The following is a 518,241-nucleotide window of genomic DNA, read 5'->3' as shown; positions in this document are numbered from 1 at the left end:
CCAGCTCGGAAGAAGTCTGAGAACGGAGACCGGATCAGCCGTTTTCGCGGCCCCGCCTGCCGGGGGCGCCCCTCCCCCCGCGTGCGCTTCCGCTCAGTCCGCGTGCACCCTTCCCAACCCCACCACCCCACCCCACCACCCCCCGCTCTCGCAGCGTGGGCCTGACTCCCGGACCCCGGGGTCGGTTCAGCTGCTGGGATTAGTCGAGCGCAGGGACTAATCCTGGATGAGCCTCCTTGTAAACCCGGATCGACCGCGGGTACGGCGCGGGTTGTGGGGGCTCCTTTATCCATTCCCTTACTCCGGGCTTCGCAGGGCTTGGATCCACCCCACCCGTCCTCGCTAGTGTCGCCCCCCTCGCTACAATCGGAGACAAGTGGTTGGATCTGCTGTGCTGAAGATATGGGGGCGGCAGGGGAAGAGTGGGAGGGGGCAGAGTGAAGATACCACCAAGATCAGATCTGATCAGTTGCGCTCAAGTAAGCCTGGCAGTGGGGTGGGGGGTGGACACCCTGAAAGGAAGGGCAGAGGTCCCTCTGGCAGCCTCTGAATCCACAAAGGGTGAGATCAGCTCCCTGGCTCAGTGCGCAACCCTGTGCTCCTACCTTCCTCCAGTTACAGAATCTCCAGCCCTCCCTCTACCAGTTAGGCCAAGGAGACCTGCGCCTAACCTTGAGGCCTCACTTCCTGATCAGAGGAGGCACTGAGTCAGCAAGAGGGCCCATGTCATCTCCACCTCTGAGTTGGCCAGACAGTAAGGGGTGAGGAGCTCCTTCTGTTGAGGCCAAGCCCTGGAAATGACGTCAGGGTTAAGGGACTTGGGTACTAGAATCCTGTCCCTGGTTGGTTCATTCATGCTACAGACATTTCAAGGTCTCTTTGGGAGAGGCAGACAGGTCAACAATGACCATATCACATGTTCAGCCTTGCCCTGAGCCATAAATTCAGGCTGGAGAGCCAAAGGAGGTGCTTTTTCCAGCACCTTGCAGCAGACTTCCTGGAAGAGGTTGGGTCAGAGCTGAGTTTTGAAGGGCAGAAGGGGAAAAGCCCACTGAGGAAGGGGTCTGCCTCCCAGGCTATGGAGCGGTGTGTGCAAGGGCCTGAAGGTACAGCAGGAGAAGATGAAGTGGTCTAGGAGGGCCAGAGAGATTGGAGGAGACAGGGGCCAGAGCTAGCAGGGCCTGCTGGTCAACCTAAGCAGGGCAAGGGAGTCACGCAGGGATTCTAAGCCTCTAAAAGAAGAGATGAGATTTGTGTTCTTTACAGATTCTAACTGTCTTCCTGCCTTCTCTGCCCAGGTTTCTGGAGATGCCTGGGGTAGAGGTGGAGGCATATACCCACAGATAGTGGGGAAGAGGAACCACAGCACAGTGTATGTTGGGAAATTCAGTCCCCACGTCCTTCCATCATGCCTGGAATCAGAGAGATCTACATTAGAAATCTATCTGTAGGTGGTGAAGTGGTTAAGATCTTGCCTTCCAATATAGGGTGTATGGGTTTGATCCCTGGTCAGGGAGCTAAGACCTCACATGCCATGTAGCTGAAAAACCAAAACCTAAACAGAAGCAACATTGTAACAAATTTAATAAAAACTTTAAAAAAAAGAAATTTATCTGTAGCACTTCCTGTGGTATGAGCTTGGGCACGAGAATGAGCCTTGGCTTCTTCATCTGTAAAATGGAGCTAATAATGCTTACCATCACAAAGGATTATTTGGGGACTTCAATGAAATCATGTGTCCACTCTTTTATTTAACACATATTTAACACCTACTGTGGGGCAGGCTCTGTGCCACCTGCACTAATTTAGACAGTCCTGGTCCCTACTGTCTCTTAGAACTTCCATTCCAGTGGAGAAGACAGACAATAAACAAACAAATGAGATAACTATAGACTGTGTTAAAGTGCTGTGAAGGAAACAAACAGTGGGACATGAAGGAGGATAACTGAAGGTAGGGGAGAGGAGGGGGCTGCCTTACTCAGTGTGGCCCAGGAAGCTTCTCTAAGGGAACCTTAGGTTTCAGAACTCAAAACAGAGTATTCCAGTACAGAAAATTGCAGCTGCCAACACCCCAAGATGGGAGATGATAAGGAAGTTAGCCTGATTCATCTAAGATGCTAAGCTTTCTGTGGGCAGGAACCGAGGTCTCTCACTTCTTAGAACCTTCTGGATAAACGTGGGGTGAAGTAAATGGAAATGGAGGGGACTTTCCAGCTTGCTGGGCCAACCTCCCCACCCCTATCCCCTACAGTGTGTTGGGGTGGGGTGTTTTTGGCCTCTTAGCAGCCTGTCCATCTGTACAGCTTAATCTTCCTTCCAGCTGTTCTATACAAGAAAGGTCTCTGCCTACTCCTGTTCCTTTCCTGGGGTTCCCAATTCTCTCCTTGGACAGGAGGGGCAGCTTGGGGCCCCTCCAGAATCTTTCGTTCAAAGGCCTGGATTGAACATCATTTTGTGTCTGACCTGCAGAGGTTGAAGGTCACTGGGGCCCTCTGGAGTCTCCCCCTCAGCCAGGGTCTCACTTCAGGGAGGCCTTGAGGAAAGCTTCCTCGCACATGGAAATGTATCACACACAGCCACCCGTGCTGCGGAGTGCACACAGCTCCTCTCACCCGCTTACCATCCAGCTGCACATTGTGTCTCCATGGCAACCAGTAGGCCTGGCCCATGGATGTTAGAAATAAGTGCCAGAGGAAGAGGAAAGAGAGAGAGAGAGGAGCAACATTATAAATAAAGAGACTCAGGAAGATAGCCTTCCAAGGAGGCCCCTCTTTCTCCTTGCACCTCCTACCAGGAAGACTTGAATGGACTCTCAGTGCCTGAGAATGGAGGGCCTCAAGGTGGGCACTAGGCAATGGGCTGGCAGCTGTCTGGACACAGGTAAGTGGGGCCCAGTGGCCAGTGAGGGAGGAGCAGGATCAGGAGAACCTGAGCAAGTCAGGAGTTTGGGGCACAGAATACTTGGTCTGAATAAAAGGCAGATGAGGGGGGAGGGACGGGAGACTTGGGGGAGCTTCTTTCCCTTCTTCCCAGCCTAATTGGCTGTTCAGGCTGAAACCACCTCTTAGTCACTTAGGCTAATTAGAATTGTTCGGAAGAAGACAGTGGGGGAGGGGAAGGAGAAGCTGGGGTGTGAAGGGGGAAGGGTGGGAGGAGAGGGAGCCCCGTAGGGGTGGGGAGTGGAGCGGGAGTTCCTTCTATCACCTTCCATCCATTCTGTCACCATCCAGTGGATGGGCTGGGCTGTAACTGTCCAAGCTGTGGGTCACTCTAATCCCCCCACCCAGCTGTCACTCATGTTCCCTCACACACACCTGCTTTCTGCTTAGTGTCTGTCTCTTCCTCTAGTTCTTCCTGCTCCTCTGTCTCCTCACCTTCATTTTCCCCCTTCCTCAGGGTCTCCCAATCTCTGGCCAACAACGTTTGCCATTAGGAGTGCTGACTGGGGCAGATCCAGTTTGGAGTGGAGGAGGGGCAAGGGGATGGGATTATATTGAGAGCAGCCTCATCTTTTGGGAGTAAGAGGGAAGACAGCAGACACTACTCCAGTATGACTCCCCACACACAGACACACATACACACACACACACACACACACACACACACGCAACACTATTCCCACTTCCCACCCCTAACCAAGTCTCATCACCTTTCTGGGGTATGTGGAGCTTGACCTCTGAAGTTGAACTGTCCGAATTGCCTTGGACAACTAATTTAACCTCTCTGAGCATCAGTTTCTCTAGCTGTTGAGATGGGGATGATAGATCCTAACTTTATAGTGTAGATTTAAAAGGATAATGCATGTGAGCTGCTTAGAACAGTAAGTTGTAAGAGCTCAATGAATGCAGTTTTTATCATCATCAGTCCCCAGCTCTTTTCCTTTCCTGGGGCCCTTCAGGAACCATGACATATGCATTTTCCTTTTCTTGTTCTTCTTCCCTCTTATTGTGGCCCCCAAATTACCTCTCAGCTCCTAGACCCAACCCTACTGCCTTGCTCTCAAGGCTTCTATCTGTGGGTGGCTGTCCCTGTTATGGGGTGGGGGGTGGGGATAGGGAATAGAAGGTTAGGCTTGATTCCTGCCCCCGCCCACGGGGCTGGGATGGAAGGTTCAGGACATACCCTCCTCCAGTCTGGAGACTGGTTTTTCCCTCCTCTGCAGGATTCCAAGAAGAGGAAAAGGGACAGCCATAAATGATGTAGGGGAAGTGCACTTGCTGAGGGGGACAAGAAGGGATAAGCTGAGTCCAGAAGCCTAAATATTTCATGGGGCTGCAGCACTGGGAAGGGCAAAGTCCCTGAGCTGTGTTTGTGAACGTGCTCTGGACTCCACGTGGCTTGGAGCCGTTCCACATGCTCAGTGCCCTCCGTACCCCCTGGGAAACTGCCCACAGTGAACCCTTTCCTGGCCAGGAAAGTGTCTTGGTATGTGCATATTTTATTTCTTACAGCTGTGGTAGTTTGTTCAGGCTTGAGGCTGAACAAACTGTTTTGACAAGGTCACGTTTTTCTTACCCATATACTCAGTTTCCCCCTCTAGATGCCCCAGGACTGATGCCCTTGCCATCAGGAGAGCCACTGTTGTCAAAAGGTGGTGGGGCGGGGGCAGGGACAGGGCTAGCAGGGAAGAGGTCTCTCTGATTTCCTTTCTCTGTCCATCATGGTTGACTGAAAAGCAAGGTATCTATGAGAGCAGGTGGGGAGTGGGTGGAAAGCAGCAGGATCTAGTAGCTTCCCTCTCTACTGCTTAAAGAGGAGCTGAGGGACAGCCTCTGCCAAATCTCTGCTCTCCATGATCCTTTTCCTGACTCCATATCTAAGAGGGGGATTAGAAGGTGCCCTTGTGATCTCTGTCACAGGTTCTCCTTTATCCTTTTCCTTGACCTTGCCCAATCTGTCATTATTTCATTTCTATGTTTACTTGTTCAATTTCTCTCTTCTCACTAAAATAAAAGCTTGCTTGCAGGAGGCAAAAATCTTGTTTAACTTATTTGTCAGCCCTCAAAAATGTTTGCTGAAAGAACGAAGGAATGAATGAATGGGAGGAAATCTGCTTGGGGTTTCTGCATCCTGAGCAAGAAAAGGGAGGCAGAGGGAGGATGGTGACAGGTGAACAGGGATATAGGTGAGAGGGTTGTGGTGGAGAGGGGGAAGGAGGTATGGGAGGTAGGTGGGATGGGGATGAGAGGGAGACTGGGGAAGAGGGCTGTGAGGAGGGGGCTAGGGTGGAGGTAGATGGAGCTGGCGCCGTGAGGCTTGGGCTTTGGGCGAAGGGATCCAGGCCTCCAGAGGGGCTAGAGGCAGGTACTTGGGCAGAAAGATATCAAGTCTGGAATAGAAAGCTAAGGACAGGCTCTACCCTCAGCCAGGCTACACTTGGAATTCGGGTTTGGGGTCTGAGTAGGTGGAACACAGAAATCTACCAGGAATAGCTGAGCCATGGGGGTTTCCCAGGGCCTGCTGGTACCATCAGTGTCCCTCAACTCACCCTCATCTGAAATCTGGGCCAGATGCCCAGCCTGAGGGCCCCTCCCTTTGCCCTTCTAAGCCCATAAACAGGAAATGCCCCAGGCTTGGCTGACCAGTGCCACCCTCAGAGAAAGAACCCGGAATCCTCCCAGGGCAGGAGAGAGGGAGGTACACGAAAGAAATCAGTAGGGGGTCCTGACTCTGATTACCCAAGCTTCAGAAGCTTCCATCTGCCCAAATCAAAGGTGACAGCAATATTAACTTTTAGCACTAAGCCCCTAGAGGAACCTGGGCTTGAAGAAGAAATCCTTTCCCAGGGCTCTTCCTTATCCCTGGGCCCCCTCCTGAGCCCTGTGGCTTTCTGAGAAGGCAGGAAAGGGACAGGGGTGGTAGCCTGGGGTGGGGATGGGGAGACTCCCATCAGAGAGATGGTGTCTCCCCCAGCATTGGTCAGAGTGGCTGTGGAGGGGGAAGCAGAAAAGATTGGAGGTGCTGTGCACCTGCAGTGGTTGTCATGGCAACCTGACTTGTATCCCAAGAGGGTGGCCTGGAACACAAGGGTGGGAACACACACACACACACACACACACACACACACACACACACACACACAGAGCTTTGCAGAACTCTATCCCTGAGAGAGCCCTTTCAGCTTTCCCGCTTCTGCTTGCTACTTCCCTGGGTGAGGCTGAGACCAGGGACTGAGCCGGGAGAAAAAGCTGTATGGGGGAGGGGCAGGGACGGGTGTCCACAAGGCGGGGTGTGCTTCCCAAGGGTGTCAGTGTGGGGAGCGTGTGGGGTGTCCCTGAGGTGGTGTCCCTGGTATGTGTAGAGGATGTGTCTACTCAGCTCACCCACTGCCAGTCTTGCAGTCAGACCACACAGGACAGGGATTTGGGAGGGAGATGATTATTAACAAAGACAACAGCAATCACAGTTAACCTTAATTGAGAGCTTATTAAATCCCAGTCCTGTGATTGTGGTGAACATTTTACAGGCCGTCTCATTTGATCCTCACAACAACTGTACAAGGTGGGAATTATTAGCCCCATTTACAGATGTGAAAACTGAGATTCTAAGAGGTGAAGTAACTTGCTATAGGTCTAGGAACTGGAAAGAGACAGGGCAAGACTCTGTAGGAGGGGAGAAGGCAAAGGAAAGGGTGCCAACCTCAAAGGCCACTTGTCCTATCCCCAGGCCCCCATGACACTTCTGCCCGTGCGCCCCCATGCACCTTGGCAGAGCTAGTCTGGTACTGTGCCAACAGACAGGGCCTGAGAACCTCAGATTGCTGGACTGGGGCAGCTGAGGGTACCTGTGAGGGTGCGGGGACACTGAGCAGCGGGCACTGTGATTGGCACGAACCAGGGGAGCGGCTGGCAGCCTTGCTCCTGGTAAACATGAGGAGAGGTTACTTCACAAGGAAACAGTAATTAACTTTAATTAGCACCTTGCATCTCGGAATATTATTAACATCTCAATTTCTCTAATCAAGGCAGCAGGAGAGGGGCGGCATCTGCCTTGCCGACTCCTTCCTGGCCGTGCTCCCTGGCTTGGCGTGGTTTCTGCCCAGCCCCTTCCCCCTGGATGGCACTCAGGAGGCTGCCAAGGGGAGCCAGGGAGTGAGGGGAGCCTAGACTGACAGGGCAGAGACAGCAGGTCCGGGGCACAGACACAGGAGCCAGCAATACGGCAAGAGTACTGGGGCCTGCACCCTTTGTGTGGCCACCTTACGTTTCCAAGTAGACTATGAGCACCAAAGGAGGGCTAGGCTGTGTCCTCCATCAGAGAGCAACACGGTTTCCTCCTTGTCCCGCTCCCTTCCTCGCTCTCTCCTCCCTTCTCCCCTCTCCTTTCTCCACCCTTTCTTCTCCCTCTCAGGTCTTTCCCTTCTTTCCGACTCCCCTTCTCCTCCTCACTCTAATTTTCCATTTCAACACAGATTTATTAAGCATCCTTTACAGGCCAGGGGCTGCCCTCCCCCCTTGGGAATGCAGCAATGGACACCACTGGATAAATCCTGCCCTGGGGAGTTTAGAATCCCACAGAGGAGATAAGGCTTGGGCATAAAGAACTGTAATTGGGCTCCTTCCTGATAGGCATCATAATAGAGGTGTAGATAGAAGGCTGGCATGGGGGCGATTCTAGGAGGGAGGAGGAATGGGAGAGGCAGGGACCCTAATGGCGGGGGACCAAGACAGAGACCATGTTGGAAGCCACCATGAAGGCAGGGGAATCCTGAGGCAGGGAGGGCCCGTGGCGCTGTTCAGCCCTCTTCAGAAGGCCAAAAAGGGAGGGGAGGCCTTGAGGGCGTAGAAGGTGCCTCTCTCTCATCGTTACAGCCACCCTCAATGGCTGTTAACCCTGCCACGTGTCTGATACTCATAACTGACCATCCTCCTTGGTCTAATTACAGTGGCTTGCTGCTTGCACAATTGGTTACTTATTTGGCAGTGTCCTCATAGCTATCTCCTCATTCCACCCAATTTGTATATATTGAGTGCCTACTATGTCTTTTTTTCTAAGGAGACATATTTGTTTTACCTTTTATTTATTTGCCTTTTAGTTGTGGCTGTGGGCTCTTTATTGCATCATGTGGGATCTTTTGTTGTGGCGCAGGGACTCTCTAGCTGTGATGTGCAGGCTCAGTAGTTTCACATACAAGCTTAGTTGCTTGAGGCACATGGGATCTTAGTTCCTTGACCAGGGATCAAACCCGTGGCCCCTGCATTGCAAGGGGGATTCTTAACCACTGGACCACCAGGTAAGTCCCTGAGCACCTTCTAAGTCTTGAGGGCCGGGTGTGCCTGGAGTAGGTTCCAAGGGCCAGGGCTCCTCACAACAGGGTCAGGAGGGGTCATGGTTGGTAGAACTGCCTACAGGTCTGACATCTCAGCAAAAGAAAGGCAGTATGTGCTGGGAGTTCCCTCAGGGAAGAGGCTGGTTCCACACTGGCCTCAGCAGTACTTTGGCCTGCACAGGTACCTTCCCTTCCATCTCTGTTCTAACAGAGGACAGTGCCAGAAGGTTAAGGTTCAACTGCAAATCTTGTCCAACATTAACCCAGAGGTCAGGGTAAATGTTTAGTGGAGAACCTGTGTCACGTTGCCAGGTACAGAATGAGGCCAGTTTTGTCAGACCACCCTACTGTGGGCCACGGAGTGGGGATGGGCATTTGCTATTATTTTGCTCTCACTCTACTTGCCAGTTATGATCATCCTTGGGTGAGGCCTACAGCATCTCATTTAATTCTCACAGGAATGTGAAGAAGCAGGGATTACCATGCCTGTTTAACACCGAGGGAAAAGACTATGAGGTGACTGGCCCCTCGCTGGTCAGAAAGTGAAAGCAGAGCATTGAGCCCCGCTGTGGCTGACTCAGGATCACCTTCTTTATCTCCAGTCTCCCCACCTGACTGTGAGCCTGGCCTCGGCCTGGAGCTGGGACGCTGGGGCAGTGGGAGAGGCCTGAGCAAGGCCCCTGCCCTCAAACAATGCGGGAGCAGCCCCTTGCCTTTTAGCAAACCCTAGCTCTCTCCCCTCCTCCTCCCCTCTCCCCTCCCTGCTCCACTCCGCTCCTCCCCTCCCCTCTCTCCCCTACTCCTCCCCACCCCCGCCCCAGCTCCCCAGGGCCAGGGGGCTGCGCCTCTGTAATTGCAGAGTAGCCTGCACAGGGCGGGGAAGAATCTGACGTTTCCAAAGGCCTTTTTGATGTTGGTGATTATGGCAATGATGAGGCTGTCCATCTCCCACCAAGACTGGGGCCTTTCTTTGTTTCTCTCTCAATTGGGGTCTTTCTGCCTCTCTCTGCCCTGAGGACTGGTGGGGATCAGCACTTGCTCCTCTTTGGGGGAGGAAGGAGAAGGACTGGCCGAAGTGAAACCTGGGGAATCAGCCCACCCTTCACCTTCACTGAGCTCTAGGGTTTTCGGACGTGATCATTAGCATGATATTTGCATAAGGAACAATTGAGGAGATTGGAGTCTTGCCTCAGAGGAAACACCTGCCAGGAACTGTGAATGAAAGCCTTTCCCGCCCCCCACCCTGAGATCCCTCCCACCCCCACCACAGGATGGGGGAAGTGGCAGGAACCTGGCGTGCCTAATGACGGCGATGATGATGACAATGTGGTCACAGATCACAGTTATCATTCCCAGAGTGCCTACTAAGATCCAAGCACTAGAGTGTGTCTTCTGTTTTCTCTTAGTCCTCACAGCCTCTCAAGGTGGCACATTTTATTATTCCATAGTACAGCTGACAGAGGAGGAAACTGAGGCTCAGCTGCCCCGAAGTCATCTAGATGGTGACAGTGGCAGAGCTGAGTTTTTGAATAGGGCGTGTGCCCTCATGCCCTCAACCACTTACAGCGGATTGGGGTGCTCTGAGCTCACTTCAGGCGCCTAAGATCCAGTTTCTGTGGGTCCAGGGAATCCCAGGAGGATTAGAATAAGGGCTCCAAGACAGGCTCCTACACACAGACACACACACACACACGCTCACACACTCATGCACAGCCGCTCTGCCCTGCCCCCACCTGTGCTTCTGGAGGCAGAGGAGCTGGGCTGACTTGGCTCATAACCAGGTTAGCCAAGATCCAATTAGCTAGTTAGCGCAGGCAGAGCTGGGGGCAGGCAGAGCACGCAGGAGGGCCGGGACGGATGGGTCGGGTAATACGCAGAGACAGCCAGAGACAGCGGCTCCGCGCTAACCTGATAAGCAGCTCCCAACATCAATGAGGCCCAGCCTGGCAAGCGGAGGGGGCCCCAATCCTGGGCGGCTGGCGAGTGTGCAGGGACAGCCTCTGACCCTCGTTCCCCGGCCCTGGCCGCCACACAGCCCTACACAGTGCCCTCATCCTCTGGCCTCCCGTCAGCAGCACCCACTCCTGCTCTGCCTCATCTGAGGCTTTTGCAGTAGGCAGCTTCTGTAGGATACATTTTCATCAAATGAGTTTGGGAATGTCTGTGTCAGGCAAGGAAGGTATGGGTGAGACCATCACCTCCTGCAGGTGGGAGGGCAGGGCTGAAGCAGCTGGAGGAATTGTTGGAGACCGGTGCTGAAATAATAACAGCTATTATTTGTGGAATTTGCTATGCACCAGGCACTGGGGAAACCATTTATATGTAGTCTCTCTTTTATGCCTACAACAACCCTTTACTGTAGGTACTGTTAGAATCCCCATTTTGCAGATGAGGAAATGGAAGTGTACAGAGGTTTAGAAACTTGCCCAAAGTCACACAACTATCAAGACTCCTCAGCCTCAAAACCACCATATGTTGTACTACCCCTGAACTGGGTGCAGGATTAACAATGATGTAACTGATGGTCATACTTCTTGATTTTTTTTTTTTTGTATATAATTCTTTTACTTTAGAATTTACAAAGGCTTTTTGGATTTATGCTGACAAGTCCATAAGGTAGATGTTTTATTTCTAATTTGCAGAGAAAAGAAATCAAGGTTTGGAGGGGCAAGGTGACCTGCCTGAAGCTTCATAGTTGGTGAATAACAGTCAGAACTTGAACCCAGGCCAGGTCCTTCTGCTCCTAGTCTAGTGCTCTTGAGGAGACAATGGAAAGAGAAAGAGACATCCCATCCCTAAATCAAGTGTGGCTGGTTCATCTATTTACTCATCGGTCACAAGGCTGTTTGAAAGATTGCGCAAGGCACTGTGCTAGGCATGCTTATTTAGGGGTGGAGAAAGCAAACGTTTTTCCTGTCCCCGTGAAGCAGGTGAAGAAGAAAGCCTTGAAGTTCAGTGTCCAGAAATGTGGAGCTACGTTGGTCAGGCGACACCAGGGAATGAAGGCCCAGAGAAGGGTGGGCCCCTTATGACAGCAGGTCATCTCTGGTCTGATTTCCTCCTTTTGCACAGGCTACAGCTGAAGCCCAGAGAGTTAAATAACTCCCCAAGGTCACATTTGGGCAAGCGAACCAGGACTCCTGACGCTAAGACGAGCTTCCCCTCAGCCCGGGGCCTCCCGATCACCGCAGCATGTGCTCAGTCACTCAGCTGTGTCCAACTCTTTTCAACCCCATGGACTGTAGCCTACCAGGCTCCTCTCTCCATGGGGTTTTTCAGGCAAGAATACTGGAGTTGCCATTTCCTACTCTATAGGATCTTCTTGATCCATGTCTCCTTCACTGGCAGGCAGATTCTTTATTACCGAGCCACCTGGGAAGCCTTTACAGCAGAATGGGGGCTTCTTTACCTTCTGAGCTCGAAGTTCTGTCTGACATCCCCTAACACCCACCAGTGAAGGAAAAGACGCTGTGCCAACCATCCCTAGGGGGATGCGCCCCCATATCCCTCTGTCTGGGCTCTGGGAGAAGACAATTAGCTGAATTCTTGCCACTTCAGGCCATCTGGGGCTTTGAGGTTGGGAGTCCAGAGATGCAGAGATGCATATTAAGCAAGACATCATGAGGAAGGCGGGCACAAAACAGTGTGTGGGCCACATCTGTGTTCCTCTCTGCTTTCCCTGATGCTGGCACCAGAAGGGTTAAGACGTCCCCAGCCCAGGAGACTGAGGAGCTGTCTGTGCAGGAAGCAGCTCTCCCAGTCCCCAAGGCCTCAGGGAGTGGGGAGGGGAGCCGCTGGCTCAGTCTCTTTCCCAGGCTCCTCAGCCTCCCTGGGGATCCAGCTACATGCCAGAGAGGTGACCCTTGACCCTTCCCCCTCCACCCTCCCACCCTCCCCAGCCTAAATGGGTAAAGACTCTGATCCCTGCTCAGGGTGCTGGGAGTGTGGGATCCCCCCCTACTTCCTCACCTCTATTTTCCCACCATCTCACTTATTCCCCTTCAAGCCTCCCTTCACTTTTGTTTCAGAGTCATCATATTCATATTCAGACCCCTGAGTTTCTCCCCTTCACCCCAGTTCTGGGGCCCCAAGCCTCTCCTCCCAGCCCCCTGCATTTGTAATTTTCTAAAAATAAAAGCCTGTGTTTCAAGTAGGCAGCTCCGGAAATATACAATCCAGGCCAGGCATCCGCCGGGTGGGGACAAGGAAGGACCGTGTCCAGAGAAATACCCAGACACAGCAGCCCCCACCATCCCAGGTAAACACAGGAACACAGTGTGTTCCAGATGAGAAGGTAGGAGTAGGGGATGGATGTGGGGGCAGGGGGTTAAGAACACTCCTCTGGGTGGGGCTCTTGAGCTAAGGTCCTCGACAGAAAGGGTCGGGTCTCCCTGTGGCGGCTCCTGTCTGTCTTCACAAGTGATTGCTCCACTCCTACTTCCTCAGCAATTACTTGGTGAGGTGGGGGGCTGCCTTCCCCTATGGAATCATCTGGAGTCAGGATTGTGGGTGGCAGAGAGACTGGGACAAAATCATACCGGACTTGGCTAAGACCCACTCCCTCACTGGCCCTCATGGAACTCCTGGCTGGAATTTGTGTAACTGTCCAATTTGAGGCAGTCACAAGCAGTAAAAATAAACATCTGAGGACATCACAAGCCATAATAATAATTAACTTTAAGAATAATAGCTCACAGCTTTTTTAAGCACTTACTATGTGTCCAACCTGGGCTAAATATTCATGTGTCATGTGTGCATGCTCAGTCGTGTCTGACTGTTTGTGACCCCATGGCCTGTAGCCCACCAGGCTGCTCTGTCTATGGAATTCTCCAGGCAAGAATACTGGAGTGGGTAGCCATTCCCTTCTCCAGGGGATCTTCCCGACCACACAGGGCTCGAACCCACTACTCCTACATTGGCAGGCAGATTCTTACCACTGTGCCACCTGGGAAGCCCTGGGCCAAATAATTAATACTACACATGCTACATTCTTTCTTAATCCTGTCAGGAGTCAATTTTTATCATCCCTAATTTACCGGCAAGGAAACTGAGGCACAGACTGCTCAAGAGCTGACCCAGCCCCAGGTCATGCTAGTAAATGGCATCCTGACAGCCGACTGACCCTTGTTAACCCCAGCCAGTCTGACTCCTGCAGCAGCCTCACAGGCGGGGGCCCCACTGGCCTGACCGCTTCCTCCAGAGGGAGGCTGGGTGGGGCCGCAGCCTCATCAGGGCTCACCCACAGCACAACAGAGAAGGGGACAAAGACTGGAGAAGCTGCCCCTCTCTCTGCTGAGCATCCTGGGGCCCTTTCCTGCCTGGCCGTGGTGCTTTTCTCAGTTTTGCCCCTAAATAGAAGGAGCCCCTCTTCTCAGGCCCAAAGGAGCTGTCCAGCTCTTCTTCTACCACACACAATCGAAACCAGAGAGCAGGCACTTTGAATTGCAGCCTTTATGGGTTTAGACAAAATATAAACGTCACATGGGAATTCGATGGTGTGCTGGTGCCTGGGAGAATCCCACGATTAAAGTCAGTAATACAGGTAAACACTTAGGCCAACACCCAGCATATATATACAGTAAGTGGATTAGTGGGTCCCTCATGGGGCCCCTGAGATGCATCACCCATGGTAATACTATTGCTAGCATTACCAGCTTATCAGCTTATTATCAATAACAAACCTGATACTGTGCTGAGCACTTTACAGACATTTAGTATTTTCCATGACCTATAAGTTAGATGCTACTCATCCTCATCTTACAGATGAGAAAACCGAGGTGAAAGTCTCATAGTACGAATGAGCTGGGATTTGAAGCCAGGCCTATAGATAAGTGGCTTTCTTGTAGTCACGTCTCCTGAATGACTGGCCCTTGTGCCTGTCGCACAAGTACACAGACCCCTCTGGTAAACTTGGCAGTATTTCCTGAAATTCCAAAACTGCTCCAAGCAATTCTGATGGGAGTGTCCTGCAACTTGGGTCAGGCTTTGCTTTAACCCTCCAGTTGGCTGCTGGCCAGCACTCACCTTCCTGTATCAAACTCTTCTGATCAATAACTAGGGGATGCTTTTATGTTCATAAAGCACCCACTAAAATACCATCTCATTATTATAATTCTTGATCGTCCTTCCCACCAAAGAATCCCCTTTCCCTTTTCCTGTTTGTCAGCAGAGCTACTAATTTATGTGTCCCCTTTGTCCTTTACTTTTAGGTTCTACCTGGTCCTCCCTCCTACTTGACCTTGGGGGTCCAGGATAAATTCCATTTAAACTCCGCCCTCCCCACTCCTACCCATATGGCCTTGAGACAGAAATTTAACTCTAGCCCCTCTGTCTGCTCATCCTGTTATCTCTTTCTTAACATTTCTCTGGACGTCACTCCTGCTTCTCCTCTGACTGCCTCCCTCCCCTGAGCCAATGCCACAGAACCGCCCAACATGTGTAAGTGTGACTGCCTGGAAAATGTAACTTTCAAAGAGACTGAAGTTGAGTGACAGTAAACAGAACCTTGGAGACCCAGACATCATCTCGGGTATACATGGACTCAACAGCAGGAACTTAGACATAAGGCAAGATGGGAGAGAGAGAGGGATGGGATGATCAAAAGAATGAGCTGGAGGGAGAAATGGGAAATGGGGGAGATGCCATTGATTCAACCAGGACAAAAGAATCCTTGACTGTCAGTGTTGGAATAGCCCTTAGAGATCAGCCAGTCCAGGAGTGGCAAAGGAGTTTCAAGTTAATGCTAAATGATGAATAGCAGCTGCCTGGAGTGTGTCCTAAGAAGAGAGTGTCATTATTGATTAGCAATGTCTGCCATGGGCACTGGATTAGAAATTGTAGCATGGGTGCCAGAATTTACATCCCTGATCTAGTTTCAATCGCTTCATTCTGGAGCAACCCAAAGGTGAAGAGACCCGTTCAAGGGTTTTACATTGGAGCAGATCTCAGGGCCCTTGTTGTCTCCTAAAATCCAAGTGAAAGTTGTACAATACATCCTAGACAAAGACCAGGGACCCAGGGAAAGTGGATCCTTAGTATGGGATAACCAGGAAAGGATCAGCCAACTTGAAGCTGTGGAGAAGACCATGGAGGCATCCCACACTGGACACTGAATGAGTGCTCAGTTCTCACTGGGTGATCAGTTGACTGGATGTGCCCAGTCCCCGGTTGTATCACCTCTGACCTCTGGCCCCGTCCATCTTAGTCCACCCAGGGAGGACAGAAGGCTCCCTGGAGGAGAGACCCTGGCTCTCTAGACAAAGAGTAGAGAACACAGTCAGAGGGGCAAAGGAGGGGGAAATGGTCTTGGGGCAGGGATGGGCCCCACAGGAGCAAGGCACTGACTGTGCTGTGGAGAGGGCCTTGGAGGAGATGGCAGTTAGGAGACCATCACAGAGGCACCTGTGCAGGTTTGGTGTGTGGGCCAGAGGAGGAGAAAGAACCTCCAGGTGCTGAGAGCTGCAGAATGGGGATAATGATACCCTGACAAAGTAGCGGGGGCTTGGAGCTTAGCCCAGCCAGGGTGCTGGCACCGTTAAGCCATGATGCACCACTTCCAGACTGGGGGGTGTGGGTGGTGGGGGGCAGGGAGGTGGTCCAAGGTGCCCAGCATCAGCAGAGCCTTAGAGATTTGTTATTGAACTTCTGCCTCCCTTCCAGTCTCTGTCTCTGTTGCTTTTCCCTTGTCTTCCTTTCCCAGTGTGTCTCTTCCTTTCTCTTTTTCCCCTCCCTGTTCTGCTCTCCACCATAGTCTCCACCAGGAGCAGAAATGGGGAAGCGAGTGGTGACACCAAAAGATCTGGGAGCTGCTTTCCTGCAGATCACCTGCCCGAGGCTCTGAAAAGAACCCAGGCTGTGGAAATGTCCAGGCGCAGGGGATCCGATGTGGACACCACACCCAGTTAACCACACAAGGAAACTAAGAGAAGACCAGAGGAATGAAGACCCCGCCCAAGTCAGTGTCACACTGATTTGCATACTACTTTCCATCTCCCTTCTGCTGCTGAGCACTCCTAGATTTTTCCTAGGAACCACCACTTCCCTACCTCTGTCCATGAGATCTTAGGGTGGCCTATGACTGGAGCTGGCCCATCTGTGCCATCCATCCCTGGGTCACAAGTCTTGGTAACAGCTGATCCAGTAAGATCAGCACTGGGTCTTTTTGTGGAACCACTGGAAAAGGAGTGCTTTCTTTCCATTGGATTTGTCCATGTTGGTAAGTTTAAGCCTAGAGCTGCTTGAAACGCTTGGGGAGTGACTCTTAAAGAGTAAAGCCAACTCAAAGGAGAGGAGAGCCAAGAGCTGAAGAGAGACAGGTGCCAGATGACATTGTCTAAGTGCCTGGATCCAGCTATACCTGAGGTCTAACTTTAGACTTTTCAGTTATGTGAATAAAACTTAAGCCAGACTGTGTTAGATTTACATCAAAGAGACTAAGGCAGCTTAGAGAAACAGGAAGACAGAATGACCACCAGAGACAGAGACAGTTGTAGGAATGAGGACCAAGTCCGATAGGAGAGCAAAGGAAAGTGAAGCAGTGCGAAGGCTGGTCCATTAGGATCACTGAACTGACGTTCAGCCGTGAAACAGGAATACCAGAGTTTACTGGAAAGAAAGCACAGCTGAGGACGATTCTGCAGGTAGGTTAATCTGAGGTAGCATGAAAGCTTTTTTCCTGTTACATAGGCTGTCTATCTGTGCACTAACAGAAGTCCACCTGAGCCCCCAGCCTGCACAGGGTATGGGTCAACAAGGGTGGGGAGGAAGACAAGGGCAGTTGGCGTTTATTTTGACAGTCAGCAGCCAGTTGCAACGGACATCCTATTAAGAGCTCTTAAGACTTTTAACAAGCTTCATTCCAAGACAGATCTTTAAAGACAAACGAAAACATTCAACCAATCCCTGCTTATCACATGTGTTCAGCATCGGCCCTCCCCGGCCCATTCCTTATCAGACATCCCCAGATTTCATCTGATTTACAGGATACTAAGTGATAAACAAGAGAGACAGAAAGAGGAACTAAGTCACAAGCTTGACTCATCCATGGTCCAGGTTGCCTGGCTCCGACATGTGCCAGATACAGCCTAGGGTGGGTGATCACAGCTTTCCTTGCTGTTACTGCATGATATGCTGAAACCCCATCGATTATAGCCTAATGGGATGACCTCCTGGGGACCACCAACCTTGAGTCTTGTTTGTGCTGCCTGGAGGAGGTGCCAGGTGCAGATGGGCATGGTGGGAGGAAATCATGCCCTGTGCTGATAAGAAACTCCCTTCCCTTGTCCCAGACACACCGATGTCTGCCTCTCAGGGGTGAGAGGGAGGACACGGCCCTTAAGAAAGACAAAGAGGGTGGAGGGTCTGTTGCCTGGTGCCTGGGAGTTACTTCTCTTAACTCTTCTCCATTTCTCCCACTTCCCCTCATTGGGAAATGATTGATGACTTTTTAAAAAATGACCTAAAACTACATTTATGTAGTATAGGTGTACATACAAAATTCAAAATATAAAAATACATACAATATTCAAGCAGTTGTCATTCTCCCTGTTAACTCTGTTTTAGAGAAATTTCCATGCTTTCCAGTTAAGATCTGCTTCATCCTTTCCTACAGCAGCATGGTAATTCTGTTTATTTATCCATTCCCTTACTGATGGACACTGAGGTTGTATCTGACTTTTTTACTGTTGCAAACAAGAACATCTCACATGTTTTGTGCGGTGAACACCTAATACACCTTGTGCACACGTATAAGTGTTTCTTGAGGATTCATTCCTAGGAGAGAGATTGCTGGCTCAAAGTGTAGATGAATTTTTCATTTTGAAAGGTACTGCCAAGTTGAAGTGGAGACCTTTTTCCTGTGAAGGGGCTGAACCAGGAATGAAAGGCACCTGGGGTAGAAAGAGCATGAACTTTTGAGTCAGATGTGTTCAGGTTCAAATCCTGGCTCTCCCATCTTCTTCCTGTGTGACTCTGGATAAGTCACTTAACCTACTTGAGCTTCAGTTTCCATAACTCCAAAGTGGGGACCATTAAGCGCTGCCTTACAGGCTGTTGCGCGGATCAACTGGCTTCCTGTAGGTCAAGCATGAGCCTGGTACATAGTAGGCTCTTGGCTGAGGTAGCACCCTTTCCTTGTCTGGACCCCTTCTGCATTCATTGTGGAAGGACAGCTCTGTGGAGAAGCTGGAGAAGTGACTTATGAAGAGTGTTAGGACAGAGTCAGGACTCCAGTGATTCCTTCTACAGGTCACCCAGGTAATTCTGGGAATTAGGGACCATTTCAAGTAAAGCAAAAGGATCTGCTTTGGAGAACACAGCCTGGGGGCCATCCCCTGGAGGACCATTCGCTAAGTGATCCTTTCACCCCAGTCACTGCCCTCATGTTCTCATGGAAGAAAAAGAGTGGGGTGGATGGATTTTCTTTTAGGGTGTGACTGGATTGCTCTCAGCACAGACACAGAACAGAACAAGAACATGCACAGCAGACAGGACTCCAGTTGGGTGGCAAGGTGAGATCTCTGTCCTGGAGAGCCAACATGTGTGGCTGAGGAAAATGTCAGGGCTGCCTGCTGGAGATCCCGGTTCAGGAGCCAGCCCCTCTGCCTCCATTCAGTGACAGGGTGGCCCTGTGAAGGGGTCTGGAAAGTTGGCAGGCGTGGCCATCCTTTGAGGTAATGGCCAGATTGTGTCCAGAGACCCAGTGGGATCCCTGGCCATGCTCAGAGCCCCTCAGCTTCAGGTCACTGTGCACCCTCCCTCGACCCTCAGGGCTATGGTTTCTTCCTCCTGGAGATGGCATGGGACATGAGAATCCACGACTAGGCTGCCCTTCTGGAAGAGGATGAGGATGTAAGTCCAGAGGCTGCTGTGATGGGGCCCAGGGGGGTGACTGTGCCAAAAGAGGCAAAGCTGGGACTTCCCCAGCAGTCTAGTAGTTGAGAATCTGCCTCACAATGCAGGGGACGTGCGTTCCATCTCTGGTCAGGGGACTAAGATCCCACATGCCATGTTGCCCCCAAAAAAGAGGCTGATCTGAGCAGAATGGTGACAGACATGGTGATGAGGGCCCCACAGGTGCAGTTGGGATGAACGATGACTTGGTCAGGGAGACTGTGGGGGCCTGGTAAGGCCCTACTCAGTAATTGGAGTCTGAACACTTGGTTTTCAGTCTCAGATTCGTCTATTACAAGCTGTGTGGTCGGGGGGAAATAGGTTACCCTTTCTGACCTCAATTTCTTCATCAGTAAAATGGAGACATTAATACCACCAGTCCTATTTCCCTCAATGTCTTGATCAGCAGGTGTCTTTATACCAAAGGGCTGGAGCAAATTCAAGTGGAGCTACTTCGCTAAAAAAACAGCCTGGAAGGGGAGGAGATGACTGAGCAGAACTGGTCACATTATCCTCAGAATGATTTCTTGTGTCCCCTGGAGACTCCTGTTACCGTGACTCTATTTCCTGGTTCCCAATTCCTGGACTCCGGGGTAGCTGAGATCTCTAGCTCTTGCCTCCCTTAGAATGATCTGGCTTCCTGCCCAGGCCCCACTCACTGGTGCTGATGTGCTGGTGCTGACCCTGTAGGCCCCTGGCTCCCTCTGCGCAGCCAGGAGACAGGGCTGCAGCATGCTGGAAGGAACTAACAGGACGCTTGCCTGAGAGCCAAATGCTGTGCATAATAGGCGCTGATTATAGGGGCTGAGGGCTGGGCCCAAGTAGTCTCACTCTAGGGGTTGGGAGAGTTTCGGCTTCAAGCATGATTCTGCGTTGAATGGACTGGGCGGGGTGGGGCTTAGGTAGGGAAATGCATCCTCCAAATGGTCAAATGATCCCTTCGCCCATTGTGGATGTGGGTCCTAGAGCGAGTGGCTTTCCTGTTGTGCCCATGCCCTTATTCATGCTCTACAGAGATGGGCATAGGACCAAGAGTTCACACAGGAAAACCAGCTCTCCTCACTGAGATGGGAGGATGAAGACCACCCAGTCCCCATCACTGCAAAAAGGGTGACAGAGAGGAGTAGGACTGACCAGTGCTTGTCAATAAATGGGAGGGGCCAGAGCCTGGGTGAGGACCCGGGTTGGGGAGGGATGGGAAGGGAACTGTCCTTCCCATAATTTTGTTCATCCTCACAACCCCCTTGAGAGGTAGGTGCTATCTCTGTGGCTCTATTTCACAAAGGAGGAAACTGAGTGTCTGAAGGGTGTTGCAAGGAAGAGGCTGACATGGGATCTAAACCCAGTACTGCCTGTCTGGCTGTTAAATTGGTGCTCTGTGATCCTTGCCTACTGCCCAGGGCCCGAGCCCTCACACCTACGTACCCACCTCTCCCAGGCCTGGCCTCCATGCCCACAACCTCCTCCTAGTGCTGTCTCCTGAGAGCTCCTTGAATCTCTTCACTCACTCCTCACTCTGCTTCCCCTTTGGAAACCAGCCACAGGCTTTTCTCTTTTATCCGAGGGAGAGAAGATGGTCTCATTCCCCACCCCCAGGTCTTTCCATCCTCTCATCCATCCAAACCTTAGCATCTTTCTCTCCTCCCCATCCCCCCTCCCTTCTTTTTTTTTTTTCTTTCTGTTTATCCATCACTAGAATCCACCCCCCCTTCCCTCTTGCCTGTAGGTTCTGTGGCTATAATCAAATCATAACTTTTATTAAATTTAAGATTACTTTTTAATGGAATCAATTTCTTGTGTGGTGCTTCTCTGCCTGCCCGCGGGCTCTGCCGGCTCTGGACTCAGCATCTCCACCCGCACAATTGTCTCTGCCACTGGCATTTCTGGCTAAGCTGCCTGAGAAGGAGGGGCAGGCCTGCCATCTCTAAACACACACACACACACACACACACACGCACGCACACACCAAGACATACCTTCCTGCAAAGCCTCAGATACACAACCCCCAAGCCCCAGGCACCCACGCAGAGTGGAGGGGGTGGGGGAGCCAGATTGAAGTGGCCGGGCAGGAGGAGGGAGCTGCAGAAAGACTGAGGGTGCAAAACAAACACAAGCCCAGCAGACATTTCTCAGCCTGTTAATTTCCTACAGTTCTGTTTTCCAGCCTCAGAAACAAGCTGGTTTCTGCCAGTCCACCCCCTTCCCCTGCCTGCATCATACAGCTGGTGAGCAGGGAGAAGTTGCAGGGAGGAGGGGGTCCAGAGGATCCGGGAGGGGACCGGGTCCTCATTTGATTTATAGAAGGACAGGCAAGATGCAGAGATGTCTCAGAAGCTGTGACTCCCCAAAGAGAAGCCCAACTGGAAGATATGCAGGCTGGACCGGTATAACCAGACAAAGCTGGGTCTACAGGAGGAGGCAAGTGGGGCGGGGGCTGCTGCAGGGAACATTCTGGAGGTAGGAGGAGAAACAACTTAATGGACAGGGGCTGGGGAGAGGTACTGGGGGGAGTTCTCATGGTGAGGGCTTGTAGAGGTGGTTTGCTGATTCAGCAGAAACTTGGCGGCCTCCTGGAGCTATCCAGGCAGCGCTGGGCTCTGCTCCAGCTTTCCTGGGAGGCTCCCTGGACAGTCTCAGGTGGACATGATCATGGGTGGACAGGTGGATCTGAGGCCACAGAGTGGTCACCCTTTGGCTTTTCACACTGTCCTCTCAGTACACCTTGGTTACTCAGGGCCAGGAGGGTTACCTCATGTCCATCCCGGCGGGTGGTGCATAGCTATGTGGGTCAGGGCACACTTTGGCATCAGGAACTCTGTGAATCTAGACTCCGATGCTTTCTGAGTGACTTTGAGCAAGTGACCTAACCTCTCTGAGTTTGTTTTCTCATCTGTAAATGAGGATTCAGGGAGATGACGCATGTGGAACATTTAGCATAAAGCCTAGCACATAGCCAGAGCTCAATAGATGAATTGTTAGTATTTGTATTTTGTCTTCTAACCACCAATCAAATGCAGTCATACCCGTGTCCCAAAGGCCAGTGAGACAAGGGGTAGGCTGGAGGGCACTCCCCACTATGCAGGCCTGGTTCCTTGATACAAATCATGCCAGGACCAGAGTCCATGATGTGAGTGACAGTGCAAGGACTGGAACCCAGGGCATGGCAGGTCTCTTCTCCCTCCTGCAGGAGGATAAGTGGCTGACAGTGGGGAGAGGGAGGGACTGGCAAAGGCTCCTAGACACAGAAGGTCAAGTCCACTCCCCCAGCCCTCACTGTCAGGGACCAATGAGCCCGAAGTGGGGGCTCCCTTTGGGGCAGCAATGAGGGAGAACTTCCTGTGGCTGATTCTCCCCTGCAGTATCTGAGCCACCTGTTGGTTCTGAAGACTTAGAGGGCTCTGACCTTCTGAGAGCAAGCCCAGCAAGAGGAGTCTGTGAAGAATTCTTAGGCACTGTGCATGAGTGACTTTTGTTTTCTATTTCTGTCCTCCAGCTCTAGGGGGAGGAAGAGACTGGTGCAGAATATGAACAAGGGGCAGAACTGGGAAGGGCTGCTTCTGTCCACCACAGGATAACTGAAATCTGCAGCACAGCCCCCTTCAGGGCTGTGCTTTGGGGCTTGGAAGCTGCTTTGGGGCAAGGGGCAGGTTGGAGCCCCCTCCCATAGGCTAGAGCTGACCTCTCACCTTTCCCTTCCCTCTGAAAGGAGTCTGGTCCAACCTGTCCAGCGTCTGCCTCTGTCTGACCTCAGGGACAGGCATGTCTGCTGAGTGTGCACCTGGACCTGCATACCTGTAGGGTCTTGTCTGGGCCTGGATGTTCCCATGAATGGGTCACACATAGAAAGTTTCACTGCTCCAGGGGACTTCTGAGGTCTGACTATTATTCACTCCAATTCCTCTTTCACTTTCAATGCAAGCAAGGCCTAGACAGGGAGAGTCACAGGGAGTAAGTGGTAGAGCCTGACCAAGGTCCCTAGAATATTCCAAGGCTGCCTGCTGTGCTCTGCTTCCCTGACTATGGATATAGCTGTAACCCTTCTCTGCCCTTACACCACACACGCTTACACAGTGTTTACCGTGAGCTGACATTTTACATGCAGTTTCAGCAACCCTCTAAGACAGGCACCATTAATATTACGATCCTCATTTGACAGATGAGGAAGCTGAGACTCAGGGAGGTTGAATAACTAATCTAAGCTATAAGTGTAAGTGATTGTGTTATAAATGTTAGTTGGAATCTAAAACCAGAATGTCTGCTCCTGGGATCTGGCTCCTCACCCCTCCCCTGTGCTGCTATTCCTCACCTGGAGCTTCATAGCGTACCCTCACTTTCCCTTTCTCCTGTTCTCTATGTTCACCATCTCTGGAGCCATTACTGCCAGCTTCCCAATTCTCATTTTCTCATTTCTTATTTCAGCCTAAACCAGATAATCCCCGGAGATACAGGGCCAGCTCCATGTTGTTACTGCACTCCCCCTTCCTGTATCTTCCCTGTCATCTTTGCCAGCATCATCTTCAGCATTATCATATTAGCATCAGCACCACCTTCACCAGGTATAAATCCATAATTGCAAAGGACTGTGTCCCTAGGGACCAATGCAAACCTAACTCCTGCCATGAGATGAGACAGGACGAGAGAAGAGAGCTTACAGTCTCCTCCAGCCATATACACGCCCTCAACTAGAGATACAAAGCCAGAATGCAGAAAGGCAGTTTCCCTCTTAGAGACTTTTCTGGAAATAAAAGGTGGGAGAGAGAAGTTGCAAACAGCCAGAGTGTCTGTTGAGGGAAATTAATCAATGGCTAAGGAGATTGCTTGTCATCTTTCAATATCTATAGAAATAACAAGCCTCCAGGGATGGGGGGTCAGAGCTCCAAGGGAACAGAAGATCAGAAAATATTCTGCTCAACCCATGCCTCTAATGAGCTACAAGGGAAAGATGGAAGCACAGGCAGCTTCCACCCACTTTGGGTGTTGGCCAGTATCCCATCTTCCCAGTCACAGTAGCTCTTACAGTCCCTGGATGCCAGCAGCAAGCAACACTGCCCAGGAGTTTTAAAAAATTGATTATTCCTTTGGGTCCAAATTCCACCTACCTCTCAGCCCAAAGAGTCTGCTGGTTGGCCCTCCCTGGGTGTTGGCTGCCAGGGGTGCCATCGTCCTACCCACGATCAAGGGAAGGGAGGGCACTGACTTCCCGGACCCGAGCCTCCACCCAGAATTCCAGCCAAAGCCCCAGAGCTCCTAGGACCTAGAGGAGATTTTCCCCCTGGTTGTGTTTGGAATTGGCTGGTTTTCTGGGCACCAGGCCCAGCTCAGTTTAATTTTTGTTTATTTTTATGTACAGATTCTCTTCTGTTTGGGGAAGAGCTTTGTGTAAATTATTATTATTTATATGATAAAGAATAAATCACACCAAATAAAAAAACCCACAATCTCTTTTTCTCAATAGAATTACTAAATTAGGGGCTGAAAGGAACAGCCGATATGCTGGGGTTTGGTTTCAGGAAGCCTTTGGACATGGATTCTCACAAAATCTCTTAGTAAATGGGCTCTGTTATCCTGGATTTGATGCTACTCACAGCCAGCAAAGGCATACAGGGCCTCCCAGGAGGACCACAGTGGTTTGAGCCTAAGGGTGCTGGCTTCCTGGTCTTCCACACATCCCATCCCTTGGGAGATGAGTCGGGCATTTTAAAGTGATTTGCTAACTCAGAATGGGAAAAGGGGAAATAGAGGAGTGGGGGATTCTTGCCAGAAACATGATCAAATGCCCTGAATTGAGGTGGGGGTAGGGTACATAGGAGTTACTTGAATAGTGGCATTATTACATCAGGGGAAAATGAGCCTATCATTTCTTTGCCTATTCATTACATTTGCATGCTACAAGTCTATTGGTTGGAACGAAATGAGTCAGGAGACAGGGATGCAGATGGGCAGAGGACCAGCTTGGCCCAGAGAGTGTCCCCAAGTGGCCCCCATCCCTAGCCAGAGTAGGGAGATCAATTCACCAGAAGCACTGTCCCCCAGTCTCTGGGTCCACTCTTGCATAAAATTCTGTTTGGGGACTAGAGAAAAGCACACCTTAGGATAAGAATCCATTTCAGAGCTAGTTTGCTAAAGGCCAGGGAGAGGAAAAAGTCAGAATAGCTATTTTTTCTATCTCCTAGGATCTTAGGCTACCAGAGATTTAAATAAATAGACAAATCTGGCAGCACTGTAGACCAGCTTTTGTTCAAGCTGCATCCTCTTCCTAGAATGGACTTCTATCTGCCCACCCATGTCCTACCTTTGCTTTAGGCATAGCTAAGTCCACCATTATGGCTCAGAGCAGGAGCTGTGGACCCTCTTCCTGAGCTTGAAAATCCACCCAGCCATTAACAGCTGTTCAAAAGGTGGATAACCCTGAGCCTTAGTCTCTCCATCTGCAATCAAAAGTGCAAACACACACACACACACACAGAGGGGCTTACAGTGAAGAATAAGTGGGAAAATCCATGTAAAAAGAGCCTAATATGTAGCAAGTACTTACTCTATGCGGTCATTATTTTAAGTAATACTCCAATAAGCTATTCCAGAACTCCCCAACCAGGAATTAATTGTGCCTGCCCCTCTAACCCCACCCCCAGGCCATGAGTACTCTGGGAGCACAGAACTTCGAATCCTAAGGTTTCCACCTAAGTAGTTTTTCACAATCTGCCCTGAATCAGCTTTATGGATGCATGTGGCAATCCCTAGCCATACTGTGCACTTAGTGGATACTCAGGAAGTCAGTAAATGCTTGCTTAAGAAGTTGTCCAATGAGTCCAATTCCCAAATCATGTAAATCTCACTAAATTCTAAGTCTTCTGTTAGGACCACAAAACACCTGGTTTAGACTCCCCCCCCCCACACCTCACCCCCTCACCCCCTCACCTCCAGCCCTAGCCCCCAGCCAGTAGAACAACACACACGGAACAATGGAGGTGGGCTGGGACCCCAGGAGGAGGTGAGGTGGGGTGGGAAGAGATGGAGCCCGTGAGGAGCTCTACCACTTCCAAGCCACATGGATCAATCTCTTTCCAGGCCCTTCCATAGGGTACTTAAAATTCCACCCTCATCTTTGATTAACTAGCTGATCTGAGACATGTATGCTTGTACACGTTGTCATCCAGTCAGAGGGGTGGGTACTGATCAGCTGAAACAGAACAATGAACTGTTCAGGCCGTGACTCTGGATTGTCTAAGAGGCCCCTTGAGAGGTGGTTCACGCAAGTCCATATGCACTTGCTCATAAATACCTATACATTTACATACATATGTCTCTGTGGATAAACAATGGGCTTCCCCGGTGGCTCAGGGGTAAAGAATCTGCCTGTAATGCAGCAGACACAAGAGACGGGGTGGGGGGTGGGGCGGGCGTGGGGTTTGATCCCTGAGTCAGGAAAATCCCCTGGAGGAGGGCATGGCAATCCACTCTAGTAATTTTGTCTGAGAATCCAATGGACAGAGGAGCCTGGCAGGTTCCAGTCCGTAGGGTCACAAAGAGTCATGACTGAAGCAACTTAGCGTGCACACATGCAGGTAAACACTGGTCCTTTTATCTTGAAATACATTCAGTAATTCATTTATTTGTTCACTGCTTATCTACTGAGGGCTTACTATGTGCTAGCAGGGTCAGAGGCTATAATGCAGCAATGACAAGACAGACAGAATTCCTGCCCATACAGAGTTTACTTTCTAGAGAAAGAAGAGAGCAAGAGGAAACACAGAAGGAGATAATTTAATTTCAGATTGTGAAAGTGCTATAAAAGAATAAGACAAGGGATAGAAAGTGACAGGGCATGTGGTGGGGGCTTCTTTAGGCTGGGTGGGTTGGGCAAGTTCTTAAGCCTCAGAAAAATCTGGGAAAAGAGCATAAGTGCAAAAGCACCGAAGAACTGCTTTGGGAGCAGCCACTCTAAGTATTTATGTCTTTTTGAGGCAAATTTCAATCAGCCCTTATTACATGTGCACATACCTTTCCGATGCTCTCAGAATCAACTTCAACTCCTCAATGAGGCCTGTACCCCCTCCCCGCCACACACACCTCCTATCCTCACCCTCAATAGGTCTCCAATCCCACCAGCTTCTTCAGTTCCTTGAATAAGACAAGCTTCTTGCCACAGGTCCTTTGCACAATCTGTGCCCACCACTTTGAATGCTCTTCCTTACCCTCTTGCTCTACTACTACTGCTAAGTCACTTTCGTGTCCGACTCTGTGCGACCCCATCCCTGGGATCCTCCAGGCAAGAACACTGGAGTAGGTTGCCATTTCCTTCTCCAATGCATAAAAGTGAAAAGTGAAAGTGAAGTCGCCCAGTCGTGTCCTACTCTTAGCGACCCCATGGACTGCAGCCTACCAGGCTCCTCCGTCCATGGGATTTTCCAGGCAAGAGTACTGGAGTGGGGTGCCATTGCCTTCTCCGACCCTCTTTCTCTAGTTAAAGCCTATTTCCTTTGGATGCCAGGAAGCCTATGGTGGTCCACCCTTCCACAATTAATCAGGTTCCTTTTTTAGATGTTTTCACATTATCAAGTTCCTTTAGTCAGATCCCTTATCTTACTTAGTAATTATGCGTTAATTCTTGCGCTTATCTGATGTTAGTATCTGAGTTCCCCACCACTATTACAAACCTCAGGAGAGTTGAGATCTTGTCTGTCTCCCCAGCTGTTAGCACAATGCTTGGTACCTGGCAGGCACTTACTAAATACTTGTTGAATAAATACTTATGGTTTCTGGGGTCAGCTCTGGGCCCCACCAGTATAAGTCCTCAGTGACACGTAGACGAGGGGAAAAGGATGAGCATAGACAAGAGGGGAATCGGATGGGGGAGGGACTAAAAACTATGGGCTAATGGGGCGTGGGGGAAAAGTGCTCAGGAGAAAGAAAACTTTAGGGGGCTGCAATGGCAGCTTTCAAATCCTAGGAGTCCTGTCACACACCAGAGGAAGACCACATTAATATGGGAGCCAGGACATGGAGGACTGGGCTGTTACCAGGAGGTAAGTGAAGCTCCTTCTAAGGAAGGTCTTATAATAATGAGAAATTTCAGGAGTGAAACAGGTGTCTTATACGCTAGTGAGCTCCCTGTCCTTGGAGGTTTGTTGTTGTAAGCAGACAGGAAGAGAGAGGGGGGCCCTAAGTCTCCCCTGAAGACAAAGTACTCTGATTGGGGTCTACCAGGGAACCAGGTCCCTCAACCACACTGCTAATCAGTCCTTTCAGCTGTAAAATGGGGGCCCCAGGCGCTCAGGAATACTGTGGGGGCTGGGTCATTTCCAGCTTCCTTCTCCGTGGCTGTTCTTCCCATCCTCCCCGGCTGGCTCTGAAAGGGCTGGGGAAGGGGGTGGGAATGGGGGAGGCTCTTCCGAACGTCTTTTTTTTTTTTTTCTTCCGAACGTCTTAAGTGGATCCCCAGCTGGAGCAACGGTGCATATTTTAAGTGGAGTTTACAGACAATAGATCTCTCTGGGGCTTGGAGGGGAAGGAAGCTGAAATTCAGGACCATTCTGTGAATTCCCAAGTTCTTTGTATCCATTGTATGGGGAACAATGCTGTTTGTTCAGCACATTCACTCAAGGTGGGAGGTGTGGGGGGATGGTTAAGCCCCAGTGTTTGGAGGTTTTTAGAGGGGCGGGCTGCTCGGGAGTGGGGGACCCTTTCAGGGAACGATGGAAGCTAGAGGAGCTAGGGGTAGGTGGAATGCAGGGAAGCTGCAAATCTGGCTGGGTGTCTTTTGAGTTCCAAGGTAGTACCCCAAGGAGAAAGAATTGCTCACTTCCACTCCTCCTGACCCTTCCCAAGAGACCCTAAGCCTCCGAGGTTACTGACCTTGACCTTAATGTGTTGACCAAAGGTGACAAAGGATTGAGTCGGGGAAGTTTGTTGTTATTTAGCTGCTAAGTCCTGTCTGACTCTTTTGCAACAGCCAGTGGACTGTAGCCCATCAAGCTCCTCTATCCATGGGATTTCCCAGGCAAGAACACTGGAGTAGGTTGCCACTTCCTTCTCTAGTGCATCTTTCCAACCCAGGGATCAAACCCACATCTCCTGCATTGGCAGGCAGATTCTTTACCACTGAGCCAGCAGGGAAGCCCCGAGGAAGGAAGTAGAGCTATCCATTTACCAGGTGATCTTGGACAAGTCACTTCCTCCTTGAGATTTCACATGCTTGCTGTTTTCTCGGTTGAGGGGTTGACCTAGAGATGGTCTCACAGTTCTGCCAGTTCAGACATTCCTTGGACCAGAGATAGTCTCCCTTCCTATACCCATCTCATCCCCAACCTCCCAAGCTTAGGCCCCTCCATGACACCCCCCCACCCCACCCCGCACCCGCCCCGCTCCCGCCTGAGACTCTTCCAGCAGTATGCCATCTTGGTTGCTGGAGAAGGTTGTGCAGCCTCAGAATAATGGAAGCAAGAGGCACAGCCCCATTTTCAGTCACAGACTCTTACAAATAAGACTCTCTCTAAAAAAAAAAAAAAAAAGACTCCCCATTGATTGCATACATTATCTCATGCTGCCTGGATATAAAGCCCTGCTCTCCTGCCAGCTGATTCACCTTAACCTCCCTGAGCCTCAGTTTCTCCTCTATAAAGGACACATAACAATAATGATATCTATATCACTGGGCTTTTATGAGAATTAAATGAGATAATGCACCTAAAGTACGGTGTCTGAAAGGGATGTAGAGTTCATAGATGTTAGCCTTGTACAACCTTCCCTACCATGGGTTTTATATCCATGGATATGGAAAGCTGGCTGTATTCACTGTACCATGCCATTTTATATAAGGGACTTGAGCATCCTCAGATTTTGGTATTTGCAGGGGCTCCTGGAACCAATCTTCCATGGATACCGAGGGATGACTGCGCCTGTATATAATTACTATCTCTTTTTTAGATAAGGAAATCAAGGCTCAGAAAAGGTAAGTATCACACAGTGAATAAATAAGGGCATTATAATTCAAACCCAGGCTGGCTGATTCTGAGGCTGAGTTGCTGACCATGCTCAAGGCCTCCTGCAGGGATGGGACTGATGCCTGCTCTGAGCTGGCCTGGCCTGACTTTCCAGTAGCACCTGCCAACACTCAGAAACCAAAGAGTCACATTGTTTAACCAGGGCTGGGGTCTGAGGCTCCCATCTAGCCCTTCCTCTAATCCCGCTGTAAACTGGAATCCCTCCACCCCTCCACAATCCTGCTAGCAATGTCTTACACAGGAAGAGGCGCCAGGTCAGGAGCAGCCTTGGTGCTCCTGGGCTGAGTTCCAGGGCTGAGCCATTGCATCTGGCCTCTGAGCTACAGTTTGGTTGGTCCTGGAGAGAAAACCTGAGCCTGGAGGCTGAGACCTGGCCCTGTGTTGCTCTGGGGCCATCACACAGCCTGTCTGGGCCCTGGATCCCCTGTATCGTCACAGAGCCAGAATTGAGACAGACATAGGTCCATGAACTGAGACAGAGCTGGGAACAGGAAGAGCCAAGGCCCAAGCCTTGGGGGCCCAAAGGCTGGGGGTGGAGGCTGAGCTATGGCTCCTTCCCATTCCTATCCTACCCTTCCACCCACACTAGTCCAGCCTCGCTCCCACCCCAACTCCCACTCATTCAGTTGTTTCTCTCCCTGGCTCATGGATCTCGGCTGAATGAGAGGAGAGAGAGGAGTGGGGGAGGCAGGGGCGTCCACTCTGCTGATGTTAAGCCATTCTCACTATGTGAATGAAGGTGATGTGGGTTCAGGGTGGAGGGAGGTGGGTGGAGAGAAACACTGGGTAGGGCAGCCTGAGATGGGGTTGCCATGGCAACAGCAGCCTGTCAGAAGCCCTGCCTTCAAAGCTGAGGTGCCAGTGTTGCAGGTTCCTGGGGGAGGAGGATGGCGGATGCATGTCTGGGGTAGGGGAGTAGTTCTGATGTGAGCCCCCTGGGACTCCAGCTCCTGGATTCCAGATCAAAACCCTAACCTGAGAGGGAAGCAGCATCACGCGATGCTTCCTGGCAGACACCTCTCTGCCTCAAACCCTCTCTTGCTGAGTGTAAGGCAGGCACGGGGGTGGAATCTACACTGTGGGAGAGGCTGAGATGGAAGTCCTCTGCCAATACTACCCCCTTTGCTTCAAATGGGGCAGGGGCTCTTTCTCTGTGGGGAATGGGGCTTTGCTTTGTCCTACATGCTGGAGTCAGGGGTCAGGTTCCACAAGCATATGGTCATCCGAGGCCTCTGTCTCACCCCAAGGGTGACCTTGGAGCCTGGGAATGGGGCTCAGAGAGAAGCCTGGACTGTGCATAAGCACTCGGACTGCACACTCACTCCCACCACCTGCCACCATGACCCTCTGGCCACTAGGGGGGGCCATGGTGCAGCATCCCTAGGAATTGCGGGATGGGTCAGTTCTGAGACCTCAGGCAGTCCAGTGAAGCAGAGTGGCTGGGATGTGGCCCCAGAACACTTGCCTTGCTTGGGGTTGACCCAGCGAATTTAGGCCACTGCAAGACCTGAGGGCCTTCAGGAGGCACCCAGCACCCTGCCACAGCCAGTTCCAACAGCCTCCTCAGGCTTGATGCCCAGCTGCCTACTCAGACCTTTCCAGAGACCGCCAACCAATCCAAACAGCTCTCAAGCACCCATCACTCACCAGCCCTGCGCTGGGCATCGCAAGTGAGTCCAAATGTAACAGGGAGATGGACGCTTGCACAGCCTCCAGCGGCAGGTACTGCCAGCCCTGGAGTTGTGAATACCTGGGTTTGAGTCCTCACTGTGCTTCTACTAATTGGGTGACCTTAGGCAAGTTATTTTACTTAAGCCTGTTTCCTCGTCTGTAAAATGGTGATGTTAATAGTAGCCAGCCCGTGGAGCTGTGGGGAGAACATGTGTTTAATCCTTGAGTACAGCGTCTGGCACACAGGAAACCTCCCACAAAGGTAACTGTTGTTATTAGGATGAACCATGTGAGCAGTTATGTGGAGAAAGAAGCAACATGGTAAGGGGTGTCAGAGAAAAGAAAAATTAATCTGCTGAGAGAATCAGGGAGGGCTTCCTGGATGTAGTACCAATTATGAGCCTGAAGGAAGGATAGGATTCCTGGCTTGTGAAGGACAGAGAGGGTGTACTCAGCAGAAGGAACTTCAACAAGGAAAGACATTTAGAGCTCTTACTTTATTTATTTTTTAATCCCTGTAATGTAAATTGGCAGCCTGAGGCGAGGCGGCACTCTCTCCTACATCCCTATTTCCCCAAGGCTCTCCCACCCACCAGGAACCCTGCCCCAGGCTCCTTCCTCCTCTTCCTTTCTCTCATCCCCACTATTTTCCTCTTCCTCCTCCTTCCTGCTTTCCCTCTGGGAAGTAAGCTCAGAGGGAGCAAGTTGCACAAATGATGACTACTATCCTGTGAGGGCTTAAGCCAGTGATTCTTAACCAAGGGGGATTATGTACCCCCCGCTGCCCCCCCGCCCCAACCAAGAGACACTGGGCAGCATCTGGAGGCATTTTCGGTTGTTAGGATTGGATGGTGAGAGGAAGCTACTCACTTCTAGTGGGCAGAAGCCAAGGATGCAGCTAAATATCCTAGAATGCTCAGAACCGCGTCCCCCACAATAAAGATGTACATGGTCCCAAATGTCAGTTCCGCCGAGGCTGAGAAACTGGGCTGAGACCAAGACTGCAGCTGGGGAGAAACTCAGCCTCTGCCCCAGGTCTCTGAGGTTCCTCCTCCAAACCCCTACCCAGGAGGCTCCAATCCCCTCCCCATCTCTCCTCTTCTAATCGGGCCCTCAGCATCCTCTGGCCTCATACTCCCACCACTCCTCAGCCTATGCCTCTTCCCCCAGGGTTGTGCCCCCCTTTTTTCCTTCTCTCCCTCTGCTGGGGCTGCGAGGGCCTGTCAGGCAGGAGTCAGCCTGCAGGCTGCACGAGGCTTCTGAGACCAAGCTGCCTGCTGCACTTGGTGCTGCTGGCCCTCTGATTGGCCGAGGCTGCTGTTTCCATGGTGATCCCCAGCAAAGCCTAAGGCCCCCCTTGCCAGTTCCCTCCCCCCCCCCATAGGCCCTATTCAGTGGCGAGAGCAGCGACAGGCAGGTTAATAAAACAGGAGCCGCGTGAGGAGCCGGGCTGTGGGCCGAGGTCCCAGCATGGTGGCCCGCCCAGAGGAGAGAGGGAAGGGTGGGGGTGGGGAGTGAGGACATGGCTTGCTGCCCAGTCAGTGCCCTTCCCACTCCAGCTGATTGAGGGGACTCGACCCACAGCACGTTCTGGGGCTGTCCTAGCCCTGGGGAAACTGGGGGTTCAGCCCCTGGAGTGCATCTTCCTGCAGTGGCCTTTGGAGGCAGTGTCTCCTCCCCCATCAGGACCACGGACCCTGAACAAGGAGTCCTGGGGCTGGGGCTGGGAAAGGAGAGAGATGGCAGTGAAAGACTAGAATGGGAATCAGGAAGGAGATTGGGGTGAGATGAAGGTGAGATGGGAGGGGAGTTGAGGTTGTGGATGGAGGAAAAGATGAAGAAGAGGATGAGGAAGTAGCTGGGGATGAGGCTAAGGGGAAGAAGGAATGAGCTGAAGGGAGGAAATGGAGGGTGGAGGATGGCAAATATTGGGGACAGAGGTGAGGCCAGGATGAAGATAGAGGGAGAGTTAGAGGGTGCCAGGTAGAAAGGGGATGGGGTTGAAGGTAGCAGGTAGCGATGAAAGATTGGAGTGGTAGCTGGGATTGAGTGAGATGGAAAAGAATGAAGTGCGAGGAGATGGAACAGGCAATGAAGGGTGAGATGGGGAATGTCTGGGTCTAGGCATAGTTTCTGGCTTGTTCACCACTTATCCCTGGCACACAGCCTAGCCAGAGTAGGTGCTAAGTGAGTATATGCTTGTTACATAGTTGGTGCTCAAAACATGTTTGTGGTCTGAATGAATGAAGTGGAAACTGGTGGGCTTTGGATGCTGGGAGCATGCCTGTACTGGAATTAATGACAGTAACACCAATGCTTCTCTTACTACCCATATCAACACTGAGTACTTCTCATTTAGTACTTTCAATAATCCTTTGAGGCAGGTGCTATTACCATTTGACAGAGGTTCAGAGAAGCTGACTAACTTGCCCCAGGTCACACAGCTCTGATCCCAGCCTCAGATGTGGTGGACACAAGGTCAGTTTCTGTGTCTGGACATGGGCACCTCTGACCAGAGGCCCAATCCACACAGATTGGTAGCAGGGAAAGACAGGGAGTCTGTGTCACAGGGGCTCAAGGAGGGAGTCCAGCTGTGATGCTGAGTTGGGCATCAAGCTCCTGGGTTGCCAATCCTGCCTCAGCCACTCACTGGCTCCATGAGTCACTTTTCCTGAGGGCTGTGTTGTTGCTTGGGGCATCACTACAGTCACAACTCTCTCCCTGTGACAGACCCTATAGCAGTTCTTGCAGTGCTGTCCCGAGGTCTCCCATTTTCAAATGAGAGGGGAGCTCAGTACTGACATTCCAGGTCTAGAGTGGAAATGGCTTTGCAATAAAATAGAATATGTGACATGGCCTTGGACAGATGACTTCACTCCCCCAAACCTCAGTTTTCCCATCTATAAAAAGGAGAAATGACACCTCTGAGGAGGATGAGGCAGACACAGAAATGACTGGCATAGAGGGAGTAAATGCGCTTCCCTGCTCCTGGGGCCAGGTTGCCTCTGCAGGTGCCTGTTTCTCCTGGTGATCATGTGATCCCTTCCTCCAGGTTCCAAAGGGGTGAAGGCGGGAAGGGACTTCCTGCATCTCTAGTGTCTGTATCATCACCACTTTCAGAGGACTCCATGTGAGAGGTGGAAATTGAATGTCACAGGCCTAGAAAAAGAGGATGGATGGGGGAAGCCTCACGTGATGAGGACATGTTTTTGTCTCCCCAGAAGAAGTAAGTGGATCTAGGATGAAGACACGAGGGGACTTCCTCCCCATCATGTCTCCCTGACTTTAAAGCCTTGATCCCACCCGTAGCTGAGTCCAGAAGGCCTCAGAGAAGCCTGGGCACAAGAGCACAGAGCCTTGGCGGCCTTGCACTGATGGGCTGTGGCCCCTCCAGCCTGCCCGCAGCCAGCTGGGCTCTGGGGGGCACAGTTGCATGGCCAGGCCAGTGGCTAGGAGCCCGGGCCTGGGAGGGCAGAGGAGGCTGCAGCAACCTGAGCACTCGATAAACCATTAATTCTTAATAAACGACAGGCTGTGCATTATTTAACAATAATGATACTTTCTGTTCCATTATAGATTAAAACACCGGCCTCTTCTTATTAATCCTGCATTTCAAAAGCTTGTAAATCCTGCGCAGCCGGAGGAGATAAAAGCCGGCTCATCCCCGTCCCGGGGCTGACATGCTTGCCCTGACATGGTGGCTCTGTGGCCTGGCCTGTGTGCACACATGCGTGTTCCCCAGGCCCACCCCCAACCCCACTCTGCTTCACGTCATGGACCAGAGATGTGAGCACAGCTTCGGGCATGGGGCTGCTTCCACTCTCGGACTTGCCTCTTGCTCTGAATCTTCTCTCTCTCATTTCTGTTCCTCCCTCTCAGTATTTCTTTTTCTGTATCTGTTCTTTCCTATCGTCTCCCTCTCTTTGTAGATTTCTGTTTTCTCTGCTTCTTCCTCTTCTCCCATCCCTCCTTCTCCCTCTCTCCCTCACACACGCACACACCCCTACATCACCTGCTTCTCCCTCCTTTACCTTCACACCATTCAACCAACAGCCCCACAATATGTACAGACTCTATTCCCATATGGTCTTTGCTTTTCTCAGAGGTTCTCTGCGGGTTGGGGTGGGAAAAGGGAAGAGATCTCCCTAAGAGAAGGAAAAGAAGGAGTACAAAAAACCCCAAGACCCCACAGGTTGGTGGTTTCTGACCTTGAACCTGCTTGAGACGCTCTGAGAGCTACACAGGGACTGTTCAGGGCTGTCCTGGGGGATGCTCACTGCCCCTCTATGCTACCCCCAAGTAGATACAGAAATGACTGGCACAGAGAGAATAAATGCTCTTCCCTGCTCCTGAGGCCAGGTTGCCTCCACAGGTGCCTCTGTTTCCACTCCCTACTCCAGGGACCAGGAAATCACTACCTCAGGAGGAGGCAAACTCTTATTGCTGCAAAACTCCTATTATTCAAGAACGCTTCAGTAAGAGCCTATATTCACTGTCAGACCCCCTCTGGCAAGTGACAGACCTTTGGGAACATGAAGGCTGCCATTCCAGCCCCCTGACACCTCCAGTCTCACAGCCAAACAGTCCTCCAGGCTTCCTGTGTCAGTGGGGTGAGTTCCCTCTTCATCCTGGTTCCCCTGCTCTGTGCCATCAGGGTGGGTCTGAGACTTTCAAGGTGGTCCTAAAGCGGACCCCAGCCCTTCCTATGGAGAGGACAGAACAGGCCAGCGTCTCAGCCCCTCCCATCTGGGGATCAGAAACCATAACTGAAGGCTTGGGAAGAAAATTCACTCTGACCTTGAATGTCTCTCCGAAGGTCACTGTGAAAAATAATATATATTGAACTTTTACTACATGCTAAGCATGCCTTTTATACCCCTTATCTCATTCAATCCTATGAGATCCATTTTAAAATTATTTCCATTTCACAGATAAAAAAAGCCAAATAGAGGGATTAGGTTAACATGGCTATAGTCATGCAGCTAAGCAAGTGGTGAAGTCGGAATCTGAACCTGATACTGTCCAAAGCATTTAAATTCAGCAGGAAACTGCAGCCTTAGAGGGCTAACCTCAGATCTCTCCAGATATTGGAACTAAGTGTCTTCTTGGCCCCTTGGTCCCCCAAAGACAGACAGACTGATGTCCCTGAGGCTAAACTCTCCAGAATTGGACTAACCACGTCTGGTGTGGGCTGTCCATTTGGAGGTGTAGATCAAGTGGGGAGCTCTGCACTTACTGGACATTTTATCAGGTCAAAGAGGAAGAGATAATCCCTTGCACTTACTGACTGCCCCCACAGGCCAGGCTCTACCATCTCCTTTAATCCCCATTGCAACTTTGTGCAGGGGCTATAGGCCCATTTTAAAGAGTGGTAAACTGAGGCTCAGGCAGGTTAAGTTTAAAGGGAACCATGCTTACCCCTTGCTCAGGAGTCTTGGAGTTTAAATGGGATGCTTCTTTAGAGTGTGAGTGTTATGTGAAGGGTAAACAGGAGAGGAACAGGGGGTCAGCTTCAAGAAACACAGAGTTGAAGAGGGGAGGTGAGCAACTTTCTTCTTTTTCTGAAAGGCACGAATGGGAAATTTAACTTGATCCCTTGTGGTTTCTGGGCCAACCCCTGAGTGAAGTCGGCTGGCTTTTGCAAAGGAAAATTTTATCTATTTTCTGGTTTTTATGGGGCTTCCTCAATGAGCAAAACCTCTCCTGTTGGTGCTTAGAGAGGATTTCTCTGCGTGGCCCACAGTGATGCCATGTAATCTCCCAAAAAATATGGCACTAATATTCGCCGGGTTAGGGTTAGTTATTTTTATGTCTTTGTCATTTTGTTTCTCGGCAGCTCTTTCTGCTGCCTGGAAGGGACGTGGCGGACACTTTATTTCCAGAGTCATATTTTTTAATTTGATCAAAGCAAATTTCACTCGTTCTCTGTATAAATTATTTAACTCATTTCTTTTAGGTTAAATGTCTCAATAGGAAGATAGAAAGTCTTCCCATCACATTTTCTTCCAGGATTTTAATCAGTTCCTCTAGATGGTATGAAGTTCTTGCTCAGCCCCCATCCTTCTCTGTCTTTACATCTCCCTCCCTCTCTCCTCTTCTCTCTCCTTATCTGCTCTTCATCCTTGCCAACTCCTCCTGGGTTCCTGTGGCTGGTCCCCGTTTCAGTCCTTGATAATGACTCCAGGTGGAAAAACGGGAGAAGCCTGAACACTCAGGGCCCCGGCTAGCACACACCGAACCCCTTCCTCTGAGCTGATGCAGCCCCACCAGGTCTCCGGCTCAGCCAGCACAGTGGGGACCGAGTGTCAGGCCCCGCTTGCCCGTTCAGCCAGGTTTCTGTGAGCAACCCTGCCTCTTCCTAGATCTGTGCTATCTTCACCTCCATTCTCCCTCTAGGACTGGCCTCTTTCTGAATTTAAACATGAGAGCCAGTCCCCAAATTCCAGCTCTATTTTCATTTAATCTTCATCCTACTCAATCAATTGCCCCTGTCACCTGCAGTCTCCTTGGTGACTTTGTCCACTCTGGTCCAGCTCCCTCAGCCCCAGGGCCCTCGGGGCAGTAGCCACCCCTCCCCCTTGGGCCTGGTGCCTCACTCTGATCAGAGTGTAGGTCTGGGGGGAAGGGGGCGCAGTCGGAGGTTGGAGGCTGAGAGGTGGTGCCGCAGAGGAGGGAAGGCCTTGCCTTGGCCAGGCAGCCCCATCTCTGGCCCCAGGCCCTATCAAGAGGAGCAGAAAGCAGCCGAGCAAGCTCATTACCCCGTGCACATTCTCCCTTCCCTCACATCATAGCGTTTCAGCCAAGAACAAGTCTCCAGTGGGAATTCCCTTTCCTCTTACTTTTAAAATATACAGTAATTAACAAACTAATGCTATTAACTGCGACAACGAGGAAATTACAATAAAATCACTGCAGAGTCCACAAGCCGTGGGCCTGGTGGTGGGTGGGTCTCAGCTCAGGCTGGAAAAAGACATTCCCAGTCTGGGCCCAGGTGTCACCAGCCCGGCCACAGCGGGGGGCCCTGGGGCTGGGAAACTTCTGCAGGGGCTTTCAGTCCTCAGCAGCCGAGTCAGGGCCTGGGCACAGCTGCTACATTTCCTGTGCAGGAAGAGTCAGGATCCCGGCCATTCTTCCAGGCCCGGAGGTTCACTCTTTTATGAAACCCTTAAATAATAGAGCTGTGGCCTGGCGCTGACCTGGGCTGTGTCTGTGAGGACACGGCCCTAGCTCTGGAGAAGGCCCAGCGGCTTCCCTTCAAGGTCATGGGAGGTTCTGACAAGGCCGGCCTCCAGACGATGCAGCTCAAAGAGGCCCGGGGGCAGCCTGCTGGACCACCATGACCTCCTTCTCCGGCTGTGGGGGAGCATCTTCAGGGTTGCCCTGTCCATCCTTCTGCATTCCTTCCAGAAACGCGTTCCTCCCCCTTCTCTCTCGGGGGAAGATTTTGTTCAGGCACAGTCAAAGACCCCAGGAAAGAGTAAGCTTGTTGTTGCCCTATTGTCTGGAAGTCTGTTTGTAATCTGACTTCAGTCTTTCATGCTGTAGCCCCGTGTAATTTCTTCTGGTGAGTTCCCAGCAAGCCTGGCCTTTGAATTCCAGGGGCCCCTTCTACCTACGGCTCCCTACTTGAGGTTCACAATATACCCTAGTGGTCCTCTGCCTCCCCTTCCTCCATCAGGTAGCCATGGTGATTGGGAAAGGCAACCTGTTCTCGTCCTCCCTTCCTAGACTTCGACTCCACTGGCAAACTGACAAGTATCTGCTCAGAACTTTTAGAAAGGCTGTTCAGAAACCCACAGAGAGGTTGTATTGTTGTCCCTATTTTATAGATGAGAAAACCAAGGCTCAGAGAGGTTAAGTGACTTGGTTGAGACTACACAGCCATCAAAATGCAGCATAAGGACTTATGTGTGCCAAAATGGACTATCTTCCTTGTCTCTTCTTGGTTCTGAGAGGAATGAATATTCCAGAAGAGGGGACAGAAACCAACTGTCTTTTCTCTCTATGACCATGCTGGGCTTGGTGACATGAATAAAAAACTAAAAAGGTAGCTCATCTCATTTCCCTTTTCAACAGCACCATGAATTGGTGCTATCAGCATGCAGATTTTTACAGATTTATGGGAAAACTGAGGCTCAGAGCAGTGCAGAGCTCTGCCCAAGGTCACAGGGCTGGTAGTGTCAGAGCCAGAAGTTAAACCCAGTTCCATCTGACTCCAGAGCCCATCCAGCCTCCAGTCACTTGCTTAAAAAGTGAGATAGACTGACTTGAAGTCAGCGACAGTGAGTCCAGCCAGGACGAGTGATGAGTCCGAGAACCTCATTAGGAGTGAAGCTGACACACACGTCAAAAACCCAACCGCCCAGCCAGCCCCACTCTGGCTTCCAGCATGCAGTGTAAACATCCTCACTAATTCACCAAACTCAATCACGTTACTGGGATGGATTTTCCCATCATTACTCCTGAGTGAGTGACAACCTGCTCAGACACTTGTCTTCCCTGCTGTCTTCAGAGAGTTTCAGAAATCAGAATGCTTTGCTCCTTAAGTTGATTTCAACTTGTCCTAAAGTTATTTTAATTGGTGAAGCATCAGAGGCAATTTGGGTAACTTTCTGAGAGCCCCTTCCCATCAGCACTGAGCTATGGGGAGGAGGGGAGGGTCTCCCAGTCCCTGGGTGGCACTTTCCCCTCCTCTGATTGGTCAGGAGACCTCACTCCACGCTTTATTTTCTTGTTTCTTGCTGAGGTTCCTACCGCTGGTTCCTGAGGATAACAAGATTCATTTTCTCAATGGCTCTGACAGATAGGATTGTTATTGTTATTACACTCATATACCACCTTTCCTCCGAGGAGCTTAAGGCGCTTTACAAATTTGAAAATTATCTAATAATCTTCTAGCAACCCTGAGAGAGTGGGGGAGGCTGCAGCTAGAGGCACTGCAGTACAGCCAGAGAACCCCCACATCCCTCACCCCTGAGACCAGGGAAGGTGGGCATGTGGCCACTGCTGGGTTGGGGGCACTTGGAGCCGGGGGTGGGGTGGGGGGGCCTTCGATGGTCCTGCTCCCCCTGCTGAATGAGAAAGAGGAAGATGTCTGGGTGGGAGAAGGAAGAGAAGAAGGAAGAGAGGGAGGGAGACAGACCCAGCTGCAAAGGACAAAATCCAATGGGAGGGAGCTCAGGCAAGGAGAGTTTTTTTTAAAACACAAGAAATGAGAGGAAGCAGGAGGCTCCCAGGGGCTTGCGGATAAGAGAGCTGAAATTCAAAATGGAAATCTAACAAAGCAGCAAGTAGGCCGGTTGCAAAAGACCCAGCTCCGGCATGAGAACATGGGCAAAAATATCAAGAAAAACCGAGTTGCAAATTTAGATGGCTGCTTTCCAATGGCTGTGGGAAGCCTCTGTGGACCTTTTTCTTTATTTTTCACTTGGGACCTGAGAGGTGTGCCATCAGGTCTTTGCCAGACTGACATCTTATGATTCTGTCTTCCTTTAGATTTCTTCTTGCCAAAGGTGGTCCCAGTAACTACAGCACCTTCACTAAGTGGGAAGGGAAATCTACTATCAAAATGACGGGAGGGCTCAGTTGTTCTGCCATTATCTTGAGAAGAAGGCATGCAGACCCCACCTTAGTGGAGGCTGTTCTTTTGGGATTAGGAATTGGTGATAGTTCTAGGCTATAACCAAGCAAAGTATTGTGGTTAAGAGCTGGGTTCTGAGATCAGACAGCACAGTGACCTTGGGCAAATTACGTAACTGCCACACTGAGAGGATGTGTGTAAAGTGCCTGGCACTGTCAGTCATGAAGATGGTGAAGATAAGGAGGAGGCAATGCAGACGCTGGTGACTTGGTGTGATAGTGTGATTTACAATAAGAAATATATATTTGGTCTTTGTCCTGTTTCTGGCAAAGAGCTCATAAAATCCTTGGTGGCAGTCATAAACATATTTTTGTTACGTTGAAGAGGTGGCTTTTGGAAAAGCCCTTGGTCACCTAAAGATGGGGCTGGTTGCCAGGAGACCTAATCATGTGATTAGAAGTTTGGAATTTTTAATACTCCTCTTAATACTCCCCATACCCTGTAACTTCCAGGGAGGAAAGGCTGGAAATTGAGTTCAATCACCAACAACCAATGATTTAATCAATCATGCCTATGTAATGAAGCCTCCACATAAACCCAAAGGAAAGGTTCAGAGAGTTTTCCAGGTTGGGGAACATGGGGAGATTTGGGGAAAGTGGCTTGCTTGCAAAGAGCATTGGAACTACACACTTCCTCCCCATACATTACTCTGTACATCTCTTCACCTGGCTGTTACTGAGCATTTTATTTAAAAAGTGGTGATCTAGGGAGTTCCCTAGTGGTCTAGAGGTGAGGACCCTGAGCTTTCATTGCTGTGGCCTGGGTTCAATCCCTGGTTGGGGAACTGAGATCCCATAAGCCATGCAATGTGGCCAAAAAAAAAAAAGTAATCTAGCAAATAAAATGTTTCTCTGAATTTTGTGAGCTGCTCTAGCAAAGTAATTGAACTGGAGGAGGCGGTCACTGGAACCTTTCATCTGTAGACCAGGTGACAACCTTGACTTTCAATTGGTGGCTGAAGTGGGGGTAGGGATATCAGTCTTGCAGGACTGAGTCCTTGGCCTGTGGAATCTGATGGTATTTCCTGATAGTGTCAGAATTGAATTGAATTACAGGATCTCGAGCTGGTGTTGTAGAATTGCTGTTGGGGTAGGGAAGCCCCCCCCCCCCACTCTTTGAAACTGGGTGCTTAGAACCCTTTATACGGCTACCCTTCCTTCGAGCTTCTTCTAACGGCCCAGCTTCTCTCAAATACCAGGCAATCTGGGCAGGACTCAGGGGCAGTTGGCAAGCTGGAGATTTGGGTGGGAAAGATGAAGCAGGGTCTAAGGACACAGTATGATGGTTTTGCTCTTCTTTCCATCCCCACCTCAGACCCACCAGACTGTGGCTTTCATTCTAATCCCCTTCGCTGCTCTGATCTTCCCTTGCTGCACCTTACCTGATGCTCGAAGTGCTGGCTGGCTGCATCCCCTCCTGCTCCTCTAGCCGGCACCTTGCCCTGAGTCTCCACCAGGGCTCTGACAAGGATACTTAACGCACCCAGTCTTTAAAGAAGTCCTGGGACTCTTCTGCTGTGACTATGGGTAGGTGGGGGGGGGGGGGCAGTCCCCTGCTGAAGAGCCCAAAGGAGGACACTGGAGGTGGAAGTGATGCTGCAGACCAGAGTCTGAAAGGCAGGGACAAGGGATAGTATAAGTAGGACAGTGAGCTGGAGGGGCAGCACAGAAGCTTTGCAGGGTGAAGAGAGAACACAAGATGGGGAGGCCCTGTAGCTTTCCCCACAGTCTTCCTATCCAGTGAGACACAGTAGGCACTCACAGTGCATGCTCAGTCGCTCAGTTGTGTCCGACTCTTTGCGACCCCATGGACAGTAGCCCACCAGGCTCCTCTTGTCAATGGGGTTTTCCAGGCAAGAATACTGGAGTGGATTGCCATTTCCTTCTCCAGGGGATCTTCCTGATCCAGGGATAGAATCTGCACCTCCTGCATCTCCTGCATTGGCAGGTAGATTCTTTATCTTTGAGCCACCTGGGAAGCCCCACAGGTACTCACTAGATGGGAGTTATATATACATAGTTATTAAAAAATTAAGAAATTCCAAAATACCAAGCCCTCCAAGGTGCTATGGAGCTGGTACATCCATCCATCGCGTCTCTCCAATGAATATTTATTAAGCACCAACTCTGTGCCAGACCCTATGTAAGACACTGTGTGTGTGCTTAATTGCTCAGTCATGTCCGACTCTTGGCGACCCCATGGACTGTAGCCTGCCAGGCTCCTCTGTCCATGGGGATTCTCCAGGCAAGAGTACTGGAGTGGGTTGCCATACCGCCTCCAGGGGATCTTCCCAACCCAGGGGTTGAACTCAGGACTCCTGCATTGCAGGCGGATTCTTAACCGTCTGAGCCATCAAGGAAGCCCATGTAAGGCACTAGAGAAAAACAAATAAAAACAGACATGGACCCCGTCCTCACGGAACTTAAAGAGTCTACTGAGGGAGACAGGCTTTAAACACATAAATAAAGAAATGATTTTAAAAGTGACCCGTGCCTTCCATTGAGAGCAAAACTAAGGGGGCCAACTCTAGAAGGATGGCCAGGTGAAACCTCTCTGTGGAACTACCGGGTAATGTAAGACCTAAAGGCAAGTGGGAATGGCCAGGAACAGACTGGGCAGTGAGGGCAGAGGGGACAGTGGGAACCAGGTCTACAAGGTCAGGTCTTGGAAGGTAGGGGGGTTCTTTTTTTCATATTTAAGCGGAGTGGGAAGTCACTGAAGGAGAGCGATCTAATTTAAGTTTTTAATCATCTCTCTGGCAGTAGAGTGACGAGTGGATTAGGGAGGAGGAGGAGAGCAGTAGTAGTAAGAACAGGGAGCAGGCTGTTTCAGGAGCTAATAGGTCAGGGGGCTTCCCACGATGTCCCCCTCTATCCACTTAGGGTCTAGAATACGACTGTTCTCAACGCTGGCTGAGCATTAGAACCACCTTGGGAGTCTTAGGAATCCCAGGCTGCACGCTGGTCTCCAGCTGGGGGGTGATCTCGGAGAAAGATGGGGATCCTCATGGGCTGGACCCACCAGTCAACCAGGGAATCCTGCCTAACTTACACTTACATCAGGGTTTCTGAGGGTAGGACCTAGGACCTGTCATTTTTAAAGCATCTCAGGAGATTCTAAAGTACTCTTCCAATCCAGTCTCCAGCTCCAAGAGGATGGGGAAGGAAATTCATATTTACTGAGAACCTACTGCATGTCTGCAGAGAAGCCAATTTAGTTGGCTCACATTTATTTTCTTAATCTACAACCATGAGAGAGGGATACTACTGTATCCACTTTACAGAAGAGGAAACCATGATTCAGAAAAGCGAAATATTTGGCTTTTCTACTTCCTGACCTTGTGAAAGACCTTTATATTTCTTTGAGCCTCATTTATTGTGTGTGTAGATCAGGATGGTATTTACTTCATAGGATTCTCAGGAGAGTTAAATGAGGCAGATTTGCCCACATTTGGAACATAATAAGAGTCATATATATATATATATATATATATATATATATATATATATATCCCACTCCTGGCCAAGCCATATGACTTGTGGGATCTTAGTTTTCTGACCAAGAATTGAACCCCAGGCCTTAGAGCAGTGAGAATGGAGAGCTCTAATCACTGGAATTCCCAAGAGTTCAATATATTATAACTATTATTAGTAGAACCCAAGGCCCCAGAGTCAATAAGTGGCAGAGGCAGGATTCAAGCCTCTGATCTGTTCAATCTCCTATAGCACAGGGGCCCCCTCTGTGGAAAGGCTGGGTCGTGAGTGAACCCAGTCCAGGCATAGGGATCAGAGCCCAGGCAATAGCACCCACACCCCACATTCCTCCAATCAGAGCTGCATTCACTCCAGGTTTTCAGCAGAGTCTCCCTGCTTCCCTCTGAAAGGAGAGGGGGGAACTATTCTCCCCTTTCAGAGATGGGGAAGGGGCTTGCCCAAAGAAGTAAAGTTAGAGACAGAGCTAAGAACGGACCCAGGGCCCCTATTTCCCTGTTGTAGGCATTTGCCTCTTGTTGGTGCAATGGGCGGGAAGATGAGGATTGACCCAGTGCCTACAGCTAAGGCTGGGATGGCAAGCAGGATGGGTTGTCTGAGGGTGAAGGCTGGGGCCAAGGGCCCAACTCTTTGGATCCAGTGCTGGTGGGTTCCTTGGCTGACTGGCGGGCCGAGCACCATGAGGGTCCCCACTGCCATCCTTCTCTGAGAGTGCCCCTAGCTGGAGACCAGAGATTCTTCTTGGTCTACCCTGGCCATGCTCGGGATGCCATGGGTACTGCTACTGACATAGTAGAACAGAGCAGCTATGAGCACAGGCTCTGAAGTCAGGCAGACTTAAATTTCATTCCCGGTCCTGCTCTTTTGAGCTATAATGCCTTGGACAAGTTTAACTTAACTTAAGCCTCAGTTTCCTCATCTGCGAGATGGAGACAAGTAAACAGTAATGTAGATCAGATCAAGAATCTTGATAAGGAAGGAGTTCCAAGACTATTTGTTGAAAACAAAAATGCAGAACAGAAGAAACCCATGATGCAGAACAGTTTTAATACAATATGCACCAAGCTGAATTTTTAAACAGGGATCTCTCATGCATGTGTGTGTGTGCTTGGATACACAGATACTGTATCAGAAAGCCCACAGAACAGTCCTGTGGGGAATGGGGCTGGGGTGGAAGTAGAAAGAAGAGTTACTTTTCATTGAATATAATTGGTGCTGTTTGAATTGTTTACTTTGTGCAGGTTTTTCCTCTTTTCAGTTAAATTTTTTTAATGGGGTTAATAATACTTATGAAGTTGATTCAAGAATTAAACAAATCAATGTATATAAAGTGCTCAACACAATGCCTAGCACAGAGTTAGTACTCAACTTTATTTGTGAAGCAAGTGGTAGTTTCCATTGGTCCCAGTTTTTCACTCCCTTGACCATATATGCACACCCCCTCCAAGACCTCAGGACCTGCTCTGGCCAAGAGGACGTGGTTAGGCATACTCTCTTGTATTCCTGCCTTTCGCAGAAGATGATGCCTCAAGTGGCAGCTGGTCCAAAATGGATGAGAGACTCGTGGAGCAGACCCGCACCCAATCCATGGTTTGGAACCAAGCTCAACTGGGCCCAGCCCAGATCCACCAAAACCCAGTCAGCCTGCAGGAAAAACTCCTTGTTGTAAACTTTTGGAGTGGTTTGTAACACATAATTATTTTTGGCAGAAGCTAACTATATGGCAGGCCCTGAACTAAGTACAGGGGATACAGGAGTGAGCAAATACAGATACATTTCCTACCCTCCTGGAGCTTGTACTCTAATGACGAAAGGGCTATGAAAGCATTTAATGACAGGAGGCTTGACCCAGGTAGAGGGTCAAAGAAGATTCCTTGAGGAGTGTGGGTTAGTTGCTCAGTCGTGTCCGCCTCTTTGTGATCCCATGAACTGTAGCTTGCTAGACTCCTCTGGAATTCTCCAGGCAAGAATATTGGGGGGGTTGCCATTCCCTTCTCCAGGGATCTTCCAACCCAGGGATTGAACCCAGGGCTCCTGCATTGCAAGCAGATTCTTTATCAACTGAGCCACCAGGGACTCTAGAGACCTGAAGGATGAATAGCTGTTAATTAGGTAAACTCCTCCAGATAAAGGGAGAGAACGCCCTGTGACTAGAAGGAAACACAGCTCCTTCAAGGGGGCTGATAGTGGCTGGAGAAGAGAGACAAGTGTGAGATAGGGAGGTGAGTGGTGCAGATCAGGCAAGGATTTTTCTTTAAAGCAATGGGAAACCATGCAATGGTTTGGGAAAAGATTTGGTGGAAAGGAGAAGAGGTCAAGGTCAAATTTATTTTGAAAGAGGGCATTTGGGCTGAGGTTGTATACATACTGGACACATGTTAGTTGAGGTGGTATTGGAACTATTACAACATCTGCTCCCATCTCTATATCTCAGCCACAATTGTGTCTATATCCCTATCTATGTCCTTGCCTCTGTATTCAGCCTCAGAAGCTCCAAGACCACCAGTTCCTTCCCAGATTACTGGGGTCCTTAAAACTTACGGTCCTTTTATTTACATCATATGGGTATACCCTGTGCATCTCTAAAACTCTTGCCCATCTTCTAGGTATCTTTGGCCTCTCCAATCTGGGCTGGGGTTGCTGGCCCCAGGCTGATGTCTTTGGACCCCCAGAGACTGATGACTGCCCCCAGGGCTCCTGAGTCTGAGTGATGACTCCTCCCACATGGGGTGGAGGGAGGAGCAGGAGGCACAGAGGGCCCTGGCATCTGCAAACCTCCCATCACTGCAAATCAATGCAAGATTAAAATTCATGATGGTTCCGGGGCACAACTGCAAACAATTTGTTCAGTAAACTTTGCTCTAATTGGCATTCGTAGAATTTCCTGTTAATCAGGCCCCTTGGGCTCTGTGGGGCTGGGATGCTCTGTTTCTCCATGACGGGACAGGGAGCAAGTGTGAGAGGGTGGGTGTGAGAGGAAGGGGGAGGGAAGATGGTCAGATGTGGGTATCTGTAGTTATGTGCCTGAGTATGTCTTGCTGTGTGGACTTGAGTACCATGTTGGGGTGTCCACAGATGACTCTGCCCAGGAGAACCTCTGTGCCACTCCAGGAGGGTCTTTGTATTTTGGCGGGTGGGGATCTACCAGAGTCAGTCTATGGGCCAGTCCACTGGGAAGCCCGTGTCTGTCCAGGTGTGTGCCTAGGTGCTGGGGTAATGAACATCTGTTGGGGCATGTCTCCAGTTGGTGAGGGTGTGCATCTGTCCAAGCACTGTTGGGACCTGTATCTAAATGTTCGTTTGGGTTGGTGTCTGCATTCACGGAGCTGTCCAGGCTTGGTCTGGGTTTCAGTGTGGCAGTTCTGGGCCCACAGTCCTCACTCAGCCCTTTTCTTGGCTCTAAGAGATAGTAACTGGTGAGATCAAATTGGGCCCTGACCCCAGAGGGTCTCCTGTCCATGGGTCCCTAGCTTGTCCATGCCTACTGTCACTGAACAGGGGCTAGACCCAGTGGTAATTTGCCCCCTACACCAGGCCCACTATCCCTTCCCAGAGAGCTCTGTTTCCAATCATGCACCAAAGGCCAAGACCCAAAGGCCCAAAGACTTTTGAAGGTTCTGCTGAAAAATGTCAATGACCTCATATATGAACAGAAGAAATCACAAGTAATGAATGCTTAATATAAGTCTCCAAAATGGAACATTACGCCAACTGCAAAGCTGCTCAACTCATATGGTTATACACAAATCATATGTAATATGGGATCTGGCTGGGCTTTATTGTTTGATGTTATGGGAGGTTCAGCCTTTAGGAGTAAGAAGGCTCAAGGAGATGTAGAGGCTGTCCTGGCCAGTCCTTTGAGCTACGACAGAGAGCCCTCACCACGCTGGTCCCTAACTCTCTGCTCATTCTTACAAGAAGCCATTCTCTGACCTTGAAAAGTGATGGAGTCACTTTGGCACGCTGTCAGACCCTGACACACAGACTGGAAAGCCGTGGGGTGTATGTGTCCGTGTATGCATCTGTGTGTGTCACTGGCTTCTGAGGGCCAGGGCAGCCTGCAGCTTGTGTCTCCAAATAGGTTTATACTCAAACACAGAGAGCAAGGGCAGTGCTCATATAATTGTGTGTAAGGGACTGTGTCTGACACCCAGATGGTTAGAATGCTTCTTTCTGTTACGTGTGTGTGTGTGCATGCACACACACAAGTACATGCCCAAACTGATAACTTGCCTGAGCGTGAAGGCGGTTGGGAGTGTGCTGGCTTGGGGGGGTGTGTGGGTGGCCCCTACCCCAGCATCCCTTACAATCATTATCTCAGCAGGAACAGCTCTTGCCCTGGGGCCCGCCCTCACTGTTTCAAGCAGCTGCTGCTTTTCCCCAAATTAACCCCTCTGCTCCAGCTTCTCATTTTCCTGCTAGGGGGCCATGGGCTGGCTGGGGAGGGGTCTCCAGAGGACAGTGTCCCCAGCAGGCAAGCTGATCTTCCACAGACCCCCGCCTCCACCCCTTGTCCACAGTGGCTCCTCTTCTTTTTGAGCCCTGTGCCTGTGACAACAGTGATTGTATGACTGAGTATCAGAGTGCTGGTTGTGTGACACACAAATGGATGTGTTTGTGTGTTTGTATGTGCGTATCAGAGAGAGAGGGACTGGAGCTATGTCTAGAATGTTAGAATGTTAATGGTTCGAGAGCAGATAGGTATCTCAAAAATATACAAAGAGCTCATGCAGCTCTATGTAAAAAAAAAAAAAAAAAAAAACCTCAAAAAATGAACAGAAGATCTAAATAGACATTTATCCAAAGAAGACATACAGATGGCCAAAAAGCACATGAAAAGATGCTTAACTTCACTAGTTATCAGAGAAATGCAAATCTAAGCCACAATAAGGTATCACCTCACACTGGTCAGAAAGATCATCATCAAAAAGTCTACAAGCAATAAATGCTGGAGAGGGTGTGGAGAAAAGGGAACCCTCCTCTTTGTTGGTAGTAATGTCAATTGGTACAGCCACTATGGAGAACAGCATGAAGGTTCCTTAAAAAATTAAAAATAGATCTACCATATGATCCAGCAATCCCACTCCTGAACATATATCCAGAGAAAACGGTAATTTGAAAACATACATGCACCCCAATGTCCACTGAAGCACTATTTACAATAGCAAAGATATGGAAGCAGCCTAAATGTCCATCAGTAGAGGAATGGATAAAGATGTGGTATATATATACAATGGAATATTACTCAGCCATAAAAAGAACAAAATAATATCATTTTTAGCAACATGGATGGACCTAGAGATTATCATACTAACTGAAGTAAATCAGACAAAAATAAATATCATTATGATATCACTTATATGTGGAATCTAATTTTAAAAATGATACGAATAAACTTATTTACAAAACAGAAACAGACTCACAGATTTTAAAAACAAACTTATTGTTACCAAAAGAGAAAGGTAGTAGGAAGGGATAAATTAGGATCTTGGGATTAACATAAACACTTCCCTGGTAGCTCAGTTGGTAAAGAATCTGCCTGCAAAGCAGGAGACCCCGGTTTGATTCCTGGATCAGGAAGATCCCCTGGAGAAGTGAACAGCTACCCACTCAGGTATTTTGACCTAGAGAATTCCATGGACTGTTTACAGTCCATGGAGTTGCAAAGAGTCGGATACAACTGAGTGACTTTAACTCACTTCATTCACTACTATATATAAAGTAGATAACCAGTAAGGACCTACTGTATAGTACAGGTAACTCTACACAGTATTCTGTAATAACCTATATGAGTAAAGAATCTGAAAAAAGAATGAATATATGTATAACTGAATCACTTTGGTGTACACCTAAAACTAACAAAACATTGTAAATCAACTATACTCTAGTAAATTTTTAATTTAAAAAAAAGAGCAGAAAGGGCTCTGGATGCCTGGCAGGAGTGGAGATACTCCCCTGGACCCAACACAGGGGCCCTGAGCGCCTGTGCCACTGGGGAAGGACCAAAAGAACCTGGATTTAAGGTGGCAGGGACATGGCTTTGCCCAGCCGGGGATGTTGAGGGCCTAACCTAGGCTTATGTAGGGACACTCAGGGAGGCTCAGCCTAGGCAGAGGATAGACAGCCTCTTCCATCTGCCCATAGGGCCAGATCCAGGTGAGGGAGATCTGGGATCTCAGCAGAAGTTGCTGCGGAGAGGGGGAAGCAGGGAGACAGAGGAAAGAAGAGAGAAGAGGGGGAGGGAGAGTTAATTCCAGAGGACCTTGGTCTGAGCACCTCCCTGAAGCCAGGGAGGAAGGAATGGGCTCCAGAGAGTGCACATGAGACCTGGGGAAGATGCAGACAAGGATGTCTGCGTGGACAACCATCTCCACGATGGGCATTGAGTTCCTGTGGCTGCGTGGAAGCACCAGTGCCATGGCACAGCTCTGCAGACCACGTGAAGAGGGTATACGGACATCACCCTCCTGTGTGTTGGCTCTGACTCCAAGATGTTCAAGTTCTGCCACGTTCCCCCAGGATGCAGTCATGAGCAGGACCCAGCCAGCCCTCATGGTGTCACAGGCTGCTGTGAGAGGCAGGGGAGGAACCAGCATGGGGATGGGAGAAGCTCAGGGCTACTACCACCCAGAGGAGGCAAATGGTTCAGTCTAGGGATTGGGGAAGATTTTTGGAGGAGGTGACATCTCAGCCTGGGCCTGAATATAATAATAACACAGATTATTATCTGTAATAATAGTGACAAACCATAGCAACCCTGAGCAACCTACCACATGCTAGATATTTTATCTCATTAAAGCTTTATAACTGCCCTGCGAACTAGGCACTAGAATCCCCACTTTACAGATAAGGGAGTTGAGGCTCAGAAAGGTGAAGTACTTTGTCTAAGAACATAATAGCTAATAAACGACAGAACCAAGATTTCATGTCCATCAAAACTTGCGCATTGACCCCAGTGAGACACAGCCTCCTGTGGCCCTGAGTCACCTTTCCTAATTTCAGCAGCAGCCCTGTAGACCTCTGAACACCCGCTCTGACCCTCAGAGGTTAGCCTGGTGGTATGGACCAGGGCCAGGCGGGCAGGATGTAGGAGAAATTGAGGAGGGCAGCTGTAGTCTGCAAGACAGTGTTTGCAGAGACTGACATCTACCTGGCCTTGTTTTCATTTGCTTTTTGGTTGAGAAGGGAAAAGGCCCACGTTTTTATGACACCAGCTTGTGATTCTATTTTCTGTTTAAATTCTGGGTGAGGGAAAAATAAGAGACATCAGAGAAACCTTCAGAATCTCATTTCTAGAGTCTGAGCTGCAGATAAATGAGCCTCCTGCAGAAATGCTACATCAAAGTGAATTTTCTCAGCTGTATTTTCTTTCTTTTAATAGGGCCATTTACTACATTAATATTCCAGGAAGTCATTTTAATTTTGTGTTTATCATCCATTGGGAAAGTTAAACAGGATCAATACATAACCAGTGTCGAATTTGGGGATCTTGGGGAAGAAGAGGGGTGTTTGGAGGTGATGGTGATTTCACAAACGGGAGTCCTTAGGAGGGGGAGGAGGCTGGGGAAGGGAGGAAGGAATGGGGTGGGTGAGGGAAGACTGGGGGAGTTGTCAGGTGGTAATTGTCTGAATCCGCATAGGAGGAACAATTATTGAACAGCTACTAGTGTGAGGCATTGCACACACCTTATGTTTTTCAATTCTCACAACAACTCAGGAAGTAGATACTCATTTTTTAATGTTTTGGGCTGCACTAGTCTTAGTTGCGGCATGTGGGATCTAGTTCCCTGATGAGGGATGGAACCTAGACCCCCTGCATTGGGAGCATGGTGTCTTAACTGCTGGGCCACCAGGGAAGTCTTTAGGAAGTAAGTACTCTTATTCCCATCCTCATATACGATGAAACTGAGGCTCAGAAAATTTGTCACATGTCCAAGGTCTTATAAGAGAACTTTGATTCACAGACTGATTCATTCCTTCAATAAATACGTGTCAAGTACCTGCTATATGCCAGGCATTTACCGAGCAGCTGGAGGCTTTGGGTCAATGAAGGTTAATTTACCAGAAGTCTAAGACTCCATGTCAAACCCACTGAATGTGTCTTTTGGTGAATCGCCTGCCCCTGAGGAAACAAGTGGACCCTTGCCCTTGTGGAGGTTACAGTCAGTTGGGGAGACAGGCTTTCAGAAAACAAACACACAAGTCAAGATGAACTTCCCCCTATGGTAAAGGCTTGGGGCTAGAATGGGGGTTTATTCCAGCTAGACTGGCAGATCAGAGAAGGCTTCCTAGGGGTGGTGATGCTGCAACTGAGATCTCAGGGAAGTGAGGGAGGCAGCCTGGTTGAGGGGGAAAAGCAGGTAGGGCAGGGAGTAGGGTGAGTTCCAGGGAGCAAGAGAAGACAGCAGTTGTGATGGGAGCTCCTGAGCCAGGTAGGGGCTGAAGAACACAGAAGGCCATGAGGTAGATGTATACTCTTGGTCAGGTTGTATGCACTGAGGTCCTCTGGGCTCTGTTATGCAAAGCTGGGGATTGGTGGAAGGAGCCGGGGTGGGAAGCAGTGCTTTGAATAAAGCCCTGTGAGCTCAGGGTGTCTAGAGAAGTGCAGGAGGTCAGGGAGGATGGAACTGGATCTTTAAACGCAGGGGATGGGCCTTCAGGGAACTGACAGATGAAGAAGGCAAACGCGTGGAATCATCCGTGATCCCCTTTCTCTCACACTTCCCACATTTTATCCTTGAGCTCATCCTATTGGCTTTACTGGCACAAAATGCCCAGAACCCAACCTCTTATCACCACCTCCACAGCTCCCTGCACGCAGCCACCATCCACCCGCACTCAGATTATTGCAATAGCCTCCTAACGTTTCTCTCTGCCCCCACCCTTGACCCTAAGAGTCTGTTCTTGGCACCACAGACAGAGTGATACTTTTAAAACATAAATCAGATCATGCCTAAAACCCTCCGGTGGATTCTCATCTCGTTCAGATAAAAGCTGGTCCTTACAAAGATCAACAAGGCCCGCGCAATCTGCACTTCCTCCATTCCTGCCTTTGCTAAGGTAGCTCCTCTGGCCTGTTTGCTATTCCGAGAACACACCAGGTACGGACCCAACCCAGAACCTTTGTACTTTGCAGTTGCTGTTCCCCCTCCCTGAAATGCTGTTCCCCCAGATGCGTGCTTGCTCACTCCCATACTTCCTTTGAATCTTTGCTCCAAGTCACTTTGGCGGTGGCTGAGGCAGTGAGACCTCCTCTGACCCCCCTATTTCAATCACAGTCCCCCCAGCAGGATGCCATCCCTTCCTCTTACTGCTTGGTTTTGTTCTATTATGTTTCTTTTCTTTTTAAAACGCTTATTTTAGAGTCTTAGTTGCTGCACTCTGGATCTTTCGGGGCACAGGCTTCTCTCCAGCTTAGCTACCCTCCTTCCCTGCTACACAGCGGCATGTGGCATCTCAGTTCCCAAATCAGGGATGGAACCTTGTCCTCTGTATTCCAAAGTGGATTTTTAACCAATGGACCACCAGAGAAGTCCCGTATTTCTTGTTTCTAACAAGCATTTTAACTTACTAATTTATCTTTTCTGGGGTCTGCTTTCTCTCACTAAACGCATGCTCCACAAGGGCAGGGACTTTTGTCCCTTTTGTTCTCTGTTACATCCTTGCACCTGGACCAGTGCCTCCATGTCATAGGTGCTCGGCCAGCATGGTAAGAAGGGACACCTCACCACTTAGGGAGGCATAGAGCAAGGCTCCAAAGAGAATGCCGTTTCTGGGCTTAGCCGTTTTTAATTTTTTATCTCATTGACTCCTAACATCAGCCCTTTGTGGTGACAACTATGATTGGCCCATATTACAGAGGGGAAAGCTGAGGCTCAGAGAGGTGGTGAAGTAGGGGTCAAGGTGGGCATCCTTCAGATCTTGAAGAACAGGCATTGGTGCCAGATGGCCTGGGCAGGTGCTAGGTGCCTCCGTGCACCATCTACAGGACCTTGGACCAGCTTTTGTCCTCTCTGTGCCTCAGTGTGCTCATCTGCAAAATGGGGTCAATCATAGTACCCACCTCCAAGGGCTGCTGGGAGGATTCAGGGTAACAATACAGGCACATTACTTAGTGTGGGCCTCATGGAGGGCACTCAGCAATGTTAGCTGTTATTATTCTTGGAACTGTACTCTGCTGCCTGAGTCAGACCTCTGAGCCTCTCCCCACCCAGGGGTCTTCACAGAGCTTCCAAAGGGACCTTGGGTCAGCCCCAGATTCTGCCTCCAAATGGCAGTGGCCAGGCTTGTCCAGTCCCATTTATTTAGGCAGAATTTAATTTCTCCCTACGCTGAGAGTCCTCTGCCCCCTCCTGCCCTCTCTCTTGCTCTCATCAGTGGGAAAATGAGCTCCGGGAGCTTTCCCCTGGTCCAGAAATCCAAGGTGAAGAATTTCATTAACAATCAAGAGGACATAATCAACATTCTAATAATTCCAGATCCGTACTCCCCCTTTTGCAGCCCCCCCAAAATGCCCCCAGCCCCCTCCCCCACTCCACCCCATTCCCAGCTCTCCCAGACACACTCACCTTGACAAAGAAATTTCATTTCCCCTCAAACCAAATTCGCTTTGCTATTAAATTCAGCACCTTACCTTCTGTCCTGAAGATGAGAGGATGTATTCCAGACTTCCTAGACTTCCTAGACTTCTCCTGCTTCTGAAAGAGACATGAATGTGAGGGATGGGATCTGATGGACTTGCTTCTCTTACACTTCCTGGAAGGTTCCAGGGTGAGATGACACACTTTCCCCCTAGGAGTTCAGGTCCTCCGCATCCCACTGCCAGAGAAGCAGAACTTCTGGTGTGGGGAAGCGGGGTGCTCTGGTCATCTCTTCTCTAGGACTGTGGAGGGATTGAGGGCTTTTCAATCTTTTGAAACTTGAAACAGCCTTTTCAAGTTCACTGGCATTTTATACCCAACAAGGGCACTCCCTCAAACCCACCACCTCAGCACCTGGGAAGATCTAGCCTGTACCACCTTCTGGCTGTTTGACCTTGGATGAATTAATCTTTCTCAACTTTAGTTTCATTTCTGTAAATTAGGGCAATAATGCAATAATGCCCCTCCTCACGGTCACTGGGAGAATGAGATACTGCTTAGCACAATGGACTGGGCACCAGCGTAGTCCTGGTCTGTCATACTGTCTTTGGCACTTGATCCCTGCGCCCTGATACCACCTCATCTCTCACCTCACTCCTGCCTTCATCCATGTGGAGTACACATTATTCTTATCGATTCAGTGAAGTGTGGGACATGAGTACATTAACCAGGCATTTTTTAATCCAGAGCTGTGGCAGGTGAAGTTCTGGGGGCCTTGGAACCCAAAACAGGTGTCTATGTGATGGTCAGAGGCTCTGGCGGAAGCTGAGACTGGAGGAATGAGGAGGGATTTGCCTGGAGAGAATGAGTGAGAGGGGCCTCTGAGCATGGAAACTGTCTGTGAAACCTCTGAAGAAGCTGAGGTGAGAACTCCTGAAGGCAGGAGAGGAGAGAACTTTGGGGTGGCGGGCAGGGGGTAGGCAGGAGCCAAGGGCAAAGTGGTAAACCCAGTCTTCGAAGCCACAAAGGAGAGTCTGGTTGTTATCCTCAGGGGTGTGGAACCGGTGTTTAAGGACACCGAGGAGAGTAGTGTGCCGACTGTCCTCTAGAAACATCTGTCTGGCTGCAACGTGGGAGGGAGGTGGGAGAGGAGCAAGGGTGGACATGAGGAGATGGGTGAGGGGAGGGTTGGGGTCTGGACTGCTGAAGGCTGTGGAAATGGAGAAAAGCAGAAATGTGCCTTTCAGAGACCGTGCTGGCCAGGCCTGGTGCTGACAGACAGAGTGGAGGAGATGACAGGCTCCTGGAGTTTGGCTTGAGCGCTCACACCCACAGGGGGCACCCGACAGAGCCATCCGGGCTGAGGGGAGAACGGTCCCCCACATGTCTGGGCCCTAAGGTGGAGGCTTCACGAGGTCCAGGTGCCTATCTGGGAAGATGCCTGAGGGAGCCCTGGGTTGCTAGAGGGACGGCGAGGAGCGGAACCCAGAGTGTGCCCCCACTCTGTGCAGCTGGGGCCCCAGGATTCCCGGCTCCACAGAGCCTATGGCGGGAAGTTTAATTCCCTAATTGCGTGCGTGCCTGCGTGCGTGCCTGCGTGCGCATGTTCAGTCGTTTCCGACTCTTTGTGACCTTGGCGGCTGTAGGCCTCCAGGCGCCTATGGTACTTGGGATTCTCCAGGCAAGAATACCGGAATGGGTTGCCATTTTCTTCTCCAGGGAATCTTCCGGACCCAGGGGTGGAACACGTGTCCCCTGCGTTGGCAGGCAGGTTCTGTACCACTGGTGCCACCTGACCTCTGAATCCTTCTGAAATCCCTTTTGAGCCTTGAGTGACCCTGGAGCGCACTTCCCTGTGGTGACTCCATGGCAGGGCTGACGGCGCTTTCCTTGTGCTTCACACACTCCACAGACACACACACACACACACAGGAGAAAAGGGGAGAAAATATTCCCCTCAGCTCCATTCTCCGTGGCTCAGGCAGAGATCAACCCCTTAGGGCTCAGGGGAGGGACATTGCTGTGCTCTGAGTGACACCGTGCTGTCCCTACTGGAGCTTCAGCTGGGCATCAAATCTGCAGACTCCTTCCCTTCTGGCTTCTTCCTAGGGCACAGAGCTCTGCGTCATCTCCCCATCTGCAACAGGCGTGTGTGTGTGTGTGTGTGTGTGTGTGTGTGTGTGTGTGTGTGTCAGGGAAGAGAGGAGATGGGGAGTGTGTGTGTGTGTGTGTGTGTGTGTGTGTCTCAGGGAAGAGAAGAGATGGGGAGCGTCTAGGAAAAGAGGAGTGGAAGAAGGAAAGTCTTGCCTCCCTTTCCAATGGGGACAGGAGGAGTCTGTTCCCAAGTCGGGAGGGAAGACAGATGGTTAGAAGCCTCCTGGAAGGTTTCCCGCCCTCACCCCTCTGGCCCCCAATCCTTCTTCCATATGGCAGTCACATTACTCTCCTGCCCCACATTTTTCTATAGCTCCTCAGTGCCCTCAGAGCTGTTGCTGACAGGGCCTCCATCCACACTCTAGCCTCTTAAGTTAGCACCCTTCCCCTAAAGCCTCCAGGCCTCTTCCTATTGTTGTTCCCTCTGCTGGTCCAGCCCGCCCCCTCCACCCTACTCTTCTTTTTCATTCTTTAGATATCAGAAACCCTGGAGCATAGTTTCTCAGATCCCACCTCCAAGCTAGAAAAGGTTGCCTCTTTGGGTAGCCCAGGGCACCACTGGCCTCCTCTGTCCCCACCACAGCCTGTGCTTCCCCCATCCTGGTTCTAATCACTCTGGAGGCTGTGAGCTCTGTGAGGCCAGGAACTTGCCTTCTTAGAATCCTCAATGCCTGGCACCATGCCCAGTATTCATTAAATATTAGTGGAAGGAAAACCCCAGGAATTATCAAAATGGTATTATCTTTCTGGCTAGAAGCTAGTTGGAGATCACCAGGACAACCTCATGTTTTCGAGGCCCAAAAAGTGGAATAGACTTGCTGAAGGTCACAAAGAGGGACTGGTTCATCCAGGAAGAGAACTCAGGAGTCCTAAGCCTCGGACTCCTGCCCTCCCACAGTGGGATCCAGGGAGGAAGTGGAGGCAGCCCCGCAGGAAGGGGGGGTGGGGAGACACAGTGGGAAGGGGCTCCATCTGAGGATGGCGCAGCAGCAGCAGCACCAGTGGTGTTTGCACAAATGTGCATGTGCTACACTTGACTGGCTGGGAGCCCCTTCCTGCCACCCCACTGTGAGGGGGCCCAGCTCCCTGGGGGGGAGCCCCCAGGCCTGGGTGCTGGGGGCATTGGGGAGGCTCAGACTGGACTGAGGATTTACGTCATCTCAGACGCCTGTGGAAGCTGAGAGCAGGTACCTAGGGGCCAAGGCAGGCACTGGGGATGCAATCACAGGCTAATAGCCTCCCAACCTGAGATGCAATTAGAGGGGATTCCCTGTGGGCTGGGAGGCAGCAGGGATGGGCAGTTAGTTGTGTTGGCGATGAGGGTGGGGGCCCATCTCTGCAGGTCCTAGCTAAGGGTCATAGAGGCCAGGATGAGGTAAGGAGACCTCCCAATAGAAGGGAGGGTAGGGACATGGGAGCTATTGAGGCAGAGGGGAGCCACAGAGGTGAAGCTCAATCACGAAGATTAATGGGGCAGGATATTATCCAAGGATCCCAGTGTAACAGTGAAAGAGCCAAGCCAACTAACTTAGATCCTCAGCCTTTCTGAGTGGCTGTTTCCTTCCCTATAAGATAGGAATAATAACAACAGAGTCTATCTCAGAGGTGAAAGTACAAAGAAAACAAAACAAAAAACATTGGGAATGTGGCAGCCTAGAATGGGAGGGAGTTTGGGGAAGAATGCATACATGTGTATGTATGGCTGAGTCCCTTCGCAGTTCACCTGAAACTATTGCAATATAGTTAATCAACTATACCCCAACACAAAAAAATTAAAAAAAAAAAACCCCAAAATATGTGGAGTGCATAGCTCAGAACATGGCCTTTATTAAGTGTTTAGTAAACCATCACGATGATGGAGGTTTAGAGGGGTGGTGTCACATACTGGTATACACAAAAAATATGGAATCATACAGACCTGAGTTCAAATCCCAGGTCCTCCATTTAGAAGTTCAATAACTTTAAGACTTATAGACTTGGAGAACAAATATATGGTTGTCATGGGGAGGGACGGGGGGAAGGGATAGTTGAGGAGTTTGGGATGGATGTGTACACACTGCTAGGTTTAAAACGGATAGCCAACAAGGACTTACTGTATAGCACATGGAACTCTGCTCAATGTTGTGTGGCAGCTTGAGTAAAGGGAATTTGGGGGAGAATGGATACATGTGCATGTATGGCTGGGTCTCTTGCTGTTTACCTAAAACTATCACAACACTAACAGCTGATTAACATAATCAGCTATACCCCAATACATAATAGTTTAAAAATATTAAAACAATAAAATTAAAAAAAAGAAGCTCAATGGCTTTAGGCAAAGACCAAGCCCCTGGTCTGCCATCTGTAAACAGAATGGCAGTACTTAACCTCAGCCAGGGCTGAGGGGAAGTTCAGTAAGAAACATCAGCTGCCTTGGAAGTAGGTTCTCCCTAATGGTAGTTCCCAGGATGGAGTTGGGGTCACCCATGGGCCCCAGACCACAGCCCAAATCTCTTGCCCCTAAGACCACAAGGCAGCTCTCTCTGACGCCAGGGACCCCCACCACCCCAGTGTGTCCAAGAAAAAGGTTTTCAGAGCAGGCTTCCTGCCGGAGCCTTAAGAGAGACCAACAGGAAAATGTGTCTGTGGTCTGGAGGGTAAGTTCTGTTTAGAAACTGCCACTATACACCCTGCAGGTGTGAGGAGCTGAGAGCTGGCTGGTAAGTTCAGTCCTACCAGAATTTCAGCCCCCAGGCCCAGCCTCACTTGGGGGCTTGGGAGGAGGAGAACAGGGGGTTGCCAAGCTCATCCTGACTGGTCTTTATTCATCACTTTATCTACATCACCTAGTGTAATCCTCATAATAACCCTACGAAGAGGCATAGGTATCACTCCTATTTTACAAATAGGGAAACTGAGCTCAGAGAGATGGTGTGCCTCACCCCAGACTGCTTAACTAGTAAGTGTCAGTCTCAGGATTATAACTCACTCAGGATTGCTCCAGAGCCCAGGTTTCACAGCCCAGCACTTCTGAGCTTCAGGAGGAAGCTTAGTTAACAGCTGGTGTCACATATCTCCAGCAGGATCCCCGTTCTGGATGTCTGGAGGAGTATGCAGCCTGGCAGTGTTAACAAGCCCCTGGATTCAGAGGTTGGTGGTCTGTGCACACTCAGGGAAGGCCCAGGCTGATGTCAGGCTGGGCTGAGGTACAGACCTGTGTCCAGCCCACCAGGTCATTGACTGGCCTTAAGGTGGGCGTACCCCAGTCACTGTGTTCCAGCCCCATGGTCCCTCCCTACCTGCCTGCCTGGCCAGGGAATGAGTCCACGTGCTCTGAGGTAAAGAGGAATTGTGGTCCCAAGGCAGGAAGAGAAGGAGACGACAGAGGATGAGATAGTTGGATGACATCACTGACTTGATGGACCTGAGTTTGACCAAGCTTTGGAAGTTTTTGATGGACCAGGAAGCCTGGTGTGCGGCAGTCCATGGGGTCGCAAAGAGTCAGACACGACTGAGCGACTGAACTGATAGCTCCAAACCTGCTGAGGTGGCTGCTTTGGGGTAAATATAAACCTGGGTTTCCTAGGCCCTGAATGACTCAGCACAACTGAGCCCAAGTTTCTCCTCTCCTCTGTTGGTGGAGAAGGGAGAAATCAGTGGTACCCAACTCCCTGGAAGTCATTTCAGTGACAAGATCTCCTCCCCCAGTTCCAACGCAGGCTTTGGAAGAGGAAGCCACCCTCTCCCCAGGGCTCATCTGGGGCCAGGGATACAGCCTGGTACTGCAGCAAGAGCATGGGCCAGCGTGGGAATTCACATCCCAGCCCTGCTACTTAGCAGCTGTGAGGTCCAGTTTCCTTGCCTGTAAAACGGGGATAGGCGTATCCACCTCTGCAAAGATTATTAAAGAACATTTGTGAAGAAGGCAAAGGCATTCTGCAAATGTTTGTTTCATCTCCTCTCCAGCCCCCAAGCCTCTCTGGCAACTGAAATTCACCATTAGCAGCAGAGGCATCCCCAGACTCCTCTTTAAAATGCATGGAACTGGGAAGAGAGGGAGGGTCATTAAGTCTACCTGAGAGGAAGCACACGCAGACCGCTGACTTTCACAGCTGTAGGATGGAACTGATGATGGCTCTGTTATTGAGTTACTGACACCTGAGAAAAGCGGGACTGGCAAGGCCTTCGAAATAAGATTCTGGACCCACTCCCTTATTTTAAAAAGGAGAAAGGCAGAGTGGGGAACTGCTGGCCCAAGGTCACCTGGAGAGTAGAGGGGCTGGTAGAGGTAGGCTTGGATCCGCTTTGCCTGAGATTCTGCTTCCTTCATGTCAGGACAGACAGGTCAGGGGACGGAGGCCTGACAGGAAAATCCTGTTAGGTCCTGGCACCTGGAGCAGTCCCTGGCACATAGTGGGCATTCCATAAGTATGTATCGAATGAATGAATGAATGAGTGAATGAGTGAATGAATGAATGGGGTAGCAGGAAGACAAAGCTTTCCTTCCAGGGCAGGAGGTTGTCCCTGTGAGACTCTGGTCACCTTGACAAGGGGCCGTCAGAGCCTCCCCAGGGCTGAGTCCACATGTCCACTTTGCCTCCTCCAGATGGCAACTAGGGGAAGCGGGGAGGGGATTGTTCAGCAAATGGGATCAGAGCCGCAGCCAGAGGGATGGAGGTTAGACAGCAGGAGAGTTATTTGAAGGAGGCAGGGAGGCTGGGGGAACTCTGAGTCACACTCTCTCAGAGCCTGGAACATTTGCAGGCAAAGGGCAGCTCTGCTCCTCAGAGGTAGACCACGCTCACTTCTGGCTGCTCAGGATCCTGTTGCCATGGAGATACCACGGCTTCTCTGAGAGCATTAGAGGTACTGGGCATGTCCTGCCCTCAGCATGGTTTAAAGCCTGCAGTGGGGGTGGGTGTGCATTTGGAGCAGCCAAGAGTTTTGGTAGGAAACAGTTGAGTACGACACCAAAGACCATGTGCAATGTGGCAGCCACTGGCTTTAGAGTACACAGACCTGGACTGGAATCCCAGTTATCAGCTAGTGGCCTTGGACAAGGGACGTCATATCTCTGAGCCTCAGTTCCATCATCTGTTAGATGGGGTTGATAAGCATCTTCCCAGGGTTGTTGTGCTCACTTGAGCCTGCAATGGGGTCCCAGGGCTGGGACTGTGAGACTCGGTAAGTGGTAACTATTAGTTCTGTAATTGGCATTAGGATTGGGGCTCTGCAGGAGTCTGCCCTGAAGGCAGCTGCTCCCTGCCCTCAGCCTGCTCTCTGGGACTCCTGGTTGAGGCTGGAGAGAGGCCTGACTCGTTCTCCACAGGCACAGGCGATCAAGAGTCAGGACTTATGTCATCCTTTGAACATGGGCCTGGAGGCTCTGCCGCAGGCGCATCTGAAAAATAAATAATAACAACTTGAATAATTCACAGAATCTGTGTGAATAATTCACCATGGCCTCCCAAGCACCAGCCGATTAGTCACCGCAGACCCAGGCTCCGGTCCTGTCTGCCTCTGGCTGCTCCACTGTCCCTGGGGAATGCAGCCTGGCCCCAGGGGCAGGAGGTGGAGGACAGGTAGGACTACTTATGGGTGGGGTGTTGGGGGGTGACTCCCAAGGCTGCAAGGGCCTGGGGGGCAGTCGGGGAAGTAGGGTCCATGGTCTTTCTGGGTTCTACAGAGACCTTTGGGCTGGGGCAGCCAAGGGGGACTGTCCTAGGGTCCCTGAGCAAAAGAGATCCTGCAGCTGAGTAAAGGGGGGGGTCCATCCTGTTTCCCCTCTTGGGGCTGCATTTTGGTCTTGGAGCCCTTCTTGGCACATTTTAGGAACTAGTGACTAGCTCACTGTAGCTCTGTCTCCACAGGGACCCCAGGCTGGGAAGTCTCCCAGCCCTGAAATCAATCCTGCAAAGCCCACACAAACCTCTCATGTTTCTCCTGGGAGGTAGGATGAGGTGGGGGTTAAACGCCTTCACTCAAGACTCAGTCAGACTTCTGTTTCATCACCTAGTCGCTGACTGTGTGACTTGACCAAAGGGTACAGATGTTCCAGGTCTCTATTTCCTGGTCTGTAAAATGGGGATTAAAAACACCTGCTTCATAACATTATTACTGGTCTGCGGATGAAATGATGTAATGATCATAAATTGCTTAGCGCAATGCCTGGCACATAGTAAGTGCTAAAAAACAGTAGCTGTGATAGATACTCATTATCGTTCCAAAGATAGCATGTTGGGGACTCAGGGTAGGAAGAGGGCTGCTCAGTTGTTGCAGATGTTCACATAAGACATAATCTGCAGGCCCAGAGACGGGCACAGACTGCCAGCCGACCCAAGGCAGAGGCCTGTCAAAGTGTGAGTGGCCTCCAGGATCCTCCAGGTAGGTCCTCCACTCACAGCACCCAGTATCCTGTTTATTTCCTCCTGAGTTCTTGCCACAATTGATGATCATTTTCTTGCCTATTTCTGATTATGTGCCTGCCTCACTCGACTGTGAGCTCCATGAGGAGAGGGACCTCATCTGTCTTGTTGACCAGTATCTCCCCAGGTCCTAGAATACTGCCTGGCACATAGTAGGTGCTTGGTAAATATTTGTCCATTGACTGAACAGATGCCTCAGTTGGGCAAAGTTTTCAAAGGCATGAGGTCATGAACAGCGCTGGAATAGAGCTTCCACTGTGGGTGGGTCAGGAGAGGGTCTGAGGACAGTAGCGCGTGTGCAGCTCAGAGGGCAAAGGTGGTTTGGGAGCTGGCCCTGCCACACTGACTGCTGGTGATGCTGCAGGGGTGGGGGCAATGCCTGTCTCCCTGCTTCTTACCTCCCAGGTAAGACTTCCCCAGACCAGAAGCACAAGGGAGGCTTAATGGTGGCCCAGGCTCGCTGCACCTTCCCCAGTAATGATTTAATCGCTTGTTTAGAATTTCCTGTGGCATTAATGATTATCCCCCAGAACAGAGGGAATAATTGGCTGTGTTCTTATGGTGAGCGAGCTCCCTGTTAGCAGGGAACTTAGCTGTTCTTCTGTAATCTTCTTCTCTCACCTGCCTGCCACTCACTCGTGGGGTGATGGAGATGGATGAGCTTTTGTGTGCAGAGTTGCTGGGAAGCCACCTGGAGCTGTGGGACCTCCCTGGGGCTAGGAGGCCGCGGGGCGGGTGGAGAGACTGAGAAAGAGATACACAGAAATGCAGAGAGAGATGGAGAAACAGCAAGAGGCAGAGGCGGTGAGAGAGGATGATATTGGAAATCTGTGTTCTTGGGTTGAGTAATCCCCAAACTCAGCTCATCACTCCCAGTTCTCTCCAGCCACCTCACCCGTGCGATCTTACAAAACCGACTTTGCAAAACCCTCCTGTGGATAGGTGGATGTCCTAGGGCAGCAGTTCTCAAAGAGTAGAGCCCGCAGTGTCAGCAGCATCTGGCTTTTGCTTGAATGCACATTCTCAGGCCCCACCTCAGACCTACTGAATCCCAAACCTGGAGGTGGAGTCTAGCACACTGACAAGCTTCTCCAGTGATTTTGGTGCCCCTGAGGATGAGATGCCCTGCTCTAATGTACAGAGTGTGTAGAGATGTGTGAGGCGGATGCGTGTGCTACTGTGTGGGTTTGGCCATGTGGACACACACGCAGGGTACCTATGCGAGCATTCGGACCCCATCACTGGCTAGGAGGCTGCCGCAGCAGAAGCCAAAAGAGACCCAGGCAGAAGTCAGGTCCCGGGCTGCTGCTTGTGGAGAGGAGACTCAGGTCCAGCTATCAACTGCCCCACTATATCCACATGCCCCTAGATGGCCACAGCAACCCCTGCCAAAGGAGTCTGAGAGGTGTAAGAGGGGAACACCACCCCTGGCAGGGCCTCCATAAAGTAGTTGGAGCAGGATCTGCTGAGAGTTGCTGGTTTCAGCTCAGGGCCAGGGACTGGGAATCCTAGGGGCTGTCTCTGCCCCACCCCTCCAGGAGCCATTGTTATTGGGCTTTGAGGAAGTGATATTTCAGGGATTAAGCAATTTAAGGAGTACTATGCAGGGCTGGGGGAGATGAACGACTGGCTCTCAGCCAAGGACCACAGCACCCACCTGCTGGAGCAGCCGGCAACGCAGCATAATTTGGGCTTGTGGGTGATATTTCGAGAAGGGGGAGTGGGAGGAGAGCAACCCTGGGGACTCTGAGGGTGTGAGGGTATTGCAGGGGGAAGGGAGGGTTAAGAAGGCAGGTAGGGGAGCAGGGGGAAGGGGAGGAGCGGGGAAGCTGAGGGAGGCTGGGCAGACTGAGAGAAGTGAGGGAGGAAGGAGAGGGGAGGAGGGGAGAAGAGCAGAGAAGGGAGATACTGTGGGTGGAGGAGAGAAGGAGAGATGTGGAGGCCAAGACAGCAGAATAGTGAGGGTGGTGTTCCCAAAGGGGTTTTCAGGGGGCACTGGTTGGAGGGAAGTCTCTAGGGAGTGGGGAGGCCCAAAGCCCAGGGAGGAGGGAGGCATGGGGGCCTCTCCCACCCTAGGCTAACTGGAAGGAAGGGGTTTGGGCGTGAAGCTCACTAGGAATCTGAAACAAGAAAGTGAGCTGTTTCTTGAGTTTTGAATTTAACAAGACAAATAAATGGAAGGAGTATGAATAATTAGGAAGTAATGAACACCTTGCAAAAATAGCTTTTTCTTAAAAAAAAAGGTAGCAAAGAAAATAGGTACTGAGAAAACCAGAATATATGCAAATTACCCATCCTGGGCAGGTGAACCACTCAGCTAGCCAGGACACCTGGCCCCTAAGAGCTCAGCTGAGTCTGGGGGTAGGGGGTAAGGGGTTGGCCCGGCAGCCAGGTCCTGCAGGAGTGGGCTAGGAAGTCGAGATCATATACCTTCCCAAGGCTTCCCAGTCTGCCACTCTCTGCTGGAGCACCCAGGACCCATTTGGGGGAGACCATGGCAGTCCCCAGCAGTGATGCTGACCTCAAATATCTAAGCCCAAACCCCCAGCAGCTCTCACTTCCTTTAATTACCACTGGGGATCCATCATCCATTAATTTTGTGCAACCCTTTCTGAACTCCTTTCTATTTTTGGCTTGTGCAGACCCCTTGGGGGTAACAAATTTCAGAAGTTGGACAGCAGCTGTGTAAAGCAGGACTTCCCTTTAGAAAGCCTAAATTAAGTAATTCCAGCTTCAGAAGGAACCCCCTTGTTCTGGGCTAATGTTTTCTTATCGGTAGTTTGGTTCAATAATCCTCCCAGCCCCCAATGTTTCCAACCACCCGCTTGCTCCCACGTTCCAAATATTCTGAACTCTGAAGTCAGATTTGGGTCTGCCACCTCCTAGCTGTGTGACCTGTGAGTAAGACATTTATCTTTCTGTCCATAATATTTCCATCTGAAAAATGAGAAATAATTATATTACCTATTTCAAAGATTGGCATATGATGAAATAATATATGTAAATCATGTAAAACAGTTCCTAGCACATAGTAAGTTGTGGTTCTGTGCCAGGGGCTGTTCTAGAAGCCAGTGGGAGAACCATGAGTAAAATAGGGAGACCCCGGCCCTTGGGCAGCTCCCAGCCTAGGAGGATGTGGAAAGATGACCATTAGCCAGGACACACATGAATACAGTGATTACAGGGAGTGATGGAGCTCTGAGGACAATGAAAAGGTGACAGGGGGGGGACAGATGGCTGATCTGGGAAGGTCTCTCTGCTGAAGTGACATTTGAGCTGAGAAGAAGCCAGATAAGTCATGTCAGGGAGGAATTTTTGAAATTAGTCTCAAGGTTTATAGGCAGTTCCGGACCACATTTTCTGTATCCTGAAGGGTTGCAGAGAATTTGACCCCCAACCCTCATCTCACCCTCTTTCCTTCTCGGGTGGGTTTCCCCCTCTCTGGGCTGAGTCCCCCTGTATGCTCATGGGTTCTAGTCCTGAGAAAGTGGTGGAGCTGGCAAGGGGCTAAGAGCTCTGCCTCTGCCTTTCTTTGCTCCCTCACTCCCACGCTGTTCCTCCTCTCGCTGGCTGCCCAGGGTGATGGATGCCTCCCTCCCAGGGCTGAGTCATGTGCTGCCTCTTACAAGCTCTGGGTGATGTCTCTGCTGCCGCCCAGCTCCCTGCCGGCCCCAGTGGGGAGGCAGATTTATAGGGGCTTTCCCCAGGGACACACACGAATTCCAGTTCCCTCTGGCTTCAGGCTGCAGGAGAAGAGGCAGCTGCTCAGAGCCATTGCCTTTAAAGCACGCCAGGAACCTGAGTCAGGGAGGCTTGCTTGTGCCACCACCCAGCAGAGGCTGAGCAGGGGCTTGAGGCCACAACTCCGGACTCTGTGTCCAGTTCTCTCCTCCCGGCACACTTGGCTGCTGGCCTACATTTAGGGCTTGCTTTGTCGGGGTCTCAGGTTCTTGAGTTCCAGAGCTGAGTCTGTGCAGCTTCCTTTGAGTAGCCTACAGCCCAGGGCCCTGTGCAATTAGCCTCAGAGTAGCTCTGGGACCAGTGGCTAGTGACTGCTTAGAGTGAATGTTGAGGAGGTTTTTGATGCTGCGTGGGGCTTAGTATCAAAGAGTGTTCTAGTTCAGTGGTTCTCAAATTTCAGCCTGCATCAGAATCACCTGGAGGGCTTATTAAAACACAGATTGCTGCCTTCCACCCCCCGGAGTCTCTTCTCAGATACTAGCGGTCTGGTGTGAGGTCTGATCATTTGCATTTCTAACTAATTCCCTGGTGACGCTAATGTTGCCTATCTGAGAACCACTTTGAGAACCACTGCTGTAATTGACTAGCACTGTCTGCTTTGGGTATGAGAACAGGGAATTGTGATAAGTATGGCATAAATTTGCCATCCCTCTTCTAGTATGATTTCTAAATCTTTTTGTCATCACTTGCAAATCTTTATTTCATAGGCCGCCAGAGTAATTTTTTCAAAATGCAAATATGATCATGTGATTTAAAGCCCTCTGAGGACCCCAGATAAAGGCAAACAGCCATAATGTGGTCTGCAGCATCCTGCACAGTGGAGCCACTGCCCACTTCTCCTGCCTCGTTTCACATCACATAGCCACCTATGTCTGCCTTCAGTCCCTCCTATTTGCTAGCATCTCTTTGGGCACAGGATATTTGCACATGCTGTTCCCACAGTCTACAGTGCTCCTGGGTGCTTGCTGTGTGCTTAGTCTCTCAGTCATGTCTGACTCTTGGTGACCCCATGGACTGTAGCCCACAAGGCTCCTCTGTCCATGGGATTCTCCAGGCAAGAATACTGGAGTGGGTTGCCATGCCCTCCTCCAGGGAATCTTCCCTAACCCAGGGATTGAACTTAGATCTTGCACACTGCAGGCAAATTCTTTGCTGTCTGATCCACCAGGGAAGCCCAAGAATACTGGAGTGGGTAGCCTACCCCTTCTCCAGGGAACTTCCTGACTCAGGAATCGAACTGGGGTCTCCTGCATTGCAGGTGGATTCCTTACCAGTTGAGCTACCAGGGAAGCCCTACTACCAGTCAAACTCCTTGCCTAATAAACTACAACTTATTCTTCAAATCATCTGGGCCCCCTGAGGTGCAAATGATCTGGAGCAGAAAGAAATCCCAAATGCCTGAAGTGAGGTCAGTGGATTGAGAATGATGAGGGATAAGATTGCAGGATCAGGCCTGTGCACAGACAGATGAAGCCCAAGGCGAGGAGGTGAGCTGGTGACCAAGGTGGTCACTGCTGACTGCACATAGGAGCAGGGGGAGGTGGGCTGCTAGTCTGAGTCAGAGTGGCTGGGCCCTCATCTGGACTAACGCAACCCTCTTAAGGCAGGGCCTGAATGAGGACCGGCCTGCTTCATCCTTGCAGCCAAGATACAGGCCTGGCAGAGCCAGTCTCCTGATGACTCATCGTCCCTTCAGAGGTTTCCTGGACCCCCTACTCAAGAAAACACTGGGCTGTGCCTCTCAGGTACAGTGATGAACAGGTGTTATTTGGCAGGTGTTTCCATGACTGGAGGGTGTTTCTGAGCTGTGGAGGTGCGAGTCCCTCTGTCTTGGCCTCGTTTCTGGGGCTCATGCAGCCCCTCCCTGGGGCAGCCAGACTTGGGGGGGGTGGGGCTTCAGCAAGCGAGATACAGCAAGGAGTTATTTAAAGCTGCCGGCAGCTCGCCCCTTCTGTTCACGGCTCTGCCGGGTGGGAGCTGCCGTCGTCACGCACCCACCGGCGCCACAGGAACACAGCAGCCCAGTCACCCACACAGAGACGTGGGGGAGGGTCTCTCTGCACCCCACAGCCTAGTAGGGGGTCCTGCTGCTCCCAAGACAGGGCCGATAGGCAGCAGTGGACCCTGGATAGCCCCCCACTCCCAGCCGATGCTCCTGTCCATAGCCCAAGCCAGTAGCCTCATTTAGGTCACCCCCACCCCCACTGGCTACAAGTGTAACCAATTAGCGGCTTTCCGGGGGTGTCAGTGGAGGCGGGGGATCTTCAGGCCCACGCAGGACTGGAGGTGTTTCTTGGGCTCTGGAAGGTGGTCCCAGGCCTCCCAGGCCCTGAGGGAGAAGGCATGAGCCCTCCCACAACTGCACCCCCAAAGGAGTGGGTTCCCTGGAATGTTGGTGATCCATGGTCCCCTCCATCACTCACAACTCCCAGGCTCCTGAGGCAGGAAGTCATCTGTGGGGGCTGCTCAGGGTCTCCTGGGGTTCAGAGCATAAGCTGTGGAGGCAAGTGGGCCCTGGTAGGAAAATCCAAGCAGGTAACTTAACCTCTCTGAACCCGTTTCTTTCTCTGGGAAGTGGGGGTAAAAATATGTCCACCCCATAGCTATGAGGATTTTACTTGAATTAAAAATGTACAGAGTTTCCCCACAGACTAGTTCCAAATGAGTGATGGCTTTTGCCAATATTACTATGGTTATCACGATGTATTTTGAAATTGGCCTCCTCTTGCCCAAACTGGAGGCTGTCATGGGCCCCCTCCAGGCCCCTGTGGATACAGACAGGGGCTGGAAGTCCTGGGGGTGGAGGCGGGGAAGCAGTAGGTGAGTTTGGCCTTGACTCGACTCTATGTGCTGTCTGTGGCCTGGACACAAACAGGCCCTGAGCACACATTAGGATTCCAACAGTGCTCGTTAAACTGTGCTGGAGACTCTGTCCCTGCTCGGATCCTCAGCAGCAGCACATCCGGCTCACAGACCCCAGGCCTAGGAGCTACACCACCAGCTCCTTCTCAAGTGAGAACTGCTGGCAACTCCAGACCAGGGCAAGGGGGAACTGGAACTCTTCTTTCTGGACTAGATAGATAGGCAGACAGATAGCTCTCTGCAGGGTCAGCCCTGAAATAGTCTGTCACCTGCGGGACCACACACCAGCCCTTAGAGGTTCGAGGATCTACAGGGAAGATGTCCTAAACAGAAAGGGCTGCAGGGGAGAGGTGAGGGGGAGACCTAGGAGCTGAGAGGTGAGTGCTGGAAGCAGCAAAGTGAGTGAGGGGAGAGAGAGACCGGCCTGAGGTGCCTGTGGGGAGACAGGAGAGGGGCAAGCAGATGGAGGGCCCTAGGGGGCGCCCCATGGCCTTTCACCACATCCATGCCTCTTTTTTAATTTAGTGCTTCCCTCTGAGCCCCCCCCCGCGCCCCGTACCCCCTCCACCCACATTCACCATCTCTTGAACTCTCTCCCATGTTCCATCACTGCCCCCACCCAGGCCCCACTCAGGGGTTCCTTCATCACACCCAGCATCCCCTCCTCCCACCCCAGCCCTGCACTGAACCTTCTTCATTTTTACCCCATCTAGGCCACATCATTGCATCCAATGGGGCTGCAACCTCCACCTAGGCCCTCCATTATTGCACCCAGGGTCTTCTCTAGAAGGTCCCAGGTCCTCTGCAGAAGTCTCAGGGACCCATCTTCAGCCCAGCTCCCTTTTCCGGGTCCCCATCACCCCCTTCCGTCATCATGTTCTGCAGCCAGCCGCCCGGGAGCTGAATCAGAGCCATAGAGCTAACATTTCGCACACACGTCTCTCCAGATGACAGGCAAGATGGGCCTTCTGCCCTCGGCCCACACACACCCATGCTCAGGAAGTACAGAAAGCCAGGGCTGCACCCCACAGAGGGTGGGGGAGGAGGGCTGGGGGCCCATTTCCTTCTGGATAACGGGCCTGGACCCGGCCCCTCAGGGTTTTGCTCAAGACAAGGACTTACTTTTTAAGGAGCAGAAAACATACAATGAGAGAGAGAGAAAGAGATTGCAGACAGAGACTGCAAGAGCGTTCATATCAGAGATGGGACGGGGCAGGAGACAGGGCATGAGGGGCAGGGTTACAGACTGGACAGACTCCGACGTCAGAGATGGGCCAAGGAAAGACAGAAATAGGGCCAGGGACTGAGGGGGGACCACAGAGAAGGGGGAGCAGGATGAGCAAGAGGAAAGTGCTAGTGAGAGCGGGGGAGGGAGAGGAGAGGAGGGAGAGGAAAGGGACCCTGAGAGGGACCTGGAGCTGTCAGCCAGGAGTCAGAGCTCAGCCGGGAAGGAGCTGCTAGGAACCTGAGCTAACCCCGAGGGGAGACCTCACAGGTGCTCAGGGAAAACAGAACCCAGAACTTCCACAGAAGGATCCAGAGCATCACCCCAAAGGGGAAAGGCAGAGGCAGTTCCCAGCCCCCCCCCCCCCGCCCCCTCCGACAAGACCAGAGAGGAGGTGCTGAAAGGTGAGCCTGGGAGACAGTAGGGACCATGCACTCCCACCCTGGAACTGGCCCAGGCCCAGCCAGACTCCTGCTAGGAAGAGTCAAGGCGGAGTCCTGTGACACCAGCCCAGTGCTCTCTTGCTGTCAGCATCACTTCTGCCCAATCGTATTCACAACAGACACCATTTATCTGTGCCCCTACTTTCATCCATTACCTCTCCCCATCCTTTCACACAAAGTGCTTGCAAGGCCTCCCCCTTTCACAGATGAGGAAACTGAGACTCAGAAACACAAAGGGTCTTGTCTATATTTGTCTATTTCCCCCACATTGTCCATGAGCCTCTACTTTTCTAGCGGTACCATGAAGTTCCATCTTTGCTCTAACATTTTATGATTCTGCAGTTTTCCAACACATATACGTGGGTGGACTCCAGGGGAGACACACACACAAATGTGTGTGTCCCCAGGGGAGGCTTGGTACCTGTTCTTCGTCTGCCCCTTGCCTCCCCCACCCCCAGTCCCAGCATCTCATGCTTCCCCTCCACCGTATCTCAGATCACCTCCCTCTAGCTCAGCAGCTAAGCACGAGGATGACGTCATCCTTTTTATTTAAAGAAAAGGGCTGAGCTGGAGCTTAGGATGGCAGTCCACGTGGGAGCAGGAGCCAAATGACTGGCCACCCCAGGTACTAGCCCAGTCTCTTCTGTCCCCCAGCTGTCGTCTGCCAGGCTGCTGCATGTCCCGGATCCCTTCCCCTGAGAGGCCCCCTAGGAGGCCCTGCTCAGTACGGGAGCAGTATGAGACCAATGGGGGAAGGAGAGTGGGTGCCAGAGGTCTGCAAGGCTAGTGTGCTTGTTAAGGGCACCCTGGGCTCCAGGAGGTGGTGCTGTTAAAGCTGTTCTAAAGGGGAAACTGAAGCTTCAGGACACAGAATAAATCACCCAAGGTGATTATCTATGTACGTGTGTGCTAAGTTGCTTCAGTTGTGTCTGACTCTTTGCGACCCTGTGGACTGTAGCCTGCCAGGCTCCTCTGTCCAAGGGATTCTCCAGGCAAGAATACTGGAGTGGGTTGCTATTTCCTTCTCCAGGGGATCTTCCCCACCTAGGGATTGAACCAGTATCTCTTAAGTCTCCTGCAGTGGCAGGCAGGTTCTTTCCCACTAGCGCCACCTGGAAAGACCTATCTATGCACAGCATCCCAATAAGAGGGTAGGGAAGAGGAGGGCTGAATGGGGGACATCCTCCCAGAGTCACCAAGTCAGAGTTCTTCCTCTCGTGGTCAGAGACTATAGTCATCTGTTTCTCTCTGGATTGCCCAAGAGGGGCATCAGTGGTCCTGGAGCAAGATCTGCTAGGCTTGCCCTGGGCTCCCAGTTCCCTTCCATGGCCTGTCCTCCCATCCATGCAAGACCTCCCAGCAGTGTCTCTACCCCTTTCTGTCCTCAGCCTCACTCCCTTCTGGGAAGGCTCTTTTAATGAGAGGCATGGAGCACTTAGGACCTCATATAAATCTAGCAGCATTGCTAAGAGGTTGCTATGACTATGGTCATCCCCATTTTACAACCAAAGCAACTGAGGCTTGGAAAGGAGGAGCAATCTGCCCAAGTTCACACAGCTGGTCAATGACAGACCCAGCATGCAAATCCACGTGGGTCATGTTCCAAAACCACTGTCCTCTGCTTTTCTCTCTTCTGCAGGACTCTCCCTGTCAGCTCACGAGAGACCCGCACAGCTTCCCTGCACTCCCCAACCCTCTGCCAAGGCTGAGAAGTTATTAGGAGTCCATGAGCCTCAGTTCTCTTCAACCATGTCCCAGCAAGAGGCTCCAGATCAGGTGCATGGGACCACAAGCTTCCGCTCCTGCAGTCCATTCCCAGGGTCCCTAACCCAGGCAGTGTTCAGTGAATCCCTGCCAGAAGCAGGCAGAGACGCCTGTTCTATATTTTATTTAGCCACTAATTGCTTGCATTTAAAAGGCATCACAGTGCCACAGTCGTCCTCTGTTTCATGCCCCGATGCGTGTTTCTGCATGAAGGGACACTGGGGCAAGGGAACCAGTAAGCGAGGGGCCACGGTCTCCCCAATGACAGCTCTAAAAGCCTGACCCCAGCACTGAGTGCCAGAGGATGTCAGGTTGTCACCCTGAGAAATGAGAGGGGTGTGCAAGGGCCGGGGCCTCTGCACAAAGAAGGAGAGGGGTCAGGGCCCTGGCAAGGGCCAGGAAGGAGTGTTGCGGGAGCGCTCCATGTCCCCACTCACCCCCAGGATGAGGACCCAGCTGACAGAGCCCTACCCAGAATGATTGGAGGCTTCTGCAATAAACAGCTGCCTGGAAGAGAACACTGAACAGGCCTTGGTCACATCTGCTGTGATCAGGAAGGAGGTGACACGTGAGCCTTGCCTGAGCCAACAACAAGAGATGGGAGTTGAAGGAGATGAGGGCAAGGAGGGGAAGGTGGAGGTAAGTGGATGAGACAGATGGTTGGTGGCAGGTACCTTTTGAGATGGGGCCTCCCTAGTGGCCTAAAAGAATCCGCCTGCAATACAGGAGATGTGGGTTCGATTCCTGGGTTGAGAAGATCCGCTGGAGAAGGAAATGGCAACCCACTCCAATAACCTTGCCTGGGAAGTTCCATGGACAGAGGAGCCTGGGGGGCTACAGTCCATAGGATCACAAAGAGTTGGACACAACTTACCAACTAAACCATCTTTGGAGACAGTCCCAGTGGCCCACTTTGGGTTTTCCATCTTCTCAGAAAGTGCACACCCAGGCAGGTGAAGAGTCAACTCGCTTCCCACTATTTCCCAGTCACTTCCAGGTCTAGTTCCGAGCCAAATGTCCTTTCACTTTGACCCCAGTTCTGACTCACACCAATGTCAAAACTATACTTCAGCCACAACCTCACCTCATCTCTAACCCCAGCTCATCCCAACTATAACTTCACTCCCAATCCCACCCCAATACCAAAATCAAGCCAAAGTCTACCCCCAATTCTTACCTGAATAGCAATAATAATCCTCAACCCATTTCCAACTCCAACCCCAACCTATCTGTCATATCAACCTGCCTTAACTCCATGCCTGCCCCCTAGCCGCATCCTTCCTGAAATACCCATTTCAGATGGGAGTCCACCCCCAGCTTCCTGTCCAGTCTTGTGTCTTACCTGACCTGACCCTTTCTCCAGTTCAAGATGACTTCCTAACTACAGCCGATGCCAGTCCCTCTTGCTGGCATTGTGCCTGGCCCCTGGCCTGATCCCATGGTACGTGGGTGAGGCTGAATGTGGGTTAGAAGGCTGCCGCCTAGAGCTGAGCCCCCCAGCTATGGGAACTTTGGGGCGGTGCCACCCCTCTCAGAAAGCTCGAAGTCCCAGCTCTGAGTGCAAGAGCCTGGGCCCCTCCTGCCGAGTTCCATTCTTGGCAACCGGCAGATGACACCAGGACTTAAGCAGGGATGACAGACCCCCAGCTGAGGATCCATGCTTCTCTGGAGGAATGGTGAGGTTGGCACTCTGCAGAGCAGCTCCACCACTGCCACTCCTCACACCTCACTGGGTAATTTCTACACAGCCGATGACTGAGCCTAATGGGTCGCCTGCTTCCAGCCAGTTGCACAATCAGGGAGGGCAGCCCCCAGGGTCTCCAACAGACCGAGGGGCTCTGCACTCTGCTAAAAGGATGGCATTTCCATTCCACATCTATCATGAGAGAAAGGCACTCTGAAAGCTTGGAATCCTGCAGCCACTGGGAGAGAACGAGCAAGTCAGATGTTCGGCGGAGCCCCAAGAAGCAGGAAAACTTCCTCTCTGGGGATGGGCAGAAGAGACATCCCTCCGGGTGGCTTGAGTGCCAAGGAGCCACGGTCTGAGCTTGGCAAAAGCTGAGTGATTAAGCCTTCAATGTGCAAAGCCTTCCAAACAGCCCCTCTAAGAACAACTCCATGTACCCTGTTCCGGGGCCCACCAGCGTCCACCCTCAAGCCACCCGGTGACAAATGCCAGCCATCACCACCACATGGGCTGGCACCCCCCCAGCCCGCTGTCATCACCCGCCCCTCTTCCTGGGGTCTGTCTGTCTGTCTGCTCAGATGGGGAGCTGGTGGCCGGGCTGGCTGCCAACTTTGCACTTCCTGCGAGGCCGATGTACCGCAGTTGCTCACCAAACATGAACTAAATGTTTGATCTGAACTTTCTCCAGCTTTGTTTCCCAGCAACTTCCACTTCCTGGGAGGTGGGATGATGACTTCCACTCCATCCTGCAGAGAGACAAGATGGCCCAGTGGTTAAGAGCTCCAGCTCTAGGAACAAACAGATGTGCCTGGGCATTGACCACACTTTCAGCTCCACCATTTGCTAGCCGTGTGACCTCGGGTGGGGTGTCTTCACTTCTCTGAACCTCAGTTTTCTGTTTTGTAAAATGCAGGTACTTATGGGACCTGTCTCATAGAGCTGCTTTAAAAATTCATTGAGGCAACAAACAAAAAGTGTGTATGTGTGTGTGTGAAGTGTCAAGAATAGTTGAAACATAGTAGGTCCTCAATAAACACTACCTCTGCTGATGATATGGCTACAGACATTGGTGGCCTAACTTCAGGACCAAGTACCAAGAGAGGAGGATGGCTTGAGTCCTTCTCCTGGGTAGAGAATGTTCAATACTGTTTACAGTCCTGTCTAAAGCACCCACTCTCCTTTCTCTTCGTCTCATCAAACATTCTCCATTCCCCCTCCCCAAGCCTGGACCAGGGAATCAAGTTATTCATTCATTCACTCATTCACACCTTCATCTAACAAATATTTGTAGATTGACTATCCTGGGCAGACCTCGTGCTACGGTTTGGGAGATAAGGAAACATGTTGAGGTCATTAACCTCACAGAGCTTGTAGTTTAGAGGGGCAGGGGCTTGTCAGTACAAACATGGGGGGCACACAGGAGGACCCCGGCCTAAGGGAAGGGAGGCGAGATGGTCTAAATTACGATGGGGAGGACCAGATAGGAGGCAGTCAGGGAAAGGGGAGACAGAGAGTTCCAAGTAGAGGAAACAGCCCCAGCAAAGGCCTGGGCATGAGAGAAAAGGCAGATTTAGGGCTTCAGGAGTGTCCAGGGTGGAAACAGAGCTGTCGGCAATAACAGCTCATCACACAGGCTGGAGTTTGCATTCTGTCTTCAAAGCTTTTCCTCTGGAGACTGGACAAGGCTTAACGCTTTCCCTTCTCTCTGCACATGGCCTTGTTTCCACCAGGAGCTCTTCCTGAGCCCCTGCCAGGTTGGTGGGTGGAGGAGAAGGTCAGGTGGGACCCACGAGAGGCGTCCACACCTGGGAGGACCTGGGATGGACAGAAATCAGGAGGAGGGGCTCATCAATTAGACAGATCTGCAAGAGCCAGCGTGACCAAAACGTTCACCCCATTTTCTTGCTCAATTTTCCTAACATTACAAGATACTCTTGCTAGTTCCATTTTATGAACAAGGAAACTGAGGCACAAAGATTTTCAGTAAAATGAACGTGACCCTGCTATCAGTCCCCAAAGTCTGTTCTGAACCACCAGGCCAGCCTGGAGGGGGGACAGCGCTGGGGAAAGGACCAGGCACAGGAGGACAGGTGAGGGAGCGGAAACTTCTGGACAGCCAGTCCCCTTGGTCTCTCCACTAGCCACTCCCTCAGACACAGCCCCCGGGAGCCAGAGCCGGCCAGTTAACTGAGGGGACAAAGCCCCCCATTCAGGGCTCTGACCGTCTCCCCTCCCAGCTGCTCAGCTCCTTGCAAAGCATTTTCCCTTAATAGCCTTCCATTCAGCAGGACGCCTGCAGCCACATCTGCAGAAACCAGGCCACGGCAGCTCCTCCTACCAGACCAGGAAGGGTGCCCCGGCTGTGGTCACCATGTCCTGAGAGTCTCCTCCTTCAAGTCAGGAACCTTCCAACCCCCTTCCACTCCACCTGCTATTTCTGGGACTCTGCCTGTAGAGGGGGACAAAGCTGAGATCCATCCTCCAGGCCAGCCTGTCCTCAACTTTTCTCTGCAGATTGTATCTGAAGGGTGGAGATGGAGAGCTGAAGGAAGAGAAGATCTCCTAGGTTCTAATCCCTCCTCTGTCTCGAATTTGCTGTGTGACCTTGGGAGAGTTACTTCACCTCTCTGGCCTTCCTGTTTTTCAACTGTGGAATGAGAAGGTATCCCAGGCATGGATTCAGACCACCCAGGACTGAATCCTGGATCCCCCACTAACAAACTCTGCGACCTTGGACAGCCTCTCGGAAACTTAGTGTCCTCATCTGTATGAATGAGATGACCTACCTCAACAGCCGTTGAGAAGATTAAAAGAAATAATCCACGTGAAGTACTCAGCATAGTGCCTGGCTCACAGTAAACAATCAATAAATGTTTGCTGTAATTATTATTATTACCATAATAGATGTTTTTCAAAACAGCTGTAGAATGTTTTCTTTTTGAACACAATTTTTATGCAGAACCCTGATGGTGGTGGGGGAGGGCTTGTCCACACATTCTTCCAGTTCTTACCAGCTCTGACCCACAATGGCCTCTGGTTTTGACCAGTAAGTCTCAGACCTGGCTGATCCTCACACTCTCCTGGGAGAGTTGTAAAACCAGCTTCCCAGGCTCTACCTCTGAGATTCTTAGCCAAGAGTTCTGGGGGGAGCCCAGGCAGATCTTGTAGACACATCCTGGGCAATTCTAATGACCTCTAGGTTCAGGCTGTACTCAGGGCCCTTCTGGCCCGTAGGTAACATCAAGACTTTGAGGACAAGGGCCTCCTTCCCTGTTGCCTACCTGTCGCCTCCTCTGTGGCTGAAAAACATCCCACACAGACCCAGTGGGTTCCAATGGTCCCCTCACCCTTGCTCAGCCCCCAGCCTCTCCCCTACCCTCATCAGGGTCCCTTTCTTGACCAAAAGGGGATGGAAGGGAAGGGCTCCTTCACCTGCTTCCAGGCCCAGCCCTTGGACACAGTGTTCCTGCCCCTCTTCTCCAGGCCTGTCTCTTTTGCTAATAATGTTTAAAAAGCCAGTGAGAGTCTACCATGTGCCAGGCACTGAGTTCCTTCTATTTATCATCTTGTTAAACCCTTGCAAAGCCCTACAAGGTATGAATTGCCTCCCCACCTGACAGATGAGAAAACCAAAGCGTAGAGAGTTTAAGTGATTTGGTCACAGTCACACAGCTGTAAGCAGCCCAGCTGAGACTCTACTCCAGGTCTGCCCGACCCCGTAACTCATGCTCTCAACCACTTTGCTGACATCCTCCCCTCGGTGCCCCCACTCCAAACCTTGCTCTATTAATCTCCACTCCCTGCCTCCCACATTCCCAGGGGCCTGCTGAAGCTTCTCCCAAAAAGGTGGCTCTGGCCACAGCTCCAATGGACAGAAGTGCCACAGCGGGCTTGCTCTAACTAGTGCCTGAGAGCATGCCTAACCTTGGGGTAGAGAGGCCAGACATTCCCTTGGGAGATCACAGATGTACTGCTGAGTCCAGCCACCCAGCCAGTTCCTCCTAAGCAGATCCCCATCGGCCCTTCCATCTGCCATGTGACATCCATCCATCCGGACATCAGGTCAGCCTGCACTTACCCGTCCTTGTCATCTGTCAATCTTCCTTCTGACATCAGAGACCACCAGATGGTCCTTGCATGCTTCTTGGTTCATCAACTGGTCAGTCCCTCTCTTCAGACCAAGGGCCTTGATTTGTGAGTCTCCAGGGTGGAGACCCCTGACTCAGGGTCAGTGGGAACAGACCTAGCCATGTCCCCAGACAGCTTATAATCGGACACCCATGGAGCCAGCATTCACCCAGCAGCCCCCTAGGTCATGATACCAAACAGATCTCCCTTTCTGCCCCCTCAAAACCTCATCTCCCCTGGGCCCAGCTGCCCCCACTGCTGGGGACCTTTCCCTTTGTGACCTGTCTAGGTAATTTGGAAGGTGATTAACAGCAATCACGCTTGAGTTTGACATCCAGGCACGGCCGCTAAATTGAGGCTCACAAAGCCTCCTTGACATCCAATATGTTATATGCTTTTCCCCTTAATTAGGAGCTAAAGTGGATAAATATGAAGTTGCCATGGCAACAGCCTCCCGGGTTGGTGGAGGGATGCAGCTCAGTTTCTGTCGGCTGGCTGGCTGACATGTTGGCTGATGGACCAAGTCGGCTCCTGGGAAGGGGTAGGAGAGGGGCCCCCTTCCACTTTCCTGGGAGCCTATCTCCCAGGCCTGGTTCTGGTTATTCTGTCACTGCTCACCAGACTTCACAGAGCCCTGGAATGCCCCCACCTGGATGATAGACCTCAGCTAGTCTAACCCCTTGTGGAGCAGGTGGGGAAATAGAGGGGGAAGGTCTCTGCTCCAGGAATGAAAGGCAGACAGATGTCCAGGTCTCCTGACTTCTGGACCAGAGTCCATAGTGGTTCCTCACCCACCTGGGGTCCTAGATCTTTTGGAAAATCTGCTGAAGGCTCTGTGTTTTATATTGGAACACACTTTCAGGGGGTTCAGACCCCCGAAGCTTATCTGTATTCCACACCCAGCTGTTCCTCCAAAGTTTTTACCACCTGCAGAAACTCTTACAGAATGTATCTGTGTGGCAAGTGTTCACTGTCATTTCTGCTTTCTCCCCATTGATAGATTTGTCTGAGATGCCCTGCAGCCTTCTCCCCACCACCCCAGCTTTGACAAGGTGCCTAAGCCATTCCTCCGCCCAGATTCTGTGTGTGTAGCCAGAGGGGGCTGGGGGCAAGGGTGGGGTGACGGGACCGGGGAGCCCTTGGGACTGCAGCATGACTGCAGGAAACAGCTTTTCCAGTTCTGCAGCTAAAGGGTGGGCTACACTTCTGCTTTTTGCCTGGGAATGAGAGGCTTAGGGCTGTAAGGGGCAGTGATGGGGTGAGCAAAGTCAGTCTAATCTGAGAGGAAATCTCTGCAAATGTGGGCCTGAGACCAGCCACATAGCGGGGTTCAGGCCCAGAACCGGGCTCTTCTTTTTCAGTTCAGTTCAGTCACTCAGTCATGTCCGACTCTTTGTGACCCCATGGACTGAAGCACGCCAGGCCTCCCTGCCCATCATCAATTCCTGGAGCTTACTCAAACTCATGTCCACCAAGTTGATGATGCCATCCAACCATCTCATCCTCTGTCGTCCCCTTCTCCTCCTGCCTTTAATCCTTCCCAGCATCAGGGTCTCTTCCAGTGGGTCAGTTCTTCACATCAGATGGCCAAAGTATTGGAGCTTCAGCTTCAGTATCAGTCCTTCCAATGAATATTCAGGATTGATTTCCTTTAGGATTGACTGGTTGGATCTCCTTGCAGTTCAAGGGACTCTCAAGAGTCATCGCCAACACCACAGTTCAAAAGCATCCATTCTTCTGTGCTCAGGTTTCTTTATAGTCCAACTCTCACATCCATACATGACCATTGGAAAAACCATAGCTTTGACTAGACGGATCTTTGTTGGTAAAAGTAATGTCTCTGCCCTTTAGTATGCTGTCTAGGTTGGTCATAGCTTTTCTTCCAAGGAGCAAATGTCTTTTAATTTCATGGCTGCAGTCACCATCTGCAGTGATTATGGAGAAGATTTTGAGCTCTTCTTTTACATTTTCATCAATAATATTAATTGTTGAACACTTGCATGTATATTTTCTCATATTACCTCAATATGAGATACTTCTACAGGGAAGGTACTAAGATTATCCCTACTTTACAGAGGGGAAAACAGATTCAGAGAGGTTTAGCCACTTCCTCAATATCACACAGCTAGTATGTGGAGGAGTCAGAACTCAAACCCAGAGTTCCAAACTCAAGCCCAAATGCAGAATCCAAACAACTACATTCTACTGCCACTTGAACTGCCTTTCCCTGGTGCACAAGTAATGACCTTAGCAGCTGTGGGGTTTCATCCAGGGAGTCTTTCTGCTGGGGAGGTGGAGACTGAAAAAGCTCCTCCCTCTCTGCTCTCCCTCTGTGTTCTTAGGTTAGGGGAAATCTATAAACTCACGCCTCATACAAGTTCTGCTCCTGAGGAAGAGCCAGCCCCAACCTGCTTCTGATAGAGTCAAGATGTTTAAACTTTGAGATAGGAAGCAAGGGCTCCATTCGAAGAGCCCACAAAAGGAAGCACCTCAGCGTGACCTAAGTCCTATTTCAGGAGACCAAACTGGGTCTTTCTTCTTTTCCACCTTCTCGCTCTGTACCCAAAATCTAGTGCAGACCACGTGTTCAGCCCTGGAAAGGAGGCACCAACCCCCCTGCCAGCCCCAACACAGAGCGATCTCGTTCCTTGTCTCATCCCTCAGTTCTCAAGCCTGTGCCGCAGGTGGGAGGGAGCACCGTCCTGCCTCCCTGAGGAGCTGGGACTCGGGGCTCCCAGGCGCCCCCGCACCTCGTGCTGTGGGTGCTGCCAGCGGGAGCCGGGGCTGGTGGCTTGGCCCCCGAACTTCCCTTCCTTCCAGTTCTGACTAAAAATAGAGACGGCAAGGACGCAGCTAGTTCTGTCAGACAGTGTTGGGGGGGGACGCCTATGCAGACACAGCTCCCCATTTCTTGGCACGTGAGGCCCAGCCCCCAATTTTCCCCATGAACACCCCCTGCATCCCACAGTCTCCCTCTGCTGCGGCAGCCACAGGCCCAGGATCCAGGGTTTGTTGGGGGGATCTGCTGCTTTCCCCCAAAGTCTCAGTGAACATTCTTATTGGTCTGTGACCCAAGGGAGGAGTCCAGGTCAGGACTGTAGTCTCAGGAGTAGAAGGCCTGACTTCAGGGGTTCCTCCCCCTCTTCCCTCAAGCCATGTAAGGTGTGGGGACTGGGCTGTCAGGACCCAGGCCCTTTCAGTACTGGAGTAACGCCCAGAAACCCAGGCAGCTAGGTCTTGGTGGTAGTGGCGGGGAAGGGGAACAAATGCTCTAAGAATGTCTTACATTGCTCAGGGAGGATGGCTTTCAAGCCTCCAGCCTGGGGTCCCTCCTGCCTCTTGGCCTTCCAGCAGGGCCAACTCCCCCACCTCCACCGCTTCAGGTGACTGACAGAAACCAGGGCCAACTTAGTCTCCTGTTTAGCTGCTCAGTTCCTGTAGGCAGCCTGACCCAGCAGAGAGACCTGGGAGGGGTCTACAGTAGGGGGTGAGGGAGGAGCCTGGCGTTCTCTGCTGTTCCCCTCTGCCACCCTCACCCCACTCCAGTTGCCCAGCCTGGAGCTCTGCTCAGGGAGAAACACGCACATACACACACACATCACCCTGGACATAGCATGAATTTATAAGCTCACACCAAGTCCTGAGGGCATGAAAAGCTAGTGCCTGCTGGGGGCAGGCACAAAGAAGCTACCTCTCCCACCAGTCCTTGTCACCTAAAGAGATGCTGTTCTCTTGGGGACAGAGACTAAGCCTGAGACCTCATCTGATCCCCACTTCCACGACAATCCACCCGAGGCACCCAAAAGGTTCTGGATCCTAGCGGCTTCCATGGCTCATGGGGCGGAGAGCAGCGGAAGAGAGGAAGCAGTTTGCTGCTGTAGCCCCAGTGCCTGGGACAGTGCCTGGCACACAGTAGGTGCTTAGAAATATCTGGAGAGTGAGAGGATGAAAGAATAAACCAACGCACAAGATGCAGTCATGACCCAAGACAGGAAGGGGTTCATTGTTACAGCACTTTTGCACCTGGACTGGACTAGAAAATGAGAAAGCCAAGGTCAGGCTAGTAAATTTGGTGCCTCTTCAAACCCACTCTCTCTCAATATTTGTTCAATATTTTATTTATTTGGAGGAGAAGCTGTGCAAGGACTGGGCAGGAAGCCCCCCTCACGCCCCCTCCTTAGCCTTAGCCTCTCTTCTGTCAATCTGAATTCAGCTTTGGCCCTAACCTCGCCAGTCCCTCCAAGCTGCACAGAAACCCTTTGGTTCTCCAGGACCCCCTTCTACGAAAGGAGTTTAACGAACAATCGTAGCTTGAGCATCCTGTGGGGACCTCACCTCAGTGCCCAACAGCTTGTCAAAGTGTTCCTGCCACCGCCACCCCCACCCCAGGCTTGTTCCTCATAAATACGCTTGGATTCATTGTGTCCAGTGAGGTTTTAGCGCCCCTTAGAGATGGGTGCCCAGGCAGCTGCCAGGCGGGCTACCCTCCACTGGATCTCTTCTCCGGGTAGCTATGGAGGGGAGAGGCATGGGGGAGGTCTACTCAATGTCCTCTTCAGTTCCTTATAATCTCCTACCCCGTACCTAGGAGGGAACGTCAGGATGGGGAGGTTGAGGGTGTGGAGGAGGCAAGCCACCCTTGCTTATAGCTCTCAGCAGGTGAGAGGGGAGTGGCCAGTAGCCAGAAGGGACTCCGGCACCCTTCCCAGGGAGCTCCAGGGCCAGACCTGCTACTCTCTGGCCCTGTTCTGCAGGGCAGTGCCCTGAACCCCTGAGATCCATCGAATGCCAGCGAGCCCAAGATAAATGGTGTTAGAGCTGCTGAACTAATGCTGTCTGACTTCCATTCCCCAGGGATGCCTGTGAAAACCAGATGTCTGGCCAATGAGACCATCACCGGAGCAAAATCTTAAATACACAGTCACTCGCTTCCGTTTCCTGTACTCCACTTGCACTGCCCTCCCCTGCTTTTTGATGCCAACCCCCACTTCCCACCACAGCCTGCCTGCCCCCTGCCCCTACAGCCTCCCTGCAGCTGCCTTCCCAGACCCTATCCCCACAGAGGGCTTCTCCATCCTCTCCGGAGGCCCATGCCGCCAGAGGAGCATGAAATGAAACCTCTGAGCACCTGTGCAGGTGAATAAATACTAACAACAATAACATTTACTATTAATTATTTCTTCAGCACTCACTCTGTGCCAGGCACTGGGCTACAATACTTCTTTATGTGCATCACTTATTCCTCACAGCAGCCCTGAAATGGATACCATACATCATTCAGGGTAAGGCTATGTGGTCAGACAGAGTCCCAGCTTTGTTTCTTACAAGCTATGTGACTTTAGGAAAGTCACTTCGCCTCTCCTAGCCTCTGTTTCCTCTTCTGTAAAATGGGAGAGATTCCCAGTGCCTACCTTACAGGGCTCCGTGAGGGTCTGAAGAACTAAAATGCTTAACACGGTGCCTGGCACATAGGCTGGCTCATGGCACTGTTAACATTATTATCTTCTTTTCAGATGAAGAAACCAGGGAGGTTAAGTCAGGTGCCAAGTCAGGGTTCTCACCAAGACCTCCCAGTCCTGTCTGAGGGGCTGCAGCCTGGGGCCAGGTCAGCTGCTTCCCCATGCCTTGACTCTGCGGGCCCCAGGGTCACAGCCCCTCTCTCTTCCGTAGAAAGGAAGCTGGCACTGAACGGAGCTGGAGCGAGCCTGTGGATCTCGAGTGACAGCCAGCACCACAATGCTCTCCGGAATGTGTGCACACGCCCACCTGCCAGGCCTGGAGGAATCTAGGCTTTAGACTTGAAAGGTAATTCAATCCCCCGTGCTTCCTACCCTCCCCCGCAGCGCTGGGCGTTCACGACAGCAACGCAGACCCAGTTTCAGAGGAACAAGCCCTCAAGTGCAGAGCCCCGTGTGCGCGCGCCTTGCTCACAGGCAGCGCCCCCTGGTGGAGACACCGGCTGCCCTACTGGAGCCACAGCCTGCCCGGGCCCCTCGCACCCGCTCTGGTCTTGACAACTCTCCACCTTTCCTCAGCTCCCCGCATCCAGGCTCCTTGTCCTTGTCCCTCTCCCCACTCTGGGGAAGCTCCATCTCCCTGTCTTTTCTCCTACCTCCAGGCCCCAGACACCTCCAGGTCACTTCTCCTCGCCTGCGGCCCCCCACCCCCACCCCCACGTCTACTTGTTTCTCTCCACCCAGTGGCCCGACTCAGCCCAGGCCCTGAGCCTGGTCCCCAGCCCTTGAGACTAGGGCAGGAAGAAGCCTGGAGCAGCTCAGAGCTCTGTTTAGCTCATAGTGAGTACTAAGCAATAAATAATTAGGGGATGAGGGCATGTGACTGCTCCAAGGGTCCTGCACAGGGGGAGGGGGTTGGAGCCCCTGTACACATGCCCCTACATGCTTCTGGAACCCCACGTCTGGCCAGACTCTTCTCACCCACCTTCCCACTCCACACTGGCTCCCGTGGCCAGCTCTCTGGCCGTGATCCCCATTCGTTCAGCCCCAGGGCCTTCCCCACTCAATCCTGCCCCAGCTTCTTGTCCCAGCCTCACCACTGAGCAGACAGTGCCCATTCCTCATGGTGGTGGGTGTCCCAAATCCTCCTGGCATCACAGATCCCTCAGGGGCCAGGCCAGACCCCCCCTCCCCAGGCAGGCCTTGAGCACCTGGAACAAGAAATCCCCCAGAGGAATCACAGCAGGTCAAACCTCATGCCGCTCCTGCTCCCACGTTTGGCTTCTACACTCTTTCCCCTTCCACTGACATTTTCCCTACTCTCCCCACCCACCCAGCAGGGAGTCAGTGATGCCCCTCCATGGACCTTCTCCATCCCAGCCAGTCCCCTGTCATCTTCCCCTCCAATTCCTATGAGAGCTTCTCGAGTGATGAGAAGGCAGCATCCCTCCCCCTCCCCACCCTCCACACCTCTTTGTCCAGGGATTAGAGTTCTCCTCCAGTGGCTGTGACCAGCAGAGGCCTGGGGAGGAAAGGATGTCCAGGCCCCTCGGACTGTCTCAGGTCCCCTCTGTCTGGGGTGGACCAGGGAGGGGGAGTCCTGCCCACGGGCAGCATCCTTAGAGCTGGCCGCTGCCTAGTATCCTAGTTAGCGCTGATCCCCTTCCTCTGCATTCCCCCACCCCCATCCCATGGGTCTGCTTGATCATGCTCATCCCTGATCCCTTGCCTCCCCACCCCTCGCCAATACTTTCTGGTACTTTTACCAGTTCTTGAGTTCTCAAACATACTCGACCCACACCCTCCCCCCCAGCACCATCCAGCAATGGGCCCAGCACAAGATATCAATTAATCACAAAAATAACAAGCAAGATCAACACTCCTATGGCGTGTCCCCCACTCCTGCGCACGAGGGAAGGACTTTGCAAACACTCAGTGGGCACAGCAGGCCCAACAGGTGAGGGAAGTTGTCAACCCCATCTTACGGGTGAGGAACCAGGATCTCAGAGAATGAGGTAAGATCCTGGCTCACCCAGCTGGGGTGGCTGAGTTAGGAGTCTGACTTGAAAGCCCAGCTCCTCACGAGGAGATATTGGACCCTAACGGCTGCTGATAGAGGGCTGTACTGAGGAGAGAAGAGGGCTAGGGACCGGCCTAGGCTGTGGCTGGTGGAGAGACATGGGAGGTGAGGGAGTGTCTGTCCAGAGCAGGAGGGAGTTCCAGAAGGTGGATAAGGGGATGAGAAGTGGGGGCAAATTGTGTGAACAGTGTAGGGGTGAGCTGGGGAGGGGTGACACGTGAGGAGGGAAACAGGGGAGGGGTGTGTCAGGTGTGTGTGATAGACGGTGTGTGCAGGGAGGGGTGCAGTGCTGAGGTGTGAGGGGGGATGCGGAGGTCTGGGTGAGAGGGCAGCATGAGGATAAAGCAGGAGGTGGAGAGAGTGTCAGGTGTGTGTGGGTGTGTGAGGTGGGGGGCGGAGGCGTGAGGGGCTGGAGGGGTGAAAAGGCAGGGGTGAAAAGGGGAGTGTCAGGTGTGAGGTGGTTGAGGGGGAAAGTGAGAAGGGTATAAAAGGTATGAGGTCCTCCGGAGGACCTGAGCTGGGGAGAGAAGTGGATGTGGGTGGTGAGGGGAGGGGCTTCGAGAGTTTGGCTCTTGTCCCTGTCGGCGTCCCCAGCTGCTGCAGCCCCGACAGACCTGGCCTCGCTGCCAGGCTCATTTCAGGGATGGGTGGAAATTTCCATTTCAGCAAAATCCATTTGTAAAGCCCTGGAGCTTTGAGCCTCGTTCTGCTCTGCCTGCCTGACTCTGGCCTGCCCAGCCAGCCCCGCCCTCTGCCCCAGGCCTCCCTCTGCTCTACCACCCCTGCAGGCAGAGGGGACTCAGGGACTCGCTGCCCACAGACTCCACCCCAGCTCCACCAGTGTAGCCTGCAGAGGAGCCCCCCCTCAGAGCATCTTGGCATATCCTGGGATGACCCAAGGTTCTGGGGGGTGTGGGGGCTGGTCTCTGTCTTGCCCTCAGCTAGAGTACCATCAATACCCAGTCTGTCCTCTTTCCCAATGCTGAGGGTGATATCACAGGATTGCAGAATGGGACAGGCTCTTCAAGATGATTCTATTCAGACCTTTTCAATTTATAAATGAAGACACAGAGGTCTAGCGAGGAAAAGGCACATGCTTGTCCAGGGCTACACAACTAGCTGGAATGCAGAGCCAGCCATTCTTCCTAGAGGAAGAACTGTAGAAACACAGTCATGCAAACGTAGGTTCCAATCCTGGCTCTGTAGGAGAGGTGTGCCTTCAACGGGTGGTTTTACTTCTCTGCGCCTGGATGTGCTCATCTACCAATGGGGCTCGTGACCATTCTCCCAGGCTAGTGTAGGGATAGTGAGAGGATCATAGCCAGATGCAGCAAGGCAGTGGTGAGTAATAAAAGCTGCTGAGCCCTCGAGTCCATGGGGCAGGCAGGAGCAGACCCCAGTTCTAGATTCCGGCCCTTTGCCTTGCTCCACACCTTCCCAAGGACCACAGAAACTGCAGGACCAGCAGATGATGTGGCCAGAGACTGGGGCTCTGGGAGGGAAGATGAGCTGCGGGCTCCTGGGGTAAAAAGTGAGGGGACCACTTAGGCCATCTCACTCAAGCCTTTGGACGAGACTTCCCTCCTCCAGTCCATGAGGAGTGGCCACTCTGGACTCAAGGAGGAGGGATGGGTCCCCTGGGTCCAAGCCAAAGGCATTGGGGGATAGGCTGAGCTCTTCAAGGACAGCTTCAAGGACAGCGGCAAGATCTTTCTTGCTCAATTCCATATCCTGGCACAGCATGTGGCAGACACGGTACATGCCCCAGGCTTTACCACAGCTAGCAGCTGCTTAGGACAGATCTTAGTAGCCAGCACATGGAAAGCACCAAGGGCCACCTGACCTAGCCTACTCTCTGCCTAAGACCCACGTCCTAGGCACAGCCTATGGCACATGCTCCCGCACACATTGGAGCCAGCCTCGGCTCTAGCACGTGCCCCCTCACATCCTCCAGCTGCTGCCCTCCCCCCAACCAGCCCCCACAGGAATCCCAGGGCCCATCTGCTCCACTTCCCTGAATCTCCCCTGAACATCTGGACTGCTCCCAAAATCTGGCTTCTGGCTCCATCCAGAGGGAGCTGCTGAAGGAAAGAGGAGGCTCTTGGGTCCCATTAGTCCTGAGTTGGAGCCAAGGTAAGTCTCTGCCTGATGCCCCCACTCCCACCCTGCAAGCTGTCTGAAAGAATTTGTCCAATAGGACCCTGGCCCCTAGCTCCTACTTCCCCTACCCTTGGGCACCCCCTCCCCTGTAGAGTTGTAACTATCCTCTTCTCTCATGCACACATCACACGCCCGACATAGCCTCCCCAGTACCTGCCCCAGGGTCACTCCATTCTCTTGAAGGAAACACAAACTCTGAATGTATTTAATTTCACCAATTTGGTGTATGTAATTCACCAAACTGTACATTTAAAAATGGTTAAGATGGTAATTTTTGTGTTATGTGTAATTTATCCAGAAAATAACTTAAAACCCCAAACCATAATCTGCTCGTGTGTTTAGTTTTGCACTCTTCACACAAAGGTCCCCAGAGCTTCTGAGCAAGCGCTGTGCTCCGTTCAGAGCTGCACAGCCCAGAGCACAGGCTGCTCCTGCTCCTCCCCATCTTCTTGGTGGGGGAGTGGGGGCTTTTGGTCCAGAGCAGCAACAATTCTAGGTCCCAGGTCGAAGTCACTCAGCATAAGAGGACCAGGCTGGGAATGACTCTCACCCGTGTTCATACCTTTCCCCACCACCTCTTCCTCACCTCCATCTCACCAGTTCTCTTATAGGCAGCCCAAGATCTCGGCTTTAGGCCAGAACCTTTCCGTGGCAGGATGCTCTCCATGGTCCTGAACCACCAGGTCATGGCAGAATTACTTCCCCTTAACCTTGAGGAGTGGGTCACACTGACTCACACATCTCCAAGGCACACTGATGCAGGTAAGGAAGGAGATGATGGTGAAAGAGAGGGCAGTGGAGAGACAACAGAGGCAGAAAGTGGGGAGTAGGGGGGCAAACAAAGGGATCAACGTGGACTGCCAGAAAGAAGAAAATGTGATTTTTGTTGTTCCATCTAAGAAAGGCAATCTTCCATCCAGTTACTTGAATGTGGGCCAAGACCTCCTCTCCCATCCTGTGCAAATGCCAGCTCCCATTCTCCCCTGCAACCACCTTCCAACTGTCCCACCTTCCAGTTCCTTCTCTTACCTCTGTTTCCTGCCCGTCCCTAACTTGGGGTCCCAAGTGTTGGGGGCCATCCTCAGCCCTGGCTCTAAAGGCTCAGCTTCTGCTGCCTCCTCTCTGAAAGCTGAGAGAGGAGACCACTTGCCAGACTTCTCCTCCAAGAGCAGGTTAGGGGTGCAGGAGGTCTGTTCAGCATCCCTAAGAGTGGTATCCTCCATGTCCCCTCTCCTGTGCACTCCTGAGCAGAGGGATGCCTGCAGCCAGTGGGAGGGAGGGAGGGTGAGCACTTATGGAGGGAACAAACCTGGGGAGTCCTCAGGACCGAGCCTGGAAGGAAGGAGCTGGGGAAACAGAAAAGAGTGGAAAGCAGTTTCCCATTCAGTTATGGCTGTTATCATTTATTTATTCATGTATTTTTTATTAAGGAGGAGATGTCGGTCTAATGAGCAGGGAGCCTTGCTGGCTCTAAGAGGTGGACCTGGGGGTAATGGGGCACTTTCCACTCACAAAGGCTCTCTCTCCAGTGGCCAGGGACCACCCTTGGCAACGCTGAGTCCTCAGTAGCATTTCCTCCATGCTGGCTTCCTGTCCCTCCACACTGTGTCCCTCCCCATGCCCCGGGGGGCCCCACCCGCACCCCTGAGTGGACATTTCTCTCCTCCTCCATTCCTACAGGGTTCTATGGACACCAGAGAGGAGCCTCAGAGGATGTCACTCCTCCTTCTCTAAGAGCCCCTTCCCACACCCCGCCTGGTGAGACCACCCCCTCCCAGCCTCCTTCTCTGACTACAGATTCCTTGCTAGGTAGGAAAATAGCCTGGCTCTTGTCCCCAAGGCAGAAGCTACCTAGCCTGCATCAAGGACAGAATTTAGTTTCAGCTTTCAATAAATAGCAAGTTTCAGACCTAGCAAGTACCTCTCAGGTCTTAAAACCCAGTTCCTAAGTGGCAGCTAGTTTCAGACCTAGACTGAATCCAGGCCTAGGACATGGAGACAGCTGCAGCCCACTTCCAGCTCTGAGGCTGTCTCTGGGAAACTAGGCTCGGACCCAGAGCAAGAACCAGCACCTATATTAGGTCTAGCTTCAGTCCCAATCTGTATTTGCAGAACATCCTCAGACCCAACCTCCAGCCCAAAGTCCATCCCCAGGGCTTGGGACAATAAGAAAGGTGGAAGCTTTCAGAGGTGATGTCAGTAATAGACTTGGTTGGTTTGGTGAATGTGACTGGGGGGAAAGGCAGGGACCACTGGCTGTTCCTTTTGGATCAGATCACCGCTTCTTTATTACACTGGCAAAGGGTCCCCTCCTGCTTGTTGTAAGGACCTAGCAAGCCCCAGGAGTTTAGGAGAGAAGGTGGGGGTGGGGAGTGGGCTCCAAAAAACCTCTACCTGTGTGAGCACAAGGCCATAATTCCCATCAAGCTTCCCTCAATGTCCAACAAAATCTGGACCGAAGGAAGTGATTTGTATAGCAAACACTAGCACTGCTCTGCTATGTGCCAGGATCTGGGAACAGGGAGAGCATCCCCAGTAAGTAAGGTCTGCCTAATGGTGGGTAAGAGGGGACCAGCATAAACGTCTTAGCAGCAGCTAACTACTGAGTATGTACTTACCGAGCCCTGTGTTCCACAGCATTATCTCACGGCAGCATTACAGCCGTACAAGGTACACACTGTTATTGTTCCCATTTTATTTATTAAATAACACTTCATTATTACAGAAGCAATACATGTGCATTGTGGAAAATTTAAAAACACAGAAAGCAAAGAAATAAAAATAAAAACATCACATTCCTACCACTATTCACACCTTAATGTTCCTCCTTCAGATCTTTTTCTTACTTATAAGTGTCTTTCTGCCAAAATATGATCATATTATACATACAGACTGCTTCGTATCACCTTTTTTGCAGTCACCAATCTCTAGCTTTCCATTTTAGTGAATAAATTTTCATCTGTTTTAATATCCAGACCATATACAAATCTCCCCAATTGCCCTCCCGCCCAAGAATTCCTTTATGGTTGGCTTATAAGAATCCAATACTGGGCCACATATGGCATCCAATCATTATGTGCATTAAATTGTTTAAGACCGTGCAGTTGCCTGTTTTTTTGGGCCACTGACTCATGAAACAGCCAAGTCAGTTTTCCTACAGAATACCCCTCCCTCCAGATGTCTGTTACTTTCTTGTACTGGTTCCTTTCAGTGTTTCCCCATAAACTGGAAGTTAGATCTGAAGGCTCGAATGATTCAAGTTAAATGTTTCTGGCTAGAACACATGTGAGGTGATGTCATACACTTCACTTCATACCACATCGGAAGACACATAATGTCTCATTCATCCACCATTAGAAATGCTCAGATGAACACCAGCCAATGAAAGTCATGGTTCTCTCTGCACCTTGCTTCAAGAAAATAGTGTCTGTGGGTTACTCTGGAACCAAGCAAATGCCAGCGACCCCATCAACAGTGTCCCCCTGTAGTTTTAAATATCAATCTGCGACCCTTGTCTGATAACTTCCACTTTTAAAGATAAGAAAACTGAGACTGGGATCGGGGAAGACAGTACTCAAGCTCTCACAACTGGTAAATTTTTATCAAGTTTTTGTCCTCTTTCCCACCATACTGAACTGGGTGCCCAGTAGGTACCTGGTGCACATTTAAATGCATGAAAATCTGTGGGAGAGGGGTTTCCCCTCTTTCTAGATGAGGTTGGCCAGAGGTGGAAAAGGCTCTTGGTGAGGCCCAACATTGGTATGAGAGCCGATGCCACTAATGATTGTTCCAGCAAAGCAACTTTGCACCTGTTATGAGGAAGCCCATGCTAAATGCTTTATCAATGTCAATGCCTCTGATCCACTCAAAAACCCGCCAGCTATGCACTATTACTACCCCAAGCCCCATTTTATAGATAAGGAAAATGAGGCTCAAAGAGGTATTCACCCAAGGCCACACAACTTGTAATCAAAAGAGCCATGATTAGTTCTTCTGACTCCAGAATCCAGGCACTTGATCACCACCCTGACCTGGCCTCCCTCCCAGGCCTGAGAGTGAATAGTGAAATAGTGAGAGAGACTTTGGACCTACTCCTTGCGAGGGCGGTACTGAGCACCCCCCTCCCAGCCTTTCATGGCCCTGGGTCAGCACCAACTGGGGCAAAGAAGTTTCCCTCTGCCTCCTCTGCCAGCCTCTTCCCACCAAGTAGCTCTCTCCATATGTGAAATGGCCAGAATCTGACCTGGTTCAGCCAGCCTTTGCACCCAGTTAATCCCTCCTAAGCTCCACTTGCCCTGCCTTCCCCCGAGCCCTCTCTAGGACTTAATGCACCCATCGGAGCCCTTCACGCTTGCATAATAACCTTCGGTTTATGAAACACTTCCCTTTTCTCACATTTAAGTAGTAGAACCCCACAATCATCCTTCAAAGGAAGCAGGAACCATGGGCTCCATTTCACAAATGCAGGCATTGAGGTTTGTTGAGATAAGTTCTGAGCCCAGAGAAGCCTCTCTCCCCCCTGACTCAATGTATTTAGGGTGGGACACAGGCCCCTGAGCCAGCTCAAGACCAACCCAGACAATGGAACTTCACTGCTCTTTGGAATGTGAGGCTCATGCCTGGGAGGGGTTTGTGGCCTGAGCCCCTCTGAGCTGGAGCAGGGGGCTCTGTGGTTAGTAAGCCTCCCATCCTGCAGCCCTGTTAGGGAGAAAGTCTCTGAAATGTCACCAGCGCTGAGGGCACCCTGGAAAATGTCAACAAATGCTGATCTGGGTCCCTTGGCAGAGGGTGGAGCCAGCCTTTCTCTGTAGAGACTCCCTCCACCGGCTCCCTGTTCCCAACAGCAAAAGGAACAGACTGCCAAGGAGCTCTTAGGGTTAGTCCAGCCCAATAGTATAGATGGGGGACTGAGACCCAGGCTCATGGAGCAAGCTGGTGACTTTTTCTTTGAAAACACTGAGGATTAGTGATGAATCTCCTCCCACCTCCCCACTCCCTCTTATCTCCTTTCTTCCTCCAAGCCTGGAAACTTCACCCCATTGAGTCAAGACACCAATTTCCAGCAGCCAAAGGAGCAGAGGAGAGCTGAAGGAGCAGGTTGGGGTCACGGGTCCAGCATCAGGGGCTGCGGTCAGGAGAAGAGCTTATGCCAGCTGCCACGTCGGTCTCTGCCCTCCCACTCCCTCACTGGACTGACACCTAGACCAGGCTCTTCCTGCCACCTCCAGAATAGAGGAAATAAATGGCCTGCTGAATGGTGGGGTGTGGGCGGAGGCAGCGACGCAGTGGCCTCCACATACTCTGGGAAGCCACTGCCTTCCCCAGTTCCTGTGTGACTGGCCCTCCTGCTGTCTCTCACCTTCTCTCTGTGGGAGCCTCTCACTCCATCACCTCGCCCCCCACACCCTAACCAGGGAGGCTGCCTCTTGCCCCAGTCTAGGCAGTCCTACTGAGGCTCCATCAATTTGTTTTTGCCTCTACAAAGGAGCCTACATTGCTGTCTCAAGGGGTCTTCCCTGGGTCCCTGGGGAGTTTGGACCCTCTGTTTTCAGTGTCCTGTCTCTTGGCTCTCTCACAGTGGTACTGGACAGTGAGTGCTGAGTGCTCTCTGGGCTGCGCCTGTCCATCTGCAGTGAGAAAAGGAGCTGATGCAGGGAGGGCCTGTCAGTGTTCGGACTCATCCTCCAGGCCTGGCATGTCCCAGGTAAACAGAAAATAATCATTGAGGAAATAAATAATGAGGTCCTAGATCAGGCCCAGACTGTACCAAATAGTCTGTATTGCTGCCTCGAAGCACCTTGGGGTTGGTGTTCCCCACAGACTGTAAGCTCCCTGAAGGCAGAGACCATGTCTTTCTGATTCATTTGTGCATGCATCCTTAGTGATTAACACAGCACCTGACCCACAGCAGGTACCTAATAAATCTTCGCAGAAGGGAATATGTGAGTGGGTGGATGTATAGATACATATATGGGTGGATAATCTAGGCAGGTGATTTTTATCCTCTTACTCTGATGGGGAACTGAGACTCAGAAAGGATGGAGAGCAGGAGAATGCTTCCCAGATGTTAAGTGGTAGAGTCAGGATTTTAATGCAGGAAAAGCTGGCCCTGGAGGCTTGGAGCTACTGACTTGGGGTCAGTGATAAGGGTGGGGTGGAGTGCGGAGCTGAATGGTGGTGGAGCCTCTGCCCAGGAGGAACGACTTTCCTGGAATTATCCTGCCTCCAGGTGGAGAAGCAGGGAAGCCTAATTGGTTTTTCAGATCCTGGAGCTGGGTCCATAAATCACGGTTCCATTTAGGGCACAGGTGCCTTCTCTCTGGAGACACAGGTATGATTTGATACACATTCCCAGTGACATGGCAAGGCTTGCAGCCTCCACGTACAGCTGTCTGTGCCACCCTTGCCCAGAATAGAAGGTGCTGCTCAATAGGACCTGCCAGTCCTGCTGCAGTGTGTGAGGTGCGCATGGCCCTGGGGAGGTGCGAGGTGGGGGATGGGACTCAGGAAAGGCAGTGAGCCCAGAGTAGAAGGACAGGAGAGTGGTGACAGCCCAAATAGCCTTCCTTGGGTGAATTCAATCCCATTCACTGTTTATCGAGTGCCTACCTTGTGCCAGACACGGTGCTGGGTGCTGGGGCCCTTGGAGGTAGCTCAGATGAGGGAGAGAGAGAGGGAGAGACAGCTACAGAGACAGTCATCACATCATGGGTGATAAGTGCTTGAGAGGGATGTACAAAGTGCTCTGGGAGCTCAGAGCACCAGGCCATTAATTCTTCCCCTGGTGGAGAAGGATTTGGAAGACTTCATCAAGGAGGAGGAGGTTCAGCCGTGTTTGGTCGGCTCAGAGGCTGGGGAGGGAGGGTAGGGCATTGCAGACAGAAGTGAGCATGTGCAAAGGCAGTGGGTAGGAAAGAAGAACAAGAAAACTTCTGCATGGCTGGAGCAGAGGGGATACAGAAGGAGAAACTGGACTGGGAGCCTCAGCCCAGAATTTACAAGGCCATGAATAGTCCTACTAGAGAATCTGGACTTGATCCAGTCGTGGGCAAAGGGGAGCCATTGAGGAATTTTAAGCAGGGGTGTGACAGGACCAGATTTGTGTTTAGAAAGCCTTCTCTGGGAGAGATGCAATGAACCAGGACTGTGGCCAAGGGGCAGAGAGAAAGGAACGAATTCTGGGGACATTTTGGAAGAAAAACGGACAGGACTATTTCCTCCTAACTAATTATTTCGGACCTTCTTGCCTTTCTACCCAGGCTCTGTGCTCCCCTGGGGAGGGAGCTGCTTCCTCCTTTCTCTGCCTGATGCAGGCTTCTGCATTCACAGAGCTGAATTACAAGGTCTGATTGACTGAAGAGAACAGAGCTCCCGGTGGGCGGGGAGTCTTGCTCTGAGGATGTGCTGATGACTTCTCTCCAACTCAGTTCGCAAGCCCCAGAGCAGGGCAAAGCTTAGCCTGGGCCTGCTCCACAGGCCCACCTGGCCCTCCCCACCCTCCCTTTCCTTCTCTCTTTCTTCTCCTCCCTCCTCCTCCTCCCCAGAGCCCAAGCTTTCTTGCTGGGAGGCTCTCAGAGCCAGTAGAGCTGTGGATGAAATGGTTCGGTGGCTCCAGCCCAGCTGAAACCATGGCAACCAGGCTGCCTGCCAGACCCACTGTCAGGAGCAGACCCAGCTTTCCTGCTCTAGAACTACAATTCCCAGAATGCAAAGCACCTTGGGGCTCTGAGAGAAACCCAGCTCCAGATGGATATCCAGCCAGAGCCTTCCAGCTTGGAAGAGGACACATATGGGCACCCCTAAGGGAATATGGTACAGAATGTGGGAATCTAGGGGGCAGAGGGCAGGGGATACTTCTGGGGGGAGGCCTGGGAATTGCTTCTGATGGTGACCCAGTGGACATCCCAGAAGGAGGTCAATGGTTACAAGAAGGTACAGGAGCTCAGGATGGATACTAGTCCTGGTTTTGCCACCCAAGCTGTGGTGTGGCTTGAAACCTTTCAGGAACTGTCCACTATTCTCAGTCTCCACCTGCACCTTCCTGGTTTGAGCCCAGATGGCTGCAACACTTATTGGTCTCTTTGCCTCTGCTTGAGCCCCTCCCTTTCTTCTTCGACTGAAGCCTGATGACCTTTTCAAAATGCAATTCTGATTATATCGCTGCTGCCTAAGCCCACCCCCCTGCTGTTTCAACTCTTCAGTGTTTAAACCCTTTGCTCTTAGGTGAAGAAATAAATTCCCTACCTCACCTGACAAGGCCCTGCATGATCTGCTTCTGTCAGCTTTCCAGCCTCCCCATTCACCCCACACACTTCAGACCTTCTGGATTTTTAGTTTTGTATAGAAGCCATGCTCCTTCCTGCCTCAGGGCCTTTGCACATGCTGTTCTAGCTCTTCACACACTCTTTACTCCACTGTTGCTCTATACAACTTTCTGTATATCAGAGAAGTAGCATCCTCTCAGGAAGCTTTCCTGACCTCCTGAACTTGACTAAATCCCCCTATTATGTACTCTCATTGGCACTATGAGCCTCTAAAACACCTGTCATGGTTGCAGTTTTACAAAAACTTGTATGCTTACTTGACAACTATCCATGTCACCACTGGATTGCAGCTTCTGTGAGAAGGGAGAGTGGCTTTCTGCGTGCCTCTGCATCCTCAGAGTTTAGCATGATGCCTCATGCTCAGGAACAATTCACTGAAATAAATGACCCTGTCTAAGCCATAGGCTTCCTGACTGAGTGCCTGCCACGTGCCAGGCTCCATGGATGGTACCAGAGATACACCAGAGAACAAGACACCAGGTGTGGACCCTCCTGCTGTGGAGCTCACAATCTAATGAGGAAGATAGACACTGAAAATGTAGTGACCAGAGGGCTGAGTGTTGCAAACAGTGAACAGTATATGGCTGTGGTAGCACAGAGCCAGAGGATCTGGAAAGATCCACCAAGGAAGAGAAGTAGGAGTTACCAGTTAAATGGGGTGAAAGAGTATAAAACAGCTTTGTGGGCAGAGGGGAAAGCATGAGTGAGGGTGCTACTGAGGCAGGAGAGAGCAGGCAGTGTTTGAGGCATGAAGGAAGCCGGAGCTGCTGGAGCATAGAGGGGATGGGAGGTGGTGTTGGCTTTGTCTATGTGCTTTGATTTTATTGGGCAGAAGTGGCATCACATGAGCTATCTTTTGAAACCAGCTGGCCCTTGTCTTCCGTCCTCCTCCCCCCATTCCAGGCCCAGATGGAGGTCTGGCATGAACACATCCAGGATATCTCACTTCTCATGCACACTGTCCTTCACCTCTGAGCACCCAGTGCTGTATTTCAGGTGTCTTGTTCAGGCCTTGCCCGTGTCTTCTATGATGGGGCTGTGGCATCTGGGGGATGTGAGGGTGTTTGTGTGTGTGTGGTTGTGTGTGGAGGAGGGTATGTGCTGGGGGAGCAGTCAATCAATCCTGGAGCATACACTGTTGATCAGTCTGGGGTGGGGGTGCCTGAAGAGGTGAAGAGGCTGACCTGGGGCTCAGGGGCGGGCACACAGCTTGCCTGGGAAATGAGGCTTGACTTACCACCGCAGAGACGTCCATGGCTGGGGAGCAGAGGGCCCTAGGCACGGGGCAGGGAGGGCTCTTTCTCCTCTTCACATCTGTTGCTGTCCTCCTCTTCCTTTAGGGCACTGGGTCAGGTGGTGGAACTGTCCCTAGCTGGCTGAGCCTTCCCTTTCCTTCCACTGAATTTGGCTGCTCCTTCCCAAGTAGCTGCCAGTAATGAGGTGCCACGTGGCTGGAAATAATTGGTGTTGGCTTCTTCATTCCACTGTAGGTATTCCAACCACTACTCTTCCAGCACATAGTCAGACAGGCACTGGGAAGCCAAGATCTCTGGTTCTGTTCAGATCTCCCTGGAGCAGAAGCCCTCAGCCCACCCATTCCCCAAAACAGTGTTTTTCGTATTCTGAACTTAAGACACACTGCATCAGAATCATGTGAAAGGCCTGTGAAGATGCAGGTTTCCAGGGAGCTCTGATCAAGTGTTTTATGGACCATATTTTATTTATTTATGATTATTTATTTACTTTTGGTTGCACTGGATCTTTGTTGCTGTGTAGAATTTTCTCTAGTTGTGGCGAACAGGGGCTCCTCTCTAGCTGTGGTGCACAGGTTTCTCATTGTAATGGTTTCTCTTGTGGAGCGTGGGCTATAGGTATGTGGACTTGGTCATTGTGGCACATGGGCTTAGTTGTCCCAGAGCATATGGGATACTCCAGGACCAGGAATTTAACCCTCATCCCTTGCACTGGCAGGTGAATTCTTAACCACTGGACCACCAGGGAAGACCACACTTTTAAAAGCTCTGTCTTGGACGTTACTTAATTCTGTCCACAGAACTGCCAAAGTATTCAGCCAGTGAAGGCATCCTTGGTGATTCAACCCTGGACCCTGGACTCTTCCGTTCACAGCCAGACCTCTGCCAGAAGGGCAAGCCATCCCTGCTCCCTTCAGACCTGCACATCATGTAGTCAATAAACATGCACTGAGGACCTACTGTGTGCTAGGTGCTGGATTCCTGACAAGAACATGGTGGCCATGATCCTGACCCTCAATGGTCTTCTAATTTAGGAGTGAGGACAATTATTATAGAAGTAAATAAATAGACAAGCAAGATAATAGTGGTAAGAGCTATGAAGATAATAAAATAGAGTTATCTTAAATGAAATAAAGTAGAGTTACCTGAAAAAAAATTTCCTAAAGAATCTGCCTAATTTAGGGAAGGTGGCTACCTTGGTGCTTGTGGAGAATAAGGTTCTGGAAATGAAAGAAAAAACCCTTCCTTTCCCTTTGCTCCTGTGTTTGCCCCTCTTCTTTCTTTCTTTTCTTTATCTCAGCCTGGCTCTCTGTTTCTCTGGTTAAACTCCCTCTTTGTCTTGTTTCTTCTCTCCTCCTGTTTCCCTCCCTCCCTCTCCCTTTGCCTCCCTCTGCTTCCCACCCTCCTCCCTCTCTTCTGCTGCCTCCAGAGAAACAGAAGAAACCAGATCCCTCTGCCTTTCAAGCTAGCCAGCAATAATGAGCCATGGGCTTGCTCAGCAGCTGGACCTGAGAGCAAGACTAGAGGAGGAGAGAGAGGAGGTCAGGGGGAGCTGGAGGGATGGAGCGGGGAGGGTCCTTGGGAGGGTGAAGACATGCAGAGGGGCTGGAGGTGGCTACTGAGCCAGGTAATCTAATCAGGGGATGAGTCATAAAGATCACTCACTCCTGTGCACTGGACTGGCCTAGGAAATCACATTGATTTGAAGAGGGTGTAAAATCCACCGAGAATTCCCCCTCTCCACCACACACATGAAGATAAACTGTCTTCAGCTTCCAATATGATCTTACAACAGCTTGTCAGTGACAAAACAGCCTCAAATCCTCCCATTTATCAAACGGCCAATCCTGTTAGCAGCTTAAAAGAGACATAATTACCTGCGGCCTTTTGTGTGATTCTTTATACTAATGCCGATTCCTTCTTCCTGGCAGAGTTCCAGAATGTGAGCTCAGAATTCATTCCTGGTGGCTGGGGAGATCATCAGAGATGTTAAAGTTGGGGACAAGAGGAGATGGTTAAGGTGAGCAGTTCTGCACTGTGGGTGAGTCTTGGGCTGGTACACAAGTCAGCACCATGGACAGGGCTGGGACCGGGAGCCTGGGAGAGGCAACCTGAATGGTGCGGTGAAGAGCCAAGCCCAACTCATATGGACAAAGCAAGGGTGCGCCAGGGGCCTGGCAGGCATCTCAAGGGCTAGGTTCCAGCTGCCTTTATAAAGAACGCAGTGGAGCCTCAGTCCATGGTGCATCACCACTGATAGTAGGGACAGTATGGAACACAGCTTGGCCTGTAGATCAGCAATTCGTGTAGAGTTTTCCACCCCCAGGCGGAGCCAGGAGTCCCTTCTCTTTACTTTAGGATGGCTGGCAAATTTTGAGTTTTCATGACTTCAGAATCTGCCATGCTGCTACTAGGGAGAGTAATAATACTGGTTAATAAAAGCTAACATTTATTGCATGCTTGCTATGGGCAAGGCCCTAAGTTATTTAAAGATATGATCTTAATTAATATAAACTTCATTCAAATCTATTATATGATCCCATTTTATAGATGAAAACAGGGTGAGGCTAAGTGACATGTCCAAGGTCACCCAGAGCAGATTTAGATTTGTGGTTTGTGAGCTGGGCTGTCTCCAAGGCAGCCTCTGGCTGTGATGTGAGATCAGTTCTGCAGCTCTGGTTTGGTCTCTCTCCCTCTCTGCACTTCTTGCTATTCCTCAGGAAGCCCAATCAAGGCTAATCTCTGCTCTCACAGCTTTGGAGAGAAGGATGGGAGAAACGCATGATGTGACCTTTCCCTCCATGAGAAATAAGACACACTGGAAACCAGCCTCTCTCTAGCCAGAGCTGCTCTACAAATGTATTTTCATTCCCCTAGCCCCTCCCTCTCTCTGCTGGCCCCAGGTCCCTCCCCTCCACCCTCTGTACGAGGCCACCTCACCCCTCTTCTACTTCCCACTGCCGAGCTCCTATTGCTACTAGCTCTCCCCCGCTCCTTTCCATTTTCCAGTAGGTCCACAGGAATCCTCTCCTGGGAGGAAACCATCAGAGTCCATTTGGAAGCCAGATAAAGAGGTAGACAGTGAGACAGACAGCAAGAGACAGACGAAAGACAAACTGAAAATGAATTTTGAAGCACAGTTGAGTTAATGATTGTGGTCAAGTCCTGTTGAGAGACAAGGCCAGGATTAGCTATCTGGGACTATCTCACAGCATTTCTAGAACTCAGAGTTAACTCTGCTGGCTCCCTCTGCCCACTAGCCCTCCATCCTCACTACTCTCCTGCCCTGGACTGCCTCCCAAACTAGCATCCTTTCTCCCACCCCACCCAGCCTCAGGGCATTCATCACTTGGGTTAGTGATTTATCAAAGTCTGCGACAGTCGCTGCTTGGCAAAAATCAATCTGTGAAGAATGGGACCAACCCAGGGCCCCCTGTTCTCCTGAGCCCCCACCATCAATCTGCCCCAAAGAAACTCAATGGTTCCAACATCAGCATTGTGTCCCCTGACCTCACCCTCACTCCAGCATCGGGTGGGTCTCTGGATCCCTTCCTCTTTTTAGAGGGAAGGAAGAGAGGGAAGGGTGACAGAGAGAGAAAGAGAGAGAGGTGAATTAGTGCCTTCTCTTAGATGTTTATTTTGTTGTTTTTAAGTGAGAAAGTCCCAGCTCTATTAAATGCAATCAATACTTGGCCCAAGAGAAGCTTCCCTTCTCTGAGACATTTGAAATCTGGTCAAATCATTTTGCCACAATACAAAGTAATTTATCAATTTCAAAACCCTTCTAATCAGTAGAGGCTATGGAGTCCCCATTCCTGCCTGCCATCTTCTGCTGCAGGACACACACACAGACATGCACACACGCGCTCACACACACACACACACACACATGCACACACAGCTGTGCGCAAACTCCTTCACCCTCCCTCCCACTTCCCAAGGACTGCAGAATGTCTTCCTCTGAGCTCAGCCCCCAGGCTGAGTGCCATCCTCACTGCCCCAGCCTAGCCCATGTGCCCCTGGCCCAGAGGCTGTGGAGCCCCTGTAGGCCTGCAACACTCAGCCTTGGGGAAGTGGAGGGGGCGTGGGCCCAGCGACTGTGTGCTGCTGAGTGTACTTTTCACCCATTGAAACAACTGAGCAGGGGCCATTTATGTTCACAGACAGATCCCAGAACTGGAGCCAGGATGCTAGAAGGGGCTCAGAGACACCGAAGTCTTCCCCCAGGCCCTAGTCTCCAAGGGGCGAGCAGGATCAGCTGGCTGGAGAGGGGTTTGCTGGCTGAACCTGGGGATGATGTCACAATTCTCTCCTGCCTCTAAAGCTGCTATTTTTGCCCTCGAGGACAGCCTGTGTCTAAAGGGAGATTACCACAGCAGCGAAATCACCTTGCAACTCACTCGCCTGCCCCCAGGAAGAGTCACTGGAGCCTTTGCCCCTCCATGAGATGGGCTTCTCAGCGAGCCCAGTGCAGTGGCCGATAGACCACTGACATGTGGGGAAGGGCCACTCCTTGGATGGCTGATTCTAATGCTCTCCCTACAATGGACTCTGCATATTTCTCCCTCAGAGTAACGGAGGAAAATGACTTAGTGAACCAGAGGCCATCCCACAAGGGAGTTCAGGAACACAGATGGCACAGGAGCTTTCTGAGACCTCAGCCCTCAGAACAGTCAATCTGGGGGCCTTACCTTGACCTTCAAGGCCCTGCCAGGAGGCCGAACCTCAAACCTCCAACAATCCTATGAAAGCGTGCTTTGTCCTCCGTAAATATGTGTGCAGCCAACGACTGTGTGGTTCTCTCAGTGTGGCTCTGCTCCCTGCTTTGTGCATTCTCCCCTTCAAATCCACGACACTTCCTCTAGGGCTAGGTCCAAGGATTCTGCAAATCTTGGGAGCCCTCATAGTTCTTCCCCCAGGGCTCTGTACAAAGTAATATTAAATGAGAGTTAGCACAGTGCCTTACAGTTTATGAGGTATTTTAATAGTAACTGTCTATTCTGCAATAAGGCTGGAGGGTAGGTACTACCCTATTTTTTACTGAGAGAAACCAAGGTTCAGAGAGGTGAAGTCACGTGTTCCATATCACACAGAAAGTAGGTGCTAAACCAGGGTTGCCAATCCAAGCTCTCTGAATTCAAATCCTAAAATCTTTCCACAGCGTTCACTCATTCATTTATCATATAAATATTGAGTCTTCTTCTTAAGTCAAAAGCTTTCTTCATGGCATTCTTAAATTAGGTGCCTTATCCCATATCTATAGACTGGGAAATAGAGACTCCTTGGTGAAGTGATTTGCCCAGGTAGCTCAGTGTAAGTATGAGATGGAAGTAGATTAAACCCAAGTCTTTGGAGCTCAAATCTGGAGTCTTTCCCATTGCACCATACAAAATTTTCATGGCCATGCACCATATCAAAGAGATATCAGTGTAAAAGGGCCATGCCTCTCCTCCATCCTGTTGACCATCTGAGGGCAGCTGCTCCAGTCCTAGCCCCCAGTCATGACTGCATGTGGAATTATGAACATCATTCCCCTGGGAATTTGAGAAGAACGTAGGAGTAGGGCAGCAAGGGCCATACTAGCTGGAAGTGGCCAGGTAGAGTAGAGAGGCTTGTAGATCCAGGACTGAACCTTGCTGGGAGTCAGGTAGAAAGAGACTCATTGAGGAGGCGACTGGGAAAGCAACTGACTTCTGGGAAGTATATTGCTCATTACAGTCCTGAATTCCTAGAGCCTAGCATGGCCCAAGTCTCTTCCAGGAGGCTGCAGTACCACCCGCTCCTTACTTACCCCCACTGCTTCCCACCTCGATGGATGAAAGCGCCTCTGCAAATCAGAAAAATAATTAATGTGCTACTCCCAGACCCTGCTGCCTACGAGATGTGGGAGCTTTTCAGGGTTAACCCGAGAACTCAGAGGAATCAATCCCCTGAATAACAACCCAAAGCAGCCTGGTGGGGGTGGAATTACATTTCCTACAGGGTATTCTCGATGTCGCCTCTCATCACCATAATATTTACATCAAATGCAAAAGGCCTCCTCGGAATAGAGCCCTGAGGTTGTAAATGCCAAATCCAAGAATGTCAGCAAATGCAAAAGATCAGGTTCTTTGAGCAGCAGTCTCTCCCTCCCTGCCAGGCAGCGCCTGTCACAACCCCCCAGGGGAGATGAATGGGCTCCTGAACAGCTCTGAACCTCACCTGAGATCTGGAATGACTGAGAGCATGAAGGGACCCCAAGGGCACCCATCTCTGGCCCTGGGATGCCAGGCAGCCTTGTCCCTTCCACCTGGCTTTACACAAAGTCTGAGGAAATGTGTCCACATTACTCCCTCTGCAGAGAGGACACCTCATGGGCAGACGGGCGACCTCTCTTCTATGAAGCCCAAAGTCTCAGTGATCAGGCCTCAATATGGTCCACAATCCAGTTCTCTGTCCAGTGTGCCCCTCCTTTCTCTAGCTCCACCCCTGGGGCCTAGGGAAGCTTTTCTGAGAATGGTTGTTCATTGAACATTTATTGAGCACTTACTAAGCACCAGGCCCTGGGAATACAATGGTGAACAGCCTGCACAGTGATGTTCTCGAGTTCAATATTGTTCAATAAATAATTTCAGATGCTATTAAGTACTGTGAAGTAAACAAAATCGGGGTGAAGGGATAGAGAGGAAAGGATAGGGCTCACTGTTGCCTGGGTAGTTGGGGAAGGCCTCTCCAGAGAGGTGGCACTTGACCAAAAGAATGAGAAGGAGGCACTCGTGAAGATCTGGGGGGAAAGTGTTCTAAACAGGAGGAACAGCAGGAGTCTCGAGAAGAGAATGAGCGCCTGTGAGAGAGGAACAGAGATCAGGCCGGCAGCTGGGCAGAGTGAGTTGATGGCGGTAGAGTGCAGGTGAGGGGATGAGGTGAGAAGTGCAGGGTCTGAGCAACCACAGAAAAGAAATGGGTCTCTCTCTCTCTCTCTCTTTTTTTTTTTTCCAGAAAACAAATTTTATGCTGCAGACAATGGGAATCTGTGGGAATGACTTAGGTAGGGGGATGACAGTATCTGATGTACATTTTAAAGTTTTGTTCAGATTATAAAAGTCTCAGTCTAGTTTTGACTTCCCAACTTACTCACTGTGTGATCTTGGGCCCAGTGCCTGAGTTATGAAACCTCAGTTTCCTTAAGAACTTCTTGGGGAGTCAGAAAGACAACATGAGTGAACGTGTTCAGTGAGTCTAGTTCAGGCCCTGGTGTCAGTAGGCACACAATTAATGCCCCACGTTGTGTCTCTCCCACTCTGTATGTCTCCCAAGCTGCAGCCTGGGCCCCATCTCTCCCCAGGTGTCATAGCTAAGTGCACCCAGGGCCTAGCTAAGGGCGCAGAGCAGGGGGCGGGGCCCTGTCCACTGGCATCAGGACTGGCTGAGGTGGGCCTAGTGTTCCTTCACTTGGTGCCCCCGTATTGAGGTCCCCACCCCTTGGGCTACAAGCTATCAGACTGCCTGGGACTCCCCAGGGGCCGCCAGTGGAGTGACCAGGATGCTTGGGCACATTTGCATGCAGACACCCTGCATTTCCATGCATTTCCATGTCATTTGCCGCACCAGTAGGGCAGACACAGCATCCAGGGGAAAGGTTATCACTTCCACCCAAGGTTGTGCTCCTCTACACTCATTTGCATTCCTCCCCAAGTCGTTTGCACCAGAAGTTGCCTGGAGAGGAGTGCGAAAGGGTGGGAACAACTGGAGGGAGCAGGTTATAAAGGAATTTGTCAGGCTGTCTGGAAATTCAACCAGGGCTGAGAGCAGATGGGTGACCCCCACTTCTTCCTGGAGCTGGCCTCACTCTGCAGCCTGGTACCAAGTAGGGAGGAGGAGGCAGTTCTGAGAGAGAATCGCCCCCAGCAGGGTCCACATGTCCGCTTGACTCTCAAGGATAAGCTGCTTATCCTCCCTCCCTCCCTACACTGAGCTCCTCAGAAAGGATATGATGAGGTTAATTAATCACTCCTACAAAGTTGTTTGGAAAGAAGCTACTTGGAAAGAAGGGACAAGAGAGCCATCACATATGGAAGCCAGTGGGTCCTTGACACAGTACTAGCAATGAAATCCTGCCAGACACAACAGGAGAACAGAGTGGGTGTTGTGATGGTGGAGGTAGGCACAGGAAAGGAGTGGTGCAGCAGACGAAAGGGATGTGAGAGGCCTCAGAGAACAGCCTCAGGGAAGCCTCCAACCCTAGAATGTTTGGGGAGCTCATAGCAGGAAGGAAGTTTGGTTGGGCAGGGATGGCAAAGCCCAGCATGGCTCAGCCCAGTGCCTCAGGCAGGCTGGACAAGGAACACAACCCAAGCCAAGACACTTCCTCTCCCTCCTCCCCTCAACTCTAGTTACCCATGAGGGGTGTTCCATCTCCCTCTCCAACTTCTTAGAAACTTCTGTAGCCCCAAGGAGGCCCCCAACTCTATCTTGAACTTTACATGTAGGGCCACTATACTTAGGATCTCCACCTAGGGGTGTTAACACAGGGCAGACAGGAAACAAGCAGAGGAAGTTGGTGTTGCAAGAACCCCGAGGGTACTGACCAAGGTCCTGAACAGCCCCAATTCCTTCTGCAGAACATTCACAGCTCTCCCTAAGCACCCTCTCCCTCCACCCCCACCCACACATCTACTGGGCTGCACTTCTAAGGCTTCGTTCTAAATGTGAACCGTCGAAGGGCTGCTTATTCAGACAGCTGATCTCAGGGAGCTCCTCTATGTTACAAACCTCCTGCCGAAAGCATCCGCCTCCACCCCTCCCTGCTTGTCCTTAACACTGGCTCCGTCTGTTCCGGCAGCCCAGTCAAGGACAGCCCCTTGTGTTCTGACCATGGCAGCAGCTGGCAGGGCCTCAGGCTGCACTTGACATCCTGATCCAACCATATTCTCAGAGAGGAAGCAGGTTGAGAGTTCCGCATGCTTGCACACACCTGCACATACCAGGCACACACTCACAGCCTCAATGTCAGCCTAGACTCAAGAAATGGTTCTTAGATTTCCTGGGTCAGAGATCCTCTGGCTGTGATGAAAGCCACTCTAGATGCCTCTCTCTAGACAAATGCACACATACACCACCTTTTGCATGTACTATCAGGAGGGTCTGGAATAGGGGTAGGCTTTCCCCTGATTCCTGATGTTAGCAGCAATCCTTGTCCAGTGGTTGGGGTTCCCCTGAGAAGATGTTTTCCAGGCAGATGGAGATTTGGCAGAATCACAGGGTGCCCTTTCATAGGTTGGATCTTGTGGAATCTCCAGGAGTAGTGCCAATGGGGCTGGGCAGGAATCCGAACCATCTCCAATGCCACCTCCAGCTCTCAAACTGGAGGACTCAGCAGTTCTGTCCCACACATGCCCTTTGCTAGTCAGTGAAGTCCAGATACCATCCTCCCTCCCTTCGGAGGTTCTTTTAAAACCAGGACAAGTAAGCTCTGAGCTGATGGTGTCATCACACCCTTTGACCAGGGTTTTGCCATCCACAGTGTAGTCAAGAAACCTGGACTCTGCACAGCTTCAGAAATTCCTCTGACCAGGCACAAACTCACTGCCTTGGGTTCAGTGCAAACCTGCAGACAACCCACACACAGGCACTGACACGCAAAGCAAACACACAGACTGTACAAGAGTGTGGGAAAACACACAAACCACAAAAGTTGGAAGAAACATGTAAAACTCCACAAAGCACATATGTGAACACACTAACTATTCCTATACACACAACCACATCCATATGTGTGCAAACCATATGTGCACACATACACGATCTCATGTGTAACCTCCCATTCCCACCTCCCAGGGAACATTTCAGCGTTACTGAACTTTCTATGTCTCCCTGCCATGCTTTTGTGCAGTTTGTTCCTTGAAATGGAATCACTCTTCCCTCCTTTTCCTCACCTGGTAGATTCCTTGTTGGCCTAGTAAACCATCTGATTAACTCTTTCCGAGGGATTCCATAGCAAAGCACCACATACTCGGTGACTCATAAAAACAAAAATTTATTCTCTTATAGTTCTGGAGGTCAGAGGTCTGAAATTAAGGTGTTGGCAGGGGTGGTTCCTTTTTGGGAACTCTGAGAGAGAATCTGTTCACACCTCTCTCCTGGCTTCTGGTGGTTGCAATCCTTGGCATCCTTTGACTTGTAGACACATCACCCCAGTTTCTGCCTCTGTAGTCACACTGTGTTCTTCCCACATCCGTGTCCACATTTCCCTCTTCTGATGAGAACAGCAGTCATGGGTTGAGGGCCTATTCCAATCCAGTCTGACCTCATCTTAGTTTGATGACATCAACAAAGACTCAGTTTCCAAATCAGGTCACATCCACAGGAACTGGGAGTTAGGACTTGAGCATATCTTTTGGGGGATGCAATTCAACCCTCAACAGACTCTAAGTCTTAGCCAATTTTTCCCTTTCTCTGTGAGTCCTTCCCTGACCTGTCTCCCTAAACCTATATCCCTAGACTGGCACCTCTGCCATGTGCTCCCCTATCATGACACTTAGCTCATATTTTGGTATTGCTTCTTTAACGATCTCACTTCCCAGCTCTGACGGCCTGGGGCAGTCTATTTCTGTACTCCCCATTGTAACCCTAGCACCTGGCATAGTGCCCAGCTGTGGCAGGGTCTCAGTAATGCTTGTTGAATGAATTAAACCATGTATACATGTAGTACATATATGAGAAACATATTTATGTGCATGAACACACACACTCTACATATGTACACAAACATGTAAATCAAGCATACACAAAAACACATGAAAACTATACACACACACACACACACAAATCCAGCAGGTTCCAATTAGCCAACCACTAATGGCAGAGTTCCAAAAGAATCTAACCCTTCTCTAGTGCACTGGGAGAGGCAAAAAGGGGTCAACTATGGTCTCCCATCCTCAAGGGACTGACAGGATAATTAGAAAAACAAGACCAATATGTGATGAGAGGTACGATAGAATTTAGTTCTGTTTTGTGAACTAAGAGGACTCAGAGGAAGGAGCTCTTGCTGTGAGCTAGAGGAGTCAAGGGAGGCTCCCTGGGGGAGGTGGAGGCTGAGCAGCCCTCCAGTGTGGACAGGATTTAGACAGAGAAGGGAGACAGGAGAGGAAATGAGAGCACGAGAGGGAACACAGCATGTGTAAAGGCCCAGGGGCCTGTTCAAGGGATCAGTCTGAGGGGAGGAACCCGCCCTGTTGGGTTGGAATATGGAAGGGATACCCAGATGCCAGTGGCCCCATGCCAGGCTGAGACCTCCAGTTTGCATGGCACCAGTCTCTTCCTGCCAGGTGCAGGTTGTGATTTCACTAGAGTCTTGTGACCCAGACCTCAGGGGGCTCAGGGTAGGCAGGGATGTGCTGAGTGCACCCCAAGCCATGGGAACATGGTAGCAGCCCCCGGCAGGGGGCTCCTCTCCTTGCTAAGAAGCTGAGGGTAGCAGCAGCACCTGCTGGAAGGGCAGGGTCAAGCTCAATCACTGGTCCCTCCTCCCACTCCTTCCCTGGGAGAGGTAAGTGGCAAGCTGGCAGAAAGCTTCCATGACACCTTTGTTGGCAAAGCAGCCCCTGTCAGCCACCAGTGACAGGGTAGGGGGGCGGTGGCCAATGGGTAAAACGAAATGGTGTCTCTTGCTCTCAAACCTCCTTCCCAGTCTTTGAGGCCTGGCACCCAAGGTCCCCTGAGGAAATGGCTAGGCAGCAGGGAGGGGAGGCTTAGCTGGGGAGGGGATGGGGGAGCAGTGCCTGCCCTCCCCAGGGTCGGTGGGGAGCCCATCTGGGTCCTGAGAGAAATGATCATTTGTTCTCTCACCCTGCAGAGACTGAAAAGGATTGAGTCTGGAGCTGGAGAAGCAAATATTGCATAAGATGTTACGGAAAAACCCAAAGGGACTCCCTGGCCAACTCAGTACAAGGCCTCTGTCACCCCACAGGCCTCCTCCCTCACCCTCCACCTCCTAGGGATGTGAGGCCAGAAAGTAGCTGTTATCACAAGACTTTGGAGAATCCACTAAGAATAAAGTGGAGACCATCAGGAAGAGGAGAGGGGCTTAGAGCTCAAGGGTGGGAAATGTGGCCCGAGCACCTTCCAGTGGTAGACACCCGTCCCTTCAAGTCCTGCTCAGAAAGGTCCCCCGAGGGAAGGAGGAGACTGTGGGACAAGCTCTGTGTTTGGAAGGTGCAGTGATTTCTTGAACCTCTAGGATAGGGTTCTGGAAAACATTCCCCTGTGGCAGCTGGGTGAGTCACTGGTGAGCAGCTGGGCAGACAGGTGGAGCTGGAGCCAGGAGCAAGGGAGGGGTGAACACTCCTGGGCTCCTGGGTATCATCGGCGGCTGCTTGCTCTGCAGTGACCTGGGACTGACTCCTGCAGGAAGCAGGCGTGTGGTGTGGCTCATCCAGCCCACACAAGGGCTGGAATGAGCATGATCACCCCGATGGATGGATGGCCAGCTGAGCAGGCTCCATGGAGAGAGAAAGGCCAGAGGAAGCCCACGATGGGACAAAAAGGACAGATAAAGGGGATGGCACGGGGGTCCAGAGGACAAGAGAGGGAAGTTTGAAGGGCCAAGCAGTCAGGAGAAAGCTGCGGCAAGCCGACACAGGGCCAGCGCCCCGGCCAGCTCCCTGGCCACAGTTCTCAGGGGTCCCTCAGGTTTGCCCATCTAGGAGCCCAGTGACAGCCTCATAAAGGGGCAACCAGGTCTTCCTTGGAAGCCCCCTGTCCGGTTTTCACCAGGACTCAGTTTGCTAACTTGATTCTCTCGTTTACCCCACCGCTGGCACAGATCACGGCCAACTAGGGATTAAGAGGCCACATTTCTGGCTTGCCTGAAGGTAAAATAGGGTACTCAGAACCCTGGCTCACTGAGCTCCGAGAAGGACTCTCCTCAGAGTCCCTCACAAGCCCAGGGATGTCAGAGCCCACGCGAAGAACAATCTCCAAGTCTCCACCAGGACCGGGGCGGGAGGGGCAAAGGCCGACCCAGATGGCGCCTTCTCTCCTCTGGCTCTTTGTCTGGCCCCCGCCCTGCCGTGGCCGCGGGGCCCCACACGCCTCTGTGAAACCCCATTTCCTCCCCATTTAATGACACAGTCTCTCCCTCAGACTCTGACTTCCGCCCCACATCCTGAACGTTTCTAGGCCAGAACCCCTAGCCGGCGGGAATCACAGATTCCAGCCGGCCTGTAGCGAGCAGGGAGGAACGCTAATTGATATTAACAGAGACCAGGCCAGCAGCTCACAAAAGAGCCTCTCTTCCTGACCAGAGCCATGCCTGGGGCACGGCCAGCTTCTGGTGTCTGCTCACGGGAGGAGGGGGCCCCTTGGGGTGGAGAGGAACAAAGCGGGAGCATGCTGCTGGGACCCTCCTCCTGGAGCTCACGGACACTCAGCGAGGGGCCAGTCCCGCTCACTGACCCTTGATACTCCTGCTTCGGTGGCAGAGCATACCCGGGACCTTGTCTCACCCAAGCCCGCCCTGAGGCTCGTTTAAATGTAATCTCATCTGGCACAAAAAGCTCTGAAGTCAGAATGCGCACACGCATATTCTAGACCACACTCAGCGAGTGTGACCTTGGATCCAAAAAAAAAAGCGGCGCCTCTCTTTTCTCGTCTGTGTAAAGGGAGTAATAGTACCTATCTCACTGGGTTGTCCTGAAGATTAAAGGCTATTCTGAAAAAGCTCCTAGCATTGTCCCTAGCATGTAATGTGCACTCCCTCGATAAATGGAAATTGCAGTTATAGGATATGATTATTATTTCCTAAATTCAGCTCCCTTTATTATAAGAAGTTCCCATTTCAGAATGTCAACACTTAACATAGAGAATGGAATAGAGAGGCATCCCAGAGAAGTTTGTTGAGTAGATGGGAGGAAGGCAAAGAGAGGGAAGGAGAAAGTAAAGTGGATGTGTTTGTCACAGGTTAAATCAGTTTTATGGGTAGACAAGAAAGAACCCTATACAATAATCTACCTAATAGACGGTTGCTCTAAAATTTCGCCAGTATTGATTCATTGCTTTGAGTGAAGCACCTCTGTCTTCCCATTGGTCCCCTTTAAGATGCAGCCAATCACACTTTAGTTTGAATGAGTTGCAAGACTGATTTGAGGAGATGATTGGAGAACATTAGATCCTCAGTGGGAGGAAGGGAATTTTGACATGAAAAGTGCTGAAGGGATTATACAATTGTGCAGGAGGCTGGCTGTAAGAAAATTGAGTGCAGGACACTGCAATTTCCCTTAGTAACAGTTCAGATGTGACTAAACCTTATATTCAAGAGTGTCTTCCTTGTCTTTGTCCCAGATCCTTCATGCTATGGATTATAGAACAAAATGGTCATCTATTTCCCCACATTATGGGCCCAGCACAGAATGTATAACTGTATTTGTTTCTGAAGATTTTCTTTTCCTCATGGTAGGAACTATCCATATGCAATCTCAATCCTAAAGTGATTTTCATTTGCTGGGGAAATTTGAAGACTATCTCTTGCCAGTCTGAGGTTAAACACAGAGGGAAATCTAAACGCAATTTTCCTGTTTGAGAAGCAGTTACAATATTTTTAAGCAATTGAAGCTTCAAAATTTCAAATTCAACATACAGTTAGGCCACCACCACAGAAACTACAGATTTTGCAAGGTTTACAAAACAGTGAAATAGCTCCTTGGCTTTTCCCTGAGTGCTGAGTCTTTGAGTATTTCATAAATGAAGATGTTCTGGAAAACTTGGAGCAGTTTTATTGGTGTTTAGCTTTTGGCTGGGGCCCTTTAAAGTAAATGTTACATGGGGAAAAAGAAAGAGGAAAGATGTTATAACAAGGTGTCAGAGTAATAATACATTTTTAATAGCATTACTTATCAACATTTAGTTAACGAACACCCTGATCCATCCCTACTGGGCGTCTCCAGTAAAGTTAAATAATTGTCTTGCCTTTGGCTCAGTGAAAATGACCCAGCTAGGGTCCTTGTGCCATTTTGCAGAGGTAGGTTGTCAGATGCTGGGCTAGAGAGCATATATACAGAGACCATAGCCAGTCCCTACCTCTTCCCTGGTCCATTTCCCATGCCTGGAGAAACCAGTCTGCTGAGTTCCCCCTAGGATTCCTCATAAACCCTACCGACTACAGAAGTGGATAGAGGGCTTTGAGGACACGTGAATCATGCTGTCTGCTCTGCCCACCAAGGCTACCAAAGGGGCAGCCATAAAGGACCCAGCTCTGTTGCCACAACAGATTTATCATTATCAGCAATCTGGCAGACGATCCACAAGCCAGAAACCCCAGCTGGGGCCTGGTGGGAGGAAAAAGATGAGATGGGTTAAGCAGAGTTTTTCTTCAAGGAGTCTAAATACGTAAACATAAAGACCATGATGGACAGGTGCTGTTTTTGTCTGCCCAGCACTCATTTTACATTTTTCTGATGAAAATATCTCCATGTTAGTTGGGGGGACTTCCCTGGTGGTCCAGTGGTGAAGACTCTGCACTTCCACTGCAGGAGGCACGGGTTTTAAAAGTGAATTTCTACCTCTGATTTTTTTGGTTATGTGAGCCAGTAAAATTTTTTTTTTCTTCTTTTCTCTTTCCTCTTTTTTTTTTTCCCTTTCAATTAAACTAGTTTGATTTGGGTTTCTGGCACCAGAACCTAAAGAGCTCTAGCTAATTTATGTCAAGATTAGAAGGTAAATGGTCATAAGGAAGAAAGGACAAACAGACCATGAAGAAGGACCCAAAGGCGTGAGGAAACAGGACTCTCACAAGATGTAGAAAAGGTGGAGAGTCAGGGATGGTGAGAGGAGAAGAGGTGGACACACGAAGGAAGCTAAATTGCCATTTCTTCCTGTAAATGTCCCTCCTGCCAAGCCACTCGGAGGTTCAAATTACCTTCTAGTTTAGCTACAATGTAGGGAAAGTTGTTTTATTGTTCAAAATATTTGCTCCCCCTCCCTTGGGTGCCCTTTCTGAAGAAGGAATAGTCTTTCCATTGTTGTCAGGTTTGGCCATGAGATTTGCTTTGACCAGTAAAATATGAGGGGAAGTTTTAAGACCCAGTGTGCCCCTCTGTCTGCTTAGGCTCTAGAGTGAAGAAAACATGGAGAAGAGCTGCAGCTGGCCCACACGGACATGTGATATAAAGGAGAAAAAAACATTTGTCATAAGCCTCTGAGATTTGGGGATTGTTTGTCACTGCAGCATAACTTAATGTAAGCTGACTGATGCACATGTCTTTAAGGCCTATATTTCCTGCAGTTCCTACTGATCTTGAAGCTTGACTGTTCATCTTTCCCTGGGTTCCCAAGCACATAATTCCTTATAGCATTCCCTCTCCTCTACTTGTAACCAACAGCGAGTACGCCTTGAAGAATCATCCTGATGTATAGTAATTTTGGAGAGTTTATCCATTAAGCCAGGAAAGATAGGCCTATGTTTCATGAGCAAGTAGTTCTTATAACCAAGTCCCTTTCCAATCCCTTATCCCCAATACTTCCTGTAGCCCCAAGAGAGCGTAGAATAGATCTGATTATTATAAAACTGAGTATCTACATGAATTAAGTAATTTCATATTTGCAAATTTTATAGAATTTCTGTAAGGTAAAATCAGAAATGGATCATTTTACTGATGCTGACTTCTCAAACTTGAGAATGTTTCATTTTAGAGTACGTGTTGCACCAGCAGTGAGAATGATGATGGTGACAGATTCACGCAGTGCCTTATATTTTCAAAGCATGTCACATACTTGCTAGCTTTAAATTCACAATAGCCTGCAAATATCATCCCTATTTTACATACAGGGAGACCAGGAAAGAAAAAGTTGAAGAGACTTTACAAATTTTGGAGCTCTGGCTCTTTGTCTGCTTCTTCTCCCCTTCCTGCTACCTGAGTCATAGCAGGAAGAGAACACCTCCTCCATGACAGGAGCTTGGGAAAGGCAATCAGAGACACCCTGATTTAAAGAAATATGTGAAAGCATGAAAGACTAACTGGATGGATGGGAAGATAGGTGGATGGATGGTTGATGGATAGCTGGATGAGTGAATTAATGGACAGATAAACGGATGGATGAGTGGCGGAAGAGGTTGGATGCATGGATGGATGGATCCCTTTTGTATAGGTAGGGGGCCTTCTGTGGTCTGAGGGAAATGGCTCTTCTTTTCCCCTTGAGGGAAAGGTGCTCTTCTCTCAGAATCTGGAAAATGTGCACAATACCTCTAATACTCTTCCACCTAGAATGCCCTATACTTGGCCAATATTTTAATCCTACCTGCCCAAGTATTTCATTCCCCCTCATTCCTAGGAAAATAGAATGTGGTTTACCCTCAAGGTTGTCTACTGTTCCCCTACAACTTATAAACCGTGTTCACTATACCTCTCCATGTCTCAGTTTCTCCATTTGCGAAATGGAAATAGCACCTCCTTTTCAGGGTTGTTGTGGGAATATATCATATGTATAGATCATTTACTAAAGTGCTGAACATATCATAAGTTCTCCATAAATAACAACTATTAAAATTATTATTCCCTAAAGTTCAGGATGGCTGCCTGTGGAAATCGAGGTAAGTCTCCACTAAACGTACCCAGTTGTGATTACGATCTTTAGCCCTTTTTCATTAGTGGTGGAATCTGTAATAATACAATAACCTTTATTTTATTACACAGCCCTTGGAAATTGAGGGTTTCATCCATGTCAATTAATTCCTTCACAGCCCACGTTGGCAGTGACAGTCAGAATGTCAAAATGTCTCAGAGGATTCCTAAGAAATCTGAGGCGCTTCACAGGGAGCCTGCCCGTGTGAGAGCCCAGCCCGAGTGAATCGCTAATGCACGTCACAGGAAGGGGACTCTTCCGAAATGCTAATACAATCAACCTGAAAGGCAAACTTTCAGCTTCCTGCTCTGTGATCACTGAGGCACTCCTGGAACTGGGCGAAGTCTACTGATGAGGCCAGGGGCCCTGCTTCCTCATGCAGCCTGCCCAGGAGAACCAGCCTGTCCTCAGCACGGTGCAGCTGCCTAGTGAAGGCCAGCAGGCATTTCCTGTCACAGGCAGCCAGTCCAGAGCCACCCAGACCTAGGTCTGCACCAAGGAAAGAAACAGCCCATTTCTGGAGGAGGCTTAGCCAAGAAGCCCCCATAGAGCAAGCAAGATGAATGAGGAACTGCCAAACTCCCAGTGTTTGCTCCTGGGACTCTGTAGCATCCTCTGGAGCCGGACCGCTTCAATTCAAACTCTGGCACCCCCTACTCCCTAGCTATGTGGCCTTTGGTACATTACTTAACCTTTCATGCCTTACTTTTCTCATTGGTAAAGTGCAGATAATAACAGTACCCACCTCCTGGGGTTGTGCGAGGATTTAGTGATTTAATAAATGTAAAGCACTTAGAGCAATGGCGGGTGCCTGGAAAGCACTATATACATGTCCGCTATTGTTATTCATTCTTTCTTAAATTCCTTCATTCATGCATGCATTAATTCTTCACCCAGCCATTTATTCCTGCACTCATGCGTTCATCTATCCAACATGCCTATCTGCACCTCTGATGAGGTCATGTTAAAAATGAGTAAATAATGAGGTTCAGTTTGAGAGACAAAGAGCCACCCTGGGAAGCTGGGGAAGGTATCCTAAACTCTCACCTCCTGCAGCAACATTCCGCACAATCAACTGTGCACCTTTGCTCAGGTGGTTTTCTCTCTCTGGATGCTTTCCTCTTCTTCCTGCAGAAAACTCTTACTCATCCTTCAAGGCCCCATTCAATGCTCTAACTTTTCCAGCTCCCAGGCATAACTATTCTCCATCTCCTCAGCGAATACTTGTTTTAATGTGTGAATGATTAACTGAATCAATAAAGACTCCCAATGCTTTGTTCACATTAGTGTTACAACCAGTATCACCTTGTGTTATTGGTCGGTAGTATTCTTCCTGTGTCTGGAACACTCTTTCCCCTTCTAGTAGGCCATTCCTATTCATCACTCAGGTCTTGGTTCAGAAGTCACTTCTTCCAGGAAGCCTTCTTTGACTTACCACATGGAGTCTTGGGACCTCTGCTGTAAATTCTTGTAGCCCCTGCTCCTCCCCATCACCATATTGGCCACACCATGAGGTCATTCCTAGTTCATCTGACGCCTACAGGACGGCATCTTCTTCGAGATTAGGGACTAGGTTAGGCATTCCCGGCACCCAGGAAGGTGGTCAAGTACCTGTATCCACAGAATGGACAACAACTCAAAGGCTGGCATACTGCCCAACTGTGGCTGGCAGCCCTGCCCTGGCATGGTAAATTCACGGAGCCCAGCACTCCGCTCCCCGAGCTGGTGTCTCCCCTCGGCCCCTCCCGGGTGGGGCAAAACTGTTGCAGACTTCCTCTTTCTCCTCTCTCAGGAGCTTTTCTGTGTTTGGGAAGCTCTCAGTGCACCTGGAAAGAAGGGGATGGTGGAAGGGGATGGGATAGAGAGAGACAGGGTCTCTGAGCCTGAAAGAAAGGAAGTTGCCCCTCTCACCTTGCTAACGGGAACACCGTGTGCTTTCTGGGGGTAATGTGGGCCCTGCCCCCCCACTCCCTCCAGCACTGACAAAGGGTGCCTGGAGCCCCACCTTCTCAAAGCATCCAGGCACGGCAGAGCTGTCCACGGAAGTACAGGACGGGGGAGTGGTTAAGAGCAGACCACATTGCAAATCCTACTGGCTGTGTGGCTTTTGGCAGGTTCCTCAGCCTTTCTGAGCTTTACACTCTTACCTGTTTAAGGAGAAGGGTAAGGATTAAATGAACCAGCACATGTAATATGCCCAGAACTGAGTAAATGCTCCAAGAATGTTTGCCAATATTATTATTGTTGTTGTTAATCATCTTGTCATAGTCAGATGGGAGCTCAGCACAGATGTGTAACGTGGTGTTGATCCATCCCCAACTCCATCCAGCCCCTAATTGAGGCCCGGAGGAAAACAGGGATTTGTCAGAACCACAGTCTGGCAGCAGAGCCAGAAACTCCCCATCAATGTTCTCCCCATCATGTTGTCTGTCAGTGAGATGTCACTTACTTCATTCCTTCCTCGGCATCTGGAGGCTACATGTATAATGAAGGCTGAGACAGGACTCTGGATTGAAATTCTGTGTTTAGCACCTGCCAGCCCTGTGAATGGGGGTGAGTTTCTTAGCCTGTCTGACCTTCAGTTTCCTCATCTATAAGATGGGAATAATCATGATACTTCCTGCCTTAATGCAAAGCATCAGTAGATTGTCAGAAGTTAATCAGGGAATTCAAGGAGACCACTTAGTCCACTGTCTGGTTCAGAGTAATAGAGTAATAACCGTTCATTATTATTATTATCTGATTTTATTAGTAAGTCTTAGGGTAGATGGCTGTTGGGGGAGGAAGGATTTAAATTGTGTCCTTGAAGGAGGCTTTTATTCTTCCTGGAAGTCTAGTCTCTGGTGCTTCTGACATGGGCAGCCCATCCCCATCTCAGGCCTAGGAACCACCTCCCACCCCCCATTGTGTGATTCCTCCCCACTCCCTTCCATACTGTACCCCTAGCTCCACCCAGGCAAGCTGTAACCTGTTTCTCTTTTCCTGGTGACCTCACCAGAGGACGTTCATCTCAGAGGCCTCTTTCTGTGAAATGCACTCTGTATCTGATGACAGAGGGACCCAGGCTCCCCGGGCTGGGCTGGCTGCTGGGGCTGCTGTGTCTCCTGCAGGCAGACAGAAACCTCTACTAACCGTGAAGGATAACAACATGCTGCTGGCTGGCTTCTGTCTGCTCTGCCCCACCTGTCTGCAGTCAGAGCCAGTGGTTGGTCCTCGGGGACGTGCAACTGGCCTGGGGTTTGTTCCTAAGTTGTCATCACTGCCTTCCCTCTGGTGTCACCAAAGAGCTATTTGTCCCCTCCCCGTCCCAGAGCAACCTAGATGTCTGGGGTCCCTCCACATTGTCATACTGGGGCCATGGGATTATAGGGAGGGGAGGACCCTGGCCCCATCCCACCCTCATGTCTTCCACCAGCTTCTTTTCTGGGAGCATATCTGCGCGCGCCACCCCTCCACCCTGATTTCCAGGTGCCCAGAGGCCCGAGGAGTTGTCGAAACCACTGATCTCGATGTGTATAACTGTAGGAGACGCCAGTCGTCTCCTCCAGATGCAGACTAAAAATACAGACGAGCAAGGGCCCTCGGTAATGGAGACTTTAAGAGCCTGTGACATGTGGCGATGGCTGCACGGTCGCTAACGAGCTCTGAGCCGGTCGATGGCTGAGCCCCGAGTGAGCATGTGGGCTGGGAGCAGGGACGGGGGTGTCACTCAGCATTTGTCCATTCTGGCTCAGAAATTTGGAATGCTGGTGTGTGCCAGGTACATGGAGAGCAGCTTGAGCACCCCTTGACTACCAGATGCGGAGACTGAGGCCAAATGACAGGAGGTAGGGGGACATATCTGAGAGACACAGAGACCTCAAGGGCCCCCAGCCGCACACCCCAGAATCCAGCACACAATCTGCACTGGGAGATCCTGACAAATAGGTGACAACTTACCAACTGAGCAAACAATTGAGTGAGGGGACAAATAAGTCTCTTCCTCACTGCAATGTGAGTGAGATCTGCTTCTTCATCTACCCTCTTCCTGAGTACAGAGACAAGGAAGCCTGTGAAAATTGTGCCTGGGGTCTTTTTCCCATGGGTGTGTGTGTTCAGTCGCTCAGGTGTCCCACTCTTTGTGGCCCCTTGGACTGTAGCCTTCCAGGCTCCTCTGTCCATGGAATTCTCCAGGCAAGACTACTAGAGTGGGCTGGCATTTCCTACTCCAGAGGATCTTCCCGACCTAGGGGCCGTCTCTTGAGTCTCCTGAATTGGTAGGTGGATTCTTTACCACTAGCGCTACCTGGGAAGCCTACCTCTCAAAGAGCCAAGGTGTAGTCCCACCTACCAGAGAGAAAAACCATTATAACACAGCAGATGTTTCTTAAACATCCTCCTAAGAACTTGGCACAAATTATCTCATTTAATCTTTTTTTAAAAAACTTCAATACTTTATTTATTTGGTCGTACCAGGTCTTAGTTCGATCTTCACTGCAGCATTCAGGATATTTTTTACTTTCTGCATGCAGGATCTAGTCTCCTGACCAGGGACTGAACCTGAGGCCCCTGCATTGGGAGCATGGATTCTTAGCTACTGCACCACAAAGGAAGTCCCCTCATTTAATCTTCACATCAACCTTATGAGTTAAATTCCATGTTTGCATCCATTTTTATGCAGGAGGAGGCTGAAGGGCTCAGAGAGGCTGTGTAACTTGCCCTGGGTCACGCCTCAGGGAAGAGGTGGGGCCAGCACTCAAACCAGACCAGCCTGCCGCCCTCCCTGCAGAACCCCTGTACTACCCTGCCTCCCCTAAAGTACATCAGGAGAGGAGAGAACTGCGGGCCACAAGAGCCACGCAGAATGGAGGCAAAAAAAAAAAAAAAAATACCTCCAGGGCCCATAAAGTGTTTGATAAATTCCAGGAGAAGAATAGGGAGAAATAATGAGCATTTGTCAGAGCCTTTTATAGCATATAAGACGCTTTCCCCTGCCTTCTCTCATTTGATCTTCACCACAGGCCTGAGAAGAAGGTATTATCATTATCTACATTTCACTGGGGAGGAAAGGAAGGCTCCCACCCCTCCGGCTGGGGCTGGGCAGGCCACATACCTTTGGGGGGTGGGGCGGTGATGGGGACCTTTTCCCATTCCCTGAAGGTTGTCATAACCTCTCCCCAAATGGTCATGGGCTCAAAGGGTAAATCCTGGCTGAGGCCCAGGACATTTCTGAGCTCCCTATCATCACAGGAGAAAGGTCAGAAGAGGGCAGAGCCAGACCAAATGCCACCTCCTCCAAGGAGCCTGCCTGGACCTGCCCAGACCTGAAAGCCCTCAGGAATCTCACTCTTCTCTGTTCATCTGCTCCATTTTTTCTGGCAGCCCCTCCCAAAGCAGGGCCAAACTTGTTATCTCTGCCTCATCACAAAAGGTATTAGCCAATGACTAGTTACTCTCGGGCAGTAGGAAAGTAAACACCTGTGTGAGTTTGCTGGCATGCACTGGTTAGTGATGGTTTCAGGGCTGCAAGTATGTGTAGAATGAAGCGAGAGCCCCTCACTTTCTCTGGGCCCCTCTGGCTCCCCAGCTCCTCTGTCAGCTTCTTTTTTTTTTTCTCTGTCAGCTTCTTGACCATCAGAGCCTGTGGCCAATGTTGGACGCAGAATTGGTATGGCGACACCTTTCCTAAGTCTCCGTAGGAGAAATGAAATTTAGATATAACAGAATGGAGGGGGGGTGTGGAGCTCCTGTCCTACACCCCGTCATTGTGCTCCAAAGTGAATGAGGGTGTCAGGAAGTGACTGTCCTGTGATTATACGGAACTCCCACCACTCAGTGTAGGGTCAGTTGTGTACAGCAGAGGTCTTGCCAGTTCAGATGAGAACCCAGATTATATGTGATTAATTTTTTGAACCCTGGTTAAGGCATATGGTGGAGTTTTACAGTCCTTGTGCTTGAAAGGGGAAGCCAGAGAAGGATGAAGGCACGGTCTGTAAATGTCTGTGGAGCCCCTGCTGTGTGCCAGGCACTGGGCTAGGCTTGTAGGACGCAGCAGTGAAGCAGGCAGACATTCCCGGTTGTCAGGAGTTTCCAGTCGCTGGGGAAGGCAAGCAAACTTCACAGGGCAGTAGATGATTCTAGGGGTGGGGAGGGAGAGGGTGTTTCATGTGCAGAGAACATTAAAGCCCACAGAAAGCTCCTGACCCAATCAGGGAGCGAGAAGGCCTCTGGGAAGAGGTGGCATGTGGGCTGAGTCCTAAAGAATATGTCATAGTAATGAATGCCTGAGCAAGAACCCAGGCTCTGCCACTGCTTGCTGGTGACCTTGAACGAGTCACTTGACCACTCTGTGCCTGTTTTCTCATGTGCAAAATAGGAGTAATAATGGCAATTTACCCCACAGGTCTGTTAAGAATGATGTAAGTTAATACATATAAGGCATTTAGGACAGTGCCTGGCCAACAGTAAGCATCTTTCACATGTCAACTAGGATTATTTTTACCTCGTAGGTTGTTGTGAGGATAAAATAAGATAACACTGAAGCCCTTAGCACAGAGAAGTGCTCAATAAATGTGAGCTGCTATTATTTTTGTTACTAAGGAGGCATTTGCCAGCACTGGCCAGGTGGACGAGAGCGTTGGGGAGAAGAATCAAGGCGGACGTAACAGCATATGCAAAGGCCTGGAGGCCAGAGAAAGCCTGGTGCATTTGGCAAAGTTGAGACATTTAATTAGACTGGCACAGACGTGGCTTCCAGGAGTGATGCAGGATGGGGCTGGAGAGATGAAGGCAGTGGCCGGATCTAGAGGAATGGTTAATACTGAGCCTCCGCCCCTAGTGACAGCTCAGCTGAGTGCCTAGGCCGTTAAAGGCTTGTCTGGGGTGGGGGGTGGGGGCGGGGAGGTGTGAGAGTGGACCGCTTGGCCCCATCCCCACCTTGGCCCCATCCCTCAGGGCCACTCCCCTGTGTGGAGCTGCCGGCTGTCAATTAGGGTGCCTCAGTGCAAGGGGCTCTCTTTCCTCATGCGATACATGTCACATCCGGGAACGATCAAAACAGCTTTGCTTTGGCAAAACGTCTTGTGCTGCGTGTTTGTTCTTTGGTGTCTGAGTGTAACTCCTGTTGTTTCTGAGACACCTGTGATTTGCTGGTCCCTGACAGCCATTACCTGCTCAAAGTCTCTGCCTGCCACACAACCCACCTGGTGGCACCCCCGTTCCTTTCTCTGCCATCACCAGAGCACTAAATGCCTCTCCAGGCCACAGGGGTTGAGGCTGGCATGGAACCAGACACAGTTGGCAAGAATGGCCAATTTTAGTAATCACCTCTGCCATTGAGGATACCTACTGTGTGCCAGGTGTTTGAATGCCTTATTATTCTGCCCAACAACCCACGGTTCAGGCTTATTATCTTTATTTAGCTGAGGCACAGTAATGCTAAGAAACTGGCCCAGGTCCACCTGGTTGATAAGAGTCTGAGGCGGTGTTTGAACCCAGATCTCTCAGCTGCCACAGCCTGCACGCCCACACTGACAGCAGGCTGTCTCTTTCCAGCTCACTGGCTCCACAGCCACTGAACAGAGGCATTTGGGGCTGGCTAGGACTCAACACAGACAGGAGATCAACAGATGTCAGCTCCTCGGGCCCCAGGGCCCCTCAGCCCTGAGGACTGGCCCCCATGGAGGTATCAGGCCCTGACCCACTCCTCCTGCATTCAGTTCCTCCCCTGTCTCTTTCAGCTCCCAGACCCCTTTATGACCTCCACCACCTACCCACCAAATCTCCCCTTGAGTTCATCCATGTCAAGCGTTCAGTTCAAATTAACTGTTGTTAGTATTACAGTGGATGCAATCATAGCCTTAGGTTTGAGGGTCCTTCCTCCCCCCCTCTACCCCCCCCCGACTTTTCCCACTTTCTGTTACTCCATTTTGTGATAAGCTCCCTGAGGGCAGAGCCCTGTCTATCTGATTCATCCTAATTTTCCCAGTGCCTTGAACCACAATTAGGTGCTCAGAAAGTATTTGTTGAATAGTCACCTCCATAGCTGCTATAACTGAGCTGCACTGAGCATTTCATTCACATGACCCCATTTAGTTGTGATAGTAACCACAAAAAGCAGGGATTATTTTTCCCACAGTTGAGGAAACAGAGGCTCTGAAAGATGGAGCGATGTGTCATCAACCACAGTGAGGAGGTGGTGGAGCCAGGATTCAAAGCTCAGGGTTGCCTGGCCCCAGTCCCGTGTTTCTTACCCCCTATCCTCTACTCCCCATTAATGTAATCAATCAATGAATAATCAATCATTGAGTGAATGGAGGAGTCTCACATGCCATCTGCAGTCAGCTGCACCTGGCCGGACCCCTCCCACCATCTCTGAGGACACTGGAGTCCCCTGCCCACCCTGCCCCTTCCCTTGGCCATAGGCTCAGAGCAAAGCCTCTTCCAGCAAGGCTGATTATTTTTGATCTGAAGAGAGCAGCCTTAGTTCAAAGGGATTTCAGTTCCATGGGAGACAAGGAGCACTTTGCCTCTCTGACCCTCTAACACCCCCACCTCCTCCTCCACCTGGCACCAGTAATACAAGATAAATCTTCCCTCAGAAATATAATAGTTGTTCTTCCTCTTCCCGTTGAAGTCTCTGCCAGGTAATTAGCATACGCTGACACCTTGATAGACGAAAAGAAAGGCATGAGATAATTCCCTTTTTCTTTAACCATTATAGTATGAAGCCGCCTTTCAATTTGCCAGTTACCCAATCCAGCATTCCTGAACGCAGCCCACCGTGTGACATGTTATTCTAGCTGATCCTACCATTTCTGGTATTCATCACCAACCCCAGGTCACACTTCATAGAGCAAATTCTCCCTCTTCACATTGACACTTCTCTGGTAGGAGGGGCAGCCGGGGTTCAGACCGTCTGGAAATTTCAGCGATGCCATCACACTTGGTTAGGTGCCCCCAGCTGGCAGCCTGAGGCCTTACAAGGGCCACAGAGCTCCCCGGGGGGCACCTTCAGACTCCTTCCCCTCTTCCTCTTTCCTGGTCCCCAGAGAAGCTGGCCTTTGACTAGGGCTCTGGAATCCAATGCAGCAGGAGCTTCAGCTTGCAACTGGTGGTTTTTCTTTCTCCTCATCAACACACACACACACACACACACACACACACACACACAGAGTCACTCTCTGGGCTCGAGCCTGACATCTTGGGGTTGTGCCCAGCCTGTTTAGGGGGACTGTTCCTCCACAGTCATATATACGTTTACATGGATATGATTTTCTCCTTGTCCATTTTGGGGGTGAGGGACAGGAGAATGTATTCACTTAATTCATTCATTTTACAAATGATTTATCAAGTGTTTACTAATGTGCCAGGCAGACAGGGATGAAAAAGACAATTGAGGGTTCCTGCCTCATGGAGTTTATAATTCAGTCCTAGGAAACATTCAAGGAATTATTAATAAATCAGTAAAAGATATAATTTCAGATGGTGATATGTGCTGTTTAAGGAAACAAAATAAAACAAGTGAGCGTATAGGGAAGGTGTGGGAAGACTATCTTAGACAGGGTGGCCTGAGAGGGCCTGAGATGTGAATTGATAGATGGATGAAGGCGAACAAGCCAGCTCCGTATGAGCTCGGGGGGAACATTCTTGTAAGTGGGAACAAATACTTGAGAACTTGAGAGCTTGAGAACGGGTCAGCCTGCATCTGGGCCCATCACTTTTGAGGAGTCTGTCCCGCCCTGACACCCAGTTTGACATTCCCTAGGATTGCAGAGGGTGGGCCAGGGTGGGACAAGCAGCTCACCCCTCTCTTTGGTGATGGTGAACAAAAACTGCCTAGGTCAACCAGTCACTCAGGCCCTCTGCAAGGCTGGGGACCGGGCGCCCCACACCTAAGCAGAAACCAAAATCCAGATCAACCCTATTATCCTCCCAAAGGCTGCCCAAGAGAATCTAGCCCTGCATGCCTCAACCCCCTTCCGCTCCAGGCAGGAGGCTCCCCTGACTCCACCTTCCCCTCCCGTTTGCCCACTGGCTCCTCCTCTTGGGTGGCACCCAAGACACCCTCACACCAGGCCCAGGGGCTGGGGGGTGGGGACTGAGAGCCTGCCAGCTGCCTCATCTGTGAGGACATTTCCCCCTTGTCAGTCAGCTAAGAGAAAGGGAAAATCTTCTTCAAAGGAAACTCACCTAGCAAACAGAGAGAAAGAAAACAAGAGAAAGAAAGGGTGGGAAAATGAAGAAGCTGGGAAATAGGTGTCTACAGAGCTAGGGTTCTGATTTCAAGGAATTCTAGCCTGCGCCACAGCTCACTTGGCCTCCTGAAGACCTAGCCCCACCTCCATCAAGATGCAGGATGGCCTTGGGACAGCACTCAGGCCACCAGGTGATTGTTCTACACCAGGGGGGTGTAGAACATAGGCCCAGAGCCCAGCCAAGCCACATGGAGCCTCTCCTTCCCCCGTCTCACAGGGGAGCCTGTCAGCACTCCCAGCCACCTCAGCCTCCAAACTCATCTCCCTATCTTGCCCCGTGCCCTTCTCCTATCTGTTCTCCACACATGAAAACCAGCGCTGCCTTTAAAAAAAATTATATATGAATCAGATGACATCATTGATGGATAAAACCCTCTACTGAATAAATACCAGGATGAGTGAAAGAGAAAGGCCTGAATACACTGCATGAACAACATGAACTGCCAGCCAGACCTCCCTTCAGAGATGGGCTGGTTGCTCCAGGTGCTGGGGTGCTGTGGGCAGACAGCTGCCAGCTCTCAGCCCCTCCAGGGACTGCCTCAGCTGCAGAGAACAGGGTTCAAGGTCGTGTCCCTTCCTGGGGTTTCCACATTCAAGAACTGATGTAGGTCATGAAGGACATCTTCGGCCCAACTCTGAAGGGCCATCAGCTGCCGAGCTCACCATCGCACTGGCCACGGCTGTCCTTGGCCCGAATCCCAGGTCCTCCTCTCCCCCTGCCCGAGCCAGCCTCCTTCCACAGGTGCTAATCCCAAGGGAACAGCTTAATAAAATCTTGCACACTAAAGCAAAACCAAAAACAAAAATAGAAAAATTCCACTGACCTCCCCTAATATTTAAATATATATATATATATATATATATATATTATTTTTTTTTTTTTACAAGGGCCTTGCATGCATGCCCTGAACCCAGCCTGCCTTTCTCACGTCACTGAGGTCCTTCCTGGCCACTGTGTCTAAAATTTCAACCTCATATAACCATTCATTTTTTTCTCCTTACCATTTATCACTATCTATCATTCTACATATATATTTAAGCTAATTTATCTAGCTTATTTTCTGTTTCTGCACTAAAATATAAGCCTAGGAGGGTGGGAATTTTTTACTTTTTTGTTCCTGTTGTGCCTTCACAGTTTAGCAAAGAGCATGATGCACAGTAGGTTGTTTAGTGAAATCATCGACAAATCTCCTACCTGCTGCTATCTCACACAGCACCAGGAACATAGTAAGCATGAAATGAATATTGATAGAACAAAGGAATGAAAGAAAGAATAAATAAAGCTGTGTCTGCTGTCTGCAGTGGCATCCCTCCAAAATCCTTTTTTTTTTTTTTTGCTCTAAGGGGCTCCTTCTTTCCTCCCAGTTCCCTAAGTTCTCTCTGGTAACTCCTTAGAAGTCCAAGGTCACAGGGATCTGTGGCAGAATTGTATATGCCTGTCCCCTGCCACCTGCAAACCCCGGTCACAGACATCCTGACCACGGGCAGTGTGGGGAGTGGTTACAAACCAGGGCTCTGGAATCAAATGGCCTGGATTCGAGTTTCGGTTCAACCATGTTTCAGTTCGGTGATCTTAACATCTGAGAGCCTCTCATCTGCAAAATGAGGAAGATGACTGCCTACTTCCCAGGGCTCTGGAAGGTGCCTACTGGACACCGGCCCCCTGCTAGATCCCCAATGCTCAGAAAGCAGGGCCCAAATACACAAGGTCACAACTGGCTCCTCAGCAGCTAATAGGTGTTCAATAAACTGGAGAGTGACACTCCGAGTTGCCCACTGTACACGGCTCCTGAATGTGCATGAGTGAACAAAGTGGTCAGATGACATAGCAGAGACAGACCTCCACTGGCCACACTCAGGGAGTCTCTGCCTGCAGGGTTTGCCTTCTCCTTCCCTGGCCTGAGGGTGGCCACTGTTCCCTCATTTGGAGGTGGAGGTGGAAAGGAGAGAGTCCAGTGGTGGTCATCCTATGCCCAGGGGTCTCTGTGTACCTCAAGATCACCATGCTACCCTGCAGCCTCTCCACTCACTGGCCTCTGGCTGAACCCCAATCTCTGCTCTTGCACCCCTCTCCTCACTCCAGGATCCAGCCTAGTCCTGCCTCCAAACAGCCTCAGATAGCTCAGGCCACAGTGTTCTCTCCTCTTTCTAACCACCCACTGCGTGTATCGACGGAATCATGCTTGCTGGCATTTGCTTCCACCTAGGCTGGCATTTGATTAGGTTCTGCCCCAGGTTCTCCCCCAGGTTCTCATCTCACTTGCCTGTCAGATCTCCAAAATCGACTTTAATAATAATAACGCTGTTGCACATCTGGGACCCTACTGGGCACTAACACAAAAGACTTCTATTGTTTTTATCTCTGTCTCCATAGCCACCCCAGAAAGGAGAAAGTGGGGATGTAGAAACCACCCCACTCTACAAATAAGGCAACCAATGCTCAGATAGGCTCACATCAAAACCCCTCACCCAACCCACTCCCCTCCCACCAGCCCAGTCACTGGAACCACTCTTCACCGAGATGCCCAAGCCAGAAACAGGGGTGACATCACTATGCTGTACCTCATCCTTTCTTTCAGACAGACAGTCCCCAGGCCCTGCCCAGGCCACCTAAGTCTTTGACCATTCCTCAGTTCTGCCGCCTTGGCCCATGGGAGTTGGCTCTCCGCCCCCCACCACCCCACACTCAGAGGATTGCAAAGATCCCCCTCTTTACCTCCACTATTGTCCCACCCCAACCCCCCCATTCTTCTGTGCACTGCATCAGAATGGCCCTTCCTTACTACCCACTCATTTATGAATGTATGTGTTCATTCACGCAATAGTTTCAAGAGCTTACTCTGGCCAGGTCACTGTGCTAGATGCTGGAGGTTCAGCAATGAACTAAACAAAAAGCCCTTGCTCTCACGGAGTTTGTATTCCAATGCAGAGGTAAGAAATAAGCACATAAATACAGAGCATCTAGAGAGTGTTGAACCTTCATAGAAAGAAAAAAGGCAGAGGGAAACAAGGAAGTGCTTGGGCAGTAGAGAGGCTTGGGATTAAACAAGACAGGAAGGGAAGCAGACTTCTGGAAGAAGTGACAGTGACCCTAGTTGACACCCAGGGCTGTTCCAGGCAGTGGAACAACAATTGCAAAATCCTCAGGTAAGATTACACTTGGCAAGTTCATGTTTGAGGAAGTACACAGCCAGCAGCAAGGCTAAAGGAGTAAGAGAAGAGGGAGAGATGTGGCAGCGACCACATCACCTGGGTTTATAGGCAGGGTCTGTAGGCCATCTTAAAGATTTTGGTTTTGAGTAAGATGTGGAGCTATTGGAGGGTTTGAGCAGAGGAGTGACATGATTTGTTGTACGGGATCCCTCTAGCTGTTGGATGGATAATAGACTGCAGGGGGACAAGAATAGAAGCAGGGGGACCCGTTAGGAAGCAACTGCGACCATGTGGAAAGAGCTGATGATGGCTTGGACTGGGGAGGTGGCTGTAGAAGTGGTAAGAAGTAGTCAGATGGTGGACAACTTATGAAGGTAGAGCCAACAATATAATGAGTCAGATGTGGAGAATGAAAGAGAGGAGTCAGGAGTGAAGCCATGGACGACTACAGATTTGATCTTGTCACTGTACTACTTCCCCATGGCTCTTCGGTTTGTCCCAACCCTTTAACACAGATTATAAGGTCCTTCATGATCTGAACACCCACCCCCACCACTTACCTCCCCATGCTAGTAGTCTGATCTTGGGCAAAAGTAAATACTACTGTTTAACAGTTATTGAATATTTACTTCCAACTGTGTGGATCACAATAAACTGTGGAAAATTCTGAAGGAGATGGGAATACCAAACCACCTGACCTGCCTCGTGAGAAACTTGTATGCAGGTCAGGAAGCAACAGTTAGAACTGGACATGGAACAAATGACTGGTTCCAAATAGGAAAAGGAGTACGTCAAGGCTGTATATTGTCACCCTGCTTATTTAACTTATATGTAGAGTACATCATGAGAAATGCTGAGCTGGATGAAGCACAAGCTGGAATCAAGATTGCCGGGAGAAATACCAATAACCTCAGATATGCAGATGACACCACCGTTATGGCAGAAAGTGAAGAAGAACTAAAGAGCCTCTTGATGAAAGTGGAAGAGGAGAGTGAAAAAGTTGGCTTAAAGCTCAACATTCAGAAAACTAAGATCATGGCATCTGGTCCTATCACTTCATGGCAAATAGATGGGGTAACAGTGGAAACAGTGGCAGACTTTATTTTGGGGGGTTCCAAAATCACTGCAGATGATGACTGCAGCCATGAAGTTAAAAGATGCTTGCTCCTTGGAAGGAAAGTTATGACCAGCCTAGACAGCATATTAAAAAGCAGAGACATTACTTTGCCAACAAAGGTCTGTCTAGTCAAGACATTACTTTGCCAACAAAGGTCTGTCTAGTCAAGGCTATGGTTTTTCCAGTAGTCATGTATGGATGTGAGAGTGGGACTATAAAGAGAGCTGAGCGCCAAAGAATTGATGCTTTTGGACTGTGGTGTTGAAGATTCTTGAGAGTCCCTTAGACTGCAAGGAGATCCAACCAGTCCATCCTAAAGGAGATCAGTCCTGAGTGTTCATTGGAAGGACTGATGCTGAAGCTGAAACTCCAATACTTTGGCCACCTGATACAAAGAGCTAACTCACTGGAAAAGACCCTGATGCTGGGAAAGATTGAAGGCAGGAGGAGAAGAGGACGACAGAGGATGAGATGGTTGGATGGCATTACCAACGCAATGGACATGAGTTTGAGTAGTTCCAGGAGTTAGGGATGGACAGGGAAGTCTGGCATGCTGCAGTCCATGGGGTCGCAAAGAGTTGGACACAACTGAGCGACTGAACTGAACTGAAGCCCCTACCTACAGGAGATAATAAGAGCTGACATTACTGAGTGCTTACTGTGCACAAGGCACAATACTAAGCACATTACACGCACTATCTCACTTAATCCTCCCAACACATCTTTGAGATAAACATGTTTATTATCTCCATTTTCCAAGTGAGGTAACTGTGGCTCTCAGAGGTTAAGTAAACTCCCCAGGGTCAAAAGGACTTGGATGCTAAACTAATAGCTGATGGGCTGAACTGATGACACCGGCAGTAACTGGTGCCTGCTTTCTGTGAGCCCACTGCCCTCAGCCCCCAAACTGGAACACCGTGGGCAAGGGGCTCAAGCAGTGAGCAGATCCCAGCTCTTAGGCCAGAGGAGGGCCTCCCTTCACTCCCTCAGAGCTTTCCTCTGCTCATTCATCTTCCCCTTTGCACCCTCAATGAAAGTCCTGAAAGTGAACGATTGAAGGATGTGATTTCCTCTGGAAAGCAGCATCATTTACATGGAAACATTCAAAGAGGAACAGAATTCTTCCAGAAGGGCATGGGCTTTAGAAGACAGCTGTGGATGGAGGGTTGTTGTTAGGAAGGAGGGGGGTGCCCGAGGGATGGGGAACGATCCTTTATTTATTTATTTCCCTCTCAGAGCCTTCACCTTTCATTAAAACAGCCTCCGGATGTAGGTGCAATCAAACATTCATTAGACAAGCAAGGTACATTAAAAAAAAAAACTAGCAACGCCCAAACACCACGCACAGACACACACACACACACACACACACACACACACACACTCACACTCACTCACACTATACAGCAATAATCACTCTGCGAAATGAAACCAGTCCCTTCCTTCAGGCAAGAAAAGCAGGCTGTGCGCCCCCGCACGAAGCTCCAGAGGCAGTGGGTACGCCCCTGGAGACCGTGGCTCCCTCCCTGGCTGTGCACCCGTCCCTGTCCGTTAGCTTTCTGCTCCAAAGCTGTGACCCCAGGATTTGGCACCTGCGTGTGACGGGGACCTGCGGAGCAGTCTGTTCCCCGCCAGCGGGCCTGACCCAAGGGGGTCCTTCCTGGCGCCTTCACTACCCGCCTCGACTAGTTGCCCACCCGGTCTCAGGCGCGCACAGAGCTCTCCCTTGCATCTGTTCGCACATCGTGACCCCAGGCTCAGAGCTTGGCTCTAGGGGTCGTCTGCACAGGGCATCAGCATTTCCCCAAAGCCATTTCTGGGTCGCTGGGGGAGTGGGCAGTAGAAGGCAGTTGTCAGAAGACCTTGGCTCTCGTTTCCTCAACCACGACCGGCTTCCCGGAGGAGGGGACGGCAGCAGAGCGGGGGAACCGGGCTAGGAAGTGAATCGACAGATGGGGAGTAGGAGGCTCTTCCCAGCATATGGAGCCGCGTGGGCGGAAGGAGTCTGGGCCGGGTGTGGGGGAGGGGGCACAGGGCGCCGTAGACGGTCCCGGGAGCCAGGACAGGCGCTGGAGAAGGGGGTGGGCGTGTGAACTGGACGGAAAGGAGAAGAGGTAACTCTCCAAAGACGCGGGCGGGGGTGTGGGGGCGGCCTCGGATGCGCTCACCCCGGAGCCTGCGGAGGGCGCAGCTCGCCCAGCGCCTTGCACAAGGGCTCCCCCTGATGGCGCCTCTCCAGGCAAGGCTTCTATTTTCTTCCCTAATCAGTTCAACAAAATCCTTCAGGAAGAGCTTCCTAGGAGCCCCGTCTCTGGGCTGAGCTCTTTGGAGGATACCACCGTGCCCATTTTTCAGTTAAGGGAATGGAGTCCCAACGAGGTTACACCTCTAAATCTCCGTGGCAAGAAACAGGATTCAAGTCTGTGCATTCATTCATTCCATAACCCCCATTAAGAAGCCCGTACATCCCACTCCAGTATTCTTGCCTGTGAAATCCTGTGGACAGAGGAGCCTGGTGGGCTACAGTCCATGCGGTGGCAGGGTGGGCACAACTTAGCGACTAAACAGCAACAACTGGGGGGATACTTCAGCATAGCAGACCAATAGGTCCCTGGCCTCCTGGGGCTTATGGTCTAGGTGAGGAGATAGACAGTACACAAGTAAACAAATAAATAAGCAAAATAATATGAGTGCTGTGCAGGAAATAAACCAGGGTGTGGAACCAGGCAGCAAGTGCTCTCAGCTTCCCCACGCCTGCCTCCCCCTCACTGCTCCCTGGGGAGTAGAATTTGTCAGCCTTGGCTTCAAGGCAGGCAGCAAAGGAAGGTGGCTCTGGGGGAGAAACAAAGGTGTGGGGGGTGTAGATTCCCAAGACCATTCTTGGGAGCCGCTCCCGTCCCTGGCACCCCCTCCCATGTGCCACCACCAGCACCTGCAGCCCCAGGCTTTCCCACTGTGGCCAACAGGCTGAATTATTTTCTCATCTCAACCCGATGAGTTTTTAATCTGTCTTTATACAGAAGCCTGGCTGCCTGTGTGGGGATTATTACTGAGTTCTCTGCACATCGATCCTGCCTCCCCTGGCTGTTCTGACCAAGTGAGGCTCTGAGACAGAGGTGGGAGGAGCCTCCACTCTGGAAAGATTTAGGGGTGCACCAGTGCTTGCTGTGGGCAGGGGCCTGCAGCATTCAGATGGCAGATGCTCAGGATTTCAGGGGCATTGCCCTGCAAAATGGAGTGCAGTCAGGGTATAAAGGTGTGGGGATGAAGGGGCAAAGTTCACCATTTGAGCTCAGGAGATGGGGCTGTTTCCATAGGGCCAGGTTACTGTTCACTTGATAGCTTTGTAGCTCTTGCATCTTTGGATGCAAGGAGGCAGAAGAGGCTAAGATGGCCCAGGACAGGGTCAGAAGATCAGGAGAACAGGGCTCTGATCCACCTCTGCTATTTCCAAGCCCTGTGCCCTTGGGTAATTATTTTTCTGTAAAATGGAGGTGAGGAGAATATTCTGAGGATATTTAATGAGCAGTGTATGCACATGGTTTTCACACAGTAAACACACAGTCGTGTCAGCTATGGTTATTAATATCATTATATGTAAAATGGAAGTAGGAGTGCTGGCTCTGCTTCACGGACAGATCTCTGGTGAAACACAAATGGACAGAGGCGCCCGGCCCACGTGAGGACTATTGTTGATCCATGGCCAGCTCACCATTGCTAATAAAGGTGTGAGGAGGCGTGAGGCAGACACACATATTTAGTCGCTCCCGCACTGGGTCAGTGACAGACACACACACACACACACACTGACAGCTGTTTCGACAGATACACCTCCCCCACCCCTGCCTTCATTCTCAGCCCGATAGCAGGCATTGTGGAATAGAAGCTCCCACACGTGATTTTGTGTCTGCCCTGGTGCCAGTAGGTGCTTGAGAGTGGCCATCAAGCACACAAATCTGAGTATTTTCATTGTTTTCGTTTCATTCATGGTCCTGGGATAAGTTCCCAATGCCCTGGATGGCCTGGATGCCCTGTGTCTTCTGGTCCCACCTTGCCACTCACCTCTCCTGCCCTCTGCATGCCGAGCTCCCTGGGGCTCCTATGTTATACTTGGTACCTCTTGTCTCTGCCCTCACATGTGCAGTTCCTCCTTCCTGGGACACTTTCCCATTTAGACTCTAACCCCCTGATAATAGGGACTTGGGCTATTGGTTTACCAAGTGGATGATCAGAAACTATTTGTTGAACTGAGTTGAATCCATCCACATCCCAACTGGCTCCTTCTGGCCTCAACTCAAACTTCACTTCTCAAGAAAAGACTTTCTGCTGCAGAGGCTGGATAGAGACTTGTTTCCCCTCCGAAAGCCACCTGTACCTCCCCTGGGAAATGGACCCAGCTCTACAAGGGCAAGGACAGCCTTTTCTGGTTTACTGCTCTGTCTTCATTACTCAGCATGTTGTAGGTGCTCAAGAAATATTTTGAGTGAGTTAATAAATGGAGAGATGGTACCAGGACTCCCTGCCTTCAGTTTTAGTCCCTTTCTATCCTCCCTGTCTTCACCCTGACTCACCCTCTTTCCCTAGCTTCAAAGGAATGACTTCTGGTATATCAGAACCAGGTCTTTGGTCTCCAGCCCCTCTTCCTTCCCTCTCCTTCTTCCGTAACCATTCATTTCCAGGCCACGCCCTGGCTCCTGGGGCCACCCTTCTGTCTGGGCCCTCTCAACTCTGGTTTGCTTTCTCTGAGGAAGAGTAGGATCTGCTCTGAGCTCCTGAGGGTAGGCTTGGCCCTGGGCACCCTGGGCCCTCTTCTCTTCCCCACTCCAAAGACCCCAGCTCTGAGTCTGCAGACAGAGTGAGGCTGAGCGCCTCTCTCCCCTCAGCAGCCAGCCCAGACTAGCAAATGCCGAGTCACTGCCTTGCCAGCTGCTGCCTGTCTCCAGCTCCTCCAGCCTGAGGAGCCGCCAGGAGCAAACCCAGCAGAGCAGCCCCTGGCAGCATCTGAAGCACTTCCCACCTGGAGCCAAAGACTTCCCGTTCCCTTTGTGCAGACTCCGACTTCCAAACAGGGGGATAGAGGCCCAAAGCCAGGTGGGGCCATTGTCCCCTCTCCGTGCCACCTCCCCATCCCACCCTCCACTGCAAGGACCATGGACACACACTGACCACCCAGCCTCAGTTTCTCCAGGGGGCCCTTCCCATGAAGGGGCTACCAAGGGAAACTCTGCAGGGCTGCGCCAAAGCTTCGGTGCCTGGGAATGCTGACTAATAATTAAGCCCCTACAAACTGCCTGTAGATAAGCAGAATCCCTGCATTTATACAGCCCTGCATGCATTTCAAAGCCTTTTCACATATATTATCTCATATGATCTCAAACAATAATCCTATTGGGTAATTACTAGGAAGAAAATGAATGTCCTTATTTTGCAGAGGAGAAAACCAAAACTCAGAGAGGAAAGAGTCTTGTCCAAGGTCACACAGCATGTGGAGGTCAGAGGCTAGAATGCAGAGTCATAATACTTTGTGGCTCTTAATTATCCCTTTGCCCAGGAGCCTGGAATAGCCTCTACAGCACTAACCCTCTCAGCTTTTCTGCCCATGTTACAGGTGAGGAGGCCAAAGCTCAGAGAAGTTAAGTAACAGTCTTGTGTCACACAGGTTCTTCAGGACATAACACTGGTCTCTTTGACCAGTCTGACCTTAATCCCTATCCTTAGGCTCTCCTTGACTTAACCAAGGTTCCTTCTCAGACCCCAAAACTTCAGAACCTTTTCCTTGTAGTCCAGGACAACTAGAGATCTCCTTTTTCAATGGCTCTCTGCATTCCCAACTCATGCATTCACTCACACATTCATTTGATAGACATTCACTGAGGCCCTCCTGTGTGCATGGCATTATGAATTCCACAGTGGACAGAGGGTCAATCTCCTGCTCTGGAGGATCTAGCCCCAGCTGGGGAAACCTTGGAAGGCTTCCTGGAGGAAGGGGCACCCAAGATGAATTTTGAAAGATGAGTTGGAAGCAGGCAGCAGAGAAGGAAGAATGTTGCAAGCAGAAAGAGCCAGAGGTAAGAGAGAGCAGCACCTGTTCAGAGACACTGTTAGTGTGGCAGCTTGACTAGAGGAGAGAAGAGAGTTAAGGCTCATGCAGTGCTGTAGAGGGGCCTGTGGCAGGGTAGTGACCCCGTCAGGTCTGTTAAGTGTGCTATGGGCCGTCCCTGGTGGTCCAGTGGTTAAGACTTCACTTTCCAGTGCAGGAGGTACTGGTTGAATCTCTGGTCAGGGAAGTAAGATCCCACATACCTTGTGTTCAAAAAACCAAAACATAAAACAGAAGCAGTATTGTAACAAATTCAATAAAGGCTTTAAAAATGGTCCACATCAAAAAAGGGGGGAGGGGGGGGGATGCTGTGGAGGCTGTGTGGAGGGTGGGGCTGGCCCTGGGGACATGTGTTCCCAGGTCCCTTCTGATCTAGGACCTTTGGAGTTGGGCTTACAGGCTGTGGGGATGTGGGAGTGTCCTTCCAGCAGACTCTTGGCTGAGCCTTGGGGATACTTCGGAGGCCAGGGGTAGGAGGGATGGGGTGAGATGTGAGAGCCAAAGCTTCCCCCGCAAGTGGTCCCCAGTCAGGTACTCATTTGAGAGCAAGCAGAAGGAAGGACATTCTAGAAAATAGGTACATCATGTGCATAGGCCCAGAGGCAAAAGAGAGCAAAACCAGCAGGGAGCTAGAGACCTTCAATGTGACTAAAGTGTGTGTGCGCGTGTCGGGGAGTAGGGGGTGGGGGGGCGGCGCCCTGGGCTGCGTGGAGTCACTACTGTGCTTTAGTAGGAGTGAACTCAGGCTTTAAAGGGTGAGAGTCCTGGGGCTCTGCAGGCGGTCCTCTGTAGGTTCCTGCTCCCAGCTCCTAGTACCATGTGTCCTGGAGCAAATTACACCATTTCTCTGCTTCTCAGTTTTCTCCTCTATAAAATGGAATTGCTGTGAGGATTATACAAATAATACATGGAACACTCAGCATATAATAAATACTCAATAAACGCAACCTATGTTATTATCACTATCATTAGTATTATCATTATTAGCAGTTTTGCAGTGAGAAATCCAAGGAGGAATACCACTTGGTAAGGGAGGAATCTCATTTTAAAAAGTAAAAACAAGTTGCAAATGTGCTTATCTGTAATCTCCACATTCACAGATATGTGTGAAATTTCATCTGCAACTGTTTTCTCAGGGTGTCATCCCATCCCAAATCAAATGGTGATGTTGGATGTCCTTACAGGAATAGTAAGGGCATCACAGCAACTGGTAACAGGCTTGAGGCTGGGAGTGGGTGCAGGGGAGGGGAGGGGGCCTTTCTTAGTCCCTGGGGGGATGACAAGCTGCATGTTTCTGAGATGGTGGGGGGCACTTCGAGGATTAGGAGTGACTCTACCTGCCCCAGTTAGGATGAGAGTTAGAATCAGCCACGTTTTGGGGCTTCCCTGGTGGCTCAGTGATAAAGAATCTGCCTGTTGATGCAAGAGATAGGGGTTTAATCCCTGATCCAGACTGATCCCACACGCTGTGGAACAACTCAGCTGGTGCACCACAACTATAGAACCTGTGTTCTAGAGTCCAGGAACCGCAACTGCTGAAGTCTGTGAGCCCTAGAGCCGACCTCTGCAACAGGACAAGTCACAGCAATGAGATGCCCACCCACTGCAACTAGAGAGCTGAAACTAGAGAAAACCCCTTGCAGTAACGAAGACCCAGCATAGCCAAAGATAAATAAATAAATAATTAAAAAAAAAAAAAGAATCAGGTGTTTTTTTTTCTGGACTGAATGCTGTAAACAGTCTGGGACCTGGCCCCCTGCCTCCAGAAGTTTATCATCTTCTAGAGTTATAGATTAATTTCATAGAATCTGAATTGTTTCAGCAAAGGGATTAAGATTTTTCAGGTATTAACAGTGAGACCCATAGTTCCTACATGGTCAGACAGGCAATCAAGGACCGATAAACCTGTGCTCCAGAGTCCTGCCTAGTTGGAATCCAGCCTCCATTTCTGCAGCTCTGGGACTTAGACAAGCTACTTCTCTGAATTTTGGTTTCCTTGCTTATATATCTGAACCAATAATCAGACCTATCTCAAGGGCTGTGTTAAGATTCAAAGAAATAACTCCTGTACAGTGCTTGATATGGGCCCTGACACACAATCAGGGCTCAGAAACTGGCCATGGTCATTGCCGATATGATGTGCTTCTCCTTCGGGGAAACTCGATGGCCAGTCTCAGGTAGACTGCCCATGGAGAGGGGCAAGAGGCTGGGGCCCTCTGTCTGGGGATTAACAGGTGTTTCAACCGGACTACTGTCCCCTTAGGCAATGGCAGGTTGCAGGAAGGGTCCATGCTCAGAAAGACAGCTGTGCCTGCAAGGAGATGGGAACCTCTGACTTCAACTGGGGAACAAATCGGGCCTTGGCCTCAGCTTTGAGAACTGGGAAGGAGGACAAATCAGCCACAGGGCTGGCTGGACAAATCAGCACACAAGATATGGAGCCTGGGGCAGGGCGAGGTCTGCATTGGGAGTACTGGTCTACCGCCTTGGTGGAGGCAGGGAGCAAAGCCAATCATTTTCTAGGCCTTCTGAAAATCAGAAACATGAAATTAAAAAAAAAAAAACCAGCACACATGTAAAGAAATGGTTTTTTGCAGCTGTTTTGGCATTTGGGGAGTAATTTACCAACTTGGAGTTCAACTTAATGAAGTTGGGGGTAGGCAGCTTCCATGGGAGTTCTGCTTCCTAGCAGTCTGTGTTTACCCAGCCGGCAAGGAGGGCCGAGTGGGTGGTCGGTGGGGGACATTAACAGTAACAGGTTGTGTATTTGTCATCAGAATGAAGCCCCCGGGCACAGGGGCAGTGCCTATGGCTGCTCAATGATGCATTTGTCATGTGGCCACTGACACAATCAATTGACCCCCTTACACACCGGTGTTTACCAGCCATTGTATAAATATTTCACCCCTCCCCAGCTGACACATAATCTCTTCTTTGCTGCCTCTGACAAATGAACATTTCTCTGTAGACTCTTAAATGAGTATGTGTCACAGCTATGTCACTGATTAATTTTTTTTTACCACCACGAACAACGATGCATAGAAATGTAACTTATATTCATTTCCCGGCTTGAGCCCAGCTGTCTAAAAAATTCCAGCAGCAGCTACGACTGACAGACAGCTATCCCAGTGCTTGGGCGTGCTGACATGTGGTTGTGTGAGTGCCAGCTTGTTAATTACGGGTTTTCTCTTCCGGCCTGGCTGCTGAGTAACCAGCCACAGGGACCTTAATCACTGTTGGGACCAGGAAGGGCCTGCTTCAGAAGGCCCTAGGGGCTGGCTCCCCCACCCAACCTAACCACACACATTTTTTTTCCTCCAAGCACTTTTTCTCTGGGTCTTGGTTTAGGAACACCCCTGATGTTACCTTGGTTATACTCATCACCACCTTGAACTCTTCACCCACTGATCTGTGAGATCATGAGGGTAGGGACTGAGTCTTACTAAGCACGGGTTGGATGTGCCAAAAATATTTGCAGACATTAAATCAACTACGGTGTAATTATTGAACAAAGTACCAGACACTTGACATGTACTCTTCATTTCATCTTTCCAATGAGTATTCTTGGAGCCTAAAGACCTGAGGCCAGAGGAAAAGGTGATCATTAACTTGGGGAAAAAACGGAGTGTGTGGTTAGACTGGGGTGGAAAGCCAGCCCCAGGAGCCCTTGGAAGTTGCCATTCCTGGGCCCAACGGTGATTAAGGTGCTTGTGGATGGCTGCCTGGCAGCTGGGCCAAGATGAAGTTCAGGTTCTAGTGGTAGAGGACTAGAGGTTCCCAGGGTAGGTGCTATTTGTGCCTTGGTTTGCAGCTGAGAAAACCAAAAGACAGTCCTTGCCATTGGACTGGCTAAGAGCCTGTGTTGTGGACCCCAGAGCCTGCACACCTAACCGTTCTCTGTCAATCTCCCCATCCCCACCGTCCTTCCCCAGGGCTGCCTTGCTGTCTCCTGCACTACAGCTCCCCTCCCCTCCTGTCTTTTCCTCTCCTTCACATTTTCCTCTTCCTGGCAGATTCCCGAGTCACCTTGGGCTTCAGAGCAGACTCAGCATCCCTGCCCCCACCCCGACCCTGTCCATCTGCTGCTTCCCCTCCCCACCCACCCACCCGCCGGCACAGGACTGAGGCTTCCGCCGGTGTCTAGGCTGCTCACACCCCTCCGCCTGTCTCCAAGCACCTGTGTCCCATGCACCTGTGTCCCTTCTCTGATATCATGTAACCACTGGCTGGGAGCCAACTGCACGACTCCTGGGGGCACTTCTGATAGATTAACTCACTCACACCAGCTCTGCCATCGCCCACAAGGCTCTCAAGGGACTGACCTGAGGGAATTCTCTGGCAGTCAAGCGGTTAGGACTCTGTTTTCACTGCTGTGGGCCTGGGTTCCATCCTAGTTGGGGGATTAAGATCCCACAAGCCTCGCACTGTAGCAAAAAAAGAGAGAGAGGCTGATCTGAGAAATAGAGACCCCTCCCCTGCCTAATGTCATGTCCCTGGAGTCCACACAAGTCAATCAAAACCAATGATGTACGTAGTAAGGTAGAAAGCCTGGAATGGGGGACAGTGTGAATCCCAGTTTCTCTGTTTACCTACTTGTATCTTTGGGCAAATCACCCATTATCTTCCTGTCTTTGACACGGGGGACCCTGGTATAACACTGGGCTATTATAAAGGTGAAGAGAGCCCCCATGGAGCAGCAACAGGCAGGCGCCTAGCATGCAGTAGGTACACAGTAAATGGCAGACCTTTCAAGGAAAGGACTTTCAAAACTGTCCCATCCTGACCAATCATCTCCCATCAGAGAAGAAAAGTTGGTCAAAGATGTCTCCTGAGTCACATGCAGCTGCTTGTTGATACCCAGTCCTCTAGGAGCTTGTTGATACCCAGTGGAACTAGGAGGCGGCCCTCTGAGACCCTGTGTACCATGTACCACCTTCTCCAATCCTGGACTGAATGGTGTGGGAAGAGAGGCAGCCCCAGGGAATGAGATGAAACTGCTGGGGGTGGAGTTGCTCAGAGGATCTCCTCTCACTTTCAATAAGCATCATCCAGAATGAGGGCTACATATGAACATTCAGTCCAGGCAGCCCTGAATGAAGGACATGTTTATGTGCATTATCCTACTGAAAAGTCCCCCAAACACTCTGAGTTAGGTATAACTGAGCTCATTCTACTGATAAAGAAATTGAGACCCAAGAGGTTCAGGAAACTATGAAAAGTCACACAGAACCAGAACTCACTTGAACTTGGGTCTACTCCCTTCCCAATTAAGGGCTCTTAACTCCCACCATATGCCGCCTTCCCTAGATCTCCTTCCCCACTATACACAGAAGCAAGCTCCAGGGAGTAGGCACCCACTGTTCAATGATGTCACCCAGGCCTGTGTTATGATGTCACGGCCCCAGTGGGCCCGCTCTGCCCCACCTGTGGGGACTTAGTGACTCTGAGAGCGAGGTCGGGGGAGGAAGAGCCCAGATGATGAAGTACTGGGTAGGAACCAGGATGACAGCAGGTCTGGGGAGGGGGCTGATGCAAAAGAGGGGCCCACACAGTGGGTCCTTCAGTTTCAGGGGTGGCTGTGCCTTCCCCCATACGTTTCCTTGTTCGAAATGGAGCATGGAGTCCCGGAAATCAGGACAAAAGCACCACCCACAGCTCTGGTCTCGATGACTCAGACTCCACCTCCCACAGCCTCCTCCTGTGTGTGCTTCTGAATGTGTGTGTACCCGAGCATGTGTCCCGCCAGTGCATGAGGCTGTCAGCTGTGCATGTGTGTGTGTGTGCACATGCACACACAGGGATGAGTCCACTTGTGCACCTGTGTCCATCTGCAGACCTGTTTCCAAGCCTGAGCCTGCAGGAGACAATTGACCAGCAGGGTCCATGATACTCATAATGTTAACAGCAGACGCACTTCATATGTTCAAAGGCACTTTCCTAAGCATTTTATGTTTTGCATCATGTGGAATCCATACAACAGCTTTTTGACGTGAGTACCATCATTATACCCACTCTACTGATGAAACCAAGGCTCAGAAAAGTTACACTTCTTTTCCAAGGTCACACAGCCAGGAAATGATGTAATTTTTAGATGCCAAAGCCTGTGCCCAACAACAGGTGCCTTCCTCCTTGCCCCCTCTAGGGGGTTTGGAGAAAAGACCCCAAAGGGTCCTTTGTATCCAGGGTGTCTGAAGGGACAGGGGCTGGAAGCCATAGTCTTGAAGGAGAAGGGGGCAAATAGCACAGAGATGCCTGAGAAGGAGGAGGCAGGGCAGCTGTCTCTCAGAACAGGTGTCAGAGACGCTGTGACAGCCACTTAGAACCACAGTGGCAAGCCTCCTTTACATGGCTATTTGCATATATTTGCATGTATTTGCATCACCAAATCTGTGGAATCGGCCCTAATGGTCCCTGCCTTGGAAGACTGGCAGAAGCTAAGAGGGTGGGAGTGATGAGTAGGGCCTGGGTAATTTGGGGAAGGGAAAGAGGAAAAAGGCAGTGCTGTGGAAGCAATGGGAGGTGCTGGACACAGCAAAGAGACAGTTTCCAGGGGAAAGCAGGAAGGTTCTCTCCCCTGTGCCCTGAGGGCAGTGCAGAAGGGATGGCGGGTTCAGAAATCGGAGAGAACAGAGGAGGGTGTGGGACCTAAATTAGTGAGTAGCGCTCAAGAGGAAGGCCTAGGCTGAGGCCTGGGTTGGGAACCCGCAGCCCTAGGTCCTGGGAAGACTGGCAGGAGGACAGGGGAGGGCCTAGCCCTGTTGTCTCCCGGCTGGGGCGGCTGCCCACTCAGCTGCTGGAGCTCAGTGGTTCGGTATTGGGGCGCCATCTAGTGGAAATATTTAAGAAGGCGCCCCTTCCATCCTCAGTCAGTTCAGTTCAGTCGCTCCCTAGTGTCCGACTCTTTGAGACCCCCGCACTGCAGCACGCCGGGCTTCCCTGTCCATCACCAACTCCCGCAGCTTGCTTAAACTCTTGTCTATCGAGTCGGTGATGCCATCCAACCATCTCATCCTCTGCCGTCCCCTTCTCCTCCTGCCCTCAATCTTTCCCAGCATCAGGGTCTTTTCAAATGAATCAGGTCTTTGCATCAGGTGGCCAAAGTGTTGGAGTCTCAGCTTCAGCATCAGTCCTTCCAATGAATATTCAGAACTGATTTCCTTTAGGATGGACTGGTTGGATCTCCTTGCAGTTGAAGGACCTCTCAAGAGCCTTCTCCAACACATCACAGTTCAAAAGCATTATTTCTTCAGCGCTTATCTTGCTTTACTGTCCAACGCTCACATCCATACATGACTACTGGAAAAACCATAACTTTGACTAGACGGACATTTCTCGGCAAAGTAATGTCTCTGCTTTTTAATATGCTGTCTAAGTTGGTCGTAGCTTTTCTTCCAAGGAGCAAGTGTCTTTTAATTTCATGGCTGCAGTCACCATCTGCCCGTTCCTCTAACGGCCTGCGGAAAATGGGTATCAATTTTGCCCTTGTGGAAGATGCACAGTGTGAATCATGGTCCTGCAGCCTGCCTGGGAATTACAACTTTCCAGAGGATCGCCTGCAGGGAGCTTCCTCTCGGGCTCAGGTCAGACTAAGATAGACTAATATAGTTTATGAGGAGCTTAAGCTTTAAAATCAGAAGAACATGGCTGTGCCAGTACTAATATTGTGACTTTTGCAAATTAACCTCTGAATCAGTTACCTCATCCATCAAGGGGGGATGATAATCTTTACTTGCAGGACTGATAGGGGTGAATATATGTTAAGAGATTATTAGTAGGATTAGGACTAGGGAAAAGCAAGTGAGGTCCCTGGGACACAAAATTTAAGGACACAAAACTTGAGGACACTGAGATGCCCTCAACATTTGTGTCCCAGGCCCCTCATTCTTTTCCCTCTTGTCCTGGCCTTCCTTGTTAGCACATTGCCTGGCAGTGGGGGAGCTATTGCTGGTGATATTATCATAGCATTACTGCCTAGAGGATGCTGAGACTTGGGGAGACAGCTCTACCTCCAAGGCATAGAAGGCCCCATCTGGCCTGGCCTGTCAAGGGTGTGAAGCAAATATGGAGCCCAGAGAGGTGAGGGGGTACTTCCCAAAGAGTCAGAAATGGAGAGGAAGGCACAGACAGGTAGGATGGAGGGGGATATTAGGTCACAAACCTCTTGTGGCTTCTCAGATTCCCTGTGCCCAACTGATAGACAAGGACAGAACACAGGCCTAATTCACAGAGGATCACTGTGATACGCTGTTGAGAGTTGGAAGTGGACTTTGGCCACTCATGGCCCTCTCAGGTTGACCCCAAAGAGCATCCATGGGGACTTTCCTGGTGGTCCAGTGGTTAGCACTCTGTGCTTCCACTGCAGGGGGCACAGTTTTGATCCCTGGTCAGGGAACTAAGTGCAATGGATGCAGGCAAGAAATTAAGTAAATATATTACATATAATATATACAGGTATATATTATAAATATAGGTAGATAATTTTTTAAAGCCATCAGTGAAGGGAAGTCCCACCCAATGTGCAAACCTTTGAAGGGTACATTTGGTCCAGAAGAAGAGATGGACAGAGGTGTGTATATTCCCTGACTCCTGGGAAATAATGAATGTCTTGGCCACTTGGTCAGGAGCCTGGATTGAACAAGACCAGGATAGGTAGCAAACAGGTTGGGGGAAGAATAGATGGACATACCCTGGGAGGGGGCATCACGTGTGCACACTGCTGGTCTTAGGTAAACAAGCTGCAGGGCATCCTTTGTTGGGAGGCTCTGAACCAGGCAAGTAGACTGGGTCATCAGGTGGGGCCTCTCTTCCTGCCCACCCCAAGTGCCTGCACCGCAGCCCTTGGGCAGAGCATCGGTGGACCAGAGGTGAGCTTGCTGGTGGTGCCAGACAGCACGGGCTCCCCTCACCAAGGCTGAGCTGCTTCTACCATGCTGGGGGCTCGACCTACCTGCTGTAAGACCCACCTACTGCAAGACCCACCCCAAGTGTGTGGCATAGAAGAGCCAGCCAAGCCATGATGGCAGGAGGATTGCCCTGAACCCCTTCCTTCCACCCTGAAGGGGACCGTCATTCATCCTTCCTGGAACCAGCGAGTGCTCAGGATTCAAGCTTATCTTCCTTGTTTACAGAGCCTCCACAAAGAAGATACAATAGTGGGGCCAGCTAAGACTTTTACACTTTCAGCTATTACATTTAGGGCTTTCATCCCTTTTTTTTTTTTTTTAAATATACAGTATGAGGTAATCATGGGATGCTGATCAGCAGATTTATCGCTCTTACACACTTGTATCACAGCACCCACAAGCAGTCGGCCTGGCAGAACATCGGAGCAACCTGTGGAATGCTCAGAAGATGCCAGCAGTGGTACAACACCTGTGGGTTTGGATCTTGACAGGGTACTTGCTTTGAATAGTACTGTGTCCCAAATACTTGGAAATTACAGGTCTCAGAATCCATGCAGAAGTGGACTATCTCACTCTCAGATTTGCACAACTTTTCCTTCTTGTCCCCCAAAATTTAGGCTGTGCCAGTTAGGGGTCCTGGTTCCCAGAGAGGGAGAACTTACACCAGGGGACACAGTAATGTTTCCACTAAACCTAGCCACCTGAAGCTCCTCACACTAGGGGTGTGCGTGCATGCCTAGCCGTTCAGTCGTGTCTAACTCTTTGTGACCCCATGGACCGTAGCCCTCTGTCCATGGGATTTCCCAAGCAAGAATAGTGGACTGAATTGCCATTTCCTCCTCCAGGGGATCTTCCTGACCCAGGGATCGAGCCAGCATCTCCTATGTCTCCTGCATTGCAGGCAGATTCTTACCTGCTGAGCCATCAGGGAAGCCCCGATACCAGGGGCCCAATAGCCAAAAAGGGCATCACTGTACTGTTCAAGGTCATCGATCCTGGTTGCCAGGAGGAAGCATGTCTTTAGATAGAACACACATAGATACAATGAAGGTAGGGCAGGGTACGCCTGGACCCAGTCAGGGGATTCATGGGGCATCTCTGAGACCGTCCCACCAGTGCTAACTGACAATGGACAACCTCAAAAATGACAGTCCCCAAAGGGCAGATAATCAAAGAATCAGACCTTTCTGGGACAAGAGTCTGTATGATATTATCAGGCTAGATCTGCCAGATCTGCCAAGGGCTAGTTGAGGGGAGGGGGAGAGAGATGACATCATCAATTTGGACTCAGGACCAGATATGGCTGTGGCTCCCCGGCTTGCTTCTTAACCCTCTTGCCTGTGTCGTCCTTGAGATCCCGTCTAGCACTATCCTAAAGGGGACTTGTTTACAGTGGACTGTGCCTCCCTTTGAGGAAAAGGAAGGTGATGGCAACTTTGTTCTCATGAAAGAAAACGGAGGCACCGTGTTGCAGTAGGTAAGTCGGGTAAAGCCAGAAGGCTCGAGGGGATCTCAGCAGCTCCAGCAGTGGGCCGCCTGGAGACACAAACCTTTCTTCTCTAATGCCTTGATTACCTCCTTGCTCTCTCTGATGCTGCCCCTCTGCTTTCAGGTTTAGATGAAAGGCCACGCTGTGCAGTTGCTGAGCGCCAACCTGGGGCTGGGACAACAGAACCCAGAAGCTTGGGGTGCACCTTGACACTCGGGGGGGCTAGGTTGTGGGTGGGAACTGTGGGCCACTCCAAAGTGTGAGTCTCCTCACAGCCTAAAGCAGAAGCCCCCCGCATGTTGCGTGTCCACTGTGAAATGCAGCCGGGATCTCAGGGCAGTGCTCCTCCCCGCCTGCACATCTTTTCTGCCCCCTTGTCCCCCTTTGTTTCACTCTTGGCCCCCTGGGTTTCAGCTGAATCCTGGCCACAAACTGCTTCAGAAGACCTAAGACGAGGGGCGTCTGAGAACCGTCTCCCCTCGTGTGTCCCACACCATGGTCACTGCTAGAGCCTGCCTGACCACTCCAGTCCTGCTGCCAAAGCCAAAGAAATGAAGACAGAGGGCGGGGTGGGGGTGGGGAGGGCAGGAACCAATGTCTTTCCAGCTGGGGTTTGTTGGCAAAGAGGGTGGGCACCTGAGAAATGAAGGACGGAGAGCAGAGAGGGTAGAAGCTGAGTCCCCCAGCTTTGTGCAGTGGCAGTATCATAGCCAGTGAGATTTATCCAAGGCTCAATTATTGTTAAATGGGAAAAAAGAAAGCCGAGTCCCAGTGAGAGTTGTCTTCTGTAAACAGGTCTATGCAGGGAGCTTCGGGAAAGGAGTGGCTGGAGCCCTGAGGTGAGAAGGGAGGGCAATATTTGCATCTGGTGGACATGCCCATCCCCGCAGTGCTGCAGGTTAGGTCCTCTGAGTCCCCTTCACATTCTTGGGAGGGGGAGTGTCTGATTCTCGAATGATGTGGACAGTAAAAACCGCAGAAGCGAGTAGATAGCGCTGGGGGCAGGGGAAGGCAGCCTCAAGCAGAGGGTCCAGAGGGAACACTCCCTTTGCTAGTGCGAGGAGAGGGGCTGGATGAGGGCTGAGCGACCTCCCTCCTACCTGAGGTCCCTCCCTCTCCTCTGGCTCCTTCACATCCCCCAGTTTATAAACACTGCAGGCTTCTGGCACGACCCCATCTCTAGAGCGCAGCTTCACACTACAGTGGAGTTATGTGCCCAGGAGGGACTGTCCCAGTGGCAATCTGGTGGTTTTCAGGGAGGCAGGGCAGGAGGAAGTTCAAGCCAAGACTAAGAGACCAAATGTCCCTAATGTCAGCTCTGGCCTCACCCTCCCTTTCTTTAGATGTGTGGGAAGTACTCCAGGCTGCGGCAGAAGTCCAGGCTTAAAGTTGTTCTGCTTGGAGTACTGCCAGTATTTTATAACAACTATAAATGGATTATAACTTTTAAATTTGCAAATCACTATATTGTACACCTATAACTTATATAATATTGTATATCAACTGTAGTTCAATTTTTTTTTTTTTAAAGAAAGACTGTGTTCTGCTAGTTTCTGGGGTCTTCCCAGTCATTCTTCTACCTCCAGGCCAGACCCTATTTTTCTGCACATTAAAGGCAGAAAGAGGGGCAGGTAGATCTGGGACCTGAGCCCCAGGCAGTTGGCCCTGCTCCCCTGGGCCACATAAATGGGACTAGAGGGGGCCATTGATAGAGCACGTGAGGAGAATTCTCATAAAAGTTTTGCCGCTCTGCAAGGCTTTCAGGATCATAGTTCTCTGACCAGGGATTGAACCTGAGCCATGGCAGTAAAAGCCCAGAATCCTAACCCCTAGGCCACCAGAGACTTCCTCAAAAGTTTAAGATATGCCTGTGCTGTCCTGTATGGTAGCCACTAGCTACATGTCACTATTTTAAATTAATTACAATAAAATAAAATCATTCCGACTCACCAGCCATATGTCAGTGTCTCAATGGCCACATGTGGCTAGTGGCCACCATGTTGGACAGCACAGATACAGAACATGCCCATCATTGTAGAAGGTTTTATTGGATAGCACTGCTGCCCATTAACCTTAAAATTTCTTTCCAGCTTTGGGACTTCCCCGGCAGTCCAGTGATTAAGACTCCATGCTTCCACTGCAAGGATGTGTAGGTTGGATCCATGAAAAACTTGTTTTCCAGCTTTATTGACAGAATCATATGAATTTCGAGTATACAGTGCAGTAGTTTGATATATGTTTATATGTATTGTGGAATGATTACCACAATGTTGTTTAGTTAACACATCTACCACTTCACAGTTACCATTTTTTTGTGTGGTGGGAACATTTAAGATCTCCCTTAGCAAATTTCCAGGATTCAGTACAGTATTCTTAACTGTGGTCACTATGCTGAACATGAGATCCCTGCCCACAAAATGTATACTGAAAGCTGTGAAGGGGTGACCTGCCCAAGGTCCCAAGGGGACTCAGCGCTAAGCGCAGGACTAGATGCCCTTCTTCAAATATCTGGCAGTGAAACTGCATTAAAATACCTCCTTGTAGATACAGCTGACATCAACAGCCTAGGGTGGAGAGAACGGGGCTCTAGTTTCAGGGGTGAGGATGGCAGGGAGGGAAGGGAGCTCTTCTGTGTTTATTCCTCCCCTCCCCCATCCCAGGGCTGCCTGGCCCTACAGGATAAAGGAGGCTCAGAGGCCTGGAACTCCCTCCCCTCCCCCACGATGACCTCATCCTCACAAAAATGTGAGGAGGGCACTGGGGAGGGCTGTGTGGAGGGGAGTGTGTGGGTGAGGGAGATGGCACGGTCCTCAGGCCAGAGAAACTGGGGGTGGGGAGGGCTGCGCTGATCCTCACCGGTCTCCGTGCAGCTATCTTCCTAAAAATGCATCACCTGTCTAAACTGTTTTGGGAATGGAGACCAGATCCCAACCAAGAACAAGAGTCTTCTTCACAGCCTGGACCCTGAGGTCCCTTAATCTTGGGTGGCCTCAAACTCCCTGGGTCTTTGCTAAGTCTCTATTCCTCACAGGCTTGCATCCCATTGTGATTCCTCTGCCTGACAGACCCTCCCTCCCACCCCCAATTAACTCCTAGCCTTCTTTCTGATCTCAGTTTAAGCACAGCTTTCTGGACAGGCCTTTGCAGAACCCCAGACTGGGTCAGCTTCCTCTGTTACATGTTGTTATAGTACTCCCTCCAGAAAACCCATTTTTGTTTGTATTAATACATTTATATGGGGTTCTTTGATAAGTGTCTCACTCCCCTAGTAGCAGACCACACTCTCTGCAGTCTGTTTCTGCTCATTGTTATACCTAGTTGGGGAGGGAAGATTTCCCCTTCTACCCATCTTGAATTCTTGTGGCTAGATTAACAATAAAACTGACACAAGAGAGATTAACAGGAGAAAAAAGAAATTTTAATTCATGTACATGGAGGTCTCATAGAAATGGGACCTAAGAAGTAGCCAAATAAGGTAGCTTTTGTACTTTTTAGAGAAAGAAACAATAAATGTATAAGATTGACAGGACAAAGAAACTTGGGTTTGGGGTGCCCAATTAGTGAAGAATTTAAATAGCGCTTGGGCTTGGGGCAGTAAATTAAAGAAGTAGCAAGATTTGTTTATACGGCCTGACCTTCTATCTTTGGTGATAAGGGCGTCCTTCCACCTCCAGATGCAGGGAGGGCACCTTTCACATGAGAGAAGGATTTCCTGCTTCCAGAGAGACATAAAGGAAAGTCAGGGTGTCCCTTTTGCATTGGCTGTTTCTTAGGTAACTTTAATTCAAAAGAATCAATATGCCATCGAGACACAGTTTGGGGTGGCCAACCATAGACCCCAACAATCTCTAAACCCTTGAGCAGTGGTTGGTTCATAAGAGATGCTCAATAAAAACATGACAGGTATCTAAGCATGGGGAGAAATGTGAGAAATGAAGTAATCGAAGGGAAGTGTTTCCTCCTGAGAAAAACATGCCCCTCAGAGCCCACCCCCAGCCCGATTGGCCCAAATGTGGGTGAGGTTGTGCCGTCTACCACACAGAAGGGGAGTGAGATCTGGAGGCCACTGAAGACAATGGAGGTGATCGGGGTGACAGGAAATTGGATGAGGAATAACCAAATTGGTGGAACTGATAAGATGACAACCAGGGACCCTGGGGGATGGCAGAAGTAGGACAAATACAATGTGCCCTAATTTGACAATGGATGCCATGGGATGATTGATTAAAACAAGATCATGGGATGTACCAGGGCGATAGGGTAACAAGCAAGCTGGTTGTATTCTAGAGTCACCGTGGAAGTGACTAGTGAAAATAGTGACAAAGAATGGGAAGTGTTTATGAACACTTAATTGTGTTTCATGCCCTTTGCACATATTATCTATATATTTCCATGGATAAATCTTTATAATAATCCTATGAGGAAGGCACTATTACTACCTCCACTTTGCAGAAAAGGAAGCTGAAGCACTGAGATGTGCGTAACTTGCTCAGGTCCCAGAGCTGGTAGAGGTGTGGTCAGGATTTGACTTTAGAGGCTTTGCTCTTAATTACTACATCATACCATCCCCTTCCAGTGAGCAAAATGGTCTCCTAAGTGATGGGGGTTGTAGCAGTCAGGGTGGGGAAGGGGAGGAGCAAAGAGACATGGGAAGGGCTATTAGACCACCACCCCTGCTTGGTTCTGCCCCTTCCTCTGTTCACTAGTGCCCCTTTATCCCATGTGTTAGGGTTAAGGTTCACTAATGTCATGGTTTGCTCTTACTCCTCTCTCCCTTCAAAATGCCAGAGAGGTTGAATCAAACTGCACAAAAAAGACCATGGGAGAGAGACAGACAGGGCTGGCTATGAGAAGGTCTTTGGGGAGATGGGTTATCAGGAGAGGACCCAGACAACTGAGGTTTGAGAAGAATACAGAAGTGTTGCTGTATGTTATAAGGTCATTTGAGAGATGAAACACTGGAGAATCTGTTCACTCTTTTTGGTGTCTGGACTGTACCTTACCTTATTGATAAAACTGTAGCTCCATGCATACTTTGGGTCACGTGAGCCCTGCAGCTTATGTTTGGATTAGATCAGAGCAGGCAGATCAGACGATGAAGGTTGGTAACACAGAACCTCTCGCCAGGGTGAACTTGTGGGAGTCCGGGGTTAAAGTCTGGAGACAGTTCTTCCCAAGTAGTAGCACAGATGATACCCCAAAAGGCAAAGGCAGCTCAGCCCAGACTGCCAGCCACGGCTGTCCCTGGAGTATAAAGTGAGTTCCCTGGCACTGCCTGGATTTGCCGATCTTGCTATAGGTGGACTCCTTGGGCAGCGAGAATGAAGGAGGTCTGGCTAAGGAGCAGGAATCCAAGACAATCCCCCACCCCCAGGGAGGAACCCCTTCAAGGGACAAGAGCCACCATCCCCGTTTCACTTTCATTCCTAAGAGCTGGCTCATCCTGCACACTACCATTCCCCCTGCTCTCTCCCAGGATGCCTTCAGCTCTTCCAGGACATTCTGTGACCATTCTCTGTCCCTAATTTCTGACCCACAGCCCTCCCTTGGTCCCAATCATCTTGGAGGGTGTGCACTCCAACAAGGGGAGAGCTGACTTGGTGCTCCCCTCATTCTCAAGTATTCAGAGAAAATATCAACCCCAGAAGCCCATGCTCCTCTTCCTTGAGGCCCCCCGATCTCCCTTTGTCCATTCATGATGCCATGTCAGGGCTGACATCAGTTGCAGGCTCACTCCAGAGCCTCGGTGCCCTCACGCCATACCTGGTCAGCTGGTCAGTGCTCTCTTGTGGGGCTGGAGGTGGGTACTCAATTCCTGGACTGCAGCTCCACAGAGGGGAGTTTGGGAAAAGATCCCTTGGACCCAAGTCCAGGATCACAGAGGCGTCAGCCCTTGTCTTCAGGAGCCTGGGATGCCTTCATTTCCTGCTTTCATTCTCACTCATCTCTGTCTTGGCCTATCTCTGCCCCTAAGAAGGCTGAGAGTGGGAAAGGGGGTGGGGAAGGAAATACCCACACTTCCCCCCAGAACTCCGAGGCTCAGGGACATCCCCTCTTCCAGCTCCCAGTGACCCTGGAATTAAAGAGCTCTCCTTGCTCCACTGTGCCCAGGCTACAGGAATCCCCTGAGTCTGTCCTGTCCCCTTAGTGGTAAGACTGTGAGGCCACAGGGAGACACAGACAGAGGCACACAGAGACAGAGACAGAGATTAGAAAAACCGAGAGGAGCCAGGGAGAAAGAGGAAAGAAAGATATCATCCAAGGGCCAGATGGGCCCCTGGCCCCAAAGGGTTGAGTCAGGGAAGGGAAGTGGGGTCTGAGGGAGCTGGGTCTCCTCTGCAGCTCTGCCCCAACCCTCTGACTCAAGTCAGAGGAGTCACTGAACTTGGATGGGAAAAAATTATATTATTTTCACTAATCTCTAGCTAAAATGTAGCACGTTCTTCATTTATAACAGGGATTACAAACCAGTCCTATTAGCCATAACTATGGCTTTGTCACCAGTAGAAATCATATATATTTTTGTATCAGATTGCAGCACTGCAGATATTTTGAAATATCATTTATGCTCATCACTGCTTCAAAATTATGTGAGGCATCAACCTACTGCTAGATCTTATTTAAAGCATTAATACAGAAGCACATATATTACTATATCACTTAAAATAGTTTTATAAGTGTATTGCAATATAATTGGTTTCCTTTGTAATCCTACATATTTCATCTTATGCATTTTTAAAACATTCTTCTGAGGCTGGGTCCATACATTTTGCCAGATCGTCAAAGGGGGGCCTGACATACACAAAAATAGGCTCAGAACTCCTGTATCTGGGTCCTAACCAGGACCTCCGGCACCCATCCCTCAAGCTCCCTGTGCCGTGTACTAATTTACCCAAATCTCTCTTGTTGAGTTACTCTGAATCCTCCAAGAAAAAGCTGCCAAGGCAGGATGAAATGTGCAAGGATTTGATTAAAGCAAATGCCTGTGAAAGAGGAAGGGAGCCAGGAGCTAGCTAGGAGATCTTTGAAAGAGAGAGGGAAGGAAGGAAGGTTGAGAGGAAATATCCTAGAGAGAATTCTCTAGTCAAATGTCCACTGTCAGGAGAGCCACCTATCTCCCAAGACTGGACCTGTCTTAGGATCTCCACTGAGCTGGGTCACTGGCTGGGAGCCTCCCAGGGGGACGCTGGCCTTAGAGTGGAAGCTGATAGATTTCAGAGAGAACCAGCCAAAACCCTTGGTCAATTTTCACTCCTTATAGTTAGAGTTCTATGAAGAGCCTTCTCCTGGCCCCCCAGTTACCCATCCAATACAAAGGCATTCAGAAAACTCTCCTTATTTATAAAATTGAGGTGGTAAAATTCCCTATCTTAAGGGTTGTGGTGAGAACGAATCAAAATTTGCAAAGCAGTGTTCGCACAGGGCCTGGGGCCTAGTCAGTGCTCAATAATTGGTAGCCATTATTATGGCCATTTTAAGTATTATTATCATTCTCCTTCTCAGCTAGAATGGCTCCAGGATGCTGGAAATGGCTGCCCAATTCCAAGCTGGGGCAACTGGGAGAGGAGGGGGCACTTCCCAACATTCCCTTCACCTTCCCTGGGGGGCAGGGGTCTTCCCCTAGCTACTGACAGACAGTTCCTGTGTCTGCTGACTCACAGCCAACTTCCTCTCATACAAACAGGAAAGCAAAGCCGGCCAGCGGGTGTCCCCCCCCACCCCCAACACCACGCACAGCTAAAGGCCAGCCCAGCTCTGAGGGGGAAGTGCCTCAGGCCCTGGGGGACAGGCTCCAAGGTTGGGGCTCCAGGCAAGATCCCGAGAAGGGAGAGGAGCAGGTTATCCTCAGGCCTTCTTCTCACCGCCCCCCTCCAAATTGCAACAGGGAGGTGGGAAGAAGGGGTTTCACCCCAGGATGAAAAGGCTGCTTGCTGGGTAACCGCGCTGACAGGGCACCACGGTTATCTTCACAAAGGGCCGCCGCAGAGCCTGGTCTGGGAGTAAGGACGTTGCCTTGCTGCCCTGCATCCCTGGGAGGAGTCCTACACCGGGCGCTTGGAGAGGGAGAAGCAGCTGAGGGCTCCTCTGCTGGGCCTCGGCCTCTCTCCCCCAAGTCAGATGGCGGGGCTTCTGAAGGTTCGCCAGCTTGGAAGGCTGTGGATATCCGTGTCTTGTGGATGTCAGCTTCTGTTCCCCCGTTAACTGGGTACCAGAGTCCAGCCACCCTGCTGGGCGTGGGAGAGGTGCCTTGAGGACTTAGGGTCCTACGCCTTCCCTCCCCTTTTGACCAGACGGACGGGGAGGGAACGGCGGCGGGGATGCAGAGCTGTCCCTCGCAGCACTCTCCTCTCTCTGGTTCTACCCTTGTCCCCAGTTCCGTCTAGTCTCTGCCTCTTTGTCCCGCTCTTTAAGGCTGACTTGGCCTCCAACCTGTTCCGGTCCCCCCCCCCCCCCCCCCCCCCCTTTCTGGGCCCCTAAAGGGGCTGAGCTGGTTAGGCCGCGAGATAAGCACAGCGGTTGGGTAAGGAGCCCAGACCTTTTGAAGACCGCCGCTTGCACAAGGAGTGGCCGGGGCCCCCGCGGAGGGAACCGACGAGCGGGACGGGGCGGGGCTCCGTCGGGGGAGGGCTGAGGGGAGGCGGGGCCGGAGCGGCGACCCGGAGCCTCGGACGGCGCGGCGGGTGGGTACCGGGGAGCGGACGGCGGCCGCGCAGTGAGGTGAGGACCCCGCGCCCCCCGGCTCCTGCCTCCCAGACTCCTCCCCATCACCTCGAGGGCCTCTGTGGGATCCCTGGCCCCACTCCGCGCCCGCGGCCCTCCCCTCTCCCCCTCCCCGCCGCGATCAGCCCCTCCCTCCGGTTGCCGGCCTCGGCCCCCTCCCTCCTTGCCCCCTCCCTCGTCGCCGCCGGAGCTGCCCTGCGCTGCCCGGCCCGCCCCCCCCCCCCTGCCCCCCACCCGCCGCACTCCTGCCCCGCTCACCTCCTAGTTCAGTCCCGTGCCCTCGAGTCGGGCCTGAGTCACCGGGAAACTGGACTCTGAGTCAGGACGGGTGGTGCAGCACCCGGGCCCTAGCTTGGGGAGGGGGCTCCGTCCGCCGTAGAGAGGCGGAGAGAGGCCAGAACTGATGCTGGGGCGAGAGGCAGTCCTGGTAAGAAGGACCCCACAGGAGAGAAACTGGGAGAGAGAAGTACGGGCAGAGACAGAAACCTAAGAGTCAGAGTTGGCCAGAGAGAGAGAAAACTGAAGATCTAGTTGAAATGGAGACAGAGGCAAGGAGAGGCTTAATGACAGCAAAACAAGGAAGGGGACGGAGATGGATTTAGACGTAGAGATGGAGATGAATGGGGTGGGGACAGGGACAGGGTAGACAGAAAACTCACGGAGACAGGATCCAAAGAGGTCTAGGTACTAACTAGATCAGGGTCCACGTCAGGGTGGTGGAATCGGACAGAACCTCAGAGACCTGAGTCCAAAGGCATGGACAGAGTGAAGGAAGGCTTGGAGAAAGCAGAGGTAGGGGGTTGTCATTTCACAGTGTGAGTTCCTGCAGGGTGGGTGTTCCAGTTTGTGCACACATATGGGAGAAGATGCTGTAGGTGGGTGCTGAGTGGAGACCCTGGTGTATCTCCGGTCCCTCATCTCTCTGGCCCAGTTAGTTCTCTGCCCCATCCTCGCTCCCCAAGTGGCCTCTGCCCAGATATTGGTACTGCCTAGAGCTATCTGGACAGCCTGACCAAGGCAGGCAGGATGTGGGGGCGGCCAGAGCTGGAGGGACAGGAAGGAAGTCTGAGCAGAGACAATAGGTGGAAGGGGAGGAGGAACTGGGAACCACCAGGATTAGGATGGCCGGAGCCTGTACTCAGCTCTGGAAGCAGTGGGAGTGGGAGGTGCATCTCCCCTCGCCTCCTCCCCTCTCCTCTGTCACAGCTCTGTGCCACAGCAGCTTCATCGTGGGCCCCTCCTCCCCACCAGCCCCTGTCATCCCCACCCCTGCAGGGTTCTGGCATCTTGTCCCAGGCTTGCTGACTTGAGTGTATGCAGAGCTTTGACCCAGACACTGTGTGGGTGGGAGCTAAGGGGCCAACATTCTCACCAAGAAGCCAACTTGCCCGGAGCCTGGAGCAAGCCTCCTCCCCTCCTTGGCCTCAGTTTCCTCCTCTGCAAATGAAGGGGTGCTCCTACAATGGGGAGGCCCTTTCCAATGTTTGGGGTTGGCTCTGCCCCCGGATCACAGGCTTCTGGTCGTTTTTCTCTGGAAGAAGACAGGAGTCTGGTGGCCTCTGTCCAAGCCTCAGACGTTGGGACAGGGAGGGGGAGTCTCAGCCTGAGCCCTCCCTTCACCCTACCCCTCCCCCAGCAATGGCCTGAGCCCCCATGGCTGCCCCTCAGGACCTGGACATCGCTGTGTGGCTGGCCTCGGTGCACCTGGAGCAGTATGCAGACGCGTTCCGGCAGCAGGGTCTGGCTACGGCGGGTGCGGCCCGTGGCCTGGGCCACGGGGAGCTGAGGCAGCTGGGCGTCAACGCCACGGGGCACCGGAAGCGCATCCTGCGCCTGCTGCAGGCAGGCACTGCCGAGGGCCCCCCGGATCCCCAGCCCGAAAGTGCCATGGAGCCTTCGCCCAGCCCAGCACCCCCAGCCCAGCCCACCAAGCCTGTGCCTAAGCCCAGGACAGTATTTGGTGGACTTGGTGGCTCTGCCACCACCCAGAGGCCTGGGTTGAGTCCAGCCGTCTGGAGACCAGAGGCATCCAAGAGCCCAGAGCCCAGCCTGAGTCCGAGGTCCCCTACTGTCCCTCCGAGGTCCTCCTCCGAGCAGCCGTCGGCCTCAAATACTGTGGAGATGATGCCCAATGCCATCTACTTTGGCTTGGACTTAAGAGGCGGGGCCCAGACAGCTCAGGACATGTGAGTGGGGTCGGCTCCCTGGGGATCCAACGCTGGGGGCAGGGAGGAGCAGGACGGGAGGACTTGTCCTTCCTTCTCGCTCCCTGAATGACCGCTAGACCTCTCTCCCTAGGGCCCCAGATGGCTCTCAGACAGCTGCCCCCACCCCTGCCCTCAGGCCCACAACGGGCACAGGTAGGTTGGCTATCATGGGTTGGGGGAAAGGTTGCCTTTCAGGACTCTCACCTGACCTCTTCCCTGTCTGCCCCGTTTCTCCACCTGGCAGTGCACATCATGGACCCTGGTTGCCTGTACTATGGTGTCCAGCCTGTGGGGGTCCCAGGGGCCCCTGACAGAAGAGAAGGCAGAGGTGTCTGTCAGGAAAGGGCTGAACACAGGTGAGTGGTCCATAGAGTGATGATGGCAGGAAAAGGAGCAGGTTGAGCTGGTGGCAGCTGTGTTTCCCATTGGTCATCAAATGTGTGTTGAGCATCCACTGTGTGCCAACTGGGTTATTGAGATTCAGAATGAATATGAATATGAATATGAACAGACAGACCCAGTCTCCCATTAGGCAGCCTGTGACTCAGTGGGGACAGATAGGAAATAAAACAGGTAGATAAAGAAATGGATATATGACTTAAAATATGGAGAAGTGCCTTTCATTCTTTCATTTAACAATCTTTTTGAGCACCTATTGAATGTCAGATATTGTTGTAGATACTTGGGATAGATCAGAAATCCCTGCCCTTGTGGGAAATTAGTCAATTAACAATAGATGTAATAAATTAGTTATACCTATGTTGAAAGGTAATAGTGAAAGTGAAAGTGCTAGTTGCTCAGTTGTGTCCGACTCTTTGCGACCCCATGTAGCCCGCCAGGTTCCTTGGTCCATGGAATTCTCCAGGCAAGAATACTGGAGTGGGTTGCCATGCCCTCCTCCAGTAAAAGGTAGTAAGTGCCATGAAAAAAAATTGAACAGCGTAAGATGGCTGGAAGGGGTGAGGGAAGAAAGGACTGCAGTTTTTTCACTAAGAGTTGCCAGAGTGTTAAGAAGATGATATTTGAGCTAAAACTTGAAAGAAGTGAGGGAGTTAGCCCTCTTCTAGGAGAAGAATGCTGCATGTGGGAAGAGTGGCCAGAATAGAGACTTTAAGAAGGCCGTGTAACCAGGGGATCCAGTAGCAATGACAAGGTCAGCAGGGCTGGGACAGAGAGGGCCAGGCTGGGAAGAGTTTGGGCAGACGCCGTCAGAGAGGCAAAAGGAGCCATATTGGGACTTTCGCTTTTACTCTTAAGTGAAATGGGAAGCGAGCTATTGGAAGGGTTTTGACTTACTTTTTTTTTTTTTTGACTTACATTTTAAGAATCCCTATGGTTGCTGTGTTGGCAGTGATCTGTAGGGGCCAAAGCAGAAGCAGAGAGACTAGTTTGGAGGTTCTTACTGTGATCTAGGTGAGAAATCTCAGGCTACTGCTATGAGAGTGGAAAGGGTGAGGAGTGGTTGGTTTGGGTTATATTTTGAAGACAAACTGTCCTAGTAAATTGAAGTGTAACAGAAAAAGAGGAGTCAAGAAAGACTTCAGGGGTTTCCGTCTGAGCCTGCACTGTCCGGTGTGGTAGCCAGTAACCACGTGTGACTGCTGAACGCTTGAAATGTGGCTAGTCTGGTGTGAGCTGTGCTGAAACTATAAAACAACCAAATTTCAAAGACAGTTTGACAGCGCTCTTCTGAGCAACTGAAAGTTCATGGAGTTGCTGTGGTCTGAAATGGGGAAGACTGTGCATAATGCAGGAATAAGGCAGATTCGGAGTTCAGGTTTTGATGTGTTGAACTTGAGGTGTGTAATATATGCCCAAGAAGAAGTGGCAAATAGGCCATTGGATATACAAGTCTGGAGGTTGGGGGAGAGGTCTGAACAGGAGATCTAGGTTTGTGTGTTGTCAGCATTTAGATGGGTGTATGTAGCTGTAAGTGAGTGTAGGTAAAGCAGAGGACCAAGATAAGGTCCTGGCATACTCCAGGATCGAGAGATTGGGGATAAGAGGAAGAATCAGCAAAAAAGGCTGAAAAGAAACACTTAGTGAAGTAGAAGGAAAATCAGGAGAAGCTTATGCTACAGGAGCTAACTGAAGAAAAGATATAAGGAGGAGGAAGAGGTCAGGTCAGATGTATCCAATGCTACTGAGAGGTTGGGTAAGATGAGCACTGAGAATTGACCTCTGGAGTTGGTGACACGGAGGTTACTCGGGACCTTGACAGGTGCTGGGAGTGAAGGCTTGATCTGTATGGGCTCAAGAGAGGGCAAAGGAGAGGAACTGGAAATATGAAGACAACATTTTTGAGGAGTTTTTCTGCAAAGAAGAGCAGAGAGTTTGAGTGGTTATTGATAGTGGAAGCGGAGTCAAGAAAGGGGTTTTAATAGCATGGAATGCTGTGTATATTCGTAGGTGAATAGGGATGATCTGATAGAGAGGGAAAACTAGCGGATACAGGAAAGAGAAAAGGGACAAAGTCCGGAGTTATGTCCTTGTGTAGGTGAGAGGACTGGAACCAAGTGCCCAGAGAACAGATCAGCTTTAGACAGGGGTGTTTATCATAGTACCAGGAGGAAAACGGTATGTATGTGGAATGGGGCAGATGCGGCGCTGGGAGTCTGCAGGGATTATCCTCTGGTTGCTTCAGTTTCTCAGTGAAGTAGGAAACAGGTAGGGTAGAGTGGAGGTTCTTAACCCGAGCTACACTGCAGCCTGGGGAACTTTGAAAATGACAGATGCCTGGGCCTTGTTTCCAATGACTCAAATTTAAGTGTCTGGCATGGGGCTCACACAGGGCTTCCCCGGTAGCTCAGTGGTAAAGAATCCACCTGCCAATGCAGGAGACTCGGGTTCAATCCCTGGGTCAGGAAGATCCCCTGGAGTAGGAAATGACAATCCATGCCAGTATTCTTGCCTGGAAAATCCCATGGACAGAGGAGGCTGGTGGGCTCTAGTCCATGAGGTCACAAGGAGCTAGCTGGACATGACTGAGCAATCATGCATGCACTTGGGGTTCATATGCAGATATGTTTAAGTTTCTCAAGTGATTTGTACAGCTGAGGTAAGGAACCACTGGAAAGTGACAGAATAATAGAGGACTTTCTGGGAAGGAATATCTGAAGGATGGAAAGAAGCAGCCTAGGGAAGTATGTTCCAGGCAGAGGGAACAGTATGGCAAAGACTCTGAACTAGGGAAGAGAATGTGGCTGGACTGTAGTGAGCAAGGGGAAGGCGATGCAGGAGGAGGTCGTAAGAGTTGACCTGGGTCTCTCTGTACACAGTCTTGCATCCACTGATAAGGAATTTCGATTTATCCTAAGTGTTGATGGGAAGTCATTGTAGAGGTTCCTGCAGGTGCGTGAAATGATCTTATTTGCATCCTTAGTGGGAGAATGACTGGTGGAAGGGCGAGAATGGAAGCAAGTGACTGGTTAGATGATTCCCTTCATCTCGGTGAGAGCTATTGGGAACTTGGTCCAGGGAGATAAAAGCAAGAACTTTTTGGAGAAAGAACCAACTAGACTTATTGATGAGATAGGCAGCTATGGCAGAAAGTCATCTGTGTAGTTATTCCTCAACTTTTCCACCAAGTAATACTAATGGCAGATGCAAAGGACTGACATTTTTCAAATGAAAAGTCCGAGTGTGCCCTGGGAAGAAGATCCATGCTTGTATTTTGGGTTCTCAGCCTCTCTGTTCCCCTGTTTAAAAAGCAGATCTGGTACCTGCCGGGCATTCCACTAGGTGCTGTGGGTGGGGCTGTCCAGGGAACTGGCTCTAAAGTGTGTCTCCCTCTGTCTTGGCCCCCACAAGGCTCAGCAGGCCAGATCTGGAGGCACGTGAGGATGCTGGTTATGCCAGCCTTGAGCTGCCCGGGGACTCCACCCTCTCCCTGCCCACCCTGGACACAGAGACCAACGATGACCTCATTTCACCCTATGCCAGCTTCTCCTCCACGGCAGACCGCCCCACGCCCCTGCTCAGTGGCTGGCTAGACAAGCTCTCCCCTCAGGGGTGGGGCTGCTGGGAAGGGGAGCGGGGCACGGGAGGCTGGCTGGTGCTGGAGGTTGGGTCTCAAGTGCTCCCAGATCCTAGGACCCCTGGGGTGCAGCCTCCACCAGTTATTGATCTCAGCCTCTCCCTTCCCCAGAAACTACGTCTTTCAGAGGCGCTTTGTGCAGTTCAACGGGAGGAGTCTGATGTACTTTGGCAGTGATAAGGTAGCTCTGGGAGGTGCTTCATGGGGCCTGGGGAGAGGGAGAGGGAGAGCTGAGAGAGGCTCAGGATTGGAAGGCCGATTCCCCTGTGATGGGGAGGCAGGCACCACGTGACTGATGTCAGGGGTCAAAAGGAGCGCGGTCAGCAGCTGTACCCCACTGCTTGCGGAATGAGTGCTGAATCTCATTAAATGCTGGTGCTGGCCCCGGGGGTCAGCGCACATGGCTGGGTTCCTGTCCCCACGGGCCAATGGGCTGTCTGTCCCTCCAGGACCCCTTCCCCAAGGGCGTGATCCCTCTGACGGCCATCGAGATGACCCGCAGCAGCAAGGATAACAAGTTCCAGGTCATCACCGGCCAGAGGGTGTTCGTGTTCCGCACAGAGAGTGAGGGTGAGGGCCAGGGCCCCCCGGGTTCAGAGCAGGGCTGGGGAGGCCAGGTGAGCTCACAGCCCACTTTACCTGCTTGCCCGTCCCCCACCAGCTCAGCGGGACATGTGGTGCTCCACGCTGCAGTCCTGCTTGAAGGAGCAGCGCCTCCTGGGCCACCCCCGGCCCCCGCAGCCACCTCGACCCCTCCGCACGGGCATGCTGGAGCTGCGTGGGCATAAGGCCAAGGTGTTTGCTGCGTTGAGCCCCGGAGAGCTGGCCCTGTACAAGAGTGAGCAGGTGAGGAGGGCCGGGCCAGGGCCGAGGGGCCTGACCTAGCCCACTCGGACCTCACTGTGCCTGCCCACCACCCCCCGCCCTGACTCTGCCAGGCCTTCTCTCTGGGCATCGGGATCTGCTTCATTGAACTACAAGGCTGCAGTGTGCGGGAGACCAAGAGTCGCAGCTTCGACCTGCTCACACCACATCGCTGCTTCAGGTGGGGCCCAGACTGGCAGGAGGCAAGGCCGGGGGAGAGACATTGAGGGGGGGACACTGGGGTGCAGAGGCCCCAAGGCTTTCTCCTTAGGATGTCAGTGGGTGTGTCCCAACAGGAGTCTAGTGAACAGGGTCAAGGATGTCAGGAGGGGCTAGGCTGGCCCACATATGGCTGTGGTGGCTGCTGCAGGAATGCCCCGGGTGGTGGGGCGGGTAGGAGGGTGGGTGTCCAGGCCCACGGACTGGCTGTCCACCCCTCAGCTTCACAGCCGAGTCTGGGGGGGCTCGGCAGAGCTGGGCGGCCGCTCTGCAGGAAGCAGTAACCGAGACCCTGTCTGACTACGAGGTGGCTGAGAAGATCTGGTCCAATCGGGCAAACCGGCACTGCGCGGACTGTGGCGCCTCCCGCCCAGACTGGGCCGCGGTCAACCTGGGAGTGGTCATCTGCAAGCAGTGCGCAGGTAAGGGCCGGGGCCTTTACCTGAAATGGGGAGGGGCTTGGGGCAGGAGGGCTCAGGGTGCCCATGCCCTTCACACCCTAACAGGTCAGCACCGGGCCCTGGGTTCTGGGATCTCCAAGGTGCAGAGCCTGAAGCTAGACACAAGTGTGTGGAGTAATGAGATAGTGCAGGTGAGAAATTTGCAGAGGGAAAAAGTGTGTCTCGGAGTGTGGGCTGGGGTGGAAGGAGCATGTGTGAAAAGGCCTTGGGTCCAGCTTGGGGACAGGATTGGAATGCCTGGGGATACAAGTTTCTGTCACTTTGCCTCTGCCCTCTGTGACCCTGCAGTTGTTCATTGTCCTGGGAAACGATCGTGCCAACCGCTTCTGGGCAGGGTCACTCCCCCCTGGTGAGGGGCTGCACCCAGATACCCCCCCTGGCCCTCGGGGAGAGTTCATCTCTCGGAAGTACCGGCTCGGTCTCTTCCGGAAGCCCCACCCTCAGTATCCAGATCATAGCCAGCTTCTCCAGGTAGGAGGGAAGGCTGGGGCTAATGGGTCTCTGAGTTGACATGCCTAAGCTTGGAGTGGGGGCTGTTTTGGAGACAGGAGCACTGTCCCCGGGACTCCCAGGTTGTGTCCTGGGGTTGACAGAGGCCTTTTCTCCCTGTAGGCACTGTGCGCAGCTGTGGCAGGACCCAACCTGCTGAAGAACATGACCCAGCTCCTCTGTGTCGAGGCTTTTGAGGGAGAGGAGCCCTGGACCCCCTCAGCCCTCGACGGCAGCTTCCCTAGTCTCCCGCCCCCAGGTGATCCCCACAAGGCTTCCTCTCTCTCCCTGCAAGAATTCTCAGCCCTGACCTGTGCCTTGGTTCTTCTGGTGGGGGCCCCCAATTACCTCTCAGTTAGGCCATCACAATGGCCCAACTTGGGCAGTTTCCCAACTCTCCAAGTCCTCTAGGCCCTATTTCTTGATATTTGAAATGACCACTAATGACCACTGTCTGGAGTGGATCTGGATGCTTGAGGTGTTAGTGCTGGCCTATCCCTGTCGGGGTCAACCCATAGGTCAGGTCTCACCTGCCCAAAGGAAGTCTGATCATAGAAATGGTCATCTTACACAGGCTGGGCTCCAGTAGTCATGCCACAGAGGCCAAGACACTTACAGGAGGGCCCCTGCTCTGAGCCTTCCACCCAGAGCTTACTTGTTATTCGCTGGCTGGTGGGGACAGGCAGTGGGCAAGGGCTGGCTTAGAAGCCTCATCACTGCCTGCCACCTTCTTCTCTGATCTGGATGGTGAGGAGTCCAGCACCACTGGGCTCTACTAGGCCATGCTGCCAATGGAATTGGGTCCCAGTGTCTTCCTCGATTCAAGCACTTCCCCAAGGGGGTCAGGCCGTTCCATTGCGCTGGCCTGACGTGACCACGTCTCCTTTCCCTTGCAGACCCCTCCCCTGGCGTGTACAATGAGGTGGTGGTGCCTGCCACTTATAGCAGCTTCCTGTACTGTGGTCCCATCAGCAACAAAGCTGGACCCCCACCTCCTCGCAGGGGCCGAGATGGTGAGAGGGGAGCCAAGGGACGGGAGGGGATGGGCAGAAGCCAGGACGGTTGGGAGTGTTCCCTAGAGGGACAAGGAGGAGAGGACTGGGATAGGACATGCCCTGAAGTGGACGAGGGTGCTGGGATCACGGGGACCATGGCAGGGGCGGGAAGGGGCAGCATTGGGTGATGGTTGAGAGGCTGTACTTTGAAGTCACACTGCGGGGGTCAAATCTCAGCTCTGCTGCTTTCTCCCCACATGACTTGGGCAAGTACTTCAACTCTGAGCCTCAGTTTCCCCATCTGCAAAACAGGAGTGAATGTAAAACTCCCCTCATAGAGTTGTGATGACTACAGGAGATTGTACATAGGTAGAGGGCTTGGCACAGAATGATATCTGGCAAATGGGAATTCTGACAGTGGGGACAGAGGTCTGCTGCCTGCTGACCACCACTTTCCCTCTTAGCTCCCCCCCGACTATGGTGTGTCCTGGGTGCGGCTCTGGAAATGTTTGTGTCGGAAAGCAGCCCTGAACCCCTCCACCTCATCCAGCCCCAGGATGTTGTATGTTTGGGTGTGAACCCCCCACCCACTGACCCAGGTGACCTCGACAGGTAACACCCACCCTGTTCCCTGAACTTCCCTTTTCCCCTCCTGGTCCTGAGCCTGCCAGCCCCCTCACTCACCCTGTCCCCCCTCCCGGACCTCATCTCTCCAGGTTCCCCTTCTCCTTCGAGCTCATCCTCACCGGGGGGAGAATTCAGCATTTTGGCACAGATGGAGCTGACAGTCTGGAGGCCTGGACCAGTGCCCTGGGCAAGGTGACACAGCTGAGACCCCTCCCCTACAGCTCTCGGGTTCCCTGTACCCACTCTGCCCCCATCCTGTCCCCTCCTATTCCTGCAGCCACTCCCACCCCCGCCACTAACAGCTGAGGTTGACTGAGCGCTTACTCTGTGCCAGGTCCTGTGTTAAACGCTGCCCACTCAATATCTCATTTAGTTTTCACAACAACACTTAGAGGTAAGGATTATCAATATTTCACACCTAAAGAACTCAGAGGTTACGAAGCCACTCAGTCAAGGTCACAGAGCTAGAAGGCAGCAGCGCACACAGGACGGAAGTCAGGCCTCTGTCTGTAAAGCTCACAGGCCAGACTGCACTGTGCTGGGCTCTTCCCACAGAGAGGCTGCCATCTGACTCCCACCCCCTCCCCCAGGCTCAGATCTCCAAGTCCACAGTAAAGCTGCCTTCATCTAACCCAGCTTCTCTATTCCCAGGCAAGCCACTCGCTCTCCATCCTGCACCCCGCCCCTGGCATTAAAGGTTCAGGCCCTGGAGTCAGATATCCTGGGATTTGAGTCCTCCGACTCCCACGTGTGAACTCTTCCATGTGGGTAGAGTAGGTGTCAAAGATCTACCCCCGAGGGTTGAGGATTAAGTGACACGTGAGGCCCACACTGCCTGGCAAGCCGCAAGCCCTCTATCTGTGGGTGTTGAAGTAGTAATGGTGATGACAGTGATAATCGCTCCCATCCTTAAACAGCTTTCCCCCAAGCCCTGCTCCACCTTCAGCTCATCACCCTGGCATGCCACCTCCCTGTCCTGCCACAACTTAGAAAGTTACGAGCTCTGGCAGCCTGCAGCTCCTCCCTGACCCCTTCTGGCTGCCCTCCTCTGCCTTGCTTTTCTGAGCGACTCCCCTACAGGTGGCCAGTGACTTGCTCTGGGTAAGGTTCAAGGGCCTTCCTCTGGCCTCACCAGCTCGCATCTGACACTACTCTGTAGGAAACGCTCCGCTGCTCTGGCTTCTGACCCCACTCAGAACTCCTCACACCAATAACCTGTCTCCATATCCTCTAAGGGCTCTGATATGGTCCTCCAAGTCTCCTCTTATTATCTCTTGTTGTTTATTTGCTAAGTCGTGTTTGACTTTTTTGAGAACCCATGGACTGTAGCCTGCCAGGCTCCTCTGTCCATTTTCCAGGCAAGAATACTGGAGTGAGCTGCCATTTATTCCTCCAGGGGATCTTCCCTACCCAGGGATCAAACTCATGTCTCTTACACTGGCAGGCGGGTTCTTTACCACTGAGCCAGCACTTTTCAAAAATCCTTTAAGGCAGTGCTACCCCAAGTTGGTCTGTTACCTGGTCCTGGCCGAGGAATTCTCTTACGGCCCATGACAGGTTAAGTATAGAGCTTGAGAGTCACTATTTAGAATCTTTCATAGCAATGTGACAGAATAATTTTATGTGTGGAGTCTAATTTTTAAAAATTGGAGGCTTATATTTTATATGTCATTCTTTTTTCATTTCACTTTTCTAGTCATTCATTTTGTTGTTTTTTAATCAAAGTGTTGGTTAGTGACAGATTGGTAAAAAAATTTTAAATTCCCTGTTCCATCAGCACAAGTAGCTTGAGAAGCACTGCTTTGAATTACACCTCGAATAGCCCTTTCTCCGTGAAGCCTCTGCCTGGCCCCCTGGGGGTGGGACTTCCCGGGGCCTCATGACTCTTGCATGCAGCTACCCAGTCTGTCTTTCCCTACATCCCAATTAAGGGTATAACACTGCCTGCCGCACAGGCATCTTCTCTGTGTTGGCTGGAGCAAATCGAATTGAACTGCATTTCTTTCTTGTTTTTCTCCATCCATCTCCTGTCTCCTGTATGTCTTTCCTTTACTCTCTCCCCATCCCTTTCACGCCCCTCTTTCCTTGGCTTTCTCTCCATGTCCTCCTCTGCCTCCCCTTATCCCTCTCACTCTTACTTCTCTCCCCACCCCCTGTCTCTTTCCCTATCCTTCTCTTTCCCATTGTCCTCCCCCTCACAGTGGTTCTCCCCACTGAGCTGTCACCAGCTGTTGGGCCCTGGGCTGCTGCGGCTGGGTCGCCTGTGGCTGCGGTCCCCCTCCCATGCCTCCCTGGCCCCTGGCCTCTGGATGTCTGGGTTCGGACTTCTTCGTGGAGACCATCTCTTCCTGTGCCCAGCGTCAGGCCCTGGCCCCCCAGCCCCTGAGGACATGGTGCATCTGCGCCGGCTACAAGAGATCAGTGAGCAGGGCTGGGGAGAGGGATGAAGGGTGGCTGTGAGGGGTGGGGGTAGTGGACCTTCATGTATCTGGGGTCCCTATGGGAGACAGCAGGAATAGTGGATTCAGACAGAAGCTCTACAGTCAAATTGCCCAGATTTAGACCCCCCCACATCTCCATCACTTGCTGGCTGTGTGACCTTAGACAAGTTACTTAACTTCTCTGTGCTTCAGTTGCCTCATCTTCACAATAGGTACAATAATAGGGTTGTAATGAGTTTCATATAAGGCAATGCATGTAAACACTTATCACAGAACCTGGCAGGAGGCATCTTACAGGTATTCAATAAATGTTATATGTTATATATGTTATTGGTATTATCATTCTTTGGAGTCACTTGCTGGTTGGGGACTGAGAGAACGGGCTAGGAATTCTCATTTCCTCCTAAAAGAGGAACAGTATAGGATAGTGTTTTAAAGATCTGGAGACAAGAAACTTGAGTTCAAGCTCAGCTTTGCCATAACAAGTAATCTGAGCCATGTCACTTAACCTCCCTGAGTTTAGGTGAAACGGGTGTCCCTCATTGCTGGCGGTTCTTTACCGTGTGAACCCAAAATGGGGATAATAGTATGTAACTCATAAGGTTTAAGGCAGTATTGTTTGTAAACCTCCTAGCATGGAACCTACATACCTTAAATACTTAATGAATATTAATTACTATGATGAAGATGACAATGATGATAATGTTCCATGGTTCTCCTCCCAGGTGTGGTCTCAGCAGCTGACACCCCAGACAAGAAAGAGCATTTGGTTTTGGTGGAGACAGGAAGGTAAGTCTTGCCCCTGTCCTTGACTCTGGGCTGCCCTTCCTAGAGCACAGCTCACACCTTCCACCAGGCCTGCTGGACCACTGCCCACTTCCTCAAAGTCACTTCCCTAGTCAGGGGCCCTGTCTGGGTTGGGTGTTGCTGCCCCCTGCTGGTGTCTCTGGGAAGTCTGATCCTTGTGCTCCTGGGCCTCTTAGCCTGAGGACTCCCCTGGAGCTGGCTCTGACTCAGATCTCTCGGGTCTCAGGACACTGTATCTGCAGGCAGAGGGCCGGCTAGACTTCTCAGCATGGAACGCAGCCATTGGGGGGGCAGCCAGCGGGGGAGGCACAGGGCTGCAGGAGCAGCAGATGAGCCGGGGTGACATCCCCATCATCGTGGATGCCTGCATCAGTTTTGTCACTCAGCATGGTGAGTGGGTACTGGCTGACACTGAGCTAGTGAGGGATGGGGAACATGGGCACTGCAGGTCAGATGGGATTGAGGAGGGAGATGTGTGCATGTGACTTGCCTTCAAAAACTTTGCCTCCAGAGACTGCAATCTGACAGTGACAAGCTGCTCTGCCTTTCTGAATCTCAGTTCCCTCATCCTTAAAGTGGGCCAGGACTTCCCTGCTGGTTAAATGGTTAGGAGTCAAGACTCCCAATGCAGGGGGCACAGGTTCAACACCTGGTCAGAAGACAAAGATCCCGCATGCCACTAACATCCCACATGCCACACAGTACAGCTGAAAACTTTAATAATAATAAAATAGACTAAAAAAAATAAAATGGGGCTATTGGACTTCCCTGGCAGTTCCAGTGGTTAAGACTCCACGTTCGCAATGCAAGGGGCACAGGTTCGATCCCTGGTCGAGGAAGATCCCACAGGCCACATGGTGTGGCCAAAAAATAAAAAGAAAAAAAATGGGGGTCCTCATAGTCTCATGTTCCAGGATAGTGGTAATAGTGAGAGAGCACATGTGAAGCATTCAGGACTTATAGGTGGTTAATTGAGAAATAGATTTAAGGGACTAGATCTGATATACAGAGTGCCTGATGAACTATGGATGGAGGTTCATGACATTGTATAGAAGACAGGGATCAAGACCATTCCCAAGAAAAAGAAATGCAAAAAAGCAAAATGACTGTCCTAGGAGGCCTTACAAATAGGTGTGAAAAGAAGAGAAGCGAAAAGCAAAGGAGAAAAGGAAAGATATACCCATTTGAATGCAGAGTTCCAAAGAATAGCAAGCAGAGATAAGAAAGTCTTCCTCAGTGATCAGTGCAAAGAAATAGAGGGAAAAAAATAGAATTTTCATGCAAAGATGGGCTCAATAAAGGACAGAAATGGTATGGACCTAACAGAAGCAGAAGATATTAAGAAGAGGTGGCAAGAATACACAGAAGAACTGTACTAAAAAGATCTTCATGACCCAGATAATCACGATGGTGTGATCACTCACCTAGAGCCAGATATCCTGAAATGTGAAGTCAAGTGGGCCTTAGGAAGCATCACTATGAACAAAGCTAGTGAAGGTGATGGAATTCCAGTTGAGCTATTTCAAATCCTAAAAGATGATGCTGTGAAAGTGCTGCAATCAATATGCCAGCAAATTTGGAAAATTTAGCAGTGGCCACAGGATTGGAAAAGGTCAGTTTTCATTCCAGTCCCAAAAAAAGGCAATGCCAAAGAATGTCCAAACTACCGCACAATTGTACTCATCTCACACACTAGTAAAGTAATGCTCAAAATTCTCCAAGTCAGGCTTCAACAAACGTGAACCGTGAACTTCCAGATGTTCAAGCTGGTTTTAGAAAAGGCAGAGGAACCAGAGATCAAATTGCCAACATCCGCTGGATCATTGAAAAATCAAGAGAGTTCCAGAAAAACATCTATTTCTGCCTTAGTGACTATGCCAAAGCCTTTGACTGTGTGGATCACAATAAACTGTGGAAAATTCTGAAAGAGATGGGAATACCAGACCACCTGACCTGCCTCTTGAGAAATCTGTATTCAGGTCAGGAAGCAACAGTTAGAACTGGACATGGAACAAATGACTAGTTCCAAATAGGAAAAGGAGCACGTCAAGGCTGCATATTGTCACCCTGCTTATTTAACTTATATGCAGAGTACATCATGAGAAACACTGGGCTGTATGAAGCATAAGCTGGAATCAAGATTGCTGGGAGAAATATCACTAACCTCAGATATGCAGGTGACACCACCGCAACAGTTAGAACTGGACATGGAACAAATGACTAGTTCCAAATAGGAAAAGGAGCACGTCAAGGCTGCATATTGTCACCCTGCTTATTTAACTTATATGCAGAGTACATCATGAGAAACACTGGGCTGTATGAAGCATAAGCTGGAATCAAGATTGCTGGGAGAAATATCACTAACCTCAGATATGCAGGTGACACCACCCTTATGGCAGAAAGTGAAGAAGAACTAAAGAGCCTCTTGATGAAAGTGGAAGAGGAGAGTGAAAAAGTTGGCTTAAAGCTCAACATTCAGAAAACTAAGATCATGGCATCTGGTCGCATCACTTCATGGCAAATAATGGGGAAACAGTGGAAACAGTGAGAGACTTTATTCTTTGGGTCTCCAAAATCACTGCAGATGGTGACTGCAGCTATGAAATTAGAAGACGCTTGCTCCTTGGAAGAAAACTTATGCCCTAACCTAGACAGCATGTTAAAAAGCAGACATACTTTGCCAACAAAGGTCCATCTACTCAAAGCTATGGTTTTTCCAGTAGTCATATATGGATGTGAGAGTTGGACTATAAAGAAAGCTGAGTGCCGAAGAATTGACGCTTTTGAATTGTGGTGGTGGAGAAGACTCTTGAGAGTCCCTTGGACTGCAAGGAGATCCAACCAGTCCATCCTAAAGGAAATCAATCCTGAATATTCATTGGAAGGACTGATGCTGAAGCTGAAACTCCAATACTTTGGCCACCTGATGTGAAGAACTGACTCATTGGAAAAGACCCTGATGCTGGGAAAGATTGAAGGTGGGAGGAGAAGGGGATGACAGAGGATGAGATTGTTGGATGGCATTACCGACTCAAGGGACATGAGTTTGAGTAAACTCCGGGAGTTGGTGATGGACAGGGAGGCCTTGCGTGCTGCAGTCCATGGGGTCGCAGAGCCACACACGACTGAGCAACTGAAATGAACTGAACTGAAGTGTTCCATAGCCACTCTTATTGGGGCGTGGGCATGGAAGGTGGGGGGCCCTCAGATGTGACTGGAGATGCAGAGCTATGGAGAACAGAGAGAGCGCAGCTATTAGGCAAGAGCCAAGCTGAGCAGCAAAATCTTTGAGGGTCTGAGTAGAATTATTCTGTGTGGGAGGGTTTTCCAGCCATAAAGGATGAACTATGCAAGGAGTTCCCAGAATTCTTTGTGAGTTTTTGGCCTCTGCTTTTTTCTTTTTACCGAGTAAGGATCGAATTGATTCTTTTCCCCCAGCAAACCCTCTTTAGAAGGCTGGACTCTTGAGAAGAAAATTCTCAGAAAACTAAGGAGGACAGTAAAGGGGGAAAAGGCACATCCATGTGCCTACAAATAGTTGTGCTTACTACACAGACAGTGGGTAGTCAGTGGTTAAAGACATCCTCCACACCTCTGCAGTAGCCTCATGTACTGACTCCCCAAACTTACTAGACCCCTTCCACTTCTCAGCCTCACACGTGTTCCTAGGAGGATTGAAGTCAGAGGCCCAGTGAAAAGCCCTGGAGAAAGTGTGGGTGTTCTTCCCTGCTGCTCCACAGATCTTGCACTGCCACTCTTCATTCAACACATACTTATCGAGCTGCTCCCCTGTGCCAGCCACGGCAGATGGGGCAGTGAATGAGGAAGGTTCCGTGAAGCTCAGAGACTGGTGGGAACGATGGGTAATAATTAAGAACACAAATACACTCAGTTCTCATGATTCATGGCAGTTATAAAGTCACTGAATCACTGGATCAATGAATGCTGAACTGTCGCCCCAGTGGAAATATAGGGTTAAGTTCCTGGGAAATTCTGGTCATATTTTCATCATGTAACTTTGTTTTATGTGTGCTTCTGTTTAAAGACACTTACAATTTTTTTCAGTTTTCATCTTCTTTTCCTCTCTTTTTAAATTGAATTATAATTAATTCACAATGTTGTGTTAGTTTTAGGTGTATGATAAAGTAATTCAGTTATATGTGTGTGTGTGTGTGTGTGTGTGTGTGTGTGTATAAATATATAATACCTATATTCTTTTTCAGATTCTTTTCCATTATAGGTTATTATAAGATACTGAGTGTAGGTCCGAGCTTTCATCTTTAAAATTTTTTTATTTTATTATTTTTTTATTGAAGCATGGTTGATGTTAAAATATTTGATAAATTATAGGGGTACAACATACTGATTCACTATTTTTGAAGATTGTACTCCATTTATAGTTATTCTAAAATATTTGCCATTTTCCCTGTTATACAATATATTCTTACAGTTTATTTTATACCTAATAGTATACTGCTCCTCCCCATTCCCTCTTCATACTGATCACCACTAGTTTGTTTTCTGTATCCATGAGTCTGCTTTAAAGACACTTTATTTACTATACAGCTGATTCATTAACTTTGAACTTGCTGCCAGCAATACTATAACTCATGCCTGAACAAAGCTTATCTGACACACGTGTTTTCTCCACAAGGCCTTCTGGTACTTAGAACACTAGACAGCACTTCAGCCCTACATTGGGGGCCATTTTAAACAGTGAAATTCCCCCCCACAAAAGAAGTACAAGAATGCAAAAATATGTGGCTCTAAATATACCATTAGTATGGCACTTGTTTACCGCTTGAGGCCTTAGCTGGGAAAATGTTCATCAGGCAACTGAAAATTTTCTCCATTTGCGCATGTTCACAGGTGACTGCAGAGTGCCACAGGTAGATTTGGGGGTTCCAAATACATTTTAGCAGGTAGATGAATTCATAAATTCAAAACCTGTGAATAACATGTCCTGAGTGTGATATGATTTCATAGAGTGCTATTTAAAGATCAAAGTGGTGAGGACAGAAGGGAGCTGCAGTGTGATGGCATGGTTAGGGATGGGCCTTCTGAAGGTGAGGGCTGGAGTAGGGACCTGAGAAGCAAGACCAGAGAGGCTGATTTCTGTCTGACCCTCCTACCCCCAATAGCCACTTACAGGAAGGCAGGGGGTGGGTCACAGATAGGGCACTGGGTGAGTGATAGCCGGTCTTGGGCAGTGGTGAGCTGAGATGCTGGCTGTTCACAGGGCTCCGGCTGGAGGGCATATACCGGAAAGGGGGTGCCCGTGCCCGCAGCCTGAAGCTGCTGGCTGAGTTCCGGCGGGATGCCCGGTCTGTGAAGCTCCGACCAGGGGAGCACTTTGTGGAAGATGTCACCGACACACTCAAACGCTTCTTTCGAGAGCTTGATGATCCTGTGACCTCTGCACGGTTGCTGCCTCGCTGGAGGGAGGCTGCTGGTAGGTACTCCTAAGAGCCTCACGGGCAACTGAGACTCTCCCAGAATCACTGAGGCTCCCTTGTGGGATCGGGCAGCTCCCGCCCCAACACTCCTGGCACAGTTGGCCGATCGCCCAGGGACTCAGCCAGGGAAAGGTGGGAAGGGGCAGACACACATCCATCCTGGGTTTGTTTCTCTAAAAATCCCTCTGATCTTCTTTCCCTGACCCTCTCCACCCCTTGCCCATCACATCCCCAGAGCTGCCCCAGAAGAACCAGCGCCTAGAGAAATACAAAGAAGTGATTGGCTGCCTGCCACGGGTCAACCGCCGCACACTGGCCACCCTCATTGGGCATCTCTATCGGTCAGTACAGCCAGACCCCTGCAGGCTCCCCCCCGACCCTTCGTCACCTCTGTCCAGTCCCTCACTTAGATTCACATATCCATCCCATAGACAATTGTTCAGTGAAGGTGTAACAGCATAAAGGTTCACAGGATGGACTTTGGGGTCAGACAGACTTAGGCCTCAATCTGACTCCACTATTCTAGCGCATGACTTTGGATAAATTATCTGTTTTCTTTGAGCCTCAGTTTCCTCATTTGTAACAGGAAGATGGTATAAGGTACAGCATCCACCTCATGGGCTTCCCTGATGGCTCAGTGGTAAAGAATCCTCCTGCCAATGCAGGAGACCAGGGTTCAATCCCTGGTCTGGGAAGATTCCCTGTAGTAGGGCAGGGCAGCACACTCCAGTGTTCTTGCCTGGAAATCCCATGGACAGAGGAGCCTGGTGGACTACAGTCCAGGGGGTCGCAAAGAGTCGGACATGACTCAGCCACTAAATCATCACCACCACCATCCACCTCATAGGTTATATGAGATTTAAATGACATACTCATCATAAACTTCTTACTACAGCACCTGGCATATATGTGGTAAGCATTCAGAAATGGTGAACAATCAACATTATTTTGTTTTATTTAACATTCTATGTCAGCAAAGGATTAGATGTTGGAGACACAAAGAGGAATAAGATGCAGGTCTACCTTTACCAGTCTATTGGGAGAGACAGATTTTTTAAATGATTCTAGGATGAGCCTGTTGTATGGTACTGATTACAGACTGGACAATTATGGCCTCTGGGCCAAATCCAGCTCATTGCTTATTTTTGTAAATAAAGTTTTGTACATAAAATGTAAAGTCATACCCATTCTTCTATATATATCCCATGGTTCCTTTCACATGACCAGAGCAGAGTTGAGGGGTTGTGACTGATGGTACAGCATGAAACCCTAAAATAATTACTATCTATAAACTTACATAAAAAGTTTGCTGACCCCTATATATGTCTGGTTCTCCCCTAGACTGGGAGCTCCTTGAGGGCAGGGTTGTGTCTAACTCACTGCTATAGCCCAAGTGCTTAGCCCAGGCATATAGCAGGCACTCAGTAAGTCTTTGCCGAATGACTGCTGTAACTACCCGTGACGCGCACACCCCTCCACAGGGTGCAGAAGTGTGCTTCTCTGAACCAGATGTGCACGCGAAACCTGGCACTGCTGTTCGCGCCCAGCGTGTTCCAGACAGATGGGCGGGGGGAGCACGAGGTGCGAGTGCTGCAGGAGCTCATTGACGGCTACATCTCTGTCTTCGATGTAAGCTTTCCCGACCCCTGACCCACGGCCCCTCTCCTTGGACGCTGGATCCTGCTCATCCCAACAAACCCCTAACCTCGCCCTCTAAAGGCCCACTGCACCAGGAACTCTGTCCCAGGTCCCTGGGCCCCGTCTCCTGTAACTGCACTCCTAACATCCTTGCCCCTTAGCTCTCAGCTCTTCTGGCCTCTCCCCCTCTCCTCCAGGGGCTCTGGTCTTGCACATATCTCCGGGCTTAACCCTTTCCCCGGCAGCCTCCCGCTAACGCGCACACACACAGACACAGATACACACACATACTGTTTTGGCTCTTCCATAGATCGACCCTGACCAGGTAGCCCAGATTGACTTGGAGGTCAGTCTTATCACCACCTGGAAGGATGTGCAGGTAACTTGTCCTGAGCCTAGACTCCTGAGTGGGCCAGGAGGGGACATCGAGATAGGAAGGTGACCTTCAGCTTCTGGGCCATAGGAAACCCAAGGAGAGGAGCACCTTGGGGAGGGGCCGTTGGTTTAGGATATGTTCCATTTATTCTACCCTGAGGGTTCTTCATTACAAAAGGGTGGCAGGAACACTTCAGTTTCAGGTGTGGAGATCCAAAGAAGGGTTAGCTAAGTTAGACAAAGAGGTGAGAAGAAGAATAAATGCTGTAGCTAACATCTGGGGACAAATTATATTCCAAGCACCTGTAATCTCACTTTAGTGCCACACAACTCTAGGAGGTAGGTGGTCCCATTTTTTCAAAGGAACTGAGGTTTGAAGGGTCACTTATTCAGTTGGAACCCAGACTCCAACCTGTCTTCTCAAGCGCTACTGTACACAGTGCCACCATGCCTGGAGTGTCTTCTCTTTAAAGGGCCTGAGGGACGTTTGGGATGAGGGTTCAGAGGAGGCCTCTTTGGGGGAAGCACTCATGAGACAACCTAAGGGGTCCTCTGACCTTGATTCTTTGTACTGTCTGTGTCCTCCTCATTTCTTTACTCCTCCCCTCAGCTGTCCCAGGCTGGAGACCTCATCATGGAGGTCTTCATAGAGCAGCAGCTCCCAGACAACTGTGTCACCCTGAAGGTGAGTCCTGAGGGGACAGGAGAGGAGATGAGAGGGTGGCGGGGAGCAGGGGCAGTGGCCTGACCCGCATGGGTCCTCTGCTTGTGCCCTGACCCCAGGTGTCCCCAACACTGACTGCTGAGGAGCTGACCAACCAAGTATTGGAGATTCGGGGGACAGCAGCTGGGACGGACTTGTGGGTGACATTTGAGATTCGAGAGCACGGGGAGCTTGGTGCGTATGACAGCGCATGTGCACGTGCGTTTGGGGTGAAAGTCACCAAGACTTCTGGGTTACCAGATGTGCAGCTGTCCTCTCGGTCTTTCTTTTTTTTTTTGCTTTTTGTATTTATTTATTTGTTTGGCTGTGCCATGTCTTAGTTGCATCAAGTGGGATTTTTAGTTGTGGCATGCGGGATCTATTCCCTGACCAGGGATAGAACCCGGACCCCCTGCATCGGAAGTGCGGAGTCTCAGCCACTGGACCACCAGAGAAGTCCCTACTCACCCTTTCTCAATACTCCCTGTTCTCTTGTCTTTCGTGGGCCCCAAAGACCCTTGGTTTTTCACCTCAAAGGTGGCGTCTCTTTCTACTTTGCCCAGGCTTCAAATGCTGGAGGGACTTGGGGCTCAATCCTCGACCCTCTTCCTTTCTCTGTGTGTTTCCTTGGGTGAGCTCATCCATTTCTGCGGCTCTAAATGCCACTAATAAGCTGGCCCCAAATGTGTATGTGTGGTCCAGACCCCTCCTCTGAGCTCCAGACTCACATAGCCAGCTGCCTGCTTGACACCTCCACTTGTACATCTTCTAACATCTCATATTTTAAACACCTAAGACCAGTACTTCCTGGCAGTCCAGTGGATAAGACTCCACACTTCCACTAGAGGGATGGAGGTTTGATCTCTGGTTGGGGAACCAGTGGTCCCACATGCCACATGTACAACCAAAAAAAAGAGTGAATAAAAAATTCTAAGACCGAACTCAATTCCCAACCCCCTCCCCTGACACAAAGCCCAAACCATTTCCTAGTTTTCCTGACTCAGTCATTGAATCAGCATTCACCAGTTATCAAGGCCAGAGACTTGGGAGTCCTCTGGGACTCCTTCTGTTCCTTAATCTTCATACCTACTGGCTAACTAGTCCTCCTGAGTCTAAATGTATCTTTCTAAATATATCACTTCTACATCTCCATTGCTACCACTTTAGTTGAAGTCACCATGATCTTTCTGTAACCCAACACTGACCACGAAAATGTAGAGCTCTATAAAGGGCACAGCTGGCCAGTGTCCCTTCTTGCCTTCCAACAATCCATTTTCTACACAGCAGTCAATGAGCATGTTCAAGCATAAATCACATCATGCCATTCCCGTGGTTAAAACCTTCCAATGGCTTCCCATTTCACTTAAAATAAAATTCAAACCCTTTATTCTAGCCCACAAGACTCTGAATATCTGGCACTCACTTATTTTTCAGATTTCACCTCAAATGACGTGTTTTCCTTGCTTCAGCCACGCTGGCTGTTAAGTTCCTCAAGCACATCTTTCCTAACTCAGGGCCTTTGGTGCTGCATTTAGTCGTCCCTGGAGTCTTCTTCCTCCATCTCCGCATGGCTTGTTCTTCCCAATCCTCCAGGCTCTGTGTCTCATCTTCAAATGCTTCCTCTGAAAGGCTTTGCCTGGTCACCCTATCTCAGTAGCTCCTCTGTTTCTCTCTCTCAGGTTTTTATTGTTTCCTTCAGAATAATGGTTTGTCTTTACCTCGTTTACTTACCTGTTACTCTCTGCTGCCTTGCCAGGCTGTGGGCTTTGTGAAGGCAGGCCGGGTGTTTTAAGCTCCCTACTGTATCCCCAGGGCAGCCCCGTGCCTGGCACAGTCAGTGCTAATTTACTTCTGTGGCTGGCTGGACAAATCAATGAGTGACTGGTGGGCAAGGAGGAGGGGGCGCCAGGCTGTGGATGGATATCTGGTTGACACCTACCCTCACCTTGCCCCCTAGAGCGGCCGCTGCACCCCAAGGAAAGGGTCCTTGAGCAGGCCCTCCAATGGTGCCAGCTCCCAGAGCCCTGCTCAGCCTCCCTGCTCCTGAGAAAAGTTTCTCTGGCCCATGCTGGCTGCCTCTTCACAGGTGAGCCTCCTTCAGCCCAGCACCAGCCCCCCCACCTCCGGCCTCTCCCAGGGACCCTCCACCTAGCCCTGCCCTGCCCCTCTGTGCCCAGGTGTCCGGCGTGAGAGCCCACGAGTGGGGCTGCTGCGGTGTCGGGAGGAGCCACCCCGCTTGCTGGGAAACCGCTTCCAGGAGAGGTTCTTTCTGCTGCGTGGCCGCTGCCTGCTGCTGCTCAAGGAGAAGAAGGTGGGCCCTGGGCGAGTGTGGAGGGAGGCTGGATGGCTATGTGTGAGGAGCCCTGACTGCTCGATCCTGTCACTCCCCAGCCCATTTTTCCATCAGTCTCAGTGCTTGCCTGGCCTTTTGACCTCTGTGACCCTTTGACTTCACACAACTCCAGTGCTTCCATGGTTTCTTGACCTCCTTAACCATGATCCTTCTCTCTCACCTCTCAACCTCACTGCCGGCTTTTATGTTGTCAGAGCTCTAAACCGGAACGAGAGTGGCCTTTGGAAGATGCCAAGGTCTACCTTGGAATCCGCAAAAAGTTCAAGCCTCCCACCCCGTGAGTTTTTTCCCCCAGTCCACCCTTCTACAGCCTTCATGCCACCAACCCTCTGGCCTTTCTGATCACCCATCACTGGTCTCCTTTGCTTCTCAGGTGGGGCTTCACATTGATCCTGGAGAAGATGCACCTGTGAGTACCTCCCAGCTAGGCTCCCTGTCCTCCGGCCTTTCCTATCCTCCACCCCTCTAGTTGTGACCCCTTCCCTCCTGGTGATCCCACTCTGATCACCCCCAGCTACCTGTCCTGCACAGACGAGGACGAGATGTGGGACTGGACCACCAGCATCCTCAAAGCCCAGGTAAGGGGAAGGAGGGAGCTGAGAGCCAGGTCTGTGGACCCAGCCCTACCCTCAGCACCTCCCATGCCCACCGGTGCCTCCCCGCGCCCTCTCTCCAGCACGATGACCAGCAGCCAGTGGTCTTACGACGCCATTCCTCCTCTGACCTCGCCCGTCAGAAGTTTGGCACCATGCCTTTGCTGCCCATCCGTGGGGATGACAGTGGGGCCACTCTCCTGTCTGCCAATCAGACCCTGGTGAGGTTCCCCTAGCCTGCCCAACGCCTCGGGGTCCCTGCCCATGTCCTGGCCACACTGCAGGAGGAAATGGCATGTCTGCCAGCCTGGTGCTCCCTCTGCCTTCTCTGTGCCCCAACTCTCCACCTGCAGTTCCTGCTGCCAGGCCTCACTGTGTCTCTGTGTCTCTCCCTCCTTGCCTCCCCACCCTACCTGTGCCCAGCGGCGACTTCACAACCGGAGGACCCTGTCCATGTTCTTTGTGAGTACTGTGCCTGCTCCAGTTCTGTGCCTGTTAGCCCTGTGCTCTGTGCTGCTGGAGCCCATGTGCTGTCTATTTGTCTGATGCAGGCCATCCGTGAGTGTGTGTGCGGATGGACAGAGTGTTGCGACCTGAAGGAATGAGGAAAACAAGGGATGGTAGGATGCAGTGAAGAAAGGGGGAAGTCGTCACAGGATTTGAGAAGTAGAAGGAAGTGGTTAAGTAAATGCATTTTGGAGTCAGACAGACCTGGGTTCAAGCCTCAGCTCCACCATTTACTTACTGTGTGGTCCTGGGCAACTTACTTAACTCCTCCGTACCTCAGCTCACTCACCTGAAGTGTATCCATCATACAGGGCTGTTTTTGACATCATAAATGCAAAAGTATTTTTGCAGCATCTGGTCAAGAGGAAGAGCTCAATAAATATTAGTGATTAATAATCTGGGAACTCTAACTCTGTGCCTGCCTCTGGTTACCCCATTCTCACCCAGCCAATGAAGTCATCCCAGGGGTCTGTGGAGGAGCAGGAAGATCTGGAGGAGCCTGTGTATGAGGAGCCGGTGTATGAGGAAGTTGGAGCCTTCCCCGAGCTGACTGAGGATATCTCCACCTCCTTCTCTACCCCACGGGAGTGGACAGCCAAGCCGGAGACCCCCCTCCCCAGCCAGAGGTCCTTTGATCAATATCTTCTGTCCAAAGCAGGCCCCCAGGGCTGGGAGGAGAGGCCGCCTGAGCCCCCTCCGGGCCCCCCTTCCAAGAGCAGCCCCCAGACACATGGGTCCCTGGAGGAGCAGCTACTCCAGGAGCTGAGCAGCCTCATCCTGAGGAAGGGAGAGACCAGCGCAGGCCTGGGCAGCCCTTCTCAACCCTCCAGCCCCCAGCCCCCGAGCCCCAATGGCCTTCCGACACAGACACCTGGCTTCCCCACCCAAACTCCCTGCACTTCAAGTCTACCCCCCAGCCAGCCCCTCACATGACTCTGGGACAGCAGTCTGAGGGGTAGGTAATCAAAGACCCAAGCTCTCCCCGTGGCAGACAGTGCTGGGGCATGTCTGCCCTGGCTGGAAAGACTACAGAGTCCAGTCTGGTGCTGTGGAAGGAGCACAGGGCCAAGAGCTCCCGAGACAGCATCCGGCTCAGAAAAGAGGCAGGTCATGGCGCCGCTCTCAGCTTCCGCTGACTCACCTGTACCATGAAGTAACTGAAATAAGCAGAACAATGAATGTCAAACTGTTTCTCAGAACTGTAAGCCTCACATAGTTTCCCTCAAGAAGGGCAATTCCTGCTTTATGTATTTGATATGTAGGGGTTCTGTGAGAGATTTGGGGTTTGAAAAGAATTGTTTTATGCATTAACAGTAAAAAGATTTGGAAGGCAAACTTTTTTTTTTTTTTTGGTCACACAACTCGGTATGCGGGATCTTAGTTCCCCAACCAGGGATCAAACTGGCATCCCCCTGCAGTGGAAGCATGAAGTCTTAACCACTGGACTGCCAGGGAAGTCCCTGGAAGGCACAAATTTGAATGATCTCCAAGTTTATCCTACCCCACCTTCAACATTCAGAAACTACAGTGAAGCCCTAGGGTGGGAGGTTGATTAGGGTTGGGAGCTGGGGCAAAGAGAAGCCCAAAAGGATGGGTCACTGTTAATAAACCTTGAAACAAAAAGGCTGCCATTCATTCATTCAGTTATTCAACATGTATATGCTGAACACCTAATTGGTGCCAAGTATTGGGGATATAGTGTGAACAAAAGAGATGCGGTCCTTGCTTTAATGGAACTTCCACTGTAGAGGGAAAACAGAAAATGCACACACAGAATCAGCGCTGTGAAAGAATAAACCAAAGTGATGTGCTTGAGGAGGTGGCACTGGGCTGGGTGGAAGGGTTTCTGTGAAGAGCGGAAATGTAAGAATAAGAAGCCAGGCATGTGGAATGCTGGGAGAAGGATCACTCCAGAAGGAATAGAAAGGCAGTAGGTATGAAAGCTCTGCAATGGGAAGGGACTTGGCATATTGGGGGAAGAGCAAGGAGACTGGAGTGACAGCACAGTATGGCCTGAAGGGGAAAGATGGGCAGGGACCTGATCATGCACAGTCTTGTAGGCCATGATTTTCTTCTGCAGCAATCAAAGAGTTTTAGGGAAGAGAGGGATGAGATTTTCTTTCCTTTTTTAAAAAAGATTGATCACTCAGGCTGTTTTCTGAACAATGGGTTGTTGGGGGGAAGACTGAAAGCAAAGAGACCAGATCCCAGACCATATGGGAGACTGATAATAGGGGCTTGGACCAGGCTGTTGGTTCTGGAATTTGAGAGAAGTTGATCAGTGAGAGATAGAACATTTAAGACTTGCTGATGGATGGAAATATCAATAACCTCAGATATGCCGATGACACCACCCTTATGGCAGAAAATGAAGAAGATCTAAAGAACTTGTTGAAAGTGAAAGAGGAGAATGAAAAAGTTGGCTTAAACTCAACATTCAGAAAAGAACATGGCATCTGGTCCCATCACTTCATGGCAAATACATGGGGAAACAATGGAAACAGTGAGAGACTTTATTTTGGGGGGCTCCAAAATCACTGCAGATGGTGACTACAGCCATGAAGTTAAAAGACACTTGCTCCTTGGAAGAAAAGCTATAGCCAACCTAGACAGCATATTAAAAAGCAGAGACATTACTTTGCCAGCAAAGGTCCATCTAGTCAAAGCTATGGTTTTTCCAGCAGTCACGTATGGATGTGCGAGTGGGACTATAAAGAAAGCTGAGCGCTGATGAATTGATGCTTTTGAACTGTGGTATTGGAGAAGACTCTTGAGAGTCCCTTGGACTGCAAGGAGATCCAACCAGTCCACCCTAAAGGAAATCGATCCTGAATATTCATTGGAAGGACTGATGTTGAAGGTGAAACTCCAATAGTTTGGCCACCTGATGTGAAGAACTGACTCATTGGAAAAGACCTTGATGCTGGGAAAGATAGAAGGTAGGAAGAGAAGGGGACGACAGAGGATGAGATAGTTGGATGGCATCACAGGCTCAATGGACATGAGTTTGAGTAAACTCCAGGAGTTGGTGATGGACAGGGAAGCCTGGTGTGCTGCAGTCCATGGGGTCTCAAAGAATCAGACACAACTGAGTGAAGAACTAAACTGATGGGTGGAATATGGGGGTAGAAGGGAAGGCACATAGACTCTGGGTTTCTGACTTTCCTCACTGTATGGAGAATGGTTCCATTTAGTATGTTAACTGGGGGAGGTGAATGGGGAAGGATCAGGTGGAAGGAGCTGTTTTAAAAGTTCGAGGTACCTATTTAGATCTCGTGAGGTGATCTTCATGGAGGTGAACTGTTGGAAATATGAACCTGGAGTTTGGGCCACAGATACCTGCTTTTTCCAAGTCAGGGGTGTGGCGAGGAGGTGTGAGCCACGGAAAGGTGAAAAGGATGAGGAAAGGGTGTGCAGATCATCAGAAGGCAGTGCGGGGTTGGGGTGGAGCAGGGTATGTCCTGGGGTGCAGAGCCTTAAGGGTGCAGAACCTAAAAGTGATAGAGGCTTACTAGGCCACAGGTCCCCACGCTCATCTCCCAGCTCACGCACGCTGGTTGTTTCTTCTCCACTGGACCAGGATGTACTTGTCTTTTCCTCTGGTACGGGTTGCTTCCTGGCTCCAGGCGTCTTTCTCATCCTCGCTCACACGCCGGCTTTTCCAGTTCATTGGGAATTGGGAAAAGGCCTAGGACCAGCCCTGTTTCCCTCATCAGACGCATCTTCGATGAGGCATCCAGTGATTCAGTTTTTCTGGTCACAGATTGAGTTCCTCGCCGTCCTTCAAGCCGTCGCGTCAGGATTGGAGATCTGAATATGTAAATGAATGATTAGAAATAATTATGGGCTGAGTCAGCAGCTCCCTACTAGAAATAGAACCCAGGCGTCTTGACACAGAAACCTAAGGTTTCCCCCTACTGTCCGGCGGACTGGGCGTCCACCGGGCGGCGAGGACCCTTTCCGGGCTATTCACAGCAGTAACAGAGGTTTAGTTTCTCTGCGGCCCCCTCGCGCTTTGCCGCGCAGCAAGTAGACTGACCAGGCGTGGGCGGGGCAAGGGCGGAGCTGGACCGGGGCGGGGCTTACATGTGGGCGGGGCTTCCTTGAGTTCCGGAGTCGACTAGCTGCCTGGGCCAGAGCGGAGATGCAGCCGCCGCCCCGAAAAGTGAGCTTGGCCTGGAAATGGGGACTCCCGGCGGGCTGGGGGAGTGATGGGGACCAAGGGGGCACCAGACCCGACCGGGGGGTCGAAGAGTAGGAAGGGGTCAAAGGCCAACCCAGAAGTAACCGAGGAAACAGCCCAGCTCCTCCTTGGCCCCGCCCCCTCACCGCTCCCAGCGCCGAGTGTTTTTCAGGTCCCCGCGCCCGGGGTCTTCATCCTTTTACCCCTACAGGTGAAGCCGGCCCAGGAGGTGAAGCTTCGCTTCCTGGAGCAGCTGAGCATCCTTCAGACCCGGCAGCAGAGAGAGGCAGACCTACTGGAGGATATCAGGTAGCCCCTGACCCCCTCCACATATCCCCCACTTTCTCTGTCACATGCTCCGCCCCTTCTCCAACATACTACAGCTGTCCGGGCGGGCGGGGGTAAAGAGCTCTCCAACCTGCCCATTCAAGTCCTTCACCCTAGGCCTCTCTCATACCGGATAGGAATTATCCTTCCTCCCACTCCAACACATATAAACACACTGGGACCCTCCCTCAAAGCCCTTCACTCCACACCGCCCCGCCACCGCCCCCCCCAATCAAGCTTTGGGCAGAAGCCCACCCCTCCGCTTCCAGACCTGTTGGAAGGCTGGCGGACACTGTACCCAGGCCCCCATGCGTCCTCACCGCCAAGCCCACAGATGGTTCTCCAGGGGTGGGGATGATCCTGCTGGGTCTCTGAGCACTGAGGTGAGGTTGTCCTGTGCTGCGGCTGCCCGAGGTGATCTCAAGGACTCTCTCTTCAGCGTCAGTGTAGTCAACACTCTAGGCCTGACTCCCCACTCCTTCCTGCCCACGCTGAAGACAGGATAGAGGGTGGGAGAAATGGACCAAACAGTAACACCCCCTCCCCCACCCCCAATCTCCACAGATCCTACAGCAAGCAGAGGGCAGCCATTGAACGGGAGTATGGGCAGGTATGGGACTCTCTTCTCTGGACCTTGCCTTTTGTTCTGGCCTACTTTACACCACCAGCAGTGTGGCTCCACACATACTTCTGTGCTGGTCAAGAGCACATGGCTAGAATCAGGCACACGTGTGTCAAGTCTCTGCTGTGCTACTATTTAGTTGTGTGACCTTGGACAAGTTACTTAACCTCTGGGCCTCAATTTCTTTCTCTGTAAAATGGGAATAATAATAATTGTACCTTCACGCAGGGTTCTTGCAAGGATGGAATAAGTTAATGCATGTAAAGCACTTAGCAAAGTGAGGGGTATTATTATATTCTGGTCCTATGTTCTCACACGTGGGGTCTTTGAAAGGGAATCGGGTCTGTGATGTTTTTCCCACCAGGCACTTCAGAAACTGGCTGGGCCATTCTTGAAGAGGGAAGGACACCGGAGTGGGGAGATGGACAGCAGGTGAGTCCCACGGTGGGGTGGGGTGGGGGGAACTGGGGGTCAAGAAAGAATGAAGCATTCAACCCCAGGAACCTGTAGGGAGGGCACGTGAGCTGTAGGTGGAGCTGATGCAGCAGGAGGAGAGCAGCTGACCCAGCAAGGACACTGGATGGTGGGGGAGGGCATGAGGGATCCTTGTGGCTGAGATAATGGGCGGATCGATTGATGGGCTCCCAGACGAGGGGGATGGGAAAGCTGTCTGTCTCCCGTGGTGCTGGAAGGGGGGCGTCTCGTGAAGCTTTGGAGTACTCCCCTCCTTAACACAGTCTTTCTCTGGGGAGAGGCAGGATGGTGTTCGGTGCCTGGCGCTGCCTGCTGGATGCCACCATGGCTGGGGGCCAAGCCCGGCTCCAGGCATCTGACCGATACCGTGACCTGGCTGGGGGCACGGGGCGGAGTGCTAAGGAGCAGGTGCTTCGGAAGGTATGGTTCAGTGGACGGGGTGAAGGAAGAGCTGACTCAGGGATGGAGGTGGTCTGGATCAGGACTTCCTGTGTCCATGCCCCTAGGGAGCAGAGAACCTCCAGAGGGCACAGGCTGAGGTGCTGCAGTCTGTCCGGGAGCTGAGCCGAAGCCGAAAGCTGTATGGGCAGCGGGAACGCGTGTGGGCCTTGGCCCAGGAGAAGGCGGCTGATGTCCAGGCCAGGTGGGCTGATGGGGAGTTGGGAAGCCTGGGGACAGGGTGTAGAGCCAAGTCTCCATGTCTGGGTCTGACCTCCACTCCTTTCCTTTGCCTGCACAGGCTTAACCGAAGTGACCATGGCCTCTTTCACACTCGGACCAGTCTTCAGAAACTCAGCACCAAGGTTCAGAGGATGTGGGCATGAGTGGGGACCGGGAGAGGTGGAGAGATTAGTCTAGTGGTTTAGAACTCAGGGGCATAAGTCAGAGAGACTGGGATGAATCCAGGCTACCCTACTTCCTTGGTGCATGACCTTGGTAAACTTGTTCTCTCCGAGACTCATTTTCTTCATCTATAAAATAGACATAGTACCTTTGTTTTTCGTTCCTTTTTTATGCACTTACTGAGGACCTTTATGTACTAGGCATTGTTCGAAACATGAGGGATACAGTGGGGAACACTACCTGTAGAGTTCTTGCCTTCACAGCCTGGTTAGGGGGGACAGATAGTAAATACACAAAGACTCAGAATAAATGAAAAGGTTCTTTGATAAAGCATAACAGGGGAGTGTAATTTAGAGGGAAAGCCTGAGTGTCAAGAAGGAACCAGCTGTGCAAAGATGTAGAGGAAGAACATTCTAGGGAGAGGCAGTGATAAGTGCAAAGGCTCTGAGGTGACAATAACTTTGTAGGCTCAAGGAACTGAGAGAAGGCCAGTGTGGCTGGAGCACTGTGAGCAGCGGGACGAGCACTGTGGAAAGAGAGGGTGCTGGGGCCAGCTCATGTTGGCCCAGGTAGGCCATGATAAGGAGCAGTTGGGATTTTCTTCTAAATGTATGCAGTTTCCACTAGTGGACTTTGATCAGGAGTTGTGAGTATGTAAAATTTTTAGTATAGTTTGCTAGTTATATCAATAATGTGAGAATTCTTTCTGGATCTGGGTTAGCCTTGGAAGAACACTGAGAGTCTCGAGCTCCCAGCTGACACCTATGTTCCTCTCCTAGCTGTCTGCCCAATCAGCCCAGTACTCCCAGCAGCTGAGAGCAGCCCGAAATGAGTACCTGCTGAACTTGGTGGCCACCAATGCCCACCTTGACCACTACTACCAGGAAGAACTGCCGGCCCTGCTCAAGGCTAGTCTCAGCCTAGATACCCCTGCCTCTCCACAGGGAGAGCCTCTCCCTGCCTCTCATCACCGACAGGCTGAGTAGGGCGGGGGATCTAGCCTGCTTAGAATGGGCAGAAGAGACATTCCTGGCTTCTGCTTCTAGCTGGCTGTGTGACATTGTGCAGAACACTTAACCCTTCTGAACTCCTGTTTCCGCAACAGGAATAACCCCTGGTCAGACTACTTTATAAGACTAATGGGGCTCAAGGGAGAGAATGAATGTGAAAATGCTTTTTAAACTGTTAAGTGCTATGTACACAAGAGGGTCTGTTTTTAGAAGCAATAATAATGTCTTATTCCTTCCCAATTTCCCATACCTCATGCCCATCACCCACCCAAACCTGGACAGAGAGCCTGCTTGGGGGGAGGGTGGTGTCAGCATCTTGGGACTCTCTCCAGGCTCTGGTCAGTGAGCTGTTAGAACACCTGAGGGACCCGCTGACCTCACTGAGCCGCACTGAGCTGGAAGCTGCAGAGATGGCCCTGGAGCATGCTCGCCGCGGGAGGCAAGCAACCTCCCAGGTGAGGGCTGTGCCCTATTGGAGCCCTCCAGAGATCCTCTTTACCCTTCTCTCCCAGTGCAGCCCACCCCACCACATGTCTGCCCATTTCCTTCTCACCTTGTCCTTTCTCTTCCAAGAAGGGCTGGGGACAGGCTTGGAGAGGGAGCCAGTGAGTGGCTGGCTTTGATTTTTTCCAACCCCCAAGGTAAGCTGGGAGCAGGATCTGGAGCTTTTTCTTCAGGAACCTGGAGTGTTTTCCCCCACCCCACCTCAGCAGTTTCAGCCAGCAGGGAATGATCAGGTGAGACCTCTGTGCTAGGTGGATCCAGGCCAGTTGTAAAGGGGACTGTGGTTTAGGCCTCTCCCTGATTATTCACATCCTAGTATTAACTTTGTTGTTCTTTAGTTGCTCAGTCATGTCCGACTCTTTTGTGATCCCATGGTAGCCCAACAGGCTCCTCTGTCCATGGGATTTCCCACGCAAGAATACTGGAGTGGGTTGCCATTTCTTTCTCCAGGGGGTCATCCTAACTCAGGGATCAAACCCACATCTCCTCCTGCATAGATAGGCAGATTCTTTACCACCGAACCCCCAGGGAAGCCCGTGGAATTTACTTCAGTTCAGTTCAGTTCAGTCACTCAGTCATGTCCGACTCTTTGCGACCCCATGAATCTCAGCACGCCAGGCCTCCCTGTCCATCATTAAATCCTGGAGTTTACTCAAACCCATGTCCATTTAGTCGGTGATGCCATCCAGCCATCTCATCCTCTGTCGTCCCCTTCTCCTCCTGCTCCCAATCCCTCCCAGCATCAGAGTCTTCTCCAATGAGTCAACTCTTTGCATGAGGTGGCCAAAGTACTGGAGTTTCAGCTTCAGCATCAGTCCTTCCAGTGAACACCCAGGACTGATCTCCTTTAGGATGGACTGGTTGGATCTCCTTGCAGTCCAAGGGGCTCTCAAGAGTCTTCTCCAACACCATAGTTCAAAAGCAACAATTTTTCAGCACTCAGCTTTCTTCACAGTTCAACTCTTACATCCATACATGACCACTGGAAAAACCATAGCCTTGACCAGATGGACCTTTGTTGGCAAAGTAATGTCTCTGCTTTTTAATATGCTGTCTGGGTTGGTCATAACTTTCCTTCCAAGGAGTAAGCGTCTTTTAATTTCATGGCTGTAGTCACCGTCTGCAGTGATTTTGGAGCCCCCCAAAATAAAGTCTGACACTGTTACCACTGTCTCCCCATCTATTTCCCATGAAGTGGGACTGGATGCCATGATCTTAGTTTTCTGAATGTTAAGCTTTAAGCCAACTTTGTCACTTTCCTCTTTTACTTTCAAGAGGCTTTTTAGTTCATCAGTGGAATTTACTTAGAGACTATTAAACCATGGACAGAGGGTTTCAGAACCCCAGTTCACCTCCCTCCCACCAGGACACAGATTAACACTCTTTATCTCACCCTTCTCTCTTTTCACTTAACTATCTTTTTCATTCTACCTCTTCCCCTCAACCTGGATCCCATTTCCAGGACTGTGTTTGTGTGTCCACAGTCGTAGGTGTGTGCTCCCACCTGTTTGTGGGGAGGCGATAAGGAGGGAACGGTAGGGAGAAGGTGTAAAAGGAGCAGCATCAGGCAGTCCTCACAGTTCCCTATTCATTCAGGTGTGTGTCCTGGAGCTGGAAGGGGGTGCAGGAGGTGTGGCGGGGGAGAGTGGCCTGGAGAAAGAAGTTCAACGCTGGACGAGCCGAGCTGCCCGAGACTATAAGATCCAGCATCATGGGCATCGGGTGAGATGGGGGTGCAGCTGTCGTGGGTGGGCAAGAAATGCTGAGCGATGGGGATCCCTGAGTCACTGAGGGATGTCATGGGGCTGTAGGCAGGAGGGGAGGGAAGAGTAATTCAAGCCAACAGTGTGGCACAGTAATTAAGAGCATGGTCTTGGGAGCAAGACTCACCTGGACTCAAATCCTGCTCTGTTGCTTCCTAGTTATGTAACTCTGAGTAAGAGAGTACTGAGTGACTTCAGCTCTTTGGACCTCAGTTTCCTTGTCATTAAAGTGGGGCTAATAATAGCACCCACATCCCAGGGAAGATTAAATGACATAATGCGTGTGAAGCAACTAGCTAACTACCAGTTTGTTCTAAGTTGTGCCCCATGGTGTCTCCACCCTCCCCTGTCCTCCACCTCCCCAACCAGGTGCTGCAGCGGCTGGAGCAGAGGCGGCAGCAGGCTCCAGAGCGAGAAGCTCCAGGCATAGAACAGCGGCTGCAGGAAGTAAGGGAGAGCATCCGAAGGGCACAGGTGAGGCACCACGCTGGGGGTTTAGGGCCACTGAGATCACACCTCCTCCGGCCTCCTCCACTCCATCTGATGGTGGGGAGACTGTAAGCAGGAGGTAGTAGAGGGTGGACATATCTGGGGAGGCTCCACTCATTTCCCAAAGGCAGACCCAGCCATCGCCTGGGTTGATCCCTCTTCCCCATGTTAGGTGAGCCAGGTGAAGGGGGCTGCCCGACTGGCCCTGCTGCAGGGGGCTGGCCTGGATGTGCAGCACTGGCTGAAGCCAGCCATGACCCAGGCCCAGGATGAGGTGGAGCAGGAGCGACGGCTCAGTGAGGCCCGGCTGTCCCAGAGGGACTTCTCTCCCACGGTGAGCTCCCTCCACTCCCTAGCCTTACACACTTGGGAGGGTAAAGAGCCCTCATGGAAAGCAGACTTTATGAAGCAGGAATCACAATGGTACGTAACTCAACAGGTTGTTGTGAGGCTTGAATGGAATCACTTAGGTGTTTAATTCTTGGCACAGTTTGTAACAGAGTTCTCAGTTAACTTTTACTGTGAGTATAGAATGGTGGTTATGAACTAAGGTCCTGAGAGCAGGCTGTAAGCAGTTTGAGTACCAGACACTGCATTTACTAGCAGTGTGATCTTGGAAAGTAATTTAAGCTTTCTGGGCCTCAATTTCCTCATAAGTAAAATGAGGTTGGTAGTTTCACAAAATAACACAGGGTTATTAAGAAACTTGGCTTCACCAGTGGCGCCAGTGGTAAAGAACCCACCTGCCCATGCAGGAGGTGCAGATGTGGGTTGATCCCTGGGTTGGGAAGATTCCCTGGAGTAGGAAATGGCAACCCACTCCAGTATTCTTGCCTGAGAAAATTCCACGGGCAGAGAAGCCCGGCAGGGGTTGCAAAGAGTTGGACACAACTGAGCATGCGTGCCATTAAGAAGCTTAAACAAGACAACATACATAAGATACATAGCACTGTGCCTGGCACACAGTAAGCACTCACTACTGTAACCCTGTGATTATCATTAGTGTTTTCCTGCTCTCTGATGACTCCCTGTGATCCAGAGTGAATGGTTGGTTGGTACTGCCTTGGAGGAGGATCCACAAGGTTAACAGCAGGATGGAATGGGAGACACAGAGGGTACTTGAGACCGGGCCTCACAGTGATGTCTGTTCTCTGTCCCTACAGGCTGAGGATGCTGAGCTGTCTGACTTTGAGGAATGTGAGGAGACTGGGGAGCTCTTTGAGGAGCCCGCCCCCCCAGCCCTGGCCACCAGGCCCCTCCCCTGCCCTGCCCATGTGGTGTTTGGCTATCAGGTGTGAATGGGGGTAAGGACCTCAGACCATCAGGGCTAGGGGACAGCCAGTCCTGAATTCTTCTTTGTGGGGCCCAGGCAGGACGTGAGGACGAGCTGACCATCACAGAGGGCGAGTGGCTGGAGGTCATAGAGGAGGGAGATGCCGACGAATGGGTCAAGGTGGGTAGGGACCTGGGGCTCAGACCTTGGCAAGGGAGCAGTGGGAGGGACTTCTCTGTGGCCCATAAAGACCCAGCCAGAAAAGCTGGAAGCCTGAGTGGAGGAGGGCCAGGGCCGTGGACAGCTGAGGCAAGCCCACTTTCTGTTCACATTGCTGGGAGAGCAGGCTCGGAACCAGCACGGTGAGGTAGGCTTTGTCCCTGAGCGCTATCTCAACTTCGCGGACCTCTCCTTCCCTGAGAGCAGCCGTGACAGCGACAACCCTTTGGGGGCGGAGCCCACAGGTAAGAAAGGGACAAGAATTGCTGAGCCATTGTGGCCCTGGGGTGTCGTGGTCCAGGGCACGCTGCCTACGTCCTCCCCTCACCATCTCTCCTGGGCTTCTACAGCGTTCCTGGCCCGTGCCCTGTACAGCTACACTGGACAGAGTGCCGAGGAGCTGAGCTTCCCTGAGGGGGCACTCATCCGCCTGCTGCCCCGGGCCCAGGATGGAGTGGATGACGGCTTCTGGAGGGGAGAATTTGGGGGCCATGTTGGGGTCTTCCCCTCCCTGCTGGTGGAGGAGCTACTTGGCCCCCTAGGGCCATCTGAACTCTCAGACCCTGAGCAGGTGAGCCTTCCTTTTCCCTGGGTCGCCAGGCACTTCTGGTTGACCCTCCCATGCACGGAGGTCCCATATTCATCTTAATGCCCCATCTCCTGTATTGTGGCTTGGGTCTCCCCATCTCCTTTGGCACAGAGAAAAAGGAAAGCAAGGCAGTCTTCATAAGAGTTTGGTTGTCCTGTTTTAGAGCTGGCTTTAAGTTCAGATTCCTGTTTGATTACCTTAGGCAATGATTAGGCCTCGCTGAGCTTGTTTCTTCACATGCATGTAGAAGGGGGATAATAATAATCTTTTTCAAGAGACACACTGTCCTGATTTGAGATAATGGAGGTAAAACGCTTAGCACAATGGCCCCTAGGAGGTGCTTTGATATATGGTACCTATTGTTCTAGCAAGATTTTGTCACTAACTAGCTTTGTGATTTGGGATAGATGGTTTAATCTGAGTCTCACCTCTGACATAGTAATCATCAAATACCTCCTTCATGGGTTGGTGGAGAGGAATGAATAAATTTTTAGTGCATGTGAAGTGCCAGCAAAATGCCTGGGACATATAAAATGTCAATACATATGGGCTGTTGAAATGTGTATCACCTACAACCCTACGCATATACAAGCATTTGGCTGCTCTCTGGCTTGGGAAGTGATGGGACAGGAACTGAAGATGGGATGAGAAGAATAGCTGGTGAAATCTTCCCACATGCCAGGAATAAGCCTTTGCCCTCTCATTCCCAGATACTGCCATCCCCTTCCCCTCCCAGCTTTTCCCCTCCTGCACCCACCTCTGCTGTGGATGGATCCCCTGCACCTGTCCTGCCTGGTGGTGAGTAGAAGGAGCTGGGCCCCCGGGAGGGTAAGAGACAGGAAGTCTGGGACTCTTGGGTTACACTTGGCCCCTTTGCTTGCCCTCATGAACCTCCTCCCTTAGGCTTTCTGAGGCTTGATGGTAGAAGAGTTTGGGCTTTGGAGCCAGGCCCACTGTTCAAACTGTGCCCAGACTTCCTAGCGTGCAATTTAACCTGTCTGGGCCTTTACAGAGTGAGGAGGAAGGTTCCTCCCTCATTAAGTTTTGAGAGGTAAAGAGATGTCTGTAGGGTACCCAGCGTTGTGCTGGGCACATAGCAAGCATGCAATTAATAACTGTTTATCATTATTATTATTATTAAAATTAACCAGTTTCTCCCACAGTGTTTTCCCAATACACATCCTTAGTGTTCTTGAATCCTGCAAACATCTGGTTTGCATCATCATTTTCCTCATCCATCTTTTCCAAAACTATCTCTTCTAAAACGTATTTCCACTTTCTTCTCTGCATCTTTCTCCCTGTCCCTGGAGCCCCTGTTAGCATTTTCTGCACCCTACTTCTCCAGCACCCTTAGTTTACTTTGAATCCTTTAGTACTCATTCATTGTGTTTGTTGGTGTTTCATTATTCAGTCGCTGACAGCCATTAGGGGTGGGGGAGCTCTGATCCCACCTCCCCTACTCTGGTACCTTTAGCAGGGCTGAGTATACAACAGGTGCCCAGTAAGTGTTGAGGTTAGATGGACTGATGGATGTTATGACCCAGGTTAGTGACTGTTAAATCAGAAAATATTTACAGAGTGCCATGGACCTAGTAGCTCAGTTGGTAAAGAATCCACCTGCAATGCAGGAACCCTGCTTCAATTCCTGGGTCGGGAAGATCTCCTGGAGAAGGAATAGGCTACCCACTCCAGTATTCTTGGGCTTCCCTGGTGGCTCAACTGGTAAAGGATCCGCCTGCAGTGTGGGAGACCTGGGTTCGATCCCTGGGTTGGGAAGATCCCCTGGAAAAGGGAATGGCACTCCAGTATTCTGGCCTGGAGAATTCCATGGACTGTATAGTCCATGGAGTCGCAAAGAGTTGGACACAACTGAGTGACTTTCATGGTCCTAAGTGCTGGAGATACAGAAGTGAACAAAATAAAGTCAGAAGGCTGACTTGCGGTTCTTATTTCCAGACCAAGACCTGGACTGCCCTGGGTCTCTGGATATGATGGCACCTCGACTCAGGCCGGTAAGGGCCCCTCCCTTGGAGGAGAGTGTTGGAAGAGGGGTCAGTTCAATTTGTCCTGTTTTATCTGCAGAGCAGAGGGAATGGACGGGATATCCCCAAGGGAAGCCTCAGGAGCACTGACTGTGTGTTTCCTACAGATGCGTCCACCGCCTCCCCCGCCGGCTAAAGCCCCAGATCCTGGCCATCCAGATCCCCTCACCTGAAGCCAGGGGGACTGTCCATCCCCTAGTGATGCTGCTGCCCCATCTCCGTGCTGTCAGACTGCCCCTCCCCATGGTGATCCAAAGCGACACAGTCAAATGCTGGAATCTCCCTGATTTCCGTTCTCACCTTCAGGGATAGACACTACTTCACCCATTTCTGGGGCTGGAACCCACTCCTTTTCCCCCATGATCCTTCAGCCATCTCTGGGGCTGAAAGTACCCCCTTTCTCTTCTGCCACCACCCCATCTCTAGGGTGGTGAACTACCCTGAAATCTCTGGGACTGGAATTTGTCCCCCAAAGTCTTGAGTGACTCTGGCTTATTTGTGTCTCCACCCTGATTCTGTGAACCACCCCACTCCAGATGCCAGTGCCACTGGGGCTGGGGCCTGGGATGGGGATAGGCCTGTCAGAAGGAGCTGGAGCCAGTATTCGAAGCAGCTGTAATGGTCTGAGCGGATTTATTGACAGTGAATAAAGGGCACAAAGCCCGAGCCAGGGCCTGGGCCTCTTGTGCCAAGAGGACAGAGGGCCTAAGGTGCTATTGCTTTAAGGGTCCACCAAGGGCAGGGGCCTGCTCCCAGCCACCACGCTGTAGCACATGGAGTGAGGTGATGGGGAAGGTGGGTCAGGCGGCCTGCGGGCAGCAGGGGAAGGGGAAGAGGCTGAGGGCCAGGGATGGGACTTCTCCCCAGGTCCCCCCAGCCTGAGACTGTGCAACTCCAGGTGGAAGTAGAGTGGGCCCCTCAGCTGGGGGGCAGTGCTGTCCAGTGGAGAGGAGGGGCTTCATGCCCACCCACTCCCTGGCCTGCCAGCTGGTAGTCCGTCAGCACAGTGAAGGAGGCGGCTTGGAGGAAAGGAAGGGTGACTGTTGCCTCCTATTCAAGCGGAGCCTCTGCTTTTCCCCAGAGGCTGCGGGACCTTCCCTACTCCCTGGAGCACATGGCAACTCCCCACCACCAAACCAAGGAATATGTACCAAAGGCTGAGCCTGTGGTTGACCCCGGGAATTCAGGGAACCAATGGGCTGAGGTAGTTTCATTTAGGGGTTGGGAGGATGAGATTGACTTGGGGCCCAGGCAGAATCACCTCACATCCCCCCTGCTCCCTGTGGTGGGGACACCTGAGAGAGAGGAGGGGAGGACAATGAGAGAACAGGACGTGGGTCATACCAGTGCCCTTGCAGAGCAGGGACAATAAGAGCTCAGCCCATTGCAGCGCTGGCCATGTCTTCATACCTGGTGATCTGAGGTGTCCTGTTTGCTTGACTGTCCGTTTGCTTCTTTTCTGGCCGGCCCTGGGCTTGGGCCCCTCCCTCCAGCCCCAGGCATCGGCTCTGCAGAGGCTCCAGGGTTCCCCTCAAGTGCACGAGGGACTTGGCTGCTGTCCCTGAGTCCTCCATTCTGCATGGGGGTGCTGGCGAGGGTTGGGGGCTGCGGCCTCTCAGGGGGAAGGCTTTCGATGGCAGGCATCCCTGTCCTGGGCTGCCCTCCCCCAGGCCCCTGGCCACCCCCTGGGTCCTGCCCCCCCCCAGACCCCCAGCTCCTGTCCGTGGGAGAGCCGTCACGATGCTCATGCAGCCCATAGCGCTTCTCAATGTGCGTCACCCGGAACCTGGGAGGGGAGGGGACACGGGCTTAGGGCCACCACTCAGAGACTGCTTGGCCCTTCCTTCTGGTCAGGGACATCCTGGGTTTGATAGCCATGTCCTTCTGGGACATGGGAGACAGCCTCTGTGGGGCATATTGTGCAGCCTGACTCCTGCTGTAGCTCCCAGTCCAGGAAGCAAGAGCCAGGGCCCACCTTTGGAGTCAAATGCCTGAGCACTGGACCCCCACCTCAACCTCCCTGTCACTGGGGTACTCTATACCCACCTGCCCACAGAGAACACGGTGGTCTCCCCAGGCCGGGGGCGACTCTTTCCTTCCTTGGAGCGTCCCTGACGGACAAGTGGGGGTCTCTTGTTGCGGCTGCAGTGGATGCACGGGGCTGAGGAGCCCAGGTGCACTGTGTGATGATGGGAGGGGGCTCCGTCTTGCAGGCTGGAGGTGGCATCCACGCTGGATGGTAGGGAGGAAGGGAGAAGGGGGGAACATTCCCATTTTTCTTCCTGTTTGTTCCCGTTCTTTCAGTGTGCTCCTTAACCCCCCCCCGAGATGTCCCACTTCCCCCAGGCTGCACCATTCTTTTATTGTCTTTATCTAATAAACTGAACATGAAGATATTACTGACCATGTGTTGTTTTCCCTCCCAGGGCTAGAAAGTGTGCAATGTATAACCCAGGGGAGTGGCATAAGTGATGAAGGTTAGGCTTGATGACATCTAAAGAAGAGATGTGGTTTGGAGGATTCAGGATTTCTACCAAACTTTCTTCTTCCTGTCCATTATTCAGCCTTACTCTCCCCTGTCACCCTAATCATGCAAGGAGACTGGGAGAAGAATGTGCTGGAGGAGAGGATACTTTCCAAGGCAAGCTAAGTCATACTGGCCCGTGTTTCCAGCTCACCTGGACAGCTGCACTGTCCCTTCTCCTTCACTGTCCCCCAGCATCTCCTTCAGGGCCTCAGCATTGGCTGAGGGGAGAAGGAAAAGAAGGGGTCAGTGGAGGCAAAGGCCAGGACAAGAGAAAGTCAAGGAGGTGGGGGACAAAGGGACAGCCTACACCCACCTTCATTTTGGATGATGCAGCGAACAATCCTCTCTACTGTGTCCTCATTCATGTCATCATCCTCAGCTGAAGGATGAAAGAAGTTGGTGAGGCAGAGGGAAATGAGTCAACTTTGAGGGTACATTACCTGGTGGCTTCTATGACTTATTGCTCAAGACCTACCTCTTTACCAAACTGCATCATGCTGTACCTTAGCATTTCAAGGGCCAGGGCAGAAAAGAAGGGAAAATTAGCGGGAGTCCAAGACTACCACCAGTGGGCCCTTCCCACCCATGGTGCCTTCTCTAGCCCTACTCAGGGTGGTGGCACCCCACTTACTGACTCAAGAAAGCGTTACTAGGCCTCCTATCTTGGTCAGGATTTAGCTTGGGTATGTTGGCCAGGAAGAGGTGTGGGGAGAAGGGTGAGGGAGAAAGGTGATTGAGTCAGGTTCTAGGCTGTTCACTCACGGGGCTGGAGCTGGGCGTCGTCAGGCTCCGAGCCCCTCGAAGTGCGGCAGCGGTAGCCCTTCTTCTTGAGCACGTGGCAGATCATGAAGCCTACAAGGCCCATAAGGAAGAAGACCAGCACGAGCAGGAAGAGCATGTACAGCCCATGTTGGGGCGGTTCCAGGTCAGGCTGTGGTTCCGACATGAGGCCCTGGCGGGTGAGCACGGGCCAGGGCGGCTCCTGGAGTTAGGGGGCTGCAGCTAAGGATGGGGGGAGGGTTAGGAATGCCGTCCTCAGGATTCGAGAGACAGACAAGCCTTTGAGGTCTGGCCCCACCCCCTACCCAACCAAGGAGCTGTCCGTGCCAGGGGTGCTGGTCCGGGCCAGGGGTGTTAGACGGCGGCTGCTCAAGCCCTCTTCCACGACCCTGGTCCCGCTTCCCCGACGCCCAGAGCTCCCCCTTTCCAGCTTGTCCTGAGCTTTCGTCCCTCCCAAGGACACTGCAGAGCGAGATGGGACGGAATTCTCAGGCGGCCGGCACAAGGATAGTGCCTGAGTCAGCGTCCACATCTCTTCTGAGCGGGCCTGAGTCAGGCCTCCGCAGCCCCTTCCCCTTCCTGTACTGTCTCACGCACACCCCCTCCCGCCTTTCGGGTTCTCCCGACCTGACCACCTGGCCCACCCGGTACCGGTGGTTTGGTTCTGGCTCCGGCTCCGGCTCCGGTTCCAGGGGCGTCCTAGTCCGGCTCAGGGCCCCCGACGCCCTCCCGGCGCTCATCCCTCGCTTCCTTCCCCTCCCCCCTTCGCCGCCTCAAGGGCTCCGGGCTGCGGCTGCAGATACCCGTGCCGCGGCAGGGGTGGGGGGAGGGAAGGATGGAAAGGGATGAGGGCTGGTTGGGACCGGCGACAGGCTCCGGACAACTCCAGCCGTGGAAAGAGAAGGAGAAGGGGGGCGCTGCCGCAGCCGCTCTGGGTCCCCCAAAGCCTTCGACCGCCGGCCGGGAACCAGGGGGCGGAGCCCAGGTGTGCGGGGCGGAGAGAGAGAGCCCTGCGCGCTTCTGAGCGCAAGTGTGGTGCGCGCGTGACTGCGCAGCCCCCCCACTGCCGCCCGGTGACGGTGCGGTGCCGAGTCTGGGTCCGGGTGAGGAGGACGGGCAGTCAGGCGAGAGCGCTCTCCACTGGTCTATTGGGCACGCCTGGCTTGGCTCCAGCCCTCAGATGCCCCGGCTGGATGTGTAGCTGGGAATCTTCCCCAGCGGGCCGGGGGAAGCTGGCTTTCTGCACCTGAGAGGGTCAGCGTGGCCGGTTCTCCGGAGCCTCCTAAAGAGGCGACACGGCCTGCGCCTCGCTTGGGACAGGTAGCTGGACAGGATGGATCGGCTTCCCGAGGATTTGACCCCCGCCGGGAAGGAAATGGCCCTGTCATCCTAGGACCGATGCTACTGTCCTCCGGCCGAGCCCAGACGCTCACGCCCCAGAACCTAGAAGGGCGGAGCAAGCCGAGGGCTGAACTCCGCAGGAGGCGTGACCTGGGCGTGGTCTAGGGGAGTCGGGCTTGGGTTTCCTGGTTCCGCAGAGGCAGGCAGCGTGCTTACGCAGCACGCAAGGCCGGGGGTGGGGCAGGTGGACAGGCTGGCGGCGGAGGCGCGGGGCCTGGTCCCGCCGGCACCATGGCCAAGACTGTGGCCTATTTCTACGACCCCGACGTGGGCAACTTCCACTACGGTGAGGGAGCAACATTGCACGCGAGGGATTTCGGGACGCGGAGGTTTCGAAGCCGGGCCTACAACTCCAGGGATGGGTACTGACGAACTCTCTTCTCCCACCCCCAGGGGCTGGTCACCCTATGAAGCCCCATCGCTTGGCATTGACTCATAGTCTGGTCCTGCACTACGGCCTCTATAAGAAGATGATCGTGAGTCTCACGGCTTCTGCTGGGGATTGAGGGTGGGGACGAGCTGCGGCCTTAGGGATAGGTAGGCTGCACTGAATGCATCGAGAGTGACCCACCCCAGGCAGGGGGGAGGTGGATAGACGGAACCAGGAGCACCCCATATGTAGAATGTTGGTGGGTGCATCCACTGACTTAATAATAGTTAGTTTTTAGGTCGGCCACCTTTTGACCTCAAGTGGACCAACCTTTGGCCTACGGTTAGTGTGGAGTGGAGCTGGTTTGCAGACACAGAGTATTTCCCTCCCTTGCATCTTAGGACAGTTCTGTGGCCTCAGAGAAGGGAAAGCTGCTGGCTCAGTGTATCTGAATATGAGGTTTACCCTCATTCCCACCCCTTCTCCTCTGCCACCTCTCTCCACCGCCAAGCTAGAGTTCTAGGGAGGACTTTGTAGCCCTGTGTGTAAATGTGTTATGTGTGTGGAGGACAGTAGGAGGTGTTCTGGATATTCCCTTTTCAATCTAGAATACCCCCGCCCACACACAGAGTTCCATTTAATTACTACTCATTCCTCCATCTCCCCTTGTATACACATCCTGTCCGTCCCTGGCTTGGAATTTGTAGCAGTGTGATATGTGATCATAACACACGGCCCTTGTGCATTGCAAGGGGAATTAGCCAGCAGCATGAATAACTGTCCACTGCTTGTGCTGAGCCACATACTAGTGAATTGATCATAGAAACGACTGAGGTGATTGATGTTAATGCCTGAATCTCTGGCTCTTGAAATTGTTTGCCTGTGTGTGCCTATGAGCATTTTCTGGGGAGGAAAAATTTTTTGCTCTTGTCCAATTTCTAAAGCGTGTGATCCTCTCAAGAGATAATAAATCTTTGGCTTAGCACCTGGGCATCTTGGGTCTTAATTAGAAGGTTGTTGTGTGTCCCATATTATTTGATTCCAAAATTAAGAAGAACTCAGAAGAGAGAGAGGACAGAGTCAGCACCCAGGGGAGATGAGTATGATGAGAATAAGGAATAGGAGATCCAGGGAACAGGGCAGGTGAAGGGAGTTAAGGTTTGAGAAGGTAGAAAAGGCTGGGCTGGAGGTAGGAAGGAAAAGGCAGGCCCAGTGGTCTTTAGAGGGCTTGATCATAAGAAACTCTCAAGCTAATCAGAGTCTCTCTTCTTCACAGACGTTTGTCTCATAGAATAACAAGGATTGGAGGGGAGGGGGCGAGGGGACTGCTGTGTGTGGTTCTGAACAGTCCCCAGGGCTGGGCTCAGTGTGGTCAGTCTCAGCCGGATGAGTAGGACTGACCCTGCCTGACTTTATCTTGTGTTTCCCTCTCAAGGTCTTCAAGCCATACCAGGCCTCCCAGCATGACATGTGCCGCTTCCACTCTGAGGACTACATCGACTTCCTGCAGAGAGTCAGCCCCACAAATATGCAAGGCTTTACCAAGAGCCTTAATGCCTTCAACGTGGGCGATGACTGGTAAGGGGAGAACTGGGACCTTTGATGCCAGGAACCTTGATGCCAGGCATTTCAGTGAGAATACTCGAATATTAAGTATTAATAAGAATACAATAAGAATACAATTCTTATTAAGTACAATAAGAATACTGTCTTATGGCAGCAATGGAAGATATGTAGGTGGGTGGGGTGGGGAATACTTGTCAATGAATCATCATTTACTCATTTGCTTATTCAACAAATATTGATTGGTTATTGGCTGTGGGCCAGGCCCTAGGCTAAGTGCTAGGGATGCAATGATAAACAATACCAACACAATTTTAATATAGCCCTTGTGCTAAGTCCTTTAGAGGAGAGGTACATGACAGACTGTGAGAGGGTAGACACGGGAGAATTATCTAGCCTGGGCTGGCGCTGGTCAGTGGTGGCTTCCTAGAGGAAGTAATGAAAATTGGGTTGAGTTCTAAAGAAAGTAGGAAGTAATTAGGTGAAAGATAGTTGGGAGGATGGAGGATGAGGGGAGGAATGGGAAGTAGGGACAACATGCCCTAAGGGTCTGCAGCAGGACAGAGTGTGACTTATTTAAGGAACAGAAAAAAGGCCATGCATGATATCTGAAGAGTGATCTGAATTGTGTCTAAAGAGATAGGTAGGGCCTTTAAAAAATAAACAGCCCTATTATGAATTGGGGTTTTTAACTTCTAGGAGAAGTCATTGGAGGGTTTTAAAAAGCAAGAGAGTGTTTAGGTACAACCACATTTATGTTGAGCTTATTTCATATGAGAAGTCAGCTCAGAGTCTTGTGGGGAAAAGGTGGCTAACAAAGATAAGCCATGATCCTTGCTTCCACTCTAGTCTGCATCCACTGAAAGATAGTGACCACAACAGCTGCCAGCTGCTCCATTCATTTTTAGATTTTTTATTTATTAGGGAAAATTTTAAACATTTCTGCAAGTAGAATAGTACAGTGAACCCTCATCTATCCATCACAGAGCTGCAACACTTAGAGCAGATGGCTAATCTTGCTTCATCTCTGTCCCCGCACGTTAGATTATTTTAAAACTAATTTGAGATGTAACTCCCTCTTGTCTATAAATATGTTACCATATATCTCCAAATGATACTCTTTAAAAAAGTGCATAGTATCATCACACCTGAAAAATCAATAGTAATTCATATTATCAAATGTGCAGTCAGTACTTAAGTTTCTCCAGTTGTCTCACATTTTTTCTTTTTTGCAGTTGATTTATTTAAATTAGGATTTAAACAAGGTCCACATATTGTATTTGGTGGCTCCATCTCTTAAGACTTTTAACCCTTAATGTTTCCTTCTTGCCTTTGAATTTATTTATTTTTGCCATGCCTTGGCTTGCAGGATCTTAGTTCCCTGACCAGTGATTGAACCCAGGCCCTCTGCAGTGAAAACATGGAGTCCTAACCACTAGATTGCCAGGGAATTCCTTGAATTTATTTTTTGACGAAATGAGGCTGTTGATCCTATAGTTTCCTATAACAGCTACAGTTTCTTGAGTAATTTATGCTGCTGTGCTGAGGATTACTAGTGTATCCACTTAATTCTTACACCAACCCTGAGATGTAATAGTCCTTTTCATGATGGTAAGCATTAAGTACATACATTGAAATTTGAGGAGATTTTGATAACTTAGCCTGGACAGTGGCAGTGGCAGGATTCAGGTCCAGAGGCTAGGTTTTTAAACACTACACCAATCGGTTTCCCCGAAAGAGCCTACCAATAGAAGCAGACTGGGCTGGAGGATTGAGGCCGACTCCTTAGGCCAGCAATGAGCACCTTGCCAACCTTATCCCCACACCTCTGCTTCACAGGGTGTCTTCTCAGAATACCCTTTGTTCCCCATTCAGCCTCCAGGGCCTTCACAGCCTTCAAGCCACCACAAAGCTTCATGCCATAAAGGCTTTCTTGACCACACCAGCCCCAGAGGTCTGTCCCGCACACACTGCCCTGCTCATTGGGTTGTTCAGGCACGTGCTGTCTTGGGAGCTTTCTTGTTTTTTGTGTTATTGCTCCTGCTGGTTTTGAGTTTACTTTATAGGCCTGGGAATGTAAAGTCCACCCTCACCCACAGCCTGGGGCCCTGTGATTGCTCTTTGTGCAACTAGCAGTACAATCACTGTGCTTCTCTACTTCCCATCCAGTGCCTCGAACAAGTCTCAGTATATGGTTTGGTCCAAAATATTTGTTGAATAAATTTGCAGGTAACTTGGGTATGTAGGAGGGGCAGAAGGGGTTATTGAAGAAAGGAGACTATAGGGCTCTGAGCTGGGGAGAAGGGTGAAGGAAGGAAGTGGACACAGGAAAAAGGGCTCCGACTTGCTCTTCTTCCTGCAGCCCCGTGTTTCCCGGGCTGTTTGAGTTCTGCTCCCGTTACACAGGCGCATCTCTGCAAGGAGCAACCCAGCTGAACAACAAGGTAACTGTACCCCGAGTCCTGTTTCCCCCTTCCTGTGGGTCCCTGAATCCAAGGCCTTAACTGTGATCCTGAGCTCCCAGCTTTGGGGGTGGGCAGGAGAAGGATTATGAGTTGGGCATTTGTCTTTCAGATCTGTGATATTGCCATTAACTGGGCTGGTGGTCTGCACCACGCCAAGAAGTTTGAGGTGAGTGAGGAGGTAATGGGGGAGACAACAGCTCAGCTAGGGTAGGAGGTCAGGATGGCAGTTGGGGGGCAGCTGGGTGGAGGAATCGTTCTTCTTTGTAATAGCACTATACTATCTTACCATAGGCTTCTGGTTTCTGCTATGTCAATGACATTGTGATTGGCATCCTGGAGCTGCTCAAGTAAGTAGCCTGGGAGGAGATGGGGCCACTTATGAGGCTCTTGGCTGAGGTCTGAGACTGCCCTGGCCCTGACCCTGACCTCCAGCCCCACACTAGCTTCTCCCAAGTTCTTGATGCTTTTCTCAGGCTGCCTCTTCCTGTGCTCTGCTGCAGATTCCCCGCTGCCTGCTCACATTTCAGCCTTCTCTGCACATCCCTCTCCTGTCCCTGCCTCCAGGCTGGAGCCCCAGGGTTGCCCTTAGGGAACTGGTGGTATTAGGTTTCAGGTGACTTGGGCCAAAGCAGAATCTTCATAATTTCTGGCCTTGTGTTTGGGAGGAGTGGGATGGGGGCTTTTCCTCCTAGGGTTCACCTCTGCCTCAGACGCTGGCTTTGCCCTCACCCTAGGTACCACCCTCGGGTGCTCTACATTGATATTGACATCCATCATGGCGATGGGGTTCAGGAAGCCTTCTACCTCACTGACCGAGTCATGACAGTATCTTTCCACAAGTACGGAAACTACTTCTTCCCTGGCACAGGTATGGGAATAGGAATGCCTGTCCCCTTCATACTCCTCAGCTCTTACCATGACTGCCTCCTTCGCAGGCTCAGGTCTCAGTTCAGGTGGCCCCTCCTTGGAGAAACCTTTCCTGATCACCCTGTTACTCTGTCACATCACTCTGCTTTTTTCTTTTCAAGCACTGATTGCTGTTTGAATTTATTGTGGGGTTTTGTTTTGTTTACTGTCTCCCACCTAATCATGCCTATCTCCCAAGAATATGAGCTTGGTGGGATTTCATCTATTTCGTTAGTTCTTTTTCCTGTTGTATCCCGATACCTAGTTCACAGCTTGGCTCATAGTAGGCCCTCCAAGAGTATCTGTTGAATGAATGCAAGCTGCAAGAGACGTAGTGGTTTGAGGGAGTGTGTGGCGGACGTACAAAGATGGAGTGAGAGGCCCTCAGAGTACATGGTGGGGTTGAAGCAGCCGGCACCCCCACCCCCCTCTTCCCCACAGGTGACATGTATGAAGTTGGAGCAGAGAGTGGCCGCTACTACTGCCTCAACGTACCCCTGCGGGATGGCATTGATGACCAGAGTACGTACTAAAGTCTTCTCCCTGCTCACTAGACTCCTCTCTCTCCCTCCTTGAGTTAACCTCTTCTGCCTGGTATTATCTACTGTTGGGCCAGGTGTCCTTCAGGATGAATGGCCTTCAGAGGGACCATGAACTCCCCGGAAATTGTATGCAACATATTGTGTGTATGTGCATTTTTCTGGGAAAAAGGTCATTAGCTTCCATCGGTCCCTCCAGAAGTCTCATGAACTTCCCCACCGAGAAGTTCAGAACCAATGGTTGTCCCTTTGGGTTGCCCCTTTCCTGGGCTACACGCTCTCTGAACCCCCTTTTTCCTTTTGTTCCCTGTCTCCCCATCCCCTTGGGGTGCCAGGTGCCCATCTTTGGCCCTCTCCCAGGTTACAAGCACCTTTTCCAGCCAGTTATCAACCAGGTGGTGGACTTCTACCAACCCACGTGCATTGTGCTCCAGGTAACATGGTCAGTGCCTCCTCAGGCACTCAGGCTTGAGGGAAGAGAGCAGGAAAGAGGAGAACCCCTAGGCTGGTGGGGGAAGGGAAGTGAAGGACATTGGTGACATTCTGAGTAGTTCTCTCACTGCAGCCACCTGGGGTTTTGATTTTTGCAGTGTGGAGCTGACTCTCTGGGCTGTGATCGATTGGGCTGCTTCAACCTCAGCATTAGAGGACACGGGTGAGAACTGCTCTCCTTCCACTACTCCCCCAGGTTTTCAAGTGGCCTTGGGCCTCAATACATGGAACAGGGGTAGCCGGGAAACAGGCCTCACCTCCTTTTGGGACTCAAAAATAGCTACATGTTGTACTTTGAACCAGAAGTGTCATCTTGAGCAGGGTTCCGCAGTTGGCAACATTCACATTAGGTTTTTATTAAGCACCCGTTGTGTTCCAGGCATCATACTAGGAGATGGGGAAGCAGTCAGGGAACTCCCATGGAGTTTACCGTTCAGCCTAGGAAACAGGCAAAGCTATAAGTGAGCAAACAAGATAGGTAGATTGTTATAAATTCTATAGAAGAAAAAGATAGAAAGTTAAGATATGGGATAACAGTGGAGAAACTACTTTAGATACTGTGATTTGGAAGCAATTTTCCAAAATTCTGAGCTGAGACCTGGAGCCTAAAGGAGTGAGCCATAAGAAGAACAGAGAGAGGTCCATCCCAAGCAGTGAGAAGAGTGCGTGCAGACACGCCGAGACAGGACAGAGGGTGTCATGGAGGAGATGAAGTAAAACCAGTCAGGTGGAACACAGAGAGCAGGCTGGAGGTGGTTTGAGGTGACGTCTGAGAAGTCGGCAGCATTGGGGTCGTGCAGAGCCTTGAGACCTTGCTAAGGAGTCTGGATTATATTTCAGATGTGTTGGGAAACTGTTGACAGGTTTTAAGCAGGGAAGTGACATGATCCAGCTTGCGTTTTAAAGTGACTGCTCAAGACTTCCCTGGCAGTTCGGTGGTTAGGACTCTGCACTTCCACTGCAGGAGGCATGGGCTTGATCTCTGGTTGGGGAAGTAAGATCTCACATGCCTTGAGGCACGGCCGAAAAAAAAAAGCCACTGCTCTGAGTGCTGAATGGAGAAAGGTTTGGGGTGGGACTGGACACACAGGAGAGGAAGTGGGAAGACCAGTTAGGGAGCTCTTGGTGTTGTCTTAGACAGGGGGCTAAGTTGGAGGAGGTGGCGGGAGAGAGAGGTAGGTGATATGAGTTATATTTTGGTGGCTAAACTGACAGCACTTGCTGGTACATTGGTGAGACTAGTTGATTAACAGGTGGGGTGCCAGGGTGGGTGCTGAGCAGGATAGAGGTGAGAGTGCAGTCTGTTTTAAATTTCACTGAGACACAACGTGCAGACAATAAAGTGCGCATATCTCAGGGATATAACTCAGTGATTTTCACTACCAAGATCAAGATACAGAGCATTCCTAGTTTCCTTGTGCCCCTTTCCAGTTAGTCTCTAGAAGTGTGTTCTCTGGCTTTTGAAAACTTCCTCCACCTATTCCTCTGGTTTCTTTTAACAGAGAATGCGTTGAATACGTCAAGAGCTTCAATATCCCTCTGCTGGTTCTAGGTGGTGGTGGCTACACTGTCCGGAATGTTGCCCGCTGCTGGTGAGCATGTCCCCATGTTTTCTCCTCTCCCTTGTACATTGTGAGCTAGGGGCTCCCTGAGAAATGGCCAGTGGACCTTTCAGCCCACTCGCTCAGCCTGCCCTGCTGGTTTGTTTCAGGACATATGAGACATCACTGCTGGTAGAAGAGGCCATTAGTGAAGAGCTTCCCTATAGCGGTAAGGACCACCCCATGATGCCCCCACAGCAAGAAGGCCATTCTCACAAGACCATAGAATGGCCTGGTTTGAAAGCTGGTGGGAAGTTTGACTTTCTCAGAGCTCTGCAGACTAAACCCCTGGGCCCAGAGCGGGGAAGAGGTTGAGCAGCTGTTACGTAGGTGTTTTGGATGGAAAGGAAAGAGATAGGCAACTCTTGGAACCTGCCTGTGTCTATTTGAGCCATCATGTCTCCTCCTTTTTCCCCAAGAATACTTCGAGTACTTTGCCCCGGACTTCACGCTCCATCCTGATGTCAGCACCCGCATCGAGAATCAGAATTCACGCCAGGTCAGCAGCTTGGAGAAGCTGAGCATAAGGGTGGAGGAGCCAAGGAAAGGTCCAGGATGTGGGAAATCAGAGAAACCAGGGAAGAGAATCTCAGCCCTCACTACCTCTGTTATCAGCTAGTAGGCAGCCCCGGTGAAAGTACAGGCAGTCAGGGTTGGGAGGACGGACAGTTACCAGCTGGGGGATTCAAACTAAGATGCAAAATAGGACTGAAACTAGGACTGCGGGGACAAAAGGCAACTACAAGCATTGACATCCTGGGAGTCACTGGGAGCTGCTCATTGTCTGTTCCTCGTCCCCAACCAGTATCTGGACCAGATCCGCCAGACAATCTTTGAAAACCTGAAGATGCTGAACCATGCACCTAGCGTCCAGATTCATGATGTGCCGGCAGACCTCCTAACCTACGACAGAACTGATGAGGCTGATGCGGAGGAGAGGGGGCCCGAGGAAAACTACAGCAGGTCTGGAGCAGGGACATAAGAGCAGGGAATTCCAGCAAGCTTTGGGGGAAAAAGAGGGGAAAAGTAAGTTAGACAGCATTAGTCTAATTGTCCTCAGTTTACCTTCTTCAGTATGCAACCGTCCCTTGTTTTTTTTCTTGCCCTGATTTAATGATGTAAGTGACATACATTTATTGTAAAACTTTTCAGTTCAGGTCAGTCACTCAGTCATGTCCGACCCTTTGCGACCCCATGGACTGCAGCACGCCAGGCCTACCTGTCCATCACAAACTCCCGGAGTTTACTCAAACTCATGTCCATTGAGTCAGTGATGCCATCCAACCATCTCATCCTCTGTCATCCCCTTCTCCTCCTGCCCTCAATCTTTCCCAGCATCAGGGTCTTTTCCAATGAGTCAGCTCTTCACATCAGGTGGCCAAAGTGTTGGAGTTTCAGCTTCAGCATCAGTCCTTCCAATGAACACCCAGGACTGATCTGCTTTAGGATGGACTGGTTGGATCTCCTTGCAGTCCAAGGGACTCTCAAGAGTCTTCTCCAATACCACAGTTCAAAAGCATCAATTCTTTTGTGCTCAGCTTTCTTTATAGTCCAACTCTCACATCCATACATGACTACTGGAAAAACCATAGCCTTGACGAGATGGACCTTTGTTGGCAAAGTAATGTCTCTGCTTTTTATTTTTATTTTTTTATTTTTTTTGTCTCTGCTTTTTAATATGCTGTCTAGGTTGGTCATAACTTTTCTTCCAAGGAGTAAACATCTTTTAATTTCATGGCTGAAGTGACCATTTGAAGTGATTTTGGAGCCCAAGAAAATAAAGTCTGTCACTATTTCCACTGTTTCCCCATCTATTTGCCATGAAGTGATGGGACCAGATGCCATGATCTTAGTTTTCTAAATGTTGAGTTTTAAGCCAACTTTTTCACGCTCCTCTTTCACTTTCATCAAGAGGCTCTTTAGTTCTTCACTTTCTGCCATCAGGGTGGTGTTATTTGCATATCTGAGGTTATTGATATTTCTCCCGGCAATCTTGATTCCAGTTTGTGCTTCGTCTAGCCCAGTGTTTCTCACGATGTACTCTGCATATAAGTTAAATAAGCAGGGTGACAATATACAGCCTTGATGTACTCCTTTCCTGAGTTGGAACCAGTCTGTTGTTCCATGTCCAGTTCTAAGTCCATGTTACAGTTTGTGTAGATCACAACTGCACTGTTCAACATTTATGTATAAACACAAGGGCACACATACACTCATTTTCAGTGTTGTGCAGTCTTTTTTTTTTTTTTTAAATAAAAGTTGGATCATTCTGTACATGTTCTACAATTTCCAAGTTTTTTTTTTTTTTTACCAGTGTATCTTTCTGTGCCAATATATATATATATATAAATCTGCTTCGTTATTTAATTAGCTGTATAATATTCCATTGTGTGGACATAGCTATAATTTAACCAAGTGCCATTGACAGGCATTTACATTATTTCCTGTTTTTTTCACTGTTACAAAGAGTGTGGCAGTGAATCCCTGTGTATGTATGTCTTTTGAGTGCTTGAATGGGTTAGATTCCTGGACTTGTTGTTGCTAGGTCAAAGGCTGTGTGCAGTAAAGTTTTTTTTTATTTGTTGCCAAACTGCCTTCCAGACAGTCTATAACAGTTTATATTCTTGCCAGCATTTTACTGACTCTTTCCAGATTACAAGCTGGACAGGTCACTGCAGATATACTGCTCTTTTAAGGCCCTTGGATTTCTTTCCTCTGTTAATTTTTTCAGGTGTGATAGTTGTATTGTGTGTATGTGTGTCTTTTTAAATATCTTTACCTTCCTGAGATACATATTAAAATATTTACAGATGCACTAAATTAGGAGAATAAGCAACCAGAATAGACTTAAAAAAACCACAAAAGCTGAAACAAGCTTTTCTGAAAAATGAAGGAAAAAGACAAGAGAACCCAGAAGTGCAGAAACAGATGCATTTAATAGAGAACAGATTTCCTTACGTGACTGGGGATAACCACAGCTGGATGTTTGCAGGACACCTGGTCCTGCTCCCACGCACTGTTAAGAAGTCTGAGCTGACTCTGCTGCAGAGTCTGATGGGCTTCTCAGTCCTTTCCAGAATCTTCTGTCTGTCTTAAGAGTTCATACTTCCAGATCTCTCCGCTGGACCTGGGCTTTACAGCTGAGATTCTTGGGACCACTCCAACCCTTCTCCTCCATGTGTACCCCTTCATTTCCTCCCTTGGTTGAGGATGTATCTAAACATCTGGCCTCAGGGATCCTTTTTGACCCATCATCTCAATCTCAGCTTCTCCAGGTCTCTGAGGCTTGACTTCTGGAAACTGATCTTCTTAAAAATCTGTTTTTCAGTTTCTTCCTTTCAGAAAAGTTTATTTTTTTCATCTGTGATTCCAGGTTGGTATCTGGGCCTTGCCTCTACATTATACAGCCTGTTCTCAACAGCCAGCAGAAGCCTCTGGCCTCTTCCTGTCCTAAGCCCTGTTACTGTTGGACTATCCACTGAGTTCCTTGTCTCTGATGCTTGTAGCATATCAGCCATATAGGATATGATATTTATATTAAATTATACATGGTACAATGCCATCAAGTCATCATTCTCTTGCCATCCGACAACCCTGAGAGGTGCGATTCTTAAATTAACAGAAGAGGAATCTAAGGTTCAGAGAGATTAAGTAGCTTTCCGAAGTTCTCACAGCTAGTTAAATACCAGAGCTGAGATTCAAACCCAAGTCTCCTCACCTTTAACCCTTGCCCACTTAGAGGTAACTGAGACTTTGCTCTCCAGGCAGAGGGAGCCTTTCCTGATTTTGTTCCCCAACTTCTCTTTGATGACTTTCTCCTTTCTTTCTCAGTTAACAGCTGTGGGCAAGATAACTTAGTTATTCATATTCTCCCAGAGAACAGTTTTCCAAAAAGAAATCAGAATTGGGTACATACTGGGTCTTGTATTGCTTTCATATCCCTTCACCCACTACATACAGGTTTATAATATGTCACTTCTTTGCTAGAAATGTTCCTTTCCCTTGCACTTAGAAGAAAGTCCAAATTTCTGATGATGACTTTAAAAGGCCCTGCATGCTGGCCCTTATCCTCGTCCCTGGTCTCATTTCTAATGACTCTCTCTCCTCTAGCTGTCTTGACCTCCTTCTCTCACTTTTCTCATCTGTCTTTCTCATAACCTTATAACTTCTGTACTTGGTTTTCTTACAGCTTGAAGTGGTCTTCCTGAGATGTTTGCCTGTCCAGCTTCTTCTTAGTCTTCAGGTCTTACCTTGTCAGAACATCTGTTCCTAATAATCTTGTCTGAAATTTTACCCTTTTCCTCCTGTAACTCTTAGTCACGTCCTTTTATTTCATTTTATTCATAGTGCTTTCCACCATGTGAAATTACCATATTTTTGTTTTTACTTTGTTAGTTATTGTCAGTCTCATTTATTAGGTAAGTTTTTTAAAGATAGGCAGAAATGTCATCTGGTTTATTCTCTCCTGTCTCGCTAAGGCTTATGACAGTGTCTGGCACAGAGTAGTCTGTCAGTGAATGTTTCTTGACTACATGTGTGGATGAATGAATAGCAATCAGTCTCTACCAACAGAAGGAGAGGAGTGGTTCCCTGACAGTAGGGGCCTGAGAAGTGGCTCCAGACAGGGTGCCTATGTGGGAGAAGACTGAACTTGGAGACTGGGAGCCTGACCTCTCTTTCTCTCTTCCCTTGCTTCGTAGGCCAGAGGCACCCAACGAATTCTATGATGGAGATCATGACAATGATAAGGAAAGCGACGTGGAGATTTAAGAGGAGCTGGGCTTGTTATGTCCCCAGGAATTCCTTTTTACCTCTTGGTTGGGTGGGAGGGAAAAAGTGTGGTTCTCCCACCCCTGGTCAGGTTACTTTCAGAGCTTTTGCCAGTGCTGGGGGAGGGTTTGGAGACCACATCTGGTTCTTGAACCAACCCCTTTCTTCTCTCCCTCAAGGCCTGAGAATGGTACCTATTAAGGATAGAATGGGGACAGGGATAGCCATCTCTAGGAAAGCCTGGGCTTGGGCCCTAGAGGCCAGTCCTAGCCCTTTTGGCTTGCTTATTCCTTCCCTACTTCCTTCCAATCCAGAGACTTCAGGAGTGAAGGGGCAGACAGGAGTAAGGTTGCCTTTGACCTCCTCCTCTCCTAGGTTCTCCTACTACAGGCCTTCCAGTGCAGGTGAAGAGTAAAGGATTTTAGGGGGCTCTGTCTCCTTAACATCCTAGCCCAGATGATGGGAAGTACGGTTTTGAGATGGGGGAGGATGTGAAAACATGTTGTTCTGACTTTTGGTTTTATGTCCATTTTACCACTCTTTTTATCCAATAAACCAAGTTGGTATTTTTTGTACCTTTTGCCTCTGGAGGAATATTCTTACTAGCTGCCTGTGTATGAAGAGAGGAAATGGGATGATGATGTATATAATAAAAGTCATAGTTAACATAGTTAACACTTACCTTACATTAGTACCTGTGCATATGGATTCTACATGGATTATTGTACTCACATATAGGGCATTAATAGAGCATTTTAATTATGAGTTAGACAAACCTGGGCAGATTAGTAGCTTAAGAGAGGGAATAGAGGATGACTTCAGGTTTTTAGTCCTGGGTGTTTGGATTGGTGATGCTAGTTAAGATACACTGAGAAAACATATTAGGTACTTAACACAGTGCCTGCTATAAGCAGTTGCTCATTATCTTCATTGTTTATGTGAAGAATGATGCTGGATACTATAGTAGCCACAAATATGGACTCTTCCCTGGAGTTTACAGTCCAGTAGGAAGGAAGAGAAATGCCTTAGTAGATGTAGACAATGGTATGGGAAAGAAGAGTAATACCTGGATCACTCCTTCCATGCTTTGATCCTGTCTGTTTCTCAACACTCTAGCTTAGAAAGGAAGTAGCTGTTTGGGACTGTTTTGGACAAATTGATTTTGAAATGTGTGCTGGGCAGTCCTATGCAACTCTCCATCAGGCAATTAGAAAGTGAAAGGTAAAAGCTGAAGGTCAGATTTAGGAGCCAGCCATTTTGGCAGACTCCTTGTAACATACCAGACCCTAGATTGAGCGCTGGCGGCTCCCTAGTGAGTCACTGACTGTCCTCCAGGAACATGCAGTTGAAATCTTTTGCTGGTTCTGAGCAAGATAATTAAGTCCAGAGTTTGAAGGCCTACTGGGTGCCACATGCTTTTCACACAAGGGACCAGATGTAGCTGGGAGAATGAAGGAAATTGGTGAGGGAAGAATCAAGCTAGTAGAGCAAAGAAAACACTTTTGAAGAATGCCTGTTCTTTTCACTCAGTTTGGTTTATATCAATTCAGTTGAGTTCAGTCGCTCAGTCGTGTCCAACTCTTTGGGACCCCATGAACTGCAGCATGCCAGTCTTCCCTATTCATCACCAACTCCCAGAGCCTACTCAAACTCACGTTAATCGAGTTGGTAATGCCATCCAACCATCTGTCGTCCCCTTCTCCTTTTGCCTTCAGTTTTTCCCAGCATCAGGGTCTTCCAGTTAGTTCTTCATGTCAGTAGGGAATCCTTTTTAAACACAGGGCTTGGCAATCAGACCAACCTGGTTTTAATTTTTTTTTGTGTCAATTATGTGTCCTTGGGCAAGTCACTTCAGTTGTCATTGTACAAATTTCCTGTCCTTAAAATGGTGAGACTAGTGGAATCTGTCATATGCCATTGTGGAGATTCAGTAAGAAAATACTTGTGTTTTTGCATAGGGTCTGGCATAGAACAAGTGTATGGGTAAATGGTTAACTCTTATTAAGTTTCAGGCACAGCAATGGCAGTAACTAGTTTTTCCAGATTAGGAACATGGAACGTAGTAGACCTGGGATTTAGAACTAGGTAATTGAACTCCAGAGCTAGTAGAGTTTGCTCTAGCACTGGCCCTGAACCAAGCTCTGTTCTTGGCACATAAATGGTAGCTATCACTTTATTTTTTCGTGTGCTCCATGGGTATTGAACACATAAAAACTATTATCCTGGAAAGCCTGGCACTAAATTTTCTGCCAGGATAAGTCTCTCTCATGCGATTTTTTTGGTTCAGGTAATATCTCGGTCTGGGGTGTGAGAGGGTTCAGGCTTCACAGCCACGTGGGCACTGCGTGGGAGCAGGGAGGCCTGCGCCGCTCCAACCGGCAGGCGGCGCTGTCCCAGAGAGTTACACCGCCCACTCACTACCCCCCCACGTGAGTCCAAATGGTTAGGCCCGCCAGGCAGGTAGTGCGCTTCCGCGGCTTTCCTCCACCCTCTCCCTTCCCCCGTTGGTAGGGGCTGCGGGTCCGGGCGGAAGTGGGGCAGGCGGGCGGGAGCGAGGCGTCGTCGTTGTATATTCATGAGGCGCGCGCAGCCCGGCATGCTAATGAGGCGGGGCGCGGCGGCGGACTGAGAAGCTGCTGGGCGGCGGCGGCGGCAGCGGCGGCGGGCTTGGAGCTGCCGGGCGGAGCGGCGTGGGCGCGGGGTCACTAGCAACGCAGACCTGGACATGGAGCCGCCCGGCGGGGGCCTGGGACCCGGCCGCGGGACCCGGGACAAGAAGAAGGGCCGGAACCCGGACGAGCTGCCTTCGGCAGGCGGCGACGGCGGCAAATCCAAGAAATTTGTGAGTGTCCCTCCCACCTGGTTCCCTCAGGCTGGCCCCTTAACCGCCCTCAGGACCCGGAGACCCCCCGCAGCTGGCCCCAGGGGTGCACGCCCGTTTCTAGGGAGCCGCCCCCGCGCCTCCCTTCCTCCTTTTGCTCGGTGCTGGGCTCCGGAGCCCGACCTCCGACCGTTCTGGGACCTCGGGGATCCCCGGAGTCCCACCCGGCTCTTGCCCTGGCAACCTCAGGGCTTTCTTCACCCCCCTTCTCCCCTCCCTCATGTTCTGCCCTTACCCCGCGTAGCCCTGGACAGTCTCAGCCCTATCTCTTCCCTCTCAGCCCCACTTCCTTTCTTCTTCCTCCGTTACCCGAACACGCCTTCTCTATCTCTAGCCTCAGTGCTTTTCTGGGTCCATTTTCTCTTATTACCCTTCCCCCCTTTTTTGGTATCTTCTTATTTGCTTCTTCAAAGGTCACTTCCTTCCCCAAGCTTGATCCCTTTCACCTGCTAACTTTGCTCCCGCCCAGTCCCCTCTCTGGGCCCTCAGCCGGGTGTCACCTGATAATCCTTCCCCTCAGGAATGTTACCTGACTTGGGCGCTACCTTCCCTCTTCCCTTGGACGTTTGTCCTTGTGACTGCAGAAATGGGTTCCTGCCCAGTTCCTATGGTCGTTGGGTATGACGGTAGTTGGCTTTCCAGTATTTCCCCATCCAGAGAACCTGTCTCTTTGCCGTGTTGCTAATCGGTCTCTTGTCAGGGGATTGGAACTTCTCTCAAGAATATGCCCTTCTTGACTTAAGAGTGGTGATCACCCTCCCCCACGGGGAAGAAGTTGGACTGAAATGGTCCAGAAGTTTTTGAGTACCTGATTATATTGTCTTCTATGCACTTTCATGATAACAGTCTCCTCGGCTCTTCCGCTACCTCCTGTGCCCAAGGCTACACTGATAACCTTTTTCCCGACCTGTAGAAGAGTCAGGCTTTCCTCAGGTGCCAGGTACTTCCAGTCTGAAAGAATATTGGTGTTCATGTAACACCGTGGTATCTTATTATCTTTGCCCACACTGAAGCTTGGTTTTTACCCTATCTAGGGAAAGATAGGGGGCGCTGTCCAAGATAGGGCGTCTTGGATCTTAATAACCGTTCCTAACTAGTTTTGTAGTCTTCTCTCCCGGGTAATTCACTCTGCCGCCCCAGTGTCTCTTTCTACTAACCAAATGGTTTCTAACTTTCCCTCTTTCTCTTTTCTCTTATCCCCACCCATTAGCATTCTGACGCAACTCCACAAGTTTGGGAAGAAAACTGAGAAAGTGATGAAAACAGGAAAATAATGATGCTTTGGGACATAGAGGGTTGAGCTGTTGAGAGTACTGAACAGATTTAAAATAGTGACTCATCTCTTCCTACCTATTTCCATCAAGACAGGTGCTTCTGGACTGTCCTTACCAGTGACTATAGGCTGTCAAGTCAGTGCCTGTTTTTATCTGGTGACTATCTTTTTTCCCCCCAGAAATGTGGGTTTAATAGTAGTGACAACCTTCCCTCACTGGTGATCAAAGCAACATTCTCCCAGGTTTCTTTAGGATAAGCATGACACTCTAGTTAGGGAGCTTTCCTGCTAAGTCTTAAGCTTTAGGGCCCGTGTATCTTCTATTTCTGTATCCTTTTGTTTTGCTTTTGTTTCCATGGGTACTGTTTGACCTTACTCACCCGAATTCCAGCTATTTTTGCTGATTTATAGTGACCTTTGTGACTTGTAAATGTTTTTCAAATTCTAAATGAAATTTTATGTGTGCTTTTGTTTTACCTAACATGAGTTTCACTAATTTGTGAATTCTGCCAAGTATTTGGGGCTGAAAGGTGAGATACCTGAGGAAATTGAACTTCTTTTCACCTGTTTTTTGGAATGTCCATGGAGTCTTGTGTATGCTGAGTGGATTTGGCTCAGAGTTGTTGGTATTTGCTTTAGGGAGGGTGGAGCTGAACCAAGTTCTCTTTTTCTTTCGAGGTGTTTTTCTTAACTCTTAATCTGCTGAATTTTTAGGAAATATGTAACACACACAGGTAGTGAGGAGAACTGCATTCCTGTCTGGGGGATTGGTAGGTTTCCAGGAAAGTAGTGCTGTTTAACCCCTTTATTGCCAACTATACCATACCTCAAGGCTTTACCATATTCTTTCTCATAGCTTTTTATGTAAGAACTCTGTGGAAATGAGAGCTGAGGAGGAGCATTGCAATCCACTTCTCTTTGTGTCTGTGTATGAATGTGGGGGTGAGTAGAGTGGGTGAGATTGCTGGTTTGCTTCTGTTACCCATGGCTTAGTTTTCTTGAACTGTAGGCTAAAAGTGAAGTCAAAGGGGTTTCGCCTACTCCACCTTTTCTAGTGTGTGTCCTCGGGAACTCCATTAAAAATACATTTTATAAAACTGCACTCGTTTGGACTGAGTGTGCCTGAAGATTATTTGTTTGCATCTGAGGAGTTACTAATCCCTTTAGCTGCTGTATACCTTTCCAAGCTTATGCGGATTCTAAGTGCAGATCAACTGATGAGAATGCAGAACTCACAAGTTACCAAAGATTTGCTCTTTACTCTTTGAGGTAGCTTGTGTGGAAAGGGCACAAGGAGCCTAAGTTGAAAAAGTGGTGAGGATCATCTTTTTAAAACATGTTCGAGATGCAAACGTGTGTGGCGAAGCCAGGCTATCTGGTGTTCCATTCCTTGGTTCTTCAGTCTGTCTGTGGGTGGGCCATGAGTTTATCCCTCGTCCAGCATTATTTCAGTTCCTTTCGGAAGCCCTTAAGACTAAGAAAGATAAAAATGCTAAATGAACAGAGTGTTTTCTTACTTTTTAGCAGTGATGAGTGTGGGTGTCAGACTGATTTCTGAAATATGTGTAAGGGGAGCAAGTATAAGCAGGATGTTAGGAGGCTGCAGAGCATTTCTGCGTTTTGTAGACTACATGTCTTCCCGTACAATCAAGGATTGATCTGTTTTAAGAAAGACTATTGCATCTTGATTCAGCTAGGAGCCTGACTTTGTAAAACAAGCTTAATGTGGGATTAGAGACAGTACAAGGTATGTACTTTTTAAAATCTTGTTTATTGTTGGACGCCTATGTTAAATTTTTACCATGTTGCAGTTTCTAAAAGCAAGGTGAGAGTGAAAGTACGTTTACTTGTAGATCCCTGTCCATCCAAAATGAGAGCAAGGATGACGGATGCTAGGCAGAATTTTAAACAAATATTAGGAAAGGTGAAGATTATAAAAGAAGTGGAGTTGTTCCTGCTTCTTTCCTCTTAAAGATACTAACTTTGATCCAAAAGGTCACTCAAAACCAAGGAGTATGCAGAGAACTTTATACAAGTCATTTGTGTTTTTTGAAAGTTGATAAACACAGGGATTACATAGTTTGAAAAGAGGGAGGGAAACCTACAGGAATGTCATTGAGAGTTTGAGATGACCACATGATACCTTAAAAATTTGCCCTCTGCTTGCCTAGTCTTTAAAGACAGAGCCCAAGGATCACTGGATAATGTTATTTTCACTTGTTTCTAAGGAAATCCTCTTCATAGGAGGTGAAACTGAGGGAATGCCTCAGCATTTAAATCTCTTGAGAGAGTTGTTAAATGTTGGGATATTTTTATGAAAAGAGTTGAAACTTTTATGACTTGTTGTTTATTTAAAAAGCTCAGAAAATAGTAACAAGTGAGGAATGATTTAACTTTGATGGGCATACAGGTCAGAATAGACTAATTTTATTCCCTCTGTGGTAAAATCACTTTTTGTTACCCCTGGGGTGCTCAGTATATTTTGTAAATCGATTGCCAAGTTATTCTTGGAGAGTGTTATATTTTCAGTGAAATGTAATAGAGGCTTAAAAGATAAGGTGTGAATTAGAAGAACAGGTTAATGTTTATTAACAGGAAATACTCGGTGTTGTAGAGAAAAAGTTTGTACATGCATGTGGTGTTTTCTATCATTTTGTGTCTCAGTTGAAATCATTCATGACTACCAAAAGCATCCCCATATTCAAACAAACCTTGTGTTTTTCTTTATTATGTTGAACCTTCTATTCTTTATCACTTTTATTTGAAAGCAGTAGGGAAAAAATCACCTTTTGCTAACCAGCAGAGCACCATTGATTGGTTGTCCCTGATTAGGGTTAGGTGAGACCAGGTGAGACTGTGCCAGCCCTCTCTCCCTGCCCTGCTGTCTGTCATTCCCTCCCTCTTTGTTTTTTAATATTGCCCAGCTGCTGTAAGAGCTGATTCTAGCCCTTTGGATATCCAGGCCTTTGGGGAATCAGTAGTAGTAAAAGATGTTGATGCTGAAATTTCTTAAAACTTCAAAGATAAAATTGAAAAGTAAAGAATATTTTAATCACTATGAACATATCTTATTATCTACCTGCTTTTTTTTTTTAAACAATTTTTCTTTTTTTTCCAAACAATTTTTCTAATCGAAGAACTCTTTTTTAAGAGAGTAAAGTTACTGAAGGAAAAGGGAAATTGAGACCAGTATTTTAAGGAATTTTACCACTGATTACAGGATAACTCTGAGTTAATCATTGTTCTTTCAACTTTGAGATTCTTACTTCATTCATTATTAACGTTTGCTATGAATGGTAGTCTTAAAATTTTAGAGTTGGAAGGGACTTTAAATGTCATCAAGCCCAAACACCCACTCAGTGCAGCAGCAATCCCTTCTTACAGTTGTAGGTTGAAAATTGAATAAATAACCAGCTGAGGAAAAAAGCATAGATTTTGGATTCTACATTTCCTTTAATAAATTTCAGGATCTTGGAAGAAAGTGATCATGTAAAAGGAAGAGATATGCTAGAAACTCTGAGACAGAAAATATTGAAGAAAGTGACTCTGTTATATAGTTCTGTGACAGTTAGGGAGTATCAATTTGTCCTTTAAATAGTTGCTTAAATTTGCTTCCCTCCAAGAAGGGGGATGAGACGGATAAGGGGACACAAGAAAGAATTGTCGTAATGAACTGAATTAAGAGAAACACATTGCATTCGTGTGTGGAAGCCATGTTATATGGAAGATGGGAAATTTTATCCTTGGCTGTGATTATAAGTGGTCTTTAGGCAGTAGCTGCTTTGGCATTTTGTCAGGGTAGCAGATACAGGTAGAGTTTATGGTGTCCTAGATGATTTTTCCAGGTTTCTGATTGTGACTTATTCCCTGTTTTAGGAATAATACTGTTTGAAAGCAATAGGATTTTCATTTTCTTTTAAGACTTAGCATACTTTAAGGATCCAGCAGAGATTGATTTATAAACTGTCTTTGATCCTAAAGGTTACAGAAAACCAAGGTAGTAGGCTTATATCTCAGATATAGCTGCTTTTTTAAAACTATGTTAGAACTTGAGGATCAAGTAAAAAGATAACCCTCACTTCCCTTCTTGTCCACCCCCACCCCCCCCCCCAGTAGCTCATACTTTATTCAGGGTCTTCACCTTTCTGGCTATTAACCCTAACCATCTTTTTTTATTGGTGTATAATTAACATATAATAAACTGCATATATTTAGTGCACAATTTGTGAAGCCATTACCATCGTCAAGATAATGAATATATCCCACACCCTCAACAGTTCCTTCTGCCTCATTGTAATCTCTCCTCACCCCTCCTTGTGCCCCAGTGCTCAGGTAACTAATCACTGATTTGCTTTCTTTAACTGTAGATTGTTTGTATTTTCTAGAAGCTTATATAAATGGTATTATACACAATATGAATCCTTTCTTTTGGCTTCTTTCAGCATGATGTATTTATGTTAGCTATATTAATAGCTCATTCTTTTTTTTATTGCAGAGTAGTATTACATTGTATGGGTTTACCATAATTTATTTTTTAATAATTTTATTTATTTATTTTGGCTGTGCTGGGTCTTCATTGCTGCCCAGGCTTCTCTTTAGTTGTGGTGCACAGGTTTCTCATTGTGGTGCCTTCCCTTGTTGTAGAGGATGGGATCCAGGGTACTCAGGTTTCCGTAGTTGCGGCATCTGGGCTCAATAGTTGTGGCTGCCAGGCTCCACAGCACAACCTCAATGGTTGTGGTGCACTGGCTTAGTTGCCCCACTGAATGCGAGATCTTCCTGGATCGTATATCGAACCTATGTCTCCTGCATTGGCAGGCAGCTTCTCTACCACTGAGCTACCAGGGAAGCCCCTACCATAATTTATTTACTTACTGTATAGACATTTGAATTGTTTCCAGTTTTGGGGCTTTGTTGTTTGGATTGTTTCTAGTTTTGGTTCTTGATTGTTTTGCTGGGAACTTTCATGTACAAGTTTTTGTCTGGGCATACGCCTTTATTTTTCTTTTGTAAATACCTAGGAGTGGAATGACTAGGCTATATGATACGGCTATGATTAACTTTCCAAGAAATTGCCAAACTGTTTTCCCAAATGGTTGTACCATTTTACAGTTTCACAAGCAGTGTGTGGGTTCTGGTTCTTTGTCAGCTCTTCGTATGATCAGTTTTAAATTTTAGCCATTCTGGTGAGTGTGTGAGGGCTTCCCAGGTGACTCAGTGGTAAAGAATCTGCCTGCCAGTACTGGAGATGTGTGTTCCATCCCTGGGTTGGAAAGATAACCTGAAGGAAGAAATGGCAACTCACTCCAGTATTCTTGCCTGAAGAATTCCATGGACGTAGGAACCTGGCAGGCTGCAGTCCATGGGGTCACAAAGAGCATGCATGCACACGTGCACAGTGGATATATATAGTGTGGACACAGAATTTGTCTGCCATTTCAGTAGTCCTCAGTAAGGCCTTTGAATAAAACATAAATTTCAGCTTTTAGATTGTGTGTTTTTTTGTTTTTTGTTTTTTTTTTCAGTCAACAAATGGTATCTCAGTGTGGCTTTTTTTTTTTTTTTTGGCTGCACCAGGTCTTCATTGCTATGAGCAGGGGCTCCTCTGCTGTGCATGGGCTTCTTGTTGCAGTGGCTTCTCTCGTTGCGGAGCATGAGCTCTGGGCATGTGGGCTCAGTAGCTGCGTCTCAGGGGTTCCAGTAATTTTGGCACATGGGCTTATTAGTTGCTCTGAGACATGTGGAATCTTCCCTGACAAGGGATCGAACACCTCTCACCTGCACTGGCAGGTGGATTCTTTACCACTGGACCCCCAGGGAAGTCCTCAGTGTAGCTTTAATTTGCATTTCTTTAATGATGTTGAGCATCTTTTCATGTGTTTACTTGCTCTCTATATATCTTCCTTGAAGTATCTCTTCAAAAATTTTGTCCACTTAAAACTTTCTATTACAGTCTAAATACAAGTCCTTTGTTGAATATATATTTTACAAACGTTTACTTCCTCCTGTGACTTGTCTTTTCATTTTCTTAACAGTATATTTTGAAGAACAAAAATGTTTAGTTTTGATGAAGACCAATTAATTTTTTCTTTTTAAATTAATTTTTATTGGAGTATAGTTGCTTTATAGTGTTGTTTAGTTTCTGCTATACAATAAATGAATCTGCCATACATATAATATATCTCCTCCTTTTTGGACTGAAGTCCAATTAATTGTTTTTGCTTTTTGTACCATATTTCAAAAATCTTTGCTAAAATCACAGTCACTAAGATATTTTCCCTAAAAGTTTTAAAGATTTAACTCAAATTCTCCTCTTACTACTGTGGAAATGTAAGTTATATTCCACATGTTCTCTTCGGGGTATAAATTTTCACCTGTAGACAAGACAGAATTTCCAGTTCTTTTAGGATTGGGGACCTTTGAGATTCTGTTTATCCTGAAAGCATTTGTATCTCTTATGTGGCATTAGAAACCTTCTGTTTTCCTGTACTCAGTGTGTTACAGGTTGTATAATGCCAATCTTCCTATCTATAAATATTAATGATTGTTCAGCATCTTTATAGATAGGAAGATTACTTCATTGCAGACCGTAAGGACAGGGAGTAATAATAACAGTAAGAGTAACAATAATAACAGCACTTGTCTGTTATACTTACTTAGCCCTAGTGCTGCACTGAAGAGGTCTAGACTCATTGTCTCATTGATCTACATCAATCTTATAAAATAGGTACTGTTATTATTCCCACTTTATAGGTAATTAAACTCAGTGTGATCAAGCAACTTGCTTTAGGTCATAGAACTGGAATTCAAAGCTAGGTCTAGCCGATTAAAAAATAAAACACACACACACAAAACCATGTTTTTATTTACTGCATTGTGTTGACGGTTTATAAGTGTCCAGTTTTTTTCACTTGTATAGTGTCAAAGGAATTACTGTTAGGAATTTCATAGAAAATTTTGATGGTATATCTTTAGAGCCCTTTGACTACTGTGGTTTATTAAAACTGGACTTTCCTTCAGTTCAGTTAGTGGGAAAGAAGTATTGGGTCTAGGTGAACAAAGTGCAGTGGCTAAATACCTAACTGCTTTTTGCATTTAATAATTTAGACTTTAAACCATTGCAGGAATCTTAATTAAATCTTTCTTTTCTTCAGCATGTAAAAGTAGCTGTTATAGTGCATGCAAAACCTATCTTTCTCCTGGTTATTAAAAAGTTGTCTAAATTATTATTTTTAAAATGTAACCATGTCTCTTTTGTAAATAGAACAGCTCTAACAGCATCACCTGTCAGGAATTACTGTCAAGAGCAACCAGCAGTGGTGACGTGCAGGGAGGAGGAAGCTGCTGCTAGACCCGCTCTCTGGTTGTCTTTTCTGTGTGTTAGAACTGGCCCTGAGTGCTCACTTCGGCAGCACATATACTAAAATTGGAACGATACAGAGAAGATTAGCATGGCCCCTGCTCAAGGATGACACACAGATTTGTGAAGTGGTCCATATTTTTTAAGGTCCCTGGACCCCCAGCCCCAGCAGGAGCACTAGAGGAAGAGAGAGTTCCTCAGCTGCTGGGGAGTCCTTGCCCCACCTCCATCCTCCACCACACTGAGAATCTCCCTACCTCCACAGTTTCCATCCCCAAGGCCCTGAGGAAGGGGGAGGGGCTTAGGGAGCCCTGCCTTGTTGTGTAACCATCAATAAAAGTACCTTATGGGGGGGGCGGGGAGCACGGGACGGGACAGGACGGGACTGGCCCTGAAACTCGACCATAAGGATTGCAAATGGTTACCAACTCCAGCGTCTTTCCTGAGTCTGGGAACTGCTGAAATTTATTCTCTAGACCTAGCAGTTGGTTAATAATTAAGACATTGCCACAGAGGTCCAGGTACCTGGAAACTAGGATTTTCTGTATGGTTGGTGGCAAAGAGTAGAGAATACAGTTTCCTTGTTTGTGTGAATCTGCCCTAGATCCAAAAGGCGGAAGATCAAGAAGTCATGTGGTTGACGTAACAGGTTCAGTCCATGCATTTTAAGAGGTTGTAATCTCATCCATGGCTGTAGAAGAATGGACAGGAAAAGCTCAAAGGCCATGAGCATAGGAGTGGGGACCTTTGAGATTCTGTTTATCCTGAAAGCATTTTCACTGCACATGTGGTGGTGGAAACCTTTTGTTTTCCTGTACTCAGTGTGCTGTAGGCTCTAGCTGTTCAAAAGTTGTAGAAATTCAGAGAATTTAAGGAATTAAGTGGAAAGATTACTGAGAGAAGACCTAGGATTCGGAATCTTAGAATGCTGGAGGTGAAAAGGATGGTTAAAAGTTATTTAATTCATATCTCATATAGATAAAGAAATGTGGGCCTAGAGAAATGATCTGTCCAAATTTACAGCTAGGACTAGAACCCCCATCTCTCATTCCCAGTGACATATTCTTTCCATATATTTCTACTTAGTCTGACTCTGCTACTAATTAACCATGTGAACTCTGGGCAAGTGACTACTCTTTTCTTGGTCTTTTCTTATGAAATGAGAGAATTATTAATAGCCTGAATGATTTCAAAGATCTATACTAATGTCCTAAACTCTGCATGAATAATTTAGAATATAGTTGCGGGCAATGCTAGTTAGCTTCATAGAAGATGGGGAACATGATCAGCCCTGGAAATAAATCCAAGGATTGGTAGAGGAGAAGGGGAAGGGGTTTCATGGGCGTGAACACAGGCTCAAGTTTGAATGTGTGGCTGTATTAAAAAGAAATGGCCTGGTTATAGCCATCAAGAGGATAGTGGGAGATGAATCATTTAAAGAAAGCCACTTCATAGAGATTATTTTATCCCTGGGAGGAGCTTTTAGGTTCTTTTTCTGTAGAAACCTATAGAAAGCAGGACTGAAAATTTGCATTTGGTAACATGTCACGATGCATGCTGATGCAGTTTTTGGCCTTGTGAATATGTGACGGTGAAGAACTTGAATACATTAGTCTTAAGGTTCCAGCAAATCACTTCTGCTGCCAAGATGGAGTTTAGATAGTTGTTTGTTTGATTTCCATTCCTTTTCCATTATAATAATCCAGCTTCTCAAACTTCCAGTGATCATTCTAGATTTTAAAAGATGTAACTGTCTTCATCTGGAGTCAAATTGTAGGCTCAGGTGGGAACTGCCATTGAGGGAACAATCTGAGCCTATCTTTGGGTCTTTTCATTTTCTTCTAAACATACTCCAGCACAGTGCAGTGTAGGTTTTGATCACATGCTAATTTGAAATGTTCTTTAGTCTTTTGTGAAGGCACTATATATGGAGAGAAAGAGAATATTGATATTGAGATCTCTTTTGGGAAGAGGGGTCATACCTCCCATCTAGCTTGTAAGGTATCTAAGAGCAGTGATGGAGTTTAGTTCATGTTAACAATATCCTGTTAATGTATTTTAGTTTTACTGTTAGTCTTCTGAATCTTGGGATTACTTTCAAGGTTCTCCATTTCTGTGATCTAATGACAGTTTTGAAAACATTAGTCCTCTCACCAAGGTAACGGTAAGGCAAAAAGAATCACTGATATGACTATACCAGACCAGAAGAGCTCTGTTGAGAAAAGATTTTAATTTTCTCTAGAGATAGTATCTTAAGTTTTTGTCTTGTGTTTAATGAAGGGACATGTCTATAGGATTAAAAATCTCTGCATTATTTCACACAGAACAGGGCTGCCAACTTTTGTCATTATAAATGAGAGCAGTATTTGGCCCAATGGTCTTGGGATTGATAACATACATTTGGGACTTCCCTGGTAGCTCAGATGGTGAAGAATCTGCCTGTGATGCAGGAGACCTGGGTTCGATCCCAGGGTCTTTAACATACAGTTAAAGTGAACAATTGCTAAGTCCCTGTGTTACTGAATCTGTTAGTGCAGTAGTCTTTCATAGCTTTATATAGAATATTAAATTAAAGGTCTACATAGAATAAAGAAGATGAAGATGAGTCTTCAAGTCCCTAAGATATGTCTGGATCTCCATGAAAAATGCAACTGGCAGTAAGATTGCCTTTGTTTTTTCTCCATAGTCACATATTTCTGCCTATAGCAATGGAGTTCCTTCATTTGGCCTTAGAAGCAAAGTTCTTTTGGACTCTTCTAAAATTATTTCATCTTGGTTTCATGGGGCCTAAAGAGATATTTTTAGTTTTGTTAGTTTTTGTGAAAGATGTGTGTCAGGCTCCCCAGGCATAGAGGTTTCTAGTGATTTCTTGATTCTGGTATTTTAAAAAGATGGGAGTTGGCCTTAGTTGGCAGCTCTTTGCATCCGTCAGGGTTTGTTCGTTACTTACTTCTAGGCCCATGGGTGACGTCTGTTTCCTGTGATTGAAACCACAAGAAGTGGTGAGAAGCCACTGTAGGATATGTCCTATTCAGCAAGCAACAGGCATTGGGCTGCCCTCAAAAGAGCAGTAGTAACTAAGCACTGCTTTTAAGGGTCCCTGAAGAGACCCTAGACATAATCTGACCCAGCCTCCTCATCTTAACATGAGAAGGCCACTGAGGCCTAGAGGTATGAAGTTGCCCAAGGTCATGTAATTAGGTGAGTTAGCTTTTAGACTCCACTAACTGTTCATTATTCTTTCTCATATTGCATTTTGTAACTAAAATTTATTAACTGTGCCCTGCCAGAGTGTTTCCTTAAGCAAAGTACTAAGAGTACTTTGGAAAAGAGTAAATGCTCATGGGCATTTTGAATATGAAGATTGGATGATGTTGCTTTGCCTTTAGAGGCTGTGTTATGATTTTTTATACTTTTCTTTTGAAATGACTTTTACATACATTTTCAAAATAGCAAAGTTTAAGAACCCTCAATTTTTAAATTTTTATTTCACTTAGTATTTGAACATTTTAGTCATTATCTTTATGCACAGATATTTTTTACAATATTGCAATTACAGTTCCTACATGTTTTCTTCTTGTAAAACAGTGTCATAAACATTTTTCAGCTTTTTCATCTTTGAAAATTACTACTTTTGTTTGAAGTGGAAATTTGTTTTTCCTAACCACACCACATGGCTTGTGGGATCTTAGTTCCCCCAACCAGGAATCAAACCTGGGCACTCAGCAGTGAAAGCAGAGTCCTAACCACTAGACTGCCAGGAAATTCCTTGGAAATGTATTTTCATTATAAAAGTGATTTTCATTATTCTCATTTTCTAAGAGAATATAGATGTATATAAAAATGAAGTAAAACAATCCCCTCTCTTGTTTTCCAGAAATCATACTTATTTTTCAATAATTAGATCCAAAGAGAAAAATACATGATATTAATATATGGAAGTCTCTTTGGAGTCCGAGTACTTTGGCATGAAATTCTGTAATGTGTTTGCGTTAGAACGCAGTTCCACACAAGTACAGGTGCTGGAAGTGTTAGAAAGTTCTTGTTTTAACTCTCGATTATACCAATATTTCTCATTACAGAGGAGTAATGAGATTTCACCTCATGCTGTCTCCCTACTCCCTTCCCCAAATTTTCTCAAAATCTTAGTTCTAGATTTCTAACAGGCCAGTAAATGTTTGCTGTGGTTTCGTAAGATCAAGTTTGCTTTTTGAGTAGTAGTATAATTTTTGGATCAGTTAAGCTATTGTCAGTAGGCCCTGATGACTTCTATCCTCACATGAAAAGAGGTATAACCATCATTTAGAAATGAAGGGTTTGGAATGGTGTTTAACACAAGGTGGCCTCACACTCAGGGCCTGTGTGTGGCAACAGTGTCAGCTGCAGGAGCTTCCTGTCTGTGGGCCTTTGGGTGTGTCAGTCACAGGCTCACCCATGAGGAAGGGTAGACGTTCTGCTTCTCACATCACAACATGGGAGGAGGAGATCGTTGCTACGGAGATTGGGAAACAGCATTCCTGAGTCATTGACTGTTTCCAAATGAATGAACAACACCCCTTTTTTCCTTAGCTTGTCTAAGCTAAGGCAGTAAAGAGATCTAATAAGAAAGTAAAGAGCAAGTATCAGTATTTGGATCTTGAGAAATATGTCAAAACTTTGGAAGAGTAGATTAACATTATTTATTGCTTTCTATTTATGTATTTGGAAGTTTTATTAGAACCTTCAGATGTTTGAAAGAGAGGAAGCTTTACTTTGTTCTCTCACACAAATGACAGACGGTGTGTGCACCTCCTTCCTGACAGCAAAGGAGATGGGCGTGTCTGCCACACCATGTGACACATTGGTCAGAAACTCAGTTCAGTTCAGTCGCTCAGTCGTGTCCGACTCTTTGCGAGCCCATGGACTGCAGCACACCAGGCCTACCTGTCCATCACCAACTCCCAGAGTTTACTCAAACTCATGTCCATTGAGTCGGTGATGCCATCCAACCATCTCATCCTCTGTCATCCCCTTCTCCTCCCGCCTTCAATCTTTCCTAGCATCAGAGTCTTTCTAAATGAGTCAGTTCTTTGTATCAAGTGGCCAAAGTATAGGAGTTTCCGTTTCGGCATCAGTCCTTCCAATGAATATTCAGGATCGATTTCCTTTAGGATGGACTGGTTGGATCTCCTTGCAGTCCAGGGAACTCTCAAGGGTCTTCTCTAACACCACAGTTCAAAAGCATCAATTCGGGCTTCCCTGGTGGCTCAGAGGTTAAAGTGTCTGCCTGCAATGTGGGAGACCTGGGTTCGATTCCTGGGTTGGGAAGATCCCCTGGAGAAGGAAATGGCAACCCACTCCAGTATTCTTGCCTGGAGAATCCCATGGATGGAGGAGCTTGGTGGGCTACAGTCCACGGGGTCGCAAAGAGTCGGACACGACTGAGCAACTTAACTGACTCCAGTATTCTGGCCTGGAGAATTCCATGGACTATATAGTCTTCAGTTTATGGGGTCACAGAGTCAGACACAACTGAGTGACTTTCACAAAAAAAATAAAAAACAAAAAAAAAAACCAAAAGCATCAATTCTCCGGCAGTCAGCTTTCTGTATAGTCCAACTCTCATATCCATACATGACTACTGGAAAAACCATAGCCTTGACTAAACAGTAGGAAACTAGGGCTTTAGAACCTGAGTACTTGCTTTATTGGCAGCTTGTTTTCACAACCCCTGAGTTCTTTGTAGTGCAAGGGGGTGGCAGTTTGTTTTGGATGGACATAGGGGAAGAATGCAATGTCCCCAGTCTGGTTTCCACCTGTTCTGCTGAGCTGGAATAGTGAAACCTGAGTGGACTGTCCTTCCTGGAGGCTATCAGCTATCTAGGATGCAGGCTCTGCCCGTCCCAGGCTTCAGGATGAGCTAAGCTGGAGGCAAAAGTTTACCTTCTCCTTTTCTTCAAGAGACTTGCCTTGTTGGACAACTAGAGAACTATTAGAATATACTGGACCTGTCAGAGGATTGATTCTAATATTAATATAGTTTTCCCCCTCATTTTAATAATAGTTGGGAAATGTTTATTGGAAAGCAGACTCTCATCAGTTTTAGATGGTTATGAGGGAAATTGAGCTTGTTGCTTTAATTTCTAAGTAAATTGCTTCCAGTTTATAAGTAAATTACTGAAAAAGGGAATGGAATATAGGTACCTAATGTTCTTTATATGGCATTTCTCACTTGTGCTTCACATAGGCTACTGCTTAGAATCTTTCCAGGCTCCCTGGTTTGTATCAGGAAACATACTGATTCTGGAAGGCAGGGGTAGACTGAAAGAAGTCTTTTAATTAGGAATAAAAGATCTTGGACTCTTCTCTACTGTGTTTCCTTTGTTGTCTCTTGCATGAATTCTGACAATACTGAGTTTAACTGTGGGGCTGCCCAGGCAGTGTGGAACTAAGTGGATAAGCTGCTACAGTCTTTCTTACTCCTTTAGCACATTTTCCTTAGCAGTCACGGAGAATGGGAGTGTGCCATCTCATTCCTGGAGTCTGCTGGATAATCTTCAGTTTTCTTTCCCTGAAACACATTTAACTTTATAAAGGTAACTTAGCTTTATAGTTCATGTTTTTCAGTTTCTCGTAATTTTGTGCTTCTCTTATATAGACTTCCTTTCCTCAGATATACCCTTTTCCTTTGATTTTCTTTTTCCAAGTGGGTACTTCAGTTCTGTACAACTCTTGTTGAATCTTTTGGCACCAGATAGTAATGATGTCAGAATCTAGTTTGTTTCTCTGTAAATGGTCAATGAGGTATTGACTCATTCAGTGCCATCTTTGGGCCATGATTTGAAAATGGAAGGGAAGGTTTCCTACATTGGAAGGTATCCATTATTTCCTTCTCTCTAGTTCTAATTGACTTCTTTATAAGGAGTGGGAATTGAAGGGAGTTTCATTAGTTCCATCATCATAAATTATATACCTTTTACAAAGCATTTTGCAAAACAAAGTGCTCTACATGTATTTTATTATTCTTCACAGAAGCCCTGTGAGACAACCTAGTCCTAAAGATAGGAAGACTGAAATTGTGATGGATAAAAAGAAAAGCTTACATTACCTTTCCTGTCCTTTAGTGGAAACGTAGCAAATCTTGTGGCAAAGCTGGAATGGGATTCTTTGGTAACTGAATTCAAGTTTTTGTTATGATCATCCATTGCCTCGCTATCCTAAGAAACAATGTCAGTCCTGTACTAAAATAAAAAAATTGAATCAAAGCCAGACCTTTCTCTCTGTTTGCTTTGATTCTGAGTGACAGATACCTTACCTGTTCCTTCCTGGGTAGGTGTATTAGGACTTGGAAGGAAACTATTGTTGGCTACGGTGAGACTTATTTCCCATTTTACCCATAGGTAGCCTATGTCTTTGTTTCTTTGTTGTTGTTTAGTCACTCCATCCTGTTTGACCCCCTGGACTGTAGTCTACCAGGCTCCTCTGTCCACAGAATTTCCCAAGCAAGAATAGTGGAATGGGTTCCTATTTCCTTCTCCACTCAGGGTCCCCTGGCCTTATTCATAGGGAAAGACATTATTCTAAAAAGTTTGGTCTGAGCTGTCTACAACAATCGTAAGGTACTGTCATAAACCTTGACTTGAAACTTTTCCTTTGTTTGTTCATTTCAATAAAGTAGTGAATAAATTAATATACTGGACTTAGAATGATGCTCCTAAATCTAGAGTGATGATAATTTTTGAAATGTTTATTAACTATTAGACATGTGAAATGGCAAGAATACACAGAAGAACTATACAAAAAAGATCTTCACGACCCAGATAATCATGATGGTGTGATCACTCACCTAGAGCCAGATATCCTGGAATGTGAAGTCAAGTGGGCCTTAGGAAGCATCACTACAAACAAGCTAGTGGAGGTGATGGAATTCCAGTTGAACTATTTCAAATCCTAAAAGATGATGCTATGAAAGTGCTTTACTCAGTATACCAGCAAATCTGGAAAACTCAGCAGTGGCCACAGGACTGGAAAAGGTCAGTTTTCATTCCAATCCTAAAGAAAGGCAATGCCGAAGAATGTTCAAACTACCGCACAATGGCACTCATCTCAAACGCTAGCAAAGTAATGCTCAAAATTCTCCAAGCCAGGCTTCAACAATACATGAACCGTGAACTTCCAGATGTTCAAGCTGGTTTTAGAAAAGGCAGAGGAACCAGAGATCAAATTGCCAACATCCGCTTTACTGACTATGCCAAAGCCTTTGACTGTGTGGATCACAATAACTATGGAAAATTCTGAAAGAGATGGGAATACCAGACCACCTGACCTGCCTCTTGAGAAATCTGTATGCAGGTCAGGAAGCAACAGTTAGAACTGGACATGGAACAACAGACTGGTTCCAAATAGGAAAAGGAGTACGTCAAGGCTGTATATTGTCACCCTGCTTATTTAACTTATATGCAGAGTACATCATGAGAAACACTGGGCTGGATGAAGCACAAGTTGGAATCAAGATTGCTGGGAGAAATATCAATAACCTCAAATATGCAGATGACACCATCCTTATGGCAGAAAGTGAAGAAGAACTAAAGAGCCTCTTGATGAAAGTGGAAGAGGAGAGTGAAAAAGTTGGCTTAAAGCTCAACATTCAGAAAACTAAGATCATGGCATCCAATCCCATCACTTCATGGCAAACAGATGGAGAAACAGTGGAAACAGTGGCAGATTTTATGTTTTTGGGCTCCAAAACCACTTCAGATGGTGACTGCAGCCATGAAATTAAAAGGCGCTTACTCCTTGGAAGGAAAGTTATGACCAACCTGGATAGCATGTTAAAAAGCAGAGACATTACTTTGCCAACGAAGGTCTGTCTAGTCAAGGCTATGGTTTTTCCAGTAGTCATGTATGGATGTGAGAGTTAGACTATAAAGAAAGCTGAGTGCCGAGGAATTGATGGTTTTGAACTGTGGTGTTGGAGAAGACTCTTGAGAGTCCCTTGGACTGCAAGGAGATCCAACCAGTCCATCCTAAAGGAAATCGATCCTGAATATTCATTGGAAGGACTGATGCTGAAGCTGAAACTCCAGTACTTTGGCCACCTGATGCAAAGAACTGACTCATTTGAAAAGACCCTGATGCTGAGAAAGATTGAAGGTGGGAGGAGAAGGGGATGACAGAGGATGAGATGGTTGGATGGCATCACCGACTCAATGGACATGAGTTTGAGTAAACTCCGGGAGTTGGTGATGGACAGGTAGGCCTGGTGTGCTGCAGTCCGTGGAGTCTCAGAGAGTCGGACATGACTGAGCAACTGAACTGAACTGAGACATGTCAAATGAACCAAATGTGGGTTTCTGCCCCCAAGCAACTTACAGTTCGGTCCACAAAAACGGCTACAATAAACGGTCTGAAGAAGGACCTGACATAAAAGTATTAAGAGCCTGGTTTGACTGAGTCCTTTAGATCTTTTTGTGGCATGACTTACTATGGCTAAGTATACAGTTTATAGATGAGGAATAACTGTTTCCTTTTGACATTTTGTAGGAGTGCTGTGTCAACTAGTACAGTCTTCATGTGTATGTTTTTCTAGAAGTTTTTCTGTAGTAATAACAGCACTATTATTTTTATAGAATGTTCTCACTACTACATTTTATGACCTTAATGGTTCCTAAGGAGGCCTGGCATGCTGCAGTTCTTGGGGTTTCGAAGAGTCAGACATGACTGTGCGACTGAACCGAACTGAATTGTTCCTAGAAGTGTGTCTGGTTTTGTTTTGTTTTTAATGAATAGGGGAACTGAAGCATGAAGAATTAATGTGATACACTCAGAATCATACTTGCAGTGTTTTAGGATGCTAGAAGTAAAAATTAGGACTCATGATCTTTTTCCTTTAGCTGAAGCTCTAGATAAATTTTGTCAGTTTGCTCAACGTTTTGGTTGCCTGCTTTAACAGGCAAACTCAATAGCTTAAAATAAAACCCACTTGTTAGCTCACAGTTCTCTTGGTCAGAGTCCATCATGGATCGTGCGGCTGTGGTCTCCGTGTCACAGGACTGAAATCAAGGTGTCAGCCCGGCCAGTCCTCATCTGTAGTTGCTGGAGGAAAGCCTTCCAAGCGCATTCAGGTTGGAAGAATTCAGTCTCTTGCAGTGGTGGGACTGAGGTCCCTGTTTCTTCATTGTCTCTTAGTTCTAGAGGCTGCCTGTAATCCTTGCTGTTTGGCCTCTTTGGCTCAGACCAGAAGTGGCATGTTGAACCTTATATTTCTCACTCCTCACCCTAGATTTAAAGGACTTGTGTAATTGGGTCAGACCCACACAGATAATTTCTCCTTAAAAGTCTGTCCTTGGGGATTCTCCTGGCAAGACTACTGGATTGGGTTGCCATGCCCTCCTCCAGGGGATCTTTCCATCCCAGGGATGGAACCCAGGTGTCCAGCATTGCAGGCGGATTATTTTTACTGACTGACCCACCAGGGAAGCCCTCTTAAAAGTCAGTTGTGGCAAATAATATAACCTAATCACAAGAGTGATAACCTATCATATTTATAGTTTTGATAATTATACAGGTTATGTACCTCAGGCTAGAAATCTTGAGGGAGGTCCTAGAATTCTTCCTACCACACTAAACATTTCCCTCACTCTGAATTAGCCCATGAGCAGGTGTGGATGTCAGAAGAGGGAGAGCTGGGAATTAAATATATTGAGGCAGTGAACTGCATTGTGATTGTGGGTTTTATGAGAAAAACCTGTAGCTGCCAGGAATCCTAAGAATCATCACAGAGTAGGGGCCAAGGGACATTCAGCTATGGTGTTTTCCCTTAGCCAAGAGCTCAGATATAGTTGTTCCGGATAAGGTAGCCTGAACAAAATCTTTAGAAGGTACTAAAGGTCTTGCTCTTGTAGGCTTATATTACCCCTGTGCTAGCCACATGGTTCATGAGGTAATTGTTCGTGATTAACTGTTCTTGCGAAGCACATTGGTAGAAATTAGAAACACTCTTTGTTGTGTAATGTACTCTGTGGTCAGAATAATGTTTAATCATACTCTCTTATTAGATCTCTGCTTACCTCTCTTCTGCTATGGACACTACCTAATTACCTTTTGTTTGGCTACATGAGAGACTATCCTTCATTGAGAATTCCCTTTTTCTGACTGGAGGGAAAAGTTAAAGATTCAGGGAATTGGGTTAGAAGTGAATCAATGCCTTGGATGAATTTTCTTATATCCTTTAATCTATAATAAGTCCAATTCTGTTACTAGGCAAACAGAGGGAACCTCTGTCCAAAAGACTGGCAAATTTAGTCTAATCAACCCACTTTTAAAAAGCTCAAGTATTAATAGATTCGGCTACCACCACAACAAATCCAGTTATAGAAAAGGAGTTTTAGATTTCATTTGCATTTATGATGATACTAATTGATCAGGGTATGTTTCAAACTCATTCAGTCATCAGTTTAATTAGTCTGGCCTCACAGGGCATACTTTGGGATCTTGACTTTAATTTTTGGTTTCTTTGAGAAACCAAACTGTAAAGTGTCTAGGAAGTTTCTTGTTTCCTGTAGATGGTAACAAAAAGATTTATCTTACCACATATTACATTAGGATGTGGTGACTGAGTCAGAGCTTTGAATTACACTCTGAAAGGAGAGTGAGGGGACAGCTTTTCATTTTTATTTTGATTGATGGTCTTAATGCAGAGCAGTGCCCAGCCAAATATGTTTATTTTGATGCTATTACTTTGATGCAGTGCGCCTTTGAGCAATTTGTGTTAATTTAAGTAAGATTTGATAATACTGAGAATCTTCCAGAGAATTTGAATTTTTATTAAATGCAGTTTAAGCTATTTTCCTGTACCAGCTAACGACCTTCAGAAATTTATTTGCTCATTTAATTCCATTGAACAAAAAATTCCTATCGAATAAATTGTTATTCTGCCCCTGTAAAAACATTTTGTGCTTCTATCAATAATTGTTTGCATATAAATGAAAGATTATTATAAAAATTGAGTTACCAGCAAAAATCTAGACTATGTTTAAGTGACAGTATTGCCATTGTGAGATCGAGGCTCCCAGGAGAAAGTAAATAGTACTATCTTGGAGGTACAGTCAGACCTTAGATTCCCCGATTGCTTACAAGGGCTCCTTCTGAGGGTGTCAGTGGCCAAGCCACGGGGTGTGGGGGTCAGCGTACAAACCTGAAGTCTGGAAGTCTGACTCTGGGAGTCTCCTTTACCTCACAGATGGTAGGTCTCCTGTTGCCTGTAGTTCAGGTCTGTCACTTTCTTGGTTTGCTCCCTTATTTTGGTAGAGTGTATCCTACAGTTGCCTCCTAAGGTGCACTTGGATACATTTCCTGAAGACTTTAATGTCTGAAAAATGTCTCTTCTGAACTCACATTTGATTAATAATTTGGGTATAGAATTCTAAGTTAGAAAATTTTTTTTATATTTTAAACTTTTTTTATATTTTAAACTGCCTTTTTTGTTGTTTAGCTTTTTGTATATATTAGTAGTTGAAGAAATTCAAAGCTTCTCTGATTCCTTTGACCAATTTTCCTCCCTTCTTTTTCTCTCACACCTCACCCTGCCCCCCCGACCCCGCCCCACTGTATGGCATTTGGGATCTTAGTTCCCCAACCGGGGATCAAACTTGCACTACTCTGCAGTGAAAGCATGAAGTCTCAACACTGGATAGCAAGGGGAAGTTCCCCTTCTTTCAAGTTGTAAAATTTTGTTTTCCTAGTGTTTTGGAATTTCACCATGATATGCCTTTGTGTGGTGATCTGTCTGTTGTGATGGAGACATCCTTCAGTCCTGGGAAATATGTTTCTACATTAATGTGTAGTTGATTTACAATGTTTTGTAAGTTTCTGCTGCACAGCAAAGTGATTCAGATATACACGTGTGTGCATTCTTTTTTTATATTTTTTTTCAATTATGGTTTGTGCATGTTACTGCAAATAGCATTTCATTCTTTTTTTTATTGCCATGTAATATTCCATTGTATGTATGAACCATATCTTCTTTATTCATCTGATGATGGACTTTTGGGTTGTTGCCTTGTCTTGGCTATTGTGATTAGTGCTGTTTATGAACATAGGGGTGCATGTATCTTTTTAAATTACAGTTTTCTGCATATATGCCCAGGGATGGGATTGCTGGATCATATGGCAACTCTGTTTTTAGTCTTTTGAGGAACCTCCATCCATACTGTTTTCCATAGTGGCTGTACCAGCTTACATTCAGTGCTAGGAAATATTCTTGAATTATTTCCCTGATAGCTTGCTCCTCTGTTTTCTCCTGTTGTTTGGGTATTATACTTGCCAAACTGATCTAATTTTCTTATCTTTACTCTCAGTTTCCCATCTCTGTCTTTTTGCTCTACTTTGGGGAGATTTCTTCAAGTTCTTATCTTTCAGCCTTTCTTGAGTTTTCTGTTAAGTTTCTGTTTTCATGGGTTCAACTTCTAAGGGTTCTTTTTTCTCTGAATATTTCTTTTTAAAATGGCATTATGAGGACTTCCTAGGCTCCAGTAGGCTTCCCTGGTATCTCAGCTGGTAAAGAATCCACCTGCAATGCAGGAGACCTCGGTTCAATTCCTGGGTCTGGAAGATCCACTGGAGAAGGGATAGGCTACCCACTCCAGTGTTCTGGCCTGGAGAATTCCACGGACTGTATATTCCACAGAGGGTCAGACACAAGTGAGTGACTTTCACTTTCACTTAGGCTCCAGTGGTTAAGACTCTCTGCTTCCACAATGGGGCACAGTTCGATCCCTGATCAGGGAACTAAGCTCTTGCATGCTACATTGAGTGACCAAAAAATTTTAAAAAAACAAACAAAAAACAGCATTATGTTCTCTCTTATATATATTAATTTTTTTCTATTCTCTTTTCTTGCATTGTCTCTATATAAGGAATTGCTTTTTCCCTCTCTCACATTTGTATTTTTCCTTATGTGTTTAATAATCCTTGGTTGTCTGTTCATATTTAAAAATGAGTGTCTAAAAAATTCATTGTAAACTGGATCCATGGGTAGAGCTTGTTAGCTGTGCAGTTTATTGTAGGCTTGCCCTGTTCAATATAAATATAATGTGAGTCACATATGTAATTGTAGGTTTTACAGTAGCCACAGAAAAAGGCAAAAAGAAAAAAAGCGAAAAGAATCATGTGAAATTAACTTTAATAATGTTTTTTAACCTTGTATATCTAAAATATTGTTTTAATGTGTAATAGATATATATTGATTGTTAATGATGTTTTTACCTTGTTTTTTATATGAAGTTATTGAACTACAGTTTGTTTTATGTCTTACAACACATCTCAATTTGAATGCTAAATTTTTGTGGATATACTTAGTGTGTATTTAGATTTCATAAAATTTACAAGTGAAAGGTAGATTTCACATACCTAGCATATTCCAAACATACTTAAGTTTAACAATAATATACTAGGTTTTAATTTTAAATTTTTTAAAAATTAAATAAAATTTAAAATTCCTGTTTCAGTTGCACTAGGCACATTAGAAATGCTCAGTGGTGAACAAGATAGAAAACCCGGAGATAAACCTATGCACCTATGGGCACCTTATCTTTAACAAAGGAGGCAAGAATATACAATGGAGAAAAAACAGCCTCTTCAATAAGTGGTGCTGGGAAAACTGGACAACTGTATGTAAATGAGTAACACTAGAATACTTCCTAACGCTATACACAAAAGTAAACTCAAAATGGATTAAAGACTTAAATGAAGGCCAGAAACTATAAAGCTTTTAGAGGAAAACAAAGACAGTACACTCTTTGACATACACCACAGCAAGATCCTCTTTGACCCACCTCCTAGAGTAATGGAAATAAAAATAAACAAGTGGGACTTAATTAAACTTAAAAGATTTTGCACAGCAAAGGAAACAGTAAACAAGATTAAAAGACAACCCTCAGAATGGGAGAAAATAGTTTCGAACGAAACAACTGGCAAAGGATTAATCTCCAGCATATATAAACAGCTCATATAGCTCAACATCAGGAAAACAACCAAATCAAAAAAAAAAATGGGCAGAAGACCTAAACAGACATTTCTCCAAAGAAGACATACAGATGGCTAATAAACACATGAAAAGATGCTCAACATTGCTCATTATTAGAGATAAGCAAATCAAAACTACAATGAGGTATCACTTTACACCAGTCAGAATGTCCATCATCAAAAAATGTACAAGCAATAAGTGCTGGCGAGGGCATGGAGAAAAGGGAGCGCTCTCGCACTGTTGGTGGGAATGTGTGCGTCTGTTGATCTCAGTCGTGCCTTCTCTTTGCAACCCCATGGACTTCTCCAGGGTATTCCCTTCTCCAGGAGATCGTTCCAAACCAGGGATCAAACCCAGGTCTGCCACATTGCAGGGAGATTCTTTACCATCTGAGCCACCAGGAAAGCATGGAAACATACAGCACCATATATAAAATAAATAGCCAGTGGGAGTTTGCTGGATGAAGCAGGGAAGCCAAAGCTAGTGCTCTGTGGGTGCCTAGAGGGGTGGGATGGGGAGGGAGGTGGGAAGAAGGTTCAAGAGGGAGACGACATCTGTATGTCTCTGGCTGATTCATGTTTGTGTGTGATGGAAACCATCACACTATTGTAAAGTAATTATCCTTCAATTAAAAATAAAATAAATGCTTAGTCGTTACTTGTGGCTGGTTGCTACCATATTGGACTACATAGCTCTGCGGTGACCTGCTTGGACTATGTCAGTAGTATAAAGTTGTTTTTCAGTTCCCCAGAGAAGGCTCTTCCAACCTTCTGCCCCAAGGGTAAGGATTTTGGGGTGCTGGAGTCCTGAGAAACTAGAAAGGGGAAGGTGCTGGGTGTCTCAGTATATAGAGTACGCATAGATTAATTTACTTGTCTTTTTGGTATAGGATTTCTGCCCGCAACTGTGCATGGCATCCCCCACGCCAGAGATCTGTGTTTTATCCTCTTCTAAGAATAAATTTACAGATTTATGCTGGAGTAAGGGAGGGTGGTCTCCTGATGGCATGAGGGGAGGGGCTTTGGGGATAACAGGAGGATCTACAGGTCCAACTGCTTCTTTACGTGAAAAGTGAAAGTCGCTCAGTTGTGTCTGACTCTTTGCGATCCCATGGGCTATACAGTCCATGGAATTCTCCAGGCCAGAATACTGGAGTGGGTAGCCTTTCCCTTCTCCAGGAGATCTTCCCAACCCAGGGATTAAACCCAGGTCTCACGCATTTCAGGCGGATTCTTTACCAGTTGAGCCACAAGGGAAGCCCAAGAATGCTGGAATGGGTAGCCTGTCCCTTCTCCAGCGGATCTTCCTGACCCAGGAATCGAACTGGGTTCTCCTGCATTGCAGGCAGATTCTTTACCAACTGAGCTATGTAACTGCTTTTTAAACAGCCTTTAAACCAATCTTATTTTTGGCCTTCCTCTTCTCCAGCTGCTCATTTCTGTAGGTATTCCACCTGGTGCTGCTAATTCCTGAGCCTGTTGAGGATTCTTAAGTACAGTCTAGATAGTTACTAGCTTTTCCTTCGTCAGGTTTAGGGCTCATTTTTCTTAGATCTGTTGAGTCTTAGTCCCAGCTTCAAAAGTTGATTATAATTACGCTTCTCTTGTTTTTCCCAACCTTGTAGGCTCCTTCCTTTTTTTTTTTTCCTAAAAATTCCTTTTCTGTACATGTAGAAATATTTCAAAAAGGGGGGGAATTTAATTCAGTTTACTGTCTTTTACCTGGATGTCCCTATTAATTTGTATTCATGAGCAGATTTTGATATGTTAAAATTTTTTCATTCTGTATTTATGCTTCCTTCAGTATCTGTTTGTAGTTAAAGGTTTTAGTATATATCTTCAGTAGAAGACTCGGTAAGAGGGACAGGAAGATGAAGTATTTAGTGCAGTTAGGGTTCGTAGTTTGATGGCAGAAAATAATTGATAGCAAACAAGGGAAAAGATGAGCATAGAGGCATATAGAAATAGGTGGGACATTAGAGATCATCAAAAAGCTTGAACTTCTGGGGCATAATGCATAAGTACAGGTCCAGTAGCATTTATCTTCTAGGACTCCACTATTTTTAGTCGTTCTTACTTTTCATGAACTAGGAATCTCTTGTTACCTACCTCAGAGAATCCACAAAGCATGTTATGTATCTTGGGAAATTCACAGAACAGTTAATGATACAATTAGGAAAAAAGCCTCACAAAACTTACCATTTGTAAACTGTAAGATCCTTAAGGAAAACACATGTAGCATTAAATAAGTAAATTAATACACCCTCAATATACTGTAGCAGCAGGTTCTATTTCAGTAATAGAGCTTTGGGTGTTCTGTTGGGTTCTGAAGCAGAATTTTGCCTGTACTGTGATTCACTTTGCTGGTAGATGCTGCCCTCTGTTGGGAGTAGTTGAGAAATACATGCATCAGTTTTGCTGTCCTTACTCAAATCGAGCACTAAAACATGGATACTTTTTTTTTAAAGGAATTAATTTGTTTCTAATGATGCACCAAGGAAACCTAAGGAGACTGGTTTTTTCCCTTTTAAGAAAACAGATTTTTTGTGTGTGTGTCTAAAAGCAACAGTGGGCATTAAATGGGAACAAGACAAAAATTTGGGAAATGCAAAGGTTTAGGGCTATCTGGAGACCAGAGTTCCATACCCAGCTTGCCCTTATATGACCTCAGTGATTTACTCCATCTGTGTGGGCTTCAGTTTCTTCACCGATGAAATGAAAATGTGGAACAGATCTCCAGGGATTGGTATTTTAGGAGAGCAGCCCCAAATTATGGTATTTGTTCATAGGCAATACAATGACTGAGTCTTAGGCTCTGCCCTGAAGGAACTTAGTCTGGAAATAGCTAGAGGAGACAGACAATCAAAATACAGTTGTAATCCACTTGTAGTGCTGTGAGGCGGGCAAGTACCTATTTCTGCAGAAACATAAGGAGAGGTACCTTTCCAATTAGAGGAGGTGTCATCCTGTAGGGCCTGTTGGAGTTAGCCTTGAAAGCAGTCTCCACTGAGGGAAGCAGCAGCCTAGGGAAGGTTTTTGGTGGTGAGACAGTGTGATCTGTCTGTGGACTTGCAATGAATTCAGGATGCCCAGAAGATAGGGTTTGAGGTAGAGGGCTTGTTGAGAGATGAGTCAAAACAAAGAAGTCAGAAGTGTCCTATGCAATGCTAAGGAATTCGGATCTTAACCCAAGGGCAGTAGGGAACTATTACAAGGTTTTAAATGAGAAATAACCCAGACAGCTCGACATTTTACAACAATTACTCTTGGATTTAGTATAGAGCATAGATTTTGTGTTGGGCAGATGGGAGTGAAGGAAGGGACATGAGTTAGGAGGCTACTACAGTAAATCAAACGACAGCTCATACCACTAGGATGGAGGGAAGAGAAATGAGTCTGCCGGCAGAAAAAATAGGTTGCTGGTTTCCTGTTCTTTAACTTAACCTGCAGCTACGAAGAGTCCAGCTGGCACTGATTCATTAGACCCAGGTTCTGTTATCTATGTTATATCCATCCCAGAATTGTTTGGGTGGTTGTTTGGTTCTGACGGAACATTTTGAGTTTGGAGGGCAAGGTTCTGGACTGGAAGCACTTGCTCTAGGAGCAAGTAAGTGTAACCTTGGTAGTGGCAACCTGACTATAAACACTCACCCTTTGTGTGGCTTGTTTCACCTCTGTGTCAGGTGACCCAGAGTGATGACAAAAGGAACTGTGAGTCTGCCTGGTGTTTCGGTCTCTGTCTCGTGACCCTTCTGCCGTGGCTGCCCAGTGAGCAGCGCACACACAGGGTAGCTTCGGATTCCATGGACACTGAGCAAAGTTCTTAGGGTTTTGGGTGAGTGATTAGCATTCCATCAGCAGGAGGTTGACCTCCTCTGGACTGTGGAGGGCAAAGTTAAAAATCACAGTTTACATGGGATTTAACAAACTCTTGACATTGGGCACATGAGCATAATGACATAGATTTTTCTTGTCTGTAAAAAGGTTAGTAGAATAATTTTGTGGCAGTGTCAAATAGTTTTTTGTTGAAGAATGTTAGTCAAGAGGCATTTACTGTACTCTTCTAAGAACAACAGCAAAAATAAGATTAAAAAAATGTTTTTGGCAGCACTCAATGGCATGCAGCATCTTAGTCCCCAACCAGGAATTGAACCCATGTCCCCTGCATTGGAACGCAGAGTCTTGACCACTGGACCTCCAGGGAAATCCCTGGTTTAAAACTAAGTATTGGAATGAAGAATTCCTGCTTTCCTGTACCTGCTTGAACCAGACTTTTTCTGGTAAAGTACAGCACACATACAGAAGAGAAGAGAATATAAAACATACAGAAAAGTTATAAATAGAACATCCATGTATCCATCATCTATCTCAAGAAATAGAATTTTATTGTAAGCACCCCTGAAGCCTCCATCCCTTTCTACAATCATTATTCTTCCACCCACCCCAGGTAACCACTGTTTTGCCATTTGTGGTAATCATTCTCTTTATGATTATACATCCTAGATAATGTAATTTAATTTTGCATGTTTTTAATCTCAATGTAAAAGAAATAATACATTCACTTTTATATTTGTGAGTAGCTACATGTTCATTCACTTTCTGCACATAATTATTTTCCACTGTACCATTACACCAGTTTACCCATTCTACTCCAGATGGCTGTTTGGATTGTTCTCTGTTTTAGATATTACAGTGTTACTGTGAACATTCTTGTTATACTCAGCCTGCTATGTAAGTGCAACTTTCTGAAGGAAAGGTAGATTTATAGAACTTGTTGTGTTGAGTTGTAATATATTTGCATATTTTCACTTTACTAGATTCTGTTTTCCATTGTGTTTTCCAAAGTGGCCATAACAATTTACATAACACCAACAGTGTGTGAGAGCGCCTGCTGCTCTGTGACTAGACACATGACAATTTTTTTGCCAGTCTTGAGAGTAAAATGATAATCTTGTTGTGGTTTTGGTCTGCATTTCCTTGTTTATTAATGAAGTTGAACACATTTCATAGGTTTATCGGTCATCTGATTTAGAGTTTTTTAGTTCTCCACCTCTTTTCCCCCAAAGGGTTATTATATGTTAGTGACCTTAAAACTCCTCCTGCCCCTTACTTAAGGGAATGTGCTAAGGAGTATGGCAGAAATCTAGCTTGTAGGAAGGAGCCTAGATCCTTTCAACTTGTTTTCTCCTCTTTTTTTCCCCAATCCATCTGGTATTTAGGAAATTTCCTGGCATTTCACTCATCTCTCTTCCCTCTCTTCTCCTTTCTTTTTCCTGTTCCTAGACTCTGAAGAGACTCATGGCAGATGAGGTAAGGAAATTTTGTTCAGCATGTGCATGGCTCATTTCCTACACTTATGGTATTTGCCAGTTGCAATAACTTTGACTTTCTATAACTTATAACTGTGATATGGGTTCTACTCTAAGGTCCTCCCACAGCTTTTTCTAACTCTTTGCTCTATTTGATTTATTGCATGCATTTCCCTGGCATGTTCACTGACTTCCAAGGTTGAGCATGTTCTTTAAACTCTGAGCTGACTTGCTGTCTGGATGCCATTCATATCATTGGAAGCCCCAGAATGCTTGCAGATGCTAACTCTTATTTTCAAACAGGTAGTGCCGATAAGCTACAGTTTATTGGTAGCTCTTTCTGAATTGAATACCTGTCCTTGTGGTTTGAGGAATGGTTGATGTTGGTTGACAGAGAGATGGTGTATATAGCCCTGAAGCCTGAAGTACAATAGATTATATTCTTTGCAAAGACGATTTTGGAGAATATATTTTGAACTTTTGCTGTTTGCATAACACAAGTGCTATGGAGTGTACAGAAGAAAGAAATAACAATGGTTCCTGGTTTTAAGGCATTTCCTTGTTCCTTGTATATAACTTATATTAAAATCATGATCAGACTAAGCTCTCAAAGGGAGAGGTCCTCTGAGGATCTGGCCACAGTTATTATTGGGTAACTAGAGGGAAACAGGGCATTTTCCTGAGCACTCCGCATGTGAGGTGCTTTCAGTCCTAGGTTGCTCGAAGGCTTAGAAATGGCAGAGGAGCTAAAGAGCAAAGTTCTCTTTTTTAGACAGGTTCCAAATTTTAGTATTTCATTCTCCTTATCTTTGGATGAAGGTGAGAGTACAGAGTCAGTGTAGTAAATTAGATACAGGAAAGACTGGTTTCTCTTTTTCATGTCAGAAGAGCCTTGGAATTGCCCACAAACCAAAGGAACCATGGGCATATAAGAGGCCAGAGGCTATTTGAGGTATGGTTTGTTGTGTAAATAAAAATGGGTCACTGCTAATTCTTTTTTCTCTTTCTCAGCTGGAGAGATTTACCAGCATGAGAAGTAAGAAGGAGAAAGAAAAGCCCAATTCTGCTCATAGAAATTCTTCTGCATTTTATGGGGATGATCCCACAGCACAGTCATTGCAAGATGTTTCAGATGAGCAAGTTCTAGTACTCTTTGAACAGATGCTGGTAAGTTCCCCACCTCAAAACATTGCTTCTTCTTGAAAATGCTTTTATGGGCATGTTTGTTGTTTAGTCACTAAGTCGTGTCCAACTCTTTGAGACTTCCTGAACTGTACCTGCCAGACTTCTCTGTCTATGGGATTTCCCAGGCAAGAATACTGGAGTGGGTTGCCATTTCCTTCTCCGCTTATAGGCATGATGGGTCCTTTTTCATGCACAGCCCTCCTTAACTAGCCCTTAATTACCAAAAAAACGCTCTAGGTTTAATAGAGAACTTAATAGGAGCTCCACTAATGAAGGGACTAAATATACAGGCACCAGTCTGTAGATTGGAATCTGTGAGTTAGGCTTAGAAATATCTGATCACTGACCACCTTGTTAGTCTCTTTTAGCCCAGCAGCACTTAAGCCACAAAGATACAGAATAAGTGGGCCAACTAATGTGGTAGTGTGATGACAGCCAGAGTAGATAAAGATTTAAAACATTCACAACAAAATCTCTACAAAGAAGAAACTTTGGAGAGGTGGAAATTTGGAAAGGTGTCATTTGCCCAAGGTCTTCTGTTTAGTGGTAAATCTGGAAAGAGAATTCTGATGTTATAATCACTAGAAGACCTTTGAAGTTTGGGGCTGAGGTCAGTTCAGTAATAACCTATGCATGGGTGACACTGACTTTGCTGCCCTCAGTGAGGACCGCTGAGTAAGGACACTCAGAATGTCCATCAGTGCTGAGGGTTGCAGAGTTTTGAGTACATGTTTATACGGTTTCATGAGACCTATGGATTAACTTGGATTTACCATCTCAGCTTCAATTAGAGACTAGTGGCGAGTCTTAAGTTAAAAGCATGGGATTAAAACCCTTAATACAGGGCCTGGTACCTGTGGTAGTAAACCCTCAACCAGTACTACTACTATTACTTTTCACTGAAGCTTTCAGTTTGCCTCATAATGATCCAAGTGTGTTAAGAGTCTAAGAGTATCATCTTTCAAGACAATCTCTTAGGTGCTTTGGATTGCAAATTGAGATGTCTTCAGGGCAAGGGGAGGTAGCATTAATAAGTTAAGGGCTACATAAATGATGATAAAAAGAAAAAGAGACTGCAGTAAAATGAAGAACATTTGGCATTTTTGTTAAAAGCCAGCCACAATTCACTTCCAGGTTTCGTAGCATTCTGGTTGGGAATGCTAGCCCAGTAATCCCAGATGTTTCTATTTTTCAAGAAGCCAGAAATCTGTACGTTTTTAAAAAAGCAACAAAAATTGATTTAAAAAAAAAAAAAAAAACAAATAGCCAGCATTCAGATTTCCCTAATAAGGTCATTAAAAAATTTTTTGTTTATTCAAGTCGTGATTCCAGATAGGGTCCATTGTAATATTCTCTGAAGTTTCATTTGAACTATAGATTTTCCTTTCCTTCCTATTGCTATAAAAAGTTTCTTGAAGAAGCTGTTTGACTTTTACAGTTTTCTGTAATCTTAAAATTGCTGATTGTATCCCTTGGTGCTAGAAATTCATATTTTTTTATGAAGTCTCTCAAATTTAAAATGTTGAAATTTTTAGAAGACAAAGCATATTTAGAAATTTTAGAAGACAAAGTATACTTCATCTTTTGTCTGATTCAGCCTCAGGGCCACTATTTTGCAACTTTTCTCTTCAGTTTATCTGTAAAAGGAGGAAGAAAGCACCAGAAATGGAGTCAGAAAAAAGTCAGATTACTATTATGGTTTGGTGGTGGTGATTCCTTTACACATCACACACACACACACACACAGAGAAGAAATTGAATATTTCCACTTTTTCCTCCTATACGTTCCCATCTTAAATAATATTCTGGACTTGTTAGGGTTGAACTTCTGCTCACAGAGATGGGAGGCTCAGGCAGATGGTTTCATATGTAACATGCTCAAGCAGGGCCTTTCTCCTGATAACACACTCCAGATTATGTCTGTTGAGGGAATTTGTCAGTTTCCAGTTTGTTCTTCATGGAGGAGTTTGTCTAGGGACTTAGTTAACCAGGAGTAACGGGTGTTTAGGCCTAGAGTGGCACAGATTTTGCTGGTGTTTGAATGGTGCCAGTGGTTCAGTGCTTCAGCCTGAAGAAATTACTAAAGTCCATCCCAAGTGCAGAAAATATTAATGCTATGTTTGCTTTTCTTTCAATAATACAAAGTAAGTTTTCCCTCTGTATTGAGAGTCCGTTCTTGTTAGGAGTAAATTTAAGTGTATGTATATAAAAATGTCTGTTGGGATTTATGCTAAAATGTTAACCATATTTATTCCTGAGGAATTCCCATCATCTCTAACAGCTTAAGTCTCTAGGGGTCAGGAAAATTTCTTTATTCAGTAAGCATTTAGTGTGTTCGTCTCTTCACTAGCTATACTAAATATTAAATACTCAAACTTGTAAGGAATTCAAAGCAATTTTCCCCCTTTTTTCCTCCTGCTACTAGCTGGATATGAACCTGAATGAGGAGAAACAGCAACCTTTGAGAGAGAAGGACATTATCATCAAGAGAGAGATGGTGTCCCAGTACTTACACACCTCCAAGGCTGTGAGTCCTGGGGCAGGTACCCATGACATGGGAGACTGTGCCCTTATCTTGGCCATGTTTGTTTTGTCACTTTCATAGAACATTTTATGTCCACATCAGTTCTATTTCATTCTTTTATGTAAACTTACTCATTTTTTACCCTCACTTGAGTTACTTTTCTTACATACATTTGCCTAATTCAATCATCATAAAGTATGTATGAGTAATGGGAAGGAAATTCTGAATCTCATCGTTCTGTGGTATGTATGATGGGTGTCTGCCCTCATACTGTTTAAATGGTATTAACTAATACTAGTCCAATTTATGACTGAGTCCAGGGTTTACTGACCTCTATTTGCTTCTTTCCAGGGCATGAGCCAGAAGGAGAGCTCTAGGTCAGCCATGATGTACATTCAGGAGTTGAGGTCAGGCTTGCGGGATATGCCTCTGCTCAGCTGCCTGGAGTCCCTTCGTGTCTCCCTCAACAACAACCCTGTCAGGTGAGGATTCGAAGGTGGAAACAGGAGTAAGAGCCCGCTGTAGAATTCACTGGTGGGGATTAGAGATCAGAGGAGTCAGGGAAGTATGAGAATGTTCTGGATTGGGAGTAAGAAGTTGCCAGGATACATTTTATTTTTGTGGATAAGAGTATATTGATTTGATATTGCATTGTCTTTGTTCCTTACAGTTGGGTCCAAACATTTGGTGCTGAGGGCCTGGCCTCCTTATTGGACATCCTTAAACGACTTCATGATGAGAAGGAGGAGACTGCTGGGTGAGGACTTCCAAGTCTTGTCATCTTCTAGGTGGAGGGTAGTAGAGGACTTGGCTGTTTGCTGTAAAAGAGGAAATGGCATAAATGTAAAGTTAGGACTAGGACATTATATGTTGGCTGAGAATGGGGTTTATCGTGGGGGTGACTGGAGGATGAATAATTATTATAGATACAGGAAAAGGAAGAGGAACTTAAATTTCTCAGTATATACCACATATGATTGTGAGTCTCCCAATACAGGTTCTTATCCCATCTGGAAATGTGGTCTGATTAGTCCAAAGCTCTCCCATGATCTGGTCTGGGTCATATCTCATTTGGAAATAATGTGTGATCAGTTTGAGACTAACTTTATGATAGTCTTCAGGGTTGAAATAATTCTTGCACTGACTTAAGTTAGGCTTTCTTGAAGCCAACCTGACCCAGTATGGTTTCTCTACTTCCTGGGATCTTTCCAAAGCAAAACACAGGTCCTCTACCTCCTGAAAGTACAGACTTGAAACCTTTGGTGTAGATGAGGCAAGCAATAATAGATAGGATGCTATTGTGATAGAATTTAGCCCTTAGGAGCCTACTAGGAGTTAAAGGGGAGATTTTAATATAATACTAAATTCTTGGTTAATGAGAGGATTAGCCAGTGGTTCTTTCCTTCAGCTATCTCTTTTTGCCAGTGTTTCAGGACAAAGTGCTATGTGCTAGAGTTTACTCAGCTACTAGTTGGGAGTGTTCATAAGACCCTTGTTTATAATTGAAAAGTCAGTGGGAAACAGGTGTAGAATAAAGGGACTTCACTAATTATGTCTTATACACACAGAGGCTATGACAGCCGTAACAAGCATGAGATCATTCGCTGCTTGAAAGCTTTTATGAATAACAAGGTAAGATTGTTCCCATTCTCATTCTGACTCCCATCATGATCCCTGTTCTTGCTCTTCTGTTGGCAAACTCAAAAAAGAAGGACCTAGAAATACAAGGTTCAAGGCTTCTAGCTTTCCCTTTTAGTATTGTAACTTTTGATTACCACATACACATACTGTTACATATCTTTTTCCTCAGTTGTAATGTCTATTTCAGAGGAAAGGCTTAATTTTCTTCTTCTGTTTATACTTTTGTTAATTATTGGATTGCCTTTCCTGCAGTTATTAATTTTTGGAAGGTTTACTTTATTCTCTGCTTTATTATTTGTCCCCTGTATGTTCCTACTGTAGAATATTTCCTTTCTCTCTTTTTTTTTTCCTGTTTAGTATTTAAACCTAGGGAGCCTTCAATGATTTGTTCATGAGTGCAAATCTGTCTTTCTGACTGTTTAATTTTATTATAATTATTCTATTGGCTTGTGGGGGCATTGAAAAAGAAACATAAGAGTCAGTTTTTATTCTTGGAAGACAGAATTCTATTGTGTCTGCTCAGTTCAGTTCAGTTTCTCAGTCGTGTCCAACTCTTTGGACTGCAGCACTTCCTTGTCCATCACCAACTCCCAGAGTTTACTCAAACTCATGTCCATTGCATTGGTGATGCCATCCAACCATCTCATCCTCTGTCGTCCCATTCTCCTCCTGCCTTCAGTCTTTGCTAGCATCAGGGTCTTTTCCAATGAGTCAGCTCTTCACATCAGGTGGCCAAAGTGTTGGAGTTTCAGCTTCAGCATCAGTCCTTCCAATGAACACCCAGGACTGATCTCCTTCAGGATGGACTGGTTGGATCTCCTTGCAGTCCAAGGGACTCTCAAGAGTCTTCTCCAACACCACAGTTCAAAACCATCAATTCCTCGGCACTCAGCTTTCTTTATAGTCCCACTCTCACATCCATACATGACTACTGGAAAAACCATAGCCTTGACTAGACAGACCTTTGTTGGCAAAGTAATGTCTCTGCTTTTTAACATGCTGTCTAGGTTGGTCATAAGTTTTCTTCCAAGGAGTAAGCGTCTTTTAATTTCATGGCTGCAGTCACCATCCGCAGTGATTTTTGGAGCCCAAGAAAATAAAGTTTGTCACTGTTTCCACTGTTTCTCCATCTGTTTGCCATGAAGTGATGGGATTGGATGCCATGATCTTAGTTTTCTGAATGTTGAGCTTTAAGCCAACTTTTTCACTCTCCTCTTCCACTTTCATCAAGAGGCTCTTTAGTTCTTCTTCACTTTCTGCCATAAGGATGGTGTCATCTGCATATTTGAGGTTATTGATATTTCTCCCGGCAGTCTTGATTCCAACTTGTGCTTCATCCAGTCCAGCGTTTCTCATGATGTACTCTGCATATAAGTTAAATAAGCAGGGTGACAATATACAGCCTTGACGTACTCCTTTCCCAGTTTGGAACCAGTCTGTTGTTCCATGTCCAGTTCTAACTGTTGCTTCCTGACCTGCATACAGATTTCTCAAGAGGCAGGTCAGGTGATCTGGTATTCCCATCTCTTTCAGAATTTTCCATAGTTATTGTGATCCACACAGCTAAAGGCTTTGGCATAGTCATTAAGGCAGAAATAGATGTTTTTCTGGAACTCTCTTGATTTTTCAGTGATCCAGCGGATGTTGGCAATTTGATCTCTGGTTCCTCTGCCTTTTCTAAAACCATTTTGAACATCTGGTAGTTCACAGTTCACGTATTGTTGAAGCCTGGCTTGGCGAATTTTGAGCATTACTTTTTGTGTCTGCTAGAAAATTATTTTTCCTATGCTCATTTTTGTTTAGCTATTTTGGGAAGCATGTTCTATCCTTTATTAGTTTGCTAGGGTTGCTAGAACACAGTACTACAAACTAGGTGTCTTAACAGAAGTTCATTTACCTCACAGCTCTAAAGGCTGTAAGTCCAAGATCAGGGTGTCAACAGGATTGGTTCCTTCTGAAGGCTGTGAGGGAGGGGGTGTCCCATGCTTCTCTCCTAGCTTCTGGTGTCTTGCTGGCAACCTTTGAGATTCCTTGACTTGTATATGCATCACCCAATCTCTGTCTTTGAGTTCATGTGGTGTTCTCCCTGTTTGCCTACATCTCCTCTTTTTATAAAGACAACAGTTATATTGGGTTAAGGACCCACCCTACTCTAGTCTGACCAAATGGTAATCTAACTGACTACATCTGCCTGTGACCCTGTTTCCAAATGAGGTTACAGTCTCAGGTACTAGGGGTTAGGGCTTCAACATACGGATTTTGGGAGGAATACCATTCAACCCATAACAACTCATAACTTGTCCCTGGTTAGGTGCTCTCATCTTTAAGCCTTCCTTTTCTGTTTTTGTTCTCCTAGTTTGGAATCAAGACCATGTTGGAGACAGAAGAAGGAATTCTGCTGCTGGTCAGAGCCATGGATCCTGCTGTTCCCAACATGATGATTGATGCTGCTAAGCTGCTGTCTGCTCTTTGTATCCTTCCGCAGCCAGAGGACATGTATGTGACTGGAATGATTTTTCTATTTTCTTTTTTATCATCTTCCTTAGTCTTGGGGAATATTGAGTTGCTTGGGTGTCCACTTACTCTTAAATACTAGGTAAGACTATATTTCTTAGGTGAACACTGTGAATCTTAATATTTAAGAATGTTTGTTAAGAGATAGAGGCTGTTCTGCATGTACTGCTGCTTATCAAAGGTACAGTAGAGTGCCTCCTAGATCTCCAGTAATGTCTGTATTGTCTAGGACAAGGGTTTCTTTTTACATATTTTAAAATTCAGAAATAACACAAGGTTATTTTAAAACTCCGAACAAGACAGAAATATATGAAGTACAATTAAACAATGTCATCCCTTTGGCAAACCCTGCTCTACAGAGGTGACCACTGTTAACGGTGTGGTGTAGTCTCATGGATCATTTTCTTTTTTTTTTTTTTCATGGATCATTTTCTAGCGTAGACAGATATACTAAGTTATAACATACCTGCCACTCCAAAAGATGGTATCTTAGAATTAAGGAAAGGTGGCGCTAGTGGTAAAGAATCCACCTGTCAATGAGGAGATGCTAGAGACACTTCCCCCTGGGTTGGGAAAATCCCCTGGAGTAGGAAATGGCAACCTGCTCCAGTATTCTTGCCTGGAAAATTCCATGGATGGAGGAGCCTGGTGGGCTACCGTCCATGGGACTGCAGAGTTGGACATGACTGAGCACACATACATGTATTCTTTGTACAATATATATATATTATTTCATATTTATGTACTTATGTTGGGTAGATTTTCTAGGAGTAGGCCAATGTCATCGGCATTAAAAATTGGTACTGTTAAATGCCTCTCCAAGAGTTGTCCAATTTATACGCCCTAGAACAGGGGTTTTAATTTGGTAAATATGGATAGAAGTCTAGGGCTGTGTTTTTAGGGAGTGCATTTTTCTGAAGAGATGGTCCTTAGTTTTTCCTGGTGATCTGGCCTCTGCTCTATATGATAAGAAGAAGAATATGAGAAATCTAGAATGTTGATATTGTCTGTTTCCTAACTGATCTGTGCCCCTGTGTAATCTACCTGACCAGAGCACCTGACCAATTCTCTCCCTTTCCTCACTCTTGGGCAGGAATGAAAGGGTTTTGGAGGCGATGACAGAAAGAGCTGAAATGGATGAGGTGGAACGTTTTCAGCCACTGCTGGATGGATTAAAAAGTGGGACCTCCATTGCTCTCAAGGCATGTGTACCTGTGAAATGGCCTACAAGTGGAATTCAAGATAGAAAGACTGAAGTTCATTTGACCTTTTTTTTTTACATTTGGCCTTTTAAAAGAACACATAGAGTGGTTACCAACAATGTATTTTATATTTCAGAGTTCTTTCTGAAGGGAAAATGGTTACTCTTCTCTCTAAAAAGCAGAGAAAGAACTGTTTTCCTCATTACGAGGTGGAAAAAAGGCATGGTATTTATTTACAAGCTAGGAAAACCAAGGCCCAGAACAAATTACACTTTCAAATCCCCAGAATTCTTTAGACCTCTGAGCTCTCTGGACCTGTGTTTAAACCAGGTTAATTTGCTGTAACAGAAAATCATTCTTGTCGTTTTTGTACTGCATCTTCTAGGTAATATTTGGGGGCCTCAGAATGCATGTAAAGAGAGTGGGATCTTGATCTCTAGGAGTTAACATTGACACAGCTGCTGAATTTTCTTATCTTAGGTGGGATGCCTACAGCTCATCAATGCTCTCATAACACCAGCTGAAGAACTTGACTTCCGAGTTCACATCCGAAGTGAACTGATGCGCTTGGGGCTGCACCAAGTGTTGCAGGTGAGAGGCAGCTCTTCATTAGAAAGGCTGGGCTGGTTCCTCCTGTTCCTATAGCCCCACCATCCCTGGGATAACTTCCATTTTCAGTTTAAAAACCAGGTTGAGGGAGTTTCCTGGTGGTCTACTGGTTAGGATTCAGCACTTTCACTGTTGTGGCCTGGGTTCAGTTCTCGGTTGGGCAACCATGGCAGGTCATGCAGCGTGGCCAAACAAACCAAAAAAACAGGGTAAAATATTTGGGTTTCTAGCCAGCATCAGGCACTTCTGGGTTCCCTGACTTATTCTTCTGACATTGACAGGACCTTAGAGAGATTGAAAATGATGATATGAGAGTGCAGCTTACTGTATTTGATGAACAAGGAGAAGAAGATTCCTATGACCTGAAGGGACGGCTGGATGACATTCGAATGGAGATGGAATATCCTTTTACTGACTGGGTTGAAGATAGATAAGACATTCGGTTGTTTTCAGTTATAGATCCCTGTATGGAATGGTGTGGAATTGATGATCAGAAGAGGGCATTAGTCTGTCTTCTTAGTAGGTAAGGCAGCTGTCTTTTGATTGCTGTGGATTTATTTACCTCAGCATGGACTAGAGAAGTTGGAAAAGCTCACCTGAGGGTTGCTCAGCATGGAAGCAGCCATCATAGTTAGTATAGATCTCCTAGAACACAATAGCTTAGCTTATTAAGATGTGGAACTGGTTTTTGAAGGACATAGGTAAGTCAGGGAATAGGGCTGTAACTTGTATGTGCCCCTGCGACTGACATGGGGAATAATTTGGTTACCTATCGGTATTTTCCACAAGTGACTTTGAGGCACTTACCTTTTTCTTTTTGTCTATTGCTCGATTTTCAAGCCAAGTACTAGGCATTTTGTCTCTGTGTGTAGTACCACTGACTCACTGGTCCTCTGGCCAAAGGAAGTTTACATAGCTTAAAGTTTAGGCCAGGGTGTACAGAAGGAACAGCTGTTAGAATAGAAGTGGCATCTTGTTCCTTTTCATGAGAGTTGTCAAGCTACCTGTCAGACATATTTTCTAAGTATATGCTTTCCTTAGCCTCTTCTCCTTTTCCACTGACTTCAGTGAAGTCTTCCAGATTCTGTTAAACACAGTGAAGGATTCAAAGGCAGAGCAGCACTTCCTGTCTATCCTGCAGCACTTACTCTTAGTCCGAAATGACTATGAGGCCAGGTGAGATGGTATACCTTTGGGAAGATTAATCTGAACCTAAATGGAGAGAGCAAAATTCAAGTGAACTGCCCTCTTTCATGGTGGGGTGAAGGTGATAGCCAAGGAAGGCAGCAGTATAAAGTTCTTTCATGTTGGAACATGAGATTCAAGCCATAGACTAGAGATTTAGCAATAGTACTGTCTGTCACAGGTAGGGTCTAGCTTGAATTTTAGATGGAAGATGACTTGCACTGGGAGACAGATGGCAAGAAGTTTTGACTCTCTGAAGTAGATGTGCATAGCTGATGCGGAAGAGGGGGATTTCTTAGAATGGCAGCAGTACTCTGTTAATACTATGAAAAAGTCTTTTCCAGGACATTTATCCTCAGGTCCTTCTATTGTCAAAGCAATTTACCTTTCTTGATTCTGAATACCAAAATTATATTTTGGTTTACCATTAATAACCTTGTTTTGTTCTTCTGTAGACCGCAGTACTATAAGTTGATTGAAGAATGTATTTCTCAGATAGTTCTACATAAGAACGGGGCTGATCCTGACTTCAAGTGTCGGCACCTCCAGATTGATATTGAGGGACTGATTGGTAAGTGTATTCATCTATTTGGTTCTGTGAGACATTGCTTCCACCTTTCATTTTCCATTTTTCTTTCAGTGAAGATTTCAGAGAAGGTAGTTTTTTAGCCCATGGGTATTTCCATTTTCACTCTTTCTTAGGTGATATAACAATATCTATGCTAGGAATATACAGGCCTTTAGTTTATTTCCAAAAAATTCTAAAAGTTTATCCCTTCTCATACACCTCCCCACCTTTTGAAGGGACTTCAGGTATTGTCTCTTAACTCCTGCTGGTCCCAGAGATTCATAAGTACTACTTGTAGGCATTTTCTGTGCCATCCAGCATGGTGGCCATACTGTGTAACAGGCACTCAGAAATTATATGTTGAACTTAGCTGAAAGTTCCATTTCTTTGTCCCATACAGAACATTAAGAAGGATAAGAAAAATAACCAAAGGGCAATCTTTGCTCCTTTGTTCATATGTAAGGGCTTAGTGAGAGGGGCAGGGGAGAATTGGGAACTTGACTTCCTGACTCTTTGCCTTCTTTTTAGATCAAATGATTGATAAAACAAAGGTGGAGAAATCAGAAGCCAAAGCTACAGAGCTGGAAAAAAAGGTATGTATGAGAGATCAAAAATAATTGAGCTATATCTTTCTTTCTTTGTTTAAGGGTTTTGATTTTTCTGACATGTGACACAGTTACTCATGATATTTTGAAAGCGTTCAGCACACAATAGCAGTTCCTTGGGGAAACCTTTCTGGTGTAGGTTATTCAGTGGAGAAAGTGTGATCATGGTATAGATGTGATCATGAGGAGCTGGTCCATTGTGAGTTTGCACAGTTCATGGGCCCCCGAGCAGGAGGAAGACAGGTGGAACTCTCATATAACGTTGTCAGCACTTGGGTTTACTTGATGTCTCAGGCCTCTTAGCCATAGAATAATCGGAACTGGAATATGTCTGAATTCTTTTTCTCTTTGATTAAGGACTCCTATTGTTGATAACTTTTTGATCCTTGAGACTGTTGGGACTGTGCACCTTAGCTGTCCTGGTTAAATGTGCTTAAAATCTTGGTGGTGGTGGCTTTTTTAAAAAATCACTCCCAAGTATTGATAGTCTATGGAAATAATCCCTGGCTTCCCCCTCCTTTAAGCTTGATTTTAAGGTCAAAATCATAGTGGCCTGTTTTCCCAGGCATTCCTTGGGTCAGTGAGCTCAACAGATCAAGGATTAACACAAAACAGTAAATTATGGGGAATAATACTGGACTTTTGTTGAGATGGAGAACCTGATTTCTTTCTCTTCTAGCTGGACTCCGAGTTAACAGCTCGACATGAGCTCCAGGTGGAAATGAAAAAGATGGAAAGTGACTTTGAGCAGAAGCTCCAGGATATTCAGGGAGAAAAGGATGCATTGGATTCTGAAAAGCAGAAAATTGCCACGGAGAAACAGGACCTGGAAGCAGAAGTGTCTCAGCTCACAGGAGAGGTAATGTCCAAATAGGGAAGGCAGAGTAACCTGGGACTGCCATCAGCAGCTTCAGGGTGAGCCTGTGTTGGAGCAGGACTCTCTCATCTTACAACTAGGAAGAGTTCAGATACTAATAGGTAATCTAGTTAGGTGGTGCATATTCTTTAAATCATGAACTGTTTTGGGGATAAGTAATACGTAAGAAAGACAATTTGGAGAATACAGAACAACACAAAGAATAAAATGAGTCACCGAACTACCCAGAGATAAAGATAATATTTCTAGTAATTTAGGAATATTCTAGTAAATTTAGGAGTAAATACTAAATAAACTGTTCTATTTACTAATTTTTCTTACGTTAGTCATCTCTGGACAGATCTATGCCTGCATACTCTGCCTGCAGTTATAAATATTTATATGATCTGTTATACTTGATAACTTGATCACTTTATGTGTTTATATTACTACATTTATAGCACATATGTTAATTATATAACTAGAATATTTGGTTTACTTGATCTTTGCAATTTCTAATCAAAGGGAGAGTTTAACATAAACTTTGAAGTTGCCTTCTTAATGCAAAGCATACTGAACTAAGAACATGAAAACCTGAATTCTAGTTTTGTCTCTGTTGCTAAGTAGCTCTGTGACTTTAGGTGGAGCCTGTCAACTAACTGTTTTTATTCCCTTCATGTGTAAAATGAGAAGTTTGGATCAAATAATTTCCTAGGTTCTTTCCAGTGGTCCCTGAAGTGGAGTGAGACATATTCCTCTTGGTGGTGTTTTTGTAGGTCGCCAAGCTGTCCAAGGAACTGGAAGATGCCAAGAAAGAAGTGGCTTCTCTCTCTGCTGCAGTTACTGCTGTAGGCCCTCCTAGCAGTGCTGCTGTTCCCCCTGCTCTTCCTTTACCTGGTGACTCTGGGCCTGTTGCACCCCCTGTGTCAGTGCCCACACCCCCCCTTCCTGAGGCCAGGGCCAGTCCTCCTCCACCACCTCCTGCTCCTCCTCTACCTGAGTGTGCTTTCCTCTCCCCACCTGGGGGTCCTATCATCCCCCCTCCTCCCCCTTTGCCTGGAGGTGTTGGCATCCCCCCCCCTCCTCCTCCCCCTTTGCCTGGAGGTGTTGGCATCCCCCCCCCTCCTCCTCCCCCTTTGCCTGGAGGTGTTGGCATCCCCCCTCCTCCTCCCCCTTTGCCTGGAAGTGTTGGCAGCCCCCCACCCCCTCCTCCCCCTGGGCCTGGAGGTGTTGGCATCCCCCCACCCCCTCCTCCCCCTTTGCCTGGAGGTGTTGGCATCCCCCCACCCCCTCCTCCCCCTTTGCCTGGAGGTGTTGGCATCCCCCCACCCCCTCCTCCCCCTTTGCCTGGAGGTGTTAGCATCCCCCCACCACCTCCTCCCCTGCCTGGGGGCCCTGGCATCCCTCCACCCCCTCCTCCCTTGCCTGGAGGACCAGGAGTGCCGCCTCCCCCTCCCCCTTTTCCTGGTGGAATCCCCCCACCCCCTCCATTTCCTGGAGGCCCTGGGGTTCCTCCACCTCTCCCTTTTGGAGTTCCTGCAGCCCCAGTTCTGCCGTTTGGATTAACCCCAAAGAAACTTTACAAGCCAGAGGTGCAGCTCCGGAGGCCAAACTGGTCCAAGGTGAGAATTTCTGTCCATCTCTTCATTAGTAGGTTAAGAAAAAAACCCTTCAGCTTCCTACTTTGTGTTTTGTGCATGGTTGGACTCCCCTTTCTTATGGTTCACATCTGTATATCTTCAAGTTCCACTCATGCATATGTTTATTCAGCAGATAATAGACATGTCCTGCATGCGAGATATCACTTGGGAGAGTTCTTGGAGCCTGTACTCTGCTAGAAAACCTAAACTTATCCTACAGTTAATGTTTTTTGCCCTTTTCACTGAGAATATGAGTGCAATGATACCGCACAGTTTGATAATAGTCATTTCACTGATCTGCAAGGTACTGATAATTTTACTGATCCAAAAGTCATAGATTTATGGATACAGCCCCCTACCACCTCTGCCCACCAGTAAATGAGTTACACGGGATATGATTGCACAGGTATGGTATGTGTTTGAGACCCTTATGATTCTACATCAGTCCTTTGCTTTTGGAAACCAAGTGAAAATAAAGGAACTTAGGGATTTGTTCATAAAATGAACGAATTTGGTACATTTAGCCACATTGATGGGGCAAGTGTAATGTAAAGCAAGGGAAGATGTAAAATAAAGCCTTATTGCTTCTAAAAGTAGAGCATTTGGGATTAGAAGGAGGATAAGCAGCATATCCGAGTCTAGTTTCTGAATAAATACCAATAAACACACAAGCTGGAATCATCATCTGGTCCACCACAAAGAGCATAGCTATTCTGTGTCTCAGGTTAGTCTTGCTCTAGTAAGATGTTGACAGTGACCAGCCAGCTGCTGCTTTTGCATCTCAATCAGTTTTCTAGGATGGGAAGTACAGAGCTCAGCTTAGTAACTCTTAATACCTACCTGTATCTACAGTTTGTTGCTGAGGACCTTTCCCAAGACTGCTTCTGGACAAAGGTGAAGGAGGACCGATTTGAGAACAGTGAACTTTTCGCCAAACTTACCAGTACCTTTTCTGCCCAGACCAAGAGTGAGTCCTTTCCTCTTTCTGGCAAAGGGTCAGATTTAGGACTGGGGGCCAGACTAGGACTTAGAAGGTTCATTAAGGTGGTCTCCCATTTCTTTCCCTTCCCTGGTTGAGGACTGAAGAGAGCTGGGGGTTCCTATTCAGAAGAAAGTAAGTTTGGTCTTGTGTTCTGGGGATGCTGGAATTGACAAAGAGAACTGTTGCATGTAGGTGTTTTGTCCCCCCAGTTTTTGTGCACGTAGGTATTTTATGTCAGTGGAGCATGTAGGGATGTGAGATTAACATCACAGAGCTCAGGCTGGGCCCATCTTGAAAGGTTTCTGGCACTGCCTTTAAGGCGCCATCCTCAAACCTATATACGTAGTTGATCAGAGTTGGGCAGAGTCCTTAGTATTAGTAGGTCAGGTGGCTGAGCAACTGTCTTTGTACAATAACAGAGAACCATATGTGATCCCCCTTTTTTTTTCCATTTCTTTCCAATATCTGATGCTTTCTCCTTCCTGGCCATTTGCTCCTGCAGCTTCAAAAGGTAAGAGTACCGAAGAGCCATGTAGTTGGGTCTCTTGAATATTAGAGAAAACAGTGAAACAGATGTAAAGGAATTTCTCTTTGAAAACTAAGACTAGAAACTGGGGACTGATTTCTCTTTTGCTAGTTTTTTTTAAGAGTCCAGAGGGACCAGTAACTGATGTTAACTGACAGGGACGAAAATTATTTTAAGTCAAAGCTACCATATACTTGTTCTTTCTTTGGAAGGTGAGGGACAGCTCATAATGCTATTACTTTACATTTGTGTTGTGTTTTACAAATTTGAAAGTTCTTGAACATATTTTACCCTGTTAAGCCTGCAAAGAAACCTTATGAGATAGGCAAGGTGTATGTTATCTCCATTCCATAGTGTTCATAGACTGATTAGTTAAGTAGCTTGCCAAAGTTTGTATGACCAGATCCAGGGATCCTGACTTCTAGTCTGTCTTTTCATATAAATTTTTGCTTTTCATCTTCACTTTTGTATCTTCCCTTTTATTTTAGAAGAGCTGATCTCTTTTGGCCTTTTCTTTCTTCACTTCCTAATTCTTGTGGTTTCACGCTCTTTTGTGATGGGGCATTGTAGTTATTTCCCCAGAGGGATGCAGTATTTGAAAAATATTGTCATTACCTAATGACAGTTAGAACCTAATAATTTTGTATTTCCAACGTCTACCAGCTTTTTTGTTTATTTAGAGGTTTATTTTGATCCTAGGGATAACAACTGAGTGCAGCTGAGAGCATTCCCCTTCATCAGTAAATAAGCATTTTTAAAGACAGTTACTACCTTTTTCCTTAAGTGATCTGATGAGACTAGACTGCACTTTGTTCTAATAAGAAATCTATTGGAGAGAGTACCCTGGTGCCTAGTGATTAGGATTCGGTGCTTTCACTGCAGAGGCCCAGGTTTGGTCCCTGGTTGGGGCATCATCCCACATGCTACATGGCATACCTCTGTTAATTGTTCACTCATGTCCAACTGTTTGCTACCCCATGGATTGTAGCCTCTGTCCATGGGATTCTCCAGGCAAGAATACTAGAGTGGGTAACCGTTCACTTCTCTGGAGGAAATTTCTGACCCAGAGATTGAACCCAGGTCTCCTTCCTTGCAGGCAGATTCTTTACCGTCTGAGCCACCAGGGAAGCATGGCAGGGCCAAAATAAAAACAAAAACCCAAAACAGCCCATGCTGCTGGCAGCCCTTAGGTGTGTGTGTATCTGGGAGTCAGAGATCACAGTGCTGTCCTGCTGCCCTAGCATTCAGGGCAAAGTTGCCTTTTCCTCTAAGAGATTTATCACCTTCTGAACTAAAGTTCAGCCCAGAAAACTACTTCCACCCTCTTAGTTAAAAACGCTGTGATAAGGACCACTTATACTACTCTAGAATATCAGCAACTGGTTAACAATGAAGATCAACATCAAATCTGCTAATTTGTAAGCTCACAGAATCTGTCCCTGTATTGGCTTCTGGTATCACTTTCTTTCTGGTGGCTGCCATGAGTGCCGCTGCAAATGACGGGGTCCCTTTTCCTCCCTGCTCTGTCACCATCCTTCTTTTATTCTGTACATTTGTACTGCTGTTGATTGCAGCAGAGTTTTTTTCAGCTTAGTGGTTTTCCTTGGCATTACATTCCCACTTTGAATTGGTATATAATGTTTTTTAAATACTAAGCAAGACCTTATCTCATTTTTTATTATTTTTCAACAGTGTAACCAAACTTTTCAATGTTCTTTAGTCTCAGTTTCTGCCCTGGAAACTACTTTCTAGTCACTGATGATTCTAACTTCCTGGCAGCTTTGGCTTCCCCACCCCCTTAAATTATTCTTAGAAATAGTTGTATCTTAATCTGAAAAGAGTAAGTGTCAATTAGTCAATTTAGTGTCAGTTTTTATTTTCATGCAGTAATAATCATCATTAATAGTTTCTTGCTACTTTGATGAAGGACAGTTCTAGCTAGCCTTTAAATATCTGTATAGTTAGGACTTTCAGGTGTTAAATTGTCACCCTGTCTTAATTTCCCAGTATTTTTTATTAAGAAGCACTAGAGAGGGTAGTCTTGAAAATTATTAAAAACATGAGCAATTTTCTAAACAGCCTAAATTTTAATCACTTTAAGAAATTCCTGGGGGAGATTTTTTTCCCTGCCAATAAGTACTTATAGTTTACCCAACTCTTAACAGTTATCTGCAACACTCCCATACAATGAAACTTTCCTACTTGTCATCAACCAACACTAGACCTCTATGTTTCCAATTATCTTCCCACCCAAAACAAACACTTCTTCCTTTAAAAATTATTTCTTCTTTTGATTTTCAGTGTTTTACTGACTTTGACTTTTTTTTTTCTTCTATATTTTATTGCTTTCCTTCCCTTTGACTTATTCTGCAAATCTGTGGTGATTTAAGAGTATTTGAATGTCAGGGCTGGTTCTAATGTGTGTTTCTCGGGGACAGGATAGTTGCTTTGACATCCAAGTAGCAGGTGGAGGTGCTGTGTGTGGACCCAGTGCCTCAGCTGCACTGTGATCCAGGGGGCTCACCTGCTCTGCCTTTCCTGAGCAGTTTTGAGCCTCCCCTTCTTGGTGCTCTGGTTGGTAAACTTAATACAAACTCTTCCCAGGTAGCCCCTTTCTTTCAACCTGGCCCCCCAAAAACATTTTAGTAAAAAAGACTAGGATTCTTAGAGTTTAGGTTTTCATCAGGTAAAGAATTTCAAGCTATAGAAACTTCAGAGGTGAGGACTCAGAGGATTGAGTCCTCAGTGTGAAGGCAAGGTTTCTGGTTCTTTGAACATCTCTAGCATGATATTGCAGAATACCTTCATTCTTAATCCTTTTTTCAAGTAGGTAACCAGTTTCAGTAACCAAGTCTCTCATTCACAGTCTTAATATTGATGCTATAATTAAATGATAAGTAAATACTCAGTAGTAGTAGTGTTAGTCACTCAGTTGTGGCTGATTCTTTGTGACCCCATGGACTATAGCCTGCCAGGTTCCTCTCTGTCCAAGGCATTCTCCTGGCAAGAATACTGGAGTGGGTAGCCATTCCCTGCTTCAGGGGATCTTTCTGACTCAAGGATCAAATCCAAGTCTCCTGCATTGCAGGCAGATTCTTTGTCGTTTGAGTCACCATTACCACTCTAACTATTTCATCTTCCAGGTGAAGACGTAGAGATATTGGTTAAATAATTTTTTCAAGGCTCTATGGTAAGTGCCAGAGGCAGGATTCAGACTCCAGACTGTGACTCCAAAGTCCTGCTTTAGCTCTCTCCTTTCCAGATGTGTATGTTCCTGCTCTTAAGAGCTTCTGAAGGCTGAGATCCAGATGAAAGCTTGAAGAGGTGGGGATATGCTGGCTTCTGCTACCACCTCATTCATCATGGCACCAGTATTCTTGAATTGAAAGTGACTCATGAGTACAAAAAAGGAGCAACATTCGATTAGGGAAAGTAAGATATCAGATATTTAGGGTTGAAGAAGAGAAGCCATTTTCTGATTACAGTATATTGAACTCTAGTCAAACTAATCCAGCTGGAGAAGTATAGAATGCGTGTCTAGTACAGTAGACATCTTGCTTAGTTGATTTCATCCCAGCAGTTGCCAGTCTTGATGAGGAAGTCATCAAGGTTTTCATAATATTACATTGTTTCCTCTCTCACTTGCTAAACACAACTCTGCTGTTTGTTAAGTGTGGCAGTATTCCTCTTACATTTTAGTGATACCTGAAACCTCCCATGTAGTGACTGGCTCCTCCAGAAATGACCATTAAAGACAACATCCACCTTATTCTTGACATCTGCCTCTTGTAGTCAGAGGTCTCCAGCCATTGCTTCATTAAGGTTCAGGAAGATGTGTGCTGTTTACTAAGAGAAGAGCTAAGAGAGAGGAAAGTGAAAGTGAAGTCGCTTAGTCGTGCCTGACTCTTTCGGCCAGGCTTCTCCATCCACGGGATTCTCCAGGCAAGAATACTGGAGTGGGTTGCCATTTCCTTCTCCAGGGGATCTTCCCCACCTAGGGATCGTACCCAGGTGTCCCGCATTGCAGGCAGCGCTTTAACCTCTGAGCCACCGGGAAAGCCCCGAAGAGAGAGGAAGTGGTCCCCAAATTGATACTACAGAATCCTTTATGCATTTTTCTCTTTAGGATTATTCTTTTGTTTCTGATCTCCTGACTTTCTGTAAATCAAGGATTTACTTTTTTGATTTATTCCTTGACAGAGAATATTTTGAATTTTGATTTGATAGGCAGTGCTGTAAAACATCTAGTCCTTTTTCACTCTCACTTTCCTTAGGGTGATCAGCAAGGAATCTTTTATCATAGTTTCTGTATTGAATCTGCTTCTTGAATTCCTGAGAACATGTTCAGTAGTTAAATTTTATTCTTGTTCATCTTCTCTTTGGGAGCATTTTCATCACCATGGTAGCCTCAGGTCATTATTTGTTATACAAATAACTAGTTTTAGTTTTTCATTGTGCTTTTTCTTCTAACTCTTACTCTTTCTTGTAGATAATCATGTTTCCATTAAAAAAGTATAGCTTCTTAAAACGTAGGCTGGTAAGTGAAAACTGATGTTCTGAGTACAGTGATGTTTTTCTTTTTAGGTTTATTTCTTCCTTCCAAAAAAACTTCTGGACTTACAAGATCCACAGGCTAATAATCATCCTTAGTAGGTGTGTGGTGGACAGTATGTGGCATCAGCCCTTGCCCTGTTAAAGTGTGAGGTGCATTTCCAGAATAGTGAGCATCAGAGCAGTTCTACAAGTTAGTGGTTAGTGTCAGTAATTTTGAAAAAGCTCTTAATTTTGAAATTAAGATCCTGACAAAAAGCTGAGGATTTCATAAATAACAGTATTCTAATTAGGATTTGACTACGTGAGTCCGGATTCCAAGGTTTGTGCTGTAGTCCAAGTCAGAACTATTGATAACAAGTGGTAGGTTTATCTGTCTCCTGCTGGCCCAGAACCTGCTTGCTTAAGGCTTCAGGCAGCATTAGGTGCCTGTGTTGAAGCAACCCCATCTTTCCCTAAAGGGACCCCAGGGTCTTTTCCTTGTGATCCTCTTCTGTCCACTAGGTGGCACCCACCCATTTGGATCTTTATCAGAAAACATCCTAGTGAATCTTTACAGCCTCTGGAACTTTAACCTCTAGAAATAAGGTTTTCTAAGAGTTCATCACGCTCTACCTTACTCAGTGAGTCTTTCTGCAGAAAGGTGGCTTGTTTCATGAGTTCCGTACCCTCTCAGGAGTATAGGATTAGGACCAGAAGTGCTGTTCAAGTGAACATTTGTCTTTTAATTACTAATTTGTCTTGGATTTTGAGCAGGGTCAGAGTGTTAGCACAGAGCAGTTGGGAAGTTCTGTAATATCAGATAATACTCCCTTGTGATTTAAAAACATAAATCTACCTGTGTCACCTAGTGTTATAAGGGCTCCTGCCTGTGGAATAAGTACCACACCTTCTCTGGGTTGTGATCTTCCATCATCAGTAGTGTAAAAGAACCACAACACATACCCACTGTACTCCAAACCTTGCGGTCACTGTTTGCCTTGAACCCACTGAATCTAATGTTGTGTCATTTATGTTGGTTTATGTCACTCACCACGGGAAGTCCCAGTCTCCCAGGTTGTCCTCATCTCCATACTCAAATCTCTATAAGGTTCTGTGTGTCTCCTATTCTGCCGCCTCCTCCCATCTCATCTGAGCTCTTGAAACGCGTCCACTGTGCCCTCTGGAATTCATGGCCCATTACTAACAGAATCTCCTGTGTCATAACTTTACTCTGTTGCTGTAACAGCAACTTGGCTTTCCCTCAACACTGCTTTCCCTCTTCCCTCTCATGTGTTGTTTCGTTCCTCTCATACTCCTCACCCCAGTGTATAGGGTCCATGTCCCCTTTGTTCTTCATTGCCACTTTCAGATCAGTCCATCTTTTTCTTTCCTAAAAACCCGTAATTTTGAATCTCATTACATGGAATCATAATCAACCAGTTTCTCTCTTTGCTGTCATCTACTAACACCCCAAGTTATTCCTCCTCTGCAGTACTCCAGGACTGCTTCTGTCTTAATTCTTAGCGGTTTCTATACAGAAGGATCATGACCCTGTCAATATTCTGGCCTCACATTTCCTTGCACTCTTCTTTTCCAGTGATCTGTCCTCCACCCCATCTCACACATCTGAATTATCATCATCACCAGAACTGCAGCCCCTCTGCAATCTCAAACTACCCACCTTTTTTTTTTCTTGTGTAAGATACAATTCATGTCCCAAAATATGTATATGTATCCATCACTGTAGTAACAACTAGATAGAAAGCTAAGTGAAGAGAAATTGAACCATAGGAACAGCATAAAATAAAATGCTAAAGTAGTTTGGTTTTAGAGAACCCAAGATATGGTCCCCAAATTAAAAACAGGGTTCTGCGGATTTAAGTTTAGAAACAGAAAAAGGACGAGAGGGTGTTTCCTAATAGCACCACCTTCCATCTTTTTACCTCACTGTCTTTGGTACCCTAACCCCAGCAATCTTCCAACCCCACTAGGAAAGAAACTGAAGTCACTCAGTTGTGTCTGACTCTTTGCAACCCCATGGACTGTAGCCTACCACGCTCCTCCTTCCATGGGCTTTTCCAGGCAAGAGTACTGGAGTGGGCTGCCATTTCCTTTTCCAGAGGATCTTCCCGACCCAGGGATCAAACCCCAGTCTCCCGCATTGTAGGCAGGTGCTTTACCGTCTGAGCCACCAGGGAAGTCCTGAACCTACTAGGAAGCCTCTTCATTAATCCTTTTTTCACCATCCCTCACCTCCTAGAAGATTTCACTCTCCTCAGGTAAAATTATCATCAAAATTATAATAATCCTTCCCTCTTTCTCTCTCATTTCATCATGCTTGGTTGGCAGGATCACAGTCCTGGTTGATTCCGTCTGTCCATCTTGCACCTGTAGCTGTGCAAGCAAACACACTGGAGAAAAGGATACAACCTGCTCTCCTTGATACACTTTACTTGCTTGGCTCTCAGGACAGCACAGTCTCTTTCTCCTGCCTCGCTGGCTGTTCTTTTCCCTGCCTCTCCTCTGCTCAATTTGCATTGTTGCTTGGCCTTGCTAGGTGATCAGATATTAAACATTTCTAGTCCATTCAGTTTCCTACTCTCCTACTTCACTGAAAAAATGGAAACAATCAGAAGAGGAAGTTACACAGACTCCCACCATTCTTTTTACCTACTTTCTGTGTCCTCCTCTGTGACTATGTTCCTGTTCAAAGCCAGTTTCTGGTCTAACATGATATCTTCACTTTAACAAATGTATAGAACACACTGAAAGTATAAATTCTCCTTCTCACCTCTCAGAGTGACCAGGTACCTTTCATATGTATATGTTATTCTAATAAAGGAATAGGCAAAATCCTTTTCTTCTTTAGTTCAGGGAAGAAAATGTGGGGACTTTTCAAATAGAACCTTACTGGAAAATTAAGGGGCAGAGGAATTAAAAGATAACATTATAGAAATGTGAGGGAATATGTTTTTAATGAGATGTGTATGATCCCATTTGGTATATACTACTCTGTATTTTGCATAACATGTTTCAGCATCTCTTGATATCATTAGATACAGGTCTACCTCATTTTTCTTTTTTTAAATTGAAGTAGAAGTTGTTTACAATGCTGTGTTAGTTTCTGGTCTACAGCAAAGTGATTCAGTTATACATATATTTTTTCGTATTCTACCTCATTATTTCTAATGGATGGTTGAATTCTGTCAGATAAAATAGTACAAGATGATCCTTTATTAAGAATTTCAATTACTAATTTTTATATAACAGGCAATGCTGCCAGAAACATTTTCTATTTATCCCTGCATACTTGTATTTCTGCATAGTAAATGATTAAAAATAAAATTTCTGGACCCAAATTACTAGGTGTAGAATTGTACCAGTTTATACTTCCTTCCAAACTGGGTAATTTCTCATTAGGCAAAAGTGTTAACCTTGTTATCTGATCACTCATGAGATTGAACCAAAGGTTATCCTTCCTACCTTGACTCTTTCCTCACCTGTAAAATGAGATAGATAAACCTAAAGATACCTTTCCATTCTAAATTTATGGTTCTTATACTGTATTTTTCTTTTTTTATTGAATAAGCTTTCTTTGGTGCTATTTATCTACATCTCACTCTTGTTTTGACAGCTGAACAGTTTGTGTTGGTTTGCTTGTTTTGTCCTGAGTTTTATGCTGCTTATTCCATACAGTGGGGCCAGGAGTTAGGAGTTGCCCCTTGCTTACAACAGGTATTTGGGGATAGAGAGCTAAACTGATGTAAAACTTTAAAACTTATGCATGAAGGCTGCTGATACAGATTCCACAGAAGACTTACTCGTGTAGATTTGAGGAAGGATGTCATCAGATAAAGCGAATTAACTTTAATTCTTTCTAAACTAGAGGAATTTGATATGTTTTATCTGCAGTGTGCGCTTCTCCTTTTTCGCCACCAGATGGCACATGGAGCTCTTCTATTTTAGCTGTGTCATTGTTACGTCTGGTAGTGATGCAGTCACGTTAGAGAGCGGCAACCTCTGTTGTGTTCAAATACACACTTCGTGGTGTGCTGCCCTCTACCGGTCAGGAAATTCACTTGGAGGACTGTAAGTAAAATGAAGACAGGAAGCTGTAGCTTGCCCTTTAAGAAAAGGATCTTGTCGCGTTGCCGCTTATATTCCTATAGGAGCAATGTTATATGATTGTTCTCTGGGGACCCAGAGGCTGGAGAATGTTTTTGGTTTTGTTTTCGTTTTAGTCTGATAGCTTTATGAAAACAGTCTTCCTTTCAGAGGACTTAAAGAAAGGCTTATATTGATATTTTACCATTTTGGTAGTTCATTATATGTATATATTTGTAATCCCACTATATACACATTCATAATATCATCTTTGTCTCATTTTCTACTGAATAGGCACTTCAGGCACAAGCACAGGCAGTGATAGAACTGCCCCCTGATTATTCACTGATAGTTTCCCAGGTGCTGTGCTGCATTAGTTTCCTCAGGGAACTCCCCTAGCCTGCCTTGGGTAGAATTTGCTGGTGCAGGAAGGTTTTTATAGTCAGCCCTTCTGTCATTTATTAACTTCTGATTATCTTAAAATAATCCCATTTTTAGAGCTTCTCTCTAGCTATTCAGACTTTAGTGTGTGCCTCTGTTACTGTTCTAGACACACAGACTGCAACTGTAGCTTTTAAACTCAGGGTCCCATCTCCCATTACTTACAGATTCCAGATGTGATTTCTGACAAAATGTCCTTTTGTATGGCACTGTCTGAGACTTATGCCATCCTGTATGGGATGAATATTGCTTCAGCTCCTATCATCATAGTGCAGTTAGTCCCTATCTGTAAATATCTATTTCTCCCAGTAATTCCCAAACTTGAGTGCTCATAAGGATTACATGAGGAGGTAAATACCTGGGCTCTATACCTCCAGAGATTCTGAATTACAGGGACTATAGAAGGGTATGTTTTTAACAAGCTCCTTATATAATCCTTTTGTTAGAGATACATTAATATGGCTCAATCCATTTCCTCAGTGTTTATTTCTTTTTCTGTTTTCTGCTCGCTGTCTTCCATTCTCTGCCATAGTCTGAAAGCTGCCTTTTACTTTTTCTGATAGTAACATTTTTGATGTCTCTGTCAGAGTGAATATTGTACAGTTATCCTTGTTTTTATGGAGGCATGCAAATCAGTTAGGAAACAATATGACATTTTCTATTAACTGCTACCACACTTGCTTTTACAAACTTCTTTTCTTGCCATCTTCCCAGCCAGATCTCAGTAGGCATCTTAGAAGGTAAGGTTCTCACGAACTTCTCTGGAGTCACTGAGGTAGCTGGGAAGTACTGAGAAACTGTCTGGCCTGGATAGGGTGGGTGGAGGGGAGCTGGTGAGAGCCCTCTCAGGCCTGTACAACAGAGATGGAGTTGTGAGGGCCTGGAAGGGGTCCAGATCATGATGGAAGGATATTGCATCTGACTGGAAAGAACTCTAACTCACACGTTTGGTTATTCTCTCACCATGGACACCTGGAGTCGGTAGAGATTAGTGATGTGTTTAGTCAGAGGGACGGGGTCTCAGGAAGTGTCAGAGCAGAACTGGGCTTTGGGCGGGTTTTGCAAAAGGGGGATTGGTGCTCTTGGGCTCCTTACTGGAGGCTGGCACTGCTGCCTCAAGGGGAAAGCACTGTTCTGAGGATCCCTTATAGTCCTTGGAAATCATTGGGTCTGAACTTGGTTTTCTGCTGGTAGGAGACAAAGTCCCTCCAAACATAAGGACATACTAGTTTTCAGGGAGTACCAAGGGTGTCTTCACTATAGAATGTTTCTTCTGGGGCTTTTATTTCTGCTTCTGTGTTACCTCATTTTCTATGCAGACAATATAAGTACTTCAGAAGTCAAGATGATATTTTAAAAAGTCTCATTCCCCTCCTAGTATTCATCCATCCCAACCTTCTCTGTCCCTGGCTGAGTTGCACAGCTTGTGGGATCCTAGTTGTCTGAGCAGGGATTGAAACTGGGCCACGGCAGGGAAAGCACTGAGTCCTACCCCCTGGACGCCAGGGGCCTCCCTAGGAGTAGCCGTTTTTATTAGTTTCTTTCAGTGTTTTTGAAAACTGCCTTTGTAGCACATACTAATAAATATTTTTATCTTCCCTCCCTTTACCAGAAGTGCTATCTGTACTCTTCTATACCTTGCTCCTGTATCCTGGAGATTTTTCTTATTAGTACATAAAGATCTTTCTCATTTTAAAAAATTGTAAATTTAAAACTTTCTAGTTGTCACTTTTATAATAAAACACTACAATAAGACCTAAATATGTACAGTAATGAAGTAATCCGTCCGTTTTTGGAAACAGTCCCTGCAGTAACCCGTTTGATCTCACTGCATCTTAGTGTGCACATGTTCTATTTTGTTCTCCCTGCTTTTCTTACATAACTTCATGTAACAACTGAACAGTTAGTTACCCACACCAACTCTGAAGACGCAACAATTCATATTAGAGCCTTACAGCCAATATGGTGTGGGGAAGAGAGACTTGAGAATTTCTGCTAAGGGCCCTCCAGACCTCCAGCTACTTCACTGGAGCAGGAGCAGAGCTTTGTGTCACTACCCCTGAAAGGGCATGGCCTTCCTATGTAGTTTTGTTCTGGAGAAAATTCCTGTAGAACTGAGTATCCTGTGATGGTCCCATTTTATGACTCTGGCCCATCACCTTTGGAGCAACATGGAAGAGTGCTTATGATACAGTGTTATGTGGGAAAAAGCAGGAAACAGTCATATACAACCCTTATTGCAATTGTGTTTTATGGGGGGAAAATGCAGAGTAAAAGTCTGAAAGGAAATATACCAGAATACTGTAATAGATTTTATTAGGGTGTTGGATTTTTTTCCCTTCAACTTTACTGTGGTCATCTTATTTTTATAATAGGAGACGAAAGGGTTAAAAAGGAAATTTGCTAGTGGCCAGGATGTGTGAAAATGAGGTTTCTAGAAGTATTTGGACCTAATAAATGAATCCTTGCAGAGAAATTGGAGTGCTATTATCCAGTTCTGTGGAGCAGGTAACAGCATCTTTTACTTCACTCTCCCTAGTAATCCTAGCCTGCTTCTCTTTGAAAAGTCAGACTATTTAAAAGACTATTTGTTCTTTTGTGTACCCCCCTGGGTAAGGGAACCTCAGAACCCCAGTCATACAACAAAAGGGCATTGGTAGCCCCACATCTGCAAGATGGGATGGTCATTCTTCTCTCCTAATCCCACAATGATTCCAGCTCTGTTCTAAAAATCGTGAGTGTTTTCTCTTGGATCTGTTAGATGAGAAGATTAGACACTCTTCTGTCTGCCTGTCTTTGTGTGTTTAAATTTCTTCTTTGTAAGAACATCTGCTCAAATCCTTCAAATCCCCCTTTTCCTATTCAGCTTTCTTTCCTCCTGCTCTGGTTGCATTTTTCTTTTCAGCCACGGGGTGTGCGCAGTTGAGCCATTTTGGCTCAGGTTCCATATTGTGAGGTCAGAGACCAGGGATTGGAGGAGACTATCAGGTGACTTTCTGTAACTGATGACGGTTCTGGCCTCATCCCCACCCCTTCTCCCCCCTCTTCCCCACCCTATCCTGGCTTCCACCTTAGGAACAAAGAAAGGAAAAAAACAGCAGTGTGACGAAAACTAGCAGCTGCATCTGCAGATTCAGGCTGGGGGCTGGGTGTTCATTCCATCTGTTCTCTTTGTTATGCTTTTACCCCGTTACTTCCCCTCCCAAAACCCAAAATAAAATGGAGGGTATTTCTAGGATCCTTTGTTACAGAGAATGGCTTAGAAGTCTGCACTTTATTCTGTATTTAGGTTGAGGGCAGCGGTAAGAGGGGGTGAGGCTGAGCAAAGACTAAAACTGCTCCCAGCACCTGGAAAAAGATGAAGCTATTTTATCTTCTCATTCCATTTTATCCCAGAATATGTATTTAATGTCAGATACTGTGACAGAGGCTTGTCACCTATTCTTTCTGATTATTGAAACAATGCTGCCAAATAGGTATCTTCATTTTCTAACTGACAGGTATGAATATGTCCTTTGTTTACTGAGAGCGCATAGCAAGTAAATAACAAGCCAGGATTTTACCCCAGGTTTTTTGGGCTCTGAAATTTAGCGTTACTGACAAGAGGGGCACGAAGGCAGGAATGTCAGAAAAAGCTGAGGTACCCACTGCTGGGTACCATCCTGGCCCTGTGCCAGTGCTCTTCACCTTTCATCAGTGACCAGTGTCCTGATTTCTCTAACAAATGACTCTCAAGAGAGAAAAGGAGATGGAAGGGAACATACAGGTTAAAAGAGAATATAAAAACATGTCAACCCCTTGTTCAGATCTGATTCATTTTTTTAAGAAAGGAGAAGTCTTTATTTCTAGTGCCTTAATTTGATGCCTTTTCTCCTGCCCTCTCGCCTTCCTGTTCCCTTGAATAAACCTGTCCTACCCTTTTGCTGACTTGCTTGGAACAGTGCCCGTCCTTCTAGCCCCTACCCACCCACATCTCTGAAGCTGGTCTGGTTATTAACACTCCCTTACTGAGTCACTGTCCTGGGTGTGCTGGGAAAGTATCTGTGAGAAGCTGAATGACTGTATTATTGTCTGAATGAGCAGATTGCTTGTAAAGTGCCCAGATTCTGAACGCTGCTTTTCTGCCACCCTTTCACACTTCTGTGTGCCCCCTTCTTGCTAACTCTCAGCACTGGATTCTTATCAATACGGAATTCTGTCTGGCCTTGTTCTTGACCTTCAGGTTTATTCATTTCTGCGAGTTTGCTCCATTCTTCTTTATGGCTTGCACATCTGTGACTGTCCAGTTCTGTGTGATTTAGGAGATGGGTGTTTGTTTTGGCTAAGAGGTCAGTGATAGAAATCTGGTTACCTTTGGGCAGGGGTAAACAGCTGTTCAACTGGCATGCTGTTTATCCTCTTCCCCACTATCCTCCCCACAGTGGTGTATACCTATGAGTGACTTTGAAGGTGCTCAATTTCCCTCATATCACAGCGAAGGGGAATATAAAGTAGAAATCATGCCCATGGGCAGCTTACATTAGCACATGATAGGCTTCTCATGCTCTGTCCTCTTCCCAGAATCAAAGCGTTCTTGTAGAGCTAAACAGACATAGTTTGTTGTATGCCAGGTAGACTTGGTGATTCCATAGCTGTGTTATTCCATAGCTGTTACCCTCACAGAAAGCCTGTTATTATTTCCTAGAGATCTAACACAGTATTCTAATCTTTCAGATATGCTGAAGAGACCTATGCCTCTTCTATAAAGACCCAGTTATTTTTTAGAGAGAACTGCAGTGGTACCAGAGTCCATTTTTTTTTAAACCTTCCTATTATGAATCTGTGCTCACATGTGTTGTATGTATTGAGGTTATCTCACTTTATGGACATTGAACTCACATGTTTGTGCTGCCTCATTTAAGTAGTGAAAACCATTGGTGCCTTGGATCCATGGATTTTTCAACATACTTCTGCTTTTTCCATCTCTCTCATGTGCTTTTAGTCATAAAGTGTTCAGTTTACTCAAAGGAGCTGTAGCATAAGATTATGGAGGGTGTTTCCTGTAGAATAGGGACAAATGCCTCAGGCTTCATCCTGGGCAGAGCATGTAGTGTGTGGTCCTGAGTCAGTGAATGAGAATTAAAGATAGGTGGAGTTGTATTATACATCAGCCTTAATCTCATCCCTTCAGGTGTAACTGGCTTTAGAGCCAGTCCTGTGTTCTCAGCAGTATTTCCCCCAAATCCTTTGTCCTACCCCACTTAGTCACTCCCACCTGTGACTCTTAGGAACTTAGTTGCCAGGATGTCAGGCAACTCACCACTCCTCCGTTTCCTGTTTGTGGTCTTCATTGGAGAAGCCCACAGCAGGAATTCCTGGGGAAGTGATGTCTATAGTTGGACTCCGGTTGCCATCAGCTCATCCTGAAGTTGGGGAATACTGCGTGGAGACGGACCTCCCTTCCATTCTGAGGGCTGTTGGGAACCATTACTAATCATAACCAAATAACAACTGGGACTTGGGCTGCTGACCTTGTGCCTTGACTCTGCTCTGTCTTTAGAAACTTAGAATTATTTTCCCTTCTTAACCTCAATTTCTACTCTCCAAAATTTAGAATTCAATATAGATGTCAAGATGCATGACAAAATTAACTTGGACTCTGTAGGATTGATTGTTTTGACATATGCAAAAATAGTGATAAAAGAAAAATAGGGTCCCTGTATTGGACAGCAGGGGGTGCCCTTTCCCTTCGCTTTATTGCCTGGCACTCCCTGCTGCATTCAGCCATTTTAGACAGATTGTTTTTGCTCCCAGCTAACTCCATTTTGTGTTTGTGACGCAGAAAAAAAAAGAATTCTGCAAGGGAGGAGCCTGGCTGGGGGAAGGAGGGAGGCAGGCTGAGGCAGGACTTCAGATCTTTGCTCAGCACTTGCTCACCAGGGACCCAGCCTTGCCGCAGGCTGCCTGCACGCTGAGCAATAGATGCTGCAAGTCCCTGCCAGCCGAGCGAAGAGCAGAGTGATGCCTGGCTGTGGACACCAGCTGGCCGTGGCAGGGTGCTGGTTTTGAGATGGCAGGCAGTACGTCCCCTTAGCCTTATCAAGAATCTTAAGCCTGGGTTTCAGTGGTTTTACTGCAAAGATGTTTAGGCTGGGTATCCTCAATTAAAGAATTAGCTAAGAAGAAAAGATACCCTTTTCACTCACTTGTCTGAGGAGAATCAGATTCTCGGTTGACTCTAGAGAAACAGTCTGACTTTAAGAAAAACACATTTATTTTTGAAAATGTAACCCCTCTCCCCACACGTATATAATACATATGTACACATGTGTACACACATACATATATGAGGAGAATAGTATGAATACCTGTCTCCATCACCCAGTTTAAAAACTTAACTCATGGCTCGTCTTGTTTCATGTACCTGCATCAGCCTCCTCCTCACCACTCCAGTTATTCTAAAGCATATTCTCATTAGTCATATCATTTAATATCCTTAGTTGAGAATGTGTATCAAAAAATAAGGACTTTTTAAGAAAGAGAATCATATTTTCACATATGAAAATTTCTTTAATTAATCAACACATATCCACTCAGTGTTCTTAAAGTAGTGTTTTTTTAAGTTTGTTCACCTGAATTAGAGCCAGACAAAATCTACATTGCAATTGATTGATGTCTCTATAGGTTTCCTCTCTAGCTTGCTTTGTCTATTTTCTCATCTTGCAGTGTGTGTATAGACTTAATTTCTTAAGGAGTGAGGGAGGATCTCTCAGATTGGGACTGAGGAGATTCAGAGCCAGACGTGTCGTCTTCACACAGCAGAGCCTCCCATCCTTTGGATTTCCCAAGAGGTGCTGGAGAGGAAGTGAAGGCGCAGTGCTCTGCAGCCTGCAGCGGGAGAGGGGCAGAGGCTTTTACTAGGACAATGGCTTGTGACTCCTGACATGGTAGTCTGTTACCTACCCAGAGTCTTAAGAAACGTTCACAGGTTGCTTTCAACAGAGAACATGGTCGAAGTGGACCATGCTCTTTCTGGGGAATTAAAAGAGAGGTTTTAAGCTTTGGAACACCAAATTTACCTGCTCTATAATAGCTGCATCCCTACGGTAATTCCAGATCACTTTATCTCCCAGACACTTCCTTTTTATTTCATTGCAACCTTTCTCCCTGATTAGATTTAATTAGCTAGGAATGCTGGGAAGGATTGGGGGCAGGAGGAGAAGGGGACGACAGAGGATGAGATGGCTGGATGGCATCACTGACTCGATGGACATGGGTTTGGGTAGACTCCAGGGGTTGGTGATGGACAGGGAGGCCTGGCCTGCTGCGATTCATGGAGCAAAGAGTCGGACACGACTGAGTGACTGAACTGAACTGACTTCATAGACTGCTCTACAGAAAGGAAAAAAATACTGTTGTGTGGGGGATGGGCACATGTGAAAATTCTTCTACAGTTTCAGGATTATAGCATCCCCATGACCTTGTCAGAGATAACCCCAGAGATGGACCTAGATGCAGATGATGAGATGAAAGCTCTTGACTCCTGATGCTCTTTTTCCTCTTTTGGAAATGGGTCAGTGACTCTGACTTTCAGCAGCCACAGCAGGCAGTCTGTTCCCTTGCTTTGGGCAAGAGCACAGGTTACAGAAGGGACGTTTCAGGAGCTGACTTCTTGGCAGGGCTGGCAGGGCACTCATAAAGTCTGGTCCTTGGAGACTAGGTTGGCTGAGTGCCTGGTTTGGAAGCTGTAGTACCCATTAGCAAAAGTGCTAAGAATCTTCTAGAGGTCAAGGTTGCAGCAGCTCAAAACACAGACCCTGGCACTAACACACTTTCTATCGGAGTCTCCTGAGTGATAAAGGGTGTCTCTTCTGCTGTTGTCAGCAGAGAAGCACATCCATTTGCAAATAAGATTCTCCTCCTTTTCTCTCTGCTGAAGTGCTGTCTGTATCCATTTTCGTGCTTGTCCCACATGAATTTTACATAATTCTCTAAATTGAAATTAGCTTTTGATATCATTTTTCATTTGAGACATGAGGACTTTGTTCTGGGTTTCCCATCCTTAATGTGGCAAAAATAGGGGCTGGAATCATTGAGAAGGTTGTATGATACTGTCATACTTGTATCCTGAATTAATGCATCATTCCTATAACAGTGCTGAGAAGTCAACTAATTGGAGTATTCTATGGGTTTTACATTTTGACTGTATCTTTCCTGTTGGTTGTCAGTGGATCTCTACCTCTCCCAGTCCAGTGTCAAAGCCAAACCAGGGCCAGCTATCCAAGGATGTGAAAATGTTTTAGGTGGTGTCCAGACCCATGCTTATCTAGCATTTTTCACAGCTCCTTGGTGGATGACAGTTTTAAAAATTTAGACACTTACATTATCTCAGTACATTAACAAATCAAATCATTTTAATTTGTCTGCAGGCCTCTTTAGTCTTTGCTTATACTGTATATATATGTTTACATTGTTGTTATCAGAAGCGTATGTGTCTATCTTTTTCTCTAGCTTGAAGTGTATAGATCATACATGTATGGGTTAATGAATTTTCACAAAATTAAAAATGAAATTTTAATCTGTGTAATTGACACACGGTCAAGAAACAAAATGTTACTAAGACCTGGGAAGCTCACCTTACCCATTTCCAGCTACAAATGATACCTTACTCCTCCCTCCTTGACTCAGTAACCACCACCCTGACCGCTCACAGCATAGATGCTTTTTTAGCTGGCTCTTGTTAGCCACAACCTATTTAGTAATGTTTTTAGTGTTTGCTCATTCTTACAGTACACATTAAGTGCCTTCAGAATTGCTAAGTCATAACACTTTGAAGCACGTATCTAACCAGAGTTCAGTATTTGGTTACATCAAGCCTATTTGATTCGTTTTATTAGGTAATTCTCAAATTCATCTTATCTCTGTCTCCATCCCTACTATAACCTTGGGTCATACTTTATTTCTTACCTGAATATTAAACCCCTCTTTTTAAAAAAAATTTTATCAGTCTCATTGACAATCTTCTGAATTTTGTATAGTAACTGTGCTTTTGCCTCTGTTGTTCAGTAAATTAAAATTTTTATCTGTTGCCTCCCTATTAGGAAAATGAGAATTTAATAGTTATATTACAACTCTTTCCTCTTCACCAAATTATCATTATCTAATTTTTAGATCTTCTTTTCATATTTTAATTTTTTTATTAAGTATAACAAAAATACAGAAAGCTGCATAAAACAGGTGTGCAACTTAATGAATTATTATAAGGTCAATACCCTTGAAATGCCACATGTCAGGAGATAGGAACTTTCCAGGAAACTCCTAGGAAAATTCATGTACCTCTTCCCTCTAAAAGAAACCATAATCCCAATAAAATGCATGGTCTCCAACTTTTTTTTTTTTTTAAGTTTTATCACCCAAGTTTATATTCTGTAATTTAGTTTTACCCATTTTTAAAAAAATATCTTCATCTCTTAAATCTTAATGGGTTTTCCTCTTTCTCTTCTTCCCCTCTTGAAATACATTCATTGTAAAAAAAATTATATCATTTGTCCTGTGGTGTTTACCATAATAGCAGCTTTGCAATTATATTCCCATAGTATTGTTTCTGTCCCCTGTATTTGCTGTAAATTGGCAATTGGATCTAGAAGCTTAGTCAGAACCAGACTCCATTTGTTTGTCTTTCACCAAAACTTCTTTGTAATAGGTATTAGGTTCCTCTTCAGAAGGCACATAATCTGTGACTCTCCCTTCTGTGATGTTAGTGGCTGCTGATTCTTAGTATATAGATCTGTTTGTTCATTAGGGTTGCAAAATAATGCTGTTCCAAAGCAAAAGAAATTCTTCATATAGCCTGTTGGTCCTTTGTCACAAACATCTTCTCTGACTTTGTGGCTTTTCTCTTCTTTTTTTGAACAGTGTCTTAATGAAAGTTCTTTATATGAAGTGCTTAGATTTACCAGTCTTTTCCTTTATGTGTAATGTGTGCTGTGTCTTGTTTAAGAAATCCTTTAGTCATCAAGATCATTAATCCTGTAGTTTTTCCTTTTACATTAAGGTTTTTAATTGATTTGTGTTTGATTTATTTACATACGGGTACAATTTTTACATGGACCCTTAGTTGCAGTCCCATTAATTGGGATATCTGACATGCTCAGCGTGTTATATATCAAGTGCCCTTTACGCCTAGGTCTGTTTTCTGAACTGTGCTGTCCTTCTGGTTGATCATTTTGTCTATTCCAATGCCAGTACCATACAATCTTGATTATCATGATTCTATAAAATGTATTATTAATCTCCTATCTTTTGCTGCTTTTCCAAGAATGTACAAGCTCTTCTTTCATATAAATTTTAGAATCACCTTGTCAACTTAAAAAAAGAAACCTATTGAGATTTTTATACTACTGACTATATAAATCAATCTAGGAAGAATTGGCATCTTGTTATCAAGTCTTTTAATCTATGAATCTTAAAGTTTACATTCACTTGTCATTTTAAATGGTTTTCAGTAAAGCTGTATTGTTTCTGTATAGAGGTATTATACAACTTTTATTAAATTTATTCCTAAGTACTTCATATTTTTATATGGTATTTAAAATTTCTTTATCTGTAGATTCTTTTGGAGCTTCCTTAGTAGTTCAGGTGGTAAAAGAATCTGCCTGGAATGCAGGAGACCACAGTTTGATCCCTGGGTTGGGAAGATCCCCTGGAGAAGGAAATGGCTACCTGCTCCAGTATTCTTGCCTGGAGAGTTCCATGGACAGAGGAGCTTGGCAGGCTGTTTTATAGTTCATGGGGTCGCATAGAGTCAGATACAACTGAGCGACTCACACGTACACATATTCTTTTAGATTTTTTAAATGTTGATTATCATTATCTTTGGGGCTTCCCTGGTCACTCAGTGGTAAAGAATCCACCTGCCAATGCAGGAGATGCAGATTCAATCCCTGGTTGGGGAGATCCCCTGGAGAAGGAAATGGCAACCCATTCCAGTATTCTTGCCTGGAAAATCCAATGGACAGAGGCTACAGTTCATGGCGGGGGCGGGGGGGGGGGGGGGGGTGTGTCATGAAGAGTCGGACACACAATTTAGCAACTAAATAACAACAAAATCATTATCTTGAGAGTGTTATTTCTTCGTTTCTAATTAAGATTTTTTTGTTGCCTTACTGCACTGATTCAGACCACACACCAGACACCTCAGTGTTTTTGAATGAAATGATAGATAACGTTGAATATTCTTGTCTTACTCCTAATCTCAAAGATGTCAACATTTTACCTTTAAGCATTGTTTTTGCTTTCAACTTTCAGTAAATACTCTGTCAAATTGAGGAAATTATCTGGTATTCCTAGTTTGCTTAGCATATTTATCATGAATGGGTATTGAATTTGATCAGATGCTTTTTTATACTCTTAGGATCATCATGTAGTTTTCTCTTTCAGTGTGTAATTCTGGTGAAGCATAATAATTGGTTTCTGTTAACACTAACCTTGCATTCCTAAAATAAATCCAATTTGGGCATTATTTATTATCCTTTTTATTTTATATTGCTTAGTTCAGTTTGCTGGTATTTTACAGATTTTGTGCCTAGGTTTATGAGTAAAAGTAACCTATGATTTTTTGTTCTTTCACATCTTGCTATTAAAGATTATGCTAACCTCATAGTGTGAGTTGAGGAATACGTCCTTTTTCTAAACTCTGGAAGAACTTTTACATAAGATTAGGGGATTATTTATTCCTTGACTGTTTGAAATAATCAGCTGGCAAAATCATCTAGTCTCCTAGGAAATGTTGACTACCAATTTAATATTGTCACAGTTACAGGGACTAATCAGCTTTTCTCTTGTTGAGTCAGTTTTGGTAACTTATGTTTTTCTAGAAATTTGTCCATTTCGTCTAAATTCTCACGTACATTTTGTATGAAATTATTCATTATAATATGCAAAGCATATTTCATTCAGTTCTCTTTTATTTCTGTTGTTGTTGTTCCTGATGTTGAGTGCCTAATTGCGGTCTCTCATTTTTAAATACTGATCAGTCTCACCAGAGATTTTTAAAGTTTTCTTAAAAAAAGAGCTACTGACGTTGTTAATCTCTGTGATCACTAATTTCTGCTTTTATATTTTCTTTAAAAAATTTTCTTTAGTGTTTATTTTATTGTTCTAATATATTGAAGTGGTTGGTTAAATCATTAGTTTTCAGTCTCTTTTTTTCATATATATTGTTGTTGTTCAGTTGCTAAATAATGTCCATCTCTTTGCAACCCCATGGACTGCAGCATGCCAGGCTTCCCTCTCCTTCACTATCTCCCGAAGCTTGCTCAAACTCATGTCCTTTGAGTCAGTGATGCCATCCAACCATCTCATCCTCTGTCATCCACTTCGCCTCTTGCCCTCAATCTTTCCCAACATCAGGGTCTTTTCCAATTAGTCGGCTCTTCACATCAGGTGGCCAAAGTATTGGAACTTCAGCTGCAGCACTAGTCCTTTCAATGGAATATTCACGTTGATTTCCCTTAGGATTAACTGGTTTGATCTCCTTGGTGTCCAAGGGACCCTCAAGAATCTTTTCATTGCCACAGTTCAAAAGCATCAGTTCTTTGGCGCTCAGCCTTCTTTATGGTCCAGCTCTCACATCCATACATTAGTACTGGAAAAACCATAGCTTTGATTAGGGGGAACAAAAAGAAAAATAATTGCTGAGGTAAGTTCTCACAGCATTACCTGTTGGACTGGCTCATATGCCTTGGTTGTCTGATTGTTACTGTTGCAGTGTCTGAAGGAGAGGAATTGGAGCTTTTCCACATGCAGAGAGCCTTCCTCCCTTCCCAGTACATTTGATAGCTAATGTCCATGGTGGCTAAAGTGCACCACCTCGCTAATATGCGCTGACAGTCAGAACATTAGGGGAGGCCTAATTGGACTTCCCTCATAGCTCAGTTGATAATCCACCTGCAGTTCAGGAGACCCCGGTTTGATTCATGGGTTGGTAAGATCCACTGGAAAAGGGGTAGGCTACCCACTCTAGTATTCTTGGACTTTGTGGCTCAGCTGGTAAAGAATCTGCCTGCAATGCAGGAGACCTGGGTTCAATCCCTGGGTTGGGACGATCCACTGGAGAAGGGAAAGGCTACACACTCCAGTATTCTGGCCTGGAGAGTTCCACGGACTATATAGTCCATGGGATCACAAAGAGTTGGACACAACTGAGCAACTTTCACTTTCTTTCAACTGGTCAGTACTCTTGTGATTTAGTCTTAAAAAATTTGTAAAGTTTTCCTTTATGACTGGGAATACTGTTAAATATTATAAATGTTCTATATTGACTTGAAATTAAGGTATGTATTCTTCAGTTGCATCAAGTGTTCTTTGTATCTCCATTAGGTCCTGGTTGTTAATTGTGTTACTTAAATTTTCTGTAGCTTTACTTTTTGCTTGCTTGTTTTATTAGTTACTTAGAGAAATGGTTAAAACATCCCACTTTGTGAATGTAACATTGTAATTCTGTCGGGTTTTGCTTTATATTTTTCTTTTACTTTATCAACATAATTTCCAACTTTATAGAAAAGTTGCTAGAATAAAACATTACACATTCCTTCTTGCACATTCCTAGTATGTTAACATTTTACCACATTTGCCTTATATATGTGTGTGTGTGTGTGTGTTGTCATTTTTTCCTGAAGCATACAGATTGGTTGCCTCTTTATCCTTCAGTGTGCATTTCCTAATGGTAGATCCATAAACACATATCAAAATTAGGAAATTAACATTAATGTATTAGTGTTTTTAAATCTGACCTTTAGATTTTGCCAATTGTCACATTGATGTCCTTTACAGGAAAAATTACTGGATCATGTGTTGCTTTCAGTTGTCCTTTAGTCTTCTTTAATTGGGAATAATTCTGTTATGGTCATCTGCAAAGGCATATGGACCCCTACTCATAATTTGGTTTGGATGTTAAGAATGATGACACTCCCCAAACATATCAAGAGGGTTTGAAAAGGTTTATTAACAGATAATTGAGGTCTCTGAGAAGAGGAGGATAGTCCTCTCAAGCATGTTTGAAATGGCTTGAAAGACTAGGAGAAGGAGACCGGCCTGAGTTTTTATTCTACTTAGGGTAGGGCCAGGCTGAGAGTTCCTGCACAGGGTCCCTGAATAGTCTGAATCTCCACTGATACCTGGGCACTGAGGCTTCCAGTTCTTGTGCCCAGATGTGGGACGCAAGAGGAAGTGGGAGAGGTAAGGCTTAACAGCTGTTAACAGATAAACCAAAAATGGAGTCAGACACCTTGTTGTAGTTCTCGGCCTTTATCTTTCATAACGTTGCCCAGTTGGTTTGTAAAATGTCTCTCAGTTTGGAGTTGTCTAATGTATCCTCTTGATTAAATTAAGGCTTTCCTTTTTCTGTTGCTTTATATATCTTAATATATAAATATATATTGTTATTAGGTGCTTATAAATTCAAAATTCTTTTATTTTCCTGACAAACTAAACCCTTACTATTATAGTATGTCCTTGTTTATCTTCTTGATGCTTTATGTTGCCTGGAAGACTATATTGTCTAATATTAATGTACCTTCATCATCTATAATATCAGTCTCAAGTGGAGCATAGTCTGTCTACATTTGACATAATTGTTGAAATATTTGGATTTAAATCTGTATGTATGTGTGTGTGTTAGTCGCTCAGTCGTGTCTGACTCTGCAACCCCACGGACTGTAGCCTGCCAGGCTTCTCTGTCCATGGACTTCTCCAGGCAAGAATACTGCAGTGGATTGCCATTCCCTTCTCCAGAGGAACTTTCCAACTCAGGGATCGAACCCTGGTCTCCTGCCTCACAGGCAGATTCTTTACCGTTTGAGCTACAGGGATTTAAATCTACCATCTTATTTTGTGTTTTCTGTTATTCCCATCTGTTCTATGTAATATGTTGATTTCATTCTGTTGAAATATTTTCTAATTTCTTATCGGACTCCAGTTATTTGGATATTTATAGAATAGCCAAACAATTGGGAACTTTGTAGTTATCCTTTTACTGATTTCTAACCTAATACTAGTCTGATCAGAGAACATACTTTGTATGGTTTGAAATTTCTGGGTTTGCCGAGCATGTGGTTGTTGTCATTGTTCAGTCGCTCAGTCATGTCCAGCTCTTTGTGACCCCGTAGACCAGCACACCAGGCTTTCCTGGCCTTCACTATCTCCCAGAGTTTGCTTAAACTCAAATCCATTGAGTCAATGATGTTATCCAACCACCTCACCTCTGTGGCCCCCCTTTTCCTCTTGCCCTCGGTCTCTCCCCAGCATCAGGGTCTTTTCCAATGAGTCAGCTCTTCACATCAGGTAGCCAAAGTATTGGAACTTCAGCTTCAGCATCAATCCTTCCAGTGAATATTCAGGGTTGATTTCTTTTAGGATTGACTGATTTGATGTCCTTGCTGTCCAAGGGACTCTAAAGAGTCTTCTACAGCACCACAGTTCAAAAGCATCAGTTCTTCGGTGCACAGCCTTCTTTATGATCCAACTCTCACATGGGTACATGACTACTGGAAAAGCCATAGCTTTGACTAGGCAGACCTTTGTTGGCAAAATCATGTCTCTGCTTTTTAATATGCTGTCTAGGTTTGTCATAGCTTTTCTTCCATGGAGCAAGCATCTTTTAATTTAATGGCTGCAGTCACTATCTGCAATGATTTTGCAGCTCACAAAAACAAAGTCTGTCATTGTTTCTGTTTTTCCCCCCATCTGTTTGTCATGATCTTAGTTTTTTTAATGTTGAGTTTTAAGCCAGCTTTTTCACTCACCTCTTTCACCTTCATCAAGAAGCTCTTTAGTTCCTCTTTGTTTTCTTCTGTAAGGGTGGTATCATCTGCATATCTGAGGTTATTGATATTTCTCCTAGCACTCTTGATTCCAGCTTGAGCTTCATCCAGCCCAGATGTAGTCTGTGTATAAGGTAAGCGAGAGGTGACAATATACAGCTTTGATGTACTCCTTTCCCAATTTTGAAGCAGTTCATTGTTTCATATCCAGTTCTAAATGTTGCTTCTTGACCTGAATACAGGTTTCTCAGGAGGCAGGTAAGGTGGTCTGGTATTCCCATCTCTTTAAGAATTTTCCACAGTTTGTTGTGATCCATACAGTCAAAGGCTTTAGCATAGTCAATGAAGCAGAAGTACATGTTTTTCTGAAATTCCGTTGCTTTTTTCTGTGATCCCAACAGATGTTGACAGTTTGACCCCTGGTTCCTCTGCCTTTTCTAAACCCAGCTTGTACATCTGGAAGTTCTTAGTTCACATACTGTTAAAGCCTAACTTGAAATATTTTGAGCATTACATTGCTAGCGTGTGAAATGAGCAAGCTTATGTGGTAGTTTGAACATTCTTTGGCATTGCCTTTCTTTGGGATTGGAATGAAAACTGACCTTTTCTAGTCCTATGGCCACTGCTGAGTTTTCCAAATTTGCTGGCATATTGAGTGCAGCACTTTCACAGCATTATCTTTTAGGATTTGAAATAACTCAACTGGAATTCCATCATCTCCACTAGCTTTGTTCATAGTAATGCTTCCTAAGGCCCACTTGATTTCCCATTCCAGGCTCTAGGTGAATGATCACACCCTTGTGGTTATCCAGGTCATTAAGACCTTTTTGGTTCTTTTGTGTACTCTTGCCACCTCTTCTTAACATCTTCTGCTTCTGTTAGGACCCCACCATTTCTGTCCTTTATTGCTCCCATCTTTGCATGAAATGTTCCCTTGGTATTTCTGATTTTCTTGAAGAGATCTCTAGTCTTTCCCATTCTGTTGTTTTCCTCTTTGCACTGTTCACTTAAGGAAGGCTTTCCTATCTCTCCTTGCTGTTCTTTGGAACTCTGCATTCAAATGGGTATATCTTTCCTTTTCTCCTTTGCCTTTCGTTTCTCTTCTTTTCTCAGCTATTTGTAAGGCCTCCTCAGACAGCTATTCTGCCATTTTGCATTTCCTTTTCTTGGGGATGGTCTTCATCACTGCCTCCTGTACAGTGTCAGGAACCTCTGTCCATACTTCTTCAGGCACTCTGTCCAGCAGCTCTAATCGCTTGAATCTATTCGTCACTTCCACTGTGTAGTTGTAGGGGATTTTCTTTAGGTCGTACCCAAATGGTCTAGTGGTTTTCCCTACTTTCTTCAATTTGAGCCTGAATTTCTCAATAAAGATGCATGATCTGAGCCACAGTCAGCTCCCGATCTTGTTTTTGCTGACTGTATAGAGCTTCTCCATCTTTGGCTGCAAAGAATATAATCAGTCTGATTTTGGTATTGACCATCTGGTGATGTCCATGTGTAGAGTTGTCTCTTGTGTTGTTGGAAGAGAGCATTTGCTATGACCAGTGTGTTCTCTTGGCAAAACTCTGTTAGCCTTTGCCCTGCTTCGTTTTGTACTGGAAGACCAAATTTGCCTGTTAATCCATGTATCTCTTGACTTCCTACTTTTGCATTCCAGTCCTCTATGATGAAAAGGACATCTTTTTGGGGTGTTAGTTCTAGAACGTCTTGTAGGTCTTCATAGAACCATTCAGCGTCAACTTCTTCAGCATTACTGGTCGGGGCATAGACTTGGATTACTGTGATATTGAATGGTTTGCCTTGGAAACACAGATCCTTCTGTTGTTTTTGAGATTGAACCCAAGTACTGCATTTCGCACTCTTGTTGACTATGAGGACTACTCCATATCTTCTAATGGATTCTTGCCCACAGTAGTAGATATAATGGTCATCTGAATTAAATTCTCCCATTCCAGTCCATTTTAGTTTGCTGATTCCTAAAATGTCGATGTTCATTCTTGCCGTCTCCTGTTGACCACTTCCAATACCTTGATTCATGGACCTAGCATTCCAGGTTCCTATGCAATACTGTTTTTTATAGCATTGGACTTTACTTCCATCTCCAGTCACATCCACAACTGGGCGTTGTTTTTTCTTTGGCTCCGTCTCTTCATTCTTTCTGGAGTTGTTTCTCCAGTAGCAATTGGGCACCATCTTTCAGTGTCATATTTTCTTGAGCAAGATTAGTTGTTTTGTTGTATAGTCATTAGCTCTGGGCTTAAAGAAAATGACCTCTTATGTGACTAAGATGAAGGAATGTGAAAAAAAAAAAAGTTTGTCCTTTTCTCCTACTTGAGAGTCCCGAACCCCTTTCTCCTCCTCGAGGGCTTCAGACCCCTTTCTCCTTGAGGGCCCTGCACTCCTTATCAAGCTACCTCAGAATTGGCTCTCTCAGTTTCATTAAGTTACACAAAACTGTGATCCATGTGATCAGTTTGGTTAGCTTTCTGTGGTTGTGGTTTTCATTCTGTCTGTCCTCGGATGAAGTTAAGAGCTTTGTGTAAGCTTCCTGATGGAAGGAACTGGCTGTGGGGAAAACTGGTTCTTGCTCTGGTGATCAGGGCCATACTCAGTACACCTTTAATTCAATTTTCTGCTGATGGGTGGGGCTGTGTTCTCTCCTTGTCTGGCCTAAGGCCAAACTGTGGTAGGGGTAATGGCAACCTCTTCCGAAAGGACCTAGGTCTAGGACTGTTGTATTCAGTGCCCCTGACCCCACTGCAGCCCTCTGTTGACCCATGCCTCTGCTGGAGACTCCCAAACACTCACAGGCAAGTCTCTTGTGGAGTCCCTGCTCCTTTCTCGTGGGTCCTGGTGTGCATCAGGTTTTGTTTGTGCCCTCCAAGAGTCTTGTTTCCCCTGTCCTGTGGAAGTTCTGTAATTAAATCCCACTGACCTTCAAAGTCAGATTCCCTGGGATTCTCAGTCCCTTTCCTGGATCCAGGAAGTCCAGAATCCAGGTTGGAACGTCTTTTGTGGGGCCTAGAACTTTTGCAGCAGTGCAAGAACTTCTTTGGTATAATTTTCTCCACACCTGACGATTCTGTAGTGGGGCTAATGGGGACCTCCTCCAAAAGGACTTAGCCCACAGGCAGCGCCTCCCAGGACTGCTGCCAGAGCCCCTGTTCCCACGGCAGGCCACTGCTGACCCATGCCTCCGCAGGAGACTCTTACACACTTAAGGCAGGTCTGGCTCAGTCTCTTGTGGGGATCACTGCTCCTTTCCCTGGGTCCTGGTGCACACACGTTTTTGTTTGTGCCCTCTAAGTGTCTCTGGTGGGTATGAGGCTTGATTTTAAACATGGTTGTGCCCCCTCCCACACTCTTGTTGTGGCTTCTCCTTTGTCCTTGGGTGTGGGGTATCTCTTTTTGGTGGGTTCCAACATTCTCCTGTCGATGGTTGTTCAGCAGCATGTGGTAAGTGTTGGTAATGTTGGTAAATGTTCTATATGCATATGAAAAAAAGGTGTAATTTGTCATTGTTGGGTGCATTATTCTAATATATCAACTAGCTCAAGTTTGTTAGATGTGTTCAGATTTTCTATATCTCTTCCAAGTTTTTGTCTGCTTGTTTCATTACTTACTATACAAAGGGTATTAATTCTTCTGCTGCAGTTATGAATTTACCCTTTCCTTCTTTCAGTTCAATTTTTACTTTATATATTTTGCATCTAAATTATTAGATGTATTTAGATTTAGAACTATTATATTTTCCTTGTGGATTGACCCTTTATCACTATGAAATGTGCAGCATTCAAGGCAGTAGAATTATTAGAGACAAAATTTTCATCAGATACTAGGTACATCAGCTTTCTTTTAATTTTTATATTTTCTTCCACTGTTTTGAAAACAGTGTCTTTATTTAAAGTATGTCCCTTGACAGTACATATTTGGTGTGTATGTTTTGTAAATCCAGTCTGATGATATTAGTCTTTTCATTGCAAAGTATTTAATTCACTTGAATTGATACATACCAAATTGCTATTTGTTTCTGTTTGATTTTTCCAGTTTGCCTCCTTTTTTTCTGTTCTTATAGATTCATTTCAAACTTTACTATTTCACATTTCCCTTATTCTTATTTATACATTTTTTTTTTTACTATCCTTTTAGTGTGTACCTTAGAAATGGCAAATGCGTACTTAACTTACTACAACCTAATATAAATTAGAACTTTTAACGCCTTCCAAGTAATGTTGGAACTTTATAATATTTTAACTTTAAACACACATCTTTTGAATTATGCATGTCTTGCATTTTAATTCTTTTAAAAATATTTTAAACATTATTTTTTAAACCCTACAGACATTTACTATTAAAAATTTTATCGTATCAATATTCACTTAAAAACTCCTTTATATATATGTTTTTCCTTCCTACCTACATTTCTGTTTTTCCTTTTGGGATACTTTTTTTTTTTCTGCTTGAATAAATGCATGCCCCTTTTATTATTTATTTTAGTCTAGTGGTAATGAAGTCTCTGTTTTTGTCTGGATATATCTTTATTTCACTTCTATATTTGAAGGTTATTTTTTGTTTTTCCTTAAAAAAACACACACACACAAAACAACCCTCCTCTGTCAGTGTTTTTTTAATTCATTTGAAGATAACATGTTCTACCTCCTGCTGCTTTGGGAGAATTTTTTTTTTTTTATTCTGGGTTTTAGAAGTTTTACTGTGATGTGCCATCATGTGGTTTTCTTTGTATTTATACTTGGGATTCTCCAAGCTTTTAGTTCTGTGTATTGCAGTCTTTCATCACTTTTAGAAAATTAGCAGCAATTTTCTCTTCAAATATTGCTTCTGTCTACTTGTTCTTGTCTTTTAATTATTGGCATTTTACTTTGCTTTCAGATTTGGTGCCAATAATATCATACTTAACTTTCCATTTTGTGTGTATATGTGTCATGGGGCTTCTTTTGGTTTTGTTACTTTTAATATTTTACTTTCTCTGTGTACCTATCTAAGGCATAAGACTGAAATTGTGGGGCTCTTCCTATGCTCCAAGTCACGTTTCTTCCCTTTCTCTAGCCTTTAGCTTTTTTAAAAAAACTTTTTATTTTATATTGGAGTATAACTGATTAACAATGTTGTTATAGTTTCAGGTAGACAGCAAGGAGACTCAGCCATACATATACATGTATCCATTCTCCCCCAAACTCCCTCTCCAGCCTCCAGCTTTATTTGGGTGTATTTAATATACAAAAAATTGCGCTTAATGTATACATTTTGATGAGTTTGGACATATGCATATACCTGTGATATCATCACTACAATCAAGGTAATAAACATATCCATCATCTCCAAAAGATTTCTATGTCCCTTTATTTTCATTTTCTCCTAAGAACACTTAACAGGAAATCTGTCCTCTTAACAAAATTTTAGATCGAACTCACGTTTCTTACGTCTCCTGCATTGACAGGCGGATTCTTTACCACTAGCACCACATGGGAAGTCCAACTTGTATAACACCGTATTATTAATTGCTCCATCTAGTCCTTTCTTCTCTTCCTGGGCCTCCAGTTACACATACGTTAGACATCTTCACAGGTCCCTTACACTCTTTTTGTTACTTTTCATCTTTTATCTCTTGGCTCTAGTTCCTATATTGATCTGTCTTAAAATTCATCAACTTCTTCTACTGTGTCTCTAGTTAAACCTGTCTAATGGCAACCCACTCCAGTGCTGTTGCCTGGAAAATTCCCTGGACAGAGGAGCCTGGTAAGCTACAGTCCATGGGGTTTCAAAGAGTCAGACACGACTGAGCGACTTCACTTTCTTTTCTTTCTTTCTTTACTGAGCTCCTAATTTTATTTAGTTCTAGAATGTCCATTCATTTATATTTTTAGTAAATTTTAGTTCTCTGACAAACTTCTTCACCTTCATCTATTTTTATTTTTTTCCTCTGTATTCTTGAACATGTTAGCTGTTGTTGTGTCTGACTCTTGGCGACTGCATGGACTATAGCCCGCCAGGCTTCTCTGTCTATGGAATTCTCCAGGCAGGAACAGTGGAGTGGGTAGCCATTCCCTTCGCCAGGGAGTCTTCCTGATCCAGGGGTTGAAACAGGTTTTCCTGCATTGCAGGCAGATTCTTTACTGCCTGAGCCACCAGGGAAGCCCTAAAAGGCTGGCTTGTCTCGTCTCGTTGGCTAGCTCCAATGTCTGGATCATACATAAATCTGTTCCTATTGTGTTTTCTTCTCTAGACAAATAAGTGTGTGGGCAGATCACCTTGAACCAGTCAGGAAGTGAGCTATGCCAAGTCTTGGTTGTGGTTTTGGAAGGGCTTGATCTACCTCTGGTTCACCCTGTTCCTAGAGTGTAGGTTTTCTAGGACTCCCGACTGCAAACCTGATGTGTTCACTTTTATCTCTGAGGATGTAATCTTTTGGGTTCCCAGCAAAAGAGGAGTCTTGTATGAGATTCCCCACATTAGGCAGGAACTGGATTTTTTTTTTTTTTAATTTTTTTTTAATTGAAGGATAATTGCTTTACAGAATTTCATTGTTTTCTGTCAAACCTCAACATGAATCAGCCATAGGTATACATATATCCCCTCCCTTTTGGACCTCCCTCCCATCTTCCTCCCCATCCCACCCCTCTAGGTTGATACAAATAGATAGCCAGCAGGAATTTGCTCTATGGCTCAGGAACTGGATCTTGACCCCTGTGCACCCCCGCTGCGCAGAGCCCTGAGAATAACAAGAACAGTGCTCCACTGTTCTGCTGACTTCTCTGGAGCAGTTCATCACCATCTTCATAGCTCTTCTGTGCTTCAAGGTGATTTTTAAATACCATACCAGCATTTTTAGGTATTTTTCCCATGGAATATTTGACCTCTAATACTGGAAATGGAAATTTTCATTTCTTTTCATATTTTTTCTGATGATTTTTTTACTACATTGAAAAACAAAAATTTTATATACTCAAATCAGTCTGTCTTTTCCTTAATACCATCTTGATTTTGTGTTATTCTTAGGGAAGTTTTCTTTTATTCAGAATTATAATGCATTTCTTTTTTTTAAATGGATTTTATTTATTTATTTTTGGCTGTGCTGGATTTTTGTTGCTGCTTGGGCTTTCTCTGGTTGCAGAGTGGAGGCTACTCTAGTTATGGTGTGAGGACTTCTCATTGTGGTGGCTTCTCTTAAGAGTTGAGGAGCATGGGTTCTAGAACGCGTGGGCTTTAGTAGTTGCAGCACATGGGCCCAACAGCTTCAGTTCCCAGACTCTAGAGCACAGCCTCAATAGTTACGGCACACAGGCTCAGTTGCTCTGAGGCATGTGGGATCTTCCTGAATCAGGGATCGAACCTATGTCTTCTGCGTCGGCAGATAAATTCTTTACCACTGACCCACCAGGGAAGCCCGTGTATTTCTGTTTTTAACATTTAGCTGTTTAGTGTATTTGCAGTTTGTTTTTGTGAATGGTATAAAGTTAAGATCTTAGCTATTTTCCTTTAAAATGGAGAACCAGTTGTTCCAACACTATTGATGAGATCAGTAGTTAGAAAACTATGGCTAACCCATTTTTGTTAAGAAAGTTTTATTGGAACATGGCCATACCCACTTGATTACATATTGTCTCTGACTTCTTTAATATTATACCAGTAGAGCTGAGTAATTGCAACAGAAATTGCAATTAGAACATTGATATTCCTAATGAGTTAATGATGTTGAGCACCTTCTCTGAGCTTACTTACTATCTGTGTATCCTCTCTGGTGATGTGTCCCATAGAGCCATATATTTATTTTCTAGTCGTTTAAGAAAAAGTTTACTCCTGTATTAGACTATACTTTTTTTTTTTAAATCAATGGCATGTGCTCAGCAGCTTGTCCTGAGGGCACTAGATGTACACTCTATCTATCTATATACTGTGTGTGTGTGTATCTGTGTGTGTCTGTGTATGCATGCTAAGTTGCTTTAGCCATGTCTAATTCTTTGCAACCCCGTTGACTGTAGCCTGTCAGGTTCCTCTGTCCATGGGATTCCCCAGGCAAGAATACCAGAGTGGGTTAGTCATGCCCTCCTCCCAGGGATCAAATCCAAGTCTCTTGTGTCTCCTGCATTGGCAGGCAGGTTCTTTACCACTAAAGCCACTTGGGAAGTCCTAGACTATACTTTTTTAATTGATCTCAGTTTTTACTTTGGCATATAATATGTTTCATATCTTTTTCTAGAATCTTATCTTTATTATTATTTCTTATTAAGAACTTCATTTGTTCCTTTTATCACTCCTAGAGTTACTGTAGCTTTACACTACTGCTTTTTATTGGCTTTGAAGATGCAATGTGTTTAATTAGGTTTGTTGAGGTATTTGCATATAATAAGATTTACCCTTTTTATGTGTACAGTTCTGTGAGTTTTGACAAATGTATACAAGCATGTAAAGATAGAGAACAGTTTCATTACTCTTAAAGTTTCTTCCCATTTGTTCATCCCCTTCTCACCACTAAGCCGTGGCAGGGGCTGATGTGTTTTCTTTTCCCTACAGGTTTTTCTTTTTCAGAATGTCATATATATGAAATCATACACTAAGGAGTTTTTGAGGTCTGAATTCTTTCACCTAGCATCATGTATTTGAGATTTGTCCGTGTTGTTTGCATGTGTGATCATTCCTTTTTATTGCTGAGTAGTGTTTCTTTATGTTCATTCACTGGTGATGGACATCTGGGTTGAATCCAGTTTTTGGCAATTATGAATAAAGCCAGTAGAAATATTTACATACAAGATATTGTCTGAATATACATGTTTTTATTTTTTTGGACAAATGCCTAGGAATGGAATTGTTGGGTCATACATTACAATGATAACTGTATAAGAAACTGCGAGGCTGTTTTCAGTTTACCTTCCAAAGTGGTTATACCATTTTTCTCATTTCCACGATCAATTATGAAAGTTGCAGGTGCTTTGTATCCTCGCCAGCACTTAGTATTTATCAGTTTGTTTTGTTTTTCCATTTTAGTGATTCTAGTAGCTTGAGCGTTATAGTTTTAATCCCTAGTTAATTTAATTCTTAGTTCATATTCCTAATGAGTTAATGATGTTGAGCACCTTCTCTGAGCTTACTTAGCAGCATTTCATCTGTGTATCCTCTCTGCTGATATGTCCAATGTCTTTTGCCTATTTTTAAAAATTGGGGTGTTTATTTTTTTATGGTTGACTTATGAGACTTTTCTTTGTATGTTCTGAATGCTTGTCATTTATCAAAAATGTGTTTTGCAGGGACTTCCCTGTCAGTCCAGTGGTTAAGACTCCTTGCTTCCAATGCAAGGGACATAGGTTCAATCCCTAGTCAAGGAGCTAAGTTCCCGCATGCAGTGCAGGCCATTTTCTCTCAGTATGTCACATGTCTTTATTTCTTACCAGTGTCTTTCAAAGAATAAAAGTTTTCAATTTTGATAGTCCATTTTATCCGTTTTTATTTTATGTTTTATATAATTTTCTACTGCTGTGTAACAAGTTACTACAAACTTAATGGTTCTAAGCAACATAGATTTATTATGTCACAGTTTGCATGGGTGTGGAATCCAAGTTAGCTAAATTCTCTGCTCATGGTCACACCAAACTGAAGTCAGTGTTCTGACTGGGCTGATTGTGTTCTTGAGCTCAGTGTCCTCTGCCACACTCACATGATATTTGACTGAATCTGGTTCCTTATAATTGTAGGACACAGGTTCCTCTCCTCTGGCTGGCCATCAGCCATTGACTCTTCTCAGCTCATAGAGGCTGCCCACCATTTCCTGTCATGTGGCCTTCTGCAGAGCATGGCAGTAACTTCTTTAAGGATGACGGAGAGCATCTGCTTCAGTTTCAAATTTCTCTGACTTCTCTGGTCTCTGAGCTCTAAACTTCTGTTTCAGAGGGCTCCCCAGAATAGGTCAAGCCACTCACATTCAAGGGAATTACACAGGGTATATGCATTAGAAGGGAACTCCTACTTTCTTAGAGCTCCAAGAAAATCCCAGGAGGCCACATTAGGTTTTTTTCCTACCATGTGATTTGTTCTTTTCATTTCTGAGAGATCTTTGCCCCTTCCATAGTGGTGAAAACTTTTCCAATTTCTTTTTTTTTTTCCCCTTTTTTGCTATGCCACAAGACTTGCTGGATCTTAGTTCCTCAGCCAGGGATTGAACCCAGGCCATGGCAGTGAAAGCATCGAGTCCTAACCCCTGAGCTTCCAGGAAACTCCCTATGATTTCTTTTAGACTGTTAATAATTCCAGAGTTTCTATCTAGACCTGTGGTTCATTGTATGTATGTATATATTGTATACATACTTTGTTTACAATTCCATGATCTTTTTGTATATCACACAATGGTGCAGCCACTGCATTAATTCTAGAACATTCTCAACACATTAAAAAAGAAACCCTCAATTCATTAGCAGTCAGTCTCCACTTCCTTTTCCCCCAGCTTGGCAACCACTAATCTACTTTCTATCTCAGTTTGCCTATCCTAGATGTTTTGTATCAGTGTAATCACACAATATTTGCACTTTAGTGTTTGCCTTTTTCAGTAACCATTTGCAAGGTTTGCAAGCTTCACCATGTTGCAGCGTGTGTCAGCACTTCATTCCTTTTTATGGCTGAATAATACCCCATTATATGACTATGCCACATTTTGTCTTTCCATTTGTCAGTTGACAGACAAGTTGTTTCTATGTTTTGGCTGTTACAAATAATGCTGCTATGAATATTTTCTTTCTTTTTTAACCCAGCTGTTTCAGAGATAAAGTACCAACATCATGGCCCTTTACCCCTAAATTCTTCAGCATGTTTCTCCCAAATACAAGGGCATTCTTTTCTATAACCACAGTGAAATTATCAGATTTAGGAAATTTATCATTGATATAACACTGTTATCTAATATATAATCCATATTCAAACTTTACTGATTTAATTAGTGATTTTAAACATCTTAAACAGTGTTTAAAAATTACAAATTTTTTTATTAAGGTGAAATTCATTTAACATAAAATTAACCATTTAAAATGGATAGTTTGGTGGCATTGAAATGACATAGGAAGCATTTCCTCTTTTTCTATTTTCTGAAGGAGATTGGCATTAATTTTTCTTTAAATGTTTGGTAAAATTCTCTAGTGAAGGCTTGCGGCCAGGAGATTTTCTGTTCAGGGAACTTTTAAGTCATGAATTCAGTTTTTTAAATGATTTTAGTAGGACTCAAGTTACCTGTTTCATCCTGGTTGACTTTTTGGTAGTTTGTGGGTTTTGAAGAATTGGTCCATTTTTTGGTAGATTGTTCCGTTTATAAGTACTAAGTTATTTATAGTATTCCCTTATTATCCTCTTAATGGCTTCAGGATCTAAAGTCATATTGCTTCATTCCTGATATTGGAGAGAGAGGTCTTCTCTTTACCTTTGTCAGCCTTTCTAGAGGTTTATATTGATTTATTTTTTAAACCAACCTTTTGTGTCATTGACTTTTTTTCTGTTGTTTTTATTGTTATTGACTTCTGTTCTTTTATATTTCCTTCCTTCTGCCTGCTATGGGTTGTTTTGTTTTTGTTTCTTCATCTTCTTTGCTAGTTTCTTTTTTATTTATTTTTTTATTGAAGGATAATTGCTTTACAGAATTTCATTGTTTTCTGTCAAACCTTAACATGAATCAGCCATAGGTATACATATATCCCCTCCCTTTTGAACCCCCCTCCCATCTCCCTCCCCATCTCACCCCTCTAGGTTGATACAGAGCCGGTTTGAGTTTCCTGAGCCATACAGCAAATTCCTGTGGCTATCTATTTTACATACAGTAATGTAAGTTTCCATGTTACTCTTTCCATACATCTCACCCTCTCCTCTCCTATCCCCCTGTCCATAAGTCTGTTCTCTATGTCTGTTTCTCCATTGCTGCCCTGTAAATAAATTCTTCAGAACCATTTTTCTAGATTCTGTATATGTGCATTTTTCTTAAAGTAGGAAATTACTGATTTGAGTTCTTTCTTTTCTTTTTTTTTATTAGTTGGAGGCTAATTACTTTACATCATTACAGTAGTTTTTGTCATACATTGAAATGAATTAGCCATGGATTTACATGTATCCCCCATCCCGGTCCCCCCTCCCACCTCCCTCTCCACCTGATCCCTCTGGGTCTTCCCAGTGCACCAGGCCGGAGCACTTGTCTCATGAACCCAACCTGGGCTGGTGATCTGTTTCACCCTAGATAATATACATGTTTTGATGCTGTTCTCTTGAAACATCCCACCCTCACCTTCTCCCAGAGTCCACAAGTCTGTCCTATACATCTGAGTCTCTTTTTCTGTTTTGCATATAGGGTTATCGTTACCATCTTTCTAAATTCCATATATATGTGTTAGTATACTGTAATGGTCTTTATCTTTCTGGCTTACTAAGCTCTGTATAATGGGCTCCAGTTTCATCCATCTCATTAGAACTGATTCAAATGAATTCTTTTTAATGGCTGAGTAATATTCCATGGTGTATATGTACCACAGCTTCCTCATCCATTCGTCTGCTGATGGGCATCTGGGTTGCTTCCATGTCCTGGCTATTATAAACAGTGCTGCAATGAACATTGGGGTGCACGTGTCTCTTTCAGATCTGGTTTCCTCGGTGTGTATGCCCAGAAGTGGGATTGCTGGGTCATATGGCAGTTCTATTGAGTTCTTTCTTTTCTAATGTAAATATCAGTTCAGTTCAGTGGCTCAGTTGTGTCCAACTCTTTGAGACTCCGTGGACTGCAGCACGCCAGGCTTCCCTGTCCATCACCAACTCCCGGAGCCTATTCAAAACTCATGTTCATTGAGTTGGTGATGCCATCCAGCCATCTCATACTCTATCGTCCCCTTCTCCTCCCAGCATCAGGGTCTTTTCCAGTGAGTTAGTTCTTCGCATCAGGTGGCCAAAGTATTGGAGTTTCAGCTTCAGCATCAGTCTTTCCAGTGAATATTCAGTACTGATTTCCTTTAGGATTGATTAGTTTGATCTCCTTGCAGTCCAAGGGACTCTCAAGAGTCTTCTCCAACACCACAGTTCAAAACCATCAATTCTTTGGCGCTCAACTTTCTTTATAGAAAGCTCTCACATCCATACATGACTACTGGAAAAATCATAGCTTTGACTAGACAGACTTTAGTTGGTAAAGTAATGTCTCTGCTTTTTAATATGCTATCTAGGTTGGGCATAGCTTTTCTTGCAAGGAGAAAGCATCTTTGAATTTCATGGCTGCAGTCATCATCTGCAGTGATTTTGGAGCCCCAAAAAGTAAAAGTCTGTCACTGTTTCCATTGTTTCCCCATCTATTTGCCATGAAGTGATGGGACTGGGTGCCATGATCTTTGTTTTCTGAATGTTGAATTTTAAGCCAACTTTTTCACTCTCCTCTTCCACTTTCATCAAGAGGCTCTTTAGTAGTTCTTCACTTTTCTGTCATAAGGGTATTGTTATCTGCATATCTGAGGTTATTGATATTTTTCCCAGCAATCTTGATTCCAGCTTGTGCTTCATCCAGCCTGGCAATTTGCATGATGTGCTCTGCATATAAGTTAAATAAGCAGGGTGACAATATACAGCCTTGACGTACTCCTTTCCTGAATTGGAACCAGTCTGTTGTTCCATGTCCAGTTCTAACTGTTGCTTCTTGACCTGCATACAGATTACTCAGGAGGCAGGTCAGGTGGTCTGGTATACCCATCTCTTTAAGAATTTTCCAGTTTGTTGTGATCCACACAGTCAAAGGCTTTGGTGTAGTCAATAAAGCAAAAGTAGATGTTTTTCTGAAACTCTCTTGCTTTTTCTATGATCCAGTGTATGTTGGCAATTTGATCTCTGGTTCCTCTTCCTTTTTTAAATCCAGCTTGAACATATGTAAGTTCACAGTTCATGTATTATTGAAGCCTGGCTTGGAGAATTTTGAGTGTTACTTTGCTTGCGTGTGAGACAAGTGCAGTTGTGCAGTAGTTTGAACATTCTTTGGCATTGCTTTTCTTTCGAATTGGAATGAAAACCGACCTTTTCCAATCCTGTGGCCACTGCTGAGTTTTCCAGATTTGCTGGCATATTGAGTGCAGCACTTTCACAGCATCATCTTTTAGGATTTGAAATATCTCAACTGGCATTCCATCACCTCCACTAGCTTTGTTTGTAGTGATGTTTCCTAAGGCCCACTTGACTTCACATTCCAGGATGTCTGGCTCTAGGTAAGTGATCACACCATCATGGTTATCTGGGTCATGAAGATCTTTTTTTGTGTAGTTCTTCTGTGTATTCTTGCCACCTCTTCTTAATATCTTTTGCTTCTGTTAGGTCCATACCATTTCTGTCCTTTATTGTACCCATCTTTGCATGAAATGTTTCCTTGGTATCTCTCATTTTCTTGAAGAGATCTCTAGCTTTCCCATTCTGTTGTTTTCTTCTATTTCTTTCACTGATCACTGAGGAAAGCTTTCTTATCTCTGCTTGCTATTCTTTGGAACTCTGCATTCAATGGGTAAATCTTGCCTTTTCACCTTTGCCTTTCACTTCACTTCTTTTCTCAGCTATTTGTAAGGCCTCCTCAGACAACCATGTAATGTAAACTTAGCACTGTCAATTTCCCTCTCAGCATTGCTTCAGCTACCCCCATACATTTTGATATGTCAGACTTTCATTTTCATTCATTTCTAATGTATTTTTAAATTTTATCTCAAGACTTCTCTTTGGACCCACAAATTATTTAGAAGTGGTTCTTTAGTTTCCAAGTGTCTGGATATTTTCTGTATCTTTCTGTTATTTATATTAACAGTTTGATACCTTTAGGGTCAGAGAACATGATCTATGATTTTGATCCTTTAAATTTGTTGAGGTTTATTTTATGGCCCAAGTAGACATTTTTCTTGGTAGATATTCAGTGAGCATCTTAAAAGAATTTATTCTGCTATTGTTGGGTGAAGTGTTCTATATATGAATATATCAAGTAGACCCTGTTGATTGATTTTACGGTTCACTTCTGTATCTTTGATGATTTTTTGTAGAGAGTTCCAGCCATTACTGAGATAGGATATTAATATCTTGAAGTATTATCATGGCTTGGCTATGCTGGTTTTCTCATTTCATCTCTTAGCAGTCTTTGTTTCTTACATTTAAGGCTCTGTTGTTTGGTACATTACACATTTAAAGTTGTTATGTCTTCCTGGTGGTGGTGGTGATGGTTGTTCTGTTGCCAAGTCATGTCCTGCTCTTTGCCACCCCATAGACTACAGCATGCCAGGCCTCCCTGTCCCTCACCATCTCCTGGAGTTTGCCCACATTCCTGTCCATTGAATCAGTGATGCCATCCAACCATCTCATCTTCTGTCACCCTCTTTTTTTTTGCCTTCCATGTTTCCCAGCATCAGGGTCTTTTCCAGTGAGTTGGCTGTTTGCATTAGGTAGCCAAAGTGTTAGAACTTCAGCTTCAGCATCAGTCCTTCCAATGAGTATTAAGGGTTGATTTCCTTTAGGATTGGCTGGTTTGATCTCCTTGTTATCCAAGGAACTCTCAAGAGTCTTCTCTAGTACCACACTTAGCATCAATGCTTTGGCGCTCTGCCTTCTTTATGGTCTCACTTTCACATCTGTACATGACTGCTGGAAAAACCATAGCCTTGACTATACAGACCTCTGTCAGCAAAGTGATGTCTTTGCTTTTTAAGACACTATCTACGTTTGTCATAGATTTCCTGCCAAAGAGCAATCACCTAATTTCATGGCTGCAGTCACAATCTGCAGTGATTTTAGAGCACAGGAAGAAGAAATATGTCACTGCTTCCACCTTTTCCCCTTCTATTTGCCATGAAGTGATGGGACCAGATGTCATGATCTTAGTTTTTTAATACTGAGTTTTAAGTTGGCTTTTTCAGTCTCTCCATTCACCCTCATCAAAAGGTTCTTTAGTTCCTCTTAGCTTTCTGTCATCAAAATGATATCATCTGCATGTCCAAGATTGTTGGTATTTCTTCCGGAATCTTGATTGCAGCTTGCCACTCATCTAGCCTGGCATGTTGCATGATGTGTTCTGCATATAAATTAAGTAAACAGGGTGACAATGAAGACCCTTAAAAAAATAAATAAATAAACACCCTTGTCATACTCCTTTTTCAATTTTGAACCAGTCAGTTGTTCCATATAAGGTTCTAACTGTTGCTTTTTGGCCCACATACAGGTTTCTCAGGAGACAGGTAAGATGGTCTGGTATTCCCATCTCTTTCAGAGTTGTTCACAGTTTGTTATGATCTACACTGTCAAAGGCTTTAGTCAACAAAACACAGAGGTAGAGTAGATGTTTTTCTAAAATTCCCTTGCTTTCTGTGTGATCCAGCTAATGTTGGCAGTTTGATCTCTGATTCCTCTACCTTTTCTAAACCCAGCTTGAACATCTGGAAGTTCTTGGTTCAGGTACTGTTGAAGCCTAGTGTGGAGAATTTTGAGCGTAACCTTACTAGCATGTGAGATGAGTGCAATTGTCTGGTAGTTTGAACATTGTTTGGTACTGCCCTTCTTGGGAATTGAGATGAAGATTGACCTTTCCCTGTCATGTGACCACTGCTTGCTTTTCCAAATTTGCTGACATATAGAGTGCAGCCCTTTAATAGCATCATCTTTTAGGATTTTAAATTTCAACTTTGCTGGAATTCCATCATCTCCACTAACTTTATTGGTAGCAATGCTTCCTAAGGCCCACTTGACTTCACACTCCAGAATGTCTGGCTCTGGGTGAGTGACCACACACTCATGGTTATCTGGGTCATTAAGATCTTTTTTGTACAGTTCTTCTGTGTACTCCTGCCATCTCTTCTTGATCTAGTCTGCTTCTATTAGGTCTTTATCATTTCTGTCCTTTATTGTGTCAGTCTTGGGATGAAATGTTTCTTTGATATCTCCAGTTTTTTTGAAGAGATCTCCAGTCTTTGCTCTTCTCTTGTTTTCCTCTATTTCTGTGCATTGCTCATTGAAGAAGGCCTTCTTGTCTCTCCTTACTGTTCTCTGGAACTCTGCATGCAGTTGGGTATACCTTTCTATTTTGCCCTTTGCTTTTCACTTCTCTTCTTTTCTTAGCCATTTGTAAAGCTTCCTCAGACAATCACTTTGCCTTCTTGCCTTTTCCCCCCTCTTTGGGATAGTTTTGTTCACTGCCTCCTGTACAATATTATGAACCTCTGTCCGTAGTTCTTCAGGCACTCTGTTTACTAAGTCTAATTCCTTGAATCTATTTGTCACCTCCACTGTGTAACATAGGGAATTTGACTTAGATCATACCTGACTGGCCTGGTGGTTTTCTCCGCTTTCTTTAGTTTAAGCCTGAACTTTGCTATGAGGAGCTCATGATCTGAGCCACAGTCAGCTCCAGGTCTTGTTGCTGCTGACTGTATAGAGCTTTTCCGTCTTCGACTACAAAGAATGTAATCAGTCTCATTTTGGTATTGACTATTTGGTGATGTCCATTTGTAAGTTGTCTCTTGTGTTGTTGAAAAAGGGTGTTTGCTATGACCGGTTCTCTTGGAAAAATTCTGTTAGCCTTTACTCTGCTTCATTTGTATTCCGAGGCCAAACTTGCCTTTTTACTCCAGGTATCTCTTGACTTCCTACTTTTGCATTCCAGTCTCCTATGATGAATAGGACATCTTTTTTTTCGTGTTAGTTCTAGGATGTCTTGCAGATCTTCATAGAACTGATCAGCTTCTTTGGCATCCGTGGTAGCGGCATAGACTTGGATTACTGTGATGTTCAATGATTTGCCTTGGAAATGAACTGAGATCGTTGTGCCATTTTTGAAGTTGCACCCAAGTACTTCATTTCAGGTTCTTTGTTGACTATGAGGGCTACTCCATTTCTTCTATGGGATTTCTGCCCACAATAGTAGATATAACAGTCATCTGAATCAAATTCACCCATTCTCGTCCATTTTAGTTCACTAATTGCTAAGGTGTCCGTGTTTACTCTTGCCATCTCCTGCTTGGCCACATCCAATTTACCTTGATTCATGGGCCTAACATTCCAGGTTCCTGTGTACACTGTTCTTTACTATCATCATTGAATTGATTGGATTTTACTGTCATCACCAGACACATCCATAACTGAGCATTGTTTTCACTTTGGCCCAGGTGCTTTATTCTTTTTGGAGCTATTAGTAGTTATTCTCTGCTCTTCCTCGGTAGCATGTTGGACACCTCCTGACCTGGGGGGTTCATCTTTCAGTGTCGGCAAGAATTCTGGGGTAGTTTGCCATTCGCTCCCCCAGTGGATCACATTTTGTCAGAACCCTCCACTATGACCCGTCTGTCTTGGGTGGCCCTGCATGTCATGATTCATAGCTCATAGCTTCATTGAGTTATGCAAATCCCATTGCCATGACAAGGCTGTGATCCTTTAAGCATCATGTAATGTCTCTCATTGTCTCCAGCTATTTTCTTTGCTCCGAAGTCTACTCACTGGATAGCATATAGCCATTGTACTTTTTTTTGGTTTATGCTTGTATGGTATATCTGTTTTCAGTCTTTTACGTTCAGCCTTTGTATTTGAAGAAAATTTCTTACAGACAACATATTATTGGGTCTTTTGTTAATCTATACTCTGCCAGTGTTTTGTGTAGGTCTCAGCCTCGCGATGCTGTTACTTGGGCATGTCTGGGGCACTCACTTAGGCCAGTTTTGTGGCTGGACCAGCCTTTGTGGTTCTTATTATGATTGCAAGATGCACCTCAGCAGCACGTATCAGAGAACCCCGAAAAACAAGGTTTCATTGCTGGCAGGTCCTGATACAACATGCCTCAGGCCACATGTTAAAGGAGTAAGAAGAGACGTGGGTAGGGGGCCATAGGTCATCCCTGGGCTTCTGCCTTTACTGAGGTGGAGGGTGAGGTGCCTAGGGTTTAGATCATTTATATTAAAGGTAACTACTGATATGTTAGAGCTTAAGTCTGCCACTGTGTTTTCTGTATGTTTCCTCTTTTTCCTTACTTTTCTGTGAGTTTTATAAAAATATTTTTTATTCCATTTTGATATATTTTTAATGCCTGAGTATATAACTTCATACAGTTTGCTTAGGTGTTGCTCTTGGCATTGCATTATATGTACTTTTCCCAGTCTAATGATCTGTGTCTTAATGGTTAAATTTCGTATGCTTGTCTTTTATCTGTCATCTTTACTAAATTGTTCATTCGTAGTTCTTCATTACTTCTGGTACTTGTCTTGAATTCTACATATCGTTGTATTTTATTTTTATCTTATCGTCAAGCAACACAAGTCTATTTTTCTGTTTTTCAACATCAGTGGTGATCTCTGTCTTTTCATTTTACTGTATAAATGAGAGATTTACTTGCACTTTGCCCCTCTGCTTCTAAGTTTTTATGATACAGTCTGGGTGTTTTAAGTCTAAATTTTTATCTGACTACCTCTGATTTTCATTTTTATATGATCTGTCTTTAGATCCTCTCTGACTTCACTCCAGCTCTCCCCCTCATTCCATCTACTCCACCAGTAATGAGCTTTTTGTTTTTCCTTTTTCCATCAGGCCTTTGCATTTGTTGTTCCTGCTGCCTGAATTGCTTTGGTTTCTCACCTTATAAAAGGTTTTTACTGTTATTTGACGTTCTCACTAAAACCTTCCCTGGTCACCCCACTCAAGTTATAATTCATCCCCTCATCGAAACCCCCAATTCTCTTCCCTACTTGGTTTTCTTTCCATAGCACTTATGACCACCTATGTACTGTTTTATCTGTTAGCTGATTTATTGTCTGTTTCTCTTTGTTAGAATATAAGTTCCATGAAGGCAGGAGTTTTTCTGTATTTTGTTTTATTCCTGGTACCCAGAACAGAGCCTGGCACATATGGGTACTCAATAAGTCTTTATTTTAATGACTAATCTTCATCCATTTAGCATTTTTCCTTCTTCAGTTAGAACTATCAGGCCAAAGGATATGTTTTTTATTAATAGTTCTTTGTATCATTTGCCATATAACTTTTTATTTGCTTTCTTTCCTATTTATTTATATCAGATAATACTTTTCAGTGGTTTAAAACTCAAATAGTATAAAAGGGTTTATGTTGAATAGTATTCCTCCCATGTCCATGGACAAGCACCCTACTCTTCTCCTCAAAGCAATTAGCTTTGTCACTTTCTTGATACTCCTTACCAAGATAGTCCCATACAGCTTTCTGGAAAGTTGATAAAGTATTTTGCAAATTGTCTGTCCAGTCCTGTTTTTCCTTCTGTCTGTTGCTCAGTCCTTCTCAGTGGGCAATGTGCATCATTTTTGAGAGAATATTACTAGCGAGCTGTCATGCTAGGTGCTGAGGGAGTGATACAGTGAAGAATTATTTTTCCCATGCTCTTGAAGTTCAGAATCCAACTGGGGTGGGAAGGTGTCCACACTTAAAAAGTAACACAGGATTTTAAAAGATCAAGATGCTACATGTGAAATATCATGAACATTGAATTATTAACTGTTGAATGAAATCTAAGTAACAAATACCAGGAAAATTAGCTCATCAATGCAGAGAGTGACTCCATCTATTAGGGAAGAATAAATTGGCTTTGGATAATCTGAGAAGAGTATAGAAGAAGGAAAGGAATGTATTATACCTTCTGTGTGTTTTCAAACATGATATTGAAGATCTTACTAGCAATATATTTTTATGCTGTATTTTCAAAGAACAAAGTCCTTCTCTTGTGAAGGAGAGACTGTATTTGCTTATGACAAAGTCAGTGAGAGGACTTGCTGTAAAGATGTACCAGATGCAGTAGGGATTCAGGGAGAAATCGTAACCATTTGGGGAAATCAAGAAAATGTTTATAGGGAATTCATGATCAAGACAGATCTTGAAAGAGAAGTAATCATAGCACAAAAGGATAACACTAGTGGAAGACTCTAGTACAGGGATTAGCAAACCATAACTCTTAAGCTGACCACTTGTTTTTGTAAATAAAATTTCACTGGAGACATAGTCATGCCCATTGGTTTATGTATTGTCTGTGATAGCTTTCCTGCTGTAGTGGCAGAGTTGAGCTGTTGAGATAGACCACAATAGTCTGCAAAGCTTAAAATACTTACTATTTAGTCTTCTACAGAATGTTTGCTGTTCCCTACAAGTAGATAGACTCTGGGTGGGAAAGTATTATTGCTAACTATTAAAGAAATGAAAATGGCATATTTATTATGGCTAGAGAGGGAAGTCAGTAATAGAAGATTGGGTGGTTAAAGAGGAGGTTAGCCTTGAGGGAATTTCATAGGAAGACCATTACTGATAGAGAAGTGAAGGGCCTCTCTAGGATGGGACAGTAGTTCCTTTAGGCATAGATGTGGCCTCTCCTTAATCATACTTTCCTAATCTTTCCGTCACTAGCCAAGAAGGATCAGGAAGGTGGAGAAGAAAAGAAATCTCTGCAAAAGAAAAAAGTGAAAGAATTAAAGGTGTTGGATTCCAAGACAGCCCAGAATCTCTGTGAGTAACTCTGCGATCCCGGCAATTTGAAATGTGAAGTTCTTCTTCTGAGAGCCTAATTCTGGTGGATCCAGGGTCTCTTGATGTGAAACTTAATAATTCCTGCTATATACTTGGCATTGCATAGTAAATATCTGATATCTACTCCCTTCAATAGTACCGCCTGGTTGTTAGTATCTAGTTTTATGGCAAGAAAATAAAGGCAATAGAACTTTAAGGAATTTGCCTCATCACATAGAATAAGAGACAGGTCTAAGAGTTAAGCCTCAGGTTTTATTTCAGAGCCCTTACTATTTCCATTGCATCCATAGAAAATCTAAGAAAAATTTTCTACCCATCCTATATTTCCTTCTTTTTCATTTTCTTTTAAGTATTTCCTTTATAGGTGGGTACTGGCCTGACTTCAGTTAAATGTAAAATAACTTTGTGGTTTAGAATAAATAATGTAAATCCTGTGCTTCTCAGAGTAGGATCAGTAGCTTCAAAGAGTTCTGTTCTGAACTTGTTCCTTATATTCATAACTCTGCTTGCTGGCAAATTTCCGATCAGAACTCCTCTGCAGAGTTGTTATAGGTCGTATTTAATGATCAGGATGAATGTTCATTTTTTTTGTTCATTTTAACTGTCGATCTCCTGACTTTATGTTGAGTAATAAAGATTTAAATATTCATTCAACAAATATTTGAGGGTCTGCCAGCTTTCAGGCTCTATTAGGAACATACTAGGCATGTGTTCCAGCAGCAGCAGGCACGTGTTCCAGAGATGAAAGGGTATGTATTCCATAAAACCCACTCATAGTGGGGTGACGTGGCTATTGTCTCCATTTTACCAAGTGAGAAAACTAAAGTTCAGATGTTACGACTTAGCCAGGGTCACACAGTTAACTTCTGGGTATGTGTCCTCGTTAAGTCAGTAATATAATGAAAACAGTAAGCTTTTACATCATTCTTGACTATATAATATTAGATCATTGACAATAAATATCACTAAGTAGTGTCTGTAGATAAGTCTTTTTATGGGAGCTAAAGTGATGTGAGGTATAGTAGTTGCTCTTCTCAAGATTATCTCTAGCAACATAAAAATGAGTAATTTTTATTTTAGAAAATGATAAAAGACTGTGGGTAGTACATTGTTATTTCCAGTTGAATGATATCAATATGGAAAACAAAATTCAGGGAGAGAATTGAGTTTAGGATGGTCTAGGAAGTATTATTTAGTGATTCAGTGATTATTAAATGCCTCTTATATGGCAGGGATGCAAAACTGAATAAGGTCATTCTCGTGAGCCATATGTCTGGTGGAGATGAAAAAATAAATATGGCGATAGCACAGTTTGTTGAGTGCTGTGATGGAGGTGTGCCTGGGTGATTATTAGAGCACTGGGCAAGGCGGTGTCTGAACCAGGTGGGAGGCGCACTGGAGGGCGCTCAGCCTCGAGGTCTTTCTAAATGACTTAAAACTGTTAACAGCAGACGAAAGGAAGGGTGAGGTCTGGCTTGTTTCATTTCAGGCATAGGGATCAACGTTGTGAAGGCACCGAGGCATGAGGTAACATTGTCCCAGTTCAGGAAGCGCAGTAGTTGAGAACAGCTGAGTAAAGGCCGTGTGTGGGGGAGTCGTGGTTGAAATTTTCAAGAGATAGAGGATAGATGATACAGACATCTTGGTAGGCTTAGGCTAAGAGGTATGTATTTTGTCCTGAAAACTGTGGAAGTTATTGGATGGATTTTAATCAAAAAAGTGAGAGATACAGCCCTCTGTAATTTGGGGGAGGACTACTTCAGCAGTGATTTTGCGGCTGGATTGCTAGGGGAGGGGGGGATGTGTTGTGTTATTGCTTCAAACTAGGTGAGAGGTGATCAGGGCTGAAACTGAAGTTGTAAGAATGGATATGAAGGCAGAAGATACTAAGAAGAGAGAATTAATGGAACTTAGTGATTGATAGAAAAGAGAAAGATGTTTTCTTGGGTTAAGATCTCTCTAAAGAGAGTGCTACCCTTTATTGAAGTAGAATCTGCTCCTGCTGGATTTTCCTGTCTTTTGTGGGAGAAGTGGTGGACTTGAATGAGAGGCTTCAGGGTGGTGGGTAGAAATGATTGATTTAATTTTAGGACAGAATTTAAGATTCCTGTGGGACTCCTCCAGCAGTGTATTAGGCATTTGGGTATATCAGGCGGAAGGTCTGACTGGAGATATGAATTTAGGAGGATATCATATGAGTCAGAGTTAAAACCCTTAATTTGCTTTGAAAGTCATTAATATTGAGGTGGCAAGTAACAAAAAGGGGAGTCCTCAAAAAAACTGGCAAGGAGCAGCAAGGAAAATAGTCTGACACAGTCCTAAAAGTGGGAGTAGCAGTCGAGTAAAATCAGGATCTGGCATTAGGAAAGGCAGTGACCTAGGCAGGAATCATTTCAGTATAGCATCAGTGGTACAAACAGAACTCTGGAATCCATTTGTATTTAAATCCTGGCTCTAGTCCTTAGTAGCAGTGTGACCTTGGACAGGTGGGTTAAGTTCTTAAGCGTTAGTTTCCTTTTCTGTCAAATGCGGCTAAAAATAACAAACTTATACATTATTATAAATAGGGTTCAATGAGATCATATGTGTAGATTGTGTTTATGATACTAGGTCTTACATGGAATATGCAGTCAACAAATGATTGTCATTTTTCCACTGACTTTGTGGGGACAGAAGAAGAGTTAATGAGAATGTGGAAGAGAGAATAGACTGGTGGTGTTCGTTCATTTGTTTTAGATAGAAAAGGCTTGATTATGTATACAGTTGTCCCTGACATCTGTGGGGTTCCAGGACCTCCAGCAATACCACAGTCCACAAGTACTCGAGTCCTTTGTATAGAACGGTGTGGAACAGTCTGCCCTCTGTATCCATGGATGCGGAAGACTGTCTGTGTATGCTGAAGGAGGGGTCCTTAGGGCCACCTGTGCTATTGAAACATGAGAAAAGGATGGGCGCATGGATATAGTCCTGCTAAACTGACAGAAGTCTCAGTGCACGTTTTCTTCTAGATGATTCGAAAATGGTCCTTACTTAAGCCTTTTCTAGTCTGGTTCTAGCTGAGAGCCCCAGTGCTCAGTTTGTAAGTAACATAAGAGAAAGCTTAGCAAGTAATTTGACCAGTACCTTCAATTTTTCACATTAAAAATAAGCAAGATCTTTTTAGAACAAATAAGGAAGTGGTGGGACATTTGGGAGAACAGGGCTATTTTTTATGGAGGAGCTGGCAAGAGAGCATGGGCTGGGGACCTGCAGAGGGTTCCTGCCATCATCAATGCCAGTTCATAGAATCTGATCTGCGGTGTCCATCAGCCCAGGTGTAAGGGGAGAAAATGAGATGGCTAGGTTAACCAGGGACTGGAAGGAGAAGGAAACCAGAGAATAAGAATTGTAGTAGTAATAGGGCGGGAGTGAAAGGGTAGACCACAGGGTCTAGGTTAAACAGAGAAAGCCAACTAGAACTGAGACATTCAGAGAAAATAGAATGGTCATCTCTCTCGTGAGAGAGTGCCTGCATGCAAGAGCACACTGATGAGGCTGAAGAGTCAATTTAGGAACTAGTAAGTGAGAGCTGGAAGGACGAGAAGTGTTTGTTAGGGTGTGGGACATGGCAGTTTAAAAATCAGAGCATTTCAAGGCAGTGGCAGCTCTGAGGATAGAGTCAGGGAATGAGGAACTAAAATAGAAGGGGGTGAATGTTTTTGATGTATATAGATAGATCAAAGATTTCCTGTGTGAGCAAAGACAAGGAGTCAGTCACAGTGTTTATAGAATATGGTGCTTGGAATGGTGTGGCTGGTGTGTGAGTGATACAGATGTGGGGATTCGCACAGGGGAAAACTGGGAGGTGGGAACCTGAAACACTGGGCTCAGAAACTTGGATACTACCTAGACAGGCAATGAGGAGCTGGCGGGGGTTTCTGATCGTGGCTTCAAGAGAGCACTCCTAGGAAAGTTGTCCAGCATAGGTTTGTAGGATGGGCTGGAAGGCAGAAGAGACTGAGAAAAACATGTCTTTATATCTCATTTCCTGGCAGCAATCTTTTTGGGTTCCTTCCGCATGCCCTATCACGAGATTAAGAATGTCATCCTGGAGGTGAATGAGGCTGTTCTCACTGAGTCCATGATCCAGGTAAGGAGCAGGCTCATCCTGGCGCTGGCTCTCTGCATTGCTCAACACCAGTCGGTCTCCTCTCTGCTTAGACCATGAGGACTCTCTTAAGTATCATTGACTTAAAGAATGCTAGCTTTGGATGAGCTTCCATCCCTCTGGTGATCAGGTTATTTCTGGTATGTTTTTCAAAAGTCCTGTCGTCTCACTGGCTGCCTCCCAACCACCAGACCCCAGCCCATGTTTCCTTATCGGTCCTCGGGCAGAATGAGGGCCTGACAGGAGGCTCCCGTTGTCGACTCACCCCCCTCTAACTGAGACAATCCCTTCTCTCTTTCAGAACCTCATTAAGCAGATGCCAGAGCCAGAGCAGTTAAAAATGCTTTCTGAACTGAAGGACGAATATGATGATTTGGCTGAGTCAGAGCAGTTTGGTGTGGTGGTGAGTGAGGCCTGTGGCTCAGGCTCTTCTCTGACCCCCTCCTCCGCAAGAGCATTGGGACACTTGCTTACAGCCTCTTGTCCATTTTGAACCCATCTTTCTTTCTCCTCCCTACTCTGGAACTCAGATCCTGCTATAGGAGGCTTAGGCCTGTATCGTTTCCTTCCTCTTCTCTGTCTCTGCTGATTGTAGTGGACTGATCCTCTGCTGTCTGCTGACTGTAGTGAAATGTTTGTCTCTTCTCAGATGGGTGCAGTACCCCGCCTGCGGCCTCGCCTCAATGCCATCCTCTTCAAGCTGCAGTTCGGGGAGCAGGTGGAGAACATCAAGCCCGAGATCGTCTCGGTGACTGCCGCATGTGAGGAGCTGCGAAAGAGCGAGAACTTCTCTAGCCTCCTGGAGATAACCTTGCTTGTCGGAAACTATATGAATGCTGGCTCCAGGAATGCTGGTGCTTTTGGCTTCAGCATCAGCTTCCTTTGTAAGGTGAGTGGGACAATGGAAGGGAGGCCAAGGCCTCCAGGAGCCCAGTATGGCAGACTGCTGTTGGCCTGAGGTGGCCTTGGGTATCAGGACTCACCCTCTTCCCCCTCTCCCCCCCAAGCTTCGAGACACCAAGTCCACAGATCAGAAGATGACGTTGTTGCACTTCTTGGCTGAGTTGTGTGAGAATGACCATCCTGAGGTCCTGAAGTTCCCAGATGAGCTTGCCCACGTGGAGAAAGCCAGCCGAGGTGAGGCAGATTGAGGTGAAGTTAGAAGGGGGTTCCAAGCCCCAGAAATCTCTGCTCAGGGCAGGGAAAGAAGAATCAATCTAGATTTTAGATCATTTTCAGTTTAGACAGTTGTAAGTGGGAATGGGAGGATACCAGTGTGGTGTCTAAGCCACAGGGAAGAATATGGGGCAGAAGAGAAAGTAAGAAAGCTCCATGTGTGAAAGTGGGACGCACTCTTCCCCTTCCTAGGGAAACATCAGAAAACAACTGGAAGAAAGGTAGGTATTTGTAGTTTAAGTCAGCAGTTTTTCTTACTCAGAAAGCATAGACTGGAATAACAAAAACCAGGCCTCACCATTCCGGGACTAGGCAAAGAAAAAGCAGCACTTTGTAGAAATGGGAACAGATTTCTGCCCTCCCCCTGTATTTCTGTGTATGTCTCCTTCCTCTCAAATCCTGTTCTCTAAAATAAATGAGAACAAGATCCTGAGGGATTTCATAGATTCTTGTTAAATTAAATGAAGCCTCTCTTCTCTTCTTAGTATTGTACAGCTTATGAAGGTTGGAGGTTTAATCATCAAGTAATTTTAGTTTCACTGGAAAAACGTGTGAAACAATAGGAGTGTACATCAGAGAACTAAAATAATTAAGTACAGACCATAGCTGTGCCCTGAAGGACAGAGTAGGGTCTTGAGGCTGGAGGTGGTGAGCTCTTGCTGTCTGTTTGTGTGTCTACTTTAGTTTCTGCTGAAAACTTGCAAAAGAACCTAGATCAGATGAAGAAACAGATTTCTGACGTGGAACGTGATATTCAGAATTTCCCAGCTGCCACAGATGAGAAAGACAAGTTTGTTGAAAAAATGACCATATCCTTTCTTGAAAGGAGGGAGTTGCCACCTAGAAAAAGAGCGAGCTTCCCATGGGGGGACAACAGGATAAACTGATGGTATACAATTCTTCCTCTTTAGAAAATGTCTAAGTACAGAGTTCTGAAAGCACTCTCATTGTTGTGGTTTGCATCAAGCCTTGCAGACAAAAGTATAAGTCTCCTTTGAGACCTTTCCCCCTGCCCCATCACACACACAACATATCCCCTCCCCCCTCCTCTTCCCAAAGATAACTACTGCCACTGGACTTCTGATTTGCAACCTGATGAATTTATTTTAATGAAAACTGCATTGTATTGCCTTAGCATTTAATATGTTTTGGCCCCGTTTCCACAGCAGTAGATGGAGAATAGTCTCCTTTCTGAATTGCCAGCCCCTGTTCTGTAGGAATACCATAGTCAGTGGTGTACTCTTTCCCTGTCTGGATGTTTCAGTTGCTTCTGGGTTTTGCTAATATGAACAGTGCTGTGTTACACGTCCACGTGCACAGATACCAGTACGCACGTGTGAGTGTCCCCAGGGCTGGAGAAGCGGGTCTGCTTCCTGGTGTTGGTTCTTGACTTGCTGCCGCACAGCTTTGTGAAGGATGCACAGGAACAATACAACAAGCTGCGGATGATGCACTCTAACATGGAGACGCTCTACAAGGAGCTGGGCGAGTACTTCCTCTTTGACCCCAAGAAGGTGTCTGTGGAAGAATTCTTCATGGATCTGCACAACTTTAAGAATATGTTTGTGGTAAGCAGGGATGGCTTTCCCTGGTGGCTCAGTGGTGAGTTCAGTCCCTGGGTCGGGAAGATCCCCTGCAAAAGGGAATGGCAACCCACTCTAGTATTCTTGTGTGGGAAGTCCCATGGACAGAAGAGCCTGACCAGCCTACAGTCCATGGGTTCAGAAGAGGCAGACACGACTGAGTGACTGAAAAGCGGCAGTAGCCAGCAGGGAGGCCTGCGAAGTGGAGCCTCTGTCCACCTTTCTCACTTGCCACTGGGTTCATGTTGGTTGGTGGTGGGTGTGCACATGTGTGAGTGCATTCGTGTCCATGTGTTCACTCCCCTCTCCCCCCAGCAAGCTGTCAAGGAGAACCAGAAGCGGCGGGAGACAGAGGAGAAGATGCGGCGAGCAAAACTGGCCAAGGAGAAAGCAGAGAAGGAGCGGTTGGAGAAGCAGCAGAAGAGAGAGCAACTCATAGACATGAATGCTGGTGAGAAGCGAAGGGCCGCTGGGCTGAGACAGGATCAGTTGGAAGGCTGCTCTGTCTAGAATCTAGAGGCCAGAGAACAGCTCATGTCTGAGCACAACTCCTTGGCAGATGCTGTTGGCAGCCTTCTACCTCCACGATCCTGATGCTGGACTTTAACCCTGACTCTGAACACCCATGCTCCAGTGCTCCACTCTGTCTTTTCCTCCTTTGCTGTTCTGCACGATGTCTCGTCTCCGCAGTGACTTAGCGTTGCTGTAATATGTATTCTTGCCTTCTGCTTGTCCAAAAAACTCCCTGTCCGGTTTTCATACCCTCTACTACATGTTGTGCTCTTTTCCTCAGATTGTTTTCCTGGCCCTGCGCCTGTCTTTCAATGGTTTGTCTTCCCTTTCTGCTTATTTCACTCTGTTGTGTCCCCAGCACCTTCGCACGGCTGTACCCACCTATCAGACTGTGAATGGACTGGACTCCTAGAAGGGGGCAGGGGAACTGGCCACCCCTTCTTTCTTCAGCGGACTTTGTATTTCGCTCTCAGAAGCATGTCTTTGCTGAAACATATGGCCTCAATTACTGGCCCTCTGTTTCCTGTTTCTGCTTCTTTCCTGCTGCCGACTCCCTGCGCTCTCTGGCTGCTCTCTCTGTGGGCAGCGGAAATCCAGCATCCATTACATGGCCCTGAGCTGATGCCACCCTTCTTGACCCCGCGGGGCTACGAGCCATCTAAGTAAAGAGGTTCTCTGGGCTGCTGGGTCTGGCAAGAGTCAGTGCTGTGCTGAGCACAAGGGATGAGGGGCCCCAGGGACTTGACTTTGGCCACTCCAGTTGTGGTTTGCTTAGGGACCTGAAGCACCCTGCATTTTTGTCTTTTCTTTATATTTTTTTGGGAAGCAGTTCCCCTGCCCTTACTCCAGTTGTATATAAGCCACAAACTGCTCTAATAATTAAACAAGCTCACGTGAGGTATCCTTCACCTTTCCCCCCTTCTCCCCAAGCCTTTAGGGTTTGTGCCTAGTTATTGTTTAGGGTGTAATAGGGAAAGGTGGAGTCCAGCTGATTTGTGGGATGAAGGCTGCACACAGTTGTCAGTCAGCACAGGGGAGCCTGCCCTGGTCCACGTCCCCAGGGCAAATAAACGAGGTTGGAATGTAGGTCAGCTGTACTGGTGGTGTTCAGCCAGCAGGTGGCGGTGGGAGCAGTGAGCCCAGCTTTACCACTGGCAGTCTGCTGGCTCCTGGGGATTTCAGTTTAAGATTTCACCACCCTTAGCTGTTGCCATGGAAACAGAGCCAGCTGGAATCAGGATTCTACATTAACTCTTTGTATTCCAACCAGCAGCTCCTCTTAGATTCTGAGCTGACTTCAGGAAGGTGTAGCCGCTGGGGGCAGTACTTAAGTGAAATGCACTCTTGAGAGGTGGTCTCTCCTCAACCCTGCTCTGAAACTGGAACCAGGCTTTCCATGAGGGGTATATGTAGGATAAAGAGAATGACCTAGTTCCTTATTAACTTCATAATCCCAGTCCCTGTACTCACCCCAGTCTTGGAGTCGGGCAGTTCTCTCTGCTGGTTTTGATGGGGATGGGAAGGGAGGCGGCACTGCAGGAAAATTATCTAGGGTCTGCAGTGGCTGGTAGCCAATGAAACCTGATGTTTTAACCATTTGCAAACAGACACAAGTAAACATGGACTGTGAAACCTGAGATTGAGCCCACTGTGTGCTGAGCCCCCAGAAACTGTGGATGAGGGCAAGCTATACATACAGTGGAAATGCATTTTTGTGTGTGTGGGGCCCAACCCATGGATGCTACTTGGGCTGAAGAGCTTACATCTCCATCTTTGTTCACCACAGAGGGTGATGAGACGGGTGTGATGGACAGTCTTCTGGAAGCCCTGCAGTCAGGCGCAGCATTCCGCCGGAAGAGAGGACCCCGTCAGGGTAAGTCAGCAAATGGAGCCCAGCCTGGGTGCTGAAGGAAGGCGGTGAGGCCTCTCTGCTCCTGCTCATTTTAGGCTAATAAGCAGGCGATGATGTTCTGAGGGTTTAGAAACTTCCCCATGATGTCCCTACATGTAGAGTGGATTATCCAGTCCTCTTCTAATTGTTAGAAAGGACTGACATGGAGAACTAGGACTTGCGGAATTGACAACAGATACTACATTTGGTTATTCTTACATTTCTCTTCATTCTTGAGGCAGAAATGTAGCATAAGCAAAGCATCATGCAAGACACAAATTTGGGTAGGCATCTGGGTACATGAACAAAAAATTGATGTAAATTCCAAACCGTACATTAGATATAGGAATACAAGGAAAATAAGTGTCCTTACTCTCAATTTCACAAACAGAAGAAACAGAGGATAATAGTATAGAATCCTATAGAGAGAAGGCTGGGTGTCATTCTCTCTAGATGTGTTAAATAAGGATGTGGAGGAGCATCTTAACCGAAGCTCATGCTGTGTCTGAGAACCTCCTGTTTTCCCGAGGGGTAGTCAGGCTGCACCACACTCGCCTTCCCTGTTTACCACTCTCCTCGGCTGCCTTTCAGAAGATTTAAGTGGATTACGTTGAGCCAGAGCCTCTAAGAAGAATTATGGCGATAGGACAAATGATCTAGGCATTAGTGTTCTGAAGCATCAACAGATAAATCATCTTTGAGGAAAGTGTATAGTGGGCAGAGACTGTTCCAGAAGAAGCTAGGTCCAGAGCTCCTCCTAAGAACCTGCACTGCACACTCTGGTGAAGGCCCTTTGGGACTGGGAATGCGGGCTTCCTTCCTTGGTTGAAGGGTGGGCATTACAGAAAAGACGGCCTTAAGCTTTGTTCCCTATTCCCTGGCTGGTGCATTCTGTAGGCCTGTGTGATAGGAACTTCACTTTGAGGCTGTTGTACAGGTAAGTTATGTGGTTTGCTGTGGCCACTGCTGAGCTATTAACAGTGGCAGCTGTAGGACCTGTAGCACCTACCTCAGCCTGTAAAGAGGACCTTACGATCCAGGGTATGGAGTGTGCTCGCCCCACACAGTGTGCTGGCCCAAACCTGTGGATCACTATGAGAATGCCTGCCTGTTTCTGCCAATATGCTGAATACCCAGAGGGAAATTCCCTTCTGAGGGCTCTTCTGTATGACTTCAAAACCTTCCCTAAACAGAAGAATGTCTAGTTATAACTCTTACCTGTTTCCTGGCATCCTCTGAGTACAGAGAGGTGAGTATGGTGGGTTTAGATCTTCTGAGATGAATGTTTATTCTCATAGATCTGGATGTGGGTACAGTATGAAGCTAGTAGTATTTTTTGTGTTTAGTCTTGCAACATTGTTTCCTCCCCACCATGTACGGTGATGTGGCCTGACATTAAGCGTTTCTAGATAAACAAAAACACACCACGTCTCCCTGTTTTCCCCCATCCTGTTAGCTAACTGCCAGCCTTCATCAGACTTGAGGTGGGGAATTCCCTTTTCATCTTCTTCCTGTGAAACTAAACCAGAATCCCAGATGCTTCCTGAACACAGGGAACCAGGCATCAGGGGCGTCCCTCTCCTGGGGACGCCCCATCGCCTGCTTCTTCCCAGGCGGGGAACCAGGACTTATAGGCCGGAGCAGCAGGGGTTTTGGTAAAACCTAACCTGTCAGCAGAGGACTTGAATTAGTCGAAGTCCTGTTTCCCAGTGCAAAAAGGAGGAGGAGGAGACTTAGGTGAAAAGGAGAACTACATACTTTTAGAATTGGCTCCATCCTTATCTTTCTGGGCTCTGGGGTCATATACACACTGAACACATCTGGGGGAATCTCTCACGGGAAACATCTCTCGTTACTCTGATAACCCCTGTAGACATTGGAACATTCACTTCTGAGTAAGTGGCTTGGCGCCATGAAACAGAAGGCCAGGCAGCACAATAGAGCACCAAGAGCATAGGTCTAGGTGGGGTCAGAGGACCCAATGTCAGATCTAACTGATGCTGTCTAGATTACTCAAGACAAGTTTCTGGGACTCAGTTGCTTCATGCCTAAGATGAGAGTGGGGTTAAGAAGAGAAAAGAAAGGTTGGCCCCAGAAGGCCATACTGTAAAACTCTAAAGGCTCTGGTGACTGTGGATTTCCCTGGGTGGCTGCGGGATGTAGCTGGTTCACCCTTTGCTTGGCTGTCTCTGACTATTGCTGCCAACTGGCTGCTCTGAGCCAGAAAACCAGAGTGCTATCACACAGGTCTGCCTCACGGCCCTCCTCAATCCCAGAGAGGCATCTGTCCATAGTCAAAGACACTGGCTTCTGCCCTAGGATTTAAAGGAATGTTTAAAAAAAATCTTCTGGTCTCTGGAGACCTGAGGGAGTGACCAGTGTACAAAGACCCATTGAGGAGCTGGAAGAGGAGAGTGACTATTGGGGCTGGTTCATTAAAAGTGACATGTAAACTGCCGTGATCTGCAGGGCGTGGGAGAACAATGCTGTGAGTGTCAGGGGGAAGAATCCATGTGATTGTATTACAGCAGATATTTCAGGCTGTATGAGTCAGCGTGTGGTTTTAATGACTCAACTTTATCTCCATGTCTGAAATGTGGCTTCTTATATACAGGCCATCTGCTCACTGGGATAAAAGTGAAGGAAAGAAAGAAATTCGTCTCCGTCTCCCTTTCCTTCCCCCTGCCACTTCCCAGCTTCCTGCTAAGCTTCCCCTACACGGATAGAACCTTATCCTTGGGACCAGCTCTAAAGACCTCCAGTGTTTAGCAGCTCACCTTCTCTTAGGTAACAGGGCTTGAAACCCAGGTAAGGTCTTGCCAGGATCTGCTGATAGAGCCAGAACCGGACCCTGCTTTTATGAATCCAGGTCCAGGACTCTTTCCACAAGGCCTGTGTGAGGAGCAGGAAATGATGGTGAGCCCTCTGTGTGGGCCAGAGCTACTCTTACAAACACTCTCCTTCTGCCAAGGAGAGCCCTGGACATGGTGAAATCGGTTCAGGAAAGTTTCCAATGTCCACACATCTAGAGAACTTAAAGAGTGTTTCCTCTTACCACCACTTATATCTCCCTGCACTTCTGTGTTAATAAAAATAGGACAGGAATTATAGTTAGGACTCTTTCAGACAGTAATGAGTTCTTCAGGGTGGTAATGATGGCCACATCTGTCCTAGTTTCCTCTTCCCTAAGGAAGCTCGTTAACAAGAGTACTTCCTCCATAGTAGTAGTTCCTAGCCTGTGTTTTATAAATACCTTTTTCCAAATCATTAACCTTTTTCTAATTCATCTATGCCTGATTTTGCTCGTGTTTTTTATCTGGCTCGGCCCTAATGTAGGAATCTGGCCTCAGAGAGCTTTGACCAGTGTCTCAGCATTGGGGCTCCCTGGTCCCACAGAAGCAAAATATGCTTCTGTGGGCTACTTTTAAATAAGTCTCAACAAGTCCCCAGGTTAGGGAAGGGCTCGGAGAAGGCATCTGCTGGAGGCTCAGGCTGCGGCCCTGAAGCCAGGTGGTGGCCAGGATTCCTTGATCCTGTTCCCAGTTCCCACAGGAGTTTTCTGGTTCTTACCTTAGGCCACATCAGGTATCCCTAGTATAACCCACTTTCTAGGCTTAAAAGGGAAAGTTTGGTCTTTGCTGACTTACCCTCTACTCCATTTTTATGAATCTGTAATGCGTCAGCAGCATTTTAAATCTAGAAGAATATAGAGACATGCTTGACTAGGTACAGACTAGTATCTTCTTAGTTCAGAGGAAGAAATTGGGTTTCTTTCTTCCTCCTGCCGTGAGGCAGACCTGTGTGATAGCACTCTGGTTTTCTGGCTCAGAGAAACAGCTGAAGATACTTCCCACTTGAATTCTGACTTTGCCCATGTTGTCCAAGATGAATGCTCCTGTAGCTCCTTTTCCCTGGGTTCAAAGTCAGGAAGTAGTATTTTAACATGTACTTAGCCCTTGAGTCACATACACACAAATATTATATAATTGGAATATTTTCTCAAGTACTGGTGACTGAATTCAAAGGATCAGCCACCACCTTTATGGACATGAGAGGTAGGGTCCTAGAGGAGGGAGTATTTCATAAAAGAGCAAAAACCAAGCAGGTCTGAAGCAGATTTTGCTGGAGACAGGAGACCATCCTAGTCGCACTCCTATGGGACCCTTCCTTCCCTGGTCAGTCCCTGAGGCAGCATCACAAGGGCTGTGAAATCCTGTACTCTCTGCCGCGTGCCTCCCCCTGTGCCTGCCAGCCAGGCTCTTCACTTGGTCTTTCTCCTCTTAGACAATCCCAGTCCCTGGGAGGAGGAGGAGGAGACCTATAAATTGGTAACCCGTGGGCATGCCGTGTGTTCCCTCTTACCTGGGTGTAGGCTCTGGGTCACGCTTCTGCAGAGGCCGACAGTCCTGGGGAAAGCCTGGACCTCCAGACCCTGTTTGGCTTCTGTCCCACCTCAAGCTTTTTGCTGGTCCCAGGAAGGCAGGGTGGACGCTTGCTTCACTGGCTCTTCAGGACCTCTTCCTTGCTGCTCGCACCCGCCGCTGCCCTGTCCTGCACTCAAGTGTGGCCTTCTGTCCTCTGTCTGCTTCTTCAAGGTGTAGGCACTGCTTTCTCCACCCAGCTTTCCTGTGACCCAGAAGCTGGGTTTTTTGTTATTTTAATTGATATATCAGTCACATTCCTAAAATTCACCCTTTTAAAGTATACAGTTGTGGTTTCAGTATACTCACAAGGTTATACAGCCATCACCACTAATTCCAGAACATTTCGTCACCCCTAAAAAAGACCCCATGCCCACTAGCAGTCACACCCCTTTATCTCCTCCCCCAGGCCCTTGCGACCACATATCTAGAGTGTCTGGATTTGCCCGTTCTAGACATTTCATAGAAATGGAATTAAAGCATCTGTGGCCTTTGTCTCTGGCTTCTTTGGTCCCAGGCAGGCTGCTCTTCATGCCCTGCAGTCTCTCTGGGCTGCTCAGAGGCGTGGGAAGCGGCAGACAGCAGGAAACAGGCTTGGTCCCAAGGATCGGCTTTCCGCTTGAGGATACCAGGACCAGGAATGTGGATTCTACAAATTAATGAGAGTCTTGGGAACAACTCCCAGCAGTTAGGACAGGAACTCTTGGAGGGACTAGTTCTTCTCTTCCTATTAGGGTGGCCACTGAAGCTTCACTAGCCCTTAGCCTTTCGGGCTGAGGTCTCTTTGTAGGGTTCTTCCTGGCCTCCCCAACATACCTTTCCTCACCCTTCCCCCTTCACACACCCACACACACTGCATACCTGCCCTTGGCCTTTGGATCACCACTGCTGCCCTTGAAGAGGTGGACAAGAGCTCACTGTGTGGGCATGGCCCGAGGGAGGGAGGGTTGGTGAACACAGGTGTGGTGGCCCCATGTGATGACAGTGAGTGGCTGCTGCTCCTCTTTGCAGAAGCCCCTCTGGCCGCTTGTGGAAGGCCTTCCCTGCACTGGGCTGACTACAGTGATTTTGGCCTAGGAGCTTCCTGAGGACTTCCAAGAAAACAAACTACTACTACTATTTACTAAACTTGAGTCTGTTCACATCCAACAACTCTCCAATGAGAAACAGACTTTTGAGTACTTCTCTACCTGCTGATACTTGAGCCCCACTCTGTCTGCAGAGCTGTGTTTACACTCTTGGCCTGCTTGTCACAAAGGAATGTGAGAGCCAGACTTGGTCTCCCTGCTTGCACCGCGCTCTGCCCCCACTCCTACCCCCCAACAAAGGTATCTCCCATGTGTCCTTGGCTCTCTTCCCCTCCTTTACAAGAAGGGCCTCTGAACTGACCTGGGCCAATGCGTGTGCATGGCTTCTGGCCGAGTATCTGCCATTGAGATGGAGAGGGATTGGAAACCGGCCTTCTGTGGACAAGATGGCTCGTGTCTTCTCTTGCAGGCGTCAGGAAGGCAGCGTGTGCAGCCACATCTCAGCTAGTCTCAGAGCTGACCAAGGAGGATGCCATGACCTGTGTTCCCGCCAAGATGCCTAAGAAGAGCGAGGAAGTCCCCACCATCCTCGAGGAGACCGCAGAGTTGCTCGGCCGTGCAAGCTAAGCCAGGTCCTGGGGCCATGGCAGCTCCTCGGTGGAGCCCCAGACTGTCCCGCCTGCAGCATGTGCCTGAAGGGTTGCGGAGGTGTCCTCTGCGGTGGCCGCTCCCATCACCCTGACCCCATCTTACTCTCCGGCATGCTGCTCTCTGCCCATCGCACACAGCTTCAGCTGCCTGGAGGCCAGAAGGAAAGGGCAGTGTGGGGCCTGAGCCCAACCGGGGCAGTCCTGGCTCTTGTTACCAAAGCAGGCTCTGTGTTTGCTGCCTTAACCGCAAGTGTCTCCACTGTTCTCCGGGGCCTCATCTCAGTCAAGGCCCACCTGCTTTCTCAGCCCCTGCCTCTCCAGTGGGCTTTGCCTAGGTCAATTGTGCTGGGTTTGTGCTTTTCTCTTGTGTTTTCTCTGGTCCTGAGAGCAGGATGGGCTTAGGAACCTCTGGGCTCCATCCCCCCAGCTCTGCTCTGCCTGCCCCGGCTCCTGTTGTCTATTACTGGTGGGGAGGCACCGGGAGGTGCTTCCAAGGAAGTGGGGAGCAGATCCTCCTCCTACCCCACCATTTGAGAAAGACCTCCCCAAACAAGGAGGACCTAGACCACGTTTACCTGTCCTGCTGTGGCCTAGGCCAGGGCCTGGGGGCAGGCGGGCCGGGTGGGGTGGAGCCGCCCCCAGCCTGCTGCCATGCTGTGTGCCCTGGCCTCTCTCAACCCTCCCTCTATACCAGCCCCTGGCGGCTGAGCCATGGGCCCTCCTCACGCCCTCCCCAGAGCTTTGGTCTCATCTGAAAGTGTGGGCTGTACTGTGACCATCCCCACACCTTACCCTCTGTCTCCAAGGAAAGGGGAGGTGGAGCCTCCTGGTTGAGAAATTGTTTTGCAAATGGATCTATTTTTATATGAATTTTTTTTTTTAAGAAAAATAACCCTTTCCCCTCCATAATGTAAGAGGCTTTGATGGCAGGTTCCAGAGTCCCTGGGATTTCTCACCACAAGCCTCAGTTCTGAGCAAGCCCCCTGGACCTCCACTCAGCCCTCAAGCCTCTGGGTCTTCGATGCCACTGCAGACTCTCACCGCCAGCATCTGACTCGGGGGCCAGAGGCGGCTCTTCTCTGGTTGAGCTGGACCAGGCCTAAGAGTAATAGGAGCTCTCAAACGACAAAGAGTTTTTATAAATTTAATATATTTATCAAGCCAAATGTGCAGATGCTAACTGGACGCTCTGGAGAAGTGGGCCCAGGGATGCCCCATGCCTGTTCTCTTCAGCAGTGGGAAGGCCACATGCTTCAGTGGCCACAGCCACAGGAAGCTCAGATTCTCTGGCTAAAGGTAACACTTTGCCCTCCTGCACTCCTCTCAGCTTCCCACCCCCAGGTAGGGGGCGAGAATGGCACTGGCAAGGCCTGGCTCCAAAGTATAGCTCTTAGAGCAAGGGGAGCTTAGGAGACCTCAGGCGCCTCCAAGGAGGCCTTGAGGCTGGGCAGAAGGGTTCTGGTTGCTAGAGCCTGTGTGCAAAGGGGCACCAGCAGCCCCCCTGAGCTAGTGCTGGGAGGACTATGGTGGGGGGGGCCTGCTACTCCCCTCAGTCCCCTCCTCCCTGCTGACATCTGGGGCTTTGACCCTTTCTTTTTTAATCTACTTTTGCTAAGATGCATTTAATAATAATAAAAAAAGGGGGGGGACAAAATGCAAACCTGTTTCCCTCGCCTCTTGGGCTTCTGGGATGTCATCACCTCCAGTTTGTTGGGTTTGTTTCCAACTGTTAATAAAGCATTGAGACAGCCTTCCAGCTTCCTTTGTGAATTTCTGCACTCTTTTCACTGTCATCCAGGCTTCTCCCTGGTTGTCCTGCCTTCCTGTGACTGACTTGACAAATCATCAGAAGGGTGGTGGCACCTTCGTGTGCTGGCTGGGTGCAGGGCTGGTTGCCTCTGTAAGGGAGTGGGGCCCCAGTTCAGCCCCTGCCCGTCTGCATTGCTGCCTGTTAGCTCAGAACCCTTTTCTGGGACCCCACCCCCACCTCCCCATAACCCCAGACTTCACCTGCAGTTTCCTGGCAGTACCTGGGCCTCTCTTGCTAAGGGAAGCCTGTGACTGCATTTCTCCCACGTTCCCCTCCCTCTGGACACACTTGGTGGCCACAGACCACCATCCCGGCTAGGGCTTACCCTGGGGTGGAAACCTGAGCCTGCCCCGCAGAGATCAAAAGACAGACGTCTTGATACTCAAACTTGTTTGAGCATGCTGTGGCCTGCACAAAGAAACCTTACAGACCAGACCCAGGATAGACAAGGAGGGGCTTGGAGAGGACACGAGGCCATTTGGGCAGCTGTGCAACTAAAAGTCTCATTAAGTAGCCCTGGAGCCTGGGCAGCTACCTCTCCAGGATGGCTGGGGATGTGGAGGTGGGTTCTCTGCGTCCTTCCTCCCTACCCCCCGGAGCCGTGCACTTCTGGCTTAGGCTGCACAGGCACACATACCAATCGGGACCAACCACAGCTGCTCACACGCTCTGCTCTGCCAGTCTCCTGCCGTGCCTGGAATAGAACCCAGGCAACCGACACCCCGCCCTCTGCAGCCTGGCCCTCAGAAACAACACCCTGTTCCATCTCAGCGTCGGCGCACACCACCCTTCCTCCCACGCAAGAAGGCCGCCCCCAGCAGCTGATGTGGAAGGCTCGGTTTCCATGACAACGGACTTCAGGCGCTGGCAGACGTTTGACCGGCTCTAGGAGAGTACACAGGATGTGCAGAGACAGCCACCCCCCACCCTGCCGCTGAGCATGCCCTTACCCTCACCGACCCCCCCTCTGATTACCCTAGTGGGTCTTTTCTATCTTTCCGCCCCTTCTGGCCTTTCCTCCCACTCTGTTGCCTGCAGCTTTGGCGGCAGCAACCTCCAATCCCTCCTTCCTTGGAAGCGGCGGGAGGTGGGCTAGACCAGTAGTGAAAGCGCCGAGAGAGGAAGGAGGGAGGCCGGTCTGCGGGTAATCCGATGTCCGGTGTGCCCTCTGTCCCCTGGACGCCCCCCTCCCCCTTTCCTGCACACACGTAAATAAGCGGCGAACCCTGCGTTTCCATGGCTTTGCTACAGAGAGGCAACCTAGAACGTGAATTCCAGATGGGAAAACAGGCGCAAGCTGTAGACTGGGCCTCTGGCATTCCCTCCCTCCCACCCTCGCGGCATTCCCAAGCCCCCTGAGGTGGAGGAAGGGGCGGGGTGGAAGAGGGCGGGCAAAGGAGAGTCCACCCTCCTCCCGCCCGCGAAGCTGGGAGGGCGCTCAGGGTGGTCACTTGAGCAGGGAAGGGGCGGAACTCAGGAAGCGTCCACAGCCCCCCTCCAGCTCTGTGTTCAGCCCGCGCCGCCCCCTCGCACGGGTCTGCTCTTCTGCCTGGAGACAGCGGCAGACAGACGACTGCGCACTGCCACGTCGTGCTCAGAAATCCCTCCTCCACTGCGGACCCGCGAGCCGATTACACACACAGTGTACAGTCCCACAGGCACCATTACGGTCAATCGGACACCGATTATATGTGCACAATCGTGCTGCGCGCATACACAGCCGCATTTAACAATTAAACAGAGATACTCAGGCAGTGACACAAAACCGAGACAACCCAATCATCGCCTCCCGATCCCGCTCTCCCAGCATACTCTGAGCTCATCACTTCATCCATACACGCCAGGAGCCCCCATCTCTTACACAGAAACAGCCAACCTTTCAGAAGAAACCTTTTAATTTTTCAAAGAAAAAAAGCCATATAAATATTAGAGTATAAAACTTGCGTGAGACACAGGAAGGCGGGTGGGGTCGGGAGCTACGTGACTATGCGAAGAGAAGCGCTTAGAGGAGTCAGTACGCGGGAAGGGGGCGCCGCAGCGCGTGGACACAGCACAACACAGCACGGGCCGCCGCGGGCAGGCTCGGAGACAGACGGCTGCGCGGAGCCCGCCGCCCGCTCGCCATCACGGAAAGATACGCCGCACTATACACTATTGATTATTCTACACCAGCCGGAAGAGGGAGGGGGTTTCTATACTAAGTAAAGGCTGGGATGGGGTTCTCGAGAAGCCCCGCTGGGTGAGCGGGACCGGGGGCAGAGGGGTGAGCAGAGGAAGGTCTATGCACAAGGAGGCACTGGGGGACTTTAACCAGGCTCTGGCCACGAGGGGGCGGACTGGGGGCCTGGGCAGTGGCCTTCACAGGGAAGGAATGGCACCTGCAAGGTGAAGGGCTGGGGCCGCTGGGGCAGGGGGGTGCCCTGTGGAGAAGCCCTGATCTCAGGCTGACACTTTCTGTCCACTTGGTCCCTGCTCTAGCTCCCTTCCTTCCCAACCCAGGGACCAAAAATAGCCCAGCGGGCCCCTCCCTCCCTATTGGGGCCACACTGATCCTTCCACCAGCAACACCTCTGGAGTACCCAGCACCCACAGAGGCCCCTCTGACCTCTCCAGGGGACCTGTCCTAATCCTGCTCAGAGCTGCCTTGGACCACAAGGCCAGTTCAAACCCACCGGTGCTGGAAGCTCAGCGCACCGCTGGCTGCCAGGCTGCCCTGTTACATGAAAGATGAGGGTCCAGCCTGGGGCATGGCTTCCAGCTGGAACCTGGGGATCTGGTCGGTACCCTGGGGCATACAGAGCCTCCTGCAAGACCCTGTTAACTGGTGGGATCAAGCTTTGTCCACCCCCCATCCACAACCACACCCTTCTTAGCACCCCACACTGTCTCAGAACATGCAGTGGGGTCTCTTGTTTGGGGAGGGGGAAGTCACAGCATGCAGTGGGAACATCAAATGATGACAAACAGAACAGAACAAAAGACTGGTCCCCAGGGTGTTGGGAAGAGGCATGGTAGCAAAATGCCCTCCCTAAATCCAGCAAGCATCAGTACCATGGGAATGGTGACCATGTCTCCCAAAAACTTGAGCTTGGTCTCAGGTTCTGGAAGGAGATGAAGGGACTTGCACCAAACCATGCTTTTGGGGGAAGTTTGAGAATTGAAGGAGAGGTCAAGAAGTCACGATGCCCTTCCAAATCTTCAGAACTATGAGCCTTTTTAGGTCACCAGGTACCTCAACACCCCAACCACCTTAAGAAAGAGAAGAGTGGGCTGGGGTGGGGAGGGCAGGAGGGAGGTAGGGGATGGGCCTGATTGAATTTGGAAGATGGAGGAGTTCAGCTGTAACTGAAGGGGGTGTGATAAATGGTGTCTACACGAACCCCACTACCCCCATGGGCACAGCAAGTGATTGGATGGGGGTTCCCAGCAGAACTCCCTTTGCATATTCAATCCCTTGGGGGCAGAGAGGGGGGTGTTGACCTGGCACTTGTTTCCATTTCCCAAGGGGAGCATGGCCTGGGCCCCTACCAGTTTCCTGGGAGTGAGCCCTGAAATCCAAGGCTTGGGCACAGGTAGGGAGAGGCTGGACTGGTTGGGGAGGGAGGCTGCCCTGTGGCTCCAGGCCTGGCCTCCACGTTACTTCTTTTCCTTCTTGCCAGACTTCTTCTTGTTGCCATTGCCTCCTGCCGGGGTCTTGCCATCACGCTTGCCAGCTGCATTGGTCAGAGTGGCGTTGCTGCCAGGGATGTAGACATTCTGGCGGTAGTCGGGCACATGCTGCAGGGTGAACTGGGGTCCGTAGCGGGCACTCAAGCCCATGGTGCCGGCACCCCCTCCCAGGGTGGAGCTCCCATCAGCGGCTTCTGCAGAGACAAGGGAAGGTCAGGGGCTAAACCTCAGGGTCGTCAAGTCCCTCTCTTATAGCACCAGCAGGGAGAACACTGGACACGCCATCCTGACCCACAAGGGTAGAGCTGAGAGGCTCCAGAGTGACCACCTAGGTTTGTTTCCTAGTTCTTTTCCTACTAGCCAAGTCTACCTTAACCTCCCTATGTCTCCTTAGATTTCTGAATTGCAAAATGAGGATAATAATGGTACCTACCTCCTCTGGTTTGGTGAAGGCTAACCAGGATTACAAGCACCTTGTAACCAAGATTACATGTATCAAGCACCTAGAATAGTGCCCACTGCCTGGTAAGGGCGTCACACATGCTAGCCGTCATCTCTCTCCAGGCTGAGACTTGGCTCTTGAGACACTGCCCCAGCCTTTCTCCAGGCAGACTCTCTGGTCTCCATGCTAGGCCCCCGTGGCTCCTGCAGGTTCCTAGCCTGTTTCGTCCAGTGCAAAGCACAGAGTGGGCACCGAGTCATTCTGTTTTGAGGGGTCGGGGCTCTTCCAGGGATTCATTTCAGAACAGCAATCAATGCCTACTCTGTGCCAGGGACCTTGCTAGATGCTACATGTGCATGATGGCATCTAACCTGCATGCAACACTCCAGGGAGGTGTGTGCTAGTACCCTGCTATAGAGATGAGAGAAGTCAGGGTCAGAGGAGGTAAAAGACTTGTCCAAGGCCACACCAGCCAGGACAGGGGAGAGCAGGGGTGAGGCCTAAGTACATCCTAAGTGTAGCTGTAGGGTATGGTCACCACCAGCAGAGGCCTGGACATCATCACTACTCTGAGGGTGAAGAAGGGGAGAGGCTGAGAAGATGATGACTGACCGCAGGACCAGCTGTCTTAGGTCCAGTGTGGGCCCAGGCTCACAATGTCAGAGTAGGTGACATCACAGAGCCTGCAGCCCAGCTTCCTGCTCTGCACAAGGAGAAACTGGGGTCCAGAGGACTGCAAATTCCGGCCCTAGCTCAGCATCACCTGGGAGCTTGACAGAATCACAGACTCTCAGAATCTGCATTTGAACACCATACCCAGGTGACATGTGGCTCCAGGTGATGTGTGGCACATTGAAGGGAGAGAAATACAGAAGACCCTACTTCACTGAGGTTTTGTGAGGATTCCAGGAAAAAGTGCTTCACCCAGTGCCTGGGCACTTGGAGAGAGCTCACTAAAAGTTTGCTGTTGCCAAAATCACCCTCACCCTCATCACTGTCACTGTCACCATAACCCTGTGTCACTGCTTCTCCCCTCCATGCCCCCTACCTCCAGGGGGTTAAAAAAAAAAAAGAACATGGGGTTTTGATGACTCTGCTGAGTTCAGAAGGGCTCCTGTGGGAGTCCTCTGGCAGCTAGAGAGTTAAAGCCCCAGAAATGTCCAGCCCAGACCCCGTCCAGCAGAAGGGGTCCCCCAACCTGGCCTCCCTCTACCCCCACCCTAGACCCTGGGAGTGCGCAGAGAGGGTGACTAAAGCCAGAGAGGCTGAGTAATCCTGGGACATCAACCAGGGATTGAGAAATAGAGAGACAGGAAATATTTTCAAAGAAGAGCATCAGAGGGGGAGGGACACAGGGAAAGCAAAGGAGAGAGGAGCCCCAGTGTTTCCGCCTCCTCATTCCAGGCTCAGGTTTCCACAACCTCCATTTCAAGTCCCAAATCCCGGGGCCTTCAGTGGGCGGGGAAGTGGCCTGGGTGGGAGGGAGCAGCGCCCACTTCCTTCTCTCCTTCCCCCAGCCCTTTCATTCCACTGACATTTCTATATTTTCTGTAATTAACTCCAGGAGGGAGCCAGTCCCTGACCGCCCCCACCCCTCCCCCCTGCCTGGGAATATAAGTGCTGGGGGGAGGGGCTCAGATCTGGCTTCAAGAGCCAAGGTTCCTGAGTGATTTAGGGGCAAAGAGGGGAGACGTCAGAGGCGCCAGTGGGGGTGGTGGTGGGAAGAGATGGGCACCAGAAGGGGGAAGGGAAGCAGAAATAGAAAGATAGGAAGGGCGGGATTGGATAACTGGAAGCCAGGCCCACCCACATCCTACAACACACCCAGGATCTCTAAGAAGCACTGGAGCAGACAAAAATGACAAAGCCAGCCCCTGCCACCCCCTCCCTAGAAGCACAGACCTGATGTTGGCCAGCATTACGGGATGCACTGAAGTAGGGCTGGCCAGAAGGGAAGAAGATTGGGAAACCCAGAGTGTAACATAAAAACAGGCCGACCTTGAGTTCTGTCCCGTCAGCTCTGCCACTAAGGAGCCAGCCATGTGACCTTGACCAAGGCCCTGTCTGACCCCAACCTCAGCTGGACTGCAGGCTCTGACCTTCTGCAGAATCAAGTCTCCAAGGGCACCTCCTTCTACCCCTGCAAGACTTAGTCTGGGCGGGATCCCAGTTCCCCTGGGATCTTCCCTGAGCACAAGGAGAAACAGACTCTGAAGAGCAGCAAGGAAGAACCTGGGCGTCCTCTGGCCTAGAGGAGGTTAAGGCACTGCCCGCCTCCCCTCCCCTCCCCTCTCCCTCTCCAGCCTCACCTCAGGGAAACGGCTCCCAGCCCCAGTGTTCCCCCTCTGCCCTGCCGTCCCCACCCAGGGGCTGAAGGCAGAAGCTCCAAGCAGCCCTGGCCGGCTGAGCCACAGACCGCAGCCTCCTAGAGAGCACACCTTCCCCTCAAACGTTTATGTAAAAAGCCTCCCAAGTGTACTTGCTCCCCCCTCTCACTCGCCCTCAGCGGCCCCACAGGCCTGACTGGGCTGGACTCCAGGAACCTCTCTGGCTCCAGGGCCAGGAAACCGGGTGTGAAAGTGAGAGTAGGGCCTGACCCTGACACCTCCACCCCCAGGATCCGTCCCCCAGGGCCAGGGTTTACTCTCAGGTCAGGCCCTGAGTGGGCTGGAGGGGTGGAACCCTGACAGGGGAGGCAGCCTGCGGTGACCCCAGGGACCTCCTGGGAGGGTCTGGGGCTATAAATACTGACTCCATTTCTGTTTTTAAAATCTGGATTTAGGCTAAAAAGGCTGCTTCCTGGCTTTAGGGTTTAAAGCCACAACAGCTAAATATACGTTACTGTCTGTTTACTTCCCTCAAGAGTCCAACTTGGCATCTTCTCAGACCCCACCACCTGCCTCTCTCATACTCAGAGTCTGGCCTCTCGAGAATTACAGTGGCCCCGCCCCCCCAACCCCCAGCCTGGGCCAGCCTGTCTTCCCAGAAGGCTGGTGCCCCTGCTGCTGCTCCCTTCCTCTTCATCAGCTGCCGGCCTGGCCCCCCACGGCCTCACAGACATCCAGGGAAGCCTTGTCAGATTAAACAAATGAAAACAAAGGGTGCCCAGTTAAATGTGAATTTCATGTAAATTTTTTTTTAGTATAGTTAATCCCAGTTCTAACATTTGGGACCTACTTATGCTAAAATACTATTTGTTGTCTATTTGAAGTTAAAATTTAACTGGCCATCCTGTATTTTATCTGGAACCCCAATCTGGGAGAATAATGCAGCATTGAGAGAAACCTGTTCACCTAAACGGGAAACTGAGGCTGGATGGAAAGGCAGATGTGGTCACTGGAGCAGACAGGGCATGAATGTAGGAGCAAGCTGGGTTAGAATCTCCAATCTGCAGCTCAAAACAGGGCCTACGAGCAAGGAACTTCTCAGTCCCCTCATCTGTCAAATGGAAGGACTCAGACCTGCCCTGCAGAGCTGCGAGGAGATCCACCGACACAAGGCCCATCCAGCTTGCCTAGCGTGAGCTGGGGCAGCGTGCAGGCACGAGGGCAGCGATCACTGCTCTCACTTTACCTGATTCTCCACTAGCCAGGCCTCCAGAGCCACTGGGCAGTGGGGCTCTCAGTTCACTGAGTAAGGCCAGTGCCTGAGTCCTCCACCAGCCTCCATGTGAGCCCAGGGTTAGTTGCTCCAGAAGCTAGTGCTTATTAACAGGCATTATTTTAATTCTACCTTCTACCCCACCATGGGTCAAAAGAGACCATCATCTATCAATTTTCACCACTGCGTTTGGTGCCCTTCCTCTCTGCCAATCCTGTCCTGAGGCCTTTATGACACTACAGTGAGAGCTGTTGTTTCTGCACCGATGTTACAGTCAGTGAGACCGCAGCCCAGAGCGGGCGAGTCACTTGCTTGAGGACTTGCAGCTAAGTGGTGGTGCCAGGATTGGAACCCAGGCCGGCCGCCCTCCAATGCCTGTGCCCTTCAGTACTAATGACATTGTTCTCCCTCCATGCTCCGGACTGTTGGTTGTCATCCCCGAAGACTAGCATCACCTGAATCTCTATCATTGAAGGTCTTTGTTAACTTGTGGGAAAACCAAAGCCCTGCTCTGGAAGTGGGGGCAACAAAAACAAAAGAGAAGAGGTCCCACAGGTCCAGAGTGTGTTTCCTACTGGGAGTATCCACACCCACTTACATGGGTTCAGGGCAGTAAGGATAAGGCCCCAGGCCCCAATACTATGTGCTTTACCATATCATTTCACTAAATCCTCACAGTAACCCTTTGAGGTCTCTGTTCCCATTTTCTTGATTGAGGAAACTGAAGTTTAGAGAGATTAAGCAAATTGATCAAGGGCACAAAGATTGTAAGTGGCAGAGATAGGACCCGACCTATAGGTGTCCCTTCTGGGGCAACACTTGCAACCACTGCTCCCTACTTCTCCTGCAAGGATCTTTCTTTATTTATTCCCCTTTGGGCATCCCAGAGCCCCCATCCCTCAGCTACTCCCTAACCTGTCTTTATATCCTGGAATTAAGGGCTGTCTCAGACCAGCTGACGTATAGGTTGGAAGCCAGTCTCGGGGCACGGTGCTGTGGGATGCACCCCAGGACCCCAGGTCTCCTACTCCACACGTGTTGGCACAACTTACCACTGGCAGAGGCCAAGATCATGGCTTGTAGCATCTCTGTGTCGAACTGGTTGTTGGGCCAGGTGCCGGTCTCATCGCCATTTTGGGATCTGCGGAAAGAGTGGGCTGGTGAGCATATGCTCTCCCAAGCCACCCCACCCTGCCCCTCCTGTCCTCGCTCAGGACCCCCAGATCTAGTGTCCAACCCCAGCCCACGCCCAAGACCTGCCCCTTTCAGCAAGGTAGGAGGGAGCTCACACAATCTTTCAGAAGCCAGACCCCCACCTGCCAGTCCCCCAAACCAGCTTTCTATCTATGGTTTCAGACACCATGGCGCTTGGAGGGAGGGGGCAGGACGCACTGCAGCTTGCCTGCCCGCCCCGCTGTGAGGAAGCGGTGGCTCACAGGAAGGGAGAACAGATCCTCTCCAGAGAACAGTGGAGGGTGGGAAACAGGAGAGAACGTGCCAGAGCTAGAGAAAGGCCTGAGAGCCTAGAGGCAGAGGCTGGGAGGCCCACGAGACGCCGAGCCCAGGAGAGAGGCTGCTAAAACTCAACTCTGATATGCTTTGGTGGCTCACTCAGGCATCAGGATAAAATCCACCTGAGAACCAGCCCTTCCTATTCCCCAAGAACCACACTCCCAGCATTCTATCGTGAACCCTTTCTGAGTCCCCTTCCTGACTCCTCACTCTCTTACCAGCTCCTTTTGGTCAGATACTGCTTCCTAGAATGCAAGCTTCCTACCTCTGCCTTGGTAACGTGAAGCGAATAAGTTTGTCAGAGGGGACCCCTGAGCCCACCCAGGCTGGGTTAGGTGCCTCTGCCATGTTCCCACTCCAACTGGCTGCTCTGTGGCAGCTCTAGGCCCAGGGGGACTGCCATTGTCCCACCCCCTACTCCCCCCCTCCAATCTGCTCCACCCACAGACCCAGCTCCTTGAGCTTTGGGAACAGGGCTGTGCCTGTTTCCTACTGAAGCACCTAGTTAACAACTTTAGAAGCTCTAAACATTGAGAAAAACATGAGGTGATCCATTAGTTGTTAAAAACATTAACCTGACCATTACACGCCAGTCAGGATGGCTGCTATCCAAAAGTCTACAAGCAATAAATGCTGGAGAGGGTGTGGAGAAAAGGGAACCCTCTTACACTGTTGGTGGGAATGCAAATAGTACAGCCACTATGGAAAACAGTGTGGAGATTTCTTAAAAAGCTAGAAATAGAACTGCCATATGACCCAGCAATCCCACTTCTGGGCATACACACCGAGGAAACCAGATCTGAAAGAGACACGTGCACCCCAATGTTCATCGCAGCACTGTTTATAATAGCCAGGACATGGAAGCAACCTAGATGCCCATCAGCAGACGAATGGATGAAGAAGCTGTGGTACATATACACCATGGAATATTACTCAGCCATTAAAAAGAATTCATTTGAATCAGTTCTAATGAAATGGATGAAACTGGAGCCCATTATACAGAGCTTAGTAAGCCAGAAAGATAAAGACCATTACAGTATACTAACACATATATATGGAATTTAGAAAGATGGTAACGATAACCCTATATGCAAAACAGAAAAAGAGACTCAGATGTATAGGACAGACTTGTGGACTCTGGGAGAAGGCGAGGGTGGGATGTTTCAAGAGAACAGCATCGAAACATGTATATTATCTAGGGTGAAACAGATCACCAGCCCAGGTTGGGTGCATGAGACAAGTGCTCGGGCCTGGTGCACTGGGAAGACCCAGAGGGATCGGGTGGAGAGGGAGGTGGGAGGGGGGACCAGGATGGGGAATACATGTAAATCCATGGCTAATTCATTTCAATGTATGACAAAAACCACTGCAATGATGTAAAGTAATTAGCCTCCAACTAATAAAAATAAATGGAAAAAAAAAACAAAACATTAACCTGAACTTTAAGGAATGGTACTCCAACCTGGATTTTTTCCCATAGTAATTTTACTCCTATGCTTTAAGAGAATTTCCAAGGCTCAAATGATTTCCATTTTCGAAGGGAAGCGGAAGCAGCCTGACACACAGTCTATTAGTTGACCTCTGCACTCTCTGGAACACTGAAATTCCTCAATGAATGCTTGTTGCCTGAGAGCCCTACAGAGAAAGTTAGGTCACTAAGAGGTAAGAAGCATTTTGCACCAGGGGAGGGGCTGGAGGGCAGGCCCTGAAGGCATGCAAGTTGGGGTGGGGGAGGGACGGAGTGTAAAAGTGTGTATTTTGTCAAGGTGGCTGAGCAGAGTCAAGAACAGCTTTATGCTTTTTCCAAGGTCTGTCCTTGCTTATGGTTTCTCCTGATCTGGAATTCGCAACTCAGGCAGGTGGACGCAGTCTAAGGCCCAGATCAGCTGCTGTGTGGTGGCCTCTTTGCTGTCACAGCAAATGTATAGTTAGGGCTGGAGGAGAAAGCAGGAATGTCATATCTCCCTCTGCAGAGTGAGAAGAGCTAGAACTCTGGGTTCACTTATTCAACCAGTATTTATTGAGCAATTATTGTGTGCCAGACACAGGGCTGGGTGCTGGGTTTGTAGCTGTGAACACGACTGAAATAGCCCGGTGTTCAGTCTCCACTGACAGGCTGATAGTAAATAATTACACTATCACTGAATTGTAATTGTGAAAAGTGCCCCAGAGGCAGAGAGCAGGGGTGTAAGAGCGTCCTGACCTAATCGGGGTTAGGGAGCCAGTCAGTGCAGGCTTCCCCGAAGAGAAGACAGGGAATTTAAATCTGAAGAACCCATCCAGGTGATCTGGAGGAGAATGCCAGTCAAAGAAAAGTCAGAGGATAGAAAATGAACGCTCTGTAACTGCCGACGTAAAGACCGATTCAGGCAAGATCAGCAGTGAATACTCAAATATCACCCCAAGATCACTGACTAGTTACCAGCATTGTGAAAATACCTCTGTAACACAGAGATCTGGGGGTACTGCTTTAACCTGGTGAACAAACTGAGCATCACACTGACAGGAAATGATTCCCAGCACAAAGAGCAGTGTCCCCCACACAGTATTCTTACCAGACTGTGTAACCTGACCTCACTGTGAGAAAATGATCCCCGAACACAGGCTCTGGGACATTTTGAAAGACAAGGGGCCTGGAGTCTTTAAAACATGTCTATGTATGTGTACACACACACACACACACACCCTCCAAGGCAAGGGGCCTGGAGTCTTTAAAACATGTCTATGTATGTGTACGTACACACACACACACACACACACACACACACACACCCTCCAAAAGGCAAGGAGGCTGTTTTAGATTAAAGGAAATGAAAGAGAGATAGCAAGCCAATGCAATTTATGCTGCTTGATTGAATTCTGGCGTTTAAAAAAAAAAAAAAACAGGTTAAAAGGATATTTGGGGAACATTTATGAAAATCTGCTAGTGGACTGTGTATTATTGCATTAATGTTAAAGTCATTAAATGTGAGCATTCTTTTGTGGTTATGTACGAGAATGTTATTGTTGTCAGGAGAGAAATACTGAAGTATTTCAAATGTTTTTAGGTCTGCAACTCAAATGGTTCAGGGGGTGAGTGTGTGCATGTTGCAAGAGAGAAAAGAGAAAATAAATGTGCAAAATTTTAACGACTGATGTATCTAAGTTTAAAAGAGTATCTGGATATTCATCATACTATTCTTTCAACTTTAAGAGGTTTGAACCATTTCAAAGTAAAAAATTGAGCGATACAATAAAGTCAGCTAGGAGAAGGGTAGTGTTGGGAGAGCTTTCCAAGCAAAAGGAGTAAAATGCCCCAGCCTCTGAGGCTGGGCGGAGCTCAGCGAGCTCAGAGCCAGTGTGGCTGCTACGGGACGTGGTGGTGGGGCTACAAAGTGCACACTGGAGATTGTGTTCTTACCCTAAGAGCTCTGGGAAGTCTCTGAGGTGTATAAAAGGGGTTGTCAATTAAGTATTTAAAGATCACTGTTAAGATAGGTAAACTCCTTCAAATTGAATTTTTTATTAAAATATTTTAGTTTCTTTTACTGTTATCTTTCAGGTGTCTAAATCTCCAGTCTGTTGTACTGGTAATTTAGTTCTGTAATAGAATAGTTTGCTGCCAACTCTTTATGTTAAGTAATTTTTAAATATTTGTAATATTGTTGAGTGACTAATAAACTATTAAGTTACTAACATTAAAAAGAAGAAGATCACTGCTGCTCCCAAGAGAAGATCGAGGGATTAGGGGCACCTCTGGGAGGGCAGGAGCCCAGTGACGGAGCCTCAGCCACCTCTGTCTCCATGACAACCCAGGAGTCCTCACATGCAGGCAGACTGAGCTCTCTCTGGGCTCGCCTGGGGGTGCAGGGCTGAGGCAGGAGGGCTCCAGCTGAGACAAAGGGCCTAATGTGGATATAGTGGGGAGAGCAGATAGGGCAAGCAGCAGGGGGCTGTGGAGCAGACAACAGGGTCAGACACCAGGTTAGGAGGATACCCTGTGATGGTGGGTGATGGTGTTGAGGGAATGAAGGTGAGTGGAAAGGTGGGCCTGGAACCATGATGGACTGGGCGGGGCTGAGAGGAGGGTTCTTAGGAAGTGACTGGAGGCTGGAGGCCAAGCACATGGGCAGAGAGAGAGTTCTTGTTGAGCAGTTTATTGACAGCTTCTTATTTCTGGGTACTGGGCTGACTAAACTATATACATGTTGTCTATTTCAGCCCAAGAAACACCCACAGGCACTGGGCTGACTAAACTATATACATGTTGTCTATTTCAGCCCAAGAAACACCCACAGGCAAGTGTTATCATCCTTATTTCCCAGCAGATGAAACCGGGGCTCAGAGAGGTTGAGAGACTTTCCCAAAATCACACAGCTGGCAACAGGCAGCTGTTGTGAAATCACACAAACTGGCCTAATGTGACTCCAAAGCCTATGATCTTATACATAACAACATACTGGGCTTCGTCAGGGATGGGAACTCTTCCAGGATTTGGGGAACAGTGAAAAATAATAGTGAAGGAGACGGACTACATCTAACTGACCATTTTCCAAGTGTCAGTGCCTGTGACAGGCCCTAGGACTTAAGAGACGATATGATCTCGCCCTAAGGAGTTTGTATTCTGGTGTGCTGGGGGGCTGTGTGTGAGGAACAACCCCAGAGGCCAGGCTGTGATTAAAAGCTCCCTGCATCCTGCTCAAAACAAGGAGAAACATGGGGAAGTCACCCCTGACCTTAACCTGGGTTTACCTGTGTTCAATCTAAGTGCATGTGTATCTTTTTAATGTAGTAAAAGCCTGTCTGCACCAGATAAAATTTTTACCCATTAGAGAGGCTATTATGCAATAATTAAATGACTTATGAAGAACTTTTCTTATGACGTGGTACACAGAGAGAAAAAAAAAGGCTACAATACTGATGGACAGTATGACCTCAATTACTAACAAAAACAAACAAAACTAGTGAGAAATATACTACCTGACTGAGATTAAAATTTGCTGACATCCTGTGAACAAGTTTGTGATCAATTCGTCTAGATAATTAGATTTTAAAAAGCAGCAGTGGCAGAAACAAAAGAAGCAAGAGCAGAAAAACCAAGAGCAGCGGCTTGTGCATGCTAAACGCACCAAGAAAAAAGTTTGAAATGCATTTAAAAATATTAAGAGAGCTTAAGACATGAGACTCTCAACCAAATACAAAATGTGGACCTTAATTTGGATAAGCACACAAACAGGTTAACAGAGAGCAATATATAACTGGGGAAACCTGAATACAGACTAAATATTTGATGATATTATTACTATTAAATTATTTTTAGTGTTTATGAGTTTAAAAAAATGAATCATCTGTTAAAGATAGTGAAGACTGATGAAATATGATGGCTGTGATTTGTTTTAAAATAACTCGGTGGGAGGAGGGAGATGCGAGACAAGTCAGGGGGTTAGTTGAAGATGGAGAGTGAGGCCAGAGAGGCTCACTACACCAATGTCTCTCCTCTTGCATAGGTTTGAAATTTTCTGTATTAAAAAAGTTAGTGGTGGTTTCCCTGGGTTGTAAAATTATGAGTGATTTGAAAAACTGTTTTTTCCATTTCTCATGTTTCTATAATCAGCAAGGATTATGAGCAGAAAAAAGTAAGTTGCTATTGGTTTGTTTGTTGAATGGCTGCCCAAATGGAGGGAAAGACAGTGTCCCCCAGGGAAGGCAGGTCGGAAGGGGAAAGGCAGTGTGGTGCCATCAAAGGAGGACAGTGTAGGGACCGGGGGAAGCCACGCGGAGATTCTATTCTGGGCAGAGGCTGGGAACGGCAGCAGGGAGGGGCCTGGGGCATGGCTTGAGAAAGGAGAACTGGCTTGCTGGGCTCAGGCTTGAGACAACAGCTGTTGGGACCAGAAGCCAAGGAGTCAACCTGAGCATAGATGGTGGTGGTGAAGAGGAGCACCTGGAAGGCAAGGACTTCAGAAAACTCCCTTTTGTCCAGGCAACGTGACATAGCACTGGCTTGAACCTGAACCAGGTTTACTGCAGAACTCAACACTAGCCCTGCTCTGAACCTGGTGTGCCAGCAGCCGAGATGGGCCAGAACCAGGGTTCAGCTGAATGAGAGAAACCACCCTTCTTCATCCTCTCACTCCCATCGGCTCATCAGAATGGCAGCAGGGAAAAGCTCCCACCACTCTGTTGATCCTGACAGGGCTCACCACAGGGCCTTTGCAAACGCTCTTTCCTCCACCTGGAATGTTCTTCCCCTTTCTTTCGGCTGGTTGATTCTCAACCTCATTTCTTCCTGATGTCCTCCTGCCCCCTGACTAGGTCACATCCCTACTGTATACTCTCAAGACCTACTGTATACTCTTCATAGCACTTAGGATAGCTGGAATCTCACTTTTTTTTTTTTTTTGAGTAATTATTTGATTAATATTTGTCTCCCTCAACACACTATAAACTCCCTGAGGGCAGAGATTATGTCTATCTTATATCTCCTATACCTAAAAATGTTACTATTTACTGAATGAATGAAAGAGGGAAATCACAGTTGCTGAATCAGGCCCCTAACACTGATTTTGTCTGGGCCCCTGTTGCAGCTCAATCATAAGTGTTGATTCCTTCCCCTTCAAGCTACCCGAGGAAGGGAGAGTTCCTGAGCCTTCTCCTCCATCTCAAGAGCTCCCACGTCTACTCAGGTTACCATGTCTCTCATACAATGAAAAGGGACTTGAGGGTGGGATAGGCATCCAATCCAGAGGGCACATCCTAGTCCACTGCTGAGGTGCGCGAGGCAGCAGTGAGCTCTGCTTCAAGGCCAGTATACGGCCTGGGGTGGTGGAAGGTCAAGTAAACACAAACTGCCCTGTATTTCTCATCATCTCAGCTCAAACGTCACTTCCCTTCTTTATCCCCCTCCCTCATTATACTCACATAACTGTCTCAGAATTTACTGCAATTTGTAACTAGAAATGTTTTTAGTGTAATTTGTTGTCAATTTTCTGTCTTCCCTGCTGGCATGGAAGCCTGTGAGTACAGGGATCGTATCTACTTGTTCACTCTTATGTGCTAGTGTTTAGCACAGGGCCTGGCTCATAGTAGATGCTCAATAAATATTTGTTGAATAAATAAACACATGAATGAATAAATGAATAACCTAATGGATAACCTGCAGGAAGGCTGGCAAGGCCAGCAGGGAGAAAGGAGACAACTGGGGTCAAGAGGGGGGCAAGGGCAGTCCAAATCATCGGGTTTGCTACTTTCTAGGGGCCTCAGCCAGGAAGTGCCTGAGACCATGTTACCAGAGGCAGGATTCACAAGCCCAGGACCTGGAGTCTCCACCTTGCACCAAGGTGTCCTGGGCTCTGGTGGCAGTGAGGACTCAGCATCTGTAGCATCTGGACAGAATGTGGGCAGCAAGCGTCCAGCCAGCAAGGAGCTGCACAAGGCAGCCCAAGCTCTGCCCTCCCTCTGTCTTCTGGGCCTCTTGGACTCCACCAGGCTCCCGACTTCTAACAGGGAGGCCTGGCCCAGAGCCCACCCTGCTCTGCTCAGACCAACTGCAGGTCTTTTGCTGAAGTCCTCCCCCACTCCACCCCTGCCCCAGGGTGTTCCTGTCTTAGCAGGAATTCATACCAGATCGATCTGGGCAGCTGGGGCCGCCTGGATGGGAGGGTGTGCTACGGAGAGCAGGGATCAAAGGCTCTGTGTGTGTGAGGGGCAGCGGAGGGAGAGCGCCTGGGGGTACAGGCGCCTGTGTGTGCTGGCTTGCCCACGAGTTTTAAGAAATGACAGACAGGCAGAGGGACACAGAGTAGAAGTCAGGATAAAAGACCTAGAGATAAAGAAAGAGCAACAGAGAATGAGGCAGAAAGAGACAGAAAAGAGAGAGATACACAGAAACAAAGAAACACAGGCTGAGGACAGAGAGGAAAGCAAAAACAGTGAGAAAGAGACTGGAGACAGAAGACCACTAGGAAGCGATGAGAGGAGGAGAGACAGAAGAGAAGTCAGGGACAGTGAGAGGAAGGCAGAGACAGAGAGAACAGGAAAAGCAGAGACTGAGACTGAGGAGGAGTCACATTTATTCACTGATTCCACATTTATTGAGCACCTAGCCATAGCAGGCGCAGCGAAAGGCACAGGTCAGTGCAGGTGGACGCAAATGGTAGGGACCGAGATACAGCAACACAGACAGAAACTGAGACAGAGACGAGGAGAGAGGGAGAGGCAGACTAAGACAGGCTCTGAACTGAGGACGGTTAAGAGCGTCAGAGACCACAGGTCTGCAAGCAGAGAAGACCTGGGCGACCTGCCCCTCCAAGGCGGCTCTCCCTCCTCAGCCCCACCTCCAGCTGCCTGGCCTCCCTCGCCTCAGCCTCAGCTCCTTCTTGCAGGCTCTGGAGGAGCCTCTGACTACTGACACTTCCTCCTCTCCTCCTCCTGTCCCAGATTCCTCTGCCTGAACCCCAGTCAGGATGGAGGGCAGCCAAATCTGGGGCAGGGGGACAGAGCCAGACAGATAGGTATAAAAAGCCTCCTCTCCACCCAGAGACCAACCTTATGACCATGCTTCGCTCCCACAGAGCGCCGAAGATACAAGAAAAGGTTTGTGTGGTGGGGCTAAGGGAATGGGATGAACGTGTGTTTTCAAAACAGCCACAGTAGGAGCCTCTTCCTTCTGGGGTTTCTGCACCAGCCCCCAATACCCCAAAACCTCCCTGAAATCTGGAACTGAGGGAGGAAGCCATTTGTAGTGAAAGCTGAGCCCTCCCCTTCTCTCCCCCCATCTCCTCCCACGTCATCACTGAGAAAAATGCCGCAGAGAAGAGGGTGGGCTGGAGAGGCAGTCACCTACCCGCTGGTGCCGGGTCTCTGGGCCTGAGAGAATCGCCAATCCGTGTTGGGTGGGGCTTGCTGTGGAGAAAACAGAGGGAAAGAGGCTGAGTACCCAAAAGGGCCAAGATGAGGGTGGGGTGGGCTCGTTTTCAAAGATAAATTATACCCTCAGGTCTCAGAGGTCTGAGATCCCAGAGACAAAGAAGTAAAATGACATTTAGCCCATCACAGTGAACAAATCCAGGTTCCTTTCCTAAGCAAACTGCCCCTTCTTCCCTGCCCCCCAACTCAGAACTCCTGAGCTGAGGTTCAAGGGGAACTGGGGTGTGTGTGTGTGCGCGCGCAGAGAAGGGCCCTCAAAGTGGCAGGGGAGGCTTTTGGATGAGAATTCCACCAGCCCTAGAAAGAATTTCATTCAGCTCCTCAGCTGGGAACAAAGCGCCCTCTGCGGCAAGATGGCTGCTGTTCCTGGTAACCCTTTTCATGCCAGGCTGGGCCTTTACATATTCAGAAGGACACCTCCTTCAGACCCTCTCTCTCAAGGATCCCTTCCCACAGCTAAATACATTATTAACTTAGGAGTCACGCCAGACTGAGCCTTTGCAGGGCATCCAAGCCCCAGGACACCTCTCACCCCCAGAATTCTGTGCCAGACAATAGCTGTGACTAAGGAGGAGAGAACAAGGCTGCTCTGTCTGGGACGGAGAGAACTGCTGGGACGGAGCCCAGCAGAGATCAAGCTCCCACAGCCTCCAAGCAGAGCCAAGTCAATCTCCAGGGCTCCCAAGGCACAGATCTGTAGCCATCCCCCATCTGGATGAAGGTGTGGGACTTGAGCCAGCCACCTCACTTCCACGTTCCTCCCAGCCTTGCCAGAGGGTGTGTTATCCCATCACACACTCTCATGGAGCACTCCTAGAGCTGTTTCCTCGCCATTCTGGAGTGCTCTGGTAGTTAATTCTCACACTCACTCCCAGGAGAGGAGAGGAGAGGTGAGAGCATCTCCAATTACACTGGGGAGAAGGAAGACCCAGGGCTGCCAAATGACTCACTCTAAGTCTCACAGGTGGCAGTGATGTGAGGAAACTAGAAACTTAGCATCCCAAGTACCACAGGAGTCACCAGCACCATTCTGCAGGTGCCATGGGAAGGGCCCAGGGGTGCCCAGTGCTCAGTCACAGTATTCTTCGACACAGTAGAATCTACACTGAGATGCAGGAACCGTGACAGACTGGAGGACAGGATAGAGGAGAACTCACAGCCTACATAAGGACAGCAGGTGCAGGTTTGTTCAGTTAGGGCTGCTCAGGGATAAGGAGCCCCAGTAGGCTTTTCTCCACGAGCAACGCCCTAAAAGGGGAAAGAATGTCCACCTTTGCCTCATCCCAGCAGATGTAAATCGTCCTTCCTCTTCTCCACCTTTAGAAGCACCAAGTGACTGAAAGCACAGATTCTGGAGTTAAACAAATCTAGACTAGATCTTTGTCTATCACTTACCATGTGAACTTGAGCAAGTCACTTGACCTCTGTGAAACTCAGTTATAAGGGAGAGTGAGCAGTGTTAGTACCTACCCAACATAAGTGTGGGGAAGAGCAAAGGAGCTGCTTTGGTTCTTAGAGGAAATCCGTAGTAAGGTTCTCTCAATCAGCTATCAGAATTCCATGGTGGTGTTGCTCCAAAATATAAACGATTCGGTAGGGGCAGGGTGGAGTACAGACATATACATAGGTAGACCGCTGGGCCCACCGTGGGCACGACGGAGCCAAAAGCCTGTGTCCTAGTGGCCAGAACCCAGGTGCTCCAGGTTCCCACTTCCAGCCATAGGACAGGTTGGTGGCACCACAGAGGGCCAAGGCGGCCTGTCCTACAGAGGCCTGTTCCCTTGTCCCAGGCCAGCCCCACCGCCCCTTGAGCCACAGGGCAGTTTGGCCTTCCTGAGCGAGGCTTCTGGGCTGGAGGCCCCCACCAACCTCTGCTCAGGGTCTGGGCCCAGACCGACCCACCAGCCCATGGGTCACAGAGTCCCGCCAGCCCCGCACCTAGAGCGCCCACATGGCTGCAGCACTAGCGACTGGGGTGGCCAAGAGGCCTGCCAGGAGGCCACCGGTCAAGGCCAGGGCAGGGATAACCTGTATCTCCCTCAGGTTAAAACCTCTGAGGCTGGCAGCAAGGTGGAGGGAAGTTGTGAGTTGTGAGTTGCTGGGACAGCCCGCTGCAAGCAGCTGGCAGTTAAGGCGGTGTATGAGGACAAGGATGGCCAGGTGCGAGGGGCATGCGCAGGTGAGGTGTGGCGAGCCCGTGTGCTGTGCGTGGCACATGCGCCAACCACAGACGCATTAGTTTGATGTGGGAATAAAGAGGGTTGTCAATTACAGTGAAGTCACCGGTCAAGAGAGTGGGAAGAAACCTAAGAAAAAACCTCAAGACCAGCAGAGTGTGCCCGCATCAGAGCCTAGGAGGCTGGCTGCAGAAGAGGATCTGTGACTGCCTCTACCTGGACCCAGATCTGGTGGAAAACGCCAGAGTGATCGCCAGACCCCATGCTTTTCTGTCTGCCCTATCCTCTCTCCCCATCACCCACAGTCGCCATCAACTCCCCAGGCACAGCGCCCCATCCCTGCCTCGGCCACACCTCTGCTTCCGCACAATCCATCCAGACAGTCCCGACATTCGAGTCAAGCCCCACCAGAGGGAGCGGATGCCAAGTTCAAAGTCCCTGATGTGGGTGGGCGGTGTCTCCATTTCTGCCCCCAGGGGTAGCTTGGGAGCCCCTCACCTGGCTCCGCTCCCGCAGCGTGTTAGAGCGGGACCGGAAGGCGATGGGCTCCGGCGCTAAAGCTGAGGGCTGCTGAACGCTGAGGGGCCTTAGAAAAGTGAAGTCGCTGCCGTCGGAGGCTGGTGAAAAGCACGTCCTGTAGCAATGGCTGTGCGAGTCTGTGGGCCGCAGCGTCACCTCCATGTACTTGAGTGTGCCGTCTGAGCTCACCTGTAGGTTGGGGCTGGACTGCTTATAGAACTCCCGGGAGGGCGAGTCCTGGCGCCCGCAGCACTGACCCCCACCCCCATCCCCGTCCCCCCGAAGGCACTTAGCTGACAGAAAGGTGAAGGTGACTAAGGATAAGAGGCTGGTGGCCGCAAGAGCCACAATGAGGTAAAGGGTAAGGTCTGAGCGCTCAGGAGGGTGTGTGAGGAAGTCCCTGGATTTGGGCATTTCCTCAGGGTCCTCATCTTCCAGAACCAGCAGCACTGTGGCTGTGGAGGAGAGTGAAGGGTCACCATTGTCCCTCACCAGGACCACCACCTGCTGGGTGTCAGCATCATCCTCCAGTAAGGCCCGGGCTGTTCGCACCTCACCAGTGTGTGCAGACACCAGGAACAGCCCTGGGGCTGTGGAATGTGGCAACAGTGAATAGGAGAGCCAGGCATTGTGGCCTGCATCAGCATCTACGGCTGTCACCTTGGTGACCAAGGAGCCAGGAGGGGCAGAGCGAGGGAGACGCTGGGGGAGTGAGAATTCCCGACCCGGTCTAGGGTGCAGCACAGTTGGGGCATTATCATTCTGGTCCAGGACAAATACGTGGAGAGAGGTGTTGGCGTGCAACGGGGGGGAGCCAGAGTCTCGAACGCCCACCACAATCTGCAGCATCTGCAGCAGTTCGTAGTCGAAAGTACGCTGGGCAAAGATCCGCCCATCCTCGGGGTTGACATACACAAAGGAGGCGGCTGGGGAGCCCTGAATCTGGTTCCCTACAATAGAGTAGGTAAGACGGGCGTTATCCCCAGTGTCTGGATCGGAGGCAGCCACGGTGCAGAGAAGGGAGCCTGGAGGCCGGTTTTCTGGGATGTAAGCCGTGTAGAGCTGCTGGGTGAAGTAGGGTGCGTTGTCATTTACATCTGAAATGTTGAGCCTGATGGTGAGATGTGCATGCAAGGGAGGCGAGCCCTCATCATGGGCCAGCAGCTCAATGATATAGTGGGATGTAGCCTCACGGTCCAAAGGCTGGCTGGTTAGGAGTGAGTAGTGGTTCTCAGAAGGCTTAATCTGAAATGGCAGGTCTGGAGAGAGATCGAGGCTCACTTCACCATTTCTCCCCGAGTCTCGGTCCCGCACATTAAACAATCCCACTACTGTGCCCACTGGTGTGCTTTCCAGGACAGGGTTGACCAAAGAGGCCAGTAGTACCTCTGGGGCATTGTCATTGGCATCCCCCACATCCACTTGAATCACACAGTGGCCTTCCATGGCTGGTTGTCCCTGGTCACGGGCTCTTGCATGAATTTCATAGAAACTTGACTCCTCGAAGTCAATGGGACCCAACACATGGATTGCTCCACTGCTAGGGTCTAGGCCAAAGAGGTTCCGCACTGCCCCAGACGTATGGTCTCCAAAAGAATAGTCTAGTTGGCCATTAGTGCCCTCGTCTGGGTCAGTGGCATTGAGGCGGAGAAGCAATGTACCCACGGGTGCATTCTCCGGGAGTCCCACACGTAGAACTGAGGACTGGAAGGCTGGAGCATTATCGTTGATATCCAGCACAGTGACAGAGATAAGGGTGGTCCCTGAGCGGGCTGGGACGCCCCCATCCACAGCTGTGAGCACCAGCTGATGTCTTGCCTGGGTTTCACGGTCTAGCTGCTGCTCCAGCACCAGTTCTGGGAACAGCTTCCCATCTTTTAGGGTCTTCACATTCAGAGAAAAGTGGCTGCTGGGGCTTAGAGTATAGAAGCTCACAGTATTGGTGCCCACATCGGGATCCTGGGCACTATCCAGTGGGAACCGTGCCCCCAGTGCAGCTGACTCTGAGATGCGTATCTCTCGCTCAGGGGTGGCAAAGCTTGGAGAGTTGTCATTGAGATCCAGGATTTCCACCTCTACACGGATTAGTTCCAGGGGGTGTTCGGTCACCACCTGTACTGGCAGCAGGCAGCTGGTGCTGGCTGCACACAGGCTCTCTCGGTCAATTTTCTGATTCACTGCCAGAGCACCACTCATCAAGCTCAGGGAAAAATATTGCCCATTCTCCTCAGTGCCCAACCGCAGCCGGCGGCTCAACAGATCTGTCACCTTTAAGCCTAGATCCTGAGCAACGTTCCCCACCAGCGTCCCCGGCTCGGACTCCTCCACCACAGAGTAACGAAGCTGCCCAGACACCCAGCCCCAGCAGCACAAGGACAACATGCACAGCACTTGCCATTTCCCAGCGAGCTGTGGGGATGTCTTGGGCCCCATGACCCAGAAGTCCCTTCCTGGACACTGACTCTGAGCTGTCCTGTCGCCAAGGTAGACCCAGGGCTTGGAATGTAGCAGCTGAAATCTCTTATGTCTCCTTCCAGCCTCTTAAAAATTGCTCCGAGGCTTGTCTGCCTGCAGCAGTTCTTCTTAGTCACCAAATGGCGGGGGTGGGTTGAGGGGGAGGGGAATTGAATCTGAGAGGAGCTGGGGAGCTGGGGGAGGAGAGGCGGGCTAGAAGATCAGATCCCCCACCTCGGCTCTAAGTCTGATTGGCCCAAAAGTCTGTCTGCTCTCAACCAATTATAAAGTCTCCTCAGTCCTGGAAACCTTAGGAACCGGCGCTGCAAATCCGTGTCACAGAAGCCTCCTACCTCCCCACTCATTTCGTGCTGCAGGTTGATTCAGTTCCCTTGGCAGCAAAGTTTGACAGCTCAGATGGCACTCAACAGGGAAGACAAAGTGGTACAAAACTTCTCAGGGTTCTGTCCCAACAACTTCCTGTGTAACTTCAGAAACTCCCACTATTTCACTTGAACCATCAAAATTTTGTCCTTCTCCAGGAAGCAGAACCCACATGTTACCCCCTCCCTACCCCATCCTGCCAAACACTGCCAGAGTGAAAGAAAAGATTTGTTAGGACCCTTCAGGGTCTTGCTTGGACTCTCCAGCAGTACTTTGAGGAATCTCAATGTCATCGATGGCTGTTAAGGATTCACTTTTTCTGAAAATCCACATGAGCTATGGAATGGGCATCACAACTTGTGGTGAGGGATGAGAACACTTCTAGGACTGATCCAGGTTACCCAAGGAAGGTGACTAGAATCTAGGCATGGCCTCTAAGCTTTATGGTTTCATCAATTCAGAAGAACTCTACTTAAAGACTCCCAGATTGGCCGTCTCTATGAATTCCTCAGCAGCAAAACAGGTCTTGATACTTAGTGATTTCACTTACTGCCTTCCCCCCCACCAAAGAGGTAATGTTCCTCTGTCCCAGTCGACTACATCTAGCTCTGATCCCAATGGGGACTTGATTGGGAGACCTGAAGACCTGGGACAAAAACACCCCTGCTTCCACCTTGTTGCCTCTCTAATCCCTTGGCTCTTTCCTCTTATGTTTCAAGAGGGACTTCCCTGCTAGCTCAGGGGTAAAGAATCCACCTGCCAATGCAGGAGATGTGGGTTCGATTCCTGGGCTGGAATGATCCCCTGGAGAAGGCAACCCACTCCAGTATTCTTGCCTGGGAAATCCCATGGAGAGAGAAGCCTGGTGGACTACAGTCTGGGTTGCAAAGAGTCATATGGAACTTAGCGACTGAACACCAAACAACAACATTTCAAGCAGAGTCCCTTTCACAGTGGGTGAGGGAGTAGGTGACACTGTGGAGCAAATATATGTTTCCCTCAGTCCACTGGGGAATGGTAACCTAGAGTTAAGGTATTCCAGACCCTGGTCCCTCATTCAGGAAGAGGAGAGAAAGTCACTACCTGGGTTTAGGTGCACCTCATGCACGAGAGCCTTCCATGTGCTCCACATTCCAACAGCATGTTTCCACAACACCCCATCTCTAGATCACTCACTTTCATTTCTTACTCTCAGATAAGGGCATAATCCACCCCAAGTAGTAATCTGTGAAAACTCCCTGGTTAATTCACAAAACGCTTCTAAAGCACATCATCTACCACACAGTTACCACTCTCAGAAGTGGCAACATCACTACAGGCTCTTACAGAGAGACCAATATATTCTCTGGGACATGGCCCAGCCACATGCCTGCATCAGAATAACCCTCAAGCATCGGCTGAGCCTGCAAAGGTCTCACCTCTAGCCCATAGAGAAGATCAGAGGGTGGGCAGCTTGGGCGAACGGGTTCCCCTGCCATAGGTGCACTGGGTGACTTCACCATCATGAAGCTATCACTCCGAGTGGGTGCAGAAGCCAAGGGTGTACAGCCATGAGAGTGGCCGCCCACATCAACAAACTTGATAGGATCATCTGACCCTAGCTGGATTCGGAGGATCCCATTGGAAGGAGGAAGCCCCTCCCTCCTTCGAGACCGGGTGAGACAGGCACAGGTGCCAGCAGGAAAGCAGGTCATTCCACAGGCAGCCCCACGCAGGCACTTTGAGATGAGCGCCACGAATGAGCCAAAGGAAACAAAGCAAATTGCCACTAGAGATACAGCCAAGTAGAGGGTCAAGCGGGATTCTCCTTCCCTTGGAGCCGAGGACTCTCGAAGATCAGGGACAACTGGATGAGTGTCTTCTTCCAAGGACACCAGGAGAGTGACGGAGGTAGAGAGTGGTGGGCTACCACTGTCCTTTACCACAATGACCAGCTTCTGCGGTGGGAGATCAGCTGGGATGGGAACAGCTGTCCGCACCTCCCCGGCATAGCGGGAGACTGCAAACAGGCTAGGATCTGGGGCCTCCAGGAGCTGATACGAAACCCAAGCATTGTAACCTGAATCCAAGTCCACAGCAGTCACCTTTGTGACTAGGTGGCCAGCACCAACTGACGGAGGCAGTGCTTGGGGACATAAGGAACCAGGCCGAGCCCTAGGGCGGAGTACAGCTGGGGCATTGTCATTGAGGTCCAGCACAAACAGACGAACTGTCACAGTGCTACTAAGGGGCGGGTTGCCCCGATCCCGGGCTTGCACCTCAAACTGCAGTGTCTGTGTTTGCTCATAGTCAAAGGATCGAGTAGCATGAACAGCTCCTGTCTGGGGGTTCAGAGAAATGAAGGAGGATGCTGACACATCTCGATTTCTGGGCTCGAGGAGAGAGTAGGAGATAAGTGCATTCAAGCCAGAGTCGGGATCAGAGGCTGCAAGGGAGCAGAGCAGGTCCCCTGGGCGATTGTTCTCTGGAACAAACACCTCATGTGACCTCTGGAAGAAAGAGGGTGGGTTATCATTCACATCCGAAATGTTAAGGAAAATGGTCCTGTGGGTACTCAGAGGAGGGCTCCCGGCGTCAGAAGCAGTGACCATGATATCATAGCTGGATTTGGCCTCTCGGTCCAAGGGCCCAGCAGTCACCAGGGAGAACTGGTTCCTGAAGGCGGACTTGAGGGCGAAGGGCAAATGGTCTGGAATACGGAGGCTCACGTCCCCATTTGAACCTGAGTCAGGGTCCTGCACACTGATGAGTGCCACCACAGTGCCAGGCTCCGCACTCTCAGGGAGAGTCCCCAGCTCTGAGGTCACTGTGATGTGGGGGGCGTTGTCATTCACATCCAGGAGATCCACCCGAAGGCTGCAATGTTGCTCCATGGCTGGAGAGCCCCCATCTCGAGCCCGCACATCAAATTCATAGTAATTCTCGCTCTCAAAGTCTAGGGGTCCTTGAAGGGTAAGCTTTCCATTAGTGGGGTGCAGGCTGAAGAGCGTTCTCACACGATCAGGGGTGTGACCACTGAAAGAAAAGGTGACGTTACCACTGGGACCCAGGTCTGGGTCAGAGGCATTGAGCTGGATGAGCAGCATGCCGGCTGGCGCGCTCTCCAAGACGCTAATCCTATAGCTGGATTGCTGGAAGGCTGGGGCGTTGTCATTCACGTCCAGCACTGACACCCGCAGCTCTGCTGTGCCAGATCTCGGGGGGTTCCCGCCATCCACAGCAGTCAGCACTAGGCGGTAGTCTGACTGCTTTTCCCGATCCAAAGGTTTCTCCAGGAGCAGCTCTGGGACCAGGCTGCCGTCGCTGCGCTTCTTGACATCCAGGGCAAAGTGTTCATTGGAGCTTAGTCTATAGCTGCTGATGGAGTTGCTCCCCACATCTGCATCCTGAGCCTTTTCCAAGGGGAAACGCTGTCCTGGAGGAGCTGCCTCCCCAATTTCCAAGTCCAGCTGCTGCCGAGGGAATCGGGGGGCGTGATCATTCACATCCACAATTTCTACCTCTGCTCGGTACATTTCCAAAGGCCCTTCTGTTACAAACTCCAGGGGCACAATACAGCTGGCACTGAGCCCACACAGCGCCTCTCGATCGATTGGATTCCTGATGAGCAGGGCACCGCTGTCCAAATCCACGCGGAAGTGTCTTTGGTTCACCTCTCCAGCGACCTGCAGCCTGCGAGCTGCCAAGCTCTCGGTATCCAGCAGGAAATCTTGGGCGACATTCCCCACAAAAGTCCCTTCCTGTGACTCCTCTGGGACCGGGTATCGGATCTGCCCACCAACGTAACCCAGGTGGCAAAAAAGGAACAAAAGGGCAGCCCCCCGGCAGATGTCTACCCAGCCTCTCACCTTGCCGAGCATTGCTGCTGCCCGCTAGTTCTCTATCTGGTCCTGAGAAGCCCCAGAAGCTGACCCGCCCCAAACAGCCACAGCAGCTGGAGACACCTATCTCCCTCTCGCCACGCCAGCTTTGGCGCGGCTGGGCTGGCGCCGCAAGGGTTACGCGCCGTTTTTTGCTGGTGGCGGGGTAGATTTGTCTGCCTTCCTCCACACGATTGGCAGACAGCGACTCCTGGGCTCAGCCAATAGGCTAAGCAGAGAACGTCCCGATAGCAGCAGGGTTAATGCGACGCAGTATTGGAAGAAGGAAAAAAAAAAAAAAAAACCAAAAACCCACCTATCTTTTTGCCTTCCTCCCGCTCAACAGCATTTCCCCCCCATGGATTATTACCTCTATAGAGAGGCAGACAACATATATGTTTTTGGGTTTTTTTTTTTCTAATTCACCAATCCCCACCCCACCTCACCCCGCCCCTTTTCGGAGGGGAAAACAGCGACAGCCCGAGAGCCCTAGCAACCTGCCGCCCAGAGAGTGAGTAGCCATTTGAGACTGGTCACTTTGTTCAAGCCAGTGTTGTCATCGACCAATATTCTAAAGGAATAGCTTCTGCCTCATTCTGATTGTATTAGAGCAACAGCTAATTAGAAGCACTGCTTTACACAAAAAACCCTGCCCCTCTGCAGATTATTCAGAAACATATCCATCTCTTTGCAGAAAAGGCTTACACATTAATGCAGCCTATTAAATTTATGCAGTACACATTTCTGTTGTAACAGAAGGCGCAGCAGAAACCAAACCTCTTTTACTCAGATACTCACTGGTGATATACTAAATTGCCATTCATTGATTTCAAGGACAGTATGGAAGGAATGAAGGAGAGGGGGAGAAGCCAGGAGAGGGAGATGTTCCAAATCAGTAAAGAATCAGCTTGTCTGGGAGACGCTAAGAACCAGATCTCATTACCTGGCAGAATGCTACTGTTCACAGATTTAATAGCTTTCTTGAATGATTGAGATCAGCTACCAACAGCACCAGTGCCTACAAATCTCCTTTATTTGACACCATGGTATGCTTGATATGTTGTTAATTACCAACTGTGACTGTTTCAAAAGAGCAAATTTTTCACCGAGCCCTAGGGGGCCTTTTGGCAAGGGAAACTTGATCTCACCCTCCCTGGAGCCTGGCTACCACCTTGCACAAATGCAGAAAGATTGTTCAATTCACACTGTAGTTACCTGCAAACTGTAACTGGAGTCACAAACACACCAGAACACAAAGAGAAAAATCTATCTTGATTTGCATGTGAGATTTTTTTTTTAATTCATCTGAATCCTCACCTAGGCTGCCAATTATTGTTGGTGGTAGTGTTTAGTTGTTAAGTTGTATCTGACTCTTGGCAACCCCATGGCCCGCCAGGCTCCCCTGACCATGGGATTTCCAAAACCAGAGGAGGTTATCCTCCCAGGTGTTTTCCCAAGCCCTTGATCTTCAAGAAGATCCTTTTGATGGTGAGGCCAGCAACCAACATTTTGGTCTCAAAGGGAGGTATCTGCTTTCTGTGTTCTTTCAGCCCCAAACACCTAAAACTTCTCCCATGGGAATGACAGGTGTAAATCAGTCTGGCTTATAAGGTATTTATGCCAGGACTCATTATCTCAGTAGAATGACACCATCTTCCTCCCAAGCTGCCAGTGGGGAGGGATAAGGAGGATCATTCTTGACTCATTCCTCTTCCATCTTCCCTTTATCATGTCAATGAATAAGTGCTGATAATTTCACTACAGTCATATCCTTCAGTCTATATTTGTCACTGTGCTGGTTCTCAATCTTCTCAAATACTATAACAGCCTTCTAAATGTTCTAAATGTAATATAATAGCCCCATGTAATACAAAAACCCCATGTTACATTACGGGGCTTCCCCAGGTGGCTCAGTGGTAAAGAATCTGCCTACAAATGCAGGAGACACGGGTTCAATCCCTGGGCCAGGAATATCCCCTGGAAGAGGAAATGGCAACTCACTCCAGTATTCTTGCTTGGAAAATCCTATGGACAGAGGAGCCTGGTGGGCTACAGTCCATGGGTTGGCAAAGAGTCAGACACGACTGAGTATGCATGCAAATCTTCTTTAGTCTCCAGTCCCAGTATCCCCAATCCATTATGGCAACTCACGTCACCATTCTTGCCTGGATAATTCCATGGACAGAGGAGCCTAGCGGGCTACAGTCCTTGGGGTTGCAAAGAGTCAAACATGACTGAGTGACTAAGCGCACACACACACATTTCATTTATGGCTACCAGAATAATCACTCCAAAACAAACAAAAACTCTGACGACATTATATTTATATCAGTTCAAAATCCTGCAATGGCTATCATGGATATAGAACAAAATAAAAAATCCTTGGCATAGCCTAAAGGTAACTCAAGATTTAACTCCTGCCTACTTGTTTCACTTTATCTCCTGAAAAAGCTGTTTTACAAATATACACTTTAAGGTTCAGCAATAATAAAAAATCTTTATCCCTCTGCATGGAATTTCCTGCAAGGGTCCCTCTCTACTCACCTTTCCCCTTTATTATCTGACAAACTACTACTCAACTTTCATTCTCAGATCAAGCATCATCAACTGTATGAATTCTTCCTGATTTCCCCAGGCTGACTAGGGTGTTTCTTTTCCATTGCTTCGTATTATATAGATCTCCCTTATAATTTTTGTGGGTGTGTGTGCATGTCTGTCTCCTATGGTACTCGTGTGCCATAGGAGCAGGGACTGCGCCTTTTCATCTTTTAAAGTGCCTGGTACACTCACCAATACATGGTGAATTAGTGCTATTATCACTTGTTAGTTCAACAAGTATCTATTGAATGCTTGTACTTTATGAGTATTTTATATTGAGTATACATTTTATATACATTACTTTTCATTCTCACACAATTTTGGAAGAGTTTATATTTGAGAACACAAGCTCAGAAATGTTAGGAGACTTGTGTAAAGTCTATAAAGTGCAGTATTAGGGTCTCCCCACTTTCACCTCTGGTCTGTCTAGAAAGAAATAAAAACCTCTTTCTGTAACATCTTAAATCATTTTCCTAACAGTCTGTCATCCCTGTAGCCATCAACTGACCCTTTTTGCTGGCTTTAATATCCAAGAACTAGACCTCTTCTAGATCTCAATCCCTTTTATTTGCAAGTTGACACCAAAGCAAACATATCTATATTATTAATACTTGAACTGAGGATCCTATATAAAGCCCGAACCCTATATATCCTAGACTTGACCTTTTTAATGCCAAGTATGTGATTCTCCCATCTCTAGATTTTTAAAACAGTTGTATTGAGCTACATAATTTATCCATTAAACCATACAATTCACCCCTTTAAAATGTACAATTCAACAGTTTTTAGTATATTCAGATATACTAAAATGATGCAAACACCACAGTATAATTATAGAAAAATGTTTTCACCCCTAAAAGAAACACCATACCCATTGCCGAGCTCTAAATTTTTAAAGAAATAGTCGCCCAGGTGGTAGTGGTTGAGGAAGATTTTTCTCCTTAGTTGACTGAACTATCTCACATCTTCCCTACAGTGCTTTCCTAGAGCTATTCTACATAATACTTTAAGGTTGAGAAATAACATTATAGAATTTTTTAAAGTTCAGCATGGCAAAACAAGGCTGCCTGCTGGTTCTGTGAACTCCAAAGTAACACTTCGTTTCAAAAACATGCTAATTGATGGACAGGCATGTCTTAGGGCAATGCCTTTCAAATTTGTCTTCACACTGGAATCACTTGAGGACCTTCAAAACATACCAATGCCTGTGTCCCATCCCAAGACACTGCTTTGATCCATCTGGGATGTGGCCTGGGTTTCAGGATTTTTAAAAGGTCCCTAGGTAATTCTGGTGTGCAACCACGTTTGAGAACATCATTCAAAGGAAAATGCCAGTTGTTTTCCAGTCTGACCAGAAAAGCAGCAGCTGCTTCTCTCTGGCTTTCACCCTTCCTTAGCCTTTCCATATATGCCTCTGCTTTGTCATCTTGAACTATCTCCAGGTTAGTAGCTGAAGAATTTTTTGGAACTATGACACAACAAACACTGTGCATATATTGTATCATGCACTCATCTTATAAAACTCTTGCTACTTCTTTTCCACATACTAAAAATGGGTCTAGAAAATAGATTAACTTGGCCATGGACTCATGGATGGTAAGTGGTGGAGCTTCCTATGTCTAACTGCCAGACCCAAAGGGTGACAGCAATAATACACTTATTAGTAACAAAGTTATAGTCGTTCTCCCACAAATGGAAGTGTGTTTAAGTTGCACTCCAAAACAAAGGCCTGGACACTATCCTGAATAAATGACAGCTTTATCTTTTTTCTCAGAGTATGAATTTGCCTATCACACTACATTTATACCAAAAAAAAAATAATCATAATAATGGTGAAAGGATAGGAATTAATACTTAGGGCAAAAAGAACTTCATTTTGTACTTTATATCCTTCTGAATTTATTTTCAAAATAAATATTACTTTTATAATGAATGGTGGTTACCTTTGGATTTGGGAATAAAATTAGTTTTAATTTTTTCTTATATTTTTCCATGTTTTCCAAATTTTCTATAATGCACATGTAAGTAATGTCCACATAATTTCCTGTAGTGTCCTTGAAATAAAATTTAAAGGACTCTAGAATTTTATCTCTTTCATAGAACGCCATCTGAGAATGAGGAAGAGGATCTGTGTAGTCAAAGGAAAATTATCAGCAAACCGTTTTAATGCAGATGTGACAATCATTTGAAAGATGGAAGGATGAGGTAGTTTTTATACTCCTAGCAGCTGCCACTGGCTAGAGGTTTCCATTAACTTGTACTCAATGCAAATGATACCAAGCTAAGCTCTGAGTGCTGAGATGGTGAGTTAAAGCTTAATGGCCCTTTAGCAGGATTGGTTAGTTGCTATGCCAAGTGAATGCTGAGTGTGTGAATTGTGTCCGCAGATGAGTGAATTAACTCCACACTGTGTGGGACCACAAACCACACTCTAGCTGGGCCACCTCCCTCCCCCAAAGGCACAACGTTTGATCTGGGAAAAGCCAAGTAAAAATGTGGATGCATCATTAGGAAAATGTCTTGATCACTGAAAATGAAGATGGCTACGTACGTTCCTAAAAGCGATGCAGGAATCAAAAAAACATTATCATTCCAGAGTGACTTGCTAACCCTTACCTGTCCAGGAGGGGAGCTCTCTGCACCCAACACTTGCCTATAGAACACTGGATCGAGGCTCCGCAGAGTGTTCTGGCGGCTGGCCAGCGGGCTGGCGGCGCCAGGTTTCCTCAACAGTGGGTCACTGCGTCTCGAGTCAGTGGTGAGGTACACCTGATGGTAAAGGTGTGGGGCCATGAGGCCTCCCCGCACGGCGTCCGCGTGCAGAGAGGGCCCCGGTGTTCGGTACAGGGAGCTCACCGGGGCTCGGTACAGGTCCCTGGACTGCTTCCATTTGTAAACTTTGAATATGATCACTCCTAACACTGTGACTGCGAACCCCACGGAGACCAGGATTAGAGAGAGAAGTAGATAAAAGGTGAGATTTTTATTCTGCTCCCTGGGGGCAGAGCCAGCGGGGAACTCAGCCAGGGCTTCAGGAGATTCCTCAGTTACTGACACAGTCAGGGTCGCAGTAGTGGACAGCGATGGCTCCCCATTGTCTCTGATCAATACCGTGAGGGTCTGCCTGGGCGAATCTGTATCCTGGACTGGGCGGGCAGTGGTGATTTGACCCGTGTGAAGTCCCACAGCAAAAAGGCTCTGGTTGGGGGCTCCCAAGAGGCTGTAGGAGAGCCAGGCGTTGTGCCCTGCATCTGGGTCCCAGCCCACCACCCGTGTGACCAGGTAGCCAGCAGCAGTACTTCGAGGCAGCATCTCCACCGAGCTCTGGCCAGGCCGGGGGTATAGGACTTGGGGGGCATTGTCATTGCGATCAGTGACAAATACATTCACACTGATGTTGGTAGCCAGGACAGGAGTGCCCCCATCGCTGATGTGAGCTGTTAACTCGAACTCACGCCGATCCTCATGGTCCAGGGGCACTAAGGATGACACGACGCCACTGTCACGATTTATCGTAAAATAGCGACCCACTAGGCCTATTTCAGCTCCTTGCTCTAAGAGAAAGAAGGAAAGGCGAGCATTCTGCGGGGCGTCGGGGTCCCAGACGCTTAGGTTTAGTATTGGAACACCAGGCAGATTATTTTCCTCAACGTAAACATTGTAGGAAGACTGGGAAGATTGTGGAGGGTTGTCGTTGATGTCGGACACTTGCACCCGCACTGTCGTGAGGGCTGAGAGGGAAGGGGTTCCCGCATCTCGAGCCGTGATGCTGAGGTTGTATTCTGGCACGGTCTCCCGATCCAGGGCTGCGCTGGTTTTCAAAGTGAAGTAATTCTTGAGGGAAGATGTAAGACTGAAAGGGAGACCTGGAGGAATCTCGCACGTCACCAGCCCGTTCTCCCCAGCATCCAGATCGGTCACACTGAGCAAAGCAATGACAGTTCCGAGAGGAGCGTCCTCGGGGACTGGGCTGTACACGGAGGTAACTGTGATCTCCGGGGCGTTGTCATTCACGTCCACAACCTCTACCAAAACTTTACAGTGTGCTCCTTCGGGATTGGCGCCCTTGTCTTTGGCCTGTATATAAATCTCATGGAGCTTGGCGTCTTCGAAGTCCAGTCGACCCTTGACTGTCAGCACCCCGGTAACAAGGTCCAAGGAGAAAAGTTCCCGCACGCCAGCGCGGTTGTGGCTGCCGAAGGAGTAAATGATTTCGCCGTTGGGGCCTTCATCCAGATCCGTTGCACGGACTTGCAACACGAGAGTGCCGGGGGGTGCATCCTCCAGGACACGCGCCCGGTACAAGGACTGGTTGAAGGTGGGCGCATTGTCATTCGCGTCCAGCACAACGATTCGAATAGGAAGGCTGGCGGAGCGAGCCGGAGTTCCTCCGTCCAACGCCGTCAGCAGCAGCTGGAGATCCGGTTCTCGCTCCCGGTCCAGGGCGCGCTCCAGGACCAGCTCCGCGTACTTAGTGCTGTCTTCCCGCGTCTGCACTCGAAGCGCAAAGTACTCGTTTCGGCTCAGCTCGTAGGTTTGTAAAGAGTTGCTTCCCACATCAGGATCATGCGCGCTCTCGAGCGGAAAGCGCGTTCCCGGCGCCACGGCCTCGCTAATCTCCAATTTCATTTCCCGAGTAGGAAAAAAGGGATTGTTGTCGTTGATGTCTTGGATCACCACTTCCGCGCTGAACAGCTCTAGCGGCCTCTCCACGACCAACTCCAGAGTTATGGTACAGGAGGGCAGGGTCCCACACAGCTCCTCTCTGTCCAGGCGGTCGTTCACAAACATCTCTCCGGTCTCCCAGTTCACCTCAAAGAATCTTCGGCTAGCTCCGGACACCACCTGGAGCCTGCGGGCTGACAGGCTGCCGAGATCCAAGTCAAGGTCCCTGACCACGTTGCCCACCACGAAACCTTTCTCTCTTTCCTCCAGGATCTCATAGCGAATGACGGCGGCGGAAGCCTTGTGCAAGGCACCCAGAAGCAGCAAAACTCCCACCACTCTCCCGGTGCTTACCAGTCCGCCCCTCCAGGCCTCTGGGACCATCTCACTCAAAGACAGTTCCTCTTAGCAGGGTCCAGATCGTCCCGGCTTCTTTCCCGAGAAACTTTCAGCGGGTTAGCGCTCGGGCGCTGGGCTCCGAGTCGGACATGGCTTTCTGGATGCCGCTGATTTGCTCGCCGGCTGTTCAGTCTCGGCCTCATCCCGCGGCGCCGAGAGGGGACGGGCCGGGGCCAGATCTCCAGCGTCTCCATTGGCCGACAGCGGCACGCAGAGTCCCAGCCAATAACTGCACGAAAAATGCGCCAGCGCCGGACTCTGAGCGGGACAAGCACTAGCGCCGGGAACTTCTTTCCTTTGGCTTCCTTCCAGAATTTACAGCCAGAGCTCCTTGGCAGAAGCTGCACATCCGAAATCCACCTTAGCTGGAAAGCCAACTACAGGGTGATGAAGCTGGCCTTCCTGCAAGTCTAAAAGCCGAACTAAAGTCTGTTAAACATTTTAACCACTATCTTTAATCCCAAGAAGGGGGTTCAAACCAAACCAAAAAACGACATAACGTTACCTGGTTTACTGGAGGACTAGGTAAAACTCACCTAGCTGGACTTTACTAGTAGAGAGGTGTTTCGCATTTTTTTTTTCTTTGAGGTGTTAATAACAATTTTAGTTTTCTTTCTCAACAAACGCGACTGTAGCATTCTGGTCACTTCCCCAGTAGAGAAAAATCTACAGGAGCTACCACTGTTTGGTTTTACTCTGTTTTGTGAAATTTAAAAATATAATTCAGATATCTTTTTAAATTGAATGTTATTGCTTAGTTCTTATTTCTTAACAATGAGGGAGCAATGTGAAATTTTTCTATCCTATTTGTCCCAACAAGCATAATCTCAATCAGAAAGCATAATTTCTAAAGTTTCCCTTTACTTAATCAATCTGTTTCTCAAGATCATGAGGCATGCCACAAAGAGACGTTGCATTCCTAATAAAGGATAATATCCCCCTACTCACTCCCCCCCCCCCCCGCCCAAAAAAAGAAAAAGAAAAATGATCAGGTTTTATTTACCACCTGGGACATTTATAAAATGATTGGGATATCCAAAATACAAAACCTTTAGCCAGGGAATAAAGAGTCTGAATTTTTTGCATTTAAGATTGTACTCAAACAAAACAGTAATGACTAGGATAATGAATAAGAGAGTCAACTGTAAGTTAGAACCCAGTCATACATCCTTTGAAAACAAACTACCCTCTAAGGGTTCCTGTGTTCCTATCTTATTAAATCAATAAGGCAGATAAAATTCTGGCATCAGAGTAAGTCAGTGATATACATCTCCCATTAAATACTAGACCTAAAGAATCACATACTATTTCTGTACACATTCATTGCATATAGTCCTTTCTGAAATTTAACTGAAATCTGAGGCCAAGCAGCAAAAAGACAGGTTAAATAAGTATATAGGAAGTAAGTATATATAGGATATTTATAGAAGAGATGAAAAGCCATATTTGACCTATGTCAATACTTTAATTCATCTTTTAAAACCTCCAGTTTTTAAATACTCAAAATTGACAATTGTTCAAACAACTAAGAATGCTGATAGGTATTAGACAATTAGAATATAGAATTTAGAACATACATAGTAGCCCAGTCACTTGCTACTGAAAGTGTGAGCCAAAGACCAAGAGCATGGACATCACATGGGAGCTTGTTAGAAATGTTCCCACTCCAGACCTACAGAATCAGAACTGCATTTTAACAAAATGCCAGGGTGATATGAATGTACATTAAAGTTTGAGATCTAGTGGGTTTTTCAGATGTACTGATTTATCAAACATTTTCCCCCATTCACGAATTAACTGACATTCTGGTTTTCAAAAACTAGCTTTTAAAAGCTGAAATAGTTTTCCCTTTAACAATAAACCCCATAGTTTTCCTAAGACCTCTTCATTAGCCAGCAGAACCCTCCTTTTCATACTGTTCATGGGGTTCTCAAGGCAAGAATACTGAAGTGGTTTGCCACTCCCTTCTCCAACCAGTCTATCCTAAAGGAAATCAGTCCCGAATATTCATTGGAAGGACTGATGTTGAAGATGAAACTCCAATACTTTGGCCACCTGATGCGAAGACCTGACTCATTTGAAAAGACCCTGATGCTGGGAAAGACTGAAGGCAGGAGGAGACTCAATGGACATGAGTTTGAGTAAACTCTGGGAGTTGGTGATGGACAGGGAGGCCTGGTGTGCTGCAGTCCATGGGGTCACAAAGAGCCGGACATGACTGAGCAACTGAACTGAACCTTCCTTGGATCCACTGTTCACAGTAGCCAGAGTGATGTCCTTAAAATTTTAATTGGATCAGAAGATTCTCCAGCTCACAGCTCCTCAGGAGCATCTTACTACTCTTGAAATAAAACACCAAATCTTTAGCATAGTATCCAAGTTCTCAAGCTTTCCCCTGCTCTGGATATTCTGTTACACTGCTGTGTGGTCATCAATGAAGCTCTGCAAGCAGGCTGCTCCTCTACCAGGAAAGTTTTTTTTTTTTCCTTTCCTCCCCTTTGCTTATTTCTACTGATCTTTAGGTCTCAGTTTAAATGTAATTTCCTAATAGAGGTCTTCTCTTCGACCCTAGTTAAAATCAGGAAGCTTTGTTATGCTCCCTCAGAGAACCTTTTATTTTCCTTTGTTGAACCTAGCACAATTTAAAATTTTATAATTTTATAGTGCTTAAGCATAATGCCTGCTTCTCCCACTAAGAAGTGACTAAATAAAGCTGCAAGAAGGCAGAGACCATGCCTGTTTTGATTATCACTTGCCTCCTCCGTGACTAGCACAGTAGGCACTTAATGCTTCATTTTTTCCAGCTTTAGGGAAGTATAATTGATAAAATTATATGAATTTAAAAGGGGTACAAGATGATTTAATATACATATTGTGAGATGATCAACACAATATAGTTAACACATCCACCACCTCATCTAGTTACCATTTTTTAATGCGTGTGGTAAGAACACTTAAGATTTACTCTTAACAAATTTCAAGTTACATTACAATATTGTTAACTATAGTTACCATGTTGTACATCAGATTCCACAAATTATTCATTGTATAACTAAAAATTTTACCCTTTGACCAATATCTCCCCATACTTAATGCTAATCAATATAACAATCTTCTAATGCTAATGGTAATCATAAAAAGCAGTAAAGATTATATATATTCATTTGTGTGTATCCATTTTCCCTAGGAGAAAACATTTTTGAAAGATACAGTCTCTGCCTTTTAAGCTACCAGTGACCCTAATTAAACTCTGTAACTTAATGATTTGAAAGAGAGAACACAGTTTGCCAAAGAGCCAAGTAAGGTGTGGTAATATAACTCACACTGGACAAAAAACTTGCTGTCACCTACATCCAGTGAAAATGGAAGTACTAGTGTATAGGATCGATAGAATTTTCCAGTCTCTATCTTTTTTTCCTGTTTTATGATTCCAAGAGAGCCTCTGATCAACAAGATGCAGCAAACAATTTTAAAATAGAAAGTGAATATATTACAGTGGTCAAGAGTATGCCTTAGTGTCAAAAAGACTCAAGTTCCAATACTGCATATTATATTTAGTAGCTCTATAACCATGAAGTCTTTATTTTTGAAATTTTATTTGTGTATTTTTGGCTGTGCTGGGTATTTGTTGCTGCACAGGTTTTTACTCTAGCTGTGGCAAGAGGGGGCTGCTCTCGAGTTGCATGTGAGGCCTTGTCATCGGGGTGGCCTCTCCTGTTGCACAGCACAGGCTTCAGGGCATGCAAGCTTCAGTAGTTGTGGCTCCCCAGCCCTGGAGCACAGGAGCGATAGTTGTGGTGCATGGGCTTAGTTGCTCCGTGGCATGTGGGATCCTCCCAGATCAGGGACCCAACCTCGTGTCTTCTCCACTAGGAGGTAGATTTTTTACCCCTGAGCCACCAGGGAAGTCCTGAAGCTTTTATTTTTAACTTTTATTTATCTATAAAATGGGAATAACAATAGTACTCCCTGACATAATCACAGCTATATCAATCTTTTCTTTTTTAAGAATAAGGATTAAAAATTCTATTCTATTTTATCTTTATTAATATTTATTTTTTGGCCACACAATGCAGCATGTGGGATCTTAGTTCCCTCACCAGGGATGGAACCCACACCCCCTGCATTGGAAGTGCAAAGTCTACCAGGGAAGTCCTCTCAATCGTTTATGTTAATCTTTTAACAACTCTGTACTTATCATAGAGCTCACATGGACGATCAGTGATTTTAGCAATTTTATATAGTTACAAAACCAATTCGACAATCCAGTTTTAGAATACTGCCGTCAACCCCCAAAATCCTTTATGCCTGTCTGCAGCCAATTCTTGTTCCCATCCAAAGCTTCAGATAGCCAATGATCTACTTACTATGTAGTTTTGCTTTCTCTAGAAATTTCACACACAAAAAAGGAATTATAGATGAAATACCAACTCACACACGTCAAAATGACCATCATTAAAAAGTCTATAGGACTTCCCTGGTGGTCCAGTGGTTAAGAATTCCCCTGGCAATGCAGGACACACGGGTTCAACCTCTGGTCAGGGGGATCCCACAAACCAAGGAGCAACTAAGCCCAAGCACTGCAATGACTGAGCCAGTGCTCTGCAACAAGAGAAGCCATCACAACAGGCAGCCCACGCACCAGAAAGACCACCCAGAGAAGCCATAAATAAATTTATTTATTTTTTTAAAGTCTACAAATAACACATGTTGGATTTGGAGAAAAGGAAACCCTCCTACACTGTTGGCAGGAATGTAAGTTGGTGTAGCCACTATGGAAAACAGTAAAGAGTTTTCTCAGAAATTAAAACTGTGACCATTATGACCCAGCAATTCCACTCCTGGGCATATATTCAGACAAAACTAATTCAAAAAGATACAGCAGCACTAATCACAATAGTCAAGACATGGAAACAACCTTCATGTCCATCGACAGAAGAACAGATAAAGATGTGGTGCATATACACAATGGAATATTACTCAGCCATGAAAAAGAACACAATAATGTCATCTGCAGCAACAGGGATGCAACTAGAAATTTTCATAATAATTGAAGTAAGTCAGAGAAAGATAAATACCTTATGATGTCACTTATATGTGGAATCTACAATGCAGCACAAATGGGACTTTCCTGGTGGTCTAGTGGTTAAGACTCTGCACTCCCAATGCAAGGGACATGAGTTCGATCCCTCATGATTGGGGAACTAAGATCTTGCATATCAAATAAAAACAAATAAAAAAGATGACATGAATGAACTTATCTACAAAGCAGAAACAGACTTGCAGATATAGAGAGCAGACTAGTGGTTGCCAAGGGGGAGGGAGGAGGAATAGGGACCATCTGGAGTTTGGGGTTGGTAGATGCAAACTATTACATTTAGAATGGATAAACAATAAGGTCCTATGTGTACAGCACAGGGAACTATACCCAATCTCCTGAGACAAACCATAATAGAAAAGAATACAAAAAAGAATGTATACGTGTATAACTGAGTCATTCTGCTGTACACAGAAATGAACACAACACTTCAAATCAACTATACTGCAATAAAAAACAAATGCATAGCCTTTGTATCTGGCTTCTTTCACTTAGCATAGTGTCAAACCCAACTCTTAACCACAACCTCAAAAAATGTTCTCTCTCCAACTTTCCTCATCTAATAAGGGCCACTTCCAGTCCAGTCAGAAATTCTCAGGTCACCATGGAAGCCCCATCAGCAGTCACGGGATGGACAGTCAGCCAGCTAGCCAGCCATGGCGATCTTTGAGCAGCTGGACTACATCATGAATGAGCCTTCTCCCAAGCTGCCCAAAGGGCATGTTCATAAATGCCTGATGAAGAACCCAACCGAGCTAGCAGACCTGAAGATGCTCATGAACCAACCATGCCTTCATCAAGCTGTCTGAGGTGGAAGATGTGGATTTTGTTGGCCGGCTGCCTGTAGAACACTGTGGTTGAACCAGTCCAGCATGCCCACACAAATGGCCATGTGTTGGTCTTCCTGCTGCTGCTACCACCCCCCACCCAGCGCCCTGGCCCACCTCTCCTGCACATTTTCCTTTGGGACACACATGTGGCCCTTGGATCCAGGGAGGCCGAGGCCACTGTGCTGTCTTCTCAGAACCTACTTCCTTAGGTTTAAAGGGGGGCGGGGCACGGAACAGGGAAAGAAAAAGCAAAACGTGCCCCCCAAAAAATAAATTCTCAGGTCATTCTTAGGACTTCCCTGGTGGTACAATGGTTGAGAAATCCCTGGCCCAGGAACTAAAATCCCACATGCCAACAGGCAACTCACACTGGCCACAACTAGAGAGAACCCTCAGGGCTCAAGGAAAACACATGCAACCAGAGTAAAAAAAAATAAAAAATAAATTCTCAGGTCATTCTTAACATCTTTCTCTATATTCCAACATTTAATTCATTACCAGTTCATGTCAATGCTTACTACCTCCAAACTATACTTTGAATCTATTGATTACTTTCCCCTTTACTGCTACCACCTTAAATACTGTCAACTTCCCCTCTGGTCTTCTTACTTCCTCTTTCACTTTTCACTTCCTCTTTCACGTTTCATTTCCTCTTTCACTTTCCTTTTCACTCTTTCACAAAACTCCATTTTGTATGTGGAAACCTAAAGGATCTTTAAAAAATATCTATTAAATTATATACTCTCCTTACTAAATATATTGCTTGGTACCAGGACTGGCTCTACATAATTTGCAGGACCAGTGCAAAATAAAAACAAGGGAACTCCTTGTTTAAAAATTACTACAGGGGGAAAGTGCAACTGCCTGTTGAACCACCACTGACCGGAGGGTAATAGAACCCACCAAAAAAAGATACCACACGTCCAAAGACAAGGAAGACACTGCAACCAGATGGTAGGAGGGGCACAATCACGATAAAATCAAATCTCATACCCCATCAGTGGGTGACCCACAAAGTGGAGGAAAATAATACCAAAGAAGTTCTCCCACTGTTGCATAGGTTCTAAACCCCATGTCAGGCTTCCCAGCCTGGGGATCCCCAGGGAATCTGGCTTTGAAGGCCAGTGGGATTTGATTATAGGACTTTCACAGGACTGGGAGAAACGCAGACTCCAATCTTGGAGGGCACAAACAAAATCTTGCATGCAACAAGACCCATAGGAGAGGAGCAGTGACTCCACAGGAGACAGAACCAAAACTACCTGCTAGTGTTGGAGGGTCTCCTGTGGAGGCATGAACTGGGAGGGGCTCACCAAGGGGTTGGAGGCACAGGCAGCATCAGGTTGGGAAGGTCTCCCTTGGCATAAACCCTCTTGGAGTTCACCATTAACCCAACCACAGAGCCCACAGACCCCAGGGCTGGGTCGCCTCAGGCCAAACAACTACCAGCAAAGGAGTGCAACCCCATCCGTCAGCAGATAATTGGATTAAAGCTTTACTGAGCAAGGCCCTGTCCACCAGAGCAAGACCACATTTTTCCCATCGCCAATCCCTCCCTTCAGGAAGCTTACACAAGCCTCTTAGCCTCATCCATCAGAGGGCAGACAGAAGAAGCAAGAAGCACAGTCCCACAGCAACTAAAACAAAAGCCATGTTACAGAAAGTTAATCACAACGGAAAAGCACAAAGTTATGTCCCAGATGAAGGGACAAGATAAAACCACAGAAAAACTAAATGAAGTGGAGATATGCAACCTTCCAGAAAAAGAACTCAGAATATTGTTAGTAAAGATGATTCAGGATCTCAGGATAACAATGGATAAGATGTTTACTAAAGACCTACAAGAACTAAAGAACAAATAAACAGAGATGAACAATACACTAGAAGGAATCAATAGCAGAATAACTGAGGCAGATGAATGGATAAATGACCTAGAAAACAGGATGGTGGAAATCACTGCCATAGAACAGAATACAGTAAATAGGATGAAAAGAAATGAAAACAGCCTAAGAGACTGCTGGGACAACATTAAACGCACCAATATTCAATTATAGGAGTCCCAGAAGGAGAAGAAAGGACCTGAGAAAACATTTGAAGAGAATAGCTGAAAACTTCCCTAACATGGGAATTGGGCTTCCCTGATAGATCAGTTGGTAAAGAATCCACCTGCAATGCAGGAGACCCAGGTTCAATTCCTGGGTCTGGAAGATCCTCCATAGAAGGGATAGGCTATCCACTCCAGTATTCTTGGGCTTCCCTTGTGGCTCAACTGATAAAGAATCCACCTGCAATGCATGAGATCTGGGTTCAATCCCTGGGATGGGAAGATCCCCTGGAGAAGAGAAAAGCTACCCACTCCAGTATTCTGGCCTGGAGAATTCCACACACTGTACAGTCCATGGCGTCACAAAGAGTTGGACATGACTGAGCGACTTTCAATTTCCCTAACATGGGAAAGGAAATAGTCAACCCAGTCCAGGAAGCAAAGAGAATCCCAAGCAGTATAAACCCAAGGAGGAACACACCAAGACATATAGTAATCAAACTGACAAAAATTTAAGACAAAGATAAAATATTAAAAGCAACAATAAAAAAATGACAAATAACATACAAGGAAACTTCCATCAGGCTATCAGCTGATTTTTCAAAAGAAACTCTACAAGTCAGAAGGGAATGGCATGATATACTAAAACTAATGAAAGGGAAGAACCTACACCCAAGAACACACTACCCAGCAAGACTCTCATTCACATATGATGGAGAAATAAACTTTCCAAACAAGCAAAAGTCAAGAGAATTCAGCACCACCAAACCAGCTTTTACAATCAATGCTAAAGGAACTTCTCTAGGCAGGAAACACAAATGAAGGAAAAGACCTACAGAAAATAAATCTCAAACAATTAAGAAAACAGTAATAGGATCATACATATGGATAATTACCTTAAATGTAAATAGATTAAATGCACCAACCAGAAGACATAGACTGGCTGGTGGATGAAAACATGTGCATGTATGCACTTCCACTTACCATATCACTCTGCTTGAGCCCCCAAATTCTATGTAATTATTTTATATTGTTAGGTTAATCATGTTCCCATTATGACTTGCAATTGTAATTATCTTTTATTTTTTGTCTGACAATTGTGAAAACTGATAAACATCTTTCACTATTATGATTATGTAACTATTACTCACATAATACCACTGTATCATGATTGGCGAAAAGAAAAATAAAAGAACCCTATATCACCAAAACTACTATTTAATAGCAAAACCTGTAATCACTTTAAAATCCAGATGCATAACAGAATTATCTTGAAATTTTTTGAAAAATACAAATGCCCAGGTATTGCTTTTTCTCTAGAGCACCAGGTATGTTTCTAATGAGCAGCCATGTTTAAAAACTGGACTATATGATGATCTTTTACTTTTATCTAGTTTGTTTCACTTTTTCTATTTCATATTCAGTGCTACCATTTCATTTAGCTTATGTTTTCCAATTTCTCCATATCTTTTTTATGCTCTTTCTCAAGCCTCTATCAAGATGCAGTAGAAAAACTTTTGTATACTTATATATATAATATGTATATGTATTTTAGAAAACTTAATGAATTTTTGCCTAACAAAAATTTATGACATTTTGAGTCTACTTGTTTGACTTAATATGAGTAGAACGCTAGATTTCTAATTTAAAAAGATATATAACAAGCAGCAAAAGCTTACTATATAGCATAGGGAACTATAGTCAATATCTTGTAATAATGGAAAATAATTTCAAAAATAATATATGTGTATATATATAACTGAATCACCCTTCTGTGCACCTGAAACACTATAAGTCAGCTATACTTCACTAAAATACATATATTAAGGAGAAAAATTACTACAGGGCTTCCCTGGTGGTCCAACGGTTGAGAGTCAACCTGCCAATGTAGGTAACATGGATGGGTTCAAGCCCAGGTCCAGGGAGATTCTACACGCAGGGGGTCGACTAAGCCCAGGTACCACAACTACTGAGCCCGTGCTCTGCAACACCAGGAGCTGCTGCAGTGAGAAGCCCAAGCCCCGCAAAGAGTAACCTCGGCTCGCTGCGAATAGAGAAGGCCCATGTACAAAAAGAGCCAGTGCGGTCAGAAAAAATAATAAAAATTTTAAAAATTAAAAAATAAAAATGACTACAGTTTCAAAATGTTGACAGCAGAATATTAAACCAAGTGCAGGGCTCTTCAAAGGATGGAGAGCAGTATAACTGCACAGTTCACATATCCAAGAAAATGGCCTTACCTGGCCCAGAAGAGTACTGCCTAATATTATGTTTTAAAACATCAGGTAACTACCTAATGTTATTTACTCTAAAAGGATCAATATCAGAAAAACTTACTCACGGTACTATTAAATTGATGAATTCAAGGAAAAACATAGGTATTATCCTCTAAAAACCCAAATATCATCTAGTAATCTTTTTTTTTTAAGTATTAACCCTCATAGTCAATAAAAGAGTCTGAAATGCAGCACTTGGGTGCGATCTCAAAAATTACTAAATGGTCTCAGTTTATTTCCAAGGCAAACCATTCAACATTACAGTAATCCAAGTTTATGCCCCAACCACTAATGCCGAAGAAACTGAAGTTGAATGGTTCTAGGAAGACCTACAAGACCTTCTAGAACTAACACCAAAAGATGTCCTTTTCATCACAGGAGACTGGAATGCACAAGTAGGAAGTAAAGAGATACCTGGAATAACAGGCAAGTTTGGCCTTGGAGTACAAAATGAAGCAGGGCAGAGGCTAACAGTTTTGCCAAGAGAACACACTGGTCATAGCAAACACCCTCTTCCAACAACGCAAGAAATGACTTTCCACATGGACATCAGATGGTCATACCGAAATCAGATTGATTATATTCTTTGAAGTCGAAGCTCCACATGATCAACAAAAAAAAAGACCAAGAGCTGATTGTGGTTCAGATCATGAGCTCCTAATTGCAAAATTCAGGCTTAAATTGAAGAAAGTAGGGAAAACCACTAGACCATTCAGGTATGACCTAAATCAAATCCCTTATGATTATACAGTGGAAGTGACAAATAGATTCAAGGGTTTAGATCTGATAGACAGAGTGCCTGAAGAACTATGGACAGAGGTTCATAACGTTGTACAGGAGGTGGTGACCAAAACCATTTCAAAGATAAAGAAATGCAACAAGGCAAAATGGCTGTCTGAGGAGGCCTTACAAAGAGCCAAGAAAAGTGAAGCGAAAGGCAAAGGAGAAAAGGAAAGATATACCCATCTGAATGCAGAGTTCCAGACAATAGTAAGGAGAGATTTAAAAAAAGGCCTTCTTAAGTGAACAATGCAAAGAAACAGAGGAAAACAACAGAATGGGAAAGACTAGAAATGTCTTCAAGAAAATTAGAGATAGCAAGGGGACATTTCATACAAAGATGGGCACAATAAAGGACAGAAATGATATGGATGTAACAGAAGCAAAAGAGATTAAGAAGAGGTGGCAAGACTATACAGAAAACTGTACAAAAAAGGTCTTAATGACCTGGATAACCACGATGGTGTGATCACTCACCTCAAGCCAGACATCCTGCACTGTGAAGTCAAGTGGGCCTTAGGAAGGATTACTATGAACAAAACTAGTGGAGGTGATGGAATACCAGTTGAGCTAGTTCAAATCCTAAAAGATGATGCTGTGAATGTGCTGCCCTCAGTATGCCAGCAAATTTGGAAAACTCAGCAGTGGCCACAGGGCTGGAAAATGTCAGTTTTCGTTCCAATCCCAAAGAAGAGCAATGCCAAAGAATGCTCAAACTACTGCACAATCTTGCTCATTTCACATGTTAGCAAGGTAATGCTCAAAATCCTTCAAGCTAGGCTTCAACTGTATGTTAACTGAGAACTCCATATGTACAAGTGGGATTTAGAAAAGGCAGAGGAACCACAGATCAATTTGCTAACATCCGTTGGATCATAGAAAAAGCAAGAGAAATCCAGAAAAACATCTACTTCCACTTCAATGATTATACTGAAGCCTTTGACCGTGTGGATCACAACAATCTGGAAAATCCTTAGAGATGGGAATAAGAGACCACCTTACCTGCCTCCTGAGAAACCTGTATGCAGGTCAAGAAGCAACAGTTAGAACCAGACATGGAATAACAGACTGGTTCAAAATTGGGAAAGGATTACATCAAGGCTGTATATTGTCACCCTGCTTATTGAATTTATATGCAGAGTACATCATGTGAAATGCCGGGCTGAATAAATCACAATATGAGAGAAAGACTGCCAAGAGAAATATCAATAATCTCAGATATGCAGATGACACCACCCTTATGGCAGAAAGTGAAGAAGAACTAAACAGCCTCTTGATGAAGGTGAAAAGGATGAGTGAAAAACTGGCTTACAGCTCAACATTCAAAAAACTAAGATCATAGCATTCAGTCCCATGACTTGATGGCAAATAGATGGGGAAACATGGAAATCATGACAGACTTTATTTTCTTGGCCTCCAAAATCACTGCAGATGGTGATTACAGCCATGAAATTAAAAGATGTTTGCTCCTTGGAAGAAAAGCCATGACAAACCTAGACAGCATATTAAAAGCAGAGACATCACTTTGCCAACAAAAGTCTGTCTAGTCAAAGTTATAGTTTTTCCAGTAGTCATGTATGGATGTGAAAGCTGGAACCATAAAGAAGGCTGACTGCTGAAGAATTGATGCTTTCAAATTGTGGTGCTAGAGAAGACTCCTGAGAGTCCCCTGGACTGCAAGGAGATCAAACCAGTCCATCCTAAAGAAAATCAACCTGAAGATTCATTGGAAGGACTGTTGCTGAAGCTCCAATACTGTGGCCATCTGATGAAAAGAGCTGACTCATTGGAAAAGACCCTGATGCTGGGAAAAACTGAGGGCAGGGGGAGAAGGGGGTGACAGAGGAGGGGATGGTTGGATGGTATCACCAACTCAATGGACATGAGTCTGAGCAAACTCGGGGAGACAGTGAAGGACAGGGAAGCCTGGCATGCCGCAGTCCATGGGGTTGCAAAGAGCTGGACATGACTTGGCAACTGAACAACAATCTTTTTTTTCTTAGTGAGTGCCACAATCAATTTAATTTTTAAAAAAATTTTTTGGTTATGGACCATTTTTGAAGTCTATTGAATTTGTTTCAATATTGCTTCTTTTTTAGATTTTGTTTTTTTGCCCCTGGGCCTTCCCTGGTGGCTCAGATGGTAAAGAATCTGCATGTAATGTGGGAGACCTGGGTTCCATTCCTGGGTTGGGAAGATTCCCTAGAGAAGGGAATGGCTACCCACTCCAGTATTCTGGCCTGAAAAATTCCATGGACAGAGGAGCCTGGCAGGCTACAATCCATGGGGTGGCAAAGAGTTGGACACAACTGAGCAACTTTCACTTTTTTGCCCCTGAGGCATGTGGGATCTTAACTCTCTGACCAGGGATTGAACCCGCACCCCCTGCTCTGGAAGGCAGTCTTAATCACTGGACCATCTAGTAATCTTTGAATTCAATCTAACTTGCCTATTTGAGGAACATCCTCAAGGTCAAATTAAGGGATAATTTAAGGAGCAATTATGTTAAGAACAAATAATCAATAGATCAACATATATCACAATTCAGACAGGTGAGATATTCAAGGATTTGGAGGAAGCTGAATGGTTTAGCCTTAATATTTCTGTGATGTTCATCTGAAGTTTATGTGAAAAATATTTTGCATATTTGACTTGAAAAGATGATTTATGAACCTTAAGAATAAGAAAATATTTCATTAAAATAGTTTGGAACTATGATCAGTGATTTAGAGGTCAAAGTTTAAGGGAAAACAAAGAGGTCTACCTCTCCTTCAATTTGAATGACCTCTCTTCTAGTCTTGATCACATTAGTACTATTACTGTTTATTATACCACAGAACTTAAATGTGCCAGGAAATTTGTCCACATGAAAATATCCCAAGAAGCCTTAAGACTCTTTAGAGAGATGAAATCTGTTTAATTTTCCCCCAGTATGCTACTATACTGTTACCAAAAATTATGCATTTTTTGAAACAGGTAGTCTTGTATGACTGAGTTATTTTTTCTAAACAAAGTAACTGACTTCAATATATAATGATAACTGATCCTTAAAACTTTCTAGCAATATAGAAGCTTAGTACATGATCAAGATGTAGTCTCAAATCCCTGAGACAAGTGTGAAGTTTTTAATAAAAAGTACTGTGACAACTGCATAGCCACTTGGATGGGGGGGAGATAAAATTAGTTGCATACCTCAGCACGCACAAGAATAAAGTCCATATAGATCAAGGATATAAATGCACAAATAAAACCATACAAGTACTAAAAGAAAACTAATGGATTTTTCTATAACCTGAGTGTGGGACAAGGTTTTCTAACTATTACTGAAAACCTAAATGCATATAGGAAAAGACTGATTCATTTGATTACATAAAAATACAGGGGGGAAATGTTCCTGTACAAAAATACCATAAACAAAATTGAAAGAAAATGACATACTGGGAGAAAATATTTACAACTATTTCTCAGGCAAAGGGCTAATATCTCTAAACGTATAAATAACTTTTTAAAATTTTAGGACAAAACACTCAAAAAATCTAATAGAAAAATGAGATTAAAAAATGAGCAGAAATTTTTTAAAAGAAATAAACTGGCTCGTAAACATATGAAAAGGTATTTAACTTCAACAGTAATGAGACATATTCTAATCAAAGTGATTTTGAGATTTAAAAAAACTGATCATCAGATTAGCAAAAATTAAAAAGGTTAGCAACATACTCTGTAGATGAGGCTATGGAAAAATAAGCTTTCTCATCTATTGGTATGCAAAATGGTACATGTGTATGTAGGGAAATAGTTATATCTAACAGAATCACATGTGTACTTACCCTATGACTTAGCAATCACGGTGTTAGAAATTTACCCTAAATATACACCTCAAAAATTATGAAAATACATATGCACCAGGTTATTCATTACAGTGTTATTTAAAACTGCAAAATGAGTGGAAACTACTTAAATGGAAAACCTTAGTTGGTTGAATAGACTATGATACAAACACATACAATTGAGTTTTGTGAAGCAACAAAAAAAGATCTTTGTAAAATGATATAGAATGACTTCCAGAATATATTGTTAATGCAAAAAGCAAAGTGAAAACCTCTTCTGACAATGTGGAACTAGCTACGTGACTTTAAGAAAATAGAAAAGTTATAAAAATATGCAGAAAAATGTTTTTAGACATTGGCACAAAAGGAGTGCAAGACTGAGAGAAGGGAAGCATTGAGATGAGCCCCAGAATATTTGTTTGTTTGTTTTCCTTAACCTGGAGGCAATTTTCAGAGGGAAAATGACTGAAAAAGATAAACAGCCCTTCAGGATGCTGTGGGAAAATATCAAGTGGTTTAATAAAATCTGACTTCTCTAATTTTGTATGTGTGTGGTGGGGGGGGGGAGGATAAATAGTATTTGAATATAGCCCCAAACTTCCTAAATTCAAAGAAAATTATAGACCCACAGAATCAAAAAGGAGGATTAAACACACCACAAAAAATGCACTATAAAGAAGATACAATAAAGAAAAACACACCAAGGTTCATCATAATCAAATTTCTGAAATCCATTGATAAAGAGAGTAATTTAGAAGCAGCCAGTGGAAATTAAAGAGAACAAACATAAGAAAGATCTCCGACTTTGCATCAAAAATAGTGCAAGGCAGAAGAAAGAGGAACTATATCTTTAAGATACTGAAAGGAAAAAATTTCAAGGCAGAAGAAGGAGGAACTATTATCTTTAAAGTATTGAAAGAAAAAAATTGGCAACCCAGAATTCTATATCCACCAAAAGTATTTTACAAAAATGAAGGTGAAATAAAGATTTTTTTTCAAATAAAAACCTGGAAAATCTGCAACCAGATCTATACTGCAAGAAACATTAAAGGAAGTTCTTTAGTCAAAAGAAAAAGTGACACCAATAGAAACATGGATCTATGTAAGGAATCAATGACAGAAATGATAAAAATGCAAGTTTCACATTAAAGAATTTTCATTTTTAAATTTCTTTAAAAGATAATTGATTATTTAAAGCAAAAATAACAGTGTGGGGCTTAAAATAGTGCAGTAGTAATACATAGGGCAACAATGGCACCAAAAAAAGAAAAGAAGGGAAATGGAAGTATACTGTTACAGTGGCATAACATCACTCAAATTCTATTATATTAACATAAGTTAAAGATGTATAATGTAAATCTTAGAAAAACACTTGAAAATCAAGGAGGATACCAAATAAACTAGTATCTGAGACAAAACAGAATACTACACAATAATATAAAAGAAGACAGGAAACAATCAAAGGAGGAATTAATTAATTGGCCAACAGGCACCAATTACTGCCATCCCACCTGCTATATCAGGAGCATGTACAGGGCTGCCACACCTATACACACATCAAGGGGATAACAGCCAGCACACACAGAAAAGAGGCAGCCGGCATCCAAACTAAAAGCAGCCCCTCAATCCTGAAAACACCTAAATCACAAACAACTACTGAACAACCATCGACAGAAAAGGCTGAATCTACCAAAAAAGAGTTTTTACATCCAAAGACAAAGAAGCCACAACAAAATGTTAAGAGGGGCACTTTCAAGAAATCCTACAGGGAGTTCTCTCGATGGCCTAGAGGTTAGGATTTGGTGCTTTCACTTTTGTGGCCCGAATTCAATCCTTAGTCAAGGAACTGAGATCCCATAAACTGCATGACACTGCCAAAAAAAAAAAAAAAAGAAATCCCATACTGGCCAGGTGGGTGACCCATAAACTAATAAAAACAAAAAAAGACTGTATTGTAGAGGATCACCCAAAGGAGTGAGAGTTCTAAGCTCCACATCAGACTCCCCAGTCTGAGGGTCTGGGATCGGGAGGAGGAGCCTCCAGAGCCTTTGGATTTGAAGGACAGCAGGGCTTGAGTACAGGAGCTCCACAGGACTGAGGGAAACAGATCCCACTCTTGCAGATGCACACAGATATGACATGCACAGGGACCCAGCACACAGCAGTGACTCCACAGAAGACTGGGCTAGACCTACCCACAGACATTGCAAAGTTCTCCTGGGAAGGTGGGGTTGGCTTTGGCTCACTATTGGGGCAAGACCACTGGTGGCAGAGGCCCCAGGAAGTACTGATTGGCATGGACTCCCCCAGAGGTTGCCATTTTGGCACCAAGAGCTGACCAACAGCCTAGAAGCTCCAGTGTTGGGATGCCTTGGGTCAAACAACCAGCTGGGGGAACACAGCCCCATCAGCAGCAGCTCAGGCTCCTGAGCTCATAGCCACTGCTAAACACACCCCCTGGCACAGCCCTTTCCACCAGAGACAAGACCCAACCCCACCCACCCCCACCATGGGGGCAGACACCAGAAGCAAGAGGAACTATCATCCTGCAGCCTATGGAAAGAAGACAACCACAGAAAGTTAGACAAAATGAGATAACAGAGAAGTATGTTCCAGACGAAGGAACGAAATAAAACCCCAGAACTAAGTGAAGTAGAGACAGGCAGTCTACTTGAGAAAGAATTCAGAGCAATGACAGTAAAGATGATCCAAGATCTCAGAAGAATGGACTCACAGACTGAGAAAATAGAAGAAATTTTTAACAAAGAGAAGATCTAAAAAAAAAATGAGATAATACAATAAATGAAATGAAAAAATATACACTAGAAGGAATCAACAGAAGAATAAATGAGGCAGAGGAATGAATAAGTGATCTGAAAAACAGATGGTTAGAAATCACTGCTGTGGAACAGAATAAAGAAAAAACAATGAAAAGAAATGAGGACAGTCTCAGAAACCTCGGAGATAACATTAAACACACCAACATTCACATTATAGGAGTCTCAGAAGGAAAAGAGACAAAGGGTCCAAGAAAATAGTTGAGATTATAAGCTGAAAACTTCTCTAACATGGGAAAGGAGACACTCACTCAAGTCCAGTAAGAACAGAGAGTCCCATACAGCATAAACCCAAGGAGGAACATGCCAAGACACGTATTAATCGAGCTCACAAAAATTAAAGACAAAGGGAAAATATTAAAAGCAACAAGGGGAAAGCAACAAGCAACATACAAGGAAACTCCCATTAGGTTATCCGTTGATTTTTCAGCAGAAACTCTGCAGGCTAGAAGGAAGTGGCATGATATATTTAAAGTGATAAAAGCGAAAAAACTGTAACCCAGAATACTCCACCCAGCAGGACTCTTCTTCAGACCTGACAAGAGCAATCAAAAACTTTACAGACAAACAAAAGCTGACAGAATTTAGCACCAGCAAATAAGCTTTACAACAAATGCTAAAGGAACTTCTCTCGGTGGAAAAGAAAAGGCCACAAATAGAAACAAGAAAATTTAAGAATGGGAAAGCAGCTTACTGATAAAGGCAAGCATACATGAAATGAAGGAAATATCCACACACAAATATCAATATCAAAGCCAGCAATCAGAAACAAAATATATTTGAAGAAATAATGTTGAAGGATGAAAAAAAAAAACAGCAATCATGAGAAAAGGAGAGTATAAATGCAGGATAATAGAAATGCATTTGAAATTAAGAGACCAGCAAATTAAAACAATCTCGTGTGTGTGTGTGTGTGTGTGTGTGTGTGTGTGTATGTGTAAATACACACAGACTGCTGTATCAAAACCTCATGGATACATGTACCCTAATGCTCACTGCAGCACTATTTACAATAACCAGGACATAGAAACAACCTAAAAGTCCACTGATGGAAGAATGGATAAGGAAGATGTGGTATGGAATATCAGTCATAAAAAAATTAAATAATGCCATCTGCAGCAACATGGATGGACTAGAGATTATCATACTAAGTAAGGTAAATCTGAAAAAGATAAATATCATATAATTTATATGTGGAATCTAAAAAAAATGATATAAATGAACTTACATTCAAAACAGAAACAGACTCTGAAAACAAATTTAGGATTACCAAAAGGGAAACGTGGGAGGGACAAATCAGGAGTTGGGATTAACATATACACAGTACTATATATAAAAGAGATAATCAACAAGGTTCTACCATATAGCACAGGAAAATCTACTAAAAATTCTGTAATAACCTACATGGGAAAAGAATCTGAAAAAGAATGGATATATGTATAACTGAATCAGCTGTACTACCTGAAACTAATACAACAGGGTAAATCAACTATAATCCAATATAAAAGTTTTTTAAAGTTTCATTAAAAAAACAATAAATAGAGAAGGAGAAAGTAAAGACCACATGATAGACAAAACCATATCAATATTACATTAAATGGAACTAATTTAAACATACAAACTAAAGATCAGTGATGGATTAAAAAGACTCAACTATTTCCTTCTACAGAAAAAACACTTTATGTAAAAAGAATGGAAAAAGATATACTATGCAATGCTAACTATAAGAAAACTTGAGTGGCCATCAGAAAAAAGTAGACCTTAAAACAGTATGTGTTAGCAGAGATAAACTGGGACATTTCAAGATGACAAAAAGGTCAATGTATCAAGTATCAAGAAAATTTTAAAATCTCACATGTCTATTTACCCAGAGAAAATTAAAAGGAACAAAGATGGACATTACATAATAAGAGGGTCTGTCCACCAGGAAGATACAGCCATCTTAAATGTGTATATACCAAACCAAAGAACTTCAAAACACATGAAGCAGAAACTTATAACTGAAAGGTAAAACAGACAAATTCACCGAAATATATGCAGAGACTTCAACAATTTGACAACTGACAGAACTACTACCAAGAACATATAGGTAAACAACTGATAAAATTCTTTTTCAATAATTGTTAGAATTACTAACTAGGATATTGAAAAAGTGAGTAACACCATCAACTAACAGAGTCTAATCAACACTAACAGAACATTCCACCCCAAAACAAAATATATATTCTATTCAAGTACCCATGGAACATTCTGATCATGTCCAGGACCAGAAAAGAAAGTTCAACAATTTAAAAAAGATTTGAAATCACTCATAGTATATGCTTTGAACATCCTGGAATTAAACTAAAATTCAGTAACAGAAAGTCAACAGGAAAATCAGACATTTGGATGTAAAACACAGTTCTGAATAATCCATGGGTTAAAGAGTAAGTCTCAAAGAAAATTTAAAAATTCACCGACTGAATGAAAATGAAAATACAACATATCAAAATTTATAGGATGCAACTAAAGCATTCCTGGGAGGGAAATATACAGTACTGAACAAAGATAAAAATTCTCATATCAATAACCTATGATCTCACATCAAGAAATGAGAAAAAGAGATAAATAAACACAAAGAAAACAAAGCAAAAAATACTAAATTCAATAGCAAAAATCCATCAAATTGAACTCTGAGGTACATATCCAAGATAAATTAAAACATGGTGCACTGGGAAGACCCAGAGGGATCGGGTGGAGAGGGAGGTGGGAGGGGGGATCGGGATGGGGAATACATGTAAATCCATGGCTGATTCATGTCAATGTATGGTAAAAACCACTACAATATTGTAAAGTAATTAGCCTCCAACTAATAAAAATAAATGGAAAAAAATTTCAACATTCAAAAAAAAAAAAAACCAAAACATGTATTCATACAAAGCTGTGTAGCAAATGTTCACAGCAACATTTTTCACAATAGCCCCAAGCTGGAATCAACTCAAATGTCTATCAATAAATGATAAATGGATGAACAAAATGTGGTATATCCATACAATGAAATACTATTCAACAATAAAAGGAATAAAGTGTTGATCCATACTACAATATGGATGGACCTCAAAAATATTATGCCAAGTGAAAAAAGCCAACACACACAAAAACTACATATTTTGAGACTTCTTTTGTCAGTCCAGCGGTCAAGACTCTGCACTTCTACTGCAGGGAGCACAGGCTCAATCCCTGGTTGAGGAACTAAGATCCCACATGCCACATGGTGCGTGCAGTGTGGGGGTGAGAATTCACTGCCGACAGACACAATGGAAATCTTTGGGTTAAAGGAAATGTTCTTAAACTGGATAGTGCGGATGGTTGTACAGCAGTACAAAGTACTAAAAGCGGTCTAACTTGTTACCCTCAAAATGAGCGAAGTTTATAATATGTAAATTATATCTCAATAGAACTGTTTTAAAAGAAAAACATAAATCAATAGAACTGAAAATAGAAAAATTGAGAAAACTGATGGCACAAAAAGCTGGTTCTTTGAAATTCAATCAAATCAGTAAACAAAACTGACAAATTCATGCAAGATTGACAAACCAGTATCCACAATGAAACAATGGGTGTCACTACAGACCTCACAGACATTAAAAAGAAAATAAGGGAATATTGTGAACAACTGTTTACACATAAACTTGATAATCTGGATGAGATCGACCAATTACTAAAAACTAAAAGATGCCACAAGCTACCCAGTATAATGTGGATTATCTAAATAGTTCTATAGCTAGTAGAGAAACTGAATTCAGAGCTTAAAATTCCCCAAAAGAAATCTCTCGGCCCAGATGGTTGTACTGGAGAAATCTACCAAAATTTTTAAAAAATTTTATCCAGTGTAAGAAAAAATATAAGCTTCATTTTGGTGAGACATTTCAGATTCCCTTGGATCACAGCATACCAATAAGCAAAATGTACACATACTGATTTTGTACTACACGTCAAGTCCCAAATTCTCAACCCTACTAGGAAAGCAAGCTGTAGAATACAATGCTGATAACAACTATAGGTAGTATTTGAAACAAAAATAAATGAGCTTTCAGCACTTAAGTCACACGAGGCTTTAATCAAAAAGAGATAATTCCACAGGGCATCTTTTTTCAACAAAAATTAATTCATTCAAGTCTGATGCAAACTCAACTGACAGTGTTATGTTTGAAGCAATTGAGAAAAGGCAATTAACATGCATGGGAGCACAAGCTGGAATCAAGATTTCGGGAGAAATTATCAATAACCTCAGGTATGCAGATAATACCACCCTTATGGCAGAAAGTGAAGAAGAACTAAAGAGCCTCTTGATGAAAGTGAAAGAGGAGTTTTAAAGCTCAACATTCAGAAAACTAAGATCACAGCATCCAATTCCATCACTTCATGACAAATAGATGGGGAAACAGTGGAAAAAATGGCTGACTTTATTTTTTGGGGCTCCAAAATCACTGCAGATGGTGATTGCAGGCATGAAATTAAAAGACGCTTACTCCTTGGAAGGAAAGTTACGACCAACCCAGACAGCATATTAAAGCAGAGAAGATATTACTTTGCCAACAAAGGTCCATCTAGTCAAGGCTATGGTTTTTCCAATAGTCATGTATGGATGTGAGAGTTGAACTATAAAGAAAGCTGAGTGCCAAAGAATTGATGTTTTTGAACTGTGGTGTTGGAGAAGACTCTTGAGAGTCCCTTGGACTGCAGGGAGATCCAACCAGTCCATCCTAAAGGAGATCAGTCCTGGGTGTTCATTGGAAGGACTGATGCTGAAGCTGAAACTCCAATACTTTGGCCACCTGATGTGAAGAGCTGACTCATTTGAAAAGACCCTGATGCTGGGAAAGACTGAGGGCAGGAGAAGGGGACGATAGAGGATGAGATGGTTGGATGGCATCACAGACTTGATGGACATGGGTTTGGGTAGACCCCGGGAGTTGGTGATGGACAGGGAGGCCCGGCGAGCTGAGGTTCATGGGGTCGCAAAGAGTGGGACGTGACTGAGCAATTGAACTGAACTGAACTATGTGAAAAAATTTAGTCAAAGAAATTATTTTCAACCCTTTAAATATGCACAGCTAAACAGAAAATAAGAGGTTTGTCTGGCATATGTGTAATTGTGTCAAGGAGCTTTACAATCCTCAGCTATTAGAAACTATTTCAGGTTTTATATAATTTCCACAGTCTTAATGCCACTATTTTCATTCAGATAAAAGAAATGACCTTTTGAAGTCACTGACATCAGAAATGACACTTATGGACAAGAATGATAACTTGAAGTTAGGGGAAAAACAGGTCTTAGCAGTTTCTCTCCAAGTATGAGGAAGGTCATATAATCAATATACAGTAGATACAATAGTTTAATGGGCATATTGTCTCACTTTTCTGTTTTACTCTTAGCCATACACACACACAAAAACCAAATCTCTGCTCAAAGCAGTCACACTTGAGCATGCTATGGGGTCTGCATATGATTTTCCCTAATTTCCTCACCACTCAGACCCTGAAATCCAAGTATTTCAATGAAAATTTTTCTCTTATTGGCATGAAGTCTGAGTCACTTTAAATAACCCACACTAAAATTCTACCAAATTTTTAAAGAAGAATGGACATGAATTCTGCACAATCTGAGGAAAAAAACACTCTCCATTTCCTTTTATGAAGTAACTATTACCCTGATATCAAAGGCAAACAAAGAAAGCAAAAAAAGAGCAAACTACAAAACAATACTCCTCATGAACATAGGTATAAAAACTCTTTAAAAATTATTAGCAAATAGAATTCAACAATATGCCAAAAGAACTACACTGAATGACCAAGTGGAGTTTATTCCAGAGATGCAAGGCTGAGTCAATATTTGAAATTTAGTTAATATAATTCACTATATCAATAGGCCAAAGAAGAAAAACCACATGATCATACACATTGACGCAGAAAAAAGCATGTGACAAAATTTAATATCCATTTATGGGAAAAAACACCCTCAGAAAGCAAGGAATAGGGGAGTTCTTCCTAGCATAATAAAGAGCATCCACACAAACCTAAAGCAAATATTATACTTAAAAGACTAAATTCCCCTTGGTAATGTCTACTGTCATTATTTTTCAATATACTAGAAGTTCTAGATAGTGCAGTAGGCTAGAAAAAGAAAGAAAAGACATACAGATTGAAACAAAGAAGTAATATTGTGCTTCTTGCAGATAACATGATTATCTACATAGGAAAATCCCAAGGAATCTACAAGAAAACTCCTAGAACCAGAAAGTGACTTCAGCAAGGCTGTAGGATACAAGATCAACATATAAAAATATATTCTATTTCTATATACTATCATTGAACACACGGAACTGAAATTAAAAACCTGACACCATTAACAATTATTCAAAAAGTAAAATTCTTATGTATAACTAACAGAATATGCACAGAACTTGTAAGCTGAAACTTTTTAAACACTGATGAAAGAAATCAGAGTAAACAAATGGAGAGAGAGAGACACACAATATTTATGGACTGGAAGACTCAGTAAAGATGTCAGTTCCCCTCACTTTAATTTCAAGTTGTGACTCTGATCAAAATACAAGCAAATGTTTTTTGTAATATAGACAAGCATATTCCAAAATTACATGTAAAAGCACAGGCCCTAGGATAGCTAAAACAATCTTGAAAAAGAAGCAGCTGGAGGAATTAATCTAACCCACTTTAAGACTTACAAAATAGTCACAGTAATCAAGACACATACTTCAATGAAGCGAAATAGAGAACTGAGAAACAGACCTACAAAAGTAAGGCCAATTTTTTTTTAAGCCATAAAGATTTATTGGCTCACATAACTCAAGTCCAGGAGTAAGCAGGTGTCATTATTAGTTTGATCCAGCAGCATAAATATGTCACAAAAGACCTGATTTCTTTCCTTCCTCTATTTAACATACAGTGGTATTCTTCATGGTTCCTACCAACTCTTTCATACTTCCATTTCCTGAGAAATAAAAAACATCTTTTTTAAATCCCAGTATACCCCTCCTTTCAATTTTGTTTGGCCAAGTGGTTTGTTTTTGTTTTTGTTTTGGCTCTGAGGCTTGTGAGATCTTAGTTCCTGACCAGGGATTGAACCTGGGCCACAGTGGTGAAAGCACTGGATCGACAGGAAGTCCCAAGGTCAAGTGATTTTTGACAAAAGTGCACGTGATTCAAGGCAGGAAGGTAGTCTTTTCAACAAATGGTACTGAGACCAATGGTCATCCATAGATTAAAAAAAAAATTGACTCTCAGGAATTCCCTGGTGGCCCAGGGGTTTGGATTCCATGCTTCCACTGAAGGGGGTATGGGTTCCATCCCTGTTTGGGGAACTAAGATCCTATAAACCACATAGCTTGACCAAAAAAAAAGAAAAGAATTGATTTTCAATCTAAAAGACAGAATATGTTTTTCATTTCTTGTATAAATACCTAAATACCTATGTTAGAGGAGAACATAGGAGAAAAAAATCTTCAGGACTTAGGGTATGTGAACAGTTCTTAGATATGACACCCAAAAGCATGATCCATAAGATAAATTGCACATCATTGAAATTTCAAACTTTTGCTTTAGGAAGAGCCTAGGAAGAAGATGAAAAAATAAGCTGTAGGCTGAAGACAATATTTCCAAATCATGTATCTGACAAAAGCTCCTTTTTAGAATATATAAATAATTCTCAAAATTCAACAGTAATAAAAATATCCAAATAGAAAATTGGCAAAACAAAAAAACAGGCTTATCCCTAAATTGATGGTAAATAAGCACATGAAAAGAATATTATTAGCCAACATAGAAATTAAAACAAAGAAATATCATGCACTTATTAAAACAGATAAAATAGAACACAGTGACAATATCAAATGCTGGTAAAAAAAAAATATGGGGAAAACTGATCTCTCATAAATTGCTGTTGGGACTCTAATGGTAAAATCCTCTGGAAACTAAACATAGGCTTACCCTCTGATACAGCAATTGCACTTCTGGGCATATATGCTACAGAAATATAACATGTCACAAAAACTTGAACACAATGTTCATAGCAGCTTTATTTGTAATAGCCCCCAATTGGAAACAACCTAGATGTCTTCCAAGAGGCTAAGTTAACTGGTTTATCCCTAATGGGATACTACTCAGTAGTAAAAAGAAATACTGATTTTGATACCTGCAACAACATTGAAGGATCTCAAGAGCATTATGTTGAGTAAAAAAAAAGTTAATCTCAAAATGTTACATGCTACCATTTATACAACATTTTCAGAAAGAAAAAATTATAGGAACGGCAAACTGATTAGTTGTCACTGGAGGTTAGGGCAATATGAAGCAGTTCTTTGCAGTGATGGAACAACTCTGTATTTGACTGTGGTGGTAGTTACATAAATGTATGCAGATGATAAATTTGCATAGAACTATACATATACAAACACAAATGAGTGCATGTAAAAATTGCTTAAATTTGAATAAGGTCTGTAGATTATAGCAATGTTAATTTCCAGGCTTTGATAAACTAAAAAGAAAGATACTATTAGAGGAAGCTGGGTGATGAATACTTGGGACCTGTCTGTACTGTCTGCAACTTCCTGTGAGTCTATAATGATTTTTAAATAAAAGCTTTTAAAACTACATGTACAAAAAAAAAAAAAAAAAACTACATGTACTTGGGACTTCCCTGGTGGTCCAGTTGTTAAGACTCTGAGCTTCCAATGGAGGTGGCATGGGTTCAATCCCTGTTGAGGAACTAAATCCCACATGCTGCATGTCCAATAAATAAATAAAATGTTAAGAGAAGTATATGTACCTAATAATACAGCTTAATATATGAAACAAATGAATCAAAACTGATATACTTGAACGGAGAAATAGAAATCTATATTTTTAGCTAGAGATTTCATCTCTCCTCTGTCAGTGATAGAGAACACAAAAATCAATAAAGATATAGAAGGCCTGAACAATGCAATCAACCAATTTGACCCAGGTAACTAACAGCAGAATACACATTGTTTTTAGGTGTTCAAGGAAGATCAATCAAGATAGAGTAAATTGATGATGAAAAGTTATTTGGGCAATCTTAAAATACTTGGAAATTAAACCACACACTTTTAAATAAATCATGGGTCAAATAAGAAATTGCAGGATGTATTAGAAAATATTATGAATTGAACTGTAATGGAAATGGCAAATCCAAAATCAGTAGGCTGCAGCTAAAGATCAGAGAAAATTTATTTAAATACTTATATTTTTTAAAAAAGAAAAGCCAATGATCCTAGCTACAACCTTAAGCAGTTAAATTAAATAAAAATAGGAAATAATAAATACAAGTAGAAATTAATCAAATGGACATGTAGAGAAAAAAAAAATCAATGAAACCAAAAGTTGTTACCCTAACAAAATCAGACAAAGAAATTATGAGCAAACTACAGATCAATGTATTTCATCAACATTCATGAAAAAAATATATAGTATTACTATATTGAGTCTAGCAATAAAGAAAAGACTAGACTATGATGACCGAGTATAAAAATGCAAATTCAAAATCAATGTGATTAATATATTCATATATTTTATTAATACTAATACAGTTAATTGATATATGATTAAACATTTTAAAACAATATTAAGCATTCAAAATCAATATTAAACAGAGTTAAACAGAAAAGCTATATGATCAGTTCAACAGATGAAAAAATTTGACAAAAATTTAACACTCATCAATGATAAACTCTCAACAAACTAGAAATAGAGGGAACTTCCTCAATCTAAGTTCACAGAATCTTAATGAGGAAAGAGTAAATGCTTTTCCTCAGAAAAGATCAGAAACAAAACAAGGATTTCCACTCCATTTATATTTAATTTTGCCCTAGAAGTATTAATCAATGCAACGGAGCAAGTATAAGTAGACATCCTCACTTTGTCTTTATTTGCAGAAAACATATTTGTATATGCAGAGAAACCTAAAGAATCTACCAAAAAAATTGTAGATCTAATTAGGACACTTACTGAGCACTCAGGACAGAAGGTCAATATACAAAAATTAATTCTAATTCTATATACAGCAATTATCAATTAGAAAATGAAATTTTAAAATGCCATTTAGAATAGCAGAAAACATTAAATGCATCAAATGCTAAGCAATGAATTTATCGAAACATAAGATGATGACTGACATTCAGAAATCAGTTGCATTTCTTTACATTAATGATGAAATACTGGGTAGGAGATGTAAAAAAAAAAAAACTTTTTAGAATCATAAAAATAAAACCTAGGAATAAACGTGACAAGGAGGCAAAAGACTTAAACACTGAGAACTATAAAACATTAATAAAGGAAATTAAAAAGGATTCAAAGAAATGGAAAGATAACCCATTCCCTTAGATTGAAGAATTAATATTGTTAAAATGGCAATACTCCTAAAATCAGTCTACCGATTTAATGTGACCCCTATCAACTAATCCATGACATTTTCCACAGAACTAGATAAAATAATCCCAAACCTAAATGGAACCATAAAAGACCCAGAACTTCCAAAGCAGACCTGAGGAAAAAACAAAGCAGGAGGCATAACTCTCCTCAACTTCAGACAATACTACACAGTTACAGTAATCAAAAGGATGTGGCATTGGTACAAAAACAGACATGTGGAACAGAATAGAGAGACCAGAAATAAACCAACACGTGTACAGTTTTCAACAAAGGAGGGAAGAATATAAAATGGGAAAAAAGACAGTCTCTTTAGAAAGTGGTGCTGGGAAAGTTGGAAAACTGCATGTAAAATCAATGAAGTTAGAACACACCCTCACATCATGCACAAAAATAAACTTAAAATGACAAAGACTTAAACATAAGACATGACACCATAAAACTAGAAAAGAGCATAGGCAAACATTCTCTGACATAAATCATACCAATGTTTTCTTAGGTCTGTCTTCCAAACCAACAATAAACAAATGGGACTTAATCAAACTTACAAGCTTTTGCATAGCAAGGGAAACCATTAAAAAAAAAAAAAAGACAACCTATGCAATGGGAGAAGATACTTGCAAATGATGCAACTGACAATGGGTTAATTGCCAAAATGTACAAACAGCTCATACAACAACAAAAAACAGAAACCCCAATCAAAAAATAGACATTTCTTCAAAGAAGATATACAGATGGTCAGTAGGCACTTGAAAAGATGCTCAATGTGACTAATTACTAGAGAAATGCAAATCAAAACTACAAATAAGGTACCACACATCACACCAGTTGGAATGGACATCATTTAAAAGTCTACAAATAACACATAGTGGAGAGGGTGAGGAGAAAAGGGAACCCTCCCATACAGTTGGTAGGAATATAAGTTGGTGGAATATAAGTTGGTGCAGTCACTATGGAAAACAGTATTGATGTTTCTCAGAGAACTAAAAATAGAATTACCATATGATCCAGCAATCCCACCTATCAGCATATATCCAGACAAAATGAAAGCTGCTCAGTCGTGTTGGACTCTTTGTGACCCCCATGGACTACAGCCCACCAGGCTCCTTTATCCATGGAATTCTCTAGGCAAGAATACTGGAGTGGATTGCCATTTCTTTCTTCAAAGATCTTTCCAACCCAGGGATCAAACCCAGATCTCCCACATTACAGGCAGATTCTTTAGCATCTGAGCCACCAGGGAAATATCACCATTCAAAATGATACATGCATCCTTATATTCATAGCAGCACTATTCACAACAGCCAAAACATGGAAATAACCTAAATATGCATTGATAGATGAATGGATAAAGATGTGGTAAATATATACAATGGAATACTACTCAGCCATAAAAAGAAATACCATTTGCAGCAAAATGAATGCAACTAGAGATTAGCATACTAAGTGAAGTAAGTCAGAAAGATGAATATCATATGATATCACTTCTATGTGGAACCTAAAATATGGCACAAGTGAACCTATCTACAAAACAGAAACAGACTCACAGACATAGAGATCAGACTTGTGGTTGCCAAGGGGGATGGGAGGAGGGAGTGGGATGGATTAGGAGTTTGCGATTGGTAGGCACAAACTATTACATTTAAAATGGATAAACAAGGTCCTACTGTATAGTACAGAAAACTATATCCAATTTCCATTATGGTTTATCCCAAAAGAGTATAAAAAAGAATGCATATGTGTGTATAACACTTTCCTGTACAGCAGAGATTGGCACATTATAAATCACCTATATGTTAAAAAAAAAAAAAAAAAAAACACAGAACATAAGATGATCTGCACACTGAAAAACACAAAATACCACTTAGACAAATGAAAGAATCCTTGAGACATTTCATGTTCATGGATTGAAAAATTTAATAGCTACTTTTTCCCAAATTGAAGCTATAGATTCAATGAAACCCTAATAAAAATCCAGAAGCTTTTTTTTTTAAAGTGACAGGATGATAACAAAATTTATTATATAAAATTAAAATATCTAGAATAGCAAAAACAATTTTGAAAAGGAAAACAAAATTGGTGAATACTACCTGATTTCAAGGCTTTATTACAATGCCACAAATATATATGCATTAGAATAAGAGATTCCAGAAATCTATGGTCAAATGATTTTTAAGGAAGGTGCCAAGATTATTTAATGGGGAACTGATAGTGTTCTCAGCAAAATTTTTCAAAGGGACAACTCACTATCCCTTGGGAAAAATATGAAACTTTACCCTTACTTCACATCATATACAAGCATAAACATGAAATGAATTGTAGACCAAACTATAAATGATAAAACTATAAAATTTCTGGAGGAAAATACAGCAGAAAATAATCAGAACTTTCAACAGCCAAAGACTTCTTAAACGGAACATAAGTAATACAATTATAAAAGAAAGAAATTAATAAACTGGGTTTTATCAAAATTACAACTTTGACTCCTCAAAAGATACTATGAAAATGAAAAGTCAGTCTTTAAGACAAGTCACAATAGCCACAAAACATGTGCTAATAACTCAAGATACAGAATATAGTTTTGAAAACTTTCATAACTCAATTTTAAGAAGACAACTCAGTTAGTGAGGAACAAAAGATCCGAACAGTCTTCAGGAAGAAAACATGCAAATAGCTAATAAAGGGACTTCCCTGGTGGCCCAGTGGGTGGGAGGCCACCTGCTAACGCGGGGACACGGGTTCGATCCCTGTTCTGGGAGGATTCTACACACTGCACAGCAGCCAAGCCCGTGTGCCCCACTACTGAGCCCAAGCTCTAGAGCCCATGTGTCTCAACCACGGAAGCCTACAGGCTCCAGGGCCTGCGAGCCACAACTAATGAGCCCCTGTGCTGCAGCCACTGAAGCCCACTCGACCTAGAGCCAGCAAGCCGCAACTACAGAGCCCACATGCTGCAACTACTGAAGCCTGTGAGCCCTAGAGCCCATGCCCCACACAGAGAAGCCACCACAACAAGACGCCCAGGCACTGCAGCTAGAGAGCAGCTTCCACTCTCTGCAAGGAGAGAAAGCCCGGGCACAGCAACAAAGACCCAGCACAACCAAAAATTAACTGATTTTTTAAAAAAGGAAAAGTAGCTAAGAAACACATGAAAAGATGTTCAATATCTTTATTCAACAGGAAAACAAATTAAAGTCACAATGAGAGAGTACTACATACCCACTAGAGTGGCTAAAATTTATAAGTCTGGCAATAGGAAGCATTGGTGATGATATGAAGCATGTGGAACTCTCTTACACTCCTGATGGGAATGTAAAGTGATATCACTGCTTTGAAAACCAGTTTCAAAACTTCTTCGAAAGCTAAATATAAACCTTCTGTATTATATGACCCAGCGATCATGCTTTTAGTTATTTATCCAAGAAATAAAACACACACACACACACACACACACACACACACATATATATTTTACAAAAAAAGGCCTACAAAAAGAGGTTGCTGTGCTATGCTTAGCCATGTCTGACTCTGCAACCCCATGGACTGTACCTGTCAGGCTCTTCTGTCCATGGAATTTTCCAGGCAAGAACACTGGAGTGGGTTGCCATTTCCTATTCCAGGCGATCTTCCTGATCCAAGGATCAAACCTGTGTTTCTTGTGTCTTCTACATTGGCAGGCAGACTTTTTACCTCTCTGCCACCTGGGAAGACCTCTGTGCCACATACAAAAAGACTTGTACAATAAATATTCGTGTAACCTGAATCCAGAACACCACCAAACTGAGACCAACCCAAATGTCCATCAACAGTAAGCGGATACACAAATTGTGATATTTACATAATACAACATGCACATGTGTGCATGCTCAGTCGTGTCCGACTCTGCGACCTCCTGGATGCTAGCTTATCATGTTCCTCTGTCCATGGAATTTTCCAGGTAAGAATACTGAAGGGGGTAGCCATTCCTTTCTCCAGGTGATCTTTCCCATTCAGGGATCAAACCCACATTTCCTGCATTGGCAGGGAGATTCTTTACCACTGAGCCACCAGGGGAGCCTACATGATACAATACTGCTAGCAATAAAAAGGAACAAGCTTGTCTCGTGCATCCAACCTGGGCTGGTGATCTGTTTCACCCTTGACAGTATACTTGTTTCAATGCTATTCTCTCAGAACATCCCACCCTCGCCAGAGGGATGGGATGGGGAGGGAGGTGGGAGGGGGGTTCAGGATGGGGAACACATGTAAATCCATGGCTGATTCATGTCAATGTATGGCAAAAACCACTACAATACTGTAAAGTAATTAGCCCCCAACTAATAAAAATAAACGGAAAAAAAAGGAACAAGTTACCAGTACATGCAACAATATGAATCAATTCCAAAAATATGTTGAGCAAAAGAAGGCAGATACAAATGAGTACATGTTGCAGGATTCCTTTAGATAAAATTCTGCAGTGACAGGAAGCAGATCAGTATTGGCCTGGAGCCGGGGATGTGAGGATCTGATTCTGAAGGAGCATGAAGGAACTTTCTAATGTTATAGAAATGTTCTATATTTTGATTATAGCAGTGGTCACACAGGTATAACTATCTGTCAAAATCCACCTTGGCTGTGTAATTTTAAAAGGTACATTATATACATATACACACACACACACATATAATATTGCAATGAAATAAGCAAAGTGCAAGAGTACATACAGTCAGCTCTCACTTTGCAAAGTAGTGCAGGACTGTAAAAATGACCATGTAAGCTGAAACTGTGTAGTGACCTTAATAAACTATGTGGGGAGATATGATTATTCCATGACCTTTACAATTTTTAAAATGAAAACATTAAAGAATCCCTTGTAGGGACATTAAACAGCAATATTTAATTACCACATCATAATCTAAAACACTAGAACCACTGAGAATTAAAGGGCTTTATTTCTTAATAAAAATCTTATCAGACTTCCCTGGTGGTCCAGGGGTAAAGAATCTGTCTGCCTACACAGGGGACATGGGTTCTATCCCCGGTCTGGGAAGATTTCACATGCTCTGGGGCAACTAAGCCTATTCGCCACAACTACCAAAGCCCAAGTGCCCTAGAGCCTGTGCTCCACAACAACAGAAGCTACCACAAGAGAAAGTCCATGCACAGCAACGAAAACCCAACACAGCCAAGAAACAAAAACTTATCGAGAGGAGTTTGAAGATGGTTTGGCTTCTTCTCATCCTATAACTTACAGAGCAAGCATCTTTTCCATGCCTTGCCCAACTGTCATACACCTTTTAATGTTTGGATCAACTTTCAATGTTATATGTATCCTTTGAGCTTTCAAAGTCAAAAGTATATCTCTGAGAGTTCCTGTAATGTGAACATTTTACTGGTGTCATATTTTTCCTGGAGCATCTTCATTTTTTCATCACAGCCACTTTCCTCACTTGTGTCATTATGTTCATCTTCACTAACTTCCTTTGGCTACACGTCTCTAGACTCTTAAAGGCAACAGTGTCAACATTTCTGTGGTCACCATTTATTCTGTAATTCTATGTTCAATTCAAATTTTACTGAAAGTCTTAACACTTGTTTCTTGGCTGCACTTTCATTTTTGTTGGTCAATTCCTTCCATACATTTTTGTACAATGTCATGTGGTTTTACCACTGGGAGACAGGAAGCCAACACAACTATATGCTCTGCTGTTTGTGCATGAGCTAAATAACAGCTGCATAATGACCGGTCACTACCTGACTGGAAGAAGCCACGTGACTGGTCACTGATCATGGTGCACATTTATTATTTGCAAAGTAATTTGTGGACGAAAGGGTCAGTGGCAAAATTTGTACTTTATGCAGTTACTAAGTTAATATACTATGGAGACCAAAGTTTGAACTGTTTTTAGGAGAATGGTATTATTTCAACTGTGGTAAGTGAAATGTATGTATAATGTAACTGTAAAAAGCCAGGAATGACTGCATAACCTGTTACTTTTTGTGTAAGAAAGAAATAAGAAAACATAAATATATGTTTGGGTTTTTTTGCAAAAAGACACAGTGACTTACGAATGAGCCAGAAGAGATAGAGGAGTGACAATTTCCTGAGTATAACTTAAAACAAATAGTTTTGACTTTAATTATGTAAAATGCTTTACATATTCAAAAATACAAATCAGCACTCATCAATTTTAGAGTGTGGAAAAACTAAAATTGCATGTAAGAGAAACAAATACACTTAATTTTATTTCAAATGAATAACATAACCATATTACAAGTAACTTTGAGCACAGTACTTAGACTGATATAAGCCAGATACCTGGAGGAGGAAATGGCAACTCAATCCAGTATTCTTACCTGGAAAATTCCATGGAGAGGAAAGCCTGGCAGACTACAGTCCATGGGGTCGCAAAGAGTTGGACACAACTGAGCACATATGCACACAAACACACACAAAAGGTCCACATGACAAGAAACTAAGGCAGGACTCTAGCTAACAGCAAGCAAGAAGCTGAGGCCCTCATTCCAGCAACCGCTGAGGAATTAAACCAAATTCAGATTCCTGGTCACAAAATGTTTAAGATAATAAATGTTTGTTAAGTCTTTAAGTCTTGAGCTAATTTGTTACACAGCAATGGGTAACTAATACACTACCCAAAAAGGCCTACTTTAGATATAATCACAGGAAGCATAAAACAAACCAAAATTAAGGGCATTCTATGAATCCATGGCTTATAATTTTTTTTAAAATATCAGCGCAAGACAAAGCAAGGCTGAAGAAATATTTCAGATTAAAGTAAACTAAACTGCAGCTCTGATCCACTGCAGCCTGCTTTGGGACAGATGGTCAAATCCCATCGTGTCACTGCTGCTTCCCTCTCTGGGGTGGCCGGTTGGCCAAAGCTTCTGTCCACAGCTGGGAAGCCACAGCCTGCAGCACTGTTTCCGCTCTAGGATCTTCTAAGTTACTTTTTTAGGCTGTGGTTTGGTGAAAGGAACCAACACATTAACGATGTTTTCCCCCAGAAGCCACCGAATAATTCTTCCTGGCAGGTTTTTGCCTTCCTGTTAGCTGTCTGGTTTTGAAGCCGATGGGAAGAGGCAAGGGTGCGCCCTGGAGACTGGTAGCTTGTCTTGCTCTGGTCTGTGTCCTGAGCATGTGCTATACTTGTTGGACCAGTCGCACACATTTCCACCCCACCCTGGAGCAGCAGCCTTGGTACGTAGGTGTCCCTCCAGTTTGAGCTGGAGTGTTAGGAGAGCCGTCCCTAGTGACCTGTGAAGGGGGACCCCTCTAACAACCTTGTGTCCCAGCCCCACCCTCTCCACATCCCCCCAAACTGCTAGTCCCTGAAGCCTTTAACCAAACGGGAGTGGGTACAGAAAACCTTCTCCTGGCATCTTAGGGCAGCAGGATAAGGGCTGTCCAGGGTGTCCAGCTCTGCTGCTCTGCTGGCACTGAGAAGGTGGGCCGAGCAGAGTTGATCAGATCCTAACTGCCTAAGGCTAAAGACAGAAAGTGGGGGGCCAGGGGTACGCTGGGATCTGCCGGGGTGGGCGGGGGTTGTTGAAGATCCAGGTGGGGAAGGGCCTCACTGGGGCACCCTGGCTGACCTGGGCGGCCACGGCCTCGTGCTCTCCCTGCCCTGTGCAGTATTTATTGCTAAATTATTGTCCAGGAGGGGCGGCACTGGGCCAGGCCCCGGGTATTTATTGCTGTACATAGTGTATGTTTGTGATATATAAGGTTTTCTTTATTTTGTATATGATCAATAAACACCTTTTAAAGAGACAAAAATAAATAAATAAATAAAGTAAACTAAAGAGACATGACAACTAAATGCAATGTGTGAGCTGAGCCTGGACTTGAAAAAATTACTGTAAAGTATGGGTAAAATCTGAATATACAACGTACAGACAATCATATTGTATCAGTGTTAAATGTTCTGATTTTCATTATTGATATTCAATTATCTAAAGAATGTCCTTGTTAGAAAATACATAATGAAGTGCTCAGAAATGAGACATATCTACAAGTTATTCTCAAATGATTCATAAAAATAGTAACATGTACAGACGTAAATAGGCATACACACGTGTACACACACATATGAATGATAAAGAGAGAAATGATAAAGGAAATGTAGCAAAAGACAAAATATTAATAAGTGGGTAGGGGCTTCCCTAATGGTCCAGGGCTAAGACTCCACACTACCAATGCAGGGAGCCCAGGTTCTATCCCTGGTCAGGGAACTAGATCCTGCATGCCACAGCTAGAGATCCCGCACACCCCAACGAAGATTAAAGCTCCCACATCCTACAACAAAGATCACATCCTACAACAAAGCCAAACAAATAAACATTTAAAACCAGTAAGTAGGTAAATCACATACAATTCTTTGTACAATTCTTGCAACCCTTTGGTAAATTTGAAATTATTTCTAAATAAAAAGTTAACAAAAACTTGTTGTGAAGGTACCTATCAAAATTACAAGCCTATTTTTTTTCCTTTGATGCAGCAATTCCACTTCTGAAAAGTTATCCCACAAGTTTACTGCATACATACAAAATAATGTAGGTACAAGGCTATTCAACTCAGCTGTCTGTAATATTTGAAGACTGGAACAACCCATGTATCAATTTATTAACCAGGAGACTGATTAGCAGCACAATAGAACACTAAGCAGCTGTTTAAAAAAAAACTTTTCTATGTATTAATATGAAAATATTTTTCAAGGATACATTGAAGAGTGAAGAAAGCAAGATATAAACAGTGTACAACATGTTATCTCTTTTGTAAGAAAAGTGGGGAAATAAAAACACGTATCCATAATTCACCCGTATTTGTATACAGAAACGCTGAAAGGATACTTAAGAAACGAATTAAGTTTACCTCTACCGTGTTAGGCTGCAGCCTGCAGGTCTATTAGCTCTGCAGTTGCCCAGCTGCGAAAGTGAAGAAAGTCCAGAGACCGTGACAGAGACATCAATAATTTGTTGGACAGGGAATCTTAGAAGTCAGAAGGTCGTGGAACAACACCCCACTGTGAACAGCACACAGCAGGCAGGACTTAACAACAACTTCGCTGCTGCTGCTAAGTCGCTCAGTCGTGTCCGACTCTTAGCGACCCCATGGACTGCAGCCTACCAGGCTCCTCCGTCCATGGGATTTTCCAGGCAAGAGTACCAGGGTAAGGCGCCACTGCCTTCTCCGAACGACTTCGCTACTCACGGAGAATGGAGGTTACCATTTATAAGGGGGGAAATGACGTCAGGTTGGCTTATCAGTTACCAGGGAAACCAGCTGCTGGGGCCGGGGGCAAGAACTTAGTTACTGATTAAACTCTATGAGTAAGACGAGTGGATACACGTGAGTAGGGGGTAAGCGATGTCGGGACTGGTAAAACAGCAGATGGACTGAGCAAGAAAACAGCCGTTCTGAGTGCCCTGATCATACACTCTGCCCCTACATACTCGGCATGACCCTTACAATCTTGGTCCACCCTCTCTTCCAGGATGTCCCTGGGGTCAGGTATGCAGAGGTGCACTGCAACCACACACCACAAATGCAATACTGCAGATAAGACTATCAAGAGTGAGATTCCGAGTATGCCAAAAATAGTCAATTCACCAGGACAGGGGCAAATTCTAGAGCCAAGTGCTCACCAGGTCGATGGAGAAGGAATCTATGGCAGTGTTGTCCTGGTCTAAAGCTTTCATAGCAGAGGAAATACTGTGGGAGTCACTGGGCATACACACAACACTGAGTTTGAATAAGAGCACAGGTCCCACCTGGTGCTGCTGTTAGCATGTCCAGAGCCATCCTGTTTTGAAGGACCACTTGTCTCACTGGTGTCTCCTCAGACAGGAGAGTTACTGCACGTCTAGTATTATTGAAGGCATGTATGTTTAGCCAGTACTTCTACTTGCTACTGTACATCAATAGAGGCATCTCCCTGCACACCCAGCAATCAGACACATTTCACAGTGAGGCCACCGCTATTGCCCAGCCTGTGAACAGACTCCCTCTGCTCGGCCTAGGTATAAAATGTAAGATGTTTAACAGTCACAGTACAGTCACAGTACAGAAAATATCATGACCTTTGAGCAAAATACAAGCAGTAACAACACTGAGATAATACCAGCCCTGCCTGAGTTTTTGGTCTTGGCCTGTCCTCTCTCAGCATCCTCAGCTGTGCTGAGTACTGAAGAGGAGGAATAACAAGACCACAGGTTAATACAGCAGTGCTTTTCTCCAGGAAGTGTCTCTGATTAATTACCTTGGTAGTCTGAGGTGGGGCCAGATAGAAGACAGATGAAATCTATAAGTTCCTTTCTTATTCTATTCCTCACATACCCCGTGGCATATGCAAACCCAAACCACCGGGGACTTAATTGTCAGTCCCAGGGTCATTAAATGACCCTGTGTGTAAATATGTGTTTAACACATTAAAGGGGAGCATTTAATGTGTTCCCCTTGGAGGGAGATCCTGTGGCAAGTGCAGAAAGCAAGTTATTGTCCTGACCAATGGTTGGCAATGGCCCTTCAGTGGTCAGCAGTTGAAATAAGATGGTTCAGGCAGTAATGTGAGTGGCAGATGAAGCTTTACTTGCTTGTCGGCAGCTCACCTCTTGCTCTGCAATCCAGTTCCTAACAGGCCACAGACCACTACCAGTCCACAGCACAGGGCTTGAGGACCCCTGCTCTAAATAAATATTCCTTATGTGAAATAACAATGATTAAGCATCAAGTTGAGACCAACAGTAATTTTTTGGACTTTGCCGTGAGGCTTGTGGGATCATAATTCCTCAGCCAGGGATCAAATCCTCACCCCTTGAAGTGGAAGCCTGGGGCCCTAACCTCTGCACTGCTAGGGAATTCCCAGAAATCAACATTATTAATGGTCATAGAACTTCTTTTGCCCTTGAGGGTATAGAAATTTCCCATATTTTCATGTGGGTAGATTATATGGGTGTATACATGTGCCAAAACTCGAAAATAAGATCCTTGCATTTCACTGTATATAAATAATACTTTGATTTAAAAGGAGATTTAAGAAAATAAAAACATCAGATTCCCCTCATCACCCTCACCTTACCTCCAGATTCATCCCCAACAGTTTACTACTGTGAATACCTGATTATGTTTACTTTCAAGCATTTTTCTGTTTAAGTGAATGTGTGTGCTGTTTGTTTCCACCACAGGGATCATTTTACAATACATACACTGGTCTGCAACTTGCTTTTCCCAGTTAAAAATATCTCAGGGACATCTTTTCAAGTCCTTGTTAAATCTGCAATCTACCTCAATCTTAGTAATTTTCTTTATTTTATGATAGGAAACACATTTACATGTGTTCAAAAATCAAAATAATAAAACAGGTAGAGCACATGGAACTCCACTCAATGGTATGTGGCAGCCTGGATGGGAAGGGAGTCTGGGGAGAATGGATACATGTATATGTATGGCTGAGTCCCTTTGCTGTCCACCTGAAACTATCACAACATTGTTAATCAGTTATACCCCAGTTCAAAATCAAAAGTTTAATTAGAAAAAATAGCATTGGTTCTCACAAAAAAAGAGTAAGATTTCTGCATAGCAGTTAGTGAAGAGAGGAATAATGGGGAAAAAATGTGTTTCAGGCAAAGAAAAAAAAAATGCATCATTCCTGCACCGTACTGGAAAAAGAACATAGTATAGAGCATGAGGGGAAGAGTGCCTTGAAAAAGTTCAAGAGGTAAGCAGGAGTCAGCTCATGCAATAGCATGCAGTCATACATTGGGTATTATTTCCTACAGCAAGGGGAAACCTTTCATAAAAGATTTTAAGAACACATAATCACTTTGTTATGTTTTTATCATACATATACACAAAAAATAAAGAGAAAGTGTTAGTCGCTCAGTAGTGTCTGACTCTTTGAGACCCAATGGATGTAGCCCGCCAGGTTCCTCTGTCCATGGAATTCTCCAGGCAAGAATACTGGAGTGGGTAGGAAATTTTTGGAGGTGATAGAAATTTGTGGCATTGGTTGTGATGATGGTTTCACTAGAATATACTTATCTCTAAGCTCACCAAGTTGTATATATTAAATAAGTACAACTTTTTATATCTCAATAGTAAAGTCATTTTTAAAATGGTGACCATATGTCCAACCACACTGAATATCTGCACTTGGATGTTTCTCAGATTCTTAAACTTAACATGCTTACAACTCAACTCTCGATTTCTCTGAGCCTTCCACATATGACTAAATGGTACTTTGTGCATCCAGTTCCTTAATTCAGAAACCTGGAAATGACTCTCATGTCCTCCTTTTCATCCTCTGTACTCAGTCAACAGTATTTCATTGAGAATCTATCATGTGCCAGGTGACAAGATTAGTTCAGTTAAGACTGTAACAATAAACAAAACAGTCCCTTGCCCTTCAGGAGTTTACATCTCACCCACTCCATTATTGTCTTGTTGAATATGTTTCCTAAATACATCTCCAATCTACCCAATTTATATCTACAACCTTCTCTTGAATGCAGTCCAGCATCATTTCTTACCAGGAACAGTCTGTCATCTGCTCTCCCTACTTCCATTTATAACCCTCATAAATCAATTCACCATACAGCAATCAGAGTAATCTTTTAAAAACTGAAGTCATAGCTTGTCTCTGCCTTTTATAAAATCTTTCAACAGCTCCTAAGTACAAGGTTACTTTAAAAGTATCTCACTGGGTGAAACAGATCACCAGCCCAGGTTGGATGCATGAGACAAGTGCTCGGGCCTGGTGCACTGGGAAGACCCAGAGGGATAGGGCGGAGAGGGAGGTGGGAGGGGGGACCGGGATGGGAAATACATGTAAATCCATGGCTAATTCATTTCAATGTATGACAAAAACCACTGCAATGTTGTAAAGTAATTAGCCTCCAACTAATAAAAATAAATGGAAAAAAAAAGTACAGAACAAAAAATGTGACTAAACCAAAGTGCTTCTAATAAAATTCAGATCACCTTTTAAAAAATAAATAAATAAATAAAAGTATCTCACTTATTTTCCATTTCTAGACTCCGTAGCCCTTTTTAATTGCTTACCTTTTTTCTTTTTTTAAGTCCTTTACTATTCCCTCTGGCCAACAATTTCTTCTTTAATCTCCTTACTACCTAGCTAATTTATATGCATCCTTCAGACAGCATGCTAAGAATTATTTCCTGATAGAAGATTTACTGACACTACAAACCAGAATAGGCTTCTCTATTACAAGCTCTCTTAGCACCCTGCTTTTCTCCTTGGTGGCATATATCAGACTTGTAAAAGTTTGTATCTTAGAATGGGGGCCCATTAATGCAGAAATCATAATGGCCTTGTTTATTGCTGCATCCTTGACACTTAGGACAGTGCCTTGCATTATAGTAGGTGGTTAATAAACATTTGTTACAGAAATGAATGAATAATCAATCCACTACTAGTCTAAGGGCAGACACTAGTGTTTTCTCTAGTTTGGGGTGGACTCTTCCAACCTGTTCTTGCAGAAAAGGGGAAGGGTGAACTTACATAGAGGTGGTTTAAGCTTATACTATATTCTCTTACATTATATTCTCACACGATAAGAGAATAGAGCACACCTCTTGCTTTTCAGAAGCATGTGCAATATACAAAATCAAGTTTTTCTATAAACGAGCAACAACCAGAAAATGAAACAAGAAATACATTGTACAATAATATCCCAAACCATCGTTACCATCTTTCTAAATTCCATATATATGTGTTAGTATACTGTAATGGTCTCAATGTGTATAAATAAAGATATACAAGACCTAAAACATTGATAGAACTTAAGACCTAAATAAACAGAAATATGAGATATATACTATCCACCTGGATTTCAAGTCTCAACATTGTTAAGATAACCCCTCCACCAGTAGATTTATAGATTCAAGGCAATCAATCCCCTGAAGGCTTTTCCTCTATGGAAAATGACAAGACAATTTTAATTTATGTGGACAGGCAAAGGGCTAAGAATAGTCAAAACGGCACTGAAAAAGGAGAAAAAACCTGGGAGACTTACTTACCTGACGTCAAGACTTATAAAGCTAGAATAATCAAGCCAGAGTGGTACTGGCAAAGGCATAGGCAGATCAATGACATATGATGGAGAAACTAGAAACAGACCCACATATATCGATCAAATGATTTTCAACAGGGGTGCCAAAGCAATTCAATAGGAAAAGGGAAATCTTTTTGACAAATGATGCTGGAAAAACTGGACATCAGTATGGGAAAAAAGAACCTTGACCCCTACCTCACTGAATCACTGCCTCATACCACATATGCAAAAATCGACTTTAAATAAGGTAAATAGAAGAGTTAGTAGGTATCAAATATGTGCCCTCTGTTCACCAGGAATATTCATTGCCTTCTCTAACATACTGCCAGAACAATGTTAAACAAGGTAAATCTAGTATATAAAGTGACACATATTGTTGAAATGTTTGCCTTTTCTTGGTTTTCAAGCTTTAGCAAATTTTTCAGGTAAGCATCAGAATCCAGTTTGAAGATGCCAAATTATCTGATTTGTTGAATTCCTTTTAGAAACCAATAGCTAAGCAGAATTTATAATAAAAGAACATATCTTGGACAACAGAATCCACACCAACAAGGAACTCTACTGTGACTAAAAATCAGACACACTCCAATGCATCTTCCTCCTAATATTCTCTTTCTGCTTACTTACCAGTAATCCTCCTTTCACTTTTTTCAGAGCTTCCATATTATCCATTTTACCTATTTTCACTTTCCAAAGGTAACTATTTTCCTGTGTGTGGTTGTGGTTGTTCTATTTCAGACCACAAGCTTCCAAAAAACTTGCAGTATTAATATAACGGGGAGTTTTACTTGCAAATGTTATTATATAATTCTTGAATTGTTTATAATCTGCAAGTTTGGTAAAATGGTATGCTACCATTATTTGGATCCATTTGTATAATTACCAGGTCACAAGGAACAGTCTTGATTTGGTATTCTGCATTAGCTCAAATTCGCTTGAATTATTTGAATCTGTCACAGTGGAGTAGGAGATATGGCCACTGGGTCCCAGACTGGGGTGTGAGACGCAGACTTGGGCAATGGAGGTGCCAGGAGGGCTGTTTGCATCCACGTGGACCATGTACAAGGCCTGAGGGAAAACTGGCACATTGTTGACACCGCCAGCTGCTGTGCTGCCAGATGCTTCTTCTGGAGGAGAGTGGTGGCTTACTTTGGTCAGGCAGCTGCGATGGTGACATTGTACTCCAGGGTTTGCTCCCACTCTAGGGCCCCATCCATGACAAGCTTATAGCAATTACTGGTGGAAGATTCAATTCTAAAAGTGCATTTTCTTGTACCAGACACGTGACCTCCCTGTTTTCTCCTGAATCTGGATTCTGTGTTTTAAAACAGAGCAATTACTATCTGAGGGGCAGAATCTTCAAGAATTACAAAAATAGCTCTTTCCAGCCAGCGCCGAGCGATGGGCATCTCTCGGGACAACTGGCACAAGCGCCGTAAGACCGGGGGCAAGAGAAAGCCCTACCACAAGAAGCGGAAGTATGAGCTGGGACGCCCCGCTGCCAACACAAAGATTGGCCCCCGCCGCATACACACAGTCCGTGTGCGGGGAGGCAACAAGAAGTACCGGGCCTTGAGGCTGGACGTGGGGAACTTCTCCTGGGGCTCGGAGTGTTGTACACGCAAGACAAGAATAATCGATGTTGTCTATAATGCATCCAACAACGAACTGGTCCGTACCAAGACCCTGGTGAAGAACTGTATTGTGCTCATCGACAGTACACCGTACCGACAGTGGTACGAGTCCCACTATGCACTGCCCCTGGGCCGCAAGAAGGGGGCCAAGCTGACTCCTGAGGAGGAAGAGATTTTAAACAAGAAATGATCCAAGAAAATTCAGAAGAAATACGATGAGAGGAAAAAGAATGCGAAAATCAGCAGTCTTCTAGAGGAGCAGTTTCAGCAGGGCAAGCTTCTTGCATGCATCGCTTCAAGACCAGGCCAGTGTGGCCGAGCAGATGGCTATGTGCTAGAGGGAAAAGAGCTCGAGTTCTATCTGAGGAAGATCAAGGCCCGGAAAGGCAAATAAACCCTCTTCCCTCCTGTCTTAGCTCATCTAATAAAGGCGTATACTGTTCTAAAAAAAAAAAAAAAAAAGAATTATAAAAATAGAAATAAAAACTATCTCTGGGGGAATTCTCTGGTGGTCCAGTGGTTAGGATGCTGAGCTTTCACTGATGAGGTTGAGGGTTCAATGCCTGATTGGAGAACTAAGATCCCACAAGCCACCAGGTATGGCAAAAAAAAAATCTCCAGTACTTTGTGGTCATCATCTAGAATTTTTATTTCAACGATGCTGGGAAATCAATCCACCCTCCCTGCCCTTACACACACACCCTCATTCCTTCCTTTCAGACCATGGAATACTCTTTAATCTCTTCATATTCCAATTTACTTGAAGTTTTCATTTCTCCTCTACTATGATGAAGGCCAAACTGGATATGGGTATCCTGGGCTCCACAAGCATTCCTGATCTCTACTTTGATGCCCTTGTCCAGGTCAGCAGCCCTCAGTCTCAGCACAGAGATGCCCAGGGGCATATCTTCTTAAAGGCTGACTCTGTATACATTCTGGCTGAAATTGGAAGTTGGGAGGTTGTAGTTGGTGTTGACCACCGGTGTTGGGATCTGGGCAGCTCTGCTTCTGGTGCTTCTTGCTATTTAATGCTGTCAAGACTAAGTGATTCAACCTCTGCTTTTCTCAGGCTAGTGACTTCTCTAACAAATTCAGTCTATTTGTTTCCACTGTTGGTCTCTCACTTCGAAGACAAATACACAGTTGCTGCTAGGGTGATAATTTTGCAAGAGAATTGCTTTCAACATTAGGATCTTTTGCAGGAACTATGGCAAATCTTGCTCCAGGCTGAGTCAACTAACATATTTAACTCAACAGCATTCCTGCTGAACTGGGGAGTATTATCATTTATATTTTCAATATATTAATGTGAAAAACATTAAAAGAATTTTCAACTACAGTTTATAATGTATGATACAAAATGTAGTATGTGGGCATATCGGCTCCAGGTCCATCCCCACTTTCTTCACCTCAAGTGAGGTATTCTTTTTCCACATTAACCTGCAACTTCTGAGCCCATTAATTCTGGACAACCAGCCCCAGAGGTTTTGCAAGGTCTGATTAGGAAAGCCACCCAGAGGAAACATAATGGGATCTCCTGTTTATCTGTTTCCACATGGGCTGACAGCAGGATTCTGGGTCTCTGCTCTAGAACTGCAAACTGAAGAAATCAGAGGCAGAGGTTCTGAACAGTTGAGAGCAAACAGAAAAAGCTGTTTCTCACTGGAATCTGCGAGCTGAAAGGCAGTAACACAGTTTTACTTGGGCAATTAAATATTCTTGGAGATTTATATTCTCAATGACTCCAGCATATGCAGTCATAGTGATGACTTCTTTTTATTTCTTCTTGTCATTTAAAAATATTATTAGGTTGAGTCTTTCTTTTTATTTATTTTTAGTGTTTTTCCTCTTTATTTTTTGGTGGGGGAAAAGACTCTACTTTTTTCATATACACAGTCTCAGGATGAACTACTGGCTGGATCTTCAGTTGTAAACATATAGAAAGCTTTTAGGAAGTTTCACAATATAGAAATCTTATGGATTATGTCATCTATTTTGAAAATTTAATTAATCTCCAATTCCTTAGCTTTATATAGATAGATCAGAGAGTTGGCTCTTTTTAGGAGTTTGATGTAGAAGGAAAGCACAAGTAAAATGGGTTTTGCATTATGATTTTCTCCCAGGATACTACTCTCTAGTCACTGAATTCAAGCCTTTTATTATTTAGAAGGTGTACAAACTACTGTGTGATATTTTTCAGAGAACTAAAGATGAAATAAGAAATTACACTTGTTCTCAATGATTATTAAACATCTTTTCATGGCTTCTCTTGGAGAAATTGTGGAAATACTGATTTCTTTTTACATATAGATAAATTATTTTACCTGCCCTATGGTCCATCTGATGGCAATTTCATCACATTTTCCTGAGCCAGAGATCTTCCAATTTGGTATCCAGAAATCTTGTCCTCTCTCAAAGATTTTTTTCAGTTATCTTTGCCATTGGCCATTTTTTCCTATCAGTGCCTTTAAATGTATCCTGAAGACTGTGCTCTATTATTGATAAATTTTCATTAGGTATGGTTTCCTAAAAATGAGCGTAAAAACTCTAAGTGTAATATTAGAGTGTAAAATCTCTTTCCTAAAATATACAGCCATTAGTTTGATCAACATCCTTTCACTATTATGTGACTGCTTAAAATTTTTTAAAAATAGCTTTGTTGGGATATATAATTGATATATGAAGAGTGGCACATATTTAACATAAAGGCATTTACTTTTTTGAACTTGGTATCTTGCATGAGGAAAAAGCAGATTTTTCACCAAAACTAATCAATTTATGATCACAGTTATATTCTGTTAAACGTAACTGAGAAAACTGTATTACAATCCACTCATTTATCATTAGTCTTTTAATGCCATTTAAAATAATCTATGAGATGAGTAGTCTCAGTAAGTTGTACAGACTCAGCAAGGATCCTAGGCCACTGCTGCTTCAAGGAAGATAATATCTCTTATAGAATGGAAGTCAAGGAAGAATGTCTGCTGACAGATTACAGTTCAATTTTAGGTGCTATAAAATAGTGGAACTACAACTTTTAAGTGGTAGTTGAACACTTTGATTAACTTAAAAGATTAAGTGAATGCATATCCACTTTCCATATAACACAGAGGAAGATAAAAGTTCTTTACATAATTTCATTACTGAAACCAGAAGAAATATAAACATCCAAACCTACTGCTCAATTACTCTAAAAAACCAATCAACAAATATCCCAATTATCTATCAATCCTAAATTATCAACAAATAACCTAAAGCTAAGATTGATATTTTGTGCAGCTATTAACTTAAATTCTCAGGTGGCCAAAGCCAAATAACTCCAGCTCTCAGATTTCAGTGATCCATTTTCCACTTAAATCATCCTGGCAATTCTACTGGAGTAAATTGGTCCTTAGATAAGATCCTTGTTTAAGTAAAACCACAGTTCAGACAGAGCAAACTTAACACTCATAAAATTGTCTCATCAAAAACAATCCTCCCTCTATCTTTTACAACTTTAAACAGGGTCTTCTCAATCAAGAATGTGCCTAAGCATTTAAGATTTTTACAGCAGCTTTCATAAACTTCTTAGAAAAGTTTTACTTCCACTCACGGGTCATCCCATTGTATTATCTGGAGATGCACACAAGTTATTACTTTTCCCAACAGAACATTAAGTGTTGTGATAATGAAAGTACATCTTTTTCTATTGACAATGTTTTAAAGAAAGGGGGGCATTTCCTGTTAATTAAGTACATATCATGAACTAGATGGTCTATATTATATGTTATCACTAGTCTTCACCACAGTCTTTCGGATTACATATTACAATTCTTATTTTGCTGAACCTGAAAGCAATTAAACAATGTTAAAGATCACACAGGAGTTACTTCATTAAACAACTGCTGTTTCTCTATCACACTATGTCTTAGAATACCAATATTAGGTAATATTCAGAGCACATAAATTTGTTCATTCATTCACTCAGTAAGTATTTAATGAAGCTGATTTAGCTTATACTGGAACCATAATGGAGATCACTGATACTTGAGATACAGTTTAAGGGTCATCACTAATCATTGCACTAGCTCTTAATGGTTTGTCCCTAAATGAGGTTATGTGAATAGAAATAAACATAATTGGACCATACTAGTTTAGCTTTCCAAATAATTTCTATTGCATGTTACATCTTTCATTGAATCAATGGACACATGAAACTGGCCACCTGATAAACATCTTAATAGCTTTTACAAAACAATAGAAGTTATGCTTCCCTCTGTTTTCCCTGATATTTAGAAAGGTCTATGTACTAAATTCCATTTGGGGGGCTTCCTGGTGGTCCAGTTGCTGGGACTATGTGCACTCAATGCAGGGGGCCCAGGTTCGAATCCTGGTCAGGGAACTAGATCCCACATGAAGCAATTAAGAGTTCCTATGCCACAACACCACCAAAAGATCCTGCATGCTGCAACTAAAGATCCCACATGCTGCAAAGAAAACTGAAGGTTCTGTGTGCCACAAAAAGACCTGGTACAGCCAAATAAATAAGTAAATAAATACTTTTAAAAATTATTTTAAAAAATTCCATCTGGAACTTAATGTCAATACAAACTGCTATTTTCAATAAGCGCAAAAACTTCATTAAAAAAATTTGACAGGTAGACCCATTTTATATTTCCTTTTATTGTCTTGGTTAAGAACCATAAAGTGACATGTAAATTTCAGTAGCAGCAACTGTCTCATTTTAGGGCAGTTTGATTATCTTTCATTCCCCAAATGGTTTTCAATCTCTTTTAAAAGTCTAGGTTTTAATTAACTATTGTATTTTTGAAAAGAGAAAGGCAACAAGTCAGGAGAAAATAATTAGGATGCTATAATTTCCTACTCCTTTATAAGAACTCACCAAAAGAAACCAGGCTTCTCATAGGTTCCAGCAATGCTTTCCCAAGAATAATATATTATAGCATTTGATATCTGTTTGACATTCTACAATAAGCATAAGGATATAAGGAAACAGAATTTGTACATTTTCAAGAAAATTTTCCATGTATCTGAGAATTATGGGAAATTTTACACATGACGAGAGAATTACTATAAATTTATGACGATATCAAAAATGTACTCAAAACACAATTTGTCAACTCTGAATATTTCACAGAAATATCATTAAGATCATCCATGTAGATAAAAAGGGTAAAAGAAATATCTAACCTGGGAACACATACAAACTTGTAGTCCTGAAATTTATAATAGGGATTAAAAAAATAATCTCTTCAGTTTTTCCTCATACAATACTTAACACTGTGTATATTTCAGTGAGAAAGTTTTAAATGCATATAAATAAACTCATGATATTTGGGATTTTGTGAATAATTTGAAACCATAAAATGACTTAGGATACTGAGAAAGTATAATGTATACATCTCTAATGACCAGAAAGAATCACTGCGCTTTAAAAGAAACTAAATGAAATTTATGAAATTGTTAAACAACTTTGTGTGTAGTTAGAAGTCGCTCTGTTTATAAAACTTTACATAAAATATCATTTATAGACTTTTCATTGAATGAGATTTATCCCCTCTAGAAGAATCTGTGTTATTAACAGATAAATTGCCATCGGATGTTCAACATAAAACTGTTGCATGGCCGATGAAAAGTTAAAACAGCAATGAAAACCAGGAAGAGTTGGTAACTCATAAGAATTGGTACAATTGGTAAATTAAATTAGAAAAATTATATAGAGCATTAAAAAGTACTTTATAAATTAGATATAAATTTTAATATATAAATATACAAATATATTTTTAAAATTATAAATAAGGTGTGAGGGAAGGCGTGAGGGAAGGCCTGAAGGCAGACCGCCGGGTTGTCATCGGTGTCCTCAATGTTCATATAAATTTCTTGGGGTCTGTTGAGTAGATTCCGAATAAATATTAATCACCCATAATAAGAGGTTATCTTGCTCAAAGCTAAGAGAATACTTGATATGCACTCACCTGAATTAATGCACGATTATCTTTAGAAAACACGGAATCGCCTGAGAGCAAGAGAGGCTCGCTTTTCCCACAGCTCTCCTGACTGATGAGAGTGTCCGCATAGTTCGGCTGCGGGAAGATCACGTGACTCCCCCGAGAGTCCGCGGTGAGTGAGACCTCGTGCGAATAGGTCTGCAGGAAAGCCCGCACCCCGTCCACGCCCACAAACTGAGACGCCGGCACGCCAGTTAACCCGCTGCCCGAAGCCTGGAGCAGACGCGACGTGTGCCAATGCCGCAGTCTGAGCGCCAGTAGCACAATGACAAAGGCGAGGAAGACGCAAGAGACCGCGGCCACCGCCACCACCAGGTAGAGTGTGAGGCCTGAGTCGTCGGAGCTGGCTGGAGACTCTAGGCTGCCTAGATCAGCCAGGACATCTGGGATACTGTCAGCCACAGCCACCGTGACCGTGACGGTAGCAGAGAGAGGGGGCTGCCCCTGATCCTGGACCGCCACCACCAGGCTCTGCTTGATCGCGTCTCTCTCCAGCAGCGCCCGCGCTGTGCGCACCTCGCCCGTGTGCAGCCCCACCGAGAAGAGTCCTGGCTCGCTGGCCTTGAGCAGGCGGTAGGACAGCCAGGCGTTCTGTCCTGAGTCTCTATCCACTGCCACCACCTTGGTGACCAGGTAGCCGGGCTCTGCGGAGCGGGGTGCTAGCTCCACGCCTGTGGAGCCATCGGTAGGTACGACGGGGAAGAGGATTTCTGGCGAGTTGTCGTTCTGGTCCAGCACGAACAGGCTCAGAGAAACGTTGCTGCTGAGTGGAAGGTCCCCGCTATCACGTGCCATCACTTGTAGCTCTAAGTCTCGGAATTGTTCATAGTCGAAGGAGCGGAGAGCATACAAGACACCAGTGTCTGAGTTTATGGAGACGTAGGAGGACAGGGGAGCTCCCTGGAGGGTGTCCTCCACCAAGGAGTAAGTGACCTGGGCATTCTCTCCATAGTCGGGATCATAGGCGGTCACAGAGATGATGGAAGCTCCTCTGGGGTTGTTTTCTAGGATATATGCCGAGTAGGAGGCTTGAGAGAAGGCAGGCGCATTGTCGTTGATGTCTGCCACGTTCAGGGTGATGTCAGTTTCCGTAGACAGGGGCGGACTTCCTCGGTCAGTGGCCATCACGGTGATGTTGTAGCTAGGAACCAGTTCTCGGTCTAGGAGTGTGTCTGTCATTAAACTATAATAATTTCCATAAGACTTTTCTAATTTAAAGGGCAGATTCCTTTGGACGAAACAGGTTACTCGTCCATTTTCCCCAGAATCTTGATCATTTACATTTAAAAGGGCAATTAACGTCCCTCTGGGAGAGTTTTCCGGAATGGAGCTGGAGAGAGAGGTGACTACTACTTCAGGGGCGTTGTCATTCACGTCCAAAACTGTGATCAGGACTTTGGCTCTTGCAGAATATCCTGCGTTATCCGTTGCTTGCACTTCCATCTCGTAGAATCCTGATTCCTCGTAGTTCAACTCCCCTATTGTTGAAATTGTCCCTAAATTACAATCTAGCTCGAAAAGTTGGGCCGCTTTGTTGTCCACATACCGGAAGGAATACATCACTTCCGCATTGGATCCTTCATCAGGGTCGGTGGCGTTTACCAGAAGCAGTTTAGTGCCCACGGCCACATTCTCCGGAACGCTCACACGGTACTCGGATTGAGCAAACGCTGGTGCGTTGTCGTTCGCATCAAGGACCATCACACGGATGCACGCAGTGCTAGTGCGGACTGGATCGCCCCCGTCGGAGGCCGTGAGAACCATGTGGTGAACGGCCTTTTCCTCGCGGTCCAGGGCGCGCTCCAGCACCAATTCCGGGTACTTATTACCATCGGCTCCGCTTTGCACGTCAAGGGAGAAGTGAGTATCACTGCTGAGATCGTAGCTCTGGAGTGAATTCTTCCCTATATCCGGATCCCAAGCGTGGGGAAGGGGGAACCTCATCCCTTTAGCTGCGTTTTCACTCATTTTTATTTCTAATTCACCTTCCTGGAAATATGGGGCGTTATCATTAATGTCCCTCACTTCTACCACTACACCGTATATTTTCACTTGATCCTCCATCAGAATCTCCAGAGTTAGTTGACACTTGACGGCCCCCATACAGAGCTCCTCCCGGTCTATCCTGCCCGCGGTGACCAAGCTGCCGCTCCGCGGATTCAGGGCGAAAAGTTGTGTCCTACCTCTGGAGACGATGCGGACTCCGCGCTCCTCCAGTTCCTGAGGCTCCAACCCCAGATCCTTGGCGATGTTCCCCACCCTAGAGCCTTTCTCCAGCTCCTCGGGAACTGAATAATAGATTTGTGTGCCTCCAGTTTCCCACAGAACCCCCAGGAGAACTCCCAGCAAGACTAGCTTTTTGCAGTCCCCGTGCATTCGCGCAGGAATCATTGTCACTTTCCTTGAGTACTACTTCCAGTTCTTCCCTTGATCAGCGAAGTCCGGATCAGCTCACTCGTCCTTAAAGCCCACACTTTGGGGACCCGAGCTCCTCTGCTCAGTTTCCTCAGAGTCCGAGAGATGGTTAATTTTTCTCTGTGCTTGTGCTTCACGCGCGTGCACGGCTGGCAGGAGCGCTCTGCTCTTCTCTCGCGGTTGGTGAACAGCGGCGCTCAGAGTCCTAACCAATTACTGCACAGTCTTAAAGTCCGGGAAACCATTTTGGTTTCTAGACCTTAAATAGCTCCACCTACTGTTCTTTAAACAGGGATGAAAGTGGACCCAACTAAAACTACTGTATTCATCTTATTTGGAATTTCAGTGAACTTTTTATTCCCCTAAACTTCTCATAAACAGCCACCTTCCTGAGATTATTTTCTGTACCTGTATGTATATTCTGATTTTGCCGATGAGCTTTTACATGAAGTTTCTATACACAATAAATTTAACCAGGTAATTTTAGTACACCAGCTTTGGTATCACCCCCAACACACATACATACCTATTATGGGAATCTCCTAAGGCGGTTCATGTTTTTAGAAATTATATAACAATAATTTAAAAATTCTCACTCAACTAAAATCTGGGGCAAAAATTTTCGGTAGATTCTTAAATTTGCCTAAATGGAAGAACTACTTTAACAGGTTGTTGACATTTAGCATTTAAAAATCAGATTTTTACAATAATATGGCAACCTAAAAATAAGAAATGTGATTGCACACATTATCAGAATCACACTTGACAGGAAATCAAGTGAAGAAGACACACATTTATAGAACAAAGTAGAAGCATTCCAGAGACACTGGTTCAAGATGGCAGAGTAGAAAGACATGTGCTCACCTACTCCTTCAAGAGCACCAAAAATCACAACGAATTGCTAAGCAACCATGGATAGAAAGATGCAGAACCCACCAAAAAAGATACCCCACATCCAAAGTCAAAGGAGAAGCTGCAATGAGATGGTAGGAGGGGCACAATCATAATAAAATTAAAAAAGAAAGCATTCCAACTAGCATTTGCTGGGGATATGGGTAGGACTCTACTAATATATTTCAAAAGTATGTTTAGGATCAGTATCCTGTGAAAAACCACAATGGAAAAGAATTTGAAAAAGAATATGTATATATGAATGACTGCAGTACATAAGAAACTAACACAACACTGAAAATCAACCATACTTCAGTTAAAAAAGAGAATGTGTAGGAAAATTAGAAACCAAAATATTATAAACTCACCTTTTTCTGGGAAATGCCAAATTCCAGTTACTGACACTTACTGGTAATATATTTGGAAGCCGACCAAAATATAGGAAAAAAAAATCTCACTATTGTGCTTTCACATATGTAAATATTTATATTGTGAGGATAAGCATATTTGGCAGGTATACCGTAAATAACATCTTTAACACTGCATTGAAATCAACAGATAGCTCTGAGAAAAGGACATAAAATTTATCTGTTCAGTGGTACTCAAAGAATCCCTAGCAAATGTACCTAAATATTAGGTAGTCATTATTATGTCCTTAATTTTAAAGTTTGTATTCATTTCCCTTACACTTTGTAGTTAAAAGAGTAAAGAAAAGCCTTATATGCTAAGATATTGATGTTCTAAAAAAGAGAAATACCCACAGGAAAAAAAATTATGCTTCCATTAAAAATATGTGAATGGCAGCAGCATTATACTATCCACATCTCACAGTAAGAGAGATTTTGTGTGGGGATAATAGAATAGAAAACTCAGATAAATTGTCAAAATATTTTAAATACTTGAAGGTTAATAATAAGAGTTGCTGACCTACCCAGAAAGAAACAGAAAAAACAGAGTGGGCAAACAAAAATGAAGTGATAGTGGATATAATCTGTTTAAGATTTTTTTTGTTAAATATTGGTTTAAAAACAATCCAAACCCATCTGCAGACGAAAGGCATTCATTAAACTCACTTGAATAGAAGCAACAGAGTTAAAGCTTAACTTGTTATTCTCCTCAGTGACACTTACTACCAAAGAAGCTTCATTAGAAAGATCTTGTGGGGACACCACTTCTGGCGTCAAGGTGAGAAAGTCGAACCTTGGTTTCTGAGAATCCGCAATGCACAGATTGTAGGAATAAGGCAAAGTCCCCTCACTGTAGTTGGGGAGAACCCCAGGTCCAGTCTTAGAACAGAGATCAGATTGAAAACAGCCCCAGGTGGCCAGGCTAGAGGAGCGTTGAAAGCGCAGGACGACTGCCAGAATCACTGCCAGGAGGAAGAGCACCGAGATCAAGGCCAAGGCCACCACCAGGTAAAACTGCAGCTCAGCCTGGGGGTCAGAGGGCGCGGGCCGGTCACTGAGGTCCGGCAGCGCCTCCTGCAGGCTGTCGGCGAAAACCAGGAGCAGCGTGGCGGTGGCCGAGAGGGGCGGCTGTCCCCCATCGCGCACAGCGACCAGCAGGCGCTGGCGGGCCGCGTCCCTGTCGCCCAAGGCCCGCGCCGTGCGCACCTCGCCCGTGCGCAGCCCCACGCTGAACAGTCCGGGCTCGCTGGCCTGCAGCACGTGGTAGGACAGCCAGGCGTTGTGTCCAGAGTCTGCGTCCACCGCCACCACCTTAGTGACCAGGTAGCCGGGCTGCGCGGCGCGGGGCACCGTGTCGAAGAGCGCCGAGCCGTCGGGTCCCAGCGCCGGGTACAGCACCCTGGGCGCGTTGTCGTTGCGGTCGCCCACCAGCACGCGCAGGCTCACGTTGGAGCTGAGCGCGGGCGAGCCGCGGTCGCGGGCCTGCAGCGTCAGCTCGAAGGCGCGCAGCTGCTCGTAGTCGAAGGCTCGCTGCGCGAACACCACGCCGCTCTGCGGGTTCACAGACACGTAGGACGACAGCGCGCGCGGCTCCAGGTCGCTGGCCACGATGGAGTAGGAGACGTGGCCGTTTGGTCCCAGGTCTGGGTCGCGAGCGCTGACTTGGGCGATGGAGGCGCCTGGTGGATTGTTCTCTGCCACGTGGACCACATAGGAGGCCTGGTGGAAAACTGGAGCGTTGTCGTTGACATCGGTGATTCGTAGAGTGACGCTTCTGCTGAAGGAGAGGGGCGGCTTGCCCCCGTCTGTGGCTGCGATGGTGACATTGTACTCCGGGGTCTGCTCCCGGTCCAGGGCCCCATCTGTCACAAGCTTGTAGTAATTACTGGCGGAAGATTCAATTCGAAAAGGAACTTTTCCTTTTATGAGACATGTGACCTCCCCATTTTCTCCCAAATCTTTATCATGTGTTTTGAACAGAGCAATCACGGTTCCGGGTTTGGCATCCTCGGTTATGGAACTAGAGACAGAAGTGAATACCACCTCTGGGGCATTGTCGTTCTCATCTAAAATGTCCAGTATAACTTTACACTCACTGGTCATCCCTCCACCGTCCTTGGCTTCTATGCTTATGGTATAACTGCTACTAATTTCAAAGTCTATAGGACCATTGGATTTAATTTCTCCACTTTGATGATCCAGCACAAATATGTTTCCAATACCTCGCAGTGTTTTGAAGGAGTAGGTGATCTCTGCATTGATGCCCTCATCCTGGTCAGTGGCCTTCACCTTTAGAACAAAAGTGCCTGGGGGTGAGTTCTCACGCAGGCTAACTTTGTACACATCCTCACTGAACACTGGGGGGTTATCATTGGCATCAGTGACCTCGACCCTGATTTGAGTGGTGCCAGTTTGGAGGGGATCACCCCCATCCACTGCTGTCAAGACCAGAAGGTGGGAACTCTGTTGCTCCCTGTCCAGGGGCTTTTCCAGCACTAATTCTGGGACATTCTTGCCTTCAGTCTTATCCTCAAACATCAGAGAGAAATGCTCACTATAGCTCAGTTGGTAACTCTGGAGAGAGTTAGGCCCTACATCTGCATCAATAGCTGATTCCAGACCAAACCGAGTTCCTGGAATTGCTAACTCGTTGATTTGTAAAACGATGTTATCTTGGGGGAAATGAGGTGGATTGTCATTTATATCTTCTATTATCACGTTTATGTGAAAAACATTTAGAGGATTCTCTGCTACAATTTCCAAGGGTACAACACACAAAGGGTTTTGGGGACAGAGTGACTCCCGATCTATTCTGTCACTCACAAGCAAGTTCCCATTCTCCGTGTTTACAGAAAAGTATAGTTTCTCAGAACTAACTCTGAGGTTGCGGGTCAATAAATCCTGTACATGCAGCCCCAGGTCCTCGGCCAGATTCCCCACCACGGAGCCTCTGGTCATTTCTTCTGGAATAGAATAGTGGATCTGTTCCGAAAGCGCTCCGCAGAACAAAGGCAGCAAGAAAGGAAAGAGTACTTGCCGCCGCCGGGTACTGCTTCTCTGCTTCACCCTATTTCCCATTCTTCTCTGCGATGCTGCAGCCTCCGACGTGAAGAGATGGTTTGCAAACTGCGTTTAAAATATTCACACCGATCACATAGAAAACTCAACGCTCCCAGTTTGAAGACAACCCAATTGGTATTCCGGAATCAGATTTGCAGAGTAGCGAGCCTGAGAACGGGCTACTCTTCCTTCGGACTTGCTTCTGTGACTGCGCAAGAAATCACTCGGGTAGACGCGGAAAGCTAGTTCTTGCAGCGCATTGGCCAACAGCGGCGCTCGGAGTCTATTTAGCAAACTGCAGTCCGAAGCCTTGTAAATAATGGGATTCAGTATTCCAGCAGCTATGTTGAACTAATGTATGGTGAATGAGGCAGTTTAGGAGTTTTGGATGGGTCTATTTTCCAGTGTTTATTACCAAAGAGGGTGCCGTAGAGATGAGAGCCTATAGAAGAGCCATTAATCCAATAATGAGGAAAGTTTGTCTTTTTCTCATTAGAGGAAATGCACAAATTGGAAGAACAAAGGCAGTCTTCCTCCAGACTTAGAACAAAGACCACGTGGAAAAACAGCCCCACCAAGTGGTTTGGGGAAAATTTGACACCTGTGAAATGATACCCAGTATATCTTCAATCTGATATACATATGAGTTTCCTCCTTTCATCAGAGAAGGAGAGATCAGAGCTGTATAGGGCATTACTCAGGGTAAGAATAGCCAATACCATAAAGTCTTCCTTGTTACTTATCAAAGAGATTTATGAAAAGAATTATGAAGTGTTTTACACTTTCATCATAAAGATAATATAAAAGTGTACCCTAGTAGGCTACTATAGGAATTTAATGACATGAAATGTGAGGGTTTTATTTTTATTCTTTTATTTAATTGTACCTTATGTTGCATCTCAACAGAACTTTATCTACCTCTAATCAAAATAACCTTCTTAATCTCAAGTGTCAAAACCAGCCTTTCCATTTTGTTCTCTAAGATCTTGGTTGCCAACTCCTAACTAGTTTAGATTATGTTTTTTAAAACTACGGAACAACCTCCCTCTCCCAGCAAAAGCCTCATATTCTTTTTATTCAACTAGTTTCCATTCAAGTAAAATGCCTTAAATCTTTTTCCTCAGTTTGGAATCTCATAGCATAAATTCTATCCTGATGATGCTCAAAACACTCAACATTTTTCTTGACTTCAAGACAAATTTAGGCATCTGTTGCAGGACTTCCCTTTCCTTACAGCTGGAATTCTTTTGCTCAAACATTAGATACTCAATTTATAGTTAATTATAGTAAGGTCAGTTCTGAAATGAGAAGGGATATCATAAAAGGAAAGGTGAATATGCAAGTAATCTGGGCCAAATATCTAGAAGTGCTGTGAGAGTACTGAGCTGAATTGTTGACTATGGAGATGATTCCTGAGATCAATACCCTAGAAAAGTTTCCTTTCCTCCGTTAACTTTCCTAGACATTGCTTCAGATAACACATTATTAGGTAACCATTAGGTTCAATAACAAGGTGGTTCTGAATGTAAGAACTGATTATGAAAAAAAGTGAAAGTATTAATCATTCAGTTGTGTCTGGCTCTTTGTGTCCCCATGGACTGTAGCTTGCCAGGGTCCTCTGTCCATGGAATTCTCCAGGCAAGAATACTGGAGTGGGTAGCCATTCCATTCTCCAGAGGATCTTGCCCACTCAGGGATCAAACCCAGGTCTCTTTCATTGCAGGCAAATTCTTTACCGTCTGAGCCATCATGGAAGCCCCAAGGACTGAGTGTACTAGTATTTAATATAAAAATGAGTTTATATGAAACTAACACAATGTGGTAAATCAACTATACTTCAGTTTTAAAAATGAGCTTACACACATAGAGAATAGACTTGTCATTGCCAAGGGGGAGAAGGGGTGGAGGAGGGAAGGATTAGGAGTTTGGGATTAGCAGATGAAAACTATTATAAGGATGGATGGATAAACAACAAGGCCTACTGTATAGCACAAGGAACTATATTCAACATCCTGTGATAAACCATAATGAGAAAAAAGCATATGTATATAGTGAAAGTGAAAGTCGCTCAGTTGTGTCTGACTCTTTGAGACCCCATGTAGTATAGTCCATGGAATTCTCTAGGCCAGAATACTGGAGTAGGTAGCCTTTCCCTTCTCCAGGGGATCTTCCCAACCCAGGGGTTGAATCCAGGTCTTCCGCATTGCAGGTGGATTCTTTACCAGCTGAGCCACAAGGGAAGTCCAAGAATACTGGAGTAGGTAACCTATCCCTTCTCCAGAGGATCTTCCTGACCCAGGAATCTAACTGGGGTCTTCTGCATTGCAGGTGGATTCTTTATCAACTGAACTATGAGGGAAGCCCATATGTGTGTGTGTGTGTGTGTGTGTGTATTCTATAGAATGGAATCAATTTTTCTATGCAGCACAAATTAACATTGTAAATCAACCATACTTCAATAAAATGCTTTAAAGTGAGTTTGCAAAGGAAATAAAGATGAGTCCAAGGCTCCTAAGCATACTGAAAACAAACAAAAATCTCCAGAGGAATGCCAGCTAAATCAATCTCACGAAGTCTAAATACCCACTCCATCTCTTATATTCACAAAATATTCCATATGAATAAATTTTTAAAATGTAAACATGTTTAGCAGATTTGAAAATAACTTTTTGAGAAGCACTGGATCAAAATTAGGAGATCCAGGAGAATCTCCTGTAGGAGAATTGACTACATTAGAAAAATTCTTCAACAATACACAGACACTAAAGTTCAAGTAAAAGAATAAAAGGAAATAATACCAGTTCTACAATTCACCTACTTCTTCAGAACAATCTAATGATTTCACTGTATAAATAGAAAAGATGTCTAAAACTTAGGGGGGAAAATATGTTCTACATTTTCTCTCCCAAGAGAGCCTCATATTTAAAAGGGAGTCAGTATGTCTTATTTTAATGAGGCAAAGAAATGAGATAAGGTTGAAATAATCAACAGAAGCTAAACATATTGCTAGTCGCCAAAAGTCAAAAGAGAATTTTGTGCTCAGGAAAAAAAGCTGATGTGTGTAAAAGCGTATACGTGTGAGTATGTGTGTATATGTATTATAGATGAAGAAAAAGAGCTACAGTAAGTATGCTGTTGAATCAACATGAATATTAGAAGTAAAACAAATAATTGTAGAATATAATTATAAATCTGTGGAGGCAATATAAGCTGAAATGAAATAAATAAAAATGTTTATGAATCATTAACTTGAGCACAACCAGTTTACATTGATAGCCAAATACTGATGATAGAAAAATATTACTAAAATTCAACTTAAAACCAAGCAAGCCATGATAACACAACTGGACCTCTGAAATTAAAACAAAGAAACAACAGAATCTGCCAGGACCAAAAGAAAGAAAAAAAAAAACTGTCACAAAACCTTTCTGGAAACTAATGATAACTTGATGAAAGGTAAAGTACAGAATTTCACATGCTTTTGCTTTATACAAGAACATATGCTCCCTCCCAAACAGTTTATACAATAGGCTGGGGGGGGGGGGGAGGCATTTTAAAAGACCTATGCACAGACATCAACAATTGGAAGGCAGGAAATAAATCTCACCTGATTACTAGTAGGATCACATTTGCCTAAACTTGTAGCTGAATCTTCAGTTATCAAAAGAGGCTCGCTTTTCCCACAGCTCTCCTGACTGATAAGCGTGTCCGCATAGTTCGGCTGCGGGAAGATCACGTGACTCCCCCGAGAGTCCGCGGTGAGCGAGACCTCGTGCGAATAGGTCTGCAGGAAAGCCCGCACCCCGTCCACGCCCACAAACTGAGACGCCGGCACGCCAGCCAACCCGCTGCCCGAAGCCTGGAGCAGACTCGACGTATGCCAGCGCCTCAGCCTAAGCGCCAGTAGCACGATGACAAAGGCGAGGAAGACACAGGAGACCGCGGCCACCGCCACCACCAGGTAGAGTGTGAGGCCGGAGTCGTCGGAGCTGGCTGGAGATTCTAGGCTGCCTAGATCTGCCAGGACATCTGGGATACTGTCAGCCACAGCCACCGTGAGCGTGACGGTGGCCGAGAGAGGGGGCTGGCCGTGGTCCTGGACCGCCACCACTAGGCTCTGCTTGATCGCGTCTCTGTCCAGCAGCGCCCGCGCTATGCGCACCTCGCCCGTGTGCAGCCCCACCGAGAAGAGCCCTGGCTCGCTGGCCTTGAGCAGGCGGTAAGATAGCCAGGCGTTCTGTCCTGAGTCTCTGTCCACTGCCACCACCTTGGTGACCAGGTAGCCGGGCTCTGCGGAGCGGGGTGCCAGCTCCACACCCGTGGAGCCATCACTGGGGAGGGCAGGGTACAGGATTTCCGGTACATTGTCATTCTGGTCCAGCACGAATATGCTCAGTGATACGTTGCTGCTGAGTGGTGGGTTCCCACTGTCATGCGCTGTCACCCACAACTGCAGTTCATGGAACTGTTCATAGTCGAAGGAACACAGGGCATACAGGATGCCGGTGTCTGAGTTTATGGAGATGTAGGAGGATAGAGGTGCTCCCTGGAGAGTATCCTCTGCCAGAGAATAAGTGACCTGGGCATTCTCTTTGCTGTCCTGGTCAAGTGCAGTCACCGAGAAGAAGGAGGCCCCTCTGGGGTTGTTTTCCAGAATGTAGGCAGAATAAGAGGAATCCGTAAAAGTGGGTGGGTTATCATTGTCATCTGCTACATTCAGTAAAATGTGAGTTTCTGTAGACAAGGGTGGAATTCCCTGATCTGTCGCTGTCAGTGTTATATCATAGCTCTGAACCTGCTCCCTGTCCAATGCTCTGTTTGTTATTAACTTGTAATAATTTCCATAAATCTTTTCTAGTTTAAAAGGCAGATTATTTGGAATGAAACAGGAGACTTGACCATTTTTTCCGGAGTCTTGATCTTGTACATTTAGAAGAGCAATCACCGTACCCGGAGGAGAGTTTTCTAGCACTGAATTAGTAGAAGATGTGATAGTTATTTCTGGAGCATTATCATTCACATCCACAACTGTGACCAACATTTTAGCAGTGGTAGAGAGACCTCCACCATCTCGGGCTTGAATTTCCATCTCATAGAATCTATATTTCTCAAAATCCAAAGAACCCTGTATTAAGACATCTCCAGATAGAGAATTCAACTGGAATATTTTAGAAGCTTTGCTTTCCACATTTCGGAATGAATACACTACTTGCCCGTTGATTCCCTCATCTGGGTCAGTTGCATTCACCGTGAGCACCCGAGTTCCAGAGTTGAGGTTTTCAGGAACGCTCACTTCATATGTAGATTGCGTAAATTTGGGGATATGATCATTTACATCGAGGACCACCACGCGAACGGGAACAGTACCCTGGCGGATGGGATCTCCTCCATCTAAGGCTGTGAGGAGGAGGTGATGAGCAGCCTGTGTTTCCCGGTCCAGGCTCCCCTCCAGCACGAGCTCAGGATTCTTGGCCCCATCCGTTCTGCCTTGTACTTGCAAGGAAAAGTAACTGTTAGGATTGAGCTGGTAGCGCTGGAGGGAGTTCATTCCCACGTCTGGATCCCTAGCGTTAGGAAGAGGAAATCGCGATCCGAGAGTTGCGTGTTCACTGACTTTTATCTCTACTTCCTCCTCCTGGAAGCTAGGGGCGTTATCATTAATATCCATTATTTCCACCTCCACTCCGTAAATCTTCAGGGTATCTTCCACAAGTATCTCCATGTTTAAAAAACAGGAGGAAACCGCCTCACATAGCTCCTCCCGGTCTATCCTACCCGCGGTGATCAAGCTGCCACTTCGCGGATTTAGAGCGAAAAGCTGCGTCTTTCCTCCGGAGACGATGCGGACTCCGCGCTCCGCCAGTTCCCAGGGCTCTAGCCCCAGGTCCTTGGAAATATTGCCCACGAAGAAGCCTTTGTCTGTCTCTTCCGGCACCAAGTATCGGATTTGCCCGGCCCCCGACTCCCGCAGCGTCCCCAGGAAAATATACAGTAGGACCAGCCCGCTGCGATCCAGAAGCAGTTGCCGATTCGCCATGGCTGAGCCGATATTCCGCGGTTTCTTGAGCCTTTGATTCTGAATCAGTTTATGTGTCTACGAAGTCCCTGGCCGACTACATCCAAATATATATTAGAGAGCGAAGAGAAGTACTTTTAAGTTTTCAGCATCAGGATCTGTGAGTATCCACCTCACTCGCTTTATGAGGTAGAGGTAGAGGGAGGGAGGGACTCTGTAGCTTGCAGCTTCCCGTTCCCTAATTGGTGAACAGCGGCGCCTGGAGCCCAATCTTATTATTGCAACGAGAAAGAAAAACGCAACTATTTTTCCCGTTCGGAAGTTATTACACTTCCCTCTTTGAGAATCACAAGTATTTATAAAGCATAAAATTGCAGACAATAAAGTTATGTGATATGATGTTGAAGGTTTACCAAGAGCACTTATGAAAAGAATAATTATTAAAAAGGCTTGCTGATCTTAAAAAAAATTTCAGACTACTGGAACTGAAAACTTGCAGATTAGATTTGCTTCCTTTTGGTTTTTATTGACTGAAGCGAGCAGTATTTGTGGTTGTGTAACTAGCACGGTTCCAACAAAATCATCAGTTAGGATTATGACTATAATTCTTACCAATGTTTCTTTGTTGAGTAAAATAAAGATAAAACACTGGAGAGAATGTGGATCGCATTAGAGTTGTCATTTAAAATACCACAACATAAATCTGTAACTGTATTCCATATCCTTAATTAAAACGTATTCTAGGGACTTCCCTGGTGGTCCAGTGGTTGAGACTCCATGCTTCCAATGCAAAGAGGTGCAGCTTCAATCCCTGGTCAGGGAATTAATATCCCACATGCACCGCCAAAAAAAAAAAGGTATTCTATTTCATGAAAAATTTACCTGAGCCTTCTCTATATACTTTACCTTAAAATATATTTGAATAGTATAGGGTTTGCAGCATTGTAAACTTTAGTCTTAACAGTAATACCCATGGGTTTGAACTAGATTTATTTTAGGAACTTTATCAAGAGATGGAATTTAACATCTCAAAATAAGTGCTATATCAGAATATATTGGCATACTGGAATATAAAAAGTATTAAGTACTTACCTGTTTAAAAGTGTTCTTATCTGCTTCAACACTAGGAGTTAAAATGCTATCCAATAGCACTGAAGAGCTATCTTTGTTGAGAATATCTTGTGTGGCAGGACAGTGTTCAACAGATGTGAGAAAATTAAGTTCTGGATTAGTCTGATTTCCAGGCACACATAAATTATAGGCATAGGGCAATGTTCCCTCACTGTAGTTATGAGGAATCTCAGGACCAGACTTAGAACAAAGAATAGACCCAAAGAAGCTCCTGGCACTGGGGCTGGAAGAGCTTCGAAGGCGCACGGCGATGGCCAGAATCACCGCGAGGAGGAAGAGCACCGAGATCAAGGCCAAGGCCACCACCAGGTAAAACTGCAGCTCAGCCTGGGGGTCAGAGGGCGCGGGCCGGTCACTGAGGTCCGGCAGCGCCTCCTGCAGGCTGTCGGCGAAAACCAGGAGCAGCGTGGCGGTGGCCGAGAGGGGCGGCTGTCCCCCATCGCGCACAGCGACCAGCAGGCGCTGGCGGGCCGCGTCCCTGTCGCCCAAGGCCCGCGCCGTGCGCACCTCGCCCGTGCGCAGCCCCACGCTGAACAGTCCGGGCTCGCTGGCCTGCAGCACGTGGTAGGACAGCCAGGCGTTGTGTCCAGAGTCTGCGTCCACCGCCACCACCTTGGTGACCAGGTAGCCGGGCTGCGCGGCGCGGGGCACCGTGTCGAAGAGCGCCGAGCCGTCGGGTCCCAGCGCCGGGTACAGCACCCTGGGCGCGTTGTCGTTGCGGTCGCCCACCAGCACGCGCAGGCTCACGTTGGCACTGAGCGCGGGCGAGCCGTGGTCGCGGGCCTGTACCGTCAGCTCGAAGGCGCGCAGCTGCTCGTGGTCGAAGGCGCGCTGCGCGAACACCACGCCGCTCTGCGGGTTCACGGACACGTAGGACGACAGCGCGCGCGGCTCCAGGTCGCTGGCCACGATGGAGTAGGAGACGTGGCCGTTTGGTCCCAGGTCTGGGTCGCGAGCGCTGACTTGGGCGATGGAAGCGCCTGGTGGGTTGTTCTCTGCCACGTGGACCACATAGGAGACCTGGTGGAAAACCGGAGCGTTGTCGTTGACATCAGTGATGCGTAGGGTAATGGTAGTGCTGGAGGAGAGGGGTGGCTTGCCCCGGTCAATGGCTGTGATAGTGACGTTATATTGCGGAGTCCGTTCTCTGTCCAGGGCCCCATCTGTTACTAGCTTGTAGTAATTATTAGAAGAAGAATGAATTTTAAACGGAATGTCTCTACTTAAATTACACGTGACGTCTCCATTTTCCTTGGAATCCTGGTCCCGTGTTTTGAAGAGAGCCACAACCATTCCTGGCGGGGAATCCTCTAAAATCTGATCTGAAAGAGAAGTGATGATTATTTCTGGGCTGTTGTCATTTTCGTCCAAAACCTCTATAATTACTTTACACCGTGTAGAGAGGGATCCTCTGTCCTTTGCTTCCACAACCATGGCGTATCTTCCGACATTTTCATAATCCAAGGGTTGATGAGTTATGATGTTTCCTGTAGCAGAATCCAGAGAGAACACGTGCCGGGCTGTATCAGCCACACCAAGGAATGAGTAGGTGATCTCTGCATTGACGCCTTCGTCTTGATCGGTAGCGCTCACCCTAAGCACGAAGGTGCCTGGGGGCACATCTTCCCGAAGGCTGACCTTGTACACATCTTGGCTGAACACAGGGGGATTATCGTTGGCATCCACCACCAGGACTTGGATCTGAGCTGTGCCGCTTTGCGGCGGATCCCCGCTGTCTAAGGCCGTCAGCACCAAATGGTGAACGCTCTGCGTTTCTCGGTCCAGGGCCTTCTTCAATACCAGTTCTGGATATCTGCCCCCGTCAGGATTGTCTTTCACCACTAAGGAGAAATACTCATTAGGACTTAGTTGGTATTTGCTCAGTGAATTCATACTAATATCGGGATCATTTGCAGGCTCAAGAATTGTTCCAGTCCCCGGGCTGACAGATTCACTAATTTCTAAGAATATTTCATCCTTATGGAATTGAGGAGCATGGTCATTAATATCTTCAACAACCACAATGATATGAAAAATATTTAAAGGATTTTCCACCACGGCTTCCAACTGCAATTCACATCTTCTCTCTTTGCATATCTGCTCACGGTCTATTCGGTCCTTCACAAGTAAGTCCCCGCTCTCCGCGTCTACGTTGAAGAGCAGCTTCTCCGCACTAACTCGCAGCTTTCGAGCCGACACATCCAGGACACTGAGCCCTAGATCCCTGGCGAGATTCCCTACCACGGAGCCCTTGGCCAGCTCCTCGGGAATCGAGTAGCGGATCTGCTCGCAGAGCGCGGGGTAGAACAAAGGCAGCAGGAAGAGAAACAGTACCTGCCTCCGGTCAGCCGGACGTGTCTGCGTGCAGCTCCCTCCCATTGCGCGCTCTAGTTCTTGCTGGGTCCCAGTCTTTCTAGTTGGAGAAAGTGCACATGGCACACTGGTAAATCATTTGGCCCAGGACAGGCGGAACCCCAGTCTAGGGGCTGGGAATCCTTGTGTGCTAGGGAGAATCTGCGCGTCCAGGAGCCCCAGTGTATAAGCGGGTTTCCTTCTCTCTGTGTTGGCTGCGCAGGAAATCCCTGCTTAGAGGCTGAGGAATCCCGGGCTTCAGAGCTTGCCCTGCACTGGCCGACAGCGGCGCCCAGAGGCTTCGTGTGGAACCGCAGCTTACGTTTTCTGCTTTATTTCAGAAAGTCTTTCTTTAAAGACAAGATGACCGCAGCTAAAATATTTGAAACATATTCCTCCGGTGATTCTGTTTTCTTCATGAAACTTTTTTTTCACATGGTCAAAACTATTATATACTGGGTTGACCAAAAGTTTGTAACATTTACGGAAAAACCTGAATGAACTTTTTGGCTAAACCAATATTTTATATGATAAAATTTTACATAGATTTTGAACAGGGTGAAATAGTTCTTTAAAAAGTCTAAAAGGCACAGAAGAATGCAGAATGCAAAATAGGTCTTCTATTCCATCACCTACTGCTATCCAGTTCTATCAAAAGACAATCACAGTAGATTCTTTTAAGAGTAATCTACAAAGGAAAGTACTAAAGATAAGCATAAAAATTATTTTTGGTCTTCAATCTAGGCTTAATCCATCCCACCATATTTAATAACTAGAATACAACCATTTTAGTATTCATTACAGTCATCTAAGGTGTCCTATATTTCTTTTAAATAATTATATTTCAACATATTTGCTAACAATAGCTACCATGCCAAAAGAGTAGGTTTTTTTTAAACCTGTGTTTTTTCAAAATAATTATTTGAAATATATGCAGAACAATTTTGATTCTCGTGGTCAGAAATGTAAAAGATTCAGTTATTTGGAAGTTAAAAAATAAAAGTTATTGTCTATAACTCCAAAGATAATAAGTTTGCTCTTTTCCACAGACATATCCTTGAACAAAAGTTGAATGACATGAGAAAAAAGTCATGGTCTCATAAACACTTTGAAACACATTAGGGCATGATTTGACTTTATGCTACCATATTAGTTTAGAAGAATATTAATAATAAATTAATTGAATAGTAAGAGATCAAACCAAATACATCACTATCATAACTTTAAATGGACTCATCAGTAATTCCACTGACCATCTGTTTAGAATTCTGTGTACTTCTCTGCTTGATTCATCTCTCATGCAGAAATGACTTTTTTTAAACTTTAAGTTTATTTTGACTGTAAATTTCAGAGTTTTCAGTTTCAGGTGGATCTTCCATTCTCTCTATAGTCACTGAAATGACTTTGGCATACATCTTTGCTCCTGTACTTGGGAACATGTACCAGTATATCTCCCCAAATTATATATATATAATATATATTTATTTATTTATAAACATATAAATATATATATATATATATATTTCAGTCTTAGAGATTGGAGAATTTAACAAAAAAGTGCAGAGAAAGCAGAACCTCAAGTCTGCTTAACATAATACCTTTTATCAGTTCTCTGGAGTCCCTATAGAACAAGGAAAGTAAAGTTAAAATGGTATATCTTCCACATGACAGTATGAAATTAGAATCACAGGCAAAATGGATGCTGCAGTGTTACCAGGTATGATTATACTTCAAAAATTTAAGCACATATTGTTATGAATTGTTAATGGAATCTTACTGAAAATGGGCAGGATTTCCAGTAAGGCTAATGCATTTGTTTCTGACATTTACCTATTCTTACCAGGCCTGACTTCATAACGAGAGGCAGGGTTGTCTAAGGATTTCAGCATATAGCCACCAGGAGAGCACACAAATTGACAAGACGCTTCTGTATGAAAGTCCGCTCTTAGGAACTGCCAGTGTTATGTGCAACAAAACTATAAAACACAAGACTCTGCGAAGCTGATCATAGCAGCCTATGACAAGAAACCTTCACTGGGATTAAGTGAATATTTACCAGAAAGTAAAAACATATCAGCCTTAATTACCATCAAGTAATTAATGGTTATTCTTAATTCTTAATTAATCCTTAATTCTATTCCTCAATGTTTTAGCAAGAAGCCAATGTCATTGAAATGGAGGGAAAAGTGAAAAAATTAGGATCCCACCATCATGCTGCAAACCTAACAGTAAAACTAATAATTCTTAAAAGTGAGAAAAGGAGCAAAAACAGAACTCACTGGCACCAAAGGGGTATCTTCTATAGGAAACTTCGAATCATCTAACAAAGACAGAGGATCTTTTTTCTCACAGCTCTCCTGGCTGATAAGTGTGTCCGCGTAGTTGGGTTGCGGAAAGATCACATGACTCCTCCGCGAGTCCGCGGTGAGAGAGACCTCGTGGGAATAGGTCTGCAGGAAAGTCCGTACCCCGTCCACGCCCACAAAGTGCGAGGCTGGTACGCCCAATCCGCCTCCGGAAGCCTGGGGCAGACGCGACGTGTGCCAGCCTCTCAGCTTGAGCGCCACCAGTACAATGACAAAGGCGAGGAAGACGCAGGAGACCGCGGCCACCGCCACCACCAGATACAGGGTGAGGTCTGAAGCATCAGAGGCCGGCGGGACCTCCAAGCTGCCCAGATCAGCAAGGACATCTGGGATGCTGTCGGCCACAGCCACCGTGAGCGTGACGGTGGCCGAGAGAGGGGGCTGCCCATGGTCCTGGACCACCACTACCAGGCTCTGCTTGAGCGCGTCTCTGTCCAGCAGGGCCCGCGCTGTGCGCACCTCGCCCGTGTGCAGCCCCACCGCGAAAAGCCCTGGCTCGCTGGCCTTGAGCAGGCGGTAGGACAGCCAGGCGTTCTGTCCCGAGTCTCTGTCCACTGCCACCACCTTGGTCACCAGATATCCTGGCTCTGCAGAGCGAGGTGCCAGTTCCACGCCTGTGGAGCCATCGGTAGGGAGGGCAGGATACAGGATTTGTGGCGCATTGTCATTCTGGTCCAGCACGAATATGCTCAGTGACACGTTGCTGCTGAGTGGTGGGTCCCCACTGTCAGTGGCTGTCACTTGCATCTTCAGATTACGGAACTGCTCATAGTCGAAGGATCCCAGTGCATATAGGACTCCTGTGTCAGAATTGATGGAGATATAGGAGGATAGTGGTGCCCCCTGGATAGTGTCTTCAGCCAGGGAGTAAATAACCTGGGCATTTTCTTTGCTGTCTGGGTCCAGTGCAGTCACTGAGAAGATGGAGGCACCTTTGGGGTTGTTCTCTGGGATATAGGTAAAGTAGGAGATGTGAGAGAAGGTAGGTGGGTTGTCGTTGATATCTGCCACTTGCAGGGTGAAGTGAGTTTCTGTTGATAGGGGTGGACTTCCTCCATCTGTGGCTCTTAATGTGATATTGTAAGAGGATACCTGTTCCCTGTCAAGAACCGTGTGTGTCACCAATCTATAATAACTATCAATCGATTTTTCTAACTTAAATGGTAGATTCCCCAGTATGGAACAGGTGACCTGTCCATTCTGCCCAGAATCCAGATCATGCACATTTAAAAGAGCTACAACAGTCCCCAGAGGTGAATCTTCCATCAGGGGACTAAACAGAGATGTGATGGTTACCTCTGGACTGTTGTCATTTACATCTTCTATTGTAATCAATACTTTAGCAGTTGCAAGATATGCCCCTCCATCTTCAGCTTGTATTTCTATTTCATAGAAACCTGTCTCTTCGTAATCTAGATTTTCTGATAGCTTTATTTCCCCAGTATTTTTGTTTAGTTGGAATTTCAACAATTGTGTGTCAGGTAATTTTCGGAATGAATATGTCACTTCTCCGTTGGCACCTTCATCCCTGTCGGTGGCGGTGACTGTCAACAGCCGTGAGCCCACAGGCAAGTTCTCCGGAACATTCACTCGGTATTCAGGCAAACTGAAGACTGGTGCATTGTCATTTGTATCGAAAACCGTCACACTGATGAGGACAGTGCCAGATCGGAGAGGGTCTCCCCCGTCGACGGCAGTGAGAACCAAACGGTGCATTGCCTCTTCCTCGCGATCCAGGGCGTGCTCCAGCACCAGCTCTGGGGACTTAACGCCATTGACACGGCTTTGAACTGCTAGAGAGAAGTGCTTATTGGAGCTGAGCTGGTAGCTCTGTAGGGAGTTCACGCCCACATCTGGATCAACAGCTTCCGGGAGAGGAAAACGCATTCCTGGAGCGACGTTTTCATTAATTTTTACATCTAGATTTTCTGCTTGAAATTTTGGTGCATTATCATTGATATCAGTTACTTCTATTTCTACTCCGAAAAGTTTCACCCTATCTTCCACAAGAATGTTAAAACTCACCAGACACCGCGCGCTCTGAGCGCAGAGCTCCTCCCGGTCTATCCTGCCCGCGGTGACCAAGCTGCCGCTTCGCGGGTTCAGAGCAAAGAGCTGCGTCCTACCTCTGGAGACGATGCGGACTCCTCGCTCCGCTAGCTCCCGGGGCTCCAGTCCCAAGTCTTTGGAGATGTTGCCCACAAAAGAACCTCTCTCTAACTCCTCGGGAACCGAGTAGCGGATCTGCCGAGCTTCGGTCTCCCACGACATACAGAGGAGAAGGCAGAGCTGGACCAGCGCGATGAGGTAGAAGCGATTCCTTTGAGCGGCCATTGTTGTCTGGTGACGAGATTCTCGCTATGTCCTCACTGGGCACGCTGTGTTTTGGCTGATTCCTTTTTCTTACTCGGGCTGCAGAAGTCTCTGCGGCCTGCGCACCTTAAATTCTGAAGTGAGTTTCGCTGCAGCCCTGGAGCTGGTTTGCAGTAACTGTGGAGCTTTGTGTAGCTGGAGCCCTGAGAATCCGGATTGACCGCTGGCTGCGGTTCTCTCGTAGTAGGTAAACAGCGGCGCTCAGAGTCCTCAGAAGTTACTGCACCCACTTATGTATGCAATAGAAAACAAAGGGGACTATATTTTTTGTTGCATATTTTATTTTACATTTCTTCTTTGGTTTCTCAACTGATATCTGTAGTTTTCTTGTTGTTGTTTAGTCCCTAAGTCGTGTCCGACTCTTTTGCGACCCCATGGGCTGTAGCCCGCCAGGTTCCTCTGTCCATGGGATTTCCCAGGCAAGAATACTGGAGGTGGATTGCTATTACTCGGTGGAATAAAGTGGAATGAAAGTACTACAGAGCATTAAATAATGGTCAATTAAATTTATATTTGCAACACTTATTTTTCCAATAGAAATATATCCACTTTCAAAGGTAAGTAATGCTTGTTTTCTTTCCTATGAGCTTCTAGCTATATTCAGAAAAGCCTTACAATTTTATTTGAAATTCTGATTTAAATGATCCAACAGTGTTTAGTAGACATTCATATAGATTATTATGAGATAATCCCTTTTAATTCACTTAAAATTTTTAAATTTTAGATTGGTTAACTAATTATATTTGTTTAGCATTAAGATTCTGTAAAAGGCTTTCAAATTTTTCTAAAATAGTTTTATTGTGGCTCAATGAATTTTTTTGGAAAAATGTATTTTTATTATAGGTTATGAAGTTGAACCAAATGAGTTGAGCTGGTAATCACAAACTAAAAGGAACACGTCTCTATTGCAATGGGAAGAGAATACATACAAGTGTTATAAAACAATTTTTAAAACAGAGTTAGAAATAGTGATGTGGGTTTTTAAAGAAATAAGCATATCAAACGACCTGTTTTCATCAGGGTGTTGGTGGCAATATAAATAATCTCTTTGCCCCCCGCCCCCATTTAACTCTTTAAAGATTTTTTTAAATTTATTTTTTTAATTTTTAAATTTTTTTCCATTTATTTTTATTATTCTTTAAAGATTTTATCTTTTGTCTTCAAAGATAATCAAGAGTCAGAGATTGAGCACAGAGCACAATGACATTTCATTTGCTTTCTGAGAAATTCCTTATCTTCAATGTAGAAAAAAGATTTGGAAAGAGTATAATTTGAGTACCAAGAAAAGTATATACAAAAGAAAAAACCAGAAGGACCAAAAGTTGAAGAGAGAAATTCCTCTAGGGTAGTTAGTATTAAGGTTTGGGGCCCACAGCAACACTTGGCAGTAGAATGAAAGTTTTGACTCCTCTGCCAGGAAAACTGCATACATCTGTAACTTTGCATGCAATTTCAGGGATTCATGGATCTGCTCACTATGTCCCCTCAAATGCTTACAGTTTAATTTATATTTTTTCATAATCTAATTTTATTTTATTTTTGGCTGCACCATGTGGGATCTTAGTTCCCTGACCAAGGGTCAAAATCCCACTTCCTGTATTGGAAGCACAGAGTCTTAACCACTGGACTGCCAGGGAAGTCCCAACAGTTTTTAAAAAATGTTAAAATAAATGAAGATACCAGAATACACATACAGGATTATCTGCAACACATGTTTCTTTGATATGAGCATCTGCTTTGATATTTAAGGATACCTGAATATTATTAAACTTCAAACTATTTATTTATTTGGTAAGAAGCCAAGACCACAGCCTGTTTTGCTAACTTAAGCTTGAAAAGATATCTCCAATTTAGTGACATCCTTTCTGAATTACAGGGCAACTTATGAACAAAATGAGTCTTGAAAATGCAGTCAGTAAAAACTGATAAGACAAGACAGTGATTAGTTATGGATTTTCTAAATATGATTCTAGATGTAAAAGTGAAATAGTATGCCCAAAATATGAAAAAAAAATAGAATATTACAGAAGAAAAAAAAGAAAGAAAGAAACTTACCGGTGCTAAGGTCTCAGGATGTGTAGCCAAGTCATTCCCACTATGAAGTGGAATTAGGGCCCCAGGAGAATCACCACACACTATGTCTTGAGTGGGATGCAAAGGCTCACTACATCTTAGAAAATTAAACTCTGTCTTTCCAGTATGGGCAACGCACAGATTGTACGAATAAGGTAAAGTTCCTTCACTGTAGTTGGGGAGAACCCCAGGTCCAGGCTTGACACAGAGACCAGGCTTAAAACAGCCCCAAGTAGCAGGGCTGGAGGAGCGTCGCAGGTGCAGGGCGACCGCCAGAATCACCGCGAGGAGGAAGAGCACCGAGATCAAGGCCAAGGCCACCACCAGGTAAAACTGCAGCTCAGCCTGGGGGTCAGAGGGCGCGGGCCGGTCACTGAGGTCCGGCAGCGCCTCCTGCAGGCTGTCGGCGAAAACCAGGAGCAGCGTGGCGGTGGCCGAGAGGGGCGGCTGTCCCCCATCGCGCACAGCGACCAGCAGGCGCTGGCGGGCCGCGTCCCTGTCGCCCAAGGCCCGCGCCGTGCGCACCTCGCCCGTGCGCAGCCCCACGCTGAACAGTCCGGGCTCGCTGGCCTGCAGCACGTGGTAGGACAGCCAGGCGTTGTGTCCAGAGTCTGCGTCCACCGCCACCACCTTGGTGACCAGGTAGCCGGGCTGCGCGGCGCGGGGCACCGTGTCGAAGAGCGCCGAGCCGTCGGGTCCCAGCGCCGGGTACAGCACCCTGGGCGCGTTGTCGTTGCGGTCGCCCACCAGCACGCGCAGGCTCACGTTGGAGCTGAGTGCTGGAGAGCCGTGGTCGCGGGCCTGCAGCGTCAGTTCGAAGGCGCGCAGTTGTTCGTGGTCGAAGGCGCGTTGCGCGAACACCACGCCGCTCTGCGGGTTCACAGACACGTAGGACGACAGCGCGCGCGGCTCCAGGTCGCTGGCCACGATGGAGTAGGAGACCTGGCCGTTGGGCCCTAGGTCAGGGTCGGAGGCGCTGACTTGCGCGATGGAAGCTCCAGGAGGGTTGTTTTCTGCCACGTGGACGACGTAGGAGGCCTGGTGGAAAAGCGGAGCATTGTCGTTGATGTCCGTGATGCGTAGGGTAATGGTAGTGTTGGAGGAGAGAGGAGGCTTGCCCCGGTCAGTAGCTGTGATGGTGACGTTGTATTCCACAGTCTGCTCTCGGTCTAGATCCCCATCTGTCACCAGCTTGTAGTAATTATTAGAAGAAGAATAAATCTTGAAAGGAACATCTCTTCCTACATGACAGGTGACTTCTCCATTTCCTCCGGAATCCTGGTCCCGTGTTTTGAAAAGGGCAACAACCATTCCTGGTAGAGAACCCTCCAAAATCTGATCAGAGAGAGAAGTAATGATTATTTCCGGGATGTTGTCGTTTTCATCGAGGATATCTATGATTACTTTACATTGAGAAGAGAGACCACCTCCATCCTTTGCTTCCACTTCCATGGTGTATCTTTCTATATCCTCAAAATCCAATGACTGGTTATTCTTAATCATGCCTGTTTTCTCATCCAATAAGAACTTGTGTCTTGTACTCTGGGCAGTGCTCCTGAAGTAGTAGTTTATTTCAGCATTGGCCCCCTCATCCTGGTCCGTGGCTGTCACCAGCAACACGGAGGACCCAGGGGGTAGATTTTCACTAACGCTAAGTCTATATTCTTCTTGGCTGAACACCGGGGGGTTATCATTGGTGTCCTTGACAGAGATTTCTATTTGAGCGGTGGCACTTCGTGGAGGGTCCCCTCCATCCAAGGCAGTCAATATCAAGCTATGGGATCGCTGCTCTTCTCGGTCTAGGGGTTTCTCCAAGGATAATTCTGGGTATCTGCCACCGTCAGAATTAACTCTAACCATTAATGAGAAATAAGGGTTAGGATTTATCTGATAATCTTTAACTGAGTTCATGTTTATATCGGGGTCAGTGGCAGGGTCCAGGGATATTCGTGCACCTACGGATACAGATTCAAAAATGTCTAAATGTATTTCCTTTTTATCGAATTGAGGAGCATGGTCATTAATATCTTCAACAACCACAATGATATGAAAAATATTTAAAGGATTTTCCACCACGGCTTCCAACTGCAATTCACATCTTCTTCTCTCTTTGCATATCTGCTCACGGTCTATTCGGTCCTTCACAAGTAAGTCCCCGCTCTCCGCGTCTACGTTGAAGAGCAGCTTCTCCGCACTAACTCGCAGCTTTCGAGACGACACATCCAGAACACTGAGCCCTAGATCCCTGGCGAGATTCCCTACCACGGAGCCCTTGGCCAGCTCCTCGGGAATCGAGTAGCGGATCTGCTCGCAGAGCGCGGGGTAGAACAAAGGCAGCAGGAAGAGAAACAGTACCTGCCTCCGGTCAGCCGGACGTGTCTGCGTGCAGCTCCCTCCCATTGCGCGCCTTAGTTCTCGCTGGGTCCCAATCTTTCTGAAAAGCCAAAGAAACTGCAGTTCACGGCATCACTAGAAGAACTTTCGGCCCAGGACAGGCGGAGCTGGGAATCCGTTTGTGCTGGGCACAGAGTGCCCAGCCCGGAGCCTGGGTGTGTGAGCGGATTTCCTTCTCTCTATCCGTAGCTGCGCTGGCAATCCCAGCCTGGAGGTTGAGGAATCTCGGGTGTCAGCGCTAGCCCTGCACTGGCCGACAGCGACGCCCAGAGGCTTCGTGTGGGATCGCAGTCTCATATTTTAGTCTTGAGACAATTTCTCTCCAGATTGTGTTGTTTTTCAGACGGTAGGTTGTGTCCAACTCTTTGCGACCCCATGGACTGTAGCCCGCCAGGATCTTCTATCCATGGTTTTTTTTCCAAGCAAGAATAGTGGAGTAGGTTGCCATTTCCTTCTCCGGGGAATCTTTCTGGACCAGGGATCGAATTGGTGTCTCCTGCATTGGCAGGAGGATTCTTTACCACTGAGCCACCAAGGAAGCCCAGAATATATATCTATCTATAGATTATATAGTTATGTAATTGCCCAAGTTTTAGTTTTAGTAAAGTATACGGGCAGTGTTTTTATACTTAGTTTTTCAAGAAGTTTATTGTGGAAATTTTCAAACTTACAAAAGAAGTTAAGGAGCATTATTATTGAATCTTCATTTACCCCTCACCCAACTGCAAAGATGATCAACACAAGGTATTCTTTACTACATATTTCATTAACTCATTGTTTTGAATATATCCAAGATATTTTAATTAACTCTTCTTTAGAGACAAGACATTAAGATGGGGAAGAATTTTATCCTTAAGCCTATTATATAAACTGTTACCAATGCAAAAGTCCTGCCTGATTTAAGCAAACAAGAATTCAGCATTTTTCACAGTCTGCCCAATCATCCATCCAAAGAGCCTTGTGGGCTGTTTTTAAAGACAAGTTACCTTTTATGGCACAGAATAGTAGTCACCTACCATGATATACAGTCTTCATAAATATTTCTGTTATTATTTCTTCCACATTAACACATATTTTACTATTTATGTATACTAAGTACTAAAGGTTACTCCCCAAGACAGAAACTTTAAATGATAGTTTTCCTATTGCATTTTTAAAAATATGACCCTGAGCAATACATTATGTCTTTCCTACTTGCTTATGAATAAAGAGCATTTGAAATAATTAAAACATCTGTATGATGGACAGGCATGTTTAGCCCTTATATTCAGCATGTTTAAAATAGAATTTTGAGTCAATTTCAAATATTATTTTCAAAGTCTCCTACAATGTCATTTATTACTTGAACTAACATTGTGTTAAAAATCACATTACATAATAATAATTATTTTCTTTATATCTAAAAGCCAGTGAATATTCTTAGATCCTTCCTAGTAGTTCCTGAGAATATTTTTCCAAAACATCTCCCATATCCAAATTTATTTCTAGCCTTAAAAGTTGGAGTCATAAATAACAGTTGAAAAATAATTTTAATTTCCCATGTTTTGTCTTCTCATAGGGTCCAGTCCAAGAAAATGCTCTTCAGCAAATATAAAGTATAGGAGAATTTCACACTATTAACAATTATAGTATTAAGAGGATGAGAACCAATGGTGTTAAAATTTTTCACAGAAATTAAATGTCTATTGTTTATAAACAGCAATGTTTTCACCATTAAAAGAATAAAACATGCTGTATGAGGATATGGAAATAATAACTGAAGCTTGAATCATCCTCAGAAATTATCTCTAAATGCAAACAACTTCTACAAACATGTGACCTGAAACACATCACCTCTCAGGGGTGTTGTCTGGTCATAGAAACAGAAGAGAAGCACTGAATTTGAACTTTCACTTAGTTCTCCAAATAGAATGCATTTCTTAATTTACCCTTACAAAAATAGCATCAGTGTAGACATGTTTTCAGAGTAAGAATTTCACAATGTAGCCACTGCAGACAACAAAAATAATAAATTTCAGGACAGAAACCTGTCCTAAGAATTAGTAGTGAACTGTGGTCACCATGATGAGGGCTGTCCCAAGAGGGTTTCCACTGACCCTAGGTTAATTATTATGAAAAAGCAAAGATTGTTTCAACGATGTAACCAATAAATGCCTCCTATATTGTTGTTCAGTCCTTAAGTCGTGTCCGACACTTATAGGTGTTTGAGCAAAAAATTAGGCTTAGTTAAGATTTAAATGTATGGTGAGAAATATGTTAATATCAACTTACCTTAAATGAAAGCACTTAAAGAGAAAATCAATTTTTTTTAAGTAAAGAAAAAGACGAACTCACTGGAACGAAAGGGGTGTCTTCTATAGGAAACCTGGAATCATCTGAAACGCACAAAGGCTCGCTTTTCTCACAGCTCTCCTGGCTGATGAGCGTGTCCGCATAGTTCGGCTGCGGGAAGATCACGTGACTCCTCCGAGAGTCCGCGGTGAGCGAGACCTCGTGCGAATAGGTCTGCAGGAAAGCCCGCACCCCGTCCACGCCCACAAACTGAGACGCCGGCACGCCAGTTAACCCGCTGCCGGAAGCCTGGAGCAGACGCGACATGTGCCAGTGTCTCAGTCTAAGCGCCAGCAGCACAATGACAAAGGCGAGGAAGACGCAGGAGACCGCGGCCACCGCCACCACCAGGTAGAGTGTGAGGCCGGAGTCCTCGGGGTTGGCAGGAGAGTCAAGGTTGCCCAGATCAGCCAGGACGTCGGGGATGCTGTCAGCCACAGCCACCGTGAACGTGACGGTGGCTGAGAGAGGGGGCTGGCCGTGGTCCTGGACCGCCACCACCAAGCTCTGCTTGATCGCATCTCTGTCCAGCAGGGCCCGCGCTGTGCGCACCTCACCCGTGTGCAGCCCCACCGAGAAGAGCCCTGGCTCGCTGGCCTTGAGCAGGCGGTAGGACAGCCAGGCATTCTGGCCTGAGTCTCTGTCCACTGCCACCACCTTGGTCACCAGGTATCCTGGCTCTGCAGAGCGGGGTGCCAGTTCCACGCCTGTGGAGCCATCAGTGGGGAGGGCAGGATACAGGATTTCTGGCACGTTGTCATTCTGGTCCAGCACAAATATGCTCAGTGACACGTTGGTGCTGAGTGGTGGGTCCCCACTGTCACTTGCCTTCACCTGCATTTGAAGATCTCGAAACTGCTCATAGTCGAAGGAGCGCAGTGCGAACAGCACACCAGTGTCCGAGTTGATAGAGACATAGGAGGAGAGAGGCGCCCCTTGGATGGTGTCTTCCTCTAAGGAGTAAATAACTCGAGCATTCTCATTGCTGTCTGGGTCATGGGCTGTCACAGAGAAGATGGAAGTGCCTCTAAGATTGTTCTCTGGGAGGTAGACAGAGTAGGAGGTTTGAGAGAAGGAGGGTGGATTGTCGTTGACGTCAACCACGTGCAGGGTGATGTGAATTTCCGTGGACTGAGGCGGTGTTCCTCTATCTGTTGCAGTCACTGTGATGTTATATTCAGAGGTTTTTTCTCGGTCAAGATTTTGGACTGTCAGCAATCTATAATAATCTTCTACTGACTTTTCTAACTGAAAAGGTAGAATCTCCTCGATGGAACAAACAACTTGGCCATTTTTACCAGAGTCTCGGTCATGAGCATTGAAAAGAACGATTATTGTTCCTTGAGGAGCATCTTCCCTCACTGGACTAAATAACGATGTAATGGTCACTTCAGGTCTATTATCATTGACATCTTCTACTGAAATGAGGAGTTTGGTCCGATCCTTCAATGCCCCACCATCTTCTGCCTGTATTTCCATGTCATAAAACGCACATTCTTCATAATCTAAACTCTTCGCTGTTGATATTTCGCCAGTATTTTCATTCAACTGGAATAACGGAGATTGTTTTTCACTAATTTTCCAGAATTTGTAAGCCACTTCCCCGTTGGTTCCTTCATCCGGGTCGCTAGCGCTTACGGTAAGCAGCCGAGTCCCCGGGGGCACATTCTCTGGGACTTTCACTCGGTAAATCGGTTGAGCAAAAACCGGGGCGTTGTCGTTTGTATCCAGCACTGTCACTCGGATGTGCACTGTGCTGGAGCGACGCGGTTCGCCTCCGTCCGTGGCGATGAGGACCAGGTAGTGAGCAGCCTCCTCCTCGCGGTCCAGGGCGCGCTCCAGCACCAGCTCTGGGCTTACAGCTCCGTCGTCGTCTGCGGTTTGCACTTCCAGGGAGAAGTGGTTATTGGGGCTGAGCTGGTAGCTCTGCAGGGAATTCAAGCCCACATCTGGGTCCACAGCCTCTGGCAGTGGATAACGTGTTCCGGGCAGAGCGATTTCGTTAATTTTTACTTCCAGATTTTCGACCTGAAATTTTGGGTTATTATCATTGATATCAGTGACTTCTATTTCTAGTCCGTGAAGTTGCACCCTGTCTTCAACCAGGACTTTAAAGTTCACCAGACACCGAGCACTCTGAGCGCAGAGCTCCTCCCGGTCTATCCTGCCCGCAGTGACCAAGCTGCCGCTTCGTGGATTTAGAGCAAAGAGCTGCGTCCTACCTCTGGAGATGATGCGGACTCCCCGCTCTGCCAGCTCGCGGAGCTCCAGCCCCAGGTCCTTGGAGATATTCCCCACGACGTAGCCTTTTTCTGTCTCTTCAGGTACAGAGTAGCGGATCTGGCTCGCCCCCGTCTCCCACAGCCTCCCTAGGAAAAGGCACAACAGGAAGAGTCTTCTGCGGTGCAGGCTATTCCTTGGAGCGGCCATTGTTGCTTCACTCAAGGTTTTTTTCCCCTCAGAATACTTCCTGTGAACGCTGATTCCTTAGCTTCTATTTTCCTCCTGCAAATTATGGCGATCTTTTTTTTCTCAGGAGAAACCCGTAGTGCCCCAAGTTCAGAGGCTGAGTTACTCTTGCAGCCCCGAGAGTCTGTCTGTGGGATCCGAGCGGCTTTGTGGAGTTTTAGACCCTAATACCGGGACCGAAAGCTGACTGAGCTTTTCTTAGAGTTGGTGAACAGCGGCGCTCAGAGTCCTTAGCCGTTACTACACCCACTGAGATGCGAAATACTTTTGCTATAGATGACTGACAAAACACTACTCTCTTACCGTTGTGATTTTAGATTTCTCTGTGTCATGCATTTATATTTCAAAAGCAATGACCATTTGTGGGTATTTTAGTTGGAAATAAGGTGACATGAAACTTCTATTAAATGTCATTAATATCACACAACCTTACTCTCATTTTTGACAGCATTTTGCTCTTTCTAGATATGTAAATTATTCAAATTTCATTCTTTATAATGTTGCAACTGTTTTTTATAGGTCGTTATTTTCTGAAGTAATTAAAATGTGCAATCCTCTTTGGAAATATATCCATATTTTTCTTATTTTAGATGTACATCTGTATTTACATAATTATATTGAATGAATATATAGATTACTCAATTTGAAGCTGTTTTATAAGACATTTACTTTCATGGTGAGATTCTTGGAGTAAAGTTTCCTTAAGATTTTGTTTACAAAATTTAATTACATAATGGTGCTAGAATTTCTCATCTAATATTGCTAAATTTTTTTAAATTTACATAGTTATGGTTGTTAAACTTTTAGCCTATTTCAATTTTTTAAATATTTAGTTTTCTATGTGAATTCATATACAGCATTTGGAAGATTCAAATAACATACCCTGTAAAGTAAGTTTCCATTTCAGGTTCTTCATCAAGAAATTAGCAATATTATAATAATATTAAACTTCCTATTACAAGGGTCTAAACTTATGTAATAATTTGAGGAAAAAATATAAGATGTAGAACAAATTAAACACCACAATAAGAAATTTCTTTCAGCAATGTGTAAAGAAATTATTTACTGAAGCAGTTCCTAGCAGAAAACAGGCAAAAGACAGATGCTTCTGTAATGGCATCTTTGTATGTGCTTGAAATTAGTAGATTTTGCCTTAAAAATAATTCAGAATTCTCCTTCCCTCCTACAGATAGGAAGATGAGTAAACCTCTAGTCACTAATGTTTAGGGCTCTAAGTAAAAAGACAAATACAGTGACTTTCCCCTCTTTCCGCTTCAAAAAAATAGGTCAGGTATGAGAGCAAGTGATAGAGGGAGAAGCATTTTCTTTTCTCTTATCAAGTATCTCCTTCTGTTAACTATAAAGAAGATGATTTTGCATTCAAGGAAATTTGAAGGGACTTAGATAACGACTTGGATTTTCTGATGAGTTCACTGAGTCCCTCTCACACAATATATCACATAGTATTTTTTCTTTAAATTTTAAGGACTTCAAAGACTCACATATAGGTAGATTTAAGGAATTAGACATGAGGAATAAATATAAGAAATAGATGTAAACTGTACCAGTGAAATCAGTGAAGGAAGACACCAAGTAGTGGTCTTTTTGCTTTAAAAAATCAATTAAGTGACTACCTATTTAATTTTTTTCCTACTTTAAATTTAATGTTTACTTATATATTCAAATTATATCAAACATCTAAATATGTTAAATGAAGAATTAAAAAAGTAATGGGTAAATTTCATTAGATTAGAAAAGATATAAGAAATTGGCAAAAATACTTGTGTTGTGAAGCCTAGAGCATACTCTCTCAACTTGGTAAATCTTTTTTTTTTTTTTTTTCAACTTGGTAAATCTTAACTAGGCAAGGTATTTTGTCACATACCTATTCTCAATTCACCGTTCCCCTTGAAGGCTGGGTATACAGCTTTCGGATGAGCTCTAATAATTCCATAGCAATCCGTTAGACTTTAAAATGCAATATATTTTCATATGAATAAAAAAATTGCAAAGATGATGAAAAGGAGTAGATACTTAAATGGAACTCACCGCCATTAAAGTTTCGGGATGGGAAGTTGACTCACTGGAATTACAGAGTGGAAATAAGGTCCCAGACGAATTACCACAAAGTATATCTTGTCCTGAACTCAGCTGCTCACTACATTTTAGAAAATTAAACTCTGTCTTTCCAGTATGGGCAACGCACAGATTGTATGAATAAGGTAAAGTTCCTTCACTGTAGTTGGGAGGAACCGCGGGTCCAGACTTGACACAGAGACCAGGCTTAAAACAGCCCCAAGTAGCAGGGCTGGAGGAGCGTCGCAGGTGCAGGGCGACCGCCAGAATCACCGCGAGGAGGAAGAGCACCGAGATCAAGGCCAAGGCCACCACCAGGTAAAACTGCAGCTCAGCCTGGGGGTCAGAGGGCGCGGGCCGGTCACTGAGGTCCGGCAGCGCCTCCTGCAGGCTGTCGGCGAAAACCAGGAGCAGCGTGGCGGTGGCCGAGAGGGGCGGCTGTCCCCCATCGCGCACAGCGACCAGCAGGCGCTGGCGGGCCGCGTCCCTGTCGCCCAAGGCCCGCGCCGTGCGCACCTCGCCCGTGCGCAGCCCCACGCTGAACAGTCCGGGCTCGCTGGCCTGCAGCACGTGGTAGGACAGCCAGGCGTTGTGTCCAGAGTCTGCGTCCACCGCCACCACCTTGGTGACCAGGTAGCCGGGCTGCGCGGCGCGGGGCACCGTGTCGAAGAGCGCCGAGCCGTCGGGTCCCAGCGCCGGGTACAGCACCCTGGGCGCGTTGTCGTTGCGGTCGCCCACCAGCACGCGCAGGCTCACGTTGGCACTGAGCGCGGGCGAGCCGTGGTCGCGGGCCTGTACCGTCAGTTCGAAGGCGCGCAGCTGCTCGTGGTCGAAGGCGCGCTGCGCGAACACCACGCCGTTCTGCGGGTTCACAGACACGTAGGACAACAGCGCGCGCGGCTCCAGGTCGCTGGCCACGATGGAGTAGGAGACCTGGCCGTTGGGCCCTAGGTCGGGGTCAGAGGCGCTGACATGCGCGATGGAAGCTCCAGGCGGGTTGTTTTCTGCCACGTGGACGACGTAGGAGGTCTGGTGGAAACCCGGAGCATTGTCGTTGACATCAGTAATATGCAAGGTAACGCTTGTATGGGTGCAGAGAGGCGGCTTGCCCTTGTCAGTGGCTGTGATGGTGACATTGTACTCCGGGGTCTGCTCTCGGTCCAGGGTCCCGTCTGTTACCAATTTGTATGAATTTTTGGAGGAAGAAATTATCTGAAAAGGTACTTCACCCTCTAATCGACAATTAACCTCCCCATTCTCCCCGGAATCTCTGTCATATATTTTGATCAAAGCAATCAGAGTTCCTGGCACTGCGTTTTCCAGAATCATTTCGACTAGAGAATGGAATGTAATATCTGGTCTGTTGTCATTTTCATCTTGAATGCTAATTTTAACTGTACACTGTGCAACCAGTCCCCCGCCATCCCTCCCTTCCACCACGATGGAATATTCCTTGATTTCTTCGAAATCCAGTGTTTTTAGCGTTGTAATTTCCCCACTCTTTGAATTCAGACCGAAGACTTGCCCGGTCCTGTAGAAGGAATAAGCAATTTCTGAGTTGACGCCCTCATCCTGATCGGTGGCTGACACCTGCAACACGGTGGTGCCTGGGGGCACGTTTTCTCCAAGGTTGACTCGGTATACGTCCTGGCTAAATACCGGGGGGTTATCATTGGCATCAGTGACCTGGATCTGGAGCTCAGTAGTGCCACTTAGGGGTGGATCTCCACCGTCTGAGGCAGTCAGGACTAAACGATGGTAACTCTGTTGTTCCCGGTCTAAAGGTTTCTCCAATACCAGTTCCGGGAATTTACTATCATCTTGTTTTTCCTTATTTATCAACGAGAAATTAGGGCTAAGAGAAAGTTTATAAGTTTGCAGAGAGTTTAAGCCAATGTCTGCATCTTCCGCGACTTCTAATATAAATCGCGTGCCTGGCGGCGTAGACTCACTTATTTGCAGCTCAAAGGAATTTTGCGAGAATTCTGGCGTGTGGTCATTGACATCCTCGATCTCTACATTCACGTGATAAAAGTTCAATGGATTTTCAGCAACAACCTCAAATTCCAGAGCACAAGCTGACTTCTTCCCGCATATCTGCTCCCGGTCTAGCCTGCTGCTCACAAGTAACTCCCCGCTCTCCGCGCTCACAGTGAAGTACGGCTTCTCCGAACTGACGCGCAGTTTTCGAGTTGGTAACTCGTGGACACTGAGTCTCAGGTCCTTGGCGAGATTCCCCACCACCGAGCCCTCCGGCATCTCCTCGGGAATCCTGTAGTGGATCTGCTCAGAGAGCGCCAGGCAGAACAAAGACAGCAGGAACGGAAAGAGCACTGGCCGCCTCTCAGACCAGCAGCTCTTCCCAGCGCCGCTCCCCATCCCTCTCGCTCCCCCCACCCCCTAGTTTGCTCACCGGCTTGGAGACGCCGGATTACAAATAATGTCTTTGTTGCAGTCGTCCGGAGCTCCCAAAAGCTTTATGAGGGTCAGGGAGGGTTTCTTCTCTAGAGAAGGAAAAGGTGGAAAGGCTTACGCTAGCGAGTCTAAGACAGGGAACGTGAGCTGCGGCTGCGCGAGGAAGTCCCCAGTACCAAGCTCTCCACTTTGGCCAACAGCGGCGCCCAGAGTCCACACTGGGGAGCTGCAGCCCCTGCAGCTTCAGTTTAACTGGCTCTCATAATTATAAACTTGCGGGCCTAACTTAACAAGCCGTATTTTTATGCTAATATATTTAATAGTTTAAATCATCAAGACTTATTTAAAGCCTTGTTTCTAAATTGTTAGAAATACCATGTTAGGTTTGTTTACAAAGTTAATATATATTGGTCCATTTCTTTTTTTCTTTTTTTCTTTTTTTTTTTTTTTGGTCTTGTTTGATCTCACAAGACCTCCAAAAATTGGTTGGTGAGGTAAAACTTCTTTCTTGGTTCTACTTCACTTAGTCTACACGGCAGCACCGGAGACTAAGCGCAAGCAGAAGCAAGAAAGCGCATGCTGCTATATATATTGGTCCATTTATTTCACCATTGTGCAAACATACACTGAACTTTTGCTTTGTGCTAAGCACTGTCCTTGTCAGTGGCAATATAACAATGAATAAGACAGAGGTCTTGCCCTCAGAGAGTTTGTTGTCTACCAATTCCATGAATCATTTCTGTTTATTAGCTATGATATATTAAAAATTTTAAAGCTTCTTTCATTGATTCCTGTGTTTACCCCATATGTCTACATAATCAGTGCTACTTATGTCACATATATTAGAGAACATCAATACTGTTGAAAATTATTTTGTTGTGTAATTTTGTACCAATCCTCAAACATCTCCTCTCATATATCAACACTGTCTTTACAAAATAATTTCTTTTTACTCTTCTAACTCAAGAAGTAGTCATTCAGAAAAACTGTCCCTGTGATGTAGCCGGAGATTATTTGGTGTACGTCCTACTTCATTTCTCAGAATTAACTGGCTTATGTCATACCCAACATCTTATATAAATTCACTCTTAAAATGTATTGAAATACTTGTCTGTCCTTCAATACAAAGTCACAAAGGGATATTCTAGTAGAACGCATTACTTCCTTATCTATGTATACATGTTATACTGAAGTAATGGCTTCAGAATTGGAGGAAATGAGTTCATGGTAAATTTATTTACATAAATTCACTGAATATAGTGACATTTGTTCTAATTATTTTACTCCATTGGTTATTATTATTATTATTTGCAATTAGTGAATGCTTTCAGCAAGAGTACTGGGGCAACTTTCCATTCACTTTTTAAATTTGCAAAGTGTCAACAAAATAGTTGTCTCTGCGAGTGACTGTACACCTAAACACTACAGAATATAAAGCTAATTCCTACCATTATCTATGGATTGGAGGAAACACAGCACAATCCCTCAGAAATGTCTTTTTAGTTGATAACAAATAATTCTTTGTACTTTCCACTCTCATCTGATGACAAATCAACCGTTAGTTTTATTTAAATTCTATAACAAGGGATGCAGGAGTCCAAATGGAATCATTTTTAATTGAACCGATTGGCTTGTTTAAAATTTGTGTACATGTAACTTCTTTTCTTAAAAGTAACACTCAAACTCTAACCATGAGAACACAGCATATTTCACATGACTGTACGGTCAAAACAGCTCATTGGAATTCTAATGAAATGTGTTCATCTGCATTTTACAGAGGTCACTTTCAACAATTTTAAGATGACATTTTATTTAAAATTTGATGGGGAGGGCAATGGCCATTTTAGGCTTTAGATGCCATGTCTCCATTGGTATGAGTCCTGGGTGACCACTGACACACAAACAACATTGAGGAACCAGTCTTACCTACCACCACCCTTTAAAATATGTTTGCTTTGAAATACGAGAAGTATTAAAGCTTTGAAGGGTACCAATACAGACACAGAACTCATAGAAGAGGTTTAAACTGAAGAAATTTTCAAGAACCTAGTTTTAGGTGAAATCCTAAGAATCCTAAAAATCCTGAGATGTATTTTACTTTTACTAATGTAATACAAGGGTTTAGAAACCTCAATAATTTTTGTAAGTTCTAATTTATATATACCTTTATGTGTCTATACATATACATGTGTACACACACACACATATTCCTATATATAAAATGAACTGACCTTATATGGTTGGGTAGCTATTTCTTAAGTGAATAGATGATAATTACGGTAAAATATGAAAAGTTTTAAGAGGTTAAGAGTTCATATTTAAATAATCTTGTCTAAGCCTTTGGAAAGCAGATGAAACAATTATGATGATTAGAACTCAATTTTACTGTGTCACTAGCACAAACCCCAAACTCTGCGGTACACCTTAAAAGCTATCTGTAAACTTTCTTTACAATGCATGTTTCAAAACGCAAATTAAATTTATAAAAAATATAATTCTTCTAAGAAATAAACATAAACAATGAACCGAACTCACCTGAACAGAAGCAGCTTCATCCCTACATTCATGAAAATCTATGGATGTTAACAAGGTGTCATTTTTCTCACAGCTGTCTTGGCTAATGAGCATGTCAGCATAGTTGGGCTGGGGGAAGATCATGTGACTCCTCCGAGAGTCAGAGGTAAGGGAGACTTCATGGGAATAGGTCTGCAGGAAAGTCTGTACTCCTTCAATGCCCACAAATCCTGAGGCTGGCAGGCCTGCTAACCTACCACTGGAAGCCTGGAGAAGTCTCGATTTGTGCCACCGCCATAGCCTGAGCGCCAGGAGCATGATGACAAAGGCAAGGAAGATGCAGGAAACGACAGCCACTGCCACCACCAGGTACAGTGTGGGGTCCGAATCATCAGAGTTGGTTAAGGTCCTGATGCTACCCATGTCGGCAAGGACATCTGGGATGGTATCTGCCACGGCCACGGTGAGTGTGACCGTGGCTGAGAGAGGGGGTTGCCCATGGTCCTGGACCACCACCACCAGGCTCTGCTTGAGTGCGTCTCTGTCCAGCAGGGCCCGCGCCGTGCATACTTCACCTGTGTGCAGCCCCACGGTGAAGAGTCCTGGCTCACTTGCCTTGAGAAGGCGGTAGGACAGCCAGGCATTCTGGCCTGAGTCTCTGTCCACTGCCACTACCTTGGTAACAAGGTATCCTGGTTCTGCAGAGCGAGGTGCCAGTTCCACACCCGTGGAGCCATCAGTGGGAAGCATGGGGTACAGAATCTTTGGTGCATTGTCATTCTGGTCCAGTATGAACAGGCTCAGGGACACATTGCTGCTGAGTTGAGGGTCCCCACTGTCACTGGCTGTCACCAGTAGCTGCAAGTCTTGGATCTGCTCATAGTCAAAGGAGTGCAGAGCATATAGGACACCAGTGTCAGAGTTGATGGAGACATAAGAGGAGAGAGGCGCCGCCATGATGCTGCCTTTGGTCAGAGAGTAAGTGATCTGGGCATTGCTGCCGCTGTCAGGGTCATGAGCAGTCACAGAGAAGATGGAGGCACCTCTGGGGTTGTTCTCTGGGATATAGGCTGAGTAGGAGGTATGAGGGAAAATGGGTGGATTGTCATTGATGTCTGCCACTTGCAGGGCAATATGAATTTCAGTAGATAGAGGTGGGGTTCCTAGATCTGAGGCTGCCACTGTGATATTATACATAGAGATCTTTTCTCGGTCCAAATATTTCCAAGTTACCAATCTATAATAATTATCAATTGATTTTTCTAATTGAAAAGGTAAATTATCACGTGTATAACAGACAGCTTGACCATTCTTCCCAGAGTCTCGGTCATGCACATTCAAGAAGGCAATTACTGTCCCAGGAAGAGTATTTTCCAGGACTGGGCTAAACAAAGATGTAATGGTCACTTCGGGCCTGTTGTCATTGACATCTTCCACTGAAATGAGTACTTTGGTCCGCCCCAGAAGTGCCCCCACATCTTCAGCTTGTATTTCCATGTCATAAAACGCACATTCTTCATAATCTAAACTCTTCGCTGTTGATATTTCGCCAGTATTTTCATTCAACTGGAATAACGGAGATTGTTTTTCACTAATTTTCCAGAATTTGTAAGCCACTTCCCCGTTGGTTCCTTCATCCGGGTCGCTAGCGCTTACGGTAAGCAGCCGAGTCCCCGGGGGCACATTCTCTGGGACTTTCACTCGGTAAATCGGTTGAGCAAAAACCGGGGCGTTGTCGTTTGTATCCAGCACTGTCACTCGGATGTGCACTGTGCTGGAGCGACGCGGTTCGCCTCCGTCCGTGGCGATGAGGACCAGGTAGTGAGCAGCCTCCTCCTCGCGGTCCAGGGCGCGCTCCAGCACCAGCTCTGGGCTTACAGCTCCGTCGTCGTCTGCGGTTTGCACTTCCAGGGAGAAGTGGTTATTGGGGCTGAGCTGGTAGCTCTGCAGGGAATTCAAGCCCACATCCGGGTCCACAGCTTCTGGCAGTGGATAACGTGTTCCGGGCAGGGCGATTTCGTTAATTTTTACTTCCAGATTTTCGACCTGAAATTTTGGGTTATTATCGTTGATGTCAGTGATTTCGATTTCTATTCCCCAAAGTTTCCCTTCATCCTCAACTAGGATGTTAATATTTACAAAACATCGCGCGTTCTGAGCGCAGAGCTCCTCCCGGTCTATCCTGCCCGCGGTGACCAAGCTGCCGCTTCGCGGATTTAGAGCAAAGAGCTGCGTCCTACCTCTGGAGACGATGCGGACTCCATGCTTCGAAAGCTCTTGCGACTCCAGCCCCAGGTCCTTGGAGATGTTACCCACGAAGGATCCTTTGTCGGTCTCTTCAGGCACAGAGTAGTGGATCTGTCCTCTCCCGATCTTTCCCAGCGCACCCAGCAGCGCGCACAGCAGTACCAGCTCGCCGCGTCCTCCGTAATTCTTTGGAGCGGCCATTGTTTTTTAACTATAGAATCCACTCAGAATCTTCCCTGGGCATATATGTTTTGTTTACCTTGTTCCTGAAGTTATACAGATCATCTTCTGGAAGGTTGGAGTGTCCCAAATTTAGGGATGGAATTTTACCGCAGTCCTCCAGTTGGTTTGTGAGATCTGCGGATCTCTGTGAGGTGAGAGCCCTGAGTTTCCGGCTGGTTTTTTGATTACTTTATCTCCAAGTAGGTGAACAGCGGCGCTCAGAGTCCTAGGCAGTTACTGCAGTCACTTATATTTGTAATATCCTATGCTAGATTGCTAGCGGAAAAATTGCTACTTGTTTTCTATAGTCTATTTGGAATAAATTATCCCTGAACTCATATTTTAAAAGTAATTTCCAAGAAGTGTGGAATGAAATAGGCTTAAAGTCTTACAAAGTATTATTACATGACCAGATTTTAGGGTCTGTCATATTAAGTTACTCAAATTTTTGTAATGTATTTACTGTTTTAAAAATACAATTTTATTTATTATGCTCTAAGCATTATTGTTAATATCTTCAATATCTATTATCAACTAAGTAAGAACCCCACTCATTATTGGAAATTAATTCATTTTTAGGCTAAAATATACCTATTGGAGATGACTGATTCAGAAGTTGTTTTATTTGGTTTAAACCAATTAGTCTATATAGCAAGCTTTCTGTAGAGTTGTTGCCTTTTAATTTTCTTTTTAAAATGCTATTTTAGTCACACAGTAGTGTTTTGAAATTAATATTGTGAAATTTTAATAATAGGATAATGCTTTTCCTCTCAAGTTATATCACAGACTATTTAAATTTTATATAATTTCTATTTGAATAAAGGTACAAATGAATATATAATCGAAAGCAATTTTTTATCTATTCTTCTGCCTATGAGAGATGATTACATTTTAAAGCCAACTTAATTAACTTCTAAAGGTAAACAAATAGCCTAAAGGTAACTTTACCTTAATTACTACTTCAATCAAAAGAATCACAAAAGTAAGAAACATGTAATTATCATTAAGGAGTCAAAAAATGCCAGTGCAAGAATAAATGTCTTTTTCCTTCAGTAGTTTGTAAAATGGCCATTAATCGAAGCAGTTACTAAGGGAAGTATAGCAAAAGCCTGATATAATGTATTGCTATCTTGTATATGTAACCGTATCCACTTGAGACTGTTAATCTGGTCTAAACTTCAACATTCCATTTTCTCCTAGAGATAGTAGAATGACTAGAAGACCTCTAGCTATATTAGTTTATGTCTGCAAAATAGACATTTCAAAAATAATGTAGCAGAAGTGTGTGTAAGGGGAACAACAGAGGCCAAAACATTGTGGTTTTTTTTACAGAGGAGCCTATAGAATGAGCATTATTACAGGTTAATCTTGAAAAACCTATGCTGCAAGTAAGGAGAACATGCTTTTATTTTCTAATGAGCATACTGAACCTGTGCTGCACTTAGTCAAGTAAAATGATTTTACAAACATATATACACACAGTACAATGAATGCAATTACAGTAGGTATATCTACATAAAAATATAGGTTAATCGACCTTATTCTGGTGCTTTTGAAGCAAAAGAGAATTAAATACAGGAAGCAAAGTATCAGATTAATATGGAAACAATAACAGCTAAATCAATTAAGAAAAATATCTAATTTTAGCTTGTTTTTCTTTTAAGATTTATTTATATGATTGCCTACTTTTACATTTGCAGCATGTCTAGTTGAGAAAAAAATAATCATTTATTAATCAGTAGAAAGAAAAATTTAGAGAAAAATCTCAGTAGCTTTATGGGAGACCATATAACATTGCCAAAAGTTTCCCTTATGGAAAAAACCACAACTTCACTGCTTTATAATATGAACCTGGTAAGACACCACTAAAAGACACATAATTTCTCTGAATTCAACCTCCCTTGAAAAATGGTATGACAGCTTTTTGACTGGTTACCACATTCTTAAGACAATGTTTAGATCTAAAATTTGTATAGATGCATTTGGGGACATTTTATGTTTGGTTCCAGACCACTACAATAACGAGAACAGCACAATAAAGTGGGTCACGAAAGTTATGGTTTCCCAGTGTGCATAAAAGTTATGTTTTAAGTATGCAATAGCATTGTATCTAAAAAAGTACATACCTTAATTAAAAACACTTCATCGCTAAAAAACACTAACCATCACTGGAGTCTTTGGTGGGTGGAACATAATCTTTGTGTAATGGTAACATCCAAGATCACTGGTTATAGATCACCACAGGGCTTCCCTAGTGGCTCAGATGATGAAGAACCTGCCTGCAATGCAGGAGACCAGGGTTCAATCCCTGGGTAGGGAAGATCCCTTGGAGAAGAGAATGGCTACTCACTCCAGAATTCCTGTCTGGAGAATTCCATGGACAGATGAACCTGGTAGTCTACAGTCCTAGGTCCATGGGGTCGCAGAATGGGACAAGACTGAGGGACTAACACTTTCACACTTTCACTTTCACATGATGACTATAATAAAAAAAAGTTTTGAAATATTTTGAGATTTACCAAACTGTAACACACATGAAGTGAGGAAATGCTGTTGTACAAATGGTGCCTATAGACTTGATTGACTCAGGCTTGCCATAAATCATCAATGTGAAAAAACAAAACAAAATAAAACTGGAGTATCTTCAAACCGCAATGAAGCAAATTGAACTAAAACAGAGATGTGCCAGTTTTTTTCTGTGAATGTGGAGAACTGTCGACACAATAAAAAGAAGGTTATACTTACAGGAAACTCACCTGATGAGAAGTCGACTCATTGGAATTACAAAAGGGAAATAAGGCTCCAGATGAATCACCAGAAAGTATGTTTTGTCCTGAACTCAGCTGCTCACTACATTTTAGAAAATTAAACTCTGTCTTTCCAGCATGGGCAACGCACAGATTGTACGAATAAGGTAAAGTTCCTTCACTGTAGTTGGGGAGAACCCCAGGTCCAGGCTTGACACAGAGACCAGGCTTAAAGCAGCCCCAAGTAGCAGGGCTGGAGGAGCGTCGCAGGTGCAGGGCGACCGCCAGAATCACCGCGAGGAGGAAGAGCACCGAGATCAAGGCCAAGGCCACCACCAGGTAAAACTGCAGCTCAGCCTGGGGGTCAGAGGGCGCGGGCCGGTCACTGAGGTCCGGCAGCGCCTCCTGCAGGCTGTCGGCGAAAACCAGGAGCAGCGTGGCGGTGGCCGAGAGGGGCGGCTGTCCCCCATCGCGCACAGCGACCAGCAGGCGCTGGCGGGCCGCGTCCCTGTCGCCCAAGGCCCGCGCCGTGCGCACCTCGCCCGTGCGCAGCCCCACGCTGAACAGTCCGGGCTCGCTGGCCTGCAGCACGTGGTAGGACAGCCAGGCGTTGTGTCCAGAGTCTGCGTCCACCGCCACCACCTTGGTGACCAGGTAGCCGGGCTGCGCGGCGCGGGGCACCGTGTCGAAGAGCGCCGAGCCGTCGGGCCCCAGCGCCGGGTACAGCACCCTGGGCGCGTTGTCGTTGCGGTCGCCCACCAGCACGCGCAGGCTCACGTTGGCGCTGAGCGCTGGAGAGCCGTGGTCGCGGGCCTGCAGCGTCAGTTCGAAGGCGCGCAGTTGTTCGTGGTCAAAGGCGCGTTGCGCGAACACCACGCCGCTCTGCGGGTTCACCGACACGTAAGACGACAGCGCGCGTGGCTCCAGGTCGCTGGCCACGATGGAGTAGGAGACCAGGCCATTGGGTCCCAGGTCGGGGTCGGAGGCGCTGACTTGAGTGATGGAGGCACCAGGTGGGTTGTTCTCTGCTACATGGACCACATAGGAAGCCCGTTCAAAAACTGGCATGTTGTCGTTTACATCACCGATGTGCAGCGTGATGCTCGAGTTGGAGGAGAGGGGTGGCTTGCCTTTGTCGGTGGCTGTGATGGTGATGTTATACCCAGGGGTCTGTTCGCGGTCTAGAACTCCATCTGTAACTAATTTATATGTGTTTCTTGAAGAAATCAGTATTTTAAATGGAACATCGCCTTCTAATTTACAAATAACCTCTCCATTGTGTCCGGAATCCTTGTCTCGGATTTTGAGCAAAGCAATGTGTGTTCCCAGCTTGGTGTCCTCCATAATAAAATCCGGTAGAGATTGAAATATCACTTCTGGGGCATTGTCATTTATGTCTAGGACTTCTATCTCCACTGTACACTGGGCAATCATTCCTCCACCGTCCTTTGCTTCCAAAACTATGGAATATTCTTTCACTTCCTCAAAATCTAATGTATTTAGAATAATAATTTCCCCAGTATCAGAATTCAGGTCAAACTGGGTAATTCGGTCTGCTTCAGTGAAAGAGAAAGTGATCTCAGCATTGACACCCTCATCTTGGTCAGTGGCCATTACTCTAAGCACAGTGGTGCCTGGAAGCACGTTTTCTGGAAGCTCCACCCTATATAGTTCTTGGCTGAACACTGGAGGGTTATCATTGGCATCAGTCACCAGGACTTGTATCTGTGCAGTACTGCTTAGGGGTGGATCCCCGAAGTCCAAGGCTGTCAAGGTCAAGTGGTAGGATTTCTGTTCTTCCCTGTCTAAAGATGTCATTAGTACCAGCTCAGGGTATTTACTGCCATCCAACTTCTCTTTAATCACAAGTGAGAAATGATCATCAGGACTGAGCTGGTAATTCTGTAGGGAATTGGTACCAATATCTGCATCATGAGCAGATCCTAAAATAAATCGTGCCCCGGACTTTGTGGACTCACTTATTTGTAGCTCAAAGGAATTTTGCGAGAATTCTGGCGTGTGGTCATTGACATCCTCGATCTCTACATTCACGTGATAAAAGTTCAATGGATTTTCAGCAACAACCTCAAATTCCAGAGCACAAGCTGACTTCTTCCCGCATATCTGCTCCCGGTCTAGCCTGCTGCTCACAAGTAACTCCCCGCTCTCCGCGCTCACAGTGAAGTACGGCTTCTCCGAACTGACGCGCAGTTTTCGAGTTGGTAACTCGTGGACACTGAGTCTCAGGTCCTTGGCGAGATTCCCCACCACCGAGCCCTCCGGCATCTCCTCGGGAATCCTGTAGTGGATCTGCTCAGAGAGCGCCAGGCAGAACAAAGACAGCAGGAACGGAAAGAGCACTGGCCGCCTCTCAGACCAGCCGCTCTTCCCAGCGCCGCTCCCCATCCCTCTTGCTCCCCTCCTTAGTTTGCTCACCGGCTTGGAGACGCCGGGTTACAAATAATGTCTTTGTTGCAGTCGTCCGGAGCTCCCAACAGCTTTATTTTCGGCGTGAGGGTCAGGCAGGGTTTCTTCTCCAGAGGAGGAATTGGTGGAAAGACAACACTAGCGAGTCTTGAGATCGGCAAAGTGCTCTGCGGCTGCGCGACGGCATCGCCAGCACGAAGCTCTCGACTTTGGCCAACAGCGGCGCCCAGAGTCCGCACTGGGAAACTGCAGCCCCTGCTGCTTCACTTTAACCAGCTACCGTAATTACTACCGTGTATCCAGCTGAAAAATCATTTTTAAAAGACGTCAGACTGTTTAATAACACGCTTCCCACGTGGCTCAGGGGCAAATAATCCCCCTGTCATGCTGGAGGCGCGCGTTTGACTCCTGGGTGGGGAAGATCCCCTGGGGAAGGAAATGGCAACCCTTTCCAGTATTCTTCTCTGGGAAATCCCATGAACAGAGGAATCCGTGGTGTCAAAAGAGTTGGACACGACTTAGCGACTGAGTACGCATGCATATCTCGTAACATTTAATTCTATTAGAAGCGTCATCATCCCAACTTTCCATGTTTTCAGGTCAATCGGTAAGTTTAATATATAAACATCTATACACTGACATAATTACTCCCCAACCTTCAAATCCGCACTAGTAATAGGATGATTACTATAACACAGATTTGGCTTAAAGGATCTCAGATCATAGCTGTTGTGAATACTCATTAATTAGCAATATATTGGATAAGGTTTCCTTGTCACCTTTTTCTTTATTCTTCCTTACATTTTTTTGTACCTAATTCATTTCCATTTTTCTTCCCAGAGGGCAACAGTAATGGTGAAATTATGTCTTTCAAAAGGCACAATTTATACTTACCTCTCTTGTTCCAAAATAATTTTAGCAAATTCTTTATAGTAACATTTGGTTTTCAATTCTGATATCTCACTTAAAGAAATGATGATAGCCTTTCAGAGAAGAGCCTATCCTCTCCTTCCCATTGCATGATTATTTTCCTGAGTATAAAATTCAACATGAGTCTCCAAAACTACCAGGGGAAAATTCTATTTTGCTTTGCATCACAAACTCACTAAGCATGGTCTACTGTATTGAGGCACTTGTTCCCACTTCTGTACTTATCACATCCCATAATGACAGTTGAAGGAAACAGTCCCTAGAAAATGTATAATAGCTCACTGACTTTAGTGATGATCTCTCCCCTTTGTTTAAAAGTATTTTTAACAATTAATAAATTTACTTGGAGGGTTCTTTTTCAAAATATCTGATAATCACATTTCTTCCCCACAGAATGTAACACTGTTCTCTCCCCCAAGTGACTGTACATCTGAGTGTTACAGAATGTATGAAGTGTACTTCCACAGGATTGCACAGATCTTTAGATGCAAACCACCACCTTATGGCAGAAAAACATATGCTAGACACTACGCTAGAAAAAAATTGTTCTCTTAACACTCAAAAGGCCCCAATAAACAAGATGACCTTGTCATCAACTGCTCCCTGATACTAGTCAACTGCTGTATTGAGTTTTACTAAAATGTTATATAATAAGTGAAGATGTAGTTAATTACAGATTAAATTGTCTCTAACTGAATTTTTCAACAGACCCAATAAGTAAAATTTACTACCACTCCAGGACTTGAGTGTATGACATAGTTGTTTCATAAAGCCAGCATCCCAACTTTCCCACTCGTAGAGCCCACATACACACTTTGCGTGACAGCATCACTAAAACAGCACATGAAAATTTGGGTTAAAACATGCAATGGCCTATTTCACAAATGTTACTTATAACACTTAACACTTTACTTGATATCTCATTTTATTGATTTTGGACAGCAATCTTTAGTATGCCATTAGACTCCACATCTGTCATTGATAAAGATCTTAGTGAAGCCTGACACATAAATTTCATCCATTAAACATCAACAAAACTTCTACCAGAATCTGGCTTTAATAGGTGATTAAAGTTTAAATAGGTCAAGAGCAACTGAGATGTTTCAAGGCCACCAAAGAGGTACATGGAAGTGGAAGCAGGGCACAGAAAAAGAAGTTTGCAGACTGAAAATTTCTTCAACAACCTTTTACAGATATGATCTAAAGAGAATCCTGAGAAGGCTGAGGTGTACTTTCTTGCTAACCTTGTGCAATAAGACTTAACAGTTCATTCTCATTTATAAAATACATGAATTAAGAACACCATGAGGAACACAAATACAAGGCATAAAAATGTGATTGTCCACTTAGTCACAATCTTGTCCATACGCTTTCACCATAAATATGGTACTAAAACACTCTGTCAGTAAGTGTTCCATGTTAAAAAATCACCACTGAAGTAAACAATTAATCTTGCTTTATCACTTGAAAGTATTTTTAACTTCATCTTCAAATCATGTATTTCGCAAAACAATAACATTTACACAAAATATAATTTCTCGACGATATAAAATGAATGACTGAACTCACCTGAATACTTTGAGCTTCATCCTTACATTCATGAAAATCTATGGATGTTAACAAGGGATCCTTTTTCTCATAGCTCTCCTGGCTGATGAGTGTGTCTGCATAGTTGGGTTGAGGGAAGATCACGTGACTCCTCCGAGAGTCTGCAGTGAGTGAGACCTCGTGCGAATAGGTCTGCAGGAAAGCCCGCACCCCGTCCACGCCCACAAACTGAGATGCCGGTACACCTCCGGGGACACCTCCCGAAGCTTGCAGCATGTGAGATTTGTGCCAACGCCGCAGTCTGAGTGCCAGTAGCACAATGACAAAGGCGAGGAAGACACAGGACACCGCAGCCACCGCCACCACCAGGTACAGAGTGAGGCCTGAAGCGTCAGAGTCGTGCGGGACCTCCAGGCTGCCCAGGTCCGCCAGGACATCTGGGATGCTGTCAGCCACAGCCACCGTGAGCGTGACGGTGGCCGAGAGAGGGGGCTGCCCATGATCCTGGACAGCCACCACCAGGCTCTGCTTGAGAGCATCTCTGTCCAGCAGGGCCCGCGCTGTGCGCACCTCACCCGTGTGCAGTCCCACCACAAAGAGCCCTGGCTCGCTGGCCTTGAGCAGGCGGTAGGACAGCCAGGCGTTCTGTCCCGAGTCTCTGTCCACTGCCACCACCTTGGTGACCAGGTAGCCTGGCTCTGCAGAGCGAGGTGCCAGCTCCACGCCCATGGAACCATCAGTGGGGAGGGCAGGGTACAGAATCTCAGGTGTGTTGTCATTCTGGTCCAACACAAATATGCTCAGAGACACATTGCTGCTGAGTGGTGGGTCCCCACTGTCACTTGCAATCACTCGCAACCGCAGGTCCCGAAACTGCTCATAGTCGAAGGAGTACAGTGCATATAGGACACCAGTATCAGAGTTGATGGAGACGTAGGAGGACACAGATGGCCCCTGGAGAGTATCTTCAGATAGGGAGTATGTGACACGGGCGTTCTCGTTGCTGTCAGGGTCATGTGCAGTCACAGAGAAAATGGAGGTGCCTCTGGGGTTATTCTCAGGCACATAGACAAAGTATGAGGAGTGCAGGAAGGCAGGTGGGTTGTCGTTGGTGTCTGCCACATTCATGGTGATGTGAGTTTCCGTGGACAGGGTGGGCGTCCACCATCTGTGGCTTTCAGTGTGATGTTATACGCAGAGAATTTTTCCCGGTCTAAGTTTTCTGCTGTCACCAATCTGTAGTAGTTGTCTATAGATCTTTCTAATTTAAAAGGCAGATCTTCTGAAATAGTGCAGGTCACCTGGCCATTCTTCCCAGAATCTCGGTCTTGAAGGTAGAAAAGAGCCACCACTGTTCCAGGAGGAGTGTCTTCGGGGATTGAGCTGCCTACAGATGTTACAGTCACTTCCGGGGCATTGTCATTCACATCTAAAATTGTGATCAGTACTTTAGCTCTTGTTATACTACCAGGACCATCCTGAGCTTGAACTTCCATTTCATAGTAGCCAGATTCTTCATAATCTAGGCAATCTAGAGTTGATAATTCTCCTGTGTGAGAGTTCAGCTGGAATATCTGTAGAATTTTTGGAGTTATTTTCGGGAAAGAGTATGTCACTTCCCCGTTCACTCCCTCATCCAGATCTATAGCACTTACCGTGAGCAGTCTTGTGCCCACTGGCACGTTCTCAGGGACAGTTATTTGGTACTGGGGCAAAGAGAAGATTGGCGCATGATCATTCACGTCCACCGCTGTTACTTGGACACGGGCGGTTCCGGATCGTGGTGGGTCACCGCCGTCAGAGGCGGTGAGGAGGAGGTGGTGAGTTGCCACTTCTTCCCGGTCCAGTACCTGATCCAGCACTAATTCCGGATATTTGGTTCCATCCTCTCCGGTGTGCACAACCAGGGAGAAGTGGCGATTGGGGCTGAGGTGGTAGTTCTGGAGAGAGTTCGTGCCCACATCCGGATCCCTAGCCTCATTTAACGGAAATCGCACCCCCGGAGCTGTATTCTCCATTATTTTCACATTCATTTCTTCCGTCAAGAATTTAGGAGCGTTGTCATTAATATCCATTATTTCCACTTCTATACGATAAAGATTCATTTTATCTTCCACCAGGATGTTAAAGTTCACCAGACATCGCGCGCTCTGGGCGCAGAGCTCCTCCCGGTCTATCCTGCCCGCGGTGACCAAGCTGCCGCTTCGCGGATTCAGAGAGAAGAGCTGCGTCCTACCTCTGGAGACGATGCGGACCCCGCGCTCCGCCAGGTCCTTGGGCTCCAGTCCCAGATCCTTGGCGATATTACCGACAAAAGACCCCGTCTCTGTCTCCTCAGGCACGGAGTAGAGAATCTGTCCTGCCCAGACTTCGCTCTGGGTCCCCAGGAGGATGAAGAGCAGGATGAATGCTCTGTAGTCCCCGCCCCTCTGCCGAGCCGCCATTCTTGTCCTGCTGATCTTTAGACACTGGCCTATCTCCTGTTCTATTTCTGGATGCCAGGACGTCTGCGCGAAGCCCTGTGTATTCGGAAAAGAAGCCCAGAATCCAGTGGTGTAGAGGACTGAACTTAGTGCAGCTTGGAAGAGAGTTTATCTCAGTCTGGCGTTTCTTTGTGCTGTAAAAGCTCAGTGGTTCCGGCGGATCTTGTGAACCATTTTTCCCCTGGTTGGTGAACAGCGGCGCTCAGAGTCCTTACTAAGTTACTGCACCATACTGAAGCAAAATAACTGATTTTTCAGAAAGTTGTTTTATCCTTTGAAATTCTTTCATTTCTTCAATTCATGCATCTCTGCTATATCACTTAAAATAAATTTTAAGAAATTGTGACTTAATGTAACAATGTTCATGGATGGGTGTTTATTAATCCCAGATAATTCTTTTAAATTCTCGGCTCTTCATTGCAACTTTGAAAAGATTCTTAGACACTGCCTCACACTTCAGTTCACATAGATAAAAATCAGTCATGCAAATAAAACAAGTATGATTTACTTTTAAAAGGTGTCTGTATATGTAAGATATTATGTAGAAACATTTATATCAGCATATTTAAATTAATTCAATAATACTGAACATATTCTATGTTCTAGACACAACTTGTAATAAGGCAGAGAGTCCATTTTATCTTTAATATACATAGGAGTAATGTAATAACTTTTTATTGACTGAAACCTTAGAGACTGTTTAAATTCCTTTATTTTAATAAATTTTAAAATGAGAGGGAATTGCTTTATCCTTGACTACATAATCATAGAACCAATGTAGGAATAGAAATATCCACATTCTCAATCTCCTAAGAAGAAAAAAAGGGAATCATTGTTGGCCTTGACTGATGCTTTATGCTCAAAGAGTGCCATTAGAGATAGGTGAGAAGCCAAGCAGCTACAATCAGTTATAGAAGCAACTCATTTTGTAGAGAAGACAGGAATTTGCAGATTCCACTGGCTGTGGATTCATAAGTGTTGGTGTCACTGCCTCTTTTAATTATGCAATTTAAATAATCATCATACCCTATACTTGAGAAAAGATGGGTCTCTGAACAACCTTTGAGCATACATGCTGGACTATCCTGAGCAGATCTTTAGAGGTACTCATTGCTCTACTGCTATTAATAAAGTAAAACTCAATTGTTGATGGATCTGAGGTTACTCTCTGCTGGCATAAATAAAACAAAGTTTCTTTCACATAGTTGCAGAAGAGAGTGGCCTGTTTTGAAATGAAGACCTGGTAAGAAATAGCCTTGCTTTATAAATTATTTTAAGCCCTGGGGAGTAGTTAGAAGCACAAGAAGGGAAAACTAGAAGTAATACTATAAAAACTTAGCTCAGTTAGTGACAAGTTTGCAACTAAGTAATGTCTTTGATGGCATTACTACAAAATACAGGGAATACTTTGAAAGAAATGCCAATTCAATCTATCAAAATAATTCATATCATATTTGCTTTCACTATGTGGCTCAGACAGCAAAGCATCTGTGTGCAGTGCAGGAGACCCGGGTTTGATCCCTGGGATGGGAAGATCCCCTGGAGAAGAAAATGGCAGCCCACTCCAGTACTCCTGCCTGGAAAATCTCATGGACGGAGGAGCCTGGTAGGCTACAGTCCATGGGGTTGAAAAGAGTGGGACACAACTGAGCCACTTCACTTTCACTTTCAAGTAGATAAAAGATCTTACATTTTGTTCAAGGGAAACAATATGGGTATTGCAGATTAACTACATAAATAGGAATTTAAAACTATTTGTTCAGTAGCAATCTTGAATTTCTTGTTGGTGTAAGTATATGATCATTAAAGACATGAGTACTTGCAGACATTTTCAATCAAAACTTTCATGTACAGATATGACTCCCAACATCATGATTTTTTTCTACCTGATACTTCAAAATTTATAGCATCATCTCATATTTGTCCCTTATGCTACTGTTTTTAAAAAGTCTTGATTAACCTAACACTTCTGGGTACCTTCTTTGGAGCTAAACAAAATCTAGATAAAGGAGATAATCAAGATTTTTAAGTTACTCTACAACATAAAATGAAATATTAAAGATCTCTACTCAACCACCAAGGTGTTTAAATATAACATAAAATTACTGTATAAGATTGAAATAATGTTGTACTTTTAAAGGGAGTGTGTTATTATTGGTTGAGTTGTTGCATGGGTTGAGTTGTTTTTTATTTACATAAAAAATTTATGGAAAGTTTATTTGTCTTCCCAGGCAGTAAGTTATTTACTTTTGCTCCTTTTTAAAATTTTTTTCATTTATTTTTATTAGTTGGAGGCTAATTACGATATTGTAGTGGGTTTTGTCACACATTGACATGAATCAGCCATGGATTTACATGTATTCCCCATCCCAATCCCCCCTCCCACCTCCCTTTTTTTTCCTTTAAATTATTTATTTTTAGCTGTGCTGGGTTCTAGCTTCAGTGAGCAGGGCCCACTCTCTAGTTGCAGTGCATGGGCTTCTCATGTAGTGGATTCTCTTGTTTGGAGCACAGGCTCTAGGGCTTCAGTGGTTGTGGAGCAACAGGCTTAGTTGCCTCAAAGCATGTGGGATCTTGTAGGACTAGGGATCCAACTCATGTCCCCTGCGTTGGTAGATGGATTCTTAACCACTGCACCACCAGGGAAGTCCTCTCTTTTCTTTAAGCAACTTTTTTTCTATTGAAGAAACATTTGTTTGGAGTTCTGTTTAGGTATTCATCCCCAGGCAATGATGTATATTTCTTCCAATGATCCTCTCAGAGATTTTACTCTTTCCCCTTGGATCTCCATTCAAAACATCTGATCAGAACTGGGTAATAAACCAGCCCAATACTCTGGTAGACTTTTTTTTCCTGGTGGTTCCAAATCATTATATGCTTAAACTATCAGACTTCTTATCTTATTAATAATGACCTGTAATATGTAAGTCAAAGGAGCCTCAGTCACAACTTAGCAAATTCCATGATTGCCAGGATTTAAGACTTGGTCAGTTCACATGAACGAATGGAATGACTACTGTGAGAGTAGAATCTAATAGGTTTTCTGTCAGTGAGACATTTTATTTGATTAAATGAAATACTCACAGGTAATTCAGTTAAGAGAATAAAGAAAACTAGCCTCGTATCTCAGTTACCCAGCAGATAAGAAAATAAACCAGTCTACCAGCCATGAGACCTCTAGTGAGCTTTGCTTTTAACAACGGATGTATAAGATTAGTTTAATCATCCAGAGTTGGTAATATACTAAAATAACACACTCTCAGAGTACATGAAACAAATCTTAATATTTCTATAAAAGCCCATCTGATTCCCATGACCAATACCCAGGATTGAAGTCATTAAAATTACCTACCATTAAATTCTGATTAAACCACTAAAGAATCATATCACAAATGTTGTCCAAAAATTATATTTGAAATGTGTATGATTGCAATATTTTGGTTAGTCATATACACTTGAAACCTTGAAATAAATAATTCTATAACAATTGCTGAAAGTAAACAGTGATTTAGAAAAACATGCAGTAACTATCCTTAGCAGTTAAAGAGATCAACTCAGTATTATCTTTCTTTACGAATACTGACAATTTCAGGTTACAAATGAGGTTCTCATTCATTTTCAAGGCATTTTCTGAATTGTCTATTTTACATGTGCATACCAAATTGAGATGCACAAGGGGCAAATCCATTGTATTATCAAATAATAGAACCCTAAGCTCAGGATTGGGAAAGAGCTTGGCTAGCTAGAAGTTCAACAACTCATCAGATTATATTATCTCCTGTATTCCATTAATCTCAGGACCATCAACTTATTTTTGAAAACCACCAGTAACAGAATCTTCTAGCTTCTAAGGCCACTCATTTTCTGTTTAACAACTCAGAACTTTGCTGTTTTCTACTCATCAAGACATAGTTTTATTCACACCTTTGCGCTATGATGAAATGAGTAATCATTCTTTTAAATGACAACTCTTCCTTCCTTAAATATTTGAATAGAGTTCCCATGTAACAAAAGCTTTATTTTATCTGGGCTAAATATGCTAAATCATTTAAATTCTTATTTGAATACTATAAATCCTTCACTCTCTCATTCACTAGTCCTCTATTTTTAGAGATATATCTTGTAAGTGGACACTACTTGCCACATTTAACAATTCACATTCATTTTTAAATACTATCAAACATGCAGACTGCAAAAAAAAAAAATCATTGTAGTGGGCATACAGCATCAGGTACTTATACTTATTTGTTAACAATCCAAAATTATAATAATGGTGATGTAAACAAATACTTGCTCCCTGTACTACTTTATAGTTTGAATGTTTTTTAATAAAATTATTTTCTTTTCCCAGAGTTTATGTGAGGTAGATAAGTCTTTTTAACTTAAATTTTAACTTGAAGGCTATAAGTATTGTGATTGTCATTAAAAGAATAACAGATAGTTCTAGGAATATTATTCAAGTCTTCACATATCAATTACTCTTATTTATTATAAAATCATTTTTGATTCCTAATTAGTTAAAAGGGAAAATATCTCTCATAGATTCCATCATTTTAGAAAATACCTGCTTTAGTTAACACTGAGAAGAAAAAAGATCTTCCTTATCAGATGCTGTAATTCTGAGGTTTTTCACATTATAAAAGAATGAATCTCAGATATTCCACGTAATAGAAAAACAATAACTAAGAAGCAAGAGGAAAGCAACCCATGCCACAAACAGCTTACCAAGAGGAGAAAAATTAAAGGAAATTCAGTACATACTTTATTAAGATTTTTGGGGTGAAATTTGAGAAAACTAAGGTTTAATAGACCTCTACTGATATAAAAGAAAAATCTTTCAAAACTATATAATTCACTGCAGACTAAGAATATCAGGCACTGAACCAAGAGAATTTTCACTTTTACTGTTCAAATAAGAACAATAAAAGCAATTAATCTCACCTGAACAACGGAGTCTTGCTCTTTACAAAAATCTTCCTGAATCAAGAGAGGCTCGCTTTTCTCACAGCTCTCCTGGCTGATGAGCGTGTCCGCATAGTTCGGCTGCGGGAAGATCACGTGACTCCCCCGAGAGTCCGCGGTGAGCGAGACCTCGTGCGAATAGGTCTGCAGGAAAGCCCGCACCCCGTCCACGCCCACAAACTGAGATGCCGGTAGGCCATCCAACCCGCGGCCGGAAGTCTGGAGCAGACGCGACAGGTGCCAATGCCGCAGTCTGAGCGCCAGCAGCACAATGACAAAGGCGAGGAAGACACAGGAGACCGCGGCCACCGCCACCACCAGGTACAGAGTGAGGCCTGAAGCGTCAGAGTCGTGCGGGACCTCCAGGCTGCCCAGGTCCGCCAGGACATCTGGGATGCTGTCAGCCACAGCCACCGTGAGCGTGACGGTGGCCGAGAGAGGGGGCTGCCCATGATCCTGGACAGCCACCACCAGGCTCTGCTTGAGAGCATCTCTGTCCAGCAGGGCCCGCGCTGTGCGCACCTCACCCGTGTGCAGTCCCACCACAAAGAGCCCTGGCTCACTGGCCTTGAGCAGGCGGTAGGATAGCCAGGCGTTCTGGCCTGAATCTCTGTCCACTGCCACCACCTTGGTGACCAGGTAGCCTGGCTCTGCAGAGCGAGGTGCCAGCTCCACACCAGTAGAGCCATCAGTGGGGAGGGCAGGGTACAGAATCTCAGGTGTGTTGTCATTCTGGTCCTGCACAAATATGCTCAGAGACACATTGCTGCTGAGTGGTGGGTCCCCACTGTCACTTGCAATCACTCTCAACTGCAGGTCACGGAACTGTTCATAGTCGAAGGAGTGCAATGCATACAGGATGCCAGTGTCAGAGTTGATGGAGATGTACGAGGACAGAGGGACCCCCTGGATGGTGTCTTCAGCTAAGGAATAGGTAACCTGGGCATTCTCACGATTGTCAGGGTCATGTGCAGTTACTGAGAAAATGGAGGCACCTCTGGGATTGTTCTCTGGAATGTAGACAGAGTAGGAGGTATGGGGAAAAGCAGGTGGGTTATCATTGATGTCTGCCACATTTAGGGAGATGAACATTTCCGTAGACAGAGGCGGCATTCCTTTGTCGGTGGCTGTCACAGTGATGTTGTATGTGGATACCTGTTCTCGATCTAGAACTGTATTTGTCACTAGTCGATAATAATTGTCTACTGATTTTTCCAGTTCAAATGGCAAACTTCCTGAGATAGAACATGTTACCAGACCATTCAGTCCAGAGTCTCGATCATATACTTGAAAAAGAATGATCACTGTGCCTGGTGGTGTGCTTTCAGCAACTGATCTGCTTCCAGATGTAACTACCACTTCTGGTACATTGTCATTCACATCCAAGATAGTAATTAAGACTTTGGCTCTGTCCTGTAGACCTGGGCGATCCCGGGCTTCAATATCCAGCTCATAAAAGCTGGTGTCTTCATAGTCCAGAATTGCAGAAGTTGATATCTCTCCAGTCAAAACATTCAGGCAGAAAGTCTTTGAGATTTTTTCTGTTATCCTCACTAAAGAATATGTTACTTCCGCGTGAACTCCTTCATCCTGGTCCGTGGCATTTACCGACAACACTGGCGTACCTACTGGTAGATTTTCAGGGACACTCACACGATACACAGGCTGAGTAAAGACTGGAGCGTTGTCATTTGCATCTAGGACAGTTACCAAGATTCGAGCCACACTGGAGCGGGCAGGGTCACCGCCATCCATGGCGGTAAAGACCAGGTGGTGAATGGCCTGTTCCTCCCGGTCCAGCGCGCGCACCAGCACCAGCTCTGGGTATTTGGGCCCATCAGCTTTACCTGGCATTTCCACGGAGAAGTGACTATTCTCGTTGAGCTTGCAGCCCTGGAGAGAGTTCACTCCCACATCCAGGTCATAGACCTCCATTAGTGGAAATCGAGAGGATAAGGCTGCGTTTTCGGTAATTTTTACTTCCAATTCTTCCCTTAAGAATCGCGGTGCATTGTCATTAATGTCCATTATTTCCACTTCCACGGGAAAAAGATTCAATTTATCCTCAACAAGGATGTTAAAATTCACCAGACACCGAGACCTCTGAGCGCAGATCTCCTCTCGGTCTATCCTGCCCGCGGTGACCAAGCTGCCGCTTCGCGAGTTCAGAGCAAAGAGCTGCGTCCTACCTCTGGAGACGATGCGGACTCCGCGCTCTGCCAGCTCCTGGGGCTCCAGCCCGAGATCCCTGCCAATGTTGCCCACGAAGGAGCCTTTGTCCAGCTCCTCAGGAATGGAGTAATGGATCTGCCCTGCCCTGGCCTCCCACAGCGTCCCCAGGAGTACGAAGAGCAGGATCAACCCGCTATAATGCCAGCGGCTTTGCAGAACCGCCATTACTGTCTCGTTCTGGACTTCCTGGGATTATGAGCAGGCGGAACACGTTCGCATCAGTTTCGAGCGTCTCAGAATTGGTGGTCAAGGCCAATAAACAAGCAGCGATCAGATGCGCATTGATTTAGGGAAGGCTTTCTGCGCAGCGGCAGAGCTTTTCCTGTATAATCTGCTTTGTGCTTTGAGGATATAACTCGAGTTTTCACTGCTCTCCTTACCCGGGTTAGTGAACAGCGACGCTTAGAGTCCTAACTTAATACTGCACCGTTCCGCGGAAACCATCAATACATAGGGTCTTATTTCTGCTAAATATGCATAGTTGATACTCAATATTTCTCTCCCCAAGAATGAAAAGCATTTGGAAAAATAAAATGTCATATTCTGAAAATTTAAATATTCCTTGGAATGATGCTTATTTTTGTGACATCTCTTAGGGTCTTGGAGAACACAAATACTTTTACACTTTTCCGTAAGTTTTGAATTCCACACTCCACCATCGTTTATATTTGTCTAATTTTCAATAAGGGCACCAACAACCACGAACATGTTTAGAACCAATCCACCACTACGTTACAGGAGTTATCATTTTTAGATGTTATTACCTATTTTTATTAACATAGATTAAGAACTGCACTATTTAGCCAATATTTGTGTATACTTTAAAGAAAATGCAATGAAAGTGAAAATACATAGGATACAGTGAAAAAGTATTCTTATATTTATATTATATATAACACATAGTGTTTAGGACTGACTACACTGAATTTATGTAAACCACTTAATTGTCTATATAGATACAAATAATGTCTTACAGTGAGAATGTAAGGTACTAGAATATTAAAAATGTTTCAGGACATACTGTTTTAGAATTAATAGAAATTTTAAGACTATTACTAAGTGACATTCTATGAAAGAACTATTGTGACACAGATACATGATCAAAGAATCAGAAGACCCCCCCATCCCCATTCTATGTCCAAAAAAAACAATAAAACACCAAAAACTGCCAGAGTTAGCCTGCATACTTTTTAACTTCTAAAATAATGATCTGAAACCTAATAATATTTATGGGAGGAAAAGGTTTTGAAGTAACTCACCTGTTGCAAATTGACTGAATTAGAAGTCACTTGGGGATTGTCATTGCTGGTACTTTCAAGACAAATGGCTTCATTACATAGAAGGTCTTGTGGTGGAGCATTTTCAGGCTTAATATTGAGAAATTTAAACTCAGTCTTTGAGGAATGTGTGGCAGCACACAGATTGTAGGAATAAGGTAAAGTCCCTTCCCCATAGTTGGGGAGGACTCCAGGTCCAGTTTTGGAGCAAAAACTAGTTTGAAAGCAACTCCAGGTGGTAGGGTTGGAGGAGCGTCGCAAACTTAGGACGACCGCCAGAATGACCGCGAGGAAGAAGAGCACCGAGATCAAGGCCAAGGCCACCACCAGGTAAAACTGCAGCTCAGCCTGGGGGTCACGGGGTGCCGGGCGGTCACTGAGGTCCGGCAGTGCCTCCTGCAGGCTGTCGGCGAAAACCAGGAGCAGCGTGGCGGTGGCCGAGAGGGGCGGCTGTCCCCCATCGCGCACAGCGACCAGCAGGCGCTGGCGGGCCGCGTCCCTGTCGCCCAAGGCCCGCGCCGTGCGCACCTCGCCCGTGCGCAGCCCCACGCTGAACAGTCCGGGCTCGCTGGCCTGCAGCACGTGGTAGGACAGCCAGGCGTTGTGTCCAGAGTCTGCGTCCACCGCCACCACCTTGGTGACCAGGTAGCCGGGCTGCGCGGCGCGGGGCACCGTGTCGAAGAGCGCCGAGCCGTCGGGTCCCCAGCGCCGGGTACAGCACCCTGGGCGCGTTGTCGTTGCGGTCGCCCACCAGCACGCGCAGGCTCACGTTGGAGCTGAGCGCTGGAGAGCCGTGGTCGCGGGCCTGCAGCGTCAGCTCAAAGGCGTGCAGCTGCTCGTGGTCGAAGGCGCGCTGCGCGAACACCACGCCGCTCTGCGGGTTCACCGACACGTAAGACGACAGCGCGCGTGGCTCCAGGTCGCTGGCCACGATGGAGTAGGAGACCTGGCCGTTGGGCCCCAAATCGGGATCCGAAGCATTAACTTGGGCGATGGAAGTGCCGGGTGGGTTGTTTTCTGGCACGTGGACCACGTAGGAGGCCTGGTGGAAAACCGGAGCGTTGTCGTTGACGTCGGAGACTTTCAAGCTGACACTTCTTTTAGAGGAAAGGGGCGGCTTGCCTTTGTCCGTAGCTGTGATAGTGAGATTGTATTCTGGAGTCTTCTCTCGATCTAAGACTCTTTCGGTCACCAGCTTGTACGTGTTTTTTGTATCTTGAACTATTTTAAACGGGAAATTTCCTTTTATTTGGCATAAGACTTCCCCATTAAATCCAGAATCTAGATCATGTGTTTTGATCAAAGCAACAACAGTCCCAAGCTCAGTGTCTTCTTTTATATATTTAGATTCAGAATCCAGGGTTATCTCAGGAACATTGTCATTTTCATCCAAAATATCTATTTGTATTTTGCAGTGGGCAGTGTGATGTCCACCATCCTTTGCTTCTACCCCAATTGTGTAGCGCTCTCTCTCTTCAAAGTCCAGTCTTCCAACGGTGGTGAGTTCCCCTGTTTTACTGTCCAGCTTGAACAGTTGTCTTACTGCCTTGTCAACGTTAATGAAAGTGTAGGCAATCTCAGCATTGATGCCCTCATCCAAGTCAGTGGCCATCACTCTTATCACAGAGGAACCCAGGGGTAAGTTCTCTGAAACACTGACCCTGTACAAGTCCTGGGTGAACACTGGCGGGTTATCATTTGCGTCTGCCACAACTACCCTGATCTGGGTAGTGCAGCTTCTGGCTGGCTCACCCCCATCCACAGCCATGAGGACCAGGTGGTGGCAGGACTGCTCTTCTCTGTCCAGGGGAGCCTTCAATACCAGTTCCGGGTATCTACTGCCGTCTGGGTTCTCCTTCTGGATCAAAGAGAAATGAGGGTCAGGGCTGAGGTAGTACTGCTGCAAGGAATTGACACCTACATCTGAATCTTGTGCAGATTCCAGGGCAAAGGTGGCTCCAGTTGGCGTCAGTTCACTGATTTCCAGCTCAGTGACATTTTGGCTAAAGGTCGGTGGGCTGTCGTTGACATCCTGAATCTCCACGGTTATATGAAAAAAGTTCAAAGGCTTTTCAGCGACCATTTCGAATTCCAGAACACACATTGACTTCCTGCCACAAACCTGCTCTCGGTCTATACGGTCGCTCACAAGTAAGTCTCCGTTATCGGTGCTCACTGTGAAGAATTTCTTCTCTGCACTAACCCGCAGGTTCCGAGTAGGCAAATCTCGCAGGCCAAGCCCCAGATCCTTGGCGAGGTTCCCCACCAGCGAGCCCCTGGCCAGCTCCTCTGGAATAGTGTAGCGGATTAGCTCTGAAAGCGCCGGGCGGAACAAAGACAGCAGGAAGAGAAACAGCATTCGCCTCTGCCCAGCCTGGAGCTTCGGTCCCAAGCGGTTTCCCATCCCACCCTCCGTGCCTTTGCCTTTCTGATTCAGAAGAGCTGTGACCGCTAAATTATCCCAAGAATTTCTGAGCAGGAGAGGCTCCTTGACAGGTCTTAACAGACCGATTCTCGCACAGATATTTCCGCCGCAGAAAACCTGACAGTGCACAGATCTCGCGATTTCGCGGTCCACAGGCGATTCCTCTGCGACAGGAGGAGCTGATACCTTTTGTTCAGCACTAGGCAACAGCGGCACCCCGCGACTCGGCTGCAGAACTGCATTAGTGATTACTAAAGCAGATCCAAACACAGAGCCGGCTAGAAAACAGGTCCATTGTGTCCTGATACAGATACTCATTTGTCCCATGCTATAAGGATTTTAGCATTTCAAATATTTACTATATCTTCTTTCTCGCTATAATTTCTTCGAACTTGAGCTTTATGCCTCCGAATCAGGTGATTTTATTCCTCAAAGCCAGAGGTATCTTGCTGACGATGTTTATTGGCATCATCGTGCTTTCAGTTTCCATCTCATACAGTGGCCATAATAACATCTTTCCTGTGTGCCTTAGTAAAATTGAGGACTAAATAAAATAATATCTGGAAAGTGACACAAATGAAAGTGGTTGCACAGAGTGTAATATTAAAATAAGTGAAATACCTTGATATGCATTGTTATTTCTCTCTTTCTTTTCTTCTAACTTATAAAAGTTCTAAATCTCACAGCTTTTAGTTTTATCCCATAGATGTTATAATCTTCTCCTCCAAATGATTGATGGATAGCAAGGAGATTGGTTGTCCTTATAAAACAGAAGTATGGTAAGAAGCAAGAAACTCTCTTTTCCTTAGTTTCCAAGTCTATTTTTATTAAATGACCATGATTTTAAAACTATTTCACTAAGCTTATTTTTTTCCACACTATGTTACCATTGTCTTTAATTGTATTGTTTTTTCTTATGTAGCTCAGCAATGGTGAATTATTTGGATTTTGGAAGTGAAGTATGAATCCTCATAAAGATATATTCCAGAGAAAGTGACCTATGTAGTTCTACTTTTTCTTGGTCGCCTTTTAACTATCTGATTATCTCAACTCTTTGATATAGACACTCTGCTTTATCAATAAGTGCTCCAATTTCCATGTTTCTGATAGGTGTCTTAGAATATTAATTCAGAAATAGTTTTTTAACCACATAATACATTATCATTATAAAGCTTGGAAGATGTATAACAATGTAGAACTCATCTTATAGTGAAAAAGCTCATTTATCCAGGATTCTAAACAGAAATTCACTGGTATCTAAGAACATAAAATAACAAGACTTTGCTTCAAAATATGACTGAGCAAGTGCCCCCCCTTTCTTTTTTTTTTCTTTTTACCACTGTATGAGCACTGCAGTTAGTACAGGAAAGTTTTTTTTCAGAACACATATGAAACTAAAGATTCAAATATTTAAGTGTATAGAGTATACATAGTATATACACTCACAGTGTATAGATCAAACATTTTATTATGTAAAGGCTATTGAAGTTTATAGAGATATAGAAAAAAAATTTTCCCATTGCATGAAAAAGAACCTAGAGCATATACCCAAATCTATACAGTATTCTTTTACTTCAAAAATAATGGAAAGTAAGTTTTCATGCATGAGTGAATGACATCTGTACCTATCACAGAGATTCTCTTGCTACTCTTTGGATGAATTCACTATTCAGTGAGCCTGCACATTGTATGCAGTGAGGTCAAAATTACCCATATATAATTAGATTCACTTCATGTAAATATTAAAAAAGAAAAATCAAGTGTTCCTACATTCCCAAATGCATGATAAATCTTTCATGTGATTAAGTAATGTAACCTACGGGTCTGTTAATAATATTTTATTCCCATTTTCCCTGTTTATTCATACTTTGTAGCTGATGTTCAAGTTGTTGAAAGTATGGAATTTAAAAGATAGAAAAATATTTTTAAAAAAGGATCTAAAAATAATCTCCAGCAAACCATATGCAAAAATGAATAGGGCACACACTTCTTCCATTATATGACATATTCATGAAATTTGAGACACACAGACCAGTAAGTGGTATTTCATCAGAAAAATATCATAGTTTAAGATGAGTATATCCTGAGAAATAATTTTTAAAATTATGTCAGTGAAGATTTAATTAACTATTAAGTTAAGGGGAAAAAAAGGGAATTTTATTCAAACCAAACTGAGGATTAAAACCAAGGAAGCAGTTTCTCAGAAAGTTCTGAGAACTGCTCCACTTGTTAGAAGTTGTAGGCACAGTAATATGCATTTTTTGAGACAAAGGATCATATATAAAAATAATGTACTGATATTTTGTGTAAAGTTCACCAAGGATCCATGGTCCAGGTAAGCAGTACAAAGCAAGCAGAAAGTCACTGGGAACCCCTACAGAGCTGGGAAAAAAAACACTATTCTTTTAAGAAGTTACACAGATAGCATCAGAAGGAAAAAAAATATTGATCTTTACAGTCAGGCAGGCATTCCCATCTCTGAGGAGCTCTGGTTAGCCTGTAATGCAGATATATGCAGCACATGAGGGAGGGAGGAGGATAAAACAAAGACAGAGGATTTTATCTTTAATTTCTCTTGTCCTGTCTTATTTTATTTCATCAGTTGAGTTTTATTCCATTAATTGACTTTCCAAATACAGATCTTAAACTCTTGTAATAAAGCAGAACTGTACCTGCACTTGCAGAAATGCAAACAATTAGGTCCATGTTGATCCTGAAAAGTGGAGGGGTTGTGTGTAACCAGAAGATGCCAAGTGTATGCCATATTTGTATTTAATGACTGTATCTAATTATTTGGAGATTTTAAACTGCATCACGGAATTTATTCTAAAGCACAATTCAAAGGCTCCCTCTTATTGAATTCTTCTCTCAACAAATACACATGTCCAATTATTACATAATTTAACCCAAACTTTCCAGATTTTAGAATGCCACAGATATTATCATCACTATAAATTTAATCTGTCTTTCTGATATTCATCATGTTTTCTATATTCTTCCACTGATTTATGCAAATTATTATTATTACTAAGTTGCAGGTACTAAAATACCAATGCTGTGGAATACTTTTTCCAAACATATGTACTATGGTGTTTAGGCAAATATTCAAAAGAGAATATTACATCTAACAATTTGGACTAATCAAACAACTGTTACCAAACAGTTCAAGTATAAGAAAGTCTTTGCATAAAATGATTATGTATAGCCACTTTAAAAAATAATCCTTGCTTCACTTAAGCATCTGGAGATCAGCTAGAGTTTCTAAAATACCCACATATTATAGAAAGAAACATTAAGCTCAAAATATAATTAGAAAACAAATGGAGAAAACATCAATTATCAAATTAAATCAAGTTCATCAGAAAATAAAGCAAATAAATAGTGATTCACTACATAATTAAGCGATTTTGAATGTGGAAGAAAAATGATGAAAATAAAGAAAATGCTCCAAGCATCCCTACTGAAAAGAAAAGAAAACTCACCTGAAGAACTTCTAGCTCTCTTTCCTTTGCGTTTATCTTTTCAGGTATCAGGAGAGGCTCGCTTTTCTCACAGCTCTCTTGACTGATGAGCGTGTCCGCATAGTTCGGCTGCGGGAAGATCACGTGACTCCCCCGAGAGTCCGCGGTGAGCGAGACCTCGTGCGAATAGGTCTGCAGGAAAGCCCGCACCCCGTCCACGCCCATAAAGTGAGAGGCGGGCAAGCCTGCCAACCCGCTGCCCGAAGCCTGCAGCGCGCGCGACGTGTACCAGCGCCGCAGTCTAAGAGTCAGAAGCGCGATGACAAAGGCGAGGAAGACGCAGGAGACGGAGGCCACAGCCACCACCAGGTACAAAGTGAGACCTGAGTCGTCGTCAGGGTCAGTGGAGGGTTCGAGGCTGCCTAAGTCGGCCAGCACATCTGGGATGCTGTCAGCCACAGCCACCGTGAGCGTGACGGTGGCCGAGAGAGGGGGCTGGCCGTGGTCCTGGACCGCCACCACCAGGCTCTGCTTGATCGCGTCTCTGTCCAGCAGCGCCCGCGCTGTGCGCACCTCGCCTGTGTGCGGCCCCACTGTGAAGAGTCCTGGCTCGCTGGCCTTGAGCAGGCGGTAGGACAGCCAGGCGTTCTGTCCCGAGTCTCTGTCCACTGCCACCACCTTGGTGACCAGGTAGCCAGGCTCTGCGGAGCGGGGTGCCAGCTCCACACCTGTGGAGCCATCGATGGGGAGGGCAGGATACAAGATTTCAGGTGCGTTGTCGTTCTGGTCCAGGATGAAAAGGCTCAGGGACACATTGCTGCTGAGTGGAGGGTCTCCATTGTCACTGGCTGTCACCCACAATTGCAGTTCTCTAACCTGCTCATAGTCGAAAGACCCCAGTGCATACAGGGCTCCTGTATCAGAGTTGATGGACACATAGGATGACAGAGGCGTTCCCTGAAATTTGTCCTCAGCTAGAGAATAAGTGACCTGGGCGTTGTTGCCGCTGTCGGGATCGTGGGCATTCACAGAGAAGATCGATATGCCTCTGGGGTTGTTTTCTGGGATGTAGGTGTAGTATGAGGTGTGAGGGAAAATGGGAGGGTTGTCGTTGATGTCTGCCACTTTAAGGAAGATGTGGTTTTCTGTAGACAGTGGTGGATTTCCACAGTCAGTGACAGTTACTGTGATGTTGTAATCTGAGATCTCTTCTCTGTCCAGGGCTCTAGTTGTCAATAAGTGATAGTAATTATCAACTGACTTTTCCAGTTTAAAGGGCAAGTTCCTGGGAATAGAACACACAATCTCGCCATTCTCTCCAGAATCACCATCATGTACGCTAAACAGTGCAATTATGGTTCCCGGAAGACAGTCTTCAGAGACGGTACTGGTCAGAGAGGTGAGGAGCACTTCAGGCGCATTGTCATTCACGTCCTGTACTGTGATTAGTACCTTAGCGCTGGCAAGAAGAGCACCTCCATCTTGAGCTACCACTTCCATGTCATAGAATCTGGATACTTCATAATCCAGTGGTTGCACAGTTGAGATTTCACCCAAGTTGGAATCAAGTTGGAAAGTCTCTGAAATTTTGTCTTCTTCATTGCGAAAAGAATATGTCAATTTCCCATTTATTCCCTCATCTGGATCCGTGGCGGTTAGTGTGAGCAGCCGAGTGCCTACAGCTATGTTCTCTGGAACACTCACTCTGTACTCTGATTGGGTGAACAGGGGCACATTATCGTTTGCATCGAGGACCATCACGTGAATGTGCGTGGTACCAGAGAGTATGGGGTCTCCGCCATCTAAAGCTGTGAGTAGGAGATCGTGAACAGCTACTTTCTCGCGGTCCAAGGGCTGTTCCAGTACCAGCTCTGGATATTTCTGTCCATCTCTTCCGCTTTTCTCATCCAAAGAGAAGTGTATATTGGAGCTGAGCTGGTACCTCTGGAGGGAGTTCACACCCACATCCGCATCTCGAGCGAAAGGAAGTACTAATGGTGTTCCCACAGCCGCATTTTCATTGACTTTTACTTTTACTTCCTCATCCCGGAAACGCGGGAAGTTATCATTAATATCAGTTATTTCTACTTCTACCCCATACAATTTCATTGTATTCTCAACCAAGATGTTAAAACTCACCAGACACCGCGCGCTCTGAGCGCAGAGCTCCTCCCGGTCTATCCTGTCTGCAGTGACTAAGTTGCCGCTTCGCGGGTTCAGAGCAAAGAGCTGCGTCCTACCTCTGGAGACGATGCGGACTCCGCGCTCCGCTAGCTCCCGGGGCTCCAGCCCCAGGTCCTTGGCGACATTACCCACGAAGGAGCCTTTGTCCAGCTCCTCTGGTACGGAGTAGCGGATTTGCCCGGCCCCAGCTTCCCACAGCGTCCCCAGGAGCATGAAGAGCAGGAACGGCTCACTGCAGCCCCAACCCCTCAGTGGATCCGCCATTGCCTCTCTCAGACCAGTTTTCTCTTAGTCCTGGTTCCAGCCTTCTGTTTCCTTATTTCTCTAAAGCCAACAGGAACAATTCCCTTATGAGAAGAGGGGCGCGGGAGGGCGACTTTTCCCAGGAGCTTCTCTGATCGGCGCGTGTTTTGTGCGGAAGGAGCGGAGTCTGATCGCATCAGCGGCAGCTTCTTTCCCACTTGGTGAACAGCGACACTCAGAGTTCTAACTAGTTACTACACCAATTCTGTTTTCATGTCAAAAGTGTTTAATTATATTTTATTTCTAATAATTTTCTGTATCCTTAATAGATTACTACATGACATTGATTATATCAAAAGAAGATTTAATTCTGAAATAACAAAAGACTTCTACAAGATTAATTCTGAGATTAATATAATTATTGATTCTTTTTTACATTTTAAAAAATTCTTATTTATTCGTTGAGGAGATAATTAAGTGATTAGAGGGTGTTCCTATTGTTCAAATGGGGCAGGCTGCTTCTTATTTGGTTTATGGCAGAAACTCTGATGAGTCATGCACATCATATAGATCGGAGAGGGACCAGACATAGATTTTGGTCTGGGGTGAGGGGTGGCTTGGTGATCAGGCAGAAATGGTTCTCCCCCCTCTGCCTGTGAGAGAGTCACCCTAGAGCTTGGTACGAAGGAAATGCTGGTGTCCCCAGAACTGCTGATTCAGTTAGTCTGGAGTCAGGCCTGAGAATTTGCACTTTTTACTATTTTTAAAAATTTTTATTTGGAGGATAATTGTTTTACAATGTTGTGTTAGTTTCTACATACAACACGAATCAGCCATAAGTATACATATATCCTCTCCCTCTCTTTTTTACTTCTTTAGAAAGTTTTATTTAATGTGCCATTGAGCCTATGCCCTTTATTCACTTACTTATCTTGAGCCCATCTAATTAGGACATCAGAAGTTTTTGTAGGCTTTAAGATCTCATTTTTAATTAGGATATGTTTATGAAAATATGCCCATTTGTACATAAGAACACTAAGAAAACAATCCTAGCTCTCAACAGACCTTTGAAAAAAGGCCCACTGTATTATGCAAATTGTATTAGTTGTCATATGCAGAGAAAATAAAGGGTTTTTTGGTTTTTTGCTTTTTGTTACTTCTGAAGTCTTTGAGAAAGTTTCAAGATTTTCACACTAAGAACATGGCAGCTACACTATATCATATTGAGAGTTTGAATTGAATTAACTATGCATTATTTATATTTTCTAATTACTATGTCTAAATTAGTTAGATGTTTTACAGATACCTGGAGAAAATTGGTATAGTGATTGTGGCTGAAAAGGATTTAGTTCATCACCCAAACAGAAAAACAAGTCCACATACTTATCATTGAGCAGGCAGTAACTGGCCTTTCTATTAAGACATATATTTAATGTTACCAACTTTATATGGTAGCAAAAAAGAAATACGTCATGACTAAAAAGAAAGAAGATTTCAGAGAGTCCATTAAGCAAGAGAAGCAATTTTTACTTAAAGACACCTCACAGGAAAATGAAGAAAATAAAAGTATTTTACATTTATATCTAGAAAATTTTAAAAATGAAGTTTTAAGTAAACAGTATGAGAATAGGTCACAAAAATTTTCTCAATGTATGATTTTTCAAAAGAGTGATGTTACTGTACATGACAGAGAAGACATTTCTCCCATTTATTAAACACATTCTTATTAGCAGACACTGCATACCTCAAACTTTGCATGACCTTTTAAAATAAATCTGGGATCCCAAGACTCTTAGCTTGTAAAGATACTTAGAGGGCTGGTGTTCATGTCAGTCCTACCTATGCTCTGCTGTTGACAGGCTGTATCACTGAGTGAAATTCTTCCTTTCTTTGGTTCTCAGTTTCCCAAACTAGTGAGATTGGGAGATCTCTTTACTCTTCAGTACTATAATTCTAAGAGGAAGCATAGCTAAAATGAATAAAACTAATATAAGGAGTCTGAAGGAAAAACAAATAGCTTAAGGTCTCAACAGTTATAAACTTTCAGAGGGAAGGAATGTAAAGATGAAGAAGAAAACGAAGTATCTTATGTAGTAAAGGTTTGTAACTATGCGTAAATAAGGGGCTTCCCAAGTGGCTCAGTGGTAAAAAATATGCCGGCCAATGCAGGAAATGCAAGAGGTGTGAGTCTGATCCCTGCGTCCAGAAGATCTCCTGGAGATGGAAATCGCAACCTACTCCAGTATTCCAGGATAATCCCAAGGACAGAAGAACATGGAGGTCTACATCCATAGGATCATGAAGAGTTGGACACGACTGACACAGATAAATAAATCCCACCCATAAGATAGGCAACTTATGTCAAAGATTTGCTTAAGTAAGACTAAGATATTTAGGCAAAAAAACCCCTTAAATTCTACCTACAAAACAATGAAATGTGAATCGAAGACTTCTACTCCACTCAGGTGATTTGTTAAGAAACATTGAAACCACAAAGTAAAATAAGTGAATTAAATTAAAACTCACCTTTAGAATAGTATCCGGGGCAAATGGGACTCCAGCATCTCCATGATTAGTACTTGGCACCCAAGAGGCATCTTCGCAGAGGAGATCCTGAGGGGGAACCACTTCTGGGGTGATATTGAGAAAATTAAATTCTGTCTTAGCTGTTTGAGAGGCAACGCACAGATTGTAGGAATAGGGCAATGTTCCCTCACTGTAGTTGGGGAGAACCCCAGGTCCAGGCTTGACACAGAGACCAGGCTTAAAGCAGCCCCAAGCAGTGGGGCTGGAGGAGCGCCGCAGGTGCAGGGCGACCGCCAGAATCACTGCCAGGAGGAAGAGCACAGAGATCAAGGCCAAGGCCACCACCAGGTAAAACTGCAGCTCAGCCTGGGGGTCAGAGGGTGCGGGCCGGTCACTGAGGTCCGGCAGCGCCTCCTGCAGGCTGTCGGCGAAAACCAGGAGCAGCGTGGCGGTGGCCGAGAGGGGCGGCTGTCCCCCATCGCGCACAGCGACCAGCAGGCGCTGGCGGGCCGCGTCCCTGTCGCCCAAGGCCCGCGCCGTGCGCACCTCGCCCGTGCGCAGACCCACGCTGAACAGTCCGGGCTCGCTGGCCTGCAGCACGTGGTAGGACAGCCAGGCGTTGTGTCCAGAGTCTGCGTCCACCGCCACCACCTTGGTGACCAGGTAGCCGGGCTGCGCGGCGCGGGGCACCGTGTCGAAGAGCGCCGAGCCGTCGGGCCCCAGCGCCGGGTACAGCACCCTGGGCGCGTTGTCGTTGCGGTCGCCCACCAGCACGCGCAGGCTCACGTTGGAGCTGAGCGCTGGAGAGCCGTGGTCGCGGGCCTGCAGCGTCAGCTCGAAGGCGCGCAGCTGCTCGTGGTCAAAGGCGCGTTGCGCGAACACCACGCCGCTCTGCGGGTTCAAGGACACGTAGGACAACAGCGCGCGTGGCTCCAGGTCGCTGGCCACGATGGAGTAGGAGACATGGCCGTTGGGCCCTAGGTCAGGGTCGGAGGCGCTGACATGCGCGATGGAAGCACCAGGTGGGTTGTTTTCTGGCACGTGGACCACGTAGGAGGCCTGATGGAAAACCGGAGTGTTGTCGTTGACATCTGCGATGTGCAGAGTGATGGTTATACTAGAGGAGAGGGGCGGCTTGCCTTTGTCGGTGGCCATTACTGTGATATTGTATTCTGAGATCTCCTCTCGGTTCAGGGTCCTGTCTGTCGTTAGCTTGTAATAGTTCTTCGAATAAGATTTCAATATAAACTCGGCCTTTCCCAAGATTTGGCAGTAAACTTCTCCATTTTCTCCAGCATCTCTATCTTTAGTTTTTATTAAGGCGATCACTGTTCCTGGTGGTGAATCCTCTGGTAGGGGAGTAAATACTGAAGTCACAATCACTTCAGGTGCACAATCATTCTCATCGAGAATTTCGACTTGGACACTGCAGTGGGCTGCTAGATCTCCAGGATCTTTTGCTTCTATACGAAGAGTGTAACTATTAGCAATTTCAAAATCAAAATCATTGTTTGACGTGATTTCTCCTGTTCTTTGATTTAAGTTAAAAAACTGTTTCACTTGTTCATCCACATTATGAAAGGAGTAGGTGATCTCCGCGTTGACTCCTTCGTCCTGATCGGTGGCTGTCACTCGAAGTACTAAGAAGCCAGGTGGCACACCCTCTTGCAGGCTGACTCTGTACACGTCCTGGCTGAACACTGGGGGGTTATCATTGGCATCTGTGACTTGAATTTGGATCTGGGTGGTGCCACTCTGGGGTGGGTCCCCACCGTCTATAGCTGTCAGTAGCAGCTGGTGAAAATTCTGCTCTTCTCTGTCCAGAGAATGTTTCAGAATCAACTCAGGATATTTACGTCCATCTGGAGTCTGTTTCTCTGTGAGATCAAAGTACTCGTTGTCACTAAGGTAATATCTTTGCAGTGAATTAGGACCAGCATCCGAATCTAGTGCCGGGTCTAGTGGAAATGTTTTACCTGGCTTAGTGGATTCTCCAATTTTTAAATCAATCTTACTCTGTTTGAATAGCGGAGTATTGTCATTTATATCCTCTACTATTACTGTTACATGGAAAATATTCAGTGGGTTTTCGGCGACAGTATCGAAATCCAGAATGCACAGAGGCTTCTTCCCACAAATCTCCTCTCGGTCTATTCTGTTACTCACAAGTAAGTCACCGCTTTCAGGTTTTACAACGAAATATTCCTTCTCCGCGCTAATCCGCAGCTTCCGGGCCGACAAGTCCGGGACACTGAGCCCTAGATCTTTAGCAAGATTTCCTACAACCGAGTTTTTGGCCAGCTCCTCGGGAATTGAGTAGCGAATTTGGTCTGGGAGAGCCCCGCGAAATAAAGATAGCAGGAACGGTAACAGTACCTGCCGCCACCGCGTCCGGCCGCTCGTCTCAGTGCTCCGCTTCATCCCGTCTCCCTCCACTGCTGCTCTGCTTCTTGGTCGGGAAGAGAAGCCCTCCGGGGTGGCAAAATCCGGGGTAGGGTCACTTTTTCCTGCTTTTGTTTTTGTATCCAAACCTGTACTGGCCTCCTCGGTGTGGTTGGTTTGAGCAGGAAGTTACCCTCTTGGAGGCTCCCAAATGCGTCTCTGATTATCTTCTCTCTCTTCTTTTGACCTACAGCGACGCCCAGAGGCTTTTCCGAGAAACTGCACTAATGTGTTCTAAAGGTGTTGGAAAAAACTATTTTTCTCCTTTTTTTTTTTTAACTTATAAGGAGTATTTGTTTTTAAGTAGGCATACATTCATACAATTCCAGATTCAAAAGGTACACATATCATGTTTTCCAGGATCTCCCTCTCTGCTTTCAACAACACATTTCTCTCAGGAGAAATGAGTGTTATGGTTTTAGTGTATCATTCCATTAGTATGTTTTGTATCATTCAGCAGAATTTTATAAATGTTCTCCCTTGGTTTTAGACAAAAAAGGAAGTAAACAATATTCCATGTTCTATATCTTGCTTATTTCACTCATTATGTCTTGAAGATAACATTTTCTGACAGTAGGACATAAAGAGGTTTTCTATTTTTAATTTCTTATAGTTATGTACTAGCCCATCATATAATTGTGCAACAATGTAACCAGAAATATTATTTTCTAAAAGAAACCCAATGTCCATTCAAACAATGTATTTCTCATGTTATACTAGTTATAAATAGTCTATAGACCTCCTAGGCACCAAAAAAGAAAAAAAAAAGTATCACTCTGATTCTAGAAATGCATTTTTAACCCAAGAATCCAAATATGTCTGTCATAGTCTCAGGACAATTGATATTTCCAAATTATATTTTTAAGCTTCACTATTTTAAATGATCTCTCCTCAGATACGATTTGCTTCTCAATATACATTTATTATCAGTATTTTCTTTTTCCACTCCCCATGCCAGTTACATGTATCATACACATTCTTCTTTTACTCTATGGATTACACCACAATTTCCCATGAAGACAACAGCATTTAGAAACTTAAACTCTTCTTCTTAAGCTTAATTGAGGCATAGTTCAATTAAGCTTTCCTTAGAAATCAAAAAGGGTCTCATAGTGATACCATAATAGGTAGTTTAGAAGTTATTAAAATCACTTCTGCAATCTATTAAATATGAGTGGAATTAAATGGGTAATATTTTTGACAATCACCTGCACCAAAGAAATCTTACATAGTCACTGCATGTCACAAACTGTAACAACACAATATGTGAAATGTACCAATCCAATTGAGAAACTATCCCTGTGAAAGTTATATCCAAAATTTAAATATATTCCCCAATATTTATTAAGTGTTATTGTTTAATCATAATAGAAAACACCTGTCTCAAAGGAAAGAAAAGCAAATTTCAAGCAAAACACAGTAGGGTGTAAAAAGAGGAAATTTAAAAATACTCAATAGAGATGAAATAATGGCCTCATACAAGAGAATGTGTTAATATGAATTTACACAATTTCTTCCTATTTCATAATTCTAGTCTATCCTTTCAGTAATGCCTAAAGAATAATGGCTTTAAAGATGTGAGATGTTACAAGTATAAAATTAAGAAATTGCTACTGACACTGTAACCAAATGAAGATTACAAAAGATAAATAACAACTTTTAGGTGTAGTAACTGTTACTGATCATTACTGAAGGATCATCTAAAGACACTAAAGTGTCTTTCCACTTTAAAGCAACAGAATACTAAACAAGAAGTGTTTTATTGATCTACATATGTACACACACACATATATATGAAATATAATTGGAGACATTTATGCAGTTCTCTCCCTACGTTTCAGTGTGGCAAGATTTGACTCACCTGATTAAGACTGAATTCTCCTTTTGTTTCTAGTAAATCTTGAGATATCAGGAGAGGCTCGCTTTTCCCACAGCTCTCCTGACTGATGAGCGTGTCCGCATAGTTCGGCTGCGGGAAGATCACGTGACTCCCCCGAGAGTCCGCGGTGAGCGAGACCTCGTGCGAATAGGTCTGCAGGAAAGCCCGCACCCCGTCCACGCCCACAAACTGAGACGCCGGCACGCCAGCCAACCCGCTGCCCGAAGCCTGGAGCAGACGCGACGTGTGCCAATGCCGCAGTCTGAGCGCCAGCAGCACAATGACAAAGGCGAGGAAGACACAGGAGACCGCGGCCACCGCCACCACCAGGTAGAGTGTGAGGCCGGAGTCGTCGGGGTCCACTGAGGGCTTGAGGCTGCCTAGGTCAGTCAGGACGTCTGGGATGCTGTCAGCCACAGCCACGGTGAGCGTGACGGTGGCCGAGAGAGGGGGCTGGCCGTGGTCCTGGACCGCCACCACCAGGCTCTGCTTGAGCGCGTCTCTGTCCAGCAGCGCCCGCGCTGTGCGCACCTCGCCCGTGTGCAGCCCCACCGCGAAGAGCCCTGGCTCGCTGGCCTTGAGCAGGCGGTAGGACAGCCAGGCGTTCTGTCCCGAGTCTCTGTCCACTGCCACCACCTTGGTGACCAGGTAGCCGGGCTCTGCGGAGCGGGGTGCCAGCTCCACACCGGTAGAACCATCAGTGGGGAGGGTGGGGTATAGGATTTCAGGTGCATTGTCATTCTGGTCCAGCACAAATATGCTCAGAGACACGTTGCTGCTGAGTGGTGGGTCCCCGCTGTCACTAGCAGTCACCAGTAGCTGCAGGTCTCTAACTTGCTCATAGTCAAAGGACTGCAAAGCATACAGGACTCCTGTGTCCTTGTTTATAGAGACGTAGGTGGAGAGAGGCGACCCCTGTAGTGTGTCTTCAGCCAGAAAGTAAGTAACCCTTGAGTTCTGGTTACTATCAGGGTCATGGGCGGTCACAGAGAAGATGGAGGCTCCCCTGGGGTTGTTTTCTGGAATGTAGGCCATGTAGGAAGCATGAGGGAAGGCAGGTGGATTGTCATTGACATCTGCCACGTTCAGTGAGATGTATGTTTCTGTAGACAATGGCGGAGTTCCATGGTCAGTGGCAGTTACAGTGATGTTATATTCTGAGACCTCTTCCCTATCCAGAGCCCTGTGTGTCGACAACCGATAATAATTTCCATAGGTCTTTTCAAGTGTGAATGGCAGGTTATCCAGAATGGAACATGTGACAAGGCCATTCTCTCCTGAATCACTGTCATGCACATTGAAAAGTGCAATTACTGTGCCTGGGGAAGAAGTTTCTTGGATAGAGCTGGTGAGAGATGTAACTGTGACTTCTGGAGCATTGTCATTTACATCCAGAATTGTTACCAGTACCTTACTTCTGGCTCGGAGACCAGGTCCATCGTGGGCTTCTACATCTATATCATAGAATCCAGAGTCCTCATAATCCAAACCTCCCAATATGGTTATGTCCCCAGTAAGAGAATTCAATTGGAATAGCTGGGATATTTTATCTCTTACTTTCCGGAAAGAGTATGTGACTTCTCCATTGGCTCCTTCATCTGGATCAGTGGCTTTTACAGTAAGTAGCCTGGAGCCCACCGTCACATTCTCCCACACACTGATGTGATACTCGGGCTGAGTGAATACCGGGGCATTGTCGTTGGTATCCACAAGTGTTACAAGAATCCTGGCTGTGCCAGAGTAAACCGGGTCGCCTCCATCAAAGGCGGTCAGAATGAGGTGGTGAACCGCCTCTTCCTCACGGTCCAGGGCGTGCTCCAGTACCAGCTCGGGATACTTAATCCCATCGGCTCCGCTTTGCACGTCTAGGGAGAAGTGGACATTCGAGCTGAGCTGGTAACCCTGTAGGGAGTTTATCCCTATATCCGGATCAAAAGCTTCAGGAAGAGGAAACCTTGTCCCAGGGTTTTCACTTTCAGAGACTTTTATTTCCCTTTGCTCTGCCCCAAAGTCGGGCGCATTATCATTAGTATCAGTTATTTCCACTTCAACTCCAAAAATCTTCACTTTGTCTTCTAAGAGAATCTCTAGGTTTACTACACACTTGGGAGATCTGTCACAGAGCTCCTCCCGATCTATCCTGCCCGCGGTGACCAAGCTGCCGCTTCGCGGGTTCAGAGCAAAGAGCTGCGTCCTACCTCTGGAGACGATGCGAACTCCGCGCTTCGCCAGCTCTCGGGGCTCCAGCCCCAGGTCCTTGGCGATGTTGCCCACTAAGGAGCCCTTCTCCAGCTCCTCAGGCACCGAGTAGCGGATCTGTTCGGCCCGGATTTTCCACAGGGCCCCCAGGAGAACACAGATCCAGATTAGCCAGCTGCAGTTTGGGCAGAAAGGAGACGCCATGACAGCCCCGCGGCGGAATAGCTTGCGCTTGGGTGTTCCCTCGGTGGAGGCTTGGGGATCCCCAGGATCTTTGGGGTCTAGGATAAGGTACTTTCACCGTTGGATGCTGGAGCTCTCGGGGGTCCAGTTCGAAGAAGCTTTCTAAAACCCCAAAGCCAGTGAGTTGTGATGCAGAAATCTTGTGGAACGGATTAAATTCCTGGTTCTTTTTTCCCCTGATTGGTGAACAGCGACACTCAGAGTCCTAACTTGTTACTGCAATCTATTCTTGGTAAAGAAAGGATCGCTTGTACACCATTTCTTTTCCGTGTTCAATTTTCTCCAAAATAATGAAAACCAAACATCTGCTGTTTAATTTGCAGTGAAAATCTATAATTGATACAAATCTTGCTGTACAGTAAGCCTGATAATTTATTTTTTCAGAGACAAGGTTTTTTTGCAAGAATTTTTCTACCTCTTTTAAGTTCGTTGCATTATTTATTCTCATAGCTCAATTTCAATTTGCATTGCAAAAAGGATATGTTTACCCCTCCCAAAAACAAGGTTATACTTGAAGAACAGGAGAATAAATATTTGAAAAGACAGTGTCAAAGAAGTTGGAGATCTGGGCTCTAGTCTCAACCTACACAGAAACAAGTTTTCTCACATGATTGACCCTTAAAATATGGGGCAAGTTTTTAATTCCCTTGTTAGAAAGTATCTTACTATTTAAGAGCTAGTTTTACCCCTTTGCAAATGGGCTTGACAAATATGGTAATAGTTTTGGGAAGGATATTTGCTCATTAATTTTATATAAGAAGATTCGAGACCACAGGTTATGTCTGTGAGGATCATGTTCACAGTGAGTCCTCAAACTCTAGAATAGCACATTTTATTGTGTATATACGCGAATAATTTTTCAATGCTTAACAAACGAGTCATTAATGAAGCTGCAAAACCTAAAACAATGCATAGATAACTGATGTTAAAAGAAGTAATAGAAGGTAAAAAGACAGAAAAGTTAAACTGAAGCACTATAAAGGGCATATGGTGTTTCAGTGATCTTCTCCACATTAAGACACATCCAGAAGGTATTATCTTACTATTACTTATAACTTTAGTTTTGATTTTAGAAATAATTGATAAAAAGGAAATATTTTAATAATTATATATATTATCATTGCATGTTTTATAGTCTTCTTATTCATGAATACTTAGAGCAGTTTACTAATCTGAGAAAATTTGAGATAAAGCACCAAGTACTCAGTTCTTTGATTATTACTCACATAATATTTAGTTTCTAGAAATTACTCAAATTTTTATCAGACTCAAAACTCCATTAATTATTCAGAACTTTTAAAATTCTCTGACTTTGGAGAGTAGGTTGAAGGTATTTTTCACAATCCTCAAAAGACCCACAACTTTCTGGGTGTTGGGAGGTAAAATAAAATGTTTTGAAAAACATCTGACTCACTTATCAGAAGTCTATGTTAAAAAATTATGGAAAAGTCTCTGTATACAACAAAATGTCCATTACATTCCTCATTATAGCAGTGACAAAGTAGATAGGGTATAAAAACTATTTAAAGATGGTCAAGAAAATTACCCTTGACAGTTTACAAAATGGGAAAAAAGACCCAAAGTTAGTGATTCAAATATGAAACCTGTCCGTCTTTGCTACATATGATAAAGCAAAAAAGTGCTAAGAGACTTAACTATTGAAGGTTATATTAATACATCACAGAAAAAGATAAACAACAACTAAAATGTATTTGATGAAGATGAACAAAAATTTTAACTTAAGAAAGAAATGTTAGTACATTTACAATCTTGAAAAAAAGGCATATTACACATCAACTATGTAAGGGCAGTGCTATTACTAAGGGCAGTGACAGAAAAAGCTGTTTTTAGCAGGATTTGCTGACGTATAGAAATGCCGAGAGTACAAATTGAGAGGAAACAACTAGTAGTAATTAACCACCAAGACTACTGAGCAATTAGGAAACCAATCTCAACCCATCCAATATACCTCCTCTCACTGCCATCACTAGAACAATGAACAAGGACCAAAATTAATGACGCACTATTGAAAATAAAATACAGCAATAAAATTTAAGTAAGTCTGCAAAACTCACCTGATGGGAAAAAGAGGAATCATAGGCGATTTGAGGGTCTTCATTACTGGTATCTATATCCATAGAAGGATCTTCACCTAGGAGATCCCCAGGGGGAGCCGTTTCCAGGGTCACATTGTGAAAATTAAATTCTGTCTTAGTTGATTGTGAAGCAACGCACAGATTGTAGGAATAGGGCAATGTTCCCTCACTGTAGTGGGGGAGAACCCCAGGTCCAGGCTTGGAACTGAGACCAGGCTTAAAGCAGCCCCAAGCAGTGGGGCTGGAGGAGCCTCGCAGGTGCAGGGCGACCGCCAGAATCACTGCCAGAAGGAAAAGCACAGAGATCAAGGCCAAGGTCACCACAAGGTAAAACCGCAGCTCAGCCTGGGGGTCAGAGGGTGCGGGCCGGTCACTGAGGTCCGGCAGCGCCTCCTGCAGGCTGTCGGCGAAAACCAGGAGCAGCGTGGCGGTGGCCGAGAGGGGCGGCTGTCCCCCATCGCGCACAGCGACCAGCAGGCGCTGGCGGGCCGCGTCCCTGTCGCCCAAGGCCCTCGCCGTGCGCACCTCGCCCGTGCGCAGACCCACGCTGAACAGTCCGGGCTCGCTGGCCTGCAGCACGTGGTAGGACAGCCAGGCGTTGTGTCCAGAGTCTGCGTCCACCGCCACCACCTTGGTGACCAGGTAGCCGGGCTGCGCGGCGCGGGGCACCGTGTCGAAGAGCGCCGAGCCGTCGGGCCCCAGCGCCGGATACAGCACCCTGGGGGCGTTGTCGTTGCGGTCGCCCACCAGCACGCGCAGGCTCACGTTGGAACTGAGCGCGGGCGAGCCGTGGTCGCGGGCCTGCAGCGTCAGCTCGAAGGCGCGCAGCTGCTCGTGGTCGAAGGCGCGTTGCGCGAACACCACGCCGCTCTGCGGGTTCACGGACACGTAGGACAACAGCACGCCGGGCTCCAGGTCGCTGGCCATGATTGAGTAGGAGACGTGGCCATTGGGCCCTAGGTCAGGGTCGGAGGCGCTGACATGCGCGATGGAAGCGCCAGGCGGGTTATTTTCTGCCACGTGGACCACATAGGTGCCCTGGTGGAAAACTGGAGCATTGTCGTTGACATCGCGGATATGTAGGGTGATGCTTGTACTGGAGGAAAGGGCAGGCTTGCCTTTGTCAGTGGCTGCAATGGTGACATTGTACTCTGCCTTCTGCTCTCGGTCTAGGGCACCATCAATCACTAGCTTGTAGTAATTCTTAGAGGTGGATTCTAATTTGAAGGGAACTTCTTCCTGAATATAGCATGTTACCAAACCATTTTGCTCAGAATCCTGGTCTTGCACTTTAATGAGGGCTATTACAGTTCCTAGGTCTGAGCCCTCAGGAATCTGGTTAGAGAAGGACATGAATGTCACCTCTGGGGCATTGTCATTCTCATCAACAATTTCAATCTGAACATTACAGTGAGCCGTGTGTACACCTCCATCCTTGGCTTCAATGCCCAACATATATCTACTTGTCCCCTCAAAGTCCAATGTACCATTGGTTGTGATGTCACCAGTATTTGGATTGAGAATGAAGAGGAGGCTGGTACTTGCTGGGGCATTGAGGAAGGCATAGGTGATTTCTGCATTAATGCCCTCGTCCTGGTCAGTGGCCATCACCTGCAGCACGGAGGTTCCCCGGGGCACATTTTCTTGGAGGCTAACCCTGTAAGTGTCCTGGCTGAACACTGGAGCATTATCATTGGCATCAGTGACCTGTATCCGGATCAGGGTAGTGCCACTTAAAGGAGGGTCCCCACCATCCATGGCAGTCAGGATTAAACTGTGGGAATCCTGCTGTTCTCTGTCCAGAGGTTTTTCCAGCAGTAACTCTGGGTATTTACTTCCATCAGGACTTTGCTTTGTTGACAGAGAGAAGTGCTCATTGTGGCTGATGAAATATTTCTTCAGTGAGTTACTTTCTACATCTGCATCTTGCGCAGAATCCAGAGGGAATTTTACCCCTGGTAAGGCTAACTCAGAGATTTCCAAGTCAATGCTTTTTGTAATGAAATGTGGTGCATTGTCATTAATATCTTGAATTGCAACACTTATATGGAAAATAGTCATTGGATTGTCAGCAACCATTTCAAATTCTACAGTACACTCAGATTTTCTCCCACAAATCTTCTCTCGATCTATCCTGCCACTCACTAGCAAATCCCCATTCTCTGCTCTCAGGCTGAAAAAGTCCTCTGCACTAATCTGCAGTTTTCGAGCTGGCAACTCCTGGACACTGAGCCTTAGATCCTTGGCCAGGTTCCCCACCCTTGAGCCCTTGTCCAGCTCCTCTGCAATAGAGTACTGGATCTGCTGGGAGATTGCCCCGCGCAACAATGACAGCAGGAAGAGAAACAGTACCTGACTTTTCATTGTTTCAGCTTTTCTGAAGCTCCTAAGAATTTCTTGAACTCTCTGGGAAGCTGCTCTTCAAGATGTCTCTGGGATGTTTAAATAATCAACACAGCACCCTGGACTTCTGTGATTTGAGGGTATGACTTGTCAGGCACTTAAGGTTGCACAGGAGGCGCGTCTGCATTCTGATGCATACAGGACAAAGCAAGAAAGAAAACACTTCCGGCCACTCCTGCAGAACTGAGAACGCTTATCTTCCCTTTGGTCAACAGCGGCACCAGGAGGTTGCCTGAGAAAACTGCATATTACCCAACTACCTATTCCTCAAAGTTGTAAGCTCTTGAATCTATCAATATATATCTTGTCTTTTTATTTTTTAGAAAGAACAAACTATTCAGATTTTCCCTTCAAATCTGATACTGTGTAGATTTTCATCATTTAAAAGTTGCCATCATTTTATTCTTCTTTCTTCATTAAAGATTTTCCATAAGGCATACAGCTTTTATTTATTTATTTATTTTTTTGGAGGGCAAAAATATCTTCAGTGAGTCTACTATATTTATAAACACTGGCATGACTAGTATGGATGTAACTAATTAGATTATTGTTAGTGGATAAAAACATTTAATCTTTGGAAAAAAGAGAAAGTAAAAATCCTAGACTTATTTACTATATCGCTCAACATTTTAAAGTATATGTAACCTTCCCATTAAGTACAAAGGAGCCTGATAGTTTGTTAAAGAGACCAATCTAGTATTTGAGCACACATCTGCTTTTATAAAACTAAATCTCATGTAAGTATATTTATTTTAATGACATCAGTGCTTTTTTACTATATGATTTTATACACAAATACTCCTTAATGCCAATACTCAGTTCCAGTCAATTTACACATTAATAAGTGTAATGTGTAAATTGTGATTTGATCACTGGTAAATCTTTCAGAGGAATTGAAAGTTCTTAGACACTCCCATTTTGAAACTTACCTATACTCCTTAAACCAGTCTTAGGTAAGTAAAACAGACAAACACCTTTATTTCAAATGCACTACCAGATTAGATACCAACCAAACAATTTATTCTGTTACCCTGCGGTGCTAATCCATACTCCTTTTACATTCCAGTCAAGACAGATTATTGTTTTCCTAAGACAGCCTTTCCCTTGTTTGCCCTACTTCGTGTCTTGATACTTTCTGTTCCTTTTATGATAAACCCTCCTCCCCTTTTATTGCAATGAAGTCTTGCCTATCCTTAAAAAATCCTTTCTAGTGAAAATGGCATGTCTGAGACTTCTTATCATCCATGAAAATAGATGCCTTTTTACTCTATGTATTTTCCCAATATATGTGTAGGTTATATTTTACATGAAATTCTTAGAAAATTCTCTTTGAACATCTAAAGTTCCTGTGGCCCTAGCCATTTAATATTTTTTCTCATTATAAGGAAAGTTACATTAGTATCATAAAGATCTTTCCTAACAAATATTCCAAAGGTAATGTGCCTTTTTTCTGTGGTGCATTTGCAGGTTTGAATGAGACTACACCCTTCTCTGTTTTCAGCTATTTTGTTCAGGCCCTTTTGTCACTCACGTTTGAATGTATCCCTTCCTAACACACTGAAGGAGAGATGTACTCCTTTGTTTAAGACCTAATGAAATCTATTTAGGCCTAATTTTGGATGACTCTCTGGTGTAACTTTATGGGTGAAAATAATTTCATAAATTTCAAAATGGGTCAACAATTTATAGCTCAAGAAAGTTGCAGGATGCATGGGACTTCCCTGGTGCTCCAGTGGCTAACATTCCATGCTCCCAACTCAGGGGGCCAGGTTCAATACCATGTAAGAGAACTAGATCCCATATGCTACAAGGAAGATTGAAGATCCTGAGTGCTGTGACCAAGACTCAGTGCAGTCAAATAAATATATAAATATTTTTATAAAAAGTTTTAGGGCTCCTTTTCCATGGTTCGAGTGGATGGTCTGAAAATCTCTTAAAGAGGCTAAGACATATCTCCTTACATTTTATAATCTGTCTCAAAGGACAAGGAATGCCACTCCAAGGCTCACAACTGTTTAGGCAATTGAGCTTCCCACCTTCAGAGAAAAGGCTGAAATCCATATGGATACACACGAATACACACACTTTAAAGTATACCAAGTAGGGGCTACATGCCAGGTAAAAGAATTTTACAAACCTCTATTTTTTACCCTATCATTTTTATGTTATCAGGATGAATCCAGTTTGGTCTGTCTTGGAAGGAGTTAAGCATCATATTATTAGAGCCTAAAATACTATATACTTGTTTATCAGGATAGGCTAGGTAGGTTGAAGTGACAAACTTCATTATCACAGCGATTTAAAATAAAACATCTACTTATCACAGGTATACAAATCAATGTTGAGTCAACCACAGGGCTCTTCTTTCATTGCAGTCATTCAAGGACTTAGATAGGAGGCACAGTCACAATTTCAAAGAATAAGTTAGAGATCTGGTAATTCTTACAATGACAACTAGGATTTCCTCTGGGAAGAGAGTCACATAATCTACTTACAATGTATTGGTCAGAAATATTTACTAGGCCCACTCAGCTACACTAGGCAAGGAAGTGCAGCCCCATCACAATCCCAGAAGAAGAGAAGAATACATTTAAACAAAAGAACCAATGACTACTTCATTGCCTTATTTTCAATTAAATGTGTATTAAAAATTTATAATAACCACAGTGGCATAACTGTCCTTTAAAATATTAAAAGAAAGAAAGAAACTCACCTGGAGCTCGTTGGAGTCACCTTTCATTTCCAGTAAATCTTGAGATATCAGGAGAGGCTCGCTTTTCCCACAGCTCTCCTGACTGATGAGCGTGTCCGCATAGTTCGGCTGCGGGAAGATCACGTGACTCCCCCGAGAGTCCGCGGTGAGCGAGACCTCGTGCGAATAGGTCTGCAGGAAAGCCCGCACCCCGTCCACGCCCACAAACTGAGACGCCGGCACGCCAGCCAACCCGCTGCCCGAAGCCTGGAGCAGACGCGACGTGTGCCAATGCCGCAGTCTGAGCGCCAGCAGCACAATGACAAAGGCGAGGAAGACACAGGAGACCGCGGCCACCGCCACCACCAGGTAGAGTGTGAGGCCGGAGTCGTCAGGGGTCCACTGAGGGCTTGAGGCTGCCTAGGTCAGTCAGGACGTCTGGGATGCTGTCAGCCACAGCCACGGTGAGCGTGACGGTGGCCGAGAGAGGGGGCTGGCCGTGGTCCTGGACCGCCACCACCAGGCTCTGCTTGAGCGCGTCTCTGTCCAGCAGCGCCCGCGCTGTGCGCACCTCGCCCGTGTGCAGCCCCACCGCGAAGAGGCCTGGCTCGCTGGCCTTGAGCAGGCGGTAGGACAGCCAGGCGTTCTGTCCCGAGTCTCTGTCCACTGCCACCACCTTGGTGACCAGGTAGCCGGGCTCCGCGGAGCGGGGTGCCAGCTCCACACCGGTAGAACCATCAGTGGGGAGGGCGGGATATAGAATCTCAGGTGTGTTGTCATTCTGGTCCAGCACAAATATGCTCAGAGACACGTTGCTGCTGAGTGGAGGGTTCCCACTGTCACTAGCCGTCACTAGTAGCTTCAGGTCTCTAACCTGCTCAAAGTCAAAGGAGTGCAGAGCATACAGGACTCCAGTGTCTGAGTTTATGGAGATGTAGGTGGAGAGAGGCGCCCCTTGGATGGTATCCTCAGTCAGTGCATAGGTAATGTGGGCATTCTCAATGCTGTCAGGGTCATGGGCGGTCACGGAGAAGATGGAGGTTCCCCTGGGGTTGTTTTCAGGAATGTAGGCAGAATAGGAGGCATGAGTGAAAGCCGGTGGGTTGTCGTTGATGTCTGCCACATGTAGGGTGATGTGTGTGTCTGTGGACAGTGGCGGACTACCCCCATCTGTAGCTCTCAGAGTGATGTTATATTCAGACTCCTGTTCACGGTCCAGAGACCTGGCTGTCACTAAGCAGTAATATTGGTTTATTGATTTTTCTAAATTAAATGGCATATTTCCCAGGACAAAAACTGTGACCTGTCCATTTTGCCCGGAATCCCGATCATGCACGTTGATAAGGGCAATTTCCCTTCCAGCAGCTGACTCTTCTGGAACTGATCCTGTGAGAGAAGTAATTGTAACTTCTGGGGCATTGTCATTCACATCCAGAACTGTGACCAGAATCTTAGCTCTTGAAAGGAGACCTGGTCCATCTTGTGCTTCTATTTTAATTTCATAGAAAGTAGCATCCTCATAATCTAGATTTTTTAATATTGATAAGTCCCCAGTCACTGAGTTGAGATAAAAAATCTGAGCGATTTTCCCAGGCATTTTATCTAGTACATAGGATACTTGAGCATTGAATCCCTCGTCAGGGTCAGTGGCATTCACTGTGAGCAGCCGGGTGCCTACTGGCAGGTTCTCTTGAACACTTACTCGATACTCAGGCTGGGTAAATACTGGTGGATTGTCATTTGCATCTAGCACTGTCACTTGGATGCCCAAGTTGCCAGACTGCACAGGGTCACCACCATCAGAAGCAATGAGGACAAGTTGGTGAACTTTCTTTTCCTCCCGGTCAAGAGCCCGCTGCAGCACCAGCTCTGGATACTTGGCCCCATCAGTGACACTCTTCACAGCCAGGGAGAAGTAGTCATTGGGGCTGAGCTGATAGTTCAGCAGAGAGTTCGTGCCCACATCTGGGTCAAATGCAGTCTTAAGTGGAAACCGAGTTCCAGGAACTGTTAGTTCACTAATTTTTATTTCTAATTCCTCCATCAGAAAATCAGGAGCATTGTCATTAAGGTCTTTAATTTCTATTTCTACTTCAAAAATGTTCAATTTGTCTTCAACCAGGATGTTAAAACTCACCAGACACTGTGGGCTCTGAGCGCAGAACTCCTCCCGATCTATCCTGTCCGCGGTGACCAAGCTGCCGCTTCTCGGGTTCAGAGCAAAGAGCTGCGTCCTACCTCTGGAGACGATGCGGACTCCCCGCTCTGCCAGCTCCTGGGGCTCCAGCCCCAGGTCCTTGGCGATGTTACCCACGAAGGAACCTTTGTCCAGCTCCTCTGACACCGAATAGCGGATCTGCCCGCATCCGGTCTTGCACAGCGTCCCCAGAAGCACGCATAGCAGGGCCAGTCTTCCGCACTTTCTGAATCTCTGGTAATTGGTCATTTCCGTTTTGGTGAATTATTTTCTCTGAATTGGGTTCCAGTTTCCCAAGGCAGCCTTCAGTCTTATTTTATCAAGGAACTAAGACTTTTGTGGGCCTAATTTATAGGTCACAGAGCTGGCTGACTGACGGGGTGAGCTTTGAGGCAGCCTCGGATCTTCCAAGTGTGATTTGCTGGTTCTTTGCTCTTTGGAAACGAGGAAAAGGACTAGCTCTTCAGTGGCGTTTTCCTTCTTGAGTGGTGAACAGCGACGCTCAGAGGCATAACCGTTCACTGCACCCTCTGACAAATCTAAGTCAGAAATTTTTAAGTTTCCAAGCACCTGAAATTTTTTGCTCAGAGGTAATGGGCTCAGTTTTTGTTTCACATAACTGAACCGCTATATGTTAAAAGATTTAGAGTATCTTCCTTAATAAGCCACGAGTTAACCTGAATGCCACTAATATTGCTTCAAACATGCTGAAGTTATTGTTTTGAAATGTTCAAAGTTTAAGAACTGCACAGAAATATCAGTCATATTTATAAGGTATGCCTCTTGAAATCTTCCCTTCATAGCTTGACATTTTAGTTTCAATATTTTCCATTTAACCCATTCATTAAACACACATATAATTGAGTATCTGACAATATTTGGGGATTTAATGATACAAACACAGCTACTTCCTTCATGGAGTTATAAGGATACAAAAGCAAACAAGGAATTATAGTGCAGTGAGATACTGCCATAAGGTCGGAGGCCAAGGGCAATGAGAGGGCCTCCAACCTGGCCTTGGAGGTTAGCAAAGGGTTTTCCCAAGAAACTTGAGAGGAGTAGATGAGGGAGGGGTAAGGCCTGGATACAAGACAGAATAATATGGCAATACCTAGATGTGAGAGAAAAACCACAGAACTTCAGGGTACTGAAAGTCGTCTGTTTTTCCTGTATTTGTTTTCCTCTCCAAGCACAGTAATAGGAACTCATTTGTCATTTCAATCATGATGCATTATACAGCTATGCATAAGGCATTTATATCATGAAGAATTACTGTATACACTAAAAGGAACTTTGTTTTCAATTTTCCCCAGTTCGTACTTTATTTACTTGCAAAATGTTTGTATTATTCCACAGTGAGTGCCAACTTTATCTCAAAGAAAATTATATAATAGTAATAACACAATGTCCCTCAGGTGCCCTTAAACAGTAAAGAATCACAACATCTTGTGCTCGCTTCAGCAACATTCATATAAAGAATCACAACATCTTAAAGAATGATGGCACCATTATATACATGACTGACTTAGTACAGGATTATTTCCAAATAAAAGATGATCCCAGTTACACAGAATAGTAGTGTATTTTTTGTTCTTTGTTATTAAGTATATAACTAACATACTAAAAGCCAACATGGGAAGAGGAATGGGGGAGGAAAACTTGGCTGTAAGGGGGACTGATGTTGGTGGAGGAACTGGAAACATTTTCAACAGCTGCTGTGAGTAGGAAACTTTGAGAAGAGAAATGTAAAAGGAGAATCTTTAGGGGCAATTATTTGATGTGGTCTCTGACTCCCTTGAGGATATATATTATAAAGATATTTATAAAGATAAAAAGGCAATGTTGTTTCCACATATGAGAAAAATAAAAAGTAACAGGGAACAGACACATCTTAACTATTATACAAACCATGTATTATATTAACACAGCAAATGATAACTCAATTACTCTTAAAGGAACACAGCTACTTTAGAGGCTAATGACATTTTGAACTAAACAGAGATTGCATGACATACCTTCCTGAAACATGGTGAAGCATATCTATTCCTAAACACATCTTTAGTAGGGATCATTCAAATAAAAAAATATGAGGAATCTCTGCTAAACTGAAGGAAAAACATAAAGACTGAGATGAAAACAAACAACTACAGTATTTATTAATATTCATAAATACAAATATAAAGCATAAAAGTATTTAATTTTAAAAGAGGGAGACACTTGAGGAAACAAAAGTCAACATTCATATATCTAACAAAGAACTGTTGATTCAGGAGGATTGGGATGGTTTGCTAAGGGATGAGAAAGAAAGTAGGAGAAACCAGATACCCCAGTTCCTAAGGCTTTTTTTAGTTGTTGTTAATGCATTAATTTTTTTAATTGGAGGATAATTGCTTTACAATATTGTGCTGGTTTCTGCCATACATCAACATGAATCAGCCACAGGTATCCATATGACCCCTCCCTCTTGAACCTAAGGCTCTTTTGATAGCCTAAATATCATCTTCACCTACTAATTCCCGATTTATACTAATGACATAATGATTCTAGCTCCTCTTCCCTGTTACACCATGTGAACACTTAGAACTAGTGAGAAATAATACATGAGGACTATTTCTTAAACTGAACATGTCCACAAAGAAATATGGGAAATAAAAAAGGTATGGTAAACTGTGGAGACAGCTAAGTAATTAGGTAAATTTATTTCTTTTAGCAAAGTAACTCACAGGAATATTGAGAAGAGAGTTTACCTGAGAAAATGTTTCTTCTTTATCTTCAGGTAGAAATTGAGGTTCTGAAAGAAAATCCTTTTTCTCACAGCTCTCCTGACTGATGAGCGTGTCCGCGTAGTTCGGCTGCGGGAAGATCACGTGACTCCCCCGAGAGTCCGCGGTGAGCGAGACCTCGTGCGAATAGGTCTGCAGGAAAGCCCGCACCCCGTCCACGCCCACAAACTGAGACGCCGGCACGCCAGCCAACCCGCTGCCCGAAGCCTGGAGCAGACGCGACGTGTGCCAATGCCGCAGTCTGAGCGCCAGCAGCACAATGACAAAGGCGAGGAAGACACAGGAGACCGCGGCCACCGCCACCACCAGGTAGAGTGTGAGGCCGGAGTCGTCGGGGTCCACTGAGGGCTTGAGGCTGCCTAGGTCAGTCAGGACGTCTGGGATGCTGTCAGCCACAGCCACGGTGAGCGTGACGGTGGCCGAGAGAGGGGGCTGGCCGTGGTCCTGGACCGCCACCACCAGGCTCTGCTTGAGCGCGTCTCTGTCCAGCAGCGCCCGCGCTGTGCGCACCTCACCCGTGTGCAGCCCCACCGCGAAAAGCCCTGGCTCGCTGGCCTTGAGCAGGCGGTAGGACAGCCAGGCGTTCTGTCCTGAGTCTCTGTCCACTGCCACCACCTTGGTGACCAGGTAGCCGGGCTCTGCGGAGCGGGGTGCCAGCTCCACGCCCGTGGAACCGTCCGTGGGGAGTGCAGGGTACAGAATCTCAGGTGTGTTGTCGTTCTGGTCCAGCACGAATATGCTCACAGACACATTGGTGCTGAGGGGTGGATTCCCACCATCCTGTGCTGTAACCCATAACTGAAGTTCATGGAACTGCTCATAATCAAATGAACGCAGTGCGTAGAGGACACCAGTGTCAGAGTTGATGGAGATATATGAGGACAGGGGTGCACTCTGAAGGGTGTCCTCAGCCAAGCTATAAGTTACATGGGCATTGTCGTTGCTGTCGGGGTCACAGGCCTTCACGGAAAAGATGGAGGCACCTCTGGGGTTGTTTTCAGGAATGTAGGCAGAGTAGGACGTGTGGGGAAAGGTGGGAGGGTTGTCGTTGATGTCTGTCACCTGCAGCAAAATGTAAGCATTTGTGGATAGAGATGGGCTCCCTCCATCTTTAGCAGTCACAGTGATGTTGTAAGAGGAAAACTGTTCCCTGTCAAGGACTCTGGTTGTAACCAATCGGTGGTAATTGTCCACTGACCTTTCTAATTTGAAAGGAAGGTTCTCTGGGAGTGAACATGTGATAAATGCATTCTGCCCAGAGTCTCTGTCATGTACATTGAAAAGTGCGATTATGGTTCCTGGAGGAGAATCTTCAGGAATTGAGCTTGTAGCAGTTGTCATGTAGAATTCTGGGACATTGTCATTCACGTCCAGAACTGTGACAATGACCTTCATTCTGGTCAGAAGGCCTGGGCCATCCTGAGCTTCAATATCAATTTCATGGAATTTGGCATCCTCATAATCTAGGCTTTTTGTGATTGTTATTTCTCCAGATGCTGACTTAAGCTCAAATACCTCTGAGGTTTCTTCAGGGTTTTTCTCCAGAAAATATGTCACCTGGGCATTGTATCCCTCATCTGCATCAGTGGCGGTCACTGTAAGTATCCGGGTGCCTACGGGAGTGTTCTCTGGAACACTTACACGGTACTCGGGCTGTGTAAAAACAGGAGCGTTGTCGTTCACATCCAGGACCGTCACGCGGATGCGGGAGGTGCCAGATCTGATAGGGTCGCCCCCGTCCAAAGCCTTGAGAACGAGGTAGTGTACGGCCTCCTCCTCACGGTCGAGAGCGCGTCCCAGCACCAGCTCCGGGTACTTGTTACCATCCACCCCGCTTCTCACGTCCAGAGAGAAGTGGTCATTTGAATTAATTTCGTACTTTTGGAGAGTGTTCTCTCCGACGTCTGCGTCATGCGCGCTCTTAAGAGGGATCCGGAATCCTGGCGTAGTCATTTCACTAATTTTTAGCTCCACTTCCTCTACTCCAAAGCGAGGGGCATTATCGTTAATGTCTTTTATTTCCACTTCTACTGAATAAATACTCAATTTATCTTCCAGGAGTATGTTAAAGCTCACCAGACACCGCGCACTCTGGGCGCAGAGCTCCTCCCGGTCTATCCTGCCCGCGGTGACCAAGCTGCCGTTTCGCGGGTTCAGAGCGAAGAGATGCGTCCTACCTCTGGAGACGATGCGGGCCCCGCGCTCCGCTAGTGCCAGAGGCTCTAGCCCGAGATCCTTGGCAATGCTGCCCACGAATGACCCTTTTTCTATCTCTTCTGGCAATGAATAGCGCATCTGCCCAGCTCCAGCCTCCCACAGGGCCACCCAAAGAAGGCACAGCAAGACAAACCTTCCGCGATGTGGCAAATATAGCAGAGCCGCCATTTCTTGAGCTGCAGTCTTTTCTCCCAGGCAACTTCCAGCCTCCAGCTCGGGATTCCAATCTTTATTCCTCAGGGTCTGAAGTGACCAGCATTCACGGGACCCAGGTCACTGTGGAGAGAACTAGTGGGCTGTTGGACTGAATTTCTTTGCCGCCCCGAACCTTGCGGGCCAAATGCCCAGCTCTTTGTGTTATGGAAATCGTAATGTTGGATTGGAGGTCTCATAGGCTTATTTCTTAGGTAGTCAACAGCGACGCCCTGAGGCCTAAGTAATTTCTGCATTTTCCCAGGCAAATCCAGTTACTTCGTGTTACTCCTGTCACTTTCAAGATGCTTTGAAAAATTTTACAGTTTTAAGGTACCTGAGAGACTGCTCTTTCAAGTCAAGAGTCTTTTTTTTTTTCTCAGAATGAATAAGAATGGTGTGAATGAATGTGATCTTGATAGTAGCAAGGAAAGCACTGTTGAACTTTGGAGGCACTAATCAAAGTAGCCTCTACCCTTAAGCTAAACATCTTCAACCTCTTATTCCATATTGGGAGAAAGTAAGATTAATCTAAAAACATTAGCTACATTATATTCTAATGTTATATATTTTAAATTTATGTGCTTAATGGCTTAGTACTGAACTTCAAAACCTGTATTTTTTCCAAAATCTGTATTTAAATTATTGAGTTATCAGACACTTAATTGAGTGACTAACCTTTGCCTGACACTTTGCCTGACTGATGCTGTACACAGAACTGGTGCACCTGATGGACACAGTCCAGTTCTTAAGGGAATTTACATGATAAGGGAGGACACAGTAAACCTAGTATTTTAATAGAGTATAACAAATGCTATGATGGTTGGAAACCCTGGGCAATGGGAGAATACATAGGAAAGATATTCAACCTGGGGGGGGGTGGTGGTCAGAAAATACTTTTCAGAACAGGACTGAACCTGGATCCTAAAGGGTATGACTGAATCAAGAAAGAGGCTGGAGTAATGTTCTAGAACCTTAGTACAAATGCTTGGAGTGAGAAGCAGCATAAACATGAAGGAAACTGAAGGTGGTTTGTTCTTCCAAGACTGTTTTGGCTATCTGAGGTCCCTTGATACCCCATGTGAATTTTAGGATAGACTTTTTTCTACTTATAAAAAAGGCACTGGGACTTTGATAGCCACTGAATTGAATCTGTAGATTGCTTTGGATAGTTCTATAAGGTTTTTTTTTTTTGGATAGTTCTATAAGTTTTTGACAAATATTCTTTGTCAGTTTAAGTACATTTCCTTCAGTTTTCACTTTGTGAAAAGATTTTAATCATGTGTTGAATGTTCTCAAGACCTTTATTATGCCTCTATTGACATGAACAGCTTTTATCTTTAATCTTTTCATATGAAGTTTTATATTAGATTTTCTTATACTGAAATATTCTTGCATCCATAAGTAATAAACCCCATTTAGTCACAAGCCATAAATATTAAATAGTAGATAGGACTTTGAATCAATTCTTTAGCAAGATGGCACACTTCTGGTTTCATTTCAGTCTTTTTGCCTTTTGAGTTCTTCCCTGTTTCTTCATTTTCAATCCATTCCTCTGAGAACACTGATGAAATATTTATTGGAAACAATTCTTATCAACTCACCATGTTTTCTAGTAGAACCTCTGGTTTGTATCTTAAAACTTTCTTCAACACTCTTTTGATACTTTTGAGTCTCATTAAGTAACCACTTGACATCCCTTATTTGCAGTTTCTCTAAAGATTTTTCTGTTTCTTTGTCTTTGACAAGGTTTGGTTTTACACAGTATATTATTTCCCACTCATACTTCTTGCTTAGTATTAAGCTGTTTTATTTTTTCCCAGTCTCACTTGGTTTTCCTTCTCTTTTCCCAGGTCTTTGTCTATAATCAGAATTTTGGGTCTTCTTTTAAGATCTCTAAAATGAATTTTACTCTTGCTATCTACCTAGCCAATATTAGTCCCAGCACTTGACTTGACAGAAGATTCAATTTCTCCCCATTAGTGTCAGCTTCTATTGCTTCACCATCAGAATTCTTCCTGGTTTGCATTTCAATAATTTATACTCTGCTTCCCTTTCCTATTTTTTTCTTTATAGTGATATTATATATTTCTTGCTTTATTTCTTGATTGTCGAGCTAACTTCATTAATTTTAATAATTTGCTTTTTGAAATTCTTATGGTTGTCTATAAATGTAACCCTAAATATCTTTTAGAGGCATTCCACAATTTTAAATAATATTTTAATTTTTGAGTTTTTATTTCCATTGTGATTTTTAAAATCCAATAGTAGTTTAGTGGTATAGATTTAAATGCTCATTTTGTTTTCTTTTAAAGTATTTGCTTTGTGATTTTTTCCAGCTTTATAATTTTAAATAAAATTTTAAGATACTTAAAGTGTACAACATGATGATTTGCTATATATACACTGTGAAAGGATTCCTCCTCCTGAGCTAATAATACATTCATCACTTCACATACTTACCTTTGTGTATGTGTGAGAGAGAATTAAATTACACTCTTAGCAAATTTCTATTATACAATATAATGTTATCAACTATAGTCTCCACTCTATATATTGGGTCCTACGGCCTTATTCATCTTACAATGCAAGGTCTGTACCTTTTTATTATTAATACCTCTCCCCTATCCCCCACCACCCAATTTATAATTTAAGCATATGTTATAAAGCATGTATATTATTGGTACTTTGAAATTTTCTCTGCTGTTTTTTGTGCATGTGATGATTATGTATTAAATTGTTGTAGAGTCTCCATATTTTCATATAAAAGTGGTTATTCTATATTTGTTGTGTATAACATTGTATACAGATTTGTCCGATCAAGGTAAGTCCAAGACCAGAATTCCCACTTTAGTGTTAGCCTGGCTCACCACTTTCTGTCCATCTTTGGTCCATTTAGATATTTATTTTTATTTGTGCCTTATTATGCTTTTTTCATTTTATATTATATGTATATCTTTAATTTAGTGGAACAGAGTATTTTAAAGGATGAACTTACTTATGATGCATTTCTTGTGAAGAGCTAATACATTAAAATGAAATATATATTTGATTTTTGTTAGTTGTTTACATTACAGGCATAATATACAAGTCAGGAGGCTTCAAACTATTTCTCACGTTGCACAGGAAATTTTCTGTCATCTATTTTATTACTTCATTTTGTAACTTACTTAAACATTTGGTATATTCTTGAGTGTGCATAAAACATATTAAAAAAAACCCCGCTAAACAAAGGGCTAAGATATTCAACAATAGTTTAAATTTTCAGCTTACCTAGATTTCCATAATTTTATGTTAATACAACTTAAAATACTACTTTAGACAATCTTTACCTCTTAAAATATTCCCAAATAAGACAGCACCCCAACAGATGACAGATACGTTAAATTTAGGAGTAGATGAGGAGATATTTATAATCTAAGGATATCCAAAAACAGAATCAGTCACATAAATATTTGTAGACCTAGTCAAACTCAATCATTGTCAGATAAGAGCATGGTAAAGAAAAAATTACTTGGCCAGAAGCAAGCAAGAAAACATTAAAAGCCAAATCTCCTTGTTTCTGATGCAATGCTCTTTCCACAACTCTGTCCCAACCAACTACATTATGATTAATTACGATCTCCTTTTCAATGAAAGAACAATTATAAATATACTTGGATAGAAACACTTAATAATGATTTCCCAGGATCTGTAAATATAAACACAAAGACAAAGACAAACACAAAGACCGGAAATAGAGACTTTTTAGCAGTAAAGAGTGAAAGCAAGTAAGTAAACACAGAAATCATTTTTATATAGATAAATTTACTACAAAAGATTTACCTGAGAAAATGTTTCCTTTTTATCTTCAAGTAAAGACTGAGGTACTGACAAGAAATCTTTTTTTTCACCGCTCTCCTGACTGATGAGCGTGTCCGCGTAGTTCTGCTGCGGGAAGATCACGTGACTCCCCCGAGAGTCCGCGGTGAGCGAGACCTCGTGCGAATAGGTCTGCAGGAAGGCCCGCACCCCGTCCAGGCCCACAAAGTGAGAGGTGGGCAAGCCTGCCAATACACTTGCTGACGTCTGCGCACGCAGTCTGTGCCAGCGTCGCAATCTGAGCGCCAGCAACGCGATGACAAAAGCGAGGAAGACGCAGGAGACTGCGGCCACAGCCACTACCAAGTGCAACGTGAAGCTGGAGTTGTCCCGGTGGGAGGAAGTTTCAATGCTGTCCAAGTCGGCCAGCACTTCTGGAATGCTGTCAGCAACAGCCACAGTGAATGTGATGGTGGCCGACAGAGGGGGCTGGCCGTGATCCTGGACCGCCACCACCAGGCTCTGCTTGAGCGCGTCTCTGTCCAGCAGGGCCCGCGCTGTGCGCACCTCGCCAGTGTGCAGCCCCACCGAGAAGAGTCCTGGCTCGCTGGCCTTGAGTAGGCGGTAAGATAGCCAGGCGTTCTGTCCGGAGTCTTTGTCCACTGCCACCACCTTGGTAACCAGGTAGCCTGGTTCTGCAGAGCGGGGTGCCAGCTCCACACCGGTGGAACCATCTGTGGGGAGTGCAGGATACAGGATTTCGGGTGTGTTGTCGTTCTGGTCCAGCACAAATATGCTCAAAGACACATTGCTGCCGAGTGGTGGGTCCCCGCTGTCACGAGCCATCAATCTCAACTGCAGGTCCTGGAACTGCTCATAGTCAAACGATCGCAAGGCATATAGGACTCCAGTGTCTGAGTTGATGGAGACATAGGAGGATAGAGGCACTCCTTGGATGGTGTCCTCCACCAGGGAATATGTGACCTGTGCATTCTCATTACTGTCAGCATCATGGGCTGTCACGCAGAAAATGGAGGCACCTCTGGGGTTGTTTTCTAGAATGTAGGTGGAGTAGAAGTCCTTGGGGAAGACAGGGGGGTTGTCGTTGATATCTGTCACTTGAAGTGAAATGTGCGTTTCAGTAGATAGAGTCGGAGTTCCCTGATCTGTGGCTGTTATTGTAATATTGTACTGGGAGGTAAGTTCTCTATCCATTGTTTTTTCTGTCACCAAACGGTAATAATTATCATCTAACTTTTCTAATTTAAAGGGTAGATTTCCAGAAATGGAACATGAAGTTTGACCATTGTCTCCAGAGTCCTGATCATGCACACTGATAAGAGCAATTATGGCCCCAGGAGGAAAGTTTTCTGGGACTGAAGTGGTGACAGAGGTGATGGTTACCTCTGGGGCATTATCATTTATGTCCAGAACTTTGACCAGCACCTTAGCTCTGGCCATGAGGCCTGCACCATCCTGAGCTTGAATTTCCATTGGATAAACTGTGTATTGTTCAAAATCCAGAGGTTCTTGACTTGATATTTCTCCCGTGTAAGAATCCAAGTGAAATATTTGTGCCATTTTGTGGTCTATATTATGAAACGAATATGTTACTTCCCCATTGGCACCTTCATCTGGGTCCATGGCTTTTACCATGAGCAGTCGAGTGCCCAGAGGCACGTTCTCAGGTACACTCGTGTGGTACACTGCTTGTGTAAACGCTGGAGGGTTGTCATTTACATCCACCACCTGAACTCGAATTCGGAGGGTTCCTGAACGGGCTGGGTTGCCCCCATCAAAAGCAGTGAGGAGGAAGTGATGGACAGCTTCTTCTTCCCTGTCTAGGGGACTCTGCAGCACCATCTCCGGCTGTTGGGACCCATCAGATCCCTGTAGAGCATCCAGGGAGAAATGAGGGTTGGAGCTGAGCTGATAGCTCTGGAGCGAATTCATACCCACATCAAGGTCTTGCCCAGAAGGCAGGGGGATCCTGGTACCTGGAGCAGTTATTTCATTCATTTTAAATTCCACTTCTTCTAACTGGAATTCGGGAGTGTTGTCATTAATATCAATTATTTCCACTTCAACAGGGAAAAGCTTCATTTTATCCTCTACTAAGACGCTAAAACTCACCAGACACCGCGCGCTCTGAGCGCAGAGCTCTTCCCGGTCTATCCTGCCCGCGGTGACCAAGCTGCCGCTTCGCGGGTTCAGAGCAAAGAGCTGCTTCCTACCTCTGGAGACGATTCGGACTCCGCGCTCCATCAGCTCCTGGGGTTGTAGCCCCAGATCCTTGGCGATGTTGCCCACAAAGAAACCTTTGTCTGTCTCTTCTGACACCGAGTAGCGGATCTTCCCAGCCTGGGCTTCCAACAACAGCCCCAGAAAAAGGAACAGTAGGACCAGCCTGCGGCAGCCGAGCACCTTCACTCGAATCGCCATTGCTCTCTTGCTTCGTATTCTCTCAGTCCGGCACCAAGAGTATTGTTTCCCTGCTCTCTGAGTCTAAATTAACAAAATTTAGAATTTTGAGCAATTTTGAGAATTCAGAGCAGAAAGTGGTCCAGAAGTATGATCAGGGCAGCTTCAGAGAGACTTTTCAATCCGGCAGTGATGGTGGTTCTAAGAAGTCCCCCTCCCACCCTGGGTGTCTGTGTGCTGCCTTCATCTTCCAGACTGGTGAACAGCGGCACCCAGAGTCCTAACCAGTTACTGCACTCCTAGATAATACTTGAACTTTCTCTTCTTATTCAGCTGATCTATGTTTCCTTAAGTCTTAGTTTATTGTCAAGAAACTCGCTAAGATATTAACACTATGAAAAGGAGAAACTACTATGTTCATTAATTACTTACATCTACTTTTTGCTAAATTGTAACATACAGTAGAATCAAGCTCTGTTGGGTACTCCAGTAGTATTCCCAAATTACCTGAGAATTCCCAAGCATTCCCTGTTTGCTATTCAGGAAATAACACAAAGGAGACTAATCATCCCTCTACCTCTGGAGTGTATGTTGACCACCTGGTCATTTCACAGGCCATAGAGAAGAGTAACTGCCCTTTGACTAGAGGATGAAAAAAAAAAACTAAAAGGAAAAATAAATTTTCAGAGTGTAAGCAAGACTTTAATACATTGGACTGTCCTATATCCTATATGTTGTGCTCTGAATATTTAGCAGAAATCTTGGGAGTTTTGAAGGACATATTTTTTACTCCATCCTATTTTTCTTTTATTGTAGTATCTATGTATTATGTGGATTTAAAAAGACCTTTAATATGGACATTAAAAAGACCTTTAAATCAGCTGAAAGTAATTTATTTTGAATAAAGTAACACTGGGCTGGGACTTCCCTGGCAGTCCAGTGATTAACACTCTGTGCTTCCTCTGCAAGGGTCATGGATTCGATCCCTGGTCCAGGCACTAAGAGTTGTGGCCAAAAAACCAAACCTAACCAAACAAAAAACACTGGGTTCTTGACATTTCATTGGAAAAATGTCACAGGAATATCTAATTTAGACTTTAAGAGAGACAAGAGGCAGTGATATTATTTTTCAAAACTGAAAATAAAAATACCACATCTTTATTTTTAGATAGTCTGTATTAGAATAACATGTATTTTCCTACATCCATACTTAATACATTCTCCAAAAGAAGTTGGTTTTCTAAAATAGCAAGATTTTAAAACTATACTGCCTTCCTTCTTTTACTCATTGCAAAATTAGTAAATGGTTACTAACTAAAATGTCTCAGACTTAGTGTCATTTATTTAAACTTACACAAAAGTTAAGAAAGAATGAACTCTGCATTCTAGAGGCTGACATTTTTCAGGAACAAATTGGGCAGATATTGGCAGCCAACCCATGGACACTGTGACTGAGAAGGGTCTGGAAAATGATGAAAGAAAGGAAACAAAGGCCAGAATAGTTCTTGGGAGAGAGAATCTATGTTCTTATATAATCAAATCTACACTTTTCCACTTCTCAAAGACAAGTATAATGGAGCCCAAGAGCAGAAACTTAAAGATGCCATGAACTTCCTTCAATATTTCAAAAAAAGAACTCTTCAGCAGGAAACATAATTTCTCAGACCATACATTAATAGGCACAAAATTTTGCCCAAAGGAATTTTCTGGCTAATGAAACAAATCAAAATATACATAGAAACTAGCAAGTGAATTTGTAGAGCTCCCCACACCCCTAAAGACAACAAAAGTAAGCAGAACTGCTTACAGCAGGATATTTATGAAACAAAAGTGTTAAAATTCACACATATACATTTGAATCCAACGTAATATTTAAGGCTTCACTGATGGTACTACAGAAACAATCCAGTTAAAAGGTTTCCGAGTTAATTTGAAGAAATTAAGATCGCAAGATCTGAAGCCAAGCTGTATATTGACAGTAGGAATAGGGCAAATCTCTCCTGCTAAAGTGGGAGCAACTCCAAATCCAGGTTTGGACCAGGCTGAAAGCAGGGCTGGAAGAGCAGTGCAGGTACTAGGCTATGGCCAGAGTCACTGTAGGAAGAAGAGCATGGAGATCAAGGCCAAAAGGCCATAACCAGGTAAAACTGCAGCTCTGGTAGGGGGTGCTGGGTGGTCACAGAAGTCTGTCCACAGCTCCTGCAAAGACCAGCGGCAGTGTGACGAATATTGTCATGGAGCACAGTGATCAGCAAGTCCCCAAGAGCAACATCCCTGTCATCCATAGTGCCCCAGTGGGCATCTCACTCGTGGGCATCCTCAGGTTGAAGAGTCGGATCAGGCGGTCTGAAGCACCTGACAGGACAGTCAGGTGTTGTGCCCCAGTCAGTGGCCATCTTGGCGACCAGGCAGTCGGGCTGCACAGTAAGCAGTGCCCCACTGAAGAGGGACACAACTTCCAGGTGCAACTCCCAGCATAGCGAGTGTTCTTGAAGTTTTGGCAGTGGTAGTCCATTATTACAGGCTGACTCAGGATGTCACTGAGCCCTGGTCAGGGGGCGCAGTGTCAGCTCAAAGGTAGGCTGCAGTGAACACCATTGTGCTCTACACTCACTGACATGTCAGACAACAGCACCAGGTCACTGGTCAGGAAAAACAGGATGCACCTAGGGCACCAAATTTGAATTGGAAGCACTAAAGTGTGCAATGGGTGGGGCGCTGGGTGAGTGCTCTCAGTCTCCTGGACCATACAGTAGACCTGTTGGAAAACTAGAGCGTTTTTGCTGACGTGGGTTATATTCAGGCTGATGCTTGTGTGGGAGGAGAGGGACAGCTTGTCCTTGTCAGTTACCTTATAATTCCAAGTCAGCCCCCAGTTCAGAACTTCATCTGCCAGTGGTTTACAAAGAATTACTAATTCTTACTGGTGAATTGTTTGGCACTCTGTTTATTACTCTCTACAATATCTTTCACTGCTCTCTTCAAGCAAGTCTCTGAGTCCTGTTGTTTTGATTACATCAACTATAATTCTTTTCTCTAAAAGGACTAAACATTCAGCTGAAAGTCACCTGCACTGCATTATAGTTCTCAACTCCATTTCAACCAGGATTGTGAAAAAGGCCCTTAACTGTCCCCAGTCTTCTCTTCTATGCTGTGATGTAACTGTCACTCTTCAAAATCAAAGACAGTGCCATCATTATGGAATATATTCTGTATGCCTGGTGAGACTGTGAAAAGTGCAGGAGAACTCTACCTTAAGGGTGTCATCTAGGTCCGCAGAGATCACCTGAAGAATGCAGACAAGGAGGTTCTCTTGTAGCTCAGTACGGGAGGACTGGCTTTGGCATCCAAGACCTGCATCTTCCCCTGAATCTCCTCTTAACCACTAAGTGATGACAGCTCTGCTACACTGGTCCAGATTTTCCCAATAAATAACCAGAGAATTTACTGCCCCAGTGTTTTCTTTTACTTTTGGCAGTGAGAGAGCTGTCTAACTGAAACTAATCTGATAAACTTGTAGAGAATTACTGTGGCATCCACATCTACTGCAGTTTGGAAGTAAAATTTGCACCTATTAAGATAATTTCCAGAATTTTCAAAACAAAATGGCTGTGCTCAAAGCCATATGTTATTTATGTCTAGCGTAAATTGTTGTTGGTTAGTTGCTAAATCATGTCCTACTCTTTTGCAACCCCATGGACTATAGCCCACCAGGCTCTGTCCATGGTATTTCCCAGGCAAGAATACTGGAGTGTGTTGCCATTTCCTTCTCCAGGGGATCTCTTCAACCCAGGGATCGAACCTGTGCCTCCTGCATTGGCAAGCAGATTGTTTACCATTGAGCCACCAGGGAAACCCTACTTTATAGAAATAGTTTACATAAAATATATAAATATGTAAAATATAAATATAAAATATGTATATAAATACTTTTATTATATAAAAGAATTTCCAGTGATGGTTTCAGAATTCAAGGGTCCTAGGGACTCCCTTTGGCCTATTGGCTAGGTCTATCCTGTCATTCTTTTGCTCCTCCCAGCTCCTTGCTCAGCACTCACCCATGGCTCTGGTCACCGAGAAGTAGATCTTCGATGCGAATCCCCACTTTTAAATCCTTGGCTACGTTTACGGAAGGAATCTCACAGTGCCTCTGTTGAGCAGTTCACTAGGTTGAACAAAGACATCGAGAAAGGAAAGAGCCCTTCCTTCGCTCCCGCGTCTTCCCTGTAGGGAGACTTCATTTCTTCTTGATGCTGCTTTGTAGGTCTGAATACACCTCACTACAGCTGCTCCTCGGATTACCAAAGTACGCTGGAAAGAAAAGGCAGCGGCTCTTTCTCACCTTCTAGACCCAGATATCTGGAGCAGATTGCGGGAGAGATGATGTGCAGAGTCTGCTCCTGGTGCATTTCTCAAAGGTCTGCGGACATCGCTGCGTCAGAATCGCTAGTGGATCCCTTTGTTTCACTCCAGCCACGGATTGGCCGACAGCGGCACCCAGAGGTCAGTAGGATATCTACCGCTTGTTATTCCTGAAAGTTCTCCTTTATTTCCGGGATTTATTCTAAAATACCAGTTGGTTCAGTTTAAGGCTACAAGTCACTATTTCTTTTTGACAAAATATTAATAAAATGGTTTTTCTACAAATTTAAAACAAATGTTTAAATTTATTAAAATTCACATCAGCTTAAAATTTTTACACAATTTCCCTCTTGACATTTTCTTTTGAAGAATACCACTGAAGTTTCTTTTTCTTAAACATTTTTTATTCAAGAAATTATCCATTGTAAAAACAACTTTACATTAGAAAAGGAAGTTCTCACCTTATATAATATAAAAGAAATCACCACTATAAAAAGTAGAAAATATTGACAAAAAATTTAAAGTACCAGTAATTGCATTATTCAACTACGATTTTACATAAAACATAAAATTTACCAACATAACCATTTTAAGTGTACAGTTTAGTAGTATTAAGTACATTCATAGTGTCATGCAACTATCACAATTATCCATTTCCAGAATTCTTTATCTCATAAAACTGAAACCGTCTACCCATTAAATGGTAATTCTTCATTCTCCTCTTTCTCCAGCCCCTGGCAAACATCATTCCACTTGCTGTCTCTATGATTTTGACTATTCTAAATAACTCATATAAGTGGAATCATATAGTATTTGTCTTTTTTTTACTTATTTTACATAGCATAATATCCTCAAAGTTCATCCGTGTTGCAGTATTATGTCAGAATTTCCTTCCTTTTTAAAAAGAGTGTGAGGTTCCTAAAAAAATTAAAAACAGAACTACCACATGATGCAGCAATTCCATTTCTGGGTATGTTTCTGAAAATAACCATAACAACAACAACAACAACACTAATTTGGAAAGATTAAGCACCACTATGTTCACTGCAGCACCATTCACAACAGCCAAGATATGGAAGCAACCTAAGTGTCCAACAATTAATGAATGGATAAATAAGATGTGGTGTACATATATGTACATATGGCATATGTACACTGCCACAAATAAGAACAAAATCTTGGGCTTCCCTGCTGGTCCAGTGGTTAAGAATTGTCTTGCAATGCAAGGGACACCGTTCCATCTCTGGTCCCAGAAGATCCCACATGCTCTGCAGCAACTAAGCCTATGTGCCACAACTACTGAAGCCCTTGAACATGCTCTACAATAAGAGAAGCCAGGGAAATGAGAAGCCCAAACACCACAATAAAGTTTTGCTCCCAAAACAAGAGAAAGCCCAACTGCAGCAATGAAGAGTCACCATAGCCAAAAAAATAAATAAATAAATCTTTTTAAAAAATCTTGCCATTTGCTACAACATGGATGGACATAAAGGATATAATGCTAAGTGAAGTAAGTCAAACAGAAGAAGACAAATCCCATTTGATTTCACTTATATGTGGAACCGAAAAAAGGAAAACGTAAAACAAACGGATGCATAGATACAAAGAACAATCAGGTGGCTGTCACAAGGGTGTAGGGATGAGTAAAATAGGTGAGGGACATTGAGAGGTACAAACTTCCAGTTACAAAATAAACGAGTCACAAGGATGAAATTGATAGCATGGGGAATGCAGTATAGTCAATGAAATTGTAATAACTTTGTATGGTGACAGATGCCAACTCGACTTACAGTGGTGGTGATTATTTTGTAATGTACAGAAATACTGAATGACTATGTTGTACACCTGGAACTAATATAGTGTTGTAGGTTAATTATATTTCAATTAAAAAAAAGAATTTCCTTCCTTTTTAAAGCTGAATAATATTTCATTGTATGTACACATACTACATTTTGCTTATGTATTCACTGGTTGATAAATACCTTGGGTGTATCTAACTTTTAGCTATTGTGAATAATGCAGCTATGAACAAGGGTGATAAAGATCTCTTACAGACCCTGCTTTCAGTTCTTTAGGGTATATACACAGAAGTGGAATTGATGAATCATATAGTAATTCTATTTTTAATTTTTTGAGGAACCACTGACAGTTTTTCACAGTGGCTATACTATTTTACATCATTCCCACCAACAGTACATAAGGGTTTCCTGATTCTATATCCTTGACAATATTTATTATTTTCTGTTCTTTTTGTAGCAGTCATCCTAGTGGGTGTGAGGTAGTACCTCACTGTTGTTTTCATTTGCATTTCCCTAATAATTAGTAATGTTAAGCATCTTCTAATGTGCTTATTGGCCATTGTGTCCTTTTTGGAATTATATATATATACTATTATAATCCTCCTAATAATCTGCTCTCTCATGGATACTACTGATCACCTCTATAGACTGAACATTTATGTCCCCCTGCAAAAAATTCATATGTTGAAACTTAATCAATGTGATGGTATTGAGAGCTAGGGCTTTGGGGAGGTGATCAGGTCATGAGAGTGGAGTCCTCACAAATGGCATTAGTGCCTCTGTAAAATGGGCCACAGAGAGCTCCCCCACCCCTTTCACCATGTGATGTTACAGCAAAAAAAGACTATCACCTATGAACCAGGAAGCCTGCCCTCATCAGACACCAAAGCTGCCACTGCCTTTTTCAGACTTCTCAGCCTTCAGATCTGAGAAATAAACTTCCATTGATTATAAGCCACTCAAGTTACGGTATTTTGATACAGCAGCCCAAATAGACTATGACAATTGCCATGCCCTTTCCTCTCTACTAACACTTCCTTTTTAGAGGGCCACCCTCTGTGTACTTAAGGGGCAGCTGAACCTATTCACAGTGACAGTAGGTTCTGACAGGCCTAAGCCAATACTGGTGATCTCATTCCTCTTGCCAGTATTTAGTTAGGAATATGGCTTAAAACAATTAATAATTAAAAAATAGTCCTAGTGTGGGACTTCCCTGGTGGTCTAGTGGCTAAGAATCCACCTTGCAATGCAGGGCACATGGGTTCAATCCCTGGTCTGGGAAGTAAGACCCCAAAGGATGCAATGAAGATCCTGAGTGTGGCAACTAAGACCCAACACAGCCAAGTAAATAGATGTCTTTTTAAAAACCATGAGTTACAAAATGGATTAAAGATCTAAATGTAAGACCAGAAACTATAAAACTCCTAGAGGAAAACATAGGCAAACACTCTCCGACATAAACCACAGCAGGATCCTCTATGACCCACCTCCCAGAATATTGGAAATAAAAGCAAAAATAAACAAATGGGACCTAATTAAAATTAAAAGCTTCTGCACAACAAAGGAAACTATAAGCAAGGTGAAAAGACAGCCTTCAGAATGGGAGAAAATAATAGCAAACGAAGCAATGGACAAAGAAGTAATCTCAAAAATATACAAGCAACACCTGCAGCTCAATTCCAGAAAAATAAAAGACCCAATCAAAAAGTGGGCCAAAGAACTAAAAAGACATTTCACCAAAGAAGACATACAGATGGCTAACAAACACATGAAAAGATGCTCAACATCACTCATTATCAGAGAAATGCAAATCAAAACCACAATGAGGTACCATTTCACGCCAGTCAGGATGGCTGCTATCCAAAAGTCTACAAGCAATAAATGCTGGAGAGGGTGTGGAGAAAAGGGAACCCTCTTACACTGTTGGTGGGAATGCAAACTAGTACAGCCACTATGGAGAACAGTGTGGAGATTTCTTAAAAAACTGGAAATAGTACTGCCACATGACCCAGCAGTCCTGATGCTGGGCATACACACTGAGGAAACCAGATCTGAAAGAGACACGTGCACCCCAATGTTCATCGAAGCACTGTTTATAATAGCCAGGACATGGAAGCAACCTAGATGTCCATCAGCAGATGAATGGATAAGGAAGCTGTGGTACATATACACCATGGAATAGTACTCAGCCATTAAAACGAATTCATTTGAATCAGTTCTAATGAGGTGGATGAAACTGGAGCCTATCATACAGAGTGAAGTAAGCCAGAAAGAGAAACACCAATACAGTATACTAATGCATATATATGGAATTTAGAAAGATGGTAACAATAACCCTGTATGCGAGACAGCAAAAGAGACACAGATGTTTTGAACAGTCTTTTGGACTCTGTGGGAGAGGGCAAGAGCAGGATGATGTGGGAGAATCGCACTGAAACACGTAAATTACCATATCTGAAATGAATCGCCAGTCCAGGTTAGATGCATGATACAGGATGCTCGGGGCTGGTGCACTGGGATGACCCAGAGGGATGGGATGGCGAGGGAGGTGGGAGGGGGGTTCAGGATGGGGAACACACATACACCCATGGCGGATTCAAGTCAATGTATGGCAAAACCAATACAATGTTGTAAAGTAAAATAAATAAATAATTAATTTAAGAAAAAAAAATAAAATAAAAACCATGAGTTAAAAAATAACAAGCTTAGGGCAAGGTTTCTCAACCCTAGTACTACTGCAATATTTTGAGTTAGATAACTTTGTTGTAGGGAGGATGTTTTATGCATCGTAGGATATTTAGCAGCACCCATGAGATGCCAGTAGATCCCACAGGTGCAACAATCAAAACGTCCCCAGACACCAGTGAATGTCTCTTCCTCCCCACCATTTTGAACATACAGGCTTAAGGTATTCCCCTGGTGACTATTATTGAGCCAGGGATAGGCATATGACCTAAACTGGTCCAATCAAACAGAAAGACAGATTTTGGTTGGAAAGAACCACTCTCTGGACTTACCGTGGACAAGGAAGGAAGGTCCTCAGTTACTGCTGGCAGGTTTCTTATGACCACAGACTTTGGAAGTTTACAAGGAGGTGAGGGTGGCTGAAAAATAGGAAAAAAAATAGATATTCACTCTCCAAAATTAGCAACAGTTAAACAATTCATGCCAGACCATGATTCTATCCTGCCTAGAGGCAGCCATACTTCTGGAACTACACTGTCTGATACTGTAACCACCCACCCACATGTGGCCATTGGGCCAGTGGCTAGTCCAAACTAAAATGTGCCTTAAGTGTAAAATACACACCTGATTTTGAAGATTCAGTAAAAAATGAGATTATAAAATATATCATTAATAATTTTACACTGATTACATGTTTAACAATATTTTTGATAATTAGGTTAAATAAAATGCTATTGAAATTAATTTAATATGCTTTTTTTTGCATTTTAATGTGGCTGCTAGGTAATTTAACATACATATGTAGCTTTCACCTGTGGCTCACATTATATTTCTTTTGGATAGAGTTACTCTAGACTACCTGGTTTTTGAGATAACACATTTTCTTATTGTTTAAACCAGTGTAGGTTGACCTTTTTCCTATAGAAACTTCCTGTTTGATAGAAGAGGCTGCTACATTATTGTTACCCTGCTTTTTACTGATTATATACTGCTGGAACAGTATATAAGGTGTATTTTGGGGGCATTTGCTATTTCCTCACTCCTATAATTTTCAGTTTCCAAAATATAAACAAGGCTTCTCCCAACACCCACAGTTTTTTAACCTCCATAGTATAAGGAACTTGAAAGTTTATTAAAAGGAATTTTCAAACATATAGCACTAGCCTGATTGTGATACTCGTTTATCACAGGTAGGAAGCCCTTTGAGGCTTATTCCCACAGTGGGCAACTTATTGCTTCACCCAAATATTTGCATCACTAGTATCACAGATATTCTATGCAACAACCACAGGAGTGTAGTTCTTTTATCAACTCAATGGTTTCTATATATCAAATGGATTTGATGAAAACAAAAACTGAATTTATCAATAGACATTAAGGTAATGGTGATATTGCAGTACCCTTAGCTATAGGATTAGTGTAATTACCCCTTATAGACAGCATTCAGAAAATGTATTAAACTCAAAGGCAGAAAATATGTTTCACAATTGAAGGAGGTAGATACTTTTGGGGAAACTTCAGTTGATTCTTTTAATTATCTCTGACAATCTTCTATTTCAAGGTTTACTAACTGAAATAGATCATAATTTTGGAAAATCTAAATTGCCCAGAATTTATCTCAAATTATTTTCTGTGACAAAGATATTTGAGAATCATAAAACTCACAGGCAATTGAAATGCAAAGCAATATTTGGATTATTTTCATGTATAAGCATGGCCAGCCTCAGATTTTATAGGATTAAATAAAGCATTGTGCAGAGGCTGGCATGTTAAACTCATATCCATGAGTTAACCAAAATTGGGTACAATTAAGGGACTACCACATTGGAAACATTTCTTCAGAAACAGGAAATAGATCATCCTGGAAATTATATATACATCAGCATGGACCTGCTGCTTGAGAAACCTGTATGCAGGTAAGGAAGCAACAGTTAGAACTGGACATAGAACAACAGACTGTGGCTCCAAATAGGAAAAGGAGTACGTCAAGGCTGTATATTGTCACCCTGCTTATTTAACTTATATGCAGAGTACATCATGAGAAATGCTGGGCTGGAGGAAGCACAAGCTGGAATCAAGACTGCTGGGAGAAATATCATTAACCTCAGATATGCAGATGACACCACCCCTATGGCAGAAAGTGAAGAAGAACTAAAGAGCCTCTTGATGAAAGTGAAAGAGGAGAGTGAAAAAGTTGGCTTAAAGCTCAACATTCAGAAAGCTAAGATCATGGCATCCGGTCCCTTCACTTCATGGCAAATAGATGGGGAAACAGTAGAAACAGTGGCTGACTTTATTTTGGGGGGCTCCAAAATCACTGCAGATGGTGATTGCAGCCATGAAATTAAAAGACGCTTACTCCTTGGAAGGAAAGTTATGACCAACCCAGACAGCATATTAAAAAGCAGAGACATCACTTTGTCAACAAAGGTCTGTCTAGTCAAGGCTATGGTTTTTCTAGTGGTCATGTATGGATGTGAGAGTTGGACTATAAAGAAAGCTGAGCCAAAGAATTGATGCTTTTGAACTGTGGTGCTGGAGAAGACTCTTTGAGAGTCCCTTGGACTGCAAGGAGATCCAACCAGTCCATCCTAAAGGAGATCAGTCCTGGGTGTTCATTGGAAGGACTGATGTTGAAGCTGAAACTCCAATACTTTGGCCACCTGATGCGAAGAGCTGACTCATTTGAAAAGACCCTGATGCTGGGAAAGATTGAGGGCAGGAGGAGAAGGGGACAACAGAGGATAAGATGATTGGATGGCATCACCGACTCAATGGACGTGGGTTTGGTTGGACTCTGGGATTTGGTGATGGACAGGGAGGCCTGGCATGCTGCAGTTCATGGGGTTGGGTTGCAAAGTGTCAGATACAACTGAGCAACTGAACTGAACTGAACCTTCTTCAACACATCACAGAACAAAGGACTAAAGCACAATTATGTGCAAGTGCATAATTTCCCTTCAGACTTAGCATGAAAAACCAAACTGGGGTCAAGCCATTTAAATTCCACCCCATGACACACAGTATCACAGTCTGCTGAAACCAAAAGGGACACATTCCACCTGGTGTTTG

The 518,241-nt window shown here is 46.1% G+C and overlaps 9 protein-coding genes, 4 long non-coding RNA genes, 1 other non-coding gene and 1 pseudogene across 55 annotated transcripts; 10 read left to right on the top strand and 5 right to left on the bottom strand.

Annotated features, from left to right (window-relative positions):
* Window positions 1-21,234: 21,234 nt before the first annotated feature.
* LOC139034409 (uncharacterized) lies at window positions 21,235-78,707 on the top strand. 4 transcript variants are annotated; one of them, XR_011486885.1, is made up of 3 exons: window positions 21,242-21,577; window positions 74,013-74,776; window positions 78,339-78,707. It is a non-coding gene; the product is annotated as an uncharacterized lncRNA (long non-coding RNA). The 4 variants fall into 4 exon arrangements; XR_011486884.1 differs by having other exon boundaries at window positions 78,113-78,707; XR_011486883.1 differs by lacking the exon at window positions 78,339-78,707 and adding an exon at window positions 75,886-76,758.
* Window positions 78,708-100,482: 21,775 nt separating this feature from the next.
* LOC110143237 (uncharacterized) lies at window positions 100,483-118,147 on the top strand. The gene is made up of 3 exons (XR_002315541.2): window positions 100,483-100,766; window positions 101,157-101,245; window positions 116,939-118,147. It is a non-coding gene; the product is annotated as an uncharacterized lncRNA (long non-coding RNA).
* A 38,288-nt stretch (window positions 118,148-156,435) lies between these two features.
* On the top strand, window positions 156,436-182,644 carry ARAP3 (ArfGAP with RhoGAP domain, ankyrin repeat and PH domain 3). 3 transcript variants are annotated; one of them, XM_070465538.1, is made up of 33 exons: window positions 156,436-156,535; window positions 158,175-158,724; window positions 158,837-158,898; window positions 158,990-159,101; window positions 162,556-162,756; window positions 162,893-162,962; window positions 163,231-163,351; window positions 163,443-163,627; window positions 163,720-163,826; window positions 164,087-164,286; window positions 164,371-164,456; window positions 164,614-164,796; window positions 164,938-165,073; window positions 165,711-165,827; window positions 166,274-166,421; window positions 166,526-166,628; window positions 168,638-168,857; window positions 169,603-169,666; window positions 169,911-170,074; window positions 174,924-175,136; window positions 175,376-175,481; window positions 176,622-176,769; window positions 177,089-177,157; window positions 177,764-177,838; window positions 177,937-178,051; window positions 179,814-179,942; window positions 180,034-180,167; window positions 180,404-180,486; window positions 180,583-180,618; window positions 180,724-180,787; window positions 180,886-181,023; window positions 181,226-181,264; window positions 181,757-182,644. In XM_070465538.1, exons 2-33 carry the CDS (start codon window positions 158,192-158,194, stop codon window positions 182,240-182,242), a joined length of 4,647 nt encoding a protein of 1,548 aa, XP_070321639.1. In that variant the 5' UTR covers window positions 156,436-156,535; window positions 158,175-158,191; the 3' UTR covers window positions 182,243-182,644. The 3 variants fall into 3 exon arrangements, with proteins under 3 accessions (XP_070321639.1, XP_020758534.1, XP_020758533.1); XM_020902874.2 differs by lacking the exon at window positions 156,436-156,535 and adding an exon at window positions 156,826-156,965; XM_020902875.2 differs by lacking the exon at window positions 181,226-181,264.
* A 2,761-nt stretch (window positions 182,645-185,405) lies between these two features.
* Window positions 185,406-196,346, top strand: FCHSD1 (FCH and double SH3 domains 1). 5 transcript variants are annotated; one of them, XM_020902879.2, is made up of 20 exons: window positions 185,406-185,474; window positions 185,704-185,801; window positions 186,384-186,429; window positions 186,806-186,873; window positions 187,200-187,335; window positions 187,422-187,558; window positions 187,655-187,718; window positions 188,538-188,666; window positions 189,101-189,223; window positions 189,410-189,505; window positions 190,869-190,994; window positions 191,405-191,509; window positions 191,697-191,858; window positions 192,688-192,816; window positions 192,894-192,977; window positions 193,144-193,261; window positions 193,367-193,587; window positions 194,316-194,403; window positions 195,562-195,617; window positions 195,755-196,346. In XM_020902879.2, exons 1-20 carry the CDS (start codon window positions 185,454-185,456, stop codon window positions 195,818-195,820), a joined length of 2,073 nt encoding a protein of 690 aa, XP_020758538.2. In that variant the 5' UTR covers window positions 185,406-185,453; the 3' UTR covers window positions 195,821-196,346. The 5 variants fall into 5 exon arrangements, with proteins under 5 accessions (XP_020758538.2, XP_020758537.2, XP_020758536.2 ...); XM_020902878.2 differs by having other exon boundaries at window positions 187,194-187,335; XM_020902877.2 differs by having other exon boundaries at window positions 193,144-193,587.
* On the bottom strand, window positions 196,264-200,364 carry RELL2 (RELT like 2). 5 transcript variants are annotated; one of them, XM_020902883.2, is made up of 7 exons: window positions 200,201-200,364; window positions 198,937-199,176; window positions 198,488-198,553; window positions 198,326-198,392; window positions 197,694-197,879; window positions 197,058-197,433; window positions 196,264-196,666 (listed from the first exon to the last, which is right to left on the bottom strand). In XM_020902883.2, exons 2-7 carry the CDS (start codon window positions 199,118-199,120, stop codon window positions 196,646-196,648), a joined length of 900 nt encoding a protein of 299 aa, XP_020758542.1. In that variant the 5' UTR covers window positions 199,121-199,176; window positions 200,201-200,364; the 3' UTR covers window positions 196,264-196,645. The 5 variants fall into 5 exon arrangements, with proteins under 5 accessions (XP_020758542.1, XP_020758544.1, XP_020758543.1 ...); XM_020902885.2 differs by lacking the exon at window positions 200,201-200,364 and adding an exon at window positions 199,582-200,030; XM_020902884.2 differs by lacking the exon at window positions 200,201-200,364 and adding an exon at window positions 199,590-200,030.
* Window positions 200,365-200,464: 100 nt separating this feature from the next.
* Window positions 200,465-213,636, top strand: HDAC3 (histone deacetylase 3). Its single transcript, XM_020902886.2, has 15 exons — window positions 200,465-200,641; window positions 200,749-200,831; window positions 202,161-202,303; window positions 204,651-204,732; window positions 204,863-204,919; window positions 205,045-205,100; window positions 205,488-205,621; window positions 206,101-206,181; window positions 206,559-206,632; window positions 206,789-206,853; window positions 208,193-208,282; window positions 208,402-208,460; window positions 208,711-208,790; window positions 209,097-209,254; window positions 212,992-213,636. The coding sequence occupies exons 1-15, from the start codon at window positions 200,587-200,589 to the stop codon at window positions 213,059-213,061; spliced, it is 1,287 nt and encodes a 428-aa protein (XP_020758545.1). The 5' UTR covers window positions 200,465-200,586; the 3' UTR covers window positions 213,062-213,636.
* Window positions 213,637-215,653: 2,017 nt separating this feature from the next.
* DIAPH1 (diaphanous related formin 1) lies at window positions 215,654-324,463 on the top strand. Of its 4 annotated transcripts, none has more exons than XM_070465535.1 (28): window positions 215,654-215,903; window positions 244,862-244,888; window positions 245,899-246,054; window positions 248,498-248,599; window positions 248,948-249,078; window positions 249,267-249,353; window positions 250,165-250,228; window positions 252,594-252,733; window positions 253,845-253,953; window positions 254,434-254,544; window positions 254,844-254,962; window positions 255,622-255,738; window positions 256,203-256,318; window positions 256,844-256,908; window positions 257,600-257,779; window positions 258,553-259,398; window positions 260,269-260,383; window positions 307,184-307,282; window positions 311,338-311,432; window positions 311,752-311,853; window positions 312,100-312,339; window positions 312,458-312,587; window positions 313,311-313,436; window positions 314,031-314,194; window positions 314,525-314,660; window positions 316,509-316,595; window positions 320,898-320,941; window positions 322,532-322,662. In XM_070465535.1, exons 1-28 carry the CDS (start codon window positions 215,787-215,789, stop codon window positions 322,568-322,570), a joined length of 3,864 nt encoding a protein of 1,287 aa, XP_070321636.1. In that variant the 5' UTR covers window positions 215,654-215,786; the 3' UTR covers window positions 322,571-322,662. The 4 variants fall into 4 exon arrangements, with proteins under 4 accessions (XP_070321636.1, XP_070321635.1, XP_070321633.1 ...); XM_070465534.1 differs by lacking the exon at window positions 320,898-320,941 and having other exon boundaries at window positions 215,656-215,903; window positions 258,553-258,880; window positions 258,923-259,398; window positions 322,532-324,463; XM_070465532.1 differs by lacking the exon at window positions 320,898-320,941 and having other exon boundaries at window positions 215,656-215,903; window positions 322,532-324,463.
* Window positions 224,612-224,718, top strand: LOC139034602 (U6 spliceosomal RNA). The gene has a single exon (XR_011487125.1). It is a non-coding gene; the product is annotated as a U6 spliceosomal RNA (small nuclear RNA).
* A 1,936-nt stretch (window positions 324,464-326,399) lies between the features above and the next one.
* LOC110143238 (protocadherin gamma-C4) lies at window positions 326,400-506,879 on the bottom strand. Of its 26 annotated transcripts, none has more exons than XM_070465525.1 (5): window positions 345,841-347,965; window positions 345,328-345,537; window positions 342,570-342,628; window positions 333,286-333,374; window positions 326,400-328,385 (listed from the first exon to the last, which is right to left on the bottom strand). In XM_070465525.1, the coding sequence occupies exons 1-5, from the start codon at window positions 347,779-347,781 to the stop codon at window positions 328,159-328,161; spliced, it is 2,526 nt and encodes an 841-aa protein (XP_070321626.1). In that variant the 5' UTR covers window positions 347,782-347,965; the 3' UTR covers window positions 326,400-328,158. The 26 variants fall into 26 exon arrangements, with proteins under 26 accessions (XP_070321626.1, XP_070321627.1, XP_070321619.1 ...); XM_070465526.1 differs by having other exon boundaries at window positions 345,901-347,964; XM_070465518.1 differs by lacking the exons at window positions 345,328-345,537; window positions 345,841-347,965 and adding an exon at window positions 503,927-506,879.
* Window positions 403,321-404,018, top strand: LOC110143280 (small ribosomal subunit protein eS8 pseudogene; annotated as a pseudogene).
* LOC110143283 (uncharacterized) lies at window positions 438,952-440,266 on the top strand. The gene is made up of 2 exons (XR_011486880.1): window positions 438,952-439,009; window positions 439,695-440,266. It is a non-coding gene; the product is annotated as an uncharacterized lncRNA (long non-coding RNA).
* Window positions 458,000-460,819, bottom strand: LOC110143268 (protocadherin gamma-A7-like). The gene has a single exon (XM_020902900.2). The coding sequence runs from the start codon at window positions 459,407-459,409 to the stop codon at window positions 458,090-458,092; it is 1,320 nt and encodes a 439-aa protein (XP_020758559.2). The 5' UTR covers window positions 459,410-460,819; the 3' UTR covers window positions 458,000-458,089.
* LOC139034405 (protocadherin gamma-B3-like) lies at window positions 468,203-470,678 on the bottom strand. The gene has a single exon (XM_070465530.1). It carries the CDS (start codon window positions 470,669-470,671, stop codon window positions 468,293-468,295), a length of 2,379 nt encoding a protein of 792 aa, XP_070321631.1. The 5' UTR covers window positions 470,672-470,678; the 3' UTR covers window positions 468,203-468,292.
* Window positions 479,607-483,391, top strand: LOC139034407 (uncharacterized). The gene is made up of 2 exons (XR_011486879.1): window positions 479,607-479,780; window positions 483,095-483,391. It is a non-coding gene; the product is annotated as an uncharacterized lncRNA (long non-coding RNA).
* On the bottom strand, window positions 493,026-497,650 carry LOC110143239 (protocadherin gamma-A3-like). Its single transcript, XM_070465531.1, has one exon. It carries the CDS (start codon window positions 495,156-495,158, stop codon window positions 493,104-493,106), a length of 2,055 nt encoding a protein of 684 aa, XP_070321632.1. The 5' UTR covers window positions 495,159-497,650; the 3' UTR covers window positions 493,026-493,103.
* Window positions 506,880-518,241: the final 11,362 nt, after the last annotated feature.

This window comes from Odocoileus virginianus, chromosome 3, assembly GCF_023699985.2.
Source record: "Odocoileus virginianus isolate 20LAN1187 ecotype Illinois chromosome 3, Ovbor_1.2, whole genome shotgun sequence".
Taxonomy (NCBI): domain Eukaryota; kingdom Metazoa; phylum Chordata; class Mammalia; order Artiodactyla; family Cervidae; genus Odocoileus; species Odocoileus virginianus.
Note: the sequence above shows the minus strand (reverse complement) of the source record. Positions and strands in the feature narration are given on the sequence as shown.

What these genes read in the sequence shown, in the direction of transcription:
- LOC110143239 (XM_070465531.1), bottom strand. Translation starts at nt 495,158, where the DNA reads ATGACCAATTACCAGAGATTCAGAAAGTGCGGAAGACTGGCCCTGCTA.
- RELL2 (XM_020902883.2), bottom strand. Translation starts at nt 199,120, where the DNA reads ATGTCGGAACCACAGCCTGACCTGGAACCGCCCCAACATGGGCTGTAC. An exon ending in CTGCATCATCCAAAATGAAG is followed by an intron (nt 198,393 to 198,487) that starts GTGGGTGTAGGC and finishes TTCTCCCCTCAG; the next exon opens with CCAATGCTGAGGCCCTGAAG. An exon ending in ACCGTGTTCTCTGTGGGCAG is followed by an intron (nt 197,434 to 197,693) that starts GTGGGTATAGAG and finishes CTCCCCTCCCAG; the next exon opens with GTTCCGGGTGACGCACATTG.
- HDAC3 (XM_020902886.2), top strand. Translation starts at nt 200,587, where the DNA reads ATGGCCAAGACTGTGGCCTATTTCTACGACCCCGACGTGGGCAACTTC. An exon ending in CGTGGGCAACTTCCACTACG is followed by an intron (nt 200,642 to 200,748) that starts GTGAGGGAGCAA and finishes TCCCACCCCCAG; the next exon opens with GGGCTGGTCACCCTATGAAG. An exon ending in CTCAGCATTAGAGGACACGG is followed by an intron (nt 206,854 to 208,192) that starts GTGAGAACTGCT and finishes TTCTTTTAACAG; the next exon opens with AGAATGCGTTGAATACGTCA.
- LOC139034405 (XM_070465530.1), bottom strand. Translation starts at nt 470,671, where the DNA reads ATGGGACAAATGAGTATCTGTATCAGGACACAATGGACCTGTTTTCTA.
- LOC110143238 (XM_070465505.1), bottom strand. Translation starts at nt 347,781, where the DNA reads ATGGGGCCCAAGACATCCCCACAGCTCGCTGGGAAATGGCAAGTGCTG. An exon ending in CGCTGCGGGAGCGGAGCCAG is followed by an intron (nt 342,629 to 345,327) that starts GTGAGGGGCTCC and finishes TTTTCTCCACAG; the next exon opens with CAAGCCCCACCCAACACGGA. An exon ending in CAGAGACCCGGCACCAGCGG is followed by an intron (nt 333,375 to 342,569) that starts GTAGGTGACTGC and finishes CTCTTTCCGCAG; the next exon opens with ATCCCAAAATGGCGATGAGA.
- DIAPH1 (XM_070465532.1), top strand. Translation starts at nt 215,787, where the DNA reads ATGGAGCCGCCCGGCGGGGGCCTGGGACCCGGCCGCGGGACCCGGGAC. An exon ending in TGATATTGAGGGACTGATTG is followed by an intron (nt 256,319 to 256,843) that starts GTAAGTGTATTC and finishes CCTTCTTTTTAG; the next exon opens with ATCAAATGATTGATAAAACA. An exon ending in ACTCATAGACATGAATGCTG is followed by an intron (nt 314,661 to 316,508) that starts GTGAGAAGCGAA and finishes TGTTCACCACAG; the next exon opens with AGGGTGATGAGACGGGTGTG.
- FCHSD1 (XM_020902876.2), top strand. Translation starts at nt 185,454, where the DNA reads ATGCAGCCGCCGCCCCGAAAA. An exon ending in TTGAACGGGAGTATGGGCAG is followed by an intron (nt 186,430 to 186,805) that starts GTATGGGACTCT and finishes TTTTCCCACCAG; the next exon opens with GCACTTCAGAAACTGGCTGG. An exon ending in AGCCAGCAGGGAATGATCAG is followed by an intron (nt 189,506 to 190,868) that starts GTGAGACCTCTG and finishes CTATTCATTCAG; the next exon opens with GTGTGTGTCCTGGAGCTGGA.
- LOC110143268 (XM_020902900.2), bottom strand. Translation starts at nt 459,409, where the DNA reads ATGGCGGCTCGGCAGAGGGGCGGGGACTACAGAGCATTCATCCTGCTC.
- ARAP3 (XM_070465538.1), top strand. Translation starts at nt 158,192, where the DNA reads ATGGCTGCCCCTCAGGACCTGGACATCGCTGTGTGGCTGGCCTCGGTG. An exon ending in CTCATTGGGCATCTCTATCG is followed by an intron (nt 175,482 to 176,621) that starts GTCAGTACAGCC and finishes ACCCCTCCACAG; the next exon opens with GGTGCAGAAGTGTGCTTCTC. An exon ending in AAGTTCAAGCCTCCCACCCC is followed by an intron (nt 180,487 to 180,582) that starts GTGAGTTTTTTC and finishes TTTGCTTCTCAG; the next exon opens with GTGGGGCTTCACATTGATCC.